The following is a 540,189-nucleotide window of genomic DNA, read 5'->3' as shown; positions in this document are numbered from 1 at the left end:
AATTAAAACCAGCAGACACTCCTTAGATCATGACTCATGAGCTGTGCACCACTTCAGCAGTCAGTCACTGTCCCAGACTGCCAGTGGTTATTCCACATTGGGATTTGGCATAATGGAGGACTTTTGCCTCTCTATGAACAGAAATGTCTTCAATGGAACTCTGTTTTCCTCACTGCTTGTTCTCTCTCTTGCTCCCTCATGTCAGTTCTGGCTGCAGAACAGACCACATCTGATGGAAGATGTGTTGCAATTATGATGCTGACATGCGTATGATATGCAGGTTAGCGTTTTTTGTTGTGACTCTTGTTCTGGAGGCAGCTCTGCAGAGCGGTCATTAGCTGGCACAGCCACAAAGTCATAAAATCTGATTTTAAACCTAAATCCTAACCTTAATCACACTGCTAACCCTAATCCTAACCTTAAATGAAGACCAAAAACATACTTTTTTGTATTCATTAATTTGTACAATTTGGCAATTTTGACTTCACAGCTGCCCTATCTAAGGGGAAATAGTTCAGTTCTGCCTCCAGGACAAGACTCCTGACAATAAACGTCAACCTGCATATGATATCTGAACGAGCTCTGTGTTTTCTGATTAGTGGCAAGGTTATTAGTGATTAAGATTGTTGTTCTGGAGAATCTGTCAGATAGGCACAGACAGGTACACTCTAATGTCCCAGAAATCTATCCCCTCTTCAAGTGTGCAGCTTGGATTGTATCCATAAGCACCCATACTAGTGTTTTGCACTTCACTTGCAGACAAATACTTTGACAGACAGGGGAAGAGTGAAATAGCGGAATCTGTTTTTGAGAGGATGCCAACATATACTCCTTACTTTGTGACTAATGCATTGCAGAATGCGTGCAGGAGTGTTTACATGTACTGTATGTGTGTGTAAGAGTGGGTCTGTGTCTATCTTTGCTTGTATGAAAGAATGTGTTTGTTTATATACTGAACACAAATATAAATGCAACATGCAACCATTTTACAAAGATTTTACTGAGTTACAGTTCATAGAAGGAAATCAGTCATTTGAAATACATTTGTTAGGCCCTAATCTATGGATATCACAACTGGGAAGGAGTGTAGCCATGGCTGGGCCTGGGAGGGCATAGGCCCAGCCAATCAGAATGAGTTTTTCCCCACAAAAGGACCTTATTACAGACAGAAATATATACACACACACACACACACACACACAACTATTGAAGAATGTACTGTATCTATTATGGAGAGAGATACATGTGAATGTCATTTTGAAATGTATTCCATGTTGTAAATAAGTGTTTGAGATTGTGTATGTGGGGCTGGTGATATTTGGATGTGTGCTGTAGGAAATGTGTGTAGTTTAAGCCTATGAGTGAGGATGTGAGTTTGAGTACGTATGTGTATGAACATGTGTTTAAATATGTGCCTTGAAGTGAAAGTGTGAATGTGTGTTCAGACGTGTACGGAGCAGAACTCACCTGTTAGTAATAAGGGCTGAGCTTCAGTCCAGAACTGGCATTCCAGAACATTCCACAAATTCTGCTGCACCAGGGGGCTGGACAAACACACTCCCAAAACACACTCCCAGACGCACAATCAGTACTGCCAATGAACACACAGGCATAGAGGATTGCTCACAAAAGACACACAAGCTAACATGATCCTTCTCCATGCACCACCTACACAATCACTGCCAACACTTAAAACACTTGTTCCAACATACACATACAAACACACACACACACAGGTTATCTGCCATTGCCTGCCTCCCAAACACTCCCAGATGAGGACAGTCTGCATGGTGTAGCTGTACCTGGAACACCGTGTATTGCACCCTTCTTGCCAGCGCAACATGTGTAACATGTCCTACAGTTCCTCCACCTAAACTACTCATCTTAGTGCTTGGTAGCAATACAGTGTTGTATTGGTAGATGGTTGCAATACACAGTAGATATTGTTCATGGTAGTGCTAATTAGTTATAGTGCTGCAAAATGCATGAAGCCCCCCCCACACTTCGCATTTACCACCTGACCCCATCTTCACCTGTAGTATACAGCCCTCTCGCTAAACATTTATCTAACCTCTCTCTGTACATTTAGGAATATCTTTGTCCCACACCCTCTCCATCATCCAGATTTGATCCATGGCTTCATTTTCTTTAGCTCTCATTTTCCCCTGCTTCCCCTCTTTCCTTGAGGGCTGCAGCAGGACAGCAGGACTTTAACACTCCTACTCATTCACACACAAAATACTCTCATTCTTCCTGTCCCTCCCGCTCTCTAACACACAAAGCTTGCCAAACTAATTTCAAAATAGACATGTTCTTTGTGAGCATTCCAACTTTATTCACACACAAGAGAAGTAAATCAGGAAATTTCTGTCAAATTACTCATTACTATCTATCTATATATATAAAATACACATAAATGTCCTGTGAGACTCTCACAGTAATTACATTGGGTGGCAGGGAGACAAGCAGCAAAATAATGAGGACGAGACAACTTCTACATCAGCCAACTCTCATCAGTATTCTACTGTTCCTGAAAGAGATTCAAAAGGAACAGTCATTTTATTATGTGCAATTATTGTTGAGGAAAATAAAGATGGGATACTGCGTTTCAACCTTAATGACGTCAACCTTGGTCATGACGTGTGTGATTTGCTCACCTTTACCCTGTGGCCATGAAGCAGGTAAGGTGACCTGAAGTCCTGCAGGCAGTTGGAGTAGCCCATGCCCAGCCCACACCTGATCCAAACGCCACTGGCCAAGTGCGCCCTAGAGATGGGACAGACAATTAACTTATATGAAACAAACCATAACTGCCACAAAGATCAACACATGAACAGCGTTATTGAAAAGCACAGATTACTATAACTGTTCTCTGCTGTCTGAGGCAATACTCACGTTTGAAGAAGAGGACTGAGAACACAATCCCCACGCCAAGGCCGGTCGCTACAGAGACAGAGACAGAAAGAAAGAGAGAAAGAAAGAAATAAAATAAAGTGCATAAACCTCTCCACAGACGAACAGAAATGAAAAACCAAGTCTGCAGCACACCTTATGATTAAGTATTGGGGTAATGCACACATACATTCCCTGGTGTGCTTGGAAGTTAATCTGCTCTAATGAGGTGAGGGGGCAGCATGGCCTCTGACCCCAGAGCTGGTAAACAGCACCTGTCAGCCAGACATTGTTCATTAGAGAGAGAAACAGAGGGAGAATAGGAGGAAACGTATATGAAAGTGAACTTAGGACAAAAAATTAAGAGCAAATGAGAGCAAATGTTTTTTTAATTGAGTGAGAGAGATGTCAAGGGGTAGGAGGAGCTAGTGCTGTAAAGGAAAGACACGAAGGGGGAGGAGAGTTGAGAGGCAGGGATAAGTGAGATAGAGGACTAGCAGTGTGATCTAGAGATCTGGGAGGTTTAAGTTAGGGAGAGTCCAGTCAGGTCAAGCAGAGGGTCAAGGTGAGGTGATCTTCATGGCAGGGAGGTGGACAGCCAAGACACAAATAAGACACAATGACAGAGTGTAAGTGTGGACCGGAGGGGGCGTTTGAGGAGGAAGAATGTGTTTGTGTGCTTAGCTTCACCTCGCTGTGTGCCGCACCCCACCCAGCTCCGGGCCAGCCAGCGCAGAAACACATAAAAACAACCGTTTGGGCCCGTCCACTTCTTAATTGGATTCAGAGAGCTATGCAGCATGACCGATACGCCTCTGCCAAAGCACTCAGACACTGCTCCCTCCGTCGCGATTACACAACTTACAAATGTCAAACAAGACCACAAAAACAAAGAGACAACACCCGACACATCGTTATTGCTTCTGACAGACAACACATCATGCTCCTCTACAGCCTCTGTCCCCCCCTCCCTCTCTTTCCAGTCTGAACTTTAAAAAAGGTCCAATGCAGCAGTTTTTAAATCACAATATCAAATCAGTTCTGGGTAACAATTAAGTACCTTACTGTGATTGTTGCTAGGACTGTCTGGGAGTGGTCTGAGTAGGGCGGGGCAAACTGAAAACTAGCAGTTATTGGCAGCGAGGTTTGGAACTCTTTCTTATTGGTCTATTAAACTAATTTACCGCCTGGTGATGACACCAGGCAGGCCAAAACTCTATCCTCCCAAAACAGGGTTTGAAATTGTAGGCGGTCTTTTCAAACAGTTCTTACACTAAAAAGGGCATTATCATCATTTTCACAGTATTATTCCAACAGTGTGGAATATATATATATATACACATACAACACCGTTCAAAAGTTTGGGGTCACTTAGAAATGTCCTTGTTTTCGAAAGAAAAGCAATTTTTTGTCCATTCAAATAACATCAAATTGATCAGAAATACAGTGTAGACATTGTTAATCTTGTAAATGGCTATTGTAGCTGGAAACGGCAGATTTTTTATGGTATATCTACATAGGCATGCAGAGGCCCATTATCAGCAACCATCAGTCCTGTGTTCCAATGGCACGTTGTGTTTGCTAATCCAAGTTTATTATTTTAAAAGGATAATTGATCATTAGCAAACCCTTTTGCACTTATGTTAGCACAGCTGAAAACTGTTGTGCTGATTAAAGAAGCAATAAAACTGGCCTTCTTGAGACTAGTTGAGTATCTGGAGCATCAGCAATTGTGGGTTCGATTACAGGCTCAAAATGGCCAGAAACAAATAACTTTCTTCTGAAACTCATCAGTCTATTCTTGTTCTGAGAAATGAAGTCTTAAAGTAATGATGGACTGTCGTTTCTCTTTGCTTATTTGAGCTGTTCTTGCCATAATATGGACTTGGTCATTTACCAAATATGGCTTTCTTCTGTATACCCCCCCTACCTTGTCACAACACAACTGATTGGCTCAAACGCATTAAAGAAAATAAATTCCACAAATTAACTTTTAAGAAGCCACACCTGTTAATTGAAATTCATTCCAAGTGACTACATCATGAAGCTGGTTGAAAGAATGCCAAGCGTGTGCAAAGTTGTCATCAAGGCAAAGGGTGGCTATTTGAAGAATCTAAAATCTCAAATATATTTTGATTTGTTTAACACTTTTTTGGTTACTACATGAGTTTTGATGTCTTCACTATTATTCAACAATGTAGAAAATAGTAAAAATAAAGAAAACCCCTTGAATGAGTAGGTGTCCAAACTTTTGACTGGTACTGTATGTATGTATGTATATATATATATTTTATTTTACAGACAACTTCTGTCTCTTCAGCCCCACTCCCTCTCTCATTTTATCTCCATGTCTCCACCTCCCTCTCCCTGTGATTGTTGCCGAAAAGCAGTGGAGCTGGCCAAATATGAGGCAAGATCTGCAACAGATTTACTGTTATGAACCTCTATACAACCACAGCTTGACTCCCTCTGTTCCTCCGATCTCTTTACCTTTCCCTCCTCCTCCCCCTTTCTCTCCTTACTGTGCATCCATCATTCTTCTCTTCTGTTGATCCTCTCTTACTGTGCAGCAGCTTTCCCTCTCTGTCCTGATAGGCTGGCTATTACAGGCTCCCTGCTGGGGGCAACGTGATTTCACTACCTTTGGCCTCTTAACACTATGTAGGTGTGGATTATTGTAAACCCAGCTGTTGTCAACCCACATACCTTTTGGGGGAATACAGTACGATTCAAATCTAAAAACATGGAAAATATGAAGTTTGGAAGTCCTCATGGCTAGTTGCTCCAAAGCTAGTAGATATTCCAAGACCAAATTCCTCTGTACGAAAGATGATAATTCAAATCCCTTTTTGAGCAAAACTACTTACATAGCCAATTTTCCCAAATATTTGTATTGGTAAGGGTGCAGGAATATCATCGGTTCCAGATCAGAATGTTGTGTGTCATGTTCTTAGACAATATTCCTTTATTATGGATATTGGACAATCCCGTCACACTGAATTGTTGACATTATGGTATCACCTTATCAAGCCCATTTAAATCTATTTATATGATGATGTGTAATGTATGCTTCATTAACTTACTTTTAATGGAAATTGTTACAATACTTTACAGAAATGTCAGCGAAGACAGTATAGCCTAGTCGCACTATACTTTCTTTCCCTACTCTACTTAATCATAAAGTTACTTTACTATTACAGTTGCTGGATCGTGTAGGGGATAAAACATTTTAAACGTGTGGATAGAACATTTTAATCATGCATGTTTCAAGTTAATGTCACGTGCAGAAATTCTAAACCCAACAAATATCACTGATGCTTTATGTAGCTATATGTCATGTCACGATGTATAGGCCTAATAGATGTGTAATGTAGTCCTATGCTTTATGAGCATGCATTTCATGTGCATCACTACCGGATAGTTTGTTTAATGCTGCAGTAGGTGCAGTTAATCATATTACCATATTAAGACTAGAGGACTCAATGTCATATGCCAGTCTCAGTATTTGTTTGATTTTATATCAATGCAATGTAAGCAACATTTTACAGCATGGCATTGTATCAGTTATAGGACTAACAGTTACTGTCATTGAAACGTTCAATCAAACGCGTAAATGACGGCGTGAAGAGCACAATGTGTTTCATGGACTTCATGGACTAACAAAATAGAGGAGCAGCGCGCGCAAATGTTTGGTCCGTTTCTATGACATAATTGCCTATAATATAATTTCAACGACAAACCATTCAGTAAAAAAAACGAGATATGTTGATGAGGCTTTAGGTTTGAAATGTCAATGGACCTCATCGGGTATGGCCCAAACCATACGTAGACAGGTGGCCTTGCTAAACTCTTGCACCTGGTCCACGGCTTACACTCCGTATTTTTAGGTTGTACTCTGTTCGGAATAAATTTCTTAATAAATGCATTTATGAAATATAGATATTTATCTATCTTTACAGCACCATCAGCTTGGCATCGATCCCACTTCCGTCCGTGTTCATCTGCCATGTTTTCAGCTTCTGACTCCTCAAATGTTCAAAAACCGCGAGATTGAGGTCATGTGATCACCTACGTTAACCTAATGTTGCAGATATGTATTTTACATGGATGCATGTGATGATAATAATATTTGCTCTATATGACTGTTTTCTTTCTGCAACATTGCAGTGTTAGAAACTGTAGTGAAGTAGGTAGTGCCACTGCAATAAATATAATATGAAATGCAATGTATGACATTGTCACACATCCACAATGTAAATCACTGCTTTCACATAATGACTTGCATCAGCTTGGATGAAGCATTCAGAAATTAAATCATCCAAATGTCCATTATTACACCACATCAGTTAATTTTTTTATTAGCTAAGTATCAAACCATGATCATTAGGCTATCAAACCATGATCATTAGGCTATCCAGCGGTCAATGGTCATGTATCACTCCATTGCATGATAAGGTGTTAGTTATGTATGCTTGCAGTAAAGCAAACAAGCAGAATCCGTACCTGCAACCTTTGCTTAATCAGTGAACAGAAAAATGTAGATCAGTGCAATAGGTGAACAAAAAGCATCTATTTGCAACATATATCCGTCCCATATGTAGGCCTACTGCAAAAAAGTCCCCTTAATCAACCATGGGCAGAAGAGGTGCCAGTGAGTTAGAGAGATCCACCATGCAGGGCTCTCCAACCATGTTCCTGGAGAGCTATCCTCCTGTAGGTTTTCGCTCCAACCCCAGTTCTAACTAACCTGATTCAGTTTATCAACCAACTAATTATTATAATCAGGTGCGCTAGATTCGGGTTGGAGCGAAAACCTACAGGATGTTAAGTCTCCAGGAACAGGGTTGGAGAGCCTGGTAGACTACAGTATATCTCAGAGTACTTTGTTGAGGGAAGTTTTATTATGACCAAACTATGAGGAGTTGAGAGGCATTACAACAATTGATATTGATTGGCTCAATGTCTGAGCGAAGGGACTGAACTACTGTAAAAATACGTATTATTATCAGAAATCTCAGACAAGCACTAGGCCTATTTCCTATATTATAATTCACAATTGGCACATACATGCATTCTAGTTTGAATGATGTTTATACCAACAATTGCAAAAGCCTAGCTGTGTTATATTTCTGCTATGTAATGTGGCACAGATCTTTTGCCGGTTTGGTTGACCAGTATTACAAGGTTGAGTCAGACCTAGGTTTATTCGTCAGACCCCATTGTCCTGGTATGGTCACATACAGACTACATCAGGATCTTGTACCCTTCTTACAAATAATAAAATATCAAACTTGTGGATCAGAGAATTGAGCAAAAAACTGTATTGTTATGACAAGCTTGAGTAAATTGTGTACAGTGTATCAGCCCCGTTATCATCCCTTCCCTCTATCGCCCTCTCTGTTCTTTCTGTATATAGCCTACTTTTTACCACTCACCACTCCTCTCCTCTTTCCATACTTGGCAATGCCTTATTTACTCCTCTCCGATTGGCTGTTTCAGAGACGGAGTAGCGTGACCCGGATATGCAATCGCCGCTTGTTTTCTCCGTCACCTTCCTTCCTGTACCCCGGTTGAGGAAGTGAATTCGCTGACAGGGCTGGGTTCCGTGAGGGAGGCGAGACGAAACATAATCTACCTTGTGGGGGTAAAAACAACAATAGCATAGAAGAACAAGTCGTGCAAGCACAATACAACGAACGTGTAAAGCCATCGGCGAAAGTATATTTGCCCTCCGAGATCGTCACCGAGCGCCGCAGACATGGTAAGGCCGCGGAGACGAGCTGGAGGAATGGGGATGGGTAGTTTTTGGTGGGGCTACTAGGTGATATTAGCCAGCTACGGTAGCTAGCTGTCCTTTTATAGGAAGTGCTGTGTTGCGTTTCGACAATCTCATAGACATTTATATACACTACTCACAGTTAGTTAGCTAAACGACCTATGATTGCTAGTCTGAGTTTCATTGTTAACTAGCCAATTTGTTCAAATTACAGGATGTTTTGGATTGAGAAACTAGTTTAGGGATTAGAGACTAGGGTCTCGCTCTCGCCACCCCCTCCTCTTCCAGACACACACCCCATGGTTAAAATAGTACAAGCGCAGGGTTGCTTGTCGCTAAAATCGGCCTGCTCAGCCCATTCCCTCCCATGGATTGGAGGCAACGTGTAAACCACAACTCCCAACTTTTACTTAGCTTCAACAATGGCATTTACGTGTTCAGTGACTTTTGTTGACAACACGGTCAGTGTAACTTTGTATAACACGTTCGACACCACTTATCCACAATTTTGCGCAATAATTAACTAACTGTTTAAATACTAATAGGAAAGAATATTCACACATCTAACATCCTTGAATTGTAAGCTTATTGTGGTGCACCTGACAAAGGAAATTCAACCACCATTGTCACTTGTATGTATATTATTTTCTAATATAGCAATATATTTTTAAATACCTAATGGATTTAAACATTTGAAGTAGTGTGGCTGCCCTTTTAACAAGCAACATTCACACTGTTCTGCACCTCCAACTCCACTGGACTCAATAGTCCCCCATTTATGAATGTCTCACGCTTGGAATGAATGTCTGATACAATATTCCTATAGTGGAGAGCAGATGGCTTGTCTCCCCAGCCACTCCCTGACCTCACCTCATCCATTCTATTGGTCCAGCCTCACTGCCACCTCTGGACCCCTGTGGCAGTTGGTCCAGCAAAGTGTTTACACGAGACAGGGGCGTTGGTAAACACAGTGTCAGGGAGCGCAGGTGTCGGCTGAACAAGACTATTTCATCCGCCTAGATACAACCCAAAAGCGTGAGAGAGGGCATGTAGTACATGATCTGAAACCTTGGCTGTGTTCAGGAGAAAGCAGACTGAAGTTTGTTTAGGGAAAGAATGGGTGTGTGATTATCCTATAGCCAGCTGCTCTTCTCTGGCTTGTAGTCTCTTACCTTGGTTTCATCTGATGACTTGGCATTGATTCAAAGACATTGAGTTGATAATTGGTATTCCATCGACTGATTGTATTGTATATTGGAATCTGTCAACGTTGGTGTTTTTTGTTTATGAGAATCAGATGTTGTTTATGAGAATGACAGTAGGAGACTAGATTGGTGGTCTCTTGGCTATATCTCAATTTGTCTGTAGTCTTTGCATCTCTCAAGAGTGTGTTTCTGTACTAGATAGTATTTTTCAGTACTTACTACAGGATGGGGCGGCAGGTAGCTTAGTGGTTAAGAGCGTTGTGCCAGTAACCAAAAGGTCGCTGGTTCTAATCCCCGAGCCGACTAGGTGAAATACCTGTCGATGTGCCCTTGAGCAAGGCACTTAACCCTAATTGCTCCTGTAAGTCGCTCTGGATAAGAGCGTCTGCTAAATTACCAATTTTTTTTATTTTTTTTTACTAGATTTAAGTTATTCTTTACTATTTCATTATAATAGGACTATAGTCGGAACTGCATTAGTGCAAATTTGATGATTGCGACTTGACTTGAGTTGCTCCAGATATCTGCATTCCTCGGTTGAGTGCACACATTCACAACAATCCCATGTCATTGACAATTGTATTTTATGAGGTGGGAATCAAGGAAGATTGATGGAGTGTTGACTTTCCAGGTAGATGATCACATTTGGCTGGCTACCCATCCACTTCGCTGCGGGGGGGATTGATAGTTATTATTTTGGACAATATCGTTTTGGCAATATTATTTTTGTGCTAGTTGGCTGTACCTGCACCAAAACAGTATTTTTTTCCTTCATAGCTTGTTCTCCAACTTCTTTTTAAATAGGGAGCCAATGTGTTTACAGCATTTTTATTTCCGTGACTGATCAAAACTTGTTTTCTCATGGCTCTCTCTTGTCCCTCTGCAGTAGACATATAGTAAGCAATATGTTTGGAACATCGGATCACAATAAAATAACATTATCAAAAAGCAATGCATATAGAATCGTGAGAATCGCAATATATATTGTATCGGCACCAAAGTATTGTGATAATATCGTGAGTTCCCTAGTAACTAGTGATAGAGCAGTGGAATTAAATTCATTATGAGTCGTCAGGCAAGAAATCACCTCATAGGCAAAAAAAAATCCCTGAAATGTTACTCTTGTTGCACAGCACAGCAGCGAGCTTCACTTACAGAAGATGCTCAGATTACACTGCCTGTGGTTGCTGAAAAGTTTCAATTTAAAGCAAAAGTTGTCATCAATCAATGCGATTATATAGAATGTTTGGCTCGCTTCCTGTTGCCTTGGGGCCCAGAACATAATTTCAGTAAAAATGATAATCCTTCATCAGTCAAAGGACTTTGATGAATCTCCGTAATACAAAGATTAACTTTTTCACAGATGTATTGGTGAAGCTCAACATTTTTACGGACCCTCTCTGTCCTGCAGATCCTTATCTCCTCCCCAAATCTCCGTCATGTACATTTCTCAGGGGTTTCATGTTGTGGCTGGCCTGGCCTGCACGCTAATGTCCTGCTGCTCACCGCATAGTTCAGTGAGAGAAGAACACCATCAGGGAAGGCTCTGCTATGTGGCCTTGTCTGCTAGCTCAGCTTCTCCCTATTACCCACAATCCTCTCTGTGCCCCTGCGAGATCTCCTCAGTGAGTGAACAGACAGGGAGCTTGTGGAGAGACGGACTGACGCCATGACTCAATCCATATTCATCCTTCTTTCTGAAGTTCAGTTCAATCACATTCATTTATATGGGCTTGTCTGACAGTCGTCTGTAACGCAACACTTCACAAACAGGCCTGTATTTAAAAAGGCAAGTCGGAGCCCTGAGGTGTTAGTAGCAAGGAAGAACTGCCTTATGACTTCCACAATGTTGGTCTCCCAGGGCACATCTCTGGCCAGTTCTAAAAGACTAAGACAGTATCACCAAGCCAGCTGTTTAGTTATCGTCAATCAACTGAGACAAATTAGATTTCACATTACAGTGAATAATCTTCACTTGTAGGAGCAGAGTATTGAGATAATGGCTATTCATTCTCCACTAATGAGTCATTTTTTAAATTAGCACTCTTATCTTTCCTCACAAAGGTTTGTACTCACAGAGTTTTCTAGCAGAAAAAGTAGAAAAGGCATTGGAGTGAATTGTTCACATTTTTGTGTAGGGTTAGTCACATTTTCAGTTGGTGGGAACTGTTGTCTTCATTTATGAGCGCTCAAGCAATCAAATAATTTAAAATGTTGACCTTTCCAGATACCATAAAATGACAGGTCTGTATCAATAACAGGATGATTAACAGCCTTGCCTTATATGGTAACCAGTCAATCTGTCTTCTAACTACCATGGTTAGGCCTACCAAATGTTTTTAATCTTTGACCCAGTCGAAAGGTTTTTAGAGTTTAATTTTTCCCCTACAAGTAAACAAAACCAATGTTTTTAGCCAAGGCCCAGTTGTGGTTTTAGACACTCCCTAAAGGAATCTGCCATTGGGCGTGAACTTGTGACCCACCAATGAGGGCAGACCAATGATTTATATATACACTAGATGATATACTGGGCACTGTTTTGAAGCCACCGCGCCTCCATCTTGGCACTCCCCCACCCTTGTAATTTTTTTTATTTAGGAAGTTATAGAAATGCATTTACTAATGTCTACATTTGTTTTTTGGCACATTTATTCTATTACAGACACCTTAATGCATACTTTATATTATGTAAGCTAAACATAAAAATGAAAAAAGTAACGTTTTTTCTTAAAGTATAATTTTTAGAAAGTACTAATGGTTATGGTCCCCACTACAACAACCAAAAATACTTAAATACATGTAATTTTGTCCTTGAAACATTTAAATGAAATACTGCAGAATCCCATTAATTCCTATGGAGGATTGCTTTTCTGAGGAGTGCTAATATGGCCGACCGGTGGCTTCAAAGCCTCTCCATGGCCAAAACATAGCATCAGCAGACAGGGTTTATATACATCATTGGTCCAGACCCACTGCATTTAGGCCCAGGCCTAGTGTAGGCTACTAGATGGGCGTATCACGTGAACAACTAGGCTATTTGGGGGCAAATCCAGAACTTTGTCTCTCATGCCACTTAGTTTTGCTTTGATAAAGTTTTGTGACATATAATGGCGCCGGCGGGGATGGCTGCCGTTTTATGGACTCTTAACCAACCGTGCTATTTTGTGTGTTTTTTTCGCATTGTTTTAAACTTATTTTGTACATAATGTTGCTGCTACCGTCTCTTATGACCGAAAAGAGCTTCTGGACATCAGAACAGCGATTACTCACCTTGAACTGGACAAATAATTTTTATTTTATGAGTCGGACGAGAAAGATTTGCTCCAGACACCCGACAGGGCCCTCATCCCCGTCATTCGCAGTAGAAAGAAAATGAGATATCGCGGAAGGAGATCGGGGTCCCTGGTAAGGAGCCGGCGACGAGTGGCTAATCTGCCTTTGCCATCGATACTATTTGCCAACTTACAATCGCTTGATAATAAAATGGACGAAATACAGGCACGAATATCCTACCAACGGGACATTAAAAACTGTAATATCTTATGTTTCACCGAGTCGTCGCTGAATGATGACATGAATAACATACAGCTGGCGGGTTATACACTGTATCGGCAGGATAGAACAGCAGCCTCCGGTAAGACAAGGGGTGGCGGTCTATGTATATTTGTAAACAACAGCTGGTCACGATATGTAAGGAAGTCTCGAGGTTTTGCTTACCTGAGGTAGAGTATCTCATGATAAGCTGTAGACCACACTATCTACCAAGAGAGTTTTCATCTATATTTTTCGTAGCTATCTATTTACCACTACAAACTGATGCTGGCACTAAGACCGCACTCAATGAACTGTATACGGCCATAAGCAAACAGGAAAACGCTCATCCAGAGGTGGCGCTCCTAGTGGCCGGGGACTTTAATGCAGGGAAACTTGAATCCGTTTTACCTAATTTTTACCTGCATGTTAAATGTGCAACCAGAGGGAAAGAAACTCTAGACCACCTTTACTCCACACACAGAGACGCATACAAAGCTCTCCCTCGCCCTCCATTTGAAAAATCTGACCATAATTCTATCCTCCTGATTCCTGCTTACAAGCAAAAACTTAAGCAGGAAGCACCAGTGACCCGGTCAATAAAAAAAGTGGTCAGATGATGCCGACGCTAAGCTACAGGACTGTTTTGCTAGCACAGACTGGAATATGTTCCGGGATTCTTCCGATGGCATTGAGGAGTACACCACATCAGTCACTGGCTTCATCAATAAGTGCATCGATGACGTCGTCCCCACAGTGACTGTACGTACATACCCCAACCAGAAGCCATGGATTACAGGCAACATCCGCACTGAGCTAAAGGGTAGAGCTGCCGCTTTCAAGGAGCGGGACTCTAACCCGGAAGCTTATAAGAAATCCCGCTATCCCCTACGACAAACCATCAAACAGGCAAAGCGTCAATACAGGACTAAAATCCAATCGTACTACACCAGCTCCAACGCTCGTCGGATGTGGCAGGGCTTGCAAACTATTAGACTACAAAGGGCAGCACAAGACGCGAGCTGCCCAGTGACACATGCCTACCAGACGAGCTAAATTACTTATATTCTCGCTTCGAGGCAAGTAACACTGAAACATGCATGAAAGCATCAGCTGTTCCGGATGACTGTGATCACGCTCTCTGTAGCTGATGTGAGTAAGACCTTAAAACAGGTCAACATTCACAAGGCCGCAGGGCCAGACGGATTATCAGGACGTGTACTCCGAGCATGCGCTGACCAACTGGCAAGTGTCTTCACTGACATCTTCAAGCTCTCCCTGACTGAGTCTGTAATACCAACATGTTTCAAGTAGACCACCATAGTCCCTGTGCCCAAGAACACTAAGGTAACCTGCCTAAATGACTACCGACCCATAGCACTCACGTCTGTAGCCATGAAGTGCTTTGAAAGGCTGGTCATGGCTCACATCAACACCATTATCCCAGAAACCCTAGACCCACTCTAATTTGCATATCGCCCCAACAGATCCACAGATGATGCAATCTCTATTGCACTCCACACTGCCCTTTCACACCTGGACAAAAGGAACACCTATGTGAGAATGCTATTCATTGACTACAGCTCAGCGTTAAACACCATAGTGCCCTCAAAGCTCATCACTAAGCTAAGGACCCTGGGACTAAACACCTCCCTCTGCAACTGGATCCTGGACTTCTTGATGGGCCGCCCCCAGTTGGTAAGGGTAGGTAACAACACATCCGCCACGCTGATCCTTAACACGGGGGCCCCTCAGGGGTGCGTGCTCAGTCCCGTCCTGTACTCCCTGTTCACTCTTGACTGCATGGCCAGGCACGACTTCAACACCATCAAGTTTGCCAATGACACAACAGTGGTAGCCCTGATCAACGACAACGACGAGACTGCCTATAGGGAGGAGGTCAGAGACCTGGCCGTGTGGTGCCAGGACAACAACCTCTCCCACAACGTGATCAAGACAAAAGAGATGATTGTGGACTACAGGAAAAAGAAGAGGACCGAGCACGCCCCCATTCTCATCGACGGGGCTGTAGTGGAGCAGGTTGAGAGCTTCAAGTTCCTTGGTGTCCACATCACCAACAAACTAACATGGTCCAAGCACACCAAGACAGTCGTGAAGAGGGCACGACAAAACCTATTCCCCCTAAGGAGACCGAAAAGATTTGGCATCGGTCCTCAGATCCTCAAAACGTTCTACAGCTGCACCATCGAGAGCATCCTGACTGGTTGCATAACTGCCTGGTATGGCAACTGCTCGGCCTCCGACCGCAAGGCACTACAGAGGGTAGTGCGTACGGCCCAGTACATCACTGGGGCCAAGCTTCCTGCCATCCTCTGACACCGCCTAGTATAGAGGTCCTAAAAGGCCCTAAAAATTGTCAAAGACTCCAGCCACCCTAGTCATAGACTGTTCTCTCTGCTACCGCACGGCAAGCGGTACCGGAGCGCCAAGTCTAGGTCCAAGAGGCTTCTAAACAGCTTCTACCCCCAAGCCATAAGACTCCTGAACATTTAATCAAATGGCTACCCAGACTATTTGCATTGCCCCCTACCCCTCTTTTACGCTGCTGCTACTCTCTGTTTATAATCTACGCATAGTCACTTTAATAACTCAACTTACATGTACATATTACCTCGACTAACCGGTGCCCCCGCACGTTGACTCGGTACCAGTACCCCCTGTATATTACTCCTGAGTGGCCCAGTGGTCTAAGGCACTGCATCGCAGTGCTAACTGTGCCACTAGAGATCCTGGTTCGAATCCAGGCTCTGTTGCAGCCGGCCGCGACCGGGAGACTCATGGGCGGCGCACAATTGGCCCAGCGTCGTCCAGGTTAGGGGAGGGAATGGCCGGCAGGGATGTAGCTCAGTTGATAGAGCATGGCGTTTGCAACGCCAGGGTTGTGGGTTCGATTCCCATGGGGGGCCAGTATAAAAAAAATATGTATTCACTAACTGTAAGTCGCTCTGGATAAGAGCGTCTGCTAAATGACTAAAAATGTAAAAATGTATATAGCCTCGCTATTGTTATTTTTACTGCTGTTCTTTAATTATTTGTTACTTTTATTTCGTATTTTATACTTCTGTGAAATCAAACTGTCCACTTAGAAAGCAACACTGATTGACAATAAATTTCACATGCTGTTGTGCAATTGGATTAGACAACAGGTGGAAATTATAGGCAATTAGCAAGACACCCCCAATAAAGGACTGGTTTTGCAGGTGGTGACCACAGACCACTTCTCAGTTCCTATGCTTCCTGGCTGATGTTTTGGTCACTTTTGAATGCTGGCGGTGCTTTCACTCTAGTGGTAGCATGAGACGGAGTCTACAACCCACACAAGTGTCTCAGGTAGTGCAGCTCATCCAGGATGGCACATCAATGCGAGCTGTGGCAAGAAGGTTTGCTGTGTCTGTCAGCGTAGTGTCCAGAGCATGGAGGCGCTACCAGGAGACAGGCCAGTACATCAGGAGATGTGGAGGAGGCCGTAGGAGGGCAACAACCCAGCAGCAGGACTGCTACCTCCGCCTTTGTGCAAGGAGGAGCAGGAGGAGCACTGCCAGAGCCCTGCAAAATGACCTCCAGCAGGCCACAAATGTGCATGTGTCTGCTCAAACGGTCAGAAACAGACTCCATGAGGGTGGTATGAGGGCCCGACGTCCACAGGTGGGGGTTGGGCTTACAGCCCAACACCGTGCAGGACGTTTGGCATTTGCCAGAGAACACCAAGATTGGCAAATTCGCCACTCGCGCCCTGTGCTCTTCACAGATGAAAGCAGGTTCACACTGAGCACGTGACAGACGAGACAGAGTCTGGAGACGCCGTGGAGAACGTTCTGCTGCCTGCAACATCCTCCAGCATGACCGGTTTGGCGGTGGGTCAGTCATGGTGTGGGGTGGCATTTCTTTGGGGGGCCGCACAGCCCTCCATGTGCTCGCCAGAGGTAGCCTGACTGCCATTAGGTACCGAGATGAGATCCTCAGACCCCTTGTGAGACCATATGCTGGTGCGGTTGGCCCTGGGTTCCTCCTAATGCAAGACAATGCTAGACCTCATGTGGCTGGAGTGTGTCAGCAGTTCCTGCAAGAGGAAGGCATTGATGCTATGGACTGGCCCGCCCGTTCCCCAGACCTGAATCCAATTGAGCACATCTGGGACATCATGTCTCGCTCCATCCACCAACGCCACGTTGCACCACAGACTGTCCAGGAGTTGGCGGATGCTTTAGTCCAGGTCTGGGAGGAGATCCCTCAGGAGACCATCCGCCACCTCATCAGGAGCATGCCCAGGCGTTGTAGGGAGGTCATACAGGCACATGGAGGCCACACACACTACTGAGCCTCATTTTGACTTGTTTTAAGGACATTACATCAAAGTTGGATCAGCCTGTAGTGTGGTTTTCCACTTTAATTTTGAGGGTGACTCCAAATCCAGACCTCCATGGGTTGATAAATTTGATTTCCATTGATAATTTTTGTGTGATTTTGTTGTCAGCACATTCAACTATGTAAAGAAAAAAGTATTTAATAAGATTATTTCATTCATTCAGATCTAGGATGTTATTTTAGTGTTCCCTTTATTTTTTTGAGCAGTGTATATATTTTTTACATTTTTTAGTTTTTTTGGTATTCTTTCTTAAAACTGCATTGTTGGTTAAGGGCTTGTAAGTTAACATTTCACTGTAAGGTCTACACCTGTTGTATTAGGCGCATGTGACAAATTACATTTGATTTGATTTGAAACCATAATCCGCTAGCTCCATGACCTATGTAATCTCAGGATGCAGTGAGTGTAGGGTTGGGCAGTATCCAGATTTTCATATCGTCATACTGTCCTTCTCTCATCCCGGGGTTATTGGTATTACCTGCTTAGAACACAAGCGGGAGACAAAAAACGCACACAAAAAAAGGCCATTGGGCATCTATTATCAGAATGCTAAAAAAAATTGCATAAGTAATAGCCAATTTCCCTGGAGGCTGCTAGCTAAATATGCTAACGAGCGCAAACGGGGGAAAAAATAATTGCGAAGACAGGCAGTTCAGCTCATAAAGTTATACATACAGTGGGGAGAACAAGTATTTGATACACTGCCGATTTTGCAGGTTTTCCTACTTACAAAGCATGTAGAGGTCTGTAATTTTTATCATAGGTACACTTCAACTGTGAGAGACGGAAACTAAAACAAAAATCCAGAAAATCACATTGTATGGTTTTTAAGTAATTAATTAGCATTTTATTGCATGTCATAAGTATTTGATACATCAGAAAAGCAGAACTTAATATTTGGTACAGAAACCTTTGTTTGCAATTACAGAGATCATACGTTTCCTGTAGGTCTTGACCAGGTTTGCACACACTGCAGCAAGGATTTTGGCCCACTCCTCCATATAGACCTTCTCCAGATCCTTCAGGTTTCTGGGCTGTCGCTGGGCAATACGGACTTTCAGCTCCCTCCAAAGATTTTCTATTGGGTTCAGATCTGGAGACTGGCTAGGCCACTCCAGGACCTTGAGATGCTTCTTACGGAGCCACTCCTTAGTTGCCCTGGCTGTGTGTTTCAGGTTCGTTGTCATGCTGGAAGACCCAGCTACGACCCATCTTTCAATGCTCTTACTGAGGGAAGGAGGTTGTTGGCCAAGATCTCGCGATACATGGCCCCTTCCATCCTCCCCTCAATACGGTGCAGTCGTCCTGTCCCCTTTGCAGAAAAGCATCCCCAAAGAATGATGTTTCCACCTCCATGCTTCATGGTTGGGATGGTGTTCTTGGGGTTGTACTCATCCTTCTTCTTCCTCCAAACAAGGCGAGTGGAGTTTAGACCAAAAAGCTCTATTTTTGTCTCATCAGACCACATGACCTTCTCCCATTCCTCCTCTGGATCATCCAAATGGTCATTGGCAAACTTCAGACGGGCCTGGACATGCGCTGGCTTGAGCAGGGGGACCTTGCGTGCGCTGCAGGATTTTAATCTATGACGGCGTAGTGTGTTACTAATGGTTTTCTTTAAGACTGTGATCCCATCTCTCTTCAGGTCATTGACCAGGTCCTGCCGTGTAGTTCTGGGCTGATCCCTCACCTTCCTCTCATGATCATTGATGCCCCACGAGGTGAGATCTTGCATGGAGCTCCAAACCGAGGGTGATTGACCGTCATCTTGAACTTCTTCCATTTTCTAATAATTGCGCCAACAGTTGTTGCCTTCTCACCAAGCTGCTTGCCTATTGTCCTGTAGCCCATCCCAGCCTTGTGCAGGTCTACCATTTTATCCCTGATGTCCTTACACAGCTCTCTGGTATTGGCCATTGTGGAGAGGTTGGAGTCTGTTTGATTGAGTGTGTGGACAGGTGTCTTTTATACAGGTAACAAGTTCAAACAGGTGCAGTTAATACAGGTAATGAGTGGAAAACAGGAGGGCTTCTTAAAGAAAAACTAACAGGTCTGTGAGAGCCGGAATTCTTACTGGTTGGTAGGTGATCAAATACTTATGTCATGCAATAAAATGCAAATTAATTACTTAAAAATCATTCAATGTGATTTTCTGGATTTTTGTTTTAGATTCCGTCTCTCACAGTTGAAGTGTACCTATGATAAAAATTACAGACCTCTACATGCTTTGTAAGTAGGAAAACCTGCAAAATCGGCAGTGTATCAAATACTTGTTCTCCCCACTGTATATAGGTAGGAGCTACAAAATGTAATTTTTAGTGAGTTTGGACATTTCCAAACAAATGAACAGTACTGGCTCTGGGGCAGCATGTGTCTGTGTGGAGTCACTAGGGCAACAGTGCTGCCTGCTCTGCTCGGAGAAGATGGGGGTCAGTTAAGAACAAATTCTTATTTACAATGACGGCCTACACCGGCCAAACCCGGATGACGCTGGGCCAATTGTGCGCCAACCTATGGGACTCCCAATCACGGCCGGTTGTGATACAGCCTGGAATCAAACCAGGGGGTCTGTAGTGAAGCCTCAAGCACTGAGATGCAGTGCCTTAGACCACTGCACCACTTTGGAGAATGGAGAACGCAAGGAAATCAAAAGATAGCAGTGGCAGCTGTACAGATAACTCATCCAAAGGGATTTGACTTCTCAAACACGGCAGAAAGCCAACACAATATGATGCCCCGTCACCTTATTAATTCAGCCACTTACTATGATAACTAGCAAGTTAAACTTAGGGGTCGCGTTAATGCAGAATTCTTCCGTTTTTCAAGCAGGACATTTTTTTTAAACGCATAAGAAATATCTTGCTGCGTTTTGTAAACGCAGATCTAAAATGCTTCTTATTGTAATTTCTGCTCTGCTTCAGACTAATTTTGTGCTTCAGGTGCACTTCTTCACTCTGAGAATTCACAAACGGGCATTCCATCAGCAGACAGCGCTCTGACGGATGTGTAACTTCTTTTCTCAGGAAATGTTCTAGGTGTAGCCAGCCTACTTTTCTCCGGTAAAATGCTAGATTAACTTTAAGAAAAACAGTAGGAAATGTAGCTGGCCACATTCTTTCTATGCTAAACATAAATATGATGGCCATGCATAGTTTTTGCAAAAAATACCTTGCTTTTAAATTGTAAGCTCATTTAGCCTACTTGTGGCTTCCAGACCCTTGTCAATACACAGCTGGACTCACCTGCTCCTGCTTTCTCCAGTTGTGCTATTTACAAACACGTGACTGGCTGAACTGTTCTGGGAAACTATGGTAAGCTTGATAATGTAAAATAATGTGACGGGTGAAATGAAGAACGCAATCTGCTTTATCTTCTAACATATTGCACAAGTTGACTGCAGGTATTTACTTAAAAAGGAGCTACAAATATTAAAATATATGGGATAAACTTCAAATAAATAGTTTGGACGGTGTTGAAAAACCACCAAGTAGCTATTTCCAAATACCCCGGAATACGGTATACCGCCTAAGTGAGTGTATGGCTATGGTTGCCAGGGTTTGAATGTTCCCTACTGCCTGGCCTGGCCTGGCTCGCCCCTGTTGTATCCGCCGTAAGAAGGTAACATGCATCCATCACTGGCTGCCCCCTCAGTCTGATGGAGCTGTGTGGGAGGATGGGAGCTTTGTTTGCTCAATTCAATCTATTTTAGTTGATTAAATGCAGACACTGATTGTGATGCATTTTTTAAATAAAACATTTTAAAGTCAATTTAATCTCCTTAAAAGAAGAATGAAAATTGACTGTTAAAACGGCTAGCCTGTTATGTTCCAAGACCAGCCTAAACTCTTCAGAATTTTTGTGCAGGGGTGAACTTGGCAAGGTTCAAATTTGCTTCCAATCAATGTAAAATGAACAGTGGAACACACATTTTCTCTTGTAAAATGGACAAAAAATGCTTTTAGACTCTTTTGCAGAACTAGTCCTATGCATTTTGTGTGTAGAAATGTGTATCAAAAGCTAAGTCATTGTGTGTGTGTGTGTGTTTCAGAATGACCAGCAGCTGGACTGTGCTCTGGACCTGATGAGGCGTCTGCCTCCCCAGCAGATCGAGAAGAACCTCAGTGACCTCATCGACCTGGTGAGTTGCCGGCAGATGACAACCAATCACAGTCCTATACACACCTATGTGACCTCACCCATCCCAATCTGAGTGCTCCACAGAGAAATACTCATATTTACATGTATTGTTATACGCAAACTCTTATCAACAGAGTCAGATTGAATTGTCATAGTGATTATGCTTATACATAGCTAAGTTTCTCAACTCCACGATATGTACATCTCGGTGGAGTTGGGTTGCGATGACTGGGCAGAGTGTACATCGAGTCGCTGTCATTCGATATAAGGAAACAGTTGGTTGTATTTGATTAACGTTCTATTAAAAAGTATGGATTTCAGCAAACAAAGGCACACAGCTAAATAGGACAAACGGGTACTCGGTAAGGGTTTAAAAATGAAAATGTTTTGAAGTATTGCCTGACAGCGACTCAATGTAGTCGCAGATACAGTCCACACACTCCTGTGTCCACACAAAATTCTGTGTTTTTCACACAGAATAAAAATAAAACGCAGAAGAAATATCGTGCTGCGTTTTGTAAACGCAGATCTAAAATGCTTCTTATTGTAATTTCTGCTCTGCTTCAGACTAATTGTATGCTTCAATGGCACTTTTCCACTCGGATGAGAAATCTTTGCTCTCGTCAACAGACCAATCAAATTCCCTCATTCACGAACAGGCATTCTGACTGATGGCAGAGAGAAAAAAGGCAATGGTTAGGCTACTTTTTTCACGGTAGCTTTAGCAAGTTAAAATGCAAGATTAACTTCAAGCAAAATAATAGGAAATGTAGCTGGCTACATTCTTACTATGTTAAACATAAGAAATCTGATGGCCATGCACCGTCTTTGCAAAAAATGCCTTGCTCTTTCATTGTAAGCTAATTTACATATGTGTGGCTGCTAGCCAAATAGCATTGCACGTCTGTTGTCATCTAATGAAAACGAAGCTATTTTCTGCCAAATGTTTTGTATTAATTTATTTTGTGTGATGAAAATCTAGAGTTGCACGCCCCTTATCACTCTATTGAAGCAAAAAACATTGTTGCCTTTCAATATAAAACGCAGGTGAAATGGTTTAAAACGCAGATTTATGGATGGTCTGCATTTTGAAAATGCAGATTTCTGAAAGCTAATGCGACCCCTGCACTCTCGTCTCAACTCCATTGATGTGATATACATTGTGGAGTTGAGGAGGAAAAACTTGGCTAGCTTATACACAGACTTACAGTACACTTCTAGACTACCAACTAACAGCCAGAACTGTGCTTGAAATCTCCCATAGTGCAACCAGATCTGACAGATTAACCTGAATCAGACAGAAATCAAACCACACTTTCTCCAGTGATTGTTTTCCACCTTTTCTTTATGGTCATATCCATTCTTCCCTTCAGACCCCAGTCTGCTCCTCTTCCTTTCCTCTCCCCTTTGACACCTCTCTCCCCTGGGCACCAGCACTCTCCTTGACTGCCTCAGCCTGCTCCTCTGTATGTAGTTGTTAGCGGTCATTAGAAAAGCTGTCAATCACTCTACATGGAACCATTTAGCCCCGCCCTCTCCCTACTCTTACTCCTGATGGTTGGGAATCCCATGAGCTCACTTCCCATGTCCTCCTCTAGCACCACCCTTTCCCCCTCTCTACTTTTCTGTCCCCTCCACCCCACTCTATTTCCTCCGTGATTCTACTTTCTACCCCTGTCTGTCTGCCTGCCCTCTGACCCTGTCCCCTCTGTGTCTCTGGCGGTTGCCAGGTGTGTGGGGCTGTGTCCAGGAAACAGAGAAGGCATTGTGTCTGTGTGTTCTGATTGAGGAGGGGGGGGTCCATGTCAGTCTGAGAAGTTATTTGTACCCCTTTATCCCCTGAGACCCATTGATATCCCTTCAAATTCTTTCCCTCATCTCCCTCCCTCTCTCATTTCCCACTTAGCAAGGAGACGGAATGAGGGAAAAAACAGCTTAACCTTATTTCCCCTCATATTGATTCAGGGATATCATATGCCGGCATTCTCTTGTCTCCCTGTCTCATCTGTTTCTCACGCACACTATGCCCTCTCTATACCCCTACCGTCTAGCCCAGCATAGTTGGCAACTGTTAAAGGTGGATTGAATTGCCAAAGACAACGTTCTTTTAGTACATTTGCTTCCTGCTACCCCCAGCACCACCACCTTAGACACACCCTTGTAGTCAGACTAAATTCAAGACTCAAAGTATGTGAGGCATCGCTCTATTTATCTTAAATGTGCTTTTAGTGGGTTGATGGACAAATACATATCGATAGGTATTAGCTGTATTTGAAATTGGTTGTTCGTAAGTTACTATGATACCTGTTTTAAATAAACTGTTTTGTGTATGAAATTGTAGTGTGCTTTAAAGAAATAGCTTTTTGAAATATAGTTGAAAGCGAGAGACTTATTTTAGAAAATGTTTTGGAGAACATTTGAATGTTTGCATGTACGTTTGCGTGTAAGTTTCTCATTGAAAGTGTGTTTGTGTGAGCATGTAGAATACTATCAAAAGTGTGTTGGTGGAACATGTCGTGAAAGCTGTCTGTGTGTGTGTGTGTGTGTGTGTGTGTGTGTGTGTCCAGGTTCCCAGTCTGTGTGAGGACCTGCTGTCCTCTGTGGACCAGCCTCTGAAGATCGCCCGGGACAAGGTGGTGGGGAAAGACTACCTGCTCTGTGACTACAACAGAGACGGGGACTCCTACAGGTAGGACCGACAACCTGCAGCTCCTCCTTTACCTCCCTCCTTTACCTCCCTCCTTTCTTTCCCACATCTCAATGTCATCAGGAACCATGCCTGGTATATACAAATTATTTACAATTATTTGTTTGTCAGACATGGAAATATGACCACGCACACAAATGATACAGAGCGACAACCCTTTAGTCACATAGGAATGATTGGATTTACTCTTGCTCATTCTTGTGTTCTTGTTTCTCAGATCCCCATGGAGTAATAAGTATGAGCCTCCCATCGACGATGGTGCCATGCCATCTGCCCGCCTGCGCAAACTAGAGGTTGAGGCCAACAATGCTTTCGACCAGTACAGAGACCTGTGAGTAACAGTAGGCCACTAGTGTTACTATCAAACCAGTACAGAGACCTGTGAATACCAGTAGGCCACTAGTGTTACTATCAAACCAGGACAGAGACCTGTGAATACCAGTAGGCCACTACTGTTACTATCAAACCAGTACAGAGACTTGTGAATACCAGTAGGCCACTAGTGTTACTATCAAACCAGTATAGAGACCTGTGAATAACCGTATGCCATTGGTATGTGAGAGGAATAGACGGCTCAGTATGGAGACGTTCGAGTATCATTCTACCACAGTAATATCATTATGACACATTATAAAACGGGAAGTTGGGATCCTCGATGCTGATCGGCTAAAACAACATTCCAGCCTTGTGTATGTCAGACGATATACCACGTCTATGACGCAAAGAAATAACCTGATAAAACCACCAATGACAGTCTTATTTATCCATGCCCTCCTCTGTGTTTGTTAGGTACTTTGAGGGTGGTGTTTCCTCTGTGTACCTGTGGGACTTGGATCATGGCTTCGCCGGGGTCATCCTCATCAAGAAGGCCGGAGACGGCTCCAAGAAGATCAAAGGCTGCTGGGACTCCATCCATGTGGTGGAGGTGCAGGAGAAGTCCAGCGGACGGACCGCTCACTACAAACTCACCTCCACCGTCATGCTGTGGCTTCAGACGACCAAAACCGGGTCCGGAACCATGAACCTGGGTGGCAGTCTGACAAGACAGGTACTTACGCTGAACAAAAATATAAAAGCAACATGTAAAGTGTTGGTCCCATGTTTCATGAGCTGAAATAAAAGATCCCAGTGTCGGAGCTGCACTGTCGGAGCTAGAAGCACAAGCATTTCGCTACACCCGCAATAACATCTGCTAAACACGTGTATGTGACAAATAAAATTTGATTTGATTTGAAATGTTCCATACGCACAAAAAGCTTTTTTTCTCTCAAATGTTGTGCATTAGTGAGCATTTCTCCTTTGCCAAGATAACCCATCCACCTGACAGCATCATCAAATAGCATGATCATTACACAGGTGCACCTTGGGCTGGGGACAATAAAAGGCCACTCTAATATAGTATGTGCAGTTTTGTGTCACAACACAATGCTACAGATGTCTCAAGTTTTCAGGGAGCGTGCAATTGGCATGCTGACTGCAGGAATGTCAACCAGAGCTGTTACCAGATAATTCAATGTTCATTTCTCTACCATAAGCTACCCAGACAGCTGATGAAACTGCATTTGCACAACCGAGGAATTTCTGCACAAACTGTCAGAAACCGTCTCAGGGAAGCTCATCTGCATGCTCGTCGTCTTGACCTGACTGCAGTTTGGCGTCGTAACTGACTTCAGTGGGCAAATTCTCACCTTCGATGGCCACTGGCATATGGTGTGGTGTGGGAGAGCGGTTTACTGATGTCAACATTGTGAACAGAGTAGATTATGGTATGGGCAGGCATAAGCTACGGACAACGAACACAATTGCATTTTATCAATGGCAATTTGAATGCACAGATACCGTGGCGAGATCCTGAAGCCCATTGTTTCAGCATGATAATGCAAGGCCCCACAATTCCTAGAAGCTGAAAATGTATCTTCTTCCATGGCCTGCATACTCACCATACATGTCACCCATTGAGCAGGTTTGGGATGCTCTGGATCGAAGTGTACGACAGTGTGTTCCAGTTCCTGCCAATATCCAGCAACTTCGCACAGCCATTGAAGAGGAGTGGGACAACATTCCACAGGCCACAATCAACAGCCTGATCAGCTCTATGCGAAGGAGATGTCGCACTGCATGAGGCAAATGGTGGTCACACCAGATACTGAATAGTTTTCTGATCCACGCCCTACTTTTATTTTTATTTATAAATATGTGACCAACAGATGCGTATCTGTATTCCCAGTCATGTGAAATCTATAGATTTGGGCCTAATTAATTGATTTCAATTGATTGATTTCCTTATGAACTGTAACTCAGTAAAATCTTTGAAATTGTTGCATGTTGTGTTTTATATTTTTGTTCAGTGTACATACAACTGTGTGTGGGTGGGGGGTGGGGGGGTTGTCTATGCATGCTCTCGTGATCTATGTCTCTTGGTTCACTTGTTGCAACATTCATATCTCCACTACTACTGGACTGGACATTACAATACCCTCATCCCCATCTTCTTTAACTTCCAGATGGAGAAAGACGAGACAGTTGGAGAGTCCTCCCCACACATTGCCAATATCGGCCGCCTGGTGGAGGTGTGCAGAACTACACTTAATACGTGCATGCCCTTATACACCCTCACTCACTGACATATAGAGTTACGCACATGGTGGTTCACATGTATTCCTTAGCTGAAATAATTATACAGTAAACCCATGTGAACCAAGTAATACTATAATGTATACAGTAATACTGTGTTTAGTTACAGTAAAATCACTGCAGTATATTGATATCACAAGATTAATGTTCGTATGTAAATGTGTTTTTAACCTCCAGGATATGGAGAATAAGATTCGCTCCACTCTCAATGAGATCTACTTTGGGAAGACCAAGGACATCGTCAATGGCTTGAGGTATGCAGGGACACACATACACGTCACATTGGTAGAAAGTCAGTGTGCGCATTCGACATTGCAGCTAACTTTAAAGGCGAGTTGAGATTGACTGATCTACAAATCACAAACCTTGACAGCGGATATTAAAAAACAAAACATAAATGTTTGAGTTAATTCTGTGCAATTCTACACATTTGCCATAGGGTGGAGAGAAATGTTAGCAGTTTTTTATATGATATCTGAGTGAGAGTGCCTAACAAAATCAATGGGGGCCCCCTTGCTGGTAATTCGACCATGATAACAAGTTTGTATAGCTGGCTGCTAAACTAACTTGGCAATCAAAACATTTTTAGCTGACATGGGCTAATTGACTCACTATCAGTGACTGACATAACAAAAATAAAACTGCTGATGTACAACCAAATTTCAAAATTGCACCCTGTGTAGTCTGCTATTCTAATTCACAACAGTAAAAAATAAAATTAGAGGGCCTTCAAAAGAGGTGCCGCGGGCCGCATCAGTTGCCCATCCCTGGTTTTGATACTCACCTACTGCATTTTTTGTTTGGCCTCTTTCACACGTACTCCTTTTTACCCTTGGCTACGTCATCCCTGTATCTGTTGACGGGGAATTTACCTCATTTTTCTCTGCCATATTGTGTTATCTGCTTCCCATGGCATTTTCTGTGTTTTTCAGTTCTACAGTTCCAACCCTGTTTATTTATTTGTTTATTTCCATTTCCCCTATTCAATCCCATTTTCTTCCTGTTACCCCCTTTCATCCCACTATCCCCTCACCACCTCCTCCTGCTGTCCTTCCATCTCTACTCTATATCCACTTGTCCTTCATTTGTCTGCCTGTCCCTCTCCTCCTCTCCCCCTCCTCTTCCTCCTGCCCCCTCTCCACTGTGCTTCAGATCTATTGACTCTTTGCCTGATAACCAAAAGTACCGGCAGCTCCAGAAGGAGCTGTCTCAGGTCCTCACCCAGCGCCAGATCTTCATTGACTAGGGCCAGAGGTATCGTCTGGCATGGGACAACAGGCTGTGTGTGTCTGTGGCATTGGCGTGTGTGTGCGTGTGAGAGAGAGAGAGAGATTGGGCAAGTATGTAGTGGCATGGTGTGTGTGGTTTTGTTTGTGTGGTGAATGAGTGGTTTCTCAGACAGTTGCAACCCCCTGGCATTGTTTCTCAAGGAGTTTGAGATTTTTAAAAAATTGCATGAGGAAGAGCCCTAGATTAATTTACCTGTCTAAACATTAACATTGATTGAACTGAGACAGCCAGTGTGTTGGTGTGTTAACCCAGCCTCCTCCTCTCTACAGTGAAAGAGGGTGTGATATCCACACCACTAATTGTGTTTCAAAATGAATTTGCTGTTTTTCCATCTGTGTTTATCAGAGTGTCCACGGGTCCTTAAGTCGTAGTCTTAAATTAATGTACCTGATTTAAAGGCCTTAAGTATTAATGTATTAAATAAAGTTTTCAAAGTTCTTACAAAATAAGATGGAGATTACTAGATTGTTTCCGTTTATATTGTGCCGCTGCTTAATTGTTGCCACCACAAAAAAAAGAGAAAAATATGGAACATCAAATAATACTCTAGGTGCACTTTCAAGATGTTAGAGAGCTATCTAACCACGTGCTCCTCTGTGCGTGGGCGTCATGTACCAGTGCGAGTCGGGTGGTTGACAGAGAAAGAGGAGAGCGCAAGGTATCCTATACAATTTGATAAACAACACTAACTAGAGCTGGGATGATAAACCAAAAGTTACAGACAGCGACATTGCTCTCTTACCAAAGCAATTTTGCTTACGTAGGGAATTTCGGTCATTAGGCTACACAACGTTTCTGCTGATTTGTTGTTGTTCTAAAACCATTATTTGGTCAACAGTAATGTACAGTAACCTGCTTCCTGCAACGAAAGTATCTGTCCTGTCCCTGTGTCGCTGCTGGCTTTCACTCCCTCTCCACTCTTTGCATACGGAACAGAGTATGTGAGCGGAGCGTGCCCAATTTGACTGGAGTGTGGCGCTTCGGCCTTCTCCCGCTCCAATTTCTCTCCAGTAGCGCTCATTTCACGAGCTCAGGGCATGCCCGGCCAAGCATGCATTTGTAGTCTACTTTGTGTGCTGTTATTGCCCCTTGCTTTAGCTACTGTCATGGAGTTTGCTAAATATTTTCATAAATAAACGGATAAAACACACAGGTGCTAAATCAAGGTGACTTACAAAGATGAGGACCAAGAGCAAGAGAGGGAGTTCGGTGATGTAGTGTCCACAACTGAAAAATCATTGTGGAATCTGAAAAGACACGTATCCCAAAAGCATGATGGTGTACTTACTACGTGCACATGCTAAAAGAAAGGAAGGAGTTGTCATTGTAGCAAAGTATTTATAAACAGTCAGATCTCTTAAACGTTTCGTTCATTATCGTTATATTATCTATACAATAGGCCATAATTGATTTTGGCCCAATAGGCTTGGCATATTCCCAGGTTCAATGAGCTTTTCGTTTTGATTGGGTTATTTTGCCTAAAACCTTTAGGCCTACCAATTGGTAGGTCCAGGTAGTCACAAAAATAGATGGGTTTTGGTTAAATTGTGATTATTATTTTTTGAGTGTGGAGTGGTTTTTAGCAGAGCGTAGGAAAGCATGGTAGGAGAGTGCTCAGCTGAGCGATGAGCGGGATTTCCAACTGCTCAACTCCGCTCACATGCACTGACAAGGAGTGAAGGTAGAGATGCGTTCTGATAAGCGCAAGCACAGTTGAGCAACATTTCGAAATGTAATTGCGTGAAAGACAGTTTAAAAAAAAAACTTTGTTAAAAAATAGCAGAGTCTCAGCTTTATTTGAATAAAACCATTATTTCTCAACTATCAATATAGAGGAAATGACACCACTTTACAAATGGAGTATGTAATTGAGATGATGTGCCAAACGGAGTGGAGGGTGCCATTTGCGGTGAATACATAAAGTAACCTATATAGGCCTACCAATGGAAAGTTTTTGTAGGACAGTTACTGTTAGATCAAGCAACAATATCATATTTAGAGTTAGCAATCTGGCTAATGTGTTTTGAGTTCCCAATTCCTTGGTGGTAAATGATGTAGTATATAGGCATAGCCTAGGCCAATATGCACAAAAAACATGCAGACATCTCTAAAACCAAGTATATATCAGATTATTCTGGATCCTATTTTGACATGTTGCACATCAAAATATCCATCATGCATTCCCTGAACATGTTAGATGAAATAGTTAACTTCTTTCATGTCTTATTTTGCACTGGAAAAAGTCATTCTAGAGCCCTTCCGCTTAGCTACCTTGCTTCGAAGTATAGCCATTTTATACCTGATTCACTGAATGAGGGAATTAACTTAGACTTCTTGATTGTAAGTTAATGTTCTAATGTTATAGCACAATACCTCCAAGAGAGCTACTGGGTGTGTAGACTTTTGTTCCAGCCCCACTCTTACACACCAGATTCTACTAATCAACTGCTCAACAGGACCTTGTTAAGCTGATTCAGTTGTGTTTGAGCAGCGCTGGATCAAAAGTCTGCACACCCAGTGACCTAGCTCTATGGAGTGTTGACCACGTGTTTTATACAATAACAGTGCTGTATATTTGACTTTAAGGCATTTTTTCACAGTGGTATCATTATGGTGTTGAGTATCATTGTACTAAGCAGGTATTGAAGCCAAAATTCTGAACACTTAGTTTGTGATCTAGCTAATGATTAGCCCATTTGGGTAGCCTAAACAAATGCAGATGGGCATCCCCATGCTTCAGCCATCTGTAGCCTAGCCACTATGCTACTACATCCCTTAGCCTGGAGGAGAATGCTCATTTCTAAAATAGCACACCTGCCTGATAATATGATCCACGTAGGCTATATAGCCTTTGGTGAAAATATTACTTTTAGCCAACATGGGCTCATTTCTGGAGAGGAATATTAGCAGGCGTGTGGTGCACGCAGACCTTAACATTTGTATTAAATTGCATTCCAAGTGGCATTAAGAAGGTCTTTTAAAAAGTCTTAAATTCAACTTCATGGAACCTGCATATACCCTGTATCTACGTATCTAATTGGTTTCTGACATACTCACTGCTACTACATCTATTCCTGAGTTTCAAATTGACCCCTATTCCCCTTGGCACTCCCGTATATCTGAAACTATTGGATAGTTTTATGGTACTTGCCTCACCTTAGCGTCTGTGAGACTTGAGTGGAACTTTTATCCTATTGCTTAGATAAAAAATAAACATTCTACAGGAGTGCTTAGGGAGTAGGTGTTAGGGGTTGATTTGTAATCTATTGTATATTTAATCTGTCCCACTAACTCCTCTCCCTCACGCTCTCCCCTGACAGGAGTGTTCAGACCCTGGCTGACAAGTCGAAGCAGGAGGCTCTGAAGAACGACCTGATGTGGGCGCTTAAACGCAAACAGCAAAGCTAGAGATGCTATTGTTATTTTTTCTGTCTTTCTCTCTGTCTGTCTGTTCCTCTCACACCCTCTCCACCTCTCTCCCGCCATATTTTTTCTGTTTGTATGTCTCTCCTTCCATCCCTGTATGCCTGTTTCAGTGCTGCATACTTGTTCATTCGTGGAAAAACGAAAAAAGGAGAAGAATGCTCTGTTTTATTCATTTTTTTGTTTCTTTTTTTATTTGCACGCATTGTTTGGAGGCATCTCATTCTCTGAAGCCATTCACCCTCTCGCTCTCTCTGATTCATGTTATGAATATTATGATAGTATTATGACGGTTAATGGTAATCTTACAGTGTGACGGCAATGTTTATAATCCCTATAGCGCTCTCACAGCTGGGTCAGTTTTGAGTGAGTGACATCAGCTCTCCTATCCTCTGGTTAGGGGACGGGGCTGACACCGACTGTACTGTCGATGGGGCAGGCTTGGCTGGGCTTTCAAACAGTCATTCATTGTTACCAACATTTTCTTACTTGCACCCATTATATCAAAGTGTCTATGCCAGCACCTTATATATCTGTATGGAAATATAGCTGTCAATATAACTGTCATTATAACTGTAATTTTTCTGGGTGATGTGTTGGAGGGAACGGAATGGGAGAGGGTGGCCCTAGATATTATGTATTGTAAGGATTGGTCAATGATTTGCTCTTCGTCCCACTCTGTCCGCATGCGTTGAGTCTGTGCGAGCACGGGATCTTGGGATGGCTAGCTGGAGATGTAGACCGCTAAAACATGGGGATGGACTGTTAAATTCACTGTGTATACCCATGTCATTAACCCCCCCCACACTGTGTATAACATGACAATTTGCATCCCTCTGTCTCTCTCCCTCTGTCTCTTTCTCTCTTTCACCCTTGTCTATGTTGGGGGTCACAGTTTGTCTTTTTGCGTCTTGACGGAAGCTTTTGACAGTTTCCGTTTTGGGGGGGAATCTTTTGTTGTATTTTGTTTTAATTTTGTAAAGCTTATGATTCATATTGTATTAGAGCCTCCAACAACAATAAAAACAGTAAAAAGCTATCTTTATTGTAATTTTCACTTTTGCATGTCCATCACTCACATGGATGAAAAGTTTTGCTCCAGAGTTGTTCTTAGGTCATCTAAAGATTATTATAATTTGAATAAAGCTGTTCATAGAGAACCAATGTGGACACTTTGAGGTTACTGTGCTGTGACAGTGATGGTCAGCTTCTTATTAGTGACACCAGGACTCTTTGGGCACAGCAGTTCAGCTCCACACACTGCATGGGTTATTTTCACTCGCATCAATAAATGTAGGCATACATTTCTCACTCCAGGTAATCTCCTCCGGAACTAGACCTGTGTATGCCTTCTAAATAGTGTACACTTGTGCAGTCTCCTCAGGTACCTTTGACCATATGTGGATTTAAGTGCACATTGTAAACTGAATCTATCATTTCACAGTGATAAGTGGTTGGATTAAGATTATTGTATCAAGAGTAACTGTTGAATGACTACGGCAGGATCACTGTAAAAGAGATCTGTGGGCTTCTCTTGAAAGCTGAGTTGCAGTCTAAACTCATTCCCAGTCTCAATTGCTACCGAAATAGCCGGCTGGTAGACGTGATTATTTGCCGTCTGATTGCTGTCTGCAGTAATGCAGATGTACCAGCAGGTGGCAGGAAAATAAAGTAAATGTAGCTCACTCAGCAATTAGAACGTGGGAACTAAAATATACTATTGTACACATTGATTCAGTTATCACAAAAAATATCAATTTGAGAAGATCAATATACGTCTAAAGAATGACCAGGAGTAGCTTAATTGCACAGCTGCTCAATACTTCCCTATTGCTTTGTAAGAGGCACATAACAGACATCTGGCATAATGCCTGTCCTTTTAATGAGGATGATGAAGACGCCGTTGGCATGACCACTCTCCCACATCAGATAACATATCTCCTGGCACTGGATGTCTGCAGCATCTGCTGGGCAGCAGCGTAACAATTCTGCTTTACTCCATTTAACCTCATATACAAGACAAACGCAATTTCGATACCTAAATAGGACCAGAGTGCTTTTCATATAGGCCTAATGTGTAGTGTAATTAGACTACCCTATGAGGTAAGATACCTTTTATATTAGACAGGTATGTATAGGCGTACGGAAACTGTAAACTTTCTGAGCCTGGGGGATGAGAACTGAAAGATCCTCACAAGTTTAAGCGTATTTTGGTGTTTAAATAGTGAGAGCATTTGTGAAGGCTTAAGGAAAACGTTTTTGCATTATGGGAACTCTTATCAATCCATGTACTGCTACTTTAACAGCAAAATGTGTCTTCCACAAGGGGGACTAGAGGCCTGTCATCTCTTTCTTTACAACTCAGTGTGGCCCCTGTGAGAACGCCCCCCCCCTCTCGTTCTCTTTCTTTCTAACACACTGAAACAGGTTTATGATAATGAGAAGCCTCAAGGCGCAGGGGTAGTTGGAGCCATTTTAATCATTCACGCGGATGGAGTGGTGGTGTCGGCTTGTTTGCATGGTGAGAAGCTTTGGCAAGCAAGGTGACTGCCGTTTCTCTCAATTCAATTGGATTAGCTACTGTATAGTAGTGAAAGCATGGATGCGGCAACAAAAGGGAACGACTAGACGGAAAGTTTAAGAAAAGCGGCAGTAATTAGCCTACGTTCAAAGCTGGTTGAACATTATCGAGGAGCAATGCCCGTCATTAAGTGGGATTTGTTGTTTATTATTTTCGGCTGGTTTGAACTCATTTCACTGTCGGATTGCTACAGTGTACACATCAGTGAGGATGCGGAGCAGGGGACGGTGATCGCAAGTGTTGAACAGAGCGGGGCATGCACTTTGGATCAGGTAATCGCTCCTAAATTCTCAAAGACCTTTATTGAAACTGATGCGTTTGCGCGCATTGTGTTCCTTTCGGGTAGTTTAAATTGTGCCTCGCTCAGCTCCAACCCTTTCACCTTGTACACTGTTGTGGACTGCATGAACAATGTCCCAGGGTCGAGGCACCTCCTCACAAGCCAGTATGATGTGTATGTTCACGGCAGGAACTGTTCTAGTAAACACAAAAGGAAATCTCAATGGGACTTGGAGATCATCAGTTTGTTTAAAGCCCATAATCATCAGATAGAATGCCACGAGTCTGGTACTGCGCTCCTCCGGGTATGGGATCTACTACCCGGCTCTCCGACCCACAGCAGTACGCACTGCAAGGTGATTAGGAGTTCGGAGTTCTACTTTTCGGAGGGCCAATTGGTTGTGTCCAATACACTGTGTTTGAAACACGACACACTTCTTGAGCTAGACTTACATTGTAACCAATACATAGGAGATAATAGGGAAGCTAAAGTGAACAGCATCTCAGTCCACTGGCGGGTGGGTCAAGGCTCCTTCAAACAGGGCCACTTGGGGAAGTTACTACAGCAGGCTGCCCAGTCTGAGTCAGGCATAGTGAGCAGGAGCAAGAGGGCTGTCAACAGTAGCCCCCAGTTTCAGCCTCCTATGTACCAGGTGGCTGTGGCAGAGAATAAGCCAGCTGGAACTCCTGTAGTTGTTTTGAAGGCAGTAGATGCTGATGAGGGGGAGGCAGGCAGGCTGGAGTACTTCATAGAGGCCCTGTTTGACAGCCGCTCCAACAACCTATTTGCTGTGGACCCAGTCAATGGTGCAGTCTCCACTGTGGAGGTCCTGGATAGAGAGCAGAAGGACACCCATGTATTCCGTGTGACCGCTGTTGACCACGGCACTCCCCGCCGTACGGCCATGGCCACCCTCACCATCACAGTGAGCGACACTAATGACCATGATCCCGTCTTTGAGCAACAGGACTACAAGGAGAGTGTTAGGGAGAACCTAGAGATTGGCTACGAGGTGCTGACCGTCAGGGCCACAGACGGAGACGCCCCGGTCAACGGTAACATCCTGTACCACGTCCTCAACAGCAACGGTTCGAACGATGTTTTTGAGATTGACTCCAGGTCGGGGGTGATCCGCACCAAGGGCCCAGTGGATAGAGAGACGGTGGAGGCCTACATGCTGTTGGTAGAGGCCAACGACCAGGGTCGTGACCCCGCCCCCCGCAGCGCCACGGCAACAGTTCACATTATTGTAGAGGACGACAATGATAATGGTCCCCAGTTCAGTGAAAAGCGATATGTGGTGCAGGTTCCGGAGGATATGGCACCCAACACAGAGATCCTGCAAGTGATTGCCACAGACCAGGACAAAGGGAGTAACGCCATGGTTCACTTCAGCATCATGAGTGGCAACACCAGGGGCCAGTTTTACATTGACGCCCAGACAGGCAAGATGGACCTGGTCAGTCAGTTGGACTACGAGGCTAACAAGGAATACACTATTCGCATCCGCGCTCAGGACGGGGGACGCCCGCCGCTCTCCAACATCAGTGGCCTGGTAACGGTGCAGGTGCTGGATGTCAATGATAACGCCCCCATTTTTGTCAGCACCCCCTTCCAGGCCACAGTGCTAGAGAACGTGCCGGTGGGTTATTCCATCATTCACATCCAGGCTGTTGACGCAGACTCCGGCGACAATTCCAGGCTGGAGTACCGCCTCATTGAAACCACACCCAACTTCCCATTCTCCATCAACAACAGCACTGGTTGGATAGTCGTAGCCGCTGATCTGGACAGGGAGAGCGTGGACTTCTACAACTTTGGGGTGGAGGCCCGTGATCATGGCCACCCAGTGATGTCCTCCTCAGCTAGCGTTAGCATGACCATCCTCGACGTCAACGACAACAACCCAGAGTTCACACAGAGGTCATACTACATGCGCCTCAATGAGGACGCCGTCGTGGGGACGAGCGTGGTGACGGTTTCTGCAGTGGACCAGGATATCAACAGTGTGGTGACGTATCAGATCTCCAGTGGGAACACCAGGAACAGGTTCTCCATCACCAGCCAGAGTGGAGGGGGCCTCATCACCCTGGCCCTGCCCCTTGACTACAAGCTGGAGCGCCAATACGTCCTGAGTGTCACCGCGTCTGACGGCACACTCTTCGACACTGCCAAGGTGTTCGTCAACGTCACCGACGCCAACACTCACCGACCCGTGTTTCAGAGCTCCCATTACACAGTCAACATCAATGAGGACAGACCTGTTGGCACAACCGTTGTGGTGATCAGTGCTACAGATGAGGACACTGGGGAGAATGCACGTATAACTTACTTCATGGATGACAGCATCCCCCAGTTCGACATTGACTCAGACACAGGTGCTGTCACCACCCAGATGGGGCTGGACTATGAAGATCAGGTGTCCTACACGTTAGCCATCACGGCCCGGGACAACGGCATCCCACAGAAGTCTGACACTACTTACCTGGAGATCCTGGTGAATGATGTGAATGACAACTCTCCTCGATTCCTCAGAGACCACTACCTAGGCTCTGTGATGGAGGACGTACCAGTGTTTACCAGCGTAGTCCAGGTCTCTGCCACTGACCGAGACTCTGGCCTCAATGGACGTGTCTTCTACACTTTCCAAGGGGGAGAGGATGGCGATGGTGACTTCATAATTGAGTCCACCTCTGGTATTGTGCGAACGCTGCGTCGCCTGGACCGAGAGAACATGCCATTCTACAACCTGCAGGCCTTTGCTGTGGATAAAGGTGTTCCTGCTCTCAAGACATCCGTGGACATCCAAGTGACCATCCTGGATGTGAACGACAACCCTCCTGTGTTTGAGAAGGATGAGTTTGACATATTTGTGGAGGAGAACAGCCCCATAGGCCTGGTAGTGGCCCACGTATTAGCCTCAGACCCAGACGAGGGGAGCAACGCCCAGATCATGTACCAGATAGTAGAGGGAAACATCCCAGAGGTGTTCCAGCTGGACATCTTCTCAGGAGAACTGACTGCTCTGACAGATCTCGACTACGAAACGCGGTTGGAGTATGTCATCGTGGTCCAGGCCACCTCCGCCCCACTGGTCAGCCGTGCCATTGTGCACATCAAGCTGGTCGACAAGAATGACAACGTACCAGTGCTGAAAAACTTCCAGATAATCTTCAATAATTATGTCACTGACAAGTCCAGTAGCTTCCCCACAGGGGTGATTGGGCGGATCCCTGCCCATGACCCAGACGCCTCAGACCAGCTCCAGTACAGCTTTGAGGCTGGTAATGAGCTGAACCTGGTCATCCTGAACCAGAGCACGGGGGAGATCCGGCTGAGCCAGGCACTAGACAACAACAGACCCCTGGAGGCCTCCATGAGGATATCTGTCTCAGGTAAGACTAACCCTGTCCTCAGTTGTTTTTAATACCTTTTCCAATACCTTTTCTGGTATGCTTAATGTTAGGCGCAGTGAAGGCATTTGTTCTTCCTCATTAAGTTATTTTGTTGTTCCTACTTGTCTTTCTCACTTGAACATTTTCAACATTACAATTTACAAAATGTACTTTTTATGACACAGATGGAGTTGAACACTTTGAATGCCATTGGCACTGTGTATGTATGACCTCCTCTGCTTCAGTGTTTCAATATTAAATCTTTGTTAATTCAATATTAATCATGAGTTAGAATTAACATTCAGTCATCTCTAGACTAGATTGTGCTTTTTTGCATCCAGGCAGGGAGATGCAATATCACAGGTCAGGAGATTTGTTTGGTTTACTGGTGAATTTTAATTAATCTTCTTGGAGTTTGTTTTTATGTTATAGTTTGGTCATCTTGTTAAAGAGCAGGCGGCCGTGCCCAGGCTTGATGTAGATCAATGTGTTGTCCTGAATTTAAATAGCAGTTTATCTGTGCATGTCTGCAGCCGGATGGCCTGCTCCTGTGGGAAATACACTCCAGTGGGTCTGGATCATTTTCCATAATTGCCCAACATAAAACCTTCATTTTCAGCTAGGACACAAGATCTAATTCAATTATGGACTGTTTTATAGTCTGTGTACTCACACTATGATGACATTTGATGTCAAACTGAGGATAAAACAATGATGAATTTTTCCCATATATTTTGTATCACATGCCAGATTGGCATGATATTTCCCTAGTTACTCAGTCATTCTTTGTAATATCAGACCGAGCACTGTGTTTACATTGTCTTCCCAGCATTTGAATGACCTTTTGTTAACAAATGTAGCATGAACCAAACATAGGCCTTATGGCTATATTTTATGCTAGGCCTATATGTCATGTTTCAAGCCATGATTGACAGTGCCATCTGTGAACAGACTTTTTAGACCTGGAAAGTAATTAACTTAGATGATTAATTTTAGATGCACTGCAACGATAAAGGTAAGGCATGGGTCTTGGGTAGCACCAAACAAATAGCTTTTACATTTGGAGAGTTATAGTAGCCAGCTCATGAAAACCAGTGAGCTGTGTTGTCTTCTCTAACCTCTTGTTTGTCTTTGAGTCTGCACTGGTAATTTCACCTGTCAGCGCTAATTACAGAGCATTTTATTTGCTACAAAAATGTGACTAAACTTGAATTGCTGTGGCAGAGTTGGGAGAGAGATTTGTGGCCCTTGGTTTCTGGGAGCCAGGCTGTAGAGCTGGTTCCTTTATGACCTTGGCTCTAATTAAAAGAGAGGAGTAACCACAGCAAACAGCACCTTTTTAAATGTGACACTGCTTTTCAGTCAGGGATCTGACATCAAAGCGTCCATTTAACTAGATAAAATAAGTTTAAGCAGATGGATTAAAACTTTCCTATTTTTATCTTTACTCTGATGGATGCAGAGGTATAGTCTAATGTGAGAGGGTCAGATATCATCATGGGATAATTGGTGAATATAAGTATAGCATTCCTATTTACTAGATCAATAGACAGTGCTGGGCTGGCTGAGTTGGTTCTGAGTGCCAGATACTACATGGTCAGCAGTGGGTAGCCTTTGTAATGTATTGGAGCACTGCTTTGTTTTTTGGTGGTTTTACTGCTTCTCCTCCCTGGAGCCTCTTTAAAGGAGGAGTCCCCGGTGACAGATGAGATAGCTGTCTCTCTTTCTGGGAGACAATGGTGAGCGGTCGATTCAGAGGCAGGCGCGAGGAGCTCATGCTAGGCCCTGGTTGGGGGCAACAGCTGTGACTCTACCAAGGACCAATTAGACGGCCGGCTTCTCGCCGCGTCCCGCACCTGCTGGGGTATGTGTGTCAATACCCCTCTGGGTGAAAGAGGAGGGAGAGCGGGGAAGAAGGAGGGAGAAAGAGGTGGTTAATAGAAAGAATAGGAAAGTCACTTTGGCGTAAGATGAATAGAACATGTGAAGATGCAGAGGTGATGAGAAAGGTAAATAAAGAAAGAGGGATTATGGTAGAGAGATAGAGAGGGAGGGAGAGACTTAAATGAACGGTACTGGTGCCTGCCTGTAGAATAGATGTTGTTGACCCCAATTCTGAGAACTCTTCCCTTGACGACTTCACATCCTCCCATTATCTTCCCTATATGCTCTCTGATTTATGAGGTGATGCCATATAATGGATGATTCCATTAGCCTCAACTAGTCTGTGATGAAATGCAACAGATCATATCACTTCAACCACACATTATACAGCTAAGGTGCATCACTTCAGGTAAATATTGTTACTGTATCTAGATGTACTGATGTTGAGGAACAACAAAAGGTTTGAGAAAGGTTGAATAATAGCTATACCCATCTATACTATACTGTTTCATCGGAGTGGTGCAGGGTTGAATAGCCTTTGATTGGCATGGTGGGTCCATATTGCACTCTTTGTAGCTGCTCAGATAGCAGCCCTGGCAATTATACGTTTAATTAATCCTTTGCTTAGCCAATTAGTGACCCAGTTTTCAGCCATGGTGCTGTCCGTGTGGGCCTTACCAATAAACACGGGTATGAGGGATACCCCGGCTAATGTGCTAGATTAAACGTTCCATATCGCTGGCCATGGGAGTTAAAATCTCTGGATGAATTGCTGCTGCCCAGATTACGGTTGTAAATACAGCTGATTACAGATTTGTGGGGTAGACGTTCCATATCGCTGGCCATGGGAGTTAAAATCTCTGGATTAATTGCTGCTGCCCAGATTATGGTTGTAAATACAGTTGATTACAGATTTGTGAGGATTGTTGGATCCTATTCTCCTTCCTGAATTGAGGAACAGAATTTACACCAGATCAGCCCAACCAGGAGTTATGAAGATGTTTCTGAACGTGCTGTACCAGGCTGTGGGATAAATAATTGATGTGGCAGAACCTGTGCTCTGTAGCGCCAGCGTTGTTATACTGCTGAGCTGATCTACTGCTGCTTCCTGCATGTGTGAGCTTGCATTAATGTATGTGTGCTTTTGATGCTGAGGGGATTTATCTTCCTTCATCTCATCCTCGCTACTGAGTTTGATGGAATACTCTCCCTCCATGTTCTTACCTGAAGATTGTTCTAGAATAAACACCATGGTATTTACCTTGGCATGTTTGTTCCTTTGATGAAATTCGTGAAACCAGAAGCCTCTGTTGTCAACATACTGCACATTCCCACTGTTATAGTCATCAGCACTGAGATTAAATGGTCAAGCCCTCCCCTCTGACTGAACATGGCAGCTTGATTTGCCTCAGAGTGCACGGCAGGTCATGCATTAGCTCACAGATGACATGCTAGTAGCAAGCATGCTATGTTGTCTACCTAGGTGGTCTCTGCCCCGGGAGGTACTGTCACTGGTTATATCATCAGTAGTCAGTAAACTGGGGATTTTCCATAGGGAAACTCCTCTCCTGTCTCCTCTCACCAACCCCTCTGAACCATCATCGCTGACCCCTGACCTTTGATTGTTCTCAGTGCCACCCTTGGTCAACAATGTCATCAACTACACATTTATCGGTTTCACTAGAATTAAGGAAATGTTCAAGGAATTGGATCTGAATTTGGGACTGAGATGTTGACAACAGAATCAATTTCTATAGTGCTTTGCATTGCTTTGTGATTATCTGTCACAAATCTTATTTCAAGACAATTACACACATGCAAATATTGTTTGAGACCTTGTAAACATGAAGTAACGTTACATTGGTTCTCTTTCAATTAAGCTAGACTTAAGAAGACTAACTGCATTTACAATGTTCAGCTTGTTTTGAATATTCAAATATCTGATTTGAATGTGAGACAGTTCCCAGGCAGTGAGTCCATATTCTGTGTGTTTGAATGGTGTTTTGTAAGGCGTCCATTTTCCCGCTGTCACCATTCACCACATAACATAACAGGACAAGAGTGGAATTTTAAGGAAGCCACTCGTCCATCACATCTAAATCCGTGCCAAGCCAGTCCCAGTCTATGTAATTACATTACAGTGTATTAAGACTGGGCTGTTGTCTGTGGATGGACTTCCTCTGTGGCTGATCGCTGCCAGGGGACATGGTCTGGCTGGCTCTAATATTAGCTGAGGTATGGATGAATGCACTAGTGTAGCAGTTTTCCTCTCGCCCTTCGGTTAGTGTTTGAAGCCAATGGGTTTTCCCCATGGCTACGCAGACATGGATGAATGGAGAGCAAGAAGTTGAGAACTTGTGCTTATACCCAGAAATACCCTTGGCCTTTACACTGTCGCGCAATATGGCATACAATTTCCATGATGTAGCACCTATCTGTTGGTGTGTGCATGTTTGTGCTGACTTGCTTGTAATGGCCCTTTATCTCTCTCCATACCTCTGTTGCCCCCCAAGAAGACATTAGTCACAGCCCTGCTTGGAATGTCTGTAGCACTTTGTCCACCACTTCTGCTCTTCACTCTAACATCACCTATCACCTTGATTCTTTCCCTCTTACATTCATCAGTCATCAATCCCTCCTCTTCTATCTCTGTGTCCATGATTCTCAGCAATCTCTCCACGGCCCCCTTCCCCATCCTTTCAAGCTCCTCCACCCTCTTTCTTTTCTCCCCATTTCTCCTTTGACTGTTGTTCCCTCTCTCCCCTGTGAAAGGAAGAATGCCTAAGATAAATGCTTTGTTAAGCACCGAGTTGTCATGGTGACCCCAGCAATGCCTGAGAAATTCCTAGTGGGTGGGGACAAGGGGGGGAAGGTCCCTTTGTGGAGGGAAGATGGGGGGAGGGGCAGCACATAAGTTCTAAAGTGCAACAGGGCTACTTTTGAGCGAACTGTTGCTGTCTCCCGCTCCCCAGTGAAGGATAGACCCCAATGAGTCTTGCTTTGGACACAGGGGTCTGTGAGGCCAGCCACAGTGACCTGTCCTACTGCTCGACTGTTCTCTTTCACCGTTTGACCTTTTTTGAATGGGACAAACTATTTTGATACATACAATCTATTCTGCCTATGTGTGGTTACAATTTTTTTGACTGACAAGTAACGTGTATACATTGTTGGTAATTTTATGTTGGCAAAAACAATGGATTGCTTTAAGTTTAGAAAAGGTGACCTAAACTTTAATCACTAAACCTTCAAGGCACTATTTGCCTTGGGTTGTCTCCTTGACCGATACCACTTTGTTCTTTTTTTTTTGACGGTGAGAGTACAGGAGCTAACATTTAATGGATGTCAACAGCTCAGAGCTTTGTAACCTCTCTGTGAAACCCTTACCAGAGTAAAGTACAGGGTGGCCAGGTGTTGTCTAAACCTTTTGTTTTGTGACACAGATGTGTCGAGAGTGTATCTGATTTCCTTCTGTTGGCTGCTTTCTCTATGAGAGCGACTCCTTTGCACTCCCTTTTTCTCTCTCTCTCTCTCCTCTTTGTTGTTCTTACGGTCGGGATAAGCGGGGATGACATCATCCCAGTGTTTTGGATTAGGGTTGGTGCATGGCTGGGCTTGGGTAGGGTCAGGCATGTTGGCGTTATCACATATTGCAGGGTCGTCCTGTATTGTCCCCCACTATCACTGCAGACAATGGGGTGGGGAATTTAGCTCTGTCTGGGTTTGTCCCCCTTGTTTGTTCTGGTCCTGTAGTCTTCATGGGGGTCTGACCATGTCTGCTAGCACCGCCATCAGAGTTTCTAAATCCAGAGGCGCAACATCGCAAGACTTCAGAGAAACGCTTGCGACGCAGACCAGGCCGGGGTTTGAGAAGTGAAAAATTATTCCTTAGTTGTTCATTTTCTCAATCTAAAGACAACCTTGATTTGAGCCAATGTCTTTAGTTGAACATGTTATTACTCCAACCTTGTGAAAGTGACAAACTGACACGTTTTCATTTGTCAAAAACAACTTTATATCGAAGGAGTGCCTTTGATTTGACGGCCTGCACATGCGCAGTTCGGTGCGAGACATTCGAGCCGATGACGTGTTTCTATGCATGAGTTTAGCTAGCCAACGTCGCCATGACATCGCCTACAAGTGTGATCTGGGATTTCTATTGGAGAAGCAGTTTCTGCCTATCTTCATACTGTACTGTCTTTGCTGCCATGTTGTTAAGGTATGAGTTGGTTACTTTGAGATTAATATATGTTCTGGTGACAATATTACAGTTATTTCTGAAACACTTTGTATTCCATAGATTAGATTTTATTTATTTATTCAAGGTTCAGCCATCCTCTGCATTGCCACATTTCTGAGCTGGGGTACTCTTTTTGTTATGTATACAATAAAAAAAACTTTACTACTACTTCTCCTTTCCTCCTCCTCCGTCATTTGAAACTGTAATTTAAGTCCGGTGGAATAGAAAAATCTGTCACGTGAACATGTTGTGTGGCTCTAGTACTGCTGTGAGCAACAGATATGTTTATTTAACAGATCGCTGACTTGCAAGCTACATTGCACTCATTTACCATCAAACCATCGAGAAATTACACAGTGACCTGGTTTCATGGGCTCCTACCGAAGAGGGTAGAATGTCAGCATTGGGCCTTCAGACTTTGGTAGTAGACATGAAGAAATGTTTCCTAGTTAGTTCCTAGTGTGTGAGGTGCTGAAACTCATATGGTTATTAGCACCAACTAGGGTGGCATGGTGATAATCTGAGGCCTTCCAGCTAACTAGCCAGGTGGTTTCTTTTGGAGCCATGGTTAGTTGCATTGTTAGAAGATGGCATCAATCTTACTCTTTCAGCTGTTCAAATGAAACTAGGCAGATTGTTGTCCTTAAGTTGGATGCTTATCAGCCATGCCAAAAAGGACTGGGCAGAATTTGATTATTTTAGATGTTTTGTTTCAACCACTTGCACGGCATTCAGGAATAAATTGTTTTTTAACAAGGTCACCTCCATTATTTATTTTCAAATTGAGGTTTTCCAAGGGTATTAGTGGTGTTTTTAGAATATAAATAGTTGCAGGTTCACATTTTCTAAAGTCTTAAGGCATGTCTTAGAAAGCATTAGTAGACTACCCTGCAGACTATCCTGCAATGGGTCATTGGTCATTGTTTTAGAGTCTCTACTATTTGAGAAATCTCTATAATATTGGATGTTGCCTATGTTTTTCAACTTAAACAGTCTTCTGTTTGAGTTATGTGACATTGATGATGATCATCATCATCACGCCTACATCCACTCAGTCAGTACCACATCACATCCATATCGAATGAGTATCAGTATGCTTGAATACCAGCTTTATGCTTGGCCACGTCTCTCCATGCTGTCTCTTTACTATAGTGCTGACAGCGGTTTTCCTTTTAATATGCAAATGTTTTGATTTGAACTGCACTGATCCTCTTCTTTGGCGCTAAGCCCTCTCATAATAAGGACAAATCTGTGGAATGCTAGAGAATGTAGTTCTTTTGGTTTTAATACAGAGGACAGTTGTCCACTGTGTCAGGCTGTAGTGCTTGGTGTCCTAGCGCCATATCGGCCAGGTCAACCAGATCTCCACCTGCGCTGTGAGAGGGAGACCCTGAATTATGTGGCTGCTCCAAAAATCTTCTGGATTAAAATGCCTCAGTGGTTTGACATTGTGCTCCAGAGGCTCTTTCTAATTCCAGACGTTGAAGGAAATGTGAGGCTAGGTTGTGATGCTGTTGTTCTTTTTGCATTTTCTCATGACATAGTGTTTGGTTTGCTCTATAGGAGGAGAAAATTGATATCCAGTAATCACTCAGTAATTACACTTGATTGTTTTGATTGCAGGTTTGGATCAGATTTATGCATATTTACAATGCCTTCAGAAAGTATTTTCCACATTTTGTTGTGTTACAGCCTGAATTTAAAATGATTTAAATAATAATGTCAAAGTGGAATTATGTTTTTAGAAAGTTGTACAAATTCATTAAAAGCTGAAATGTCTTGAGTCAATAAGTATTCAACCCCTTTGTTATGGCAAGCCTAAATAAGTTCAGGAGTAAAAATTTGCTTAACAAGTTGCATTGACTCACTGCAATAATAGTGTTTAACATTATTTTTTTGAATGACTACCTCATCTCTGTACCCCACACATACAATTACCTGTAAGGTCCCTCAGTGGAACAGAGAATTTCAAACACAGATTCAACTACAAAACCAGGGAGGTTTTCCAATGCCTCGCAAAGAAGGGCACCTATTGGTAGATGGGTAAAAAAAAAAAGTTGACATTGAATATCCCTTTGAGCATGGTGAAGTTATTAATGAAACTTTGAATGGTGTATCAATACAACCAGTCACTACGAAGATACAGGCGTCCTACCTAACTCAGTTTCCGGAGAGGAAGAAAACCGCTCAGGGATTTCACCATGAGGCCAATGGTGACTTTAAAACAGTTACAGAGTTCAATGGCTGTGATAGGAGAAAACTGAGGATGGATCAACAACATTGTAGTTACTCCACAACACTAACCTAAATGACAGAGTGAAAAGAAGGAAGCCTGTACAGAATTTTTGTAAAATTCCAAAACATGCATACTGTTTGCCATAAGGCACTAAAGTAAAACTGCAAAAAAAGTGGCAAAGAAATTAACTTTATGTCCTGAATAAAAAGCGTTATGTTTGGGGCAAATCCAACACAACACATCACTGAGTACCACTCTTCATATTTTCAAGCATGGTGGTGACTGCATCATGTTATGGGTATGCTTGACATCAGCAACGACTAGGGAGTTTTTTAGGATAAAAAGAAGCACAATAGAGCTAAGCACAGGCAAAATCCTAGAGGAAAACCTGGTTCAGTCTGCTTTCCAACAGACACTGGGAGACAAATTCACCTTTCAGCAGGACAATGACCTAAAACACAAGTCTCTTACCAAGACAACATTGAATGTTCTTGAGTGGCCTAGTTACAGTTTTGACTAAAATCGGCTTGAAAATCTATGGCAAGACTTGAAAATGGCTGTCTAGCAATGATCAACAACCAACTTGACAGAGCTTGAAGAATAATGTGCAAATATTGTACAATCCAGGTGCGCAAAGCTCTTAGAGACGTACCCAGAAAGACTCACAGCTTTAATTGCTGCCAAAGGTGATTGTAAAGTGTTGACTCAGCGTTGTGAATACTTATGTAAATAATTTTTTCTGTATTTCATTATCAATACATTTGCAAAAATGTCAACACATTTTTTTTACTTTGTCATTATGGGGTTGTGTGTGTGTGTAGATGGGTGAGAGAAAAAGTAAATACATTCAGCCATTTTGAATTCAGGCTGTAACACAAAATGTGGAATTAGTCAAGGGGTATGAATACTTTCTGAAGGCACTGTATAACCCTTAATTTCACACCATCCTTATGTACACATACGTGCACGCAGACACAAAGACCAAAGACGACTAATCCATTTGGCCGCATTCATCATAGTCATTTTATGATGCTGTCAAACAAATGAATTAATTTTGTGCAATTTAATTGGCTTTACATCATTCCGAGATGAATTACATCAAATCTGTTGCGTAGGAGTTAGAACATGCTCTCTCCATAGTCACCCCTCCTCAGTCTCACAGAGGGGCAACGTGGGCTCGCTGTGTGATATATGAAGTGCTCATGTTAATCATACAGCAGCTGTCTCCCAACAATGGGACCAAGCCATTAACCCCTTCACTCTGCTGGAGGCCAAGGGCACATTGTCCAAAACCAATCACCAATCTGCCCTCCTTACAGGATAATGTATGCTTTAGTTAGGGATCCAAGCCACAGTTAAGTTTGTGTAGTTTTTAAACAATTTGTATACTCTCCCATCACTCCAGGGCCCATATGGTTTGACTGTTTGGTCTCTGAGTCAGATGTCTACATTCAGAGGTGGCAGTTAACTGCCTCTGCTTCCGTTCTTGGTTTATTGTGCACTTGGTGTTGGATAATGGACAATATTGTGGGAGCTTAGAGAATTAAATCAGCTTTCATGCTGTGTTGTCTGAGCTTCAGTCAGTCCATTACAGGGTTGTCAGACAGACTCTTATTGGATGTGTGGTGAGGGTGAGGTCTTGAGGAGGATTGTGGGATTGCGGACAGTAAAGATGGTGATGTGAAGCGTTGTTGGGGAGGGGGTCTGGTCGCCTGCCTGGTGGGGGGCGTTAGGGGGACTGTATCCAGAAGAGGAGTGTCACTTTGGCCGTTGCTGGTCCTGCGGGGGTCCATGCAGTGGGGGATGGGAGAGGAGTGGCTGGCGCAAAGCATCAAGGACCCCCCCTTCCCGCTCCCTCGCTCCATCCCTCCCCAAGTCGTAACCCCCACCCACAACTAACTAACCATCATGTAGGCTGGCAGGCAGCGACTGCAGCCTGTTTCATGTTTCAGCCCTGGTTAATTCAACACATTCCCCAATTATGTTTTAATACGTTCTCAAGAGCCGCTTTTTCCTTTTGATCGTCGGGATTTCAAATTTCAGCTTTTTAATTAAAAGAACATCACTAAGTGAACATGCTCGGCTGATTTAATGAGCAACCAAGCCCACTGATTAGCATGATCTAACAAATGGCTCTCTTGCTGGTTTTATTACTACCACAGTCAGAGATTTAAACCTCCCAACTCCTACCCTGCTACAATGCCCCGTCTACAATAGCAGCATGTGGTAAACTCCTGCTCGGCTGCTCCCCCCTCAAATCTTTAACCCAGGTGAACCCCACTAATGTCTCAGAGGACTGACTTCCCCACTCCTTTGATGGAGTTCTGATTGGACCGTGATCCCTGCTTGCTGATTGGCTTGTAGCGGTGGATTAGGCCTGCTTTCCTGCTGAGAGCTCTCTGGTCCTGTATGTCAGTGTTCTGTTCAGGTGGAAGAGAACTCAATTTAGTTCCCATGAAACCCTAGGCAACCTAGGCCTCAAAATACTCTCATTAAGACTTGTTAACTTCCCGAATTGTGGATTTCACCTTGCAAACATCAATTCCTGAAACTCCAGCAAGCCTTTTTAGAAACCAATCTTTAGTTTGTCAAAGAATGTTCCAGTCTATGCCTTTAACAATTTCATGTCCATGGCACCAACATCTCTGAGTGGATAATCCAAAGGTAGCCTACTTCATAGACTCAACTTTATGGACTATGGCATACCTCTTATCAAAGGCATCACTTTGATGTGGCTGTGCACTGACACATCTTTTTGTAAAAGTAGGTCTCTATTTTGATGGAGCCTGACTGTAATGAATGACCACTGGAAGAAGGGCCTTATAATTCTGTCAAGGTTCTGGCAGAACGAAGCTGTTCCATGACTACCACAATCCCAAGCCTGAAGAAGCTTTAATAACTGTAATAAATTATCCAGGGTCATCCAAGGGCAGTGGAGTCCCTCTATAATGAATGTATTTAATTACCACAGTGGTCCTAGGTCACCCACGTCTAGGGCTGTGACTGTCATGGAATTTGACGGTTATTGGACAGCCGAATGACTGCGGTCACCGTATTAAAAGTTTGAATAGCAAAAATATAATATATTATTTTTAACTCTCCTCCGCTTCTGACTGCATGTGCTGCCATAGAAGTAGAATGAATAGAACGGGCGTCCCCATTCAAGTCAATGATGGCATAATGGGTAGACTGGCGGCCACTGCGAGGAGCAAAGCAGGAAGTAAAAGCAGGAAGTGTATCCGTCAATGTAAAACGGGTGGGTCTAATCCTGAATGCTGATTGGTTAAAAGCGCATTCCAGCCAGTGTCTATTCCACAAGTTACCTCAGGCTAAATCTATGATGTTAAAATGCCTATTTACTCTGTTCCATCTGACTGCACAATCCACTGTCTCATCAGCCCAGCCAGGCAAATTATAAACTTGATCTCCACTATAAAAATAATCTAGACATTATCTCACATTTCTTTTAGACTAACATTTTGTTTTCAACAGCGGAGATTTGTATACACCTTGCTGATTGTCTTTCCGACATTTGCAACATTGTTTCAATTTTCAAATTCGATCTCCAGCTGTCCCATAGTAATGAACGTGTAGGAGTCGGGACGAGACAGACAGACAGGCAGGCAGTGTTTCTCAGCCAGTCGAAAACATGAATCAGCTGGCATCATTTTTATGGATATATACAAAGAAATGTAAATTGAAAAAAGGTAAAGCGAAACAAGGTGCAGCTAGTTTGCAGTCTTTACAGCGTCAGTGTTTGAAGTGATTGTGTTATCTGTGTTGTACACGAAATCGTGCCTCATTAGCTCATTGTTATGGATGTATCCAAATAAATGTCACTAGAAAACAGCTTAAACAATTGCAAATGCAGCTACTGTTGTTATTCTTTTTTACGTTTGACGTGACTGTAAATTAGCCGTAGTTGGCTTGCAAGCAAGGGATAAGAACGTTGCCAGCCAGTATGGCAATGGAACACTTAGAACGAACGAATGGGTCGCGTCCATAGATACAGAACAAAAAGACTGAACGACTGGGTCGCGTCTCTGGCAACCGAACCAATATAACGAACGACCAGCCGGCTTGGGTAGCAACCTTAGATTTGTGTCGGAAGGATGAAGGATGAAATGGTATGAATAAATTAATCAAAATAACTTTTTTAATGAAAATATGTAAATCATTATTTGAATATGTTGGTAACCCGAAGTATAAAAGTGATAATGCCCGATAAGCCGGTGTTTGGAGGATATATTGGCACGGTTTACCCGCCCTCGACTTCGTCTCTGGCCTAACAACACCCGTGCCAATATATCCTCCAAACACCGGCTTATCGGGCATTATCACTTAAATATGTGCTGTGATTTGGTGATTCAACTCAACTGACATTACAAAAAAATACATTCCATTGCATGAGCCAAATCAGTTGACTTCATTTTAATTAAAATGTTATGTTACCATGGAAATGATTGCATCACAGTACCATGCAGCCATTGCGAGTGTACCCATGAGTTTACCAGTCAAATTGCCACACGAATGCCCGGCTGTCCCGTCTTCAGTAGCTGTTCGTTCCAAAAAAAACTATTTTTATTTTTATCCATAAATGTCAGTTACAGTTATACGTTAATTGTGCCAGCCCAACCCACTTCAGATTAATTAGATTAAAGCGTCAGAAATTAGAGTTACACAAATCGCCTCTGAAATGACGATATGTGCAAGAGTTTATACGGCGCGCCCCTTATTCAAACTGTACAAAAACAAGTTCCAACAGTGAATTTTGATGTTCCTACCTTGATATAAACTAGCAGCCATAACAGAAATGCAATAGTTTCAGCTTGGCGATTTTAGAGGGTGTGAAGATATCTGTAGCCTTTTTTCTCTCAGAGCAGATGATTAATTTATGACCTTGCTCTCTATTGAACTTGGAAATGGGACCGTGGCTTTGATGTAGTCAGTCGGCAGAGCACGGAGCACGTGTTACACATACTCTGTCTGCTGGTGTTGAAATAACCAAGATTCTGGGCTGTGGCTCTGCTCAACCTCATTACCCACTAACCCCGAGGTACCTTCTGCTCTGCCGTGGCACACGTCTCTACTGGAACACACATCTGCTGCTTGACACAGCCTCAATCTGCCCTAGATCAGCACGTGATGTAATGCCTGGCTTACACTCACACATTCCTGCTGTATGTAATGACAGCAGTGTGATGTATAACTGCTTTGAGACCAGGTTAAAAGGTGCTATTAATATGCGATTTATAGCAATGATGATGATTCATTGTACTGATGTGGTAGTCTTTTATGCTAAGTGTATGACCTCTACAGTAGCTAGAGGCTAACAACAGTTGCTGTCTAATCTACACCTTTGGACTGTATGTATACATTTATCCCAATGTATCAGGGGTTTTTAGAAAAACTGTCTTCCATTTTTGAGGAAGGGCTGGGTAAGGTCCCAGCTGCAGAGGAGAGTCACTCCCTGTAGGCGGATAGGGCGGCTGGATGGACGCACTATAGGGGACATCTCTGTCCTCAGTATTGTGGTGACTGCCCACATGATCCTGATCCACTGTGACTCGGCTGGCATTTTTTGGGCATCGGGGATGTAGAGCACTGCTCAAATTAGGCCGGGCACACTCCTTCAAGAGCTTCTCTGTTGTCTCCCGCTCTCCTCTTCTCTGTCTCCATCTCTTCCTCAGTCTCTACCTCTCCTCTTGTCCCTATCTCTCCCTCCCCTTTTCTCTCTTTCTCTCTCTTCACTTTTCTCTGGTATTTCTCTCAAGCCACCATTTCACCTAAGAAATTTAAATTGTGAACATTTGTAGCTACGTTGAGCGTGAGGTGACAGACATTGTCTATTTCGATGTCGGTCACCTCAATCAAATTCCACAAATCATTTAAATTCTTTAGACATTTTCAATATACTTTTCCTGAATTGTCATGGTTTTGGCAGTTGGCCTGGGAGCCAGGCTTGTTTGGTGACTGCCTACTCGCTGCCTAACAGGCTGGCACCCAGGCTCAACTGACCCAAACTGTAATTTTATCATGGTGTTGGCTACAGATAGTGGAAATCATCCAATCCTTTTTAGACTTTCCATTGTGTTGAGGTGACATTTCTTTAGTAATGCACCAAAGAGAGCTGAATCTGTCCAATTAAACATTCATCGGATGGTTGGAAACAGGATTCTATTAATATTTTAGAGAATGAAAGTTGTCTATTTGCCTCCCAAACCCCCCAGCCTGAGAACATGTTCTCTGCTGTATGTGTAAGCCCACACACACTGTAAGTTTACAGTAGCAAGCACATCAACAGTAGGTATTTGGATGACATATTCCAATGTACAGAAGTTCAAACAGATGTACAGTGAGCTCCAAAAGTATTGGGACAGTGAACATTTTTAGTTTTTGACTCTGTACTCCAGCACTCTTATTTTGTGCCCAATAGAAATGAATGTTAAATAATGTAACGTGTCATTTTGGAGTCACGTTTATTGTAAATAAGAATATAATGTTTCTAAACACATCTACATTAATGTGGATGCTACCATGATTATGGATAATCCTGAGTGAATCGTGAATAATGATGAGTGAGAAAGTTAGACGCACAAATATCATACCCCCAAGACATGCTAACCTCTCACCATTACAATAACAGGGGAGGTTAGCATTTTTGGGCGTATATGGCCTACATCTCCCATAAAGTGGAGAGGTCCTCTATTGTGACACCCTCAGGCTGTCAGGTTAAGAGCTTCTCCCAGGGTTGATCTAGGTCAGGGTGTGTGATAACCATCACATAAAGTCATGTTGTGTATGTCATGTCTAATAGTTTGGGATCCGAACAGAATAGGGACAGTGTTAGAAAAGGATTTCACTCTCTGACATAATCAAATGATAAATGGGATCTAGCTTTACAGCAACATTATCGGAATAACTTGACCCCTGAAGAGTTTACATGTACTGTATTGAGAGTCTGGCGGGCTCTGTTACTGAAGACGCTTTGTCTTACTCTTGACACATACACACACAGCCATACACACACACAGTGGTGGCCTGGCGCTCATACAGGCTCAGTGTGTGTTTAATCTTTCCCTGGCGCCACTTCTCTGTTGAGAGCATTCCTGGCACCCAGAGGCCATGGGGGGGGGGGGGTCAGCCATAGGGCTGGCAGGGGTGTCACACTCCAGAGCTGGCACCTTGTCCCCTCCACCCCCCTTTCCCAACAACAACACCCGTTCCCAAAGCAGAGCTTCCTTCTCTAGAGGCACCCCTTTTTGAAGGACGATCTAGTTTCTTTTAAAGAGCAGATTCTTCTCGCATACTGTTTCCAAGTCTCTTTGTCTGTCATGGACCTCTACCCAAACCTTGATCCAAGAATGCCACATGGCAGAGAACATAATTAAGGGAATGTCTGCTCTCCTGATACTAGCCTAATCTTTAAGCTTCTCTCTTCCATGTGTTTTGTTTTCCTATTTTCTGGCTCTTGCTCCATTTGGGGATCAGTGGCTACATGACTGCCTGTGATGATGGGCAAAGAAAGAAGGAATCCTAAAATGCCAGACTTGAACATAGGTGATACGCTACTAGTGTTACTTTATTAGAGTTGACATCTTGCTTTATATTATCGTGGTGAATTCTGAATTAATATGTATATGTAGGCAACTAGGCATACAGAGTTAAATAGGCTAAATATGTTATGTAATCAAAATATTACATTCTTTTTCAATTATGTAACTTATCAAAGTTGCAGAAGGTCTTCTGACTGACATGTAACATGATTCAGCATGGAAATGTCAACAAAGATTAAAAAGCGAAAGCAAGATTTTAATTGCCACGTGTGAGGATGAGTTTGCTGAATTATGTTGAGCTCTGTTGCATTTGCTCAGTGCTGTCATGATAAATATGGCACTAGTGCCACTCGTCACTACGTTGACTTGAAGGATAGGATGTGGTATAAGCTTGCTCAGACAAGAACTCTGGACAATTTTACTGTGCAGGTACCATTTCAAAATTGATACAAGGCGTGCCAATATACACAGCTAGGCCTGTGTGGAAAAGGCACAGAGGCACTACAGATTAAATGTTAAATTGAATCTCCTTGCCACGGCTTTGCCCCTTTTTCCCAAAGCATCTGACTGTTCTCCATTTTTAATGTCCCTCTGACACGTTCTCCAATTTTGTTTGTGTGAGTGCATTTCTGTGTGTGCAGACAACACAGATATGTATGGATGTATGTGTGTGTGTGTGTGTGTGTGTGTGTCAGAGAGAAGTGCCCCTTCTTCCCAGTCCTCACTCCAGTGCTGGAGTGGCTTGACTGGGAGCAGAAGGATTAAAGCGGTGTCAAACATGCTGCTCAGTCTTCCTTTCTCTCTGCTCCTTGCTTCTCTACTCTCTCTTCCCACTTTCTCTCTCATTTTGGCACTGGGTGTTTAAACATGCCCTGTGCCAGCCTGGGATCTGGTAGCTTCCACAGTGTTGCTGCCTGTTTGTGTGGTTGTTTGGGTTCTCTCCTCCACCAGAGCTGAGCTGAGGGGTTCTGTTCTGTTCCCTGGCCCACATCCAGAGCCCCCAGACAAAGAGACTATTGATTACAGTGGAAAGGGAAGAGGAGTACGAGGCTGGGGCTTGTTTTCATGACAGGTTTGATTTGATTAGGCGTGTTTTATGTTTGCCCTTCAGGCAACAGACTAGCAAACACTGTTACAAACAGACCCTCTCTCTCTCTGGTGACCTTAAACACACAGACCTTAAACACACAACGCTGCAGATAAAATGTGTAACAGAGTCAAGAATAGGTTTCAGATCTTTTTCTGACAATTTTATCTATTGATTTTCACAAAGATCCAGACAGATGGAGACAGGAGACGGGATGATACTGTAACAGAGAACCTCAATTACACCAGTAATACGTTGTATAAATGTATTGTATACCTACAAATCCTTACAAATGTCTCAACCACAGAGTCTATTTGAGATGGTTGGATGATATGGGAGAGGGCCTTATTGTCTAACTTATAATTCCTGAACTAGGATCATGTTGGCTTGTCAGGAGAAGTGGCGTGTATTCACGGATGCTAAGGGAAGCCAGGCTTCCCCAAAAAAATGGACCAAGAGAAAAACATACAACATAATTTCTTTCATCTCTTTGTTTCATACATTTCCTTCAATTGGCATAAGGCTGCATGTATCTCACCGGAGAAAGCATCCGAGCGAGCGAAACAGCGCCCCTCTGTCTCAGTATGTGTAGCCCATCTATCTGATGCTGTCTGGTCAAAAAGAGTATGACAATAAAATAATAACCAATCAGCGTTGAGCTAAACTGAGTGAGCTCAGCTGTGAAGGGCCTGGTGCGCCAAAAAAAAGTGTCAAGGGAAACCCATTTGGATTTGGCTTCACACCAATTACATCAGAAGCTTGTGGTTTTACTTAATTATCCGTACTGGCCAATGATTTATAACGGCAATTCTGATCCAACCATACATTCATACATTGTGCCCCTGGCCTGAGAGGATGGAAGTTCAACATGTAGCTACAGTAGATGTAGTAGGATAATGTTAACTAGCTGGCCTGGCGTATCATTAACCATGAAAGGAAGTTAGGCTAGCGAGCAAGGTTTAGTGATGAAACAAATGTGTGGTTGAATTTATTCTGCCACTGTCTTCTTATTGTCTAGACCTTAGGCCTATATATTGTGGTGTCGAGGCATATGAACTAACAGGTTGTAGAGCAAACAATGCAATTATCACAACACAGGTTGTAATATGGCATTTTTTTCCTTGCTTTGCTTCCCCGGTTATTGTATCCACGCACCGCTACTATCAGGGAGTTCTGAACAACAGGATACATTATGTATTTCTGCTCTTTGAATACATTTGCAGTCTGAAGGCATCTATTTTTAATGGAGACCTAGGTTATAGCTACCTGGGATATTGTTCAGGTTCAGCCCATGTCTTATTTCAATGCTAGCACTGATGTTGTGTAAGAGTTCTCTTGATGAGAGGATCCTTAAAGTTGGAATGGCTTCATATTAATGGGACTTTTCTGCTTGTTAGCGAAATGGCTTACTTGTTACTCCACTTTTTGTTTCTTGTTATTTCTGATGATGAGTCTGTCTGGGTTCTTTTCATTATAATTTCACTCACTGGGCAGTCCTCTCAAGATGGTATTTTCTTTATAAGAAGTTTTTCCCTGTGTTGTCAATGTGGTTTACAGTAACCGGAATGAGTTCTGCAAATCAGCTTACTAAAGGAATCACTCAATATGGTTTGAAGGAAATGTGGGCTGAGATGTATTTTGTAATGCAAGGCCGTGGGAAGGAATTGATAATGGATTTCCATCTGGGGGATGGCGTTTCAAACAGTAGTAAAGGCTAGAGGAGGATGAGCTGTCCTTGTATGTGAAGGGGAAAGGACATTTCAGATGTGTATAGCTCATTATACAGACAACTGAATAGTCTTATCTTATTCACCCTTTTTGATGCAGGGAGATGGATATCTGTGTTGTGAATACACGCAGAAAAGGTAGTTACTAGAGAATGTTGATCAGTCTAGGAGAGTTGTAGTCATATTATTATTTATTTTTTCTGACCCCCTAAGTCCAAACTGAGTTTTTAAAAATTATTATTATACATTTTGGGGATGGAAAAATCCTTTCAGTATAAACCAGATAGAAAGTACGTAGAAGAGCAAATCGACCTATATATATTTTTTATAATCTTCAAGAACTAACAATCACCAAAATAAAAGCTAAACAGTCCGGGAGAATTGAAAAATTGGGGCCCTCATTGATTTTGTTAAAATGTTTGAGCATAAGAACACCGCATTAGCCTTGGCAAAATGCATAGAATTGCAGGAAATAATCTTAAACTGCAAAATTCTCTCCGCTGCCAAGATGAGGTGCCTCTAAAAATGTCTTACCCGGATTGAATTCAGTTGCATTGATGGGCCAACCGCACCCATTGCCAAGCCTCCTGCCACGCCCACCACCTAAGCCCCTTATAGATCCAGAAAAAAACCTGAGTACTGTTTGTGATGTAAATCCAGGTTCTGTAGTATTAATACTGTGTCCCCTGCTTCTCTTCTCTTCCTCTCCTGTCAGATGGGATCCACTCGGTGTCGGCCCATTGTCTGCTCCAGGTCACCATCATCACAGACGAGATGCTCTCCAATAGCATCACGCTGCGATTGGCCAACACCTCCCAGGAGCACTTCCTGTCCCTGCTATTGGCCCAGTTCCTGGAGGGCGTGGCCCGTGTGCTGTCAGCTGACCGCGAGGACGTGGTGGTTTTCAACATCCAGGACGACACGGACGTTAGCGCCCGCATCCTCAACGTCAGCCTGTCTGTGGCCGTGCCCTCTCCCAGTGAGGGCCTGCGGGTGGGAGGAGGGGGACCCCGGGTGGGTGACAGCGTGGGCAGAGGGGCAGCAGGGGCCAGTGGAGGGACAGAGTTCTTTGGCTCTGAGGAGCTACAAGAGAGGCTGTACCTGAACCGCAGCCTGCTGGCCCGCATCTCCTCCCAGCAGGTGCTGCCCTTCGATGACAACATCTGCCTGCGAGAGCCCTGCGAGAACTACATGAAGTGTGTGTCTGTGTTGAAGTTCGACAGCCTGGCACCCTTCGTGGCGTCTGACACAATCCTGTTCCGGCCCATCCACCCCATCGCCGGGCTGCGCTGCCGCTGCCCCACGGGCTTCACAGGAGACTACTGCGAGACAGAGATCGACCTGTGCTACTCCAAACCCTGTGGAACCCATGGCCTGTGTCTCAACAGAGAGGGAGGCTACACCTGCGAGTGCCTCGATGACTATACCGGTGAGTGACGTCTCTCTTGATTTGATGTTTCATAAGAAATTTCACTTCGTAGATATAAACTGTCCTTAAATACATCTAACACTAAAAGCATTGTATTTGGTTCAAAACATTCTCTAAGACCTAAAACGCAACTAGAGTTGTACATAAAGGGTGTGACCATTGAGCAAGTTGAGGAAGCTAAACTCCTAGGTAGAACATTGGATGGTCAATTATTATGGTCAAGTCATATTGACAAAGTTGTTGTGAAGATGGGGTATGTCTCTTATAAGACACAAGAATCAACTGTACTAGTTCAGACCTGGTCTTGTCCCATCTTGATTACTGTCCGGTAATATGGTCAAGTGCAGCAAAGAAAGACCTAGCAAAGCAGCAGCTGGCTCAAAACAGAGCAACACGCCTTGCCCTTGACTGCACATACAGAACTAACATCAACAACATGAATGCCAGTCTTTCCTGGTTGAGGGTTGACGAGAGAGTAACTGCTTCTTGTGTAGTTTTTATGAGAAATATTACTGTGACGAAAATTACAGATCGTCTGCATTATCAAATAACATACCCATACATACCCCACAAGACATGCTACCAGGGGTCTCTTCACAGTCCCCAAGTCCAAAACTAATTCACGGCAACGCAGTTTAATACAGAGCCATGATCGCATGGAACTCTCCAATCACTCAAGCAAACAGCAAAATTACCTTTAAAAACAGATTCAACGACAACTCATGGAATGGCGGGGACTGTGAGGGGACATACAAGCGCACACAGACATACTGTAACACACCATTTTCTTGTTGTATTTTAAATTTGTGTGACTGTCCTTGTCTATCAGTGTATCCGTGTTTTGGTACTTGTCATGTTTTGTGTTTTTTGTGGACCCCAGGAAGAGTAGCTGCTGCTTTTGCAAAAGCTAATGGGGATCCAAATAAATAAATAAACAAACAAACAAACGTACATTTCACACATAGCAAAACGCTTGAAAAATTAAAGAGATGATTTTGAATGTGTGTGCATCTCCTGTATTTATAGTGAATAGCCTCATACCGGTCATAGACACAACAATGTGAATATGAAACATAATTCTTGCCAAGTGGTCATAAAGTTCATTTTCATATCTAATGTCCCATGGGAAATTCTATGGATCTATACATCATCATTCATTAATTCCGTCCTACCCTCGGGTCAATATATTGACCCTGACATGTTACAGCCTGTCTAAGGGCCTGTACAGTGATGAAACCCGTTCAGCTGGACAAAGGCAGAGTGATGACAAGTTGATTTAATAATCCCTAGACCAATAAGATGGGAGTGCCTTAAACATGCGCCAGCCGGTTAACTGTTCATACTTCCTACCCTTCCCCACTGTCGGGGAGAATGAAAAGTGCAGTCTGTGTGTGAGTTGAAAATTAAAAAACATACCATACAGCAGGGATCAATGAAAGATTATGAACTGGTATAAGGGAAGTATGTGTGGGAGGGAGTCTGGATCAACGACACATTCTGTTTTGGTTGAGCTAACATCAGGGTCTTACAATATGAGTGCTATAAAGACGAGCCAGGTCCATGGTGCACCAGTGTGTGGTATTGTCACAGATGTCTCAGAGGAGTAAGATGTCTCAGAGGATATATAAATCTGAAGCATCCATTTTAAAACATTCCCTCACCACCAAATATGGTGAGAGAAGATGGAGCTAGATGAAACTTGGCCGACATTCTGCAAATTTTCAGTATCGATTTAAACATTAAATCTCAATACAGTTTTCTGTTCCCAAAACTAGAAACTGTTATGAACAGAGTGAACTAAGTTTTGTAGACTTGACCCTTTCCCAAAGTTTCAAAACATTGTGTTGTTCCGAGTGCAAGGGCGAATTGAGTTACTGCACACGCGCACTTCACAGAGAAGGTGTTCCCTAATGGAAATATGCAAATACATGCTAAAACGGGCCAATAGGATCTCGCTAGGTCGTCCTTGGCTCTGCCCACCTCCTTGCTTGTTCTGCCCACTATGCTTAATTTGCTCCCATTGGAAATGACGCCGATGAGATATCTTGGGTTAGTTACCGGTATCTTTGGTATTGCCTTCCTGGGGCCTCTCTGGAACTGAGGTCATGTAGAGCCTGTAGCATTACAGTGATGATTGTGTCTGAGTGGGGGAAAACAATAGCAATTTGGCCGGTCAGCAGCAGAATAGCTCTGAGAGGAATAATGGAAGGAAGTGCTGAATTATGGATGGCTACAGATGGAGCGGGAGAAGGAGAGTGTGTGTCTTCCTGTCTTAACAATGCCCCCTGGTAAAAATACCTGGGATGGAAAAGTGTAACAAAGAATACACTGTAGAGACGGTGGGCTGTGAGGATTGGTGCAAAGGAAGAGCTTTTAAAAGCTTCCATTTTTAGAAGATAATGAGGTACTCTGATGTTATGCATTACTATCTCAGCCCCAATCTCAAATGGGTTCGCTTTTAGTCTTCTTTTTCCACTTAAAGCAGATTTAGGAAGGAAAGATTATGCGCACACTGCTCCAAATATTATGCATAGCCGGAAAATATCAAAGACGATCTGGTTTCTCTCTGCTGACGGTGTGAGACATAGACACACTAAGAGTGGATGGGGAGAATGAGAAGGGAATGGAAATATGCTAATATGAGTGATTACCAGAGTCTTTGCCCTCTGCTTTATCAAAGGGTTATGGAGTTGTATGAGTTAATTGAATATCACCCAAGCCCTGCTCTCTCCCTATGTGCCCTATACTATGTTCTTTGAAGTTAACTGCTGTTCTAGTTAGATAAAAGCATGAAATGTGGTTGGATTCTCGCTCCTTTCTAGAAAGATGGATTCAGTTGTCTTTTCTGGGATCCCTTTTAAGGGGTTGTACTTACATGTACATCATTATTGTCACTTCTACTAGACCAGTGGGTTATCTCCATTTAATAAACAGTGTATACAGTTTAAAACCATACCATCTTGTGTGGTTCAAATCTTGGCATGACCAGACCTTGTTGAACCTTATCACTATGAAAATGTTGACTGTCAAGCATTGCGTTTTTGTAGCTCTGTGTTTCTGGAACACAGATGGCATCAACGGCAGATGAAGTAGGTTAGCTAGCTAGGTAGAGGGCATTTAGTTTAGTTTGGCTTCAGATATTCTCTTCAGCTCTGCAGCACTACAGTGAGGGACTCATATCCACCACCACATTTTGAAATGCAATGATCTCTATCTATCTATCATCTCTAGAAATGATACCCTCAATTAACCCTGCAGTCTCCACTCCAATTTATTTCACAGATAGAATGCCCCTTTCAGAATTTGCTGCCAATATTTTAGGATATCATATTGGCTTTGGAATTCCCTCCAGGTCTATGCAGCTAATTAAATGGGCCAACGGCACTGATTACAATGGTGGTCAATTATAGTGGTAGTCTCTTATGGTCTCTTCAGTGGATTAGACACTTAAGGGTATCTTATATATCATGCTAGATCAATATAAACAGTGTTCTGCCACTTCCATTGGACACATTCCAATTGTGTGATTGTGTCGGAGAACAGAATATGTTATTCTAATAGTGAGTGGGTGTCACTCAGAGGTTCAGGTTGAGGACCACTCTTTCACATGGTCCGCACTGCTGTGGGTGTGTGAGAGCTGAACTGTGGAGGATGATTGTGTGTGTGTGTGAGCCATGTCAGCTCAGCAGAGTAATCCTCATCAATCTCACTTAGATCAGAGTCTGTACCGCGTTGAGCGGGCTAGCTCATTTCAACTTAATCTATTGGGCCTGCCTACCTGCTGGGTAATCAGAGTAGTAATATGATCCAGACATACAGTACGCCTGTGTTAGCTGATTTATTTATGATGTATGAATCACCATTTTCAGGCTTGCTCTAATATTTGCTCAAACAAGGCCTTTGAGAGAGAAGTCAACCTGTCTCCTCTCCAGATTTATCCAACACTGGGCTGGGTTGATGGGTTTGTCCTGGATGTAATCTACAGCTCCTGCTGTTCAACATGACTGACTGTTGGATTTGACACTCTCCCACTGTGCTGAGAGCCACTGTGTATGTGTGTGGGGGGGTCAATTGGCTGCTCCGTGTGTGTGTGTGTAAGGAAGTGTGTGTGTGTGTAGGTGCTGAATTGCCTGCTCCATGTGGGTGGGTAGGTAAATGCTGAATTGCTGTGTGTGTGCGTACCTATGTGTGTCTGTGTTCGCGTGCTTGTGTGTGGTGTGGAACTGCTGGGGCCCGTGGGCGTTGCCAGATGGCAGTATGATGGAAAGCGAGAAAAATAACAGATCAGAGCAGCCATTAATTTCACTCACATTGGGAAGGACTGAGCCAATGATTAAGCCTGGCTGACTCAGTCTGGTACAGGACAAATGGACTGAAAATACTCACATACAATAACCTACTTTTAGCTCTTACCTTAGCATGTTTTATACACCATCTCCTCAGCCCCCATCTCACTACAGTATACTGCACTGTAGCATATTTCTACACTCTGCCCAACATGTGAAAGGAGGCTCCAGTACAACAAGGTTGTTGCTGCTGCAGACTCTTTTACTTTACATTTACGTTATTTGGCAGACGCTCTTATCCAGAGCGACTTACAAATTGGTGCATTCACCTTATAGCCAGTGGGATAACCACTTTACAATATGTTTTTTTTCTTTTTTTTTTTTTCTTTGGGGTGGGGTAAGGGGGGGTAGAAGGATTACTTTATCCTATCCCAGGTATTCCTGAAAGAGGTGGGGTTTCAAGTGTCTCTGGAAGGTGGTGAGGGAGCTTGTTCCACCATTGGGGTGCCAGAGCAGCGAACGGTTTTGACTGGGCTGAGCGGAAACTGTGCTTCCGCAGAGGTAGTGGGGCCAGCAGGCCAGAGGTGGATGAACGCAATGCCCTCGTTTGGGTGTAGGGACTGATCAGAGCCTGAAGGTACGGAGGTGCCGTTCCCCTCACAGCTCCGTAGGCAAGCACTATGGTCTTGTAGCAGATGCAAGCTTCAACTGGAAGCCAGTGGAGTGTGCGGAGGAGCGGGGTGACGTGAGAGAACTTGGGAAGGTTGAACACCAGACGGGCTGCGGCATTCTGGATGAGTTGTAGGGGTTTAATGGCACAGGCAGAGAGCCCAGCCAACAGCGAGTTGCAGTAATCCAGACGGGAGATGACAAGTGCCTGGATTAGGACCTGTGCCACTTCCTGTGTAAGGCAGGGTCGTACTCTCCGAATGTTGTAGAGCATGAACCTACAGGATCAGGTCACCGCCTTGATGTTAGCGGAGAATGACAGGGTGTTGTCCAGGGTGACGCCAAGGCTCTTCGCACTCTGGGAGGAGGACACAACGAAGTTGTCAACCGTGATGGCGAGATCATGGAACGGGCAGTCCTTCCCCGGGAGGAAGAGCAGCTCCGTCTTGCCGAGGTTCAGCTTGAGGTGGTGATCCGTCATCCACACTGATATGTCTGCCAGACATGCAGAGATGCGATTCGCCACCTGGTTATCAGAAGGGGGAAAGGAGAAGATTAATTGTGTGTCGTCTGCGTAGCAATGATAGGAGAGGCCATGTGAGGATATGACAGAGCCAAGTGACTTTGTGTAAAGCGAGAATAGGAGAGGGCCTAGAACTGAGCCCTGGGGGACACCAGTGGTGAGAGCACGTGGTGCGGAGACAGATTCTCGCCACGCCACTTGGTAGGAGCGACCGGTCAGGTAGGACGCAATCCAAGAGTGAGCCGCGCCGGAGATGCCCAACTCGGAGAGGGTGGAGAGGAGGATCTGATGGTTCACAGTATCAAAGGCAGCAGACAGGTCTAGAAGGACAAGTGCAGAGGAGAGAGAGTTAGCTTTAGCAGTGCGGAGAGCCTCCGTGACACAGAGAAGAGCAGTCTCAGTTGAATGACCAGTCTTGAAACCTGACTGGTTTGGATCAAGAAGGTCATTCTGAGAGGGATAGCAAGAGAGTTGGCTAAAGACAGCACGCTCAAGAGTTTTGGAGAGAAAAGAAAGAAGGGATACTGGTCTGTAGTTGTTGACATCAGAGGGATCGAGTGTTGGTTTTTTGAGAAGGGGTGCAACTCTCGCTCTCTTGAAGACGGAAGGGACATAGCCAGCGGTCAAGGATGAGTTGATGAGCGAGGTGAGGTAAGGGAGAAGGTCACCGGAGATGGTCTGGAGAAGAGAGGAGGGGATAGGGTCAAGCGGGCAGGTTGTTGGGCGGCCGGCCGTCGCAAGATTTCATCTGGAGAGAGAGGGGAGAAAGAAGTCAAAGCATAGGGTAGGGCAGTGTGAGCAGGACCAGCAGTGTCATTTGACTTAACAAACGAGGATCGGATGTCGTCAACCTTCTTTTCAAAATGGTTGACGAAGTCATCCACAGAGAGGGAGGAGGGGGGAGGGGGAGGAGAAGGTGGCAAAGAGCTTCCTAGGGTTAGAGGCAGATGCTTTGATCTAATCAAGCATTCTTTATGTTGTGGTTAGTTCTATCAGTAGCCTTCAGTACACAAATGCTGAAAGCTTTATATTTCAGTGTTTGAAGTTGTATTAATCAATTAAATAATCAAAGCATGTAGTAGGAATGCCTCATGGAAAGCCTCCAGTATCACCCCAACTGAATTTGAATTAGGCAGAATTGTGATCATAGATTGTGTTTTGTGAGATATTAGATACTGTTATTCATATAACGCTCCTACAGTCTCGGTTTTAGTCCCCTCACCTCTGGTCTAGCTAGTTATAAAAAGCATCATTGTTGCTTCGTGTAAGCCTGTTATCTGGTCCAGGTTCATCCCCTGGCACATGCTATGATGGGTTTGGCACGGTGGGATCACAGTTATACCACTCTCTCACCTTCACTACTAGTGAATGGAATCAGTGGATGAGGTATAGAAAACAATTCTACATGGCCTTGATTCACCCCTACCTGATTTTACATGGTAGTCACACCAGGTTAGCTGTAACTGAATAAATGAAGTGTATTCTCCCAGCAAGCTCTCAGTATGATTGGTGGGTTGGTGTTGTTTTGAGTAAGCCCTGCAGATAGTGCCAGGACCGTGTAGTGTTGAGCCGTCCCAGCGTTGAGTTATCTTACCTCCCTTCCTTCTATGCCTTCACGTCCTGAGGGAGAAACTGTGCCCATATGAGGACTCTATCCCACTCTGTTTCACTCAGTTACCTAGCAGCACAGAAACCACTGTTCCACTTTAGGAGGTCTGTAGAGGAGTCTCAGCAGGAGGAGTTAGTTACAGCCCGCCATTTAATCCCCCTGCTTATTCACACACCATTGTTTTAAAAGACGCAGCTGAACAATTACACTAATCTAAGGATCATATGAATCAGTCATGGTAATCATTGACTCTTATCACCACATTAGATTATATAAAGATCAGTGGAGATGATGCCAGCTATGGGCTGAGACTGTGAATGGAGTCTGTGTGTGCCTATTCTTCTGCTGATTCATATCTATTGTGTGATTCATTGGCTGTTGTTGTGTTTGATAAGCACCTCTGTCTCACCTCCGCTGAAGAGAACAGAACCCCATTTTTTTCATCTGAATGGCTTGTCAACTGGGGAGTTTTGATATGGTGGTTGGAGACAAGGCGGGTGTGTGTGTGTGTGTGAGCTTGCATGCTCTGGCATTAGTGTGTTGTTAATAGTTTAATAAGGTTACCCTTTCAAGGCCCTCATGAAAACATTACATGTTAATATATGGTAAAATTTGAGGAGAAATCCAACAAACATTTCATTTGGAAAATGCTTGTAATTCAATGTGCCACATGATTTTAGAGGTCCATTTTGTCAAGTTCTCCACAGTATGTTGCCTTTAGAGCTGTTGAATTGACGGTTTTATATCTATTGGATTGCCACAAAATGATACACTTTCTCTCATTGATATTTACCATGCTTGAGTAGTTTAAAGTGTGTGGTGTGTCTCCTCCTGCCTAAAACTGGCACCATCTCCCGTGTCCCTGCACATTTTGACAGCCTTAATGATTAATGTTTGCGGTAAACAGAGAGTTGGAGAGGGCAGGGGTAGGAAATGCTTTCAATTTATTTATTTTTGCAAGCTCCTCCCACCCTCACACTGCCCAGCTCACCTAGCAACTGAGAGCTGTTGTTCCAGGAACCTGCACCTGTGGTGGGAGGGTGTCCCAGTGGGATGCCTGACAGAAAAACATTGGCCCTGTTTATTCCCAGGTTACCGTATAGACAACAGAACAGGCTCAGGTGACTGCAGGGCGGAGACCGGATGCTCACTATAATGTCTCTTACTGTCTTCTGTACGGTTTCTGGATAGTCACTTACATGGGATATAGCCAGTACAGTTTAATATGTGTAGCTGAGCTGGTAGGTATGTTGAAGTAAACAGAATGCTACCATTTCTCCTTTCTGATTGTTCGAGGATTGCAATGTCTTCTTAGTAACTCAACCACAAAATCAAAAGCCCCTTCCCCCCCTTGTTTTTTCTACTATAATTGTTTTTTTAAATTGAGCTGGCGTATAATTATAACTGAATAAAGAAGAATACATCACATTTAACTTTGAAGCCTCCTCAGTGAAAATGAGGCCCAAGGTGACTTTAGAGGAAGTAGACTACCGGTACTATCCCAGTGTCCCACTTTCCTACAGTAGCCCAGTGTTGGCTGCAGCAATGCTTGACCACATCAAGCCCTGACTAATGTCCCCTCTTGCCCTAATTTGTTTAGAGACAGAAGTAACTTGTTGCCTGAGGCGAGTCGCTGATTAATTTCCACACGACTCATGCAGTTAGTTTTTTCTACTAGCAGTAGCCAAGTGTCCCCAAGCGCCATCAACAAGAAAACAACAACAAATTGTCATAGTTCGCCAGGGCAAAGTGACTGTTCTTCTGCCTGTGTAGCCCACCACGGTACAATGCTGACTACTGTAATGGCAATGCATCATAGGATAAAATGTTTTAATCCCATTCTTATCCACATCTTATCAAAGCTTAATCTATAATGACCACAACGACCTTGCAGTTGAATGAATAAATGAATGAATGAATGAATACACCCTACAACAGTAGTAAAACAAAGGATGCCCTTAATTGTCTTAGAATGTGAATCCTGTGATTGGCTGTAGTATGTACAACACAAGCCCTGTGAACAATCGTGGTCAAAAGTTTTGAGAATGACACAAATATTAATTTTCACAAAGTCTGCTGCCTCAGTTTTTATGATGGCAATTTGCATATACTCCAGCATGTTATGAAGAGTGATCAGATGAATTGCAAGTAATTGCAAAGTCCCTCTTTGCCATGAAAATGAACTTAATCCCCAAAAAACATTTCCACTGCATTTCAGCCCTGCCACAAAAGGACCAGCTGACATCATGTCAGTGGTTATCTCGTTAACACAGGTGAGGGTGTTGACGAGGACAAGACTGGAGATCACTCTGTCATGCTGATTGAGTTAGAATAACAGACTGGAAGCTTTAAAAGGAGGGTGGTGCTTGAAATCATTGTTCTTCCTCTGTTAACCATGGTTACCTGCAAGGAAACACGTGCCATCATCATTACTTTGCACAAAAAGGGCTTTACAGGCAAGGATATTGCTGCTAGTAAGATTGCACATAAATCAACCATTTATCGGATCATCAAGAACTTCAAGGAGAGAGGTTCAATTGTTGTGAAGAAGGCTTCAGGGCGCCCAAGAAAGTCTAGCAAGCGCCAGGACCGTCTCCTAAAGTTGATTCAGCTGCGGGATCGGGGCACCACCAGTGCAGAGCTTGCTCAGGAATGGCAGCAGGCAGGTGTGAGTGCATCTGCACGCACAGTGAGGCGAAGACTTTTGGAGGATGGCCTGGTGTCAAGAAGGGCAGCGAGGTAGCCACTTCTCTCCAGGAAAAACATCAGGGACAAACTGATATTCTGCAAAAGGTACAGGGATTGGACTGCTGAGGACTGGTGTAAAGTCATTTTCTCTGATGAATCCCCTTTCCGATTGTTTGGGGCATCCGGAAAAAAGCTTGTCCGGAGAAGACAAGGTGAGCGCTACCATCAGTCCTGTGTCATGGCAACAGTAAAGCATCCTGAGACCATTCATGTGTGGGGTTGCTTCTCAGCCAAGGGAGTGTGCTCACTCACAATTTTGCCTAAGAACACAGCCATGAATATAGAATGTTACCAACACATCCTCCGAGAACAACTACCATCCAAGAACAGTTTGGTTGACGAACAATGCCTTTTCCAGCATGATGGAGCACCTTGCCATAAGGCAAAAGTGATAACTAAGTGGCTCGGGGAACAAAACATCGACATTTTGGGTCCATGGCCAGGAAACTCCCCAGACCTTAATCCCATTGAGAACTTGTGGTCAATCCTCAAGAGGCGGGTGGACAAACAAAACCCCACAAATTCTGACAAACTCCAAGCATTGATTATGCAAGAATGGGCTGCCATCAGTCAGGATGTGGCCCAGAAGTTAATTGACAGCATGCCAGGGCGGATTGCAGAGGTCTTGAAAAAGAAGGGTCAACACTGCAAATATTGACTCTTTGCATAAACTTAATGTAATTGTCAATAAAAGCTTTTGACACTTATGGAATGCTTGTAATTATACTTCAATATACCATAGTAACATCTGACAAAAATATCTAAAAACACTGAAGCAGCAAACTTTGTGAATACCAATACTTGTGTCATTCTCAAAACTTTTGACCACGACTGTATTTATAGTCTGTAGAGATGTTGTATTTTTCTGTGTGGTGTGAACAGTACAGTAACTCTACACACAGCGGAAGTGTTCCGCGCTACCGCGTGGCTCTGACACACATTCCAACTCGTGCAAGGAGGCGTGCAGTCTCGCCATAGCAACTGCAGCCCCTCATCCAGAGACTGGAGACAAATAGAAGTTGTAAGCAGTGCACAGGGCAGGGCTACACAAAGCATGAAGGCTTACTAACAGTGAAACAGTTTCCCATTGCCATAGCTCGCTCGCTTTCTCTCTCTCTCCCTGCGTCTGTGTCTGAAATCTGTCTCTTCCTTGCTGTGTCCTTTGACCTTTTCTCTCCATCTCTGCCTCTCTCTCACATTCCCCCCCCCCCCCCCCCTCCCTCACGGAGAAGGCTCATGTGGTAAGTTCTTGAGGCGTAATGCAGCTTGTCTTGCCCCATATTAAACAGCAGCAGTGGTGTGGTGAGAATAGACACTATCGAAGTTGAACTGGAAGGGAGGACCAATTTCATTTTTTTACCCACATAGGCTGTCCAGGGCTGGCACTGTAATTTGTCACCCTGATAGTCGTAATTCTGACTGGTCTCTCTTTCCTTCCTCCTACCCATCTCTCTTCCTCCAGGCAAGCGGTGTGAGCTGTCATCCCGCTCCGGGCGCTGCGGCCCAGCTGTGTGTAAGAATGGGGGCACCTGTGTGAACCTGCTGGTGGGAGGGTTCAAATGTGAGTGCCCGTCTGGCGGTTATGAAAAGCCCTACTGTGAGATGACCACCAGGAACTTCCCCCTGCAGTCGTTCCTCACCTTCAAGGGACTCCGCCAGCGCTTCCACTTCACCCTCTCCCTCTCGTAAGTACAACAACTACCCCACACAGTGGGGCATGGTGCCATCTCAATCATTCACTTTCATAGTACAAAGTAGCTCCCTAAATATAGTACTATGATTCTCTCCTTCTCTCCACCTCTCTCTCGTTCTTCCTCCCAACACTCCACCCTCTCTTTCTCTCTTTTTGTATGACTCTTCTCTAACATTACTCTCTCTCTCTCTCTCTAAATTATCCACTTCAAACATTCCACAACTGCTCTTATACTTTCACCTCACACCTCTAACGGCCTGTGATGTATGATTCCTCCTCCCCTCTCATTTACATAAGATCCCTGGTGTTTCATAACAGTTATTGAATCATTTAATAGCCGTGGTCTTTAAAAGGCTCATCTTCTCTAGCTGGGTTTGGGTTCCCTGAGCATGATGAATATGTATGGAGAGAAAGGTTTCTAATGTGGACTGAGGAGTTGCTTTTTCTGGACTGGCTCCTTGCATAACTAAGGACATTAATCTGAGACCCAGGAGTCTGATCTGATTGCATTCAGTGGTCACTTTGAGCTGTGAGTCAGCGCTTGTCTATTTCTCCTCGGTCTCTCTCTCTCTCTCTCTCTCATATCAAGGTGAAGCTGGAGATATGTAACGCACCGTCTGGCGCTAGGGTGCGTGCGTGTGTGAGATTAACTCCTACACCTAGGGTGCCTTCATCCTGGTATGCCTTGATATTTTGGGAACGTGTATTTGCTCTCAATTTACGACCATCCAGTTTTACATCAGCACTAAATCATAATGGTGTCATTTGTCTGATACAGTTAGAGCAAGTTGTATTTCCAGTCCAAGATCAAAGACTAGTATCTTGTGCGACGGAGCCAGGGGAGGGTGGTGCTTAAATTAAACAGATGAGTAACACTGAACACAGTCGATCACGGAAGTACGTTCATGTAAAGGAGACAGGGCTACATTCATGTGAATGAAATGCGCCATCCCAAGTGACAATAAAAGCAGCACAGAGGATATATTATCCCATCATAGTAAAGACAATACCCCCAGTTGCTATCACCGTAAAATTACATGCCCATTTTTATGTACATTTGTGATGTGTTGTCACTCTAGAAGTTCTTGGCAGGGCTTGAAACTAGCCATTAATGAGTAGTGGTGATAATGATATGCCTTTGTGAATTTTCTGGAAGTGGTGGCCTTTTTTTGAATGTAGCTCAGATGGCAGTCTTTTGAATTGAGAACCGCTCCGACCACTTTCTTAAAAGCCTTGGCCAGTAGTTCCCAGATTGCTCACAGAGCTGTGAAGAAGGTGGTCTGAAAAGCTGGGGATATAACAGCTAACACCCAGCAGGCTGCCTGTCAGGCATCTCTGTTACCTGAACCTGGCTTGATCAGGTTAGACTGCACTGCAGTAGAGAGAGAGTTAGCAGGAATAGGAAATTGTGTGTTGGAAGTGTGAGCAGAAAGAGTGAGTTGAAAGTGGGTCTGTTACCAGAAACAGCCTTAGCAGCAACATTTTCACATTGTTACTATTCATGTCAGGTTCTCCTTTTACTGACCATGTCCATCTAGAGACTTCCTCAATGCACATGTCTTATACAGTTACATCAACTTTCCGTTACACCGTGGCCCTCGGCCCTTCCATACGTTAATATGGGTAGACTGGTTGTTAACTTTGCTAATGGCAGCCTAATGTGACACATAATGTTGCCAGTGGAGTCAGTTATGGTTGATTGCGGTCAGTCCGGGGGGATCTTGAAGCTGTGTGCACAAGCCTTGGAAACCTATTAATTGATGACTAGAAGGCCAAGCCATACATGAAAATAAATACTATTTCTAGATGCTAACAATTTCTGCTCTTATTATCATAAGACATAAACAATACAATGTATTTTCTGTTTCAAATGAAATTGTATTTGTCACATGCTTTGTAAACAACAGGTGTAGACTAACAGTGAAATGCTTACTTACGGGCCCTTCCCAACAATACAGATAGAAAAATTATAGAAAAATAATAACACTAGGAATAAATACACAATGAGTAACGATAACTTGGCTATATACATGAGGTACCAGTACCAAGTCGATGTGCAGGGGAACGAGGTAATTGAGGTAGATACTTTTGTGTGTGTATATATATATATATATATATATATATATGTACAGTGGGGGAAAAAAGTATTTAGTCAGCCACCAATTGTGCAAGTTCTCCCACTTAAAAAGATGAGAGAGGCCTGTAATTTTCATCATAGGTACACGTCAACTATGACAGACAAATTGAGAATATTTTTTCCAGAAAATCACATTGTAGGATTTTTAATGAATTTATTTGCAAATTATGGTGGAAAATAAGTATTTGGTCACCTACAAGCAAGCAAGATTTCTGGCTCTCACAGACCTGTAACTTCTTCTTTAGGAGGCTGCTCTGTCCTCCACTCGTTACCTGTATTAATGGCACCTGTTTGAACTTGTTATCAGTATAAAAGACACCTGTCCACAACCTCAAACCGTCACACTCCAAACTCCACTATGGCCAAGACCAAAGAGCTGTCAAAAGACACCAGAAACAAAATTGTAGACCTGCACCAGGCTGGGAAGACTGAATCTGCAATAGGTAAGCAGCTTGGTTTGAAGAAATCAACTGTGGGAGCAATTATTAGGAAATGGAAGACATACAAGACCACTGATAATCTCCCTCGATCTGGGGCTCCACGCAAGATCTCACCCCGTGGGGTCAAAATGATCACAAGAACGGTGAGCAAAAATCCCAGAACCACACGGGGGACCTAGTGAATGACCTGCAGAGAGCTGGGACCAAAGTAACAAAGCCTACCATCAGTAACACACTACGCCGCCAGGGACTCAAATCCTGCAGTGGCAGACGTGTCCCCCCTGCTTAAGCCAGTACATGTCCAGGCCTGTCTGAAGTTTGCTAGAGTGCATTTGGATGATCCAGAAGAGGATTGGGAGAATGTCATATGGTCAGATGAAACCAAAATAGAACTTTTTGGTAAAAACTCAACTCGTCATGTTTGGAGGACAAAGAATGCTGAGTTGCATCCAAAGAACACCATACCTACTGTGAAGCATGGGGGTGGAAACATCATGCTTTGGGGCTGTTTTTCTGCAAAGGGACCAGGACGACTGATCCGTGTAAAGGAAAGAATGAATGGGGCCATGTATCGTGAGATTTTGAGTGAAAACCTCCTTCCATCAGCAAGGGCATTGAAGATGAAACGTGGCTGGGTCTTTCAGCATGACAATGATCCCAAGCACACCGCCCGGGCAACGAAGGAGTGGCTTCGTAAGAAGCATTTCAAGGTCCTGGAGTGGCCTAGCCAGTCTCCAGATCTCAACCCCATAGAAAATCTTTGGAGGGAGTTGAAAGTCCGTGTTGCCCAGCGACAGCCCCAAAACATCACTGCTGTAGAGGAGATCTGCATGGAGGAATGGGCCAAAATACCAGCAACAGTGTGTGAAAACCTTGTGAAGACTTACAGAAAACGTTTGACCTGTGTCATTGCCAACAAAGGGTATATAACAAAGTATTGAGAAACTTTTGTTATTGACCAAATACTTATTTTCCACCATAATTTGCAAATAAATTCATTAAAAATCCTACAATGTGATTTTCTGGAGAAAAAAAATCTCATTTTGTCTGTCATAGTTGACGTGTACCTATGATGAAAATTACAGGCCTCTCTCATCTTTTTAAGTGGGAGAACTTGCACAATTGGTGGCTGACTAGTGATTACTGATTAGTGCATTCGGCTATTTCAGCCACACATGTTGCTGACAGGTGTATAAAATCGAGCACACAGCTATCTCCATCGACATACATTGGCAGTAGAATGGACTTACTGAAGAGCTCAGTGACTTTCAACGTGGCACTGTCATATGATGCCACCTTTCCAACAAGTCAGTTCGTCAAATTTCTGCCCTGCTAGAGCTGCCCCGGTCAACTGTAAGTGCTGTTATTTTGAAGGGGAAACGTCTAGGAGCAACAACGGCTCAGCCGCGAAGTGGTAGGCCACACAAGCTCACAGAACGGGATCACCGAGTGCTAAAGCGCGTAGGGCGTAAAAGTCGTCTGTCCTCGGTTGCAACACTCACTATCGAGTTCCAAACTGCCTCTGGAAGCAACGTCAGCACAATAACTGTTCGTCGGGAGCTTCATGAAATGGGTTTCCATGGCCGAGCAGCCACACACAAGCCTAAGATCACCATGTACAATGCCAAGCATCGACTGGAGTGGTGTAACGCTCACCGCCATTGGACTCTGGAGCAGTGGAAACGCGTTCTCTGGAGTGATGAATCACGCTTCACCATCTGGCAGTCCGACGGATGAATCTGGGTTTGGCAGATATAGGAAGAATTCTACCTGCCCGAATGCATAGTGCCAACTGCAAAGTTTGGTGGAGGAGGAATAATGGTCTGGGGCTGTTTTTCATGGTTCGGGCTAGGCCCCTTAGTTCCAGTGAAGGGAAATCTTAACGCTACAGTATACAATAACATTCTCAACGATTCTGTGCTTCCAACTTTGTGGCAACAGTTTGGGGAAGGCCCTTTCCTGTTTCAGCATGACAATGCCCCTGTGCACAAAGCGAGGTCCATACAGAAATGGTTTGTCGAGATCGGTGTGGAAGAACTTGACTGGGCTGCACAGAGCCCTGACCTCAACCCCATAGAACACCTTTGGTATGAATTAGAACGCCGACTGCAAGCCAGGACTAATCGCCCGACCTCACTAATGCTCTTGTGGCTGAATGGAACAAGTCCCTGCAGCGATGTTCCAACATCTAGTGGAAAACCTTCCCAGAGGAGTGGAGGCTGTTATAGCAGCAAAGGGGGTACCAACTCCATATTAATGCCCATGATTTTGGAATGAGATGTTCGACAAGCAGGTGTCCACATACTTTTGGTCATGTAGTGTATGTACATAGGAGTAGGGGTAAAGTGACTAGGCAACATGATAGATAATAAGCAGTAGCAGCAGCGTATGTGATGAGTCAAAAGAGTTACTGCAAAGGGATGGTCAATGCAGATAGTCCAGGTAGCTATTTGAATAACTATTTAGCAGTCTTAATTGCTTGGGTGTAGAAGCTGTTTACGGTTTTGTTGGTTCCTGACTTGGTGCATTGGTACTGCTTGCCGTGCGGTAGCAGAGATAAGGCACTGCATTGCAGTGCTAGCTGTGCCACTAGAGATCCTGGTTCGAATCCAGGCTCTGTCGTACCCGGCCGCGACCGGGAGACCCATGGGGCGGCGCACAATTGGCCCAGCGTTGTCCAGGGTAGGGGATGGAATGACCGGCAGGGATGTAGCTCAGTTGGTAGAGCATGGCATTTGCAACGCCAGGGTTGTCGGTTCGATTCCCACGGGGGGCCAGTATAAAAAATAAAATAATCTATGCACTCACTAACTGCAGCCAGTCAAGATGTTCTCAATGGTGCAGCTGTAGAACCTTTTGAGGATCTGCCAAATCTTTTCAGCCTCTTGAGGGGGAAGAGGCGTTGTTGGGCCTTCTTCACGACTGTGTTGGTGTGTGTGTGGACCTTGTTAATTCTTTAGAGATGTGGACCCTGAGGAACTTGAAGCTCTCGACCCGCTCCACTACAGCCCCGTCGATATGGATGGGAGCGTGCTCGGCCCTCCGTTTACTGTAATCCACGATCTGCTCCTTTGTCTGGCTGATGTTGAGAGAAAGGTTGTTGTCCTGGCACCACACTGCCAGGTTACTGACCACCTCCCTATAGGCTGCCTCATCGTCGTTGGTAGTCAGGCCTACCACCGTCGGGTCGTCAGCAAACTTAATGATGGTTTTGGAGTCGTGCGTGGCCATGCAGTCATGGGTGAACACGATTTTGATATTCAGTGTTATTGTAATCAGCTGGTGCGTGTGTTTTTCCCCTCTTCCCTCTTGTCTGAGGTCATGATTATCATTCTCCTCAGTAAGCAGTTCAGCTTTGCTGTGCCCCATGGCTACGCTCCAGCTCCGGAATAATGCATGCAGGCTCACACACTGGCTCACACACTGGCACACACACCCACACATAGCCTCCCAACATTTGCGAATGTGCTCTGAGAGCATCCTGAGACACTGTATTTAGATCTCTGGAATCTCTCCCTCATTTAAAAAAGAAAATCAGTAGGCTTCATCCGTCTGACACGGTCTCCATCTGAACAGGCAGATGCAGACTACAAGCACCAATGAGTCACACCAGTAACACAAACAGGGCTCTCAGTTCTCCCACAGATGTTCAGAATGTTCCAAATGTAAAACGGAGCAGATCCACTGTGTGGTCCCCTGGGACAGGAATGAGCGGAAAATATTTTCTGGTTCCATACTTTTCTGCCAACTTCTGCATTTGGCCTGGACTGCCTGCATTATCATTATATAAGATAACACAGTGTCACACATGATCATTTTACCTTTGTGGTGAATCAAATGAAGACACCTCAGCACTCAGTGACCCAATGATTTGATTTCTTTATAGAATTTGTGTCTTTTTTCTTTGCCCTGTGGTCTTTCTGCGGTTGGAACGCGTCATTCCTTGAATCCCAGGTTAGACGGGAGCGTTAGTGGCGTCACTTGGCGTGGGCTCTGGATGGGAGCCAGAGGTGCACTGGCTTGTTTAAATGTGTCTAACTGTCCATTAACGTGACAATAAAAGACAACAACACAATGACCTCCAGCACTATAGACTAGTTTTTTTTGTCATCTCTTCAGAAATAGTTATTTACTTGCAGCCTGTTTTTGATGTTCCTCTTTGAGAAAACAAATGCATACCTATTTTCTGTGATTGTATAGTAACTACCTAATTTCTGCCTAGTATCTCCTCTGTTAAAATATTGCATCTCCTCATTGCTACCAACCATCATTATCGTTCTGAGCTTAGTCTATTATTTCCATATCATACAGTTAAGGTTGCACATGTATTTTTCAAGCTGGAGTTTTGAAATTGGCCCAGTTTGTCACATCTTATCAGAACGTCTTTTCATCTCACTCTGTGTGTAGTCCATAGAAATAGAATGAATAGAACGGGCTTGGAACCTCTAACCGTGGCAATTTGACTGGTAAACTCATGGATACACTCACAATGGCTGCCTGGTATTGTGATGCAATCATTTCCATGGTAATGCAATGGAATGTATTTTTTGTAACATCAGTTGAGTTGATTCAACAAATCAAAACACAGATTGATGGGTACACTTCCTGCTTTTACTTCCTACTTCCTATGGGTACACTCAAAATGGCTGCCAGTTCACCCATTATGACATAATTTACTTGAATGGGGATGCCCATTCTATTCATTCTATTTCTGTGGTGTAGTCACTATCCATGGCATGCAGTCTGAGTTTATGGACTGTATCATGCTCCATGCCTTCACTGCAGATATTATATTGTTTTGTAGTGCTTTTCTCCGTCTCTGTCAGAGAATGGTGCTCATGGTGGTTAACCCTGTTGGGTGCTCAGTGATCTGTGGAAAATTGCAGCATTGTTACATTTCACCCTTTGCTCCTCAATGGTGAATCACTAGGGACAGTGCATCAATATGCCCTCATAGTAACCTAATAGGAAAGGAAAACCGTTGTTTTCTGGTGCGTTCATAATCTGTGTCCTCTGCTGTAATAGGGCATGTCAGTCAGTATATTGTCTGTCTGTCTTTCTTGTGGCAAGGGCACTGGATGGGGTTCTAGACATGGGTATGAGGAGGCTACACATAATATTGATACAGAACCATTTAGACATGTTTTTGAGCACTGAATGTTCAATGTGGAAGTTGAAAATGCATTTATTGCAGCAATGATTAGTTATAGTTACAGAATTATACTGCCAGGAATGCATCTTCAAGTAGTCTTCCCCCCCACAAAGACCTCTCCTCAGTGAACATTATGTTGTTTACTCTTTCTTATTGTCTTTGGCTGTTAAGAAACTATAGACCCTGTTTTTTTCTATCTTCCAGATTTGCCACAAAGGAGCCAAATGGTTTATTACTCTACAATGGCCGCTTCAACGAGAAGCATGACTTCATCGCTGTGGAAATCATCAGTGAGCAGATCCAGCTCACCTTCTCTGCAGGTAGGAGGGGCTTCTGTTAGTGCACGTCAGCCAATTAACCCCAAATCTAGATTTGGTTGTTATTAAAATATTCAAATGTGATCGTGACAAGTGTTGACACTGTAGCCCTGATCCAATGATGTGTGAATAACCTTTGCTTACTGTTTCCTTTTTTTAGGTGAGACCAAGACGACTGTGTCGCCCTACATCCTTGGAGGTGTCAGTGATGGCCAGTGGCATGTGGTCCAAGTTCACTACTACAACAAGGTACGTCGGGGGAAACCTGGGCTAGGCCTTGTGGTCCTATAAAGTGTAGACTGGTTCAACACTAGACAAAACACAGATTTGCTGGGTCTGGGCTGGGATATAACTTTGGTCAGACTAGGCTACTATTATACTATCCAGGTCTGTGCCCAAACAGTTTGAGCTTCTACTTCTAAAAATCCACCTTTCCAGCAATAAGTCTCTCACTGTTGCCGCTTGCTACAGACCCCCTCAGCCCCGAGCTGTGCCCTGGACACCATATGTGAACTGATTGCCCCCCATCTATCCTCAGAGTTCGTACTGCTTGGTGACCTAAAACTGGGATATGCTTAACACCCCGGCCAACCTACAATCTAAACTAGATGCCCTCAATCTCACACAAATTATCAACGAACCTACCAGGTACAACCCAAAATCTGTAAACATGGGCACCCTCATAGATATCATACTGACAAATTTACCCTCTAAATACACCTCCGCAGTCTTCAACCAGGATCTCAGCGATCACTGCCTTATTGCCTGTGTCCGTAATGGGTCCCCTCATCACTGTCAAACGCTCCCTAAAACACTTTAGCGAGCAGGCCTTTCTAATTGACCTGGCCCGGGTATCCTGGATGGATATTGACCTCAATCCGTCAGTAGAGGATGCCTGGTTGTTCTTTAAAAGTGCTTTCCACTCAATCTTAAATAAGCATGCCACATTAAAGAAATACTGCGCAGTCGTCTTCATCGACCTGGCCAAGGCTTTCGACTCTGTCAACCACCGCATTCTTATTGTCAGACTAAATAGCCTTGGTTTCTCAAATGACTGCCTCGCCTGGTTCACCAACTACTTCTCAGATAGAGTTCAATTTGTCAAATCGGAGGGTCTATTGTCTGGACCTCTGGCAGTCTCTATGGGGGTGCCACAGGGTTCAATTCTCGGGCCGACTCTATTCGCTGTGTATATCAATGATGTCGCTCTTGCTGCTGGTGACGCTCGGATCCACCTCCTATGCGGACGAAACCATTTTGTATACATCTGCCCTTCATTGGACACTGTGTTAACAAACCTCCAAACAAGCTTCAACGCCATACAACACTCCTTCCGTAGCCTCCAACTGCTCTTAAACACTAGTAAAACTAAATGCATGCTCTTCAACCGAACGCTGCTTGCACCCGCCCACCCGACTAGAATCACTACTCTCGGCGGGTCTGACCTAGAGTATGTGGACAACTATAAATATCTAGGTGTCTGGTTAGACTGTAAACTCTCCTTCCAGACTCACATCAAGCATCTCCAATCAAAAGTTATATCTAGAATCGGCTTCCTATTTCGCAACAAAGCCTCCTTCACTCATGCTGCCAAACATGCCCTCGTAAAACGGACTATCCTACCGATCCTTGACTTCGGCGATGTAATTTACAAAATAGCTTCCAACACTCTACTCAGCAAATTGGATGTAGTCTATCACAGTGCCATCCGTTTTGTCACCAAAGCCCCATATACTACCCACCATTGTGACCTGTACGGTCTTGTTGGCTGGCCCTCACTACATATTCGTCGCCAAACCCACTGGCTCCAGGTCATCTATAAATCACTGCTAGGCAAATCCCCATCTTATCTTAGCTCACTGGTCACCATAGCAACACCCACCCGTAGCTCCAGCAGGTATATGTCACTGGTCATCCCCAAAGCCAACACCTCCTTTGGCCGCCATTCCTTCCAGTTCTCTGCTGCCAATGACTGGAACGAACTGCAAAAATCTCTGAAGCTGGAGACTCTTATCTCCCTCACTAACTTTAGGCGTCAGTTGTCAGAGCAGCTTACCGATCACTGCACCTGTACACAGCCCATCTGTAATTAGCCCACCCAACTACATACACAAAAAAATTTATGCACGCATGACTGTAAGTCGCTTTGGATAAAAGTGTCTGCTAAATGGCATATTATATTATATTATTACCTCATCCCCATATTGTTATTTATTTTGCTAATTTGCACCCCAGTATCTCTATTTGCACATCATCTTTTGCACATCTATCATTCCAGTGTTAATACGAAATTGTAACTATTTTGCACTATGGCCTATTTATTGCCTTACCTCCATAATTTACTACACATTCCTACACACACTGTATGTATATTTTCTGTTGTATTTTTGACTTTATGTTTTGTTTACCCCATATGTAACTCTGTGTTGTTGTTTTTATCGCACTGCTTTGCTTTATCTTGGCCAGGTCGCAGTTGTAAATGAGAACTTGTTCTCAACTGGCTTACCTGGTTAAATAAAGGTGAAATAAAAAAATACAATAAAAAAGGCCCACTAGAGACTTGGCTTTATCAGACCTCACTCTGAAGCACTGAGCAGGAGTACTAAGAGCAGTTAATTTCCAACATCAGTACAGTACATGCCTAAACTGAATTATGTTTGTCTTTTACCACAGACTTGAATTATGAGACGTCAAAATACAAGACATATTTTCGTAACATGTTTGGCCTGCAATTGACTTGCATACCGGTAATTGGGCTCCCGAGTGGCGCAGCGGTCTAAGGCACTGCATCTTAGTGCTTGAGGCGTCACTACAGACCCCCTGGTTCGATTCCAGGCTGTATCACAACCGGCCGTGATTGGGAGTCCCATAGGGCGGCGCACAATTGGCCCAGTGTCGTCCGGGTTTGGCCGGTGTAGGCCGTCATTGTAAATTCTACATTTACATTTTAGTCATTTAGCAGATGCTCTTATCCAGAGCGACTTACAGGAGCAATTAGGGGTAAGTGCTTTGCTCAAGGGCACATCGACAGATTTTTCACCTAGTCGGCTCGGGGATTAGAACCAGCGACCTTTCGGTTACTGGCACAACGCTCTTAACCACTAAGCTACCTGCCGCCCTAAATAAGAATTTGTTCTTAACTGACTTGCCTAGTTAAATAAAGGTAAAAAAAAAAAAAAATGTATGGATGTTATGTAGTGTTGGTAGATATTGATATAGATTTATACACTGTACTTCGTGTCCTGATGACTTATCCATTTTTACTAGACCAGCTGTACTTCATCAAGTGTCTGACAGTGACTGTCTATAGAGTGATGAGGGTAATGATTATAGCTGGACCACACTGGGAGAAGAATACCCACAGTCCTCTGTGGACGTTTTCACTTTGCTGCTTCCTGTCAGAACTGCTGCTGTGTCATTCCAGAGAACCGTTAATGGGACAGTGGAATGGGCAGTGTGCCAGACACACAGGAGGAATGAGAGAGAGAGAGAAACAGAGGGAGAGGGGGATGAGACAGACGGATAAAGAGCGGGAGAGACACTAGAAAAGGGTGGGAGGAATGTTTTCACAGCTATGCTCAGAGTATATATTTGAGAAAATAGAACTCACCATACAAACGAGATATTTTTCCCTGACGACGGCTTCACAACTTTTTTATTTCCATATCAATCAGTGAAGAATGTATGGAACTATAACCCACTACCCCTCCTCCCTTATCCCCATCCTTTTCAGCCGTCCCCCCCAGACCAACACACAGGATGTTACATTTTGGTCTATTCAGGAAGTCACTTTGCATCATAAAGCTGTTGCCAGGCAACCCTCTCCTAGTGTGGATATTCTATTCATGGTCTATAATAACAGGGCCATGTCAGATTCAGCCAGCAGAATGTGAGGGAACACAACATCTCGTGTGCCATTGGAGGAAAAGTATTTGGTTCTCCTCAAAGCGGGGACATTATTATTTCATTAATCACTTTGTTACAATCCAACAAGTCCAATGAAAGTCTCCATCGCTTGTTTTATTGTGACCTAGTAGTTTTTGGATTAAACAGACAATGACAGTCTCCAGTGACCTACAGAAGTGCTTCCTCTTGAGTGCCCACTGCTCACACTGTAATGCCTTTGATGAGCTGTTTTCTTTTCTATCACATTTTACCAGCTAGTTTCCTACTTATCTTTAGCACAATACAAACATGAACTCAATAATGGAACAACCATAATGTTAAGCAGAGGCACAGACCAATGGAAGGGACATATTCCTAGAAAACTGCCCAGAGTTTTGGTTGAACTAATCCCCCCCAATCAAAATCCGCAGCCGCTGAAGCAGCATTGGGCTCATTGTTCCAGAACCAGTGAGTCATAGAGGTAGAGTGATGGCTCCTCCCCTCTGAGGTATCTAATGCCGGCCGGGCCTGTCCCTGTCTGCGCGGGGTGAGTGGGATGAGGTGGGGGCATTTTAGATTGAAATGTGCCTTTTCAGGGGAGAGGGGGAGTGTGGAGAATGGCAATGACCGCTGCCTTTGTGCTGGGCTCGGCCTCCAATGGGACCATGGGCAGTGAATGATGCGGCCCCGGGGAAGGTGCCCCACTCTCTGTTCACCAGCAAGGAGAGAAAAACAGGGCGGGAGAGGAGCGAAAGGAGGGAAAAGAAAGGCGAGAGAAGTATTGACTTGGGCTTTGAGCGGGGATACTGCGCTTCAGGGCTAACCTCTCTGGTTGCTATGGTGTTTCCAGTCAGACCTAATATTACTATTGTTTGCTCCCATGCTCCTCCTGTCCATCCCTGTCATTGTGGATAACAATGAACTCATATTCCCATGTCACCCCGCTTGTAATGAGGGGAACAGTGTTTAATGTAGTCCTGAGTAAATATGCTCTCCAATCAGCTCTGACAGGCCGGGGCTTTGTGTAGCAGACAGAGCAGCTGACAGACATTAGCAGAGAGTCATTATAGCAGAGTCAACAGCCATGACTGATGGGAGCGATGGCCCAATGCGTAGGTCAGTGAACGAACCAGCAAATCTGGACCAGTCTGTTCCGGACCTTTCTCAACTGAGGGGAACCGTGGAAAAGAGCGTGTCGGGTGATTTGGTTTGTGACCATTCTAACAGACCATCTCACACTGCAGGTTTGTTTGTCCCAACAAATTAGTTTCCCACTGCCTCACAATGGGTCAACTAAAGGATGAAGACCTTTTGGTCAACAATTTGTGAATGGAAGGTTTAGAGGTTCTTTCTACCTTTCTAGTAGCCGGTTTGTTGTGAATAATAATCTGCACGTATTTCAGACTCAAATCAGCAAAGCAAATAATCCTATTTGCCAGTTATTAAATATGATAATAAGGTCAACCTCTAATGCCTAATGGGAGACATATGAGGTGTTTAAAGAGGATGGCTAATATTTGATCAGTGCAGTGGAACAATGTAATTAAGTCTCCATCCTCTCAGAGGCAGACGACCGTGATCACAAGACCCACAATGAGCTCCTCCAGTATTCAGCTCCTCACAGACAGCCCCTCAATGGGACAGCTGTATTAATAGCACGCTGCACGCACAGATATAATCTAATCTACTCACTGGATAGGATACAGGGTTGGAATGAGAACCATGTGAGGGAGATGTTCTGTGTCTGCAGTGCTCTCGAGAAATGGGATGGGACTCTGTTATGACCTACAATATTACAGCTGGCTAGATGCGTTATGCCAGCAGTGTCTGTGTGTGTAAGGTCCACCTATACTCCATTTGTCTGGTCTGTATTCTTAGCCCCATTTGATTAAAGGGCTCAGACAGTTATTATGGCTCTGCAGGGATATGTAGACAAATCATAAGTGTAACTTATGTTAATTGTTATCTTATGCTATGAATAAAATTAGCTAATTAACTTTTTGTTAAGAATATTTTTTTTAAATATCACAATCACATGCATTCCTCAGCTCTCAACAATCAGGCCACCCAGGACAGAGCATCATCATATCCTCCTTGTATCCCACGCTAGTGCTGTGCGATTAGTGCTACAGAGGATAGTGCTACAGAGGGTAGTACGTACGGCCCAGTACATCACTGGGGCCAAGCTTCCTGCCATCCAGGACCTCTATACCAGGCGGTGTCAGAGGAAGGCCCTAAAAATTGTCAGACTCCAGCCACCCTAGTCATAGACTGTTCTCTCTGCTACCGCACGGCAAGCGGTACCGGAGCGCCAAGTCTAGGTCCAAAGGGCTTCTTAACAGCTTCTACCCCCAAGCCTCCTGAACAGCTAATCATGGCTACCTGGACTATTTGCACTGCTCCCCCCACACCTCTTTTACGCTGCTGCTACTCTGTTTATTATCTATGCATAGTCACTTTAATAACTCTACCTACATGTACATATTACCTCAATTACCTTGACTAGCCGGTGCCCCAGCACATTGACTCTGTACCGGTACCCCCCTGTATATAGCCTCCCTACTGTTATTTTATTTTACTGCTGCTCTTTAGTTATTTGCTTAATTTTTTTTATTTTTTATTTATTTAAAAAAACGGCATTGTTGGTTAAGGGCTTGTAAGTAAGCATTTCACTGTAATGTCTACACCTGTTGTATTCGGTGCATGTGGCAAATAAAATTTTATTTGATATTTGAGGTCGGTTTGATTTAGGTTTCGATAAAATAAATTAACATTAAAATGTGGGTTGAATGCTGTAACAACACAGAATAAAACAATTAAAAGTCCCATGATGGTAGTGACTGTCCATTACTGCTTATCATTGATTATCATTTATTCACATTACTTTACTTAAATAAAATATTTCAGTTGATGACTTATTAGGCTATTTCATTCCAAGTTATCATCTCATCTCTATAGAGCTGCTGCCTATGCTGTCTGACAAAATCACTATTTTAGTAGTTCTTCATCGTAAATAAGGCATACCATCTCAATCGCACGTTCTTCCATCTCTTCTCTCCCTCTGTGTCTGCTCCACATAGAGCGGACAAGTAGGCGGTTTTCTGCACTAAACTATGTAGAATATTGGCCTGTTGGAAAATACAACTCCCTTCTACATCACACAGTTCAGGCTGGATCTGATTTCTCTCTAAAGAAACTGTGCTTTGAGCTCACAGAAAAAATTTAATGGAATTCAAATAATTGAACCGATGTTGGTCAATTAGTTGTTTAAAAAACAAAAAAGAACCGACATTTCATTTAATCACTCAGCACTAGACCACACTGCACATGGAGACTATTCCTATTTGCTCTGTCCATAGTTCAGTGCCCAGGCCTGGTCAGTTAACAGTGGGAGGGTGGTCAGTGGTGGTTACCCCTCTCATTACAGTGCTGCTAGCCTAGCCACTGCTGACACAAGCTCTAACCGGGCTGACGGTCAATATGAGCTCTGTGTGACCTCTGGGGAAACGCTTGTGTTTGAAAAGAGGTTGTAACCTTTATTGACGGGATCGTTATTCTCCCCTCCTCCTCTTGTTTCTCCCTCCATTGATTCCTCACACAATGAAAGAGATCCTTTATGCTGAAGAAGACCATCACTGTCCTGTTGAGCAGGGCTTTTCTGCCGTGTGTGTGTGCGTCTGTGCCCCTTGTGCTTTTGGTTATGTGTCAGCCTTTGACTTGAATCATGCCTGTTTGGCTTTAAGTTATTGAAGCACTGAAAACATTGAGATAAATTGGGGTGATGTTCAAGAATACTGTAGGGCTGAACATGAAAGCTAATGGCTGAATATTTCTTCAGAATTGACTCAAACTTTTTATTAGGATTGTTAAAGCTTCTTAAATTGTTGGGATGTGTGAAATTGTTTCAAGTCTTTTGTTGTTAATTGAAGCACTTGATTTAAGATCCTTATCTCTAGGGTGAATGTTTCAATGACTAAGTAGATGGTGAGTGGTTTTTATTTTTTATGCTAGTTTTTATGCTTAGTATTTTGCATTCGAAATAGAAGTGTGATTACCAGGTTTTTGACACCTTGTTAGACAGATTTGGTTATGATCACACTTATATACTGAGATGTGTGGCACAACTTCATGTGTAATAAGCTACCCACACACAGACAAGCAATCTATTTATGTGCTGAGCAACCAAAAATGCTTGACAGTGACACACACAAACAATAAAATGGATATTCGGAGACAAAAATAAACTTCCACACATTTACTTCCATTTCTTTTCTTGAATGTTGTCTTTTGTAACTTGAAGAAGAAACCTTGAGTCTCAGCATATTTTTTGCATCAAGCAGTCCTTGAGATGTACCTGTGATTTTATTTTCAAAGAATCCTCTGAACAGTCCCAGAAGGCTCATTATAGCCTCTCAATCTATCTAGCCATCCATAACCAAACACTACATACTGTATATATGTCCATCTTCTTCCCAAACAGTATCGCCTATTTAGGAAGGAATAGCATAACTTATAAATGCTGTTCTGTTTAGAAAGTCCTATCACCCATGTGCTGCTATTTACAGTAGTCTGTCAGGTGATTTCCCCCCCCCCCCCCCCCCCCCATCTGTTGTAGGTGTTCTGTCCATAACACTGGAGCCAAACTCAACAACTCCTCTTCTCTCCTCACAGCCAATCCTAAACCAGGCCGGCATGCCCCAGGGTCCCTCTGACCAGAAGGTCGTCGTAGTAACCGTGGACAACTGTGACACCTCAGTGGCACTGCGATTTGGTCATGTAATTGGGAACTACACCTGCTCTGCCCAGGGCAGCCAATCAGGATCCAAAAAGTAAGGGAATGGGAGGGGCTTACTGGTATTTCATTGTGCACTGTTATTGGCCAACAATTGCAATTATAGTAGAGTTGAGTAAATGCATAATTAGCCTTTTGAAGCCATTAATTCAGTTTTAGCATTTTGTCACAAGCTGAACTTACCCTCTTGATCTATTGTACTATTGTCGAAATCCCAATTGGCTTTCCTGAGCAAAACAGGGCTCTCATTATGGTACAGATTATACTTTTTTAAACTAAAGTCTGTCACGTCCAGCTTGTAAACCATCGTAAACATATTTTAGTTCAGTGGGGTGTATCTGTTTTCCTCCCTGGGAAAAAAACAAGCTGCAAAATGTGACACTGATAAATATTTCATAAACGCCATTCCAGTGGGTTGTGTTGTGGTATAGAAGCAGAGCTCAGTGTTTATAATGTGTTGTGGTATAGAAGCAGAGCTCAGTGACAGATTCTAAATGTGCCTGACTGTCCTGTCTTTCTGCTGTAGATCTCTGGATCTGACTGGTCCTCTCCTCCTGGGGGGCGTGCCCAAACTGCCTGAGGACTTCCCCATCCAGAACCGCCAGTTTGTGGGCTGCATGAAGGACCTGAAGATCGACAACCGCCACATCGACATGGCTAGCTTCATCGCTAACAACGGCACGCTACCAGGTTAGTAACCTTACACATTGCCATTTGACTGAACTATTCTGCGACCGTTTTATAGCCATCCTCCCTACCCTACTGTCTTAGTTGAGCCCAGTATGAGATATGTTGGGGAAGTAAATGTACCTTAAGTTTTACCTGATGTATGAATAATGTATTACCTCTTAGCATAATGAGGTTGGCTTGAACTGTTCCTCAGATGTCTTTAACTTCCCAGGATGCTCTGCTAAAAGGCACTTCTGCATCAACAACCCATGTCTGAACGGAGGGACCTGCGTCAACCTGTGGGGCTCCTTCAGCTGTGACTGCCCCCTAGGATTTGGAGGCCGGAACTGCGAGAAGGGTAAGTGAAGTTCAGTGAAGTAACGGCATTGCAGGAGGTTGGAAAGCTTCCTCAAATGGTTAAAACATGAGATCGAAGCTAAACAGGTTTTGTTGTCCCATGACCTACCATTATAGGCCCTTTTAGTAAAGAGGTACAAGGACTTTACAGGCGTGCATTAAGAGTAGACTACTAAGTGACCCATCAGACAGACAGACATCCCCCAGCTCTCCTGACCTACACTTAACTAGGGTCTTTGTAGTTGATGGACTGTACTATAACTCAACAACCAAGTGGTTACAGTGACACTGGCCATTTAATTTGCTTCTTAGTGCTGCAGTGTTAAAAGAGCTTCTGCTATATTGTATTTTCTTATCATTTTAAAACATGCCTTTTTGAGTGTACAGTGTAAATGTAGTGGGGAAACATTTGCATAGACACCATGCAGAGGAGATTGCTCAGGGTGATGCTTAGAGGGAATTGGCAGGGCTGTAAAAAGCTGAAGTAGGCTCTTCAATCAGCAGAGTGTTGAAATATGTCCTCATCATTTTAGCACTCTTTCCTGGCACAGATAAAGCCAGTCATCATTTATTTGCTGACATGATGGTTTCATAAGCATAACGTTACCTGTTGTGCACTGTATTTTATTTGTTGTGTTTCCTGTTTGGACCCAGGAGGAGTAGCCGCTGCCTCGGCAGCAGCTAATTGGGGATCCTAATAAATACTAATACTGAGTATTGCTGTTATTATGCCAGACATTACACAAGGGTTTGTGAGGGTCCCATATGTGTATACAATATGACATATGCGATGTGATATGCCATAGGCGTTTATGAATCTGTCATGAGGGATCATGTCACATTTAATAGAGCTATATTTTTAAACATGTTCTCTGGAATAACACCTTGGACATGTTTACGGTAAAGTATTTAGTTTTTCAGTTTGAGAGAGGCATGTGTGTGTTAGAGCATTACTAGTGTCCATTTCTCTTCTCAGCTCTTCTGTGCTCTGCAGTTGTTTGACTTGCTGATTTACATGCTGGGATGGCTTGAAGAGAGAGAGATGGAGATGGGAGGGAGACGGGAGGGAGAGAGGGGGAAAAGGCCCCATGGGAGGGAGAAGAGAAAAGGGGATACTACTCAATAAATGGTAAATTACACAAAAGCATCCCTGTTGTAGTTTAGAGTGAAATCCAGTGATAAAGGACCACTTCTTTCTCACAGTTAAGGGGAGACTGAGGATGGATGATGAACGGGGGATGGGAGAAGGGTTAATCTCCCTCTCTGAGGCAGATGAACCCATGTGACTCCTTCATCTGAAGAAGAGAGGGAGAGCGGAAGGGAAAGAGGAAAACATAGTGTAGTCTAATACTGTGCTACTGATCTTTAATCTAGATAGTGGGTGTCGATGGCATGAATGTTCATGTTCTACCAAGACCATTAACTATTCAACAAAGGTCACTATAAAAATATTGCTGTTAAATTTACAGTATGTCATAGGATCGGACATCAGGGGTTAGAGAGGGTATAACAGCTAGTAACCATGGAGAAAATCCCCAGCATCTCACTTGTTCACTACTGACTCTGGATGGACAAGGGTATGGGGGATAAAAAACTTTCATTGTCAATCCCATGAGTATGCCTACCTTTTTATATGGACCCTGTTCAGACCAAACACACTGCAAATAGAAACTAAGTGTACAAAACATTCTGAACACCTGCTCTTTCCATGACAGACTGACCAGGTGAATCCAGGTAAAAGCTATGATCCCTTATTGATGCAATTATTATTATTTTTATTTTTTTTGTCATTTAGCAGACGCTCTTATCCAGAGCGACTTACAGGAGCAATTAGGGTTAAGTGCCTTGCTCAAGGGCACATTGACCGATTTTTCACCTAGTCGGCTCGGGGATTAGAACCAGCGACCTTTCGGTTACTGGCACACCGCTCTTAACCACTAAGCTACCTGCCGCCACTTCAATCAGTGTAGATGAAGGGGAGGAGACAGGTTACATTTGTTTTTTTCAACCTTGAGATAATTGAGACATGGATTGTGTATGTGTGCCATTCAGAGGGTGAATGGGCAAGACAAAATATTTAAGTGCCTTTAAAAGGGGTATGGTAGTAGGTGCCAGGCGCACCGGTTTGTGTCAAGAACTGAAACGCTGACACAACTGTGGAAAGCATTGCACTCAACATGGGCCAGCATCCCTGTGGAACGCTTTCGACACCTTGTAGAGTCCATGCCCCGACGAATTGAGGCTGTTCTGAGGGCAAAAGGGGGGTGTGCAACTCAATATTAGGAAGGTGTGCTTAATGTTTTGTACACTCAGTGTATCAACCTCTTCATGAGATTCAGTTGACAATTTTTTTGTAGCGTTAGACCAGTGCCAGACTGCACCACAGCCACTATCCCCTGGGTCCTCTGTTTCTCTTTTTCTCTCCCTCTCTCTTTCTCCCTCACTCTCTCTCTAGTTCCAATGACAGGCTTGATTTGTGTCATTAATTATGCATTATGCATCTCTGCCACAGTGTAATGAGAGAGAGAAAAAACATGTCTAACACCCAGCTAAAAGTGTCACTAGTGCCTCTCTGCCAGAATGCCTGTCTTCAGAATGCACAGACTGCATGTCGAATACACAGACACATACATGTGAATACACACCACACCCCTGAGCGTTGTCTAGCCTAGTACTAGTGAATAGGGGTAGGGGGCATGTTGAAGCCTCTCTGGTATTTGGCTCTGTCTATGAACAGTATTTATTCAGGGGGTATCTAGTTTCAAATTGCCACACATACTATTTTATACCCACATAGCGAGTGCCAAGGCTTTCATTCCATTGACGTCTTAAAGAGTTTTTCCGTAAGGTTAGATGTAACGTATAGTCCTGCTGTCTTTGTCTGCCACTTATTTTTTCCTGTAGTCGTCATAGATTGTCTATAGTCCCCTGACCAGTAATTGGAGCTGGGTTGTTCAGACTTGATCACAGAACATATTACTGTGAGAGTGTTAATGACTCACTGTCACATGTCACCTACTGTTTGTTAGCAGCCATTTCCTCGTTCTCGTTCTCGTTCTCTCTCTCTCTCTCTCTCTCTCTCTCTCTCTCTCTCTCTCTCTCTCTCTCTCTCTCTCTCTCTCTCTCTCTCTCTCTCTCTCTCTCTCTCTCTCTCTCTCTCTCTCTCTCTCTCTCTCAATTTATATCTCTCTCTTTCTCACACTTCCCGCTCTCTCCTTACTTTCCTCTCTCCCTCTCTTTCTATCTGCCTCCCTCATCCCCCTCTCTCTGGTTGTGTGTGTTGCAGTGATGGCCAACCCGCAGCGTTTCCTGGGTAACAGCCTATTGCAGTGGACTAACCTGGTGGCAGTGGTCACTGTGCCGTGGCACGTGGAGCTCATGTTCCGCACGCGCCAGCCTAGTGCCACCCTGCTGCACCTCACCGCCGGACAGCACCACAACCTCACCCTACAGGTACAGAGAAAACACACTCTCACTCCACCTCATCCTCATCCTACAGGTACAGAGAAAACACACTCTCACTCCACACAACCTCATCCTACAGGTACAGAGAAAACACACTCTCACTCCACACAACCTCATCCTACAGGTACAGAGAAAACACACTCTCACACCACACAACCTCATCCTACAGGTACAGAGAAAACACACTCTCACTCCACACAACCTCATCCTACAGGTACAGAGAAAACACACTCTCACTCCACACAACCTCATCCTACAGGTACAGAGAAAACACACTCTCACTCCACACAACCTCATCCTACAGGTACAGAGAAAACACACTCTCACTCCACACAACCTCATCCTACAGGTACAGAGAAAACACACTCTCACTCCACACAGAGAAAACACACTCACTCCACACAACCTCATCCTACAGGTACAGAGAAAACACACTCTCACTCCACACAGAGAAAACACACTCACTCCACACAACCTCACCCTACACAGTCTTACCCACAATCAATCTGGCATATTCACACACCTTCAATAGCATTACCCAACAATACGGAGCAGCACTGCAAATACACCTCACAGGTGCAAAGGTGTTTACTACAGGCCACTGTAGGCCACATCATATGTCATTACGCACAGTATCATACATATTATACAGGATTTGATCCCTTCTGAAGCAAAGATATGGCCAAACATAGCCAATAGTTTTGATAGGAATTCCTTTTGCTTATTTCGCATCAGATTATGCATGTGTTTCCCCCCTCAGTATAGTGTTGGAATAGATTAGTGCATTGTAGCATGTAACTCCAGCATGACTCCAACAGCTCACAGAGTGACCGTGGGTTAGTTGACGTAAAGCTCCACCTGTTGGCTGTCTGGGCAGCAGCATGACTTTAAATATTTGATGATGTTGAGATGAAGCCTGCCAACTAACAAACGCCTCATCCCGAGATATGAGAGCTGCCATTTCCAGGCCTTTCAGAGAGCAGCTGTTTGTCTAGACAGGTGCCTATTTTGAAGTTGTATAACAGTCCAGCAGCTATAAAAAAAATAAACAGGGCTATTTTATAGCTACTGTATTACCATAGATGATCTGATATGGATGAGGAGAAGAAACGCTCTGTCTCCGTGAGCATGTGATGTATGCATACTAAAGAAGGTATTTCGCTCTCTCTCCTGCCCTCCCTCTCTCTTCCCATCCCCTCCCTCTCTCTTCCCATCCCCCTCTCTCTCCCATCCTTTGCCCCACGTCTCTCATTCTATCCCATCCTCTCCCACATATCTCTCTATCCTATCGTCTCCCGACCCTCTCTCTCTCCCTCCCCTAGCTGCGCGGTGGCAGTGTGGTGATGGGCCTGCAGAGGGGCGAGGACTCCACCCTGTCTCAGGTAGAGGAGGTGACCGTGAATGACGGGGACTGGCACCATCTGCAGCTGGAGCTGAAAGATGTCCCGGGGGGCGCGCCCCGCCACAAGGCTGTGCTCTCCTTTGATCATGGCCTCTATACGGTGAGACACTGTTAGAAGACAGACTGTAGGTTTGGTATTTTAATTACATTGAAATATGCATGTATACAGGGCAGTTATAATATAGTGTTATCTACTTAGGCCAGTATGTAGACAGCCAGTGTATATGAATGTATCTAATGTGTGTGATCTGATCTACCAATCCAGGCCAGCATGGAGGTGGATACTAAGCTGAAAGGGGCGAAGGTCAAGACTCTGAGTGTCGGGGGCATCACTGGGGCTGATGGGAAAATACAGCATGGCTTCCGCGGCTGTATGCAGGTCAGTTCACCTCTTGTCACACACGCACGCACACACAGACAACACACACACATACTGTATTATATGTCCATGTGTCTGAGTGTGTTCTCCCTACTGTGTGTTCCTCAGGGTCTGCGTATGGGGGAGACCTCCAGCTCGGTGTCTCTCAGCCTGTCTCAGGCCAGGAGGGTGAACATGGAGCAGGGCTGCAGCGTACCAGACCCCTGTGTCTCTAACCCCTGCCCCTCCAACAGCTACTGCAGCGATGACTGGGACAGCCACTCCTGCACCTGCCTCACCGGTCAGTCTGCCAACCACTATCATCATCGTTATCTTCATCATCCTCATCATTAGATTTTACAACCATATTATTTAAGCAATAATGCCAGAGGAGGTGCCTTATTGCTATTATAAACTGGTTACCAACGTAATTAGAGCAGTAAAAATAAATGTTTTGTCATACCTGTGGCATACAGTCTAATATACCACGGCTGTCAGCCAATAAGCATTCAGGGCTTAAACCACCCAGTTTATAAATGACCATATAGACTTGCGTTGATCCCTCCCAGGCATAACTTATGAATTCCTATTGTGTTGTTTACCTGTCAGGTTACTATGGCGATAACTGCACAGACGTATGTGCGCTAAACCCCTGCGAGCATCAATCAGCTTGCACCAGGAAGGCTGGCTCCTTCCGCGGCTACACCTGTGACTGTCCCAGCAACCACTTTGGCCAGTATTGCGAGAAGAAGTTAGTAAAATGTCTTAATCTTTGGTATACACAGATAGTTTTGTGTTTTTGTCTCAATCTTATGTTTTTGGTCCACATCACTATAAAGAACACTATCAGTGGGCCTCCCGAGTGGCGCAGCGGTCTAAGGCACTGCATCGCAGGGTTGCGGCATCATTACAGCCTGGAGTTCGATCCCAGGCTGTGTCACAACCGGCTGTGACCGGGAGTCCCATAGGGCGGCGCACAATTGGCCCAGCGTCGTCTGGGTTAGGGGAGGGTTTGTCTGGGGGGGCTTTACTTGGCTCATCGCACTCTAGCAACTCCTTGTGGCGGGCCGGGTGCCTGCAGGCTGACTTCGTCGTCAGTTGAACGGTGTTTCCTCTGACACATTGGTGCAGCTGGCTTCCGGGTTAAGCGAGCGGGTTTTAAGAAGCGCGGCTTGGCGGGTCATGTTTCGGGGGACGCATGACTCGACCTTTGCCTCTCCCGAGCCCGTTGGGGAGTTGCAGCGATGAGACGAGATCGTAATCATAAAATTGGGGAGAAAAAGGAGGTAAATAATAATAATTTTAAAAAGAACACTATCAGAATGTGTCTCTGTGTATCGGTTGTGTTTCTGACCATGTGTGTCCCTCCTCAGGACTGACCTGCCTTGTCCCAGGGGTTGGTGGGGACATAAGACCTGTGGTCCCTGTAACTGTCAGACAGATAAGGGCTTCGATGCCAACTGCAACAAGACCAGCGGCGAGTGCCGCTGTAAGGTGAGCCAGCTGACTACTGAGTCTCAATGTCAGGATGTTTGAAGTGGACAGGGGCGATGGGGGAAACTGCACTGTGGGCTGGTATTTCAATGACAAAGAAAATGTACTTCTCTCTCTTTCATCCCCTTTCCTCCCTCCCTTTTATTTTCCCTCCCCCTCTATCTCTCTATCTCTCTCGCTATCCCTCTCGCTATCCCTCTCTCCCTGCTCTCAGGATAACCACTACCGTCCAGAGGGCAGCGAGGCGTGTCTGTTGTGTGAGTGTTACCCAGTGGGCTCCTTCTCACGGGCGTGTGAGAGGGAGAGCGGGCAGTGCCAGTGTAAGCCAGGGGTCATCGGGCGCCAGTGTGACCACTGTGACAACCCCTTCGCTGAGGTGTCGCCCAACGGCTGCGAAGGTCAGCATTACCATACGTCACATGACAGTAAATAATTACCAAATGTCACATGCTTCAGAAATGTATCTGTAGTCCAGACTGATTCATTTAGTACACTGATTTAGTAAATTCATGTGATTAGATGGCCTTTTAAAAAGTGTTTTTTGCCAACAAACATTATTCATTAATTCTATGTCATGTGTACAGTTACACCTGGACAATTAATTTTATCAGCTCTCCTGCTCTACCTCCTATCTCTCTCCCCCTCTCTCCCTCTCCTTATCTCTCTCCCCCTCTCTCCCTCTCCCTATCTCTCTCCCCCTCTCTCCCTCTCCCTATCTCTCTCCCCCTCTCTCCCTCTCCCTATCTCTCTCTCTCCCCCTCCCTCTCTCTCTCCCCCTCTCCCTCCCCATCTCTCTCCCTCTCTCCCCCTCTCCCCATCTCTCTCCCCCTCTCTCTCTCCCTATCTCTCTCCCCCTCTCCCTATCTCTCTCCCCCTCTCTCCCCCTCCCTATCTCTCTCCCCCTCTCTCCCTATCTCTCTCCCCCTCTCCCCCCTCCCTATCTCTCCCCCTCTCTCCCTCTCCCTATCTCTCTCCCCCTCTCTCCCTCTCCCTATCTCTCCCCCTCTCTCCCTCTCTTTCTCGCTCAGTGATCTATGACAGTTGTCCCCAGGCAATAGAGGCAGGGATCTGGTGGCCCAGGACTAAGTTTGGTCTCCCTGCAGCAGTCCCCTGTCCCAAGGGATCTATCGGTACGATGACTCTCAGCGACTTAGCTAATTACCATACTATAATGGAATATACTATACTATGTACTATAATCACCATAATATAATGGAATTGGTTTAAACTTGCCTCGGGTCCTTCCAGCATGTTCCTTTCCTTTTGTCTGCCTCATGCACATTTCCCCCTTCTCCCATTTCTCTCTCAGGCACTGCTATTCGCCACTGTGACGAACACAAGGGATGGCTGCCCCCCAACCTCTTCAACTGTACCTCTGTCACCTTCACCAAACTCAAGGCCCTGGTGTGTACAGCTCCTCTAGAGCTAGACTCATTTACACCTCATCAGCTCACATTTATATGGATCCATTCACTTCAATGACATATGCTATTAAGTTGAATGATGAACTGATTTAGTTAGGGCTTTTTATTTTACCTTTATTTTAGTCACCATTGAGACCAAGGTCGCTTTTACAAGGGAGTCCTGCATATACACAATTGACAAAATACTATATATAAAATGGTGCTATAAGACTGTTCTCTCTCCCTGGTCCAGTCGGAAAAGCTTGCCCGTAACGTGTCTCTCCTGGACTCTGGGCGGGTCCAGCAGATGGCAGCCATGTTGGCCAACGCCACGCTGCACACGGTGGAGTACTATGGCAGTGATGTGAAGGTGGCCTACCGCCTCACCCAGAGCCTACTGCAGTACGAGAGCAACCAGCAGGGCTTCAGCCTGACCGCCACCCAGGACGTCCACTTCACTGAGGTAACACAATAACACACAACACTACGCAGCACAACACAATGCTGCAGAGTGTAACACACTACCTGCAGTGCAGCATAAGGCAACACATGGCAGCGCAACACAGTTGAATTCACATGACCAGAGGAGGCTGGTGGGAGGAGTTTAGGAGGAAAGGCTCATTGTAATGGCTGGATTGGTATAATGGAACGGTATCAACCACATCAAACATATGGAAACCAAATGTTTGACTCCGTTCCATTAATTCCATTCCAGCCATTACAATGAGCCCGTCCTCCTATAGCTCCTCCCACCAGCCTCCTCTGCACATGACAGTACAACATGCATCTCAGATAAACTCTGTAGGTAACTGAACAGAACACAACACTTGCCTCACACAACCCTATGCCAGTCTGTCTCTCTGACCCCCTGCCCTCCTCCCCATATCAGAACCTGGTGCGGGTGGGCAGTGCCATCCTGTCCCCGGGCACACAGCCACACTGGGAGCTGATCCAGCAGACTGAGGGGGGCACGGCGGCCCTGCTGCACCAGTATGAGGAGTACGCCAACACCCTGGCACAGAACATGAGGAAGACCTACCTCAGCCCCTTCACCATTGTCACCCCACACATAGGTGAGTGTGGTCTACTTTGGTTTACACTAGGTATAAACGATATGTTGGACAGAAACACACAATATGATGTAGACCTGGGCTCTCCAACCCTGTTCCTGGAGAGCTGGTTGATAAGCTGAATCAGGTTAGTTACAGCTGGGGTTGGAGTGAAAACTTACAGGTGGGTAGCTCTCCAGGAACAGGGTTGGAGAGCCCTGATGTAGACTGTTTATCAGTTGGAAAATATTTGTTAATTCTTCTTCTATGAGAGTTGTAGGATTCAAGAACTGAACATCTAGCCATCTATCTCTTTGTAGTGGTTTGTCTGATGTCTAACCTACCCTACCTGTGTTTGGTGTTCTCCACAGTCATCTCAATAGATCGTCTCCAGAAGATGAACTTTGCCGGAGCCAAGCTCCCTCGCTACCAGTCTCTGAGAGGGCTGAGGCCTCAGGATCAGGAGACGGCCGTCACCCTCCCCGACTCCGTCTTCGAGCCGCCCATGGAGACCAAGGGCCACCGCCAACTGGACACCTTCCCAGAATCCTCTGTGAGAAACCACACGTCCAACAGGAAGAGGCGACATCGAGGTCCTGACGACCCTGAGCAGGAGGCCATCGCTAGTGTGATCATCTTCCACAGCCTGGCCTCGCTGCTGCCTGCGAGCTACGACCCTGATAAGAGGAGTCTGAGGTGAGACCGAGGGAGACAGGGACCTGATTCCATATGACCCCTAGCCTCCTACCTCTAGATACTTCACATAGATTTAATTGGATACATACTAGTAATATGTTCCTTTTTCCAGTGGTATTTCTGCTAGATTGCTGATCCTTTCAGATCTACACAAAGGTCTAAGGCAGGGGTACACAAGTACTGTTTGAGAAGGTCTGGTCACACAAATTGCCAGAAGGACCAGATGGATATTTTATCGTCGTAGTAACAAACCACCACCTCGCAACCCATGCCAACCCCAAACTTTTCACACCCCTCTTGTTAGCGGAGAGAAAATGTTGCAGTTTTGAAGATAATTTCCTGCAATTGACACATTTTTCCATGTCTTATGTGTGTTTATATGATACCAGGGGTCGAAGCCCGACCAAGTTCCTAATAAATAAAGTAGCCTGTACTCGTGATCCGTAATTGACCCCTTCTGGGTCTGGATCCATACCGTGGTCTGTCAGTTGAGTATGGAGGGTCTAGGGGTTAGGGGCCAATTTGGAGTTGGATAAAATAATTGATGAGGAGGAAGAGAAAGTGGAAGAGCAGCAGCAAGGTTCCTGTTGAAGTATTATTTAGTGATGGTTTTGTGTGACGTCCACCAGAGTGCCCAAGCGTCCAGTCATCAACACCCCGGTGGTCAGCATCACGGTCCATGACAACGAGGAACTGCTGCAGCACACCCTGGACAAACCAATCACTGTGCAGTTCCGCATGGTCACCACCGAGGAGCGCTCCAAACCCATCTGTGTCTTCTGGAACCACTCCATACTGTGAGTTTTACACACACACACACACACACACACACACACACACACACACACACACACACACACACACACACACACACACACACCTAGCTATTTGAACTTTGAGCTGTAGAAACAAAGATTTAAAAAAAGTTATATAAAGGATTAGGTTGAAACCAAATAATCCCTCATTGCATTGTTTGACTGTTGTTTTTGTTGTTTGTCAGAGCGGGGAACGGAGGCTGGTCAGCCAAAGGCTGTGAGGTGGTGTTCAGGAACAACACTCACATCAGCTGCCAGTGTTACCACATGACCAGCTTTGCTGTTCTCATGGACATCTCTAGGAGAGAGGTGAGCGAGGCCACACCACTACACAACACACACAACACTAGACAGAACTACACTATATTTGTACATTTTTTACATTTTAGTCATTTAGCAGACGCTCTTATCCAGAGCGACTTACAGTTAGTGAGTGCATACATTTTCATATATGCTGTACGATTCTAGACTTCACTTTATAAACTTCACTCGGAAACATCAATGCACCTCAGACCACACCCTATAGTGGTCTTGTTTACTATAATGACCAAACAAAGCTCTTCTTAAACTTTTCCTCCACCTTCCTCTTCCTCTTCCTCTCTTCCTTCTCAGAACGGTGAGATCCTGCCGGTGAAGCTGGTGACGTGGAGCACGGTGGGCGTGACCCTGGGCTTCCTCTTCCTCACCACTCTCTTCCTCCTCTGCCTGCGGGCCATGCACTGCAACAAGACCAGCATCATCAACAACGGAGCCACCGCCCTCTTCATCTCCGAACTCATCTTCATCCTGGGCATTAACCTGGCAGACAACCAGGTAAACTACTGGAACAAAGTTATTCTCTGTCTACCTTTAATACTGTATTTTACCTCCTGTCACTCTCTAACTCGGTTCAGCACACCACTTTCAATATCCTACCTTCCCTCTCATCTATTTGGAATAGGTGTCTGACATATGGATCTGATCAAAACAAAGGAAAAAGTAATCAAAGCATTCTGCCCACTTTGAGCCCTGTCATATACAGTATAATAAGTTCATTTCCTTTCTCTCTCTCTCCCCCCCTCCCCCTCTCTCTCTCTCTCCCCCCCTCTCCCTCTCTCTCTCTCTCTCTCTCCCCCTCTCCCCCCTCTCTCTGTATCTCGCCCTCTCTCTCTCCCCGTGTCTGTAGTTTGTGTGCACAGTCATCGCTATCCTGCTGCATTTCTTCTACCTGTGCACCTTCTCCTGGCTCTTCCTGGAGGGCCTGCACGTCTACCGCATGCTGAGCGAAATACGAGACATCAACTACGGACCCATGCGCTTCTACTACATGGTCGGCTGGGGCGTCCCTGCCTTCATCACAGGTCTGAACAATACACACACACACACACACACACACACACACACACTGATGGACCGACCCCAGGTGGTGAGGGTAGGCAACATGGCCATGCACGACTCCAACACCATTATCAAGTTTGCTGACGACACGACTGTCATAGTCCTAATTACTGGCGACGATTAGACAGCCTACAGGGAGGAGATCAGTGATGGCAGTGTGGTGCCGGGATAACAACCTCTCCTTCAACGTCAGTAAGACCAAGGAACTGATCGTGGACTACAGGAAACGGGGGCGTGCACGTCCCTATCCACATCGATGGGGCTGCAGCGGAGCGTGTCGAGAGCTTCAAGTTCCTCGGTGTCCAAATCACTAAGGACTTAAAATGGTCCACACACACGCAAACAGTTGTGAAGAAGGTGCGACAACGCCTCTTCCCCCTCAGGAGGTTGAAAAGATTTGGCATGGTCCCTCAGATCCTCAAAAGGTTCTACAGCTGCACCATGGAGAGTATCTTGACTGGCTGCATCACTGCCTGGTATGGCAACAGCACCACCCTCGATCACATGGCGTTACAGAGGGTAGTGCGTACGGCCCAGTACATCACTGGGGCTGAGCTCCCTGCCATCCAGGACCTCTATACCAGGCGGTGTGAAAGGAAGCCATAAACTGTTCTCTCTGCTTCCGCACGGCAAGCGATACCGGTGTATCAAGTCTGACACCAACAGGGTCCTGAATAGCCATAAGACTGCTAAATAGCTACACAAACTATCTGCTCTTCTTCTATTTTATTTATATTTTTGCACTGTCTATACACACTCACTCTAGGCATATTCTACACACTCACACTCCAACACACACACACTTTGCTCACACACACATTACACGCACAAACATTCATACTGACTCTACACACACACACAGACACACTCGCATACAATCATATCCGCTGCTGTTACTCTGTTTATCATATATCCTGATGCCTAGTCACCTTACCCCTATACATATCTAACCCTACCACTCCAGTATCCCTGCACATTGTAAATATGGTATTGGCACTGACCCTGGAACTGGCCCTGCAAATAGCTTACTTACTTTCTCGTGTTCTTCCCATTTCTATTTCTTGTTTTTGTTCTACTTGACTTTATTATTTTTATAGTACTACTGATATTGATTAATGCATTGTTGGGAAGGAGCAAGAAAGAAAGGCATTTCACTGTACTAGTACACGTGACAAAAACTTGACACACACACAGACGCACACACTAACCACACACAGACGCACACACTAACCACACACAGACGCACACACTAACCACACACAGATGCACACACTAACCACACACAGACGCATGCTTGCATACACAAACTTACACAATGCCAACTCGTCATTGTATCCAATTAGAATGGTTGAAAGCCTTACTGTAGCTATTTGATAGTTACTGGTGTGTTTTGGTTGTTGTGTCATCCAGGCCTGGCGGTTGGACTGGACCCAGAGGGTTATGGGAACCCAGACTTCTGCTGGCTGTCCATGTACGACACTCTTATCTGGAGCTTGGCAGGGCCCATCGCCATGGTGGTGTCTGTGAGTACACTCCACCTCCTCGTCAGATCTCTAATACAGTGTATTGTATGATATTTATATGATAGGGTTGTATATTAGTATGCCTTTATGTTATACAGTAATATATAGTTGAATTATATTTTGTGTTTTCCAGATGAACATCTTCCTGTACATCCTGGCCTCCAGAGCATCCTGCTCAATAAGACACCACAGCTTTGAGAAGAAAGAGCCCCCTATGTGAGTGTCCTGCCCGCCGCTGCCTGAATAAATACTACACTCATTCTGTCATTAACACAGGCATGATGTTGTACCCCAAGGGTACATGACTACAGCACTTTAGAGACCACAATAGAGTGCATTATATCATTGAATGGAGAGTGAAGCTGCTGATGTTGTTGTTGGCTCATGATGGATTGCATAAAAGTCAAAAACATATTTCTATAACCTCTGAAAACTCACTTATCCTAATGTAACCTTTGTGATGTTATCATCTTACGTGTGTCTGTCTGTCTGTGTCTAGCTCCGGGCTGAGGACGTCATGTGGGGTTCTCCTCCTGGTCACTGTAACATGTCTGTTAGCTATACTCTCAGTCAACAGTGACATGATCATCTTCCACTACTTGTTTGCTGGATTCAACTGTCTTCAGGTAAACACTGTTTTTTCTCTCAATTAAACCAGGAATTAAAGACACTGGTTTGACTGTCAGTATCCTTGCTCCATTGGTTTGACTTTGTTTGACTTCCTTTGGTCTGTCTATCCCAGGGTCCCTTCATCTTCTTCTTCCGCATTGTCTTCAACAAGGAGGCGAGGAACGCCATGCGCTACTGCTGCAGCCGCAAACGCCCGGATCACATGATCAAGTCCAAGCCCTCGGTAAATCTCTCACTGTATAGGGACACCAGTCATCCAAGGCCTAGTACAGACATGCACAGCTGTAGGCCTCCATCATGGCCTTTAGGTTTGGACTTATATTACTAAGGACATTAACTGAAGCACCAAACAAATAAAACAGAATTTGATATGATGACTTACTGCCTACTAACTTATACCTCTCCTATTTTCTTCATCTCCTCCTCCTCCTCCTCCTCCTCCTCCTCCTCCTCCTCCTCCTCCTCCTCCTCCTCCTCCTCCCCCAGTCATATAACTGTAACACCAGCTACATGGATGGCAGACTGTACCACCTGCCGTTTGGAGACTCTAGTGTGTCTCTGAACGACACCCTGCAGAGCGGCAAGAGCCAGCAGAGCTATGTCCCCTTTGTCCTCAGGTACGGCAAGCACAGAGGGACACAACAGGCCCCATTGACACACGCTGTTTAGGACCTCCTGCATCATTGTGTGCTAGGAAAAGTGTACTTTACAAGTTAATTGAAAGTGTTTGTGTTTTATGATGGTCATTATTATGTACTGTAATACAAATAGAACAGCCCTTTCAAAGCCACATACTAACTTACATTGAGGAGAGCAAGGCTTTGTCTGTCCTGTTACAAGTCCTGTTGTGTTTTTCAGGGATGATGGTGGCCTGAATAACAGCCAGGTACACATCGCTCTGAACGAGCACGGCTCACTCTTCCATGAAACTAAAGAGCATTTAGATGGTAGGTCTCCCATTTTTAATGTCATTAAGATCACTGTGGCTGCCTTTAGCAGCTTTTGGTGCATAGCTCAAACACAGAGAGGCATACAGAGTATTCATTTCATATGGTCAATGTATGTACAGTGGGGGAAAAAAGTATTTAGTCAGCCACCAATTGTGCAAGTTCTCCCACTTAAAAATATGAGCGAGGCCTGTAATTTTCATCATAGGTACACGTCAACTATGACAGACAAATTGAGAAAAAAAAATCCAGAAAATCACATTGTAGGATTCTTAATGAATTTATTTGCAAATTATGGTGGAAAATAAGTATTTGGTCACCTACAAACAAGCAAGATTTCTGGCTCTCACAGACCTGTAACTTCTTCTTTAAGAGGCTCCTCTGTCCTCCACTCGTTACCTGTATTAATGGCACCTGTTTGAACTTGTTATCAGTATAAAAGTCACCTGTCCACAACCTCAAACAGTCACACTCCAAACTCCACTATGGCCAAGACCAAAGAGCTGTCAAAGGACACCAGAAACAAAATTGTAGACCTGCACTAGGCTGGGAAGACTGAATCTGCAATAGGTAAGCAGCTTGGTTTGAAGAAATCAACTGTGGGAGCAATTATTAGGAAATGGAAGACATACAAGACCACTGATAATCTCCCTCGATCTGGGGCTCCACGCAAGATCTCACCCCGTAGGGTCAAAATGATCACAAGAACGGTGAGCAAAAATCCCAGAACCACACGGGGGGACCTAGTGAATGACCTGCAGAGAGCTGGGACCAAAGTAACAAAGCCTACCATCAGTAACACACTACGCCGCCAGGGACTCAAATCCTGCAGTGCCAGACATGTCCCCCTGCTTAAGCCAGTATATGTCCAGGCCCGTCTGAAGTTTGCTAGAGTGCATTTGGATGATCCAGAAGAGGATTGGGAGAATGTCATATGGTCAGATGAAACCAAAATAGAACTTTTTGGTAAAAACTCAACTCGTCGTGTTTGGAGGACAAAGAATGCTGAGTTGCATCCAAAGAACACCATACCTACTGTGAAGCATGGGGGTGGAAACAACATGCTTTGGGGCTGTTTTTCTGCAAAGGGACCAGGACGACTGATCCGTGTAAAGGAAAGAATTAATGGGGCCATGTATCGTGAGATTTTGAGTGAAAACCTCCTTCCATCAGCAAGGGCATTGAAAATGAAACGTGGCTGGGTCTTTCAGCATGACAATGATCCCAAACACACCGCCCGGGCAACGAAGGAGTGGCTTCGTAAGAAGCATTTCAAGGTCCTGGAGTGGCCTAGCCAGTCTCCAGATCTCAACCCCATGGAAAATCTTTGGAGGGAGTTGAAAGTCCGTGTTGCCCAGCGACAGCCCCAAAACATCACTGCTCTAGAGGAGATCTGCATGGAGGAATGGGCCAAAATACCAGCAACAGTGTGTGAAAACCTTGTGAAGACTTACAGAAAACGTTTGACCTGTGTCATTGCCAACAAAGGGTATATAACAAAGTATTGAGAAACTTTTGTTATTGACCAAATACTTATTTTCCACCATAATTAGCAAATAAATTCATTAAAAATCCTACAATGTGATTTTCTGGAGAAAAAAAATCTCAATTTGTCTGTCATAGTTGACGTGTACCTATGATGAAAATTACAGGCCTCTCTCATCTTTTTAAGTGGGAGAACTTGCACAATTGGTGGCTGACTAAATACTTTTTTCCCCCACTGTATATCTGTACAACACTCATTGGTCATCATCTTAACTTGTGTGTGTGTGTGTGCAACAACAGATCACGACTCAGACTCGGACAGTGACCTGTCTCTGGAGGATGACCAGAGCGGATCTTACGCCTCCACACACTCCTCTGACAGCGAGGAGGAGGGGCCCTATCCACCAGGGGAATGCTGGGAAAGCATGGCATCCAATGTGTCCAAGAGACCACACCCTCAGGGTATGACCTCACGTCTATAATACACCCAGTCACCCACACAATATAAACTCTATACGACCTCACACCTATAATACCTCACTGTCAGTAGACCACACCCAGGCGGTATGTGACCACAGCCCAATGCAGTAACCCTTTTGATAATACCGCTCCCACACTTCTGCTTAAACATTACACCACACCCAAACATCACACACAGACCAGACAAATCTTCAATCGACTACACCTACACTGTACACAATTGTCTGGGTATAAATAAATCTACTTCTGAGCAGTACATGAATGTTATGAATCTTACTTAAACATGTATAAATAAGACCTGAATTACCCAATTCTGGTCTTGTAAGACCACAACTTACACCATGATGTAATGCATCAAGCATTTAAAATGTAGTCTTAAAGTTGTCTGGTTGTTCTCCAGATAACAACCTGAGTAAGCTGTACTGGCCAGGGGAGTATGTGTCGACGGCTAGCGACAGTGAGGGCCTGGGGGGAGCAGGTAGGCTGAAGGTAGAGTCTCTGGCCAACCCTGAACTGGGCCAGACCCGGGACCACCGAGGCATGCCAGACGACAGGCCAGGGGACAAGGCAGAGGGCTATGGGAAGGACAACGTGATGCTGCTGCCCAGTCTGCCCAACCTCAACGCACACCCACAGAAAGGTCAGCAACAAACCCAAACATCTACACTGCTGCAACATTCCATATGTTGTTGTTAGTTCCATATATCTATATATATATCTTTGTAGTGGTTGGCTTTCCAGAACTTCGAAAACATTTATGATAGGATCTCTTTTCAAATTCAGGAATCCTGAAGAAGAAGCAGCTCTCCCCCATTGCAGAGAGAAATGGTATCAACCGCATCCATAACGAGCTGTCGGAGAATGCTCCGGGCCATGCCTCCTCCCAGGGCTCCTCTTCCAGTGAGAGCCGAGGGGGCGGGGCCAAGCCCAGCCTACCAGATCAGCTGAATGGTGTCGCCATGAGCATCAAGGCGGGGACAGTGGACGGTGACTCATCAGGGTCAGAGTGAGTGTCATCACAACACAAAACAAAACATGACCCAGGTCCAAACATAATACCCAGAATACACCGCTCTGTCTGAACACAACCCAGTGCAGATCACAAACACAGCAACACATACAGTACAATACAATGTCATAGAATCAAAGCAACAGCCCTTAGATAGAAGTTGAGAGATTTCTTAGTACTTATGTATTGAAATGTTGCTTTATGTGTTGGTGGATACTGTATGTCATATTTTCTGCTCACCGGTCTACCAGTTTGATGTGAAAGAATTGATGTCCCACTGAATGTGTCTTGCTGCTGTCTTCTGTGTGTGTCGTGCCCCCGTCACCATTGTGTGTAGTCTGTCCCCTGTTCTTTGCCTATGTAGTGTTGAATTTAGCATGCTAGCTTGTTAAAAGTCCAATACATAGAGTACTGGTCACATTCTCATCGATGAGCTCAGACACCGATGTGGAAAGATGTCAAACAACTTCCATGATCAGGTGATTTTATCGTATTGGGAACAAAATACAGTATTTTAAAAATACTGTTAGTTCCATAAACAAAGGGACTTGGTAAAAGCTAATTTTGATGTGTTATACACACTGTTTGGAACCATTACATAAACTGCTAGATACAAGTGTCTCTAATAGTGAGGAAATATCATTTTATTATGACCAGTGTCTACAGTGCAGAGTATTGTAGCTTACTAACCATCCTTCTCTGTCCTTTCTCTCTCTCTCTCTCTCCAAAAACATAGATTCCTATTCTTTAATTTTATTCACTGAAGCACTTGATCCTCATTTGAAATCAGGATCACGGTCTTCTTATCGATCGATCATTCAGTATCCTTCACCCCATATAACCAAAATAAGAATCCCATATAATTTGGTTATCACCTCTTACACTGTGCATACAGTGGGGAAAAAAAAGTATTTAGTCAGCCACCAATTGTGCAAGTTCTCCCACTTAAAAAGATGAGAGAGGCCTGTAATTTTCATCATAGGTACACGTCAACTATGACAGACAAAATGAGATTTTTTTCTCCAGAAAATCACATTGTAGGATTTTTAATGAATTTATTTGCAAATTATGGTGGAAAATAAGTATTTGGTCAATAACAAAAGTTTCTCAATACTTTGTTATATACCCTTTGTTGGCAATGACACAGGTCAAACGTTTTCTGTAAGTCTTCACAAGGTATTCACACACTGTTGCTGGTATTTTGGCCCATTCCTCCATGCAGATCTCCTCTAGAGCAGTGATGTTTTGGGGCTGTCGCTGGGCAACACGGACTTTCAACTCCCTCCAAAGATTTTCTATGGGGTTGAGATCTGGAGACTGGCTAGGCCACTCCAGGACCTTGAAATACTTCTTACGAAGCCACTCCTTCGTTGCCCGGGCGGTGTGTTTGGGATCATTGTCATGCTGAAAGACCCAGCCACGTTTCATCTTCAATGCCCTTGCTGATGGAAGAAGGTTTTCACTCAAAATCTCACGATACATGGCCCCATTCATTCTTTCCTTTACACGGATCAGTCGTCCTGGTCCCTTTGCAGAAAAACAGCCCCAAAGCATGATGTTTCCACCCCCATGCTTCACAGTAGGTATGGTTTTCTTTGGATGCAACTCAGCATTCTTTGTCCTCCAAACATGACGAGTTGAGTTTTTACCAAAAAGTTATATTTTGGTTTCATCTGACCATATGACATTCTCCCAATCCTCTTCTGGATCATCCAAATGCACTCTAGCAAACTTCAGACGGGCCTGGACATGTACTGGCTTAAGCAGGGGGACACGTCTGGCACTGCAGGATTTGAGTCCCTGGCCCGTCCGGCGTAGTGTGTTACTGATGGTAGGCTTTGTTACTTTGGTCCCAGCTCTCTGCAGGTCATTCACTAGGTCCCCCCGTGTGGTTCTGGGATTTTTGTTCACCGTTCTTGTGATCATTTTGACCCCACGGGGTGAGATCTTGCGTGGAGCCCCAGATCGAGGGAGATTATCAGTGGTCTTGTATGTCTGTGAGAGTCAGAAATCTTGCTTGTTTGTAGGTGACCAAATACTTATTTTCCACCATAATTTGCAAATAAATTCATTAAAAATCCTACAATGTGATTTTTTGGATTTTATTTTCTCAATTTGTCTGTCATAGTTGACGTGTACCTATGATGAAAATTACAGGCCTCTCTCATCTTTTTAAGTGGGAGAACTTGCACAATTGGTGGCTGACTAAATACTTTTTTTCCCCACTGTACGTGTGTGTGTACGTACTTGTGTGGGTGAATCATTCTTATTCATTGTTTTCTGTTCCTTCTGTTTTCCCCCTGTGTTGTGTAACGTTTGTCGCCCCCCCCCTCCCATTTTCCCAGCAGCCACCGCAACACCTCCATATGAACCGGCTGACGGAGGGGTGTGTCTTTGCAGGTCATAGAGCCTCGCCTCTCATCGCCATGCTTACTTTTCTCTGAGTGACAGGAGCTTATGTCTGAGACACAGAGAGCGTTGGACTGTCCTCACCTGGAGATCCATGGAGTACCCTCTCTCTTCCCCCATGTTTTTCTCTGCATGTGTATGAGAATGTGTGTGTGCGCGCGTGCATGAGAATGTGTGTGTGTGAGAGTGCCAAAACCTCAGGAGTCTCTGCAAGGGCACAGGCTCGAGCGCACTGATGGAATGAGTCTCTCTCTCTCTCTTTAAATCATTGTTTGTTTACATACTTGAAGCGATGCACTTTTAAAAATAATTTACACTGCCCGGTCAGATGTGCTGGTAGTCAATTGGAGCTGATTTTCATTTTTGTTGTTGTTTATTGTGGTTGTTTTTATGTTTCAAACTCCGGAGATTAAGAACAATGAAGTCCTCCTTTGGCTGGGTCATTTAGCTGTAAGATTTTAAAAGTTCAGGGAATTTCCTCATCAAGCTTAACTAGTTTGTAATTTCAGAAAGGGTCACCTGTACAGTTGTTTTGTTCAAGGATTTAGTTATTCTACTGAGGGCTGAGGTCAATTTGAGTTTTGCTGTAGAGAGAACTCACTTCTCCACTCTAGTCTCAGGAAGCTGCCAGCCTGAGCTGGTGGAAAGGAAGAGCAGTCAGTCCAAAATGTCCTTAGACTGAACAGGTCTCTACAGAGGAGAGGGACAGAGAGATGAACAGCTCCACCCAGCTGAGGTCAAACCACTACACTGTGTTCTGCACTGGAGGAAAGGACTCCTGTTGGAAGTGTGGCTGGAGAACTGGGTTGTGGACAGTGAAGCCATGGGGTCACTCGGGTCATGCCCCGTAATGGAAGTACTCTGTAAACAGTTTCTCTCACTACTGAAGGATGTTTATCAAGGCAACAGCGACTAGTCAGCTGTCATACACATAGACACTAGAGGTGAGAATGTCTGCCTTTCTCCACCATTTCGCCTTCGTTTTATTGCATTATAATTGGTGGAAAAGAGCCTGCGTGTCAAGAACTCGTATAACAAGAACTTTTGATACATCTTGACTTTTGTAAATTGTTGGGAGCTCATTTTTGCTCCCATTTTCAATGTTTTTGTCCAAGGGATATATGCCTTCATTTGAATCAGCGACTAAACGACTTTGTATTTTATAGATTAGATGTGAAGGATCCATTGTTTTGTAAAATACTTACTGAAATATTTGCAAACTTGTGCTGTAATACTCTTTGAAATGTATTCCAATTTTACTGTACAGAGGTGTCTATAAAAAGAAAGACACTAATACTTCATGCAACATCTTCAATTGAATCATATTGCATAAACTGTGCAAACCTGTCAGTCAAATATACTGTACACCACTACATTCCCACTAATAAAAAGCAGTTCAGGCAATTTGATGTGTATGAAAGAAAACAACCTGTTATTTTTCTCACATATTACATGTTTTGATGTGTAAATTTAAACCATAGATAACATTTCTATCAGCCTTAAAAGGTCTTGCCACTAATTGAACGTTACTCCACAAGCACCAACACACACAGGCTTTATCTAAATCATGTTTTATTGGAAGATTTAATAACACTTTAATAAGACTGTTTGCAATGGTGCTCCCTAAAATGAAATGAACTGACATCTGAGAGCATTCTCCATGATACCTCGACAATATACTGTATGTGTCAAGTAAGGTCAATTTCTACATTGCCAATTGTTTCTTTAAAATGAAACACTATATCAAGGTAAATACAAGGTGAAGTTTAGTAAAACATTTGTTTGAAGGGTTATTGAATATCAGGCCTTCCATTTTCATACTGCAGCCTATTCATCACCACATTATCAGGTTCCTAATGAATCAGTTTGTTTAGACTCAACTGTGAAGAGCACTAGATAGGGAGTATGAGTAGCATATCTGTTTGAATGACAGTTTTTCCCGTTATCTGGTTTGTACAAACAGTTCACGTCATAATTGGAGCGCCAAGCAATCAACTGCTTAAAACCAAGACATCTAGAAGGTTACTGATGTCAAAGCTTTATTGATACAGGGTAGACTAGATATGGCTTGTATTTTTCTATGTGAAATGGCTTTGTAAAGGAATTCACACATTCAATGAGTAAAACGGACAGATGTGCTTTTAATACAGTGGATTTGTTTTTTTATTCCTTCAGGGGAAATGGCCTCCGTAGCCTAATAAGAGCATTCCATGGATATCCCAATGCAAGATGTCACATGAACATGTAGCTGATTTAGGCCAAGCATTTTGTATCGAACTGTGTAGTAGAATGCTGAACTTTACTACAGTCCAGTCATTAGAGCCCTCTGGTGGACAATGTGCTGAGCTGCAACTGAAACACAAGCGACAAACTCAAGAAGAATCACAGATGAGTCATTTATTTCTATTAAACAATGTTGAAATTCAAGTGTTTTATTTCTATAATTATGTTGTCTAATCTGCTTCAAGGGGACGCTCCTTGCGGGGTAGAGCATTGTCTCCATCTTTAGCAGCTGAGGCTCCACTGCCCCTACCCAGCATGGCAGACAGTGCCCTGCCCCACCCGGGTCCCAAGCACTCCTCCCTCTGGGGCCGACTCACTGTCCCCAATCTTGGAGGATAGCTGGCACTTCACGCTATCAATAAGCTTATGGAGCTCTTTCATCAGATGGTGACTGGCTGGTGCCCTACTTGTAGTCTACAGTAACACGGAGATGGAGACGACGAAAGAGTACATGCTCCGATAATTTAAGATGTTAACGTGTAGGGACACTAACCAGGAGGTTTCTAAGATTACCTTTCTCAATATTACTAAGCTATATGGAATTGTTTTAAGGTAATTCCAAGGATCATTTTGCTATTTGATTTTGAATTTTTAAAACGTCCAGATCACAGAAGTATATACAGTAGTCTTCAATATACTGTACAGTATCTTAGAAAGATAAGTTAACATTCAATGCAAATAAAATACATTCATGTACACTACAGTATAATAGGTTAGAAAACCCTAAGGTCGATGTCCGCGCCCTCGCGGAAATCGAATTAGCATAATACAACATCTGTCAGTTTAAGATCGAGATGTTTTCTTTGCATTTGATGCGTCTCAATCTAACGCTTCCGCATCTACGGTGAAAGGTGACAGCGCTAGAGCCGTGTTTGTCAGACCATGAGATATCTCGAAAATCGGTGTTCTCACAAAATCGTTTGGTTTGGCCTACAAACTATTATGACCCATCTATGGAAAGATGACTCTCACGAACACGTTCTGCTCTACGACCCCACAAGCGTCTTGGGACTCGTCGGAAGGTCGTACAGCTGATCTGGCCATTTCTGTCTGTAGCGTCCGAACCGTTTGGGCTACACACTGTGTAAAGGTGAGACACGAACACATACATGTCGGTTGTTTTGCTCTAGGACAGGCCTCACGAGTCGTCTGAAGATCCCCGGTACCAGTCGGAAACATTTATGGAAGTATATATGGAGTCTGTTTAGTGACAAAAATAAGGGGTTAAATAAATGTTTTCATTATGTTGCTTTATCTTTCTTGTATTGCTCAGATATAGGATAAACACTTCAGAACAAACTTCCTTTAGATTTTTTTTGGGGGGACCTATGTGTTCCATGCAGTGAATCTGTTATTCAATGAGTTTGTATAGGCTAATAGCAGTAAGGCAAAATACATGTTTTTATTTTTTTTCATACTTCAAGGGGTCTTAAAATTCTAAATCAAATAGAAAAATTATCCTTAGTATGACCTTTTTAAAACAATTCCATATAGCTGTGAACATGCTGAAAACAGAACCCTATGTAAGAATGAAGTGAAACAATTGATTATTTTGTCAAAATCATTTTATTAAAAAAGTTGGAATTGCATAGATGCAGGAATACTCTTAACCAATTTAAATACAATCTAAAATTAATATATATGTTTTACTACATTTAAAATGTTTTATATCTAGTTACAATCCTATAACCAAACACCAATTAGCATGGAGGAAAGCATAGTGTATGCTAGACTGAGTTTGCACTATACAAATACACATTGCACAAACACATATCCATAAACATTTGTGAACATGTTTGTCCCGGTTTCAGTTAATCTTAAATAGTGTATATGTAAAGGAAGAGCAACACTGTCTTGGTCACTCTTTAATATTGGCCATCTCCTCTCTTGGCCTTCCAGAAGCACACGGTCCTTTTTCCATAAATACAACAAAAAGTAGTTTTTTTTTTCTCCGTAATCCTTTGCAACAGTCTGTGGTCCTCTCGGAGTGTGTCAGTTTGAGTCCTCCAGGCTGTTGCTCTTCTGATGCGAGCCACATTTACAGAGCCGTACCATGATGCTTTGCAGGCTGGGCTCTACGATGCCGAGCAGGGGCCTCTGGGAAGGGTCTCCATTCCAGCAGGCCTCCATCAGCTGCCAGCATTCCTCATCAAAGCCGGTCAACCGCTCAGGCCTCGCGCCTGCAAACAACATGGGCACAAATGAGGCCCTGGCAGCTCTCTAGCCTAATTCAGTCAACAGACAAACTACACACACACATGCACAAACACAAAAATACACAGACACACTAAGTCCTGGATAAAAGACAAATGTTACAACAAGCTATTTTGTCTTGATCATATTCAGTTTGAATTAGTATTTTAGCTGTGGGTTTGCTTAAGCTGGAATTCTACATTACCTTTTTTAACATTATTCCACAACTGGTCCTTGCTGGAGCATTTCTCAAAGGACTCTGGGAGTTTGACGGAGCCAGTGCAGAGATACCAGAACAGGATTCCAAAGGCATAGACATCCACAGAATTATCATACTTTCCTGAAGAAAGAGAGAGGTCAGACTTGGGGTTAAATCAAAGAGCCTAGAATGAGAGGTGGTCTATGATGCAATACTATGACTGAGTAGCAGGATATTTGACCTGTAAAGAGCTCAGGGGCCATGTGGATGGGGGTTCCTACGATGCTGCCAGACATCATGGCCTCTGGCTTACAGAAGCCCAGGTCTGTGATCTTGGCCCGGTTCTGCTTGTCCAACTGAGGGAGGGCCAGAGGACCGGAACACATTAGGAACACTTTTGGCAAGATATGTACAAGACGTGACAGGTCAGGACCATAAATATTGTTTTCTCATGTCATACACAAAGTCAGAAAAGCATACACTTAAGGTCACTTGATTTCGTTTCACTTGATCAAAAACCAAGCATAGCCTACCCTCCCCTCAATCAAGGCTGGTTTAGCAGCATCGCATAGGTGCTTCTTTTTAACCAGGCCATTAGCCAAATAGTCTATGAAGAAAGGGGGTTTAAATGGTCTACTGAGAGTGCTTTTAAATATTTTTGGTTTTTGCCCTCATGCTTTTTCACTATTCACAAATTGGCATAATTCATTTAGCTTGTTCGAGTATTCTATCCATCCCCATTTTCAAAGAGCACTCCTCATCCGATTACCAGACGTGTGCTCCTCCAAACTATTCAAACCTCCTATAATGCCATATCAACAGCAGATTTGTTTTATAATCTGCCTCACACACAGGGATCGATACAATTGACACGAGCCAAGTATTTTGTATAGACCTGCGAATGTTACACGTAAAGACATGTAAGCCTACTTGTGAACACAGCCTGGTCTCAGACTAGACGTAACATGGTAAATGTAAATCCGGGACAGTCAAATTAGTACGATATGTTACGTTTGGTATGGTTACATAAGACAGATGGTATAATGTGAATGACTAGCAGCATAAGACAGATGGTATAATGTGAATGTCTAGCAGCCCAAAGGTCGCGAATCAAATCTCATCAAGGACAACTTTAGCATTTTAGCTAATTAGCAACTTTCCAACTACTTTGCAACTACTTAACATTTTAGCTAACCCTTCCCCTAACCTAACTCGTAAACTTAATCCTAACCCCTAGACTAGCTAACGTTAGCCAGCTAGCAAATTTGTAACATATAATATGAATTGTAAGCCGTAACATATCATACAAAATGGGTGATGGACATCCACAAATTAATAGGTACCATAGGAAACTTTTTTTTTTTATGGAAACATAACATATCATACTAAATGGAGCATCTCGGATTTACGTACAGAATAATAAGAAATGCTCTGAGACCACGTTGCAGCACACAGTGCAATGGAAGAGAAACGATTCATGATATCATGCTTCTGACCCAATCACACGTACAAATATTGTTGTTGGTTTAAAAAGCAGATTGATTGTTTTATAATCAAATTAAACGAAAAACAAACTTAGAAAGATTCACGTCCATGGGTTTATGGTGAGAAATACATGGCTCAAATGCAATGACATTTTGTCTGCTATTTCTGGAGAAGTGGAAATATGATCTTTAAGATGGTTCCATTATGTTTTTAAAACATTACATTTGCAAGCAGTATAACGGTGAGTGGACATTCCCCCTTTCTCTTTATATTGGATCTTTATCCAGCTTCTGTGAAATGTTTGGATGTGCGTGAACTCCCTAGCTGACTTTGCTGATAGCTACTTTGATGAAAAATGTACTTACCAAGACTGTGATGTGGTTGTCCCCCCTAGCAATCTTAAGATGAATGCACTAACTGTACGTCGCTCTGGATAAGAGCTTCTGCTAAATGACTAAAATGTATAACCTTTTTAAGTTGCCTTGTATGTATTATACGCCCACAAGGAGCAATTATGGTGCCTGTAACTATATTTAGTCATAGCCTATTTAAAACAAGTTGTTTAGTTTTTATCAGAATTTGATTAGAATTATACACTGTCTTTTCAGGCCTTATCAATAGCCTAGTGAATGTTATCTTGCTTAATGACTACGTTTGGCATGTCCAGACTGCAATTTACAGTATGCCTAGCCCCTAGATCAGTGTGAATGCTCTAACCTATGTTTAACAATGTATTTCCATATTGAAGCAATGCAATTAGAACATGTTCACCATATTTAGCAAATATGGGCAGGCTATTTAACAAACTAGGCTATAATGGACTAACATTGGAATTTGAGTTTATGAGAACGCAATACATAGAAGACCGTAAAGACCGTAAATACACAATATGAAGCAACCACATATTTAGCCATGGAGCATGTTCTGATTGGCCAGTGAGGGGCCAAACCTCGACACGCCTACAACTTGTTTATTCATTAAAACCCAGTCATTTCGTGCCACCGCCAAACATCATACTGTGTAGGCAGGGAGGGGCTATTCTTACATAACCAATTAAGCAGCACAGGCGGAACGTGAATGATGAAATAATGAGGAATTCATTGGTGTGGGTGGTGCTTAATAGAGTTTCTACTGTGGCCAGTCAGCCATGACCACAGCTGAACTCAGTTCAGCATTAGAACTAAGTCTAAAATTAAATCAATGGAAACAATTGAAATGATATGATTTGACAATGTGGTGAACCACACTAGTGTTACACATTCAGCATAATTGGAGAAAGCACCTTTAACCCTCACTCACTAGAACGTTCTTTAGTTTGATGTCTCGGTGCAGAAGCCCCTGACCATGCAGGAAGCGAATGCCTTCCACCACGTCCAGAGCGATCCGGAGTCTCTCCTTTAGTGATAAACCAGCCTGGGAGAGAGGGCGAGAGAGAGAGAGAGGAAAAGGAGAGACTGAGGCATGGGATCAGGTAGACCTGTGCTAGAAGAGTTATATTAGAGTACATGGTAGATATGTGAGTCTGCTGGTTACCTTCAGGCCTGTGTAGAGGTCTCTGTGAAGCCTCTCCATTATGAGCAGCACAGCGATGCTGGAGCCCCCACCGTACGTGTGGTCAATCACTGAGCCGTGGAGATCCACCAGACGCTCATGTTTAGGGAGGGACCTGCAGCCATACACAATAGAGAAGGTAGGAGAAATAAGGTCTTCAATCTTCATATTACTACATCCTACCCTCTTGTGGAAATGCGGTTTCCTAATCTTTTTACAGTGCTCACTAGCACACACATACAGCACCACGACTTTTCCTTTCCAGCAGCATGGTGTATGAAATACTTTGACAGCCACAGGGGGGCAGACCAGTCCCAGTTCCAACACTGGAATCTGGCCACATGAGTTGTTACTTCTCCATGAACTGAGCTTTAAAGGTGTCAATAAAGCCGTAGAAACAATAACAAAGCCGTAGAAACAATAACAAAGCCGTAGAAACAATAACAAAGCCGTAGAAACAATAACAAAGCCGTAGAAACAATAACAAAGCCGTAGAAACAATAACAAAGCGGTAGAAACAACAAAGCGGTCTCCCCGCCCTTAGTTCGGTACTAAGCTGAGGGATGGGCTGGAGAAATATAACCTCTCAAAAAAGTTTATAGACAGAGCTATAGATGCAAGGACTGACCATCCATGATATCAAAATTATAGTTTTAACCATGTCTTGAGGCCATATAGTGATTGTAAACAAAAAAAATTAAACAAACTGAGTAAAACAAGCATATATATATATATATATATATATATATATATATATTAATGGGTTCTAATAGGGTACTACAGTTGAACTAATAAGCTCATGAGACATGTATAAGTTATATTCTTCAAGAATCAATGGGTACATACAATTAATTTATAAGTCCATTAAAGCTGCAATATGTAATTCTTGGGTGACCCGACCAAATTCACATAGAAATGAGTGTTATATTCAATTCTCATTGAAAGCAAGTCTAAAAAGCGGTAGATCTGTTCTATGTGCGCTATTTCTATGCTTCCCGTTAAGTTTAGTTTTTGCGTATTTTACTTTCGGTTTTGTACACCAGCTTCAAAACAATATTTTTGGTTATTGAAAATATATTTCATGGCGGTTTAGATGGTACAATAATGATCTACACTATACTTGTTTTGTCAAAAACTGAAATTAGCGAACTATTTGAAATTTAGCAACCAGGAAATGGCGGAGCAGTTTCTGCATAGTGCATTTTAATAGCAGGTAAACCATTAAACTACACAGTGATCGGCTTAAGTTATATGAAATTAAATGTAGACTCAGTGAAATGACGTTGCCACGAGCAGCACTGGATATATTGAGATGAGCGAGATGCAACACTTTGCTCTCACACAGTATCTGCACGGGTTTGCTTCAGTGCTAGCCAGGGCACCAAAACAGTGGAGAAGTTGAGCCTTTAAAGGCTCTTAGTCGTTGTGGGAATTGACCCAGTATGCCATTTCCTTTATGCATCAATCACAGCCATTAAACTATAACCGTTTTAAAGTCACCATTGGCCTCATGGTGAAATCCTTGAGCAGTTTCCTTACTCTAAGGCAACTGAGTTAGGAAGGATGCCTGTATCTTTGTAGTGACTGGGTGTATTTGATTCACCATCCAAAGTGTAATTAATAACTTCACCATGCTCAAAGGGATATTCAATGTCTGCTTTTTAAATGTTTACCCATCTACCGTTACAGTGAGGGAAAAAAGTATTTGATCCCCTGCTGATTTTGTACGTTTTCCCACTGACAAAGAAATGATCAGTCTATAATTTTAATGGTAGGTTTATTAGAACAGTGAGAGACAGAATAACAAAACAAAAATCCAGAAAAACGCATGTCAAAAATGTTATAAATTGATTAGCATTTTAATGAGGGAAATAAGTATTTGACCCCCTCTCAATCAGAAAGATTTCTGGCTCCCAGGTGTCTTTTATACAGGTTACGAGCTGAGATTAGGAGCACACTCTTAAAGGGAGTGCTCCTAATCTAAGCTTGTTACCTGTATAAAAAGACCTGTCCACAGAAGCAATCAATCAATCAGATTCCAAACTCTCCACCGTGGCCAAGACCAAAGAGCTCTCCAAGGATGTCAGGGACAAGATTTTAGACCTACACAAGGCTGGAATGGGCTACAAGACCATCGCTAAGCAGCTTGGTGAGAAGGTGACAACAGTTGGTGCGATTATTCGCAAATGGAAGAAACACAAAAGAACTGTCAATCTCCCTCGGCCTGGGGCTTCATGCAAGATCTCACCTCGTGGAGTTGCAATGATCATGAGAACGGTGAGGAATCAGCCCAGAACTACACGGGAGGATCTTGTCAATGATCTCAAGGCAGCTGGGACCATAGTCACCAAGAAAACAATTGGTAACACACTACGCCGTGAAGGACTGAAATCCTGCAGCGTCCGCAATGTCCCCCTGCTCAAGAAAGCACATATACAGGGCCATCTGAAGTTTGCCAATGAACATCTGAATGATTCAGTGGAGAACTGTTGTGGTCAGATGAGACCAAAATCGAGCGTGCGTTTGGAGGAGGAGGAATGCTGCCTACGACCCCAAGAACACTATCCCCACCGTCAAACATGGAGGTGGAAACATTATGCTTTGGGGGTGTTTTTCTGCTAAGGGGACAGGACAACTTCACCGCATCAAAGGGACGATGGACGGGGCCATGTACCGTCAAATCTTGGGTGAGAACCTCCTTCCCTCAGCCAGGGCATTGAAAATGGGTCGTGGATGGGTATTCCAGCATGAAAATGACCCAAAACACACGGCCAAGGCAACAAAGGAGTGGCTCAAGAAGAAGCACATTATGGTCCTGGAGTGGCCTAGCCAGTCTCCAGACCTTAATCCCATAGAAAATCTGTGGAGGGAGCTGAAGGTTCGAGTTGCCAAACGCCAGCCTCGAAACCTTAATGACTTGGAGAAAATCTGCAAAGAGGAGTGGAACAAAATCCCTCCTGAGATGTGTGCAAACCTGGTGGCCAACTACAAGAAACGTCTGACCTCTGATTGCCAACAAGGGTTTTGCCACCAAGTACTAAGTCATGTTTTGTAGAGGGGTCAAATACTTATTTCCCTCATTAAAATGCAAATCAATTTATAACATTTTTGACATGCGTTTTTCTGGATTTTTTTGTTGATATTCTGTCTCTCACTGTTCAAATAAACCTACCATTAAAATTATAGACTGATCATGTCTTTGTCAGTGGGCAAACTTACAAAATCAGCAAGGGATCAAATACTTTTTTCCCCTCACTGTAGGTGCCCTTCTTTGCGAGGCATTGGAAAACCTCCCTGGTCTTTGTGGTTGAATCTGTGTTTGAAATTCACTGCTCGACTGAGCAACCTTACAGATAATTGTATGTGTGGGGTACAGAGATGAGATAGTCATTCAAAAATCATATTAAAAACTATTATTGCACACAGTGACTCCATGCAACGTATGTGACTTGTTAAGCCTAGGATTATGGCGTGTGCACTTTCCCTCCACCGCATGCTATAAAATGGGACTTATCCCCCCCCCCAATACCCCATAATAACAAAGCAAAAACAGGTTGACATTTTTGTAAATGTATAAAATAAAAACAACTGAAATATCACATTTACATAAGTGTTCAGACCCTTTACTCAGTACGTATTGAAGCACCTTTGGCAGTGAGTCTCCTTGGGTATGACGCTACAAGCTTGGCACACCTGTATTTGGGGAGTTTCTCCCATTCTCTGCAGATCCTCTCAAGCTGGATGGGGAGCGTCGCTGCACAGCTATTTTCAGGTCTCTCCAGTGATGTTTGATCGGGTTCAAGTACGGGCTCTGGCTGGGCCACTCAAGGACAGAGACTTGTCCCGAAGCCACTCCTGCATTGTCTTGGCTGTGTGCTTAGGGTCGTTGTCCTGTTGGAAGGTGAACCTTTGCCCCAGTCTGTGGTCCTGAGCGCTCTGGAGCAGGTTTTCATTAAGGATCTCTGTACTTTGCTCCGTTCATCTTTCCCTCGATCCTGACTAGTCTCCCAGTCCCTGCCACTGAAAAACATCTGCACAGGATTATGCTGCCACCACCATTCTTCACCCTAGTGATGGTGCCAAGTTTCTTCCAGACGTGACGCTTGGCATTCAGGTCAAAGATTTAAAGTTTAGACCAAAAAGCTCTATTTTTGTCTCATCAGACCACATGACCTTCTCCCATTCCTCCTCTGGATCATCCAGATGGTCTCCCGAGTGGCGCAGTGGTCTAAGGCACTGCATCACAGTGCTAGCTGTGCCACTAGAGATCCTGGTTCAAATCCAGGCTCTGTCGTAGCCGGCCGTGACCGGGAGACCCATGGGGCGGCACACAATTCGTCCAGGGTATGGGAGGGAATGGCCGGCGGGGATATAGCTCAGTTGGTAGAGCATGGCGTTTGCACTATGGCCAAGACCAAACAGCTGTCAAAGGACACCAGAAACAAAATTGTAGACCTGCACCAGGCTGGGAAGACTGAATCTGCAATAGGTAAGCAGCTTGGTTTGAAGAAATCAACTGTGGGAGCAATTATTAGGAAATGGAAGACATACAAGACCACTGATAATCTCCCTCGATCTGGGGCTCCACGCAAGATCTCACCCCGTGGGGTCAAAATGATCACAAGAACGGTGAGCAAAAATCCCAGAACCACACGGGGGGGACCTAGTGAATGACCTGCAGAGAGCTGGGACCAAAGTAACAAAGCCTACCATCAGTAACACACTATGCCGCCAGGGACTCAAATCCTGCAGTGCCAGACGTGTCCCCCTGCTTAAGCCAGTACATGTCCAGGCCCGTCTGAAGTTTGCTAGAGTGCATTTGGATGATCCAGAAGAGGATTGGGAGAATGTCATATGGTCAGATGAAACCAAAATATAACTTTTTGGTAAAAACTAAACTTGTCGTGTTTGGAGGACAAAGAATGCTGAGTTGCAGCCAAATAACACCATACCTACTGTGAAGCATGGGGGTGGAAACATCATGCTTTGGGGCTGTTTTTCTGCAAAGGGACCAGGACGACTGATCCGTGTAAAGGAAAGAATGAATGGGGCCATGTATCGTGAGATTTTGAGTGAAAACCTCCTTCCATCAGCAAGGACATTGAAGATGAAACGTGGCTGGGTCTTTCAGCATGACAATGATCCCAAGCACACCGCCCGGGCAACGAAGGAGTGGCTTCGTAAGAAGCATTTCAAGGTCCTGGAGTGGCCTAGCCAGTCTCCAGATCTCAACCCCATAGAAAATCTTTGGAGGGAGTTGAAAGTCCGTGTTGCCCAGCGACAGCCCCAAAACATCACTGCTCTAGTCTCCCGAGTGGCGCAGTGGTCTAAGGCACTGCATCGCAGTGCTAGCTGTGCCACTAGAAATCCTGGTTCGGATCCAGGCTCTGTCGTAGCCGGCCGCGACCGGGAGACCCATGGGGCGGCGCACAATTGGCCCAGCGTCGTCCAGGGTAGGGGAGGGAATGGCCGGCAGGGGATGTAGCTCAGTTGGTAGAGCATGGCGTTTGCAACGCCAGGGTTGTGGGTTCGATAAAAATAATGTATGTGTTAACTGTAAGTCGCTCTGGATAAGAGCGTCTGCTAAATGACTAAAATGTAAAATGAGATCTGCATGGAGGAATGGGCCAAAATACCTGCAACAGTGTGTGAAAACCTTGTGAAGACTTACAGAAACGTTTGACCTGTGTCATTGCCAACAAAGGGTATATAACAAAGTATTGAGAAACTTTTGTTATTGACCAAATACTTATTTTCCACCATAATTTGCAAATAAATCCATAAAAAATCCTACAATGTGATTTTCTGGAGAAAAAAATCTCATTTTGTCTGTCATAGTTGACGTGTACCTATGATGAAAATTACAGGCCTCTCATCTTTTTAAGTGGGAGAACCTGCACAATTGGTGGCTGACTAAATACTTTTTTCCCCCACTGTATGTACGGTCACTGTGGGAACGACGTCATCGATGCACTTATTGATGAAGCCAGTGACTGATTAGTGTACTCCTCAATGCCATCGGAAAAATCCCGGAACATATTCCAGTCTATGCTAGCAAAACAGTCCTGTAGCTTAGCCTCTGCATCATCTGACCACATCCTTATTAACCGAGTCACTGGTGCTTCCTGCTTTAGTTTATGCTTGTAAGCAGGAATCAGGAGGATAGAATTATGGTCAGATTTGCTAAATGGAGGGCGAGGGAGAGCTTTGTATGCATCTCTGTGTGTGGCGTAAAGGTGGTCTAGAGTTCTTTTTCCTCTGGTTGCACATTTAACATGCTGGTAGAAATTAGGTAGAACGGATTTAAGTTTCCCTGCATTAAAGTCCCCGGACACTAGGAGCGCTGCCTCTGTTTGCTTATGGCCTTATACAGCTCATTGAGTGCAATCTTAGTGCCAGCATCGGTTTGTGGTGGTAAATAGTAAGCTATGAAAAATATAGAAGAAAACTCTTGGTAAATAGTGTGGTCTACAGCTTATCATGAGATACTCTACCTCAGGAGAGCAAAACCTTGAGACTTCCTTAGTATTAGATTTCGTGCACCAGCTGTTGTTTACAAATATACACAGACCGCCACCCCTTGTCTTACCGGAGTCAGCCATTCTATCCTGCCAATGTAGCATATATCCCGCCAGCTGTATGTTATCCATGTCGTCGTTCAGCCACGACTCTGTGAAACATAAGATATAGTTTTTAATGTCCCGTTGGTAGGATATCCTTGATCTTAGGTCGTCCATTTTGTTTTCCAATGATTGTACATTGGCTAATAGTACTGATGGAAGAGGCAGATTACTCGCTCACCGTCGGATCCTTACAAGGCACCCCAACCTATGTCCACGATATCTCCGTCTCTTTCTCATGCGAATGACTGAGATTTGGGCCTTGTCGGGTGTCCGTAGAATATCCTTTGCGTCCGACTCGTTGAAGAAAAAATCTTCGTCCAATACGAGTTGAGTAATCGTTGTCCTGATATCCAGAAGCTCTTTTTGGTCATATGAGACGGTGGCAGAAACATTATCTACAGAATACATTACAAATAACCCCAAAAAACACATCATAGCACAATTGGTTACGGGCCGTAAAACGGTAACCATCTCCTCTGGCCCCATCCTGACTAGACTCCCAGTCCATGCCGCTGAAAAACATCCCCACAGTATGATGCTGCCACCACCATGCTTCACCGTAGGGATGGTGCCAGGTTTCCTCCAGACGTGACGCTTGGCATTCAGGCCAAAGAGTTCAATCTTGGTTTCATCAGACCAGAGAATCTTGTTTCTCATGGTCAGAGTCCTTTAGGTGCCTTTTTGCAAACTCCAAGTGGGCTGTCATGTGCCTTTAACTGAGGAATGGCTTCCGTCTGGCCACTACCATAAAATACCTGATTGGTGGAGTGCTGCAGAGATAGTTGTCCTTCTGGAAGGTTCTCCCATCTCTACAGAGGAACTCTGGAGCTCTGTCAGAGTGACCATTGGGTTCTTGGTCACCTCCCTGACCAAGGCCCTTCTCCCCCGTTTGCTCATTTTGGCCGGGCGGCCAGCTCTAGTTGCCCAGCAAAATAGACCAATTGAAGTTTTGTACTCTGAGTAATTCCAACTGCATTTATTTGTATTTTATTAAAACTGTATATCTTTACATATAGCCTACACAATAGCTTTCAACATACCAATATTGGTGTAAACTTTCCAAATAAATGCTGGTATAAATAATACAATTTTAAGAATAAGTCAAATTATCCATTTATTTTTTAAAAGATGGTTGCAATGCTGTGAAAAAACAGTTGTACTGCAATAGAGTTTAGCATGTCTTTGTACGGGGACCCTTATTATGAAATCACGCTGCCAGCATAATATCCTGCTGCCAGGAGAACGGTAATGGAGGAGTGCGTGTGTGTGGCAATGCACCAAGTATGGGTAACTGCATACTTGGGAGTGTTCAAAAGTGGGCGTTGCAAAAGAAGTGGATGGATCAACAGCTATGGGTGTAACATCAGCGCTCCATTATTGGTTAGACCGGCCATAGCCAGGTGCACCTCTGGTCAGCTTAATGTTTACATAACAGGTTAAGAGAACTAACGTAGCAGGTTAGGATCATTAACGTAGCAGGTTAGGAGCATGAGGTCAAGGTTAGGAAAAGGCTTAGGTAAAATTAGTAGCAGGTTAGGAATATGAATGTGGCAAGTTAGGAGAATGAGGTTAAGGTTAGGAAAAGGCTTAGGGTTAGGTTTAGCTTAAATGCCTAGCAGGTTAGGAATATTAACATGGCGGGTTAGGCAAATGGGTTAAGGTTAGGAAAAGCTAAAATGCTACAGTTGTCAGACTCATTGTGCAGTCCAATCTGCCACGCAAAACGGTCTTGAGTGGCAACAAATTAGCTGATTCGCTTTCCATACACCCACTTGCTGACACGCCCACTTTCAGACACTCCATGTATGCAGTTACCCATGACTCCAACACACTGCGGTTTGGCACGCAGCACGTTGGCAGTGCTTGCTGGGACTTGTAGTGCAGCACGCCGCTGAACTTGCACCTACATGACAACTGCATTAACTTTACAAAAACCCTGTGATCAAAAGGTCATGAAGTTGACTGCAAATTTCTGCAGCTGCTCTTCACCAACTTCATCTTGAAGTCATCACCTGCATTGTGGGAGGCTCTATTGTCAACCAATCATTAGGGTGTTTTTGTTTAACCCACAAGAACTTGACCAAAGACGTGACTGAAACAGGAACCAACTTTGCCGCGATTCATGTATACAGTGGATATGTAATATAATATGCCATTTAGCAGACGCTTTTATCCAAAGCGACTTACAGTCATGCGTGCATACATTTTTACGTATGGGTGGTCCCGGGGATCGAACCCACTACCCTGGCGTTACAAGCGCCATGCTCTACCAATTGAGCTACAGAGGACCACAATTGAATGAATTGAATGTGATATTTGAGTCTCTTTCTCACCAATTGATAGTACAATATACACATATAAACTCAGCAAAAGAAACGTCCTCTCACTGTCATCTGCGTTTATTTTCAGCAAACTTAACATGTGTATGACAACTGAGACAAACTGAACAAATTCCACAGACATGTGACTAACAGAAATTGAATAATGTGTCCCTGAACAAAGGGGGGGGTCAAAATCAAAAGTAACAATCAGTATCTGGTGTGGCCACCAGCTGCATTAAGTACTGCAGTGCATCTCCTCCTCATGGACTGCACCAGATCTGCCAGTTCTTGCTGTGAGATGTTACCCCACTCTTCCACCAAGGCCCCTGCAAGTTCCCGGACATTTCTGGTGGGACTGGCCCTAGCCCTCACCCTCCGATCCAACAGGTCTCATACATGCTCAATGGGATTAAGATCCGGGCTCTTCGCTGGCCATGGCAGAACACTGACATTCTTGTCTTGCAGGAAATCACGCACAGAACGAGCAGTATGGCTGGTGGCATTGTCATGCTGGAGGGTCATGTCAGGATGAGCCTGCCGGAAGGGTACCACATGAGGGAGGAGGATGTCTTCCCTGTAACTCACAGCGTTGAGATTGCCTGCAATGACAACAAGCTCAGTCCGATGATGCTGTGACACACCGCCCCAGACCATGACGGACCCTCCACCTCGATCCCGCTCCAGAGTACAGGCCTCGGTGTAACACTCATTCCTTCGACGATAAACGCGAATCCGACCATCACCCCTGGTGAGACAAAACTGCGACTCGTCAGTGAAGAGCACTTTTTGCCAGTCCTGTCTGGTCCAGCGACGGTGGGTTTGTGCCCATAGGCGACGTTGTTGCCGGTGATGACCTGCCTTACAACAGGCCTACAAGCCCTCAGTCCAGCCTCTCTCAGCCTATTGCGGACAGTCTGAGCACTGATGGAGGGATTGTGCATTCCTGGTGTAACTCGGGCAGTTGTTGTTGCCATCCTGTACCTGTCCCGCAGGTGTGATGTTCGGATGTACCGATCCTGTGCAGGTGTTGTTACACGTGGTCTGCCACCGTGAGGACGATCAGCTGTCTGTCCTGTCTCCCTGTAGCACCGTCTTAGGCGTCTCACAGTACGGACATTGCAATTTATTGCCCTGGCCACATCTGCAGTCCTCATGCCGCCTTGCAGCATGCCTAAGGCACGTTCACGCAGATGAGCAGGGACCCTGGGCATCTTTCTTTTGGTGTTTTTCAGAGTCAGCAGAAAGGTCTCTTTAGTGTCCTAAGTTTTCATAACTGTGACCTTAATTGCCTACCGTCTGTAAGCTGTTACTGTCTTAACGACCGTTCCACAGGTGCATGTTCATTAATTGTTTATGGTTCATTGAACAAGCATGGGAAACAATGTTTAAACCCTTTACAATGAAGATCTGTGAAGTTATTTGGATTTTTACAAATTATCTTTGAAAGACAGGGTCCTGAAAAAGGGACGTTTCTTTTTTTGCTGAGTTTATGTGCAGTTTGTGAGTGTGTGATACGGGGGTTGGAGACATGTTTTTTTTCTCGATATTACAAAGAAAAATGTTAATAAACAATTGCAACACTGCCATATGGCACTGAGCCTGGATGTTGGAAAACCACATCCGTGTCAGACTTTCGGCTGTCGCAGATGCACCTCCCCCGACTTCACTCCTCGACGTTCGTCTACAGTCGGTTGCTTTCGCCTTACTACTCAAATGAGCCCATTGCGTGTCCTAGAGGGTGTGGCGGTTTTACGAGTTCATACGCTATACAAAGAGCTGTCACCACCAATAAAGACGAGTTTAGTTGATGACAAATGAGTCACACCATTCTTTGTTATTGGAGGACTACTTTTCACTTGAGTATAGACCAATTTTAATACAGCAAAATAAGTACACTTTTTTTACTACCTCAGGTGTCAGTTTAAAGGTGTGCTGTATTGAAATGCTAGGACATAAACTATGGTTGAAACTGAAAACTGAAAGGGTATGGCTGAAATCCATGGCACAGGTGTGGCCATATATGACATGCCAAAGCAGCAGGTCGTCTTTAAACCTTCCCTCTCCGCTGGCTGGGCCGTCTCACCTGGTGTAGTGAAACTCTAGAGCCAAATCGTTCCAGTGCTTGTCGTCGGGCGGTACCACAGACTTCAGAGCGCAGGGGTAGCGTCCCCCCCAGCTGTCACACAGATAGACCACTCCATACTGACCCCGCCCCAGCTCTCGGCCAAGCTTGGGCTTGCCTGCCAGAAAGACGAAGAAACATACAGAGATTTGTTTTATTGTGATTGGCATGCGTTCTAGGACATTTCAGCATGTGAGAGAGGAGAGCCCTGGCAGAGTGTATGCTGTTAGTGCCAGAACCCAGTAGAAAGAGCAGGTTGTGTGTGTATGTATATTTACAGTGCATTCGAAAAGTATCCAGACCCCTTGACTTTTTCCACATTTTGTTACGTCACAGCCTTGTTCTAAAATTGAGATTTTATATATTTTTAATCAATCTACACAAAATAACCCATAATGCCAAAGCAAAAACAGGTTTTTAGAATTTTTTGGAAATGTATAAAAAAAAACGTATTTACATAAGTATTCAGACCCTTTGTAATGACACTCGAAATTGAGCTCAGGTGCATCCTGTTTCCATTGATCATCCTTGAGATGTTTCTACAACTTGATTGAAGTCCACCTGTGGTAAATTCAATTGATTGGACATGATTTGGAAAGGAACACACCTGTCTATATAAGGTCCCACAGTTGACAGTGCATGTCAGAGCAAACACAAGCCATGATGTCGAAGGAATTGTCCGTAGAGCTCCAAGACAGGATTGTGTCGAGGCACAGATCTGAGGAAGGGTACCAAAACATTTCTGCAGCATTGAAGGTCCCCAAGAACACAGTGGCCTCCATCATTCTTAAATGGAAGAAGTTTGGAACCACCAAGACTCTTCGTAATGCTGGCTGCCTGGCCAAACTGAGCAATCAGGGGAGAAGGGCCTTGGTCAGGGAGGTGACCAAGAACCCGATGGTCACTCTTACAGAGCTCCAGAGTTCCTTTGTGGAGATTGGAGAACCTTCCAGAAGGACAACCATCTCTGCAGCACTCCACAAATCTGGCCTTTATGGTAGTGGCCAGACGGAAGTCACTCCTCAGTAAAGGCACATGCCAGCACACTTGGAGTTTGCCAAAAGGCACCTAAAGGACTCTCAGACCATGAGAAACAAGATTCTCTGGTCTGATGAAACCAATATTGTTTCTCTTTGGCCTGAATGCCAAGCGTCACGTCTGGAGGAAACCTGGCACCATCCCTACGGTGAAGCACGGTGGTGGCAGCATCATGCTGTGGGGATGTTTTTCAACGGCAGGGAGACTAGTCAGGATCGAGGCAAAGATGAAAGGAGCAAAGTACAGAGAAATCCTTTATGAAAACCTGCTAACGACCACTCATGACCTCAGACTGGGGCGAAGGTTCACCTGCCAACGACCCTAAGCAAACAGCCAAAACAACGCAGGAGTGGCTTCGGGACAAGTCTCTGAATGTCCTTGAGTGGCCCAGCCAGAGCCCGGACTTGAACACGATCGAACATCACTGGAGAGACCTGAAAATAGCTGTGCAGCGACGCTCCCCATCCAGCCTGACAGATCTTGATAGGATCTGCAGAGAAGAAATGGGAGAAACTCCCCAAATACAGGTGTGCCAAGCTTGTAGCGTCATACCCAAGAAGACTCAAGGCTGCAATCGCTGCAAAAGGTTATTTATCAAAGTACTGAGTAAAGGGTCTGAATACTTATGTACATTTCAGTTATTATTATTTTTAATACATTTGCAAACATTTCTAAAAATCTGTTTTTCCTTTTCAATATGGGTATTGTGTGTAGATTGAGGGGGGGAACACAATTTAATCAATTTTAGAAAAAGGCTGTAATGTAACTAAATGTGGAAAAGGTCGATGGGTCTGAATACATTCCGAATGTATTTGGACACACCTACTCATTCCAGGGTTATTCTTTATTTTTACTATTTTCTACATTGTAGAATAATAGTGAAGACAAACTATGAAATAACACATCTGGAATCATGTAGTAACTAAAAAAGTGTTAAACAAATCAAAATATATATTTTAGATTTGAGATTCTTCAAAGTAGCCACCCTTTGCCTTGATGACAGCTTTGCACACTCTTGGCATTCTCTCAACCAGCTTCACCTGGAATGCTTTTCCAACAGTCTTGAAGGAGTTCCCACATATGCTGAGCACTTGTTGGCTGCATTTTCTTCACTCTGCGGTCCAACTCATCCCAAACCATCTCAACTGGGTTAAGGTCGGGTGATTGTGGAGGCCAGGTTATCTGATGCAGCACTTCATCACTCTCCTTCTTGGTCAAATAGCCCTTACACAGCCTGAAGGTGTGTTGGGTCATTGTCCTGCTGAAAAACAAATGATAGTCCCACTAAGCGCAAACCAGATGGGATGGCGTATCGCTGCAGAATGCGGTGGTAGCCATGCTGGTTAAGTGTGCCTTGAATTCTAAATAAATCACAGACAGTGTAACCAGCAAAGCACCCCCACACCTCCTCTTCCATACTTCACGGTGGGAACCACACATGCGGAGATCTTCTGTTTACCTACTCTGCGTCTCACAAAGACACAGCAGTTGGAACCAACAATCTCAAATTTGGACTCCTCGGACCAAAGGACAGATTTCCACCGGTCTAATGTCCATTGCTCGTGTTTCTTGGCCCAAGCAAGTCTCTTCTTGATCCTTTAGTAGTGATTTCTTTGCAGCAATTCGACCATGAAGGCCTGATTCACACAGTCTTGAGATGTGTCTGTTACTTGAACTCTGTAATGCATTTATTTGGGCTGCAATTTCTGAGGCTGGTAACTAATGAACTTATCCTCTGCAGCAGAGGTAACTCTGGGTCTTCCTTTCCTGTCGTAGTCCTCATAAGAGCCAGTTTCATCATAGCGCTTGATGGTTTTTGCAACTGCACATTTTCCGGATTGACTGACCTTCATGTCTTAAAGTAATGATGGACTGTCATTTCTCTTTGCTAATATGAGCTGTTCTTGCCATAATATGGACTTGGTCTTTTACCAAATAGGGCTATCTTCTGTATACCACCCCTACCTTGTCACAACACAACTGATTGGCTCAAAAGCATTAAGAAGGAAAGAAATTCCACAAGTTAACTTATAACAAGGCACACCTGTTAATTGAAATCCATTCCAGGTGACTACCTCAGGAAGCTGGTTGAGAGAATGCCAAGTGTGCAAAGCTGTCATCAAGGCAAAGGGTGGCTACTTTGAAGAATCTCAAATATAAAATATATATTTTGATTTGTTTAACACTTTTTTGGTTACTACATGATTCCAGATGTGATATTTCATAGTTTATGTCTTCACTATTATTCTACAATGTAGAAAGTAGTCAAAATAAAGAAACACCCTGGAATGAGTAGGTGTCCAAACTTCTGACTGGTACTGTATATACACACACTGAGTGTACAAAACATTAGGAACACCTTACTAGTATTGACTTACATTTTAGTCATTTAGCAGACGCTCTTATCCAGAGCGACTTACAGTTAAGTGAGTGCATACATTTTCATACTGGCCCCCCGTGGGAAACGAACCCACAACCCTGGCGTTACAAGCGCCATGCTCTACCAACTGAGCTACAGGGGACCGACTTGCACCCCCTTTTGCTCTTCGGGGAATGGACTATAAGGTGTCGAAAGCTTTTTTCCACAGTTGTGTCAAGTTGGCTGGATGTCCTTTGGGTGGTGAACCATTCTTGATACACACGGGAAACTATTGAGTGTGAAAACCCAGCAGCGTTGCAGTTGTTGACACTCAAACCGATGCGCCAGGCACCTACTACCATACCCCGTTCAAAAGGCACAATTATTTTGTCTTCCCATTCACCCTCTGAATGGCACATGTACACAATCCATGTCTCAATTGACTCAAGGCTTTAAAATGATTATTTAACCTGTCTCCTCCCCTTCATCTACACTGATTGAAGTGGATTTAACAGGTGACATCAATAAGGGATCATAACTTTCACCTGGATTCACCTTGTCAGTCTGTCATGGAAAGAGCAGGTGTTCCTAATGTTTTGTACACTGTGTGTGCGCGCGTCAGGGTTTCCGTTTCTTGGCTGATCAAAAAATTGTCCGGGAGAAAAAAGAAAAAAAATCCCATTACAAAATATATAGTTTTTGCCTATTCATGGTTGGAAATACTAGTCAATGTAAATACATTTAACTGCCGGTCAGGCTTATCGTCTATAGGTTAATTTGCATAATTTGGTGCCATTAAATTGCCGTGTGTGTATTTTTATTAGTTGTAATGCATCTTATTTATCACACGCGCACAGCATACAGAGCCTATATTTGAGTGGAACATTGTTGGAGCGCGAGAGCTGCTGCTACAGCTCCTCACACTGCTGGAGTGAAACGTGCTTTTATAGGCATCATTGCACAAAAATTCTAAATGCAACCGTTTGTTAAGAAAAGTTAATGGCCACGATTAAAATTAGCTACCATTTTTATTTCTCAACTGGTAATTGAAGCACGCTTCCCATTCGCCCTTCAAGTGCATAGGCAATGTTAAGCAGGCTTCAGTTCATCACATCACTTTGCATTTTGAAAACATACTTAAATTGTTTGAAACCTGAACATTTTACTTCATATGATGAGGCATGTCTTACCTTGCTTCAAAGTAGCCTAGCCAAAATTAGTTTATAAAGACGTCCATATGCCATTGAAACCAGTTGCCTCTCATGTTCTATTGGTTTTCAAAATCAACTTTCTGTCATTGTCCAGTAGTCAAACGTCAATTCTAGTCATATTAGCAACCCACACCAGTTGTTGCATCTTTAGATCTACATTTTTAACGTATTTTCATCTCTGTCACATGAAACCGCTGGCATGTGCAGTGTGCTTTTTCAGTGTTTTTCCACTAATTGCATTATGGAACGAACACGTAGGCTACTGCCTTGTGCGCATTGCTGCGCTTAGAATGTGAAGAAATAATAGTTTATCAATTTGGGATCTATCGTCCAACAACTGTCCCAGAGTCTGTTTGGAATAGGCCACTTCTTTCTTGCACAGAACGACAAGCTGACCAATAGAATAGGTAAACTTTTCTACCATAGGGGATTGTAGATTGACATAGGCTAGTGATTTTGCTGTTCGTTACTCGTCTTGTTGGCTGAGGAAAAGTAAATGTGGACAGTTATTCTAACATCTTCAAAGTGCGCATTGGAATTCGGTAAGAAGGAAGCACACTGTTGCATCTTCGAGTTGCATGTTCTGTTAAGATGAATTACCATAATCTAAATATGATTTCTGTAATTCTGAGCACCGTGGTAGAAGCCCTAATCAGGTTACACACCCTTGGTCCGGTAAAATGTCTCTATTGTCCGGTAAATTAAAATGCTGCCGGTCAAATGTCCGGCGGTACATTTTCTTAACGGAAATCCTGGTGTGTGCATGTGACGCACAACTCATAACCCGCAGTCCCCACGGTTATATCCGCGGGGCGGACAGGTTTAGGGTCATTAAATATTGTGTGGATGAAGGGCGGATTGAATAAAGAGAAAACAATACCTCAAAATACATAAATATATAATTATTGTGCAATTTATATCTATAGGGTACATTGAGGTTTTTCTTTCATTATTTTAGGATATCTGGCACTAGTACATAAGGCTAAGCTTTAGAGCCTAACTGTACGCACGCCAAATAGCCTAAACGCCAATCGGCAAATACTTTTGGGAAAAGGTAGAAAAAGTTTGTCAATCCACAAAAGGCAAAAAGGTCTGAGCTTAACTCAATATGAGAAAAGCTGCAAAAGGAGAGTTGAACATAAAGAGAAGGGAGGGACAGAAAAGTAATGTTTGGGAAAGATTTGGTGAAGTGGTAAAAGAGGATGATATCACTGCCGTCTATGTTATGTGTGATGATTGTGAGGCGCTATACAAATTTGACAGTCACAAGACGTGAACTTCAAATAGGCCTATGGCACATCAAGATAACTGTAGCCTACTGTTCAGATGGGTTAAATGGAAACTGAAATCTGGAGACTGACTGTAGGTCTATAACCGCTCACATAGCCTGCAGAATTAAGCATTTCTTGCAGTAAAATTATACACCAAATGTAGGCAAAATGTTGACTCGGGAACAGGAGTGGAGAAATATGATTTATTTCTTTCAGCATCTTGACAGAATGTGAATGCTCAGTTAGATACCATCTGTAGAGGTGTTATCTTTATCAGCATCATAAAAGCTGATATTATTTCAACCACATAACATATGCATCCAAGCCGAACCTAAATCTTATCCAACATGTTGGGTCGTTTTCACAGCTTTCCATTTCCTTACAACCGGTCAAACTGTTGTAATTTGGAAATTTTGCACAGAAAATCTTTCCCGTTTTTTTTGTTATTGCATTTTCTCCCCGGTCCCTAAACGTCTTTGCGCCACAAAAGAAGATAACAGAAAACTTTACCGACGTCAACTAGACTGAAGCATTCATTCTATGGATTAATGACATTCTGGTGAGCAAGGGTTTATTTAGTCTTCTAGAGCAACATATAATGACAGAAGAGAAGCTGCATGTATCTAATTATAGACAAGTTGACTAACAAATAGCCTACCAAAGTGTCGGAAATTATAAGCAGAAACATACCTAAATCAGGCCAAAGAAAATCCTTCACCCCCTGTCAAAAAATCACTCCGCCGTCTTTGACTGTAGCCTATATCGTATTTTCTATATTTGCGGGTTTGAGTTGGGTGCTGGCCTCAGATTTTCACATATAGTCGGGCGGTTGTGGATGACTTATTAGCAATTGCGGGCGGGTGCGTTTGTATGTACAGTGCCTTCGGAAAGTATTCAGACCCCTTGACTTTTTCCACATTTTGTTACGTTACAGCTTTATTCATAAAATGTATTACATCGGGGGTTTTTTTCTCATCAATCTACACACAATACCCCATAATGACAAAGCAAAAACAGGTTTGTAGAAATGTTTGCACATGTATTACAAATATAAAACTGAAATATCACATTTACATAAGTAATCAGACCCTTTACTCAGTACTTTGTTGAAGCACCTTTGGTAGCGATTATAGCATCGAGTCTTCTTGGGTATGACGCTACAAGTTTGGCACACCTGTATTTGGGGAGTTTCTCCCATTCTTCTCTGCAGATCCTCTCAATCTCTGTTGGGTTGGATGGGGAGCGTTGCTGCACAACTATTTTCAGGTCTCTCCAGAGATGTTGGATCGGGTTCAAGTCCGGGCTCTGGCTGGGCCACTCAAGGACATTCAGAGACTTGTCCAGAAACCACTCCTGCGTTGTCTTGGCTCTGTGCTTAGGGTCGTTGTCCTGTTGGAAGGTGAACCTTCGCCCCAGTCTGAGGTCCTGAGCAGGGTGTCATCAAGGATATCTCTGTACTTTGCGCCGTTGATCTTTTCCTCGATCCTGACTATTCTCCCAGTCCTTGCTGTTGAAAAACATCCCCACAGCATGATGCCACCACCATGCTTCACCGTAGAGATGGTGCCAGGTTTCCTCCAGACGTGACGCTTGACATTCAGGCCAAAGAGTTCAATCTTGGTTTCATCAGACCAGAGAAACTTGTTTCATTTGCCTTTTACTGAGGAGTGTTGTCCGTCTGGCCACTCTACCATAAAGGCCTAATTGGTGGAGTGCTGCAGAGATGGTTGTCCTTCTGGAAGTTTCTCCCATCTCCACAGAGTAACTCTAGAGCTCTGTAAGAGTGACCATCGGGTTCTTTGTCAAGGCCCTTCTCCCCCGATTGCTCAGTTTGACCAGGCGGCCAGCTCTAGGAAGAGCCTTGGTGGTTCCAAACTTCTTCCATTTAAGAATGATGGAGGCCACTGTGTTCTTGGGGACCTTCAATGTTGCAGATATGTGTTGGTACCCTTCCCCAGATCTGTGCCTCAACACAATCGTGTCTTGGAGCTCTACGGACAATTCCTTCGACCTCACAGCTTGGTTTTTGCTCTGACATGCACGGTCAACTGTGGGACCTTATATAGACAGGTGTGTGCCTTTCCAAATCATGTCCAATCAATTGAATTTACCATAGGTGGTCTCCAATCAAGTTGTAGAAACATCTCAAGGATGATCAATGGAAATAGGATGCAGCTGAGCTCAATTTCGAGTCTCATAGCAAAGGGTCTGAATACTTATGTAAATAAGGTATTGGTTTTTAATTTTTAATACATTAGCAAAAATTCCTAAAAAACTGTTTTTGCTTTGTCATTATGGGGTATTGTGTGTAGATTGCTGAGATTTTTAAAGAAAAATCAATTTTAGAATAAGGTTGTAACATAACAAAATGTGAAAAAAGTAAAGGCGTCTGAATACTTTCCGAAGGCACTGTATGTATGAGCGTGTGTGTATGAGAGAGAGAGAGTATGTGTGTGTGTGTGTCTCACCATGCAGCAGCACGTCTCGGAGGGAGCGGCTCTCCAGAGACAAGCGGGCCAGCCGTGGGGCGTGGTCCTTCCTCACACGCAGCCACAGGTCCTCAGTACGCTCCAACCGCCCCGTTTGACCCTCCTCCAGCTACACATACACGTCATTGGTTGAAATCTCATCGGAAAATGTACAAAAACACACAGCTTCTCAGAATGCTCCAACAAATGTTTATGACACTCCTCCACATAACATAAGAGCATCATAAAAGAAACACTGAGGGTCTTCATCAATAATGACAATCACATTGTCAGTCATGTGGGGACAACCCTCACAGCAATTGGATCATTGATATCAAAAGACAAAGAAGCTCAAGCTGAAAATCAGACTTGTTGTAACACAAAAGCCATGACTGGTGAGTGGCTTAAGTGAGACATTGCAAGTAAGCAGGTTGAGAGTCCCAATACCTAGGGTGAACAGAACATGGCAAAACTGATTCAAATGTCATCATTGTTACAACAAGAAACTGGTTGAAAGAATGCCATTTTAACATAATTTCAAACCGTTTTTTCTGCTGGGAAAGAAAGAAGTAGCCAAGACAAAACCTCCTTGGAGGAAAAGTGCAATAGAGAAGAGGGCACCAGATGGAGAACGTGAATGTGCATAACAAACTACGTTTAGAGTTTGAGACAAAAAGGTTAGCCGAGGCCGGGTTAGTGTACCTGTCGCAGTGAGGCAGCGAAGGCGTCGTGGGAGCTGTTGAGGCGTGTTCTGAACTGGGAGCAGATACTCTTAGCCAGCTTGGCAGCACTCAGGCTCTCTATGGCATCCTGGGCCACATTTCTCTTCCACTCTGGTGTGATGGCAGGAGGGTTCACAAACGTTATCCTCTGGATGATCTTCATAGGGGAGGAGAGAAAGAGGGGAGAAGGGAGAGAGAGAGCGAGAGGGGGATAAAGTACACTAGCATTTTGCTATTTTGCTAATGACATAAATCAAGGTTGTTGTTGTTATTCCAAAGCACTACAATTTAATCAGATTCCTGATGCTTGACTGGGAATGGTTACTTGACTGGGAATGGTTACTTGACTGGGAATGGTTACTTGACTGGGAATGGTTACTTGTTTGATCTGCTCCCAGACGAGTCTCGTAACAGAGGATCCTGAATGGAAGGTCACCTCCACGTGATAGGCAGCATTAAGGATCTGACCAGGACAGGAAGAGAGATGGAGAGAAAACAGAACAAGATGTTGTTATTATTTAAGTTCGAGCAACTGTCTCGTGGGAAAAATGTAATTACATACATTGTCTTTTATGTTGTCTTAGCCAATGTTGTGACTTTACACAGACCTGTTTGAGGTGGTTGGAGGTGACGTTGTGGACGGAGGACTCCATGTTGGACTTCTCCAGGCTGTTTAGACAGCGCTCCATGGTTCCTACGAAGCTCTCTCTCAGGTAGTCCACAGAGCTGATCAGCTTGTTGGCCACCGCCTGGTTTAACCTCACAACTATCAGCTCCTGGATCTGGTGGATGCAAGATTTTATATCCTTCGAAGTAACAGGCTCTCCATTGGTCGCCACTATGATGTCTGAGAAAGAGAGAAAGATACATTGAATGAAAGCGTGAGTGAAAGAATGTAGTTCGAAAGCGTGGTGAAATTTCACAGTGACATATCACCTGCTGCTGACTGCACTGGCTCTCCCTCTCCTCTCCCCCCCCCCCCACCATGCCAACCATTTGATGAGGACACTTGTGCATTTTGCAACTAATTGTGACTTTGGTTGCATCTACTTATTGTGTCAGCTGTATGTCTGATATTCACGATTCAGGTCCTTTTACTGAGTTACTACACAGGTCACCTCAAGCTTGTGTCTTGTCAACTCAGTGTCATCAATCACCAAGTGAAAGTCAGTTTTGGGTCAGTAGTACAGCTATGGTATGCTATTATCTCAGAGACATTTGGCAGCATCAGTCTTTAGTTGATCTTTGACCTTATTGCCTTTGGCCTGTGTCAGGCAGTGTACCTGTGAACTCCAGGTTGGCAGCATCCTCCAGCAGCTGTTCCTTCATGCTGTTCAGCGTCTCCACAATCATCTCCTTCATCTCCTCCTGCTTGCGGTTGGCGATGGCCATCAGGGAGGTGAACAGCTCGCCCTCCTTCTCCCGCGTGTACTCTAGCCGCCGTGGCGTGATCTGCAGGTCCCTCTGCATGTCAAAGGCCTGTAGCCAGGGAGAGGAGGAAAAGTCAGTCTCTGCCACCACTATAATTTCTCTCTACTTCCAATTAAACAAGTTTCTGTTACACATTGTGACGCTATATAGATTTAATTTGATTAGCTAATTGATTGATTGATTGTTTACCACACAGAAGTCCCTCTACTGACCTGTTTGATGAAGAGGTCGAGGCAGCGGCAGTGCACCCCGTTGAGCAGGTTAGCAGCCTCCACATGCTGGTATTGGAGCACCTGGCGGGTGAAGGCCACCAGGAGGCGCTGTAGCCTCTCAAAGGCCTCCCCCAGGACGCTCTGGGGCTTGGTGGCCAGGCTGGGCGTCTGGGAGGGAGCTCCGCAGGAACAGTTCCCCACTGGGGTGCTGAGAAAGCCTAGGGACAGCAGCTGCTTGTAAAGGGGGCTCTTCTCCCTCTCCTTCTCCAGGCGCCGGCTGGGCTCGGGGGAGGCCTCGGGTGGGGTGGCGGGGATACGGATGAAGAAGATGGGGAAGGGGAGCGTCTCTTTGACTTTACTCAGGTCGGCCACCTGCTCGGCAGTGAGGGCATCCTGGTTGAGGGCGTAGAGCATGATGGGAACCACGTTACGCGTGCAGTCCTCCAGGGCCTCCTCGATGGGCTGGACACTGGGGCACGGCACAACCATGATTTTCGCCTCCTGACAGAGCAGGGAACATACTTCAGTCATTCAAATGGTCCTAGCAGCACTCATCAACACATATAACTGTTGTGGAAAAATCTAAAACACCTATCAACAAAAAGGATAATTCTCTGGGATGAGTTTTTTTAATAAAAAATATTCCTAGGTTGAGTAAACATGCAGGGTGCAGGGGAGTACACAATATTTCTCCAATCTCCATTGGCTCCAACATATACTACTACCACCATCTTGTTGATGAGAGTACAACAGTCACATTCAGTGGGGAGAACAAGTATTTGATAAACTGCCGATTTTGCAGGTTTTCCTACTTACAAAGCATGTAGAGGTCTGTAATTTGTATCATAGGTACACTTCAACTGTGAGAGACGAAATCTAAAACAAAAATCCAGAAAATCACATTGTATGATTTTTAAGTAATTAATTTGCATTTTATTGCATGACATAAGTATTTGATACATCAGAAAAGCAGAATTTAATATTTGGTACAGAAACCTTTGTTTGCAATTACAGAGATCATACGTTTCTTGTAGGTCTTGACCAGGTTTGCACACACTGCAGCAGGGATTTTGGCCCACTCCTCCATACAGACCTTCTCCAGATCCTTCAGGTTTCGGGGCTGTCGCTGGGCAATACGGACTTTCAGCTCCCTCCAAAGATTTTCTATTGGGTTCAGGTCTGGAGACTGGCTAGGCCACTCCAGGACCTTGAGATGCTTCTTACGGAGCCACTCCTTAGTTGCCCTGGCTGTATGTTTCGGGTCATTGTCATGCTGGAAGACCCAGCTACGACCCATCTTCAATGCTCTTACAGAGGGAAGGAGGTTGTTGGCCAAGATCTCGCGATACATGGCCCCATCCATCCTCCCCTCAATACGGTGCAGTCGTCCTGTCCCCTTTGCAGAAAAGCATCCCCAAAGAATGATGTTTCCACCTCCATGCTTCACGGTTGGGATGGTGTTCTTGGGGTTGTACTCATCCTTCTTCCTCCAAACACGGCGAGTGGAGTTTAGACCAAAAAGCTCTATTTTTGTCTCATCAGACCACATGACCTTCTCCCATTCCTCCTCTGGATCATCCAGATGGTCATTGGCAAACTTCAGACGGGCCTGGACATGCGCTGGCTTGAGCAGGGGGACATTGCGTGCGCTGCAGGATTTTAATCCATGACGGTGTAGTGTGTTACTAATGGTTTTCTTTGAGACTGTGGTCCCAGCTCTCTTCAGGTTATTGACCAGGTCCTGCCGTGTAGTTCTGGGCTGATCCCTCACCTTCCTCATGATCATTGATGCCCCACAGGGTGAGATCTTGCATGGAGCCCCAGACCGAGGGTGATTGACCGTCATCTTGAACTTCTTCCAAATTCTAATAATTGCGCCAACAGTTGTTGCCTTCTCACCAAGCTGCTTGCCTATTGTCCTGTAGCCCATCCCAGCCTTGTGCAGGTCTAAAATGTTATCCCTTATGTCCTTACACAGCTCTCTGGTCTTGGCCATTGTGGAGAGTTTGGAGTCTGTTTGATTGAGTGTGTGGACAGGTGTCTTTTATACAGGTAACGAGTTCAAACAGGTGCAGTTAATACAGGTAATGAGTGGAGAACAGGAGGGCTTCTTAAAGAAAAACGAACAGGTCTGTGAGAGCCGGAATTCTTACTGGTTGGTAGGTGATCAAATACTTATGTCATGCAATAAAATGCAAATTAATTACTTAAAAATCATACAATGTGATTTTCTGGATTTTTTTTTTAGATTCCGTCTCTCACAGTTGAAGTGTACCTATGATAAAAATTACAGACCTCTACATGCTTTGTAAGTTGGAAAACCTGAAAAATCGGCAGTGTATCAAATACTTGTTTTCCCCACTGTAACTGTTTTTCTAACTAGGACATAAACAAATGATAAAAGTCAGAGATAGAAAACTCAGATGCAGTATGTGCCACCAGTGCCTTCCCCCATAAACACAAACACACACACAGTCTAGTCATGGGAAAGGTTATGGGAGGGCAACAGAAAACCAAGCAAGAAAACATTTTTGCTCCACTTTTGATTAATTATACAGTCACAGAAATAGAACGAGAGAGCATGAGAGGGAAAGAAATGGAAGGGGGGGTGCACAACATAAAACAGAGAGAGAAATGACTGACGCAGCCACACAAAGGAGACAGTTAGTCCTGTCTCCAAGAAACAAGAGCTGTGGTCAACTGAGCAGTCTCTTTGGAACAAAGATAGCCTAGAAACATTTGTTTACAACCAATCAAAATAAATAGAATGTTAGAATTTTCATAATGCAATCAATTTCCAAACATAGTCCAACAGCTGAATATCTGTGGACTATTTTATCACCGCTATATCAGACAATAATGGACTGTTTCAATCTGCATATGTTACCAATTGTTATTTTTTTCCTTGCAGTCTGACAAGATGTCTAGATATAGAAACACATCTAACATGTTGTCAAACTTCTAATGTTCCTAATAAGTGTTTGTCACTTCAAACAGTATGCTCCAATAATAGCATACTTGGATAGTCTATGCTAAAGATGTCTCGACCCATTGTTGAACACAAGCAGGACATTCTAGGCTATATGAACTTGTGGACTAATGTTGGGGAGGTTGTGTTGCTCTGAAAAATGCATCCATAGGTTAGAACTATACAAGTCCTGTGTATCACTGTGTGGGGAGCCCAGGGGAGATGGGGTGGGGAGCCCAGGGAAGGAGAGAGGAAGGTCATTAGCGAGTTAGCGCTTTCCTCTACTGGCCTCCCAAAACGATGCGCTACAATTCTGCCATGGCTGTGTGAATGTCACAATGGGCTGAGAGCTGCTTCCCTGCCTGCCTGCCTCTAGCCCCTCTGAGTAAACAACAGCAGCTGGGTACATCTCTCTGAACCACTACTATGACTACATTATTAAACCACATCTTACCCCCGCCTACCCAACCTGGCACATGCGTTTGCATTATCATGACAAGATTAATCAGGTTGACAAGCGTATAAAACGTTACATTACAGCCCAATTTGACAGCTTCTAAGGTAAGGTCTTTCATTGAGTAAACAATAGCACTTCATCTAGCCTGACTGACTTTCATTTCACGCTGAAAACAAAACAGGAAAATGAAGATGGGTACAGGAGCACCTCCACTTAATATTTACTTCATGTGTGTGAATAGTCGCACAGGTCGTCGCATATTGACTTACTCTGGCTCTATCACTGCTCCATTCATACTCAGTATCCTGCCTCGCCAATTTAACACAAAAATAAACCAAAACCAAGAACAGGGCAACCTGACATATCAGCTAATTTTTCACTCCAAAGAAGAAGCTTGCTATTAGAAATAATTTGGCAAAACACTGAAAAATAGAAGGTAAACAGTGCCCTCAGGGAGGGATCCAGTCATAACCATGGCAACTTCTTCATCACAGCGAACGGTTTGGAAGTTATGAGCCCTGGTCATGTGAATCGCACCAGACCAGGGCCATTACGTAAGGGGTGGAGGGTGGGCGGGGGGCCAGGCGGCCTACAAAGCACTGCAGGCAGGGCCTCGCTAACGCGTACATCTCAGGGCTGTCTGGGGCCTGGCTTCCACGGCGACCAGCTAAGCGAGGCCTTTGTTTGAAGGATTAAGCGCTACTTTTTTCGCCCGGCACGTGGCAACAAGTGAGCACAGTGCACTCCACCCACCAAGGTATGTTGGTCAGCCGAGCAAGATGGGCTGTGTGTCTGTCCACCTGGTACAGGAGTCAAGTAGTCCTCTGTATGCAACACCACACCACATTTTCCTGGTGCCACAGAAAGAAGTAGAACCCAGAGAGGGAAAGCTCTGACTAACATGAAAAAGCTACTCTGTGCAGTAATCTTTGTGTCAGCTAAGCCATGTGTGAGAGTAATCTTTCCAGCCTGGAGAGAAAGATGAAAAACAAGCCTACCCTTCTAGTTCCCATAATAGAGAGAACTAACTAAAGTATTATCAGTGGGATGACGGTAACATCAATCAAAGTCAAAAACTCAAAGAATCACTCATGTGCGCCAACAAAACAGGCATTTATAAAATCAATGCTGTAACATCAATGAGCATACCAATAAGTAAAAGGACCCTTTACCATTTCTCCTGCTACTCTGTGCTATTTGTAGGCTTACATGGCAAACATAAACAAGACTCCCACCATCAGAATCCTCCTCACATATCCAAATTGCATCCAAACAAGACCCTCTCTATAGTCAAGGACCCCAGTCATTAACTGTCGTCACCCCTACGGTCCGTCAGGCAATACCAAACCACCTGGCAGGAGACTGCTTCTACCCGCATTCCATCCTAAATACACAGCTAAAATGATGAAATACTTTAACGACAACTTGGTAAAATGTGTTGTGGTATTGAGTAGAAAGACCTTTACAATTAAAATTACTGAAAATGTATGAATTCTATGTGTTGTTAGTTGTTTTGGATATTATCTAGACCTAGGTCTATATGATCAGGACTATTGTCAACATAAGATGACTAGAGAACGACCGATAATCGTCTGAGCCGATATATCAGGCTGATATTGGCCTTTTCTAGTCTATCGGCCCTACTCTATCGGCTTGCCGATAGTCCCTCTACATAGCAAAGCTACTGCTATGCCAGCCGCCACTCACCGCCTGAGCCACGAGCACTGCACAATGCCGAGGAATGTATAGCTGGGAAAATCAGCAGTAGCAAGCTAGCTCATTCTCCAACAGAAAGGTGCAGTATTGAGAAATGGATGAATTGACACAGTGACCAAAATCAAACTCATGTTGCAAATATTAGTTAATTCAATAATAATAAGGCTCGTGTCGATGTGCCCGGACATGCATGCAATAAGCAAGCTAGCTAAGCATATAGCCATGTGACCTGTTAGCAAAGACTATGATAACTAACCCTTTCATCTGTGGTGTTAGCTATATGGTAGCTATATTAGCTACTTTGCTAGCTAGCTGGCTGGCTAGATCAATATACACATACACGTGTTTAGCAGATGTTATTGCGGGTGTAGCGAAATGCTTGTGTGATAAACATAATGCTAAGATATCTGATAGGAGCTAATAGCCAAAGTAGCTAGCTAACATTAGCTGGTTATCAATTTGAACATGCACCATTTTCTGCAAAGAGACATCTGACTTGCGTTGTACCATTAGCTACACTGAACAAAAATATAAAAACGCAACATGCAACCATTTCAAAGATTTGACTGAGTTACAGTTCATATAAGGAAATCAGTCAATTGAAATACTCATTAGCCCCTAATCTATGGATATCACATGACTGGGAATACAGATATGCATCGGTTGGTCACAGATACCTTTAAAAAAAGGTAGGGGCGTGGATGAGAAAACCAGTCAGTATCTGGTGTGACCACCATTTGCCACATGCAGCGCGACACATCTCCTTTGCATAGAGTTGAACAGGCTGTTGAATGTGGCTGTGGAATGTTGTCCCACTCCTCTTTAAACGGCTGTGCGAAGTCGCTGGATATTAGTGGGAACTGGAACACGCGGTCATACACGTCGATCCAGAGCATCCCAAACATGCTCAACGGGTGACATGTCCGGTGAGTATGCAGGCCATGGAAGAACTGGGACATTTTCAGCTTCCAGGAATTGTGTACAGATCCTTGCGACATGGGGGCGCGCATCATTATGCTGAAAGATGAGGTGATGGCGGCAGCTGAATGGCACGACAATGGGCCTCAGGATCTCGTTACGGTATCTCTGTGCATTCAAATTGCCATTGATAAAATGCAATTGTGTTCGTTGTATGTAGCTTATGCCTGCCTATACCATACCGCCACCATGAGGCACTCTGTTCACAATGTTGACATCAGCAAACCGCTCACCCACACGACACCATACCTGCCATCTGCCAGGTACAGTTGAAACCGGGATTAATCAGTGAAGAGCAAACTTCTCCAGCGTGCCAGTGGCCATCAAAGATGAGCATTTGCCCACTGAAGTTGGTTACGACGCCAAACTGCAGTCAGGTCAAGACCCTGGTGAGGATGACGAACGAAGATGAGCTTCCCTGAGACGATTTCTGACAGTTTGTGCAGAAATTCTTCGGTTGTGCAAACCCAGTTTCATCAACTGTCCGGGTGGCTGGTCTCAGATGATCCCGCAGGTGAAGAAGCATGATGTGGAGGGCTGGCGTGGTTACACGTGGTTTGCGGTTGTGAGGCTGGTTGGACGTACTGCCAAATTCTCTAGAACGACAGAGGCGGCTTATGGTAGAGAAATTACCATTCAATTCTCTGGCAACTGCTCTGGTGGGCATTCCTGCAGTCAGCATGCCAATTGCACATTACCTCAAAACTTCAGACATCTGTGGCAAGGGATTGTGTGACAATACCACACATTCTAGAGTGGCCTTTTATTGTCCCCCAGCACAAGGTGCACCTGTGTAATGATCATGCTGTTTAATCAGCTTCTTGATATGCCACACCTGTCAGGAGGATGAATTATCTTGGCAAAGGATAAATGATCACTAACAGGGATGTAAACAAATTTGTGCACAAAATTTGAGAGAAATAAGCTTTTTGTGCATATGGAACATTTCTGGGACCTTTTATTTCAGCTCATGAAACATGGGAACAACACTTTACATGTTGCGTTTATATTTTTGTTCAGTATTTATTGGTGTGCTGATCTGACCAGCCGTAATCGTATCTGTAAATTGACAGTTGATAGTCGGATTAGATGATTGTCATAATAGGGAAAGAAAGAAATGTTTTAAAATGCCTAAATAAAAGGTTGCATGTTTATGGACTAAGAAAGCTGTAGACCAGCGCGTGTGTGTCCGTTCTCACTTCTCAAACTATGGGCAGATATGAGCCATTCAGACAGAACTTGCATCGTCGTTTCATGTTGTTTTCTTCCTACCCTCGCTCTCCTGGTTAGATATAATGAACATTTATGTCTTGGTAGCAAATGGTATCGCCATTGAGCTAGTTCACATAGCAGCAGTAAACAGCACCAAGTGATATGAGCGATGGAGAGAGATGTGAGGAGATGTGAAAGGAAGCGGAGTTACAGCTTCACTCTATCCAATCGTAGCATAGGATCAAGTTAAAACACACCCATTTCTTGACAGATATCCAATTGAGTTGTTTCGCATTTAACCCTGGCAGCTGAGTTGTTTAGAGATCCTGACCAGGAAAAAATACATTGTTTTTTTCAGCCATCACGGAAAATGACAAAAAAAATACTCGTTTCATAAGCATCCGTGATCACAAATCATGATGTTTCCGTTGACCAATTTGCATTGAATAGATGTTATTTTATATTTTCAAACTAACAGCAGTGCCTATATGATGTCCTTCCATACTGGCATGACATGCTGGAGTGATGCTTCTAAGCAAATGTTGTTGATCAGTAGGCTAATATAAGTCCCAAATGGAAGGCAAACTGATTGTCATCTGTAGCATCATATACTCCACTTATCAGCCAAAACAAGCTCAATAACTCGATGCATGCACACACTCCTATTGAATATGCATTCACCTGTATTGTGAGTAGGCCTATGCCATCTTAAATTTACCCAGTTTATTATTACCATTATGTTATGTAGTTAGATTGATAAAAACAAAGTCACAATTATTGTTTGATTTTAAAATTGATGCATACATGGCCGATATTCAATATCATTAAATTAGAACATTTTGATTACATTTCCCAGCGACAGCCATCTGCCTCCTTGACTCCCAAAAATCGGTATTGGCCCTAAAAAAAATCCATATCGGTCGTTCTCTAAAGACAATCTTTAACATTAAACCTTTCTTCTCTTGAGATTAAAGTCAGAATTGCCACAATGATGTTTGTTCTTCAAATTAGGTATTTTATTGGCTCTGCTGCTGTGGGCCCCTAGGGTAAGGAAACCAATGTGTCATTTTGGACTATCACTTTAAAGAGACATTTCAAAAAATGTCTACTTCATATTCATCATCTCCAGCACCACCCCAACATCAACATGCAAGGCGGTACAGAGGGTGGTACGGAAGGCCCAGTACATCTCTGGGCCGAGCTCCCTGCCCTCCTGGACCTCTATACCAGGCAGTGTCTGAGGAAGGCCCAGAAAATTGTCAAAGACAAAGCCACCCAAGCCATACTGTTCACTCTGCTACCGCAAAGTAAGCGGTACCGGAGCACCAAGTCTGGGACCAAAAGGCTCCTGAACAGCTTCTACCCCCAAGCCATAAGACTGCTGAACAGTTAATCAAATGGCTACCCGGACTCTCTTGCACACTCACTGGACTCTACCCACACTGACACACTTTTATACTATTCACATACGCTGCTGCTACTGTTTATTATCTATCCTGATTGCCTAGTCACTTTTACCCCTACCTACATGTACATATTACCTCAACTACCTCGTACCCCTGCACATTGACTCGGTACTGGTACTCCTTGTATATTGCCTCTTTATTGTTATCTATTTCATATTTTTATTAGCAAATGTTTTTCTTTTTAACTCTGTATTGTTGGGAAAGGACTCGTAAGCATTTCACGGTAAAGTCTACACGTGACAAATAACATTTGATTTCATTGATTTGAGAAACAATATGCACAAACGTGTTTCTGAAATGACCCCCAGAACCCCCGCCAGATTGTATAAAAGTGGGGGTGCACAAAGTCAGGCGACCATGAATAGACCTACAGGTATGATTGAAGAATGTAGCAGGTGTTAAACATGGGCTTTGTTAGACAGAAAGCAGCAGACTACTCCATTGTTGACACTTTAATCAAATCAGTAGGCATATCAATATCTTTAATAATACCATATAAGCATCATGACATTAGCTTTTATAACCTTTAATCTGTCGTTTTTTTTTATCATATTTTGGAGCAGAATGAGGCTTTCTCCACTACCTATTGTTCCTGCAGTGAGGCTTCAACATCTTCATTTAATGTTTTCGTATTAAGGTTAGAAGCATCTGCCTCTAACCCTAGGAAGCTCTTTGCCACCTTCTCCTCCTTGCTGAATCCTCCTCCCCCTCCCCCCCCCCCCTTTCTCCCTCTCTGTGGATGACTTCGTCAACCATTTTGAAAAGAAGGTTGACGACATCCGATCCTCGTTTGTTAAGTCAAATGACACCGCTGGTCCTGCTCACACTGCCCTACCCTATGCTTTGACTTCTTTCTCCCCTCTCTCTCCAGATGAAATCTTGCGACTTGTGATGGCCGGCCGCCCAATAACCTGCCCGCTTGACCCTATCCCCTCCTCTCTTCTCCAGACCAATTCCGGAGACCTTCTCCCTTACCTCACCTCACTCATCAACTCATCCTTGACCGCTGGCTATGTCCCTTCCGTCTTCAAGAGAGCGAGAGTTGCACCCCTTCTCAAAAAACCTACACTCGATCCCTCCGATGTCAACAACTACAGACCAGTATCCCTTCTTTCTTTTCTCTCCAAAACTCTTGAGCGTACCGTCTTTAGCCAACTCTCTTGCTATCTCTCTCAGAATGACCTTCTTGATCCAAACCAGTCAGGTTTCAAGACTGGTCATTCAACTGAGACTGCTCTTCTCTGTGTCACGGAGGCTCTCCGCACTGCTAAAGCTAACTCTCTCTCCTCTGCTCTCGTCCTTCTAGACCCATCTGCTGCCTTTGATACTGTGAACCATCAGATCCTCCTCTCCACCCTCTCCGAGTTGGGCATCTCCGGCGCGGCTCACTCTTGGATTGCGTCCTACCTGACAGGTAGAGTATCTCATGATAAGCTGTAGACCACACTATTTACCAAGAGTTTTCTTCTATATTTTTCATAGCTTACTATTTACCACCACAAACCGATGCTGGCACTAAGATTGCACTCAATGAGCTGTATAAGGCCATAAGCAAACAGAGGCAGCGCTCCTAGTGTCCGGGGACTTTAATGCAGGGAAACTTAAATCCGTTCTACCTAATTTCTACCAGCATGTTAAATGTGCAACCAGAGGAAAAAGAACTCTAGACCACCTTTCGCCACACACAGAGATGCATACAAAGCTCTCCCTCGCCCTCCATTTAGCAAATCTGACCATAATTCTATCCTCCTGATTCCTGCTTACAAGCATAAACTAAAGCAGGAAGCACCAGTGACTCGGTTAATAAGGATGTGGTCAGATGATGCAGAGGCTAAGCTACAGGACTGTTTTGCTAGCATAGACTGGAATATGTTCCGGGATTTTTCCGATGGCATTGAGGAGTACACTAATCAGTCACTGGCTTCATCAATAAGTGCATCGATGACGTCGTTCCCACAGTGACCGTACATACAGTGGGGGAAAAAAGTATTTAGTCAGCCACCAATTGTGCAGGTTCTCCCACTTAAAAAGATGAGGCCTGTAATTTTCATCATAGGTACACGTCAACTATGACAGACAAAATGAGATTTTTTTCTCCAGAAAATCACATTGTAGGATTTTTTATGGATTTATTTGCAAATTATGGTGGAAAATAAGTATTTGGTCAATAACAAAAGTTTCTCAATACTTTGTTATATACCCTTTGTTGGCAATGACACAGGTCAAACGTTTCTGTAAGTCTTCACAAGGTTTTCACACACTGTTGCAGGTATTTTGGCCCATTCCTCCATGCAGATCTCATTTTTACATTTTAGTCATTTAGCAGACGCTCTTATCCAGAGCGACTTACAGTTAACACATACATTATTTTTATCGAACCCACAACCCTGGCGTTGCAAACGCCATGCTCTACCAACTGAGCTACATCCCCTGCCGGCCATTCCCTCCCCTACCCTGGACGACGCTGGGCCAATGTGCGCCGCCCCCCATGGGTCTCCGGTCGCGGCCGGCTACGACAGAGCCTGGATCCGAACCAGGATCTCTAGTGGCACAGCTAGCACTGCGATGCAGTGCCTTAGACCACTGCGCCACTCGGGAGACTAGAGCAGTGATGTTTTGGGGCTGTCGCTGGGCAACACAGACTTTCAACTCCCTCCAAAGATTTTCTATGGGGTTGAGATCTGGAGACTGGCTAGGCCACTCCAGGACCTTGAAATGCTTCTTACGAAGCCACTCCTTCGTTGCCCGGGCGGTGTGCTTGGGATCATTGTCATGCTGAAAGACCCAGCCACGTTTCATCTTCAATGTCCTTGCTGATGGAAGGAGGTTTTCACTCAAAATCTCACGATACATGGCCCCATTCATTCTTTCCTTTACACGGATCAGTCGTCCTGGTCCCTTTGCAGAAAAACAGCCCCAAAGCATGATGTTTCCACCCCCATGCTTCACAGTAGGTATGGTGTTCTTTGGCTGCAACTCAGCATTCTTTGTCCTCCAAACACGACAAGTTTAGTTTTTACCAAAAAGTTATATTTTGGTTTCATCTGACCATATGACATTCTCCCAATCCTCTTCTGGATCATCCAAATGCACTCTAGCAAACTTCAGACGGGCCTGGACATGTACTGGCTTAAGCAGGGGGACACGTCTGGCACTGCAGGATTTGAGTCCCTGGCGGCGTAGTATGTTACTGATGGTAGGCTTTGTTACTTTGGTCCCAGCTCTCTGCAGGTCTTTCACTAGGTCCCCCTGTGTGGTTCTGGGATTTTTGCTCACCGTTCTTGTGATCATTTTGACCCCACGGGGTGAGATCTTGCGTGGAGCCCCAGATCGAGGGAGATTATCAGTGGTCTTGTATGTCTTCCATTTCCTAATAATTGCTCCCACAGTTGATTTCTTCAAACCAAGCTGCTTACCTATTGCAGATTCAGTCTTCCCAGCCTGGTGCAGGTCTACAATTTTGTTTCTGGTGTCCTTTGACAGCTCTTTGGTCTTGGCCATAGTGGAGTTTGGAGTGTGACTGTTTGAGGTTGTGGACAGGTGTCTTTTATACTGATAACAAGTTCAAACAGGTGCCATTAATACAGGTAACGAGTGGAGGACAGAGGAGCCTCTTAAAGAAGAAGTTACAGGTCTGTGAGAGCCAGAAATCTTGCTTGTTTGTAGGTGACCAAATACTTATTTTCCACCATAATTTGCAAATAAATTCATAAAAAATCCTACAATGTGATTTTCTGGAAAAAAAAATCTCAATTTGTCTGTCATAGTTGACCTGTACCTATGATGAAAATTACAGGCGTCTCATCTTTTTAAGTGGGAGAACTTGCACAATTGGTGGCTGACTAAATACTTTTTTTCCCCACTGTAAATGTATTTATCTACAGATAAAATCGGCAAAAAGCAGTTGCAGCCAAATGAACGGCTCTCACACCGATGAGATTCGCTTCTGTACACCTAGGCGTGGGGGCGAAATTCTATCCAGGTGGAGCGGTCGGCGGTGCTCGTGTAAGGCGGAGAAAATAGGATTCTGCTCTATTTTTCAAGCGGTGCCGTCATTTTGTGTGATGATACGTCAGCACTTATGTCCACTCTAGCTAGCTGGCTAACACTATCAGTTTACAGAGTCACATTTAACAATAAAAATCGTTTCTAATCCATTTTTTGATTAATCATTTCGGTTGCATGTAAATACGTTTTTGTGCATGCTTATGGTGTTAAAGCGCTATATTTTTCACACGTCGATGTTTGTTTATGTCGTGCTATGGTCACCGGCGGCTGTTGCCCTCGTGTGTGTGTGTGTGTGTCACTAGGCTAGCGGTCACTGGCAAGTCTCGGCATGGGCTTCGAATCCTAGGAAAATACAAACAAGATCTTTGGTTTACTTGTCCCGATGCAATACCATGGACACAAATACGTTGTATGATTTATGAATAGCGAAGGGATATAGGAGATTTACTCTATTCAGTCAGTTCCACACCTTTTATAAACTAGTCCTAAATAGACTATGAAGCACGTAAAAGAGAATTAATGTGCCACAAAACAATAACTAAGTGGATTTCAACTCATCGTTACCACTTTACACATTTCATGGGACGTGTAAATTCACTCACAGGAGACGAAGAAGCATAATGCTCTCCCTCCTCCGCGAAAAGAAATTCAGCCAACCACAGCACAGAAAAATAACAGGTAGCAAGAGGCGGAACAGACAGCAGACTGACAAACCAGTAGTGTTTCCCTGTCATCGCTTGCTTTGTGACTGACAGGCTCCTGTCCCATCAATAGATCACTAGAAGATGCATATCGTTCATTCTAGCGAGAGAAGTAAAGCAAGTAAGCATTTGGTTGGACGGTGTATGCCATGTGTACCCCATACATACGACTAATAAAACTTGAAACCAGAAGGCTGTATGGATTTTTCTGACTAGCGAATTGAAACTTTTAAAAGAAGGCTAGTTATATTATGAAATAGAAAACACTGTATGGCCGTTAGAACATAGGCCTGTTTCACTGTACCACCTGTATGCATATCAGGTTTATGATGTCATTGGTGATTTTATTTATATTTTATATTTCTTTCTGGCTGTTTATTGTGGGGAGGGGGGGTTATTGTGAGAAGTCAATATATACCTACCTAGCAGAGGATGGTGCATTTCAGGGTGATGTCTGTGTGTGCGTGTGTGTGTGCCTGTAGCAGAGGGTGGTGCAGGGTGATGGCCTGTGCGTGTATGCCTCAAGCTTTCAGTTAGGAAAATGTGCCGGATACATTTAGATTATAGTAATTAATCTTAACAGAACATGCAACTCCTGTAACGAGGCAACCAATAGAACGGAATTTTCAAACATTTGCCAAAATGCAATTCGCGGGAAAACACAATTCTAACCAGTGTACCTGATGCGAGCGGTTCCATATGTGACAGAGATTAAAATCTCAGTTATAAAATTAGAAAGAGGGGGAATCTACAGATGCAACAACTAGCATGAGTTGCTAATATGACTAGGATTGTGCCTTCGGCTTCTGGACAACGAAAGAAAGTTGATATGAAGACCAATAAAACAGGAGAAAAATGCTGGTTTCAACAGCATATGAGGAAGTCTTCATACAATAATTGCCGCCACCTTTCTATGGTCGGATTTTGCCTAGGCTACTTTGAAGCAAGGTAAGACATGCCTTATAATATGCAGTAAAACGTTTGGGTTTCAAACCATTAAGTATACAGTGCATTCGGAAAGTATTCAGACCCCTTTTTCCACATTCTGTTATGTTACAGCCTTATTCTAAAATTGATTAAATAATTGTGGAGGCCAGGTCATCTGATGCAGCACTCCATCACTCTCTTTCTTGGTCAAATAGCCCTTACAAAGCCTGGAGGTGTGTTGGGTCATTTTCCTGTTGAAAAACAAATTATAGTCCCACTAAGCCCAAACCAGATGGGATGGCGTATCACTGCAGAATTCTGTGGTAGCCATGCTGGTTAAGTGTGCCTTGAATTCTAAATAAATCACAGACAGTGTCACCAGCAAAGCACCCCCACACCATCACACCTCCTCCTCCATGCTCAGGGTGGGAACCACACATGCAGAGATCATCCATTCACCTACACTGCGTCTCACAAAGACACAGCAGTTGGAATCAAAAAGCTCAAATTTGGACTGCAGACCAAAGGACAGATTTCCACCGGTCTAATGTCCATTGCTCGTGTTTCTTGGCCCAAGGAAGTCTCTTCTTCTTAGTGGTGTCCTTTAGTAGTGGTTTCTTTGCAGCAATTCGACCATGAAAGCCTGATTCACGCAGTCTCCTCTGAACAGCTGATGTTGAGATGTGTCTGTTACTTGAACTCTGTGAAGCATTTATTTGGGCTGCAATTTCTGAGGCTGGTAACTAATGAACTTATCCTCTGCAGCAGAGGTAACTCTGGGTCTTCCATTCCTGTGGTGGTCCTCATGAGAGCCAGTTTCATCATAGCGCTTGATGGTTTTTGCGACTGCACTTGAAACTTTCAAAGTTCATGACATTTTCCAGATTGACTGACCATGGCTTAAAGTAATGATGAACTGTAGTTTCTCTTTGATTATTTGAGCTGTTCTTGCCATAATACGGACTTGGTCTTTTACCAAATAGGGCTATCTTCTGTATACCTCCCCCTACCTTGTCACAACATAACTGATTGGCTCAAAAGCATTAAGAAGAAAATAAATTCCAAAAATTAACTTTTAACAAGGCACACCTGTTCATTGAAATGCATTCCAGGTGACTACATCATGAATCTAGTTGAGAGAATGCCAATAGTGTGCAAAGCTGTCATCAAGGCAAAGGGTGGCTACTTTGAAGAATCTAAAATATAAAATATATATTTTGATTTGTTTAACACTTTTTTGGTTACTACATGATTGCATATGTGTTATTTCATAGTTTTGATGTCTTCACTATTATTCTACAATATAAAAAATAGTAAAAATAAAGAAACACCCTGGAATGAGTAGGTGTGGCCAAACTTTTGACTGGTACTGTAGGTGTGCCAAGCTTGTAGCGTCATACCCAAGAAGACTCGAGGCTGTAATCGCTGCCAAAGGTACTTCAACATAGTACTGAGTAAAGGGTCTGAATACATCTAAATGTGATATTTCCGGGGGGGGGGGGGGGTTATACATTTGCAAAAAATTCTAAAAACCTGTTTTTGCTTTGTCATTATGGGGTATTGTGTGTAGATTGATGGGGGGGGAGAGGAACAATTCAATCAATGTTAGAATAAGGCTGTAACGTAACAAAATGCGGAAAAAGTCATGGGGTCTGAATACTTTCCGAATGCACTGTACGTTTTCAAAATGCATACTGCCTCCAGCTCACATTGCAAAGTGGTGGGTGATGTACTGATAGTCTGCCTTCCGCTGCCTATGTTCTTGAATGGTGAATGGGAGGCCGGCTTCAATTACCAGTTGATAAATAAAAGTAGTAGCTCTTTTAATCATGGCCGTCAAAACTGTTTTAACACATTTCACTCCAGCAGAAACAAGCTAAGCAGCAGCTCTAACACTCTCTGACAAGTGATATTCCGCTCTAAAATAGTATGCTGTGTGCGTGTGATAAATAAGATACATGACTAATAAAAATACACATGCCCCAATTTAATTCCACTAAATTTCGCAAATTAACCTATAGACTGATAAGCATGATGGTCAAATGTATTTCCTACGACCATCAATGAATAAAAAGCATTTATTTTGCAATGGGATTGGTTTTTTCTCCCGGTCAATTTGGCCAGCAACAATTGTATTTATCGGCTATTCATTATTTTATGGGCCAAAAGCCAGCAATTACGGATAACGGAAACCCTGGTGTACCTGTAGCAGAGGGTGGTGCAGGGTGATCTCCAGCTCGGCCAGTCTGTGGGCGGGGTCCTCACATTCCTCCTGGATCTCCAGATCCTCCCGGGGCACCGTATCCCAGCGCCCGCAGTGGGCCGCAAGCTGGTGTACCAGCTCATACTGGCCTGGCAGCGCCAGGCTGAGCCGCGTCTGGCGCCCGTGGGTGAAGCACAGCTTCCTCCTCTTGCAGGCGGTGCCCTGAACGCCATCGCAGGCCTCGCCCGCCACGGGCCCCAGGGGCAGGAGCCGCTCCCCCAGCAGGCAGTTGAGCAGCTGGTAGCGCGCGGCGCAGTCCTGGCCAAGTACCAGGACGTAAGGGGTGCTGCCCACGCTGCTGTGCAGGAACTCCTCCTCATGCCGGGGGAAGGAGATGCAGCTCAGCTGGCCTGGGAGGAGAAGGGATAACAACATGTATAGAAGGGAGTAGTACTGGTGGTCAGGGGGGCTTGAGTCATTGTGCCTCTCCCTTCTGAGGGTTAAGGAAGGAGCCTTTTTTCTTCAGGTATTAGGCCTAGAAACAATCTGCATAAATAAATAATACAATGTAATGTTATATAACACCCCACTTTATATTTGAGCAAATTCTAGTGGATTGGCTTGCATTACAGAAATAACATTTTCAGCTTTAACTGGACCTGTTGTGAACTGGTGTCTGGCATCGCTCTGTCTCTGCACTTCTGGCATATGAAAGGCCTGAGGGAGAATCTATTGGTGTTTACTTCAAAGCCCCTCAGTCTCATCTGTTATCTCCTGACCCATCTCTGTGGCAACCCATATTAACAGCACAACCAATTCATCCTAGGTCATCACAGGAAGTGGTCATAATCCTCCATGATGCTGAGTCATGGTCTAAAGCAGTTAAACAACAGACAAAGAACAGAGGCCAGAAATGGAATAGCACTTCTTTCTCCCTACCCACCCCTTATTTCTCTCTCTTTCTCCACCCTGCCAATCTGTTGCTCTGCAACTCTTCATCTGGTATTACCCTGCCTGGTGTTTGGCCTAACACATTTTGCATGCAGTAACAATCCAATGAATGACTGAACCACAGGAAATGCATTTTTAAAAAATACCTAATATACTGATGTCTACAGGGCAATTCCACGATAACAGTGACAGACTCCGATTTTTCACTTTAAAATGTATGTCAAACAAAAACCAATTATTACTAGAGCTTGAAGCATGTCATCTAGCATGACAACCACTGTGTGGTTTGTTGTTAGCCTTTATTATGAAGGTTTGACAAAGATACAGTATGTATGTATAGGCCTACTTGATGGGAAGGATAAGGTTAGATTTGCTTTTCCCATGAAATTTGACATTCTAGATGCACTAGATTGAAAGAATGAGGATGTTGAAAAACATTATTGGTAAATGTGGATGTAAATGTGTGTACTAGTGGAGACACTAAGCCCACAAACACACCTGAAAGCAGTGGTTTTCAACTGGTTTGGCCTCAGTACCCAAATTGAACCAGGTTGTCTCAGTCGCGATCCAATATTCGCGTCGTGATTTTATTTGTTTCCAAAACGCAATCTGAAAAACTATTTTTAATGCTATATTGATAGTAAATGTACCAATTGTATGACAAGGGAACAACAGTCCCACCTTTTTCATGTCAATAATTCCACCAGTTGAGAATCGCTGCCTTAAAAATGGGCAACTGGCGGTCCGTGGCCCCCCTTCTTTTGGGCAGTCACTCAATTAGCCCATGTCAGCTAACATTTTTTAGATTGGTAAGTTAGTCTAGCCAGCTATCTAAACTTGTAGTAATCATGGTCAAATTACCAACCGGGGGGCCCCCATCGATTTTGTTAGTCACTCTCACTGAGATATCATATTCAGACAGCAAACATTTCTCTCTGCCCCATGACAAAATCTGTAGAATTGCAGCAAACTTGCTTTAAAATTGCAAGATTTACTCTATGCCCCATGACAAAATGTATAGCATTGCAGGAAATTAACTCCAAAACGTATTTCTCTCTCTCTCTCCGCTGTCAAGAGGAGGTTGCTACAATGTTTTGCTCGCAAGGTGGGGGGGCTCACTTTTTATTTATTTAACCTTTAACTAGGCAAGTCAAATACTCATGATGAGTTCAGAATTTTGTGGCCCCCACCCCCATCAAAGTTGCCCATCCCTGCTCTACAGAGTAGCTCTCTACATAGTTCTACGTACTTTTGTTTAGCTGAATTTTTGGAATGCTCCGTTTGCATAGACTGTGAAATCCCTGTGGGACAGGAAGGTTGGGCTTAAATGACAGCCCTATAGAGTGGTGAGGAGGAGCTCAGTAGACCCTTTGTATCCGGAAGTAATTTAGCCATTCATTGTAGCGATGCTATTTTCTCGAGTCAATTAACTCGTGACATTCCTGGATTACACATTATACTAATAAAGTCTGATTTAATCAACAAATACGAGTGAGTTTAAAAAAGGTTAAGAGTAAAAGACTGTGTACATATCTGGCTGTGTTGGCAAAATCACTACATATCCCATCGAGCCAAGCTGCCCGTTGTCACAGTTCCAAGACCAGTCAGAAACAAACCCTATGCCAATGACGCCGCTGGATCTCAAAACTGAACTTGGATCTGCGTTAAGTAGCAATGATATCCTTCGCCACCGTTGTCTTACAGATAGCTCGAACCAGTCATGACTATTCAACAAAACAATAAATCATTTTCAAGTTTCTTTTCAGTAAATTTCTTTGTTCCATGATTGTACAACTAGCAAATGAGTTTTGAAGTTGAGGGTGCAGTGTTTATGGTGTTTGGCAATGAGGAAGAAAACTAGCATAGTTAAGCTAGCCAGCTAGTTTAGCCAGGGAAAACAAGCTCGGGTCAGGATATCGCTGGGCGCACATGCACACTAAGCTAATTCACTCGGTTGATTGATATATGCCCTGATATCAGGAGCTGGTGGCGAAAAGTTCAATTAAACAATTCAGAGACTGAAACTAATACATCAGTTGACACATTTTTAAGGACAGCGACTCAATATACAATCCCAAAATCAGCTGTCACTGTCAATAGTAAAACAAAGCTTAAAACAATGTTTGAATGAACCTGAATCCAGAAAATGAATGGTAAACTCCTCCTCCTCACCACCAATAGACCGTGGCTCAAAATAACTCACATCTCCTAAACAGGAACGTGAGAATCACACCCACACCCTGCTCATCAGCCCACTTACTTTGAGGTCAGCCAATCCCCAAATCAACTAGTGCAGTGACTAGTGCAGAGTGGGAATTAGGATGGCTTACAACAAGTGGATGTGGCCTACTTCTATGTTTTTCCATCACCAGTACATGTTTCCTTTTAGCCTCAGTTCCTTCTTAAGCTGGAATCTCTGCATATTTGTTGCACTTTGTCAGGTCATATTGTTGAGAAAGAATAACTGGCCCTAATCTCTTCATTTTTCCTCTAAATCCTATTTAATACATTTTCTACAGTTGACGTGTTGGCAAGGAAATCTCTTTCCGGGAGAGAACAGTCTTGTTTTTTCCCCATAAGAAATTTAAGCTTACCTCATCACTCCCATTCAGAAGACAGTTTAGTTAATAGCTGTCCGCCCGTTTTGCCACCCCCCCACTGTATATAGATTGAGTACAGGTCAGAACCCTGTGGGCCCTTTAGGAAAAGCCCTACCACAGCAGAACTTGTACATATTCCTAATTGGAACATTATGGGATTTGCATAGAGTCTGCTGTGCCTAATCCAATCCTCCTTGAATGACCACAATCAGAAGAGTTTCCACTCAAACTAAGGCTAGTATAGAATGACAGACCTTCCTATGTTTGTGGTCGGATACGTTTACGGGGCTTGTTAATGGGGCTTTATGCTGGAAGCAACAATCATATTACACTTCAAAAGCTTGTTGAGTGGTCGATCTCAATGAAGGCTAAATCTGTATTTATTTTTTTTGACATTTTTGCTAATTTAGCAGACACTCATATCCAGACCAACATACAGTAAGTAGTAAATGCATACATTTTTTCGTACTTTTCCCCCGTAATGTAAGTTTCGCACCTGCTAGTCAGGATTGGCCTACATGTGAATAAAATATTTGTTTTTCTCATGTTCTTTATCGTTTGTATCATTTGCTTCCTTTCCCATACTATCACTGATCGCGATCCAAATTTAAGACAAACTGATACTTACTGTAGAATGTAAAATAATCACAGGGTCATTCAATGACATGCATATGATGCAAGTATCGTAACGTTACCTGCATTAAGCCACCAGGGATAAATGTAACCTCAAGAATTGGTGTGTGACATGTGACAACCTAACCATTCAATAAAGCGTAACCCTACCCACGTTTGGCAAAGCATGATGTATTCTGAGAAATGTGTGAGTTTTACTGAACATTCTGTTGTGATGATGCCAAGAAAAATGATAATTATATAGATAACAAATCTGAAGAGGTGCACATCTTACCTGCCTCCGAGCTGGCGGCCGATGCGCAGGCATTACTGTAGTTCTGTTTTATTTCCCGGAAAAATGCGTTGGTCTCCTTCAGATTATTTTTTAGTTGTATGGAGTGTTTATTGTAGCTGTTGAAGATCCGGGTTAATTCTCGAGCTAAAGGAGTCACTTTCTGCACATTTCCCCCACCTATCCCCTCCATGGCAGTAGGTATTAGAGGCTGCAATGAGGCACAAATGGGAGAACGTTCTTCTCTTTACTACTAACGTTACCACCCTATGAACCGAATATGGTATACATATGGGTCCCAGTCTTCAAGTTTTAATTGCCATTTAAAGTGAACTACTGGACATGGGCGCAGGGTGTGATCGTTAATATGTGATTTGCTGCTCAGTTTCAGTGAGTTGTCTGGTCTCACTTATTCAGATTTCCAGTATTGTTCAACTACTTTCATCAGCATCCCAAATGTTTGCTAACCAACTCTAGCGGAGAAAAAGCCTAGGGAGTGCCCCGGGTCATGAATAACAGCAGTCCAAAAAGTCCACAGTGAATCTAAGGCCCGGTTTTGCAGTCGATACCCCGCAGTCGCGGTGTGCAGCCGCTCGCGACGCTGACTAGCGGGTAACGTTAATTTACTACCGTGCGTAACTAGCTAATTCCGTAGCGAAATCACTGCATCACAGCGCACAACTAAACAAACTCACTTTGAACGCCAGATAGTTGATAGCCAGTGTCCTCCAAAACAATTGAGCAAACCGCAAACGACTGGTTTAGCTAGTATTAGCTGTACACTTGTTTCTAGCCCTAGCTAACAGGGTCTCAAAGTTAGTGAGTAGAAATAGCCAATGTCAGCTACGTTAGCTAGCTAGCTCCGTAGCCTAATTTACCTTCCTACCCTAGCCAGAAAACCAGGCATCGTATTCCATGCTAATCTGTTTCAAAACAATTGCCACATTACCTCAGCCGACGTCATTATGTTAGCTCCCTCAAGCAATTTTTTCCACTGGTGCTATCTACCGAGACCCTACTAATCCAAGCGAAATACTTTAAGAAATTAGATGGTAAACCCCATTCGATTCGTATTAACGCCCGCGCGGTGCATTCTGGGCGATTCTGGGACAAGGAGCGCACATCTTCAAGGAGTGAATGGGAGTCAATTGGCTGCTAGCTCAAAAACCCAACATTAGCATAAATTACATGAACAAGATAATTAACTTGTTCTCGTATAGCTTTGAAATCGTGACATTACGTACTTTCGAGGAAAATAGGCAGGTTTCTCGACTCAAACCGTGACTTCTGGAAGGGATTGCGTGACCACGATTGGTCGACAGTCTGCTGGTCGGGAACGTTCCTCCATTCATTGGCCATTAAAATCCCTATTAATTCAATTCAAAGGGATTTATTGACATGGGAAACATATATTTACATTGCCAAAGCAAGTGAAATAGATAATAAACAAAAGTGAAATAAACAATACAAGATTAACAGTAAACATTACACTCACAAAAGTTCCAAAGGAATAGAGACATTTCAAATATGGCTATATAAAGTGTTGTAACGATGTGCAAATAGTTAAAGTACAAAAGGGAAAATAAATAAACATAAATATGGGTTGTATTTACAATGGTGTTTGTTTTTCACTGGTTTCCCTTTTCTTGTGGCAACAGGCCACAAATATTGCTGCTGTGATGTCACACTGCGGGATTTCACCCAGTATCAAAATGGGATTTGTTTTCTAATTCTTTGTGGGTCTGTTTAATCTGAGGGAAATGTGTGTCTCTAATATGGTCATACAATTGGCAGGAGGTTAGGAAGTGCAGCTCAGTTTCAACCTCATTTTGTAGGCAGTGTGCAAATAGTCATCTCTTGAGAAACAGGTCTGCCTACAGCGGCCTCTCTCAATAGCAATGCTCACTGAGTCTGTACATAGTCACAGCTTTCCTTAGTTTTGGGTCAGTCACAATGATCAGGTATTCTGCCACTGTGCTCTCTGTTTAGGGCCAAATTGCATTCTAATTTGCTCTGTTTTTTTGGTTAATTCTTTCCAATGTGTCAAGACTAAATAGCCTTGGTTTCTCTAATGACTGCCTCGCCTGGTTCACCAACTACTTCTCAGATAGAGTTCAATGTGTCAAATCGGAGGGCCTGTTGTCTGGACCTCTGGCCGTTTCTATGGGGGTGCCACAGGGTTCAATTCTCGGGCCGACTCTATTCTCTGTGTATATTTACATTTACATTTACATCATTTAGCAGACGCTCTTATCCAGAGCGACTTACAAATTGGTGCATTCAATTTATAGCCAGTGGGACAACCACTTTTCTTCATTTTTAATTTTTTTTTATGGGGGAGTGGAGGAGGTAGAATGATTACTTATACTATTCCAGGTATTCCTTAAAGAGGTATGGTTTCAATTGTCTCCGGAAGGTGGTCAGTGACTCCGCTGTCCTGGCGTCGTGGGGGAGCTTGTTCCACCATTGGGGTGCCAGAGCAGTGAATAGCTTTGACTGGGCTGAGCGGGAACTGTGCTTCCGTAGAGGTAGGGGAGCTAGCAGGCCAGAGGTGGATGAACGTAGTGCCCTTGTTTGGGTGTAGGGTCTGATCAGAGTCTGAAGGTAAGGAGGTGCCGTTCCCCTCACAGCTCCGTAGGCAAGCACCATGGTCTTGTAGTAGATGCAAGCCTCAACTGGAAGCCAGTGGAGTGTGCGGAGGAGCGGGGTGACATGAGAGAACTTGGGAAGGTTGAACACCAGACGGGCTGCAGCGTTCTGGATAAGTTGTAGGGGTTTAATGGCACAGGTAGGGAGCCCAGCCAACAGCGAGTTGCAGTAATCCAGACGGGAGATGACAAGTGCCTCGATTAGGACCTGTGCAGCTTTCTGTGTAAGGTAGGGTCGTACTCTGCGAATGTTGTAGAGCATGAACCTGCAGGATCGGGTCACCGCTTTGATCTTAGCGGAGAACGACAGGGTGGTGTCCAGGGTCACGCCAAAGTTCTTTGCACTCTGGGAGGAGGACACAATGGAGTTGTCAACCGTGATGGCGAGATCATGGAGCGGGCAGTCCTTCCCCGGGAGGAATAGCAGCTCCGTCTTGCCGAGGTTCAGCTTGAGGTGGTGATCCGACATCCACACTGATATGTCTGCCAGACATGCAGAGATGCGATTCGCCACCTGGTTATCAGAAGGGGGAAAGGAGAAAATGAATTGTGTGTCGTCTGCGTAGCAATGATAGGAGAGACCATGTGAGGATATGACAGAGCCAAGTGACTTGGTGTATAGAGAGAATAGGAGAGGGCCTAGAACTGAGCCCTGGGGGACACCAGTGGTGAGAGCACATGGTGCGGAGACAGATTCTCGCCACGCCACCTGGTAGGAGCGACCTGTCAGGTAGGACGCAATCCAAGAGTAAGCAGCGCCTGAGATGCCCAACTCGGAGAGGGTGGAGAGGAGGATCTGATGGTTCACAGTAACAAAGGCAGCGGATAGGTCTAGAAGGATAAGAGCAGAGGAGAGAGAGTTAGCTTTAGCAGTGCGGAGAGCCTCCGTGACACAGAGAAGAGCAGTCTCAGTTGAATGACCAGTCTTGAAACCTGACTGGTTTGGATCAAGAAGGTCATTCTGAGAGAGATAGCAGGAGAGTTGGCTAGAGACGGCACGCTCAAGAGTTTTGGAGAGAAAATAAAGAAGGGATACTGGTCTGTAGTTGTTGACATCGGAGGGATCGAGTGTAGGTTTTTTGAGGAGGGGTGCAACTCTCGCTCTCTTGAAGACGGAAGGGACATGGCCAGCGGTCAAGGATGAGTTGATGAGCGAGGTGAGGTAAGGGAGAAGGTCTCCGGAAATGGTCTGGAGAAGAGAGGAGGGGATAGGGTCAAGCGGGCAGGTTGTTGGGCGGCCGGCCATCACAAGTCGCATAATTTCGTCTGGAGAGAGAGGGGAGAAAGAAGTCAAAGCATAGGGTAGGGCAGTGTGAGCAGGACCAGCGGTGTCATTTGACTTAATAAATGAGGATCTGATGTCGTCAACCTTCTTTTCAAAATGGTTGACGAAGTCATCCACAGAGAGGGAGGAGGAGGAGGAGGAAAATTCAGCAGGGAGGAGAAGGTGGCAAAGAGCTTCCTAGGGTTAGAGGCAGAGGCTTGAAATTCAGAGTGGGACATAGAGAGTCAAAAGATGCAGAAAGGGAGGAGAGGATGGTTGAGGAGGCAGAATCAGGAGATCGGAGGGAGAAGGATTTAGCAGAGGGAAGAGATGATAGGATGGAAGAGGAAAGAGTAGCGGGAGAGAGAGAGCGAAGGTTGCGACGGCACATTACCATCTGAGTAGGGGCATAGTGAGTAGTGTTGGAGGAGAGCGAGAGAGAAAAGGATACAAAGTAGTGGTCGGAGACTTGGAGGGGAGTTGCAGTGAGATTAGTAGAAGAACAGCATCTAGTAAAGATGAGGTCAAGCGTACTGCCTTCCTTGTGAGTAGGGGGGGGGACGGTGAGAGGGTGAGGTCAAAAGAGGAAAGGAGTGGAAAGAAGGAGGCAGAGAGAAATTAGTCAAAGGCAGACGTAGGGAGGTTAAAGTCACCCAGAACTGTGAGGGGTGAGCCATCCTCAGGAAAGGAACTTATCAAGGCGTCAAGCTCATTGATGAACTCTCCAAGGGCACCTGGAGGGCGATAAATGACAAGGATGTTAAGCTTGAATGGGCTAGTGACTGTGACAGCATGGAATTCAAATGAGGAGATAGACAGATGGGTCAGTGGAATAAGAGAGAATGTCCACTTGGGAGAGATGAGGATTCCTGTGCCACCGCCGCGCTGACCAGATGCTCTCGGGGTATGCGAGAACACATGGTCAGACGAGGAAAGAGCAGTAGGAGTAGTGGTGTTTTCTGTGGTAATCCATGTTTCCGTCAGCGCCAAGAAGTCGAGCGACTGGAGGGTAGCATAGGCTGAGATGAACTCTGCCTTGTTAGCCGCAGAACGGCAGTTCCAGAGGCTCCCAGAGACCTGGAACTCCACGTGGGTCGTGCGCGCAGGGACCACCAGATTAGAGTGGCAACAGCCACGTGGTGTGAAGCGTTTGTATGGCCTGTGCAGAGAGGAGAGAACAGGGATAGACACACACATAGTTGACAGGCTACAGAAAACGGCTACAATAATGCAAAGGAGATCGGAATGAAATGAACTAAACATCTGGGAAGGCGAGAGAGCAGGGCCTCCCTCACGTTTCACTGAAACGCTCAAATATAACTCTCCCAACTTCCACTTTAGAAATTATAATTGTTGTAAACTACAGCGGTTCAATGTTTTCTAGGAATAGACTCTAACTTAGTTTATTCAGCTAGCTAACTTGGTACAGTATTCTTCCGTGAAAACCGTCCAGGGCACCGAATCCTATGACGCCATAGCCAACTAGCATGCCAGCCTCCAATAACACGGTTTAGCACCAATACTCGGTTACAACAAACCACCAGTGTGTTAACACGCCAAGCAGATCATTTGTGTCCGTGTCTAACGTTGTGTAAAGTTTTGGGTTAGTTTTGACAGTTTGAGTGAGTCCGTCGTCAACTTATTCAGCCAGTTAGTTAGCTAGAATAGTTAGCATACTATCAATGATGTCGCTCTTGCTGCTGGTGACGCTCGGATCCACCTCTATGCGGACGACACCATTTTGTATACATCTGGCCCTTCATTGGACACTGTGTTAACAAACCTCCAAATGAGCTTCAACGCCATTCAACACTCCTTCCCTAACTCTCTGCGGGTCTGACCTAGAGTATGTGGACAACTACAAATACCTAGGTGTCTGGTTAGACTGTAAACTCTCCTTCCAGAGTCACATTAAGCATCTCCAATCAAAAGTTAGATCTAGAATCGGCTTCCTATTTCGCAACAAAGCCTCCTTCACTCATGCTGCCAAACATGCCCTAGTAAAACTGACTATCCTACCGATCCTTGACTTCGGCGATGTCATTTACAAAATAACCTCCAACACTCTATTCAGCAAATTGGATGTAGTCTATCACAGTGCCATCCGTTTTGTCACCAAAAGCCCCATATACTACCCACCATTGTGACCTGTACGCTCTTGTTGGCTGGCCCTCACTACCTATTCGTCGCCAAACCCACTGGCTCCAGGTCATCTATAAATCACTGCTAGGCAAATCCCTGTCTTATTTTAGCTCACTGGTCACCATAGCAACACCCACCCGTAGTCTGCGCTCCTGCAGGTATATCTCACTGGTCATCCCCAAAGCCAACACCTCCTTTAGCCACCATTCCTTCCAGTTCTCTGCTGCAAATGACTGGAACGAACTGCAAAAATCTCTGAAGCTGGAGACTCTTATCTCCCTCACTAACTTTAAGCGTCAGTTGTCAGAGCAGCTTACCGATCACTGCACCTGTACACAGCCATTCTGAAATTAGCCCACCCAACTACCTCATCCCTATATTGTTATTTATTTTGCTAATTTGCACCCCAGTATCATTATTTGCACATCTATCATTCCAGTGTTAATTACGAAATTGTAACTATTTTTGCACTATGGCCTATTTATTTATTGCCTTACCTCCATAACTTACTACATTCGCACACACTGTATATATATTCTGTATATATATTTTTTGTTGCATTTTTGACTTTATGTTTTGTTTACCCCATATGTAACTCTGTGTTGTTGTTTTTATCACACTGCTTTGCTTTATCTTGGCCAGGTCGCAGTTGTAAATGAGAACCTGTTCTCAACTGGCTTACCTGGTTAAATAAAGGTGAAATAAAAAATTAATAAAAAATAAAAAAGTAATTATCTTTTTGTTTTCTCATGACTTGGTTGGGTCTAATTGTGTTGCTGTCCTGTGGATCTGTGGGATCTGTTTGTGTTTGTGAACCAGCTCCGTCCGAGATTCCAAGGAAGAGATGGGTAGCTAGCTAATGGTGCTTTCAGGACAACTGAGATCTCCGGGGGGAAAACGACGTCAAATCATGACGTCAGTGATCTTCAGGTCGGGAAGTCTGAGCTCTAGGAAGAGGCCCGAGTTTCTGAGTTAGAATTCCGAGTTGGATGACCTTTCAAACTTTCCAAGTTCCGAGCTCCCAGTTGTTCTGAACGCGGCATTAGAAAAAGGCCTGAGTTCCGGATTTGGAATTCCGAGTTGGTCAACAGACAGTTGTGATGCAAGATTGAGGGCGCACTCCTCTGTTTAGGCGTTGCTGACGCCTGCCAGATATTACAAGGCCTACATTTTGGTTATTTTTCGGGTTTTAAACAACTAATTGGACATCAGTTCAATTATTTGAATTCCATTTCGTTCGTTTTTTTGCGCACATTTGACTGCTATATAAAAGAGAGAAGAATGCACGATCAAGAGGGATATCTCTACTTGAAAATACATTATCTAAGTGATTGACAGTTGGTATTCAGCAGTCATAAAATAATGCTTATTTAGTTTGAAGAACAACTAAAATAGTGATTTTGTCATACAGCATATGCAGCAGCTCTATAGAGATGAGATGATGACTTGGAATGAAATAATAAAGTAATCAAATAAAACAAATGTAACATACACAACAACTAAAATATTGTATTACTTTAATGTGAATAAATGATGATTAATAAGTAAAAGCAGCAATGGGCAGTGGGCACATTGGGCAGTCACTCACTACCATCATGGGACTTTTATTAATTGTTTTATTCTGTGTTGTTACAGCATTCAACCCACATAATGCACAGAGCATTTAATGTTTTAAAAAAGTAACCGAAACCAAAATCGAAAAGCCTTATTTAAATAAATAAAAATTAACCTAATCGCTCAGCACTAACAGCCTGGATAGGTATTTGTAAGTCGCTCTGGATAAGAGCGTCTGCTAAATGACGTAAATGTAAAATGTAATGTATTTTAAGTATCAGGCGCTAACCCAGGGGTGTCAAACGTCCGGCCGGAGCTGCAATTTTTCAATAAAATAAACTGCTGTTCCAATTGTGTCCACTGGATGGCGCAATAGCAATTGTGTTAAGCAAGCAAACTGTTTATACCGGGGCAGAGCAAATAGGTCAAGCAAGTGCAGCCAGTCCGGATGAGCTACTTTGTTTTGCCCGCGATATTTATTACGGCTTCTACTTTTAACATTATGTGCTTTGGCACCCTCATTGCCCCAATATGTCTCTGTCAAAAAAGAGAAAAGTGGACGCAGAGTGCAGAGTGTTCCAAGAAAAATTGTCATCCTTCTATTTATTCACGGAATTGAATGGGAAAGCTGTATGTTTGGTGTGTTCACAGCATGTTGCAGTGCTGAAAGAATATAACCTTCGTCGCCACTATGTGAGTCTTCATGCCGACAAATATGACAACTTTCAAGGACAGCGGAGAAGAGAGAAGGTGAATGAACTGTTGTTGGGTCTGAAGAAACAGCAGTCTGTGTTTACTCACAGCCGAGACATCAGTGACGCTGCAGTGAAAGCTAGCTACCTCATTGCTAATGAAATCGCAGTGGCTTCAAAACCATTTAGTGAGGGTGAATTTGTAAAAACGTGCATGATGAAGGCAGCAGAGATTGTGTGCCCTGAAAAGCACCAGGCTTTTGCAAATATCAGCCTGACAAGAAACACAGTTGCAGACAGGATTTCCGATCTTTCAGTGGATTTGGACAGCCAGTTGAAGCAAAAGTAAAGTCATTTATTGCGTTATCGGTTGCAATTGATGAAAGCACGGACATTACAGATGTTGCACAACTGGCCATTTTTCATCCGCGGAGTTGATGACACATTGACCGTCACCGAGGAGTTCGTGGAGTTGGTGCCGATGACAGATACAACGACAGCAGCTGATATTTTCACTGCACTCGTCGGCGCGCTGGACAGGGTCGGAGTGGACTGGTCCCGCGCTGTCAGCCTGGCTACAGATGGTGCGCCCTCAATTATCGGGAAAAAAGCAGGCGTTGTGACAAAGTTCAGAGAGAAAGTGCAATCTGCAAATGGAGGACGTGATTTTGGACTTTTCACTGTATTTTTGCACCAGGAGGCTTTGTGTTGCAAGTCATTAAAGATGGATAACGTCATGAATAAAACAAAGCTGCGCTCAAGGCTCACGCTTCAAGCACTTGAATCACATCCTGAAGTTGGCTGCCACTCAGGATGTGACGCCTGATATTGATGCGCTGGTGAAAGCTAAAAGATGCCAGGTATCAGGAGTCAAATAAACTATGCAACCCCACTTAAAGTGCTGCATGAGACACCCTGATATAGTTCTGTGATCTGTGATATACTTCTGTGAATCACTGAGGCATTGTGTGTTTGTGTGTTGTTTGTCCTCAGAATTTCAAATAACTTGAGGTGTTTTATATTTAATAGTGATGTTGTGCTTTTGGACACACTGTCCTCAGGCTCCAGCTTTATGTTTATATGTTTTTATGTTGATGTGCTATTGTTTTTAATTGATTTTATTTTATTTGTATATTTAACCTATTCTTGACTCTGTGGTTCTTGCACTTGTTTGGGGAACAGGATTTCATTATTTGTATCTACATTTCTGCCTGAGAAATGACACCCTGATATAGTTCTGTGATCTGTGAAAGAGTTATGTGAATAAATAATAATTGGTCATTTAGCAGACGCTCTTTGCCAGAGCGACTTACAGGAGCAATTAGGGTTAAGTGCCTTGCTCAAGGGCACATCGATTTTTCACCTAGTCGGCTCGGGGATTAGAACCAGCGACCTTTCGGTTACTGGCACAACCCACTGAATCACTGAGGCATTGTGTGTTTGTGTGTTCTTTTTCTTTAGAATTTTCAAATAAACTTCAGGTGTTTTATGATTAATAGTGATGTTGTGCTTGTACTATTTTGGACACACTGTCCTCAGGCTCCAGCTTTATGTTTTATGTTGATAGTATTAAAACAAAGAAAACAATCTGAAGTTGTTGTTTTTAAGTTATATATACCATGATTTTACCGGTCCGGCCCACTTGGGAATAGATTTTCCTCCATGTGGCCCCTGAGCTAAAATGAGTTTGACACCCCTGCGCTAACCACATCATGGTCCCGTTCCCCCGTTCAGACGTTGCATGCATCAACCAATGGCTGCGTGCCACGTCATCGACTATATCATCGACTGACAGATCGCTATAACATGATGAGATTCGCTGATACATATACCTATCCAGGCGTTGTAAGATCTGTCAGGTGTCATTAACGCCTGGGCAGAGGAACACGCCCGATATGTTATAGCGCTCTGTCCGTTTATGATGTGGCACGCAACCATTGAGCAGGGGACGTCTGAGCAGGGGAATGCTACCGACATGTCGGTCGCTGGCGCTGCGCTCCTCAGTCTTCAGTCAATGCTTTATCAAAAAGCATTAAAGCTGCAACTTTATCTATTTTTGATGTTCAAAAGCTCCAATACGTTGCTAATGGTCATCCAATGTAATGCAACAGTAACAATATTGTGCTTCTAGCCAGCCTGAGGACAGCTGTATTCGGTGTATAACGTTTTTTGCTACCTGTTCTGAAGACATTGTAAAATGGAATCGATGTATCTTCTTTTCAATATTGTCTGTAGCTGTTATCGCATTCAGTCTATAATTTCCCGCAGCCTAGACTCTTGGTGCTTTCAAGACAACTGGGAAAAAAACTAGGTCAAATCATGACGTCCTTGATCTTCAGGTCAGAAAGTCTGAGCTCTAGAAAGATACCAGAGTTGGAATTCCGAGTTGGATGACCATTCAAAACGATTTTTCCCAGTTGGAGCTAGTTTTCTTTTTTCAGAGTTCCCAATTGTCTTGAACGCACTGAAGTCGGAAGTAGGAGATTTCCGAGTTCACAGTTGTTTTGAATGAGGTATTTGTTCAGAGAGGGGTCGTGTTCCAGAGCTTAGACGTTGCTACCTGACAGATCTTACAATGCCTGGATAGGTATTTTAAGTATCAGATAACCACATCATATGTTATAGCAATTTGTCAGTCGATGACACAGTCGATGATGTGGCACGCAACCATTGGTTGTTGGGTTGCCTTGTCTTAGCTGTGGAACGTACCCAGTATTTTGAACTATGTCGCGTTCATGTGCTAGTTGGAACTCTGAAATGTCCGACTTGCTAACTAGTTAACGCGGCACGTGTATAACTACAACCTATTAGCAAGTCGGACATTTCTGAGTTTCCTTGTTCCGACTAGCACGTGAATGTGGCAGTACTATATAATTCCCAGCCGACTACCTATGAGAGCAGCGTTTCTGGGAAATTGTGCTGAAATCTAGAAAGAATACTGCATTCTTGCCAGTGGGGTCTCAAAAAACACCTGTACACACATAGTTACACCGTGCAGCTTTAACTAGCTGGGAAAAAGTTACTATCACTCCAGGGGATCAACATTTGCCATGTTACAGTTTAACAGCACTCCCATCGAAAAACCTTGCATTGCGCACAGACAATGCAAAAGTATTTCTCCCTGTGTATCAAGTTGGTCTGTTTTATTTGGTATACTGTTTTGTCAAATATGTTAGTATATTTTGTTATATTTGTTGTTAATATGTAAAAAAAGAAAAACAAAATGTATCTACTGCCTTCTGAGATATGTAGTTCGCTGCCGGTTAGGATACAAAGGGCCAAAAAGGCTCAGGTTTATCCATCCTCTGTCTCTGACAGGGCAATGTGTGAAAAGTGGTACTTGTGAAGATTTATTTATTTTAAAATACATTTGAACCTGGGTCCCTGCGACTGTCAGTCGAACACTTTATTACACTAAGAGGGTGTATTTCTTGGTCGTTAAACTACCCCCTTCCTTTGGAACGTGCAAGTCCCTCATACCTATAACGATGGGATACGCTTTCAATAGACTTCCAGCAGCCCATCCCATTTCTTACACCATGTAGCACATTTGGGGGGTAGCTCAACTGAGTTGACCCCCTTTCATTCCCCATGCTCTTTCACTATTGTCATCCTGGTAGTGTTCGTCTTTGTTGAGTTTGAGTCGTGTTTGTTTCACATATGTTCCAATCCACATATAACGTGCTCCTTGCGAAGCTTTAGTCAGCTGTACTACTTTAGGGGCTCATCAAATCCTCACCTTGTCATTCATTGTGTCCCAATACACAAACCTTACCCATAGCCTTAATAGATTTATAATACTGGTGTATTTCAGAGACCTGCGCAAAGACTCCTCATGAAATGCCACCAATTCATTTGATTATTGTTGTGTTTGATGTTTCATGCAATATTCCAGTAACTCCGAGACAATCATTACATGAGGTATAATGTAATGGCAAGATCAACTGTCACAAAACCCCAAATCTCTGCCAGTAGCTGATAAGGACCATTTATTTTCCAACTCGCAACATGGATTACACATTTCTATGTAAAGCGCTCTCTCTTGTGGCAAAAGTAGGCCTACATTTCATGATTAAAATGCACCACTTGGTGGTGTCTGCCTGTGTAGAATTCACAATAAGCTTTCAAATGACAGTGGCGTGTATGTAAAGTACTAGTGTGTTAACATGCAAAATATAAAATGTTAAAAGTGTGTTTTCCACTATGTTGACATTTTGTTGCACATTTAGCCTCCCCTCTGAGTTTTGAGGGCTTAATTGAATTGTAATGTATCTGCATGTATGATGCAGATAGGCTGTTCCAATTAAAATCCAAATGCTGCTAGCCCCTGGATAAAAGACTAAACAACCTTATATATATATATATATATACAGTGAGGGAAAAAAAGTATTTGATCCCCTGCTGATTTTGTACGTTTGCCTACTGACAAAGAAATGATCAGTCTATAATTTTAATGGTAGGTTTATTTGAACAGTGAGCGACAGAATAACAACAACAAAATCTAGAAAAACGCATGTCAAAAATGTTATAAATTGATTAGCATTTTAATGAGGGAAATAAGTATTTGACCCCCTCTCAATCAGAAAGATTTCTGGCTCCCAGGTGTCTTTTATACAGGTAACGAGCTGAGATTAGGAGCACACTCTTAAAGGGAGTACTCCTAATCTAATCTTGTTACCTGTATAAAAGACACCTGTCCACAGAAGCAATCAATCAATCAGATTCCAAACTCTCCACCATGGCCAAGACCAAAGAGCTCTCCAAGGATGTCAGGGACAAGATTGTAGACCTACACAAGGCTGGAATGGGCTACAAGACCATCGCCAAGCAGCTTGGTGAGAAGGTGACAACAGTTGGTACGATTATTCACAAATGGAAGAAACACAAAATAACTGTCAATCTCCCTCGGCCTGGGGCTCCATGCAAGATCTCACCTCGTGGAGTTGCAATGATCATGAGAACGGTGAGGAATCAGCCCAGAACTACACGTGAGGATCTTGTCAATGATCTCAAGGCAGCTGGGACCATAGTCACCAAGAAAACAATTGGTAACACACTACGCCGTGAAGGACTGAAATCCTGCAGCGCCCGCAAGGTCCCCCTGCTCAAGAAAGCACATATACAGGCCCGTCTGAAGTTTGCCAATGAACATCTGAATGATTCAGAGGAGAACTGGGTGAAAGTGATGTGGTCAGATGAGACCAAAATCGAGCTCTTTGGCATCAACTCAACTCGCCGTGTTTGGAGGAGGAGGAATGCTGCCTATGACCCCAAGAACACCATCCCCACCGTCAAACATGAAGGTGGAAACATCATGCTTTGGGGGTGTTTTTCTGCTAAGGGGACAGGACAACTTCACCGCATCAAAGGGACGATGGACGGGGCCATGTACCGTCAAATCTTGGGTGAGAACCTCCTTCCCTCAGCCAGGGCATTGAAAATGGGTCGTGGATGGGTATTCCAGCATGACAAAGACCCAAAACACACGGCCAAGGCAACAAAGGAGTAGCTCAAGAAGAAGCACATTAAGGTCCTGGAGTGGCCTAGCCAGTCTCCAGACTTTAATCCCATAGAAAATATGGGGAGGGAGCTAAAGGTTCGAGTTGCCAAACGTCAGCCTCGAAACGTTAATGACTTGGAGAAGATCTGCAAAGAGGTGTGGGACAAAATCCCTCCTAAGATGTGTGCAAACCTGGTGGCCAACTACAAGAAACGTCTGACCTCTGTGATTGCCAACAAGGGTTTTGCCACCAAGTACTAAGTCATGTTTTGTAGAGGGGTCAAATACGTATTTCCCTCATTAAAATGCAAATCAATTTATAACATTTTTGACATGCGTTTTTCTGGATTTTTGTTGTTGTTATTCTGTCTCTCACTGTTCAAGTAAACCTACCATTAAAATTATAGACTGATCATGTCTTTGTCAGTGGTCAAACGTACAAAATCAGCAGGGTATCAAATACTTTTTTCCCTCACTGTATGTTGTGTGATATTGGCTTCCATTCCTGCATGTCGGTTCTTCACTCATTACGAGGTATTTCCACTCACAGTTGAGATTACTTGTGTAAACAATTTCAGTGAGGATCTTCAACCTGTGTCACGTCTCAATCTATTTGGCATCACTCAAGTTGGGCCTCTAAGTGTATTTAACTATAAAGATCAAAAGGTTGTCAAAAGCTTTGACTATTAAATGGCATGCTGAAAATGTGGGTTAGATGTGAATCAGAGTATAGCGCCAATAGGCAGGCTACTTAACAGCACTATGGGCTTGATTAAATCTATAGCGCAGAAGATCTGCATTGCATTGTTTGAAATATAAAGGTCATTTTAGATTGAGCTGACATATGCAGCGTTTACCGTGAATGTAGTCTCCGTGAATGTGGAAACATTGCGCTTAAACATTGCCTTTAAATTGCCTACAGATTGAATCGAGCCCAAAGTCTTTGGAGTATCCCACACCACATATTGCTAAGAATGTGAGAGTAGAGTGATTCCCCTAGCGGGTCTCAAACCCAGGCCGCCAGCACCAATGACAAACGCTCTAACGACTACCCCAAAAAGGAATATCTCTAGGGCATGTGCTTATTGGGCCAGTATCAGTGGAGGCTGGTGGGAGGAGATATTGGACAACGGGCTCATTGTAATGGCTGGAATAGAATCAATGGAACGGCGTCAAACACGTTGTTTCCATGAGTTTTGTGTGTTTGGTACCATTCCATAGTTCCATTCCAGCCATTACAATGAGCCCGTCCTCCTATAGCTCCTCCCACCAGCCTCCTCTGGCCAGTATAGTTAGGCCCTGTCCAGAAGAAACCCTAACCCAGGGGTAGGCAACCCTGTTTCTGGAGTGCCGAAGGTACTGCAGGATTTTTTTACAACTAGGCACCACACCTGACCAACTGAACTAATTGATCAGTTCAGTGATTGTTTAAATTCAACACACCTAGTCTTCCAGTTCGGTTAAATCCAAAACATGAAGTGCCTGCGGTCACTCCAGGACCAGGGTTGCATACCCCTGCCCTAACCCCTCCTCCCTAGGCACTCCCTAAATCTGAAACAACTTGATAGGTGTAAGCAGTAGGGTGAATGCACTTTGAAGTAAATCTCAGCTCTGTTAAAAGTACAATCAATAATATATTTTATGGATCATAGTGATTCAGGAGTATAATTAAAACAGGTTAATATGCCTATATTGAAAGCCCTTAAATTGTTGAAACAAGTAAATAAAATCAAATGACCAGTCAGAATAACTGATACCTAACACTGACATGGTGTCGTCAGTGGAGGCTCCTCAGAGGAGGAAGGGGAGGACCATCCTCCTCAGTGAATTTATTAAAAATTCAAATAGTGAAACAGTAAAAAAAGTTATCATTTTTAAATAAAACTTTACTAAATATATTCACGTCACAAAATAATTGATAAAACACACTTTTTTGTAATGAAGGTCTACAGTAGCCTCAACAGCCTCAACAGCACAGACTTATACAGTAATTATGACAACATCTGGAGGACGTCCTCAAACCTATCAGAACTCATGCAGCATGAACTGACATGTTGTCCACCCAATCAAAGGATCAGAGAATGAATCAAATCACATTTTATTTGTCACATACACGTGTTTAACAGATGTTATTGCGGGTGTAGCAAAATGCTAGTACTGAAAGCATAAGCTACAGCTAACTAGCACTGCAGTGCATAAAATGTGGTGAGTAGTTCACTCAAACAGAGAGAAAGATGAGAGTTTTGAACAAATACATGTCTTCATAAATGAAGGAGAAGCAAGAGAGAGAGAGAGAGAGCTATATTTCAAGACTTGTTTTCACTTTCACTTACTTAGCTAGCAAATGCAGCTAGCTTGTTTAGCCTACTGAAATACACGGCTCAAACAGAGGGATGTTATGTTAGCTAGCTGGCTATGACTGTCCAACAAAACACTGGAACTCTTCCAAGTCAAGGTGAGCTTTTGGTTTTATTAATTTATACACCCGCCAGTGTAACTGCTAAAATGCTTACTGACTGTACTGCATGATTGTAGCGGGTTTACTAACGTGTTAGTTCTATTAGCTATGTTGACTATGATGTTTTTTTTGCTAATATGGTGCCAACGATGTAGGCTGTGTGTAGCGGTTGTGATATGGTTTGGCTTGGAAAGGTTTTTTCGCCTGGTCACATACAGCTAATGTGTTGTGCATTGAAGTCCACAAGCGAAGGGAAAAGGTGAGAGGAGGAGAGTAAGTAGATGCAAGAAGGAATACAACTTGGCTGCTTTGAAAGTGAACTGTGTTTAAGCGTGATCAGGGGTGTATTCATTCTGCCAATTCTGTTGAAAAATGTTTCTTAAACGGAAGCAAACGGAACGATAGAAACTCTTGTTTGCAAATGTTGGACTAAAGACTACACCCTAGATCAGCTATATGCAGGCAAGAGTGTGCAAGGCGGTATTGAATGTGTCACTGTCTGTCCGTGTATCACTGTTTGTCACCTCAAATTGCACCTACATTGTAAACTTTAATTCATAGACTAGGTTGTAGAAACCTCATGATGTGTATAGGGAAAATGTGAGTATCATGTAGTAGCCTGAACCTATCGATGTTACATTGAAATGGGTGAATGGAATATGAATGACAGTCATCCAATATGCTGTAAAAGAAATAAGGCCATGCTCATGAGAACAAAAAAAAGTGTCCTCCCTCATCTTAAACAGCACCGACCGCCACTGGGTGTCGTAGTAGAAAGATCTGAGTATGGTGAAGCAAGAGGTTGCGAGTTCAACTCCCAGGTGAGGACATGTTGAATAATAATTACTGTACAAATGAATAATTACAATGTACTGTATAAATGAATAAATACAATGTAATCATGTGTGTCATGTATGTTAAAAGCACTGTGTGTGTGAGTATCCCTAATCTTGCCAACAGAGACATTAACATAAAGAGGAAGGACAGGGCTGCAACCGCCAAACACCTGCTCTGTGCACTCACCTGCGCTGTCTAGACTGCCTCATTAGTTACTGTTGTTGTCATGTTCTCTTGCATAATTCAACAAGTGTGTCAATAGCAGGATACCCTCGGATAAAAAATGTACATGCCTGGCTCTAGATTACGCCTATCTAAACATACTTTCCATTGTTTGCGAGATCAGAGATAATATCACTATAATACAAGTGTTTTTGGAAGTTGCTTTCATTTCAGCACATGTAATTTGTAAATATTTCAACTGTATTAAATGTTTACTTTTTTCAATTCCACAAAAACTGAACACCCATCAAAATAAAGTTATCTTTCTTCTGTTTCTTGTGATGTAACTGTCAAGACGGTGCGTTAAATCCCTGACAAAGCGTTAGCGTTCTTATAGATTCAATGGAAAGTCAATGTAACCCATTGGGCCCATTTCAGCCATTACCGGGGTGTGTTTCACAGGTCATTACAAACATTTCAGCAGTTGTAACATTAATGGGAAAAAACGACAGGCACAAGCAAGAGTATGAAAGAGTTGTAGGCATAGCTGCGGGACATAGGGGTGCTGAGGGTTCTGCAGCTCCCCCAGATTTTTTGTTTTTGTTTTGAAAAATGTATTTCTTTCCACAAAAGTAGTGCACTGGGCCTTTACTAGTCCTGTATTAGTGGATCAATATATCCCTCTGTAGGGCATTGTTACGAACCCCGTGGCTTTTAAACGTCTAGGGTGACGGACATGAGACCCGTAACATAAATTCATGCAAATTATAAGTGTAGTATGGAACAGTGAGAACAAATAGGACACAACTACCATGAACTACCGTCAAACACACATGGTTTATTTCAGAACACACGGTAAGGGTTTGGGAAAAAGGGCTGAGCAGGACCCAAGAAATGAAACAGTGTAAAACCCCCTAAACTGATCTAGCCTGCCTAAAGAACCGCTAGGCTACTGCTAGTCATACAAAAGTACAGTGGGTGGTCCGCTCAGGTCTAACTAGTGTTTTTAGACAGATTTCTTCCTACGGGTAATGTACGCCCAAGGGCAACTAGCTTAAACTCCCCTTTTCCCAGAAACACACCAAGCTACAAAAAAGGGTAATCAGCAATAAAGTACGTACACAATACACAGGACACAACAGTATCCAAACTCACATAAAGAAATGGCTTCTAACAAAGTTACCAATAGGGTAACCAACAACTTAGTGAGTACACAACACACAGGACACCACCGTGTCCATACTCACATATGGCAAAAATCTCTCTCTCTTGCAACACACACAAGTTTGGTTTTTATAACATGGGATGTGTGATTGAACAAACGAGTAACAGGTGGTGCAATTCACAGGAATGTTCACTGATTGGTCCAATCATCAGACACCTCAACGACCACCAATCAGGAACATACAGGACACCTGTGATTAGGGCAGAAGGAGAGAAAAACACAGGACACAGGATACCTGTATCCGTAACACTCCCACCCTTAAAAGAGCAAACCACAATGGTTTGCGACACACGTACTATCACAACACCCAAATTCACAAATCATCCTGCCGGGATAACAAAAAAACCTAGATCATTACACACGAGACAAAGCATCTGCCAACACATTATCCATCCCCTTTTTGTGGCGGATCTCCAAATTATAATTTTGCACGACAAGTGCCCAACGCATAAGGCGTTGGTTCTGGTTGTACATCCGGTGGAGAAAAACTAAGGGGTTATGGTCAGTATACACTATTACTGGTAATGCACTGGAACCAACATAAACTTCAAAGTACTGCAGAGCTAACAACAAAGCTAGAGCTTCTTGTTCAATGGTGGAATAGTTTGTTAAATTTCCGTGAAAAATAACAGACAGGATGGTCCACTCCACTCTGGTCTTGCTGCAGTAGAACAGCACCAGCACCTCTGGCACTTGCATCTACCTCCAGTTTAAACGGCCGTTCAAAATCTGGCGCAGCAAGAACAGGAGTACTACACAAGAGTGCTTTAGCAGTGTTGAAAGCAGTACAACAATCTTCAGACCATACAAATTTTCTCGCCGGACTGAGCAAATCCGTTAATGGAGCAACTACCGCAGAGAAATTTTTACAGAAACTACGGTAGTAGCCAACCATCCCTAAAAAACGGCGTAGCTCTCTTCTGGTGGTAGGTGCGGGAAATGCGTTTATAGCTGAGACCTTGGCCTCTACAGGGCGCACCTGACCATGGCCGACCTGTTTACCAAGATACGTAACAGTGGCCTTCCCAAACTCGCACTTTGCTAAGTTCAGGGTTAGAGAAGCGGTTGCTAGACGTTCACACACTACCCTTAGAGTGTTAACATGATCAGACCACTCAGTTGAATAAATTACCAGATCATCAAGGTAAGCACTACAATTACGAACTCCAGCCAATACTGTGTTAACCAGGCGTTGAAAGTGGCTGGTGCGTTCCGCATCCCAAATGCCATGACAGCATATTGTAGGAAGTGATCTGGGGTCACAAATGCAGAGATGTCGGAGGCACGTGGGGTTAACGGCACCTGCCAGTAACCTTTTAGAAGATCTAATTTGGTTACATAAGTAGCAGCACCAACAGTATCAATACAGTCATCCAGTCTGGGTAACGGGAACGAGTCGGGCACTGTGACCGCATTGACTTTCCGATAGTCCGTACATAATCTGGATGTCCCATCAGGTTTAGGAACCAGAATGCACGGAGAACTCCAAGGACTTGAACTTGGCATAGCCAGGTTATTCTCCAGCAAATAACCGACCTCACCCCTCATTATCTTTCTCTTAGCGACGTTGACACGATACGGATGTTGCTTGATAGGTGCAGCGTTTCCAACATGAATGTCATGTTCTAACACATTTGTACATGTAGGAACATCATTAAAAAGACATGGAAAGCTGTGTAATAGTCTCACAATATCATCTGACTGTCTGTCCGTTAAATGAATCAGGCTTGACGGGAGAGACAGCAGCATCTCTGAATTGGGCAATCTAGCACACTGCTGCTGAGTATTGCGCAACTCCAAACCATCTCCGTCCACATCATTAACATGACCTCCCACTACAGCCGTAGCAGCAACAGAGACAGCCAACTCGGCCAGTTTCTCTGGACTGTCTACCTGAGTGACGGGTCTGGTGTGGTATGTCTTCAACATGTTAACGTGGCACACACGAGATTGGCGTTTTCTATCAGGAGTCTGTATCACATAGTCAGTTTCAGTTAGTTTCTTTTCAATGACATAAGGACCAGAGAAACGTGCTGACAATGACGCTCCTGGCACAGGCAACAACACAAGAACTCGGTCACCTGGCTGCAGTGAACGAGAAACAGCCTGTGTGTCATAGTGTCGTTTCATCCGTTTCTGTGAGGAAGACAGCGCTTCCTTTGCTAGAGCACAGGCAGCATGTAGGCGCTCACGAAAGCGACTAACGTAGTCCAACACATTTTCTTTCACACACAACTCTTGTGACAAAAACTGATCCTTAAGGACTTTCATAGGTCCTCTCATGGTGTGTCCAAACACCAGTTCAGCTGGGCTGAACCCTAGGGATTCCTGTACTGTCTCACGGACAGCAAACAACACTAGAGGAACTCCCTCATCCCAATCTTTCTCAGATTCCATGCAATATTTACGGAGCATAGACTTCAGTGTCTGATGCCAACGTTCAAGCGCACCCTGAGACTCTGGGTGATATGCGCTTGACACACGGTGTGTAACTGACAAGGATTTTAACACTTGTTTGAAAAGTGTAGAAAGGAAATTCGTACCCTGATCAGTTTGTATCACCTTAGGTAATCCAAAAGTTGAGAAGAATTTGATCAACGCTTTACTCACCACTGGAGCAGTAATCCTTCGCAGAGGAATGGCCTCTGGGTACCTGGTGGCCACACACATAATTGTCAACATAAACTGGTTACCAGATTTTGTTTTTGGTAATGGTCCAACACAATCAACCATCACATGTTCGAATGGTTCACCTATGGCCGGTATGGGACAAAGAGGCGCGGGGAAATAACCTGGTTCGGTTTCCCAACTACTTGACAGGTGTGGCAAGTCCGACAGAACTGAGCCACATCTTGCTTTAAGCCAGGCCAAAAGAAATGTCGCAAAACCTCGATCATACGTCTTGGTGACTCCCAGATGTCCGGACCACTGGTGATCATGAGCGAGGGATAAAACATTTTGTCGAAAGGCTGTAGGAATCACTATTTGGTAAACAGCATTCCAATCTCCGCCAGCGTCAACATGGGATGTCCATTTACGCATGAGGAGATTACCATCAATGAAGTATGCCATGTTTTCCTTCTTTAGCTCGTCCTCTGAGACAACACTAGAAAAACATTTAGCCAGGCTACTGTCAACCTGTTGGTTAGCGATCAGCTGCTCACGAGTAACTGGTAACTGTATTGCCTCCAACTCAAAAGTAGCCATCCTACTAGCAACACGAGCCGTCGACTACTGAACACACAAAAAAAACAGGTAGTTACAGCTGCCAAGCTCAACACTGAACCAGACACTGACTAATTTACATGAGTAGCATGGGATAGATAGGATCCCGGACGAGCCCCCACTTTATGTTACGAACCCCGTGGCTTTTAAACGTCTAGGGTGACGGACATGAGACCCGTAACATAAATTCATGCAAATTATAAGTGTAGTATGGAACAGTGAGAACAAATAGGACACAACTACCATGAACTACCGTCAAACACACATGGTTTATTTCAGAACACACGGTAAGGGTTTGGGAAAAAGGGCTGAGCAGGACCCAAGAAATGAAACAATAGTGTAAAACCCCCTAAACTGATCTAGCCTGCCTAAAGAACCGCTAGGCTACTGCTAGTCATACAAAAGTACAGTGGGTGGTCCGCTCAGGTCTAACTAGTGTTTTTAGACAGATTTCTTCCTACGGGTAATGTACGCCCAAGGGCAACTAGCTTAAACTCCCCTTTTCCCAGAAACACACCAAGCTACAAAAAAGGGTAATCAGCAATAAAGTACGTACACAATACACAGGACACAACAGTATCCAAACTCACATAAAGAAATGGCTTCTAACAAAGTTACCAATAGGGTAACCAACAACTTAGTGAGTACACAACACACAGGACACCACCGTGTCCATACTCACATATGGCAAAAATCTCTCTCTCTTGCAACACACACAAGTTTGGTTTTTATAACATGGGATGTGTGATTGAACAAACGAGTAACAGGTGGTGCAATTCACAGGAATGTTCACTGATTGGTCCAATCATCAGACACCTCAACGACCACCAATCAGGAACATACAGGACACCTGTGATTAGGGCAGAAGGAGAGAAAAACACAGGACACAGGATACCTGTATCCGTAACAGGCATGAAGACTTTATTCTGGTGTGGTGATACTGATATGATTTGTAGCCACAGATGGTTTGTTTACATCACAGGAGGTTGGTGGCACCTTAATTGGGGAGGACAGGCACGTGGTAATGGCTGGAGCGGAATATGTGGAGACATGGTTTCCATGTGTTTGATGCCATTCCATTTGCTCCGTTCCAGCCATTATTATGAGCCGTCATCCCCTCAGCAGCCTCCACTGGTTTCCATAGAAGGTTAGGATAATTAACGTAGCAGGTTAAGATAATTAACGTAACAGATTAGAATAATTAACGTGGCAGGTTAGGTGAATTAACATGGCAGGTTAGGAGAACTAACACAGCAGGTTAGGTGAATTAACTTAGCAGGTTAGGAGAATGAGGTTAAGGTTAGGAAAATAGTAAGGGTTAGTGCTAGCTGGGTTCCTTGGGACGTCCCTAACCCCTTCCCTTAACCATTACCATAATCCTTACCTAAGCCTAACCTTAACCCTTACCTTAACCATTTAAAATGTCAACTTCAAATGGGGTAGGGACGTCCCAAGGATCCTAGATAGCAAAGACCTCAGGGTTAGGCGTAGCTACAATGCTACAGTGACCTGTGCAAGATCATTAGCAAGCAAGAATCCTCTCACTCGGAAGCAGTCTTTATTGTCGAGGGTGATTTTAACAAAGCACGTTTAAAACACATTTTCCCAAATATCACCAACATGCATCCTGCCCCACAAGAGGAAACAATGTGCTGGACCATGTATATATACAAACATCCGTGACGCGTACAAAGCCATGCCCCGCCCCCACTTCGGCCAATCAGATCACGGCTCGTTGTTCCTACTCCCCGTCTAGAAGCAGCAACTCAAGAAGGAGCCACCAACACAGAAAATAGTGAGGTGCTGGACAGAGGAGGTAGACTCAATGCTGCAGGATTGTTTTGAGAATACTGATTGGAAAATGTTCAAAGATTCATCCACCCAGGACTCAACCATCAACATTGAGGAATATACTGTACATCGTCAGTTACAGGCTTCACTAGGAAATGTGTTGATGATGTTGTACCCACAATAACAATCCGGACATACCCCAACCAAAAACCCTGGATGAATGGAGATATCCGTACCATGCTGAGAGTCCGTACTGCAGCATTCAATGTCAGCAGAACAAACCCCTATGACTCGGTGGCGCGCGAGGCATACAAGGCAAGCAGGTACGAGCTTCGCTAATCCAGGAAGACTCTCGCTGCTCCGGACGACCAGGTGCTTCCACTCTACGAGGCTGAGGTGAGAAAAATAAACTCTCAAAAGAGTGAATACTCACAAAGCCGCCGGCCCAGATAGCATCAGAGTGTCCTGACCAGCTGGCGGGCGTCTTCTCGGACATCTTCAACCTCGGATAGTCCCCACCTGCTTCAAGGCGACCACCATCATCCCAGTGCCCAAGAAAAACAAAGTGACATGGCCAAATGACTATCGCCCTGTCGCATCACCCCGGTCATCGTGAAGTGCTTCGAGAGGCTGGTCATGGCCCACATCAAGGCCAGCATGCCTGGCACACTGGACCCACTCCAATTTGCCTACCGCTCCAACAGATCCACAGAAGATGCCATATCTATCGCTATAACACATCTGGACAAGAGGAACACCTAAGTGAGAATGCTGTTCATTGACTACAGTTCAGCATTCAACACTATTGTTCCCTCCAAGCTCGACACCAAGCTCAGAGTCCTGGGTCTGGACACCACCCTCTGCAACTGGATCCTGGACTTCCTGACGGGCAGACCACAGGCTGTGAGGATTGGCAACAACACCTCTTCCACACTGATTCTTAACACAGGAGCCCCCCAGGGGTTTGTACTCCCTGTTCACCCACGACTGTGTGGCTTTGCACGACACCAACTCGATCATCAACTATGCTGACGACACCACGGTTGTAGGCCTGATAACCAACAACGACGAGTCAGCCTAAAGGGAGGAGGTAAGTGTACTGGCATTGTGGTGCCAGGACAACAACCTCTCCCTCAACATCAGCTAAATAAAGGAGTTGATTGTTGAATTCAGGAAGCAGAGGGAACATGCCCTGATCCACATCAACGGGACTGCAGTAGAGAGAGTCAACAGTTTTAAGTTCCTCGGCGTCCACATCACTGAGGACTTGACATGGACCAACAACACCATCACTCTTGTCAAGAAGGTGCAACGGCGTCTCTACTTCCTAAGGCAGCTAAAGAAATTCGGCACGCCACCCCGGTCCAAATACTACCACTGCACCATCGAGAGTGTCCTGACCGGTTGCATCACAGCCTGGTGCGGGAATTGCTCCATCCACAACCGCAAGGCCCTCCAGCAGGTTGTGAAGATGGACCAGTACATTTTAGTCATTTGGCAGACACTCTTATCCAGAGCGACTTACAGGAGCAATTAGGGTTAAGTACCTTGCTCAAGGGCACATCGGCAGATGTCACCTAGTCGGCTCAGGGATTCGAACCAGCACCCTTTCTGTTAATGGCCCAACGCTCTTACCCGCTAGGCTACATCACCGGGACCGTGCTCCCAACCATCCAGAACAGGGTGCTAGTTCGAATCCCTGAGCCGACTAGGTGACAAATCTGCCGATATTATGATTGCTAAATACTCCACAATTGAAACACTTGCCCCCAATACCCCCCTTTCCCAAAACACGTGTACATATTGGGACTATAAATTTTGCCTTCCTGTATTATACTTATGCTCAAATGTTTATTCTATTCTACTGAGCCATTTACTTTATGTTCGTATTCTTCGTTTTTATTATTTTTTGTTAATTGTCGAGAAGGAACCTGCAAGTAAACATTTCACTGGACAGTGTACCATGTGTATCCCGTACATATGACTAAAACTTGAAACTACAGTTGTCAACAACTGTTGTCCCCATCACGACCACTAGATGAAGCTGTTGTAGGCCTACTCCATCTAGCCACAATTGTAGAAACGTAAACAAACCATCTGTGGAGACAAATCATCAGTATCACCAAACCGGCTTTTCTAGTGTTAAACGCCCCCTGCTAAGATAACAGCAAATCGGCAACGATGCCTGTTTGATGCATATTCAAATTGGAGGGGTGCTTACCTTCATCGACTTCAGGAAACCAAGACAGAGAAGACTAGGCCACCTGATATCCAACCAAAGACGTGTTAAATGTGTTAGACAGTACAATCTATTCATTCGACTGTAGGATAAATAAAAAGTTATTTAAAGCCATGATGGATCCCAATTATTTCAACAGTGGCGAGCGATCACCAACTTTATTCAACATTAGACAACAGTTACATTTTGGCAACTCGCTTGATGGAAAATCGGTCTCCAAGGCTCCCGTGGAAAGGCAAGCTGTGAAGAGACATCATCAAAAACATAATCTGAAGCATCAGTATGAATTTACTGAAACTTTTGGAAAAGGGACTTATTGAAAATTGAAGACAGCAATCGAGTAGAATGCTACCTTTTTTGCTTATCCTCATTTTCTATTTTATAATTAGAATTGAAATATTTAATGAATTACAATTTTATTTATTTGGTTTAAATCTTAGGCCTAATTAATCTATTGGCCTACTTTGTTGGTCTAATTATGCAGACTATTGCATTTATTATTTTTACATTATACCTAGACTACATTGTTTGTGATAACAGATGACATGTCTGACCAAATTGTTGTTGTTGTTATGTTGTACAGAAGTGAATTAAACAAGCACACGTAGTTGTGTATGTGGACATTTCCATCAAAAAGCACCCATGAACACTACCTTTAATGGCGGACTCAAACGCGCCCTTTGTCTTTGTTTGGTGACAGCAGATGAACATCTGGTTCTGAGGGTTGAGCGAGCATGGAGAGGCTAGAGATAGCCAGACTAGTAAATTGGGCTAAGGAACAGAAGGTGGGTGAACAGGGAGTACAGGAGGGGACTGAGCACGCACCCCTGAGGGGCCCCCGTGTTGAGGATCAGCGTGGCAGATGTGTTGTTACCTCCCTCTGCAACTGGATCCTGGACTTCCTGACGGGCCGCCCCCAGGTGGTAAGGGTAGGTAACAACACATCTGTAACAACACATCATGTACTCCCTGTTCACCCATGACTGCATGGCCAGGCACGACTCCAACACCATCATTAAGTTTGCCGACGACACAACAGTGGTAGGCCTGATCACCGACAACGATGACACAGCCTATAGGGAGGAGGTCAGAGACCTGGCCGTGTGGTGCCAGGATAACAACCTCTCCCTCAACGTGATCAAGACAAAGGAGATGATTGTGGACCACAGGAAAAAAAAGAGGACTGAGCACGCCCCCATTCTCATCGACGGGGCTGTAGTGGAACAGGTTGAGAGCTTCAAGTTCCTTGGTGTCCACATCACCAGCAAACTATCATGGTCCAAACACACCAAGACAGTCATGAAGAGGGCACAACAAAGCCGATTCCCCCTCAGGAGACTGAAAATTTTTGGCATGGATCCTCAAATCCTCAAAAAGTTATACAGCTGCACCATCGAGAGCATCCGGACTGGTTGCATCACCGCCTGGTATGGCAACTGCTCAGCCTCCGACCGCAAGGCACTACAGAGGGTAGTGCGTACGGCCCAGTACATCACTGGGGCCAGGCTTCCTGCCATCCAGGACCTCTATACCAGGCGGTGTCAGAGGAAGGCCATAAACATTGTTAAAGACTCCAGCCACCCTAGACATAGACTGTTCTCTCTGCTACCGCACGGCAAGCGGTACCGGATCACCAAGTCTAGGTCCAAAAGGCTTCTTAAACAGCTTCTACCCCCAAGCCATAAGACTCCTGAACAGCTAATCATGGCTACCCGGACTATTTGCACTGCCCCCCCCCCCACCCCCCGTCCCCCTCTTTTACGCTGCTGCTACTCTGTTTATTATTTATGCATAGTCACTTTAACCCTACCCACATGTACATATTACCTCAATTACCTCGACTAGCCGGTGCCCCCGCACATTGACTCTGTACCGGTACCCCCCTGTATATAGCCTCCCTACTGTTATTTTATTTTACTGCTGCTCTTTAAATTATTTGCTTTTATTTTTTACTTATCTATTTTTTACTGAACATTTTAGTTTTTTAAATTATTTTCTTAAAACAGCATTGTTGGTTAAGGGCTTGTAAGTAAGCATTTCACTGTAATGTCTACACCTGTTGTATTCGGTGTATGTGGCAAATAAAATGTGATTTGATTTGATTTGATTTGGAGAAAGGCCATCAGTGCTTGTTCTGCAAACAGTACAGCGGATAAAGGTGTGGCATGAGTGTGGTGAATGGATAACAAACAAGAAATAAGGCAAAAAAAACAGAAAACTTGAGCGTGCATAACTATTCACCCCCCCCAAAGTCAATACTTTGTAGAGCCACCTTTTGCAGCAATTACAGCTGCAAGTCTCTTGGGGTATGGGATTTTTGCCCATTCTTCAAGGCAAAACTGCTCCAGCTCCTTGAAGTTGGATGGGTTCCGCTGGTGTACAGCAATCTTTAAGTCATACCACATATTCTCAATTGGATTGAGGTCTGGGCTTTGACTAGGCCATTCCAAGACATTTAAATGTTTCCCCTTAAACCACTCAAGTGTTGCTTTAGCAATATGCTTAGGGTCATTGTCCTGCTGGAAGGTGAACCTCCGTCCCAGTCTCAAATCTCTGGAAGACTGAAACAGGTTTCCCTCAAGAATTTCCCTGTATTTAGCGCCATCCATCATTCCTTCAATTCTGACCAGTTTCCCAGTCCCTGCCGATGAAAAACATCCCCACAGCATGATGCTGCCACCTCCATGCTTCACTGTGGGGATGATGTTCTCGGAGTGATGAGAGGTGTTGGGTTTGCGCCAGACATAGCGTTTTCCTTGATGGCCAAAAAGCTCAAATTTAGTCTCATCTGACCAGAGTACCTTCTTCCATATGTTTGGGGAGTCTCCCACATGGCTTTTGGCGAACACCAAACGTGTTTGCTTATTTTTTTCCTTAGGCAATGGCTTTTTTTCTGGCCACTCTTCCGTAAAGCCCAGCTCTGTGGAGTGTATGGCTTAAAGTGGCTCCGTGGGATGTTCAAAGTTTTGGATAATTTTTTATAACCCAACCCCGATCTGTACTTCTCCACAACTTTGTCCCTGACCTGTTTGGAGAGCTCCTTGGTCTTCATGGTGCCACTTGCTTGGTCGTGCCCCTTGCTTAGTGGTGTTGCAGACTCTGGGGCCTTTCAGAACACGTGTATATATACACTGAGATCATGTGACAGATCATGTGACACTTAGATTGCACACAGGTGGACTTTATTTAACTAATTATGTGACTTCTGAAGGTAATTGGTTGCACCAGATCTTATTTAGGGGCTTCATAGCAAAGGGGGTGAATACATATGCACGCACCACATTTCCGTTATTGATTTTTTAGAATTCTTTGAAACAAGTTATTTTTTTAATTTCACTTCACCAATTTGGACTATTTTGTATATGTCCATTACATGAAATCCAAATAAAAATCAATTTAGATTACAGGTTGTAATGCAACAAAATAGGAAAAAGGCCACGGGGGATGAATACTTTTGCAAGGCACTGTATTAATGTTCCAATGGAACACACCAAAATCATTTATTGATTTAATTAAAAATCAAAGTCCTACAAATCAAGGTTTCACAATTAATGGCACCCTTAAAGATTATTGTAAATAACATATACCAAAATTAAACCAGGAATTAAATTCCACTTATTTTAATGTATCTAAGTCTTAAGGAACTATTTTGAGCCATTACATCACTTCCTGTTTCACTAGGGTATAAAAATGAGGTAACACATGCAATATCCCTTTGTCATCCAACACCATGAAGAAAACAAAATAACTGGCAGTTCAAAAGAGACAGATCGTCGTAGACCTTCATAAATCTGATAATGGCTACAAGAAGATCCACAAACGATTGAATATACCACTGTCAGGGCAATTATAAAAAAATTAAAAAGATATGGAACAGTTGAAAACCTCACGGGTAGAGGACGCAAATGCATTTTGCCCCCCAGGATAGGGAGGAGGATGGTGAGAGAAGCAACAAAATCCCCAAGAATCACTTTGAAAGAATTGCAGGCCTTGGTGGCGTCTTGGGGTCACCAGGTTTCAACAAGCACCATCAGACGCCACCTCCACAAGGTCCAGGAGCACTGGATAAGATTGATGGCATAATGAATTCCACCAAGTCTCAGGCAATTTTGGCTGACAATCTGGTTGCCTCTGCCAGAAGGATGGGACTTTGCTGTAGGTGGACTTTCCAACAAGACAATGACCCAAAACATACCTCAAGATCCACACAGAAATGGTTCTGTGACAACAAAATCAATGTTCTGCCATGGCCATCTCAGTCGCCGGACCTCAATCCAATCTAAAATCTGTGGGCTGAGTTGAAGAGAACAGTTGATAAGCGCAAACCCAAGAATGTGAAGGATCTTGAAAGGATCTGCATAGAGGAATGGTCCAAAATCACTCCAAATGTGTTCCTTAACCTTGTCAAACATTACAGGAAAAGACTCCATGCTGTTATCCTTGCCAGAGGTGGTTGCACTAAGTACTAAATGAGGAGTGCCAATAATTATGAAACCTTGATTTTGGTGACATTTATTTTGTATTAAATAATTGTATGATTTTGGTTGGTACCATTGAAACATTAATAAAGTACAGTATTTCTCACATGTTGGTATTTTGAGTTTCTCTATCATTATATTGTTTATATTTTTTAAAGTATTGTTTGTGCATTGCCAGTCAGGGGTGCCAGTAATTTTGGAGCCCACTGTAGGTAGGTATTAAAGTGAATCGGCTATAGGATAGATAATAAACAGTAACAGCAGCGTATGTGATGAGTCAAATTAGTTACTGCAAAAAGGGTGAAGGGTGTCAGGTAAGGTAGAGGTGATATGATCCTTAACTAGCCTCTCAAAGCACTTCATCATGAAAGAAGTGTGTGCTATGGAGCGATAGTAATTTAGTTCAGTTACCTTTGCTTTCTTGGGTACAGGAACAATGGTGGACATCTTGAAGCAAGTGGGGACAGCAGACTGGGATAGGGAGAGATTGAATATGTCAGTAAACACTCCAGCCAGCTGGTCTGCGCATGCTCTGAGGACGCGGCTAGGGATGCCGTCTGGAAGCCTTGTGAGGGTTAGTGTCGTCGGCAACCTTAATGATGGTGTTGGAGTAGTGCGCAGCCACGCAGTCATAGGTGAACAGGGAGTACAGGAGGGGACTAAGCACGCACCCCTAAGGGGCCCCTGTGTTGAGTGTCAGCATGGTGGATGTGTTGTTGCCGACCCTCACCACCTGGGGTTGGCCCATTAGGAAGTCCAGGATCCAGTTGCAGAGGGAGGTGTTTAATCCCAGGGTCCATAGCTTGGAGGGCACTATGGTGTTGAACACTGTAGTCAATGAACAGCATTCTCATGTAGGTGTTCCTTTTGTCCAGAGGGGAAAGGCAATGTGTAGTGCAATAGGGATTGCATCATCTGTGGATCTGTTGGGTCGGTATGCGAATTGGAGTGGGTCCAGGGTGTCTGGGATGATGGTGTTGATGTGAGCCATGACCAGCCTTTCATGGCTACAGATGTGAGTGCTACGGGGTGATAGTCATTTAGACAGTCACCTACCCCAGGGCCCAGAGTAGTTTTACAATGCCCTGTGTCTAGAGTACATGGTATAATAGTATACTGTTTTCCTGTACATTACACTAAGAACCACTTAGATTCTGTTTGTCCTTTTACAAATATGTAAAGATTTTTGGTACTTTATTGCTATTTGAGCTGTATGGAATTGCTCTTAGGCTGGTTGTTTAGTGGTACAATATTGTTGGTCCAATAAAATGTGGTCCCTTATTAAAGAAACTATTCTGTATTAATGTAATATACATTTAGAAAACATTTGATGAAGTAATATGTTCTAAACACTTTCCTTTTACAGTTACTAAAAGCGTTTTTCTATCTTCACTGGCTCGTGTATGTTTTCTTTACCTCATTGCAACATCAAATAAAAATGGAAATTCTGCATAGTTAAACATTTTACAAATTCCTGAGTGATTCTAACAGGAGTTGCAAGACCAAAGTAGTGTGACCTGCATTTCTTGAAGTTGAACTACTTGAAGCTCTTGCTCCACGCGTCTGTTAGGACATGCCCCCCTGTAGAGTGGAGGACAATGGAGCATAGCTGACATTCCAGAACAATCTTCTGTTGGAATAAACTCTGTTCTTCCCCAAATGCTCAGAGGGCTTCACTCTTTTTTTTAAACACGTTGTGGGTAACTGTGGGCAAATAACATAGACTCATATCAGCCAAATTAGGAAGGGCATCCTGAAGTGCCACAGCAAGTTCTCCTCAGGCAGCCTGCAGGAGTTTGGGTCTCTGGACCAGCTGCTGGCCTCCCTGCCAAGAGGTGGCATGTGAGCACGACCCAGCGGAGCAATCAGCAAGGACAGTATCCTCTCCTCAGAGGCCTTTGACCAGCTGGATCTGCCTGACCGCGTGGGGCCAGTGGCGCCCAGCGAATGCCCAGCCGAGGGCACCATGAGGGACTGCGTGTCCACTGACAACCTCCTGGACATCCGAGAAGAGGGGCTTGGGCAAGGCCTGCTGAGGCAGTTGTGTCCATCACAGACTGTGAGAACGTGACAGAGGCCTACAAGCATGCCATGGTGATCTGCAGGATCTGCAGCCAGCTGAGGACCAGCAAGCGTCCAAGGACAGTATAATACAGCATTCTCAAAAGGACACAGAGAGACTGAGGCAGCTGAACACATTCATGGTAATGTGTGCCTTGATAGCCAAAGTGGTATAGGAAAAGTGAGTAGCTACAGTAGCCACTCATGAAGTGACATTGTTTTTATGCAGTTCTATAGGAACTTTACCAAAAACAGAGTCTAGCAAAGGGAGAAGGACTATAGGCTCATATCAGACTGTCATTGCTAGTTTAGACAAACATTGTAAAAAAAAAATGCTTTTCAATTAGTTAACAAGATCAGAGGTTAGAGATATTCCAGGTTTTGTTTCTTTGCCAGGGATATCCAGACTGTTCAAGACAACAACAAAAAATCAGTCACTAAATGATTGGTCTAAAAACAGGGTACACAGTGTTTTTCAAAAATATCGAATGACTACAATTATAATGCATATTTCAAACACACCACTCATGGAGGTAGCTGTTAATAGTGACATTTGTCTGGATTGAGATCCAATTGGCTTTGGGGGGTTTTCAATGTCGTATGGGTTAGTTAAGACACCTTTCTCATTATGGTCACTATGGTATAAATAAGCCCCAGTCATTGTTAAGAAAGACCCGTTAAAGTGATTGTCTGCTTGGTGCCATCTCTATCCCAGTAGGTCTTGGATGTCAGTGGGGGTCTAGCTGACCTCTGGGCCGGGCATCCCTGAACGGCAAGCCCCTGGTGCCTGGGGGTAGGGAGGCAGGCTGAGCTCCAGCAAACCCTCCAACTGGTCAGAGCAGCAGCAGAGAGACTCCTGTTTGGGCACAGCGCAGTAAAGAAAGTGTCTAAGAAGGGGGAAATGAAAAGCTGGAAAACATCAAACTCCAGAGTCCTCACCAACCAAGGCCCAGAGAAAACAATGACATTTGTACTATTTGTTTCAAAACCAGTTTGCTTCCTTATTGAATAAAGGCAGCCTTTTTTCTTCACCTTGTAGAGTGAACGACTAGATTGTACTTCCAGGGAGAAGCTAGACAAACAAGGAAAATACAAATATATCTATTTTTAAAATAAAATGTTATTTGTCACATGCTTCGTAAACAGCAGGTGTAGACTAAGGGTGAAATGATTACTTACAGGTTGTTTTCCAAAAATGCAGAGTTAAAGATAAAGATAAAAATAGAAATAGTGACACTAGGAATAAATACACAGTGAATAACGAAAAGCAATAAGTAAAAAAATAACATGGCTATATACAGGGAGTACCAGTACCGAGTCGATGTGCAGGGGTACGTGGTAATTGAGGTAGCTATGTACATATAGGTAGGGGTAAAGTAACTAGGCAACAGGATAGACAATAGACAGTAGCAGCAGCATATGTGTGTGTGTGTGTGTGAATTTGTGTATGGCGTCAGTATGCATGTGTGCGCATGTTATGTGTTTATGGGCATATGTAGTGTGTGTATGTGTGTGTTGGGGTGTCAGTGTAAGTCTGTGTGAGTGTGTGGGTAGAGTCCAGTGTGTGTTCATAGAGTCAGTGCAAGTTCTGCAAAATATGTATTGTTTAGCAGTCATATAGCTTGGGGGTAGAAGCTGTTCAGGGTCCTGTTGGTTCCAGATTTGGTGCACTGGTACCGCTTGCCATGCGGTAGCAGAGAAAACAGTCTATGACTTGGATGGCTGGAGTCTTTTAAAACAAATACGGCCTTCCTCTGACACTGCCTGGTATAAATCAAATCATCAAATCATATTTTATTTGTCACATACACGTGTTTAGCAGATGTTATTGCGGGTGTAGCGAAATGCTTGTGCTTCTAGCTCCGACAGTGCAATAGTATCTAACAAGTAATATCTAACAATTTCACAACATATACCCAATACACACAAATCTAAGTAAGGATGAATTAAGAATATATACATATATGGACAAGCAATGACAGAGCGGCATGGACTAAGATACAGTAGAATATTATAGAATACAGTATACACATATGAGATGAATAATGCAAGATATGTAAACATTATTAAAGTGACTAGTGTTCCATTTCTTAAAGTGGCCAGTGATTTCAATACGCAGCAGCAGCCTCTAATGTGCTAGTGATGGCTATTTAACAGTCTGATGGCCTTGAGATAGAAGCGGTTTTTCATTTTCTCGGTCCCAGCTTTGATGCACCTGTACTGACCTCGCCTTCTGGATGATAGCGGGGTGAACAGGCAGTGGCTCGGGTGGTTTATGTCCTTGATGATCTTTTTGGCCTTCCTGTGACATCAGGTGCTGGAGGTGTCCTGGAGGGCGGGTAGTTTGCCCCCGGTAATGCGTTCAGCAGACCGCACCACCCTCTGGAGAGCCCTGCGGTTGCAGGCGGTGTAGTTGCCGTACCAGGCGATAATACAGCCCGACAGGATGCTCTCAATTGTGCATCTGTAAAAGTTTGTGAGGGTTTTAAGTGCCAAGCCAAATTTCTTCAGCCTCCTGAGGTTGAAGAGGCTCTGTTGCGCCTTCTTCACCACACTGTCTGCGTGGGTGGACCATTTCAGTTTGTCAGAGATGTGTATTCCAAGGAACTTGAAGCTTTCCACCTTCTCCACTGTGGTCCCGTCGATGTGGATAGGGGGGGTGCACCCTCTGCTGTTTCCTGAAGTCCACGATCATCTCCTTTGTTTTGTTGACGTTGAGTGAGAGGTTAGTTTCCTGGCACCACACTCCCAGAGCCCTCACCTCCTCCCTCTAGGCTGTCTCATCATTGTTGTTAATCAAGCCTACTACTGTTGTGTCGTCTGCAAACTTGATGATTGTGTTGGAGGCGTGCTTGGCCACTCAGTCATGGATGAACAGGGAGTACAGAAAGGGGCTGAGCACGCACCCTTGTGGGGCCCCAGTGTTGAGGATCTGCGAAGTGGAGATGTTGTTTCCTACCTTCACCACCTGGGGGCAGCCCATCAGGAAGTCCAGGACCCAGTTGCACAGGGCGGGGTTCAGGGCCTTAATGATGAGCTTGGAGGGTACTATGGTGTTGAATGCTGAGCTATAGTCAATGAGCAGCATTCTTACATAGGTATTTCTCTTGTCCAGATGGGATAGGGCAGTGTGATTGCGATTGCATCGTCTGTGGAACTATTGGAGCGGAAAGCAAATTGAAGTGGGTCTAGGGTGACAGGTAAGGTAGATATGATCCTTGACTAGTCTCTCAAAGCACTTCATGATGACAGAGGTGAGTGCTACGGGACGATAGTCATTTAGTTCAGTTACCTTTGCTTTCTTGGTTACAGGAACAATGGTGGCCATCTTGAAGCATGTGGGGACAGCAGACTGGGATAGGGAGAGATTGAATATGTCCGTAAACACACCAGCCAGCTGGTCTGCGCATGCTCTGAGCCAGAAGCGAGTCGTCGGTGTCTGCGACATGGCTGGTTTTCATTTTGTAGTCCGTGATTGTCTGTAGACCCTGCCACATATGTCTCGTGTCTGAGCCGTTGAATTGCGACTCCACTATACTGATTTTTTGCCAGTTTAATTGCCTTGCGGAGTAGCAACACTGTTTGTATTCTGCCATATTCCCAGTCACCTTGCCATGGTTAAATGCGGTGGTTCGTGCTTTCAGGTTTGCGTGAATGCTGGCATCTATCCACGGTTTCTGGTTAGGGTAGGTTTTAATAGTCACAGTGGGCACAACATCTCCTATACACTTCCTGATAAACTCAGTCACCGTTTCAGTGTATTCGTCTAAATTATCTTCGCAAGCTATAGAGGTCCTGGATGGCAGGGAGCTCGGCCCCAGTGATGTACTGGGACGTACTCATCACCCTCTGTAGCGCCTTGTGGTCGGGTGCCTTGTAGTTGCCGTACCAAGCGATGATGCAGCCATTCAAGATGTTCTCAATGGTGCAGCTGTAGAATTCTTTGAGGATCTGAGGGCCCATGCCAAATGTTTTCAGTCTTCTGAGGGGGAATAGGCACTGTCGTGCCCTCTTCACAACCTGTGTGGGTGTGTGTGGACCATGTTAATTCCTTAGTGATGTGGACATGGAGGAACTTGAAGCTCTCAACCCGCTCCACTACAGCCCCATCGATGTTGACGGGGGCGTGCTCGACCCTCCGTTTCCTGTAGTCCACAATCAGCTGCTTTGTCTTGCTGACGTTGAGGGTGAGGTTGTTGTCCACACAATGTCAGGTGTCTCACCTCCTCCCTATAGGCTGCTTCATTGTCATCGGTGATCAGTCCTACCACGTTGTGTCGTCAGCAAACTTGATGATGGTGTTGGAGTCGTGCGCGGCCACGCAGTCGTGGGTGAACATGGAGTACAGGATGGGACTGAGCACACAACCCTGAGGGGCCCCTGTGTTGAGCATGGTGGATGTGTTGTTGCCTACTCTCACCGCCTGTGGGCGACCCGCCAGGGTCCTGAGCTTGGTGATGAGGTTGGAGGGGACTATGTTGTCGAATGCTGAGCTGTAGTCAATGAACAGCATTACATAGGTATTCATTTTGTCCACGTGGGTGTGGGCAGTGTGGAGTGCAATAGAGATTGCGTCATCTGTGGATCTGTTGGGGCAGTATGCGAATTGGAGTGAGTCCAGGGTGTCTGGGATGATGGTGTTGATGAGAGCCATGACCAGCCTCTCAAAGCATTTCATGGCTATAGATGTGAGTGCTACGGAGCGATAGTCATTTATGCAGGTTACCTTGGCATTCTTGGGCACGGGGACTATGGTGGTCTGCATGAAACAAGTTGGTATTACAGACCAGGTCGGGGATAGGTTGAAAATGTCAGTGAAGACACTTACCAGCTGGTCAGCCCATGCTCTGAGTACTCGTCCTGGTATTCCATCTGGCCCCGCGACATTGCGAATGTTAACCTGTTTTAAGGTCTTACTCATATCGGCTACGGAAAGCGAGATTACACATACATTTGTTTGATGAGGAAACAGACAAGGTTTAAAGAAGGAGCAGCAGGTTTCTAGTTAAATATTGGCCTCACCAGATCAATGGTCAAGACGTTTGCTAGCAGCTGCATGAATGAATCATTGGATAGAGCTCCATCCAGGAGCTTCAGTCTGCGAATGGCAGCGCCCACACTGGCACAGGCAATAGTGGAGGGCAGGAACACAGAGAACTTATACTCTAAAGACAGGGAGATACACAAGAGATCAGCGGAAACGGAATACCTATAGGTTTGACCAGTCTTTTATACTAATCTGCTTAGATGACAGAGCAGTTGTCAGACCCACTTTGTGGACAAGGAACATAATACCAGGGTATGCAATAGAAAATCATGTATTTAACAATTGGGAGTTAGTGATTTGGGAGCAGCATACATCCTTAATCCCTGAGGCAGGATCCCATAGGAGTAGAGGAATGCCGCCATTATAGACCCGCCCTGACAGACAGACAGACAGACAGTAGGAAGTGCTTAAATACGGACGTTTCCCAAAACCTGAAAATCCAACACCCAAGATAATGAGACAATGAATCAGTCTCAGGAAATCCTTTTATCCACGCCTCATAGAATAGGTTTCAAAGCCAGGAGTCAGGAATGGGCCGAATCCAGATACAATGAAACAGCCGAGTCAAAATGGCCTTGACTGTATCCCAGTGACTGGTTGCCTCTGGCAACCTCGAGTGAGATTCGTGGAAAATCAGGCAGTTGAATGTACGGGCATAGGTCTTATCACACCGCATAATACCGGAATACACAAACTCATCCCCCCGTCTCCCAAATTAACCGCTGACACATCGTAATCAAAGTTATGGCTGCTGTGTGCTCTTTGATTGCCACACACAGGGCTGCATGATTTATTTGAATAAATTCAACACAAGCTATTATCATCATTCATCAAAGAAGTGCCATGCACCTATCACATAGAATAACAATGAGATGTTCATTTTTCTATGATATAGCTACTGGTGGGTACTTCCTAAAATACTTGACTTGTAGGCCTAAATGTTTCTGCATTGCTAATAGCAACAGTCACACCTCGCCAAGAGTTACCAAATGTCTGCCCCTACCTGTGGCTGCCAGTGCAATGAAGGAGTGGACATGCCTGCACAAGGGTAGGCCATTATGGGTAGGCCATGAAGAATTGGCTCCAGGAAGTCAGGGGATAACACAGAAGCCAGTCCCACTCTAACCCTGCCACCACCACAAGTTCCCACTGCTGCAAAACACACACATTACATTAAATCAACCACAAGCTCCAACTGCTGCATAACAGATAAATACATATGTAGGCTATTACATTAACAGAAAACAGGCTCCCACTGACTGAAAACAGAACCAAAATTACAGTGTATTCAACCTGCTATAACAAACAAAGTAATAACACACTTATTGAGTCAAAGCTCATCATTTGTATCAGACATTTTAGTATTCTTATGGCGAAAGCAAATGGAACTTGTAAACAAATCTTGTGTTTACCAGGAGCTCTGACACTGTAATGGCATTGTCAGCATAAATGCATAGCTTGCTGGCGCTCAGGGGTACTGTCTCTTGCAGTTTTGAGGCCAGGAACATGCAAACAGCACCTACAAGCTACAGGTTGGCACATTGAACAGGAAAGAGACTCAAGTAACGGTTCAGATAGTGGATGGCCAAAGGAAATAACTCTTCCTCACAATTCTGCTCCTCACAAACCTGTTGGAGGAAAGAAGTTTGTTAAACAATGATAAATTGTGACTGCACTGGTTTCATGAATGGATTTGTTTCTATACTCATGCATTAGTATCTAGGCAAAGGAGCTGATGAATATGACGAGATCTTCTCTCTGCCCAGAAAGCTACCATTCACCAGCTCTGCAAAGTGTTATAATGTCAAAATACATTCATTACTCAACAAATATGCCTGTTGTCATTTACTGCCTTTACGCCCTGTGTTCTTCCCATAGGCCTACTGGCAGTGGTGTAAAGTACTTAAGTAAAAATACTTTAAAGTACTACTTAAGTAGTTTTTTGGGGTATCTGTATTTATATTTTTGACTACTTTTACTTTTACTTCACTACATTCCTTAAGAATTTTTTTTACTTTTTACTCCATACATTTTCCCTGACACCCAAAAGTACTCTTTACATTTTGAATGCTTAGCAGGACAGAAAATGGTTCAATTCACACACTTATCTGTCACACCCTGATCTTCGTTTTGATTCGTCAAGCCTACCAGCGGTTTTTCCCCTTGCTCCTGTCTTTGTCAAGTTCCTGTTTTCTAGTTTTCCCGGTTTTGACCATTCTGCCTGCCCTGACCCTGAGCCTGCCTGCCGTTCTGTACCTTTTGGACTCTGATCTGGATTACTGACCTCTGCCTGCCTTTGACCTGTCGTTTACCTGCCCCCTGTTTTTGTAATAAACTTTTGTTACTTCAATACTGTCTTTATCTGGGTCTTCTCCTGAAACGTGATAGTACGAACTGGCCATGACTGACCCAGCAGACTCGGACCAGCTCCGCAACGCCATCTCCTCCCAAGGAGCCACCATTGGAAGGCACGAGGAGTTGCTTCGTGTTCTCATGGAAGGGTTCCAGACCTTGGCCGAACGCCATGACCGAGCTTTTAACACATTGCTGGAGCAATTCCGCGGGTTGTCTATTAGGCAGCCTACCACGACGGTAACCTCCCAGACCCTCAGTAACCCGGCTGTTAGCAGCATGGCCTCCCCGGCCACCCTGGTTTCCCGAGAACCCCACTTACCTCCCCGGAACGCGTCGCTGGAGAGTTGGGAACCTGTCGGGCATTTCTCGCTCAGTGTTCGCTCATCATCGAGCTGCAGCCCTCCTCCTTCCCCTCGGACCGCTCTAAGATAGCGTACTTCATCACGCTGATGTCCGGGAGGGCTCTCGCCTGGGCTACGACAGTGTGCGAACAACAGTCGGCCGTATGCTTCAGTCTGGAGGAGTTCATGCAGGAGGTAAATAAGGTTTTCGATGCTCCATTGTCCGGGAGAGAGGCTGCACCAGAAGTTGCTTCTGCAAGAATCCCGCAGTGTGGCAGACTATGCAGTGGAGTTCCACACGTTAGCAGCTGAGTGTGCCTGGAACCCAGAAGCGTTGCACAACACGTTCCTGCACGGAGTATCGGAGGAAGTAAAGGACGAGCTTGCAGCCCGGGAACTACCAACGGATCTCGACTCGCTCATCGCCTTGACCATTCGGATCGATGGGCGACTACGGGAACGAAGGAAGGAAGTCCGATTCCACTCGCCCGCCCAAAGATTCCACCTCGCCTCCGAGGCATCCCGGAAGTCCCCGACTGCTCCGTTGCAGAGAGAACCCGAGGCTACCCGAGTTCCCCCGAGAGTCTCCGAAGTCTGCCGGTTCACCTCTTCCCAAGCCGATGCAACTAGGCAGAGCTAGGTTGTCTCCAGCCGAACGGCAATACAGGCTTCACACAAAGAGTTGCCTGTATTGCGGGACTACTGGTCATTTTGTGTCCACCTGTCCACTAAAAGACCAGGCTCACCGGTAGGAGCGAGTACTCAGGTGGGCCATTGGGATAACTTTTCCTCTCCCCTTACTCGCATCCCCTTCCCATCTTGCTGTGTGGGAACCAGTCGAAATCTCTCCGGGTACTCATTACTCTGGGGCCAATGAGAGCTTTATGGACGCTACCCTGGCGTCCGAGCTGGGCATCCCCACTCAGCCCCTCTCCATTCCCATGGACGTTAGAGCGCTGGACGGGCGCTCTATAGGCTGGGTCACCCACAATACCACCCCAGTCAACCTACGAGTATCAGGGAACCACAGCGAGAGGATCCAATTCCTGCTAATTAAGTCTCCTCAGGTTCCTGTGGTATTGGGTTTTTCTTGGCTCCAGCGACACAACCCCTTTATTGACTGGTCTACTGGTGCCATCATGGGCTGGAGCCCGTTCTGCCATGCTCATTGCCTGAAGTCAGCGCAGCCTGCACCAGGACGTCTTCCTGGGGGGTCGGAAGTTGCCTCGGACCTCTCCGCCATTCCCGCGGAGTACCAGTACCTCCGGGAGGTGTTCAGTAACCCCGGGCCACTTCGCTTCCGCCACACCGACTCTACGACTGCGGAATAGAGCTTCTCCCAGGCACCACTCCACCCCGGGGAAGACTGTACTCGCTGTCGGATCAAGAGACCAAGGCTATGGAGACCTACATTGAGGACTCCCTAGCTTCCGGGTTCATCCGTCCTTCTGCCTCCCCCGCCGGCGCAGGGTTCTTCTTTGTGGAGAAGAAGGACAAAACCCTGCGCCCGTGCATCGACTACCGGGGCCTCAACAACATCACAGTGAAGAACCGCTACCCTCTACCACTCATCTCCTCTGCCTTCGAGCCGCTCCAGGGGGCCAACGTGTTCTCCAAGCTGGACCCACGGAATGCCTACCACCTGGTGCGGATACGGGAGGGGGACAAATGGAAGACTGCCTTCAACACGGCCAGCGGTCACTACGAGTATCTGGTCATGCCATTTGGCCTTACCAATGCTCCAGCTGTGTTCCAGGCCCTGGTTAATGATGTTCTCCGCGACATGTTGAACCAGTTCATCGTTGTCTACCTCGACAACATCCTCATCTTCTCCCTTGTCTGCACTCACCTCTCCCAAGGTTCCGATCATATGGTCCCCAGCTGCTGACCGGGCATTACGGGACCTCAAACACTGTTTCACCACTGCTCCCATCTTGGTTCATCCTGACCCGTCCCGCCAGTTCGTGGCGGAGGCCAATGCATCAGATGTCGGACTGGGGGCGGTCCTGTCCCAGCGTTCGGCCCTGGACCTCAAATTACATCCCTGCGCCTTCTTCTCCCATCGCCTCAACACCACAGAGCGGAATTACGATGTGGGGAATCGTGAGCTTCTCGCGGTGAAGATGGCGTTGGAGGAGTGGAGGCACTGGCTGGAGGGAGCGGAACATCCGTTCATTGTGTGGACAGACCACAAGAACTTGGAATATCTCCACACCGCCAAGCATCTCAATTCCAGGCAAGCTAGGTGGGCCCTGCTTTTCACCCGGTTCAACTTCTCCCTCTCATACCGACCGGGAACCAAGAAAGTCAAGCCAGATGCGCTGTAACGCTGCTATAGCCCCGTGGCTACACCCCCGGAATCCGAGACCATCCTTCCCACCTCGTGCTTGGCAACGGCACTCAGTTGGGGAATAGGGAAGCAGGTCCGGGAGGCGCAGCGTTCCCAGCCGGGGGGGGGGGGGCCCAGATAACTGGATGTTTGTTCCTGACGCTGTCTAGGATCAAACCCATGTCTCACAGCCCTTTGTCTCCTGTTTCCAGGAGACATCACCCTGGATTATTGACCTCTGCCTGCCCTGACCCTGAGACTGCCTGCTGTTCTGTACCTTTTGGACTCTGATCTGGATTACTGACCTCTGCCTGCCCTTGACCTGTCGTTTGCTTGACCTGTTTTTGTAATAAACTTTTGTTACTTCGACACTGTCTGCATCTGGGTCTTCTCCTGAAATGTGATATTATCATGAGAACATCCCTGGTCATCCCTACTGCCTCTGATCTGGTGGACTCACTAAACACAAATGCTTTGTTTATAAATGATGTCTGAGTGTTGGAGTGTGCCCCAGGCTATCCGTCAATTTAAAACAAGAAAATTGTGCCGTTTGCTTAATATAAGGAATTTCTAATTATTCTTACTTTTACTTTTGATACTTAAGTATATTTAAAACCAAATACTTTTAGACTTTTACTCAAGTAGAATTTTACTGGGTGACTTTCACTTTTTCTTGAGTCATTTTCTATTAAGGTATCTTTACTTTTACTCAAATATAACAATTGGGTACTTTTTCCACCACTGCTTACCGGGTCTAAATAAAAATCTACAAGCAACCACAAAAATGTCAATTTATTGTATTTGACCGCTCTTCCGGTCAAAAACAATACATAAAAATAAAAAAATGGGTTGCTTGTATTTTGACATAACTCTTGCAGAGCTGGTAAATGGTGGCTTGAATGGTAGCTTTCTGGACAGAGAGGAGATCTCATCATATTCATAATCCGTTTTCTTGTAGCTTTTGTACAGTAGTCCTCCAATGTGTCTCTATTTTATGATACTATTTAGAGAACAACAGCACACTGACCCTTTTGGAAAAGATCAGTCCAAGGGAGTCCGTCTTGGCTCTTGTTTTCAGGTGCAATGTAGGCTGATGAGTGCATTACATAACAATGCGAACTGAGATAACTAAACTTGGATGACAGTGTTGCTGTGGGCTGATGGTGGTCCATTAATTAATGACATTGCATTGACAGTAGCATTCTATCAAAAGTAGGCTACCACGTGACCTGAATATGATGTAATTCACTATGGATATTTTGTCCATACTGCCATACTGTCAATATTCTCCACATATATGGATGAATGTCTGTCTGTATCTTGTCAGAGTATGATGGTGATGTCCGACTGGTCTTTTCCAGGGACAGAAAGTTATACAATGTTTGTTGGTCCCGTGTCAAGGTCGGGTCAGAGCTGGCCCGAAGAGCAGTGGAATCCATACATTCGGTGGTGCTTTCTGAGGAGGTTTGGAATTGTCCATCTTCATGACACAACAACTCCATTGGAGGGATGTTGGAGTTTTGGTCGACTTTAGTAGGGTCTCCCTCAGTTAGCCTACAAACTCAATTCAATAATTAACAACGTTTTCTACCTTACCCTCGGGCCTCATTTCGGCTAACGTTAGCTAGCTAACACAGAGCAGAAATGTGCTTGATTTTCAGAAGATTCAGAATGTCCTTTATCTTGAGATGTCAAATAAGTAGGTTGAGTACCTTTCCTCTCATTCACATTACTTTAATTAGCTATGTGAAATATAATGTTTAGAAGCAAGTGAGGTGGCTATGGAAGCTCGTTCCTGCCACCAAAAAAGAAAATCTGACTGCAAGTTATGAGATAGTAAATCATAATTATGCAGTGGTGGAAAAAGTACCCAATTGTCATAGTTGAGTAAAAGTAATGATACCTTAATAGAAAATGACTCAAGTAAAAGTAAAAGTCACCCAGTAAAATACTACTTGAGTAAATGTCTAAAGATATTTGGTTTTAAATGTACTTAAGTATCATAAGTAAACCTATAAATCACTTCAAATTCCTTATATTAAGCAAACCAGATGGCACAATTTTCTTGTTTTTGTAAATTTATTTACGGATAGCCAGGGGCACACTCCAACATAATTTACAAAGGAAGCATGTGTTTAGTGAGTGCGCCAGATCAGAGGCAGTAGGGATGACCAGGGATATTCTCTTTATACGTGCATTAATTGGATCACTTTCCTGTCCTGCCAAGCATTCCAAATGTAATGAGTACTTTTGGGTGTCAGGGAAAATGTATGGAGTAAAAAGTACATTATTTTCTTTAGGGATGTAGTGAAGTAAAAGTAAAATATAAATAGTAAAGTACAGATACCCCAAAAAACTACTTAAGTAGTACTTTAAAGTATTTTTACTTAAATACTTTACACCATTAATTATGAGATGAGATATGAGATATGCAAATCATAACTATGTGATAGTAAGTCATAATTATATATTAAGTCATAATTGTGAGATATGGAAGTCATAATAATTAGATAGTAAGTCATTATTATGAGATAAGTTTAGGCGATCTGTATCACAGGAATCCAATGTGCACTTTGCATCAGGCCCTCCTTAACTTTCAAGGATAACATTATGTACAGTTGAAGTCGGAAGTTTACATACACTTAGGTTGGAGTCATTAAAACAAATTTTTCAACCACTCCACAAATGTCTTGTTAAAAACTATAGTTTTGGCAAGTCGGTTAGGACATCTACAGTTGAAGTCGGAAGTTTACATACACCTTAGCCAAATACATTTAACTCAGTTTTTAACAATTCCTGACATTTAATCCTAGTAAAAATTCCCTGTTTTAGGTCAGTTAGGATCACCACTTTATTTTAAGAATGTGAAATGTCAGAATAATAGTAGAGAGAATTATTTATTTCAGCTTCTATTTATTTCATCACATTCACAGTGGGTCAGAAGTTTACATACACTCAATTAGTATTTGGTAGCATTGCCTTTAAATTGTTTAACTTGGGTCAATCGTTTCAGGTAGCCTTCCACAAGCTTCCCACAATAAGTTGGGTGAATTTTGGCCCATTCCTCCTGACAGAGCTGGTGTAACTGAGTCAGGTTTGTAGGGCTCCTTGCTCGCACACGCTTTTTCAACAGGATTGAGGTCAGGGCTTTGTGATGGCCACTCCAATACCTTGACTTTGTTGTCCTTAAGCCATTTTGCCACAACTTTGGAAGTATGCTTGGGGTCATGTCCATTTGGAAGACCCATTTTTCGACCAAGCTTTAACTTCCTGACTGATGTCTTGAGATGTTGCTTCAATATATCCACATAATTTTCCTTCCTCATGATGCCATCTATTTTGTGAAGTGCACCAGTCCCTCCTGCAGCAAAGCACCCCCACAGCATGATGCTGCCACCCCCGTGCTTCACGGTTGGGATGGTGTTCGGGATAAGAGCGTCTGCTAAATGATGTAAATGTAAATGTGTTCTTCGGCCTGCAAGCAACCTTGTGGAAGGCTACCTGAAACGTTTGACCCAAGTTAAACAATTTAAAGGCAATGCTACCAAATACTAATTGAGTGTATTTAAACTTCTGACCCACTGGGAATGTGATGAAAGAAATAAAAGCTGAAATAAATCATTCTCTACTATTATTCTGACATTTCACATTCTTAAAATTAAGTGGTGATCCTAACTGACCTAAGACAGGGACTTTTTACTAGGATTAAATGTCAGGAATTGTGAAAAACTGAGTTTAAATGTATTTGGCTAAGGTGTATGTAAACTTCCGACTTGGGTGTGTGTCTGTGTGTGTGTGTGTGTGTGTGTGTGTGTGTGTGTGTGTGTGTGAGAGAGAGAGTTTGTGGTGATATTGTTCCATATTAATGGATTGGAGTTTTGTTGATGTGAATTGGTGACTGTTTGATGACATCTGGATGATATCAGATTTAATTAATTCATAAATTCAATTAAATCCATTAAAAGGGGCAATCTGGGATTGGTACATCCAATTTTGGTTTAATATATAGCCATTGATTCTTGAAGAATGTAACTTAGAAATGCCTCATGAGCAATGGTATTACCTCATCAGAACCGAAAATATAAGCTTGTTTTACTCCATTGTTTAAAACAATGTAATTGTAAACAAACACTGTATAGCTTCGAAACATGGTTAAAACAATCATTTTGATCTCATGGATAGTCAGTCCTTGCATCCATTCGTGAGAGTCCTTGTGTCTATGTATTTGAGAGTGGTTACATTTCTCCTGCCCCATTCCTCAGCTGTTTACAGTGGCTTGCAAAAGTATTCACCCCCCTTGGCATTTTTCCTATTTTGTTGCCTTACAACTTGGAATTAAAATGGATTTTGGGGGGGGGGTTGTATCATTTGATTTACACAACATGCCTACCACTTTGAAGATGCAAAATAAAACATTTTGTGAAACAAACAAGAAATAAGACAAAAAAAACTGAAAACTTGAGCATGCATAACTATTCACTCCCCCAAAGTCAATACTTTGTAGAGCCACCTTTTGCAGCAATTACAGCTGCAAGTCTCTTGGGGTATGTCTCTATAAGCTTGGCACATCTAGCCACTGGGATTGTTGCCCATTCTTCAAGGCAAAACTGCTCCAGCTCCTTCAAGTTGGATGGGTTCCGCAGGTGTACAGCAATCTTTAAGTAATACCACAAATTCTCAATTGGATTGAGGTCTGGGCTTCGACTAGGCCATTCCAAGACATGTAAATGTTTCCCCTTAAACCACTCAAGTGTTGCTTTAGCAGTATGCTTAGGGTCATTGTCCTGCTGGAAGGTGAACCTCCGTCCCAGTCTCAGATCTCTGGAAGACTGAAACAGGTTTCCCTCAAGAATTTCCCTGTATTTAGCGGCATCCATCATTCCTTCAATTCTGACCAGTTTCCCAGTCCCTGCCGATGAAAAACATTCCCACAGCATGATGCTGCCACCACCATGCTTCACTGTGGGGATGGTGTTCTCGGGGTGATGAGAGGTGTTGGGTTTGCGCCAGACATAGCGTTTTCCTTGATGGCCAAAAAGCTCAATTTTTGTCTCATCTGACCAGAGTACCTTCTTCCATATGTTTGGGGAGTCTCCCACATGGCTTTTGGCGAACACCAAACGTGTTTGCTTATTTTTTCTTTAAGCAATGGCTTTTTTCTGGCCACTTTTCCGTAAAGCCCAGCTCTGTGGAGTGTACGGCTTAAAGTGGTCCTATGGACAGATACTCCAATCTCCGCTGTGGCGCTTTGCAGCTCTTTCAGGGTTATCTTTGGTCTCTTTGTTGCCTCTTTGATTAATGCCCTCCTTGCCTGGTCCATGGGTTTTGGTGGGCGGCCCTCTCTTGGCAGGTTTGTTGTGGTGCCATATTCTTTCCATTTTTTAATAATGGATTTAATGGTGCTCCGTGGGATGTTCAAAGTTTCTGATATTTTTTTATAACCCAACCCTGATCTGTACTTCTCCACAACTTTGTCCTTTACCTGTTTTGAGAGCTCCTTGGTCTTCATGGTGTCGCTTGCTTGGTGGTGCCCCTTGCTTAGTGGTGTTGCAGAATCTGGGGCCTTTCAGAACAGATGTAGATATACTGAGATCATGTGACATATCATGTGACACTTAGATTGCACACAGGTGGACTTTTATTTAACTAATTATGTGACTTCTGGAGGTAATTGCACCAGATCTTATTTAGGGGCTTCATAGCAAAGGGGGTGAATACATATGCACGCACCACTTTTCCATTCTTCATTTTTAAGATATTTTTTTAAACAAGTATATATATTTTTTTCACTTCTCCAATTTGGACTATTTTATGTATGTCCATTACATGAAATCCAAATAAAAATCCATATCAAAAACAGGTTGTAATGCAACAAAATAGGAAAAATGCCTAGGGGGATGAATACCTTTGCAAGGCACTGTACCAAATAAAGTGGCGGGGAGTATGCTTTGTTAGTTTGAATCACAGATTGCCCCTTTAAAAGGGGCAGATCTGTTGACTATTCAATGTCCATGATCCAGACTTACTATCTCATAATAATGACTTCATCTCATAGTCAGATTTGTTTTTGGGTAGCGGTAACAGGCTTCCATAGGTAAGAGTTCTAGCTAGCTGTGAAATGTGCTCTCTTTTTTTGTGAGTGGTAGCAATGCAACTTCAGACATTTCACTTTAAAGCAAGGAAACAATTTATTCAAAATGTTAATTTTTCCAGTAACACTTTAATAGTATTTTGTGTAATTTTCCTCCATTAGCTCACAACCATGTTACAAACATGCACTCATTGAAAATATTTGTTTCCCCCCCCCAAAAGGGTCAGTGTGCTATTGCTACTCTAAATTCCTTTGGAAATTATGAAGTCATACAAACAAGTCTGCTTATACATTATCTTTACTTGTGAAACAGACATTGCTTAAAAACTGGCAAACACATCTCTATCATTTCCACTCAATAAATTGAATGTATGTTTACGACAGTTAGGTATTTCGGTTTGTAAATTACATCCTCACTTGCACATAAGAAAGGAATTCCATAATATCACTGATAGTCAGGATGTTGAATTAATGTTAATCTGTAATCCATCTCTTTTAGCTTTTACTCTTGTCTCCATAGCAATGATAGAGCATTTGGCATGGGAAAAACAGTTCACACATGTATGTGTTGTGGGCAGTTTAGTAAATGAGGGTATGTTGGGGAGAAAGAAGGGAAAGGTGGGCACTGAGACTGAGAGGGTGCGGCCTTGCTCAGCTCCATACTCAGTCCATAGCCATTGTGACAGGCATGGCGGTTTCCAGATCACGGGACTCTGAGTTCTGCAGCTCCCGACGGATCTCTGCAGAAATCTGGGGGTGTGTCTGCACCTTAAGCAGCTCCAGTAGAGCAGCCTTCTGTTCGGAGGCCAAGTCGGCCTTGTAGCGCTGTGCCAGGGTGAGCAGACTCTGGTGCCACAGCACAGGAAGGACGCGCTTCTCACTGCGGAAGGACAGGAAGTGGCCGACCAGGGCATCCAGGACACGAAAGGGCAGGGCGTATTTTTTATCCAGTAAGAGTCGCAGGAAGATGCTGTTGGCTCCATTGTATTCCATCTCTGCCAGTTTGAGCATGGCAGCACTGCAGAGAATCAGAGTAATTTGTTTACTGCATTATTTTCTGGCAAGCCATGCTGTTCTACTACCTTAAATACTGTTGTACCACACATTCACATGAATTCCTACATACATGATCATCAACAGTCAAGCTGCAACTGTTAAAAACCAAGTCCCTAGCCAAGCAGCAAGCTGAGCAATCACATTAGGGCATCATAGACCTTACAAAATTGCACACATAACTCAGGTAAAAGAGTGTATCTTACCTGGAGTGCAGTACAGGGATTGAGCACTTTGTGAGTATGCTGCCAATGATGATAGCCTCCCTGAGAGTGCATGTTCCAGATTCACAGAGCGGGATGAGGATGCCTGAGTGAGAAAGAGAGATGTGTGAGCACACAGTGACACATAAAACACATTAAACATATGCTGGGTTAAGGGGTACAAAGTCGTTACCTGGAAACAAATAGATAAAATATTGTACAACACATATTGTACAAATGCACAAGAAATGTTAAAGCTGCAATATCTCAATTTTTGGCCCACCCAACCAAATTCACATAGAACTGTGAGTTATAGATCTGTCTTCTCATTGAAAGCAAGTCTACGAAGTGGTAGAGCTGTTCTTAAGTTTAATTGTTGCAGATTTTTGTACACTAGCTTCAAACAGCTGAAAATACAATATGTTTGGTTATGGAAAATATATTTCACAGCGGTTTAGATGGTACAATGATTCTCTACACTATACTTGCTTGTTTTGTCACATAAACTGAAATTAGGTTAACTACTTGAATTTTTGCAACCAGGAAATGGCAGAGCGATTTCTACATAGTTCACCTTTAAATAGATCATAGTTGATCATTCTTATTTTCCTTGAGATAAAAACTCAAGCTAAGGTACAACACCATAGCTTTTTTTACCCTTTGCAGTAGATGCTAAGTGGAATCCTTGTGTTGACCTTACCCCTAGATCCTGCCTTAACCAAAACCCTTACCTAAGTCTAAGCTTATCCCTTACCTTACCCATTTTCAATGCCAACTTCAATGGGGTGATGTCAGAGTTGGGTCATCCCAAGCATTCCACTTAGCATTTACCATTGCTTGCTTACACTAAATAACTAAAATAACTGTCTAAATCTGGTTCAGTCTGTGATCTGGTTAGACAATACTGCCACCTAGTGAAAACGACTGTCTTTTGGCTGATTGCCAAAGTCAACTCAAAACAAAACCCACTAAGTAGTATCCTTGGCAAAAGTGTTGAATACCTGACATCAAAATGTGTATTATCTTTCATCCCCCATTATTACATCCTGGCAACCATAAATTGATTATCAACCAAGCTTTCAGATCATCTACCTTACTATTTCTCTCCCCTTTGATACATGTTCTTGATTTGTCTCACCTTTGAACCATGCCCCTGGCTTGAAAAGAGCCTTCTTCAGGGCCATGTACAGGTGGAAGTTTAGTTTTTTATACTCTGCAATGTCATCTCGTATCCTTGGCAGTAGCACCAAGTTGTAGAACCGTTGGGCCATTCGTTCCTTCAGATTGGATGAGAAGATTCTGTTCAGAAAGAAGAAAAATCAGTGTCGGTAATAAATATCCATGAGGTGCTTTCTAATAATTAAATAACGGTTTTTGATAGATGTTAACAAATCCTCCTCTTAATTTTTTATCAGACCTTGTTGCCTGGTACATAGCAGCAGCAGTCCAGGTCTCAGGCTCTGTCAAGTACAGAACCTGCTCCCAGTTTGACAGTGCTGGAATGATCTTGAAAGCTTTGGGCAGCTTGCCACTACGATATCTTGACAGAACCTGGAGCAACCGAGAAAAACCAGTTAATAATATCAGTTGGTAATATTCAGCCTCTGACTGTTCTGACTGAAATCTGATGGAATGGAAAATGACAGGTGGCCAGTCGCAGGGTTACCTTGTTGACACCTTTGTACACTTCAATGATCCTGGGGTCCAGCTGGGGCATGGGTCTTCCTGACACCTCAGACATCACTGTCCCCACCTCTGTCTGCTTCTCTGTGATCTTCTCCATGATGATGTCTGCTAGAGTTCGTCTGAAAAAACAGAACAAGGACAACACTGAGGAAATCCATACTCAGCTACATTTTACATTTTAGTCATTTAGCAGACGCTCTTATCCAGAGCGACTTACAGTTAGTGAGTGCATACATTATATATTTTTCATACTGGCCCCCCCTGTGGGAATCGAACCCACAACCCTGGCGTTGCAAGTGCCATGCTCTACCAACTGAGTTTCACGGGCCCAAAGCTGTTGTCATATTCCATGGCATCTAGGTGTCTTTAACAAATAAAATAAAAAATTGACAAAAAATGTCAAATCATTCATCATCAAGATTTTAAGCACAGTGGTTTGGTTCAGAGTTTTGGGGCCTCATGCTATACCTCATGGGAGGATTCTTGTTCATGAACATCTGCATAGCTTTCTCATCCTCTGGGTCAACCACCACTTCTGTCCCACAGTTAGCCTCTTCCTCCTCACCGGCCCCGGCTTCACCCAGCGCCGGCCACTCCTCATCAGAGTCTGCATCCTGAGAATCTGGCCCTGCAAGGGTATATGACAACATCCATATTCCATGAAACTGTACCACCTGCATAACTGAGCATAGCACACCACTTCAAGAATAACAATGACTGGAATAACAATGACTGGAGTTGACCTCCATGAAAAGGTTCTCAGTAGTCAAGTGTAATGTGTGGTTGTTGTGGATAGTTAGCTAGCTAGCAAGACAAAAAAACATCAGCAGACAGGCATTTTCTGGCTTGCAAATTCACCTTACCTAAAACAGTGGCTTGCTTTTTCTTGACCTCTGGTGCCAAGCCATATTCTGTCTGTAGTTCTTCTTGCTGGATTCGTGCCTGCTCCAGGATCTTCCTTGATAGGCGTTCGTCCACGTACTCGTCTTCATCTTCTACCCGTTGATCCCTGGTCTTCACTCGGCCATGTACTCGAACCATATCCCCTTGAAGAATCTGGTCAGCCAGCGCAACCATTTCGTCGCCACCTTTCTCAACACCTCCACCTTTCGATTTCTTCACTTTCGGCATCTGTGTTAGTTTACTATACAGACTTTTTCGAAGTTTACTAATTCATGAAGTAGCTAATGTGGAAATTCTCACCAAAAGGTTCCAGTCAACACACGTGCGTTTTTATCCAACGGAAGTGACGTAATATCGGGGACGAAACATAATATCAGAGCCATTTAGAACAGGAAACAACGCCTTTGGTATGTATTACTGGATAAATTGGAATTGTTTTATCTTCAAAACATTTATATGAACAAAATTAATGCATTAAAATGTTATACGCACGAGAAAAAAAAGTAGGCGCAGACAGATTACCTCATTTCCTCCTAATACCGGAAACAGACCATTTTTCAGCAGGAAGCGTGTTCATTTTCGTAGTAAGAAAATAACAAACGGCTTGAATCAATGGGGGTGACTTGGTGAGATTCTATTGTTTGCTTTTTTATCAAACTTGTATCCAACAACATATCAATAGCTAGCTAGCTACATTACTTATCACACCTGGTCTTTTACATGGTCCAAGATCCCATGTGGATCAACAGGAAACAGTACACAACTCAATGATCTGTCACCTGGTATATTTTTCATCCAAGCTTCCTAGCATCTTACATCACCATTCAGATCTGACATTGTTTCAGTATGTGATTTTTGGAAATCAGTAAGTTAATGCTGAACAATATCTTAATGTTATGAACATTTATACTCAGTGTGCTGTCTCCCTTGCTTAGTGTGTGTCAGGTGCCTTTGGCAGAGGGAAAGAGTGTGCAGCAGACAATAGACATTCTGCACAAGAAGTTGGAGCAGTTGGGCGCTGTGAAGCAGGGAAACTTTACTGTGGACTGTGAGACGTACCATGCCACAGGAAATGCCAGCGGTAACTAAAGTTGTACTACTAAGCTATGACATAAACAACATTGTCTTTCATATCTTGTCATGTAATCCATTGGACTACATCCTTCAACTACCCACAAGGCGGCAACAACCATCTTTCTTTTCTCTCTCTATTTCTCTCTGTTTGTCACAGGCCAGCCAACCAAACTCCTGTATGTGATGCATAACTCAGAAACCCCCCTGAGCTGCTTAGCCCTGTTCGAAGGAGGTCCCTGCCTCACAGCAGATGGAAACTTTGACGTGCTCATGATTAAGCTGAAAAGCCACTTCCAGAACGCCAAGGGGCACAAGGTAGAGAGCCGTGGCTCCCGCTACCGCTATTGTGATTTCCTGATAAAGGTTGGAGCGGTAACAATGAGCTCCAGCGCGAGGGGCATTTCAGTAGAGGTGAGTGGTCTGTACAACCAATTAACACAATGGAGGGTAAAGGGGATTTGTCTGATCTGTGTCACACTTTTTCTAAACTGATGTCCACGATCAAATCTCTTTATTTGTTTAGGTGGAGTACTGTCCATGTGTGGTCCCTGGGGACTGCTGGAACCTGATGAAAGAGTTCATGCAAAGCTTCCTGGGACCCAGCATCCCGGAGCTGCCCGCTGTGTTCGCCAACAAACCTGAGGGCCTCTATGTGCCCGCGGACTGTGTTGACACCATGACCCAGTACCTGGAGTTGTTCAGCAAAGTGCGCAAACAGCAGGTGCTCCCAGGGACCACACGTTGACGTCTTCATGGCAGCAGGAAAGTTCTGGATAATCTCTGATAAAGAAGCACCACCAAGAGGGCAGCAGTACTTCCTCCACACCCCAACACAAGCAACACGTCATCTTAAGCCACACTGTTGTGTAACTTAAATTGTACTGAGCGTCAGTACAGCAACTCAAACTGATCAAAGGATTTCACAACCACTGCAAGGAATATATCATGCCAAAAATGAGATCAAAATCTTACTGGTTGAAGTCTGAACTCTTGACAGAATAATGCTGTGTCCCAAATGTCTTGTGGATTATCCTTGAGAGTAATCGGTTTAAAGGACATTCAGTTTAGATAGTAACGTTGTATCTGGGCATTATGGTCCTACTAATAGTTGGTTATTTTTATTTTAAAAATTGTCTGACAAAACACTTTTTGTAACACTGTTTTTTTAACTCAATAAACCTATGTTTACCTAAATTGATCAAGCTCCTCTTTTTCATAACTGTATTTGCGGAAATATATTAGACTTATTAACCATAGACATATTTTGTGTATACTGTACAGTCCTGTCATGAATGGTTTATAGGGGACTTTTTCAGCCGTTATGAATGGAAAAAGTATGCCATACTAATTGAAATAAATCAATTATTCATTGTTCCGATAATGTATCAGTCTCCAGGTGAAAAGCCATGACCAACTGAGCTCAAATAATGTGGACTACTATGGGTAATAACAAAGATTGTTTAGTATGGAAATAATAACCATCAGATCAGTTTGCATCTTTTCACGACCAAAGTAATGAATGCTACATCCTGTCTGTACCAATGAGAGCTAAAGCTCGACGGAAGAGGGATCAGTTCAATCCAATCAGAATGACTTGATTCCAGGACCGAAATAGTTCGGTTGTCTCGAGGTCTAAAACATCTTTCGCGTGCAGATGATGGCGGTAAATAGAAGCGGAACGCATTTTGTATTTTTTTTTTTTTTACAAATACAACAAACAGTTATTTAAGGGATCAACTACTGACATTGTCGTGTAGTGTTTTGTCAACCTCTGGAAGTTAGGGTTTCATTTTACTGTTAGCTAGATAGCTACATTGCAGGTTTTCTGAGAATCTGTGACTTTATTTGTATGTTGACCTCCCGGTGTTTTGTTTGAAGATGTACTCAAAAGTTGATATACGACACATTTAGCTTTGTTTACATTGTGGATTCTAGCTAGCATGCTAGCTAGTTAGATGGCAAAACGGCAGTGATTTTTTTTCTCCGTGTAGTCAACCATATCAACCAGAAGTTGTTCAGTGTTCACAAGAGTGGATTTCAGACTAGTCTTTGTTCTGATGGCTAGCAAGCCTAGCTAGCTTAGCTAATGCTAGCCATCATCAGGCTATTGATTCTCTGCATTGTGTTAAATTAAAGAAATAAAGAACACCGGTATAAGGGACACCATTATGAGGTGAAGGACGTTTTACTTTTTCTTTATTTGATCAGAATGTCTGCTATTGTACCATTAGCCAAATGATTGAAGAAATACAGTGAATGTGTTGTAAAACTTAATCGCCCTAGCTAGCTAACCTTCATAGCTAGCTAGCTAGTTAGCTAACGTTACCAACAAGTAGGTAGATATGTGTATATTGGCGAGCTAGCTACCTGGACAGCTATGTAACGTTATAGCTAACTAAACATGACAATAAGTTGGAACTTGCTGGTTAAGTGAACAAGAACACACTCTCTCTATAACCCGCGTCGAGTGGTATCAGCTGGAGTGAGTAGCTAACGTTACATTTTCATTGTGGCACTAGCCGAGTTGCCACGTTATATGGCAAAACTGGTGCTAGTTGGCAAGCCAAGATGGGAAAACTGCTAACCTAAGTTAGCTAGTTAGTAGTTTGAATCGAGCCAATTGATTGGACGCCAACCCAATGCACATTGACCAGTTTGATCCCTTTGTTTGTTTTTATGGTTGAATCGATTGTTTGTTCATTTTCAGGCAGGCTAATAAAGTGTTCAACTGCTCAACTCAATTGCCTAACATGATTATGTTTTGTTTACAAGCTGTGTTAAATTCTGCTAATAAACTGTCAAGTAAATGTTCACACTTAGTGAACTAGCTACTTGCTTTAAGTTTGTTAGAATCATATTTGCTTTGCTCAAATTAATGTCTTAATCTGTCAACTGTTATGTACAAAACTCACTATACAAGCACAATTTATTTTCCGATTTTATTTTCAGTTTATTCAGGATCCGGAACCAGACATGAGTGAAGCTGATTGAATGCACCTGAAGGTCCCTTTGCTTATGTTGAAAGAACACTGACTTACATCAGCACACAGTGTTTTTTACAGTAAGTAAAACAAGCCGACATGGTGTACAAGTTCACATTCTTGGTCCTAAAAAATGTTTCAGAATGCTACAGCCGTCAGTTTACTTTCATATAGAGAACGTTTTGCATTTAGCATATCTGAAATGAAGCGGTTGATTTTCTATCCCTGTGATGTACTGAAGTTGATCTCTGTTTCCTTCTTGCAGGATGAGCTGCTGCTTGGCACAGAGGCGTGTGTCCTGACGCTGTGGGCAGGCACATGTGCATCTGGAGAGATGGACCGCTGTAAGCACGTGGGGCGTCTTCGCCTAGGCCACGAACACTCCATCCTCAACTCACAGAAATGGCGCTGTATGGACTGCTGCACCACCGAGTCAGTGTGGGCCTGTCTCAAGTGTTCCCACGTGGCCTGTGGCCGCTTCATGGAGGAGCACTCCCTCAAACACTTCCAGGAGTCAAACCACCCCCTGGCCATGGAGGTGCGGGAGCTGGACGTCTTCTGCTTCGCCTGTGGGGACTATGTGCTCAACGACAATGCTGAAGGAGACCTCAAGCTCCTGCGAGGGGCGCTCTCCACTGTGCGCAGCCCTGGCAGGCGCTCCCTGCGCTCCTCTGCAGGGGGTGACTGCAACCCCTGGGTGGGCGAGAGCGGGCCCCAGCCTGCCATGCAGACGGCGTTATGGCACCGAAGGAAGGTGCTGCTGGGGAAGATGCTGCGCCGCTGGAGGAGCCGGCAGCAGGAGGAACAGAGCCAGCGGGAGGAGAAACTTGAGGAGGTCCGGCGCCAGAAGAATGAGGTGAAGAGGAGACTCATGGGAGAGCTGGCCAATGTGCCGCCCAGGAAGAGTGCCAGGCTGCTCACCCAGGCACCCCGCTCAACCATCACACTCATCCCCCTGAAGTTCCGCGACCCTCCGGAGCGTCTGCCTCCGCCCAAAAAGCCCTCCCTTCTATCCCTGAAGCCCCCCAGCAATGGCAGGACCCGTAAACTCAAAGTACGGAGGTACTACTCCTCCCATAAAGCGACCCGTCGTAGACTGGCCCCGGGGGTCACAGGGCTACGTAACCTTGGGAACACGTGCTACATGAACTCTATCTTACAGGTGCTGAGCCACCTGCAGAAATTCAGGGAGTGCTTCCTCACATTGGACATGTGTGAGACTGAGGAGCTGCTGGCCAAGACAAACCAGGGTGTGGCTGGGGCTGTGGTGGGGAGTGGTAGTGCAGCCACACCAGGCTGCCCTCTGGGACGTGGCATGGGGAAGGCAGCCAGTGGGGGTCTCACTGCTGTCAGCAAGCAGAGCTCGCCCCCCTGCCTAAACGCAGCAGAGCTGGTTCAGTCCAAGGAGCCGCGCACCTCCACCCGCCAGCAGATGTCACTGTGCCACGAGCTGCACACACTGTTCAGGGTCATGTGGTCGGGCCGATGGTCATTGGTGTCGCCCTTTGCCATGCTACACTCTGTGTGGAACCTGATCCCAGCGTTCCGCGGCTACGACCAGCAGGACGCCCAGGAGTTCCTGTGTGAGCTGCTGGACAAGGTACAGCAAGAGCTGGAGTCAGAGGGCAGCAAGCGCAGGATCGTCATCCCCATCACCCAGAGGAAGCTCTCCAAGCAGGTGCTCAAGGTCCTCAACACCATCTTTCACGGACAGCTACTCAGCCAGGTAAGGGACTCAACTCATTCCCATGGCAATAGTACACAACACATTCATTTATTTAGGTTTGACCTTCAACACCCTATCATGGCTGAAGGTAGTCACTAAAGACCTAATGATGTTTATTAATCACATTAGGTTTAAGCTTTTCCCACTTTAGACTAGGTTTTCTCTCCTTATACTAGTTGATTGCTGGATTTCACTCCAGCTGAGTCTTTTTTAAGAGCTACCTATTGCTTTTTACTGAGCCTTTTTCCAAGTTTCCCAAGTCCAGCAGGGCAATACAGTTGCAAACCAGGACTTGGATGTCGGCTCTCTGGTTTTTCAACTAATTAGCCCTTGGTGAAATGTTTGCTTGGTTATCCCTGTATCCGTCCAGGTGACTTGTCTGTCCTGTAAGCACAAGTCGAACACGGTGGAGCCGTTCTGGGACCTGTCCCTGGAGTTCCCGGAGCGCTACCACAGCACGGAGAAGGGCTCGGCTGCGTCTCTGGCCTACCAGCGCAGCTGCTCCCTCACTGAGATGCTGGCCAAGTTCACTGAGACGGAGGCTCTGGAGGGCAGCATCTATGCCTGCAACCACTGCAACAGTTAGTACTGGGACAGAGACTCATGTCTGTTTGTGGAATAGACTAATCCTCCTGTACTGTGTTTTGCTATCCTTTTTATTCAGCTATTCAACCAGAATCATGGTTAGGGAAGTAGGCCTATAGAGAGCTATAGTAATGGCGTCTTTTTGTAGGCACTAACACCGCCATGGTTTGTTGGACAAAGCCTATGGGGGAAATTAATGGAGTTTTTGTAGGTTTTGGATACACGCCGAAAATAAGGTCTGTGGTAAGCACAGGCTTAGGAGATCTTATATGTTTTGTTCTATGAGATAATCTTAATCAACTGAAGTCACTTTTTGAATTTTTTATCATTTAATTTAAAAAAGCACAAAGGTGTCATAATTCATAAAGATCATGTTAACTGGCGTCATAATTCATAAAGGTCATGTTAACTGACTGATATTATCTCATAGCACAAAACCTATAAGATCTCCTAAGTATGTGTTTCCGTTTTTTAGGACTACAAGCTGGAGAGCACTATTGTGTGTTTCTCTCATTTTGGGCTAGATTTTATTTGACCAATTAGCCAATTGACGGATATTGAAAGTGAAACTGAGTTTGTACTTTCGGGGTAATCACAATATAGTTCTGCTTTTCTAGTGGTCACGTCCTGTACCTCCATGTTACACGTCTGTGACCTCTGTTTTCTATTTGTCAGGGAAAAGACGGAAGACGTCCCACAAGCCCCTGGTTCTGTCAGAGGCATGTAAGCAGCTGCTGATCTACCGCTTACCTCAGGTTCTACGGCTGCACCTCAAACGCTTTAGGTTAGCACCTGAACTTTAGTCCATACTGGTCATTCAGAGCGTTTATTACATTTGCAGGAAGTATTTATTCAAATACACCCAGTTTGTCTACTGCATTTGAAGACTTTGTCTGCTTACACCCACCACTTTGTCTATCGTGTCTGTCCTTCTTGGTTTCCAAATGTGTGTTATGGTTTAGTTGGTAGGATTGTATATTTCTGCAAGGGGATGTCTTGTAACAAGGCCAAGCATAAGATAACCAATCCCTGTTCTGTGACAGATGGTCAGGCCGGAACCACAGGGAGAAGATTGGCGTCCATGTGGCCTTTGACCAGGTTTTGAACATAGAGCCCTACTGCTGCACAGACTCGGGCCAGTCGGTTCACAGAGAGGGCTACACCTACGACCTGTCTGCTGTAGTCATGCACCACGGGAAAGGCTTTGGCTCAGGGCACTACACTGCATACTGCTACAACACAGAGGGAGGTGAGTGGGACCAAGATATCAGAAACTTGCATCAAAGCTAATAACTCTTTCTTAGAATAGCCTACAGTTTAGGTGGAATTGTCATGTGGTCTTTTCAGATTTAAAAAACATGATGAATTGGTAAAATGTATAGTTTGGTTGTGTAGTGCAGTTGACTCTCATAAACAGTTTGCTCCAAGTGTAACCTAATACATGAGTTCCTGTTGGGACTGTAGCCGTAACCAGCCCCCTCCCTGTGTGTGTTTCCAGGTTTCTGGGTCCACTGTAATGACTCTGAGATGAACGTGTGCAGCGTGGAGGAGGTGTGCAACACTCAGGCCTACATTTTGTTCTATACCCAGAGGTCTGCCTAGACCCCTCTCTCTCCTACACCCTACACCAGGGTGTACTACCTGACTGATGTCTACCTGGTCTGGGGGACTGAGACCTATATCTGTGTCTGTTGCCTAGGGGTCTGCCTGGGCATGTTACACTTCCTCTACCAGGCTACATCCTGGTTTACACCTAGATTTGCCCTGGCTTGAAACAACTCAGCCCACATTTGTTGAGTCTGGTATGCTAACAGCCATGTGAGAGCTACTGAACGTTGTACCACAAGGGAAAGCAACGTTGATCACGGTTAGTTATATATTTCACCAGGTGTCAAAGTGCTTTACATTGTATAGGAGTTAACTTGCCTCATCCTCCACCAATGTTTATTATCTCCCTCCTAGGGTGATGAACAGCAGCCATTTGGAACGGAATAGGAATCCTTCCGTGGCTAAACTAATTGAGTTTCCCTTTTGTGGCTCAGGATCAGAGATGATTAATTGCATCAGGTGATTCAGAGCCTGGGTGGATTATGGCAAGCCTGCAGATACTATCAGACACTCCATAACCAATGTTGCCTAGCCTACCTCTGTTCTGTATTCTCAACCACAATGAGATGTCAGCCAAGGGCATTTTAGTCTCCAACCCAGTGTCATCTTTATCTCACTATGACCTTTCTCGTTCTGACACGTTCTGCTGTGGATATCTCAGGCTTGAAGGCCTTGGTCTGGGCCAACAGAATGAATGGTATAGATGGTGTGTAGATATTCCTTGATGTACTCCGTTTCCCTACCTTGAATTGAGGTATGGGGTTGTGTGGCAGACAGCTACTTTGGAGATGGATGGAAACTGTATTGAGCCAACTGGCGTCATGCTGCACCTTTATGGAGGAGGGGCTTAGGTTATTGATCCCATGATCAATGGGCTCCTTCTGATATTTTATTGACTTCTATGTCATGTGGCAGCTCTCTTCTCCTCCTACCTTAATTGTAGAGGCTAGTTTAGGCTCTGGTTGGAGTCCGGTAACTCAGTTCATGGGTAGAAATGGATGGAAGAATGAACAAAGGACTGAGATATTGGAGAGTGTGTTGTTGGGATAATTGTTTGGGTTAAGAGGGGTACCCATTTCACTGGAGTGGAGCACCTGCAAGCAATATACGTGTGACATCATGACATGAAATCCAAGATAAAATCAGGAATTCTTCAGCTTTGTAATACGTAGTTTTTTTTCTACTCTGCTGTTTCTATTTGGGGTCTTAATAGTTTGCCAGATTCTCAAGAGTTATTGTACTGCTGGTCTTGATATGAATCAAATACACTGAACAAAAATATAAATGCAACAATTTCAAAGATTTTACAGAGTTAAGGTACATATAAGGAAATCAGTCAATTTTAAATGAATTAATTAGCCCCTAATCTATGGCTTTCACATGACTGGGAATACAGCTATGCATCTGTTGGTCACAGATAACCCCCCAAAAATTAGGGGTATGGATCAGAAAACCAGCCAGTATCTGGTGTGAACACTATTTGCCTCATGCAACGCGACACATCTCTTTCGCATAGAGTGGAATGTTGTCCCACTCCTCTTCAATGGCTGTGTGAAGTTGCTGGATATTGGCGGGAACTGAAACGCTGTTGTACACTTCTATCCAGAGCATCCCAAACATGCTCAATGGGTGACATGTCTGGTGAGTATGCAGGCCATGAAAGAACTGGGACATTTTCAGCTTCCAGGAATTCTGTGCAGATCCTTGCGACATGGGGCAGTGCATTATCATGCTGAAACATGAGGTGATGGCAGCGGCTGAATGGCACGGCAATGGGCCTCAGGATCTTGGCACGGTATCTCTGCATTTAAATTGCAATCGATCAAAAGCAATTGTGTTCGTTGTCCGTAGCTTATGCCTGCCCGTACCTGTTCACAACGTTGACATCAGCAAACCGCTCGCCCACACGACGCCATACATGCCGTCTGCCCGGTACAGTTTAAACCGGGATTAATCCGTGAAGAGCACACTTCTATCGGCGTGCCAGTGGCCATCGAAGGTGATCATTTGCCCACTGAAGTCGGTTACGAAGCTGAACTGCAGTCAGGTCAAGACCGTGGTGAGCACGCAGATTAGCTTCCCTGAGACGGTTTCTGACAGTTTGTGCAGAAATTCTTCGGTTGTGCAAACCCACAGTTTCATCAACTGTCTGGTTGGCTGGTCTCAGACGATCCCGTAGGTAATGAAGCCAGATGTGGAGGTCCTGGACTGGCGTGATTACACGTGGTCTGCGGTTGTGAGGCCGGTTGGACGTACCGCCAAATTCTCTAAAACGACGTTGGAGGCTTATGGTAGAGAAATTAACATTCTGGCAAAAGTTCTGGTGGACATTCCTACAGTCAGCATGCCAATTGCATGCTGCCTCAACTTGAGACATCTGTAGCTTTGTGTTGTGACAAAACTGCACATTTTAGTGGCCTTTTATTGTCCCAAGCATAAGGTGCACCTGTGTAATGATCATGCTGTTTAATCAGCTTCTTAATGTGCCACACCTGTCAGGTGAAAGGATTACCTTGGCAAAGGAGAAATGCTCACTAACAGGGATGGAAACAAATTTGTGCACAAAATTAGTTTTTTGTGTGTATGGAAAATGTCTGGGTACTTTTATTTCCTCTCATGAAACATGGGACCGACACTTTACATGTTGCGTTCATATTTTTGTCCAGTGTACAAAATTCATTTATGTGAACTGTAAAAGTTGGAATAATCTAATGACTATGAATGTCTTACTTTTTGAGGTCAGGTATGGCCTTTCCATTGGCCTGTCATGATCTCTTGAGTTCTGTATTGTAAAAGCACCTGTCATCAATATAATTGTCATATGGGGTTTGCCTGACAATGATTAAAAAACAAGAAAATACTTACATTTCTGTGTTACTTGCATATATTTTGTTAATGTACTACCTGCTGTAACCTCTTACATTGATGGGCTGTCTTAAATTGTCTGTGTTTCTCACTATATTAGCTTACTGTGTTTCTCGAGCGAACAACATTTTTCAGGTTCAGTCAAGTTCTTGATTTTGTCGCAGTGACTACTAGCACACCCATGAAGAATTCCCTTGAACATCTAAGAATACTTCCCTTGATCAATTTACAAAAGAAAAAAATAATATCCATATTTCCCACCAGGAGGTGCCTTTGTGCTGATGAAACTCACCTAGGGGATTGTGACTATTTTACATGACATATTTTAGGATATGTCAGGGTCTGATGGTTGAGGCCTTTCCACAGAAATCCTCACTGAAGACCTTTTTACTCCTTTACTGCACCTGGCAAAACCATGACAAATCATCTTTTTTTTAGGGCTCAGTCTAAGCCGTTGAGTGTTCCATAGTTAAGTTTATTTTGTACTGTTGCTAAGAATAGTGAACTATTAGGTTTGTTCTGTTGCCAAAATGTAAATGTGTGGTCCTTCCCAAACCATTTGAAATCCAATCGGTTACCTCTCACCCAGTCACAAAGTGAGAGGGGGGCAGTTAAGTGTAAATAATGCTGTAATCCACTGGATTAGTTGAATAATCAGCTGAGCTGGAGCTGAAGACATTTCTAGAGGCTATTCACTGCATTTCTGTAAGCACATACAGTATTTTTAGATGTGAAACCAAGTGTAAACTCAACCCAGCCCAGACTGAAATGATGGACACAAGGGAGGTTATAACTCGATTAGTAAAAAGCTGCACTTATTATAGGTTACAGCTTAAACAAACTGTCTCCTACAGGGAGTTGATATAAAAACCTTTAGCTTGAACCAGGCTGGAATTCAATTTAGAAGGGGGTTACATTGAGATTTTGTAGATTGTGGAACTGTCTTTGAAACTAGTAGTAACTTCTACACGATGCAGATCACAGGTTATCACTGATTACTTAGTATTATTATTCTACTCTCTGTAGTCGATACTGTTAGATATACACAGTTCCATGAAAACCATCCGACTTTCCAATATCATGCAACATTAGCATATAGTTTCAGAATGTATTTATTACGAATGCAACAGAGATGTGATGCATTTAGCAAACTGGATAGAAATATGGAAGCAATGGTCAAACATGCCTGTGGATCTGACGTTAGATAGATTCTTAGCTGCTCTACCACAGTGGTTATGAAATGGCATTGATGCTCAGAATAGATAATTGAGTAGTTGTGATGATCCATCTCACCAGAATACTTCCTGGCCTTCCAAAGTTCTTCTTTGCATCACACATAAGAGACGAAAACGATTGATGCACCCAAAACGTGTAGTTTAAACACCAGAAGTGATTTAGTTGACTGTTTTAGAAATAATATGGAGAAGAACACTTAGGTACAAACTGTCTATAGACAACAGAATAGTAAGAAAAGAGTAACAAGTATTTCTGTTGGTGTTGGAATGTTACTGATGCCAAGTGCATCACACAGGTATAAATGCACAAGTGAGGACATGCATGAGTAGTACATACCCTAACATTCAGCATGTCCTCCAAATATACAATTGGCTCAATACAAAGGTACTGTAACAGCAAATATGGTTTAGCAAAGCATAATTTGTATAATTTGTTATTCTATCCATTATCACTTTTAAGTGTAGGCCTATACTAAATTTTTTTGAGAAATGTGTCAATTTCAACATGAATTTTCAAATTGTAATTAAATCGTAGTGACTACAGTAGTACGATGGTGAGTTGACGCCACTAGATTAGTCATGAGAAAGAGCAAATGCTTGAGTTGCGACCAGGCAAATAGTTTCTCAGGTTCCTTGTCATGGTAATCACCATAAAATCACCTCCTAAAAAGTCTCTCTCAACCATCACTCAACAGAAAATGGCCACCATCTGCCATCCAAAGGGAGTCTTCTCCAGTTGCTTTGTAAAGAAAAGGTTTTGTGCCTTACAACACTCATAAGTACAACTCTCCAAGCATAAACCCTATGAAAAAAGTGCAACGGTTCCCTTTCAGAAATATGACTAAGTTCCAGACTTTTAGTGTGTCTGGGGCAGCTTAGTGTATCAATCTGGTCCCGCTGTCCACATCCTGGTCACTCAGACACAGGGGAGTGGGTGATTGGCTGAGGGGAGCTTAGCTGGGCAGTAGCCACAGCTCCAGGAAGTCCCAGTGCTTCCAGAGGATGAACAGGAAAAGGGCCAGCATGACAGTGGCAGCGACCCGCGCTCGGGTCTTCATGAGTGGGGTGATGAAGTTGGCCAGGGTGGAGACAAAGACCAGAACTACGGCCATGAGTGCCAGGATGATGTTGATGAGTTTGCCCAATAGGGCGCGGGCGTTGGCGTTCTCCACACCCTCCAACTGCACCACCTGCTGCTGCTGCTGCTGCAGCTCCAACTTAGTGATGCGGGTCAGGCACGACTCCACCGCTTCCTACATGTATACACAAACACACAGTTACAACAGAATTACGGGTACAAGGTTCATTTCTGGAGTCATACTTGTGTGCTTATCTACAGAAAAAGTATTGTGTAATCTTAGTACATCTTATACTGTAAATCCAGGTCTCTACCTGAATGTCTCTGGCTCTCTCATAGGACTGGTAGGCCACTTTCTCCTCCATGCTGGCAAGCTCCTGTTTCAGATTAGTCATCTCGTTCTGGTGCAGCTCTGTCAAGTCATTCAGCTGCTCTTCCAGTCGCTCATACCTAAATAGAAAGATAGATAAAACATTTATGTATAATTTAGACCAGCAAAGTGAAGACCAATTCAACAAGTTAGAGAAAGATTTGTACATATTTATGGCGTTTTCAAGGTGTCACATTGATTTGATATGTTAAAACAACTACTTCTGATTTTGACCAAATTTGAAATGTACCAAACCTGTTGTACCAGTTTTCCTGACCTATTTAATTATCCTCATGAATATCATTCAGCATAAACACTGAACATGATTTACACTGCTGTACTGAAACAAGCTAAAAGCAAAGCAGCTTGTTCAGCAGTTAGTGTGAGAACAATGTATACCACCAACTCTCATTCCATGCTTGGCCTAGGTGTTGGTCTGTACCTGTATCTCTCCTCCTGTAGGCACTGGTTCATGTAGGAGTAGTCACTCTGCAGCTGACTCTTCATGTCCTCGATGGCGTCCTCCATGTGGGCCTGGCTGGCCTTGATCTCCTGCAGGCCTTCCAGCAGCGCATCCCAGGAGCTGTGGATGTGGTGGTGGTGGTGATGGTGGTGGTGCCCTTCCAGTCTGGGGCTCCCCAGGCCAGCCTGCCCCTGCCCCGACATCATACCTCCGCCCCCGGCCCAACCTGAGTGACTGCCCACGGCTGAGCCAGAGGTGGCACTGGAGCACTCGTCATCGCTACCGTACTTGGGGCTGGAGACCAGGGTGGCACTGCCACTCAGGGCTCTTTGAGCAGGCGCGTCCTCCGAGTGCCCTCCCACCCCGTCCTCTATGAGGTGGGAGATGTTGTCTGCACTGCCAAATTTGTTGCGGATCAAGCTGGCGAACTCCCGTGGCTTAGACACCACAGCTCCTTTGACCCCTTCCACCCCTCCTTTGACCCCATCCACCATACCCCCGCCAAAGCCATGGAACCCTGCTCGTACATTGGCTCCCATGTCCTTCAGCCCCTGCTGCATGTCCCGCAGCACATCCTTAGGCTGACGGGCAGGACCATTCTATAAGGAGGGTGGAGGGACGACGGGGGATGGAAGATGAGAGGGAGAAATTGAAAGAAATGGGGCAGTGGGAAGAGGAGGGAAATAGATTGACAGGATGTGAAGGAGCAGCAGATATATGGATGGAGAAGTGGTGAGAAAGGGATGGAAATAAAAGTGGAATGGTGAAGGTGAGACAACAGAGGAGGGAGATCGGAGAACATAAACACATGCTTCATCAATAAGAGGTAACAATCTAAACCGAACACTCAGATAATCTATTTAGGAATAGGGTTGGGCAGGTATATGATAATACTGTATACCGATGTATTTTGAAATACTGGAGATATGATTTCCAATACCGTGGAAACTGTCAATATTTGTACTTTTTAAATAAATACCTGCAATCAATGTGTGTAGTGGTTGAAAGATAAAGATAATCATTCTTATTTGCTTTTCTATTATACAATTTTTTCTTTAAATCAAAATCAAATGTATTGGTCACATACACATTTAGGTTAGCAGATGTTATTGTGAGTGCAGCGAAATGCTTGTGCTTCTAGTTCCGACAGTGCAGCAATATCTAGCAAGTAATATCTAACAGTTCCACAACAAAAACCTAACACACACAAATCAAAGTAAAGGAATGGTATAAGAATATATAAATATATGGATGAGCAATGTCATTATCAGAGTGGCATAGTCTAAGATGCAATATATAGTATAGAATACAGTATATACATATGAGATGGGTAATGCAAGATATGTAAACATTAAAGTGGCATTATTAAAGTGACTAGTGTTCCATTTATTAAAGTGGCCAGTGATTTTCAAGTCTGTATGTAAGCAGCAGCTTCTCTGTGCTAGTGATGGCTGTTTAACAGTCTGCCTTAAGATAGAAGCTGTTTTTCAGTCTCTCAGTCCCAGCTTTGATGCACCTGTATTGACCTCGCCTTCTGGATGATAGCGGGGTGAACAGGCAGTGGCTCGGGTGGTAGTTGTTCTTAATCATTTTTTTGGCCTTCCTGTGACATCGGGTGCTGTAGGTGTCCTGGAGGGCAGGTAGTTTGCCCCCGGTGATGCGTTGTGCAGACCGCACCACCCTCTGGAGAGCCCTGCGGTTGTGGGCGGTGCAGTTGCCGTACCAGGCAGTGATACAGCCCGACAGGATGCTCTCAATTGTGCATCTGTAAAAGTTTGTGAGGGTTTTAGGTGACAGGCCAAATTTCTTCAGCCTCCTGAGGTTGAAGAGACGCTGTTGCGCCTTCTTCACCACACTGTCTGTATGGGTGGACCATTTCAGTTTGTCAGCGATATGTACGCAGAGGAACTTAAAACGTTTTACCTTCTCCACTGCTGTCCCGTCGATGTGGATAGGGGGGTACTCCCTCTGCTGTTTCCTGAAGTCCACGATCATCTCCTTTGTTTTTTAAAAGTTGAGTGAGAGGTTATTTTCCTGACACCACACTCCGAGAGCCCTCACCTCCTCCCTGTAGTCTCATCGTTGTTGGTAATCAAGCCTACTACTGTTGTGTCGTCTGCAAACTTCATGATTGAGTTGGAGGCGTGCATGGCTACGCAGTCATGGGTGAACTGGGAGTACAGAAGGGGGCTGAGCACACACCCTTGTGGGGCCCCAGTGTTGAGGATCAGCGAAGTGGAGATGTTGCTTCCTACCTTCACCACCTGGGGCGGCCCATCAGGAAGTCCAGGACCCAATTGCACAGGGCGGGGTTGAGACCCAGGGCCTCAAGCTTGATGATGAGCTTGGAAGGTACTATGGTGTTGAATGCTGAGCTATAGTCAATTAACATCATTCTTACATAGGTATTCCTCTTGTCCAGATGGGATAGGGCAGTGTGCAGTGTGATGGCGATTTCATTAGTCTGTGGACCTATTGGGGCGGTATGCAAATTGAAGTGGGTCTTGGGTGACAAGTAAGGTGGAGGTGATATGATCCTTGACTAGTCTCTCAAAGCACTTCATGATGACAGAAGTGAGTGCTACGGGGCGATAGTCATTTAGTTAAGTTACCTTTGCATTCTTGGGTACAGGAACAATGGTGGCCATCTTGAAGCATGTGGGGACAGCAGACTGGGATAGGGAGAGATTTAATATGTCCTTAAACACACCAGCCAGCTGGTCTGCGCATGCTCTGAGGACGCGGCTAGGAATGCCGTCTGGGCCGGCAGCCTTGCGAGGGTTAACACGTTTAAATGTCTTACTCACGTCGGCGGCACTGTGTTATCCTCAAGATAGTGAGTAAGTGACATCTCATGTCGTATTTTACTAACCTAGTCGTTGAAATAGGTATTTTCAACTACCCGCTGTTTCGGCACTACTTCCGCTAAAATTATATGGTAATCAATATGGTAATGTGGATACCGCCCCAACCCTACCTAGAAAGTGACAACGTATCATCTCGTCAGAAAGCAGCAGTCAGGGTAAAACACACACACTCACCTGCTCTATCTCCTTCAACTTCTTGTGGTAGTGCTCTAGCTTCTTGTGCAGGTGGGCGATGGTTTGTGCAGACTTCTGGTTCTTCTTCTCAAACACCTGTTTGATGCGCGAGGCCTGCTGCTTGTCTGCGTTGTGGGCCAACTTCAGGTACTCAGCTACGTTGTCATCTCGCGCCTCCTGTTCTATGCGAATCTGCTCAGTGATCTTTAGGATCTTCTGCTGCAGGTGCTCCAGAGCGAGCCGCGTTCGCTGAGGCTCGACGACCCCTGAACCTTCAGCCACCACCCCGGCCACTGCCCCGGCACTCGCACCCACCCCGGCCCCATCCAAGCTGATGTTACTGTCAGAGCCGCCATGGCTGGCTGAGGGGGGCAGGCACAACGTTGTCACTTCGCTTTTATCCAGCTAAGCAGGGAAGGGGGTGGGGGGAGGCAGGGGTGACAGAGTGCACAGACAGAAAGAAGGTGGTTGCCATGATTGATGTGAAGTAACCACTCTCAAATTCATAGACAGTGCTATGGATGCAAGGACTGACCATCTATGTTGTAACCATGTTTGGAGGCTATACAGTGTTTGTTTACATTTACATTGTTTATAAACATTGAGTAAAACAAGTTTACTGTATATTTTGGGTACTGATGGGGAACGACAGTTGAACTAAGCTCATGAGGCATTTATATATTATGTTCTTTAAGAATCAATGGGTATATATCATTAATTTATAATACCAAAAATGGATGTAGTACCTAAGGATTCTAGCTTTAATAAACATATCTCATTCCCATCACTGTCTTCTCAGTAAAAAAAGTGTTTTCACAGTGCATGCTGTACATGTAAATGCTAAAATGTGAGAATATATACACTACATGACCAAAAGTATGTGGACACCTGCTCGTCGAACATCTCATTCCAAAATCATGGGCATTAATATGGAGTTGGTCCCCCCTTTGCTGCTATAACAGCATCCACTCTTCTGGGAAGGCTTTCCACTTGATGTTGGAACATTGCTGCGGGGACTTGCTTCCATTCAGCCACACGAGCATTAGTGAGGTTGGGCACTGATGTTGGGCGATTAGGCCTGGCTCGCAGTCGGCGTTCCAATTCATCCCAAAGGTGTTCGATGGGGTTGAGGTCAGGGCTCTGTGCAGGCTAGTCAAGTTCTTTCACACCGATCTCGACAAACCATTTCTATATGGTCAGGGGCATTGTCATGCTGAAACAGGAAAGGGCCTTCCCCAAACTGTTACCACAAAGTTGGAAGCACAAAATCGTCTAGAATGTCATTGTATGCTGTAGCGTTAAGATTTCCCTTCACTGGAACTAAATGGCCTAGCCCGAACCATGAAAAACAGCCCCAGACCATTCTCCTCCACCAAACTTTACAGTTGGTACTATCCATTGGGGCATTGGGGGCGAACTGCCAGACGGTGAGGCGTGATTCATCACTCCACAGAACGTGTTTCTATTGCTCCAGAGTCCAATGGCGACGAGCTTTACACCACTCCAGCCGATGCTTGGCATTGCGCATGGTGATCTTAGGCTTGTGTGCGGCCGCTCGGCCATGGAAAACCATTTCATGAAGCTCCCGACGAACAGTTATTGTGCTGACGTTGCTTCCAGAGGCAGTTTGGAACTCAGTAGTCAGTGTTGCAACCGAGGACAGGCGATTTTGGCTGAAATAGCCGAATCCACTAATTTGAAGGGGTGTCCACATACTCTTGTATATATAGTGTATATTTTAATTCACATGAATATCTTAACACATTGCCCTGATGATGGTAATGATGGTGATGATGATGGCTAGGCCTAAGACAATGATGCATACCATGATTATTAGGTATTTTAGTTAATAAAACACAACAGTCGCCTGCTTTGTACAAAAATCTGAACTACCAATGGGGGGCAGGCACATTCTATCCTTTTGAAGCTTGTGTGATGTATGATCTAGTGGTGTGATGCTGCATGACATAAGCCTGAGGGGTACTCTACCACTTCTACCCTGCAACGTGGCAGGCAGCTTGACAAACAATGGAGGTCTAATCTCCCTCAGTGATGAACCTTGTAACAACATCTCACTTAAAGACACAACCATCTGTGGACTGTTTACATTGGATAGAAAAACATCTAGTTGTTTCTGAGGGGAGATTTGTTGTATTTAATTATTACCCCCTGTTGACTGGGAAGACATCACAACATTACTGTCACCAACCCCAGCACAGCAGACAGGAACCAGGGAAGACAATTGACACCACACATCTCTCAGTGAGCTCTACCCTAATTCACCTAGTCAGGCCACTGAGGCTTTATTAGCATTTTATTAGCATGTGAAAGAGGTCTCAGATGAGCCCAAAGGCCCTACACTATTTTCCAACAAATCCACTGACAAGCAAGGTGACACTTTAAGAAAGTAGGTTACAATCAGGTAGCTGTATTGAAACACAGGCATATGATTTTAAAGGACAAATTACTGCGGGCACTACAATACCAGGCTATTCATCTATTCATTTTATTCCAATGAGAGCTAATGGAAAGCTTATGTAGTTACAGACTGGATGAAGAAGGGAAGAAATACACAATGTTCCTTCCACTCTGGATGGAAAACAAGACAAAAACAACACACACACACACAGCAATGGCCGATGCTCAGATCCAACAGTGTGTGTGAAAACACAGGGTAATGTCCACAGTGGATGAGGTTCCTGGAGACCAGAGCAGAAGCAGGGGAATGACAGATGGCTATGTCATAAAAAAAGGGGTCTTCACATGTGAGGAGGAGACATGCACCGTGACATGGGTGATGGGTGTCAATGAGAATGAATGTAAACACAAAAAGATGATGAGACAAAACCAGTGCAGTGCCACTGCAGGTCTATGTTGCAGGCCCATCCCCCCCGTGGTCACACGAGACCCCCTCTCCACAATGTCGCTCCCCTCCCCAATGTATGCCTATCGCCTTACCAGAGCTTCATGCTCCATTGTTGATAGCAAAGATGTCTGCAGCCACCCTGTCTTCCATCTCTCTTTCTCTCGTTCTCTATGCTCGTGCTCTCTTTTGTATCTTGTACGCTCGCTCTGTCTGCCTCTGCGTCTCTCTCTTTCTCTCCCTCCCTCTCTTTCCCCTTCTCTCTGAGTGCAAACGCTAGCCGCCCTGCTCTATCACGGCTGTGTGAGCTGAGTCACAGATGATGGAAGGGGGGGGGGGAATGGGGAGAGTTTAGCGCATGCGTGCATGTGCCTGTGTGGGCTGAGACCAGGGAAGCGGAGAGGGGGAGGGAGGGGGGATGGGAGAACAGCAGGGCTTGTGTCAGGGCCTATCGCAGCCCCATCATCCCTTAAACCCTGAATATACACCGCCCCACGCATGTTTATGGAGGGCTGCTGCAGTGGTTTGCAAAGAATGTGGAGCTACGGCCAGGCTTAAAAAGGAGTGCCCTTTCTTCAGTGTTCCACGATGCAGCATTATGCAGGTCCATACAAAATGAAAACCAAATCCTAAAAAAGGAAAATGGAAATATACACTGGTTGTAGTGTGCTTGATGAAGGTTTCCAAAACAGAGAACTAATAATAGTCTCTTTGTGATGGATGGGTTCATATTTTATTCCCTTATTTCTTATGTATTTATTGATTTCTCTGTGGTAAGGGGTTGTGGGGTCTGTAGGGATTTGGAGGGTTGCAAGGAGCTCTCCTCAGACTTCCTGAATTGAAGGGTTGGGGATAAGGGGGATGTAAACAAGTTATCATCATCTTCTTAGCAACCTGATTGACAACGAGTTGGTCACCAGGGCACAAATGACTTTAGTACTGTCTTGAGGATTTCACCACTTTGATGACAATGCTTTAAATACAATATTTTTCTCTCTTCTTTCAGATTGAAATTGGATGACTTTGACTTTGTCAAATTATTTAATTACTCTAACATTTTGATGCGTCACATTTTTTATACATTATTTATCACAAATAGCCTATGTCTCACACAGTCACACTTACATGGTCAGTTGTGTTTATAACATAATATATTTTTTTATTGAGGGTTCTTTATGAATAAGCACCATCAAGCTTTTTATTTTTTGGATCAACATTTATTTTCAACAATATACAATAACCTACACACATACTGGAGGATCATATCACAGATATCAGTAATCATGAAAATCCACACAAAACGAAATTAAGTTTTAAGAACTATATAACTATTTGCAATTTCATCATGGTATTTCATCATGGTATATTACCATAGAAGAAAATGTCCTCCACCCTTACCAAGCAGGTGAATAAATGTTTTGTTGAGATCTGTTGGAGTTTGGCACAGTACATCCCACACTTCAATTGTGGTGGCCTGAGCTTTGCTTATCACAGTCACTGACCGCTCTATACAAGCAATATCTTGAAATATAATGGATTGTGGATGTGATAACCACCATAAAGCTTTTGAACTTATCAAAGAAGGAAATCAAATTGTGGGTTATTGATATCGCCCAATCTAGATACACCTGAGTTCCGTAGAAGTTCACATCACCATTCCTAGTTCCAAGTTAATCATTAATCAGAAGCAGAGCAGAGGCATAAGAGCACCTCACACAACAAGAAGAGACTGAGACAGCATCAGAACCATGAGCAACACAAAGTGGGATGGATCGCCGTCCTTGGGAGGAGACAGTGGAGGCCCGGTTTAGAGAGGAGCAACGGCAACGCAGAAGGCGCCGGCCGAGGAGGAAGCCCGAGAAACAGCCCCAAGAAAAACATTTGGGGGGGCTAAAAGGGTGGTCGGGGATCGATGGAGAAGAGCCCCGACCACTGCACTTGTGGGGGCTCAGGGAGGAGTCCTCACGGGAGGAGGACTGGGCGCGGAGAGTGAAAGACTGGTACAGTCGGAGATCTCTAATGTCAGTTCCCAGTCCGGTACGGCCCGTGCCTGCTCCCCGCACCAAGCCAGTGGTGCGTGTCGCCAGTCCGGCCCGGCCCGTTCCTGCTCCTCGCACCAGACCAGTGGTGCGTGTTCCCAGTCCGGTACGGCCCGTTCCTGTTCCCCGCACCAAGCCAGTGGTGCGTGTCGCCAGCCCGGTACGACCCGTACCTGCTCCCCGTTTCGAGTCTCATAGCAAAGGGTCTGAATACTTATGTAAATAAGGTATTTGTCATAAATTTGCCAACATTTCTAAAAACCAGTTTTTGCTTTGTCATTATGGGTATTGTGTGTAGATTGATGAGGATTTTCTTTTTTAAATCCATTTTAGAATAAGGCTGTAACGTAACAAAATGTGGAAAAAGTCAAGGGGTCTGAATACTTTCTGAATGCACTGTATGTATTTATTGTCAATTAACCAATTACACATATCTACCTTTGTCACGCCCTGACCATGGGACTCTTGTATGTTGAGTCAGGGTGTGGATATTCTATGTTGGCATTCTATGTTGTGTGTTTCTATGTTTGGCCGGGTGTGATTCCCAATCAGAGGCAGCTGTCGCTTGTTGTCTCTGATTGGGGATCATACTTAGGCAGCCTATTGGCACTAGTTAGTTGTGGGATCTTGTTCCGTGTGGAGGCTTGTTTTGTGTTTAGCCTTAGGACTTCACGTTTCATTGGTTTGTTGTTTTGTCGTGTGTTTATCAGTTAAATAAACATGTACGCATTTCACGCTGCGCCTTGGTCTGACCCGTCCTTAAACAAACGTGACAGAAGATCCCACCAAAAATGGACCAAGCAGCGTGCCCAGGAGCAGACATCCTGGACATGGGAGGAGATCCTGGACGGAAAGGGATCCTGGACATGGGAGGAGTTTAGGCTGAGATGGATCGCCGTCCTTGGGAGGAGACAGTGGAGGCCCGGTTTAGAGAGGAGCAACGGCAACGCAGAAGGCGCCGGCCGAGGAGGAAGCCCGAGAGACAGCCCCAAGAAAAACATTTGGGGGGGCTAAAAGGGTGGTCGGGGATCGATGGAGAAGAGCCCGACCACTGCACTCGTGGGGGCTCAGGGAGGAGTCCACACGGGAGGAGGACTGGGTGCGGAGAGTGAAAGAATGGTACAGTCGGAGATCTCTAATGTCAGTTCCCAGTCCGGTACGGCCCGTGCCTGCTCCCCGCACCAAGCCAGTGGTGCGTGTTCCCAGTCCGTCCCAGCCCGTTCCTGCTCCTCGCACCAGACTAGTGGTGCGTGTTCCCAGTCCGGCCCGGCCCGTTCCTGCTCCTCGCACCAGGCCAGTGGTGCGTGTTCCCAGTCCGGCCCGGCCCGTTCCTGCTCCCCGCACCAAGCCAGTGATGCGTGTTCCCAGTCCGGCCCGTTCCCGTTCCTGTTCCTCGCACCAAGCCAGTGGTGCGTGTTCCCAGTCTGGCCCGGCCTGTTCCTGCTCCCCGCACCAAGCCAGTGGTGCATGTTCCCAGTCCGGCCCGGCCCGTTCCTGTTCCTCGCACCAAGACCAGACCAGGGGTCCAGACCAGACCAGGGGCGTAACGGGGAGGCTGAGAGAATGTGGTCGTCACGCCCGGAGCTGGATCCGCCTCCAAGGCGGAATGCCCACCCGGACCCGTCCCTGTCATGTCAGGTTGGTGCGGTCAGAGTCCGCACCTTTGGGGGGGGGGGGTACTGATGTCCTGACTCATGGGACTCTTGTATGTTGAGTCAGGGTGTGGATATTCTATGTTGTATTTTCTATGTTGGCATTCTATGTTGTGTGTTTCTATGTTTGGCCGGGTGTGATTCCCAATCAGAGACAGGTGTCGCTCGTTGTCTCTGATTGGGGATCATACTTAGGCAGCCTATTGGCACTAGTTAGTTGTGGGATCTTGTTCCGTGTGGAGGCTTGTTTTGTGTTTAGCCTTAGGACTTCACGTTTCGTTGGTTTGTTGTTTTGTTAGTTTGTTTATCGGTTAAATAAACATGTAAGCATTTCACGCTGCGCCTTGGTCTGACCCGTCCTTAAACAAACGTGACAACCTTGTTTCACAATAAATAAGAATCTATTTCAGTTGTAGCTTTGAACATAAACACTATGTAGGACCTGTGCACCAACATCTATAAAAATAAGTGCATTTTTGGGGTAATGTATACTGATATTTGCATAGCAGTGCATAAGTGGCTGTGAACATTAAGCAAAGCTGGAATTTTGCCAAACAGTGATGTTGTCTAACCCCCATTCAAATTACCCATTGCAGCAGGATCGGCCATCATAACAATAAATAACTGTTATGGACCAATATCTTACAGTTTGAGGCAGATAAAAACACTTCATGTATATTTTATTGCACTATTCTTCAAATAGAATAGAAAACAGTGGCTGTAGCCTAGTCAAAAATAGCTATGTTTCTGAGGACACAATTTCCCTCTGTTTAGATTCAAATTCCATACAGGCACTTGTACCTGCTGTTGGCTACATTAAAAAAATTGTGCAATACTGCAAGAAAACTTAAAATGTTTCACTGCTTAACAGTGTGATATTAACATCTCAAGATAAATCTGATACTTATCTAAGGAAACTTGAATGTCTGGCTTTGTGTTCAGATGGCCATATGCTAGATAGACTTCGTATAAAGACTTGGAAAGCTTGAAAGAACATTGCAGAGGTCCCCATCAACAAATTCCAAGAGTATTATAGCAAGAAGCCCTAGTTAGGTAGAAAGGGGGAACATTGGTGACATTTCTATATAGGAATTTGCATTATAAGCATAACAATTTTATGCACGACAGTACCCTTCAAGTAGTTTCCTAAAAGTACATGTTGAGATACATGAGATTTCACAATTTAAATATGTACAACAATACATACTTTGGACAGGAAGTGCTTGCAAATGACAGACAATAACATGATTCCTCGTCCTCTTCCCAAGAGACACAGCATAATGAAAAAACATTAAAGAAAAAAACATAAATCCATACATTTGGACATTTGAACTGGAAATACTTTGTTAAAGACTATTGTGTTGTTGTGGTCGTTTTTTCAAGAGTCCTCTCAATGTGACACTATATTACAGTAGATTCAACCTCAGCACCGTAAACAGTATGGTTTCATAATTTCATGGTCATCAAAACAAGACGGTTTATGGGTAGACCCTGAGGCATGGTTTCAATTGGTCCATTTTAGTGCTGTCGAATGCAGGACCTTAACTGTCCAGACTGTGAGATTTTCAAGTCTTCCTTACACTAAACGGTCATAAAGGTTTAGAGGATGTCCTTACATGACTCACAAATGAACTTAGATGCACCATTTGAACTGTTTGAATGTCCCTCCCTTACCACAGGAAGAACACAAGCCCCCTTACATTGAAATCATTAGTACAGTATGCATCGGTAATGGATTCAATAAAATAGGTTGTTTCATTTTTCACTGCGTTTGTTTAGAGTAATGGTTATGTATTCCTCCAGGTAAGTGTACTGTATGTACTCTATGTGCCTAGAGTCTGTGCAGCATGTGGGTTCCTGAGAGAAGTAGCGTTTGCTGTGGGTCTGTCCGACTGTTGGCTCCCTGGCAGCTGTGACTGTGTCTCTGAAATCACCGGCCTGACTTAGGCGGCGTACCCACCACTCTCTTCTTGGCTTGGTAGAAATCTGCAGACACAGACACCAAGAGATGTTTTGTTAGCATTGGACTCTGTGTTCAAAACTTCATTGAAGTAAACCAGCAGTTCAACCCTACCAACTTGTAAACCCTCCCCAAAAAACATCCCCTACAGCCACCCACCACACCAATCCTCCTACCTGTGAGGTTGGTCTGTTTCCTCTTCAGTTTGTTCTCGTTCTTGTCTTGTGTTTTCTCCAGGTTCTGGAGGTTGGCTCTGTACTTCTCAGGGGTGCAAGGGATGTTTTCCTTGCCATGGTGCCATGGCCCCGTCCTGACCCTCCCTGTGGATGCCGCCGGCCCTCCGACCTTCTGTGCCTCCCCCTGACCCAACAGGCAGGGCAGGTAGAGGAGAGGCACTTTGGTGCCTGGAACCTCCTCCCACTGGAAGTCTCCCCCAGCCAGAGGCTTATCTGACAGGAAGTCGAAGTCCCAGCGGCGACAGGCGTCCTCAAGGTCTCTGCGCAATATGTCCTGGTACTCCTGCTGCAGCTGCTCATGGTCCACTGGGCCAAACAGGTTCCGCCTGGCAGGACCTTTCCCCGGAGAGCTCAGGATGCGCTTACGACTGGCCATGGTTGTTCTGGTTCTAGATTGCAGGGGACACAGGGAGAGAGGATCGCATGGTTAGTTGACTGGGAAGACATCTACTCACAGAGCACAGCAAGAGGATAGTGGTCTGAGCAGCTGTCCAGGAAACAGTAACGTCATCAGTAAGATCATGTGAAAAGATACCATGTCAAATGTAGACACCTGATGCACTTTGTCTGAGTTGACAGAGTCAGTCTGTTGAAATATCCTGAGTATGTCACACTATTGAGTCCCCTTCTTGAGTGTTCTACAGAATAGCAAAACTAACTAAAAGCACTGAAGTGGAAAAAATCCTGCAATGTTTCACTGCAACCAATCAGATACCTCTCTGAACTTGTGAACATAGGTAAAGATGATAGCAAGAATATATGTAAGACCAAGACGGTTTCTCTCAAATTTAAACCTCAACTACTAAAGTAACATAATTAAATTATCTTCATCCCCCTATCCTATCACCAAAACCATCAAACCGAAACAAATATTAGTAAATGGCATCCAAAAATCAGATATTCCAATATAATTCAATAACCAACTATCACACCATAATCACTTAAACAATACTAATGTAACAAGTTGTATAGCCTACCCCAACCAATAAATAACTTACCATTTATGCACAAGTAAACCTCTCAAAATCCTAACTGTACTTTACTTCATCTGTGTAAAGGAGGAACTGGACTGTGTATTGAAGATGCTGCAGTTGTATTTAACAGCCAACCATCAGACAGTGATTCATAAAGCCTTCCTACTTTCCTGATCTAGTACATGCCTGGGCAAACTCCTAGGGACATGTAGAGACAAGTCCTGAACATCAACCCTTACGACTGTAGTACAATAACCACTAGGAGCCAGTGTTCATCCATAATTTAAGCAAAACTTAATTCATTTAATTACATAACTAGTCTGAATGTACCACTATCAACTGACACTATTGTCATGTTTCATAATTAGAAAATTGTGAAACCACCTATCTATTTCCCTGTCAGACAATGGTTAAATAGGGGTTTTGGAGCAGGAGGGAATGGGCAGTTGGTGTGTTGAGTTTCATATCCTGGTCCCCATATTCTAGCTCTATGACCACAGAGCACTCTCACAGTGAAGAACCTTCCCCTGCAATCAACAAAGTTTACCCTGGGGGAAGCACTGGCTTCTATCACTCCCTTAGGAGATAATTATGCAAGCTGTATTTATGTAACTGTAAGTTGAACATATCCCTTTTTGACAAGGAACCCCTTTCTTTACCATTCATTGCCATGCAAGAAAATCTGTTATATTATCATTTTTTACACATATTGAGTTGCAAATGAGATGGGATCTCCATGACTAAATTGTAGGAGATTTCCGGGATGGGGCTCTTTGAGACATGCAGGGGGTAATTTCCCAGAACAAACTGGAAGTAGATCTTGTACAGTCAGTCAAGTTCTTTACACAAAATTCCACTCAAAAGCATACTCAACCCCATCCCACAACATCCTCATGAGTTGGACTTTTCTGCTTTCTCATTTAGTTTTTAAAAATCCTGGGAGAGAAAATCATATCCCAAGGGGCTCCAAACTGATCTGAATTGATCTGCTCTAGCCTACTTCTCTGTGTCTCTCTTTCCCTGTTTGTCTCTGCTGAGAGAAATCACCTGACAGGGTGGGCAGTCACACATGGGCAAGGCTGCAGAACAGACTGGCCTGAGGTCATTACATGAGACATGTCTGGGAATTTGAAAGCATGCCCCATGACTAAGACATCAGTGTAGTTAGAAGTTACATTACAAATCATATTTAAGGCCTTAGCTTGTTTTTACATAACTAGACTCTGAGGGAGACATTAAAATAATTGTATTATCCATTATCACATTACTAGGTATTTCTGCTATAAGTAAAATGACTCAAAAATACACTATTTTCAAAATGTTAACTTATGTTAAGTGAACATATCAAGCAGAGGGTTGGGTATGGGGTCGATGAGGGCCTAATCTTACAGTATCTTCATGATAACGTGTCTGATGTCATGCAACAATACAAACCGAGTTAACTAGCTACAGTAAATGAATAGTCTACAACAATAGGGTAAATATATGGAAACGTGACAGGAGTAATTATTTCCTCTTTCCACCTGAAGAGCTCTCAGTTGGCGTCACTGAAAGGGGCGGCTTCAAGTAAGTGGCGGGAGAAATACAGTAGGACCACACGTGACTTCAGAACCTGCCCACTTACTACTACACTCCACGTGAATCTGAAAATCGTTTGAACCGGGTAACTGAGGATATCTGAACATTCACGTTTTCCAGTGGACAGATGTTGTTGACCAAGTGAAACATTACATATATTTATGACTAATAAGCAAATACATTGTATCATAGACAGAAACGTATCTTATCAAACCATAGCCACTAACAGCATGGTTAACTGTGAGGATAATTATTTAAAACTTGCCTTCGTTCAGTTGTATGAAATAACACATTTCCATAGGTCTAATGCCTACAAATTGACAGGCCTTTTCAATTTACATAAAAAGTAGCATGCATAGATATTTTAAGATTTTACTTACATTGAAACTAGCCTAATGCAAACGTCAGGCTAAGTTCCCTTTTTAGGTTTATGCAGGTTACTCTTTGAAGATAAAATGAACGAAACGACGTTAGCCAACTTTGTGTAAACTTTTTCTTAGCATATCAATTTTCTCAAAACGAAATCCCTGTGAAACAGCTAAATCCACTCAATCCCTCACAGAGGTTTGCTTCTCTTTGCTTGATACCTTTCTCAAAGTGTTCTAGTAGTGAATGATGCAGAAACTGGATTTTATAGTAGAGAATGATAGAGGCCTCTAGTGGCCAAAAGGCAATTTTTACATGAGCAGCGCCATTGAGGGCATCCGCCAGACTTCCGCCAGGCTTCCGCCATTTTAAAGTAGTCAAAGTAGTCAACTGGGTGGGAATTCCTATGGGTTGTGGCCTCAATTTTGGGGGGCGTGATCAGTGTTGCAAACAATTTCTCACTGAGAATCGCTATTGTTTGCTTGATTTGTCGCTGGAAGTCTAGATGACCCTTTGCCGTTGCCACGACGACGTCACAGCACCACTTTGCCTTGTTGCTGTATCTTGACATACCGATTCGCCCCTCTCCCACCGCACGGTCGCTCGTTCCATTTGTGCTTCTCTGCCTCTGTGTGCACCGTTGCTGTGCAAAGGCGGAGTTTAACACGTGTATTTAAGCCAGTAAACACCTGATTACACGTGAATTAAGGTATGAGTAAATTCCAGTCCAGGTCAGTCGCTCCACTAGGCTTATATTTCTTGTAGGTCGAATTGATTATTCGAGTGACATTCCATAGACCTGACTGCTCCCACCCACAAGTCACACAGTTGTGTCCGTTTCTATCTATTTTGGTCTACATGCTATATTCCGATATGTCTCTGGATTATGCTATTTCTTTGACTGGCATAATAATTAGGCCTATGCCAAATATTTTAATAGTTGATTGTTGTATTTGTAACTTCTCTGGCCCACGAATAAGAGAGTCTGACAAAGTAAACATGTTTGTGTTGCATTATTAGCCTCTCTAGTGTTATTATTGATAAATAACCTAGTTATTAGGTCTAGTCTAGTTTACAATCAATTTACCTAGTGAGTTTTGACCTTCCCACACATTAATTGCAGAGGCACATGAGTAAAAACAAAGTAATACCAGATAAGCAGTACATTTTTGTCATTTAGCAGACACTCTTATCCAGAGCGATTTACAGTAGTGAGTGCATACACTTTCAAACCGCTCCCCGTGGGAATCAAACCCACTCTCAAATTCAGGACTGACAATACAAAATTATACTTTTAAGCATGTTTTGAGACAATACAGTGTATTTTGGGTTCTGATGGGGTTTTACAGCTGAACTACACTCATGAGGCATTTATAAATTATTTTCTTAAAGAATTAATAGGTATATATAATTCATTTATTAGTGAAAAAAAAATTATGTAGCAACTGCAGATTGCAGGACCCACAGCTCCAGTATTTGGTCTCATATTCCTTGCACTCAATGACTACATCAAGCTTGTGACTACAAACTCGTTGGATGCGTTTGCAGTTTTTTTGGGGTTGTGTTTTGGATTATACACAGAGTGTACAAAACATTAGAAACACCCTCAGAACAGCCTGGGAAAAAAGAAGAAACCCGCACACTGCTCTTGCTAGTACCACAGCTCTTTATTAAGCGTTACGTATCGGCCTCAAGGCCTTCGTCAGAGCATTTGTGAGTGTTATAATTTGCACCCTTATGTAGACATTGCTCCACCCATATCTGTTCAATGCATCGAATGGGGTTGGAGTCGAGGGAAAAGAAGCAAGTGTTACCAAATATAACAATGTGCATTGCATAAGTATTCTAATAAAGTGTGTACATAAAACGTATTAAACATCTGTAAAACCACAATGAGGACATCGACCTATCAAGTAAGTTTTCATAAATCATTGGGTACAGTGCAAGAAAAAACGTCAGAGTAATCTGAAGTGGTGGCATTAATTCATGTTCACATTTACAACGTAACATGCATGGGCATTTCATCATTAAGACCTTTTGGGAATATTGTCTGGACGGTGAAAATCCCAAAACATTCTCTTTTACTCAGAGCATTATTTATGTCACCTCCCCTGTCTGATATCTTGACTTTCTCTATGCCACAAAATCTAAAGGTAGAAATGGCATGTTTTTGGTCATTAAAATGTACTGCGACTGGATAATCCCTGTCGTTTCTCCTGATTACATTTTTATGTTCACTAATTCTCTGTTTGAGGGAACGAGAAGTTTTAGCTACATAATACAGCCCACATGGACATTTAATCATGTAGATAACATGGGTGGTGGAGCACGTAATAATGTCATTTATTTGGAACCGTTTTCCTGTATGTGGGTGGCAGAAATATTCACACTTCATCATATTGTTGCACAATGTAACCTCTGCATTTATAGCTACCATTCGGAAGAGGGCGTAAAAGAGCCTGGCTCATTTTCTCTTATTTGTGAAGTTTATAGAGTATTTCACATATGATGGCAATGCTTGCACATGGGATTTAATAGTCCTAAATTCGACAATGGCTCTAGCATTGAGCCTATTCCTGCAACCACTGGTCTGCCTGGATAATTGCCTTGTTGTGTTTTAGGTTTGTGTAATTTTGGCAAAATGTACAGGCATGGACATATGGCACATTTTCAGCAAAGTTATTCATATTCAGGTTTTTATATAAAGTTGTTTAATAGGGTTTGTTCCAGATTAGCGCTAATATCTCAGGTAGCAAAAATACGTTTTATAAACGTTTTTTTTTTAGTTGTTGGATTGGTTGTCTAAACATTCTGAATGCATTCAGATAAACGTTCGGTTTTGGTTAAAGTGTAGGGGACAGATTACGTTTTGTAAACATTTGTCATAGGTGTTATCAACGTTAGGTAAACGTTGGTATTAGTGTAATTTACAACGTTGGCTATTAGTCCCTTTTTAAACGTTAATGAACATCCACCAACGTTTAACAAACGTTGGCAAACGTTGGTAATAAGTGTATTTTACAACGTTGGTTTGGTTTGATTGGGTTTCAAACGTCCATCAACGTTCGCCAATGTTTAACAAACGTTGGTTAACGTTGGTAATAGGTGTTATATGCCAAGATGGCTTCAACTTGTAAAGACAGGACATTTCAACTATATATATATATTATATATATATATATATATATATATATATATATATATATATATATATATTATTATTTTTACCAACAAGGAAATACACAATTGAATATAAAACTGTTAATTGCTAACTCTTCATTAACTATAATTGGACTGGTAACTATTTACATGACTGAAAAGGGGACTATTATAGATAACATTTTATTTATTTAACCAACAAGGAAATACAAAATACAATATACAACTGTTAATTACTAACTCTTGATTAACTATAATTAGATTAGCAACTAATCACATTACTATTTCCCTAGTATTTTCCTCTTTTTTTTTTACCACTGGACACATTTAATAAAATCACTGGAGTTACAAAATATTTAGTCCTCTTTAGTCAAAAAGCATTAGGGTCGACTCCGTGCTTGTGCTCCTTCGGTCTCTTGGGCTCGTGCTTAAGCTTCCGTCTCTCTCCATTATTTCAGGTGCTGTGGTCTGAAACAAAGTAACTGAGTGTTACAACTCATAATTGGACTAGTAACATTTATTTGAGGGGCACAGTCAGCTCGTGTGTTTATCTGCGACTCTCTTCTTCTCTGGAGACAGATGTGTCAATTTGGACAACTAACGTTACAGAAGAAGAAAGTTACCTAGCATTATGGGATAGTGGTGAAGTAAACAACCGTATTTAGCTAGACTAGGCTAAGCATCCAGCTGATGTGTTAGCGAGCTACGACGGAGTCGATCATACAAATGAATTATTCAGAGAAATTACAATGTGGAACAACATGTTCATGTAAGTAAAACACTTGTGCTACTGTTGCGTACTGTTAATGGTTAATGAACACAAAACCTGTCCTACCTTTGATCTGCATTTGTTGCCCCCATCCTTAAATGGCGCATGCTTCAGGCATTCACCGCTTTCGGTCTCACACAGTGATTTTGGCCTCTTTGTGGCATCTGCTGCAGGCCTCTGAATGAGATTGAAACACATAATTCAGTTTAATTAGTAGTAAAGCAGCACAATATGGTATTATACTGTAGATCTAGGACAAGGAGGCCAATGGATTCTGGGTAAATGGTACTTGCAGTGAGATCATACCAATTGTTTACGAAAATTCTCCACTGTTGAGATCCGCTTACACAGTAGCTTCAGGTCAGCCACAGAGACTAACGGTGATGGCAGAATGTTGAGGTCCTCAGCTGTGGTCGATGGCCTTGTAGCATTAAGGAGCTTCAGTTGCTCTTGCTGGTTCTCAATTATAATGTCTAGCTTCATCAGTACCTTTGTCTGGAAGGCTTAACAAGACATCATTGATTAGAACGGAGACACATAATTGGGTCCAAGACAAGCTGTTTTAGCCGAAAGGATTAAAGGGGAGTTGCTATTTTGACCAATGCACTGTTAAATCACAGATGAACATGTACAGTACTAACAAGACATCATTGCAATTATCTCCTGAGACTGCACAGCACTTGTGGATGCAGATTCCTTTTGTTGGAGACCTATGAGGATGGATAGGAGGTTTAGCTTAAAGCAATTCATTCATTCATTCTTAACAGTGCATTGTGACATTCCAGAAAAACACAACGGTTTTGGTTGAGGGGAAATATAGAGAGGGATGTGTTGATACTGTTGGCCACTACTAAGGGAGGTTGACTATGTACTGTAACAGATATGCAACATTCTTACTGGATGCTGCAGGTGGTGCTACTTGTTTTGGCTGGTAGGCCTGTAGGAAGTTGTAGAAGATTAGATAAAACTCAGGTATGTGAATTCAATATGCTATTACAGTCAACACCAAAGATACATGGACAGTGACACACATTTTAGATATGTACTTCTCCACCTCAGATTTGAAATGCATGTGTCAGCTTAATTTGAAGATATTCTATATACACTATATGGCCAAAAGTATGTGGACACCTGACCACCACACCTATATAAGCTTGTTGGACATCCCATTCCAAAACCATGGGCATTAATATGGAGTTGGTCCCCCTTTGCGGCTATAACAGCCGCCACTCTTCTGGGAAGGCTATCCACACGATTTTGGAGTGTGTCTATGGGGCACAGTCATGCTGGAACAGGAAAGGGCCTTCCCCAAACTTTTTCCACAAAATTGGAAGCACCCACTTGTCTAAAATGTCTTTGTATTCTGTAGCATTAAGGTGACCTTCACTGGAACTAAAAGGCTTAGCTGGATTTTATGCGCCTGTTAGCAATGGGTGTGGCTGAAATACCTGAAATCAATAATTAGTAGGGGTGTCCACATACTTTTGGCCATATAGTGTATGTCACTGTCCAAAATGTTGGTTCCTCTCAATACTCACTGCATGACACACTTTGTGGTGCACTGGACACTTTGGAGGCCTTTCCTTTTTGCGGGATATCTTTGGGTAATTACAAATCATAAGAAGCATGATTTATTTGGCATTGCATTGGGCCAAAATTCTGTTAGTTGTGAAATCATAAATAATTCTTCCATATAAGACGCCTTCATTTGTGGCCTGATATCTGGGCGGTAGAGGTAAACGTAAAGTTTTCTTTGGAAAGCAGGGTTCCATAAAGAACTCATCTATATCAGTTGCTAGATACAAAAACAAAACAGAAACATGTCATAAGCATCGGATCTACAGATGTTAATATACTCAGTGTATAATCAACTTACTGCTGCTGTCATCAGAACAACTAGTCTGGTAACGAGCTGGGATGGTGTGTGGTCGTGCCTCCATTTCGCTAGTGCTTTCCATATTGGAGGTTTGTTCTGCTTTTTTTGCAAAGCGGTGTGCTTTGGAGTAGTCATCTGAGAAAGTTGGCCAAATAGGATTACATTTGGGAGAACAGAAACGTAACAGTGACTTTTGGTTGATTATGGACAAACTATATTGGTTGTACACTTTTAGCAGTTGTTGTGTGAGGGATGACACGGACGCTATATTTAGGCCACCTCTCCTTGTCAGGAGCGTCTCTTCAGCTTCTTGCTGTAGCCTGTTGACGGCCAGTAGCACAGGAATCCCTGAAAGGTAAAAGTACTTGATTGTCATCCACGGGCATTAACAGCACAGTACAGGCCAAGTATGAATGAGTTTAATATTATGGTTCTATTTCACAGCTTCTAAAGAAGTTAGCACCTTCTTAGTGGTCACAATCCATGACTTTACCACTGCTGCCACCGTGACTGGAGTTTCATTGTGGAACACCACCACCGCATACACTGGCATCTGCAAAATGAAACAAGCCTTTATTAATTGAGCGGTTGAGTGACACATCAGATAATTTTGTTGATTAGGCTACTCTGAAGACATCATTATATTGTTATTCAGTATTACACTTACAACTTGTTACATCTTGTGAAGAATTCTCAGAAATATAGCAGAGTCCTCACTCTCCTTGACCATTACAACTGGTTTGTTTAGGCTTGCCAGTGGAAGGACTCTTATTGAGGTATTTCCTGTCCTACCATGGTACACTCCAATCAATCTTGAGTCACAGAGCTCAGAAAAGAATGACTCAAGGTCATGGTACACCCTGCAGAGGAACCCACCGCCCTGTGACACTTCCTCGCACACCTCTCAGAACTTGTTCCCTGTCTGGAACACATTGTCAGGCCTCCTGCATTTCACACTTTGTTCCTTGGCAAACACAGGTCTTTTAACCACAGTGACAGTCTCAGAGGGACGTTTGACAATCTGGGCCAAGGGAAGGTGTCCAGAGTGGACCATCTTCTTCAATTTCTGATTGTAGTTTTCAAACGGAAAGCCAGAACAGTTGTCCAGTCCACGAAATTGCTTTGCATCATCTGCAATGTGGAGCATGCTATGCACATTGTAAACAACAAACTCTGGGCCGTACAGCTCCCTGGCCTTCTTGACAAAATAGGCTAGAAGTTATTTTGCATAGTCATAGTGCTGCTCAATGAGGTCTGGACAGACAAGTATACACATAGCCACTGAGAAGGTTAAAAAAATGTTTATATAGGTCTGGTGTTAGGATGCCCTTAAGTACAAGTTTGCCCGTGTACAGCATGAATTGGGGGAATTCAGTGGCTTTCCATTTCATCTAGACTCCTAGACTTACGAGCAAAAATGTTGGGCACTGCCGGTTTCAGCTCCAACATGCGGGCACTGATATTTGCAATATGACCCCTAGACATTCTTGTTTCCCTCTTTCCATGCATCCAAGTCAGAATCAACTTATTTGTGACACCCAGACAAGCCTGATACATATAGTCTACTGGGAAGGCCTTCACCATGTCGATGTCCAACTCTATGAATGGAGACACCCCTTGGTGTTCTTGTTGAGTGTGCTCTCTAAATGACTTGTCAGTGCGTGCCTCTAGGTCTTCTACAGCCTGATATGTAACTCACCCAAGCAAAACTCCCTTCTGGGTGCATTTCTCACACAGTAGTATCCTGAGAATTGTTTGATCCCTTTTACCATGGCTCTGGCTGGTGCGTCACACACTACACATGTCAGAAGGATTTTTACTTGCCTGCCCCTATACACCATTCCATCATCTTTAAGCTTCTTCATCTCTTGTATGGTATCATTAAGAAAGTCGAGGTCATTCGGTTTAGAATTTCCACATGACAGTGCAACTGGGAAAACTATCAGTGGGGTGTTGACACCACACAACACAGACCAGGTTACGGTTTTTGTGCTCTTGAATAGGGGTAGTCCATCAACATTCAGAGACACATTCAAATACTCAGTCTCATCTGTGAAGCAACTGGGACACTTGTCTAAGTTCTTATTCAGCATGTTCTCTACTCCCAAAAACACATAGTCAATGCCAGACTTCAATTCGACCGCACATGTTTATCCGTTTTTAACAGTGTATGTGCACTACATGGCAGATCATCAACACCCTGTTTTTTCAGTATCTTCAGAAAACCATCTGCTGCGGTGTGCTTTATATTATTCACAACAAGCCAAGAGGCTAAGTCTTCTCTTAGAGTGGATTCCATAACTGTGTCAGTCTGAGTCCCCATAAATATCCCTTTGACTGATTTCCCCATCATCATCATCATCATTGGCACCATGAATGTCCCCTTCACTGATTTCCCCATCATCATCATCATTGTTGGCTCCATGATTGTCACTTTCTCTGATTTTGTTTGATGTGTCTAAGTCATAAGGACTTGGTGTGCATTTCATAGCAATCTCTGACTCCGCAGGATCAATATGCCTTTCTTGGCCTGGCCTATTTAAACTACAGTCCTTTAGTAGCTTTCTCCTTGAGGCAATCCATTTCCTGATGTAGCAGCGTTTTCTCACTATCCATTATCTCCTGAAATAAATGTATTGGTCGTGTCATTGAGCTATATACACAGTGGCTATGGGTGCTTAGTTGAGTAATTGGGTGGGTTAATTCATTTAAATAATTCAGATAATCGCCTTACGTTAGCTAGCTGGAGGAGGAGGAAGACTCTTACGAAGAGTAAGTTACCAAGGGCTACAGCTGGTTCGTTGACTGGCTGGTTGGCAGACTGTAGACAGAAAACAGAGATTGCCATGTTTCAATGCAAGGTGACTTGATCTAAATTACATTGGAACATCTGTGTCAGTGTCAGCGAACACACCCCGGGCTTGGCTTGAGAAACCGGAAGCAGCAGTAACTTACTTGGCTAAAGGAGAATGATGATCCGAAGAACACAAGGCAAGGGGGTAACGTAACGTTACGGCTGGTCAGCTGGCTGGTTAACTAGCAGAACGGTAAAGTTAGTGTTAATAAGCCTAGTTTACTCTAACGTTAGTCAACTTAGCTAACATTACGTTAAGTGAGTCAACTGAGTTAGGTAAGCTAACGTTATCTTGTACTAAAACGTTATCTCCAGGCATTCAGTTGTTTAATAATCTAACATCAACACTGATTACATAATTCAAAGCCAATGTTACATGTTATTACATATACAAATTACAAAGTGACCCGACGACGTTACTGCAGTGAATTCACTTAAGTGAAAGTTAGAAAAGCGCATGTTATCTGCACGTGGACGCGCGTGTCGGCATTCCGCAAACAAGTTAAGTTGATGGAACTGTGCGTTTCTATGGCAATGGGAGTGAAAGCAAAAGTTCATTTTGAAACCAAGTGACAACGTTTATAAACGTTGGCCAAGAGTTCCCTTTCGTACTTGTCAAACAGTACCAAAACCCTACCTATTGGCTACGTTGGAATACGTTTCAAATACATTTATTTTAAAACATTTTAGTCATTTAGCAGACGCTCTTATCCAGAGCGATTTACAGTTAGTGCATACATTTTTTCATACTGGCCCCCCGTGGGAAACGAACCCACAATCCTGGCGTTGCAAGAGCCATGCTCTACAGGGGACGTTTAGAAACGTTGACCAAGAGTTCCTTTTCATACGTGTCAAATAGTACAAAATCTCAACCTATTGGCAAAGTTGGAATATGTTTCAAATACATGTATTTTAAAACGTTTATTTAGGAATGTTGAGAGAACGTTGTTACAACACCAATATATAACATTTCCCAACCTAAGTCCAACGTTGGTTTAGGTTCCAGGAACGTTTTGTGCTACGTGGGATCCCTTTGGAACACCTGTGTGGGATCAACACTCAGTTTTCTATAGAAACATTCATTACTGAGTTGTCTCAGAATCTCTTCTTTGTATTTTTCATAGTCTAAAACGACCACAGGCACCCCCCTTGTCTACAGGTTTGATAACCAAAGAAGAATCTTGCATTAGTTCATTAAATGCCTGTTCTTAAGTGCCTAAATTACACAAACCAAAACACAAGGCAATTATCCAGGCAGACCAGTGGTTGCATAAATAGGCTCAATGCTAGAGCCACTGTCGAACTTTATAGACTATTTTATTAAATCTCATGTGCAAGCATTGCCACCATATGTGAAAGACTCTATAGACTTCATAAATAAGATCTCACCAATAACGATTAATAGAAGACTGTTTTTTGGTCACATTAGATGTTGAGAGTCTATATATACAGTGGGGAAAAAAAGTATTTAGTCAGCCACCAATTGTGCAAGTTCTCCCACTTAAAAAGATGAGAGAGGCCTGTAATTTTCATCATAGGTACACGTCAACTATGATAGACAAAATGAGGAAAAAAAATCCAGAAAATCACATTGTAGGATTTTGAATGAATTTATTTGCAAATTATGGTGGAAAATAAGTATTTGGTCAATAACAAAAGTTTCTCAATACTTTGTTATATACCCTTTGTTGGCAATGACACAGGTCAAACGTTTTCTGTAAGTCTTCACAAGATTTTCACACACTGTTGCTGGTATTTTGGCCCATTCCTCCATGCAGATCTCCTCTAGAGCAGTGATGTTTTGGGGCTGTCGCTGGGTAACACAGACTTTCAACTCCCTCCAAAGATTTTCTATGGGGTTGAGATCTGGAGACTGGCTAGGCCACTCCAGGACATTGAAATGCTTCTTACGAAGCCACTCCTTCGTTGCCCGGGCGGTGTGTTTGGGATCATTGTCATGCTGAAAGACCCAGCCACGTTTCATCTTCAATGCCCTTGCTGATGGAAGGAGGTTTTCACTCAAAATCTCACGATACATGGCCCCATTCATTCTTTCCTTTACACAGATCAGTCGTCCTGGTCCCTTTGCAGAAAAACAGCCCCAAAGCATGATGTTTCCACCCCCATGCTTCACAGTAGGTATGGTGTTCTTTGGATGCAACTCAGCATTCTTTGTCCACCAAACACGACGAGTTGAGTTTTTACCAAAAAGTTATATTTTGGTTTCATCTGACCATATGACATTCTCCCAATCCTCTTCTGGATCATCCAAATGCACACTAGCAAACTTCAGACGGGCCTGGACATGTACTGGCTTAAGCAGGGGGACACGTCTAGCACTGCAGGATTTGAGTCCCTGGCGGCGTAGTGTGTTACTGATGGTAGGCTTTGTTACTTTGGTCCCAGCTCTCTGCAGGTCATTCACTAGGTCCCCCCGTGTGGTTCTGGGATTTTTGCTCACCGTTCTTGTGATCTTTTTGACCCCACAGGGTGAGATCTTGCGTGGAGCCCCAGATCGAGGGAGATTATCAGTGGTCTTGTATGTCTTCCATTTCCTAATAATTGCTCCCACAGTTGATTTCTTCAAACCAAGCTGCTTACCTATTGCAGATTCAGTCTTCCCAGCCTGGTGCAGGTCTACAATTTTGTTTCTGGTGTCCTTTGACAGCTCTTTGGTCTTGGCCATAGTGGAGTTTGGAGTGTGACTGTTTGAGGTTGTGGACAGGTGTCTTTTATACTGATAACAAGTTCAAACAGGTGCCATTAATACAGGTAACGAGTGGAGGACAGAGGAGCCTCTTAAATAAGAAGTTACAGGTCTGTGAGAGCCAGAAATCTTGCTTGTTTGTAGATGACCAAATACTTATTTTCCACCATAATTTGCAAATAAATTCATTAAAAATCCTACAATGTGATTTTCTGGATTTTTTTGTCTCAATTTGTCTGTCATAGTTGACGTGTACCTATGATGAAAATTACAGGCCTCTCTCATCTTTTTAAGTGGGAGAACATGCACAATTGGTGGCTGACTAAATACTTTTTTTCCCCACTGTATATATATATATATATATATGTGACGTTTGATTGATAACTACCTATATATTTAGGCTGCTTTTGTAAATTCACTCTGGCTATCTAACATTACTCCGATTTCAGAGCTCTTGTCTGAGTGTTTCAGAGCGCAGAATAATTGACTAATTTATGAACGTGCAACACCCATTCAATATGACCGGTGTCAGTAAATGTAGGCAAAAAAACGTTATTAAATTGTTGCCAGCAGCACAGTTTCAGTCATCAACGCTCTAGATAAAAATGAAAACAGCCTAACCAGCTCTGCTAAGGCGAGTAAAATGATCAGTGAGGTGTTCTCTCATTTGTGTCTGGAAGTAGCTTGCTTGCAAGCTAGCCAACATTAGCCAGTTTGCTTGACTGCCCTTGTGAGGTCAGAACGCTCCGCTCAACCCTACAACCCTACTCCTCCGCCAGAGCGTCCAATGGGCGCTCTGAATTTACGAACGGACATCTGAAAACGCTGTGAATTTACGAACGCCCAGAGCGCACTCTGGCACTCCAGATTGAATTTACAAACACACCCTTAGAGAGTTAGGCCAACTTTTGGAATGTATAATATTCTTCTAATTCTAGACATTCAGTTACATAGCATTGTTTAAATATTCCCCATGTAATGTCAATGGAATGTCTGCCATAGAATGTTGAAGTGTCATGTAAATGCAACAAAATGCAGAAACCTCATTGGCCCAACTCTGTAAATACATGGCTCTGGGTAGGCCTATTTGAGATGCTTACAGAGAGTTCGCGTGGAGCTGTGGGTGAAGTAAGTGGGAGCTGTGGGTTGGGAAGTTGTTTTTACTTCCACCCCTGTTCAGTCATAAAGATTCTACCCTATGAAACCCTTGTGTCATCATAGGTTGTGTAATGCATTGTTCATACTGTATATTGGAAAAGATTAATAAAACCTCTTCTAAAAAGATTTGCCACTGTATTACAGACACACTTTACGGTAGGCCATGGGATGCATAATTAACAAACTACACTATATATACAAAAGTATGTGGACATCCCTTCAGATTAGTGGCTTCTGCTAATTCTATTTTTAAAAAAATCTATAAAATCAAACACACAGCAATGCAATCTCCATATACAAACACTGGCAGTAGAATGGCCTTACTGAAGAGCTCAGTGACTTTCAACATGGCACTGTCATAAGATGCCACCTTTCCAACAAGTCAGTTCATCAAATTTATGCCCTGCTAGAGCTGCCCCGGTCAACTGTAAGTGCTGTTATTGTGAAGTGGAAATGTCTAGGAGCAACAACGGCTCAGCCCCAAAGTGATAGGCCACACAAGCTCACAGAACGGGACCGCCGAGTGCTGAAATGCGTAGTGTGTAAAAATAGTCTGTCCTCGGTTGCAACACTCACTACCGATTTCCAAACTGCCTCTGGAAGCAACATCAGCACAATAACTGTTCGTTGGGAGCTTCATGAAATGGGTTTCCATGGCCGAGTAGCCGCACACAAGCCTAAGATCACCTTGCGCAATGCCAAGCGTCGGCTGGAGTGGTGTAAAGCTCGCCGCCATTGGACTATGAAGCAGTGGAAACGTGTCCTCTGGAGTGATGAATCACGCTTCACCATCTGGCAGTCTGATGGACGAATTTGGGTTTGGCGGATGCCAGAAGAACGCTACCTGCCCCAATGCATAGTGCCAACTGTAAAGTTTGGTGGAGGAGGAATAATGGTCTTGGGCTTTTTTTCATGCTTCGGGCTAGGTCCATTAGTTCCAATGAAGGGAATTCTTAACGCTACAGCATACAATGACATTCTAGACGATTCTGTGCTTTCAACTTTGTGGCAACAGTTTGGGGAAGGCTCTTTCCTGTTTCTGCATGACAATGCCCCCGTGCACAACGCGAGGTCCATACAGAAATGGTTTGTCGAGATCGGTGTGGAAGAACTTGACGTGCCTGCACAGAGCCCTGACCTCAAACCCATCGAACACTTTTGGGATGAATTGGAACACCGACTGTGAGCCAGGCCTAATCGCCTAACATCAGTGCCCGACCTCACTAATGCTCTTGTGGCTTCATGGAAGCACGTCCCCGCAGCAATGTTCCCACATACTTTTGGTCATCTGGTGTATGACATATTTGAAAATCAGTGCCACCTGTTTGTCACCCAAGACAGATTTATATCATTCTGGGGTGAGAATTAGTACATCACTATCACATAAACTAAACCTTAAAGTGATAATGCGAGATTTTGGCAATTTACCCCTTTTTCTACCTACCCAGAGTCAGATGAACTCATGGATACCAGCCTCTGCATACAGTTTATGGAATTTCAAAGTAGTTTTACTAGCCATTGCTAACTATGACCGTTTTTATACTATGATAGATTCTCAAGAGGTATCAAAAAATGACCTACAGCTAGACAATTTACTGTAGTGTAAAGATGCAAAATTCCCAAGTCTCGCCCGCCACCTCCGGAGGTCGCGGGCGAGACTCGCGCAAGAGTCACCCCTCTCCGAGCAGTCGGATGTAAACAGAATTGTCTCTTCAAGTGAAATGCTCCTACATTAAAAACGTTAATAGCAGAGCAATGATTTTGAAACAGCTGAAATGTATTAGCATATTTTGAGGCATGGATTGCTGTCATACCTTATATATCCATAGACTGCTTACAGGGTAAGGAAACCAATATGTAATTTAGTAGTTTGTGTGAACTATCCCTTTAAGTTTTATAATGTTACTAGTTTGTGCTTAGTAGCCTAGGCTATATGCTGCCGTGAGTGCTTAGGTGTGGAACACGTGTAATTGCGGTTATTCTACAAAAAAATGATATTTTGAAATAGAGCCCATCCACTCAATTTTGAGAGTTGTTTGGCAAATCTAGGTGTTTTAGAAATCTCAGAATCTGTCTGAACTGCATGAACCTGTAGGAAAAAGTTGATTTTTGGTAAACCCTGTTCCCTTCTTTGTCAATTACACACGCTGCGCTGTTCATCAGTCTCTTCATTCACAAGACATTTGATAATATCGTCACCCTACAGACTATTGTCGATTTAATCTTGTCTTTTGGCTACATCTATTCTACAGCTGCACCATCGAGAGCATCCTGACTGGTTGCATCACCGCCTGGTATGGCAACTGCTTGGCCTCCGACCGCAAGGCACTACAGAGGGTAGTGCGTACGGCCCAGTACATCAGTGGGGCAAAGCTTCCTGCCATCCAGGACCTCTATACCAGGCGGTGTCAGAGGAAGGCCCTCAAAATTGTCAAAGACTCCAGCCACCCTAGTCATAGACTGTTCTCTCTGCTACCGCACGGCAAGCGGTACCGGAGTGCCAAGTCTAGGTCCAAAAGACTTCTCAACAGCTTCTACCCCCAAGCCATAAGACTCCTGAACAGCTAATCATGGCTACCCGGACTATTTGCACTGCCCCCCCACCCCATCCTTTTTACGCTGCTGCTACTCTGTTAAGTATTTATGCATAGTCACTTTAACTCTACCCACATGTACATATTACCTCAACTACCTCAACTAGCCGGTGCCCCCGCACATTGACTCTGCAACGGTACCCCCCTGTATATATAGCCTCCCTACTGTCACTTTATTTTACTTCTGCTCTTTTTTTCTCAACACTTTTTTTGTTGTTGTTTTATTTTTACTTTTTTTGTTTAAAATAAATGCACTGTTGGTTAAGGGCTGTAAGTAAGCATTTCACTGTAATGTCTGCACCTGTTGTATTCGGCGCATGTGACCAATAAAATTTGATTTGATTTGATTATATATACAGTCCACAGGAGGTTGGTGGCACCTTAATTGGGGAGGACGGGCTCGTGGTAATGGCTGGAGCGGAATAAGTGAAATGGTATCAAATACATCAAACACATGGTTCGCTCCGTGTCAGCCCTTATTATGAGCCGTCCTCCCCTCAGCAGCCTCCACTGATACAGTCAGGTCTATCATTTTTGGCACCCTTGATAAAGATGAGCAAAAAAGACTGTATAAAATATATAATTCAAATACTGAGCTATATTGCATGGTATTTTTTTGGTGAAAATTATATTATTTTATACTAACACAATTGCTCAGAGAAAGAGATTTTGTGTAACGAGTAATAAAAAAAACTCAAAAAGACAGGGGTCACAATTATTGGCACCTCTGTTTCAGTACTCCAGCACAGCCCTTGCGAGGATAACAACACTGAGCCTTTTTCAAAAATGTTTTATGAGATCTTAGACCATTCCTCCATAAAAGATCTTTCCAGATCCTTGATATCCTTTGTTTATGGACTGCCCTCTTCAATTCAAACCACAGGTTTTCAATGGGGTTCAAGTCCGGAGACTGAGATGGCCATTGCAAAATGTAGATTTTGTGGTCTATTAACCATTTATTTGTGGATTTTGATGTTTGCTTGGGGTCATTGTCTTGCTGGAATATCCACTTGCGGCCAAGTGTCAGCCTCCTGGCAGAGTCAACCAGGTTTTTGGCTAAAATGTCCTGGTACTTGGTAACGTTCATGATGCCGTTGACCTTAACAAGGGCCACAGGACCAGTGGAAGCAAAATAGCCCCATAACGTCAAAGATGCACCACCATATTTTAACATAGGTATGAGGTACTTTTCTGCATATGCTTCTGTTTTTCAATGCCAAACCCAACGCTGGTGTGCGTGGCCAAAGAGCTCTATTTTCATGTCATCTGACTATTGCACCGCCTGGAGTTTGGATTGGAACCGGTGCTATGGTCAGATGACATGAAAATAGAGCTCTTTGGCCAAATAAACATGACATTTTGGTATCTGTGATGTACAATGTGTTCTCCATCACTTCAGACTTCCAGGTGGCTATTCTTAAAAAAGGGTATTATTACACCTTATTATACAAATGACTAGGCAGTGGCGGAAAAAGTACCCAATTGTCATACTTGAGTAAAAGTATAGATACCTTAATAGAAAGTTACTCAAGTAAACGTGAAAGTCACCCAATACTACTTGAGTAAAAGTCTAAAAGTATTTGGTTCTAAACATACTTAAGTATAAAAAGTAAATGTAATTGCTAAAATATACTTAAGTATCAAAAGTAAAAGTATAAATAATTTCAAATTCCTTATATTAAGCAAAGCAGACAGCACAATTTTCTTGTTTCTAACATTTACGAATAGCCAGGGGTACACTCCAACACTCAAGACATCATTTACAAATGATGCATTTGTATTTAGTGATTCTGCCAGATCAGAGGCAATAGGGATGACCACGTGTTCTCTTGATAAGTGCGTGAATTGGACCATTTTCCTGTCCTGCTAATAAGCATTCACCATGTAATGAGTACTTTTTGGTGTCAGGGAAAATGTATGGAGTAAAAAGTACATTATTTTATTTAGGAATGTAGTAAAGTTGTCAAAAATATAAATAGTAAAGTACATACAGTGGGGAAAAAAAGTATTTAGTCAGCCACCAATTGTGCAAGTTCTCCCACTTAAAAAGATGAGAGAGGCCTGTAATTTTCATCATAGGTACACGTCAACTATGACAGACAAAATGAGGAAAAAAAATCCAGAAAATCACATTGTAGGATTTTTAATGAATTTATTTGCAAATTATGGTGGAAAATAAGTATTTGGTCAATAACAAAAGTTTCTCAATACATTGTTATATACCCTTTGTTGGCAATGACACAGGTCAAATGTTTTCTGTAAGTCTTCACAAGGTTTTCACACACTGTTGCTGATATTTTGGCCCATTCCTCCATGCAGATCTCGTCTAGAGCAATGATGTTTTGGGGCTGTCGCTGGGCAACACGGACTTTCAACTCCCTCCAAATATTTTCTATGGGGTTGAGATCTGGAGACTGGCTAGGCCACTCCAGGACCTTGAAATGCTTCTTACGAAGCCACTCCTTCGTTGCCCGGGCGGTGTGTTTGGGATCATTGTCATGCTGAAAGACCCAGCCACGTTTCATCTTCAATGCCCTTGCTGATGGAAGGAGGTTTTCACTCAAAATCTCACGATACATGGCCCCATTCATTCTTTCCTTTACATAGATCAGTCGTCCTGGTCCCTTTGCAGAAAAACAGCCCCAAAGCATGATGTTTCCACCCCCATGCTTCACAGTAGGTATGGTGTTCTTTGGATTCAACTCAGCATTCTTTGTCCTCCAAAAACGACGAGTTGAGTTTTTACCTAAAAGTTATATTTTGGTTTCATCTGACCATATGACATTCTCCCAATCCTCTTCTGGATCATCCAAATGCACTCTAGCAAACTTCAGACGGGCCTGGACATGTACTGGCTTAAGCAGGGGGACACGTCTGGCACTGCAGGATTTGAGTCCCTGGCGGCGTAGTGTGTTACTGATGGTAGGCTTTGTTACTTTGGTACCAGCTCTCTGCTGGTCATTCACTAGGTCCCCCCGTGTGGTTCTGGGATTTTTGCTCACCGTTCTTGTGATCATTTTGACCCCACGGGGTGAGATCTTGCGTGGAGCCCCAGATCGAGGGAGATTATCAGTGGTCTTGTATGTCTTCCATTTCCTAATAATTGCTCCCACAGTTGATTTCTTCAAACCAAGCTGCTTACCTATTGCAGATTCAGTCTTCCCAGCCTGGTGCAGGTCTACAATTTTGTTTCTGGTGTCCTTTGACAGCTCTTTGGTCTTGGCCATAGTGGAGTTTGGAGTGTGACTGTTTGAGGTTGTGGACAGGTGTCTTTTATACTGATAACAAGTTCAAACAGGTGCCATTAATACAGGTAACGAGTGGAGGACAGAGGAGCCTCTTAAAGAAGAAGTTACAGGTCTGTGAGAGCCAGAAATCTTGCTTATTTGCAGGTGACCAAATACTTATTTTCCACCATAATTTGCAAATAAATTCATAAAAAATCCTACAATGTGATTTTCTGGAAAAAAAATTCTCAATTTGTCTGTCATAGTTGATGTGTACCTATAATGAAAATTACAGGCCTCTCTCATCTTTTTAAGTGGGAGAACTTGCACAATTGGTGGCTGACTAAATACTTTTTTTCCCCACTGTATACCCCAAAAAACTACTTAAGTAGTACTTTACACCACTGTGACTAGGCCACTTGGTCAGACAGTTAAACACTCAACTCCACTAAATTCACGATTACATAACAAAACTCAGTAACATAACTCTTACTGACACCCAGAAAGCCCATAATACACTCCTGCTTTGTAATAATGGAGGGAATTCAACAGAGAACGTTGAATGTCACCACCCACTTTATATGTATACAGTATATTATTTATATTCCAGACTCTGGTCCGGAAGCTAATTTCCTGCAATTCCATCCATTTTGTTATGTGTATTTACAGTACATACAGTATTCTCGACATAGCACCCCCCAGAACAGCCCCAATTCATCGGGCATGGGCTCTACAAGGTGTCTAAAGTGTTCCACAGGGATGCTGGCCCATGTTGACACCAATGCTTCCCACAGTTGTTTGACACAACTGTGGGAATGGTGGACCATTCGTTGATACACACAGGAAACTGTTGAGCGTGAAAAACCCAGCAGCGTTGCAGTTCTTGACACACTCAAACCAGTGCCCCTGACACCTATTACCATGCCCCGTTCAAAGGTACTTAAATCTTTTGTCTTGCCCATTTATCCTCTAAATGACACACACAATCCCTGTCTCAAGGCTTTAAAATCCTTCTTTAACCCGTCTCCTCCCATTCATCTACACTGATTGAAGTGGATTTACAGGTGACATCAATAAGGGATCATAGCTTTCACCTTTATCCACCTGGTCAGTATGTCATGAAAGAGCATGTTTTGTACAATCTGTGTATGTGCAACTACAGGCCATAAAGGTGAGCTGTTAGAGCAGAAATGTATGCAATACAACAGTGACCTATTGTGGTGCATCTCAGAACACCCCAAAAATGTTTGCATGCAAAGAGCAAACGTTCTAATGTGTCAGACCTCAAATTGTTTTAAAAAAATGCACATACCACACCAAATATACAGTAAGCACTGCCTAATGTCAATGATGCCCAGCATTTCCCATTGATTTGCAATGGAGAAATAGTTGGCGCTTCTCTCTCCAGTTGCTTTTGATGTCAACATGAGACCACCTTTGAGGTCTGTAGACAGACCGTTTCCTATTTTAGAATGAACTATTACTTAAAATGAAATATCTGTGAACTGCCACAAAATAAATGGTAAGAAGACTTTTTACAACCAGTTTTTAATTCCGAGAACATAAAATAGTACAAATATCAAGGAAAAGAAAAACAGTCAGCTATTGTAGTCAAAATAAGGGTGCCATTATTCGCAAAGCCAAAACTTTACCAACAGGAACTGGAAGAATAGTGGAAGTTCTAGAGATCAATTAGAAAACATGTCGGTATATTAACCGACAGAATAGGATAGGATAGGTGACCATAGCCTTCCACCACATCCAGACACACAAATCTTGCTGACATGGGAACATGACTTGAGCACTAGACTATTTAGAACAGTGTGTTTCCATGATCTGGTACTTTCATAGACAAATACAGAGAACACTTATAATGATTGATGAAATGGAATGGTGCTTGGGGACAACTACTGTATGTCTTGGCATTAACAGGACTAACAGCCATTTTAGTCATGCATTACACCTGCATACCCACTTATTTACAAAATACAGAGGAATTGGATACCTTACATGTCACAGAGAAGCAAAAACAAAACCGCTAAAATATTTTGATTGTTAAAAACAAAGTTGACCAGGGGGTGTTTTGAAGTCCATCACATGAAACGACTCGCCAAAGGGGCGACCGTTCGTTCATTCATCTTCTTCGCCTTCAAACTCGACTGCCATGCATTTCCTTACTTTCTCTCCGTAGACCTGGAGCGGCTGTGAGAAGGGGAAAAACAGTTAAGCCAGAATGTTAATACAAACTTTCTCTGGAGCATTCATGCACGCTCTCAGAAAGATGTTACACCGTTGGTCTGTTACCGTTACATACAAGCCACAAGTAAAGTGGTTTCATTGTTGACAAGATATAAGAAATCCTTGCCATTTGTTATAACCCCTCCTGCTTACCTCCTTGATCGAGAGAATGATCTTGAGGGTTTGTGGTTCCTGTCCCGGGACAGAGATCTCTCCCTCTTCCTGTCTCTGGAGAGAGACCTGCATACAGAAGGAACAACAGAATTAACCAAAGCAACCTGAATCTTACCGAGGCCCCTGTTGACAAGAGGATCTAATCATTGACAAGTTTGGAAAGCTGTGTTGAGGGTGTGGTGTGTTAAGAGATCAAATACTTGTCAGAACCATATACATAAAGTTCAAAATTGGGTCCTTTAGTTCACGCTTCCATTAAAAATAATCTGTGTTGATCTTACTTGCCCATAGTACGGCTGTTAACTTTTACAATAACTCTTATGGTTGTCAACATACCTGCTTCGGCTGCGGCTGAAGCTCCTCCTACGTGGGGATCTGGGGAGGGGGGAGTGAGAGGGTGTCAAAAGCAGAGCATGATACATTGGTGGGCCATTGATTCCAAACCCATCCAACCCCCAAATTACCCTGAAGTAAACCATACAGTCCCCACCGAACACTAGGGAACCAAGTTACTGTCTATTACGCCCCCCAAGGGATGGGAATAGGTGACTGCAGATAAGACATTTGTAATATGAAATTCAGTCATCGCCTCCCATAAAAGGTAATGGTTAGTTAATACTGCCAGCTGAATGAATGGCAAAAAATGCTTAGGAAAGAGAAGTGCAATTATACCAAATGGGAAGGGGTAAGAAAATGGAGAGTTGTAACATAACTAATGGTCAAGAATCAAGGTTACATATTGAGCACAAGTGCAAAGCACACACAAGATGGGACCACTGCGACCTAAACCAGGGGAAGCACTGATCAGAATAGCTCCTTTGAACAATTAGAAAGACCTTCACAAATTAATAATGTATGTTTCTCAAAATGTCCATTCCCCTTTAAATCAACGGATTACAGTAATGTGGGAGAAATACCAATCCTGTTTGATTCAAATAAAAAAGAGAACCTTTTAAAAGCAGCTTTCTCTTCACTTTTAAATTTGTAATCAGCAGTGTACTGTATGAAGCAGGTAAAACTTACTAGTCATTTGGTTTTCAACAAGCTAGAAATGACGAAGGGGAGGCAGACTGTAGGCCGGGTAGGCAGATTTGGCTGAAAAGGACTGGCCAGATGCTGCGAGGTGATTAGTTGGCTGGCGGACGGGGGCTGGCTGTGGATTTTTCCTGCTTTTATTGGTTAGCCGAGGGCTGCTGCTGGTAGGTTGCAGTGTAGACATTTGGGGACGTAAAACGCTGATTGGTCGGGAATGTGAGGAGGGCCGCTGCCGATTGGGTTAAAGTTGGAGGAAGAGGCTGAGAACTGCATGCGCAGGAACCAATGGGCTGGTGCAACCTGACGACTGGCCATGCCTGGGTCATGTGACACAACACCAGCCAAGCTGATTGGGGCACGCTGGTCAACGGTCACATGATGCTGAAAGAGGACTAGTTGACTGACTCAGAGGGTGGTGAGAAGAGGCATGGTGATGACTCTGTAACGGGGTTCATTTTATTAATATTAAATGGTCAATAAAAAAAGCAACCTCAAATTGTAACAAAAACAACCAATCTAGCATCATTAAGCTTCCCTCCCACCCAGTTCATAGTGAGGTACTGCTTTGAAATATGAATCACCTACTTCAAAAAGCTAGCTGCGATTTTTACACTTTGCCAAAGCTTAAAATAATCTTGCAAACGGTATAGTACACTTCCAAAACACGTTCAGTGCTTCAGGTAACAGTGAAAAGCTTGCAAGCCAAAATTTCATTTCACACTGTACCCAACCCCTGAATCTAAAGTAACCTGGAAGTAATTAAATTGATCAACAATGATAATGAAGATGAAAACTGCATGCCTTCAGCACCACATTACACTAACCACTGTAGACTACCATGGAAACAAGGGTTATCAAACAGTCGGCGCTAAACTATCAATATGGAGCAGAGTAACAGGAGACGCAGTTTGGAGAGGACACAGGAACAAAACAGATTGTTTAACTAGTAAAAGGGACAGAAAAGGATTAGTAGTCTGTTGGGCATTGCTATCATAAAGCCCTGTATGGGAGAAGGGTTACCTGCGCCTGGCGGGCGGGCTACCACGACGCCCACGATGGTCATCTCGAGGACGTCTGCTCCATGAGGGAGGAGGACCCCGGTTGCGGGTGCGTTTCTCACCATTGGACAGCTCCACTCGCACACGGGAACCACTTAGTGTCCTGTAAAGATCAATAAGGTGTTACCGCAGGGCATACTGTTAAACAGTCACCAAAACATTATGGCATGCATGGCCTTGTTTCACCCCCTTTCAGGTCATTAAATGGAGGCAAGTGGCAACTAAAATTAATAGGTAGTCCTTCCAAATATCAGAGTGGAAACAATGATCTCCAAGCAAACTAGGCTCTGTCATTAAGTTATTTTATACCAAAGTATAAAGCACATGTGGATCATTTGCATTCATATGGACAAACCAGAAAAGCTACTTCAAACAGTTCCGGAACACAACTCTGAAATGATCTGCATTTCTTTTGTCAAACTGTCAAGTATATTGGCATGCAAATGATGCAAGGAACAAAATCCTGAGTAATGACCTCTCATTTCAACAGGCCTCAATTTCCTGATTCTATCATTGTTATTTTTCCACCAGAGGAACTTGTTCTTAGGTTTTACCTTCCATCAAGTTCTCTCACTGCGTCGGTTGCATCCCTTGGATCTTCAAATTCCACAAAAGCAAAGCCTGGGGGGTTCCTAGCTACCCAGACACTACGAAGTGGCCCATAATAGCCGAATGACCTCTCCAGCTCTGTCTTATTGCCATTACTCCCCAGGTTTCCCACGTAGACCTTGCAGTCGAGAGGGCAATCCCGGTGCATGGCTGGATCTGTAAAAATATTAAACAGCATGTATGTTTTGCTTTCTAGGAATCATTATCCAAAAGGCAGCCGATCAGCAAATTTACTTAACTTTTAAGACATGCACCTGTAAAAAGAACCTGGGGTTCAATTGCATTCAGATAGACGCGAACTAGAAAAGCTACTTCAAGCAGTTCTGGAACACACACCTCTAATTATGTGAATTTCTTGTGTCAAACAGTCAAGTGTATTGGCATGCAAGGAACAAAAATTTTAGTAATTACCTCCCATTTCAACAAGCCTCAATTTTCAAAACAAAAATTGATACTCCGCAAACGTGAATGAGAAACTGAAAGAAGATTTGTCCATTTAGATTTTCATGTAGTACACATTTTCCACACATCACACAACATGACAACAATGTATATTCAAGTAGGCCTATAGTCTGTTCATAACACACTTAGATAAAAATGGTCCTCCACATACAATTAAAGCCACATTCAAACAGCCAGGTGTGTTTATAACAGTCAAGCAGATTTGTATAATTATGGCTGAATTTGGGGTAGGCAACAATAGGCCATAAAGCAAGGGGTGTGGAAATGCATAGCACATGGAAATGCATTGCGGGATTTCTTCTTATTTCCATGAACTAATAGCTAATTGGTTCTGCTATACTGCAATAACAGAACGTAAGCTATAATAACAGGGTAAAACAACTAGCTAGTCTTCTGACCAAACGTTGGTTAACACCATTCTCACCTCCGGCCTTTGTTCACTAACTTTACAATGTAAAATGGAAGAATGGGCCTTGCTAAGATAACCCTCGACATTTGCTGGCTCCCTCCCCAGTCCCTGTACTGACTAGTTCACAATTTGCACATGCCATGGCTACGTGTGAGAGAGTATAATTGCGTAGAGTATAATTGCAAATTAACTGCAACATAATCAGTTACTTGCTGCGATACAGTTGGTCTAGCCATTTCAGCTACTCGTTAGCTAGCTACCAGAAGAAGAAAAAAAGGCTACTAGCTAGCGCTTCTGCTAGGGCAAGGTAGCTAATATGAATACAAGAGAAATATCAAAGAAACAACATGAATCGCTAAATAGAAATACGTGCCACACTTTGTATTATTTAGAGGTGTTATTTACCGTAATGTATTGTAAAACAAACACTGATACTCGATTCGTTTGCTGTCCTTCGTCGAAACGCCCGTCTGTATCTGCTAGCTACGATAAAATGGAGACCGGAAATCTTTATGGAGTGTGTGCACTGTCTGTCTGTCTTACGTAATTGACCGGATATGATGTCCTTCGTCTTCTTCTTCTTCTTCTTCTATGATATCATGGCGGTCCGCAAACAATCGTTTTAGTGCATGCCGCCACCTACTGTGCTGGAATGTACGATCAATCATTGATCTGCCCGATTCTGTACTACATGAAAATTAAAAACAAAATAAATCCCTAACTTCTACCACACCCTCCCCCCAAACCCCATTAAACTTGATCTATATCATGCTGAAACATTCCACCCTTAGGATTGTTCAGCATGTCAACAATCATTTCAACAGTATCTGTTACACCCAATATCGCTTTTGCCTTCGCCACAATAAACTTCAACCTGGCATTTCTGGTTTCCACAACCTGAGTCGTATTGATTACCTTACCAATAAACGCTATGAAGTCAACTTGATTCATTATCAAAGTGTCCTTTGACACCACACATTCATGAGCACAAGATTTCTGAACAGGCCTCGAAACAATGCCAGGACCATCAGAAGCACCAGCCCTGACAGTAGGTCCACTTACTACAGGGACATCCATGTAAGCTCCATCAGTCCGCACTGTAGTTCTACCAATCTGTTTTACGGCCTCTGCATACGATACATCATAACTAATACTATATCTCTGAGCCTCTCTAGGCTCTCTCTGTACCTGGCATCCACCAAATGCTGCACTGTGTTCTCCCCCACAATTACAGCACTTAACCTTTACATTGCTTCCACATTCACCATAATCACTTCTTTGACCCTCTTTCCTACTGATCAACCTTTTGGCCTCAATCACTCTGCCTCCCTTCACATTTTCTTTAATATAATCTGTGGACATGGATATTGGGATGACAGGATATGTTGGCTGACGGGATTGGTTCCACCCTGAGATGTATGGGGTTTCCACTAGGTACCACAGCCACAAAGTCAAAATTGGCTATATCGTAAAAATTCAATTTTCATTCAGAACCGAAAATGAACCTGATATCAATGTCTGGAAAATACATATTTTTACGTTTCATTCAGAACCTAAATTGAACCTAACTTCCATGTCTGTTCAACGTCATTTTGCTTACTGGGACTATTCTTGTAGGGGTGGCTTTTTTTGTTTGTTGCCTAGGGTGGCATAACGGCCAGGGCCTGCCCTTACGGGGACACCACCCCTCAACACACCTTGTAACTCTTCTGAAGTCAAATCTCGTATACCCAAATACTTCTCTGCAGCTGCCACCAGAACATCTATTTTCTGTGATTTAGGTTCCATCTCTGCAGTACAGTTGATAACCATTGCTATGAATGCTAAGAAGAAGCCTCAGCATTGTCTCAATGAAGAGTTCCGCATTCGACTGGCACGTGCAGTTACAAGTCTGCTAGAGTTAGCGGCAGGCGAACGAGCAATATCCACTGTGGTAGTACAGATGAAGACTGAGCTGGAATGTGAGGCTAACTGAAGCTGGTTAGCTTTAGAAAACCCAGAGTAGATCTATCTTGCTTCATTGGATACCCCTCAGGTCAAAGCTAGCTGAGTAAACTCAAATCCACATTGCAGGGGTGTCAAACTCATTCCATGGAGGGCCTAGTGTCTGCTGGTTTTTCCTTTCAGTTAAGACCCAGACAACCAGGTTAGATGCCAGCTGCCCAGCATAGGGCAACCTGTCATCAGCATCTGGCTCTCCGAGCCGACGAGGCCTACCCCAAACTATTCAATACAATTTCATATTGTATTCTGTCTCTGTTGTCATTCAGTTAAGCCTGTACTCGATTGAACTTGGTATTTTTTATTTTTTAGGGGGTAGATCAGCTTTAATATTGCAGATAGATTGTAGCTTCCATCAGTGTCATTGTCTGCATCACTTCCAATCACTACCAGTCAAAAGTTTGGACACACCTACTCATTCAAGGGTTTTTCTTTATTTTTACTATTTTTTACATTGTAAAATAATAGTGAAGACATCAAAACTATGAAATAACACATATGGAATCATGTAGTAAACAAAAAAGTGTTAAACAAATCAAAGTATATTTTATATTTGAGAATCTTAAAATAGCCACCCTTTGCCTTGATGACAGCTTTGCACACTCTTGGCATTCTCTCAACCAGCTTCACCTGGAATGCTTTTCCAACAGTCTTGAAGGAGTTCCCACATATGCTGAACACTTGTTGGCTGCTTTTCCTTCACTCTGCAGTCCAACTCATCCCAAACCATCTCAATTGGGTTGAGGTCGGGTGATTGTGGAGGCCAAGTCGTCTGATGCAACACTCCATCACTCTCCTTCTTGGTCAAATAGCCCTTACACAGCCTGGAGGTGTGTTTTGGGTCATTGTCCTGTTGAAAAACAAATGATAGTCCCACTAAGTGTGAACCAGATGGGATGGTGAATCACTGCAGAATGCTTTGGTAGCCATGCTGGTTAAGTGTGCCTTGAATTCTAAATAAATCACAGACAATGTCACCAGCAAAGCACCCCCACACCATAACACCTCCTCCTCCATGCTTCACGGTGGGAACCACACATGCGGAGATCATCCGTTCACCTACTCTGCGTCTCACAAAGACACGGCGGTTGGAACCAAAAATATCAAATTTGGACTCATCAGACCAAAGGACAGATTTCCACCGGTCTAATGTCCATTGCTCGTGTTTCTTTGCCCAAGCAAAGTCTCTTCTTCTTATTGGTGTCCTTTAGTAGTGGTTTCTTTGCAGCAATTCAACCATGAAGGCCTGATTCACGCAGTCTCCTCTGAACAGTTGATGTTGAGATGTGTCTGTTACTTGAACTCTGAAGTATTTATTTGGGCTGCCATCTGAGGTGCAGTTACTTGCCGATTTCTGAGGCTGGTTACTCTAATAAACGTATCCTCTGCAGCAGAGGTAACTCTGGGTCTTCCTTCCTGTGGCGGTCTTCATGAGAGCCAGTTTCATCATAGCGCTTGATTGTTTTTGCGACTGCACTTGAAGAAACTTTCAAAGTTCTTGAAACTTTCCGTATTGACTGACCTTCATATCTTAAAGTAATGATGGACTGTCGTTTCTCTTTGCTTATTTGAGCTGTTCTTGCCATAATATGGACTTGGTCTTTTACCAAATAGGGCTATCTTCTGTATACCACCCCTACCTTGTCACAACACAACTGATTGGCTCAAACGCATTTAGAAGGAAATATATTCCACAAATTAACTTTTTAACAAGGCACACCTGTTAATTGAAATGCATTCCAGGCAACTACCTCATGAAGCTGGTTGAGAGAATGCCAAGAGTGTGCAAAGCTGTCATCAAGGCAGGGTGGCTACTTTGAAGAATCTCAAATATAAAATATATTCTGATTTGTTTAACACTTTTTTGGTTACTACATGATTCCATATGTGTTACTTCATAGTTTTGATGTCTTCACTATTATTCTACAAATTAGAAAATAGTAAAAATAAAGAAAAACCCTGGAATAAGTAGGTGTGTCCAAACTTTTGACTTGTACTGTACGTGAGAATGTTAATTCCATGTGTTTGGGCTAGGTTGTAGTTTCACCCATTCCAATTAGTGGATTTGTTTATTTCAGCCACACCCGTTGCTGACAGGTGTATAAAATCGAGCACACAGCCATGCGATCTCCATAGACAAACACTGGCAGGAGAATGGCCTTATGAAGACCTCAGTGACTTTCAACGTGGCACCATCATAGGATGCCACCTTTCCAACAAGTCAGCTAGTCAAATTTCTGCCCTGCTAGAGCTGCACCGGTCAACTGTAAGTGCTGTTATTGTGAAATGGAAACGTCTAGGAACAACAACGGCTAAGCCGCGAAGTGGTAAACCACATTAGCTCACAGAACGGGATCACCGAGTGCTGAAGCGCGCTGCGCTTAAAAATAGTCTGTCCTCGGTTGCAACACTCACTACAGAGTTCCAAACTGCATCTGGAAGCAGCGTTAGCACAAGAACTGCTCGTCGGGAGCTTCATGAAATTGGTTTCCATGGCCGAGCAGCCGCACACAAGTCTTAAGATCACCATGCGCCATGCCAAGCGTCGGCTGGAGTGGTGTAAAGCTCGCCGCCATTGGACTCTGGAGCAGTGGAAACACGTTCTTTGGAGTGATGAATCACGCTGCACCCTCTGGCAGTCCGAACTGACAAATCTGGGTTTGGCGGATGCCAGGAGAACTCTAGCTGCCCGAATGCATAGTGCCAACTGTAAAGTTTGGTGTAGGAGGAATAATGGCCTGGGGCAGTTTTTCATGGTTCGGGCTCCTTAGTTCCAGTGAAGGCAAATCTTAACACACATCATATTCTAGATGATTCTGTGTTTCTAACTTTGTGGCATGGGACTCCAAGAGCTAAGGAGCGTTTTTTAAGGAGAGGCCAGCGTAGTGGTGGGACCTCCGAGCCCCTACCATGTCCCTGCCCCTTCTACCAAGTTTGTCTTCTTGCATGTCCTCTCATTATATCCCCTAGCCGCTGGGCCTCAATGCTACACTGTTGTGTACGGATGCATGTCAACGTTTCTGACTACAGCTGCCTGTGATCTTAGTGTCGTCGACTCGTCATGAGTTGCTGTCAGCCAGGCTGCAAAACTCCATGCATGTCATTCTCCAATATCCATCTTGCTGTCTGCACTGTCTTCAGTCTGAGATTATCAGATTTGTGTTATTCTCGCTTTGTCCAACAGGTGGTGCAATTAAAGCACAATCAAGTCATGAAACCTAATAGATGTGTGTATTTTGTGACCTACTACAATATTCTGAGCATAAAATGCTCTCCTTGCTGGGTTTATGATTTACCTATATAGCAGGGGCAGATCATCATGCAGGTGCCCATGTCTGGAACTCAGGGGCTATAGCAGGTGAGTGAACTGTAGTACAACTGTACACCACACCTATCTGAAACCTAGCAAAAATGCCTCTCTAACCAGATATTACCGATAAAGCAGACGAGCTGATTAAGACTGTGTCCTACTCTCTGCTGTAGATTCCAGCTGGTACAGCCGGGTCAGATCCAGTTCCAGAGGGGACAGACTCTACAGGTCCAGGGTCAGCAAGGCCAGACCCAGCAGTTCATCATTCAGCAGCCCCAAACTGCAGTGACCACAGGACAGAACCAGGTATATACACACACACACACATTTCCACTGTTTAGAAAAGGTCTGTGTACGGTAGACGTTGAGACTCTAAGCCCATTTGTAATTAATTATGTAAATAGCTGTAATCCATAAAACAAATGATGGACATCATGTGGTGTATACAGTGCATTCGGTTTGCATACAGCCACACATCACTGGCTCTGTTCTAAATCGGCTGATAATCAAAAGGAGGGGACAATATCCAGCCCACTCTGCTAATCATCCATCAAGACACTGTAGGGATCCCAGTTATGAGTGTGAATTAGTTACCTTGCTGTAGAATGTAGCCATCAGCGTTGACTGACTGGTACACAATGGTCTGGCTGTCTGCAGTCTGAGCCACTTGCTGCCCCGGCTGCAATATAATCTGCTGCTGGCCCTGAGAAACAAACATCAATATTCATTACCACCCAGTTACAGTGCATTCGGAAAGTATTCAGACCCCTTGACTTTTTCCACATTTTGTTACCTTACAGCCTTATTCTAAAATGGATTAAATAAATATTTTTCCTCCTCAATCTACACACAATACCCCATAATGACAAAGCAAAAAAGGTTTTTAGAAATGTTAGCAAATGTATTAAAAATAAAAAACAGTAATAGCTTATTTACATAAGTATTCAGACCCTTTGCTATGAGACGCGAAATTGAGCTCAGGTACATCCTGTTTCCGTTGATCATCCTTGAGATGTTTCTACAACTTGATTGGAGTCCACCTGTGGTAAATTCAATTGATTGGACATGATTTGGAAAGGCACACACCTGTCTATATAAGGTCCCACAGTTCACAGTGCATGTCAGCGCAAAAACCAAGCCATGAGGTCGAAGGAATTGTCTGTAGAGCTCCGAGACAGGATTGTGTCAAGGCACAGATCTGGGGAAGGACACCAAAAAATGTCTGCAGCATTGAAGTTCACCAAGAACACAGTGGCCTCCATCATTCTTAAATGGAAGAAGTTTGGAACCATCAAGACTCTTCCTAGAGCTGGCCGCCCAGCCAAACTGAGCAATCAGGGGAGAAGGGCTTTGGTCAGGGAGGTGACCAAGAACCCTATGGTCACTCTGAAGGAGCTCCAGAGTTCCTCTGTGGAGATGGGAGAATCTTCCAGGACAACCATCTCTGCAGCACTCCACCAATCAGGCCTTTATGGTAGATTGGCCAGACGGAAGCCACTCCTTAGTAAAAGGCAGTTTGCCAAAAGGCACTTAAAGACTCTCAGACCATGAGAAACAAGATTCTCTGGTCTGATGAAACCAAGATTGAACTCTTTGGCCTGAATGCCAAGCGTCACATCTGGAGGAAACCTGGCACCATCCCTACGGTGAAGCATGGTGGTGGCAGCATCATTGCTGTGTGGATGTTTTTCAGCGGCAGGGAGACTAGTCAGGATCGAGGGAAAGATGAACGGACCAAAGTACAGAGAGATCCTTGATGAAAACCTGCTCCAGAGCGCTCAGGACCTCAGACTGGGGCGAAGGTTCACCTTCCAACAGGACAACGACCCTAAGTACACAGCCAAGACAACGCAGGAGTGGCTTCGGGACAAGTCTCTGAATGTCCTTGAGTGGCCCAGCCAGAGCCCGGACTTGAACCCGATCCAACATCTCTGGAGAGACCTGAAAATAGCTGTGCAGCGACGCTCCCCATCCAACCTGACAGAGCTTGAGAGGATCTGCAGAGAAGAATGGGAGAAACTCCCCAAATACAGGTGTGCCAAGCTTGTAGCATCATACCCAAGAAGACTCAAGGCTATAATCGCTGCCAAAGGTGCGTCAACAAAGTACTGAGTAAAGGGTCTGAATACTTATGTAAATGTAATATTTCAGCTTTGTATTTTTAAGACATTTGCAAAAATTTCTAAAAACCAGTTTTTGCTTTGTCATTATGTGTCACGTTCATTGTGTAAAGGATCGGACCAAGGTGCAGCGTGGTATGCGTACATAGTCGTTTATTTTAATAAACACCGACAAAATAGCAAAATCCAATAGAACGTGAAGTTCAAGAGGCTAAACATCAAACAAGCTAAACCGAAACAAGATCCCACAACTAAAGTAGGCAACATGGCTGCCTAAGTATGATCCCCAATCAGAGACAACGACCGACAGCTGCCTCTGATTGGGAACCACACCCGGCCAACATATAAATATATAAATTTGATTTCACACCCTGACCAACCCAACTAGAGATCTCAATGTCAGGGCGTGACATTATGGGGTATTGTTTGTAGATTGATGAGGGAAAAAAACAATTGAATCCATTTTAGAATAAGGCTGTAACGTAACAAAATGTGGAAAAAGTCAAGGGGTCTGAATACTTTCCGAATTTACTGTAACTGAGTGGTAATGAATATTGATGTTTGTTTCTCAGGGCCAGCAGCAGATTATATTGCAGCCGGGGCAGCAAGTGGCCCTGACTGCAGACAGCCAGACGATTGTGTACCAGTCAGTCAATGCTGATGTCTACATTCTACAGCAAGGTAACTAATTCACACTCATAACTGGGATCCCTACAGTGTATTGATGGATGATTAGCAGAGTGGGCTGGATATTGTCCCCTCCTTTTGATTATCAGCCGATTTAGAACAGAGACAGTTTTGTGTGGCTGTATGCAAACTGGTTCACACTCCACGGTTCTGGAGCACTAACATATGATAACTTATACTAACTCAATCCTTGTGCGGTTCCCCCAGAGATGATCACCATCCCTGCCTCTAGTCTGGCTGGCGCTCAGATCGTACAGGCAGGCAACAACAGCAACACAACCAATAGGGGTCAGGGCACAGTGACCGTCACACTGCCTGGGAACATGGTAAACACAGTCAAGGTTCATCATGAGATTAATACAGACCTGTCGGCATGCATGTGTGTTTGCAATGCATCAGTCTGACCCGTGTATGTGTGTTAGATGGTTCCGGGTGGCGGTGGCACTCTGCCCACCATGCAGCATATCCCCCTACCAGCGACGGAGATGCTGGAGGAGGAGCCTCTGTACGTCAACGCTAAGCAGTATCACCGCATCCTGAAGAGACTGCAGGCCCGTGCCAAGCTGGAGGCAGAGGGAAAGATCCCCAAGGAGAGGAGGGTGAGTGTGTGTGTGAGCATGAGTAAATGTGTGCAGACTGTCAGCTTTAAGAATATAAAATGTTTCTAAACCCTTCTACATTAATGTGGATGCTACCATGATTACAGATAGTCCTGAATTAATGGTGAATAATGATGAGTAAGAAAGTTACAGATGCACAAATATCATACCCCACCAAAAATGCTTACTGTTGTGTTGTCTTCAGCATTGATTGTTTATTATAAACTGGGTGGTTCGAGCCCTGAATGCTGATTGGCTGAAAGCTGTGGTATATCAGACCGTATACCATGGGTCTGACAAAACATTTTTTATTTATTTATTTTTATTTATTTATTTTTTATTTATTTTTTATTTTTTGGGGGGGGGAATGGATCAGCTTAATATTGCAGATAGATTGTATCTTCTATCAATGTAATTGTCTGCATCACTTCCAATCCCCCATGTTTATTTTTATTTTTTATATATATATTCCCCTTTATTACTTTTCAACCCCACCATCCTTTCCCTACTTGGAGTAAATTAGTGAACAACAACGCCCAGGCCTCTACTTCCGGTCTATACTTACTATCTACACCTTATGGACAGAGTTAATTTTACAATAATTCTATATATATATATATATATATATATATTTATTTATTTTTTTGCTCCTGAACTTCTTCTACTCTCAACCTCTCCGATCATTTTCATGATGTCCATCCGGTTTGCTTCTAAATGCCATATCTTTCTAACTGTGCTCTTTCCCAAAAGCTCCCAACATACAACCTATATACTTATTATGGACACAGTATGCTTACATTATTAGCTATCTTTGTTATTATTTGTTGTTATTTGTTATTAGTCCCATCCTTCAACTCTATTCAATACCTCCCATCTATCTCTTAACACCATCCATATAGGATTTCTATTTGCCATATATATTTCAACCGTACTGTGATGTTTTACAAAAGTTCTGAACCTTTCTATTCTCATTGCTTCTACAGATTGTGAATTAAAAATAAACATTTTTGCTAAAAGTATTATTATATTATTGATTGATTGACTATGACTTTTCAGATCACCCAGTAATGCTATCTGCAAGGTTAGTTCCAGGTAAATATTGCAATCCTTTAGCCATTCCTGGACCTGTGTCCAAAAACAAGCTACAAATGGACAGAACCAAAACAAATGATCTAATGATTCTATCTCTTCACAGCAAAATCTGCAGAGCTGGGAAGATTGTATCCCCCATATAAATAACATTCTATTGGTAGCAAGAATTTTATATAATAATTTAAATTGAAAGATTCTAATTTTTGAATCCGGTGTCGTTTTGCGTGTCAGTTCATAAACACTATGCCATGGGATCGGTACGTCAAAGATCTCTTCCCAACTATTTTGCAATCTATATGGGACGGCTGTCAATCCTTTGGTCCTTAAGTGAAACTGATATACTTTTTTATTTATCACAGTTTTCCTTAACCAATTATGTTCTTTAATGCAAGGCCGACAGACAAGTTCCTTACTTTCTCCCCCTTCAACTTTCCTCTTCCACTTTTGCGGTAAGGCTGCAATTATTTGGTTGTAATTTTGGGTAGAGCAGACATTTCCATATGTTTTTGTTAGCTGCATGTGCGACATAACTCCACCAGTCCTACCGATGATATCATTTACGAAGATTATACCTTTTTTAAACATTCTGTCAAAAAATAAAGGTTTTTTGTCAATTAGTATATTTGAATTTAACCACAATATTTGTTGCATTATTTGTTCTGTCGTTTCTGGAGGATTACATTGAAATTGCAACCAACTTTCTATGGCTTGTTTTAGAAATAGTGACATTTGGGAGATTATTTCCTTTTCAAATAACTGAAAGTGAGAGGTTGTAATCTGAATAAAGGGAAAAAGGCCTTTCTTGAACAGTGGGTGAGACAATCTTACTAATTTGCTTGAGAACCAGTTCGGATTTAAGTAAAACTTTTGGATGACTGAAGATTTTAGTGATAGGTCTAATGCTTTAATATTTAATAATTTCTGTCCTCCGAATTCATATTCATTATATAAATATGCTCTTTTAATTTTGTCTGGCTTGCCGTTCCAAATAAAATTGAATATTTTTTTCTCATATAATTTAAAAAACTGTTTGCTAGGCGTAGGCAAGACCATAAGCAAATAGGTAAACTGGGATAATACTAAATAGTTAATCAGGGTGATTTTTCCACAAATTGACAGGTATTTTCCTTTCCATGGTAGTAAGATCTTATCTATTTTTGCTAACTTTCTATTAAAATGTATTGAAGTGAGATCATTTATTTCCTTTGGGATATGTATTCCGAGTATATCCACATCACCATCAGACCATTTTATTGGTAAACTACATGGTAATGTAAATTTTGTATTTTTTAGTGATCCAATATGTAATATAGTACTTTTTATCATATCTCATCTTTTATATGTGTGAATGATATTGAAATATTACATTCAACCTTATACACTGAAAGCCAGAGATGAGGGGAGATTTCAGAGCCTTTCAAGCCAACGATTATATTTTAAGGCCAAAAAGACTCACAGGGCTGCGGTACTAGTTGCCCTGGTGATGGGGCTGGGCGGCGCTGTCCCAGCAGCAGTAAGGGCTCCAGACAGCGAGCAAACTCACACCTATAGTCTGTGTTAATCTGAGGGGAGAGAGAGATCATCTAGGTCAGAGTTTGGCCAATACGTAATATAGTACATTTGTCATAATTTGGTTTTAATCCAGAGAGGTTAGAAAATGTATCTAGATCCTCTATGAGGCTGTGGAGGGATTCTAGTTGTGGATCTAAAAGAAAACATGAATCATCTGCGTACAATGACACCTTTGTTTTTAAGCCCTGTATTTCTAATCCTCTGATATTATTATTGGATCTGATTTTAATAGCTAACATCTCGATGGCCACAATAAATAGATATGCCGATAGTGGACAACCTTGTTTCACTCCTCTTGACAGTTTAAAACTTTCTGAGAAATAGCCATTATTTACTATTTTACACCTAGGGTTACTATACATGATTTTGACCCATTTTATAAGAGATTCTCCAAAATTGAAATGCTCCAGGCATTTATATATAAATCCCAGTCGAACTTTATCAAATGCCTTTTCGAAGTCTGCTATGAATAGCAGGCCTGGTTTCCCATATTTTCCATAGTGTTCTATTGTTTCCAATACTTGCCTTATATTATCTCCAATGTATCTTCCATGTAAAAAACCTGTCTGATTAGAATGAATAATATCCGACAATACCTTTTTAATTCTATGCGCTATACATTTTGCTAGGATTTTTGCATCACAACACTGAAGTGTAAGGGGCCTCCAATTTTGTAAATGGACTGGATCTTTATATTTTCCACTTGTATCCTGTTTCAGTAATAATGAGATCAGACCTTCTTCTTGAGTGTCAGATAATCTACCATTTACATAGGAGTGGTTAAAACATGCTAATAACGGTCCTCTTAGTATATCAAAAAGGTTTGGTATACCTCGATTGGTATGCCATCCAACCCTGGAGTTTTCCCGGACTTAAAGTCTTTAATTGCATCCAGAAGTTCCTCCTCTGTAATTTCACCTTCACATGAGTCTTTCTGTGTGGCTGTTAATTTGACATTATCAATAGAAAAAAATCTCTACAATTAGCTTCAGTTAGAGGAGATGGAGGCGACTGAAAAGAAAACATATGCTTAAAGTACTTTGTTTCTTCCTTCAAAATATCATTAGGTGAATTATGGGTGACTCCATCAATTGTAACCAGTTTCATTAAGTTCTTTTTGGTAGCATTCCTATGTTGAAGATTAAAAAAGAATTTTGTGCATTTTTCCCCATATTCCATCCAGTTTGCTTTATTTTTATAATATATTACACTTGATCTTTCTTGAATAAGTTTTTCCATTTCTTTTTGTTTTTCCTCTAATTTATTCTGAGCCTCTATGTTACAGTTTTTATTGCCATCTATCTGTTCTGTTAGACTTTCTATTTCCTTTCTTAGTATAAACTCTTTTGACCTAAATTGCTTTTGTTTTCGAGATGAGTACTGAATTGTATGGCCTCTAAAGGCACATTTAAAGGTGTCCCATACAATAAGGGGATTCGCTGTACCTATGTTATGTTGGAAAAAGTCAGTTATGAATTCCTTTGTTCTAATTATAAATAAATTATCATCCAATAGGTTTTGATTAAATTTCCAATATCCTCGCCCACGTGGAAATTCAGTCAGAGTAATGTATATGCCTATTATATGATGGTCCGACCGCATTCTGTCCCCTATCAACACTTTTTTTTACTTTTGGTGCCAACGAGAATGAGATAAGAAAGAAGTCAAGACGACTAGCTTGATTCAGTCTCCGCCATGTATATCTCACTAGATCAGCATATTTAAGCCTCCATATATCTACTAGTTCTAATGTATCCATGACATTCACAATTTCCTTAAGAGCATGTGGGTGATTGTTTGTGGTGTGATTTCCTTTTCGGTCCATTGAGCTATTTAAAACAGTATTATAATCCCCCACCATAATAATATTGTCTTGAGTTGCTTGCAGGCTTGATAATTTATTATATATATTGTCAAAGAATTGTGGATCATCATTATTTGGTCCGTAAAGGTTAATGAGCCATATCTGTTTATGGTCCAATACCATATTTAAAATAATCCATCTACCTTGCGTATCTATTTGGACAATTTGCACATTCGGATCGAAATTACTATTAATTAATATCATCACCCCTTTTGAATTTCTTTGCCCATGGGAGAAGTATATTTCCCCCCCCCATTCTTTTTTCCACGCTACTTCATCTCGAATTGTTGAATGAGTTTCCTGTATACAATAGATATTATATTCCTTCTCTTTGAGCCATGTAAATATTGTTCTTCTTTTGTTATTATCAGCTAAGCCATTACAATTATAACTGGCTATACTTATTTCACCATACACCATAATGAGATACAAGTTTCAAGTCTATTTATCATTATATATGTTTGTAAATTTACCAATAAAAAATAGCGTAATGATTGAGTGTCCAAAACATTTATTTGTACTACTCTAATTACGTTGGTAACCAGTTTATAATAGCAATAAGGCACCTTGGGGGTTTGTGATATATGGCCAATATACCACGGCTATGTCACACCCTGGCTCTGGGACTCTATATGTTGAGCCAGGGTGTGTTCATTCTATGTGTTCTGTTTCTTTGTTTGGGTGTTCTAGGTTGTCTGTTTCTATGTTTGCCTGTGTGACTCCCAATCAGAGGCAACGAGTGTCAGCTGTCGGCTGGTTGTCTCTGATTGGGAGCCATATTTAAACTGTATGTGTTACCTTGGGTGTTGTGGGTTTTTGTTCCGTGTCGGTATTTGTTTACCGTGGACTTCACGAGTCGTGTTTTGTTTGGTATACTTTAACAAATTAAAGTCATGTTTGTTTCACACGCTGCGCCTTGGTCTACTCACTCCTACGACGATCGTGACAGAAAAACCCACCGTAAAAGGACCAAGCAGCGTGTCCAGGAGCAGGCAGACTGGACATGGGAGGAAGCGCCAGGAAAGGAGATGGAGAGGCTGGCGATGGCCCAGGTGGGCAAAGTGTGGTCCTGGGAGGACATGCTCGGGGGCAAGGGACCTTGGGGTAGGATTAAGGCCCTGGCGAGAGAGGAGCAGCGGCGTCAGCAGTGCCATCGTCGGACGGACGAGAGGCACCCCCAATAATTTTTTAGGGGGGGGGCACACGGCATGGGCGACTGGGCAGCAGGAGGCTGCCACAGGGCGAAATAGGAGACGAGGAGAGAAGGCCACCGGGTTACGGGAGCCATTGGCGAGAGGAGGGAAGGAAGTTGTAGAGGCACGGCGAGAGGTACTGAGGTGTATTGCCAGTCCGGTCCGGCCCGTTCCTGATCCCCGTTTAAGGCCAGTGGTGTGTGTTCCCAGTACGGTCCGGCCTGTTCCTGCTCCACGCACCAAGCCTACGGTGTGCGTCGCCAGCCCAGCCCGGCCTGTCCCTGCTCCACGCACCAAGCCTACGGTGTGCGTCGCCAGCCCAGTCCGGCCTGTCCCTGCTCCACGCACCAAGCCTACGGTGTGCGTCGCCAGCCCAGTCCGGCCTGTCCCTGCTCCACGCACCAAGCCTACGGTGTGCGTCGACAGCCCAGCCCGGCCTGTTCCTGCTCCACGCACCAAGCCTACGGTGTGCGTCGCCAGCCCAGCCCGGCCTGTCCCTGCTCCACACACCAAGCCTACGGTGTGCGTCGCCAGCCATGCCCGGCCTGTTCCTGCTCCACGTACCAAGCCTACGGTGTGCGTTGCCAGCCCAGCCCGGCCTGTCCCTGCTCCACGCACCAAGCCTACGGTGTGCGTCGCCAGCCCTGCCCGGCCTGTTCCTGCTCCACGCACCAAGCCTACGGTGTGCGTCGCCAGCCCTGCCCGGCCTGTCCCTGCTCCACGCACCAAGCCTACGGTGTGCGTCGACAGCCCAGCCCGGCCTGTTCCTGCTCCACGCACCAAGCCTACGGTGTGCGTCGCCAGCCCAGCCCGGCCTGTCCCTGCTCCACGCACCAAGCCTACGGTGTGCGTCGTCAGCCCAGCCCGGCCTGTCCCTGCTCCACGCACCAAGCCTACGGGGTGCGTCGCCAGCCCGGCCCGGCCTGTCCCTGCTCCACGCACCAAGTCTACGGTGCGCGTCGCCAGCCCGGTCCGGCCTGTTCCTGCCACTCGCACCAAGTCTACGGTGCGCGTCGCCAGCCCGGCTCGTTCCTGCCACTCGCACCAAGCCAGGGGTGCGAGTCGTCAGTCCGGCACAACCCATGCCTGGGTCATCGGTGCCAGATCAGGTACCGCTTTATTGCTCCCCAACGGAGCTGAAGCTAGCCGCTCCTGCTACGTCCAGGTCAGCTCCAGCCAGCGGAGCCAGACTGGACCAGGGGCGCTATGGGGGGTTCATTGGAGGGTGGTGGTCAAGGCCGGAGGCAGAACCGCCGCCGAGGAGGTATGCCCGCCCAGCCCTCCCCTGTTTTGCTTTAGTTGAGGCGCGGTCGCAGTCCGCGCCTTTGAGGGTACTGTCACACCCTGGCTCTGGGACTCTATATGTTGAGCCAGGGTGTGTTCATTCTATGTGTTCTGTTTCTTTGTTTGGGTGTTCTAGGTTGTCTGTTTCTATGTTTGCCTGTGTGACTCCCAATCAGAGGCAACGAGTGTCAGCTGTCGGCTGGTTGTCTCTGATTGGGAGCCATATTTAAACTGTATGTGTTCCCTTGGGTGTTGTGGGTTTTTGTTCCGTGTCGGTATTTGTTTACCGTGGACTTCACGAGTCGTGTTTTGTTTGGTATACTTTAACAAATTAAAGTCATGTTTGTTTCACACGCTGCGCCTTGGTCTACTCACTCCTACGACGATCGTGACAGGCTAAGGGCTGTGTCCTAGCACTCCACCTTGCGTCGTGCCTAAGAACAGCCCTTAGCCGTGGTATATTGGCCATATACCTCACCCCCTCGGGCCTTATTGCTATAGCATCCATGATTCTTATCATCGATTGGACAGTCTATTTTGTTGATATGTTTTTATTGGAAATTACTAGGTGATTTGGTGGTTCTATTTCCATTGTATTTTGAGATGCTACTCGTGAGATAAACGTCAGCCTCAACTGAGAACAAGTGTTTGTTTGGTTCTTTAAAAAAACATAACACTAACCTCCCCTGTTATTTTCATGGCGAGAGGTTAGCATATTTTATTTTTATTTTATTTCACCTTTATTTAACCAGGTAGGTCAGTTGAGAACAAGTTCTCAATTACAACTGTGACCTGGCCAAGATAAAGCAAAGCAGTGCGATAAAAAAACAACAACACAGAGTTACACATGGGATAAACAAAACATACAGTCAATAACACAATAGAAAATCTATATACAGTGTGTGCAAATGTAGTAAGTTATGGAGGTAAGGCAATAAATAGGCCATAGTGCAAAATAATTACAATTTAGTATTAACACTGGAGTGATAGATGTGCAGAAGATGATGTGCAAATAGAGATACTGGGGTGAAAATTAGCAAAATAAATAACAATATGGGGATGAGGTAGTTGGGTGGGCTAATTACAGATGGGCTGTGTACAGGTACAGTGATCGGTAAGCTGCTCTGACAACTGATGCTTAAAGTTAGTGAGGGAGATAAGAGTTTCCAGCTTCAGAGATTTTTGCAGTTTGTTCCAGTCATTAGCAGCAGAGAACTGGAAGGAATGGCGTCCAAAGGAGGTGTTGGCTTTGGGGATGACCAGTGAGATATACCTGCTGGAGCGCATACTACGGGTGGGGTGACTATGGTGACCAATGAGCTAAAATAAGGCGGGGATTTGCCTAGCAGAGATTTATAGATGACCTGGGGGTATGATATTTGTGCATGTGTAACTTTCTCACTCATCATTCATTCAGGACTATCCATAATCATGGTAGCATCCACATTAATGTAGAAGTGTTTAGAAACATATTCTATTCTTATTTACATTAAAGTGACTCCAAAATGACACACAACATTATTTACCATTAATTTCTATTGGGCACAAAATAATCTGAAACACAACCAAAACAAACAGTAAATGCACCCACAAGCTTGATGCAATCATTGCGTGTTAGGAATATGGGACCAAATACTAAACTTTTGACTACTTTTAATAGACATATAAGTGAATTTATCCCAATACTTTTGGTCCCCTAAAATGGGGGGACTATGTACAAAAAGGACTGTAACTTCTAAACGTTTCACCTGATATGGATGAAAATACCCCAAAATTCAAGCTGACAGTCTGCACTTTAACCTCAGTCATTGGATAATTTAATATCCAAAGTGCTGGAGTACAGAGCCAAAACAACAAAAAATGTGTCACGTTCCAATACTTTTGGAGCGCACTGTGTCTTGTCTTTGTGTGAGCTCTTGTTGTAAGCTGAAGAATGTTGGAATGTTGCTGTTTTTGTCCAGTGTTGCTTCCTTGTTGTTGTGCTGTGCTGTGTGTCACTGTGGTGTCTTGTTGTGCTTGTATGTTGTAGTGTAAACCTCTCTCCTAACACCTGTTCATTCAGTTTTTTTAACTTACATTATGGAAAATCTGTGTCCAATAAACAAAAAATGATTAAAAACTAACATGAACATGAATCAGTTTCTTGTAACAGTAAAGCGCTTTAGTTCCTTCCAAAGCAACCGTTACTTGCATGTTTCATATCAGTTACTTTTATCTCTGGCTGTGCCACACAAGAACTTGATGAAAAACACACCACCCTATAGGCCACAAGTCTAAAGTGGTTGTTATGATAACCCTCTTCCTTTCCTGATGCTCTTTAGAAATATGAAATAGTAGTTTCTCCCAGTTTCTCCTTTGTACAGATAAATTCTGTCCTCTGTTTCGTGATAATACGTGTTTAACCATCATCAGTTACTTTAAGGCTTTTCAGACTGTTTTTTAAAACATCTTTCTTGTTCTTCCATTTGAAAAAGGTAATCATCAAAGGCCTAATATTACCTGCATCAGTTTTTATCTTGGGCTGTAACAGTCTTGTAAGAGTGTAGATGCTTTTGAGCAACTTTTTTATTGCATGAATAAGACGCAATAAAAGGAAACAGCATTAGCATATGTACTGTATTTGTGTGTTAAGAATGCCACTGAAAATACAATGAATACATTTACCAGACGCTCTTATCCAGAGCGACTTACAGGAGCAATTAGGGTTAAGTGCCTTGCTTAAGGGCACCTCAACAGATTTTTCACCTAGTCGGCTCGGGGATTAGAACCAGCGATCTTTCGGTTACTGGCACAACGCTCTTACCCACTAAGCTACCTGCCGCCCAGGAAAATACATTTTCCAACTTCCAACATATTTTGTCTTGGAATTAATATAGCCAGAACTGTACTGTACACATACTGTACACACTGCATGATCTTACTGTAAATCCATAGGTCTGATGTAAGGTCAATTTGGCATTTTACTTCCATAAGGAATAGCAGAGGAAGCTGATCCTGGATCAGTGCTTAGAGCAACCTCTTGGACTACTGCAATTCACTTCACAGAGGAGCTGGATGATATATTATCATAATGTATTGTTGTTGGATGAAATCAAAACGGATCTGAAGTCAACATTGCGTTATTCGGGCTAACTCAACATTGAGATGGCAAGCAGATCCTAGAAATGTGATTCATCATCATGTGGTGCAAGTCTTTTCTGCGAGAAGAAGATGTTCTGTTTGAATCAGATGGCATGTTGAGTGCAGATGAGAAGGATATGTTTTATTTTACCAGGTAAGTTGAATGAGAACACATTCTCATTTACAGCAACGACCTGGGGAATAGTTACAAGGTGATGAATGAGCCAATTGGAAGCTAGGGATGATGAGGTGGCCAGATTGGGAATTTAGCCAGGACACCAGAGTCAACAACCCTACTCTTACTCTTACTCTTACTCTTACTCTTACTCTTACTCTTACAATAAGTGCCATGGGATCTTTAGTGACCACAGAGAGTCAGGACACCCGTTTAACATCCTATCCGAAGACAGCAGCCTACACAAGGCAATGCCCCGAATCACTGCCCTGGGGATCTTTATTTAGACCAGGGGAAAGAGTGCCTGCTACTGGCCCTCCAACACCACTTCCAGCAGCATCTGGTCTCCCATCTAAGAACCGACCAGGACCAACCCTGCTTAGCTTCAGTGGTAAGCCAGCAGTGGGATGCAAGGTGCTATGCTGCTGGCCCACATGGCCAAATAACAGCGGCGAATACAAAAGGAAATAAGAGAAGTAAAGTGGTAGTGGAATCTTGTAAATCCAAGCCTAGTTCTGATTATTTTTTGGTTGGAGTAAGGGTTTTGGATCGATGGAGTTACCTGGGAGATTCGTTTGTATTCTTTATGAAAATCGTGGATGAGTTGGGTAAGGTGGCATTGGTGAGAGTAGCGAGAAGTGGGTTTATTTAGTTTTTTTGTGTATTTATGGAACATTAGGAGCGTGCTCTGTGCCTCAAGAAGATATCGGATTGGAATGTGTCGGGAGGATCTTCGAAGCAGGTTGCCCATCAAGGGTGTTATCTCTGGGGTTGCGCTAGAAGTGAATGCAAAGGATATACGTGAAGAATTGGATCAAGTGGTTGGTGCACACCGACTGACCCGCATGATGGATGGAGTGAGGAAGCCCCTCCATCCACTCTATTGTTTTTTAAAGAAATTGCTCACTTCTCACATGTATTTGGGTTTTATGAGATACCCTGTGAGAGCCTTTGTGCCCAAACCCATGCAGTGTGATAAATGCAAATTATTTGGCCATGTGTCAAGTGTACGAAGACGAGAGAAGTGTCGTATGCCAGCTAAGCCTAAATGCTGCAAATGTGGTGGTGAACATGCGTCCAAATTCCTGAAGTGCCCTGTTAGGGTGACGGAGAGGGAGGTGGCAAGAATAAGGGCTGGCCAGCATGTCTCCTATCTGGAGGCGGTGAGAAGAGTGGAAGAAAGAAGTGAAGTTGAATAAATAATGGTAGTAGGAGTAAAGACACCAGAGAATATTGCCTGTCAACCGAGGGATCCTGACATGTTGCATGTTAAGAAGGTGGACTTTGTAGCGTTTATTGCATTGGTTATCAACTACACAGCGCAAACAGAGAAAATCAGAGAAAATAGGCATTTTTTGGGGGACTCAGGGATTTTACAGCAGAGGGATTACAAGGAATCTTGTCAATGAATGGTCTGTCCTCACAGGCCCCTGAGCCTGTGTAGGGATGTGATTTGAATTGTGACTGAAGGAGTGGGATGGTTTGTGTATATTTTTTTGTGTATTTTGAATGATGTTGGCAAAGATTTGTATAACTAACCCAAGATAGACCAGAGCGATTCCAATGGGAGCAAATTAATCATAGTGGGCAGAACAAGCAAGGAGGTGGGCATAACACAAACTAGTGAGAGTCTATTGGCACGTTCTAGCATGTATTTGCATACTCTGTGAAGTGCGCATGTGCAATAACTGAATTTGTAAATTTTTTGGCAAAGGGTAAACTCTACAAAACAGATTATAATTTTGGAAACAGAAAACTGTATTGAGATCAAATGTTTCATCGATTAGAAAATTAGCAGAATATCGGCCAAAATCGATCTCGCTCCATCTTCTCCCATTGCTGGCCACTGGAATTCCTCTCAGCACCATATTTGTTAGTAAGTGGAAACGCCAACCGGATGCTTTATACATGCAGTGAAATATCTGTCTCATTGTTCTATCTGTGATGTTGGGATTCCTCCACTCCCCTCCCCTAGAACCTCTACTAGGTGCTTAATTAAAGGAATGGAGGAGGCTCGCGCGCTCCATCTCACCGCGCACAATTTCATGTGACGGCTATGCAAAAAGACAACAGCTTGGTGCACGCGAAGGAACTGCGCAGGCAACGAGCCGTTTTATGACAGCAATTACTACACTAGTCTGTAAAGATAAAATTACAAACAGATATACCAAACGGTTGTTAATTTCACTTTCTAAATTTTGTGAATTGCAGTCTTCAGCTGCACAAAAAATTACCTCTTCCTCAAAATACCGAACAGTGGGCAGCAACACGAATTCTGTAGCTAACTACTTACTACCACGCGCTAACTAATTTCTTGCACGTTTTCATTATTTATCGGAATGTCGGACACTCCAGGGGACGGAAAGTTGGAGCTGAAACAATCCAGCAAAGAAGTAAAGGAGAGCGATAACGTGGCGGAAAAATACTCAGTCATGACAGTGAGCAAGAACAGCGAAATTACAATGGGTGAACTGTCAGTGTCTTCCGCTGCGTTCAGTGCGGTCCCTACTCACAAACCTGTCAAAAAGGTAAGACACATTAGTTACGTAACTAGTGAACAATTCAAGATAGCTACCTATTTATGTGTTTATTTTGCTACACATCATATCCCATTCAGGATGTCCCATCTAAACATAGCGTAATGCAATGATATAATTGACTTCGTTAGTAGCGGCTGAAATCCAACCATTTATTCTCAATGCATTTACTATTGCAGGTGAACACTTGTTGCAGTAATTTACGGTCTTTGTCTGTCACCCATCCCTATAACCAGTGGCGATTTTAGCATGTAAATCTTGGTGGGGCAAACACTTAATTTTTTTAGATGCATGCCAGCAAAGCCACTACACACAATACATTAATTGCACTATAACGGTGACAAACGGGGCCCACAAACTGTTAGGGCCTACATAAAGCTGTCCCAACAGCAGAACTTTATTTTCAACACAATGGAGTGAATCCTTACCACTGCTACACCTGGCCATCAGCGGAGCCTTGTCTGAGTTTATTCAGTCTCATTTACTGCCTTTAAAAAAAAACAGCTGATATGGCTGACTTGCTTAAACAAATGTGGTTTCTACTGACAATTGAGATGTACAAACTATGGCATAAGGGGATGACGAGCGGATAAGAGGCAATCCGTAATTTAGATTAAGACCGTAATGAGCGAGCTAGGACTGACGTAGTCAATATAACTATTTGTTTATCACTTTTGAAATGTACAGCGACAGAATTCAGAACATGGGCCGTTCTTACGGTATTCTCCCTGTACACCAAGTCAGAACCATAGGATAAATAAAGGGGGCATATAAGCAGACAAAGCTCTTACAATATTCGATGATTACATTTCTCTAAAACAGGCTATAGGCTACATGTGCACCACCAAGTCAGAACTGTAGGCTAAGTTATGAGGGGGAAAGGGACCAAATTATTAGGGTGAGGCACATGGGCTACCAACAGCTTACTACACAACCTACACTTAGTATTACTTTCATAGCTACAGTATACATATCTCCCTGGCATATTACATCATTTATGCAGAATACAATACATTTTTGGACTCGCCTTGTTTTGCTATGCTCACTTGAACAGGAAGGTCCTTTCTGTGGGCAAATGTTGTCATCAAACTTTGTCATTAAAGTCTGGCATTCTCTGGATTTATGGTGCTTTCAAAACAACTGGGAACTCGGAAAAAACAAGGTCGAATCATGATGTCAGTCATCTTCAGGTTAGAGCTCTAGAAAGAGGCCAGAGTTCCCGACTTGGAATTCCGAGTTGGATGACCGTTCAAAGCGTATTTTCCCAGTCGGAGTTCGTTTTACTTTTCCAGGTCCCAGTTGTCTTGAACTCACTTAAGTCTGAGATTTCCCAGTTTCGAGTTGTTTTGAATGCAGCAGAAGTCATGCTGGATTGACAGCATGGCCGACGTATTCAACCTTTTCTGGCCCATGGTGTTGATTGTTTATCCTTTTAAGCTTGGAAAAGAGACCCTTAAACCCAGACTTGGACCACACACCCACTCCACTGAATAGCAGGCTAATGATTGCTTTGCAATGCTTGCAGTTAGCCACTGATTCCTTCCAAACCACTTATTGTTGAATTTGCGATTTCCAACTTGTTATGTAATGTTTATGTCCAATGGCCGATGAGCACCGATACGTTTGATCTATATATTCTCTTCATATAACAAGGTTTGAAAAGGATTTGCCAGTAGATTGTCAACTTGATTCAGGAAGATGACTGCTTGTCTAGCTTGCTAGCTAAGATTTTGAGAGTATGATGTTGACATGATCAGTCCAATCAAAGCTACGGTAGATATAACGTGGTTTGACATCATTTTATCTGTGGCCAATGACCTTGAGCCTTCTTGGATGGGCACTTCTAATGTAACTCTATGGCAGGACCCAAGGGGCTTGCATTTTTGAGCTCTCCCTGTAGATTTTGCAGTGACGTAGTGTCACCATGAGTGACAGAACACTGAGACAATCACGGCGCAACTAGAGAACATTACCAACGCCTATGCTCCGTATTTTCCGCTGGCTGCCCCACCACCACAGAAAGCACTGAGGTAGGCTGAAACACCTGCATTTTGAAGCTGTCTTACTCAAGAAAGCAAAAAAGAGACTGTGTTTGTATGTGGCAATATTAACTCAAGGATTTTTTTACATTGTTTGCAAACTGATATGTAATACGTATTAATGCCAAAATAACATGCAAAACAGGTAACAAAAAAACAAACAGATGGGGCTCAAAATACCTTCCCTGAATGACGGGTCGCCACTGCCCATAACCAGAGTGGGGCACAGTGTTAACAGAATTTGATTTATTGGCTACAAGCTGCCAGCTACAGTAAGGCCTAGTATGCATTTAAAGATGTGATATATACACTGCTCAAAAAAATAAAGGGAACACAAAAATAACACATCCTAGATCTGAATGAATGAAATAATTTTATTAAATACTTTTTTCTTTACATAGTTGAATGTGCTGACAACAAAATCACACAAATTATCAATGGAAATCAAATTTATCAACCCATGGAGGTCTGGATTTGGAGTCACCCTCAAAATTAAAGTGGAAAACCACACTACAGGCTGATCCAACTTTGATGTAATGTCCTTAAAACAAGTCAAAATGAGGCTCAGTAGTGTGTGTGGCCTCCACGTGCCTGTATGACCTCCCTACAACGCCTGGGCATGCTCCTGATGAGGTGGCGGATGGTCTCCTGAGGGATCTCCTCCCAGACCTGGACTAAAGCATCCGCCAACTCCTGGACAGTCTGTGGTGCAACGTGGCGTTGGTGGATGGAGCAAGACATGATCTCCCAGATGTGCTCAATTGGATTCAGGTCTGGGCAACGGGCGGGCCAGTCCATAGCATCAATGCCTTCCTCTTGCAGGAACTGCTGACACACTCCAGCCACATGAGGTCTAGCATTGTCTTGCATTAGGAGGAACCCAGGGCCAACCGCACCAGCATATGGTCTCACAAGGGGTCTGAGGATCTCATCTCTGTACCTAATGGCAGTCAGGCTACCTCTGGCGAGCACATGGAGGGCTGTGCGGCCCCCCAAAGAAATGCCACCCCACACCACACCATGACTGACCCACCGCCAAACCGGTCATGCTGGAGGATGTTGCAGGCAGCAGAACGTTCTCCACGGCGTCTCCAGACTCTGTCACGTGCTCAGTGTGAACCTGCTTTCATCTGTGAAGAGCACAGGGCGCCAGTGGCGAATTTGCCAATCTTGGTGTTCTCTGGCAAATGCCAAACGTCCTGCACGGTGTTGGGCTGTAAGCACAACCCCCACCTGTGGACGTCGGGCCCTCATACCACCCTCATGGAGTCTTTCTGACCGTTTGAGCAGACACATGCACATTTGTGGCCTGCTGGAGGTCATTTTGCAGGGCTCTGGCAGTGCTCCTCCTGCTCCTCCTTGCACAAAGGCGGAGGTAGCAGTCCTGCTGCTGGGTTGTTGCCCTCCTACGGCCTCCTCCACGTCTCCTGATGTACTGGCCTGTCTCCTGGTAGCGCCTCCATGCTCTGGACACTACGCTGACAGACACAGCAAACCTTCTTGCCACAGCTCGCATTGATGTGCCATCCTGGATGAGCTGCACTACCTGAGCCACTTGTGTGGGTTGTAGACTCCGTCTCATGCTACCACTAGAGTGAAAGCACCGCCAGCATTCAAAAGTGACCAAAACATCAGCCAGGAAGCATAGGAACTGAGAAGTGGTCTGTGGTCACCACCTGCAAAACCAGTCCTTTATTGGGGGTGTCTTGCTAATTGCCTATAATTTCCACCTGTTGTCTATTCCATTTGCACAACAGCATGTGACATTTATTGTCAATCAGTGTTGCTTCCTAAGTGGACAGTTTGATTTCACAGAAGTGTGATTGACTTGGAGTTACATTGTGTTGTTTAAGTGTTCCCTTAATTTTTTTGAGCAGTGTATATAACTTTTTGGGTGACCCGACCAAATTTGCATAGAAATGTGAGTTATAGATTTGTCATTTTCATTAAAAGCAAGTGTAATAAGTGGTAGATTTGTTCTATGTGCGCAATGTCTATGCATCCTGTTAAGTTTCGTTTTTGTGTCTTTTACTCAATAGTGTGCAACTGCAGCTTGCAATTCGGGGCGTTCCTGCAGGTGCCCCCCGAGCACCCCATTGGTTCCTGCATGAAACCAATTAGCTATCTAGCACACAGTGTCGCCCCCGCCTCCCGACAAGCGGAGGTGAAGGACAGGCGGGAGGCTGTGGGGACACCGTGTACTAGCTAGCTTGATAGTTAGCGACACCGTGTGCTTGCTAGTTAGCTATCTAGCACACAGTGTCACCCCCGCTGGCTAAGCTAGCACACAGTGTCCTTTGCTACCGCCTGCCGAACACCTACCCACGCCGTCGTTAACAGAAAACAGAGCCCGACAGGCAAGGGGCGAAGGACACTGTCTACAGGTGTATGGCTAGCTAGCTACCGTTGTCGCCCCCGCCCCATCTCACTGTGGCGTTTATCGGCAGCTGGTATCCAACGTTACTAAATTAAACATCATTGACCAATAGAAGTATAAAGAGGGGTTCCTGCAGATGCAGGAATGCCCACATGCAGGAACGCCCTGACTTGCTGGCCGCAATTGCACCCTTCTCTTTTTACTTTCGGTTTTATACACCAGCTTTAAACAACTGAAAATACAATATTTTTGGTTAATAAAAAAAAAATATATATATATATATATATATATATAGTGAGGGGAAAAAAGTATTTGATCCCCTGCTTATTTTGTACGTTTGCCCACTGACAAAGACATGATCAGTCTATAATTTTAATGGTAGGTTTATTTGAACAGTGAGAGACAGAATAACAACAACAAAATCCAGAAAAATGCATGTAAAAAATGTTATAAATTGATTTGCATTTCAATGAGGGAAATAAGTATTTGACCCCCTCTCAATCAGAAAGATTTCTGGCTCCCAGGTGTCTTTTATACAGGTAACGAGCTGAGATCAGGAGCACACTCTTAAAGGGAGTGCTCCTAATCTCATCTTGTTACCTGTATAAAAGACACCTGTCCACAGAAGCAATCAATCAATCAGATTCCAAACTCTCCACCATGGCCAAGACCAAAGAGCTCTCCAAGGATGTCAGGGACAAGATTGTAGACCTACACAAGGCTGGAATGGGCTACAAGACCATCGCCAAGCAGCTTGGTGAGAAGGTGACAACTGTTGGTGCGATTATTCGCAAATGGAAGATACACAAAATAACTGTCAATCTCCCTCGGCCTGGGGCTCCATGCAAGGTCTCACCTCGTGGAGTTGCAATGATCATGAGAACGGTGAGGAATCAGCCCAGAACTACACGGGAGGATCTTGTCAATGATCTCAAGGCAGTTGGGACCATAGTCACCAAGAAAACAATTGGTAACACACTACGCCGTGAAGGACTGAAATCCTGCAGCGCCCGCAAGGTCCCCCTGCTCAAGAAAGAACATATACAGGCCCGTCTGAAGTTTGCCAATGAACATCTGAATGATTCAGAGGAGGACTGGGTGAAAGTGTTGTGGACAGATGAGACCAAAATCGAGCTCTTCGGCATCAACTCAACTCGCCGTGTTTGGAGGAGGAGGAATGCTGCCTATGACCCTAAGAACACCATCCCCACCGTCAAACATGGAGGTGGAAACATCATGCTTTGGGGGTGTTTTTCTGCTAAGGGGACAGGACAACTTCACCGCATCAAAAGGACGATGGACGGGGCCATGTACCGTCAAATCTTGGGTGAGAACCTCCTTCCCTCAGCCAGGGCATTGAAAATGGGTCGTGGATGGGTGTTCCAGCATGACAATGACCCAAAACACATGGCCAAGGCAACAAAGGAGTAGCTCAAGAAGAAGCACATTAAGGTCCTGGAGTGGCCTAGCCAGTCTCCAGACCATAATCCCATAGAAAATCTGTGGAGGGAGCTGAAGGTTCGAGTTGCCAAACGTCAGCCTCGAAACCTTAATGACTTGGAGAAGATCTGCAAAGAGGAGTGGGACAAAATCCCTCCTGAGATGTGTGCAAACCTGGTGGCCAACTACAAGAAACGTCTGACCTCTGTGATTGCCAACAAGGGTTTTGCCACCAAGTACTAAGTCATGTTTTGCAGAGGGGTCAAATACTTATTTCCCTCATTAAAATGCAAATCAATTTATAACATTTTTGATATGCGTTTTTCTGGATTTTTTTGTTGTTATTCTGTCTCTCACTGTTCAAATAAACCTACCATTAAAATTATAGACTGATCATGTCTTTGTCAGTGGGCAAACGTACAAAATCAGCAGGGGATCAAATACTTTTTTCACTCACTGTAGATGGCACAATGATTCTCTACACTGCTTGTTTTTTCTCACAAACTGAAATTAGGTGAACTATTAGAATTTTAGCAACCAGGAAATGGCTTAGTGATTTCTGCATATTGCACCTTTTAAAGTGGAGGAACTTCACACACATACAAACACACCTGTACAAATCACAATTAAAGGGGAATTTCACCCTGGCTCTGCCACGGCATATAGTCATTACTATACTAACAACATTATGTTTTTATCATTACCATCACAATTTTCCAAACCACAAGCTAGAACTAGCACATTTTCATTTCACTGGTAGTAATGGGAAGTTTCGACTCCCTGTGTATTCGTCTGCTCATAGTGAACCACAAAGTCCAGCATTCATAGCGAATCTTAATACCACCTGCTGGGTAGAGGGGGTGTGGCCACAAACTTGAATAATGGCGTTGTTTACTTCGAACAACCAACACAGTAATGTCAGAACTTATTTAGGCAAGATTATTTTGAAAACGTTTGTTTTTCACTGTTTGTCATCATGCCCATATGGTGTTCTGTGCTAATTACAAACAAGCGCGAAAATGAGTTATTTTTCACCATTCCACCTACAAGAGAGACTCCCCGATTCTGCCAGTGGCTTGCGGCTATCAAGAATGATGCTGTACCCAAAGATTATCAGAGGGATTTTCAGGCTGAACTGATGGGGAATCCATTTCGAAGACAGCTGAGAAGTGATGCTATACCATCGATTTAAAATATATATAATATAATTTCCTTCACAACAAAACGGAAGATTCTCAATTAAAGGTAACCTAACGTTAGCTAGTCTTGTATTGAACTATGAAAACCATAAACTAAATCATATAGCTATCTTTTGGTATACACTGTCAATCAATTTCTTCTCTGCCATGATAGTCACTACTAGACTGCTAGCTACCTTCAACAGAGTAAACATGTTTGTTCTATCTTTGACTGATGTTAGCTAAAGTAAATTAGCTAATGTTACCAAATAAGTCTCAATTTGGTAGCCATTTATTCCACTCTTGTCTGGAAAACACTGTTACTAAAAATATAATTGTCTATATAGCTAACTCACTCTCTGTTTTTCTGTTGGTAGCAATGATGAATGTGTATAAATCCTCTATGGTTGGTTAGTTGGTTCTCAGCTGGCTAGCAATCTTGCTGCCAATTCAGCGATGTTAGTTAGCTAACAACAAGCTGACAATATTGAAATGTCATTGTTAGGTATGCTTAGCTAGCCAGTCTAATAGAGATCAATACAATTATTGGGCTGGTTAAATAGTCTATTGTTGTGTATTTTGTTGTAGGTGGTACAGAATCTGATTCCACCAAAATGCACTTCCAACCCCTAGCTCTGCACAACGTGAAGGTAAGTTGGTCAAAATATTTACATGTTGACGGCTAAGATAGTTCAATTTACAGTAAGCATGGTATAAACATGAATTGGGTAGTGTTTGTGTTATGGGGTTACAGGTGGTTAGAGGTAGCCTGAGGACCACAGAGAACCTTCCAGACCATGACATCAATTTAGTCTACCCCTATTTTTACCTTTTATTTCTGTAAAACTCAGGTTATCTGGGGTCATTCCACAGTGCCCTGCTGAAAAATACCCAAAGCGGGGGCATTTTGGGTACACAAGCCTGAGGGAGCGGACACACCTTGCGGACAGAAACCAGCAAGGGACACCGAAAGGTATAAAATCAAGACCACAACAGTAATGACACAACCACCTCATTCTTCTCTCTGCAGATTCTCAAAACACAATACAAAGACATGTCTACAAAAATCCCCTGCAAAGGGCTACTATTGACAAGAATAATCTGTCAATGGGCTGGGGAGGTTTACAGACAGTACCTTGAGATAAGGAAGGGTTTTTTGGTTATGCTTAGACAGTAAATGTATTGTTATGAAAAATTTATGCACTCACTAACTGTAAGTCGCTCTGGATAAGAGCGTCTGCTAAATGACAAAAATGTAAATGTAAAATGTTGTGTATGAGAGCGATTGAAGTGCCATTTATCCTCAATCTACCATTACATACCTTCTTTAGCCCCCCAGCCCATTCTCTTTGTTGACTGATCTTTCCTCTCAAAAGCAGCTCCAAATGTCCCCTCATTGTCCCTAAACAATACGCTAGCCGATTCCATTCAGTTGATACCTTTACCAACAAAGGCGTGTTGCCCTACGTCCCTTCAACAAAAGTGTCAAATGCTAAGACCACAACCATGAATTTCCAGGAGACGTGCACACGTACCATCAAATCTTCTGCAAGAGGACCAAACAGTTGGTGGTTAAGAAGCCCTACACCACTTTCGGCAGTCTTATCCAGCTGGCCGTTCACTGCAGACAGGACAAGACCATCTCAATTAGCACAAAGAGTCTCAGCTTCCCCAGCCTACCATTGCTAGTGGACCGAAGCCGGATACACAGGCAGCCCAATTCTGATTTATTTCTTATTCGCTAATTGGTCTTTTGACCAATCAGATCAGTTCTGAAAAAGATCTGATGTGATTAAGACCAATTAGTGGAAAGAATATCTGAATTGGGCTGCCTGTGTAAACTCAGCCAGTGTGGCTCAGCACAAGACAGCGTTGTGTAGTGCTAGGGCAAAAACCAAAACGTGCACCCCTTGGGGTCCCCAGGACTGAGTTTGGGAAACACTGGCATTACACCATGTAGAACAGGGGTCTCCAACCCTGTTCCTGGAGAACTACCCTCCTGTAGGTTTTCACTCCAACCCCAGCTGTAGCTAATGCGGTTCAATTTATGAACCAGCTATTTATTAGAATCAGGTGTGCTAAATTAGGGTTGGAGTGAAAACCTCCAGGAACAGGGTTGAAGAGCCCTGATGTAGAACCACCATAAAATAAATATATTTTTTATAAATCTTTGAAATGTATCAGCCTTTATGGATTCACAGAAGATATTTAAATAAGCTGTACAGGGCTCTCTAGCATCAAACAGATGCTAGACATTCAGATTGACAAATAAACAAACATTCTTTGGATATCTAAAATACAGGCGTGTACACTATTTAATGCTAACTCAAGAGAATTGTGTATTCAACAACAATGTTATGGTAAAAATAACATACAATATTTTTTGTATGAACAGTGTAGTACATTTCAGTGTCTCAGGTGTAGAGATACACATGTGTAGAGAACTGTAGCTACAGATTGTTACACCAGATAATGTGATTTACCCAAAGATTTTTGCCGACATCTTGTCTATTTCAAGTCTTCTCTCATTGATCGAGACAGGTGGGTGTCCACCCCAAAGTGCTGCATGCCATGACAGAGACCTGTCTTGATCAATGAGAGAAGACTTGAAATAGACACTGACGGCGCACATATTGTTGGATTAGTTTATGGAGAATTTGTATTTATTTATTTTCACAACGGAGCATTTTCTAAATTCAAACTAATGCCCTGAAACTGGACTCATTCTTTTTATGAGACTCCTGTTTCCCCGAATCGAGGACGAAGACAGCATTGCAAAGGTTGGTTGAAAATTCTCTGTGCTACACCAAACAGTACCTCTCCTGTAACTCCCAGTAATGGATACCAAAAATCTTTGGTTAAATCACATTATCTGGTGTAACAATCTGTAGCTAACTGGTGATCAGGTGATGGGAGAGTTGGTCATGATGAAATTGCCATTCCTAAGAAACATACAGTAAGTTCAGGGAATACTTGTAAAGCAGTGGGAGGAGTGTTATGATCAAACTGCCATTCAGCTCCTCATGAGTCATCTGCTTGAAATGGAGCATAATGTCTAATCCCTCGAGGGATACAGTTCAGCTACAATGACACACGCAGGCAAAGGAATTCTGTATCTAAACTGAACAAAAATATAAACGCAACATGTAAAGTGTTGGTCCCATGTTTCATGAGCTGAAATAAAAGATCCCAGAAATGTTCCATATGCACAAAAAGCTTATTTCTCTCAAATTTTGTTCACAAATTTGTTTTCATTCCTGTTAGTGAGCATTTCTCCTTTGCCAAGATAATCCATCCACCTGACAGGTGTGGCATATCAAGAAGCTGATTAAACAGCATGATCATTACACAGGTGCACCTTGTGCTGGGGACAGTAAAAGGCCACTCTAAAATGTGCCGTTCTGTCACAACACAATGCCATAGATGTCTCAGGTTTTGAGGAAGTGTGCAATTGGCATGCTGACCGCAGGAATGTCCACCAGAGCTGTTTCCAGAGTTGAATGTTAATTTCTCTACCATAAGCCACCTCCAACGTCGTTTTAGAGATTTTGACAGTACATCCAACCGGCCTCACATCCGCAGACCACATATAACCACGCCAGCCCAGGACATCTACATCCGACTTCTTCCCCTGCGGAATCGTATGAGCTCAGCCACCCAGACAGCTGATGAAACTGTGGGTTTGCACAACCAAAGAACTTCTGCACAAACTGTCAGAAACCATCTCGGGGAAGCTCATCTGGGTGTTCGTCGTCCTCATTAGGGTCTTGAACTGACTGCAGTTTGGAGTCATAACCGACTTCAGTGGGAAAATGCTCACCTTCGATGGCCACTGGCATGTGTGTTCTTCACGGATGAATCCCAGTTTTAACTGTTCCGGGCAGATCGCAGACAGCGTGTATGGCATATTGCTGATGTCAACGTTGTGAACAGAGTGCCACATGGTGGTGGTGGGGTTATGCTATTGGCAGGCATAAGCTACCGACAACGAACACAATTGCATTTTTTATCTATGACAATTTGAATGCACAGATGTCGCAAGGATCTGTACACAATTCCTGGAAGCTGAAAATGTCCCAGTTCTTCCATGGCCTGTATACTCACCAGATATGTCACCCATTGAGCATATTTGGGATGCTCTGGATCGACGTGTATGACAGCGTGTTCCAGTTGCTGCCAATAACCAGCAACTTCACACAGTCATTGAAGAGAAGTGGGACAACATTCCACAGGCCACAATCAACAGCCTGAACTCTAGGCGAAGAAGATGTCGTGCTGCATGAGGAAAATGGTGGTCACACCAGATACTGACTGGTTTTCCTTTTTTTAAGGTATCTGTGACCAACGGATGCAAATCTGTATTCCCAGTCGTGAAAACCATAGATTAGGGCCTAATTCATATTTTTCAATTCACTGATTTCCTTATATGAACTGTAACTCAGTAACATATTTGAAATTGTTGCATGTTGCGTTTGTTTTTGTTCAGTGTAGAATCTACTCCAGGAAGATGCCCAGGTTGTCTGTAAGACAAAAAAACTAACAAAATTATACTCTGTTTGTACAGTTTCAACAACAGTTGAATCATGCCAGCATAACATCAACATTAGGGTAGACTAGTTGAACATACGTCACAGGAGGCTGCTGAGGGAAGAACGGCTCATAATAATGGCTAGAACTGAACAAATGGAATGGATTCCAAAACCTGGAAACCATGTGTTTTATGTATTTGATACCATTCCACTTATTCCACTTGTATGATTTTTAAGTAATTAATTTGCATTTTATTGCATGACATAAGTATTTGATCACCTACCAACCAGTAAGAATTCCGGCTCTCACAGACCTGTTAGTTTTTATTTAAGAAGCCCTCCTGTTCTCCACTCATTACCTGTATTAACTGCACCTGTTTGAACTCATTACCTGTATAAAAGACACCTGTCCACACACTCAATCAAACAGAATCCAACCTCTCCACAATGGCCAAGACCAGAGAGCTGTGTAAGAACATCAGGGATACAATTGTAGACCTGCACAAGGCTGGGATGGGCTACAGGACAATAGGCAAGCAGCTTGGTGAGAAGGCAAAAACTGTTGGCGCAATTATTAGAAAATGGAAGAAGTTCAAGATGACGGTCAATCACCCTCGGTCTGGGGCTCCATGCAAGATCTCACCTCGTGGGGCATCAATGATTATGAGGAAGGTGAGGGATCAGCCCAGAACTACACGGCAGGACCTGGTCAATGACCTAAAGAGAGCTGGGACCACAGTCTCAAAGAAAACCATTAGTAACACACTACGCCGTCATGGATTAAAATCCTGCAGCACACGCAAGGTCCCCCCTGCTCAAGCCAGCGCATGTCCAGGCCCGTCTGAAGTTTGCCAATGACCATCTGGATGATCCAGAGGAGGAATGGGAGAAGGTCATGTGGTCTGATTAGACAAAAATAGAGCTTTTTGGTCTAAACTCCACTCGCCGTGTTTGGAGGAAGAAGAATGATGAGTACAACCCCAAGAACACCATCCCAACCATGAAGCATGGAGGTGTAAACATCATTCTTTGGGGATGCTTTTCTGCAAAGGGTACAGGACAACTGCACCGTATTGAGGGGAGGATGGATGGGGCCATGTATCGCGAGATCTTGGCCAACAACTTCCTTCCCTCAGTAAGAGCATTGAAGATGGGTCGTGGCTGGGTCTTCCAGCATGACAACGACCCGAAACACACAGCCAGGGCAACTAAGGAGTGGTTCCGTAAGAAGCATCTCAAGGTCCTGGAGTGGCCTAGCCAGTCTCCAGACCTGAACCCAATAGAAAATCTTTGGAGGGAGCTGAAAGTCCGTATTGCCCAGCGACAGCCCCGAAACCTGAAGGATCTGGAGAAGGTCTGTATGGAGGAGTGGGCCAAAATCCCTGCTGCAGTGTGTGCAAACCTGGTCAAGACCTACAGGAAACGTATGATCTGTCATTGCAAACAAAGGTTTCTGTACCAAATATTAAGTTCTGCTTTTCTGATGTATCAAATACTTATGTCATGCAATGAAATGCAAATTAATTACTTAAAAATCATACAATGTGATTTTCTGGATTTTTGTTTTAGATTCCGTCTCTCACAGTTGAAGTGTACCTATGATAAAAATTACAGACCTCTACATGCTTTGTAAGTAGGAAAACCTGCGAAATCGGCAGTGTATCAAATACTTGTTCTCCCCACTGTAGCTTTAGGTGGTTGGTTGTAACGTTGTAGCTTCCTGTTAAGTAGGTAGCCATATCTACGACTAAAAAGAGAAGAGGTTTTACAATAGAGATACAAAATATCTTATAATTTTAGTAATAGATATGGTTACCGGTAGTTGTTTAGCTAGCTAACTTTGTGAGCTAGCTACCTTGCTAACTACATAGTTCGCTAAGTTAGCAAACAGGAAAATAATAGTATTTCCCCCCACTGTAACACAGTAGTATGTTAGCCAGCAATACACAATACGGGTTTCAGTAAATAAACTTAAGTTAGCTAGGTGGCTTGCAGGAAAAATAACTTAAGTAGCTAGGCACCGTATTTGTCATCTGCCCGAAGCCGGCATAGGGTGTATCATTCAGCGCGCAAAACCCTGACCTGCCTTCCACCTGGGCAATTATGTGTGAAACACATCTCACTGTCCTAGAAATTCCTCAGACATGATGAAAACAAGCCCAGATTCCCCCAGGGTGAAATTCCCCTTTAAAGTGATGCTCCAGACTCCTGTAGCTCAGTTGGTAAAGCATGGCACTTGCAACACCAGGGTTGTGGGTTCAATTCCCACGGGGGGCAGTATGAAAAATGTATGCACTCACTAACTGTAAGTCGCTCTGAATAAGAGCATCTGCTAAATGACGTAAATGTATAATTTCAGCAAGTAGTTTTGAAAGTGGTGCTCATGAGCCAAAACTGGTCCCGTTTTTTGTGTACTAAGTCATCAATTGTGTACTACGTCGTCCATTTCGATGATAGTGCATTCTGAAAGTATTCAGACCCGTTGACCTTTTCTACATTTTGTTACATTACAGCCTTATTCTAAAATGGATTAAATAGTTTCCCCCCCCTCATCAATCTACACACAATACCCCATAACGACAAAGCAGAAAGAGGTTTTTGAAATTTTTGCAAATGTATAAATGTTTTAAAACTGAAATAGCAGATTTACACAAGTATTCAGACCAGTACTTTGTTGAAGCCCCTTTGGCAGGGATTACAGCCTCAAGTCTTCTTGGGTATGACGCTACAAGCTTGGCACATCTGTATTTCGGGAGTTTCTCCCGTTCTTCTCTGCAGATCCACTCAAGCTCATTTAATCCTAGTAAAAATTCCCTGTCTTAGGTCAGTTAGAATCACCACGTTATTTTAAGAATGTGAAATGTCAGAATAATAGTAGAGAGAATGATTCACATTCCCAATGGGTCAGAAGTTTACATACACTCAATTAGTATTTGATAGCGTTGCCTTTAAATTGTTTAACTTGGGTCAAACGTTTCGGGTAGCCTTCCACAAGCTTCCCACAATACAATAAGTCGGGTGAATTTTGGCCCATTCCTCCTGACAGATTTGGTGTAACTGAGTCAGGTTTGTAGGCCTCCTTGCTCGCACACGCTTTTTCAGTTCTGCCCACACATTTTCTATAGGATTGAGGTCAGGGCTTTATGATGGCCACTCCAATTCCTTGACTGACTTTGTTGTCCTAAAACCATTTTTCCACGACTTTGGAAGTATGCTTGGGGTCATTGTCCATTTGGAAGACCCATTTGCGACCAAGCTTTAACTTCCTGACTGATGTCTTGAGATGTTGCTTCAATATATCCACATAATTTTCCTTCCTCATGATGCCATCTATTTTGTGAAGTGCAGCAGTCCCTCCTGCAGTAAAGCACCCCCACAGCATGATGCTGCCACCCCCGTTCTTCACGTTTGGGATGGTGTTCTTCGGCTTGCAAGGTACCCCCTTTTTCCTCCAAACATAACAATGGTCATTATGGCCAAAAGTTCTATTTTTGTTTCATCAGACCAGAGTACGATCTTTGTCCTCATGTGCAGTTGCAAACCGTAGTCTGGCTTTTTTATGGTGGTTTTGGAGCAGTGGCTTCTTCCTTGCTGAGCGGCCTTTCAGGTTATGTCGATATATAGGACTTGTTTTACTGTGGATATAGATACTTTTGTACCTGTTTCCTCCAGCATCTTCACAAGGTCCTTTGCTGTTGTTCTGGGATTGATTTGCACTTTTCGCACCAAGGTAGTCCCCTGTAGCTCAGTTGGTAGAGCATGGCGATTGCAACGCCAGGGTTGTGGGTTCGTTTCCCACGGGGGGCCAGTATGAAAATGTATGCACTCACTAACTCTAAGTCGCTCTGGATAAGAGCGTCTGCTAAATGACTAAAATGTAAATGTAAGGTACGTTCATCTGTAGGAGACAGAACGCGTCTCCTTCCTGAGCGGTATGACGGCTGCGTGGTCCCATGGTGTTTATACTTGCGTACTATTGTTTGTACAGATGAACGTGGTACCTTCAGGCGTTTGGAAATTGCTCCCAAGGATTAACCAGACTTGTGGAGGTCTACAATTTTTTTTTCTGAGGTCTTGGCTGATTTCTTTTGATTTTCCCATGATGTCAAGCAAAGATGCACTGAGTTTGAAGGTAGGCCTTGAAATACATCCACAGGTACACCTCCAATTGACTCAAATGATGTCATAGCCTATCAAAAGCTTCTAAAGCCATTGCATCATTTTCTGGAATTTTCCAAGCTGTTTAAAGGCACAGTCAACTTAGTGTATGTAAACTTCTGACCCACTGGAATTGTGATACAGTGAATTATAAGTGAAATAATCTGTCTGTAAAGAATTGTTGGAAAAATTAATGTCCTAACCGACTTGCCAAAACTATAGTTTGTTAACAAGAAATGTGTGGTTGAAAAACAAGTTTTAATGACTCCAACCTAAGTGTATGTAAACTTCCGACTTCAACTGTGTATATATGGTGTGTGTGTGTGTGTGTGTATATATATATATGTGTGTGTGTGTGTAATTAAGTCTCATTAAAGTTTGGCTACATTTTCAGGCTCCTCCCTCATGTCAGCATCGGTCTGGACCGGCTGTAGCCAATACGCATAGGCTATCACCTACACTTTGACATGTAGTCTATTTATGTACATTTACATACACTTATGTTATTCTTAACAGAATAGCTACTGTTTTTCAGTTTTAAAATACATTTAATTGCCTATTTTGGTTAATGGTTGGTGCCCTAGCAGATGGCCTTGGTGCCCTGGCAGATTGGCCACCTCTTGAAGGCCAAATGGCCTTGCCCCTAAAATCACGAAATTCCAGGCCTGCTGCTGCATTGACGGTATGGCGGTATTTTACGGTATTTTATGTTTCTGAATATTATAAGTCCTAAATATGTTGAATGACTAGCGCATGATCCTTGAATGGCAACAAATGAGTTCTAAGTGGTTTTAATGGGTTTTCTCCATTCTGATGGTTTTATATTCAACCAAACTAGTACAAAACTGACAGTGAAGTTTTTTAAATTTACATTTTAGTCATTTAGCAGACGCTCTTATCCAGAGCGACTTACAGTTAGTGAGTGCATACATTATTATTTTATTTATTTATAGATTTTTTTCATACTGGGCCCCCGTTGCAAGCTCTATGAACTGAGCTACATCCCTGCCGGCCATTCCCTCCCCTACCCTGGACGACGCTGGGCCAATTGTGCGCCGCCCCATGGGTCTCCCGGATTCGAACCAGGATCTCTAGTGGCACAGCTAGCACTGCGATGCAGTGCCTTAGACCACTGCGCCACTCGGGAAGTAGTCCAATTTGCAGAACTTTTCATTTAATTTAGCACTGTATCAAAATATCATTACAGACGTTATAGTAAAAATCCATACCGGTATTAATGATGTATTGCCCAGCCCTACTGCTACTTTAATGTTTTGAATGGAGTTGTTGTTTGTAACTGTGTGGGATGAGAAAGGTCATCCCTCGATTTAGCCTAGCTAGCTTAGCTAGCTTCTCCCGGTTTGATGCTGTCAAGGCAGGTACTACGTAATCATATTGGATGATAAATAACCGAGCTATGGCAGCTATTAGTCTACTATAATGCGAGTCGGCTTGGTTGGTTGCTGTCTCTCCCTCCCTCCTAATTGTGCACTGTGTCACTTGCTCACACTCACAGTAGCCTACAGACACAGCACGGCCCCTGCTAAAGTGTCACCTCTCTACCTCATCGCCCTCGCGCTTTATCGGCTCCGGTTAATAAAGTAGCTTAAAAATGTACTTTTCTGCTGCTTCCCTCACTCGGATCGGACTAGGTCTGGATCCGACCAGGTCTATACAGAAAGGGTCTAGTTGTCCTTGGGTTCGTTCGGAACGGGTCTCTATATTTAACAAATTAAGTTATGCATATCTGGTCCGGGTGGGAAAGCCCCATGCCCATTTCAGAACGGGTCCAACATGAAGGCCTCTACCTGCAACATCAGTAACACCTGCTGCAACATCACTGTACAGCTCTAAGACTATATGGCCAGCTAGGGCGCAGGTGCCATGTCCTGTATCACCAGTGACTTAAACAAGTGCCCTTATTTGCGTAGCTACTAAAACCTATTGACTTAGGTGTGTTTATCATGCATAGAAAACATGGTAAATATAGTATTATATGAACTCGGAGAATCAGCTTGGATGGCATTAGAGCGACTACCCTGTACTTTCTCAGGCACTGAATAAACATTAGCTTGGAGCTCTCTCCTGCGTTAGCACCCAGAAGCAGCCTGGCATATTACGTAAGCCGGAGGTGCAATGTTACACTAAATGAATGCGCACACACACGCGCACTTGGTGGTCGTTATGCAACACTGGTTCGATTCAATGATTTATATATACACTAGATGACTGATATGGGGCGCTGTTTTGAATCCACCACGCCTCCATCTTGGCACCCCCACCATTGTAAAACAAATATTTTGGAAGCTACAGAAATGCATTTAATGTCGACATTTGTTTTTGCCAGGTTTATTCTGTTAGACACCTTAATGCATACTTTTTAATTAGATTATGTGAGCTAAACATTTGTGTGTGTGTGTGTGTGTGTGTATATATATATATATATATATATATATAAACATTTTAAGAACGTTTTTTAGAAAGTACTCATGTTAATGTCCCCACTACAACAAAAAATACTTAAATACATGTGATTTTGTCCTTTAAACATTTAAATGAAATACTGTAGAATTCCATTCATTCCTATGGAGGACTGCTTTTCTGAGGAGTGCCAGTATGGCCGACCGGTGGCTTCAATGCCTCTCCATGGCCAAAACAGAGTCCAGCAGGAAGTGAGACCGTGAGCAATAGAAGTGGACATACAGTTTCAGAGTGAGAGTGAAAGAGGGTTTTTGTTACATTTACATTTCAGTTTGTTCACACAGATTTATGGTCCTATTTGACATGATCATTCCAGTACAGTGTAGGCTTATATTATTATTTTGTAGAGAAAATGGAAGGACAGATACAGACAAGGAGCTATGAGTGAGCAGTTATGCTGGGACTTGAACTTGGCTGTGTGTGGGTGTGCTTTAGCTCGCTCCTCCAACTCAGCCCAATCTGTGTTAGCGTTCAGTGGGCAGTTATACAACACAACAGAGCCACTGTTGCACTTTTTTTTAAAGAGCATACAGCCACAAACTACTCTTAAAAGCCATGCACTACTCCTGACACTTAGTCAGCCCGTCTGTTCCCTTCCCTCTGCTGCACCAAATGTCACTGATCCCCTTAACCCATTTCCTCCCATCTTTCCATTTCCCTCTGCCCAAATCTCTCTACTCTGTAGTTGTATCCACTATGACCGCAAACAGTTGTTGATTCTCCCTGCTGTAGTACCATTGGGGAAAATACATGTCTGTATTTGTCAGACCTTATCATTCCACCTACCTGTAAATTGTTTCCATTCCTGAATCCAACTTCAGTTGAAAAACAACAACAACACTCAGGAATGTGAGGAAGGAATATACAGTACCAGTTAAAAGTTTGGACACACCTACTCATTCAAGGATTTTTCTTTATTTAACTTTTTCTACATTGTAGAATAATAGTGAAGACATCAAAACTATGAAATAACACATGGAATCATATAGTAACCAAAAAAGTGTTAAACAAACCAAAATATATTTTATATTTGAGATTCTTCAAAGTAGCCACCCTTTGCCTTGATGACAGCTTTGCACACTCTTGGCATTCTATCAACCAGCTTCATGAGGTAGTCACCTGGAATGCTTTTCCATCAGTCTTGAAGGAGTTCCCACATATGCTGAGCACTTGTTGGCTGCTTTTCCTTCACTCTGCGGTCCAACTCATCCCAAACCATATCAATTGGGTTGCGGTCGGGTGATTGTGGAGGCCAGGTTATCTGATGCGGCACTCCATCACTCTCCTTCTTGGTCAAATAACCCTTACACAGCCTGGAGGTGTGTTTTGGGTCATTGTCCTGTTGGAAAACAAATGATAGTCCCACTAAGCGCAAACCAGATGGGATGGCGTATCGCTGCAGAATGCTGTGGTAGCCATGCTGGTTAAGTGTGCCTTGAATTCTAAATAAATTACAGACAGTGTCACCAGTAAAGCACCATCACACCTCCTCCTCCGTGCTTCATGGTGGGAACCACACATGCAGAGATCATCTGTTCACCTACTCTGTGTCTCACAAAGACACGGTGGTTGGAACCAAAAATCTCAAATTTGGACTCATCAGACCAAAGGACAGATTTCCACCGGTCTAATATCCATTGCTCGTGTTTCTTGGCCCAAGCAAGTCTCTTCTTCTTATTGGTGTCCTTTTAGTAGTGGTTTCTTTGCAGCAATTCGACCATGAAGGCCTGATTTCACGCAGTCTCCTCTGAACAGTTGATGTTGAGATGTGTCTGTTACTTGAAGTCTGTGAAGCATTTATATGGGCTGCAATCTGAGGCTGGTAACTCTAATAAGCTTATCCTCTGCAGCAGAGGCAACTCTGGGTCTTCCTTTCCTGTGGCGGTCCTCATGAGAGCCAATTTCATCATAGCGCTTGATGGTTTTTCCGACTGCACTTGAAGAAACTCTCAAAATTCTTGAAATGTTCCGTATTGACTGACCTTCATGTCTTAAAGTAATGATGGACTGTCGTTTCTCTTTGCTTATTTGAGCTGTTCTTGCCATAATATGGACTTGGTCTGTTACCAAATAGGACTATCTTCTGTATACCAACCCTACCTTGTCCACAAATTAACTTTTAAGAAGGCACAACTGTTTAATTTAAATGCATTCCAGGTGACTACCTCACGAAGCTGGTTGAGAGAATGCCAAGAGTGTGCAAAGCTGTCATCAAGGCAAAGGGTGGCTACTTTGAAGAATCTCAAATATAAAATATATTTTGATTTGTTTAACACTGTTTTGGTTACTACATGATTCCATATGTGTTATTTCATAGTTTTGATGTCTTCACTATTATTCTACAATATAGAAAATAGTAAAAATAAAGAAAAACCCTTGAATGAGTTGCTATCTCCAAACTTTTGACTGGTACTGTACATGTATGATGATCTTCATGTCATTGTGGCAGTAACGGTAAACACTGCCCCCCAAAAAAATAATAATATTAGGGTGTAGATCAGCTTTAATATTACAGATAGATTGTGGCTGCATCATTTCCAATCCCCTATATATATTCTTTGTAAATATATATATTTTCCTTTATTATTTTCTCATAACCCTACCACCCCTCCCCTAATTTGAGTAAACTAATGTACAACAACACCTAGGCTTCTACTTCCAACTTATACATACTATATACATTTTACGGACACAGTATATTTTACAATAGTTATCTTTGGTTTGTTTTCAGTCCATTCCTTCAGCTACCCTCAACCCCTCCCATCTATCTCTGAAAACCATCCGGTTTTGATTTCTATTTGCCATATACAGTGGGGGAAAAAAGTATTTAGTCAGCCACCAATTGTGCAAGTTCTCCCACTTAAAAAGATGAGAGAGGCCTGTAATTTTCATCATAGGTACACGTCAACTATGACAGACAAATTGAGAATCTTTTTTCCAGAAAATCACATTGTAGGATTTGTAATGAATTTATTTGCAAATTATGGTGGAAAATAAGTATTTGGTCACCTACAAACAAGCAAGATTTCTGGCTCTCACAGACCTGTAACTTCTTCTTTAAGAGGCTCCTCTGTCCTCCACTCGTTACCTGTATTAATGGCACCTGTTTGAACTTGTTATCAGTATAAAAGACACCTGTCCACAACCTCAAACAGTCACACTCCAAACTCCACTATGGCCAAGACCAAAGAGCTGTCAAAGGACACCAGAAACAAAATTGTAGACCTGCACCAGGCTGGGAAGACTGAATCTGCAATAGGTAAGCAGCTTGGTTTGAAGAAATCAACTGTGGGAGCAATTATTAGGAAATGGAAGACATACAAGACCACTGATAATCTCCCTCGATCTGGGGCTCCACGCAAGATCTCACCCCGTGGGGTCAAAATGATCACAAGAACGGTGAGCAAAAATCCCAGAACCACACGGGGGGACCTAGTGAATGACCTGCAGAGAGCTGGGACCAAAGTAACAAAGCCTACCATCAGTAATACACTACGCCGCCAGGGACTGAAATCCTGCTGTGCCAGACGTGTGCCCCTGCTTAAGCCAGTACATGTCCAGGCCCATCTGAAGTTTGCTAGAGTGCATTTGGATGATCCAGAAGAGGATTGGGAGAATGTCATATGGTCAGATGAAACCAAAATATAACTTTTTGGTAAAAACTCAACTCGTCGTGTTTGGAGGACAAAGAATGCTGAGTTGCATCCAAAGAACACCATACCTACTGTGAAGCATGGGGGTGGAAACATCATGCTTTGGGGCTGTTTTTCTGCAAAGGGACCAGGACGACTGATCCGTGTAAAGGAAAGAATGAATGGGGCCATGTATCGTGAGATTTTGAGTGAAAACCTCCTTCCATCAGCAAGGGCATTGAAGATGAAACGTGGCTGGGTCTTTCAGCATGACAATGATCCCAAACACACCGCCCGGGCAACGAAGGAGTGGCTTCGTAAGAAGCATTTCAAGGTCCTGGAGTGGCCTAGCCAGTCTCCAGATCTCAACCCCATAGAAAGTCTTTGGAGGGAGTTGAAATTCCGTGTTGCCCAGCGACAGCCCCAAAACATAACTGCTCTAGAGGAGATCTGCATGGAGGAATGGGCCAAAATACCAGCAACAGTGTGTGAAAACCTTGTGAAGACTTACAGAAAACGTTTGACCTGTGTCATTGCCAACAAAGGGTATATAACAAAGTATTGAGAAACTTTTGTTATTGACCAAATACTTATTTTCCACCATAATTTGCAAATAAATTCATTACAAATCCTACAATGTGATTTTCTGGATTTTTTTTCTCATTTTGTCTGTCATAGTTGACGTGTACCTATGATGAAAATTACAGGCCTCTCTCATCTTTTTAAGTGGGAGAACTTGCACAATTGGTGGCTGACTAAATACTTTTTTCCCCCACTGTATCTTTCAACTGTGCTGTTTGACAAAAGTTCTAAACCTATATACATTTTACGGACACAGTATGTGTTATTTTTAGTCCCACCCTTTAACGTCTTAAGGATCGGACCCTTTTTTTTGCCTACAATGACATACCCAAGTCTAACTGCCTGTAGCTCAGGACCGGAAGCAAGGATATGCATATTATTGATACCATTTGAAAGGAATCACTTTGAAGTTTGTGGAAATGTGAAATTAATGTAGGAGAATATAACACATTAGATATGGTATAAGATAATAAAACATAAAAACATGCGTTTTCTATTTATTTTTTAAATATCTTTGAAATGCAAGAGAAAGGCCACAATATAATATTGCAGTTTAGGCGCAATTTAGATGTTGGCCACTAGATAGAAGCAGTGTGTGTGCAAAGTTTCCAATTGATCCAGTGAAGCATTGCTATACTGGACTATTTTGTATCAAGTCTGCCCAAATGTGCCGAATTGGTCAATTGATACATTTTCATGTACACAACTATAGAGAACATACAGTTGAAGTCGGAAGTTTACATACACCTTAGCCAAATACATTTAAACTCAGTTTTTCTCAATTCCTGACATTTAGTCCTAGTAAGAATTCCCTGTCTTAGGCCAGTTAGGATCACCACTTTATTTTAAGAATGTGAAATGTCAGAATAATAGTAGAGAGAATTATTTATTTTTTCATCACATTCCCAGTGGGTCAGAAGTTTACATACACTCAATTAGTATTTGGTAGCATTACCTTTAAATCGTTTAACTTGGGTCAAACATTTCGGGTAGCCTTCCACACGCTTCCCACAATAAGTTGGATGAATTTTGGCCCATTCCTCCTGACAGAGCTGGTGTAACTGAGTCAGGTTTGTAGGCCTCCTTGCTCGCACACGCTTTTTCAGTTCTGCCCACACATTTTCTATAAGATTGAGGTCAGGGCTTTGTGATGGCCACTCCAATACCTTGACTTTGTTGTCCTTAAGCCATTTTGCCACAACTTTGGAAGTATGCTTGGGGTCATTGTCCATTTGGAAGACCCATTTGCGACCATGCTTTAACTTCCTGACTGATGTCTTGAGATGTTGCTTCAATGTATCCACATAATTTTCCTTCCTCACGATGCCATTTTGCCACAACTTTGGAAGTATGCTTGGGGTCATTGTCCATTTGGAAGACCCATTTGCGACCATGCTTTAACTTCCAAGCGCCGTGCTCAGCTGGTAGAGCACGGCGCTTGTAACGCCAAGGTAGTGGGTTCGATCCCCGGGACCACCCATACACAAAAAAAAAAATGTATGCACGCATGACTGTAAGTCGCTTTGGATAAAAGCGTCGGCTAAATGGCATATTATATTATTTATTATATTATATTATTATATATTATATTTTGTGAAGTGCACCAGTCCCTCCTGCACAAAGCACCCCCACAGCATCATGCTGCCACCCCCGTTCTTCACGGTTGGGATGGTGTTCTTCGGCTTGCAAGATACCCCCTTTTTCCTCCAAACATAACGATCGTCATTATGGCCAAACAGTTCTATTTTTGTTTCAGCAGACCAGAGGACATTTCTCCAAAAAGTACGAACTTTGTCCCCATGTGCAGTTGCAAACCGTAGTCTGGCTATTTTATGGCGATTTTGGAGCAGTGGCTTCTTCCTTGCTGAGCGGCTTTTCAGGTTATGTCGATATATAGGACTCGTTTTACTGTGGATATAGATACTTTTGTACCTGTTTCCTCCAGCATCTGCACAATGTCCTTTGCTGTTGTTCTGGGATTGATTTGCGCGTCTCCTTCAAGAGCGGTATGATGGCTGCGTGGTCCCATGGTGTTTATACTTGCGTACTATTGTTTGTACAGATGAACATGGTACCTTCAGGCGTTTGGAAACTGCTCCCAAGGATGAACCAGACTTGTGGAGGTCTACAATTTTTTTTCTGAGTTCTTGGCTGATTTCTTTTGATTTTCCCATGATGTCAAGCAAAGAGGCACTAAGTTTGAAGGTCGGCCTTGAAATACATCCCACAGGTACACCTCCAATGGACTCAAATTATGTCAATTAGCCTATCAGAAGCTTCTAAAGCCATGACATCATTTTCTGGAATTTTCCAAGCTGTTTAAAGGCACAGTCAACTTAGTTTATGTAAACTTCTGACCCACTGGAATTGTGATACAGTGAATTATATGTGAAATAATCTGTCTGTAAACAATTGTTTGAAAAATGACTTGTGTCATGCACAAAGTAGATGTCCTAACCGACTTGCCAAAACTATAGTTTGTTAACAAGAAATTTGTGGAGTGGTTGAAAAATGAGTTTTAATGACTTCAACCTAAGTGTATGTAAACTTCCGACTTCAACTGTACACAAATGATATGGTAATAAAAAATGTAAGTTTATACACTCCCAGGAATGTCATACATGATGGATCATTCGCTTATACACTAACTTTCACACGTCTAGATGGCCTTGCGGGGTGGGTGTGGAGCCAGAGACAGCAAGCAAGGGTTCAAACTGTAGCACCCAGTTCCTACATTTGAATATAAAAATGGATTTTATCAACAACAAAAAAACGATGCTACATTTTATCTCTGGGACCCTCAGGATGACAAATCAGAGCAAGATTACTGAATGTAAGTACATTATTTACCCTCAGAGGTGAATGTATCAAACCAGTTGCTGTGATATGTTTTTTGTTGTTGTGCACTCTCAAACAATGGCATGGTATTTTATCACTGTAGTAGCTACTGTAAATTGGACAGTGCAGTTAGATTAACAAGAATTTAAGCTTTCTGCCCATATAAGACATGTCCATGTCCTGGAAAGTTTGTTGTTACTTACAACAGTCATGCTAATCACATTAGCGCACATTTTCTCAACCGTCCCGTATACGGGACACCGATCCCGTAGAGGTTAACTCCACTCAACCCCTCCCATCTATCTCTGAACACCATCCAGTTTTGATTTCTATATTTTCCAACTGTGCTGTGATGTTTCGCAAAAGTTCTGAACCTTTCTATTCTCATAGTTTCTACAGATTGTAAATTAAAGAAACATTTTTGCTAAGAGTATTATTATTATTATTATTATTATTATTATATTATTTATCAATTGACTATGACTTTTTAAATCACCAAGCAGTGCTATTTGTAGAGTTAGCTCCAGGTAAATGTTGCAATTCTTCAGCCGTTCCTGAACCAGCGACCAAAAACAAGCTACAGTACCAAAACAAATTATCTAATGATTCGGTCTCTTCGCAGCAAATTTTGCAGAGCTGGGATGTGTATCCCCCATATACAGTGGGGAGAACAAGTATTTGATACACTGCCGATTTTGCAGGTTTTCCTACTTACAAAGCATGTAGAGGTCTGTAATCCAGAAAATCACATTGTATGATTTTTAAGTAATTAATTAGCATTTTATTGCATGACATAAGTATTTGATCACCTACCAACCAGTAAGTATTCCGGCTCTCACAGACCTGTTAGTTTTTCTTTAAGAAGCCCTCCTGTTCTCCACTCATTACCTGTATTAACTGTACCTGTTTGAACTCGTTACCTGTATAAAAGACCTGTCCACACACTCAATCAAACAGACTCCAACCCCTCCACAATGGCCAAGACCAGAGAGCTGTGTAAGGACATCAGGGATAAAATTGTAGACCTGCACAAGGCTGGGATGGGCTACAGGACAATAGGCAAGCAGCTTGGTGAGAAGGCAACAACTGTTGGCGCAATTATTAGAAAATGGAAGAAGTTCAAGATGACGGTCAATCACCCTCGGTCTGGGGCTCCATGCAAGATCTCACGTCATGGGGCATCAATGATCATGAGGAAGGTGAGGGATCAGCCCAGAACTACACGGCAGGACCTGGTAAATGACCTGAAGAGAGCTGGGACCACAGTCTCAAAGAAAACCATTAGTAACACACTACGCCGTCATGGATTAAAATCCTGCAGCGCACGCAATGTCCCCCTGCTCAAGCCAGCGCATGTCCAGGCCCGTCTGAAGTTTGCCAATGACCATCTGGATGATCCAGAGGAGGAATGGGAGAAGGTCATGTGGTCTGATGAGACAAAAATAGAGCTTTTTGGTCTAAACTCCACTCGCCGTGTTTGGAGGAAGAAGAAGGATGAGTACAACCCCAAGAACACCATCCCAACCGTGAAGCATGGAGGTGGAAACATAATTCTTTGGGGATGCTTTTCTGCAAAGGGGACAGGACGACTGCACCGTATTGAGGGGAGGATGGATGGGTCCATGTATCGCGAGATCTTGGCCAACAACCTCCTTCCCTCAGTAAGAGCATTGAAGATGGGTCGTGGCTGGGTCTTCCAGCATGACAACGACCCGAAACACACAGCCAGGGCAACTAAGGAGTGGCTCCGTAAGAAGCATCTCAAGGTCCTGGAGTGGCCTAGCCAGTCTCCAGACCTGAACCCAATAGAAAATCTTTGGAGGGAGCTGAAAGTCTGTATTGCCCAGCGATAGCCCCGAAACCTGAAGGATCTGGAGAAGGTCTGTATGTAGGAGTGGGCCAAAATCCCTGCTGCAGTGTGTGCAAAGCTGTTCAAGACCTACAGGAAACGTATGATATCTGTAATTGCAAACAAAGGTTTCTGTACCAAATATTAAGTTATGCTTTTCTGATGTATCAAATACTTATGTCATGCAATAAAATGCAAATGAATTACTTAAAAATGTTACAATGTGATTTTCTGGATTTTTTTTTTATATTTGTTGCAAGAATTTTGTTTAATTTAAATAAAAAAACTGTTTTGAATCCAGCGTTGTTTTGTGTATCAGTTCATAAACCATGTGCCATGGAATCGGTACGTCATATCTCTTCCAAACTATTTTGCAGTCTATATGGCACAGATGTCAATATTTTGGTCCTTAAATGAAACTGGTATACTTTATTTTATTTATCACAATTTTCTTTAACCAATGTTGGTCTTTAATACAGGGCCAACAGACAAGTTCCTTACTTTCTCCCCCTTCCACTTGCCTCTTTCATTTTTGCAGTAATGCTGCAATAAGTTGGTTGTAATTTTGAGTAGATCAGACATTTCCATATATTTTTGTTAGCTGCATGTGTGACAACCCCACCAGTTCAATTTATGATATCATTTACAAAGATTATACTGTTTTTAAACATGTTTTCCAAAAATATTGTATTTTTTTCAATCAATTAGTATACTTGAGTTTAACCATAATATTTGTTAAATATTTGTTCTCTCTTTTCTGGTGGATTAAACTGAAATTGCAACCAAATTTCTATGGCTTGTTTTAAAAATAGCAATATTTTGGAGATTTCATTTTCAAATAACCGAAAGTGAGAGGTTGTAATCTGAATAAAAGGGAAAAGGCCATTCTTGAACATGTGGTGAGACATTCTTACTAATCTGCTAGAGAACCAGTTCGGATTTACAGTGGGGAAAAAAAGTATTTAGTCAGCCACCAATTGTGCAAGTTCTCCCACTTAAAAAGATGAGAGAGGCCTGTCATTTTCATCATAGGTACACGTCAACTATGACAGACAAATTGAGAAAGAAATTTCCAGAAAATCACATTGTAGGATTTTTAATGAATTTATTTGCAAATTATGGTGGAAAATAAGTATTTGGTCACCTACAAACAAGCAAGATTTCTGGCTCTCACAGACCTGTAACTTCTTCTTTAAGAGGCTCCTCTGTCCTCCACTCGTTACCTGTATTAATGGCACCTGTTTGAACTTGTTATCAGTATAAAAGACACCTGTCCACAACCTCAAACAGTCACACTCCAAACTCCACTATGGTCAAGACCAAAGAGCTGTCCAAGGATACCAGAAACAAAATTGTAGACCTGCACCAGGCTGGGAAGACTGAATCTGCAATAGGTAAGCAGCTTGGTTTGAAGAAATCAACTGTGGGAGCAATTATTAGGAAATGGAAGACATACAAGACCACTGATAATCTCCCTCGATCTGGGGCTCCACGCAAGATCTCACCCTGTGGGGTCAAAATGATCACAAGAACGGTGAGCAAAAATCCCAGAACCACACGGGGGGACCTAGTGAATGACCTGCAGAGAGCTGGGACCAAAGTAACAAAGCCTACCATCAGTAACACACCACTCCGCCAGGGACTCAAATCCTGCATTGCCAGACGTGTCCCCCTGCTTAAGCCAGTACATGTCCAGGCCTGTCTGAAGTTTGGGAGAATGTCATATGGTCAGATGAAACCAAAATAGAACTTTTTGGTAAAAACTCAACTCATCGTGTTTGGAGGACAAAGAATGCTGAGTTGCATCCAAAGAACACCATACCTACTGTGAAGCATGGGGGTGGAAACTTCATGCTTTGGGGCTGTTTTTCTGCAAAGGGACCAGGACGACTGATCCGTGTAAAGGAAAGAATGAATGGGGCCATGTATCGTGAGATTTTGAGTGAAAACCTCCTTCCATCAGCAAGGGCATTGAAGATGAAACGTGGCTGGGTCTTTTAGCATGACAATGATCCCAAACACACCTCCCGGGCAACGAAGGAGTGGCTTCGTAAGAAGCATTTCAAGGTCCTGGAGTGGCCTAGCCAGTCTCCAGATCTCAACCCCATAGAAAATCTTTGGAGGGAGTTGAAAGTCCGTGTTGCCCAGCGACAGCCCCAAAACATCACTGCTCTAGAGGAGATCTGCATGGAGGAATGGGCCAAAATACCAGCAACAGTGTGTGAAAACCTTGTGAAGACTTACAGAAAACGTTTGACCTGTGTCATTGCCAACAAGGGGTATATAACAAAGTATTGAGAAACTTTTGTTATTGACCAAATACTTATTTTCCACCATAATTTGCAAATAAATTCATAAAAAATCCTACAATGTGATTTTCTGGAGAAAAAAAATCTCATTTTGTCTGTCATAGTTGACATGTACCTATGATGAAAATTACAGGCCTCTCTCATCTTTTTAAGTGGGAGAACTTGCACAATTGGTGGCTGACTAAATACTTTTTTCCCCCCACTGTAAGTGTAACTTTTGTATGACTGAAGCCTTTAGTGAGAGGTCTAATGCTTTAATATTTAATCATTTCTGCCCCCGAATTCATATTCATTATATAAATAGGTTTGCTTAATTTTGTCTGGCTTACCGTTCCAAATAAAATGGAATATTTTTTGTTCATATAATTTAATAAACAAGTCGCTAGGTGTAGGCAAGGCCATAAAGTAGGTAAACTGGGATATGACTGAAGAGTTAATCAGGATGATTTTTCCACAAATAGACAGGTATTTTCCTTTCCATGGTAGCAAGATGTTATCTATTTTTGGTAACTTTCTATTAAAATATATTGTAGTGAGATCATTTTCTTTCGGCATATGAATACCGAGTATGTCCACTTCACCGTCAGGCCTTTTATTGGTAAACTACACGGTAATGTAAAAGTTTAATTTTTTTAATGATCCGATACGTAATATAGTACACTTAACATAATTTGGTTGTAATCCAGAGAGGTTAGAAAAATTATCTAGATCCTGTATAAGGCTGTGGAGGGATCCTTAAACCTTTACTCTTCAGTTGTAACACACACTCCCTCCCTCACACACTCGCTCTGTCTCCATTCTCTCACATAAACACACACACACCACTCTCTCTCCCACAAACGCAGACACACACTGCTCCCAACTTTAAAAACATTAGGCACCAAGTAGAATGTAAGGAGCACCAGAAAGATAGATTTTTCAAATATAGTTTATGCTTACATTATTAGGCCTATATGAACTTTTGAAGCGCATCTCATGAGTAGCAGACATGGCAGTAAAACAATTCTGTTTTTAAAGACAAGTGTATCAAAACACCAAAAGTGCTAGGCTGTGTGCAATATCACTGATATAATTATTTTGCAAGAAAGCTTCTAAGAACAGGCTTCTAAGAACTAGTGTTGCACGCTGTACTGGTAATATCATGTTACCAAAACATCATGATACTTATGATACCAACATTTTAGAATACCGTAGTATTTCATATGATACTACCACATTTTCCGGCCCTACTGATCTAAAGAACCCGCTGTGTAAGTAGGATGGGTCAGAATAGTGGGTATTTTTAGGCTGGACCATATCTGTAGGCCTGGTCAGATCTGCTACAGTGCTTTTAGGCTTATGGAAACAGGCTTTAATTCCCTTTCAGTCCTTTTTATTAGCCAACGACCTCAGGCTCTATTAGCAAGCAGCCACTGCCAGAATTACACTGGATGGAAAGGGGCACGAAACTTACAAAATCGAAGGGAATAGAACATTAGCGGAGAGACTGTGAGAGGGAACAGACCCAGACTGAGACAATACTGCAAACAGGGAAACAACTCAAGTAAAGGACAGAAAGAGAGAGGAGGGAAGCGGATTGGTCAGGTGACTGATGGTGGGGGCTACGGTACGGCCCTCTTTTACCCTCCTGGTGTGGAGATTGCCATGATAACAGATGCTGAACGTAACAGCCAGGAGAAGAGCTTGAGCACTGGTGAGGGATGGACATGGAGCCTGTACTGCAAATGGGGGGTATGGAGCTACAAGCGGGAGCCATGGCTCAGGCACACAGACACAGGGTGAGTGAGAGGGTGAGAGGTAGGTCTGAGCACTGCTCCATAAAAACCCTCTATGACTGAGCCATGCAGCCTGACCGTGTCTCGCTTAGGAAGACCGATGATTTTAACTAAATGTCATTTGTAGCATTATTTTCAGCTTTCAACACCCTTAAGGTGATATGAGTCACATTGTAGCAAAGTTACAATGCAACCATTTAATGCTGACATGCTCAGTTGTAGTGCTAAGGTAGAGAGAAAATCTCCGCTCTAAGCATATGCTATCAAATGTTCTTGTTTGCAGTTGATAGAGGTCAGCTTTCTGAAAGAGGATTATGGATGTGTACTGAATTTTGCTGTTGTGCTGTCCCTGTTCTCTACAAAAATGAAGTGGATAATTGACTGAATGCGATAGGGCAGGGGTAGGCACCTAGATTAAGCTGCGTGCTGATTTTTGTCAGAGGGGATGGCCGGGACATATTTATAATTTGTACACTGCAAATTGAACAAAACTAAGCCCAAAAAGAGATTAAATGTGAAAATAACAATTTCATAACTTGATTACATTGACACGATCACATCTCTTTTTATTCGTGTGAATACTTGGGAACAGATTTCCTAAATTAAACAAATGTTTTGCTGAATTTTAGTCTATGTATTTATTTGCGGCCCCCGAAGAAAATCACTTGTGGGCCGGTATTGTTGCCGACCCCTTCAATAGAGAGTAGTAAAGCTGAAGAACAGAGAAGGAAACAGTGGAAAAATATGGTGTCTAGAGTCTTGCCATGGAGGACTCAAGTTGAGCCTCAATGAAGATGGTTCTGTTAGATAGCGGTGTACTGTATGGCCGCAGTTTTTTGAGCTCCGACCCAACTTTGCTATTTTGTCATTCTTTTGGCGTTTATTTTTACCTTATTTTCACAATGTATCCGCTATAATTTCTTATAACCGACAAGAACTTTCGAACATCAGATTGGCAGTTACCTCAATTCCGGCTTCAACTTAGACTCATCTGCCCTTGGCTCTTTCTGTAATTACAACCCAATTTGCGGGGTATCAAGAGGATACGCCGGCGTTACAGAGGAAAGAGGGGGAGTCCTGGCGAGATTAAGGCGAAGGGAAAACCGGCCACCTCTAATCTATTGGCCAATGTACAGTCACTTGATCATAATATGGATGACCTCAGATTGCGCATTTGCTACCAACGGAACTCGCATAACTGCAATATTCTCTGCTTTTCTGAAACATGGCTTTCGAACAAGATACCCCCCATGGCTATCCAACTCGATGGATTCTCCATTCACTGAGCGGACAGGACAGTGAAGTCAGAGAAATCGAGAGCGGGAGAGGGGTTTGCCCCTTCATCAACAACTAATGGTGTGCTGACTCGAGTGAAGTTGACCAATTGTTCACCCATCTTGGAATACCTGATCGTCAAACGCTGACCCTTCTACCTCCCGAGGGAATTTTAAGCTGTTATCGACTGTTGTGTATATATTCCACCTCAAGACAAGAAAAATAATAACCTGGTACTTAATGAACTGTACGAGTCTATAAACAAGCAGGAAAACTTGCACCCAGAGGCTGCTTTCCTTGTTGCCAGCGATTTTAATTCTATGTCATTAAGACACGTGATGGCCAACTTCCATCCTCGTCCCCCATCTGGCAAATCAGATCATGACACCGTACTCTGTTTACAAGCAGACGCTCAAAAAGGAAGTACCCGTAACTCGCTCTGTTGAGAAATGATAATCAGAATCAGAGATTATGCTACAGGACTGATTTTGCTAGCGCTGATTGAAATATGTTCTGAGGTGCCGCTGATAGCATAGACGATCTAACCACCTCCATCACCGGCGTCATTAGGAAATGCATCGGGCGACGTTGTCCCCACTGTGAAGGTTTACTGCTTCCTCAATCAAAAGCCCTGGATTAAAGATGCACTATGCAGAAAGCGCTCCACCATTTCCTGGTTGCTAAAATTCTAATAGTTTGCCTAATTTCAGTTTGTGACAAAACAAGCAAGTATAGTGTAGAGCATCATTGTACCATCTAAACCGCTGTGAAATATATTTTCCATAACCAACAATATTGTATTTTCAGCTGTTTGAAGCTGGTGTACAAAACCGAAAGTAAAAGATACAAAAACAAATTTTTAAGAACAGGAAGCATAAAAATAACGCATGTAGAACAGATCTATCGCTTCTTAAACTTGCTTTCAATGAGAATGACAGATCTATAACTCAGATTTCTATGTGAATTTGGTCTGGTCGCCCAAAAAGTTACATATTGCAGCTTTAACACAGAGGTTCAGCTCTAACACACATAAGGCTATCGCAGACAATCCTGAGGCTACGGCTGAGGACAGGAACAAATACAAGAAGTCCTGCTACGACCTCCGCAGAGTCCTCAAACGAGCAAAAGGACAGTATATGACAGTGGAGGCTCCTCAGAGGAGGAAGGTGAGGACCATCCTCAGTGAATTTCATAAAAATGTTTTTTTTTTCAAACATTTAAAAAGTGATCCTTTTTAGATAAAACTATACTAAATATAATCACGTCACCAAATAATTGATTAAAATACACTATTTTGCAATGAAGGTCTACAGTAGCCTCAACAGCACTCTGTAGGGTAGCACCATGGTGTAGCCGGAGGACAGCTAGCTTCCGACCTCCTCTGGGTACATTGACTTCAATACAAAACCTAGGAGGCTCATGGTTCTCACCCCCTTCCATAGACTTACACAGTAATTATGACAACTTCCGGAGGACGTCCTCCAGCCTATCAGAGCTCTTGCAGCATGAACTGACATGTTGTCCACCAAATCAAAGGATCAGAGAATGAATCTAGTACTGAAAGCAGAAGCTACAGCTAGCTAGCACTGCAGTGTTAAAATGTGGTGAGTGGTTCATTTAAAGAGAGAGAGAGACAATAGTTGAACAGTTTTGAACAAATTAATTTCTTCCAAAATGAAGGAGAAGCAAGAGAGATTTTGTAATTTTATTTTACTTTCAGTTTCACTTACTTAGCTAGCAAATGCAGCTAGCTAGTTTAGCCTACTCAAACACCCTGCTCAAACAGAGGGATGCTATGTTAGCTAGCTGGCTATGACTATCCAACACAATACTGGAACTCTTCCAAGTCAAGGTAAGCTTTTGGTTTGACTAATTTATTGCAACCGGGGCTGCCGGGTGTAACTGCTTACTGACTGTACACTGTAACTTTACTGCACGATTGTAGCGGGTTTACTAAAGCATTTAGTTCTATTAGCTATGTTGACTATGGTGTTACTTTAGCTAATCTAGTGACAAAGATGTAGGCTATGTGTAGCAGTTATTATATGGTTTGGCTTGGAAAGGTTTTTTCGCCTGGTCACATACAGGCGATGTGTTGTGCATTGAGTCCACAAGCGAAGGGACAAGGTGAGAGGTGGAGAGCGCATAACGTTAGATGCGAGAAGGAATACAACGTGGCTGCTATGAAAGTGAACTGTGTTTACCCGTGATCAGGGGTGTATTCATTCCGCTGATTCTGTTGAAAAACCGTTCTTAAACGGAACAAAACAGGGATGAACATACCTGAATTTGTCCAATATAAACTCTCTTTTGCAACTGTTGGACTAATGATTACACCCTGTACCTACGTTGTAAACTTTCATTCATAGGCTACGTTGTAGCAACCTCATGATGGGTATAGGGAACATTTGAGTATCATGTAGTAGCCTAAACCTATCGCTGTTACATTGAACTGGGTGAATGGAATATGAATGACAGTCATCCAATATGCTGTAATAGAAATAAGGCCATGCTCATGAAGAAAATAAAATCGTCCTCATCTTAAACGGCACTGACCGCCACTGGTATAAGAATGTGGAATGATATTACACAGGCTCCACCGCCCGCTGCATGTGGCAGGGGCTACAGTCCATTATGGATTACAAAGGAAGACCCAGCCATGATCTGCCAAATGATGCCTCTCTACCAGACGAACTCAATGCATTTTATGCATGCGTCAACAATAAACACTGTGCCGTTCGTGAAGGCCCCCACCGACCCAGAGGACTGGGTGATCTCGCTCTCCAAAGCCGACGTGAGTAAGGGCTCTATTCAGGTCAACACTTGCAAGGCCACAGGGCCGGACAGTATTCCAGAGCACGTTCTCAGAGCAGAACAGCTGGCAGGCATATTAACCTTCATTTTCATCCTCTCCTTGTCCAAGTCTGGAGTCCCCACATGTCTTAATCTGACCACCATCATTCCTGTTCCTAAGAACTTGTAAGGCTTCATGCCACAATGACTACCACCCTGTAGCACTCACATCTGTAATCAGGCACACATCAACTCCATCATCCCAGACACCCTAGACCCACAATTTGCATACCCACCCAACAGATCGATAGATGACGCAATCTCAATTGCACTCCATACTGCCCTCACCCAACTAGATAAGAGGAATACCTATGTGAGAATGCTGTTCATTGACTACAGCTCAGCGTTGAACACCATTATCCCCTCCAAGCTCGTCACCAAGCTTAGGACCCTGCGACTGAACACCTCCCTCTGCAACTGGATCCTGGACTTACTGACGGGCTGTCCCCAGATGGTGAGGGTAGGCAACATCACCTCTGCCACGTTGACCCTCAACACGGGGGCCCAACAGGGACGTGTGCTTAGTTCCCTCCTATACTCCCTGTTCACCCACGACTGCGTGACCATGCACAACCCCATTCACATTGAGTGGAGCGGGTCGAGAGCTTCAACTTACTTGGTGTCCAAATCAGCTGCACCATTGAGATAATCTTGACTTGCTGCATCACTGCTTGGTATGGTAACAGCACAGCCCTCGATCACATGGTGATACAGAGGGTTGTGCGGACAGCCAGGTACATCACCGGGGCCGAGCTCCCTGCCATCCAGGACCTCTATCAGGCAGTGTGAAAGGAAGCGCCGGAAAATCGTTGAAGACTCCAGCCACTCAGGCCATAAACTGTTCTCTCTGCTTCCTCACTGCAAGGGGTACCAGTGCATCAAGTCTGACAACAACAGGCTCCTGAACAGCTTCTATCCCCAAGCCATAAGACTGCTAAATAGATAAAATGGCTACATGGACTGAGTTGACTCATGTTTATTTTTTTGTTTTTTTATCTCTATGCACACTCACAGGACTCTACACACACACACACGCACACACACAACATGCACACACATTTTATACATACTCTACACACACTCGCACACTCTCAAATACAATCATCATATACAGTACGCTGCTGCTACTCTGTTTATCATATATCCCAATGCCTAGTCACCTTACCCCTATACATATCTACCTCTATCACTCCAGTATCCCTGCACCTTGTAAAATATAGTATTGGAACTCACCCTGTACAGTGGGGCAAAAAAGTATTTAGTCAGCCACCAATTGTGCAAGTTCTCCCACTTAAAAAGATGAGAGAGGCCTGTAATTTTCATCATAGGTACACGTCAACTATGACAGACAAATTGAGAAAAAAAAATCCAGAAAATCCCATTGTAGGATTTTTAATGAATTTATTTGCAAATTATGGTGGAAAATAAGTATTTGGTCACCTACAAACAAGCAAGATTTCTGGCTCTCACAGACCTGTAACTTCTTCTTTAAGGTGCTCCTCTGTCCTCCACTCGTTACCTGTATTAATGGCACCTGTTTGAACTTGTTATCAGTATAAAAGACACCTGTCCACAACCTCAAACAGTCACACTCCAAACTTCACAATGGCCAAGACCAAAGAGCTGTCAAAGGACACCAAAAACAAAATTGTAGACCTGCACCAGGCTGGGAAGACTGAATCTGCAACAGGTAAGCAGCTTGGTTTGAAGAAATCAACTGTGGGAGCAATTATTAGGAAATGGAAGACATACAAGACCACTGATAATCTCCCTCGATCTGGGGCTCCATGCAAGATCTCACCCCGTGGGGTCAAAATGATCACAAGAACGGTGAGCAAAAATCCCAGAACCACACGGGGGGACCTAGTGAATGACCTGCTGAGAGCTGGGACCAAAGTAACAAAGCCAACCATCAGTAACACACTACGCCGCCAGGGACTCAAATCCTGCAGTGCGAGACGTGTCCCCCTGCTTAAGCCAGTACATGTCCAGGCCCGTCTGAAGTGCATTTGGATGATCCAGAAGAGGATTGGGAGAATGTCATATGGTCAGATGAAACCAAAATATAACTTTTTTGGTAAAAACTCAACTCGTCATGTTTGGAGGACAAAGAATGCTGAGTTGCATCCAAAGAACACCATACCTACTGTGAAGCATGGGGTTGGAAACATCATGCTTTGGGGCTGTTTTTCTGCAAAGGGACCAGGACGACTGATCCGTGTAAAGGAAAGAATGAATGGGGCCATGTATCGTGAGATTTTGAGTGAAACCCTCCTTCCATCAGCAAGGGCATTGAAGATGAAACGTGGCTGGGTCTTTCAGCATGACAATGATCCCAAACACACCGCCCGGGCAACGAAGGAGTGGCTTCGTAAGAAGCATTTCAAGGTCCTGGAGTGGCCTAGCCAGTCTCCAGATCTCAACCCCATAGAAAATATTTGGAGGGGAGTTGAAAGTCTGTGTTGCCCAGCGACAGCCCCAAAACATCACTGCTCTAGAGGAGATCTGCATGGAGGAATGGGCCAAAATACCAGCAACAGTGTGTGAAAACCTTGTGAAGACTTACAGAAAACGTTTGACCTGTGTCATTGCCAACAAAGGGTATATAACAAAGTATTGAGAAACTTTTGTTATTGACCAAATACTTATTTTCCACCATCATATGCCAATAAATTCATTAAAAATCCTACAATGTGATTTTCTGGATTTTTTTTTCTATTTTTGTCTGTCATAGTTGACGTGTACCTATGATGAAAATTACAGGCCTCTCTCATCTTTTTAAGTGGGAGAACTTGCACAATTGGTGGCTGACTAAATACTTTTTTCCCCCACTGTATATATACTACCATTCAAAAGTTTGGGGTCACTTAGAAATGTCCTTGTTTTCGAAAGAAAATCAATTTTTTTGTCCATTAAAATAACATCAAATTGATCCAAAATACAGTGTAGACATTGTTAATGTTGTAAATGGCTATTGTAGCTGGAAATGGCTGCTTTTTAATGGAATATCTACATAGGCGTACAGAGGCCCATTATCAGCAACCATCAGTCCTGTGTTCCAATGGCACGTTGTGTTTGTTAATCCAAGTTTATCATTTTAAAAGGCTAATTGATCATTATAAAACTAATCTAGTTTGAGAAACAGGCGCCTCACAGGTCCTCAACTGGCAGCTTCATTAAATAGTACCCACAAAACACCAGTCTCAACATCAACAGTGAAGAGGCGACTCTGGGATGCTGATCTTCTAGGCTGAGTTGCAAAGAAAAAGCCATATCTCAGACTGGCCAATAAAAAGAAAATATTAAGATGGGCAGTCTGAGATATGGCTTTTTCTTTGCAACTCTGCCTAGAAGATCAGCATCCCAGAGTCGCCTCTTCACTGTTGACGTTGAGACTGGTGTTTTGCGGGTACTATTTAATGAAGCTGCCAGTTGAGGACCTGTGAGGCGCCTGTTTCTCAAACTAGACACTAATGTATTTGTCCTCTAGCTCAGTTGTGCTCCGGGTCCTCCCACTCCTCTTTCTATTCTGGCTAGAGCCAGTTTTCCCTGTTCTGTGAAGGGAGTAGTACACAGCGTTGTATGAGATCTTCAGTTTCTTGGCAATTCCTTGCATGGAATAGCCTTCATTTCTAAGGAACAAGAATAGACTGATGAGTTTCAGAATAAAGTTATTTGTTTCTGGCCATTTTGAGCCTGTAATCGAACCCACAATTGGTGATGCTCCAGATACTCAACTAGTCTCAAGAAGGCCAGTTTTATTGCTTCTTTAATCAGCACAACAGTTTTCAGCTGTACTAACATAATTGCAAAAGGGTTTTCTAATGATCAATTAGCCTTTTAAAACGATAAACATGGATTAGCAAACACAACATGCCATTGGAACACAGGACTGATGGTTGCTGATAATGGGCCTCTGTACTCTGTACGCCTATGTAGATATTCCATTAAAAATCAGCCGTTTCCAGCTACAATAGCCATTTACAACATGAACAATGTCTACACTGTATTTCTCCATTTTAATGGACAATTATTTTGCTTTTCTTTCAAAAACAAGGTAATTTCTAAGTGACCCCAAACTTTTGAACGGTAGTGTAGCTTCTTACTTTCTCGTGTTTTTCTTATTTTTATTTTTAGTACCATATTGATTACTGCATTGTTGGGTTCAGAGCTTGCAAGAAAGGCATTTCACTGTACTTGTGCATGTGACATAAAAAATGTGAAACTTGACTTGAAATTAAAGCAAATATAGGGGACGGAGGTAGCATATCTTGTGTATGCCAAGTAGTAAAACAGACACATACTCACCTCAGCATCACATACGCTTACACATACTGTATATCTTTACAACAACACACAGACCAAGAAAACAATCAATCTCTTTGTGCTCTGGCAGAGTGCCTCTGGACTTTGAGCTCTGGTTCTTTTTAATGCTGAGGCTGTTCTGTCTCAGTTGTTGCTGAATTTAAGAAAGAATTGAGCATGTGCACTTTGTGGAAATGAAAAGAACAGCATTCCAAAGTTCATGCAGAAACCTCCCAATCCATCCCTCCCTGCCTAAGGACTCACATTGGAGAAGTATCGAGTTAGAGCTGCTGCTGTTTGCAAATAATTAATCTCAAATCTCAGTTTCTGAGGATTTGAAGCATGCAAGATCCCTGGCTCTTGGTTAAAAAAAAAAGCTTTTGGTTTAGGAATCAGTGTTCTGCAGGCACAAAATGTGTTGCGAGCACAAAATCTGCTCACAGTGGTAGAAACAATCAAAGCAAACATTTCCATTGGTGATTCTCTGTAACCTGTCACTATCCACCCATGTCCTCACCTGCATGACATGTGGAGGTATGCACATTCAATCAGAACAGTGTGACCCAGACTCAACCTTCAGGAATAGGTTGCTACCTCTGGAATCTACAGTTGTGTAAAGTAACGAAGTAGAAATACTTTGTTACTGTACTTAAGTAGTTTTTTTGGGTATCTGTACTTTACTTTACTATTTATAATTCTGTTGACTTTTACTTCACTACATACATTTTTAAAAAAAAGTATACTTTTACTCCGATACATTTCCCCTGACACCTTCGTTACTCGCTACAAAATCAAATGAAGCTGGAAGACAAAAAACAAATCACGTTGGAAAAAAGATGCAAGCAACATTGGCGAGTCGGCACACTCATGGGTGAACTTGTTTTGCAATGCAGCAGGCAACGACATGCAGAGTTGATCCAATCCTCATCAGTTTGGGCAAATCCAAGGGTCCTAAAGTGCAAACCCCAACCACCGGGAGCCTGTCACTTGCAAATCAGTCATCCACTCATTTGCACTTTGCCCAAGCGTGTCTGAAATCGCACAATCATGTCCGACATAGCTCTACCGCCACCTCCTGAAGAGTACGAACACCCTTGGCTGTATCTAAAATAAATGTTTTATTTTCTCGGAATGAAGGATTCATCCTACCGTTCAGGAAATACTAGAGTTCAAGAACTCTCCTTCGAACCTAAAAAAAACACATTGTGGTAAGCCTACTGTTAGCTTGCTAGCTAGAATAACGTTAGCATGCTAGCTAACATTAGCTAACCTAGCTAGCCCACATTTGCTAATGCAACAAACATGCTAGCTAATTCTAAATACCTAAATAGTTCACTAGCTAGTAGCTACCTATTTTAGCTGGCTAAAATGTGCCCAGATTCAGAAGCTTTGTTAGCTAACGCAATCTAACTAAACTGACATGAGCTATCTAGCTAGCTTGTTAACAAGCTAGCTAACTAGTAGTTTCAGAGTCTTGGCACATTTTAGTCAGCTAACGTTAGTCTAGCCAAATACCTTTTCTCTAAACACCTGGTCAAGCTAGCTAGCTAACTAATGTTAGCTTTCGGGTGTTAGCTAGCCATTTTATTCCTTGTTGGTTGATAAAGTTGTTCTTACCTAGCTAATTACTGTAGACTTAAGTTATTGACGTAACCTACAAGCTAGATCAATTAACATGAGTTTTTTCTCATTGTAATATTAAATGGTGGTCACAAACTCTCACTTAACTAATGTTGTTTATAGCGTTAAAATTAGGATCCTATACCTTAAGTATTTGGTGATGGTAGTTATGTAGCTAAGTAACTGTCTTTCTCTTTTCCTTTTCTTCTTATTTCAGAGAACGCATGTACACCATCTTAAGTATGAAGAACTGACGGCAAACACACTGAAGAGAAAACATGCCCCTAAGACTCCCTCCACCATCAAGCAGAGCACATTACTGAAGACAGTGTTTCAAAAATCCATTGACAAAGCTGTGGTGAAGTATGTGGTCCAAGGGCTCCAACCATTCGCTGTTGTAGAACAAGAACCGTTCAGAGTTTGTCCAGGATCTGCAGCCTAACTCAAATATCTTATCAAGGCCCACACTGCGCTCCAGGATTGATGAGGCCTCCACAGAAATGAAGAAGGTGACTGAGGCCATGAGAGGAGTTGACCATATCGCCACCACCACTGCTGGTCTGCAAGAAGACACCGCTTCATTGGTGTTACAGCCCACTGGATAGACCCTGACAGTCTCAACAGATGCTCTGCAGCCCTTGCCTGTAAACGTTTGAGAGGATCGCACACCTTTGATGTGTTGACAGGCGCCCTAAATTACATCCATTCTGAGTTTGAAATCCGGGGTAAGATTGAGAACAACAACAGACAACGGCTCTAACTTTAGCTTTCCAAGGTTTTGGAGAAGATGAAAACAACGGGGTAGTGGAAGCAGTGGGTGGTGAAGCAGCTCAGCCAGGACAGGAAGATGGTGAAGAGGAACAAAAGGAGAGTGAAGAAGTGGAGTTTGTTAATGTGGCAAAGATCCTGAATAAGGATGATGGTTTTGAGTACCAGCTGCCGAAGCACCAGCGCTGTGCTTGCCACCTACTCAACTTAGTATCTGCAGTTGATGCCCTGAAAGCAACATCTAGTGAGGCTTACAAAAAAGTGTCCTGTTCAACATTTGGCAAGTGCTAAGCACTTTGGAACAAATGCGGAAGATCCACACTTGCAGCCGAAACAGTTGAAGATGCTTGTGACCTCCAGCTAATTTAAGGTTTTGAATGTTGTCTAAATCTGTTGCAGTGTTTCCTGACCCTTTGCTTGGGGACTAGTAACTGTTTCACATGTTGTAGCCATATACTATCATTGATCCATTTAGTCAACTACTCAGCTGAACAGAGTATGCTGCCACCATGAGCCCAGTCGGAAAGGCCATCAACATCCTGCATGCAGGCTGAAACCAATGTCCAGATGGGGTGGCTACTTCCAACTATCAACCTGCTGATCACAAAACTTGACCGAATCAAGTTGTCCCTGAAGTACTGTAAGCCTCTGGTGGATGCGCTACAACTGGGACTGAAGAAGCGCTGGTTAATTAACAGTATTTTATTTTTCATAAACAACTGTGTATAGTGTACATTTTGACACTTCATAGATTTGAGAGCCACCCATTTAAACTACAATCCTGACTTTGTGGTTCAGTCCAATGGGTAGCCTACTTAGCCCTGTTGCTTGGTTTATATAGATGGGGATGGATTAATGTAGGCTCATAACAGCATGATTTCTATTGTCATCTTCCTTGTATTTCAGGAATGGACTACATCAAGGACCACCTGGAAGAACCCTTGCTTCAGCTAGGTGGTGGCACCAGTTCATCAGATGAGGAGGACTTCTTCTCTGCCATGAAGACATCTCAAGCACAAGAAAGCTCCAAACAGCTGGACGGATATCTGGCCTGTTCAGCTGATCATATGGAGTTGCTCAAGTCCTTCCCGGCGGTCTGTAAGCTGTCTCTGAGGCTAAACACACCCTTACCTGCATCAGCTGCATGTGAAAGGCTGTTCAGCATTGCAGGACTTGTTTTCAGCCCAGGAGAGCAAGGCTGGATTCCAGAAACTTTGAAAACCAGATTTTACTGAAGTAAATTCTTCAACTTCAAGTAATGACAGCTTAATGCTAGCAAGGACAAGGATGCCTTACACGTTTTGTTAATTTATGTTTAAAATTCACAAGTTATAGGTGTCCTTGTTACAAAGGCATGACCTGACACACTGAATTCTAATACAGTTCTATCAGTGGTGATGTCCTCATATTCCTACAGTGAGGTTGTGTGCAGTTCTGTACATGTACTTTTGATAAGCTCATCAACATTTTAGTTTTTTTATGTATAGGGTTCTATTATAGTATGTTTTTTTTTTTTAAAGCAAAGTGACTGTGATTGTACATGCTTACGTTTACTGGCTATATTCCTTCATTATTAAGGCATATTTATATTTTGTCTGTAAGAGATGTATTTTGAAGTGTGGCCTATTTGAGAATCCACGTTCTTTAAAAAAAATCTGAGCTCTTCATGTATCCGTAAGGCTGTTACCTTTCAGAAAAGCTCAAAACAAATAAAAGGTCTGGCTGTTTTGCTTTTTGGATTTACGGCTCTTACGTTTCATACTTAAGTACATTTACCTTGCAGCTGCCATTTAATATCAGGTACTTTTAAGACTTTTACTCAAGTCGTATTCTAATGGGTGACTCACTTTTACTTGAGTCATTTTCCAGTAAGGTATCTTTACTTCTACTCAAGTATGGCTTTTGGGTACTTTTTCCACCACTGCTTAATATAAGGAATTTGATGTATAACATTTACTTTTACTTTTAACTTTTACTCAAGTATGATGATTGAATACTTTTTCCCACCACTGTACTTACAGTGGGGAGAACAAGTATTTGATACACTGCCGATTTTGCAGGTTTTCCTACTTACAAAGCATGTAGAGGTCTGTAATTTTTATCACAGGTACACTTCAACTGTGAGAGACGGAATCTAAAACAAAAATCCAGAAAATCACATTGTATGATTTTTAAGTAATTAATTTGCTTTTTATTGCATGACATAAGTATTTGATACATCAGAAAAGCAGAACTTAATATTTGGTACAGAAACCTTTGTTTGCAATTACAGAGATCATAAGTTTCCTGTAGGTCTTGACCAGGTTTGCACACACTGCAGCAGGGATTTTGGCCCACTCCTACATACAGACCTTCTCCAGATCCTTCAGGTTTCGGGGCTATCGCTGGGCAATACAGACTTTCAGCTCCCTCCAAAGATTTTCTATTGGGTTCAGGTCTGGAGACTGGCTAGGCCACTCCAGGACCTTGAGATGCTTCTTACGGAGCCACTCCTTAGTTGCCCTGGCTGTGTGTTTCGGGTCGTTGTCATACTGGAAGACCCAGCCACGACCCATATTCAATGCTCTTACTGAGGGAAGGAGGTTGTTGGCCAAGATCTCGCGATACATGGACCCATCCATCCTCCCCTCAATATGGTGCAGTCGTCCTGTCCCCTTTGCAGAAAAGCATCCCCAAAGAATGATGTTTCCACCTCCATGCTTCACGGTTTGGATGGTGTTCTTGGGGTTGTACTCATCATTCTTCTTCCTCCAAACACGGCGAGTGGAGTTTAGACCAAAAAGCTATATTTTTGTCTCATCAGACCACATGACCTTCTCCCATTCCTCCTCTGGATCATCCAGATGGTCATTGGCAAACTTCAGACGGGCCTGGACATGCGCTGGCTTGAGCAGGGGGACCTTGCGTGCGCTGCAGGATTTTAATCCATGACGGCGTAGTGTGTTACTAATGGTTTTCTTTGAGACTGTGGTCCCAGCTCTCTTCAGGTCATTGACCAGGTCCTGCCGTGTAGTTCTGGGCTGATCCCTCACCTTCCTCATGATCATTGATGCCCCACGAGGTGAGATCTTGCATGGAGCCCCAGACCGAGGGTGATTGACCGTCATCTTGAACTTCTTCCATTTTCTAATAATTGCGCCAACAGTTGTTGCCTTCTCACCAAGCTGCTTGCCTATTGTCCTGTAGCCCATCCCAGCCTTGTGCCGGTCTACAATTTTATCCCTGATGTCCTTACACAGCTCTCTGGTCTTGGCCATTGTGGAGAGTTTGGAGTCTGTTTGATTGAGTGTGTGGACAGGTGTCTTTTATACAGGTAACGAGTTCAAACGGGTGCAGTTAATACAGGTAATGAGTGGAGAACAGGAGGGCTTCTTAAAGGAAAAACGAACAGGTCTGTGAGAGCCGGAATACTTACTGGTTGGTAGGTGATCAAATACTTATGTCATGCAATAAAATGCAAATTAATTACTTAAAAATCATACAATGTGATTTTCTGGATTTTTGTTTTAGATTCCGTCTCTCACAGTTGAAGTGTACCTGTGATAAAAATTACAGACCTCTACATGCTTTGTAAGTAGGAAAACCTGCAAAATCGGCAGTGTATCAAATACTTTGTTCTCCCCACTGTAAGTACATTTAAAAACAGATACTTTTAGACTTTTACTCAAGTAGTATTTTACTTGGTGACTTTCACTTTTACTTAAGTAATTTTCTATTAAGGTATCTTTACTTTTACTCAAGTGTGACAATTGAGTGCTTTTTCTACCACTGGGAATCTATGGGAACACTGCCAACTTGGCACTTGTCCTGCCTCCACTAGACAGCAAAACTAAACCTAAGGAATCAATGCTCACTATTATACTGTTTGTGTCAGACACGCTATTTAATGTGTTGGCTGCAATCGTAAGGATGTCCTGTATGTGTGCAGGTGTCTGTGGCTCCGTGTATGTCTGTGTGTTTTTAGTCTCTACAATGGTCCATCTGAGACCAGGGACCGAATACAATTACATTAGCATAATGGACTAAATACCACTACAGTTTCCACCACTGTCAACTGAGCGTTAACCTTGAATAGAGCTTTATTGATTGGATTTAGATGATTGCGCTTTGTCATTCACTATTTAGAGCCCTATAAAATATTTTGTGGAAAATGCGGGTAGAATCATGAAGAAAAACAGAATTCAAATTATAAAAAAATTGATTGAACTTAGTAGGAAATCAACTAAATGTGTTGAACTTATTAGAAAATTCATTCATTTGCCCAAGTTAATCATAAGACATGAACAAAATCCATCAGTGATTCGTATTTTCCTGCAACTTTCTGAAATGGCACGGGAATGCCCCTGTCTCTGTGTGTATTAGCAACGATGCAAATGATAATCGTCTGCAGGTACAGTGCATTCGGAAAGTATTCAGACCCCTTCACTTTTTCCACATATGTTACAGCCATATTCTAAAATGGATTAAATACAAAAAAATCCTTATCAATCTACACAGAACCTCATAATGACAAAGTGAAAACAAGTTTTTAGAAATGTAAGCACATTTATTAAAAATAAAAAACATACCTTATTTACATAAGTATTCAGACCCTTTGCTATGAGACTCGAAATTGAGTCGAAATGGAGTTTGTTAATGTGGCAAAGATCCTGAATAAGTCCACCTGTGGTAAATTCAATTGATTGGACATGATTTGGAAAGGCACACACCTGTCTATATAAGGTCCCACAGTTGACAGCGCATGTCAGAGCAATAACCAAGCCATGAGGTCAAAGGAATTGTCCGTAGAGCTCCGAGACACAGATCTGAGGAAGGGTACCAAAGTTTCTCTGTGGGGATGGGAGAACCTTACAGAAGGACAACTATCTCTGCAGCACTCCACCAATCAGGCCTTTATGGTAGTGTGGCCAGACGGAAGCCACTCCTTAGTAAAAGGCATATGACAGCCTGCTTGGAGTTTGCCAAAAGGCACCTAAAATACTCAGACCATGAGAAACAAGATTCTCTGATCTGATGAAACCAAGGTTGAACTCTTTGGCCTGAATGCCAAGCGTCACGTCTGGAGGAAACCAAGCACCGCTGATCACCTGGTCAATATCATCCCTACGGTAAAGCATGGTGGTGGCAGCATCATGCTGTGGGGATTAACCGCATCACGGGCTGCGTTCAAGCCCTCAAGAAAACCCAGCTAGCTTGATATGCCGCTAGCTAGCAGCTACTTTCCGAATGCGCTGTAGGTGATAAGGCTTTCCCAAAAACCTTCTCAATTAAATGTTAACTACAAAGTAGCCTATGCCTACCTGGCAGAATGATATTGATAAGTTGCGTCAATTCAAATCTGGTATTGGAACAAAAAGAGGTCAATACACGTCTTCTAAAATAGACTAGTATTTTAATTAATGCAAAACACTTCAATGGTAAATATGATGTTCGTATATACGGGTCCACTGAAATACCACGCAGGGCAGACAGAGAACTGGTCCATTGTTATGAGTTCTTCTCTAAATACTCTGACAGAGATAGTTCCCGCTCCCTGCTGGCCTATCAGAATAGAGACTGAGCGTGGTTTAGACTTACTCAGCCTATCGTTGGCGCACAGGCTGGTCCCAGGCCCTTGGCGCTTCACTGTTGCCAGGCATAAGTTGTTTTGCAACTTGTCCAGAGAGTCAGCACTTTTGCAGTACACATGTCCTTGAGCGTTCTAACAAAGAGGCAGTGTTTGTGTATGTGAGAATCACAAGCCTTATCTCCCCCTACTCCCTAACAGCTCCTCACATGAATCACAGCTTGTTATGTTAAACAGTCTATATCAGTACAGCACAAACCTATTATGTTTAATCATTAATGTATTCTTTCTAAGCTAGGCATCACATCTAGTTATAAGAAAATAGATCCCCACAATATCATGATTATTTGCATAAACCCAGTGGCCATTTGTTTTGCAAACTCTGCAATCACATGAGAGCTACAGAAACACCTCTAACCAACCAACAGACTCTGGCTGGTGCATACTTGCATTAAATGGTAACTACACCCAAAATTAAAAATAGATTTTTCCACAGACCTCAAAAGTGGTCTCCTGATGTGGTTTTTAAGCATTGTTGTGGACATAGAACTTCCAATTTTGTTTTTCTATTTAAAACGTTAATCTTTTAGAGTGAAAACCTGAAAAAAATATATGAAAAATGGAAACCTGGAAAAACTAATTGAAGAAAACGGAATTTGGGTATTTATTTTTATTATTTTTACCGATTTGATAGGGCCCTGCCTATCGGTACTTTATCCTCTATACAGACACTTGTTTGGGGAATGTTTTTGTGCAAAAGGGTTAGAGCAACTTACCATTTGCCATCGATGAGTGAAAATCAAACAAGACCTTGGTCTGAAGTTCATTAATGGTCCCACTGCCCTCAATCCATGTAAAGACACGCTGGCATGCTAACATACAGTACATATCCAGTGTCCCTCACTGGCCTCCAGCCGCAGTTTAACACGCTCATTCTTCAAATACTGGGGAGATTATCCCACATTAACGTCTGGCTCTGTTTAGACCTCCCTAGTAACCGCATGTAGGATGTAGAGCGGATCAGCCAAGCATGTCTTGGCTATGCAAGGGGTTACTGCCAATGAGAGATCCAAATATTACGGTTGTAGTTTTCAAAACACTGGGAGCTATCAAAGACACAAGAAGAATAGGGCCTTTTTGCTAAACATAGGCTACTTGTGTACACCCTGAGCAGAAAGATGTTTGTATCTCAAGACTATCTTAGCATTGTTGTGTTGTGTGACTTGGGTGAGGTCTTAATTTGTCATGATTCATGACACATTACCTATAATTGTGACACCACCAGCACACATGCACAATCCCTGTGATGAACTAGGTGTTTCTCATGTGAATCTGGGAGGGTGTGTGCGTGTGCACGCAGTTGACATGAGGAGGAAGTCGTTTTGACACATTTCCATTTTAGTGAGCCATTTCTGAGAGCCAGAAATAAACTTCAGATGTGATTCTCTATACGTTGGAGAGGTGAGTTGCTGTTTTTAAACTGGGCTGCATTGCAACACAAAAAGTCTGACTTCACCATTAAAGACATGCTCCGGAACTTTTGCAAATAGTATTTTTTAAACCTCTCGCTTTGGGATGGATGTGTCAATGTGTAGTCCATACATGCATAATCGATGAGCAGCAAGGTTATTATAGTTTTGTGATTTAATATTTATTTTATTTCTATTCATTTTTTAAAACTGTTTAGTTTGTTAGTTTTCAGACTTGATTTACTAGTTTTTATTTATACTGAACAACAATATAAACGCAACATGCAACCATTTCAATGATTTTACTGATTTACCATTCATATAGGGAAATCAGTCAATTGAAATAAATAAATTAGGCCTTAATCTATGTATTTCACATGACTGGGCAGGGGCGCAGCCATGGGTGTGTCTGGGAGGGCATAGGCCAATCACCCACTGGGGAGCCAGGCCCAGCCAATCAGAATGAGTTTTTCCCCACAAAGGACTTTATTACAGACAGGAATACTCCTCAGTCTCATCAGCTGTCCGAGTGGCCGGTCTCAGGCAGTCCCGCAAGTGAAGAAGCCGGATGTGGAGGTCCTGGGCTGGCGTGGTTACAATGTGGTTGTGAGGCCGGTTAGACATACTGCCAAATTCTATAAAACGACTGGCTACAGCTCTGGTGGACATTCCTGCAGTCAGCATGTCAATTGCACTCCCTCAAAACTTGAGACATCTGTGGCATTGTGTTGTGTGACAAAACTGCACATTTGTTAGTGGCTGTGTAATGATCATGTGGTTTAATCAGCTTCTTGATATGCCACACCTGTCAGGTGGATGGATTATCTTGGCAAAGGAGAAATGCTCACTAACAGGGATGTAAACAAATTTGTGCACAACATTTGAAAGAAATAAGCTTTTTGTGCATATGGAACATTTCTGGGATCTTTTATTTCAGCTCATGAAACATGGGACCAACACTTTACATGCATTTTTATATTTTTTGTTCAGTATAGTTTGTTTGATAAAAACATTTCTATTACATTTTTACAGTGGGGAAAAAAATTATTTTGTCAGCCACCAATTGTGCAAGTTCTCCCACTTAAAAAGATGAGAGAGGCCTGTAATTTTCATCATAGGTACACGTCAACTATGACAGACAAATTGAGGAAAAAAAATCCAGAAAATCACATTGTAGGATTTTGTATTAATTTATTTGCAAATTATGGTGGAAATAAGTATTTGGTCACCTACAAACAAGCAATATTTCTGGCTCTCACAGACCTGTAACTTCTTCTTTAAGAGGCTCCTCTGTCCTCCACTCGTTAACTGTATTAATGGCACCTGTTTGAACTTGTTATCAGTATAAAAGACACCTGTCCACAACCTCAAACAGTCACACTCCAAACTCCACTATGGCCAAGACCAAAGAGCTGTCAAAGGACACCAGAAACAAAATTGTAGACCTGCACCAGGCTGGGAAGACTGAATCTGCAATAGGTAAGCAGCTTGGTTTGAAGAAATCAACTGTGGGAGCAATTATTAGGAAATGGAAGACATACAAGACCACTGATAATCTCCCTCGATCTGGGGCTCCACGCAAGATCTCACCCCGTGGGGTCAAAATGATCACAAGAACGGTGAGCAAAAATCCCAGAACCACACGGGGGGACCTAGTGAATGACCTGCAGAGAGCTGGGACCAAAGTAACAAAGCCTACCATCAGTAACAGTACATGTCCAGGCCCGTCTGAAGTTTGCTAGAGTGCATTTGGATGATCCAGAAGAGGATTGGGAGAATGTCATATGGTCAGATGAAACCAAAATATAACTTTTTGGTAAAAACTCAACTCGTCGTGTTTGGAGGACAAAGAATGCTGAGTTGCATCCAAAGAACACCATACCTACTGTGAAGCATGGGGGTGGAAACATCATGCTTTGGGGCTGTTTTTCTGCAAAGGGACCAGGACGACTGATCCGTGTAAAGGAAAGAATGAATGGGGCCATGTATCGTGAGATTTTGAGTGAAAACCTCCTTCCATCAGCAAGGGCATTGAAGATGAAACGTGGCTGGGTCTTTCAGCATGACAATGATCCAAAACACACCGCCCGGGCAACGAAGGAGTGGCTTCGTAAGAAGCATTTCAAGGTCCTGGAGTGGCCTAGCCAGTCTCCAGATCTCAACCCCATAGAAAATCTTTGGAGGGAGTTGAAAGTCCGTGTTGCCCAGCGACAGCCCCAAAACATCACTGCTCTAGAGGAGATCTGCATGGAGGAATGGGCCAAAATACCAGCAACAGTGTGTGAAAACCTTGTGAAGACTTACAGAAAACGTTTGACCTGTGTCATTGCCAACAAAGGGTATATAACAAAGTATTGAGAAACTTTTGTTATTGACCAAATACTTATTTTCCACCATAATTTGCAAATAAATTCATAAAAAATCCTACAATGTGATTTTCTGGATTTTTTTTCTTCATTTTGTCTGTCATAGCTGACGTGTACCTATGATGAAAATTACAGGCCTCTCTCATCTTTTTAAGTGGGAGAACTTGCACAATTGGTGGCTGACTAAATACTTTTTCCCCCTACTGTATATTTAGTTTTAGTGTTGGGGACAGAAAGTAGCCTATGCGTGGGAGGCTAAGAGCCATTAATGTGTTGTAGGCCTATAAAATATATATATCTTTTTTGGGGGGGGGTCACTTCATGCCACTGGGGGGGCAGTAATACATAAGGTGATGGACCATAGACTTGGATAGACATAACATCTGTGTCATGATGGTGTCTGTGAGATTATGGGCAGCGCCATTGAGGCCATCTCCATCTTGAAATAGTCAATTTTCTTCTTCTCAAGTAAAATTCATTGGCTGATCCCTCCTGATGACCCTGCTGTCATTAATCCAACCGGGTCATCAGGAGGGATCAGCCAATTAAGTTGGAAGTCAAACCCAGTTGACTAAATCAAAATGGCGAAGGTCCTCTGGTGCTGCCCATGCTAGCACAGGCTTTTGGTCACAAATGGTTTCCTAACCCTCTCTTCGGGCCCCCCCAGACATTTCACATTTTTGTTTTAACTCTAAACTGGCACACCTGACTCAATTAGTCATCATCAAGCCTTTGACTAATTGAGAAAGGTGTGCCAGTTTAGGGTTAAAACAAAAATGTGAAACGTCTGCAGGGGGCCTGAGGAGAGGGTTGTTGAAACCCTGCTAGAGGACTCCATACAACTTCATGGCCAGGACATATGTTTGGTTAGGTTTAAATTTATATATCAATCCTAATGTGACTAGGAGTTAAAGGATAAGCGCCTAGATTGGTGCAATATATATGGTGGAAGGAAACTCTCTTGCCCATGTTTACACCAATCCAATTTAAAAAAAACTTTATTAGTAGATGTAAGACGAATCAAGTACCTTTTTATCTGACAGAATGAGAAAGTGGAAAAACAACAAATTAAGTCATGGCACATTTAACATGTTTATGTTTATGTAATATTAAGCATGTACAGTTGAAGTCGGAAGTTTACATACACCTTAGCCACATACATTTATTTCACAATTCCTGACATTTAATCCTAGTAAAAATTCCCTGTCTTAGGTCAGTTAGGATCACCACTTTATTTTAAGAATGTGAAATGTCAGAATAATAGTAGAGAGAATGATTTATTGCAGCTTTTATTTATTTCATCACATCCCAGTGGGTCAGAAGTTTACATACACTCAATTAGTATTTGGTAGCATTGCCTTTAAATTGTTTAACTTGGGTCAAACGTTTCAGGTAGCCTTCCACAAGCTTCCCACAATAAGTTGGGTGAATTTTGGCCCATTCCTCCTGACAGAGCTGGTGTAACTGAGTCAGGTTTGTAGGCCTCCTTGCTCGCACACACCTTTTCAGTTCTGCCCACACATTTTCTATAGGATTGAGGTCAGGGCTTTGTGATGGCCACTCCAATACCTTGACTTTGTTGTCCTTAAGCCATTTTGCCACAACTTTGGAAGTATGCCTGGGGTCATCGTCCATTTTGAAGACCCATTTGCGACCAAGCTTTGACTTCCTGACTGATGTCTTGAGATGTTGCTTCAATGTATCCACATAATTTTCCTTCATCATGATGCCATCTATTTTGTGAAGTGCACCAGTCCCTCCTGCAGCAAAGCACCCCCACAGCATGATGCTGCCACCCCCGTGCTTCTTGGTTGGGATGGTGTTCTTCGGCTTGCAAGGTTCCCCTTTTTTCCTCCAAACATAACGATGGTCATAATGGCCAAACAGTTCTATTTTTGTTTCATCAGACCAGAAAGTACGATCTTTGTCCCCATGTGCAGTTGCAAACCGTAGTCTGGGTTTTTTATGGTGGTTTTGGAGCAGTGGCTTCTTCCTTGCTGAGCGGCCTTTCAGGTTATGTCGATATAGGACTAGTCTTACTGTGGATATAGATACTTTTGTACCTGTTTGCTCCAGCATCTTCACAAGGTCCTTTGTTGTTGTTCTGGGATTGATTTGCACTTTTCGCACCAAAGTACGTTCATCTCTAGGAGACAGAACGCGTCTCCTTCAAGAGCGTTATGACGGCTGTGTGGTCCCATGGTGTTTATACTTGCGTACTATTGTTTGTACAGATGAACGTGGTACCTTCAGGCGTTTGGAAATTGCTCCCAAGGATGAACCAGACTTGTGGAGGTCTACAATATTTTGTCTGAGGTCTTGGCTGATTTATTTTGATGTTCTCATGATGTCAAGCAAAGAGGCACTGAGTTTGAAGGTAGGCCTTGAAATACATCCACAGGTACACCTCCAATTGACTCAAATGATATCATAGCCTATCAAAAGCTTCTAAAGCCATTGCATCATTTTCTGGAATTTTCCAAGCTGTTTAAAGGCACAGTCAACTTAGTGCATGTAAACTTCTGACCCACTTGAATTGTGATACAGTGAATTATAAGTGAAATAATCTGTCTGTAAACAATTGTTGGAAAAATTACTTGTGTCATGCACAAAGTAGATGTCCTAACCGACTTGCCAAAACTATAGTTTGTTAACAAGACATTTTTGGAGTGGTTGAAAAACGAATTTTAATGACTCCAACCTAAGTGTATGTAAACTTCCGACTTCAACTGTATCTCTCCCTATCCCCTTCAAACAGGGTTAATAAAAACAGCTGCAAAAACATAAGCAATACAAAATGTATTCACAAATCTATCAGTTCAGAGAGGTTGTCGTTCAGTTTCTCGAGCTTGATGACAGAGAATACTCTCTCCACGAATGCTTGTGATGCAGGGGCAGAAACCAGATCCAGTGCCACAAGGCACAGCTTTGGATAAACCGCCATCCTTGCCTGCCAGAACTGGAGAGGTGTCTCTGTAAACATGCCCCCCTTTACCTCTTCCAGGTATTTTCACAGATCACACGGGGCACTTAATGCCCTGCCAGGTTGACCCTCCGGCTGGACAGTGACCTCAGACACAATCTTTGATGCGAGGAAGCTATTTTTCTGAAGCACTGTTGTCGAGATGCTTGCTGGATTTATCGTGCTGGCATCTTCCTGGGGTCCTGTTGCTCCACGGCTGTACTCCATCTCTGAGCGAAGGCAAGCTGCTGCAGGGGTTGGATCGAAGTTGGCTGCCAGAGGATTCAGTATGCATGCACAGTGTTCACGCAGTGACTTCAGGAGGACCTGTGCCAACTGTTTTGCAACAGTAGTTCACTGCAAGTGTTCCTCAAATTTGAGAATGCACAGCACCACATAAGACAGCGACTGGCTATCAGTTTGAAGTTGGTCATTGTGGATTGCGAACGGCTCCAACAACTTCATAAGCTGCTCTAGCTTGGCCCAGTCACGCTCCGTGCTCGCCCTCAGATTTCTTCCCTGTTAACTATTGATAGTGATGCACAAGCTAGACCTATTTGAAACCTCGACATCTACTGGCAGTATTTACCCGCCAGATTCAGAAGCTCGAAAACCCCATTAGAAAAAATGCTTGAAAACCCCATTAGATTTTTGCCCAAAGTTTAAAAGGAAAAAAATTAAAAAAACATAATTTATGGTGGTTTTTATTTTAGTTCGTTTTGCAGTCAATTATAATAGTTTTAGTTGTTCTATTTCAGTTTACTAACTTTTTTCCAATTTTTGTTTCGTTTCAGTTTTCGTTTACTATAATAACCTTTAAAGAATTACTGTCTTACCTTAGTGAGCCACAAAATTCCTACTTCGTAAGCAACTTTACTGGAAGCTGTGCCGCGCCATTTTCCACCACATAGGCCAGCCCCCTAGCACTTCTAGTTCTAGCCAATGAGCTTCAGCCCCTCACCATTTGAGTGACTGCTAGTAAGATGCACACACAGCAGAGCGAGAGAGCGCAATGACGTGGTGCACACATGACGTAGTACGCCATTTTCGGGGACCACTTTTGGCTCGTGAGCACTACTTTCAGAACTACTGGCTAAAAAGTATACAAAAGTACCAGAGAACCTCTTTAAGACCAATTTTAATTTATAGTGTATAGCAGGGCTCTCCAACCCTGTTCCTGGAGAGCTACCCTCCTGTAGGTTTTTATTTCAACCCCAGTTGTAACTAACCTGATTCAGTTTATCAACCAACTGATTATTAGAATCCGGTGCGCAAGATTAGTGTTGGAGCAAAAACCTACAGGATGGTAGCTCTCCAGGAACAAGGTTGGAGAGCCCTGCTTTATAGGCCTATTTCTTGTTCCTCGATAACTATAAAACTGGCCAACTGGACAGACCATGGAAATTGTACTTGGAATAATAGCCTTGCCAGTTCAGTGGAACTCTTATTTCTATGCTATCCAGCTCAGTATTTTATGCCTCTTCTGAGGTGCAAGATGTCACACACCACTAAAGATGGCTTTTGAACTTTTGAAGTTCCACTGAATTGGCAAGGCTATTATTCCAGTTGGCCAGTTTTATAGTTAGAAGTGACTGCACTTCCCAATTAACTGCAGTACATAACATGTCATAACATTACATAACATTAACATACATAACATGTCTATTTTGGATTTTGTGCAATAAATATAGAAGCTCACCATTTCAAGATAGTACACTGACACACATCAAGATAATCCTAAGTAACTCTCACACTTCACTCTCTCCTCTCCACTTTAAGACAAGGCTGCATGTAAACAAACTAGGCCACAAGCACATACCCAATTCAGCTCCAAAACCACACCACAGAGTGGTTTATCTGTGAAAGCATTCAAAATTCAAGTGCTCTCTCAGAAGTGAACATATTCCTCATTTTATGTCAAGGCTGACATAAATATATACTACATCCCTGATGTATATATCTATTAGCAATGGAATGCCATTAGGCTACTGTTACATGGAAAGTATTGTTACTCTTATAGGGTGATTTCTTGTGACCAGATCTTCTAATCTTTTGATCCAGGTTTCAAGTGAATTGAAGTTAGGGATGTATAAATTGTACTCTCTTTTGCTCCTTCAGCAAATCCAGTTTGTGGAAGACAAGCAAGAGTTCAGCAGGTTCCCTACCAAGGCAGGACGACGCTCCCTGTCTCGATCAATCTCTCAGTCATCCACCGACAGCTACAGCTCAGGTACTATACACACACACATACACAGCTATGTATGGATTGCTTGACCCTTTCTTGCTGACTTTTCCCCTCTCTGTCTCCTTTCCCAGCTGCGTCCTACACGGACAGCTCTGACGATGAAACTTCACCACGGGACAAAACACAGCTCAACTCCAAGGGCACCAAAGACTTCTGTGTGAAGAACATCAAACAGGCCGAATTTGGTCGCCGTGAGATTGAGATTGCAGAACAAGGTAGGATAACATGGTTCTGTGACCTGTCACCTCTCACACAAAGAACAATACAAGACAATCAGTGACCAGTGATAAACCTCAACATTCCTATGGTGCTCCCAGGTATAAAGTACTGGTTGTTGGTTATTTAAAGCATGTTCTTGAAATTTGCTGTCTTATGGCATGAATCAATTAGGCTAATCAATGGGTAAGGGTCTTTGATCCTAGGTAATATCGTGACATGTCAATAAAACCACTACTGGCATCAATCAGGATGCAAAGAGCAACAAATACATTTCTGTGAAGAAGAGACAGTAAAGTATATCTAAATGTAAATATTGCTCTTGCCAGGACTTTGGGTCTGTTGTGCAGAAATGTACTGGAGTCTCACCATCCAAGGCCAGGATTGGCCAAGTCAGATTGACAAAGACCCTGATTGGAGGGGAGAATCTGGGATAAGAAAAGAACAGCATCGCTCAGTTCTGTGCATGACTAATATACTCTAGCAGCTAGAGTCTAGCTTGTTATCTAAATTAAGGTTGTTATCTATATTAAGCTTGTTATCTATATTTAGATTGACCTCGACCAATCTGTCTGCAGGTATGGCTTCTGCTCTTAAGGGCTTCAGAGATGACTCCTGTGTCGTATTATTAGGCTATTCTCTGGTTTCGCTGATCAGTCATTCAAAGTGCAACTACGTCACATCAGAGAGAGAAACATAGTGAGCTCCAAAAGTATTGGGACAGTGACACATCTTTTGTTGTTTTGGCTCTGTACTCCAGCACTTTGGATTTGAAATGATACAATGACTATAAGGTTAAAGTGCAGACTGTCAGCTTTAAATTGAGGGTATTTTGAACTATTTAGAAATTACAGCACTTTTTGTCCTTGGCCCCATTTTAGGGAACCAAAAGTAGTGGGACAAATTCACTTATGTGTATTAAAGTAGTAACATTTTTAGTAGTTGGTCCCATATTCCTAGCACGCAATGATTACATCAAGCTTGTGACTCTACAAACTTGTTGGATGCATGATGAGTGAGGAAGTTACAGACGCACAAATATCATACCCCCAAGACATCTCTCACCATTACAATAACAGGGGAGGTTAGCATTTTTGGGGGGGGTATGATATTTATGCCTCTAACTTTCGCACTTATCATTATTCACAATTCATTCAGGATTATCAGTAATCATGGTAGCATCCACATTAATGTAGAAGTGTTTAGAAACATATTTTATTCTTATTTACAATAAAAGTGACTCCAGAATTATTATTATTTACCATTAATTGGGCACATAATAATCTGAAACACAACCAAAACAAACAGCAAATGCATCCAACACCTTTGTAGAGTCACAAGCTTGATGTAGTCATTGCATGCTATGAATATGGGACCAACTACTTAACTTTTTACTACTTTAATACACATATAAATGAATTTACTTTTGGTCCCCAAAAATGGGGGGGGACTATGTACAAAAAGTGCTGTCATTTCTAAACGGTTCACCCGATATGGATGAAAATACCATGAAATTAAAGCTGGCAGTCTGCACTTTAACCTCAGTCATTGTATCATTTCAAATCCAAAGTGGTGGAGTACAGAGCCAAAACAACAACAAATTTGTCACTGTCCCAATACTTCTGGAGCTCAATGTGTTATGCAGAAAAACCTAATATTGTTTACAGGTTCAGTCACCTTTGATGAAGCTGACCTTCGATTTTTGCCATGTAGCAAATTCTATGATTCTTGTGTTTAATTTCAGACGTTACTCCCCAAATAATTTAGATTCGATGTGTTGTCCTTGGCCTAAATGTTTAGTGATATGCAGCATGGCAGGTCTGACGTGGCTGTTACAGACACAAGGTACCCCCCAGCGACCTTCCTTTGCTGGAAATGGGACATAATAAGTAGAGCACTGGGATTAATTGTTACAGTGTAAGGATGAGTATGTGTATTTTATTGGTGTCGCATTGCATCTTAATCTACACCATAACACTGTCAGCACAACCCCAGAGCTTGATATGGAGTGTTCATCCTTCTCCAATGAATTGGCAGGTTGCAAAGTCCTAGCTTATTTTAGGGTATTTGAATTTATGGAGCTCAGAAGGTTCTGGTGCAGGAAATTATTTGAGACCCTCAATTATGAGAGAGGTTTTTGGGAAGGGCTTTATATTCAGACCACTTTTCTGGTGTCTACTCTGTGAATGTGGCTAACAAGTTTTGTAATCTCTTTCGCTCCATCTCTTTTGCTTTCTTTATCACCCCACTTCTCTCTTTCTCACTCCCTTCGCTCGCTCGCTCGCTCTCTCTCCTCACAGATATGTCAGCATTAATCTCGCTCAGGAAGAGAGCCCAGGGAGAGAAGCCACTTGCTGGGGCTAAAATCGTTGGCTGCACTCACATCACTGCCCAGACTGCAGTAAGATAACTATCCCTGTCTTACCTATCATACTGCAAAGGCTACAGGGGGACATCTTTCTCCTTATGAAGTAGGATTTGAAGGTCACAGAGGCTTCTTCAGTAACCAAGTTGGCCCTGTTGTTTACACTAACTTACACTGTCTCCATTACCCAAGCTTTGCTGCAGTGAAATATCTCTCTCCCTTACATAGGTTACATACCTAAATATCAGTGCCAAGATTGCAGTATAATCTCTCTCCCAACAGTGTATCTACTGTACCCAACCACCACTGCTCTAACTGCTGCATTTTGCTCTTTGACTAAAAATGGTAGCTGGCTCATCTCATGACACCCCATAAATAATGTACAGTGTCTCTAAAGCCTTGTTCACATTGGCAGTTTGAAGTGACTCAAATCCTATTTATTTGCATATCCAATTCGAACCTGCAGTGTCACGACTCCCTCCGACGCTGCCACCTCTCCTTGTTCGGGCAGGCTTCGGTGTTTGTCTTCACCGGGCTTCTAGCCACTGCCGCTCCTCATTTCATCATTCCATTGGTTTTGTCTTGTTCATTACACACACCTGGTTCATATCCCCTCATCAGTACCTGTATAAGTGTTCCCTCTGCCCCCTTGTCTTTGTGTGTGATTGTTTATTGTGAGGATAGTGAAGCTCGGTGGAGCTCTTTGTATTTTGTATCGCCGGGTTATTTTCCCCGTGTGCCTTGTTGGTTCCAGTGCGCCTGTTTTGCGCACTGGACTGTTTTGACGCATTACTGCGTAACTCTGTTTTTCGGAATAAATCCTGTTATTCTGTGATTTACCCTCCTGTGCCTGACTCCTTCAACTCACCCATCACAGAATCACACACCCGCCATGGAGTCAGCGGGAGAGGAGCACATGCCTTGAGTCGTGGCACGGGTCCGGGAGCATTCGACGATGCTAGCCAGCTTGGGAGAAGCGATGGATCGGGTTCTCCAGGTCGTCCAACGCTTGGAGAGGAGAGGACCCAAAGCTTTCGGGACCAGCTGGCCGACTGGATCCAGCCACCCACACCCCAGCACCCAGAGGGATCCATATATCCCGACCATAGGATTTCGACGGGACAGCTGCTCTCTGCCAGGGATTCCTCCTACATCTGGAGTTGTACTATTCGAACATCAGCCCGGATCCATCAGAGCGGGAGAAGGTGTCCGCCCTCGTCTCCTGCCTCTCAAGGAAAGCCCTGGAGTGGGCCAACGCGGTCTGGAGTGAAGGAGGAGCCGCGTTGGACAACTATGGGGAGTTCGCTCGCCTCTTTCGGGCCGTCTTCGATCACCCGCCCGAAGGCAGAGAGGCGGGCGAGCGGCTGGTCCACCTGAGGCAGGGGACGAGGACCGCGCAGGACTTCGCCCTGGAGTTTCGGACTCTAGCGGCTGGGTCCGGGTGGAACGAGCGGGCCCTCATCGACCACTTCCGGTGCCATCTACGAGAGGACGTCCGAAGGGAGCTAGCCTGCCGGGACACCATGTTGTCCTTCAATCAACTGGTGGACATGGCCATCCAGTTGGACAACCTGCTGGATGCTAGAGGACATCCTGGAAGGGGCCTGCCCATTCCACCCCCCCCAACCCGGATCACGAGCTGATGGAGCTGGGTGGAGCGGCGATCCGGGAGAACGACAGCGCCAGTGTCACTCTAGTGGCACGAGAGGACATTCTCCTGCAAGCTGTCGTCACCATTTTTTGTGGTCTGGAGGCGGCAGGCAGGGCACTCTCGCGTCACCCCAGGTATCGGAAACCCACACTCGTTCAGAGCCCTCTGCTGCGCACTGTACCCTACACGTCCACTTCCCTGATTACACAGTAGTTCCCCAGTATAAGGCGCTGGTCGATTCAGGCGCAGCTGGGAACTTTATGGACAGGTCATTTGCACATAGTCTAGGCATTACATTGGTTCCCCTATCCATTCCACTCCCCATCAGAGCACTTGATAGTCGACCACTAGGGTCCGGGTTCGTTAGGGAAGTTACAACACCAGTCACTATGGTTACGAACGAGACCCATAGAGAGCAAGTCACCTTTTTTATTATTGAGTCTCCTGATTTCCCTGTTGTGTTAGGTCTTCCCTGGTTAGCACTACACAACCCCACTTTTTCATGGCCGCAGAGGGTTCTCATGGGGTGGTCGCGAGAGTGTCAGGATAGGTGTCTAGGTGTTTCCGTTGGTGCAACCACGGTGGAAAGTCCAGACACTACCTCGCAGGCTGAAACGGAGGCGATGGAGACATACGTCTCTGAGTCCCTGCGTCAGGGGTTCATACATCCCTCCACTTTGCCCGCCTCCTCAAGTTTCTTTTTTGTGAAGAAGAAAGATGGAGGTCTGCGCCCTTGCATTGATTACCGAGCCCTTCATTCCATCTGTGATCGAGTCAATGCATGGGGCGCGCTTCTTCACTAAATTAGATCTCCGGAGTGCGTACAACCTGGTGTGTGTCCGAGTGGAAGACAGCATTCAGCACAACCACGGGGCATTACGAATACCTGGTGATGCCGTACGGTTTGATGAACGCTCCATCAGTCTTCCAGTCCTTTGTGAACGAGTTGTTTCGGGACATACTTGGTAGCGGTGTAGTGGTCTACATCGATGACGTTCTGGTGTATTCTGCTACGCGTGCCGAGCATAGGTCCCTGGTTCGCAAAGTGCTGACCCAACTGTTGGAACATGACCTTTATGCCAAGGCAGAAAAGTGTCTGTTTTTCCAACAGTCCGTCTCCTTCCTCGGATACCGCATTACCACCTCAGGTGTGGAGAGGGAGGGAGATTGCATTTCAGCCGTGCGTAATTGGCCGACTCCAACCACGGTTAAGGAGGTGCAGCGCTTTATTGGCTTTGCCAACTACTATCGGAGGTTTATCCGGGGCTTTGGCAAGGTCGAAGCTCCCATCACATCTCTGTTGAAGGGTGGGCCGTCCCGGCTCTGCTGGTCTGCTGAGGCTGACAGGGCCTTCAGTAACCTGAGGGTTCTGTTCACCTCAGCCCCGGTACTGGCCCATCCCGATCCATCACTACCGTTCATGGTGGAGGTGGATGCGTCCGAGGTAGGGATAGGCGCTGTCCTATCTCAACGCTCAGGCACGCCACCCAAGCTCCGCCCCTGTGCCGGCTTCTCCAAGAAGCTCAGCCCGGCGGAGCAGAACTACGACATTGGTGATCGGGAGCTGTTGGCTGCTGTCCGAGCCCTGACCATGTGGAGGCACTGGCTCGAGGGGGCGAAACACCCTTTCCTCGTCTGGACGGACCATCATAACCTGGAGTACATCTGGGCAGCGAGGAGGCTGAACCCTCGCCAACCTATTCCTCACCCGGTTTGATTTTACTCTATCATTCATCCTGGGTACGAAGAATGTGAAGGCAGACGCACTGTCACGACCCAGAGGAGAGGCCCATAGACAACACCCCCATACTCCCGGCCTCCTGTATTGTGGCGCCAGTAGTATGGGCAATGGACGCGGACATAGAGCGGGCGTTACGCACAGAGCCATCTCCACCTCAGTGTCCAGCTGGGCTGCAGTACGTGCTGTCTCTTGTCCGTGACCATCTGATCTATTGGGCACACACATCCCCCTCCTCTGGTCACCCAGGTATCGGTCGTACAGTGCGCTGCCTGACCGGAAAGTACTGGTGGCCTACCTTGGCTAAGGACGTGAGGGTGTATGTCTCCTCCTGCTCGGTGTGCACCCAGAGTAAGGCACCTAGGCACCTCCCAGCGGGTAAGTTACAGCCCTTACCAGTTCCACAATGGCCATGGTCCCACCTGTGTATTGACTTTCTCACTGATCTTCCCCTCTCTCAGGGTAACACCACCATCCTGGTCGTTGTGGACCACTTTTCAAAAGCCTGCCGCCCCTTTCCTCTGCCCGGTCTTCCCACGGCCCTGCAGACTGCGGAGGCCCTGTTTACTCACGTCTTCCGGCACTACGCGGTGCCAGATGACATAGTGTCTGACCGGGGTCCCCAGTTTACATCCAGGGTCTGGAAGGCATTCATGGAACGTTTGGGTGTCTCGGTCAGCCTGACCTCTGGTTTTCGGGTGAGCCTGACCTCTCAGGTGGAACGGGTGAATCAGGATGTGGGTAGGTTCCTGCGGTCCTACTGCCAGGACCAGCCGGGGGAGTGGTCAGTGGGGGGCCTTCAGTACCTCGTGGAGTGGGAGGGGTACGGTCCGGTGCTGGGTTCCGGTGAGGGATATCCTCGATCCCTCCCTATTGCGGGATTTCCACCGTCGCCATCTGGCTCGCCCTGCTCCACGTCCTCCTGGCCGTCCCCGAGGCCGGTGTCGGCGCGCTTCTGGAGCTGCTCGTCAAGGGGGGGGGGGGGTTCATATCCCCTCATCAGTACCTGTATAAGTGTTCCCTCTGCCCCCTTGTCTTTTTGTGTGACTGTTTATTGTGAGGATAGTGAAGCTCGGTGGAGCTCCTTGTATTTTGTATCGCCAGGTTATTTTCCCCGTGCGCCTTGTTGGTTCCAGTGCGCCTGTTTTGCACACTGGACTGTTTTGATGCATTACTGCATAACTCTGTTTTCCAGAATAAATCCTGTTATTCTGTGATTTACCCTCCTGCGCCTGACTCCTTCAACTCACCCATCACATGCAGTCTGAACAGCCAAAAAGCACATGAATCGGATATTTCAAGCCACATTTCAAACCACCTTCGCATCTGATTCCTGGCCATGTGACTTGTCTGAACAGTAAAATCTGATTTATTTGCCCTCAAGTGGTTTTAAGACTGTTATTCAGCATATTGTTTTGCTTGCTAGCTACTCTGTTGACAGTTTGACAAGAACATGTGGTAGCTATCTAGCTTGTTAATTGTTTACAAACAATTTTGTGAATGTGCTAGAAAGCTAAACAGCTACCTAGCTAGCCGACTGCTGTGGCTAGCCAAAAAGGACTTGTTTTGAAACTTGGATCATCTTATCCTTTGATGCTTTAAAAGTGTTCTTACGCTAGGATTTTGAACATTCAAAGCAACTGGGAAATGTCCATGGAAGGCATTGTTGTCACCTTAGCATGCTACATAACTTCTGAGTGATAGGGAGCACAAGCACCACCACCAATCAGCCTACACCCCTGCACACACACATGTCATTACTATGACAAGTAGCGTAGCGTTGTTAGCAAATGACTGCTGTCTGAACACACATCCGATTTGGTCACTTGTAACTTACTGTTTGGACAGTCAGTAATCCAAAACGTATTTGAAAAACAAAACTGATTTGAGCATTAAGGCCTGCAGTGTGAACAATGCTTTATAACCCATTAGTGTCTAATATTTAACAAGTAGATGGAGTATATTGGTGCTGTTAATATGCTATTATATAAAATATATTATATTTATATACAGTAGGCTAAATATATTGAGTTGTCTTCTCTCTTTTGTGTACTGTAAGCCTATTAGCTATATATGATACAAAATATTACTTGTTCCTCTCTCATTCAACCTCCTCGCGCTATCGCTCGCTCGCTCTTCCCTCAGGTGTTGATTGAGACTCTGGTGGCACTGGGGGCCCAGTGTCGCTGGACAGCCTGTAACATCTACTCCACACAGAACGAGGTGGCAGCTGCCCTTTCAGAGATTGGTAAGTAGAAGCTTTCAACATGAATACTTTACAGCTGTGTTACAGTATGAGCTTCTATATGGAACAGAATGAGAGGCTGATTGTACTTCATAAGAGGTTTTTGAAAGTTGTGGTTGATCACATTCATATTAATTTGTACTATTTCTGCATACTATGCGTACTTTAACTCATATTAATATATAATTAATTACATGAGTGTTAAATGGGTGTTTCTTGTAAGGGTGCTAAGTGTTGGGGGTGATTTGCTTCCCTGTGCCCTTTGAAACTAAAGAGACATTTTTGAGATGTTCTCAATAAAGTCCTGGAAAACACAGAGAAAACATCAGACTTGCCCTCTAGTCAATGAACTACAGCACCAAGACACGCATATCTCTTAGGTTGCTGGGTGATTGTTAAGTATATGTGTTTCCGAAGCGGGGTCTTTTTGCTTTTCACGGCCTGTTAGCCTGAGAGGTTCACAACAGAGTCAGACTGCATTACAGTAAATATCACCAGTCACACAGCTCAAGCTGGGAGAAGAACTGGGGCATAGGCTGTGGGCTGATTAACTTGTCCTACACACACAGTATCCTCTGACCATTTACAACCCACTCTCAGCAGTGTTGACATTTTCTATGTGTGAGTTATGCCAGCAATCTTCATACCAAACATACAGCAAGCCTGCCAGAAACCTACTGAGGGAGACTTGACCAGATGAAGGGAGTAGATAGATAGTAGTACGTAGGTACACTACCAGTCAAAGGTTTGGACACACCTACTCATTCAAGGGTTTTTCTTTATTTTAAATTTTTTTTACATTGTAGAGTAATAGTGAAGACATCAAAACTATGAAATAACACATGGAATCATGTAGTAAACAAAAAAGTATTAAACAAATCAAAATACATTTTATATTTGAGATTCTTCAAATAGCCACCCTTTGCCTTGATGACAGTTTTGCACACTCTTGGCATTCTCTCAACCAGCTTCACCTGGAATACTTTTCCAACAGTCTTGAAGGAGTTCCCACATATGCTAAGCACTTGTTGGCTGCTTTTCCTTCACTCTGCGGTCCATCTCAATTGGGTTGAGGTCAGGGGATTGTGGAGGCCAGGTTATCTGATGCAGCACTCTCCTTCTTGGTAAAATAGCCCTTACACAGCCTGGAGGTGTTTTGGATCATTGTCCTGTTGAAAAACAAATGATAGTCCCACTAAGCCCAAACCAGATGGGATGGCGTATCGCTGTAGAATGCTGTGGTAGCCATGCTGGTTAAGTGTGCCTTGAATTCTAAATAAATCATAGACAGTGTCACCAGCAAAGCACCCCCACACCATAACACCACCTCCTCCATGCTTTACGGTGGGAAATACACATGCGGAGATCATCCGTTCACCAACACCGCGTCTCACAAAAACACAGCGGCTGGAACCAAAAATCTCAATTTGGACTCCAGACCAAAATACACATTTCCACCGGTCTAATGTCCATTGCTCGTGTTTCTTGGCCCAAGCAGGTCTCTTCTTCTTATTTATATTATTTAGTAGTGGCTGCTTTGCAGCAATTCGACCATGAAGGCCTGATTCACACAGTCCCCGCTGAACAGTTGATATTGAGGTGTCTGTTACTTGAACTCTGTGAAGCATTTATTTGGGCTGCAATTTCTGAGGCCGGTAACTCTAATGAACTTATCCTCTGCAGCAGAGGTAACTCTGGGTCTTCCATTCCTGTGGTGGTCCTCATGAGAGCCAGTTTCATCATAGCGCTTGATGGTTTTTGCGACTGCACTTGAAGAAACTTTCAAAGTTTTTGACATTTTCCGTATTGACTGAGCTTCATGTCTTAAAGTAATGATGGACTGTCGTTTCTCTTTGCTTATTTTTAGCTGTTCTCGACATAATATGTACTTGGTCTTTTACCAAATAGGGCTATCTTCTGTATACCCCCCCTACCTGTCACGCTCTGGCTCCGGGACTCTGTATGTTGAGCCAGGGTGTGTCTGGTTCTGTTGTGGTTGTTTCTAGGTTGGGTGTTCTAGGTTGTTGTTTTCTGTGTTGGCCTAAGTGACTCCCAATCAGAGGCAACGAGTGTCAGCTGTTTGCTGGTTGTCTCTGATTGGGAGCCATACTTAACTGTCTGTGTTTCACTTTGTGTTTGTGGGTTTTTGTTCCTTTACGGTCATTGTTACTGTGGACTTCACGAGTCGTCTATTGTTTTTGGTTTTTGTGCGTTAGTATAATAAAGTCAATCATGTTCGCTCAACACGCTGCGTATTGGTCTACTCCTTACCCAGACGATCGTGACAGAAAAACCCACCATACAACGACCAAGCAGCGTGTCCAGGAACACACGCAGGAGGTGACTCTGGTGGATGTCCTCCTCGGTTGGGGGCAGATTACCGAGGAGGAGGCCGTCCCGTACCAGAGGGCTGGTGAAGGGGGAGACCCAGGCAGGAGAGGAGCAGCGGCGTCAGCAGTGCCATCGTCGGACGGACGAGAGGCACCCCCAATAATTTTTTAGGGGGCACCGGGCATGGGCGACTGGGCAGCAGGAGGCTGCCACAGGGCGAAATAGGAGAAGAGGAGAGAGAAGGCCACCGGGTTTTGGGGGCCAGAAAGCAGGTTGGCGGAGCCTGGATGGAGAGCAGAGCCAACTCCCCGTACTCAGGCATGGCAGCATGAGACTGGGCAGGTTCGCGGTAGGCGGAGCTGCGCACTGTGCCACGAGTGGTCCGGCATAGTCCGGCACGCTGTCCGCAGCACCCCGCACGTGTTGTGCGAAGGTGGGCATGCAGCCAGGACGGAGTGTGCCGGCTCAGCGCTCGGGGCCTCCAGTGCCCTCCTCGGTCCCGGATATCCTGCGCCAGTATCACGTGCTGTTATGCCAGTACGGGTACACAGCCCTGTACGTCCTGTGCTGATGCCTCACACAGAGTGTGTGAAGGTAGGCATTCTGCCAGGACGGGTTGTGGCAGCTCTTCACTCCAGGTCTCCTATCCGTCTCCATAGCCCAGTCCGGCCTGTCCCTGCTCCACGCACCAAACCTACGGTGTGCGTCGACAGCCCTGCCCGGCCTGTTCCTGCTCCACGCACCAAGCCTACGGTGTGCGTCGCCAGCCCTGTCCGGCCTGTCCCTGCTCCACGCACCAAGCCTACGGTGTGCGTCGACAGCCCTGCCCGGCCTGTTCCTGCTCCACGCACCAAGCCTACGGTGTGCGTCGCCAGCCCTGTCCGGCCTGTCCCTGCTCCACGCACCAAGCCTACGGTGTGCGTTCGACAGCCCTGCCCGGCCTGTTCCTGCTCCACGCACCAAGCCTACGGTGTGCGTCGCCAGCCCTGTCCGGCCTGTCCCTGCTCCACGCACCAGGCCTACGGTGTGCCGTCGTCAGCCCAGCCCGGCCTGTCCCTGCTCCACGCACCAAGCCTACGGTGTGCGTCGTCAGCCTGGTCCAGCCCGGTTCCTGCCACTCGCACCAAGCCAGGGGGTGCGATCGTCCAGCCTGGTCCAGCCCGTTCTGCCACTCGCACCAAGTGTGCCGGCTCAGCGCTGGGGCCTCCAGTGCCTCTCCTCGGTCCCGGATATCCTGCGCCAGTATCACGTGCTGTTATGCCAGTACGGGTACACAGCCCTGTACGTCCTGTGCTGATGCCTCACACACAGAGTGTGTGAAGGTAGGCATTCTGCCAGGACGGGTTTGTCGGCAGCTCTTCACTCCAGGTCTCCTATCCGTCTCCATAGCCCAGTCCGGCCTGTCCCTGCTCCACGCACCAAACCTACGGTTGTCGTCGACAGCCCTGCCCGGCCTGTTCCTGCTCCACGCACCAAGCCTACGGTGTGCTTTTCGCCAGCCCTGTCCGGCCTGTCCCTGCTCCACGCACCAAGCCTACGGTGTGCGTCGACAGCCCTGCCCGGCCTGTTCTTGCTCACGCACCAAGCCTACGGTGTGCGTCGCCAGCCCTGTCCGGCCTGTCCCTGCTCCACGCACCAAGCCTACGGTGTGCGTCGACAGCCCTGCCCGGCCTGTTCCTGCTCCACGCACCAAGCCTACGGTGTGCGTCGCCAGCCCTGTCCGGCCTGTCCCTGCTCCACGCACCAGGCCTACGGTGTGCGTCGTCAGCCCAGCCCGGCCTGTCCTGCTCCACGCACCAAGCCTACGGTGTAGCTGGTCAGCCTGGTCCAGCCCGTTCCTGCCACTCGGCACCAAGCCAGGGGTGCGAGTCGGTCAGCCTGGTCCAGCCTCTTCCTGCCACTCGCACCAAGCCAGGGGGTGCGAGTCGTCAGCCTGGTTCAGCCCGTTCCTGCTACTTCGCACCAAGCCCGGGGTGCGAGTCGCCAGCCTGGTAAGACCGGTCAGCTGCTCCACAACGGACTGCAATCCGCTCCGTCAATGTCCAGTCCAGATCCAGCCAGCGGGGTCAGACCGGACCAGGGGCGCTATGGGGGGTTGATTGGAGGGTGGTGGGCAAGGCCGGAGCCAGAACCGCCGCCGAGGAGGTATGCCCCCCCAGCCCCTCCTTGTTTAGCCCTTATTGAGGCGCGGTCGCAGTCCGTGGGTGTTCTAGGTTGTTGTTTTCTGTGTTGGCCTAAGTGACTCCCAATCAGAGGCAACGAGTGTCAGCTGTTTGCTGGTTGTCTCTGATTGGGAGCCTGTTTGTGGGTTTTTGTTCCTTTGCGGTCATTGTTACTGTGGACTTCACGAGTCGTCTATTGTTTTTGGTTTTTGTGCGTTAGTATAATAAAGTCAATCATGTTCGCTCAACACGCTGCGTATTGGTCTACTCCTTACCCAGATGATCGTGACACTACCTTGTCACAACACAACTGATTGGCTCAAACGCATTAAGAAGGAAAGAAATTCCACAAATTAACTTTTAGAAGGCACACCTGTTAATTTGAATGCATTCCAGGTGACTACCTCATGAAGCTGGTTGAGAGAATGTCAAGAGTGTGCAAAGCTGTCATCAAGGCAAAGGGTGGCTATTTGAAGAATCTCAAATATGACATATATTTTGATTTATTTAACACTTATTTGATTACTACATGATTCCATATGTGTTATTTCATAGTTTTGATGTCTTCACTATTATTCTACAACGTAGAAAATAGTAAAAATAAAGAAAAACCCTGGAATGAGTAGGTGTGTCCAAACTTTTGACTGGTACTGTATCCTTGATGAAAACCTGCTCCTTTTGACTGGTACTGTATATACAGTGCATTTGGAAAGTATTCAGACCCCTTGACTTTTCCCACATTTTGTTACGTTACAGCCTTATTCTAAAATTGATTCAATTGTTTTTTCCCCCTCATCAATCTACGCACAATACCCCATAATGACAAAGCAAAAACAGGTTTAGAATTTTTGCAAATTTATTAAAAATAGAAAACTGAAATATCACATTTACATAAGTATTCAGACCCTTTACTCAGTACTTTGTTGAAGCACCTTTGGCAGTGATTACAGCCTTGAGTCTTCTTGGGTATGACACTACAAGCTTAGCACCTGTATTTGGGGAGGTTCTCCCATTCTCCTCTGCAGATCCTATCAAGCGCTGTCAGGTTGGATGGGGAGGATCACTGCACAGCTATTTTCAAGTCTCTCCAGAGATGTTCGATCAGGTTCAAGTCCGGGCTCTGGCTGGGCCACATAAGGACATTCAGAGACTTGTCCCGAAGCCACTCCTGCATTGTCTTTGCTGTGTGCTTAGGGTCATTGTCCTGTTGGAAGGTGAACCGTTGTCCTGTTGGAAGGTGAACCTTCGCCCCAGCCTGATGTCCTGAGCACTCTGGAGCAGGTTTTCATCAAGGATCTCTCTGTGCTTTGCTCCATTCATCTTTCCCTCGATCCTGATTAGTCTCCCAGTCCCTGCCGCTGAAAAACATCCCCACAGCATGATGCTGCCACCCACCATGTTTCACCGTAGGGATGGTGCCAGGTTTCCTCCAGACGTGACACTTGGCATTCAGGCCAAAGAGTTCAATCTTGGTTTCATCAGACCAGAGAATCTTGTTTCTCATGGTCTGAGAGTCCTTTAGGTGGCTTTTGGCAAACGCCAAGTGGGCTGTCATGTGCCTTTTTACTGAGGAGTAGCTTCCGTCTGGCGACTACTATAAAGGCCTTATTGGTGGAATACTACAGAGATGGTTGTCCTTCTGGAAGGTTCTCCCATCTCCACAGAGGAACTCTGGAGCTCTGTCAGAGGGACTATCGGGTTCTTGGTCACCTCCCTGACCAAGGCCCTTCTCCCCCGATTGCTCAGTTTGGCCGGGAGGCCAGCTCTAAGAAGAGTCTTGGTGCTTCCAAACTTCTTCCATTTAAGAATGATAGAGGCCACTGTGTTTTTGAGGACCTTCAATGCTACAGAAATGTTTTGGTACCCTTCCCCAGATCTGTACCTCGACACAATCCTATCTTGGAGCTCTACGGACAATTCCTTCGACCTCATGGCTTGGTTTTTGCTCTTACATGCACTGTGAACTGTGGGACCTTATATAGACAGGTGTGTGCCTTTCCAAATCATGTCCAATCAATTGAATTTACCACAGGTGGACTCCAATCAAGTTCTAGAAACATTAGCAAGGATGATCAATGGAAACAGGATTCGAATCTCATAGCAAAGGGTCTGTATACTTATGTAAATAAGGTATTTCTGTTTTTTATTTTTAATCCATTTGTAAAAAATTCAAAAACCCTGTTTTCGCTTTGTCATTATGGGGTATTGTGTGTAGACTGTTGAGAGAAAAATATTTAATACATTTTAGAATAAGGCTGTAATGTAACAAAATGTGAAAAAAGTAAAGGGGTCTGAATACTTTCCGAATGCACTGACTTTACAGACACAGAGAAAGAGACAGGGAGTAGAGGACTAGATAGGAGGTTAACTAAGAAAAAACTGTCAGTGGAATAGAGGTGCTAAGCCCAGGTACTATTTAGCGTGTTTCTAGCTGTATGTTCATACAGGACGAGTAGCAGAGGAAACATAGAGCTTTCAAAATCTCCCCACCCCTCCAATCCAATAGCAGGGCTCACAATAGTTTTTTTGTGTACCACTCTATTTTGGGGTAATTATTTTTTTACATAAGCCCTCCCTTTCCCACATAGTTGTGTAAAGCGCCATCTGTCACAGTATCTATTTCTAATAAATAGTTGGTCCTGGTCTTTATGGAGAGAAATCTCCCGGCAAACAGATGAAAGGGCCATGTCCTCTGGCAGCTTCTGTTTCGGCCAGCCTGCTCTGCTCTCTCTGGGATGGAAATTACCAGAAGGCCGTCTGTCCTGCTGCATTCATCACCTGATGTCTGATCCTCTCCTAAAAATCATAGGATAACAGCTTTAGAGACAAGAAACCTAGCTTATTATCATCTCTTGGTTTAGAGAACAGACATATACAAGGATATCTACAGAAAAGACAGGAATGGGGGAGGTGCTGTATATATTCATAGCCATATTCCTGTAAAGCTTAGAGAGGATCTCATGTCAAATGTTGTTGAAGTGTTGTGGTTGCAAGTTCACCTGCCTCATCTGAAGCCTCTTCTTTTGGAGTGCTGCTATTGGCCACCACACCAAGTAGGGATTAACATGGGGTAACCGGGACCCCGCGACTGTCTCGGGAACACTCTTTACATTTCCTGAAAATATTTAATGACGACCTGGAAATTGCATACATTTTCCTCAATGTCAGCACTAATGCAATGCCACAAAATACACAACATGCGCAGCATCAGATTAGCAAAAAATTAAATGGCACATTATCCAAACAGGCTTTCACATGGAAGCCTTCAGCCCAGCGTATTTACTTCACACAAAGTCGCCATAGATAAAAAGCATACGCATAATTGACACTGCCAACCCGAATGTACTTAATAAACCCTACAGGAAATCCCTACAGTATAGCCTATAAAATAATGTGTGCCTCTGAGCTGTCATTGTGACTCTTCAGACAGTCACAAATTTGATAGGCCTATGCACAATTCACTACATAGGCATCTCTGTCACAGACATTAAGTCTGTTAACAATTCAGAGAGGCATGAGGGAAAACTCTATGTTCTCCTGTCCTAGAGATAGGAAAATAGCCTATCTAGTCCCAATCCCACTGAAACCCCAAATCCAGACTCCTGTCTCGCATGAAAATTCCTAACTCGCCTATGCATGTCAAAATATCTCTATGCCAAGATGGCGTAGCAGTGCGGTCGTGTTTTTTTCTGTGTCCTTGTGTAAATAGCCCGTTTATTTGTCTATTTTGTATATATTTCTGAATTTTACTTTTCATTCTTTAACTAAATATACTTTCCTGCAACCAGCCTCACCCAACGTGGAAAGGATTCTATTATTTCTTTAACTTTTATCAAGAACCTTAAACTGAAACTAGTCTAGCTGCAACCGAATGGCTACTTGCTATTAGCCACCGTTAGCGTCTTCACCATTGTCCGTGGCCTGCACTACCCACCAGCCAGCTCTAGCTCTAGCCTGGACAATTTGTCGGCCAGTCTGCACAGCGTGCTATCGACCCAGAGCATATCGGATTTTCTGCCGGAATCACTGGACCCTAGCGCCGGATCATCGCAACCAGCTAGCTGCAACCAAATGGCTGTTGTCGTTGGCTAATTACCATTGCACCTTTGCAAGCACCAGTTAGCCTTGAGCTAGCCTCGAGCCAGGCCCATCTCCCGGCTATCTACCTCTCTGTCAACCGGACGGGACCTCCTAGTGTTGACACGGAGCCCCGCCGATCCAACACGACTGGTTTGCCGACAAAATCATCTGATGTGGTTTCAACAGGCTTCCCGTTACGACGTCGACCACGAAGATCCATCTGCTAGCCCCGGCCCGCTAGCACACGCAAGCCGGGCCTCTTGCTCGCCAGTGCTGTAGCAGCACCCGAACTACCTCTGAACTCTCCTATTGCTGTTCACCGGACCTTATGATAACTCAGCTATACAGCTGATGCCTGCTGGACTGCTCCTTTATACGGTACCGCATCCTGTTTATGTTTAGCCTCAGCCCAAACTTTGTCGCCATTACCAGCTGTAATCTTAGCTCTCTCGAATAACACCTGTGATTGCTTTATGCCTCTCTCCCATGTCAATATGCCTTGCTTATTGCTGTTTCGGTTATTTCTTATTGTACTATTTCACTGTAGAGTCCCCAGCCCAGCTCAACCTGCCATAGACAGCTCCTTTGTCCCACCCCCCGACTCAATCGGTGCCTCCAGTGATGCTATCTCTTTCATCGTTACCCAATGCTTAGGTTTATCTCCACTGTACTCATATCCTTCCATATCCCTGTCTGTACATAATGCCCTGAATCTATTCTACAACGCCCGGAAATCTGCCCCTTTTTTTCTCTGTACCCAACGCACTAGAAGACCAGTTCTTAAAGCCTTTAGCCGTATCCTTATTCTACTCCTCCTCTATTCCTCTGGTGATGTAGAGGTTAACCCAGGCCCTGTAGCCCCCAATATCACTCCTACTCCCCAGGCGTTATCATTTGTTGACTTCTGTAACCATAAAAGCCTTGGTTTCTTGCACGTTAACATCCGAAGCCTCCTCCCTAAGTTTGAGTTATTCACTGCGTTAGCACACTCCGCCAACCCTGTTGTTCTAGCAGTGTCTGAATCCTGGCTTAGGAAGGCCACCAAAAATGCTGAAATGTCCATCCCCAACTACAACATTTTCCGTCTCGATAGAACTGCCAAAGGGGGTGGGGTTGCAATCTACTGTAGAGATAGCCTGCAGAGCTCTATCATACTATCCAGGTCTGTGCCCAAACAGTTTGAGCTTCTACTTCTAAAAATCCAACTTGGTTGGACACCTTATGTGAACTGATTGCCCCCCATCTATCCTCAGAGTTCGTATTGCTTGGTGACCTAAACTGGGATATGCTTAACACCCCGGCCAACCTACAATCTAAACTAGATGCCCTCAATCTCACACAAATGATCAACGAACCTACCAGGTACAACACAAAATCTGTAAACATGGGCACCCTCATAGATATCATCCTGACAAATGTACCCTCTAAATACACCTCCGCTGTCTTCAACCAGGATCTCAGCGATCACTGCCTTATTGCCTGCATCCGTAATGGGTCCGCCCCTCATCACTGTCAAACGCTCCCTAAAACACTTTAACGAGCAGGCCTTTCTAATTGACCTGGCCCGGGTATCCTGGATGGATATTGACCTCATTCCGTCAGTAGAGGATGCCTAGTTGTTCTTTAAAAGTGCTTTCCTCTCAATCTTAAATAAGCATGCCCCATTCAAAAAATTCAGAACTAAGAATAGATATAGCCCCTGGTTCTCCTCAGACTTGACTGCCCATGACCAGCACAAAAACATCCTGTGGCGTACTGCATTAGCATCGAACAGCCCCCTTTCAGAGAAGTCAGGAACCAATATACACAATCAGTTAGGGAAGCAAAGGCTAGCTTTTTCAAACAGAAATTTGCATCCTGTAGCACTAACTCCAAAAAGTTTTGGGACACTGTAAAGTCCATTGGGGGATAAGAGCACCTCCTCCCAACTGCCCACTGCACTGAGGCTAGGAAACACTGTCACCACCGATAAATCTACAATAATCGAGAATTTCAACAAGCATTTTGCTACGGCTAGCCATGCTTTCCACCTGGCTACCACTACCCCGGCCACCAGCTCTGCACCTTCTGCTGCAACTTTCCCATGCCCCCACCGCTTCTCCTTTACACAAATTCAGACAGCTGATGTTCTGAAAGAGCTGAAAAATCTGGACCCCTACAAATCAGCTGGGCTAGACAATCTGGACCCTTTCTTTCTAAAATTAGCTGCCGAAATTGTCGCAAACCCTATTACTAGCATGTTCAACCTCTCTTTCGTAACGTCTGAGATCCCCAGAGATTGGAAAGCTGCCGCAGTCATCCCCCCTCTTCAAAGGGGGTGACACTCTAGACCCAAACTGTTACAGACCTATATCCATCCTGCCCTGCCTTCCGAAAGTTTTTGAAAGCCAAGTTAACAAACAGATCACCGACCATTTCAAATGCCACCGTACCTTCTCCGCTATGCAATCCGGTTTCCGAGCTGGTCATGGGTGCACCTCAGCCACGCTCAAGGTCCTAAACGATATTATAACCGCGATTGATAAAAGACAGTACTGCGCAGCCGTCTTCATTGACCTGGTCAAGGCTTTCGACTCTGTCAATCACCGCATTCTTATTGGCAGACTAAATAGCCTTGGTTTCTCAAAAGACTGCCTCGCCTGGTTCACCAACTACTTCTCAGATAGAGTTCAATGTGTCAAATCGGAGGGCCTGTTGTCTGGACCTCTGGCAGTCTCTATGGGGGTGCCACAGGGTTCAATTCTCGGGCCGACTCTATTCTCTGTGTATATCAGTGATGTTGCTCTTGCTGCTGGTGACGCTCGGATCCACCTCTATGTGGACGACACCATTTTGTATACATCTGGCCCTTCATTGGACACTGTGTTAACAAACCTCCAAACGAGCTTCAACGCCATACAACACTCCTTCCGTAGCCTCCAACTGCTCTTAAACACTAGTAAAACTAAATGCATGCTATTCAACCGAACGCTGCTTGCACCCGCCCACCCGACTAGAATCACTACTCTCGGCGGGTCTGACGTAGAGTATGTGGACAACTACAAATACCTAGGTGTCTGGTTAGACTGTAAACTCTCCTTCCAGACTCACATTAAGCATCTCCAATCAAAAGTTAGATCTAGAATCGGCTTCCTATTTCGCAACAAAGCCTCCTTCACTCATGCTGCCAAACATGCCCTCGTAAAACCGACTATCCTACCGATCCTTGACTTCGGCGATGTCATTTACAAAATAGCCTCCAACACTCTACTCAGCAAATTGGATGTAGTCTATCACAGTGCCATCCGTTTTGTCACCAAAGCCCCATATACTACCCACCATTGTGACCTGTACACTCTTGTTGGCTGGCCCTCACTACATATTCGTCGCCAAACCCACTGGCTCCAGGTCATCTATAAATCACTGCTAGGCAAATCCCCGTCTTATCTTAGCTCACTGGTCACCATAGCAACACCCACCCGTAGTCTGCACTCCAGCAGGTATATCTCACTGGTCATCCCCAAAGCCAACACCTCCTTTGGCCGACATTCCTTCCAGTTCTCTGCTGCCAATGACTGGAACGAACTGCAAAAATCTCTGAAGCTGGAGACTATTATCTCCCTCACTAACTTTAGGCGTCAGTTGTCAGAGTAGCTTACCGATCACTGCACCTGTACACAGCCCATCTGTAATTAGCCCACCCAACTACCTCATCCCCATATTATTATTTATTTTGCTAATTTGCACCCCAGTATCTCTATTTGCACATCATCTTTTGCACATCTATCATTCCAGTGTTAATACGAAATTGTAACTATTTTGCACTATGGCCTATTTATTGCCTTACCTACATAATTTACTACATTCGCACACACTGTATATATATGTTCTGTTGTATTTTTGACTTTATGTTTTGTTTACCCCATATGTAACTCTGTGTTGTTGTTTTTATCGCACTGCTTTGCTTTATCTTGGCCAGGTCGCAGTTGTAAATGAGAACGTGTTCTCAACTGGCTTACCTGGTTAAATAAATAAAAATAACATTTCCCCCGCTTCTCTGCGCTGTCTCATACTTGCTGCCCATATGAGAGCTTCAGTAGAGAATGTGTGATCAACAAACGGTATGAGGGATAGATACGGATATTTTTAAAACAGAGTTGGTCCCCATTAAGATACCTTGATATTTAATCTATTTTCACTCTTCATCTCCCCATTATTCATGAGCTGATCTGCTATCTGTATAATCATCAACTAGTTTTTGCCAAATATAGGATACATTCTGACATTCATTGGAGGTTATTTAGCAAGCTTAGCAACTTTGGTCATTTTACTTTTGTTTGACTGCCTTTACAAAGTTTGTATGATTCGACAACGCTATACTCGGGGTGCGTCCTGGGCGGGCTCTGTGTCGAGATAGCCAACTGCTGAAATGCGCTGAATTAATTGAGGAACATGACAGCACTGTGAATTTATGAACGGCCTGTTTCGCCATTCACAACAATGTCATTGGCGATCAAAAAAAGTTACTCTATCATTACAGAGGGCTCTATTCAATCTGTAAAGCTGGAGCGTTACAGATTCCGCGATAGAAATGTAACAGTAATTTCAGATTGCGCTGACATGCAGCATTTACTGTGAATGCAGTCTTCGCTAAAGAGGGAACATTGCCTTTAAATTTCAATCACGCTGTAAAGCTGAACTTCCGCGATGCAGATTGAATAGAGCCCTAATTATAAGTTTAATTTGCTCTGAAATCATTACATAGTGGCGCAGCCGATAAGTTGGTGCAGCGCCCCTCTTATTTGGCGAGAACCCTGGCATAGTGATCATATCTTGGTTTAAAACGCTTTAAATTGGCACTTCCGATTTTTGCATTATTTCCCGTTACTCTCAGGATACATATGAATTATATTTTCGGGAAAATATTAATCCCTACCACCAAGTGCTAAAAGTCAGTATTTGGATAATGCGTACACAATGCTTGATAGTGTGTGTGATGTTAAGAGGTCTATTTTCTGGGTGACCTAAACATTGACTGCTTAGCAACTAGCTGTCCTTTCAAGAGGAAGCTTATAACTGTGACTAATGCCTGTAATATGACCCAGGTTATCACTCAACCAACTAGAGTGCATACCAATAGTGTTGGATCTGTGGCATCCACTTGTATTGATCATATCTTAACTAATGGTGCAGAGCTTTACTCCAAAGCAATATGCGTTACCATTGGCTGTAGTGATAAAAGCATTGTGGGAAAAACAAGGAAAACCAAAGTTCCAAAGTTTGGGCCTAAAGTAATTTATAAGAGATCATAGGAAAAAAATTCTCAGGACTCTTTTGTTGAAGATGTAAAACATTTATGTTGGCCTGTGTATGAGGAAATGAATCCAGATGCAGCACTGGAAGTATTTGTAAAATTATTCATGCCAATTGTTGAGAAGCATGCACCTTTTAAGAAATTAACTGTGAGAACTTTTAGAGCTCTCTGGATTGATGATGAATTGAACAATTGTAGGGTTCAAAGAAATGATGCAAAAGAGGTGGCAAACAATTCAGGCTGCTTAGCTGATTGGTTGACATACTGTACATTTAGATATTTTTTTACTACACTTAACAAAAATACGTTTTTATTACCAAACCAAGATCAATTACATAAAACACAATGGAAAAATATTTGGAGTACCTTAAATTATATAATGGGCAGAAAAACCAATTCATTTCCATCGTTCATTGAAGTTGATGAGTCATTTATAACAACAAAACCTTTCAATACTGACTATTTCAGTAGTAAAGTGGGAAAACTCTGAAGTGAAATGATAACATTGAACAGTGAACCATCATATGTTTTGTATAAAATAACTAATAATTAAAGAGAATTTGGTCAAGTTAGTGTGGGAGAGGTGGAAGAACTATTGCTATCCATCAATAATGATAAGCCACCAGGTATAGACAACCTTGATGGGAAACTATTGAGAATGGTAGCAGACTGTATTGCCACCCCTATTTGCTATATCTTTAACCAAAGCCTAAAATAATGTGTGTCCACAGGCGTGGAAGGAAGCTAAAGTAATTCCACTGCGTAAAAATAGTTAAGCACCCATTGCTGGCTCTAACAGCTACCCAATCAGTTTGCTGCCTGTTTGACCAAATACAATGCTATTTTTCAGAGAACAAGTTAACTACTGACTTTCAGCATGCATATAGAGAAGGGCACTCAACTTGTACTGCACTGACTCAGATGACAGATTATTGGTTAAAAGAAATGAATAATAAGTTGATAGTTGGAGCTGTATTGTTAGATTTCAGTGCAGCCTTTGACGTTATTGATCATAAATTGTTCACCTGCCATCACATGGTGGAGAGTTGCTTATCCAATAGAACCCAGAGTGTGTCCCTCAGGGCAGTTGCCTTGGGCCGTTACGCTTCTCTTCTTTTTACAAAAGATTTGCCACTGGTCTTACATAAAGCTAAAATGACGGTATGCTGCTGATTCTACACTCTACATGTCAGCACCCAAAGCCAGTGAGCTCACTAAAATTCTAAATAAGGAGTTAGTCAGTATCATAATGGGTGATTCATAATAAACTGGTCTTAAATACATCTAAAGCTAAAAGCATTGTATTTGGATCAAAACATTCTCTAAGGCCTAAACCTCAACTGGAGTTGTGCATAAAAGTTATGACCATTGAGCAGGTTGAGGAAGCTAAACTCCGAAGTATAACATTGGATGGTCAATTATCATGGTCAAGTCATATTGACAAAGTTTGTTGTGAAGATGGGGAGGGGTATGTCTGTTTATAAAAAGATGTTCTGCGTTTTTGACACAAGTCAACATTTACATTTTAGTCATTTAGCAGACACACTTATCCAGAGAGACTTACAGTTAGTGCATTCATCTTAAAATGGCTAGCTGTGACAACCACATATCACAGTCATAGTAAGTACATTTTTCCTCAGTAAAGTAGCTATCAGCACTCCCATCTCCAATTACTCAAGCATGGCAGAAACGATGTTAAGTAGTGTCGTATCGGGTGAATGGTGGCAATTATTGCTGATGAACAAAGGAGTCCGCTCATACTGAACTTAGATCATAAGGTTTATTCATATCACAAGCTTCAGCATAAGTGACAGGTGACATGCCCACCCGGAGAGCGACGCCTCAGAATGGCCGCTCTGCCTCTCTTTGTCTAGCCCCTTACTTATAAACAATGCAAAAAGATGGGTGGCTCCCTCTTCTGGCCAATCACCAGTCTCCCCTGTCTACAACACACTTCCTGTCTGTTGTATGTGGTGTTACACTAAAACATTCCCTCTTGATACTAAAACTAACGTCCTCTCTGGTTCCACTTAAAACATTAACAACGTCATAATCTCAATACACGACAGTAGTCACAGGTTAGGTCAGTTCACAACAATTGGTCATGACACAAATAGCAGTATAGTGACATACATACCAGTATAGGCGAATAGGCCTACTGTGAAGCTAACCGTGATAAGCTAGTGTAGCTTAAATCCTACATGACTGTTCAATACTGATGTCAATACTGGTAGTTATGGCTGCTATTGACACCCGTTTCCTGAGTGATTATGAGGGTGTGAAGTGGGCTTTAATGGTAGCGAGCTGAAGTGTTTAGTAGGGCCGGGACGATACCAGTATTGCAATATTTTTTCCATGGCAAAAATGAAAACACGAAGCAGACCAAGCTCTTTGATCGTTAAAAACCTGCTGTATGTAAAATATTGTGTGCTATAGCTTGGAAAATAAATACATGTGACTAATGTTTCTAAAATTAGGGCTGTTTTCTTAAAGAAATTGAATCCGCTTTGTGTTTTATTTCCTTGCCATGATACCAAGCCCGGCCCTAGTGTTTAGTGAGCAGGGTTATGTAAGTGTACTATCTGGAGGAGCCTACAGAGGCAGGGGCTGTTCTAGGCTATGTGGTGTTGTGGTTGGACTGTTGTGCAGGTCCAGATGTCTGGAGTTAAGCTGCAGGTCATTATATGAATGACTTTACAGCAGATTATATGGACATCAAGCACCGTGTGTTCAAACGTGATCGGTTCTGCTCTCTAGAATTAAGGGTCTTAGCTTATATTAATTGCTGAGGACCATGTGCTGTTGTTTAAAAAGGGCCTTAGATTTTATATTTGTTGCAATATATGTCTGATCTGGAGAAATATTAACATTTCTAAACCCTTTTATTCTCCCAACTACCTTGTAATTTGTGCAGGTGTGGCTGTTTTTGCTTGGAAGGGTGAATCGGAGGATGACTTTTGGTGGTGTATCGACAAGTGCATCAACATGGAGGGCTGGCAGCCTAACATGGTACCCATAGAACTCTTGTCAATTACCCTCCTTTAACAGCAAGGCAAATGTCCTTGTTGACCATTTTGTGTTACTGATATATGTGTGCATGTTGTCACTGTTTGTTGAGAATGTTGTCTCTTGCTGTGTCTGTGGTAGATTCTTGATGACGGAGGGGACTTGACCCACTGGTTGTATAAGAAATACCCCAACGTCTTCAAGAAGATCAGGGGCATTGTGGAGGAGAGTGTGACTGGGGTACACAGGTGATTTTATTTCTGATTACAGTACATTCACAAACACACACGTTCATAAGACCAACAGGTAACTCTGAGCTTAGTTACTTAGTTACTTTCTCTTTGCCTTAAAGGTTGTACCAGCTGTCCAAAGCAGGCAAGCTGTGTGTGCCAGCCATGAATGTAAATGACTCTGTGACAAAGCAGAAGTTTGACAACCTCTACTGCTGCAGAGAGTCTATCCTGGATGGGTAAATGTTAAATGTACCTTTAAGCATACAAGTGAATGTTCTCTCACTACGACACCTCAGTGCTCTTTGTACTACATAACTATGTATCTATTAGATTTTTTTGTTGATCAAATACTGTAAATACAAAAAAATATCAGTAATTACATATATACAGTACCAGTCAAAGGTTTGGACACACCTACTTATTCAAGGGTTTATTCTTTATATTTACTATTTTCTACATTGTAGAATAATAGTGAAGACATCAAAACTATGAAATAACACATATGGAATCATGTAGGAACCAAAAAAGTGTTAAACAAATTCTTCAAATTGCCACCCTTTGCCTTGATGACAGCTTTGCACACTCTTGGCATTCTCTCAACCAGCTTCACCTGGAATACTTTTCCAACAGTCTTGAAGGAGTTCCCACATATGCTGAGCACTTGTTGGCTGCTTTTCCTTCGCTCTGCCGTCCGACTCATCCCAAACCATCTCAATTGGGTTGAGGTCGGGGGATTGTGGATGCCAGGTCATCTGATAAAGCACTCCATCACTCTCCTTCTTGGTCAAATAGCCCTTACACAGCCTGGAGGTGTGTTGGGTCATTGTCCTGTTGAAAACAAATGATAGTCCCACTAAGCCCAAACCAGATGGGATAGCGTATCGCTACAGAATGCTGTGGTAGCCATTCTGGTTAAGTGTGCCTTGAATTCTAAATAAATCACAGATAGAAATCAAAGCACCCCCACACCATAACACCTCCTCCTCCATGCTTTACGGTAGGAAATACACATGCGGAGATCATCCGTTCACCCACACCGCGTCTCACAAAGCCACGGCGGTTGGAACGGAAAATCTCAAATTTGGACCCCAGACCAAAGGACAAACTTCCACCGGTCCATTGCTCGTGTTTCTTGGCCCAAGCAAGTCTCTTCTTATTGGTGTCCTTTAGTAGTGGTTTATTTGCAGCAATTCGACCATGAAGGCCTGATTCACGCAGTCTCCTCTGAACAGTTGATGTTGAGCTGTGTCTGTTACTTGAACTCTGTGAAGCATTTATTTGGGCTGCAATTTCTGAGGCTGGTAACTCTAATGAACTTATCCTCTGTAGCAGAGGTAACTTTGGGTCTTCCATTCCTATGGCGGTCCTCATGAGAGCCAGTTTCATCATAGCGCTTAATGGTTTTTGCAACTGCACTTGAAGAAACTTTAAAAGTTCTTGAAATGTTCCATATTGACTGACATTCATGTCTTAAGGTAATGATGGACTGTTGTTTCTCTTTGCCTATTTGAGCTGTTCTTGCCATAATATGGACTTGGTCTTTTACCAAATAGGGCTATCTTCTGTACACCCCCCCCCCCCCCACCTTGTCACAACAAAACTGATTGGCTCAAACGCATTAAGAAGGAAAGATATTCCACAAATTAACTTTTAAGAAGGCACACCTGTTAATTGAAATGCATTCCAGGTGACTACCTCATGAAGCTGGTTGAGAGAATGCCAAGAGTGTGCAAAGCTGTCATCAAGGCAAAGGGTGGCTATTTGAAGAATCTCAAATATAAAATATATTTTGATTTGTTTAACACTTTTTTGGTTACTACATGATTCCATATGTGTTATTTAATAGTTTTTATGTCTTCACTATTATTCTACAATGTAAAAATAGAGTGGGTGTGTCCAAACCTTTGACTGGTACTGTATATAATAGACAAGGCCAATAAATCAGGCTAACAACATGGCCTGTGTGGTCCAGTGGCCTGGGAAATTGCTTTTATAGACTGCTACTGCCTACTTCACTCTCCATGGAGTTTCAACATACCACAGAAAGGCCAACTTCCTGTATCTTAATGTTTCCCCTGTCTCTATCTCCATGTTTCTGTCTGCAGCCTGAAGAGGACCACAGACGTGATGTTTGGAGGAAAGCAGGTGGTTGTCTGTGGTTATGGAGAGGTAAGGGGGTTTCATATTGTACATGTAGTTATGTTTGAATAGACTGAGTTTGTGCTGCCTACGCTAAACCTGCTATAATGAGAATATGTGCACTCAGTATAATGATAATCACCTGTACAGGACATACTTGTACATCTACAGTACCAGTCAAAGGTTTGGACACACCTATTCATTCCAGGGTTTTTCTTTATTTTGACTATTTTCTACATTGTAGAATAATAGTGAAGACATCAAAACTATGAAATAACACATATGGAATCATGTAGGAACCAAAAAAGTGTTAAACAAATCAAAATATATTTTAGGTTCTTCAAATAGCCACCCTTTGCCTTGATGACAGCTTTGCACACTCTTGGCATTCTCTCAACCAGCTTCATGAGGTAGTCACCTGGAATGTATTTCAATTAACAGGTGTGCCTTGTTAAAAGTTAATTTGTGTAATTTCATTCCTTCTTAATGCGTTTGAGCCAATCAGTTGTGTTGCGACAAGGTAGGGGGGTATACAGAAGATAGCCCTATTTGGTAAAAGACCAAGTCAATATTATGGCAAGAACAGCTCAAATAAGCAAAGAGAAACAGTCCATCATTACTTTAAGACATTAAGGTCAGTCAATCCGGAAAATTTCAAGAACTTTGAAAGTTTCTTCAAGTGCAGTCGCAAAAACCATCAAGCGCTATGATGAAACTGGCTCTCATGAGGACCGCCACAGGACAGGAAGACCCAGAGTTACCTCTGCTGCAGAGGATAAGTTCATTAGAGTTACCAGCCTCAGAGTTCAAGTAACAGACACATCTCAACATCAACTGTTCAGAGGAGACTGTGTGAATCAGGCCTTCATGGTCGAATTGCTGCAAAGAAACCACTACTAAAGGACACCAATAAGAAGAAGAGACTTGCTTGGGCCAAGAAACACGAGCAATGGACATTAGACCGGTGGAAATCAGTCCTTTGGTCTGATGAGTCCAAATTGGAGATTTTTGGTTCCAACCGCAATGTCTTTGTGAGACGCAGAGTAGGTGAACGGATGATCTCTGCATGTGTGGTTCCCACCTTGAAGCATGGAGGAGGAGGAGTGATGGTGTGGGGGTCCTTTACTGGTGACACTGTCTGTGATTTATTTAGAATTCAAGGCACACTTAACCAGCATGGCTACCACAGCATTCTGCAGCGATACGCCATCCCATCTGGTTTGCGCTTAGTGGGACTATCATTTGTTTTTCAACAGGACAATGACACAATACACACCTCCAGGTTGTGTAAGGGCTATTTGACCAAGAAGGAGAGTGATGGAGTGCTGCATCAGATGACCTGGTCTCCACAATCACCCGACCTCAACCCAATTGAGATGGTTTGGGATGAGTTGGACTGCAGAGTGAAGGAAAAGTTGCCAATAATAATAATAATAATAATAATATGCCATTTAGCAGACACTTTTTATCCAAAGCGACTTACAGTCATGCGTGCATACATTTTTTTTGTGTATGGGTGGTCCCGGGGATCGAACCCACTACCTTGGCGTTACAAGCGCCGTGCTCTACTAGCTGAGCTACAGAGGACCACAATAAGTGTTCAGCATATGTGGGAACTCCTTCAAGACTGTTGGAAAAGCATTCCTCATGAAGCTGGTTGAGAGAATGCCAAGAGTGTGTAAAGCTGTCATCAAGGCAAAGGGTGGCTACTTTGAAGAACCTAAAATATAAAATATGTGGAAAATAGTAAAAATAAAGAAAAACCCTGGAATGACTACAGTTGAAGTCGGAAGTTTACATACACCTTAGCTAAATACATTTAAACTTTTTTTTTTTCACAATTCCTGACATTTTAATCCTAGTCAAAATTCCCTGTCTTAGGTCAGTTAGGGTCACCACTTTATTTTAAGAATGTGAAATGTCAGAATAATAGTAGAGAGAATTATTTCTTTCAGCTTTTATTTCTTTCATCACATTCCCAGTGGGTCAGAAGTTTACATACACTCAATTAGTATTTGGTAGCATTGCCTTTAAATTGTTTAACTTGGGTCAAACATTTCGGGTAGCCTTCCACAAGCTTCCCACAATAAGTTGGGTGAATTTTGGCCCATTCCTCCTGACAGAGCTGGTGTAACTGAGTCAGGTTTGTAGGCCTCCTTGCTCGCACCTGCTTTTTCAGTTCTACCCACAAATGTTCTATAGGATTGAGGTCAGGGATTTGTGATGGCCTCTCCAATACCTTGACTTTGTTGTCCTTAAGCCATTTTGCCACAACTTTGGAAGTATGCTTGGGGTCATTGTCCATTTGGAATACCCATTTACGACCATGCTTTAACTTCCTGACTGATGTCTTGAGATGTTGCTTCAATATATCCACATAATTTTCCTTCCTCATGATGCCATCTATTTTGTGAAGTGCACCAGACCCTCCTGCAGCAAAGCACTCCCACAGCATGATGCTGCCACCACCGTGCTTCACGGTTGGGATGGTGTTCTTCGGCTTGCAAGGTACCCCCTTTTCCTCCAAACATAACGATGGTCATTATGGCCAAACAGTTCTATTTTTGTTTCATCAGACCAGAGGACATTTCTCCAAAAATACGATCTTTGTCCCCATGTGCAGTTGCAAACCTTAGTCTGGCTTTTTTATGGCGGTTTTGGAGCTAAGGCTTCTTCCTTGCTGAGCAGCCTTTCAGGTTATGTCGATATAGGACTCGTTTTACTGTGGATATAGGTACTTTTGTACCTGTTTCCTCCAGTATCTTCACAAAGTCCTTTGCTGTTGTGCTGGGATTGATTTGCACTTTTCGCACCAAAGTACGTTCATCTCTAGGAGACAGAACGTGTCTCCTTCCTGAGCGGTATGACGGCTGCGTGGTCCCATGGTGTTTATACTTGCGTACTATTGTTTGTACAAATGAACGTGGTACCTTCAGGCATTTGGAAATTGCTCTCAAGGATGACCAGACTTGTGGAGATCTACAATATTTTGTCTGAGGTCTTGGCTGATTTATTTGGATTTTCCCATGATGTCAAGCAAAGATGCACTGAGTTTGAAGGTAGGCCTTGAAATACATCCACAGGTAGACCTCCAATTGATTCAAATGATTAGCCTATCAGAAGCTTCTAAAGCCATGACATCATTTTCTGGAATTTTCCAAGCTGTTTAAAGGCACAGTCAACTTAGTGTATGTAAACTTCTGACCCACTGGAATTGTGATACAGTGAATTATAAGTGAAATAATCTGTCTGTAAAGAATTGTTGGAAAAATTACTTGTGTCATGCACAAAGTAGATGTCCTTACCGACTTGCCATAACTATAGTTTGTTAACAAGAAATTTGTGGAGTGGTTGAAAAACTAGTTTTAATGACTCCAACCTAAGTGTATGTAAACTTCCGACTTCAACTGTAGGTGTGTCCAAACTTTTGACTGGTACTCTATATACTGAAGAGTTCAATGCCATGTCGTGCTAAGTTGTTGTGTATTTAGTCAAAAGTAATCTGCCTCTATAGAGTTTAATGTGGACGTCAAGGTTTACCGGTATATAAGTTCTATAGTGGGTCCATTGTGGCCTGTTCTGTTGATTGAGGTCAATGTGATGTGATCATATTATGTAATTCTAATGCGATGTGCTCTCCCTGCAGGTTGGGAAAGGTTGCACTGCCGCACTGAAAGCCATGGGATCCATTGTCTACGTCACAGAGATTGATCCAATCTGCGCCCTGCAGGCCTGGTGAGGGACAGGAAATGGGAAGTAGGAAGCAGAAAGTGCCAAATGTTAAACACTGCTGACCCAGAGAAATGACACCATGAATAAGACCACAAAACCTTCTGGGCAGAGGAGTTTCTCTGTCTCTAAGATAAACCTTTGAAACAGAAATTCTCCATCAAAATATAAATCGAAAACCTGAACTGGCTTTAATTATTAGGATAACCCGATAGAAGCCAGACGGAAATGAATTAAACCTTTAAATAAAACAAAAGAGCCTTATTAGTTGAATGGCACTCATAGACCATTACTAACCACCTCTACTGTAGGCATAGCACCTGTCTGCCCCCATCTGTTCTTACTAACCCGTCTCTCCCCATGTGTTTGAACAGCATGGACGGCTTCAGGGTGGTCAAGCTTAACGAGGTCATCCGCCAGGTGGACGTCATCATCACATGCACTGGTAAACAACATCAAACTACTGTATTTAAGGAATCAACTTTCTGTACAGGGGACTGCTTTTATATGGAATTACATTCATCTATGGGCATCCAGTCCATGCCTGGCACAATCAATAAATGCATTGACATACATACATGGCCCTTTGTATCATCTAATCGCCCTGAGAGTTTGTGATGCTAAGCTCTGTATGTAGATGGAGGTTTTAGACCAGTGTTTTTCTGTGGTCTCCTAGGGAATAAGAACGTGGTGACCAGGGACCAGCTTGACCATATGAAGAATGGCTCCATCGTGTGCAACATGGGACACTCCAACACTGAGATTGACGTGGTGAGGAACTTTGACACAACACAATTCGTTGCTACAGTAAAACTTAAAAATCAAGGGAGGCTTTCCAGGGAATATGAAGTTCATGATGATGGTTTCAAATGTACTGCATATTAAGACTTTAAGTAGAGTGTGCGTGAGAGTGCATAGTGTGTTGGTCTGCTGATCTGTGTGACCTGCTCCCCAGGCGAGCCTGCGGACCCCAGAGCTGACCTGGGAGAGAGTGCGTTCTCAGGTGGACCATGTCATCTGGCCTGATGGCAAGAGGGTCATCCTGCTGGCCGAGGTGGGAAGTTACACACACACACACACACACACACACACACACACACATATACTCCCACGTAGCAAATAAAACGTTTGTGTCTCCCTCAGGGTCGTCTTCTGAACCTCAGCTGCTCCACAGTTCCCACCTTCGTCCTGTCAATCACAGCCACGACCCAGGTAATACAGACACTCCCCACAGTAGCTTACAAGCAGCTAGAGTAGTGCTGCAGATAGCAGAGTCTGTGGGTTTACACTGCCTTCAGAAAGTATTCACACCCCTAGACTTTTTCCACATTTTGTTGTTACAGCCTGAATTTAAAATGGATACAATTTAGATTTTGTGTCACTGATCTACACACAATACCCCATAATGTCAAAGTGGAAATATGTTTAGACATTTTTACAAATTCTACCCCTTTCTTATGGCAAGCCTAAATAACTTAAGGAGTAAACATTTGCTTAACCCTTTGAGCATGGTGAAGTTATTAATTACACTTTGGATGGTGTATCAATTCACCCAGTCACTACAAAGATACAGGCGGACTTCCTAACTCAGTTGACGGAGAAGAAGGAAACCGCTCAGGGATTTCACCATGAGGCCAATGGTGACTTTAAAACAGTTGCAGAGTTGAATGGCTGTGATAGGAGAAAACTGAGGATGGATCAACAACATTGTAATTACTCCACAATACTAACCTAAATTACAGAGTGAAAAAAGGAAGCCTGTAGAATAAGACATATTCCTAAACATGCATCCTGTTTGCAATAAGGCACTAAAGTAATATTACAAAAAATGTGGCAAAGAAATTACGTTTTTGTCCTGAATACAAAGCATTATGTTTGGGGCAAATCCAACACATCACTGAGTACCACTCTTCATACTTTCAAGCATGGTGGTGGCTGCATCATGTTATGGGTATGCTTGTCATCGGCAAGGACTAGAGTTTTTTAGGAGAAAAAGAAAAGGAATAGAGCTAAGCACAGGGAAAGTGCTAGAGGAAAATCTGGTTTAGTCTGTTTTCCAACAGACACTGGGAGACAAATTCACCTTTCAGCAGGACAATAACCTAAAACGCAAGGCCAAATATACACTGGAGTTACTTACCAAGATGACATTGAATGTTCCTGAGTGGCCTAGTTACAGTTTTTATTTAAATCGGCTTGAAAATGTATGGCAAGATTTGAAAATGGCTGTCTAGCAATGATCAACAACCAACTTGACAGAGCTTGAAGAATTTTTAAAAGAATAATGGGTAAATATTGTACAATCCAGGTTTGCAAAGCTCTTAGAGACTTACCCAGAAAGACTCAATTCTGTAATCGCTGCCAAAGGTAATTCTAACATGTATTCACTCAGGGGGTTGAATAATTATCTAATCAAAATATGAGTGTTTTATTTTCCATAAATTAAATAAGTTAGATTTTTTTTTCCGCTTTGTGTAGATCGTTGACAAAAAAAAGACAATTAAATCTATTTTAATCCCACTTTGTAATACAACAAAATGTCGAAAAACTAAGGTTGTGAATACTTTCTGAAGACACTGTATGTCGTCTCTCCCATAATTAGGCCACTGTGGTAGATGACCTCAGTGTCATCTCTAATAATAAAACTCCAGGGGGAAATGGCTGAGGGCTTATCTGATCTGAGCATGTCTCATGTAGATTAGAGAGAATCTCAGAGCACTGTGTAGAAGTCTTGACTTTTTCCACATTTTGTTACGTTACAGCCTTATTCTAAAATTGATTAAATTGTTTTTTTTCCTCATCAATCTACACACAAAGCAAAAAGAGGTTTATTTAAAATACAAAACTGAAATATGACATTAACATAAGTATTCAGACCCTTTACTCAGTACTTTGTTGAAGCACCTTTGGCAGCGATTACAGCCTCGAGTCTTCTTGGGAATGACGCTACAAGCTTGGCACACCTGTATTTGGGGAGTTTTTCCCCATTCTTCTCTGCAGATCCTCTCAAGCTCTGTAAGGTTGGATGGGGAGCGTCGCTGTACAGCTATTTTCAGGTCTCTCCAGAGATTTGATCGGGTTCAAGTCCGGGCTCTGGCTGGGTCACTCAAGGACATTCAGAGACTTGACCCGAAGCCACTCCTGCGTTGTCTTGGCTGTGTGCTTAGGGTTGTTGTCCTGTTGGAAGGTGAACCTTTGCCTTAGTCTGAGGTCCTGAGTGCTCTGGAGCAGGTTTTCATCAAGAATCTCTCTATACTTTCCTCTGTTCATGTTTTCCCTCGATCCTGACTAGTCTTCCAGTCCCTGCCGCTGAAAAACATACCCACAGCATGATGCTGCCACCACCATGCTTCAACGTAGGGATGGTGCCAGGTTTCCTCCAGACGTGACGCTTGGCATTCAGGCCAAAGAGTTCAATCTTGGTTTCATCAGACCAGAGAATCTTGTTTCTTATGGTTTGAAAGTCCTTTAGGTGCCTTTTGGCAAACTACAAGCAGGCTGTCATGTGCCTTTTACTGAGGAGTGGCTTCTGTCTGGCCACTCTACCATAAAGGCCTTATTGTTGGAGTGCTGCAGAGATGGTTGTCCTTCTGGAAGGTTTTCCCATCTCCACAGAGGAACTCTGGAGCTCTGTCAGAGTGACCATCGGGTTCTTGGTCACCTCCCTGTCCAAGGCCCTTCTCCCCCGATTGCTCAGTTTGGCCAGGCGGCCAGGTCTAGGAAGACTCTTGGTGCTTCCAAACTTCTGCCATTTAAGAATTATGGGAGCCACTGTGTTCTTGGAGACCTGCAGCATTGAAGCTCTACGGACAATTCCCTGGATTCCACCTCATGGCTTGGTTTTTGCTCTGACATGCACTGTGAACTGTGGGCCTTATATAGACAGGTGTGTGCCTTTCCAAATCATGTCCAATCAATTGGATTTACAACAGGTGGACTCCAATCAAGTTCTAGAAACATCTCAAGGATGATCAATGTAAACAGGATGCACCTGAGCTCAATTTCGAGTAACATAGCAAAGGGTCTGAGGACTTATATGTAAAAAAGGCATTTCTGTTTTTTATTTTTAATACATTTACAAACATTTCTAAAAACTTTTCGCTTTGTCATTATGAGGTATTGTGTGTAGATTGATGAGGAAAAAGTTTTATTTAATCCATTTTAGAATAAGGCTGTAACGTAACAAAATGTGGAAAAAGGTCTGGATACTTTCCGAATGCACTGTATGTTGGAACATTGCTGCGGGGACTTGCTTCCATTCAGCCACAAGAGCATTAGTGAGGTCGGGCACTGATGTTTGGCGATTAGGCCTGACTCGCAGTCGGCATTCAAATTCATCCCAAAATGTATTAGATGGGGTTGAGTTCAGGGCTCTGTGCAGGCCAGTCAAGTTCTTCCACACCGATCTCAACAAACCATTTCTGTATGGACCTTGCTTTGTGCACGGGAGAATTGTCATGCTGAAACAGGAAAGGGCCTTCCCCAAACTGTTGCCACAAAGTTGGAAGCACAGAATCGTCTAGAATGTCATTGTATGCTGTAGTGTTAAGATTTCCCTTTGCTGGAACTAAGGGGCCTAGCCCGAACCATGAAAAACAGCCACAGACCATTATTCCCCCTCCACCAAACTTTACAGTTGGCACTATGCATTCGGGCAGGTTGCGTTCTCCTGGCATCCACCAAACCCAGATTCGTCGACTGGCAGATAGTGAAGAGTGATTCATCACTCCAGAGAACGCGTTTCCACTGCTCCATAGTCCATTGGCGGTGAGCTTTACACCACTCCAGCCGATGCTTGGCATTGTGCATGGTGATCTTATGCTTGTGTGTGGCTGCTCGGCCATGGAAACCCATTTCATGAAGCTCCCGACGAACAGTTCTTGTGCTGACTTTGCTTCCAGAGGATGTTTGGAACTCGGTAGTGAGTGTTGCAACTGAGGATAGACAACCTTTACGTGCTTCAGCACTCTGCGGTCCCATTCTGTGGGCTTGTGTGTCCCAACTCTTCACGGCTGAGCCGTTGTTGCTCCTAGACATATCCACTTCACAATAACAGCACTTACAGTTGACCGGGGCAGCTCTAGCAGGGCAGAACTTTTACAAACTTACTTGTTGGAAAGGTGGCATCCTATGACGGTGCCACATTGAAAGCCACTGAGCTCTTCAGTAAGTCCATTCTACTGCAAATGTTTCTCTATGGAGATTGCGTGGCTGTGTGCTTCATTTTATACACCTGTCAGCAATGGGTGTGGCTGAAATAGCCAAATCCACTAATTTGAAGGGGTGTCCACATACTTTTGTATATATAGTGTATCCGTATTCCCAGTCATGTGAAATCCATAGATTATATGAACTGTAGCTCAGTAAAATCTTTGAAATTGTTGCATTTTGCGTTCTATATTTTTGTTCAGTATAAATTTAAGTGCCCTTTCCTGGTTGCTAAAATTCGAATAGTTTGCCTAATTTCAGTTTGGGACAAAACAAGCAAGTATAGTGTAGAGAGTAATTGTACCATCTAAACCGCTGTGAAATATATTTTCCATAACCAAAAATATTGTTTTTATTTTCAGCTGTTTGAAGCTGGTGTACAAAACCGAATGTAAAATACACAAAAATTAAACTTAAGAACGGGAAGCATAGAAATAATACACATAGAACATAAATACAGCTTCTTAGACTTGCTTTCAATGAGTATGACAGATCTATAACTCTAATTTCTATGTGAATTTGGTCAGGTATTCCAAAATGTTACATATTGCAGCTGTAATATAGCATCCTCTGTGACTTCTAGGAAGATTTTAACCCACTTAATCCCAACATTTTCACCATCATTGTAAAGCCCTAATTATTGTGTTGCTTTGACAAAGTCATTTCTGAATATTATTTATTTCATGTGATTAGTGATTCATTTTAAGGTAAAAAAATTATTATAATAACCTGTCCCTCATTTTAAGGTCATAAATGTTACGTGATCAGAACTCTCGTTTTAATATGGTGAAACTGTTCCTTTTTAAAATGTTTTTTTCAAAAGAAACATTGAACATGTAATAGTCAAATCATAGTGTAAAAGCAAGTGAGCTGGTTCTACTCTTTTTGGCCATTTTCTGATGGTTATTGGTGGAGCATAACACGTCAACCCTGTTACCCATAGATAGACAGGCTAGAATTATTTTTGCAACATTTTTTTTTGTGACGCTTGCATTCAATTGCCCCTCCCTTTTGCACACAACAAGCTTCCATTCCCCCGTCACAAGGGGATTTATGGCTGATTTAAGATTAAGTCGTCAACCCTGTTACAGTCAACCATGTTACTTTATTTGACACTTACTATAGTAATTTTTGTATGTAGCCCTTTACACTCATACCCGTATACAGGTTGAAAATGGCAGATTTGGACACTGATAAGCGCCTAAATTGGAATGCAGTGGCTGTACAGTAACATGCTATACATGATGTCAGAGTTCAGGGTCTCTGCTTCACAGCTCTGTATGGGTTTTGACTGACAGCCATTCTGAACTTGAGCACCTTGTGCAACAAGAAGTTGCCCCCATCCAGGGGCATCATGCACCCCCAAAAACGGAGGGGGCACAAAGTACGTTAGGATGGCTGCGAGGTTGGTCAGGCGAGGGGTTCGGTCCCCGTCCAGAAGTAGTATAAAAAATAAAAAAATCAGAACATCTGAAACTGCTTTTTTCCAGCAATCTAGAGCCAAAATCATTATGCTTAATTCTATGTAAAAAAAAACTTTTTATTTTCTGCATATCTAAGCATACCTCTTGAGCTGTCTGTATCCTCCTGTCTTGTGGTTATTTTTTTAAATAAACTATAAATGCTTCTCTGCATCTCTGGTAAATGATGGGTAAAAGATTGAAAGGAATGTGAGTCTTATTCGGTACATGTAGTAATTGCTTGCTTTTCTTAAGTCTACCAACCTTGCCAGCAGGCATGCCAGCTAAGATAGTTAGATAAGGTAGTTACTCTAACTTGATTGATAGCCTGAAATGGCTTCTTGGTAGCTAGTTATGAGATTGGGAACCTATCTGGGCTAGCTAAAGCCAACTTCATAAAATTGCTAGGTGACTAGTAGTATTATAGAGAAACAACTACAATAACATTTAATAAAATAACGTGTTTTTTATGAAGTTGAACATGTGACCTTTATGATAAGGTTAAAATTACGTGAAATCAAAAGTAGTTACACTACTCAAAAGGCACCTACTTGTTGGAACGACCCGTCTATTCCTGAGATTGTGTGTATACTAATGATTGTGTATTGTACTTCATTTCTCCAACAGGCGCTGGCGCTTATTGAGCTGTACAATGCTCCAGAGGGCCGCTACAAACAGGATGTCTACTTGCTTCCCAAGAAGATGGGTGAGTAATGGACAGCCCTTATACCCTGCCATGTTTGGCGCGTTACATGAAAATACAGAGAAATAATGGCTGTAGTGGTAGTTATAATTATGTTATGGTCTAGCTAGCTACACAACACAATAATTCCTGGTTTAGCTGTTTTATCACTGTCTCTGTGGACATAATGATACTGTTTCACAAGTGCTTGTTTTGGACAAGCTGATCAAACCACTTTCACTAGTTTCTGAGGCCCTACTGATGACCTCTGATGATGTGAATGAGGCATTACAAATCAATTCTGTAACTTTTATTTGGTATTCAAGCATACAGACACAAATATTTGTTGAATACAATTATAAAAACATTGCTTATCACTTCTATAATTGTATGTGTGTTGTGATTGTCTCAGATGAGTATGTTGCCAGCCTGCACCTGCCCACCTTTGACGCTCACCTGACGGAGCTCTCAGATGAGCAGGCCAAGTACCTGGGCCTCAACAAGAATGGCCCATTCAAACCCAACTACTACAGGTACAAAAGTCCCCCTAACATCCCTTTAAATGTCACCCAAATATCAGATTTATGTCAAATTTATCTGCAATGCATCCCCACACCCACAACATAAATGTTCTTATTGGTCCAATCGAGTTAAGTGAAGGTTTTTATGACTGCGGTACATACATTTGACTGATGTTCATTTTTTGGTATTCATAGGTATTAGCTTGCATGAATGGACCACAACTCTGCACTCCTTGACTTGGACCAGAAGGCCTGGATGACCAGAAGATAATGAAATATATATTTTGTTTTCTTAAAGACACTTCACCTTAGAAAAAAGAAAATAGTTTTTGTTTTCAAATTAAGCTCCTATTCCTTCATCTTCTACAGTAGGTGTTACCCTGTTTCACTTGCTGTTTTGTGTGTTTAGTTTCACCATTAGTTCTGTAAATACACACTTTAAGAAACCAACATACAGGACCCCACTGGTCATGAATGACCAATTGAATGTACAGCACTTAAACTCAGCTGTCTGCTTGAGATATACAGTATCAGTCAAAAGTTTGGACACACCTACTCATTCAAGGGTTTTCTTTATTTTTTACTATTTTCTACATTGTAGAATAACAGTGAAGACATCAACTATGAAATAACACATATGGAATCATGTAGTATCCAAAAAAAGTGTTAAACAAATCAAAATATATTTTAGATTTTAGATTCTTCAAAGTAGCCACCCTTTGCCTTGATGACAGCTTTGCACACTCTTGGCATTCTCTCAACCAGCTTCACCTGGAATGATTTTCCAACAGTCTTGAAGGAGTTCCCACATATGCTAAGCACTTGTTGGCTGCTTTTCCTTCACTCTGCAGTCCAACTCATCCCAAACCATCTTAATTGGGTTGAGGTCGGGAGATTGTGGAGGCCAGGTCATCTGATGCAGCACTCCATCACTCTCCTTCTTGGTCAAATAGCCCTTACACAGCCTGGAGGTGTGTTGGGTCATTGTCCTGTTGAAAATCAAATGATAGTCCCACTAAGTGCAAACCAGATGGGATGGTGTATTGCTGCAGAAGGCTGTAGTAGCCATGCTGGTTAAGTGTGCCTTGAATTCTAAATAAATCACAGACAGTGTCACCAGCAAAGCACCCCCACACCATCACACCTCCTCCTCCATGCTTCACGGTGGGAACCACACATGCAGAGATCATCCGTTCACCTACTCTGCGTCTCACAAAGACATGGCAGTTGGAACCAAAAATCTCAAATCTGGACTAATCAGACCAAAGGACAAATTTCCACCGGTCTAATGTCCCTTGCTTGTGTTTCTTGGCCCAAGCATGTCTCTTCTTATTGGTGTCCTTTAGTAGTGGTTTCTTTGCAGCAATTTGACCATGAAGGCCTGATTCACGCAGTCTCCTCTGAACAGTTGATGTTGAGCTGTGTCTGTGACTTGAACTCTGTGAAGCATTTATTTGGGCTACAGTCTGAGGTGCAGTTAACTCGAATGAACTTATCCTCTGCAGCAGAGGTAACTCTGGGTCTTCCTTCCCTGTGGCAGTCCTCATGAGAGCCAGTTTCATCATAGCGCTTGATGGTTTTTGCGACTGCACTTGAAGAAACGTTCAAAGTTCTTGAAATGTTCCGCATTGACTGACCTTCATGTCTTAAAGTAATGATGGACTGTTGTTTCTCTTTGCTTATTTGAGCTGTTCTTACCATAATATGGACTTGGTCTTTTACCAAATAGGCTATCTTCTGTATACCAACCCTACCTTATCACAACACAACTGATTGGCTCAAACACATTAAGAAGGAATGAAATTCCACAAATTAACTTTTAAGAAGGCACACCTGTTAATTGAAATGCATTCCAGGTGACTACCTCATTAAGCTGGTTGAGAGAATGGCAAGAATGTACAAAGCTGTCATCAAGGCAAAGGGTGGCTACTTTGAAGAATCTAAAATCTAAAATATATTTTAATTTGTTTAACACTTTTTTGGTTATTACATGATTCCATAGCTGTTATTTCATAGTTTTTATGTCTTCACTATTATTCTACAATGTAAAAATAAAAACTGGAATGAGTAGGTGTGTCCAAACGTTTGACTGGTACTGTATATACACGTCTGATTTCATACCCACTCCCCAGTAGAATATACATTTTTCTGATGTTTTATTTGTAGTTTGATTGATCTTTATTATTGTGCCAATTGATTGTGCAGGAAAGGGGATGGTTGTGATTGAGATTTATATTTTCTGTCTGCATTGATGACGCTCTTCTCAAATAATTAAATTCCAGCCAAGGGAACAGGGAGAAATGGCCTCCACACTAGAAAGACTCAACCTCAGTGTTCCATTTAAACACATTGTCACGTTTCTTGCTGGACCATTTGTATACCCACATAGATGTTTACTACCAGCTTGTCATTTTACTGATCTCTATCTCTCTCCCTCTGAAACAAAGCTGAGCTTTGATTGAAAAGATGATTACCTGTACTGACTGTACTGTATTGACTAAATGGCAGACATACAGTATATAATCTTCTTTGTATAGTACATGTGTGCATGTACAGTACAGAAATACAATTATCTTCACTAACAACATTTAGAAGTGTAAGATACAGAAAGGTATGTGTAACCAGAAGAGTGATTATCCAATCTGACACTGGTTTTGATTTGAGTCTCACATGGTAATAACACTGGAATGTTTTGCATTATAGGAGTCTTATCAGACTCAAAGGACAATAGTGGCATTGCCATTTCTCCATCCCTGGTCCAAACAATGTGGAATTAAGTTTATTGAAGTGATTTTTTAAATACAGTAGTTGGCTGATTTTAGTATTGTTATTACTAGTAGTAACTAGTATCCCTGTTTGTGTGTCGTGAATCTGCTTTTTCTCTTAACATTCCTAATGTTCCTGATCACCTTCTCTGTTCTCTGCATCCATACTTACCTGTTTTCATGTCACCATCACATTGAAGGTCTGCTGTCGTGGAAGTTCTACTTTAACAATGAGGAGAGACAAGGTCAATCACCAATCAGGATATTACTTTATTCAAAATGTATTAACAAGTGATCAGGTCACACCACACACACACACAGTGAATAGAGTGAATGCTCTGCAATAATGAGGCTGGTTGACCCAATACGGCCGAGAGCTCTGACATACAGAGATAAACAGACGTCTTATATAGTGGACCTAAAAATGCTTAGTCAAGGCTGGTTCCACCCCTCCACGTCAGCTCGGAAGTTACCTTGTTTTCTTCTCGTGGCTATGTGTATCGGTTCATAGCGCACAAACAAGTGATAACGGTAGTTCCGTTTCACCTCATATCTCCACACAGCTGTGCCCTTGGAAGATAGTAAAATACAGGATGAACTGAAAAACTGTGGTCACTCTCAGAGGCTCTTTCTCTTGACCGTGTGACCAAGTTCTGTCCCTCAAGTTCTATCTCTATCCCGACTCTCGAGTTATCTATGAGTCGCCCCATGTCCTTGACGATTTGCACAGACCAGCTGCTGGGAGCAGAGAGTGGAACCATCCCTTCTCAGAAGCACAGTATTACAAGTTATCAAAATCTCTTTACCAATGTTAAGGATATAATTGTTAACTATTAATATAAAACAAAGCAGGTCATTTTTACTCTCACACTACTCCATAAGGATAGTTGTTATTCAGTTGAGTAATGATCATCATCAGACTGCAAACTGCACATTTTGTTGTTTTTTAGTTTCACCTGCCGATGTAATATTACAGAAGGTAAATAATCTGTATGTATTACCCGTGCATTTTAAATTACATGCACTGTCACCCTGGTCTGGTAACATGGGACACTGAGTCGGTTGAATACAGACCACATCTGTGTGTACAATTTAGTTTTTGCTGAGGTTTTCAGTCTTTTCTCTGTCCTTCCATTTTAGCTGTGTGAAACAACAGATACTGTTTTATTTGTATATACTGTATATTAGTTGATGCAACTGTGAGATAAAGCGCTTTCATCTTTGCACTACTTAAAGCTGTTGGGCATTACAACCAAGGACATATGCGTGAGAAGGAAATTGTTGGTGGGGTTTTTGCGTCGTAACTTTGGTTACTGGTCAAGTGACAGTGCCTTGTGACCCATCTGCTACTGCACATATTCATCACTTGTAGGATTATGTCTGTCCACTCTATTCCTCTTTGAAAGCTGTCCAACAGTGTTCTGATTCTGCAGTATAATCACTATGCACCAAGATGTGCATCACTGTAGTGGTCTCATATAAAGATTTGTACTTATTGGGGGTACCCAAACTGCTTAATGTGTCAGCATTTAGTTACTTCCATTGTAAGCGAACATAGTAGTTTGAATTTACTTGTTTTGGACTTACAGTAAATCTTTATTTCTTACCTTGGTTATTGTCTGTATAGCACTACCAAAAGCATGCCATAAAGTAAAACCAGAATGCCTTTACATGCACTGCGTTGATTACAATGCCTCTGAATTCAAATTCTATTTTAGTTAATTGAATCTTCCAGTTTATGAAACCCCATCTAACAGTAAAGTGTTATCTGACCAGCTCTCATGTCCAGGGTAATTTGGATGTTGTATGCAACAGTGTTCTGCAATTTGGGCTAATTGAGTGACTGTCGGTGACTGACATAACAATAGAAAAACTGCTGATGCACACAACCAAATTTCAAAATTGCACCTTGTGTATTCTATCTACTATTCTAACTATCAAAAATAAGTTGAGACCCCGACTGAGTTCCTAAAATGTATTTATTTATTTTTGGGGCTGAAATTGATCCGCAGGCCTACAAAAGGGCGGGGCGCCAGTGCACATCCCCGATTTAAAGCAAGGATCACTGTGATGTACATGATGCAGATCTCTGGTTGTGACAAAACCTGCTTTTTTATTTGAGTTTTGCAAATGAAATGATATTGTTAGATTATACAGTACTATGTATTATTTTTCTGTGTATTATCTGAGTGGTTGATGTATAGTCTGGCTGAGTCACAATTCAAATTGGTTTACTTTAATGTGACTGCTCTCTGATGCTACTTTTATTTTTCTGCTTTCTGTTGGTTGATGTTTCTGTTGGTTGATGTGTACCGATCCCTTTAATAAACTTTTCGGTGTATGAATTAAACTTCTAGTGCAACATTGTTTAACAAGTCATTCTTTACCTAATGTGATCTCAAGGCCCAATTCTGTAACTAACTGTATGAGGGTTTTCCACTTACGCAACTATTTTTTACACAAATTCACAGTAGAGACATTTAGAAAACAACACAGTAAATGGAATGAATAAACAATTTAAATTACAAAATATAGATTCAAGTATAAACAATATTTGATTTGGCTGTTTAAATGTTAAGACTGGGCCAAGAATGACTATTTTAGTCCAGGCTTGGTCTAGCTCTACGACATCTACAGTTGCCACAGGTGACTCGCTACACTGCCCTCCAAACAGCGGAGAAAACCTCCCTTCATGGGCGATTTCACGATCACCTGAAAGATAGAAGTATTTTAAGTATTCACCTCGAAATCCATTATACTCTTTAGAGAGCGTGTACATGTGATTTGTTGGCTCGCATGGTTTCTCCTCCAGTGTCAATGATCTGCCAAGTGCATACGAGGCTGCAAAGTTTCCTCCAAACTGTAAACTGACAAATAACACCACAGTTGTAACTCACTAAACTGCATGTCTGACTAACAAACTGTATTCATAGAGAGCTTACTCTTTTCCCTGTGTCTTCTGATCCTACAATGACTGCAGGGCTGTTGTTGATGGCAGATGGGCTCTAGAAATAGAGCAACTTTTCAGCAGACCATTTGGGAGACATTAAAGCACAGCTCCTTGTCCTCCATGAAGGCATCACTATTCAGTTGGTTTGCAGGGAATGCTGCAACGTATCCAAAGTAGGGCATGTCTCCCAGGTCAGAGTCAACCTTGCCCAGGTTCTCTTCACAATCAGGTAATTTCTTCAAGGCTCATATGAGAGCATTGCTCTTTGGAGCTTTGGTGAACTTGTCTTGGATAACAACCCAAAGCTGCTGTGCCAAGCAGAAGTGCTTTCTCACATCTTCACCATTCACTGGCATGGCAGGGTCAATAATGTGTCAATAATGTGTAGAAAGAGGGAACAGTTCCAGTTTACATTATGGTCCAGTAGTTCACAGTTTTGTGCTCATCTACTCTGCAGTGCTCTCCACAGTCACCAGGTCTCACAGGGTATCTTGCAGAGTAGCCACTGGGAAAGACCTTCATGGCTGTCACAATCAGACAGGTGATGTCTCTGTGGCGTGCATCTGTGGCGTGAAGAGTACCAGCAAGATCCTAAAGCAAAGATATCACCACCCACATCATCAGGTCGATAAGTGCCATGCTGGCGGATCCCTCTCCCTCAGGGGAGTCTCTGTCTACAGGGTTGGCTACAACGCTGGGAATAAGACTGGTGACAATTTCCACCACCACCCAAGATGCACTCTATAGACAGGAGGCTGGGAGGCAGGTCAAGTTACTGCTGATGTGATGTCCTCAATGACCTTTTGGAGTAATGCCGCGTTCACATGCTAGTTGGAACTAGGAAACTCTGAAATGTACAACTTGCTGATTCGTTGAACGTGGCACGAGTATAACAACAACCAGTTTGCAAGTCGGAAATGTCAGAGTTTCCTAGTTCCGACTAGCACTTGAACGCGGCATAAGCTTCTGGACGCAAACCGGGTGGGTACCTTTGAGCCACAGTCTGCTCTCCACTTGCAGCGTTTATACTACAGGAAGTTAGAAAATAAAGGCCACAAGTTGAGAGACCATGAACACTACAAGAAATAATGGAACTGATAGCTAATAAACACCGGTATCAAGGGGAGTGACAGACTCTCACAGGTTAGGAGAGGAAAGGGAGAAACACTGTGAATCTACAAGGCCATTCGACTGGGAGCCCCCCAGTGAGTAGGCCTCGAGAGAGGATGAGTTTTAGTAAGGTAGGATTTCTTGCATTTATTGCTATGGTTATCAACTGTACTGAACTGATGGAGAGTAAATCCCAGAAGATAGATGTGGTAGTGGCAGTAGCAGAAATGTTTGGGTTGTAAGAGAGTTTAGTGCAGAAGATCTACAGGGGTTTTTGAAAGAAGGGGTTGCATCCTCCCAGGGATTTGGCCTGGAGTAGGATTTGTTAGGGCCAATGTAGTGGGATAGGTAGGGGTGGTGGGTTTTTGGTGTATATGTGTGGTGTAAATGTAGGGTTAGTCAGCGTTTCCCAGACTCGGTTTTTGCCCTAGCATTACACAGGATTCAAATACTCTACATCAGGTGGGTCCTGGACTTCCTGACGGGCCGCCCCCAGGTGGTGAAGGTAGGAAACAACATCTCCACTTCGCTGATCCTCAACACTGGGGCTCCACAAGGGTGCGTGCTCAGCCCCCTCCTGTACTCCCTGTTCACCCATGACTGCGTGGCCAAACACGCCTCTAACTCAATCATCAAGTTTGCAGACGACACAACAGTAGTAGGCTTGATTACCAACAATGACGAGACCGCCTACAGGGAGGAGGTGAGGGCTCTGGGTGTGTGTTGCCAGGAAAATAACCTCTCACTCAACATTAACAAAACAAAGGAGATGATCGTGGACTTCAGGAAACAGCAGAGGGTGCACCCCCCTATCGTCATCGACGGGACCGCAGTGGAGAAGGTGGAAAGCTTCAAGTTTCTTGGCGTACATATCACCGACAAACTGAAATGGTCCCCTCATGCAGACAGTGTGGTGAAGAAGGCACAACAGAGCCTCTTCAACCTCAGGAGGCTGAAGAAATTTGGCTTAGCACCTAAAACCCTCACAAACTTTTACAGATGCACAATTGAGAGCATCCTGTCGGGCTGTATCACCGCCTGGTACGGCAACTGCAGGGCTCTCCAGAGGGTGGTGCGGTCTGCCGAACGCATTACCGGGGGCAAACTACCCGCCCTCCAAGACACATACAGCACCCGATGTCACAGGAAGGCCAAAAATATCATCAAGGACATCAACCACCAAAGCCACTGCCTGTTCACCCCGCTATCATCCAGAAGGCGAGGTCAGTACAGGTGCATCAAAGCTGGGACCGAGAGAATGAAAAACAGCTTCTATCTCAAGGCCATCAGACTGTTAAATAGCCATCACTAGCACATTAGAGGCTGCTGCTGCCTATTGAAATCACTGGCCACTTTAAGAAATGGAACACTAGTCACTTTAATAATGTTTACATATCTTGCACTACTCATTTCATATGTATATACTGCATTCTATTCTATAATATTCTACAGCATCTTAGTCCATGCTGCTCTGTCATTGCTTCTCCATATATGTATGGGCTCCCGAGTGGCGCAGCGGTCTAAGGCACTGCATCTCAGTGCTTGAAGCGTCACTACAGACCCCCTGGTTCGATTCCAGGCTGTATCACAACTGGCCGTGATTGGGAGTCCCATAGGGCAGCGCACAATTGGCCCAGCGTCGTCCGGGTTTGGCTGGTGTGTAGGCCGTCATTGTAAATAAGAATTTGTTCTTAACTGACTTGCCTAGTTAAATAAAAAGAAATGTATATATTCTTAAATCCCATTCCTTACTAGTTTTGTGTGTATTAGGTATATGTTGTGAAATTGTTAGATACTACTTGTTAGATATTACTGCACTGTCGGAGCTAGAAGCACAAGCATTTCGCTATACCCGCTATAACATCTGCTAAACACGTGTATGTGACAAATAAGATTTGATTTTAAATAACCAAAGCTTGATGATGAGTTCATTATTTAAATCAGCTGTGTAGTGCTAGGGCAAAAACCAAAATGTGCACCCCTTGGGGTTCCTAGGACCGAGTTTGGTTAACGTTGGGTTAGATCAGTGGTTCCCAACTTTTTTCGATTATTGTGCCACCAACTGAATTTTGCTCTGCCTGGCGTACCCCTGAAGTACCCCCTCATGTACATTTTACCAGTAAGCCTATGGTCTCATGAGTCTTCTCAAGTACCCCCTGTGGATAGGCCCAGTGGCCCCAGGGGTCCTAGTACCCCTGATTGGGAACCACTGGGTTAGATGGTGGTTCGATTTCTTTTTCTCCTTTTCCCTTTTTTGGTGACAAATGTGCAATTCACACTCCGACCTGTGAAAGGCAGAAAGGCAGAAATCCGGAAACCCACACGAAGAATAATAACTTTGTCAAAGACAGTACAGTATGAAGATAGGCTAAAACTGCTTCTCCAATAGAAATCGTCAATCACACTTGTAGAAGTTGTAGGCGATGTCATGGCGACGTTGGCGAAACTCATGCGTAGAAACACGTCATCGGGTCCGTCTTGCGTCGAACTGCGCAAGTGCAGGCCGTCGAATCAAAGACACTCCTTCGATATAAAGTTGTTTTTGACGAAAGGAAAACGTGTCAGTTTGTCACTTTCACGAGGTTGGAGTAATAACATGTTCTACTACTTAAGACATTGGCTCGAATCTAGGTTGCGCCTTTAGATTTCGAAAAAAATAACAACTAAAAAGATTTGTTCACTTCTCAAACCGCAAACTCCGGTCTGGTCTGTTTCCAAAGCGTTCCGGGAAGTCTCGCGATGTTGCGCCTCTGGGTTTAGAAACTCAGATTTTGTTGTTGAATCAGAGATGGACGGTGGTGGTAATAATGGTGGTGAATTGATTGTCAATAAACAGAGGGCTATGTTACCCAACAAAAGTAGGGGTGAATTTGTCCGTAATCAAAGAAAAGACTTGGAGGTAAGGAAGAAAAATTATGGTTTATTGAATTACGTTCTGTATCATAAATGCATCGTGTTTGTGCTGTCAACAAGCCTAACTAGAACTAGCTAAGTTAGCAGATGTACTAGTCGATACCTGCTGCTAGCTAACGTTACTTGAATTATTGAGCCCCCAGTCCGTTTTCACCCATTACAACTGTTCTGATGGATAGCTAACTAGCTATGTAACTAAAATGCGCTATTAGGATTGTTATCCCTGAATTTGAAACTGCCACTTGTCCAACGTTAACTAGTTAACGTTAGTTAGTTTGTTACCGGCTAACATTAGTAACTACAGTAGCTAAATTAGTTAGGTGGCTAGCCCAAAAATGGACTAAAGGAGCTTAACGTTACTCCACTTTGGTTAATCCTTTATATTCCAAGGACCTTACATGTTCTATTGAGAATTGGCTCTGCAAGCCAAAACAGCCAAATACAGCAACATTTTCTACGTGACTCGATTCTCAGTTACTGTAAGGTTCTAGAAACATAGCTAAATCCCTACCCTCTACATAATCACATCAAAATAATTTCACAATAGCAAAATACACACTTACTGTAAAATCTCATTTTATTTGTCACATACACCGAATACAACTGGTGTAGACTTTACCATGTACATGTAAGGACCCTTCCCAACAATGTAGAGTTTAAAAATGAAATGGTAATACTGTGTGCCACCCTCTTGAATTACTTATATTTAACTACTAGACCAGTGAGTAAACACGAGGAATAATATAAAATACACAAGGATGGAGCTATAAACAGGGAGTACCAGTACCAGATCAATGTGCAGTGAATTCGGAAAGTATTCAGACCCCTTGATTTTTCCTAATTTTGTTACGTTACAGCCTTATTCTAAAAATGATTAAATAAAACATGATCCTCATCAGTCTACACACAATACCCCATAATGACAAAGCTAAAAAAGGTTTTTAGAAATGTTTGTACATTTATTACAAATAAAAAAACAGAAATACCTTATTTACATAAGTATTCAGACACTTTGCTATGAGACTCGAAATTGAGCTCAGGTGCATCCTGTTTCCATTGATCACCCTTGAGATGTTTCTACAACTTGATTGGAGTCCACCTGTGGTAAATTCAATTGATTGGACATGATTTGGAAAGGCACACACCTGTCTATATAAGGTCCCACAGTTGACAGGCATGTCAGAGCAAAAACCAAGCCATGAGGTTGAAGGAATTGTCCGAGACAGGATTGTGTCGAGGCACAGATCTGGGGAAGGGTAACAAAAAATGTCTGCACCATTTGAAGGTCCCCAAGAACATAGTGGCCTCCATCATTCTTAAATTAAAGAAGTTTGGAACCACCAAGACACTTCCTAGAGCTGGCCAAACTGAGCAATCGGGGGAGAAGGGCCTTGGTCAGGGAGGTGACCAAGAACCCGATGGAGAGTTCCTCTGTGGAGATGGAGAACCTGCTTTTATGTTAGTGGCCAGACGGAAGCCACTCCTCAGTAAAAGGCACATGACAGCCCACTTGGAGTTTGCCAAAGGCACCTAAAGGACTCTCAGACCATGAGAAACAAGATTCTCTGGTCTGATAAAACCAAGATTGAACTCTTTGGCCTGAAATCCAAGCGTCACGTCTGGAGGAAACCTGGCACCATCCGTACGGTGAAGCATGGTGGTGGCAGCATCATGCTGTGGGGATGTTTTTCAGCGGCAGGGACTGGGAGACTAGTCAGGATCGAGGGCAAGATGAACGGAGCAATCTAACCTGACAGAGCTTGAGAGGATCTGCAGAGAAGAATGGGAGAAACTCCCCAAATACAGGTGTACCAAGCTTGTAGCGTCATACCCAAGAAGACTCGCGGCTGTACTCGCTGCCAAAGGTGTGTCAACAAAGTACTGAGTAAAGGGTCTGAATATTAATGTAAATGTAATATGTCAGTTTTTTTATTTTTAAGAAATTTGCTAAAATGTCTAAAAACCAGTTTTTGCTTGGTCATTATGGGGTATTGTGTGCATATTGATGAATAAAAAAGTAAAAGTCAAGGGGTCTGAATACTTTCCGAATGCACTGTATTTGTGTCTGTGCTCCAACACAGGGCTTCTCCGAGTCTCCAGACCTTGAGTTTGAGTATGCCGATACAGACAGGTGGTCTGCTGAACTGTCAGGTGATGTATTACTGGACACTCCTTTATTGTTTTTTCATTTTGACCTCTGTGACAGGTTCTCTTGTGAATTTGGTACCAACTATGCCTACATATCTTCTCCAGAGCTATACAGTTACACTGAAGGACCAGAATTTCTTCTCAACAGAAAATGCTTTGAGGAGGAATTCCGAACTCATGGTATGTACCTTATCGACTTGAATGCATTGTCTTCCTCCAGTGTGGTTATATAGTACCTCTGACTGACAGTGTTTTGCTCCTGTCTCAGTGTCTGACAAGAAATGGACCGAGCTGGATGTGTCTCAACACAGAGCTCACGCCATGCGTCTACTGGACGGCCTGGAGGTGATCGCCAGGGAGAAGAGGCTGAAGGTGTCTAGGGCCATCCTCTACATGGTTCAGGGTAGGTCCTCAGCACTCAACCGTTTAGTAGCCTGCATTGAATAAAGATGCCTGTGAAGAGACAGCTGTTGCCGTATGTTTTTATAGTGATGCAAACAGTGTTTCAGCACTAAAGTCATGTTTCCTACCTGTGGCTCTACAGGGACATTTGCAGAATGCAGCTCTGAGGCAGAAGTTCAGCACTGGATGAGGTACAACATCTTCCTGCTGCTGGATGTTGGCACCTTCACTGCCCTGGTGGAGCTGCTCAACATGGAGGTTGAGTAAGTTGGAACTACAAATCATTGAGATGTCATTGTTTTTGGGAAGAGTTTTTTTGCTACACAAAATGTGGTCAAAATCAGGTTGCTGATTCTTTCTTTCCTCTTTTCAACCACTCTCCCTCTCCTCTGCTCCCTCTCGCTCTCTCACAGTAACAGTGCTGCCTGTAGCAGTGCAGTCAGAAAGCCAGCAATCTCCTTGGCTGACAGCACAGACCTCAGGTAAGATTAGACACTGACTTTCCTGCAGCTCTATATAGTTAAACACCAGTGTATGGGAGTCCTCCTCTGATGCTGGGGTGTTTTTCTGGTTCCTCAGGGTGCTGCTCAATATCATGTACCTGATGGTGGCGACCATCCAGCAGGAGGACCCAGCCGACTCACCTGAGTGGAGGGCCACCAGGGAGACCTTTAAAACAGAGCTGGGTAAGAGTGTGTGTTTCTATTAGATAGAAGAAGGGTTTTGTTGAGGAGTAGTTTTGGGCAATCTGTTATAACTAGTCTTTGCTCTTTCCCCACTCTCTCCCTCTCTCTCTTCCAGGCGCTCCTCTGTACAACAACGAGCCCATCTCTGTCATGCTCTTTGGCATGGTGACTAAGTTCTGCAGTGGCCACGCCCCCCACTTCCCCATGAAGAAGGTCCTGCTGCTGCTGTGGAAGAGCATACTGGTGAGAGAGATTTTATCTTATTTAGCGGATTATGGCTATTCTTAGCCAGGTACTTTTACATTTACATTTTTTACATTTACGTCATTTAGCAGACGCTCTTATCCAGAGCGACTTACAAATTGGTGCATTCACCTTATAGCCAGTGGGATAACCACTTTACAATATGTTTTTTTGTTTTTTGGGGGGGGTAGAAGGATTACTTTATCCTATCCTAGGTATACACTTTTGGCTTGCATATCCAATTTACAACATGTCCTCTCCTCTGCCCCAGTTCACCCTCGGGGGGTTTGAGCAGCTCCAGAACATTAAGGTGCGTAAGCGGGAGGAGCTGCGCCTGCCCCCCCTCCCAGAGGACAGCATCCGGGTCATCAGGAGCATGAGGGCAGCCTCGCCCCCCGCCTCCGCCTCTGACCTCATCGAACAGCAGCAGAAAAGGGCACGCCGTGAACACAAGGTAACCTCTACCACGCCTCAATGAAGTCTCAATGCAGCACAGCAAAGTGAAGGCCACCCCCTGTTTTGACACCTGCTCAATGTACCATTCTGTAAGGCTTATTTGAAAAATACTCCTCAACCCTATCCTCTCTATTACAGTCCCTGATAAAACAGGACAACCTGGACGCCTTCAATGAGAAGGACCCCTACAAGTCAGATGACCCTCGTGAAGATGAGGATGACAACGATGACAATGACAACTCAATGGAGGCGGAGCCTTTTCCCATGGAGCGGGATGAGGTCATGCCCCCGCCCATCCTACAACCCCCCTCAGAGAGGGTGAACTTCCCCAAGGGGCTGCCCTGGGCCCCCAAAGTCAGGTCTGGGGCTGAGGGAGACATCAGGGAGACATTTGCTACAGATTAATGCTGTTTCTTTAGATGTGCTTTGTTGTGTTATGTGTCTTGTATAATGTCCCTAATAGTGTATGACTAGAATTTTCTTTTGTTTAATGCTTTTATAGGGAAAAGGACATAGAACATTTCCTGGAATCAAGTAGAAGCAAATTTATCGGCTATACGCTTGGAAAGTAAGTTCAGTTGGTGTCTTTTTTACATTTTTTATTTAATAGAGATGAAATCTTCTAGAGTTTTAATCTATTCATCTTGAAAAGTCATTTCTTGTCGAAGATCCTTGACCTAGATTTCATGGTTATTTTTGTATTTGTATTGCAGTGACACAGATACAGTTGTCGGCCTACCCAGACCCATCCATGAAAGCATCAGAACCCTGAAGCAGGTTATATAATACAGTTATTATACAGTACTCAAACATTTCTCAAACATTGTGAAACATGGATCCATTTTCTAGATATTGCATAATATTGCTGCATTATGCCTGAAAGAGAGCCGTTCTCCAGTTGGGCTAGTCTGTGACTCACTGACACCTTTCCCAGTCAGAGGAATAAGCAGTGGTGAAAGTACTGTATGTAAGAGCCTACTATTACTAATGTGATGATTAGATTGGATAGTCATAATTTAGGCTAATAATATAACTCAATTACTGTTCAATGCAGCGTAGAGTAGGGTATAGGCCTATCAGATACATTTCTTGTTGGCCTTTTATAAACACATGTCATGCAATTCTACTACACTTTATATGAATGGAGACATTAGAAGAATCGTTTTTAATACTACAAAAATTACAGGGTAGCCTACTCTGCTGACATTGACAAATAGATCAATAAAAACGTTGTTGTCTAATCCATATAATCGGCCTACAAAAAGGGGAGACACATACAATATGACGTCCATCTAACCTGGAGGAGGAAATTATTGTCCAAAAACAAACAAAAGTGGCACTGACCCAATGATAAAGACAGTGACTATGCACACTCACTGGGGATATGGCTGATGTTCTCTGCTGGTGCCAATAAGATACAAGGATACTTACTGTTTGCAGAATTTTGATAACTAAAAGATAGATTGGAGTATTTTTATTGTCATCTCTTTACAGCAATAGCCATTTGCTTTCCAAACAGTTTTTCCACTATTTGTATTTTTAAATATTGCGATATGCTTGGCTAAGTCTCTTTTCACTGACAGTCGCAACTCAACAATCATCTTTAGGCCTATTTGATATTTGCCTTGCGCGCTGCCCAAATTGTGGGCCATTCCGACTGTAGGCAATGCGATTTAAAACAATACGCATTCCATCACACGTGTCCACTTGGACAGAGACTGAGGAAGCCGAAGGGCTGTCTGGTGTCAGGCCATCTAGCAACCTGACCTAGCAACCTATCAGTAGCCTGGTCACTGGGATTTTGAGGGGCAGGTTTATTAACACTAGAACCGCTGGGCCTCGATGGACCCTCCTTCAAGCTACTGATAACATTCTAACAGTGTAATTAATACATTTCATATACAGTGAGGGATAAAATGTATTTGATCCCCTGCTGATTTTGTACGTTTGCCCACTGACAAAGACATGATCAGTTTATAATTTTAATGGTAGGTTTATTTGAACAGTGAGAGACAGAATAACAACAAAATCCAGAAAAACGCATCTCAAAAATTTGATTTGCATTTTAATGAGGGAAATATGTATTTGACCCCTCCAGAAAAACGCATCTCAAAAATTCCATTTGCATTTTAATGAGGGAAATAAGTATTTGACCCCTCTGCAAAACATGACTTAGTACTTGGTGGCAAAACCCTTGTTGGCAATCAGAGGTCAGACGTTTCTTGTAGTTGGCCACCAGGTTTGCACACATCTCAGGAGGGATTTTGTCCCACTCCTCTTTGCAGATCTTCTCCAAGTCATTAAGGTTTCGAGGCTGACGTTTGGCAACTCGAACCTTCAGCTCCCTCCACAGATTTTCTATGGAATTAAGGTCTGGAGACTGGCTAGACCACTCCAGGACCTTAATGTGCCTCTTCTTGAGCCACTCCTTTGTTGCCTTGGCCGTGTGTTTTGGGTCATTGTCATGCTGGAATACCCATCCACAACCCATTTTCAATGCCCTGGCTGAGGGAAGGAGGTTCTCACCCAAGATTTGACGGTACATGGCCACGTCCATCGTCCCTTTGATGAGGTGAAGTTGTCCTGTCCCCTTAGCAGAATAACACCCACAAGAACGGTGAGCAAAAATCCCAGAACCACACAGGGGGACCTAGTGAAAGACCTGCAGAGAGCTGGGACCAAAGTAACAAAGCCTACCATCAGTAACATACTACGCCGCCAGGGACTCAATTCCTGCAGTGCCAGACGTGTCCCCCTGCTTAAGCCAGTACATGTCCAGGCCCGTCTGAAGTTTGCTAGAGTGCATTTGGATGATCCAGAAGAGGATTGGGAGAATGTCATATGGTCAGATGAAACCAAAATATAACTTTTTGGTAAAAACTCAACTCGTCGTGTTTGGAGGACAAAGAATGCGAGTTGCATCCAAAGAACACCATACCTACTGTGAAGCATGGGGGTGGAAACATCATGCTTTGGGGCTGTTTTTCTGCAAAGGGACCAGGACGACGGATCCGTGTAAAGGAAAGAATGAATGGGCCCATGTATCGTGAGATTTTGAGTGAAAACCTCCTTCCATCAGCAAGGGCATTGAAGATGAAACGTGGCTGGGTCTTTCAGCATGACAATGATCCCAAACACACCGCCCGGGCAACGAAGGAGTGGCTTCGTAAGAAGCATTTCAAGGTCCTGGGTGGCCTAGCCAGTCTCCAGATCTCAACCCCCATAGAACATCTTTGGAGGGGAGTTGAAAGTCTGTGTTGCCCTAGCGACAGCCCCAAAACATCACTGCTCTAGAGGAGATCTGCATGGAGGAATGGGCCAAAATACCAGCAACAGTGTGTGAAAACCTTGTGAAGACTTACAGAAAACGTTTGACCTGTGTCATTGCCAACAAAGGGTATATAACAAAGTATTGAGAAACTTTAGTTATTGACCAAATACTTATTTTCCACCATAATTTGCAAATAAATTCATTAAAATCCTACAATGTGATTTTCTGGATTTTTTTCCTCATTTTGTCTGTCATAGTTGACGTGTACCTATGATGAAAATTACAGGCCTCTCTCATCTTTTTAAGTGGGAGAACTTGCACAATTGGTGGCTGACTAAATACTTCCCCCCCCCACTGTAATTATTATTCATTCGCTTCCCCTCGCTCATCAACTCACCCATTTTTCCCCCTTTCTACCCATCATACTTTACTTCATTTATTTCATCTGTTATATGTTAAAATTAGTTTCAGTATAGTTTAGGTTCAGTTTCGAGGCAATTATTAGTGTGATTATCAACGGCACCTTCATGTGGAAAAGACCCTACTGTCGGGAGAAGGAGTGGAGCAGACCCTACTGTCGGGAGAAGGAGTGGAGCAGACCCTACTGTCGGAAGAAGGAGTGGAGCAGACCCTACTGTCGGGAGAAGGAGTGGAGCAGACCCTACTGTCGGGAGAAGGAGTGGAGCAGACCCTACTGTCGGGAGAAGGAGTGGAGCAGACCCTACTGTCGGGAGAAGGAGTGGGAGCAGACCCTTCTGTCGGGAGAAGGAGTGGAGCAGACCCTACTGTCGGGAGAAGGAGTGGAGCAGACCCTACTGTCGGGAGAAGGAGTGGAGCAGACCCTACTGTCGGGAGAAGGAGTGGAGCAGACCCTACTGTCGGGAGAAGGAGTGGAGCAGACCCTACTGTCGGGAGAAGGAGTGGAGCAGGCCCCACTGTCGGGAGGAGTGGAGCAGACCCTACTGTCGGGAGAAGGAGTGGGAACGGGAGAAAAACATTCAAAAAATGACATGCGCTCCTAAAACTGGTTATAACTCCAGTTCTGTTTGTGAATTAAGATTCTAACAACAGTGTGTTATAGATTTATTTAGGAAAAGTCAAGGACGGAGGGGGCATGACTTTAAAAAATGGCAGTAATAAAAGAATTAACATCATGAGCTTTAGCGGTTCTATAGTGTTAACCCCCAGTCTCTCTGGCACTGTCGGGGGTTGGGTGGAGTGAGCTGTGATGAGAGGGACAGCACCACTGGTAGTGGGAATACTTTACAATGACAGTTGTTTCTATTTCCTTGCAGCATAAGTACATCTCTATAGCTGAGATTCAGATTGCCAAGGAGGATGAGTTTCAGAAAACTCCACTGTCAGGGGTGAGTGCCAATGCATATCACTGGTATATATGTTGGAATATCACTGTCCTAGAGAAAGGGCAATGTGTTTAATTAAAAAAGTATTCTCTTCCATGTTTTGTGTTTGTTTATAGGGGGAAGAGGATGTGGAGATGTGCTCCACTGAGCTGCTATACCAGGGCATTCTTCCCAGCTTGCCTCAGTACATGGTGAGTGTTCTGCTCCTCTTGTATACTGAACCCAGGTCTCCAGTCCATTTCTATGACCTCTAACCCTTTGCAGAATTGACCTGTGACACTTCTCCCTCTCAGATTGCCCTGCTGAAGATCCTGCTGGCGGCTGCCCCCACCTCCAAGGCCAAGACAGACTCCATCAACATCCTGGCAGATGTGCTGCCTGAGGAGATGCCGTGAGTCAACTGTTTGATTTGAAAGGGAGCTGTATTTCGTTGAGTTCCAACTGAAATAGTTTGATTACTTTAATACTGTATCTGCAGGACCACGGTGCTCCAGAGCATGAAGCTTGGTGTGGATGTTAACCGCCACAAGGAGATCATTGTTAAGGCCATCTCTGCCATCCTGCTGCTGCTTCTCAAACACTTCAAACTCAACCACGTCTACCAGGTACTGGCAACCCACACTCAACCACTACCACCACACACAGGCAAACTCTCTCAAACCCTGAATTAGCCTCATCTACCAAGTATTGATAACCACTTAAAATAAATAAATAATATGCCATTTAGCAGACGCTTTTATCCAAAGCGACTTACAGTCATGCGTGCATACATTTTTGTGTATGGGTGGTCCCGGGGATCGAACCCACTACCTTGGCGTTACAAGCGCCGTGCTCTACCAGCTGAGCTACAGAGGACCACATAATGACCACTTAATAGGATTGGTCATTTCTCACAAGCACCATAAACTTGTGAGTGGCCTTCCCTTGCCTTACCCTTCTGTTTCTTGTGTTGCTGTTTTTTACAGTTTGAGTACATGGCTCAGCACCTGGTGTTTGCCAACTGTATTCCTCTCATTCTCAAGTTCTTCAACCAGAACATCATGTCTTACATTACAGCCAAGAACAGGTACGTTGGGGAATTTTAGCCATTCCAAGTCCCTGATTATCTGTGACCCTTTTAGTAATCACCTCTCATTCTCTTTCCGGCAGTATTTCTGTGCTGGACTTCCCTTACTGTGTGGTGCATGAGCTCCCTGAACTTACTGCAGAGAGTTTGGTACGTTTCACACTCCATCCCTCACAGAATTGAAATACCGATTGTAATATCTGAACTCAAACACTTAGGCAATGTATTTGTAGAAGGGTGGGATAACACCAGGGTACCTAATGGAAATGTTACAGTAGTCTAAGGTTGGAGGTGAGGTGTTGGTACCCAATGGCTGGTTTGTCTATGTTATACAGGAGGCTGGCGACAACAACCAGTTCTGCTGGAGGAACCTGTTCTCCTGTATCAACCTGTTGAGGATCCTCAACAAGCTGACCAAGTGGAAGCACTCCAGAACCATGGTGAGGGAGAGACCCACCCACCCAAAACAATACAGTTACTCTTATTCACTAGGACAGAGATCAGTCTTGGATTCTATTAGATCATAATTGCATACCTCGCACTTCTCTCTGTCAGATGCTGGTGGTGTTCAAATCTGCTCCCATCCTGAAGAGGGCGCTGAAGGTCAAACAGGCCATGATGCAGCTGTACGTCCTCAAGCTGCTCAAAGTGCAAACAAAGTACCTGGGCCGCCAGTGGAGGAAGAGCAACATGAAGACCATGTCTGCCATATACCAGAAGGTCCGCCATCGCCTCAATGACGACTGGGCCTACGGTAACGGTGAGTAACGCTGTCAACACCAAAATCAACCCAGAAAGTGTCCATTGAGTTTTTCAGTCAGTGATTGATATGATGATTGGGAGCCTCATATCTCTTATCACAGACTTAACTGTGAAACATTTCCCCACAATGGCTGTGAACTGTTAAATTTAAGCACCCTATGTAGCTCAGGGTATGTCAGGTTAAAAAGAGAACCCCAAGTATTGAGCTTCTATGTTTCTTTGACAGCAGACCTGGATGCGCGGCCCTGGGACTTCCAGGCAGAGGAGTGTGCTCTGCGCGCCAACATTGAGCGCTTCAACAGCCGCCGCTACGACAAGAACCAGAGCAACCCTGACTTCCTGCCCGTGGACAACTGCCTGCAGAGCGTTCTGGGACAGCGCGTCGACCTGCCGGAGGATTTCCAGATGAACTATGACCTCTGGCTAGAGCGAGAAGTCTTCTCCAAGCCCATATCCTGGGAGGAGCTTCTGCAATGATAACAGGGCTAGGGCTGGGTGGTGGTAGGTGGTGCTATAGGGAGGTTTTCTGAACACACCTCCCAAGGTGGCAACACTAGTCTACATCTCCACATCTTTAAGTGCTGAAAAAGCATACCTTTTACAGCATTCATAGAGCACTGGATTTGGTTCTGAAAATTATGCAGACAAGAGTCCCCATAACAAACATGATCCATGTATTGTCACCTCATGCAGAGAGGAGTAACAGTCAGTAAAGAGGAGTAACAGTCAGTAAGGGATATTTTGGAGGTAGAGGGTCAACAGCAAAGTCACCTAAATGTGGACCTTGTGCATTAGCATTATCCCTGCACAGTTGGACCAATCATTTATAATACCTGAATCCAGGCACTAGACAACTGTAAAAAAAAAAAAAAAAAAAAAAAGGGCAAATAGACGTGTATTTGTCCTGTTTCACACATGTACAAGTGTGTAACCTGTACAAGTGTGTGGCGAAATGGGAAAGTATTTTTTGCATATCCCATTTGGAGAGTGGTGTCACTCACGGCCAAGGTAAACCAGGTCTTGATTCACCCCATGTAGAACCTTTTCTAGTTTTCAACTGGACCTTTACAGAGTGCTATAGACTTTATTAGCGTTGTCCACCCTCCATGGTTGGGGATGTAAACCCTTTGTATCCTGTTCCTTACACACAACTCCACACACCCAACGTGCCATGGTGCCACTCTCCTGGCTGTCGGACCAGTACTCTGCCCTTCAAGAGATTTTAGTCATTTAGCAGACGCTCTTATCCAGAGCGACTTACAGTTAGTGAGTGCATACATTTTTTCATACTGGCCCCCCGTGGGAATTGAACCCACAACCCTGGCGTTGCAAGTGCCATGCTCTACCAACTGAGCTACAGCAGGAGGGGAGGACCGAGCCGGCCGGGAGGATAGGGGACATAGAGAGTCAAAAGATGCAGAAAGGGAGGAGAGGAGGGTTGAGGAGGCAGAATCAGGAGATCGGAGGGAGAAGGATTTAGCAGAGGGAAGAGATGATATGATGGAAGAGGAGAGAGTAGCGGGAGAGAGAGAGCGAGGGTTGCGACGGCACATTACCATCTGAGTAGGGGCAGAGTGAGTAGTGTTGGAGGAGAGCGAGAGAGAAAAGGATACAAAGTAGTGGTCGGAGACTTGGAGGGGAGTTGCAGTGAGATTAGTAGAAGAACAGCATCTGGTAAAGATGAGGTCAAGCGTATTGCCTGTCTTGTGAGTAGGGGGGGATGGTGAGAGGGTGAGGTCAAAAGAGGAAAGGAGTGGAAAGGAGGCAGAGAGAAATGAGTCAAAGGCAGACGTAGGGAGTTTAAAGTTACCCAGAACTGTGAGGGGTGAGCCATCCTCAGGAAAGGAACTTATCAAGGCATCAAGCTCATTGTTGAACTCTCCAAGGGAACCTGTTCAAGCACTATAGTACAGTATGATAACCCTTAAGAACAAGTGCAAAATAAAATGTGTGTGTGTGTGGAAGAGAGAGATTGTGAGGGAAGGGTTGCTTGAGTTTGTGTACAGTATGTGTATGTCTTATGGTTACTGATATAACCTGTTGACCAGGCTTTTGATGTTCCATTGTTCCATTATTATTATACTCACGGAGTGACCGTTGGCTTGTATGAATCACACAGCTCTATCAACCCTGGTGGAGGCAATTTACTTTGGTATTAAGACAGTTTAATGGAATTTACAGCCTAATGTTCTAACCTAAAGCAACAGGAACACGTGCTGGCGCACTACACAACCTCATTGGATGAGAACTTGGGAAATAAACCTTAGTTTTGTGGGTGCGTGTGACTGCACAGTATGTTTGAGAGAGTGAGGAAAGAAAGTAAGCTGTTATTTGTGTTTCTCACTCACACTTCACTAGCTAACAGGTTTTTTTTACTTAAGGGAATGATTTTGCCCACCTGCTAACTCCTCAGTTTTAAGAAAATTTTACAGTTGCATTGTGCTTATACTAATTTGCAGCATCTATTGTTTTTTTTGTCTTTGGTTTTATTTATTCGCACCAAAGAAAAGAAGTGAAAGACAAAACAGTACAGATTAAAGAAAAAAACTGGTAAAAACTGTGTGCAGGTGAGGTTGGAAGCCCAAAAGGGCTTATATGAAAACCACAGCACAAATCTAAGTACAAAAAAAAAAAAGTATGTTCAATCAGTTAAACAAAGCATATTAATTATAATTGAACATGATATACTCATTATACAAGAAAACCCATGTTTGACTATGTGTGTGTGTGAGAGTTAGGCTACATGGAGGGGATTATTGGGTAGTTTGGTTCATCAGGCTGACCCCCAGTCTTTGCTTGAAGTTATTGAGGGATGATGAGGTTTTGGCAATGTGAACATAAGAATTCCAGAGTATGGTACCTCTGTATCTGATTGCGGTGGGGCAGTGGGGAGGGTGAAGGTTATATAGATGGATTTCAGAATTAACCTGGAAAATCCATTGAAAGGTAAACTGTCTGGGAGGTATATGTAGATGAAAGTGCATAATTGGCGTAGCTTGATTTCGTAAATAGACAAGATATTGAGTTTCTTAAACCGGTGCAGATGGAGCCAGGTAATTAGAAGATGTTGGCTCATCTTGCAAATTTATTTTGTATGATGAGTAATTTGTGTAGGTAGGAGGCATATGTACTGGCCCAGACAATATTACAGTAAATTAGATATGGGTAAATTAAGCTATAGTATAGAGTTAGGAAGCAAGCCTGATGAACCAAACCACAAATCTTTCTGATGATATCAACAGATTTCATCACTTTGCTACAGACAAATTGAATATGATATTTCCAGGATAACATTTCATCAATTAGAACTCAGAGGAATCTAGTGGATGTGACTTGTTCCGTTTCATTCCCACCAATTGAGATTCTGGCTCTTTAAAAAAAGTGTTTTTTGCAATATTTCTTATTCTTACTAGTGGATACAATAAAGTTGGATTTTTTAACATTTAAAGATAATTTGTTTATCTGGAACCATTTCAGAAAATGTGGCCATTCCTGAGTAATCTTCATTAATTTGTGAATAAAAATGATTGTGTGATAAAATCTAATTGGTATCATCAGCAAAGAGAATGGGAAGTACGGTAGAAGACACAGCAGCAAGGTCATTGATATAGATTAGGAATAACAAAGGTCCAATTATCGAACCCTAAGGCACGCCACAGGATATCTTGGCCCTGGTAGATGCACAGCCGTTTGTATGAACAAATTGTTCTCTATCATAAATATAACGATATAACCAATTACATGTATAATCATAAAACCTTAATGCAATTTAGAAAGTAATATTTCATGATCAACCGTGTCAAACGCTTTGGATTAATCTAAAAAGTTGCCAAGAGTGTATTCATTGTTGTTAAGGGCTGTAAAGATTTTATCCACAAGTTGCAAAAGAGACATATCTGTGGAGTAGTTTTTATGAGAACCATATTGGTGCTCATAGGAATACAGTGTTGATCTAAATGTTTCAACATTCTCTTATACACCAATTTTTCTAGGATTTTAGAAAGACATGGTAGTACAGATATTGGGTGATAAATTGTAAAAGATCTTGGATCCCCAGATTTACAGTTGAAGTCGGAAGTTTACATACACTTAGGTTGGAGTCATTAAAACTCGTTTTTCAACCACTCCACAAATTTCTTGTTAACAAACTATAGTTTTGGCAAGTCAGTTAGGACATCTACTTTGTGCATGACACAAGTAATCTTTCCAACAATTGTTTACAGACAGATTATTTCACTTATAATTCACTGTATCACAATTCCTGTGGGTCAGAAGTTTACATGCACTAAGTTGACTGTGCCTTTAAACAGCTTGGAAAATTCCAGAAAATGATGTCATGGCTTTAGAAGCTTCTGATAGGCTAATTGACATCATTTGAGTCAATTGGAGGTGTACCTGTGGATGTATTTCAAGGCCTACCTTCAAACTCAGTGCCTCTTTGCATGACATCATGGGAAAATCAAAAGAAATCCGCCAAGACCTCAGAAAAATAATTGTAGACCTCCACAAGTCTGGTTCATCCTTGGGAGCAATTTCCAAATGCCTGAAGGTACCACGTTCATCTGTACAAACAATAGTATGCAAGTATAAACACCATGGGACCACGCAGCCGTCATACGCTCAGGAAGGAGACGCGTTCTGTCTCCTAGAGATACTTTGGTGCGAAAAGTTCAAATCAATCCCAGAACAACAGCAAAGGACCTTGTGAAGATGCTGGAGGAAACGGGTACAAAAGTATCCATATCCACAGTAAAACGAGTCCTATATCGACATAACCTGAAAGACCGCTCAGCAAGGAAGAAGCCACTGCTCCAAAACCGCCATAAAATAGCCAGACTACGGTTTGCAACTGCACATGGGGACAAAAATTGTACTTTTTGGAGAAATGTCCTCTGGTCTGATGAAACAAAAATAGAACTGTTTGGCCATAATGACCATCGTTATGTTTGGAGGAAAAAGGGGGGTGTTTGCAAGCCGAAGAACACCATCCCAACCGTGTAGCACGGGGGTGGCAGCATCATGCTGTGGGGGTGCTTTGCTGCAGGAAGGACTGGTGCACTTCTCAAAATCGATGGCATCATGAGGAAGGAAAATTATGTGGATATATTGAAGCAACATCTCAAGACATCAGTCAGGTAGGTAAAGCTTGGTCGCAAATGGGTCTTCCAAATGGACAATGACCCCAAGCATACTTCCAAAGTTGTGGCAAAATGGCTTAAGGACAACAGTCAAGGTATTGGAGTGGCCATCATAAAGCCCTGACCTCAATCCTATAGAAAATGTGTGGGCAGAACTGAAAAGGCGTGTGCGAGCAAGGAAGCCTACAAACCTGACTCAGTTACACCAGCTCTGTCATGAGGAATGGGCCAACATTCACCCAATTTATTGTGGGAAGCTTGTGGAAGGCTACCTGAAATGTTTGACCCAAGTTAAACAATTCTAAAGGCAATGCTACCAAATACTAATTGAGTGTATGTAAACTTCTGACCCAATGGGAATGTGATGAAATAAATAAAAGCTTAAATAAATAATTCTCTCTACTATTATTCTGACATTTCACATTCTTAAAATAAAGTGGTGATCCTAACTGGCCTAAGACAGGGAATTCTTACTAGGACTAAATGTCAGGAATTGTGAAAAACTGAGTTTAAATGTATTTGGCTAAGGTGTATGTAAACTTCTGACTTCAACTGTATAGAGGGGGATAACTTTGGCAATTTTCAAATCTTTAGGAACAATACCAGTTTGCATTGATTTGGTGAAGATATACCTTAGATGCTCAGTAATCGAGGAAGACACTGATATCACCAAAGAGGCACCAATCTAGTCATGACCTGCTGCTGATATCTTTGTTACCAATTACCTCCATTACATCAGAAGGATCAAACTGAAGCAGAGAAGGGAAATGCCACTTAATGTAATCCAAGGGATTATCATCAGTTTTCTAAATTTTATTTGACAGAGGAACCCACATTCACAAAAAAGTTATTAAATTCACATGAAATAACATCACTATGTCTTATTTCCAACAAATAAATTGAGATGGAATAGTTGTAGATGCCTTTTTCTTATTCAACAGTTGATTGATGATTTTCCAAGTTTACTTTATATTATTTAAGGATTCTTGGATGTGTTAGTAAAATATATTTTTGGGGATATCTGAAGTAGGTGAGTAAATTTGTTCTCATACTTTTTGTAATTTGCAGAATTCAGGGGAGAGGGATTTGTGAGTTATGTTTTATACAACTTGTTTTTTAAACTGAGGATTTTTTGAGACCGGTTGTAAACCAAGGTTTCCAGAACCCTTCTGCTGCTCTCTTACGTGGTTTAACTAAGGTAGTGAATTACAGAATGGAAAGGTCTGGTAAGCAGACTCCACATCGGCCTGATTATTAGAATGGTTATTGAAGAGAGAATCTAAAATGGGGAAATTTAATTATAACATCGGATGGAAAAAACGTGTATTTATCATGTCGGTCTGTTTAGCATTGTATGACTTTATAAATACTGTATTAAAATGATACTCCCTCTTACTCTAATGTTGTTGTTTTTTTGCTTTATTTATACACAATGATTTAATGGAATAAGACTTAGCTTTTTGTCAATGAACAACGTCTTGATTTACTTGCTCTTTCAGTACTCTCTTGAAGGTTTTGAAATCCTCCCCTTTGGCTTCAGTCCAGACTCACCACTCCCTCTCAGCTCTCACAAGCATACCATGAAACCACAAGGCGTGCCTATTCACAGAATCGAAACTAATGTCTTTCTGGTAGAAGTGAAAGACAGACGTGTTCCAGTTTGTTCTCAGATATGGCTGTGTCTCGTATATCTGTCAGGAAGGACCACCTCAGCTGTCCACTCTGCCAGGAGGTGCTCAGGACTCCAGCTGCTATTCCCTGTGGACACAGTTTCTGCATGCTCTGCATCCAAGTCTTCTGGGACAATGAAGAAAAGGGTAATCGTTTCTGCAGCTGCCCTGAATGCCAATACTCCTTTCACCTGAGGCCTAACCTGATCAAGAACATTGCTCTGGCTGAAATGGTGGAAGGAATGGAGAAGTCCAAGTGTAGAAATAATGTGGGTGCTGGAGGTAAGCGCAGACCTGTTGAAGCCAGTCAGGAGGCAGGCCCTTCGCCCAGTCATGCTCTGGGTGGGGCCAGACCCATGAAGATACCCAGAACCACTGGAGCCCCAGAGGCACTGAAGAGCAGAATATGTCCTATACATGACAGACTGCTGGAGGTTTACTGCTGTGATGATGAGCAATGCATCTGCCCTCTATGCGCCCTGGTTGAGCACAGAGCACACAACAATGTGTTGGCGAATGAGGGACGGAAAATGAAGCAGGTACTGACCTTTATATCAAATCTGGCGTTTCAAGTATCCCAAAGGTTATGTGTATTATGCACAGTTGATCACTTATTGATTCAATTGAAATAAGTAATAAATAACACTTCATTACCTTGTGCATTCAAGGAGTTATGAGGTTATTATTGGTTTGACCTTGTAAATATTTAATCTGTAGATCAATTTGCCCTCCACAGGAACAGCTCCAGGACATTAAGAAAGAATCCAAGCTGAGGATCAATATGAGAGAACAGGAGCAGAAGGACCTGAGAAAGAACGTAAAGAGGGTTAAGGTGGGTATACAGTAGATCAGAGAAGGAAGTGAATATAGTTATTTACAATGCTCTCTGGACTAAACCAACTATAATAGTAACTCATAGCAGCAAGGCCACAGAGTCTCCTTCCTAACTCATGGGTGTGTACTGCCCCAGCTTTTTTATGCCAATGTGTTTCGAAATTCTAAAGGCACATTTGAGCTACAGCGTCTTTGTTGCAGGTGCACGGTAACAATTGAATAACATGAGAGAATCATTCACACTGCTCTTGCTAGTATCACTGCTCTTTATTAAGCTTTACGTATCGGCCTCAAGGCCTTCGTCAGAGCTTTTGTGAGTGTTTTTGGTCGCAAATGGGTCTTCCAAATGGACAATGAACCCAAGCATACTTCCAAAGTTGTGGCAAAATGGCTTAAGGACAACAAAGTCAACGTATTGGAGTGGTCATCACAAAGCCCTGACCTCAATCCTATAGAAAATGTGTGGGCAGAACTGAAAAAGCGTGTGCGAGCAAGGAGGCCTACAAACCTGACTCAGTTACACCAGCTCTGTCTTAAGGAATGGGCCAAAATTCACCCAACTTATTGTGGGAAGCTTGTGGAAGGCTACCCGAAAACATTTGACCCAAGTTAAACAATTTAAAGGCAATGCTACCAAATACTAATTGAGTGTATGTAATCTTCTGACCCACTGAAATGTGATGAAAGAATTAAAAGCTGAAATAAATCATTCTCTCTACTATTATTCTGACATTACACATTTTTAAAACAAAGTGGTGATCCTAAACTAGGGAATTCTTACTAGGATTAAATGTCAGGAATTGTGAAAAACTGAGTTTAAATATATTTGGCTAAGGTGTATGTAAACTTCCGACTTCAACTGTATTGCCTTACCTCCATAACTTGCTACATTCGAACACACTGTATATATATTTTCTGTTGTATTTTTGACTTTATGTTTTGTTTTACCCCATATGTAACTCTGTGTTGTTGTTTTTATCACACTGCTTTGCTTTATCTTGGCCAGGTCGCAGTTGTAAATGAGAACTTGTTCTCAACTGGCTTACCTGGTTAAATAAATAAAATAAATAAATAAAATAAAATCCATTCAATGCACTGCATGGGGTTGGAGTAATGTCAACATAAGGGTGCAAATTAAAAACACTCACAAAAGCTCTGACGAAGGCCTTGAGGCTGATGTGTAATGCCAATGTGTTAACTTTATATGGCCTATTTCAAAATTTCCTGAAATGAAAAACAAATGTAAATCACTAAGTCTGTCCCTGACTGTATGTGTAACAGGAAGTCTGTCCCTGACTGTATGTGTAACAGGAAGTCTGTCCCTGACTGTATGTGTAACAGGAAGGTGTTAGGGCTGCTGAGGAGCACTGTGAGGGCGTCCTCTCTGGGCTGATCGACTCCCTCCAGAGGCACTACTCCACAGTGAGAGAGTTGATATTGGCCCAGGAGACAGCTGCAGTGGCTCAGGTTGAGAGCTCCCTGTGCAGCCTGGAGAAAGACATGGCTGCCCTGAAGAGGAGAGACGCTGAGCTGGAGCAGCTGGAGCAGACAGATGATGATATCGACTTCCTCCAGGTATGGTTAGTTATATCACAGGCAGTGGTGTGTATTCATGGATGCCAAGGGAAGCCAGGCTTCCCCCCCAAAATGGACCAATAAAAAAACATAAAATAATGTACCTTTCGTCTCTCTGTGTTTCATAATTTTCCTTCATTCGCAAGAGGCTGAATGTATCTCACAGGAGAAAGCATCCGAGCGAGCGAAACAGCGCCCCTCTGTGTCTCTGCTTGTAGGCCATCTATCTGATGCTGTCTGGTCCAAATGAGTATGACATTGTTGTCGCCAGTAGCATTGAAAGCAAGGGAAGCCAGCAAGCATTTGGCCTCCCTTGATAAAACAAGTATACAACATTAGCCAATCAGCGTTGAGCTCAACTGTGAATGGTCCTGGCGCACCAAAAAAAGCTTGGATTTTGGCATCACTCCTATCAAATCCCATTGAGAGCACACGTCATTGACAGAACTTGAATTGCTTGAATTGTTGTATTGTAGTGTATTAAGATTATGATGGTGTTAAATGTCTTTTTGAGTGAAACTGAAAGAATGTTGATTTTGGTATCAAGAGGGAATGTTTTAGTGTAACGCCACATACAACAGACAGGAAGTGTGGTGTAGACACGGGGATTGGACAGTAGAGGGAGCCACCCACATTTTGGGAGGTTATATATACTGGGGGAAAAACGACGGAGGGGCAGAAAGCATTGAGATTCATTTGGGATTGCTTCTCCGGACTTCGCGTGTCTGTAACTTATGCTGTAACCTCGTGATTTTAATAAAAGCCTTTGAACACGGTGCAGCTTAAGCAGACTCCTTGATTGACGGCAACAACTGCAAATAACCGACACTACAGTATCTCGTTGTGTTGGTGTCCTCTGGTGGCTATCTAGCTAGCTAGCTAAAATTGGCCCTTTCCTAAAAAAGCCATGGATGGAGATAGGGATTTTGACTTGTAGTTTTACCTAATTCTCCCTACTGGCCAATGATTATAACAGCGATTCTGATCCAACCATTAATTCATACATTGTTGTGCCTCTGGCCTGAGAGGATGTAAGTTAAATATGTAGCTAGATGTGGAAGGCTAAGGTTAACTAGCTAATGTTGCCGATGAATGGAAGTTAGGCTAGCGAGCAACATTTTAGCCAGGTAGCCTAGGACAACAAAAAATAAAAGCGCTTACTGTATGACAGAGTGATAGACCGTTTCATCAACATGAAAGAGAGGAGGATGGCATTGGCTTTTCTCTACAAGTAGGGTGAGTCAACATGTTTTTCTACTTGCACGAACGTGCACACACACACACACACACACAGAAATCAGAACCATGGACAGCCACATCATATTTAGCTTAAGTTGATTGGACTAAATTGTTTTTGGCATCTTTTAGTTGTCACTGTATTAGACTAAGCAGAGGTGATTTGATTATGTTGAAATGTTGAAGTTGAAATGGTGCTGGAATAGTGGAGGCAGCTCCTGTTTTCTTTGCGACTTGCGGTAACTCTGTGGTTCGAAATCAATAGTTGTTTAGTGGTCAGACATTTTCGGAAACATGAACTTGCTTGACCACGCTGTAGGTCAGGTACAGTGGGCAAAAAAGTATTTAGTCAGCCACCAATTGTGCAAGTTCTCCCACTTAAAAAGATGAGAGAGGCCTGTAATTTTCATCATATGTACACGTCAACTATGACAGACAAAATTAGAAAAAAAAATCCAGAAAATCACATTGTAGGATTTTTAATGAATTTATTTGCAAATTATAATTATGGTGGAAAATAAGTATTTGGTCAATAACAAAAGTTTCTCAATACTTTGTTATATACCCTTTGTTGGCAATGACACAGGTCAAACGTTTTATGTAAGTCTTCACAAGGTTTTCACACACTGTTGCTGGTATTTTGGCCCATTCCTCCATGCAGATCTCCTCTAGAGCAGTGATGTTTTGGGGCTGTCGCTGACATGCAGACTTTCAACTCCCTCCAAAGATTTTCTATGGGGTTGAGATCTGGAGACTGGCTAGGCCACTCCAGGACCTTGAAATGCTTCTTACGAAGCCACTCCTTCGTTGCCCGGGCGGTGTGTTTGGGATCATTGTCATGCTGAAAGACCCAGCCACGTTTCATCTTCAATGCCCTTGCTGATGGAAGGAGGTTTTCACTCAAAATCTCACGATACATGGCCCCATTCATTCTTTCCTTTACACGGATCAGTCGTCCTGGTCCCTTTGCAGAAAAACAGCCCCAAAGCAAGATGTTTCCACCCCATGCTTCACAGTAGGTATGGTGTTCTTTGGATGCAACTCAGCATTCTTTGTCCTCCAAACACGACGAGTTGAGTTTTTACCAAAAAGTTATATTTTGGTTTCATCTGACCATATGACATTCTCCCAATCCTCTTCTGGATCATCCAAATGCATTCTAGCAAACTTCAGACGGGCCTGGACATGTACTGGCTTAAGCAGGGGACACGTCTGGCACTGCAGGATTTGAGTCCCTGGCGGCGTAGTGTGTTACTGATGGTAGGCTTTGTTACTTTGGTCCCAGCTCTCTGCAGGTCATTCACTAGGTCCCCCCGTGTGGTTCTGGGATTTTTGCTCACCGTTCTTGTGATCATTTTGACCCCACGGGGTGAGATCTTGCATGGAGCCCCAGATCGAGGGAGATTATCAGTGGTCTTGTATGTCTTCCATTTCCTAATAATTGCTCCCACAGTTGATTTCTTCAAACCAAGCTGCTTACCTATTGCAGATTCAGTCTTCCCAGCCTTGTGCAGGTCTACAATTTTGTTTCTGGTGTCCTTTGACAGCTCTTTGGTCTTGGCCATAGTGGAGTTTGGAGTGTGACTGTTTGAGGTTGTGGACAGGTGTCTTTTATACTGATAACAAGTTCAAACAGGTGCCATTAATACAGGTAACGAGTGGAGGACAGAGGAGCCTCTTAAAGAAGAAGTTACAGGTCTGTGAGAGCCAGAAATCTTGCTTGTTTGTAGGTGACCAAATACTTATTTTCCACCATAATTTGCAAATAAATTCATTAAAAATCCTACAATGTGATTTTCTGGATTTTTTTCTTCTCAATTTGTCTGTCATAGTCACACACTGCTACTGATCACGGGCTGTAGTAGATAGAGGTAGGATCTGGTTCTGAGGTTTACAACTGTGTGCATGATGACATGGTAAATTTTCACGACTAATAATGATAACTCCTTCATTTTCATGTCTCTCTATCTCCCTCTCTATCATGAAAAAAGAGATGGCCCTCTCTCTCTAACCTTCCAGAGCCCCCTGACTTGTCCAGTGTCTCGGCGGATGCACTCCTCCCCTTTGAGGCCTTAAGGAGTGCTGTCTCAGAGTTTGGGAATCGACTGGAGGCTTTCTCTGAGGAGGAAATCAGTACAGTGTCTCAAACTGGTCAGTTGAAGGGAGGAATGCCACAGACAGACAGACAGACAGACAGACAGACAGACAGACAGACAGACAGAGACAAAGAGAGAGAGACAAAGAGAGAGAGACAAAGAGAGAGAGACAAAGAGAGAGAGACAAATAAATATATTTTATATGATCTGTCTCAACAGTGGCTGGTAATGGAGGTTCCCAGTTTCCAGACCATAGAGTCAGACCTGAACAGCTTCCAGGTGAATGTTATCCTTCTTTTTGTGTGTTATCCCGAGTGTTTCAGAAAATCAGTCACAGTTTACTTGACCTTTAATAATTAACAAGAACTTGAACCACAACTGAGCATGATTTATTACATATTACGTCTGTTTGGCCTTTCTCCTGACCTACACAGTTACCAGTGCTGCACAGACCCTAGAGCCTACGACCAGAACAGAATTTCTACAGTGTGAGTCCTATGTACTTTATGTAACGCATCTAAACTTCACTCAACCTATAAAACAGAATGATAATAATGAGAACCAACCTCATGAGAATGCTGTTTGAACATGATCATGTAGAGTTAAAAAAGTACTCGCACTCAATACCATGAAGAGGAATATCCCAAGGAGGCCAAGATGCAAAAATAATATCATTAATTTAGACCATGCTCAAAAGAATACAAAAAGTGAAAGTGCAAAAATAAGTTTTCAAAAGAGCTTACGTTTCGGCCTTATCCCTTCATCAAGGCTGAAACGTATGCCTTACATTCTGGCCTGAGGGCTAACCTTCATACTGGCTTTCTATGAACATGATCATTAACATAATTTTACGATCCTCTTTGATCCTTCAGATGCCTGCGAGCTCACTCTGGACCTCAACACTGCCCACAAGGACCTCTCCTTCTCAGAGGAGGGCAGAATGGTGAAATGGGATGCTAAAAAGCAGAAGGAGCCAGTCCAACCTCACCCTGAGAGGTTTACATACCGTCGCCAGGTGCTGTGCAGGGAGGGGCTTAAAGCTGAGCACTGCTACTGGGAGGTGGAGGTGGTCGGGCAAAAGGCTGAGATTGCCCTGGCCTACTGGGGCATAGACAGAAAATCACTCTCTAAGACATCCGCTTTTGGGGCCAGTGACCAATCCTGGAGCCTTGACCGTTCTAAAGGCTATTCTGTGTGCCACAACAGTGACGGTATTAGACTCAGTGCAACCCCCAGCCAGTGCAGAATAGGGGTTTACCTGAAATTTAAGGAGGGCACCATAGCGTTTTATGAAGTCTCAGATAGGATGAAGTTCCTCTACAGAACCAAGAAATTCACATTCACTGAACCCCTCTACCCAGGGTTCTGGCTTGGGGAGGAGAGTTGCATCACACTATGTAATCTGAGGGATGAAAGATTCTAACCATGGCAGTAAAACTATGAGATAGAGATAGGGTTGCAAAAATCCGGTAACTTTCCCCTAATTCCCCGTTTGCCAGAAATCCAGCTTGGATGATTCCCGGAATCAGCGGGGAATACGCAGGAAATCCACAATCCTCCAAACAGGATTTCTGGAAACCCTGGGAATCTTGGGAAAGTGACCATGTTTTTGCAACCCTATATAGAAAATAAAACACCAGAAAGAGTAGACTGTGATAGAAGTAGAAAATAAAGCTATATACATCCTGGATAACAGGTAAAAGGCTTTAGATTGCTGTTAGGTTTTGGGGGATCTTATCTTGGTTTTATTTGCTTGTAAACCTCTAAACCTCTAAAATCAGCTTGTACTTTCTTTACATTTGTAATATCGACATATTTGTAATATCTACGGAAACATTTAAACATTTTTCATACAATTTTTATAAAAATAAAATCAAGCGAATAAAGTGCTAAAGTGTTATTGTTTTTATACACCTTTTTTTACATATTTTTCGGACTATATTTGGTCCCATATTCCTAGCTGGCTATATATTTGGAAAAACATCCATACTATTTCACACCAGAGGGCAGTGTCATGTCCCTTATACAGCAGGAGGACATGAGGGGATGGGGTCATTAGTCCAATAGTTACTGCTTTACAGTTGCACTTTTCAAAGATTTAAAGTTTAGTCAATGTTAAAGATCAAGGAACTTTAAAAGTTTTTTTTAACCATTTGTACTTCAATTAATGTCCTATTAATTTTCCTATTATTATATACTGTTAATGCTTACAGTAAAGGTGACAGTGACAGGAGTTGTTCACTGATGGAGAAACTGCCTTAAAACTGTCTTCCATATTGTGAGGTTGTTCTTTGCCACAGATTTGTGTTTGGATGTCTTCCTTATTTTGAAATCAAATCAAGTTGTATAGAAACTTGTCAATAGGCCAAAATTAGGCTGTACCCCTAACTGACAGAAGGGGACAAACACTTTGGAATGCAGACAGGGGCTGCCTACAGGGTGGGACTACCAATAAATAAAAGGACGGTTTGTGATTTCTTCCCAAACTGAACTACCAAAAGAGAGAGCGGATAGCCTGCCCTAATGTGTTTTTTCTTTACCCCTGGGCCTGAAAAACGTTTTGAATATTCTCAACATTTTTGCGGCAGACGAGGACCGTAGGCTAAACAACATTCCTGGACGTGCTATTCTCTCCACTCCAAGTCATGATCAGCTCAATGTGTGTGTCCTCTCAGGGCCATACTTTGGCCCACGCCATGGCCTCATCGAAAACACATCTAAGGGAAGACTGGGACAGAAAAGGGGATGTCACAAAAAAGGTTGTGATCAACGTTGGTGGCATGCGTCATGAAACTTACATGGGCACTCTCAAGAGCTTGCCCGGGACCCGTTTGGCTAAACTGATGGACCATGACCTCACTGAATTCTTCTTCGACAGACATCCAGGTGTTTTCTCCAATGTTCTGAATTATTACAGAACCGGTAAGCTTCACTGTCCAACAGATGTCTGTGGTCCGCTTTTTGAAGAGGAGTTGGCTTTTTGGGAGGTCGACGAGGCAGAAGTGGAACCTTGCTGCTGGATAACATTCCGCCAACATAGGGATGCCGAAGAGGCCCTTGCAGCATTCGGGCCATCTGACTCAAATGTGCGCCACAATGAAGAGTTTCCAGATCAATTCGATGTTGAAGACAACCAACCAAATTCTCAGAGCTGCTTCAAAAGGTGGAAACCAAAAATATGGGCTCTATTTGACAACCCATTCTCGTCTATGGCTGCCAAGGTGTGTATTATTTGTTCTCTCCCAATGAAAAAAAAGCCACTTTAACCTCTTGTAGTTTTGATCCCCAAGTCAAGAACAGACTATAGCAGGTGTACAGTACTACATAGAGCCATGGCTACATGGAACTCTATTCCACATCAGGTAACTGATGCAAGCAGTAGAATCAGATTTAAAAAATAGATAAAGGTACACCTTATGGAACAGCAGGGACTAAAAAGACACACATACACATAACAAGACACGCACGTACACATGTATGAAGGCAATTCGTAATCCAATTCCAAACTTGCCTTGAGTCCACAGGTATGTGATGCCGTAGTCAGACGCGTTTCCAAAGCAACCACAGAACAGGGACTCCAAAGCTCCAATAGTCTAAAAACAAACATTTATTCTCCAAACAAAAGGACATTTCATAGGCTATATTCCATCGATGAACAAAGTCAAAGCGATCAGATTTATACTGTAAACAAAATATATAGACTAGTAGCAGCTTTCTTAGTTCCAAGTCGTAGCGTAGCGGTCAAAAAACTGTACAGTACCGCCATACCTGAGGCCTAGTGGACCCATACTGCAAAAAACCTAAATAGGTAAAGGGAAGGGGAACATGGGGAAAAAAAGGGGTGTGTCCAGGAAAGGCTCCATAATGCTTTTAAATACCCATGATAATCATAATAGAAAACCAAAAACATGTTATGACATCTATAGAAAAGACAGAAATGCCAATGGTGGAGGAGTTGCTGTTTATATTCAGAACCACATTCCTGTAAAGGTTAGAGAGGATCTCATGTTAAATACTGTTGAAGTAATATGGCTACAGGTTAATCTGCCTCACCTAAAGCCCATTCTTGTGGGAAGCTGCTATAGACCACCAAGTGCTAACAGTCAGTATCTGGATAATATGTGTGAAATGCTTGATAATGTATGTGACATCAACAAAGAGGTATATTTTCTGGGTGTTTTAAATATTGACTGGCTTTCATCAAGCTGCCCACTCAAGAAAAAGCTTCAAACTGTAACTAGTGCCTGCAACCTGGTTCAGGTTATTAGTCAACCTACCAGGGTAGTTACAAACAGCACAGAAATGAAATCATCAACATGTCTCCAATTTGTAAGTCGCTCTGGATAAGAGCGTCTGCTAAATGACGTAAATGTAAATGTAAATGTATTGATAACATCTTTACTAATGCTGCAGAAATGTGCTTTAAAGCAGTATCCAAATCCATCGGATGTAGTGACAATATAGTAGCCATATCTAGGAAAACCAAAGTTCCGAAGGCTGGGCATAACGTAGTGTATAAGAGGTCATACAATAAGTTTTGTAGTGATTCCTATGTTGATGATGTAAAGAATATTTGCTGGTCTGTTGTGTGTAATGAGGAGCAACCAGACACTGCACTTGACATATTTATGAAGTTGCTTATTCCAGTTACTAATAAGCATGCACCCATTAAGAAAATGACTGTACAAACTGTTAAATCCACGTGGATTGATGAGGAATAGAAAAATGGTATGCTTGAGAGGGATGAGGCTAAAGGAATGGTAAATAAGTCTTGCTGCACAACCGATTGGCAAACGTTCTGTAAATTGAGAAATGAAGTGGCTAAACTGAATAAAAAGAGAAGAAACTATACTATGAAACAAAGATAAATTATATATAGAATGATAGTAAAAAGCTTTGGAGTACATTCAATTACATTTTGGGCAAAAAGGCAAACTCAGATGGTTCATTCATCAGAAAACCCACTGATATTGCCAATGACTTCACTACACATCCAAGTATAACTGATCAAATTATGAAAGACTAGCATTGGAATTTTGAATTCCGTAAAGCGAGTGTGGAAGAGCTGAAAAATGATTGTTGTCTATCAACAATGACAAGCCACCGGGGTCTGACAACTTGGATGGAAAATTACTGAGGATAATAGCGGACGATATTGCCACTCCTATTTGCCATATTTTCAATCTAAGCCTACTAGAAAGTGCGTGCCCTCAGGCCTGGAGGGAAGCAAAAGTCATTACGCTATCCAAAAATAGTAAAGCCCCCCTTTACTGGCTCAAATAGCAGGCCAATCAGCCTGTTACCAACCCTTAGTAAACTTTTGGAAAACATTGTATTTGACCAGATACAATGCTATTTTACTGTAAACAAATTGACAACAGACTTTCAGCACGCTTATGGGGAAGGACATTCAACAAGCACGGCACTTACACAAATGACTGATGATTGGCTGAGAGAAATTGATAATACAAATATTGTGGGAGCTGTTTTGTTAGACTTCAGTGCGGCTTTTGACATTATCGATCATAGTCTGCTGCTGGAAAAACCTATTTGTTATGGCTTTTGTCACAATCGTTAACGGAAGATACGGACCAAGGCGCAGCGTGATAAGCGTACATTTTATTAAGTACTTAACACAAACAAAACAACAAACAAACGATACGTGAAGTCCTAGGTTACACAAAACAAACCTTTACGGAACAAGATCCCACACCGACTAGTGCCAAACAGGCTGCCTAAGTATGGTCCCCAATCAGAGACAACGAGATACAGCTGCCTCTGATTGGGAACCACCCTGGCCAACATAGATCTAAACGATCTAGAACATCAACATAGAAAATATAACACAGAAACTACACACCCTGGCTCAACATTTCAGAGTCCCCAGAGCCAGGGCGTGACAGCTTTACACCCCCTGCTATATTGTGGATAAAGAGTTACCTGTCTAACAGAACACAGAGGGTGTTCTTTAATGGAAGTCTCTCCAACATAATTCCCCAGGGCAGCCAGTGTGTCTATATATGCGGATGACTCAACATTATACACGTCAGCTACTACAGCAAGTGAAATCACTGCAACACTTTTAGAGCTGCAGTTAGTTTTAGAATGGGTGGCAAGGAATACGTTAGTCCTAAATATTTCAAAAACTAAACCCTTGAATAGTTAAGTCATGTAACTCCCATCTAGTCATGTCACTCAAATGGAAGGTAACGTGGCTCCATATGAAACAGCAGCCATGGGATTGAGTCAGTTTAGGAAACAACACACAAGCCTAACAATCTCACCGATCAACAGCCTTTTTGATACCATTGTGTGTCCAACACATCAATCAAACCTAGAAAACAAATATATCAGACTTTCAACCTGGTTCATTATGCGTTGTTTGTGTCTTTAATCATTATGGCATGATCCACTCAAAGTCAGATGATGCTCCTTCTTGTCCTTTGCAGGTCATTGTGTTTGTTTCCCTCTTCTTCATCCTCCTCTCCATCACAGCTTTCTGTCTGGAGACACATCCGAACTTCCACACGATGGAGAACCGCACAAAGCTAGTCTTGGAGGGGAACCACACCGAAGAGGTGACATACTATGTGATGGTGAACAATCCTGCTCTGACCATGGTGGAGGGCGTCTGTGTGGTGTGGTTCATCTTTGAGTTCCTGGTCCGTTTCACCTGCTGCCCCAACATGCTGGTGTTTGTAAAGAACATACTGAACACCATTGACTTTGTAGCCATCCTGCCCTTCTTCCTGGAGGTGGGGCTGAGTGGTAATGCCCTGGGCTTCCTGCGTGTGCTGAGCTTTCTGAGGATCCTGAGGATCTTTAAGCTGACACGCCACATGGTGGGCATGCGTGTGTTAGTCTACACACTAAAGGCCAGCGTTCAAGAGTTCTGCCTCCTCGCTGTCTCCCTCTCTATTGGAATCCTCATCTTCAGCACCCTGCTCTACTACGCAGAGCACCTAGAGGCTGACCATGATGAATATTATATCAGTAACATCCCCAAGGGCTTCTGGTGGGCGGTGGTTACCATGACAACCGTGGGCTATGGGGACATTTTCCCCATAACCTATTCTGGCAAGGTAATTGGAGCCCTATGTGCTCTGGCAGGTATTCTGACCATAGCAATGCCTGTCTCAGTCATAGTCAATAACTTCCGCCTGTACTACTCCCTGGCCATGGCCCAACAGAAACTCCCAAAGAAGAAGAAGAGGCAACACCTGCCCTGTCTGGAGCACTCAGCCAGCCTTCTCCAAGAGGGGAGCAGCCAGAACGATGGCTGTTATAAGGAGAACAAGGAGAGGTCATGTTCAGGTAAGGCAGTCAAGTCCCAGTCCACTGGGATGCCAAATATTATGTAATATATCCCTATTATCGCTGCTCAGAAAATAAGCTTTCACTTTTAGAGTCCAATGCGCATTTGATTGAATCCCGGTCTTAGTCTGGCTATGTGACCCTGGAGATAAAGACTGGATCCTGGTTTTACCATGACACCGGATTTGGACATATTACTGTACTGTAGCTATATTATCGCCAACCATGAATAACATTATAACATTTTACATTTGATCATCTTTATCTTAACTAGCAGTCCATCATATGGGCAAAGGACTACTAATATTATTACTATTTTTTTTTTATTACTTCATGTGTATTCAAGGCGCTACATATTCAAGTTTAAGTCAAGAAATGTACTGTAGTTATACTCATTTATATGTTACAGAAGTTGAGCATTGATTTAGACATGATGTAAATCTGCCAAACAGAGTCGTGGTAGGCCTAAAGGAATTTGATTTTGAAACTGAGTATTAAGATTGTTGTGTGAGTTCCATCCATATGTCACCTTTCTTTTTCTATATGTGAAACGATGAGCTTACAAAATGCTATTTTGTAATTGGATAAATATTTGCCTGGTTACTTTTTATTAATGATTTGTTATGTTCTCTGTTTGGGTGAAAGCGTAGCATTGTTGTTGATATTCATAACAACATGTTGCCAAGTCTGTAATAATCATAAGGATGTACGGTTAATCAGGAGAAATATAAACAGATGAAATGTATTCTCTTTCATATAAAACATGCAAACCTCTAACAATATTAACACAACAGATTAAAACGTCTAATAGAAATGTCTAAAGCCTGTGTCTCCCTTACTATTGGTATACTTATCTTCAGCACCCTGGAATACTACACAGAGTGAGTGCATGGTGACCCTGAAGACCCAACTTCCACTGCACACACTCATTTTAAGAACATCCCCATCAACTTCTGGTGGGCTGTGGTGACCATGACAACCCTGGGCTATGGGGACATGTACCCTGAGACCGGGCTTGGCATGGTGGTCGGATGTCTGTGTGTTCTGGCATGTATTCTGACCATAGCCATGCCTGTCCCAAAGAAGAAGAAGAGGCAACACCTGCCCTGTCTGGAGCACTCAGCCAGCCTTCTCCAAGAGGGGAGCAGCCAGAACAATGGCTGTTATAAGGAGAACAAGGAGAGGTCGTGTTCAGGTATTTCATATCATCAGTATATATTTATATTATTTTATTTTATTAATATCCCTATTTTTGTTGCTCAGAAAACAAGCTAAACCTTTCTCTCGCTTTCCCTCTTAGAGTCCAATGCGCCTTTGATTGAATCCCAGCCTAAGTCTGGCTATGAGACCCTGGAGGTAAAGACTGAATCCTGAGTTTTCCATTACACCAGATTTGGACATTATAGCTATATTATAAAATATTTAACATCAAAAAATGTTACATTTTATCATTTTTGGGCAAACATGAGCAAAGGACTACCTTGAGTATTCAAGGTCCTATGCATTAAAGTTTCAGTCAAGTAATTTTCTTATACACATTATATGTCACATTTGTGTGAGAGCGTGATTTCACCACAATATCTGTCTGTAATAATCATACACAACTCAAAAAGTTGTCTAATAAAATGTATAATGCCTGTGTTCTGATGTGTGAATCCTGAATATGTTCAGAGCAGTGTCCTCTTGCACAATCTAATTCAAGGGTCATACATGGGCTTCCGAGAAATCCTTTAGCTGTTCTCTGCAAAAACATCTGTTACGAGGCCACAGTGAGGGAAGACGGCACCATTTCCTCTGCCAGAATAACAACAGTTCTATACAGATGTGTGCCATCTGATGGCCTCTCCAAGGGATTTCTTTACAGATCTGTACAAAGGAAGTATTTATAATGAATTGAAATGTGAATGAATGATGATCCTTGTGAACCATGACATTTTCCATTTCCTGTGTGTACAATACGTTCCTCTGTGTACAGTGTACAGTACTAAATGAGAGTGATAACATGTGTGATTGTGTTCCACTGTGGCCGTGGTTATGTCCCAATGTGGGATACGTTGAGTGCCAAATCACTGAATTGTGAAATGCTAGTGTATTAGTTTTAGGAAACACTATACTCCCATGTCTTATGTATTATTTGTACACTAAACAGAACAGTGTTCCAGGACAAGGTCCAGCCTAATCTAGATAGCTATATCTTGTCCTAAAAGTTCAACACAAATCACTCACAGGTTGTTTATTCTTTATTGATATGTGCGGTGATATCCACAAATCATTATTACTCTTTTCACATGTAGCTTCATTTACATTTTACATTTTAGTCATTTAGCAGACGCTCTTATCCAGAGCGACTTACAGGAGCAATTAGGGTTAAGTGCCTTGCTCAAGGGCACATTAACGTCATTTAGCAGACGCTCTTAGCCAGAGCGACTCACAAATTGGTGCGTTCACCCTATAGCCAGTGGGATAACCACTTTACAATTTGTGGGGGGGTTAGAAGGAATACTTTATCCTATCCCAGGTATTCCTTAAAGAGGTGGGGTTTCAAATGTCTCCGGAAGGTGGTGAGTGACTCCGCTGTCCTGGCGTCGTGAGGGAGCTTGTTCCACCATTGGGGTGCCAGAGCAGCGAACAGTTTTGACTGGGCTGAGCGGGAGCTATGCTTCCGCAGAGGAAGGGGAGCCAGCAGGCCAGAGGTGGATGAACGCAATGCCCTCGTTTGGGTGTAGGGACAGCTTCAGTACTGTACAATCATCATGACTGAAGAGAGAGTGCTTGGTAAGGCCCTGCACCCGCTTATTATCAGAAGGAAACTACACTAACACAGATTCATACACACAAATACACATACCCACACTCACACACTCATATACAGTGGCTTGCGAAAGTATTCACCCCCCTTGGCATTTTTCCTATTTTGTTGCCTTACAACCTGGAATTATGATTTTTTGGGGGGGTTTGTATCATTTGATTTAGACAACATGCCTACCACTTTGAAGATGCAAAATATTTTTTCTTGTGAAACAAACAAGAAATAAGACAAAAAAAACAGAAAATTGAGCATGCATAACTATTCACCCCCGAAAGTCAATATTTTGTAGAGCCACCTTTTACAGCAATTACAGCTGCAAGTCTCTTGGGGTATGTCTCTATAAGCTTGGCACATCTAGCCACTGGGATTTTTGCCCATTCTTCAAGGCAAAACTGCTCCAGCTCCTTCAAGTTGGATGGTGTACAGCAATCTTTAAGTCATACCACAGATTCTCAATTGGATTGAGGTCTGGGCTTTGACTAGGCCATTCCAAGACATTTAAATGTTTCCCCTTAAACCACTTGAGTGTTGCTTTAGCAGTATGCTTAGGGTCATTGTCCTACTGGAAGGTGAACCTCCGTCCCAGTCTCAAATCTCTTGAAGACTGAAACAGGTTTCCCTCAAGAATTTCCCTGTATTTAGCGCCATCCATCATTCCTTCAATTCTGACCAGTTTCCCAGTCCCTGCCGATGAAAAACATCCCCACAGCATGATGCTGCCACCATCATGCTTCACTTCTTTTCTTTAAGCAATGTCTTGTTTCTGGCCACTCTTCCGTAAAGCCCAGCTCTGTGGAGTGTACGGCTTAAAGTGGTCCTATGGACAGATACTCCAATCTCCACTGTGGAGCTTTGCAGCTCTTTCAGGGTTATCTTTGGTCTCTTTGTTGCCTCTCTGATTAATGCCCTCCTTGCCTGGTCCGTGAGGTTTGGTGGGTGGCCCTCTCTTGGCAGGTTTGTTGTGGTGTGATATTCTTTCCATTTTTTTGTAATGGATTTAATGGTGCTCCGTGGGATGTTCAAAGTTTAGGATATTTTTTTATAACCCAACCCTGATCTGTACTTCTCCACAACTTTGTCCCTGACCTGTTTGGAGAGCTCCTTGGTCTTGATGATATTGCAGACTCTGGGGCCTTTCAGAACAGGTGTATATATACTGAGATCATGTGACAGATCATGTGACACTTAGATTGCACACAGGTGGACTTTATTTAACTAATTATGTGACTTCTGAAGGTAATTGGTTGCACCAGATCTTATTTAGGGGCTTCATAGCAAAGGGGGTGAATACATATGCACGCACCACTTTTCTGTTATTTTTTTTTTAATTTTTTGAAACAAGTTATTTTTTTCATTTCACTTCACCAATTTGGACTATTTTGTGTATGTCCATTACATGAAATCCAAATAAAAATCCATTTAAATTACAGTATGTAATGCATCAAAATAGGAAAAACGCCAAGGGGGATGAATACTTTTGCAAGGCACTGTATTATGTTGAGAGTCACTATAACACCTTAGCTACAAAGGGGCAGTTTCTAACCACTATTCATTTTCCCTATACAGTGAGGGAAAAAAGTATTTGATCCCCTGCTGATTTTTTACGTTTGCACACTGACAAAGAAATTATCAGTCTATAATTTTAATGGTAGGTTTATTTGAACAGTGAGAGACAGAATAACAACAAAAAACTCCCTTTAAGAGTGTGCTCCTAATCTCAGCTTGTTACCTGTATAGAAGACACCTGGGAGCCAGAAATCTTTCTGATTGAGAGGGGGTCAAATACTTATTTCCCTCGTTAAAATGCAAATCAATTTATAACATTTTTGACATGCGTTTTTCTGGATTTTTTTGTTGTTATTCTGTCTCTCACTGTTCAAATAAACCTACCATTAAAATGATAGACTGGTCATTTTTTTGTCAGTGGGCAAACGTACAAAATCAGCAGGGGATCAAATACTTTTTTCCCTCACTGTAGAGGTTTTAGCCTCCCATCCCGCTACTGTAGCTCCAGCAGTATAATATATATAATAAGATATTTATATAATAAGATATTGCTTTAACACAGACTGTACCCAAGCTAGGGCAAACATTGAGCGTACCAATATGCAGACAAAAACAAAACAAAACAATACTCTTTTAGATTTTAAGTTAAAAAGTGCTTTCATATTCACATTCAATAGTATTTTCTTCCACATGAACTGTTATTAAAACAGTTCTGCAGTGTTAAGACATATATATTTCACAAGTTGTGTTCTATCTTTAGAATAATGTGATTGTTATTGGTTGTAGAATCTTACAGACACAATAATATTTACAGACTTTTAAAGTGAGGGATTTCGACATGGTACAACAATAAGAGCGACTGGCTCCAGGCCAATGACTAAAACAAAGTTTGACTAGTACTTCAACCAAGGACTGGTGGGATAGGCAGTAATCTACTGTATGGAGATGCTTATCCACATGTTCTTATCTGGAGGGCTACGCCTCTCTATAAGCAGCTGAGAGAGGAACACATGAGAACCAGAGCTCACCAGAGTTCGACAATATACAGTCACAAACAAGTCTACATTGGGATCACACAAGGTAAACGTACCTGTACCCCCCTCCCCCAAACAATCTTCCCACTCCTTTTACACTCCCATAATCACAGATAAGGTACACCAACTACAAAATAGAGAAATATTCAAATATACAATTAAATGTACACCAACATACACAGATAGAATATTATACAGTAATATAAATATAGTCAATTTAATCATCAACACCTGGCCTTGAACATTGTGCTAAACAATAAATAAAGGAATCCTCTTCAAAAAATTAAGTTAGCTAAAATGGAATCATTTTGACTTCACAGCTCGCTGAAAATCAATTGAGAAGAGTTACAGGCCAAGTATAGTTTTATGAAAGTGGGCTATGTTCTGGGGGAATGTGCTCCCTTCTTTAGCCTTTCAGGTGTACTTTTGAGTTATGGCAACGACATGTTTAAAATCTTTGCTGAGTGTGTAATGAAGGTAAGTAAATACTAGCGGGAAAAGGTCTTGGTAGATTAAACTAACACTGTGTGATTGTATGAGTTCTCTATCTGGTTTGATTACTTCACTTCTGTAAGAGGGTTGAAATAGTCATATGGAAAACTGCTCTTGGTTTAAATTAAGACATTATTAATGCAGGAAGCACTACCTTTCTGTTGAGTATCAATAAATAGAGATTTGAGGATCAACCATTGGAAGGTTTATATTCCTCAGTAAAATTGAGATTGCCTTACAATCCGACTTTGATCTGATTTGGTCCAATAGTGATTGCCACATTGTTTGGTCCATAAATGTTGAAGATAAGAGAAGGTGAAGTGGTGAGTTTTATTTGTGCTTAAAGGGTTCAATTCATGCTGCTTTTTTGTTTGTACTGTACATTCAGCTCCAGCTCTATTGGTCTGCCACGACCATAGTTTGTGCCTTAATCATCACATTGGCTGTAGTACAATCCTATTTGTGCCCATTAAACCCTATTTGTGCATTCATATTTGTGCCCATCCAAGTTTGTGCCTACATACTACAATCTTGTGTTGATGAATTATTTTAAATGATTTGTTATGTCAATCCCTTTGTGAAATTGTGCCTTTTATGTGCTTCGTAGTAATTTATTGCAAAAAACTAACAATAACAGGGAATCATAACATGAGATCGTCAAAAAAGTTTTGTGTCTGGGAGGTACGCTTCATCTGTACCATTTATAATTCTGAATGGACTATTCATCTTTCAGCTTCTACATCAATAGCAGCACATTATACAGTGCATTTCTTCCTGTTTTCCTCCTCTGAAATTGATGGTGATCTGTTCATTCCTCTCTATGGTGTATGTACAGGATGTGGTCGACTGTCTGTCCTTATTAATATCTAGTTTTCACTCTTTGGTGGAGGTACTGAAGTTTCTAATACAACAGCTATGCGTGGCCTGAAGTAACATTATATAACTCCTCCACATTGAACTGGGCCTTTATAACCCCCCTCCCGTCAACGGTAAATGTATAGCCCCGCCCCCCCAACCCAAAACTAGCAAATAGACAATGAAGACAGTGGCTTTACAGCAGCCTTGCACATAATCTTTCAAAAATATACAGAGCCCTCTGGACTGTTGGCATTGTAACCAATGCCAAACAATATTGTTCCTGCCTCTAAACACTTTTAGCTGAAGCAGGTATAGCATTGAAGCGAAAAGTGGTGTGTCAAGAGCAGTGGTTCACTCAAGTGCTTCAGTGGCACACTAAATTACAAGGAAATGTTCCACATAAAATAAAGGGAAAGCATAACCACACTCTATGGCTATAATATGATATAGAGGACTGACATGGAGAACTGCAAAGTTTCAAAGGCTTCAAACCTGCAACAAACATATATAGCTACTCACATTCAGTTGTCACTTAATGGCAATGTAAATATGAGGTTCCTCTACATTCCCCTGACCTCTGTCTACAATAAGCATGAAAAGCAGACCATATAACACTCCCTAGGGGCCAAATATTATGCAAATGTTAACCTGTTATGAGGTTATTAGGTTACTGTCAATCTCGTACTTTATAGTGTCATTATTATTACCTATCAATATTTGTGAGGGGGGAAATAAATATGTTATTTTCTTGGGTCCATTTCTATTGAGCCTCTTCTCCTACCACTCTAAAAACATCTATACCAGGGGTCCAATTACATTCAGCCGTGGGCCGATTATTCCTTGAGCGGATGGTCGGGGAGCCGGAACATAGTTATAAATAATTTGTACACTGCAAATTGACTGCAAGAATCCCAAACAGATATAGTATTTGACAAAAACAGAATAATTTCAAACCTTGATTACATTGGGATATGATCAAATATGCCTTTCTATTTATGCGTGGGAATACTTGGGAACAGACATCCTAAATTAAAATCACTTTGAGCTGATTTCCTGATGATTTTACAGTCTTTTATGTCCAACAATGAAAATATTTGGAGAAAAAAAATAGCTCTGAGAAATTGGGGGGCAAAATAAAATCACATGCGGGCCACCTATTGGGGAACCCTGATCTAGACCAAAACATACTGCATGTCCAGCATTGCATACCCTCCAGTAGGGATTGATACATACCACTGCAACATCTCAGACACCTGAACATGTGGTTCCTTATCAAAGCAGAGGCCTGTGTGGCAGCCACCCCTGCTGCAGTAAAATCTAACCTTTGGGGCTGGGGAGGAGCGGAGAGGGGGAGAGGGCTGTCCTGCGATAAGGGTCACTCAGAGCATGTGAGGGTGGTGGTTGTGGTGTTTTGGGCAGCGCTGCAGCACCCCCTGGTGGTGAGACTCTGTAGGGTTGAGGGTGAGATGGCCTAGGAGGGAGAGATCATTAGGGGTTTAGGGTCAGGCTAGGGTGAGGGACATGAAGAAGATGGACAGTGATCATGAGTCGGACTCAGTGGTGGTGGGAGTGACAGGGGTGGTGGGGGTTGTGGGGCTGATGGCGTTCTGGTAGCCTGTCCCATAGCAGCTGTTGGGGGACAGGGAGTTGGGGTTTTCCAGGGGGTTGGTGCCCGGGGGGCCCAGGTAGGCTCGGGATGGGGGCTTAGGCGAGGGCGTCTCTCCTGGGTTTTTTCCCAGGATGAAGCGCGTCTCATCCACCTCCTCCAGATTGGAGATGTCCTTCATCATGCTCTTGCGGTAGGAGACGGACAGCTTGTTGGAGCCGTCGGTCATCAGGTTGAAGTGGCGGGCGATGAAGACGATGGGGAGAGGAAGCATGGCCACCACGATGAGGGAAAAGCACATGGCCAATGCCCAGGGAGGGTAGCTCTGGAAACGCTCCTGAGCCTAGAGAGAGAGAAACAAAGTTACAAAGGGAAATAGAGTGAAAAATAAATACTCCTGGTGCTGACTGCAAACTCTGAAACAAGGCTAGTACACAAAATGTCAATAAGTGTCTATATGAAGTGTCTATATGAAACTTTGCACTGTCTGCCAACAGGTTAACTGACCAGTTCCTCTACCCATGCGTTGTACCCTGGAGGGCTGATGGCCATCTCGATAACGGTAGCTGTGATGAGAATGATGAGACAACAAGGGGAGACGTACTTCCACATGTAGAAATAGAAGGCGTGGGGCCGGAAACCCAACATGTCCTCCAGGTCCTGCATAAACCTGACACACACACAGGTGGGTTTAACATAGATCCAACCAACTCCTTCAGTTTACAGTTTACAGTATTCAGGTGATCCTTGACTCTTTCTCAATCCGTTCTTAATATTATCCTTCCTCATATTCAATTTTCCTCTTAATCCATATGAAAAACACACATTTCAATATCAGTGATGATCAGTGTGTTCACTTTACAAAGCTACTTCTGACACTATAGGGCTCTCAGAGGAGACACCATCCTGTACCTCTTGGTGCCGTAGATCCAGGCCACTGACACATTCTCCAGGATGACCACGATAGTGAGAGGCAGACCAGCGGAGTAGTCATCAAACATGGTGACAAAGTAGTTCCCAGAGCGCTGGACGAAGAGCAGGCCACAGAAAAAGGCTATGATGCAGCAGCACACTGAAAGAAAGAGAAATAGAGAGAGGGAATTGGAGCAAGATGAGGTAAAAGCATTAGTCAGAAAGTTTGCAGTGACTTCAGCATTTTTATCTCTTCTTCAGTTGTGGTTGAATAACCTTCACATTATGTAAAACCTTTGTGGATCCTTGGATGAGAAAGTCTTTATTTATGCAATCCATTGCTTTTATTGCGATGACTTTGTGTTCAGCCTCAAAGGACTACAACAAAAGTAGGAAAAAGTACTCATCCTTAAAAATCGTAGAATTCACGAGTCTTATGTAGTTACCCACTACGTCTTGGTGAAATGTGCTGAATTTGTGTTTGTAACGCAGGTTGACGTTTATTGTCATGAGTCTTGCCCTGGAGGCAGAACTGAGCGGTTTCAGCTAGCAAGGCCAGCAGCAGTCAAAATTGGCTATATCGTAAAAATTCATTACATTTTAGTCATTTAGCAGACGATCTTATCCAGAGTGAGTGCATAATTTTTTTTTTTTCATACTGGCCCCCCGTGGGAATCGAACCCACAACCCTGGTGTTGCAAGCGCCATGCTCTACCAACTGAGCTCTACCAATTGAGCTACATAAAAACAAAAATGTGCTTTTTGGTCTTAATTTAAGGTTAGGGTTAGGCATTAGGGTTAGCATTGTGGTTAAGGTTTAGGTTAGGGTTAGGTTTAAAATCAGATTTTATGACTTTGTGGCTGTGCCAGCTAGTGACCACTCTGCAGAGCTGCCTCCAGAACAAGACTCATGACAATAACTGCCAACCTGCGTTTGTAACTATGATAGAGGAGAATGGGAGCACCACAGTGGTTTTTAGGGCTGACCTGTGAAAAGCTCCTTCTGGACCTTGTAGGTGTCGAGGACGGGCGTGGTGATGCCTGTCATAGTGCCGATCATACTGCCCAGGCCCAGATTGATGAGCATGAAGAAGAACATGACAGACCAGAAGGGAGAAGCTGGGAAATGAGTCATGGCCTCGGTGAAGGCAATAAAAGCCAAGCCTGTACCTTGCACAGACTACAGAGAAAGAGGGATAAGAGAGAGAGAGAAAGAGAAAAAAAGTGAAGGAGAGAGGGTGCAAAAGAGGACCAAGAGATTGTGATAGAGAGAGAGAGAGGGGACAGAAGAGCCAAGAAGGAGATTAGTTAAGTACAGTATGAGGATGATTAGAAAAAGCCTAATTGGTTTGGTGTTGTGGAACTGGCTCATATTCAGACCCAGTTTCGGTGAGGTAGAGCTCAGAGCCCAGACAGACAGACCCACTGTACCTTGTTGAGCTCATCCTCCAGGACACAGGGGTCAAGGCCCAGCTCAGCGAAGCTGCCCTCCTTCACCGTCTTGATGACACCGTATATCTCAGCATATTCTACTGTGGACAGCTGGGAGAAGTTCACGTGTGGCGGAATGAGGTCATGACTCAGCACGTTAGAGTTCAGGTAGCCAAGCATCTTCTCTCCATTCCTGAAGAGACCACAGGGAAACATGTTAGATAGAGCACAAGATGAAGATTACGGCAAAAGTCCTGAATCTGATCACAGAGAGGGCATGATAATAAATGTATGGTGTGAGCAAAGAGTCGTTTAATTCTGTATTATACAGCTTGAATTCCCTCCACCATCACTATAGATGGCTGCTAGGGCATTTGATTTGAACTCACTCTATGACACACTTCTCGTTCATTAGGTTTGCCTTGAAGCCCAGCACAGCGAAAACAACCAGAGTAGCAAGGATGGAGGTGAAAAAGTTGATGAAGGAGACGAGCACGGCGTCAAAGTGGCAGTTGTTGTCTATCTTGTTGTAGCTGGAGAAGGCAATAACTCCACCGAAGCCCAGGCCCAGGGCAAAGAACACCTGGGTGGCTGCCTCTCTCCACACCTGGGGCTCCAGCATCTTCTCCAGCTGGAACACACAGTAACACATTGACTGACCAACCTGGACTCAGGGGTAGACGTAACATAGTAAAATAAAATCTGGGACACTCAAATTAGTATGACATTATGATATGTTACGAATTACTATATGAATGATGTGTTAGCTAGGTGGCTAACTTGGTTTTAATCATTAGAAATGTTTATACATTCTATAGGTATAGTAGCTGTCTTACCACTGGCTTTTCCCATAAATGACGGCATACAACTGCAATGGAAGCTTCTGTGTGTGTGTGTGTGTTTGTGTGTGTGTGTGTGTGTGTGTGTGTGTGTGTGTGTGTGTGTGTGTGTGTGTGTGTGTGTGTGTGTGAACGGCCTCCTCTGAATCTCACCTTGGGAGTGAACATGTGTGCAATGCCATCGACAGCACCCTTCAACAGCAAACCTCTCACCAGGAAACAGAAGAGCACCACGTACGGGAACAGCGAGCTGAAGTACATCACCTGTCAGACCACAGGAAACAACTTACAATCACACATTCTGTACAACAACTACACTATACATGCCAGAGGAAGGTAGGACTCCAGTCCAGTAGGCTAATATTCCAGTGCAATTGTTAGTCATGTCATGTTCTTGAAAAAGTTGGGACCTGTCATATATCTTCCCTACACTCTTTTGACTCTCCCCCCAACACCCCCTGCCCCTCTCCCGCCACATCCGCTGCCCCTCTCCCTCTCCCTCTTCCCCATACTCCCCTCTCCCCCCACACCCCCTGGCCTTCCCCACAAACCCTCCACTTTCTCCCCTCTCTCCCCACAGCGCTCCCTACCTTCCCAGAGGACGCGATGCCTCTGATGACAGCCAGGCAGACGATGATCCAGGCCACCAGCAGAGACAGGGTCATCTTGACGTTCAGGCCGCCGCTGTCTGCGATGGTGCTGGTGGTGTTCAGGGTCTGGCGGTACCAGAAGTAGGTGGTGGCTGAGCTTTTCTCACACTCAGGCTCCACGACTGCAGAGGGGTGAGGGGGAGGGGGGTGGTCAGAGAGAGGGGAGGGAGAGAGAGAGGGAGAGTGAAAAGAGTTGTTGTGAAAAGGGAGGGAGGTCAGGGAGGATGAAAGAGAGGGAGAGAGAGAGGGGAGGGAGGGATGTGATAGGGAAAGTAAAGGGATAAGGGGAGTAGAAGGGAGAAAGATAGAGAATAAATAAAATGAGGGAGAGAATGTTTACACAGGGACCAAATCCCCTCTCCCCCCTGGATTGGTTCTCCCAGATGGACATTAGTAAGGTAAACAAGGTTCATCCTTGAACTTGGTATGCACAGTGTGAGCCCTCATTCAAGACGCTTGACATTTTTCTTTGCGCATATTTTCACCTTTTATAGTTCAACCTTGGGGAAATGATACATGGATTTAAGTCTGGAGAAAGCAGTCTTACAGAGGTACTGCAGAAATACACGCATATGCACCCACACGCATGCAAGAACATGCAGGCACGCACACACACACACACACACACACACACACACACACACACACACACACACACACACACAAAACACACACACACACACACACACACACACACACACACACACACACACACACACACACATGCATGCACAGAAATTGCCAGGTCAACTAAGTGTACCAGTCTCTATTTATGTCAGGTAGATGGCAATGTTCAGCAGAGGAAATCATGATGGCCTCCCATAATTCTAATTTGATCCTCTCTTTTATCTCTCTCTCTGTCTATGAGTGATGGCATTCCAGGTTATATGCAGTATATCTTTCCCTTATCTCTCCCATCTCCCTTCTTCTTACCCCTCCACTCCTGCATGTCACTCCAGAAGCACAGAACTGTATTAAAAGTGAACGCTAGGTCTGAATGACCTTGGTCTCTGTGTTTAGCTGATCTGAAAAGTGCCGATGCCAATGTTAACCACAGTTTATTTGATGTGGTTAATGCAGACATGTAACCATTGGGCCAGGTCAGAGTGGGTGCAGAGCAGCGTGGTCCTGGGGTCCCACACACCTGCATGAATGATAGGGTCTACCTTTCTCTACAGATGTGGTCCTCTGTAGCTCAGCTGGTAGAGCACGGCGCTTGTAACGCCAGGGTAGTGGGTTCGATCCCCGGGACCACCCATACACAAAAAATGTATGCACACATGACTGTAAGTCGCTTTGAATAAAAGCATCTGCTAAGTGGCATATTACTATTATTACTTAATTTGAGCCAGTTTGCTACAGCAGGAAAATAATCCTGCAGCAACAGGAAATTTGAATTATTATGTGGATTAGAATTAATTGACATTTTTGTAGGGGTTGATACATTTTTCGTAAGGGAAAATCAAGTATGTAATTCCAAAGTGGAAATTACAGACTCCAGAAGCCTTTTTAAACCTCAAATACACTACAAGTTCTCCTGCAACAGGGTGAGCAAATTAAAATCCTACATCTGTATGACCATGGCGCGAGGTCACTTTTTCACACAGAATTAAAGACAATGCTACAGACAACCTGTAATGCCACTGTGGAAAAACTCAAATCCCACTATACTGTAGTGTAGTAGTGTGGCATGGTGTAGTAAACCACCATTTGTAAAGAGCAAACCTATGGGGAATCACATACAATCCTAGCATTTGTGTGTGTGGTACTGTATGATTACCAGTCCCTCCAGGATTTCGCTGGGACTTTTTGTGATATTTGCAGACCAAAATGCTTGATTTTGCTGCATAAATTCTGACATTTTGCATGGCAATATGTGATGATTTTGTCAAATTTGTTGCGAAAATGCACTGACGAGTTAAAACGTTTGTTGACATGTGGCTTGATTGAACCATATTATGCGGTAAATGTGCGGTGATTGGTTGTAAATTGCGATCCTTCTTTTTGTACTGCGGTGATGGGTCAGTTTTATGCAATAATATTGCAATGATTTGATTGTTTTACGCGGAAATAGTGTGGTGCTTGGTCAAATTTGCAAACCCTCGCATAATATGCAGGGAATTGTTCATTTTGCTAAAAGATTTGCGATCGCAGAATCCCGGAATCCTGGAGGGAATGGATTAGACAATAACATGATGACTTGCAACACCATGCCATATGCCTCTGTCTCTCAGTGTAAGAACCCTTCTATCTGACCAGCTACAGCTGCTCTCCTCCATGCTCACTGGTGGCTGACTGTCTTCATACTGCTGAGTCATGTGAGGAGCAGAGCAGAGGAGAGGAGAGGTGAGCGCTGAGTGATTCTTGGAACCGCTGGGATTGTATTATCACCACCTCTAATCTAAGAGTGTCAAAGGACTTTCATCTGTATTATCTCCATCTGAGTCATGAAGGATACTCGTAAGTAAGCTAGTTAGATGTGAGATTCAGTGCCCACCCTGGCCAAAACTGTATTGAACCGGAAGATTGAATTACAAAACACAAATATGTGTTTCTCTCAGACTGACCAAAAATGATTGTGCAAGTATGGATTATTCTACAGGGCAAAATGAGTGCATATAACAAGACGGAAATTAGTCATATCTGATTAATCAAATACAGGCCTTCTTAAAAAAGGAGAGAGGTTTAATTCAATATTCATTAAATCCTTTCTAGTTTGTGAGACCAACTGTGGCATACCACATTGGTCATGGCCACTCAGCTGCTTGGGCTTTATCAAACAGTTCAGAGGAGTTCTATGACTCCATTTTCTTTGCCATCTGCATCTCTCCTCCGTCCCTCTGTTCAGATCTGGCATCCACTCACTGGATAATGATCCATTCCTCCTGATAGGGCATTCGGCCCATGGCAGTGGGTACTGGAAGGACTGGAAGAAGTAGAAGATGCTCCAGCCGATGATGACGTTGTAGTAGAGCCCCACAAAGCCACACACCTGGAATGTAGGAGAGGCAGAGTCTGTTAGAGTAAGAAAGTCCAATGAAACTCACACTCACGCCTGAGGTGCTCCTCTGCACAAGTCCCTGTCACTGCTGGTTGATGCCACTCTTTCAGTCAAATGGCAATTTGACACAATGAGTGTGTGTGTGTGTGTGTGTGTGTGAATATCCATACATACACTACTGTACCGTGAGAGGTAATTTCAATATATTTCTCATTCAGATGGTCTATTTAGGCAGGAGTATGTTATTTTCTCATGTTCCTAAGGTGGCATGTAGCCTAGTGGTTACGAGCATTGGGCCAGTGACCAAAAGGTCTCTGGTTTGAATACCAGAGCTGACTGTGAAAATCTATCAATGTGCCTTTGAGCAAGGCTCTTAACACTAATTGGCAATTAGGATAAGAATGTAATCTGGATAAAAGTGTCTACTAAATGACAAAAATGTAATCTTCTGAGCCTCGCCATGTCAACAAGGACAGGCAGAAGCTAAACCAGGTCGGGAAATCCATGAATTATTGAAGTACACTCTTTCAGCCATTTCCACAGTGATCTCTTAAGAGGTATTTATAGCTGCCACTCTCAGTCATGTGCAACACCAACGAGGGGCTGTCTCTCTCTCACACCCTAAGCCCCCCCATCTCCGCCTCTCTCTCACTATCTAGGACATTATCCGGTTTACTCATCTTTATAGTCCTATTCTTTCATCTATCTACATTATACAACTACGACTCATACAACTGTTTATGTCACATCTTATGGAATGAAGAACGTGAGATAGCTTTCTCCATCATAATAGCACAGAGTCAGAGTATGTTTGTTTTGAGTTGTGTAAGGTGATGCAGACATGGGGAACCATGTTTAGACCTGCTATGCTCAATTACAAATCAAGGCATATCTATCTATCCCCTAAAGCAAGTTTGCCTAATTAGTGATTACACATTCCAGCTCAACAGATTTACACAATGTCTATTTCCTCTCACAATATTCATAAATGGACACTGAATGCTTCCCAAAATAAATGATCCACCTTTGTGAGATATCTCTTATTAAAGTGGGAGGTTGGCATGTTATGTGATGTTGTGACAGTGAGATTATGTGATGTGAGTCACAAAATGTCCTATATGCCAAATTCAAGACCTGGAGCTGTTTAAATAGATCCATCCTATCAAACTGGCATATACACAGAAAGCATGAACAACAGCTTTTATCTTAAAGGCCCAGTGCAGTCAAAATGAAATGTTCCTGTGTTTTGTATCATATTATACAGCAACTGATGAAACTAACACTGTAAAAGTGTGAAGCAATTTGATCAGTGTTATTTCCTGATAGTTGCTGGTTGAAAATACAATCTACACAGAACCTTCTAATCAGCAGGTTTTGCATGGGTGGAGTTGTGGCTTGTCTGGTGACATCACTAGGCGGTATAAGTTAATATAGACCAATAACAAAGAGAGTTCCAAATCTCTCTGCCAATAACTGCTAGTTTTCAGATTACATATCCCCCCTTACCCACTCAGACCACTCCCAGCGAAATTCTTGCTTGAGAAATAGTTTTTTTCAAAAAAAAAAAAATTTAATTACCCTTTTAATGGAAAACTATTACAGTAAAGTACCTAACTGTTACCTAGAAATAATTTGATATTGAGATAAAAACGACTGCATTGGGCCTTTAAAGAGATTCGGGTCGGTGGGTGTTAAATAGAGTGCTGGTGACAGCACCACAATGCATGTGGTAAAAACAGTATGCTAAGGCAGCCAAGCATGGAGATAGTCAGGGGAGAGGCCACAAAGTGTTGGTATATGCAGAAAATAGCATACTTAATAAATCACACAGTCACTGAGGTAGAGAGACTCTGTTGAAATAAGAGCCCATTCAGCGAAAGCTCCCAGTGATAAACCCCACATCCATTATCCTTATCACACTGACCTATCTGTTTCCCTCTGCAGTGCACTGTGGTCAGTCACACTGTTTTTCTCTTGGGACACTGTATATTTCGTTACGTGGAACAAGCACTTCAGAATATAAACAGATTACACCAAAATCATGTTAAAACAAATAGCATTATGTAGCTGATGATTGGAGGGTGATCAGTTAACAAACTGATTTCCAGCCTCCACTTCAACCAAGAGGTGATATAATAGGCAACCTTAAACCAAAGACACCATCCTCACTGTCACTCACCATTAGACTGGACACCCCTATCCCGCCCAGGTGGGGGCACACGTAGTTCCACACCCCGATGCTCCCACGTCGGATCTTCTGGCCCACCGCCAGCTCCAGGAAGAAGAGCGGGACGCCGATGAGGATGAGGAGGATGAAATACGGGACTAAGTAGGCACCTGAAAGAAAGGGGTCAAAGTGATCATGCTATATTTCTCCCAATAGACTATTAGGTACATGAGAAGTACACATACTGTATGTGTGATATTACAGTACTAAGCATTGTGTAAAATGTGGAACACCTTTCCTTTGAAATAATGCACAAGTTTCAATTGGCTACCTTGCTGGATCAATGGAGAGACTTAACATTTACTGTGGACCCTGGCTCTGTTCCTCTGAGCTGTTTCTAGAACACTAATTATAATTGATTGTGTCTCATTACAAAGCCAGAGGGGAAGGGGAGAGGTGGACAGACTGGGTGACAGGAAGACAAACCCTCTAGTTGGTGGTCACGAAGTAGCAGGCCAACTCAGTGAGTCAGGGGAGAGGCCAGAGCTCTGAGACTCAGGACACTATGGTGTCTGTCTGTTTGTACTTAACAGTTCTGCATCACTTGTCACTGCAATATGTAATAGCTTTTTGTTTGCTGACACCTTTGAAAGTGTTCTATATTACTCTCCCACCCTGCAAGTCAGAGCCCATCCAACCAGTGATTTACTAAGGTCTATTTTAGTATTTGATTTGAATTATGGGGGATGTCTAAATTTGGACCTTCCCAGCTTAATCCAAGAGAGGCTTAATCAGGATGCTACTGTATTTGATCATCAGGATGCTAATACTTACGCTGAATCACTATCACTAATACTCATACTTCAGGAGTACCAGTTACATAGCCCAGAGCTCATAGCCCACTGGACACAGACGTCAGTTCAACGTCTAGTTTTAATTGAGTTGTTACTAATGTAAATTCAACATGAGATCAACAAAAAATAGAACCAGGTCATTGGATGTAGGTAAGAAATTGGGTAAGAAAATAAATAAAAAATCCCCAAATTAATTTATGTATTGATGACTTTTTGCGAATCCAATCAGTTTTCCACATTGATTCAACATCATCACATTACATTTTTTGTTGAACTGATGTGGAAACAACGTTGATTCAACAAGTTTATCCCCCAGTACAGGCACATGCACAGATCCAATGCCCGAGCACCTGACCTTTTGCCCTCCTTTGAAAAAGTCCCCTCGCACCTTGTGGATTTTTTGTATTTTATGAATTACTTTTTATTTCTTAATTTTTTAAAACATTTTAAATGTAATGAATTGCGCATGAAACTAGCTATTTCATAAGCTCTTGAATCTCAGAAAATACCCCCTCCCCCACCCTCCTGCCCCAAGAGTGCTCTCCTCTGGCCACTGGTTGACCATTTTGTATTTTGAGCACCTGCACCCCTCCCCCCCAAAGGTCTGTGCATGGCCCTGGCCCAGTGGGAATGGATTGAATATTACGGCACACAAAGACCAAGGTCCTAGAATGAAGGGAGAAAGAAGTACAATGTAGTTCAGGAAAGGATAAGTCAATCCTGCTCGCTGCTTTTGGCCCCCAGCCAAAGTGTCCTCAGATCAGTTGACAAACACAGTGCCCTTTCAGCCGGATCCAATCAATTGCAGCCTATCTGAACTGAGGCCAGCTAACAGCCCTGATATACTGTATAGCATGCAAACTGAGGTATGAAAGATAAGCAGAGAATGCTGGAAGGAGAGAAGGAGAGAAGGAGAGAGAGAGGAGGGGGAAGGAGGCCCAGAGCGATAACCACCCAACACCACAGAGCCATTTAATGTGGCTGTAATTTGCTGTCAGGAGGTAAATTAGGGGGTGAAAGATGGCCGTTCACCAGGTCAAACGACCAGGCTGCTTGGTTAGAGGAGCCTTTAAATCCTGCCTATTAGCAATAAATCAGGAAGAGAAGGTGTGTGAGAGACAACAGGGCTGGTGCACCAAACACATCAGTCATTATCAGGTGAAGACAGGGAGACTGTGAGGTTTTGGAGGTGAATTGAGCATGCCTAATCGTCATTTCTATGACCAGAGGTAAGAGATGTGGTGTTTTATGCTGCTGTTATGGTCAGAGGTGTGATGCTCATTAAAACTGATGGGGCATGTTTTTATCCATTAATGGTAGAGAGGTTAGGTTATGTTAGAGCAGGGGAGTGCAGAAGCTAAATTTAGCACATTCTGCAAAACACTGTCAACTCCAAGAACATACAATAGTATGAAATCTGAGCGATTTCCACTAGATGGGACAGCTGCAGTCAAAATTGGCCTTCATTTAATGTTAGGGCTAGACATTAGGGTTAGCAGTGTGGTTAAGGTCAGAGTTAAGGTTAGGGTTAGGGTTAGGGTTAGGTTAGGTTTAAAATCAACAAGTGACCACTCTGCAGAGCTGCCTCCAGTACATGAGTCATCCCAATAAATGCCAACCTGCCCTGACAAATAGGGGTGTTCTGAACTACTATACCAGCAAAGATTTACACTGTGCACCTGTAACTACATGACAAAATAAATAAATCACCATCACCAAAATACAGAGCCATTAGTGTTTAATTAAGAGTATCCCTTTCATGTTGATCAGAGTATCAGTTGAGCCTTGACCTGCCCCAGTGCCAGTAGTAATCGATAGCACAGCTATATTTAGAGTGGTGTTGGTGGACCTGTGCTCCTCTCTTGGCAGTCCAGCCTGACTGTGATGGCAAGCCAGAGTTGCTGGCATGTCATTCTTACAGTCTGGGTCACTGAGCTGCCAGGAAAGCAGCCGCTGATAGACTCTTCATCAGACAGAGGCAGACAGGAAGATGAGGAGGAAATGACCTTGTAAATCTGCACAGCGCCCCTTTCTCAAATCACATACAGGCCTGCTACATGGGTCACTGCTCATCCATTGACGTAGCTACAATAAATAATTCTGCTATGCTTGCTATTTAGTCAGCCAGCCCTTAGGGGGCGCGGTCTGCCACTCACCTCCTCCATTCTTTTGGCATAGGTAAGGGAAGCGCCAAACATTTCCTAGCCCCACAGAGAAGCCCACCTGGGCCAGAATGTACTGAAGCTTGCTGTTCCAGGCCGGGCGGCCATCGTTCTCGGGGGGCTCGAGAACAATCTTCTTCCCGGGGACCCCTCCAACATTCAGAGAGCTGTTCTTGTAGTCGAGCGGCGCTTCGTGAGCGAGCAGGTCTGCCACCGACTCTGTGACATGCTCATTGGTGTGCTCACGCTGCGTCACCTTACTGTTCTTACGCATCAGGGACACTGAGGGGGGAGCTGGGAGGGGTGGGTGCAGAGAGAGAGAGAGACAGACAGAGAGACAGACAGAGAGAGAGGGGGAGTTCAGGGTGTACTGTAGGTACAAAGTAGAGGGGTTGGATGCTAGGTGCCAGATGTTGAGAAGAGAGAGTGAGCGCAGGGCTCCAGATTTGGGCTTTGGTCCTGTGAGAGAAAAACATAAATGAAATCTGTCACTTGAAGGCTTTTACTATTTTACAAAGCAATATAGCCAACACTGAGGACATTTAACAGATTGTGACATTAAAACTGTCCTTAATAGATGAGAGGGTTCATTTCCACTAAAATCCTTGAGTCCTAACAAGGCACTTCTGTTTTCATTGGAAGTTAGGTTGGCATATCTTTCTGTGTCGCTGTGGGCCTCAAGCAACACTTCAGACACAGGATCACTGACACAATTACCCTTTTCCATTTAGTGCTTAGCCAGGCTTGTAATAAGATGCAGGTCTATAACACAGTCTCTAATCTAGTGGCCTTAAAGGCAACATAAGTGTGGGTGGTTGCGTTAACTTAACTACACTTCCACAAGAATGAAGCTTGCTCATCACTACAACAAATCATTTCACAACTTAGTGGTACTCTAAGTAAATAACCTCCATATCCACTGCAGCAACTAATTGAATTAAATTGTATTGCAAGTTGCCATTCATTTGTCATTAATTAATTTGCTCTAAATATTTAGGCCTCATACCGTATGCTTAAGAGCACACACTGACATATTACCTTGTATTTACATCTCAAGGTCACGTCCAATGTTCCCTCTAAGCTGCGCGCGTGCGCATTCCCGCACGCAGACATATCAGCTCACAGCGAGAAGCACAAGATTGAACTTTCTAAAGCAGTGGTCACCAACCAGTCGATCGCATCTCCAAGGCATTCCTAGTCGATCGCCAAAAAACCCAACGATAAAGCCTTGTGTTCCTATTTTTTTTATTCGTCTCGGGCTGTTGGCGGCAGGTGCACCCAATTCAGCTGTCCTGCGCGATGGGTAGGCGAACACTCCAAACAGCCTACCCGACCGCTCGGAAGCGTCCGCATGGTCCTAAAGCACACCATTGCCTAGTTTTGTATCACATTCCAATGATAAAACTGGGGGGGACAAAAATGCAATTTCAGAATGTGGGGGGGACATGTCCCCCCTGTCCCCAGTGAAAGTTGCGCCCCTGCATAAAATGTATGTTCTGCCTATTTTCACTCAGCGCTACAACAAGCACTGCAGCAGTAATGAATGCTACTAGCGCGCACCGCTAATTAGCTAGCCATTTCACACCGGTTACACTCACCTCCCTTTGACCTCCTCCTTTTCCGCAGCAACCAGTGATCCGGGTCAACAGCATCAATGTAACAGTGTTGCTTCCGTCCCTCTCCTCGCCCCTACCTGGGCTTGAACCAGGGACCCTCTGCACACATCGACAACAGTCACCCTCGAAGCACCGTTACCCATCGCTCCACAAAAGCTGCGGTCCTTGCAGAGCAAGGGGAACAATGACTTCAAGGTCTCAGAGCGAGTGACGTCACCGAATGAAATGCTACTAGCGCGCACCGCTAACTAGCTAGCCATTTCACAAACGATTTAAATGTATGCTCACTCATCTGTGCTTCACAAGTAATATAACAATGGTGTGATCATATAGCCTACCTCAAATTTTGAAATATAATTTTAAAAAATGGCCCGAACAACAATGCATTGGCAGAGCAATTCAAGCAAAGACAATATGCGGTGATAATGTATTGGGCCTATAGCTTACTGCACAAACCTCATTGCTACAGTACTGTTTTTAATTGGTTAATGTTGCATAGACTTCTGTTTTTTAAGTCATGTTAAAAAAAAAACTGAGCGGTAGATCTCAGCTTGCATTTTGACTCAGTGATCTTGACTCAGAAAAGGTTGGTGACCACTGTTTTAGAGTTTTCCCTGTTAACACTATCAACTTTTCCCTTTGCTGTGGCTCTTGTGATCGAATCTACGCAATATTAGACACTTTCAAAGCAACATACCGAAACAAAACTAACAATGCAAGATATTTTGTTGTAGTCAGAACGCATTGGAGTAGGATTCTATTGCATTGACACGCACTACTCAGCCCGTACTCTACACAGACCAGTGCGGCATAAACAATCAGAACTGCAGTAGGCCTATATGCAAATAGACCATTGCCATATATGGATCTGTTTCATTTACTTTGAACTGGACTGTGTTAACAGCATGAGCGGTTGTGAGTAGATGCACTTGTTTTGAGATCAAAGCGAGAGCTGCATGTAGCCACGTGTGCACATTTTGTTAATATCCTTTGCTAGTTAGTGAGTTATTAGCCCAGCTATAGATCATTTGTAATCAGCAATAGGGGAGTGATTGCTTCCTACAAGAGCACAAAATGTGTACAGTTCTAGACATCTTTGAAAAGCGAGTCAGGTAAAGAGCTTTTTCTTTGTCTTAAAGGGGCAGTATTGTATTTTGAGACAGGCTTGAATAAACTAAGTGCATAGAATTTTCACAATGTTCAAGTTTGCGCTCAGCTGACCTGAAATTCGCTCAGCGCCTAATTTTTTTTGAGGGAACATTAGTCATGTCCAGTTAACTAACCCTTACAAGAGAGCTTACATGAAGAGAGGAGGGGGGGTAGCAACTTGCTAAATGTGTTTAATCTATCTGTGGAATCATTTCCCCACAAAGCTGTCACCGAAAAAGCAGATTAGGCCCCTACCTCCCTCAGTGTTTTGGTTTCAGACATTCCCAATGTTACCAATTGTCCTACTTCATTTTCCTGTCCTGTAAGCTTAACTTTTGGGAAGCTTTTTCCTGTAAATCCCCTAATCCTCGGAAGCATTGCAGCAGGATTCTCTCCCCCTCTTTCATGGAGCTGTTGGTTTAGCCCAAACATAATGGAGGAAGTCAGTCAGCACAAGGGAGGGGCTGGATGAACCGCAGTCATGCGTTCTCTTGATCCACATCACAAGCCTGGCGTAGGCTCATTACTTATTGAGAGAGTCACCTCTCAGCCATTATAAAAATCCACCTTCGACTGAAATACAGAGCAGAAAAGCCCCATGGGATATGTGAGGGCCACATCCTATTCTGGGGGACAGAGAGACAGCAAAAACAAGAGAGCTAACTTATGTGGGAGATACTGGAGTGTATCCCATGGATGACTGTTCACTTAGTAATCCTTTACTTACTTTTGTTGTGAACTGACTGGGTGATGGCCATATGAAGAAGGGGAAGGTAGATGGTTAGAAATGGAGGTCACACAGAGGACAGACAGAGAGCTGCAGTTTATGCTGTGGCAACATTTTGAGAGCCCCATCTTTTACAGTATGATGCAACAGCAGTGATGCACTTCTCCTGGTCACGACAATCACTGTCAGTCACTACTTCTGCCTGTACATCGCTTCTCCTTCCACTTTCTCTTGCTCCTCTCATGTGCAAAAACTCCACAATAAACTGAACCTCCCATATACAAAGTAAACAGCTATTGTAGTAAACAGTATACTAGGCCTAAAAAAGCCCAGACAGAGCAAAGCAACAAAGAGCAATCATTTACTTAATTTAACTGTATTTTTTAAAAACAGTATATTTTAATTTACCACAAATCCTATGTATAAAGTTAAACAAGAATATTCCACATGATTCACATAATTCCTTATAAATAGTACATAAGTGTATACACATAGAGTTTATAGCAGTCTCTTCCAGCACACAACAACCATTTCATGTTATGCATGTCAACATCGGGTCACGTGAACGTATCTAACAAAAACATAACCCTTTCTGCCTTGCGTTGCATACATGTCCTTTACAGTGCATGATTAAATAAATAATCCACACTCATTCACAATTTGCATGGGAACCTCTATATAATCCCATGGGCATTAACTCTGGACAAGATCTGCATTGGTTCAGACATTCAATCCCATGCATGAAACATAATATCAACAGCTGCATCACTCCGCCTACAGAGAGACTGTGCCAAGAAAACACGTCAACCCCTGCCAGCTGGTGTTCAGATCACCACAGACAAGATTTATAAAAATACAAGTACTAGGTGACTTTTACATAATTTGAAAGCCATTTTGTGTGTTATAATGGCTGCAGTGAGGGCTAAGAGTTCTAGGTGGAGCAGTCTGCAGCACTTTACCTATATTGTTTCAGTGAATATCTAGTTAACAAATGGAAATTAATTTGGGGTCAGCTGCTTTGAATAAAAACAATAAAATAAAAACAATTGCACTGACTAAATCACTTTAGCAAAAAACAAACATGCACAGCTGTAAGATGTGTGTTTTTGCATTTTCTTCTCTGTATAGTTGATGCTGTGTGATAATTTACTTACAGACTCAAACAAAAGCCTTTAAGGTTTATTTAAATAGTGCTGAGGTACTCCCATTGAGCAAAGTTGTGTTCTGAAATCTAGGCTACTATTGAAGTGTTGTGGGTGGATGGGGGTTCAAAAGGTCAAGTAGGACCTCGTCTCGCTTGCCAAACTCATGGCGTTCCCCATAGACACGGCAGCTGTGGGAAGAGACTAAGTAGGGCTATGATTGGTGGTCTCCCCAAATACTGGTGTGTATCAATAGAAAATATGAATCTTTAGCATCTATATTATTGGAGGATATACTGGCTTTAGATTTTCAACATCCTCCTACACACCAAGCAAACATGATAATACTTGTAATGTTATTTGAGAAACGATCTCTATAGTGCTAAGCCCAGTTTATTTCCTTACTTTACATGAAAGCAGAAAAGGGGAACTTAATTTGATTGATTTCTTCATTACCTGCGTGCCTGTTAATTTCATTGCCACTCACAGCCCAAGACAGCAATGACATTTTATCCACAAAACGCTTTTTCTCCACCTTGAAATGTTAACGCTGGCCCTTAGAATAAATCACAACACCTTATACAGTGAATTGTTCAGCTTAAAACAGAAGTGTCAGCACATTAAAGAAAAACACAGCAATCTAAAAATGATGTAACCATTCCTTATTGTCAGATACACTGAACAGGAACAGTCTGACATTCCTACACTCAACAAACACTTTATACACATTGTAATCACTAGAAAGTAAAAAGAAACAGCATCTGACTAGTTCCCAAACACACTAACAAATGTTGATGTCAAGGGCAGGGCACTCACATAGGCACCTAGGACAAACTTCTTAGGAGCTCGGACAAACTTTGAGAAAATAGTTTACTAAGTTATCTGCTCTAATCCTCAATGTTGTTTAAACGGTCTTACATGGTCATCACAATGTTATTGATCCTAACATCAATAGCCCAGGGCTCTCCAACCCTGTTCCTGAAGAGCTACCGTCCTGTAGGTTTTCACTCCAACCCTAATCTAGCACTCCTGATTCTAATAAATAGCTGGTTGATAAGTTGAACCAGGTACAACTGGGTTGGAGCAAAAACCTACAGGAGGGTAGCTCTACAGGAACAGGGTTTGAGACCCCTGCAATAGCCTGTGTGTGATCGATGTAAACACAACAGGAACATGCAGATAATACAATCCTGAGGAAACATGATCAATGTGGTCACCAAGGGCATACAGTGCCTTCCGAAAATATTCACACCCTTTGATTTTTTTCACATTTTGTTGTGACAGCCTGAATATAAAATGGATTACAATGAGATTTGGTGTTACTGATCTACACATAATACCCCATAATGTGAAAGTGTATTTTTTTATTGTTGACATTTTTACAAATTCATTTAAAATGAAAAGCTGAGATGTCTTGAGTATTCAACCCCTTTGTTATGGCAAGCCTAAATAAGTTCAGGAGTAAAAATGTGCTTATCAAATCACATAATAAAGTTGCATGGACTTACTCTTTTGCAATAATGATGTTTATCATGATTTTTGAATGACTACCCCATCTCTGTACCCCACACATACAATTATCTGTAAAGTCCCTCAATCGAGTAGTGACTTTCAAGCACAGATTCAACACACAAAGACCGGGAGGTTTTACAATGCCTCACAAAGAAGGCTACCGTTTGGTAGATCGGCAAAAAAAAGCAGACACTTGAATATCCCTTTGTGCATGGTGAAGTTATTAATTAGGCTTTGGATGATGTATCAATACACACAGTCAATACAAATATGCAGGCGTCCTTCCTAACACAGTTGCCAGAGAGGAATGAAACCGCTCAGGGATTTCACCTTGAGGCCAATGGTGATTTTAAAAAGTTACAGAGTTTAATGGCAGTGATAGGACAAAACTGAGGATGGATCAACAACATTGTAGTTACTTCAAAATACTATCATAAATGACAGAGTGAAATGAAGGAAACCTATATAGAATAAAATATATTCCAAAACATGCATCGTGTTGGCAACAATGCACTAAAGTAATACTGCAAAAATATTATTTTTATCCTGAATACAAATTGTTCTGTTTGAGACTAATCCAACACAACACATCACTGGGTACCACTCTCCATATTTTCAAGAATGGTGGTGGCTTCATCATGTTAGGGGTATGCTTGTCATCGGCAAGGACTGGGGAGTTCTTCAGGATAAAAATAAACGTAATGGAGCTAAGCACAGGCAAAATCCTAAAGGAAAACCTACTTCGGTCTACTTTCCAACAGACAAAGGGAGACAAATTCACCTTTAAGCAAGACAATAACCCTAAAACACAAGACCAAATCTACACTAGAGTTGCTTACCAAGACGACACTGAATGTTCTTGAGTGGCCTAGTTACAGTTTTGACTTAAATTTAAAAGAAGAATTGAAAATAGCTGTCTATCAATGATCAACAACCAAGAGCGTAAATCATTTCTAAAATAATAATGGGCAAATATTGCACAATCCAGGTGTGCAAAGCTCTTAGAGACTTAACCAAAAAGACTCATAGCTGTAATTGCTGGAGAAGGTGTTTCTAACAAGATACACTACATGACCAAAGAAAGAACACCTGCTTGTCGAACATCTCATTCCAAAATCATGAGCATTCATATGGAGTTGGTCCCGCCTTTGCTGCTATAATAGCCTCCACGCTTCTGGGAAGGCTTTCCACAAGATGTTGGAACATTGCTGCGGGGACTTGCTTACATTCAGTCACAAGAGCATTAGTAAGGTCGGGCACTGATTTTAGGCGATTAGGCCTGGCTCACAGTCGGCGTTCCAATTCATCCCAAAGGTGTTCGATGGGGTTGAGGTCAGTGCTCTGTGCAGGCCAGTCAAGTTCTTCCACACCAATCCCAACAAACCATTTCTGTATGGACCTCGCTTTGTGCACGGGGGCATTGTCATGCTGAAACAGGAAAGGGCCTTCCCCAAACTGTTGCCACAAAGTTGGAAGCACAGATTTGTCTAGAATGTCATTGTATGCTGTAGCGTTAATATCTCCCTTCACTGAAACTCAGGGCCTAGCCCGAACCATGAAAAACAGCCTCAGACCATTATTCATCCTACACCAAACTTTACAGTTGACACTATGCATTGGGGCAGGTATCTTTCTCCTGGCATCCACAAAACCCAGATTCATTCGTCGGACTGCCAGATGGTGAAGCGTGATTCATCACTCCAGGGAACGCGTTTCCACTGCTCAATAGTCCAATGGTGGTGAGCTTTACACCACTCCAGCCGACACTTGGCATTGCGCATGGTGATCTTAGGCTTGTGTGCGGCTGCTCGGCCAAGGAAACCAGTGGTGGAAAAAGTACCCAATTGTCATAATTGAGTAACAGTAAAGATAACTTAATAGAAAATGACTCAAGTAAAAGTGAAAGTTACCCAGTAAAATACTACTTGAGTAAATGTGTAAAAGTATTTGGTTTTAAATATACTTTAGTATCAAAAGTAAATGCAATTGCTAAAATATCCCCGAGCCGACTATGTGAAAAATCTGTCGATGTGCCCTTGAGCAAGGTACTTAACCCTAATTGCTCCTGTATGTCGCTCTGGATAAGAGCGTCTACTAAATGACTAAAATGTCAAATGTAAATGTATCAAAAGTAAAAGTATAAATCATTTCAAATTCTTTACAGTAAGCAAACCAGACGGCACAATTTTCTTGCTTTTTTAATTTACGGATAGCCAGGGGAATGCTCCAACACTCAGACATCATTTACAAACGAAGCATTTGTGTTTCGTGAGTCCACCAGATAAGAGGTAGTAGGGATGACCAGGGATGTTCTCTTGATTAGTGCGTGAATTGGACCCTTTTCCTGTCCTGCTAAGCATTCAAAATGTAAGAGTACTTTTGAGTGTCAGGGAAAATGTATGGAGTAAAAAGTGCATAATTTTCTTTAGGAATGTAGTGAAGTAAAAGTAAAAGTTCTTAAAAATATCAATATTAAAGTACTTAAGTACTTTACACCACTGATGGAAAGCCATTTCATGAAGCTCCCGAAGAACAGTTCTTGTGCTGACGTTGCTTCCAGATGCAGTTTGGAACTTGGTAGTGAGTGTTGCAACCGAGGACAGACGATTTTTACGCGCTGCGCGCTTCAGCACTCGCCGGTCCTGTTCTGTGAGCTTGTGTGGCCTAACAATTCGCAGCTGAGCCGTTGTTGCTCCTAGATGTTTTCACTTCACAATAACAGCACTTACAGTTGACCGGCGCAGCTCTAGCAGGGCAGACATTTGACGAACTGACTTGTTGGAAAGGTGGCATCCTATGACGGTGCCACGTTGAAAGTCACTGAGCTCTTCTGTAAGGCCATTCTACTGCCATTGTTTGACTATGGAGATTGCATGGCTGTGTGCTTGATTTTATACAACTGTCAGCAACGGGTGTGGCTGAAATAGCCGAATCCACTAATTTGAAGGGGTCTCCACATACTTTTGTATATGCACTACCAGTCAAAGGTTTGGACACACCTACTCATTCAAGGGTTTTTCTTTATTTTTACTATTTTCTAAATTGTAGAATAATAGTGAAGACATCAAAACTATAAAATAACACATATGGAATCATGTAGTAACCAAAAAAGTGTTAAACAAATCAAAATATATTTTATATATTTGAGATTCTTCAAATAGCCACCCTTTACCTTGATGACAGCTTTGCACACTCTTGGCATTCTCTCAACCAGCTTCATGAGGTAGTCACCTGGAATGCATTTCAATTAACAACAGGTGTGCCTTGTTAAAAGTTAATTTGTGGAATGTATTTCCTTCTTGATGTGTTTCAGCCAATCAGTTGTGATGTGACAAGGTAGGGGGGGTATACAGAAGATAGCCCTATTTGGTAAAAGACCAAGTCCATTTTATGGCAAGAACAGCTAAAATAAGCAAAGAGAAATGACAGTCCATCATTACTTTAATATAGAAAATGTCAAGAACTTTGAAAGTTTCTTCAAGTGCAGTCACAAAAACCATCAAGCGCGATGATGAAACTGGCTCTCATAAGGACCGCCACAGGAATAGAAGACCCAGAGTTACCTCTGCTGCAGAGGATAAGTTAATTAGAGTTACCAGCCTCAGAAATTGCAGCCCAAATAAATGCTTCACAGAGTTCAAGTCACAAACACATCTCAACATCAACTGTTCAGAGGGGACTGTGTGAATCAGGCCTTCATGGTCGAATTACTGCAAAGAAACCACTACTAAAGGACACCAATAAGAAGAAGAGACCTGCTTGGGCCAGGAAACACGAGCAATGGACATTCGACCGGTGGAAATTTGTCCTTTGGTCTGGAGTCCAAATTGGAGATTTTTGGTTCCAACCGCCGTGACTTTGTGAGATGCGGGGTTGGTGAACGGATGATCTCTGCATGTATAGTTCCAACCGTAAAGCATGGAGGAGGAGGTGTTATGGTGTGGGGGTGCTTTGCTGGTGACACTGTCTGTGATTTATTTAGAATTCAAGGCACATTTAACAAGCATGGCTACCACAGCATTCTGCAGCGATACACCATCCCATCTGGTTTGGGCTTAGTGGGACTATCATTTGTTTTTCAACAGGACAATGACCCAACACACCTCCAGGCTGTGTAAGGGCTATTTTACCAAGAAAGAGAGTGATATAATTCTGCATCAGATGACCTGGCCTCCACAATCCCCCGGCCTCAACCCAATTGAGATGGTTTGGGATGAGTCGGACGGCAGAGTGAAGGAAAAGCCGCCAACAAGTGCTCAGCATATGTGGGAACTCCTTCAAGACTGTTGGAAAAGCATTCCAGGTGAAGCTGGTTGAGAGAATGCCAAGACTGTGCAAAGCTGTCATCAAGGCAAAAGGTGGCTATTTGTTTAACACTTTTTTTGGTTACTAATGATTCCATATGTGTTATTTCATAGTTTTGATGTCTTTACTATTATTCTATTGTAAAATAGTACAAATAGTACAAAATAAAGAAAAACCCTTGAATGAGTAGGTGTGTCCAAACTTTTGACTGGTCCTGTATATATATATATATATATATATATATATATATATATATATATATATATATACACACTACCGTTGAAAAGTTTGGGGTCACTAAGAAATGTCCTTGTTTTCGAAAGAAAAGCAATTTTTTTGTCCATTAAAATAACATGAAATTGATCAGAAATACAGTGTAGACATTGTTAATGTTGTAAATGGCTATTTTAGCTGGAAACTGCTGATTTTTAATGGAATATCTACGTAGGCGTACAGAGGCCCATTATCAGCAACCATCAGCCCTGTGTTCCAATGGCATGTTGTGTTTACTAATCCAAGTTTATCATTTGAAAAGGCTAATTGATCATTAGAAAACCCTTTTGCAATTATGTTAGCACAGCTGAAAACTGTTGTGCTGATTAAAGAAGCAATACAACTGGCCTTCTTGAGACTAGTTGAGTATCTGGAGCATCCCCAATTGTGGGTTTGATTACAGAATCAAAATGGCCAGAAACAAAGAACTTCCTTCTGAAACTCGTCAGTCTATTCTTGTTCTGAGAAATGAAGGCTATTCCATGTGATAAATTGCCAAGAAACTGAAGATCTCGTACAACGCTGTGTTCTACTCCCTTCACAGAACAGCGCAAACTGGCTATCTCAGACTGGCCAATAAAAAGAAAAGATTAAGATAGGCAAAAGAACACAGACACTGGACAGAGGAAGATTGGGAAAATGTGATATGGACAGACAAATCAAAGTTTGATGTGTTCGGATCACAAAGAATAAAATTTGTGAGACGCAGACCAAATAAAAAGATGCTGGAGGAGTGCTTGATGCCATCTGTCAAGCATGGTGGAGGCAATGTGATGGTCTAGGGGTGCTTTGGTGGTGGTAAAATGGGAGATTTGTACAGGGTAAAAGGGATCTTGAAGAAGGAAGGCTATCACACCATTTTGCAACACCATGCCATACCCTGTGGGCGGCGTTTGATTGGAGCCAATTTCCTCCTACAACAGGACAATGACCCAAAGCACAGCTCCAAACTATGCAAGAACTATTTAGGGAAGAAGCAGTCAGCTGGTATTCTGTCTATAATGGAGTGGCCAGCACAGTCACTGGATCTCAACCCTATTGAGCTGTTGTGGGAGCAGCTTGACCGTATGGTACGTAAGAAGTGCCCATCAAGCCAATCCAACTTGTGGGATGTCCTTCAGGAAGCATTGGGTGAAATCTCTTCAGATTACCTCAGCAAATTGACAACTAGAATGCCAAAGGTCTGCAAGGCTGTAATTGCTGCAAATGGAGGATTCTTTGACGAAAGCAACGTTTGAAGGACACAATTATTATTTCTATTAAAAATCATTATTTCTAACCTTGTCAATGACTACACTTCCTATGCATTTTGCTATATTTCCTATTCAAACTCATTTCATGTATGTTTTCATGGAAAACAAGGACATTTCTAAGTGACCCCAAACTTTTGAACGGTAGTGTATATATATATATATACTGAACGAAAATATAAATGCAACATGTAAAGTGTTGGTCCCATGTTTCATGAGCTGAAATAAAAGATCCCAGAAATGTTCAATACGCACAAAAAGCTTAAGTAACTCACATTTTGTGCACAAATTTGTTTATATACCTGTTAGTGAGCATTTCTCCTTTGCTAAGATAATCCATCCACCTGACATGTGTGGGATATCAAGAAGCTGATTAAACAGCATGATCATTACACAGGTGCACCTTGTGCTGGGGAAAATAAAAGGCCACTCTAAAATTTGCATTTTTGTCACACCACACAATGCCACAGATGTCTCAAGTTTTGAGGGAGTGTGCAATTGGCATGCTGACTGCAGGAATGTCCACCAGAGCCGTTGCCAGATAATTTAATGTTAATTTCTCTACGATAAGCCGCCTCCAACGTTGTTTTAGAGAATTTGGCAGTACGTCCAACTGGACTCACAACCGCAGACCACGTGTAACCACGCAAGCCCAGGACCTCCACATCTGCCTTCGTCCCCTGAAGGATCATCTGAGACCAGCCACCCAGACAGCTGATAAACTGAGGTGTATTTCTATCTGTAATACGTTTTGTAACAAAAACGTATTCTGATTGCCTCAGCCTGGCTCCCAAGTGGGTGGACCTATGCACTCCCAGGCCCACCCATGGCTGCGCCCCTGCCCATCCATAGATTAGGGCCTAATGAATGTATTTAAATTGACTGATTGCCTTATATGAACTGTAACTCAGTAAAATCATTTAAATGTTTGTATGTTGCGTTTATATTTTTGTTCAGTATAGTAAAAAGTTAAGTATTTGGTCCCATATTCGTAGCACGCAATGACCACATCAAGCTTGTGACTACAAATTTGTTGGATGCATTTGCTGTTTGTTTTGGTTGTGTTTCAGATTATTTTGTGCCCAATAGAAATTCAAGGTAAATAATGTATTGTGTCATTTTGTAGTCACTTTTATTGTAAATAAGAATATAATATTTTTCTAAACACTTCTACATTCATTTGAATGCTACCATGATTACAGATAATCCTGAATGAATTGTGAAAAATGAATCGTGAGATAATTATAGACATACAAATAACATTCCCTCCCAAAAAATGATAACCTCCCCTGTTATTGTAATGGTGAGAGGTTAGAATGTCTTGGAAGTATGATATTTGTGAGTCTGTAACTTTCTTACTCACTTTCTCACACACGGAGAGAGAGAGAGAGAGAGAGAGAGAGAGAGAGAGAGAGAGAGAGAGAGAGACAACCCGACGACAACCAGACCTAGACCCAACCCGGACCCGTTATCTAGACCAGACCCAATTGGATCAGAGGACAAAAATTATGTTCATCAGCCAAGTGGCTCTTCTGGTTAACGAATAGGTCTTTATATGTTGGCTAGACCTTCTGTAATGCCTCAGGGGCACAATATCCCACTTCTGACATCTTTGTAACACATTTTATGGGTAGCTCAACCAGGTCTCAAACCTTTTGAACTTGTGTCTGTCAGTCCACCGCCTTAGGCAAAACACCAAGAGATCATACCTCTTGAAGAGGTCGCTGATGTTGCACTAAGTATACTACAATACAAGTTTATGTATCGTAGGAGATATCTATGTGTGGATGTGTGTGTGTGTGTTTCTTTTAGAATGCTTGTTGGCGGATGGGGATCAATATAGCCTACAAAGGTCACTTTATTTGGATTCTAAACAATAAAAATACCACTACATTTTCTCCCAAGGCATGGATGTTTTAATTCTCCAAATAGGCCCCTTTAACATAATTAAATACAAGTTCACTCACAACACCTACTACTAACTCCACAATCTGAAATACTGCCCTGGAGACTTGAAGGTTGTGGTCGTAAAACAAAGCTTAAGCGACAGCCAAGTACAGATAGAAAAGCGCTCTAAAAGGTGATCAATCTGATCAGCGCTCTAACACCTGTCATCCCTCACGTCTACGACAATAGACCGGGACTGAACATCAGTCCATCAGTCATTCTGTCTGTTTGGCATTTTAAACTCAAACACTACGGAAAAATCACGCAAATATACTCGTCTTCCATTGAGTGAGCAATTATCTTACAATTAATGGCCAGACGATTGTAAATATAGCACTCAAGGTCACACAACCCAGTGATTCATGAGAGCATGACTATTTAAAGTCATCATCCAGGACAACTCTCACCCCACATAATGAACATGATGAGATCACACAAGTTCACTCCTGTAAATTCCTAAGCAATAGTGTTCTCAAGTGTCACTAAAAATCACTCCTTGCAATCATTACAATATAGGGAAAAAGTCGCTCCAACAATTGCCCCTTCTTTGTTTCTCCAATAGTTTAATATCGCAAAGCAGTCCCTATTGAACAGCTCTGATATACAGCTAGAATTAAAACAACTTGACAAGGTGAGACACGTACGAGCCTAGTAACGTACGACGGGTAAATCTCGACAGATGGATTTCGCCCGTTACCTGGCGATAAAATGTCAAGTCAATAACGCATTACTCACCTTAAATATTTCGAAGAAATAACCTATATGCAGTGTTTACAATAACGCATTACTCACCTTAAATATTTCGAAGAAATAACCTATATCCAGTGTTTACAATGTAAAAACAATTCTAACACACCAGAATGGGGAAACAACATCCGCGCGGTGCCAATTTCGACCTAGTCCGTACCCAGTGTATGAGCGCGGAAGGATGAGAGAGACAGAATCACGTGCGGTTTTGGCTGACAATTGCAGGGTGGCGAGCATGTGAGTGCATAGTGACGCAAGAGTGTACATGATCACATTGCCAAGTTATCACCATGCTAATAATATTAATCTAATAACCCTGGCGTTTAACATAGGAAACCTGTGCTTAATTTGGGGAAGAAAGTTAAATGAACGCCCCATGGTCCAAGGTGTATTTTGTATTTATTTATCTGGAGTAAGGATGAATGTATTTCTCCAAGTCCCCCCTCTAAAATTATTGGAAATAGAACGGTCAAGATATATGTTGGTATTGGTCTGACGCATATGTTGCGTCACTTACTACCATGCTTTTCCGATTGATAAAATTCATGGCAATTGCTCAATTCATAACAAATAGCATTGTCAGCAACTATGGAGACATATGCAATAAAACAAAGAAAATTGATAACGAGAGACATGGATTAACTGTAGGCTAAATAATTATGACCAGTTTAAAATTACTGTAGCCTAGGCCATAATACATTTTGATATTACTCTATTCTACGATATGATCTATGTTATGATATATAATCCCTTTTCGATGCTATGGGAAAAATCCCAGACATCACATGCTCCATTTATTCGAAGAGTGGTGGTCAATGTTTATTGAGACGTCGAGATACAGGCGACACTTCTCTGTGGCTCCAGCGAACTGATGCACAAGGGACCATAAATCACGCGCCGTCAAGCAGACTATTCTTTAATACCACCGGGGTAGAGGAGGTAGATAGTGCCATAGGGCCGTTTTTCATTCTGACCCAATATATTATTTTGTCCTTCCGTTTCCACATGACTGCATATTAGATCATCTTTATTATTTCGTCAGCAATGCCTCTTTATCACAGTTATTTCATCTACTGGCTATCCTAACAATATCTTACTTTCTAATCTAAATTAAATTGATTTCATGTTTGTACAAGTGAGCTACAGATCCACTCATTGTATGCAGAGAAACACAACCTTTGTAGAAAGTACAATATAGCCTATGGCTGTGCAGGATACCTAGAGGCAGGGGCACAACTTTCACTGGGGACAGGGACATGTCCCCCCCACATTCTGAAATTACATTTTTGTCCCCCCCAGTTTTATAATTGGAATGTGATACAAAACGAGAAATCGGTGTGCTTTAGGACCATGCTTGGAGTGTTTATCCAACTGAATAAAAAAATAACATAATAATAATTATTATGTCCCCCCCACTTCTAAAACCAAAGTTGTGCCCCTGCCTAGAGGCACATGCAGTCTGGTGGCATGGGTTTTGGACTCCAGTGCAATGTGGTAGTAGGTATTCAGTGTACATTTTATTTCAATATCTGGCCTGGCTCCATGACGCACCTTCCCAGAGATGGCTTCTGTCATCACTTGCCACAACAACCTCAAGATCATACCACAGACAGTGGCTGTGGCCGAAATATGGCTTGCCTACTACTTACTTAAACTGCCTACTGTGTACAAATCGTATTACATACTATTTAGAACGTACTGTTTAGTACAAACGTATTCATTAAGCAACGGATATCAGCATACTACTCATCCATACTGAGCTGTCATTATTACATACTATTTAGAACGTACTGTTTAGTACAAACGTATTCATTAAGCAACGGATATCAGCATACTACTCATCCATACTGAGCTGTCATCGAATGCGCAATCGTGCTTGTTCCCTGCCATTCTTACATTTTTGTAGAGCGTGTCCCCTATTCTGATTATCATCTGTTGTCGAACACACGTGTGTGTGAAAATACGATTATCTTCCTCAATAGTGTGCAGCGAATTCTATTAGATGAAATGCGGAAATTTTTATGACATCTGGGCATTTAAAGTATACTAGATTTTCAATATTTCACATACTATAAAACTTTTTCCTTATACTCAAACGGCCTACTATTTAGGACGCAAGTATAGGTATTCGGGTATAGCTGTCTCTCTTCTGCACCCTGTCACTCTTCTGCAACTCATTCCTCTTAAAGCCCCCATGCAGTCGTTTTTATTTTATTTTAAAATCATCACTGTATGTCTAATAAATCACTGCGTGTGTTTATTTTATTAAAATAACTCAAAAAATATGTTTTTATCATTTATTTCCCTGAGCCTCCTTTTGCCATTGAAATGCTGTCTGAACATATGAGATTGTTGATACAAATGTTAATATATTTACATACACAGTCTTGATTGCCGGATAGGGTCTTCTAGAGCAGGGGTATTCAACTCTTACCCTACCAGGTCAGGAGCCTGCTGGTTTTACTGTTCTACCTGATAATTAATTTCACTCACCTGGTGTCCCAGGTATAAATCAGTCCCTGATTAGAGGGGATCAATGAAAAAAATGGTGGAACTGGTTTTGAGGTCCAGAGTTGAGTTTAAGGGGTCTAGAGTGTAGACTCTAGAGCCTACCCCTCTTACCCCTACAAAGTAGGAAGATAGAGTACCAGTCAAAAGTTTGGACACACCTACTCATTCAAGGGTTTTTCTTGATTTGTACTATTTTCTACATTGTAAAATAATAGTGAAGACATAAAAACTATGAAATAACACATATGGAATAATGTAGTAACCAAAAAAGTGTTAAACAAATGAAAATATATTTTATATTTGAGATTCTCCAAATAGCCACCCTTCGCCTTGATGACAGCTTTGCACAGTCTTGGCATTCTCTCAACCAGCTTCACCTGGAATGCTTTTCCAACAGTCTTGAAGGAGTTCCCACATATGCTGAGCACTTGTTGGCTGCTTTTCCTTCACTCTGCCATCCGACTCATCCCAAACCATCTCAATTGGGTTGAGGTCGGGGGATTGCGGAGGCCAGGTCATCTGATGCAGCACTCCATCACTCTCCTTCTTGGTAAAATAGCCCTTACACAGCCTGGAGGTGTGTTGGGTCATTGTCCTGTTGAAAAACAAATGATAGTTCCACTAAGCCCAAACCAGATGGGATGGTGTATCGCTGCAGAATGCTGTGGTAGCCATGCTGGTTAAGTGTGCCTTGAATTCTAAATAAATCACAGACAGTGTCAACAGCAAAGCACCCCCACACCATAACACCTCCTCCTCCATGTTTTACGGTGGGAACTACACATGCAAAGATAATCCGTTCACCCACACCGCGTCTCACGTCTCAAAGACACAGCGTTTGGTACCAAAAATCTCAAATTTGGACTCCAGACCAAAGGACACATTTCCACTGTCTAATGTCCATTGCTCGTGTTTCTTGGCCGAAGCAGGTCTCTTCTTCTTATTGGTGTCCTTTAGTAGTGGTTTCTTTGCAGCTATTTGACCATGAAGGCCTGATTCACACAGTCTCCTCTGAACAGTTGATGTTGAGATGTGTCTGTGACTTGAACTCTGTGAAGCATTTATTTGGGCTGCAATTTCTGAGGCTGGTAACTCTAATGAACTTATCCTCTGCAGCAGAGGTAACTCTGGGTCTTCCATTCCTGTGGCGGTCCTCATGAGAGCCAGTTTCATCATAGCGCTTGATGGTTTTTGCGACTGCACCTGAAGAAACTTTCAAAGTTCTTGAAATGTTCCGTATTGACTGACCTTCATGCCTTAAAATAATGATGGACTGTAATTTCTCTTTGCTTATTTGAGCTGTTCTTGCCATAATATGGACTTGGTCTTTTACCAAATAGGGCTATCTTCTGTATACCCCTCCTCCCTTGTCACAACATAACTGATTGGCTCAAATGCATTAAGAAGGAAAGAAATTCCACAAATTAACTTTTAAGAAGGCACACCTGTTAATTGAAATGCATTCCAGGTGACTACCTCATGAAACTGGTGGAGAGAATGCCAAGAGTGTGCAAAGCTGTCATGAAGGCAAAGGGTGGCTATTTTAAGAATCTCAAATATAAAATATATTTAGATTTGTTTAACACTTTTTGGGTTACTACATGATTCCATATGTGTTATTTCATAGTTTTGATGTCTTCACTACTATTGTACAATGTAGAAAATAGTCAAAATAAAGAAAAACCATTGAATGAGTAGGTGTGTCCAAACTTTTGACTGGTAGTGTACATATGCAAATAAAATAGGACTGGAATAATCAGAATAATCAGATTAGATTGTCATGTCATTATCTGGGCCAAAAACTCTATCCCAGCTGAACAGGCTGAAATTCCAGGATTTTTTCCCCAAACAGCTCTTACACAAAAATAGCATTATTGTCACACCCTGGCTCTGGGGACTCTATATGTTGAGCCAGGGTGTGTAGATTCTATGTGTTTATGTTCTGTGTGGGAGTTCTAGTTGTTGTATTTCTATGTTGGCCAGAGTGGCTCCCAATCAGAGGCAACGAGTGTCAGCTGTTGCTGGTTGTCTCTGATTGGGAACCATATTTAAACAGTCTGTTTTTCCCTTAGTGTTGGTGGGATCTTGTTTCCGTTTGGTTTGTTTCTGTGTTAACCGTAGGACTGCACGTTTCGTTTATTGTTTTGTTGTTATATTATCACTTAAGATAATAAAGTTAAGTATGTTCGCAACCAACGCTGCGCATTGGTCTACTCTCTACGACGATCGTGACAGAAGATCCCACCATACCAGGACCAAGCAGCGTGTCCAGGAGCAGGCAGCCTGGACGTGGGAGCAGTTAATGGACGGGCAGGGGTCCTGGACCTGGGAGGAAATCCAGGCCGGGATGGACCGCTGTAGCTCAGCTGGTAGAGCACGGCGCTTGTAACGCCAAGGTAGTGGGTTCGATCCCCGGGACCACCCATACACAAAAAAATTTATGCACGCATGACTGTAAGTCGCTTTGGATAAAAGCGTCTGCTAAATGGCATATTAAGATATTATATTAAGATTAAGACCGCCGTCCATGGAGTGAGACGGTAGAGGCGCGACGGAGAGAGGAGCAACGGCGTCAACAGTGTCGTCGTCGGACGGACGAGAGGCAACCCCAAAACATTTTTAGGGGGGGCATACGGCATGGGCGACGAGGCAGCTACAGGGCGTAGTAGGAGGTTAGGTGAGGAGGCCACCAGGTTAAGGGGGCTATTGGCGCAGAGGGAGCAGGAGTTAGTGGTGCAGAGGGTGGAGCTATTGGAGGCGATAAGGGAGAAGGTGAGAATTGAGGCACGGCGAGAGGAACTCGGTAGGCAGCTGAGGGAGCGGAGGGTTATGACGAAACCCAGTCCCGCTCCTCACACCAAGCAAGTGGTGTGCGTCACCAGTCCGGTCCAGCCCGTTCCTGCTCCCCGCACTAAGTGGATGGTGCGCGTTGCCAGCCCGGCCCGGCCTGTTCCTGCTCCTCGCACCAAGCCTACGGTGTGCGTCGCCAGCCCGGCCCGGCCTGTTCCTGCCCCTCGCACCAAGCCTACGGTGCGCGTCGCCAGCCCGGCCCGGCCTGTTCCTGCCCCTCGCACCAAGCCTACGGTGTGCGTCGCCAGCCCAGCCCGGCCCGGCCTGTTCCTGCCCCTCGCACCAAGCCTACGGTGCGTGTCGCCAGCCCGGCCCGGCCTGTTCCTGCTCCCCGCACCAAGCCTACGGTGTGCGTCGCCAGCCCGGCCCGGCCTGTTCCTGCCACTGCACCAAGCCTCGGTGCGCGTCGCCAGCCCGGCCCGGCCTGTTCCTGCCACTCGCACAACCTTGGTGCGCATCGCCAACCCGGCCCGCCTGTTCCTGCCCCTCGCACCAAGCCTACGGTGCGTGTCGCCAGCCAGGCCCGGCCTGTTCCTGCCCCCTCGCACCAAGCCTACGGTGCGCGTCGCCAGCCCGGCCCGGCCTGTTCCTGCCCCTCGCACCAAGCCTACGGTGCGCGTCGCCAGCCCGGCCCGGCCTGTTCCTGCCCCTCGCACCAAGCCTACGGTGCGCGTCGCCAGCCCGGCCCGGCCTGTTCCTGCCACTCGCACCAAGCCTCGGTGCCGTCGCCAGCCCGGCCCGGCCTGTTCCTGCCACTCGCACCAAGCCTCGGTGCGCGTCGCCAGCCCGGCCCGGCCTGTTCCTGCCACTCGCACCAAGCCTACGGTGCGCGTCGCCAGCCCGGCCCGGCCTGTTCCTGCCACTCGCACCAAGCCTACGGTGCGCGTCGCCAGCCCGGCCCGGCCTGTTCCTGCCACTCGCACCAAGCCAGAGGTGCGAGTCGTCCTTCCGGTAAGGCCCGTTCCTGCTCACGCACCAAGCCAGGGGTGCGCATCGTCAGCCCGTGCGGCCCATTCCGGCTCCATGCACCAAGCCAGGGTGCGCATCGTCAGCCCGGTCCGGCCCGTTCCTGCTCCACGCACCAAGCCGAAGTGCGCATCGTCAGCCCGGTCCGGCCCGTTGCTGCTCACGCACCAAGCCTGCGTGCGCGTCGTCAGCCCGGTCGGTCCGTTCCTGCTCCACGCACCAAGCCAGGGGTGCGCGTCGTCAGTCCGGCACAACCCGTGCCTGGGTCCCGGTGCCTGGTCAGGTACCGGTCTGCTGCTCCACACCGGAGCTTAAGCAATCCGCTCCTTCGATGTCCAGTCCAGCTCCAGCCAGCGGGGCCAGACCGGACCAGGGGCGCTCGGGGGATTATTGGAGGGTGGTGGGCAAGCCCGAGCCGGAACCGCCTCCGAGGGAGGAATGCCCACCCAGCCCTCCCCTGGTTTGTCTATGTGGAGGCGCGGTCGCAGTCCGCGCCTTTGGGGGGGGGGTACTGTCACACCCTGGCTCTGGGGACTCTATATGTTGAGCCAGGGTGTGTAGATTCTATGTGTTTATGTTCTGTGTGGGAGTTCTAGTTGTTGTATTTCTATGTTGGCCAGAGTGGCTCCCAATCAGAGGCAACGAGTGTCAGCTGTTGCTGGTTGTCTCTGATTGGGAACCATATTTAAACAGTCTGTTTTTCCCTTAGTGTTGGTGGGATCTTGTTTCCGTTTGGTTTGTTTCTGTGTTAAACCGTAGGACTCCACGTTTCGTTTATTGTTTTGTTGTTATATTATCACTAAAGATAATAAAGTTAAGTATGTTCGCAACTAATGCTGCGCATTGGTCTACTCCGTATAACGATCGTGACAATTATCTTCATTTTCACTATTTCAGAGTGTTATTTCATCTTCATAGTTTGGAAATATCATAACAACACAGGAAGATTACAACCAATTTTGTGCCCGAACACTCACCAGCTATCAAGTGGAAAGGTGTGACTCGCCAGTCAAAGTGGATATACCTTCTCCTACGAATGCTCTTCTTTCTCATCTCTCGCATGCAGCTGATACCCCCTGCCTTTTTGAAGGCCGGTTCCCATAGCAACCCCAGAGACCAAAAACAGGGCAGGCAAACATTGTTCAGATGACAGAGCCAAGCTATAGCATCCCATGGTACACAGCGGTAGTAGGTGTCACTGTTTTGTAGGACACTCATCCTTAATTGAGAATCTGGTCTACAGTTACCTCCCCATGGTCCAAACTGGTCACCAAAGTTCAAGCTGTGAAGTTCATGTAACACCCCAAAATTAGGTTTCATTCAGGCTTGAGAATTAATGATTGATCACATTTAAGTTTGTGTAACAGAGCTTCAGTAGCAGTGCCTGCACAAAACACAGCAACATTTCAATAAAAATATAAGGGCTGAATTAACCTATCTGAATGGTCTGCACCTGAACAACAATTAGCCCACCTAATATTTGAGTCATCTCAATGTCATTTGCTGCATCCGGCCAGTAAGATAATGTCAGTGAACATTGGGTTGTATTTGGGTTGCAGTGATTCCTCTGTGTCAGCTGCCCTGGGGGCCTGTGGGACTGTCGGCACAGCTGTGCTGCTGCCCTCTCTGGTTAGCAAGTGACCCACCAGTCCCATATGGTTTAGAGCTGCTTGGGTACCAGCCTTAGTGGTCTATCATTTCCAGTGATTCCTTTCCTTCATCCCATCTTTTTTCAATATATCATCAGTCATTGTCTATCTTTGTAATGTTTTTAAGTCATTCTGTCCTGTCTTTTTCTTCAGATTTTGCCCTCTTCTTTCCTGTTTCTCTCTCCCTCTATTCTCATTACCCCACCATCATTACCTCCAGTAGCCTATCTCTCCTCTATGGCTCTTGTCTTATAATAGATCGCAAAATACCTCTCTCTCCTCTTGTCTTCAATTCTCTATTTCTCTTACATTCTCTTTATTTAAAGCCTCTCCTTAGCTGACGTCAGAGCATCACTCCTGGGACTCAGACCCACACGTTTCCACCCCTTTCCTGACACAACCATTCACCTTCACTTGTCTGGATCCTCACAGGTTTTTTTGCTCTGGTTCACTACCAGCCCTATGTTATTTAATTTATTTTGTGCTCCTCCTCACACACTTCATCTCACGTGCACTCACACATTCTGCATCTGCGTCAGCGCATCCCTCCAGTACTTTTCCTTTACTGGAGTCTCATTTATATTCCTCCCACATCCCTCTCTCCCCCCCTCTCCTTGTGTTGCGTTGTCTGGGTCACTCTCGGCTCCCAACAATAAAAGCTGCAGAGATGCAAAACCTTTGAGTTATATATCCTCCTCTACAAAGACTAAAGTTCTCCTGCAGTCCCATCCTTAGCACTTAGCTACTCACAGGAGAAATAACATAAACAGCCACAGATTCACAGTACTGTCATATTTATATGATTCACATGAGTAAAATGAGTAAGTGCTATCTTTTCTGAGGAGCACTTACTGAGATGCGAAGACCCTCTTGATCAAAGTGATTTAACCACAACAAGAGGACAAGGTAGTGTGCAATCAATACATTGATGTTCGATGACCCTCAATTATACGAGTAGTAGGTGTTCTTATGTCACCATTGACAAATTGATACTGTTGTTCATGATAAGAAAAGGTCGTTTTCAACACACTGAATGACACTGTCATTCATTATGCTGCTGTTATAGACCTTGTTCCATGTCTGAAAGAATGTACAGGTCTCTGACTTCCTGTCTACTCTCCTCTTTTCCTCTTTCTTCTCCTCTCATACATCTCTGTTTCCCAGCCTACATTTGTGGCCAGAGCTCCACTGGTGATGTGCAGGTGTTCAGACAGGGGAGAAAGTGGTCTGAATTAGCGCTGGGTTGATGCAATATAAAGCTTGTAGTCCTATATTTCCACAAGGAGTGCTTCAGGAGCTTGAGTAAGCAACAGTAGCCATGCTGCAACAGACAGATGTGTCCGACAGCTATGATCTGTCGTGTATGAGTCATCGTTCAGACGTCACAGCCCATTACAGAGAGTGACACTGGCCTGTTACTCTACTGTAATTACCCTGGAGATGAGATAATCAGTCCGCAGTGTATTCAAATGGTCTCTGGGTGTTTTACCAACGGTCTAAAGTTTAATCATCCAACCAACCAACCATCCAATCAATCAATCAATCAACCAATCCAAATCAACATTATTTGATCAAAACAGTATTTTGCAGCAACCTGTTAAAAACATTTGGGATGCCAGCCATTGTATTTATCAGTTTGACTACTATCATAAGGCATTGTTTTGATAGGGTTTTGATATAGGGATATTAGTGCACTAAGTAAAGGGAGTGTAGGGAATCTGTCGGTGGGCTAGGGTGCAAGAGGTCAGGGCAAGGTTTGACCCTGTCGCCATGGACAAGAATAGAAACTCATTCAATTGGGTTTTTGATCCTCACTGATCCTTATGAGATTTTCTGATGTCTCATTAACACAAGTCAGTGCGTGTCACCTTGTTGCAGGTGCTGTCCAAAGTGATCTTCACTGACCTTTTAATCAAATCAAATCAAATGTTATTGGTCACATACACGTGTTTAGCAGATGTTATTGCGGGTGTAGCGAAATGCTTGTGCTTCTAGCTCCAACAGTGCAGTAATATCTAAAAAGTAATATCTAACTATTTCACAACATATACCCAATGCACACAAATCTAACTAAGGAATGAATTAAGAATATATACATATATACACTACCGTTCAAAAGTTTAGGGTCACTTAGAAATTTCCTTATTTTTTTGTCCATTAAAATAACATCAAATTGATCAGAAATACATTGTAGACATTGTTAATGTTGTAAATGGCTATTGTAGCTGGAAACAGCTGATTTTTTATGGAATATCTACATAGGCGTACAGAGGCCCATTATCAGCAACCATCAGTCCTGTGTTCCAATGGCACGTTGTGTTTGCTAATCCAAGTTTATCATTTGAAAAGGCTAATTGATCATTAGAAAACCCTTTTGCAATTATGTTAGCACAGCTGAAAAATGTTGTGCTGATTAAAGAAGCAATAAAACTGGCCTTCTTGAGACTAGTTGAGTATCTGGAGCATCACCAATTGTGGGTTCGATTACAGAATCAAAATGGCCAGAAATAAAGAACCTTCTTCTGAAACTCGTCAGTCTATTCTTGTTCTGAGAAATGATGCTTCCACCCCCGTGCTTCAAGGTTGGGATGGTGTTCTTCGGCTTGCAAGCAGCCCCCTTTTCCTCCAAACATAACTATGGTCATTATGGCCAAACAGTTCTATTTTTGTTTCATCAGACCAGAGGACATTTCTCCAAAAAGTATGATCTTTGTCCCCATATGCAGTTGCAAACCGTAGTCTGGCTTTTTTATGACGGTTTTGGAGCAGTGGCTTCTTCCTTGCTGAGCGGCCTTTCAGGTTATGTCGATATAGGACTCGTTTTACTGTGGATTTAGATACTTTTGTACCCGTTTCCTCCAGCATCATCACAAGGTCCTTTGCTGTTGTTCTGGGATTGATTTGCACTTTTCACACCAAAGTACGTTCATCTCTAGGAGACAGAACGCGTCTCCTTCCTGAGCGGTATGACGGCTGCGTGGTCCCATGGTGTTTATACTTGCGTACTATTGTTTGTACAGATGAACGTGGTACCTTCAGGCGTTTGGAAATTGCTCCCAAGGATGAACCAGACTTGTGGAGGTCTACAATTTTTTTTCTGAGGTCTTGGCTGATTTCTTTTGATTCTCCCATAATGTCAAGCAAAGAGGCACTGAGTTTGTAGGTAGGCCTTGAAATACATCCACAGGTACACCTCCAATTGACTCAAATGATGTCAATTAGCCTATCAGAAGCTTCTAAAGCCATGACATTATTTTCTGGAATTTTCCAAGCTGTTTAAAGGCACAGTCAACTTAGTGTATGTAATCTTCTGACCCACTGGAATTGTGATACATTGAATTATAAGTGAAATAATTGTTGGAAAAATTACTTGTGTCATGCACAAAGTAGATGTCCTAACCGACTTGCCAAAACTATAGTTTGTTAACAAGAAATTTGTGGAGTGGTTGAAAAACAAGTTTTAATGACTCCAATCTAAGTGTATGTAAACTTCCGACTTCAACTGTACATATGAGATGAGTAATGCAAGATATGTAAACATTATTAAAGTGACTAAGATACCGTAGAATAGTATAGGATACAGTATATAGATATGAGATGAGTAATGCAAGATGTGTAAACATTATTAAAGTGACTAAGATACCGTAAATATTATAGAATACAGTATATACATATGAGATGAGTAATGCAAGATACGTAAACATTATTAAAGTGGCTAGTGTTCCATTTCTTAAAGTGGCCAGGGGTTTCTAGTCTATGTCTATAGGCAGCAGCCTCTAGTGTGCTAGTGATGGCTGTTTAGCAGTCTGATGGCCTTGAGATAGAAGCTGTTTTTCAGTCTCTCGTCCCAGCTTTGATGCACCTGTACTGACCTCGCCTTCTGGATGATAGTGGGGTGAACAGGCAGTGGCTATGGTATTATTTTATGTATCATTAAGGCACATGTAGGGAGATGCCAAAGGTAAAATATAATAAACATGTTTGATATTTTATAATCCAGATACATGCTTAAATAAGGAATATAGACATGTAGTATATGCTGTGTTTTAAATGAATGTATGTGTTCTTTCACAGAGGCTCTCAAACTGTGGCCCATGGGCTTGTTATAGACACATGGTATGCATTACCGTAGTTCTTTTTTTAAGAAGGGGCCTAAGCCACGCAGCCAATAGAATGATAGAATGAGAGGCTTCATATAGAAAAAAGCATTCATGACCTTTTGGAGTGGACATTGTGTGACAGCTGGACGTTGAAAAAGAAGGGTGGGGCAGAACTAAAATAAGTTAGGAATGTACGCATGTTTTTTCATTTGTGTGTATATAAGAGATCTCTAAGCCAGAGAGAGACAGTTGTTCCATGGGGCAAGCTCGGCTTTGTTATGCAATAAAGTCTAATTCTTGAATTCACAAGCTCCAGTGTCTTGAGAGATATTTTTGAGTTGATTATATATTAGTCAAATATTTCTACGACATGGCTCGGGTGGTTGATGTCCTTGATGATCTTCCTGTGATATCGGGTGCAGTAGGTGTCCTGGAGGGCGGGTAGTTTGCCCCCGGTAATGCTTTGGGCAGACCGCAACACCCTTTGGAGAGTCTTGCGGTTGCAGGTGGTGCAGTTTCCGTACCAGGCGGTGATACAGCCCGACAGGATGCTCTCAATTGTGCATCTGTAAAGGTTTGTGAGGGTTATAGGTGCCAAGCCAAATTTCTTTAGCCTCCTGAGGTTGAAGAGGCTCTGTTGCGCCTGTCTGTGTGGGTGATCCATTTCAGTTTGTCAGTGATGTCTACGCCAAGGAACTTGAAGCTTTCCACCTTCTCCACTGCGGATCACAGGCCTGTTGTGGCTATATCTGAACAGAGCATGTGTATGAGCAGATGTAACAGATGTCTTGCTTGGACTTACATGATGGTGCATAACAGAATAAGCTCAATGCTGTCAAATAGGGGAGTAAAAGAGCAGTACAGCATAACAATATTCAAAATGCATGTGAAGTCACATTAAAAAACAAAAATGGATGCAACACTGTGAAATATTGATTTGATGCTGTAGTGCCCCTTATTTGACACTGACTTGTTTTTGTTCTGAAAAGGACAGGCTTTAATCCAGCATCATCTTTGAAACATCAGAGTAATAATCAAATGTAGCCTCATAGGTGCCACTGCCAGTAAAAACATTCCATAGTTCCAACTCCAGTTACAGTGAGGGAAAAAAGTATTTGATCCCCTGCTGATTTTGTACGTTTGCCCACTGACAAAGAAATGATCAGTCTATAATTTTAATGGTAGGTTTATTTGAACAGTGAGAGACAGAATAACAACAAAAAAATCCAGAAAAACGCATGTCAAAAATGTTATAAATTGATTTGCATTTTAATGAGGGAAATAAGTATTTGACCCCTCTGCAAAACATGACTTAGTACTTGGTGGCAAAACCCTTGTTGGCAATCACAGAGGTCAGACGTTTCTTGTAGTTGGCCACCAGGTTTGCACACATCTCAGGAGGGATTCTGTTCCACTCCTCTTTGCAGATCTTCTCCAAGTCATTAAGGTTTCGAGGCTGACGTTTGGTAACTTGAACCTTCAGCTCCCTCCACAGATTTGCTATGGGATTAAGGTCTGGAGACTGGCTAGGCAACTCCAGGACCTTAATGTGCTTCTTCTTGAGCCACTCATTTGTTGCCTTGGCCGTGTGTTTTGGGTCATTGTCATGCTGGAATACCCATCCACGACCCATTTTCAATGCCAAGGCATTGGAAGGAGGTTCTCACCCGTCCATAGTCCCTTTGATGCGGTGAAGTTGTCCTGTCCCCTTAGCAGAAAAACACCCCCAAAGCATAATGTTTCCACCTCCATGTTTGACGGTGGGGATGGTGTTCTTGGGGTCATAGGCAGCATTCCTCCTCCTCCAAACACAGCGAGTTGAGTTGATGCCAAAGAGCTCCATTTTGGTCTCATCTGACCACAACACTTTCACCCAGTGAATCATTCAGATGTTCATTGGCAAACTTCAGACGGGCATGTATATGTGCTTTCTTGAGCAGGGGGACCTTGCGGGCGCTGCAGGATTTCAGTCCTTCACGGCGTAGTGTGTTACCAATTGTTTTCTTGGTGACTATGGTCCCAGCTGCCTTGAGATCATTGACAAGATCCTCCCGTGTAGTTCTGGGCTGATTCCTCACCGTTCTCATGATCATTGCAACTCCACGAGGTGAGATCTTGCATGGAGCCCCAGGCAGAGGGAGATTGACAGTTATTTTGTGTTTCTTCCATTTGCGAATAATCGCACCAACTGTTGTCACCTTTTCACCAAGCTGCTTGGCGATGGTCTTGTAGCCCATTCCAGCCTTGTGTAGGTCTACAATCTTGTCCCTGACATCCTTGGAGAGCTCTTTGATCTTGGCCATGGTGGAGAGTTTGGAATCTGATTGATTGATTGCTTCTGTGGACAGGTGTCTTTTATACAGGTAACAAACTGAGATTAGGAGCACTCCCTTTAAGAGTATGCTCCTAATCTCAGCTCGTTACCTGTTTAAAAGACACCTGGGAGCCAGAAATCTTTCTGATTGAGAGGGGGTCAAATACTTATTTCCCTCATTAAAATGCAAATCAATTTATAACATTTCTGACATGCATTTGTCTGGATCTTTTTGTTGTTATTCTGTCTCTCACTGTTCAAATAAACCTACCATTAAAATTATAGACTGATCATTTCTTTGTCAGTATGCAAACGTACAAAATCAGCAGGGGATCAAATACTTTTTTCCCTCACTGTCAGTGACATTTCCCCTGTAAGTGTTGTGTGCCTCATTTCACCACTGATCGCTGGCTAATGTGGTTGCTCCCTTTGAGAAGACTGATTGCCTGGATGACGGGAGGAGATTTAAAATAGGCGAATTTCGCTCTCATACATTTTTTATATAGAGAGTTAAGCCCATATTAATGCTGGGCAGCAGATTTCCGTGCCATGCCTGTTTCAGGCCATGTGACAGCCTACAGAAGAGCTCGACCAGATGGTCTCCCAGAGAGGGGCTTGTAGAGCCCATAGGCTGGAGAGCAACAACACTCCTGTCCTGTCCCAATAAAAAATTTTTACACCATCATCTCTTTAAAACATTCCCATGATGCAGCCAGACATTGAACAGCTACTAGGACTATCAATGTGATGTACATGGGAAAACAAATAGACATTTTGTTTATCAGGGCATCAATGCCACATTGTATTGCTTGAGGGAAACTGCATTTTAACAGAACACTTAATTGGCAATCAATCTCTTCATCACACTATTTGATGAAGAGATTGATTACCAATAAAATGAAACTGAGAAAAATCTGAAAGTGTCTAAAAAGTAAATTGCATTTAACAATTGTGATTCAAGACATACAGTGCATTCGGAAAGTATTCAGACCCCTTGACTTTTTCCACATTCTGTTAGGTTACAGCCTTATTCTAAAATTGATTAAATTGTTTTTTTCCTCATCAATCTACACACAATATCCCTAATGACAAAGCAAAAAGAGGTTTTTATACATTTCTGCAAATGTATTAAACATAAAAAATTGAAATATAACATTTACATAAGTATTCAGACCCTTTATTCTGTACTTTGTTGAAGCACCTTTGGCAGCAATTACAGCCTTGAGTCTTCTTGGGTATGATGCTACAAGCTTGGCACACTTGTATTTGGGGAGTTTCTCCCATTCTTCTCTGCAGATCCTCTCAAGCTCTGTCAGGTTGGATGGGGAGCGTAGCTGCACAGCTATTTTCAGGTCTCTCCAGAGATGTTCGATCAGGTTCAAGTCGGGGCTCTGGCTGGGCCACTCAAGGACATTCAAAGACTTGTCCCAAAGCCACTCCTGCGTTGTCTTGGCTGTGTGCTTAGGGTCGTTGTCCTGTTGTAAGGTGAACCTTCGCCCCAGTCTAAGGTCCTGAGCACTCTGAAGCAGGTTTTCATCAAAGATCTCTCTGTACTTTGCTCCGTTCATCTTTCCCTCGATCCTGACTAGTCTCCCAGTCCCTGCCGCTGAAAAACATCCCCACAGCATGATGCTGCCACTACCATGCTTCACCGTAGGGATGGTGCCAGGTTTCCTCCAGATGTGACGCTTGGCATTCATCAGACCAGATAATCTTGTTTCTCATGGTCTGAGAGTCCTTTAGGTGCCTTTTGGCAAACTCCAAGCGGGCTGTCATGTGCCTTTTACTGAGGAGTGGCTTCCGTCTGGCCACTCTACCATAAAGGCCTGATTGGTGGAGTGCTGCAGACATGGTTGTCCTTCTGGAAGGTTCTCCCATCTCCTCAGAGGAACTCTGGCGCTCTGTCAGAGTGACCATCAGGTTCTTGGTCACCTCCCTGACCAAGGCCCTTCTCCCCCGATTGCTCAGTTTGGCCGGGCGGCCAGCACTAGGAAGAGTCTCGGTGGTTCCAAACTTCTTCCATTTAAGAATGATGGAGGCCACTGTGTTCTTGGGGACCTTCAATGCTGCAGAAATGTTTTGGTACCCTTCCCCAGATCTGTGCCTCGACACAATCCTGCCTCGGAGCTCTACAGACAATTCCTTTGACCTCATGGCTTGGTTTTTGCTCTGACATGCACTGTCAACTGTGGGTCCTAATATAGACAGGTGTGTGCCTTTCCAAATCCTGTCCAATCAATTGAATTTAACACATGTGGACTCCAATCAAGTTGTAGAAACATCTCAAGGATGATAAATGGAAACAGGATGCACCTGAGCTCAATTTCGAGTCTCATAGCAAAGTGTCTGAATACTTATGTAAATAAGGTATTTCTGTTTTCAAACATTTCTAAAAACCTATTTTCGCTTTGTCATTATGGGGTATTGTGTGTAGATTATATTTATTTAATCAATTTTAGAATAAGGCTGTAATGTAACAAAATGTGGAAAAAGTAAAGTGGTCTGAATACTTTCCGAATGCACTGTATGTAACAACAGAGAAAGTTTAAAGAGCAAATTTGTGTGGTCTGGCTGAGAAAATATTATATAAAGAGATGCACAGTCATGCAAAACAGCTTAATGACAGATGACCAACAGAAATGGTGACAAACTCAGCATGAGAGAGAGAAAGGTGCAAAGGTACACTATATTTTTACGTTTACATTTTAGTCATTTAGCAGACGCTCTTATCCAGAGCGACTTACAGATAGTGAGTGCATACATTTTTCATACTATATATACAAAAGTTTGTGGACACCCCTTCAAATTAGTGGATTCGTCTATTTCTGTCACACCCGTTGCTGACAGGTGTATAAAATCAAGCACACAGCCATGCAATCTCCATACACAAACATTGGCAGTAGAATGGCCTTACTGAAGAGCTCAGTGACTTTCAACGTGGCACCGTCATAGGATGCCACTTTTCCAACAAGTCAGTTCGTCAAATTCCTGCCCTGCTAGAGCTACCCCAGTCAACTGTAAATGCTGTTATTGTGAAGTGGAAATGTCTAGGATCAACAACAGCTCAGCCACGAAGTGGTAGGCCACACAAGCTCACAGAACGGGACCCCCTAGTGCTGAAGTGCATAGCGCATACAAATCGCCTGTCCTCGGTTGCAATACTCACTACAGAGTTCCAAACTGCCTCTGGAAGCAACTTCAGCACAATAACTGTTCGTCGGGAACTTCATGAAATAGGTTTCCATAGCCGAGCAGCCGCACACAAGACTAAGATCACCATGCGCAATGCCAAGCGTCGGCTGGAGGGGTGTAAAGCTTGCCACCATTCGACTCTGGAGCAGTGGAAATGTGTTCTCTGGAGTGATGAATCTGGCAGTCCGACAGACAAATCTGGGTTTGATGGATGCCAGGAGAATGCTACCTGCCCCAATGCATAGTGCCAACTGTAAAGTTTGGTGGAGAAGGAATAATGGTCTGAGGCTGTTTTTCATGGTTCGGGCGAGGCCCCTTAGTTCCAATGAAGGGAAATCTTAATGCTACAGCATACAATGACATTCTAGTCCATTCTGTGCTTCCAACTTTTTAGCAACAGTTTTGGGAAGGCCCTTTCTTGTTTCAGCATGACAATGCCCCCGTGCACAAAGCGAGGTCCATACAGAAATGGTTTGTCGAGATAGGTGTGGAAGAACTTGACTGGCCTGCTAAGAGCCCTGACCTCAACCCCATCAAACACCTTTGGGATGAATTGGAATGCTGACCGAGAGCCAGGCCTAATCTCCCAACATCAGTGCCCGACCTCATTAATGCTCTTGTGGCTGAATGGAAGCAAGTCCCTGCAACAATGTTCCAACATCTAGTGGATAGCCTTCCCAGAAGAGTGGAGGCTGTTATAGCAGCGAAGGGGGGACCAACTCCATATGAATGCCCATTATTTTCGAATGAGATGTTCGATGAGCAGGTGTCCACATACTTTTGGTCATGTAGTGTAACATAACACTTCTAATACCTTCCACTCTCTCTTTCTGTCTTTCTCTCTCTTTATCTCACTCTCACCACTGGCAGCATTAAAGCAGCAGCCAGCCAGGCAGTAATCCTACGCGTGGAAGTGCCCTACACAGTGGTGGGAAAAAGTACCCAATTGTAATACTTGAGTAAAAGTAACGATACCTTAATAGAAAATGACTCAAGTTAAAGTGAAAGTCACCCAGTAAAATACTACTTGAGTAAAAGTCTAAAAGTATTTGGTTTTAAATATACTTACGTATCAAAGGTAAAAGTAAAAGTATAAATCATTTCAAATTCCTTGTATTAAGCAAACCAGACAGCACCATTTTCTTGTTTTTTCAATTTACGGATCGCCAGGGCAGACTCCAACACACAGACATCATTTACAAATGAAGCATTTGTGTTTGTGAGTCCGCCAGTAGCGATAACCACGGATGTTCTCTTGATAAGTGTGTGAATTGGACCATTTTCCTGTCCTGCTAAGCATTCAAAATATAACGAGTACTTTTGGGTGTCAGGGTAAATGTATGGAGTAAAAAGTACATTATTTTCTTTAGGAATGTAGTGAAGTAAATAGTAATGTACAAATACCCCCCAAAACTACTTCAGTAGTACTTTAAAGTATTTTTACTTAAGTACGTTGCACAACTGGCCTTACATAAGTGTTTCAGCATCCGCGCTCCTGTAAAATTAATAATGGTACTAATGGAGACCGCTTAAAACCACACTCACCTCACCCCACCACAGATAATTATAATCTGGACCATCAAAAATAATTAATCCTCTAGAGCAATGTTATTCAAAGTCAGGGTCGCAACCTTTTTTATTTTTTTTATTAAGAGTACAGATTATTTTATGGGACAATATTCAAACGTTATTGAGAACATTATTGAGAAAGAAAATTGAAAAATACAACAAAAAATGGTTTATTGTCACACAGCGGATAGATGCAGTGAAATGGGTTGTTTTTACAGGGTCAGCCATAGTAGTACGACGCCCTTGGAGCATATTAGGGTTAAGTGCCTTGCTCAAGGGCACTTTGACAGATTTTTCACCTTGTCGGCTCGGGTATTCAAACCGGCGACCTTTCGATTACTGGCCCAACAATAACCGCTAGGCTACCTGCCGCCCATGTATCGATATGTATGTGTTGGTTATCTTAGAGAGATGAAAATGTTATGAATTGAAGGTTATTTGTCCATGTGAAAATCCAAATGTACCGATTTTAAGGTTGTGTCATTAGATTTGGGGTGGGGTTGAAATTCTGGGGAAAGAAAATTGGGTCCCCATTGAAAAAGTTTGAATACCACTGCTCTAGAATGTATGAGGAACTGTACAAGTGGTAGAGTTCCTCAGCTACAACACTCCATGTAGGACTAATGTGACAGTAAATAGTGTTTAATTGTTCTAAGAGTTTGTGATGACCATGAGCCTACCTGTTCAGAGCAAAGACAGCATTTCCCAGAACTCAAATCAGTTGAAGTAGAGTACAAGCCACATATTTGTTACCAATAATAAATCATTTATTTAACCCTAAAACACATTTACGCAAACGCTCTTATCCTGGATAAGAGCGACTTACAGGAGCAATTAGGGTTAAGTGCCTTGCTTAAGGGCACATCGAGTCGGCTCGGGGATTAGAACCAGCAACCTTTCGGTTACTGGCACAACGCTCTTACCCACTAACCTACCTGCCGCCCCACCAGTCATGTCTTATTGTTCAAATACTCTGATTTTATTTGACTGGTTTTGCTGAAGAAATTATCAATGGGATGCTTATCAACAGCGTTTTGACGCACAGTAATCCTCTTTGATTTGGCTTCTGACTAGAGGAAAGCAAATTCTTTGCAATCCAGTCAGTCTGTCTTACAAGAGGCCTGTGCTCATTAATACTGTAGGGGAGAGTGGGGTAAATTTAGCCATTTTGTACATTCAGCATCACTATGTTAAGGGAAATACAGTATTCTTTCTAACAAAGACATCTACATATATTTCAGTATGTTGTGTATCCCTGGAAATAATCTGAATTCATGTAAACATAGCTTGTTCCAAAAAAGTGGTCTCTTGGCACAACTTACCCCGGATATGGGCAATATTGAGCTGAGGGATGGAGTAAGTTGATGCACCTTGGGGTAAGTGGGTGATGGTGTCCAGTGACATTGGGTGATGGTAGGTCAAAGTTTAATTCATGGAATGGGGGTGTGGTATATTTTATATTTTAAATGTATGCCTACATTCAGATATAGATCTCTCTGTTCAATATGACTTACCCTTCCATTTCTTGACCAGTTGTCTGGGACAGGGATGTTGTTTCGATATGCCAATTCGTAGGCAAGTTCTCTGCATTTGAGGCTGCTAAGCCCATTAAACTGGTCACCATAATTCTTGATATGTTTAGCAAGCTCAGACTCTATGTCATCAGATAAGACCTTGTTTGTCTCTGCTACTCTATCATAGCCTCTCTTTCGCAAATGTACATGTTTGTTTTCATTTTTTTCAATGTACCTCTACAGTGTCATTCAGTCAATTTTTTCATCCATTCCTGCTGCTCAAATGGACTTCTTCCTTTCTCTCATTTCCTTGGTTGCTCTCTCAAGAACCTCAAGGGGGGCTTGGCCCTTGCATGTTTTATGTTTGTATACACGGGGCATGATGATCTCTGCTATGTAACAATAAAAAAGCATGATCTTGAGTTCATATGCATGACACTTCAGAAAAATACTATGGATATTATGCATAAAACTGACACAATGTAATCATTATTTGTATGGGGTATGGTACTTTGGTGTATATACAAGCATCATGAAACATATAACACAATAAATTAATTTGACTTTGTGAAAATCTGTTTTTTGGACCTAACTTGTTTACCACTTTTTCCATGTGGTTTCTTCCTTCACAGACTCCATGAAATGATGACCTCTTCCTAAATATTTGGTCACATTAATAATTTTGTGTATGGTTTCCTAGAAACAAGGGGAGGCTCAACTAACCCTTCTATTTGCCATGTATTTTTTGAACTGTGCTGTGATGTTTCACAAAAGTTCTGAACCTTTCTATTCTCATAGATTCTGCATATTGTAAATTAAAAATCAACATTTTTGTAAGAGTATCATTATATTATTGATTGATTGACTATTACTTTTTAAATCACCCAGCAGTGCTATTTGCAGACGGGGACATAACTTAGCAGGGGGTCTGGGGGTCCTCCCATTTTTGGGGGCAACTAAAGCACATTTCCTCAATTTCTACACAATCTAATATGACCCTTCTAGCCATCTCTATTTACAACAACAAAAAGTAAGCAAAAATGCCCACAATCATCAAGCTACATAAGAGATTATTAAATACACTGCTCAAAAAAATAAAGGGAACACTTAAACAACACAATGTAACTCCAAGTCAATCACACTTCTGTGAAATCAAACTGTCCACTTAGAAAGCAACACTGATTGACAATAAATTTCACATGCTGTTGTGCAAATGGAATAGACAACAGGTGGAAATTATAGGCAATTAGCAAGACACCCCCAATAAAGGACTGGTTTTGCAGGTGGTGACCACAGACCACTTCTCAGTTCCTATGCTTCCTGGCTTATGTTTTGGTCACTTTTGAATGCTGGCGGTGCTTTCACTCTAGTGGTAGCATGAGACGGAGTCTACAACCCACACAAGTGGCTCAGGTAGTGCAGCTCATCCAGGATGGCACATCAATGCGAGCTGTGGCAAGAAGGTTTGCTGTGTCTGTCAGCGTAGTGTCCAGAGCATGGAGGCGCTACCAGGAGACAGGCCAGTACATCAGGAGATGTGGAGGAGGCCGTAGGAGGGCAACAACCCAGCAGCAGGACTGCTACCTCCGCCTTTGTGCAAGGAGGAGCAGGAGGAGCACTGCCAGAGCCCTGCAAAATGACCTCCAGCAGGCCACAAATGTGCATGTGTCTGCTCAAACGGTCAGAAACAGACTCCATGAGGGTGGTATGAGGGCCCGACGTCCACAGGTGGGGGTTGTGCTTACAGCCCAACACCGTGCAGGACGTTTGGCATTTGCCAGAGAACACCAAGATTGGCAAATTCGCCACTGGCGCCCTGTGCTCTTCACAGATGAAAGCAGGTTCACACTGAGCACATGTGACAGACGTGACAGAGTCTGGAGACGCCGTGGAAAACGTTCTGCTGCCTGCAACATCCTCCAGCATGACCGGTTTGGCAGTGGGTCAGTCATGGTGTGGGGTGGCATTTCTTTGGGGGGCTGCACAGCCTTCCATGTGCTCGCCAGAGGTAGCCTGACTGCCATTAGGTACCGAGATGAGATCCTCAGACCCCTTGTGAGACCATATGCTGGTGCGGTTGGCCCTGGGTTCCTCCTAATGCAAGACAATGCTAGACCTCATGTGGCTGGAGTGTGTCAGCAGTTCCTGCAAGAGGAAGGCATTGATGCTATGGACTGGCCCGCCCGTTCCCCAGACCTGAATCCAATTGAGCACATCTGGGACATCATGTCTCGCTCCATCCACCAACGCCACGTTGCACCACAGACTGTCCAGGAGTTGGCGGATGCTTTAGTCCAGGTCTGGGAGGAGATCCCTCAGGAGACCATCCGCCACCTCATCAGGAACATGCCCAGGCATTGTAGGGAGGTCATACAGGCACGTGGAGGCCACACACACTACTGAGCCTCATTTTGACTTGTTTTAAGGACATTACATCAAAGTTGGAACAGCCTGTAGTGTGGTTTTCCACTTTAATTTTGAGGGTGACTCCAAATCCAGACCTCCATGGGTTGATACATTTGATTTCCATTAATAATTTTTGTGTGATTTTGTTGTCAGCACATTCAACTATGTAAAGAAAAAAGTATTTAATAAGATTATTTCATTCATTCAGATCTAGGATGTGTTATTTTAGTGTTCCCTTTATTTTTTTGAGCAGTGTATGTTTAAGTGATTGATAAGACTGAACTAGATCCATGATAATTAAATAATCTATATTGTGTTGCACCTTTAACCAATAGCCTAACAAATGAACAACTCTTACAAATAAAGTACAAAGACAACTTTTGATTGTCTTTAAGACATCCTCTATATCAAATTTCAGCCAGACCGCCCAGCCAACCCGAACCGCCTACACGCCCGATCCCCACCAGTCTAGCTGGGTCACCCAGTCCTGCCCCTAGGGGTCCACGGCCCTGTAGCGCCCCAACCCAACACACCCCACTCAGCTTTAGGATCTTACTGAAACTTTCATTATTGGTTTCAAGTGTGTTAGGCCAGAGTGACAACAGTACAGCAGACCCCCAGGGCCAGAACTGAGCAGCCCAGCAGCTAGGGATTGCCTAAATAAGTATCTCCCCTGACGTGGGCATGTTTTCAATACAGACTCTTTTTGTCGTACAGTATTCTATATAAGGCATCCAGACCTTATGAAAGTTGCACAGTATACCCTTAATCTTTTTAAAAAATCAAGCGATACTGTACATACACCTGTTGTATTCAGTATATTTGACAAATACAATTTGATTTGATTTAATAAACTGCATGAATTCCCGAGTTGTAGACCACACAAGTCATCGCGTGACTAGATATGATGGTTATTATATCAATATTTGTGCATAAAAATCTTTCCATCAACATTTCTTGCATCATTCATTTTACTGACACAAAAAGATCCCACCTTGTCTAGCATATTTTGTTTAGTCAACATTTGTTCTGTTTCCATCAAGCCTGTCCACAGCCATGGGAAGTAGGGGTGCAGCACCCCCTGAAAAATCAGAATTAATTTTTTAAAATATATTTTAATAAAGTTGTTTTATTAAAATATTTTTCACAAAAGTAGTGCACTGGGCCTTTACTAGTCCTGTATTAACGGACCGATATAGAGTGTAGCGCAGTCCACCCAAAAAAAATCAGCACCCCCACCCCCAAACTACATCCAGTGGCATGCACTTTACTTGGATAAAAAGATTGGATGGAAACTGGTTTAGCCTGTGTATGTTTGTCCTTCACTGGACCCTGAGGTGTGTCACAGGAAGTGTGAAGGGAATTACAAGGAGGCCTCCGCCCTCAGTGTCCATAGCACTTTATCAGAGGAACCCCTCTGCCCCCTAGTGGTTATTGTACTTCTCACATACACCTAGCAACAGGTTGCTCATGGCAAAAGGAGTAATGCAATTGTATCTATGTGCGAACCAGACATTTTACCATAATAAACTTAAAGTTTACAAATCACATGTGTATTTGCACCAATGAATAAAAGGGGGTAGATACTGTATCTCCAAAGGCCTGTACTGTAGCTGTGCTGCGGTGCCTACTCTATCCTCCTGGTTCAACTGTTCCTCTTCTCCACCTGCTGTTCCTCATCACTCCTCCTATATCTCTCTAGCTGGCAGAGCACCAGTCCAGTACTGGTGCCGGTGACTTTGGCTGCAGCCATACAGACAGAGAGGGTATGTCCCAAATGGCACCCTATTCCCCACATAGTGCACTACTTTTGACCAGAGCTCTATGGGCCCTGGTCAAAAGTAGTTAAATATATGTTGCATTTCCCTCTGATCCAAAAAGGATAGGCCTACTTTAACATTAACATTGACAATGTGTCTCATACATAATGCCTAAGATATTAGAGGTTACTGACCTTCATCAACGTATTTTAAGGCCCAGAACCGCACCCATATTGTGTTTAGTGACATGTGTGGAACCAATCGTTCTTCTCTACGCGAGCATTCCACCAATCATCACAGCTGGGCGGGACTTTTAATGCAGCCCTTCAACATGGCGGACATGTCGCCTACGAGTTGAATTAAAGCACATTTTATACTTAACGAAGTTAGGGACAAGAACAGTGAGTAGTAAGGTTAGAATATATCGTTTTCAAGATAGTAACTGCAGTCTACTGAGAATGAAAGGCAAGGAGCGGTCGCCCGTGAAAAAACGCTCGCGTATTCTGGACGATATTCGAGACACTGGAGGAAGCCACCCAAGAAGTAAGAAAATGGTAGCTCTCTCGGCGGCAGGCAGTAACGGGAATAGTTCTGTCAAAAGTGGTGGTTCGGTAAGACGGAGTTTACCATCTGAAAAGAGAGACAGTCGAGATTTAGACGGACATGTGTCCAGTCGAACTGGGAGTAACCATGATTATGCTAATAAAACTGGTTCGAATAGCAAGCTACACATTAGCATTGCTCTGGACCCCACGACAAGGAACAATTCTCGCGGGGAACCGCGGTCTCTTCCGAGTAATGAAAGTGAGTACAAGACTCTAAAAATTAGCGAACTGGGCTCTCAGTTGAGCGACGAAGACATTGAAGATGGATTATTTCACGAATTTAAGAAATTTGGGGACGTGAGTGTCAAAATAAGCCGAGTTAACGACGAAAGGGTGGCATTTGTGAATTTCAGAAGGCCCGACGACGCCAAGGCTGCCAAGCACGCACGCGGCAAGTTGGTACTCTATGACCGCCCTCTAAAAATTGAGGCGGTGTACATGAACCGGAGGAGGAGCCGCTCCCCCATCGAAAAAGATCCATATGCAGGACACAGACATTTGCATGTCCAAAGACCCCTTTCACCAACGGGGCAAGGATATAGAGACTTCCGACTGCAGCAACTAGCCTTGGGTCGTCTCCCCCCTCCGCCCTCCCTCCCTAGAGAACTGGAAAGAGAGAGGGAATTTTCTATCTATGAAGCCAGGGGCCGACCACCCTTCATCCCTGACTGTGCAGCTTTCTGCGAGGAGGACCTCCTCTCCCCTGAAGATGATCAGCGGGCCAACAGGACGTTGTTTCTTGGCAACCTCGACATCTCAGTGACAGAGAATGACTTGAGGAGGGTGTTTGACAGGTTTGGGTTGATCACAGAGGTGGACATCAAGCGGACATCCGCTCGCGGACAGAACAGCACCTATGGATTCCTAAAGTTCGAGAACCTGGACATGGCTCACCGTGCTAAGATCACCATGTCAGGAAAAGTGGTGTGTCACAACCCTATTAAAATTGGCTATGGAAAAGCGACCCCCACAACCAGGCTGTGGGTGGGGGGTCTTGGCCCCTGGGTCCCCCTTGCTGCCCTGGCCAGGGAGTTTGACCGTTTCGGCACCATTAGGACTATAGACTACAGGAAGGGGGACACATGGGCCTACATCCAGTATGAGAGCCTGGACGCTGCCCAGGCCGCCTGCTCCCACATGCGTGGCTTTCCTCTGGGTGGTCCTGAGAGGAGACTTAGGGTGGACTTTGCCGACACAGAACTCCGCTACCAGCAACAGTACCTGCCGCCTCACTTTGACCTAGTGGCAGACTCGTTCGTCCACCGGCCCACCCTCGAGGCCATCAGAATCAGAGAGAGGAGCCCTCCACCCTCACTCCGCTTCAGGGAAAGGGAACTGTACAACGCTGACTGGGCTGGCCCAGCGGTCTGTGAGAGGGTGCGAGGGGCAGCTTTTGAACCCGTGGAGCACCTGGAGAGGCGTTCACGGGAACCCTGGTCTATGGAACGTGAACGGGAGCTGCAGAGCCGAGACCAGGCCCGAAAATGGCGCCTCTTAGAGGACGGGCGTCGCCCGGACCGCTCACCAAACAGCAGCGAACATGGGCGTCGTCGCCATGGCACCTCTCTGGAGCGCAGCCCTGGTGGCAGCAGCCGGGACGGGGGGCGCTACAGTCCCCCACGCTCCGATAGACCCTCTCCCGGCAGAAAGCAGCGGGGCAGCCTAGACCGTGGCCCTGGGGACAAGAGGCTGCGGACAGTCAGCCCAGCCTTACCAGAACGTGACCGCAAACGCAAAGCCAATGACTCATGTACAAGCCCTGTAAAGAGGGAGGACCGCTCTGACCATCCCTCCTCTTCCTCTTCCATGGCCAGCCTGCAGTCTAAGCAGGGGGCCTGGGGGCAGAAGCTGTGTCAAGCCTGGCAGGGTGTGCTCCTGCTGAAGAACAGCAGCTTCCCCACCTCCATGCACCTGCTAGAGGGGGACTTAGCTGTGACAACCGGACTACTGGTGGAGAGCTCCACTGGTGGCCAGGTGTCCCAGCTGAAGATCACCCAGCGCCTGCGTCTGGACCAGCCCAAGCTGGACGAGGTGTCCCGTCGCATCAAGACAGCAGGCCCCAGCGGCTACTCTGTCCTCCTGGCTGTGCCCGGGAGCTCCGAGGAGGGGCCCCAGGACGTGGGAAGCTCCACCGAGAGGCCTCTGAAGAACCTGGTCTCCTACCTGAAGCAGAAGCAAGCAGCCGGCGTCATCAGTCTGCCCGTGGTCGGCAGCCGCGACAAGGACGGCGCAGGAGTTCTTCACGCTTTCCCCCCTTGTGATTTCTCCCAGCAGTTCTTGGATGCCTCAGCTAAAGCCCTTGCCAAAACCGAAGAGGACTACCTGGTGATGGTCATTGTCCGAGGAGCCTCATAAAATGAGAAAAAGTGAAAATCATTAAGGTGTGATGTATTGGTAGCACATACACACCCACAATGTGTTACGGGATTTAGCTGTCATTGAAACAGGGAACAGGGTGGGGGGTTGATAGCTTTTTGTCTTGCTAAAAGTAGAACTTCTTGGCAGAACACAATGCTATAATAAGTCATTTGGTAATCAACAATAACAAGCCTTTCAGATATTTGAAGTTGTCAACTCAGCATGCATTACATTCTATTGTTGGTCTACTTTTAATGGGAACAATTTAAATCGCAAGAAGTGGATACATTTAATTGAAAATGGTTAAGTCAAAGTACTCACCTTTCTCTAATTGCGCGACTACATTGGTTATTGCCTTCTTATTTGGAAAAAATCTGACTTCCATTGTATTTGCATACAATCATTTCTCTGGTGTCAAGTCTTGTTTGCTATTCATTGCAGTAGAACATAAAAGCATATAAAGATTAATCTGAGACCTGAAAAAACTAAGTGTAGTTCAGTTTTATCTCCTCTCAGTTGAATTTCTTACACTTACTCAGACTGGTCATAGATAAGCCATGCCATAATTTAAGAGCCCTGTGAAGGTGTGTGTACTACAATAGCTGTAAGACGATACAGTTTTCACTGATTTGAAAGGTCTGCCATTGCATTGCCAATTTTACTAATATATTATTGATGTCTGCTTTATTTGACCAATAAGAATATACCAGTCTCTATTATCAAGCAGACAATTTAAAGGGGCATGAACGTTTTTGAAATTCAGTTATTTACATCAAAGCCTACCTGAAATATTCTCAAATCGAACATTTCTGTTTGATAAGGTCTTACTTATTTGATCCATAATTGGGAAGATTTTTATTATTTCTAATCGCCAAAGCGCTCCCATTTTCACCTACTGTATCACCGACTCTTTGCATGGCACCAATAGCACCCACAGTTAAGTTTGAATTTTCAATGTTTGAAACAATATTTTGTGTGATACATTATAAGAGAATCTAGGATATCAGAGTTTGTTTTACAAGTGTTGCATTGCCCTGCTGACTTTATAGATTATTAGTAAAAAAAACAAGTCTCATAACAGATTATTTTGAGTGGTCTAATTTAAACGTGCCAATTAGTTAGGCAATATCCAAATATTGACTATTAGCGTAAATCCAGAATGGTTTTGATTGTCAACAGTTCTATGTTCCTTGGGTTCATTCAATAGAGATGATGCCACACAAATTCCATAGAGGGTATTATTTTTGACTAAATAAGAACTACCACCATTTTCCTGTGCCACTGAGGTCCTTGAGGTCAGGATGTTATCCTGGTTTTTATATTATGAGTAATGTTATTTCCAACAATCATCCCACAGATAAATGGTTATGAGTTAATTTGAGGTAATTCTTTCACTATATATAGTAAAGAGGGAAATCAAGCTTACAACAAATGACGATGGCCCCTCATGGCAGTAATATGTGTCCCTTGATGACTTCCCCTTTTGGCTCTGAGAGAACTGTCTAGAAACCCTTTAGAAACTGCCTAGCCTTCCAAAAAGCTAGGTGGAGCCATTTCACATAGTCCTTGCAGTTCCACAAAAGTGAGTTATCAAGGAGAGAAGGAAAGTAGTTTATCTAACTGGAATTTCTCCAATGAGTTCAATCAGTTATGTCAAATTTATGACTGAAGGACCAAGAGTATGTATGTATGTATGTACTTAAAACATATATATATTTTAACAATAGGTTTAGCTCAATGATATACTTAAATTATGTTTAGAGTTCAACTAAGGATAAGGTTTGTTGACTGGCATTAGGCATATGTATCAAAATCTCTCCAAATACTACAGTTAAAGTTAATTTAGATAATTGGTGATTTTCAATTTGGCGTTTACATTAATTGCCAACTTTATACTTGGGGAACTCACCAGTAGTGTTGTTAATGCCATAGCCTTGTGCTTCTACTTAGGATTCAACGTGTATTGGCATTTTATTGAGAGAAAAAACTACATTTTTATTTCAAAATGTAGTTTAAGTGACATTTCTTGTATAAAATTATTACTGTATGTATGCTATGGACACTTCAGATTTGAGCAAGGGATACCAGTGGAAAACACCACCATACCACCGTTGGACATTGGAAAACACCATACGCAAAAATACCCCAGAATGCACAGGGGCAAGGGTCCTTTGCACAGTGGCCCTTCGTGCATTTTACAGAATTTACTGCTCGTTGTGTTAATGCTTTGTGATGCCAGTTCCCGTGTTTGAAATGGAAAATGTGCTTTGTGCTGTGTCTACCTGATTTCTGGAGAAAAAATGGAAACCGCAATTGCACATGCGCCTAAGACGTAGTTGTCAAAAAAACACAAAGTGCGGCTTGCACTTCATAGATTTTGTTTCGGTATCAATAAATGTTCTTTCGTGGGGAAAAGAAATGTTTCTGCCTTGGAAGACGACTTTTGTGACCTTTTCTGTTGTGTTACGAAGGAGTTGTCTTTTGCACTTAAAAAACACGAAGGCCATGTCTGTGTGAAAAATGGGAGCACCTTTTCAGACCTGAAAGGAATGAAAGAAAAGTATTGCGAGCAAGGGAAAGAGCTCAAATCTTTGTGTTAACATCATTGCTCACCATCATTGTTGACACCGCTTTTCGAAGAGTTGCTGATGTTCCAGTTGTCAATGCCAATATGCGCCCCCCCCTTTTACCATGCCATCATTTCTGTGCCTTTGCTGAGATGTCCCTAGTGTCCCCTTGAAGAGGGGAGTGGGGCTCTACTCCTGTGTCATCTCTGGTCCTCGTAGCCAGCGGTGCAGGAGTTGTTTTCCAGTGAGCTGTTACAACGGAGGCTGGAGAGAGGCTCACCTCTGCTGGCTGCTCTGATGGCGGTGCTGTTGTCATCACCTTGTGCCACTTTGATCCAGTTTCCCCGGGTGTTCCTCTGCTCTGCACACCACACCTCTGCTGTGTGTCACTTTGGCCGACAACACACAGCTGGGGTGCCTGTCCTGTCCACTCAATTACTGACGAAAACAACCCTGCAGAGCTAGGAGAGTAATGCCTCAAGATCTGTTCCAGCTTAACAAGGAGCCATAGTTTTAATTATTTGTGTATTTGCCAGTTGCGTTGTTCTCCCTGCCTTGAAGCCTGCAAGAAGAAGATTTTACTGTGTTAGGGTCAGGTTACATTGGTATCCCTCCATGGGATGGAGTGACTCGGCACCCAGTCTTTCCACAAACCACCATGTGCCACTCCCAGTGAAAGGAACCACCCGCCCTGTGCAGGGATCGATGATTTGAATTGATTTAGTTCTAAAGTTTATTCTAATTGAATATGAAATCAAAATGAAGAGACAGTCATTGTGCTGCCATCAGGGATCCAGAATCCACAGGAGGCACTAACTAATTGCCCAGTTATCACTCGACTTAGTGCCAGGATGCCAGGCCTGACCAGCATAGTTGCGGATTTGGTATGTAAACTTTGGTAGGAAATGCAAATCCTGCTTTGCGAGAGACCCACTGTGTGTGTGCCACACCCTGGACGGCAACACAAGGCTTCTCAGAGGTTTTGAGCTCTGCCTGTCTATGACAGGAGTTGGCATCTCCATCCCACCCACAGACACCTGTCCCTGCTCAGGTAAAGATTGCTGCCTGAACGACATACTTGGGTACGTATAAACAAAGAACAGTCTGAACCCTTGTAATGAACACCTGAATATCACTTAATCTGGTTTTGTGTACTTAGATGCATTCTATATATGAGGCAAGCAGAAAAGCCATTCAATGAATGATACCTGGTTCATAATAAATGTAATACCATACACTTGTATATATTGCACATAAACAGGTATAGAAATCTCCTCAAAGCAATGCCATTAGTATAAAAGCACTGGTTACAATTTAGCATAGTGTATTGCTCCATGATCATTTTGTTTCACTTTCAAAATGTCCATAGGTCTGTTATACAATTCATTAACAGTGCGCTGTCCATAGATTTTTCTCCATGCATGTTGTTTTGTAACAGGCAAATTTAGATTCTAAATATTGCTTATCCAATAGAAGTCAGAAACTGCTGTCAAGTCCCTCTGATGTGAATGTCACATACCGGTAAGTTAAATTGAATATGACATTTTACTCTGTCAAGTGTAACTGGGGAGGGATAGATAAATAGCTAAGCTAAGTCTCCCGAGTGGCGCAGATGGGTCTAAGGCACTGCATCGCAGTGTTAGCTGTGCCACTAGAGATCCTGGTTCGAATCCAGGCTCTGTCGTAGCCGGCCGCGACCGGGAGACCCATGGGGCGGTGCACAATTGTCCCAGCGTCGTCCAGGGTAGGGGAGGGAATGGCCGGCAGGGATGTAGCTCAGTTGGTAGAGCATGGCGTTTGCAACGCCAGGGTTGTGGGTTCGATTCCCACGGGGGGCCAGTATGAATAAAAATAATAATGTATGCACTCACTAACTGTAAGTCGCTCTGGATCAGAGCGTCTGCTAAAATGACTAAAATGTCAAATGTAGGTCAGGACTATTCCTAAAATCATACACAAATCTAATAATATCCTCAAAGGCTATATTGTTTTTAAAATGGTAAAAGATTCAGATGGGCTATTTAACAGCATGCAGGAAGAACAACTGGTAGAGAACAAATGTTAGAGTTAAAATTAGAACTGCACATTATCAGGGGAGACAGGATCCATCTTGTTTAATGATATGAATGGGTAGGATACAGAGTGTTCCCTGCTTATGAGTGGGGGAGTGACACGCTCTTGAAAACATCAGCCTTTTATATCTGCAGCACGAGCATAACATTCAGTTTAACAGAAATCTTAGTGATGGAAAGACCTGGTAGTCTGATATGATCAATACTGCTTGTACAACTGCATAAAATGGCAGGAACACATTAAATAATCTCAAAGTTGCATTTTATAGATTAGACACAAATGGAAGAACAGCTGCGGACTCATGTTCCCCCACAGTTGAGAGGAGCAGAAAGGATAGACGTATAAATATGCCATGAGTATTGATCATCAGTAGATGTGTTATGTTACTAACTGGAAGTCGCTCTGGATAAGAGCGTCTGCTAAATGACTAAAATGTAAATTAATGTTGTCAGATCATGCAGGGCCCTTCTTCACTGATAATATTGAATGGGTTTAGATGAATTACTTATTTCACAGTAGGTAACATTGACTTTGCATTACGAAGAGGTAAGTAGTGACTTTCTCTTAGCCATCACTAGTCCCAGGTGGCTTTGAACAGTAAATGCTGTCGTTTTACCATTTACAATACGATTCTAAAAGATTCAATCAGCTTTTTTCTACTAGATTATAACGCTTGGTTATTTCATTTGATACTGAAAGCTTTGGTTTATCTAGAACATATCCTTATGATATGTGATATTGAGTTGTTAAAATTGTCTCCAGTACTATTTCAGGGGATTGGATGTTTGTATGACGTGTTCAAATGTTTTAATGTGCTACATGTGTTTTGTTGTTTCTCTTGCCAGTCTTGTCTTTGTGTTAAGGATGTGGCCCGATTTCAGTCCTCAGCTCATCGATTAATCCTCCACGAAACCGTTTTCATCAGGTACTACATCATGCACTGTAGTAAATACACATTAATCCCATACTACTGTATTATGACCTCCTTATGTGTTCCTCATGAACAGCGATTATTCACATGTTTGAGTTTCACAAGAGCTTGGAAAGAGCAACATTCAGAAAAGGAGGAAATAAAGATAGGCTTGCTCCATTGAACTGTTTCTGCTCTGGAAGAGTCATACAACCTGAAAACAGAACTGTAAAACTGTACAAGGTGTAGAGTTTTGCCTGAATATGTTTTATCTAATTAACAAACATATCTGGTTGATACAGTATTAAACAAGGAATTCATCTGACAAGGGATCCACACTTTGGTGAGTACATTTAATGCTGTCAGTGTTTACAATTTAATATGCATTTAGCCAGAGTCATTATTTACTATTTTAACTAATTGTAATTTGTACATACCATATTACGTTTCAATTAAAACAATTTGTATAATGTTATTCTTTTAATAAAAAGTATTTTATTTTAAACATGGCTGTTGTTTTTTATTAGTGTGTTCTCTTTTATTACTTGTGTCCAATTGAAGATGAGGTTAAATGATCTAAAGTTATTACAGTTTTACAATGTTCCAACTTGTTGGCATTACATAAAATTGTATGAAATTTTAAGAAAGTCAATCAGCAGTAAGTTATGATGATGTCTGACTTTGTCCTTTAGATGGCAGAGTTGTCTAAAGAAGTTAGACGATAACCTACGTCACCTAGATCTTTGCAGAGGCATGTAAAATATCAGACCGTTATTAATGACGTTATCTTATCTTATATAATAACCCTCTAATCAAGTGATAATCAAATTGGTGACATGCGGACAATTGAACAATTCCCATCAGACTAAAGTATGCGGAAAGTACGCTCAGTCCTTTATTTGCAGTCATTAAAGTCACTCTATTCTTTGTATCAAATGGCCATTAATAATATGGGTAATTGAAGCCATTAAACTAAAACCAATCGTACACACTCAAATATGTTACATGCTCATATTCTGAAAAGTCAACATAATCCCATATTACATATTATATACAGAAATCTTTGTGGGAAAGGCTGAGTCAGATAAACTGGAACAGTACGTCATATGTGACTTGTTATTAACCTGTAACAAGGTGTGACCTACATGTACTGTATACGCACTTCATTAGTGCAGATGTAGATTTATTGGCTTATTCTTTCTCATACAGTTCACAACAGTACACAAATAGAAACACATGCCACTTCAAATAACTTACACTGAGTGTACAAAACATTAGGAACACCTTCCTAATATTGAGGTGTACCCCCTTTTGCCCTCAGAACAGCCTCAATTCGCCTGGGCATGGACTATACAAGGTCTCAAAAGGCCCATGTTGACTCTGAAGCTTCCCACAGTTGTGATGTTGGCTGGATGTCCTTTGGATGGTGGACCATTCTTGATACACACAGGAAACTGTTGAGCGTGAAAAACCCAGCAGCGCTGCAGTTCTTGACACACTTAAACTGGTGCGCCTGGCACCTATTACCATACCCTGTTCAAAGGCACTTAAATCTTTTCTTGCCTATTCACCCTCTGAATGGCACACATACACAATCCATGTCTCAAGGCTGACAAATCCTTCTTTAACCTGTCTCTGCCCCTTCATCTACACTAATTGAAGTTGATTTAACAAGTGACATCAATAAGCGATCATAGCTTTCACATGGTCAGTCTGTCATGGAAGGAGCAGGTGTTCCTCACTTTGCCCTGTCTCAATGCAGGATCATACGTCAAAAAGATTCTATGGAAATTATACTATTGATACTATTTTTAGACCCTCTTTATTCCTAATTGTTGAATAATTTGAGGCATGGATAATACATTTTTACTTTGAAAGGTTTCAGGTGAACTAGTCTCAGTTCTTTATTGTTCCCCTTATCTGATATATTAACCTATTGAACTCTGTTCGTATAGTTGTTAAGTAGTTTCTTATCACTGCATTAGATATGGCAGAAGTATAGGAGGTGTAAATGCTGGGAATAATGAACACTGTCCAAACACACACTAGGGTGTATAAAAAGGCCAAGGTTGTTCTACCCTGTCCAGTGTACTGTACTCCCAGGTAACTGATCAGACAAGATGAAGTCAGCTGTTGTGCTGTTTGCCTTAGTGGCCCTTTCTGAGTGCCTTCTCAAGTAAGAACTATAGTTTATTCAAAAAGATAACGTATTTCATTTATTGCACCTTATATCATCACAGATTTATGTAGGATATTGTGTTGCTGAGAGAGATACGAGGGTAGCTTTTGAATATGCTGAAACTAAATTGAAAGGAAAACAGTTTTCTAACTACAGTATCAGACTGTTTTAAAGCTCTGTTCCTCTCTGAGTCACAGTAGATGGACGTAGTGTTATATGATCTGATGCTAAAATAGAGATGTCCACTCTGTGGCCCAGGGTTCCTCTGATAAAGGAGAAGTCAGCCAGGCAGGCTCTGGAGGAGAAGGGTCTGTATGAAGAGTACAAGAGGAAGTATCCCTACGACCCCAGAGCCAAGTTTAACACCATGCCTGGAGATGCCACGGTGCCCATGACCTACTATCCAGAGGTGCGTGCACCTACCTAAAGCCCAGTCTTGGTGACTGCTCAGTCTTACTTGAGTGTCTGGCTGAAACATTCCTCATATCACATCAGCTTATGAATCTGTCTCTCTCCCTTGACTGTCTCACACAGTCCACATACTATGGAGTCATCGCCATTGGTACACCCCCTCAGTCAATTCAAGGTTCTCTTTGACACAGGCTCTGCCGACCTGTGGGTGCCCTCTCTACACTGCAGCAGCAGCCAGGCCTGCAGTGAGTATGGACAGACTGATACAGAGATACACAACAGTGATACAATGAAATTATATCTAGTTGTGGAACTGTATCCTCTAAATAAGATGTATTATTCTTTAAATCAGGGGTCGGCAACAGGCGGCCTGCAGGCCAAAACCACCCAAGTGATTTTTTTGCCCTCAAGTGTTTTGGCCCTGATTTTTGGGTAAAATACTAAAATCACCAGGAATTCAGATAAAAATGTGTTTCATTTAAGAAATCTGTTCACCAAGTATTCCCACAAATAAAAAGAGATGTGATTGTGTCTCAATGTAATCAAGGTATGAATGATTATTTTCCAATACCGTCTCTTTTTTGGGCTTAGTTGTGGTTTGCAGTGTACAAAATATTATATTTATTTTCCAGACCCCGACCATCGGCTCTGACAAAAATCGGCCCCCGACTGAATGTAGTTTTAAATCATGTCTACTCTTTCTCCTTTTCTCCCTCACCCTCACGAGGCAACCATTCCATGTTCAACACTACAGCGTACTCCACCTTCCAGCCCACCTCAGAGACGTTCTCCATCCAATATGTATGTCACTGGTTACATGACAGGGGATGTGGGATACGACACCATAATAGTGAGAAACAGAAATATCTTTTTTTTACTTTCTTCCACATTGGTAATGTAACATTATACAACGGGTGGGTCTAATCCTGAATGCTGATTGTTTAAAACCGCATTCCAGCCGGTGTCTCTTCCACAAATTACCACCGGTTAAATCTATGACGTTAAAATGCCTATTTACTCTGTTCCATCTGACTGCGCAATCCACTGTCTCATATGACCAGCCATGCTATTTATAAACTTGATCTCCACTAGACATTATCTCACATTTCTTTTAGACTAACATTTAGTTTTCAATAGCGGAGATTTGTATAAACCTTGCTGTCTGTCACTCCGACATTTGCAACTTTGTTTCAATATTCAAATTCGAGCTCCAGATGTCCCATAGTAATGAACTTGTCGGGATGAGACAGACAGGCAGGCAGCTTTTCTCATCCATTCGAAGTCATGAATCAGCACAATATGTATGTATACATACAAAGCACTATCAATAGAAAACAGGTCAAACGAAACGAAGTGCAGCTAGTTTGCTGTCTTTCCAGCTTCAGTGTTAAATGATTGTGTTAGCTGTGTTGTTGGCTAGCTCCTCTGAATAAGTGTCCTGACGAGACAACACATTTTCTACGCCAGGCAAAATCGTGCATCATTAGCTCATTGTTATGGATGTATCCAAATAAATGTCACTAGAAAACAGCTTAAACAAACGCAAATGCAGCTACTTTGTAGTCATTCTGGCTGCACTGTTTGACGTGACTGTAAATTTGCCGTAGTTGGCTAGCAAGCAAGGGATTAGAATGTTGCCAGCCAGCATGGCAATGGAACATTTAGAACGAACGACTGGGTCGCGTCCATAGATACAGAACAAAAAGACTGAACTACTGGGTCGCGTCTCTGGCAACCGAACCAGTAAAACGAACGACCAACCAGTTTGGGGAGCAACCCTAGATTTGTGTCGGGACTATATATTGTGGAAGGATGAAATAATAAGAATAAATTAATCAAAATAACGTTTTTTATGACAATATGTAAGTCATTAATTGAATATGTTGGTAACCCTTTGAATAAAAGTGATAATGCCCGATAAGCCGGTGTTTGGAGGATATATTGGCACGATTTACCCGCCCTCGACAAACACCGGCTTCTCAGGCATTATCACTTAACTACATGTACTCTCATCCACAAAACAAATACAACCACGTCACATATTATGGGTGTGTTCGTAAAAAAAATCTGCAAATGAAAGAGGATCTGGAAAGGGTAAGACTCTGAGACCGCAAAGACCTTGTGCTTGTGTGTTAGTAGTTCCTTCCATATAAGGAGTAATGGAGACTTTGTCCTAATCTAATCCCAGAGTGGACCGACTCTCAAACTAAGAGATTCTGAGTGTGATTGACACTTTTGGGTTCTATTCACCCCCTCGCTGTTGAATCACTGCTGGATTATGATATTTTACAACATCTCCAGGGCTTGACATTAACTTTTATAGCCACTTGTCCTTTTTTTTTTTCTTGTTCAAAAGCCCAAGTCACTTGTTTAAAAATAAAAAATTGATTTGCAAGGAACCACTTTACAAAATAAAATGCTATCTTTTTACCATAGAGAATCAGACAAAAATGTAGACTGCACTCTGCCTATTGGCTTCTTTTGCATATTAAACCTGTCTCAAAATACAACACTGCCTCTTTAAGGCTCTCCTGGAGAATGTTTAGTCTGAGGACTCACATGAAATTATTCTGCTGCTCTGTCGTTCGCTACATACTTTGGTCTGAGACTGCCATCATTGAAGTTGTTTGTGGTGACAATGACTAGGGGCGTTGTACAAAACAAAATCCTCAGCTATTGGATCGGCTCTAACCAATCAGAATATCAAAGCCTAATTTTCAAACCGCCGCTTTACCCACGTGTGTTCTGGCTCTGGCCCAACCCAACGGTTACTGGACCAATCAGACGGCCCCGAATGTATTCGCATTCGGTGAAGGGTCGGGATGTACTCCGATCCAGACTCATTGCGAAGAAGAAACAAACGTCCATGGGCGTGGCGTAGCGTTTGGCCTGAGCAAGGAGTCTGGGTAGCCAGGCAATTGTTTGCCACGCATGGGTTGCGTTTACACAGGCAGCCCAATTCTGATATTTGTACCACTAATTGGTCTTTTGACCATTCACATCAGATCTTTTAACATCAGATATTTTCAGAGCTGATCTGATTGGTCAAAGACCAATTGGTGAAAAAAATATCGGATTTGGGCTACCTGTGTAAAACGCAGCGTTGGTGGCCTATAAATTATTGCAACATTACAATTACAACCATATCGTTTTTTATGTCTTTATAAAATAATTCCCTCCAGGGCTCGGAATTAAGGGTGTCTCGTCTTCCCTGGGACGATAAAAAATATGTATAAGGTTCAAAACACTCTGGGACAGTTCTGGGAGTACAGATTCAAAATCCATACAACTGCTGCACATTAAAATATTTAAAAAGCAATGAGGCTGATGCAACAGATGAGACCATTTTCTTAAAATGTTAGTTTTATTTCTTCATATTATAAGCTCAACAATACGCACATGGCTTTAGGCTACGTTGAATGTTCCAAAATGCAATTAGCGGGAAAACGCTGTTCTCAGAAGCACACCGCACGCACAAGCGGTTTCATGTGACAGAGATGAAAATATCTGCTAGAAATTAAGAAGGGAGATTCTGAGTGTTCTATTCACCCCCTCGCTGTTGAATCACTGCTGGATTATGATATTTTACAGCTCAGTTGGTAGAGCATGGCGCTTGCAACGCCAGGGTTGTGGGTTCGATTCCCACGGGGGACCAGTATGAAAATGTATGCACTCACTAACTGTAAGTCGCTCTGGATAAGAGCGTCTGCTAAATGACTAAAATGTAAAATGTAATCTCTATCTCTCTACTCCGCCTTTCTGCCTCCCTTTCTGTCTGTCTTGACTTGAGCTATTGCTAGTGAAGTGCAACATTGTATCAAATCATCACTTGGTCCTGCCTGAAGCTGTTGCTAGCGAACTTGCAACATTGTATCAACTAGCCTATTCTGGGCCCTCAGAGCAATGTTCCCTCAAATTTTTTTGGGCACTGAGCAAATTTCAGGTGATGTGCGCATACTTGAACATTGTGAAAATGATGTGCAACTTCGGGCATGCGTTTACTGTGAACACTGAGGCTGTACCCGCTTTAAGTTACAGTTTTAACAGTGGCCAAGTAGGCTACTGTGGCAATTTGATCATAATGTCGGCCTACCAGATTGGCCTACCATCAAAAACAATGGAGAAAAACGCATCCAATAACATTTTAACATGGAAATAGCTGTTCTATCATTCAGCCTACAGTAGCAGCCAATGTGTGGTGTTCAATGCCTACATTCCATGAGACTTTTGGAAAAAAAACATGCAGGGCTTGACATTAACCTGTTTATCCATTTGTCCTTCAGACAAGGAGGTGACTGAAAATGTTGTATTTGATGCAAGAAACCACTTTACAAAATAACATATTATTATTCCCATACCATTATTACAGAGAATCAGACAAATTATGCTACGCTCTGCCTATTGGCTACTTCGTTTTTTCAAGACTGTCTCAAAATACAACACTTCCCCTTTCAGACATAAAAAAGCTATTTACCAGACTTGCTTTTTGTTGACTAGAAATTATCTATAACTGGGCTAATAACTCACTAACTAGCAAAGAATATGAACAAATGTGCAAAGGTGGCTACATGCAGCTCTCACTTTGATCTCAAAAGAAGCGCATCTACTGGCAACTGCTCATACTGTAGCCTAAACACAGTCCAGTTCAAAGTGAATGGCACAGATCCATATTTGGCAATGGCTATTTGTATATAGGCCTACTGCAGCTCTGATTGGTTATGCGCACCGGTCTGTGTAGGGTATGGGCCTGAGTGGTGCCTGTCAATGCAATATAATCCTACTCCAATGCGCTCTGTTTACAAGAAAATCTCTTGCACAGTTCATTTTGCATACTAAATCTTGCATAGTTCGTTCTGTCTCAGTATATTACGTTGAAAGTGGATAATATTGCTTTGATTCGATCACAATTCCCACAGTAGAGCGAAATGTTGATAGTGTTAACTAAAGGAGAATACTGTAGAAAGTTGAGTGAAGTTCAATCTTGTGCTTCTCTGCACCCGCTCATATTTCTACGCAGTTTAGAGGGAACATTGCCTCAGAGATTCCTGCAACAGTGAGCTTCTGACGTTTCCACTGGATATATGGGATAATGAGATCATGATATTTTGCTCTTTCACACTGAGGCTTCGTGATTATCAAGGCCGGGAGTGTTGGATGTTCAAATACTGAGGAACTATCATTCGCAATACTTTGTACATTTTCTTAATTTTTTCATTGACTTGTGTGAGTGGTGTACATGGTGAGTTAAGACAATCAGACATTGCCAAATGGAGGCACCATATTTTCGCCACACCCCTCTCCCCTTCTTGATGCAACAATTAAAATTATACTCAAGACACATTATCTATACACATATTTTAGATGCTTTTCACTGACAGCCGCAACTCAATCAGCTAGATCTATTGCCACGATCACTACCCAAATCGCGGGCTTCACAAACACATTTACGATTTAAAACAATACACAGCAAAACATTTTTAAAGAAGCTAATGATCTGCTGAGGCTAAGTCATGCTCCCTGGTGTGCCACTTTCCTTTCCAAAACGCAAGAGGCTGAAACCAGAGATCTGTATATAATGATAAGATGCTCATGTCTCCGCCCTAAAAATGGGAGTCTTTGTCCCAAAGGCGGGAAGGCAGGCGACAAGCTTCGGTCTACATATTATTCCCATAGAAACGCATTGGGTTTATACTGGACAGATTTTGGCGAGAGTGAGCCTCTGCTGAAACTATTACTGGAGAAAGCATCCGACCGAGCAAAACAGTGCCCCTCTATATGTAGCCCATGTACAGTATCTGATGCTGTCTGGACATAAATAGTATGACATGCCATACTCTTTTGGTCCAGACAGGATCAGATTGTTTGTCTCGGTCAAATAAATTATCAATATTTCATTATTTTATTTGGACGGGCAAGGAGGTACGGTAGGGCAGCCAGGCCCTCTAAGGCCCGCCCATAACGCTGGCCCTGCCTGGGTCACTCATTTAAAAATCACCATAGATGTGCCAATGCTATTACTGTAATTTGTATTCCTTGTTGCAATGTATGGGAATCAACATTGTTAAGATCAGAGATAAACTTTTCCACTAGCCCTGCTGCCATGTGTCCCCGGGCGACCGGTTCATACATAAAACATGGTAATCACGTCTGTTTCATCCTTAATAAAACACTTTTCCACCACGCTAGGGTGGCTAATGCTACTTCCTGATGTTGCGGACCATGCTCAGCCAGGGGTAAACAACAGACCCACCCGGTGTGCAACATCCGGAAGTTGGTGGTGTTAAATTGTTTTATTAAGACAGTATGCATATTTTCTGATTTTTTATATCACCCACGGGCCATTAAATCAAGTTAAGAAGGAAACTGACGCCATTGCATCCTGAATGGAGGATGTGTTATGTACGAACCGGTCGCCAAGAGTGTATCACCGGCGGGGCACATTGTCTAGATGATAGTGGACAATAGCGCCCACTAGTGGCTGTCCATGCTACTTTTCCACCTGCAGTCATACTCCCTCTCTTCAGTAGTACATTTTAGTCATTTAGCAGACGCTCTTATCCAGAGCGATTTACAGGAGCAATTGGGGTTAAGTGCCTTGCTCAAGAGCACATCGACAGATGTTTCACCTAGTCGGCTCGGGGATTAGAACCAGCGGCCTTTCGGTTACTGGCACAACGCTCTTAACCACTAAGCTACCTGCCGCCATGTTACTTGAAATGAGTCCAGACTGACACTGACAACCACGCTGGTGCCCCAACACAACACTAATACCATGCCTGTCTGCATCTCAAACTCTGAAAGACTCACCAGGCCCGACCATCTTTATTCCAATTCTGTTTACAGCTGAAGTGAACTGCAGATAGAGGTAATAAAAAATGAACACGCTCCACTACTGTGCAATTGTTCCAATTATGCAAATAAAACAAAGTTAACCTGTATCCGATTTGTGATTTATTAAGTCTATTGTGCTGTTTTGCAAATGTGCTTGTTTGACCATTGACATAGATTCTCATTCAGATTAACCAGATTGATTATGGGCCCATTCTCAGTGTTAAGACTGCATGTTCAGCTGAGTCATTCACAATACAGCCCACTAGATGGCATGAAAACCCATAGACTCACATAGACACTATATTATCGCCAGTCATTATATTAAATCAGGAGGGGGCTTGCAGAGAAAGGATGAGTCATCCTCTTTTGATTTCAGTCTACACACACACACACAACTACATGGTAATCATTGAGTATCAGCAGGCACTGACTGGCATTCATCACGCCATCTGTGCATGCTCTAAATACAGTCATCTTAGATTCAGGTCGTTCTTACATTTCCGCTGCAGGTCGATTGGTTCTAATGATAAACTATGCTTGAATACAAGATGGAAATGCATCATTATTACCACACCTCAATTTTCCTTAACTATTTGTGACAATACATATTGTACAGTATGTTGCTGCAAGGCCATATACCTAGTTGAAGTAAAAATGTGCAGTGATCTTTACATTTGTCATACGCTCTTATCCAGAGCGACTTACAGTAGTACGACAGTAGTACATTTTCATACTGGTCCCCCATGGGATTTGAACACACAACCCTGGCGTTGCAAGCGCCATGCTCTACCAACTGAACCACATGGGACCTAAGCATTTAGCATCTGCTGACTTATATCACAAAGTTTAATCAAACTTGTCACTTCATTTCAAAATCTGGATGATTTTGCTTCTGGTGAGGGTAAATATAGTAATATGAGACACCTGGCATTACTGAATCAGGGATTAAGTCTCAAATGGCACCCTATTCCCTGACCAGAGGCAAATGGGCCCTTGTCAAAAGTAGTGCACTATATAGGGAATAGGGTGCCATTTGGGATGAACCCAGGGTCTTTGGACTTCCCGCTCCAGTCCTCTTGTATAATTAATCTAGTAGAAGTCTTCATTTACACTTTAGCAGTATTACAGCTGCAGGTTCTGGTACACACACCTTCATATTATAGAATCTAGATGGAAATATACTTTTACTTCTGCAGATATTGACACTTAATCCATAATGACATCGAGGACAGTAATTCAGATTGGTGATAAACACAAACGCACACAAAAACACACTGTCCTTCCCTCAGTCTACCTGTAATTGAGTTACTTGTAAATGGCAAAAGGGATGTGATGGTGTGCACATACAGCCACATGACAGTGCCAAAGGTAAATGGTCCAAAAGAGGGAGAATAAAGACCCTGCATCAAACAGTCAACTGAGTTTCCACCTCTGTGATCCTGTGAGCTCTAGCGTTTCACCCCCCAGTGATCACAATACATGTAATTTGGGTAATGTACTGTAGAAACAGAAGCCAGTGGAGTGGCATGCCATTTGGCCCAGTGAAGCCTGATATTCAGGCCTGTTCACGAACACTGGACACTCACGTTACAATATCACAAGGAGGGCTGTATTAAAGCATAAATTCTAGGCGATCAGATATTGACAGTAGTGGAAAAAGTACCCATTTGTCATACTTGAGTAAAAGTAAAGTTACCGTAATAGAAAATTACTCAAGTAAAAGTTAAAGTCACCCAGTAAAATAGTTGAGTAAAAGTATTTGGTTGAAAAGTAAATGTAATTGCTAAAATATACTTAAATATCAAAAGTAAAAGTAAATGCTATAAATCATAAGCCATTTAGCAGACGCTTTTATACAAAGCGACTTACAGTCATGTGTGCATACATTTTTACGTATGGGTGGTCCAGGGGATCGAACCCACTACCCTGGCGTTACAAGCACCATGCTCTACCAATTGAGCTACAGAGGACCACAGTGGATTTAAAATATCTTATATTAAGCAAACCAGACAGCACGATTTTCTTGTTTTTTTATTTACGGATAGCCAGGGGCAGACACCCAGACATCATTTATAAATGAAGCATTTGTGTATAGGAGTAAAAAGTAGATATTTTTTTTAGGAATGTAGTGGAGTTAAAGTAATCAAAAATATAAATAGTAAAGTACAGATACTCCAAAATAACTACTTACACAGTCGCTAGTGAAAGTCTACACATCCCTTGCACAGTCTTCACATTTTGCTGCATGTTGCCCTAAGAGTTGTGCAAAGTTGGTAGAATATGATTCCAAGTTATTAACAGCTGTAATGGCTGCTAAAGGTGCTCCCACCAAGTATTAACTCTGGGGTGTTAGGATATACGCAATCAATACAACCTTTTGTATTTCTTAGTAATTTGATAAATGTTTTATAATGTGGAGCAGGTTGTATAGATCGATAGGAAAAAAATCAAATTTAATCTGTTTTTTTAAATAAAATTTTAAGGCAGCAAAATGTGAAGACTGTGCAAGGGGTGTGTAGACTTTCACTAGGCACTGTAATAAGTAATTCAAAGTATTTTTTACTTAGTTACTTTACACCACTGGATATCAAAATTTTTAAACTTCATGTATGTGTGTCTCTTGAGTGCTTCTTTCCTAGAAAAATACAGCATCATCACACTTCATGGTTTGGAAGTTTATGAGGTTGTGAATACAGTTGACAGGTACAGTGGATGAACAGGAAGATATTTGAGAGCATAGCAGAGAGATTCTGACAAAAGACTGTCATTACAGATTGTCTTTGTACTTGACCCAACAATTCATATGTAGTAAGTAGTAAGTAACACAGACGTACAGTAGGTAAACACAGAACATCACAAGAAATGGCTACCACAAAGACACATAATACTTTTACATATGGAAACAAATAACAATTACTCAGCTGATTCCCTTTGTGAGTGTTATAAGAGATTACACACCGGTTACTCTTTAAATATTTGAAGTAAATCATTGCTTGGTCAGAGATGATACATTTTCTTCAGGAGATTATAATACAGTCTTTATACAGAAGAGCCAGAGGTCCAATAGCTTCTACCAGAAATGACCATGTCAATTGTACAATGTCAGCAAATTGTTAAATGTAAGGGTTTTCAAAGCATAACAAGATTATAGGTTATGATAATATTCTCATATAACATTATCTGGCTTTAATTTACAACTCCTCTGCTAGTATGCAAAAACACATACAATATCTTGCAACATCTTTATATAATTATTTATACTGTAGAGATACATACTATTACACATCTGATTAATAGATAGCATGTGATAGTTAGATAACGTGTATACACATACATATGAAACTATATGCCCCTGAGTAGGCAGAAACATATACATGAATGGATAGCATAAGAAAGTCTTGCTTCTGAAAATGTTAGTGGCACATGTTTTGTTGTGTGTGTTCAGTAACTGCTTTACTGTGAGTTAATAAAGTGCCTTTCAGCTTATACTATAGGTTTGAGTATATGGTCATAAGAGGTGGGAGTCGGTCTTCAAAGATGTCCCTGTACAGCAGCGCAGTAAGTTCCTCCATCAAGGTACTGCAATTACAATGGCACCTGGTCTCAAATTAAGAGGCCCAGAGATACTCAGGTTGAAAATATGTTAGTTAAGGTTAGGTAATATCTAATGAAGTGTGTTAAGAAACCCCCATTGCCTACAACTGGACTGAGTGACTAAACAGAGGTTCAGCTACAAAACAAGAGCTCAAACCTCATTGAGCTCAAACCTGATTTACAGCTGGGTAACATTAGCATCTGACTGTTTGTTCACCATTTTCTCCGAGCGCACAGTGCTGGCATAATATCAATGACCTTTGTTTATATTATACCACCTACATCAGTCCTTAATCTTAGAGTTGTGTCTGTTTAGCAATACAAGAATGACAGCAGAATATATGTTGTTCCAGTGCTAGAGTTGTGTTTACATCCAATGCTCAACTGTGGCAGGGGCGCTGAGTGGGCTAGAGTTTTAGCTGTACTACTGGCTGCTATTTCTAACCGTGTTTATAAGACGATCGCCCAGTCGGCATTTGTCTGTTTGCTTAGGGACTTGAACCCATGCCCAGAAATACTCAGTGGATTGTCACGGCAACTCCCTTTGGTAGGACTGGGCCTGGCTGCTAACAAATATAATTTCTGTCCCAGGCACACTGTCCCACCAGCATTCCCCTCCTAATAGTGAGTAAGTGACAGAGACTATTCTTAGCCTGGTGATCCAGGTGTCACAGCAGCACAGATGTATTGGAGCAATGTTGTATCTATTCGAGTAAATACACTTCAATGCTGCTTCTGTTGGTTACATAAATTCAGCTACAACTTGTAACGTTTTGTGCCCCTTATCACTGGAAAGAATCAACAATATTGGTATTCTAACACAAAGAGATGAAGCATTTGATGAACACATAGATTGCTACAGAATAAGTTAGATAGTATAAATCCTCATTTGGTTGAAAGTTCTTGTCTTATAAAAAGACAAGATAGTGTAATCCCACTACGTAAAGCTACTTACCCTATTGAATTTATGCATATGGAAAATAGATAGCCTCCTTCTGCTTCATGAGCAAGTTACAGTCCTACTGAGGCAGCTGAGTCACCCATCGTCTACCCTCCACCCAATATTTTTACGTGGAAGATACTCCAGTTGAAGCAAAACACCCTCTCACACCACAATAGGGGTGTCCGAGCACACAGAGCTCAGAGACTCTGCGACTGACTTCCTTCTCTGTTCCTGCCTCTCTCTGTCCTCCTCCCGCCACTCCTCATCCTCCTCCCCATATGGGCTCAGTCGCCCATTCTGCTCCAGCAGGCCCTTTGGGTCCAGGAAGGCGACATGCCTGTTGAAGGGAGGCTTGTCAAAGGCACCCCCTCCACCTCCGCCCCCCTCCGGACCTGTGTCCTCATGGGTGTTAGAGACGCTAAGGATGGAGGAGTGAAGGCTGTCCCCCGGGGCTCTCTTGTCCAGGCCCTGGCCCGGGCAGCAGAAGCAGCGGCAGGGTGTGAGGTAGAGGTAGATGATCACCATCACCGCACTGGCCAGACAGCCCACCAGTGTGGTATAGGCAGTCTTCATGCCCTCCTGCCCTCCAGCCTGAGTGGCGTTGTGCACTAACACAGTCACATACAGGGTCTCATTGAAGGAGTCCCCCACTGCATAGCAGGTGTAGATCCCAGAGTCCTCTAGCGTGAGGGGGCCTATCTGCAGGCTGCCGTCGCTGAGGACCCTGGAACTCTGGTCACCAGAGGACACCTGCACATTGCCGGGAAGGACCCAGCTCTTCAGCATGTCCTTCTGCCTGGTGTCACAGCCCAGTTTTATGAACTGCTCAAGATAGGCCTCCTCGTCTATGATGGACACTGCGCTGCAATTCAGATGGACCTTGTTCAGCTCCAGGGTGAGTGCCTTCTCCTTCTGCGTGCCTGGGAGGAGGCAGGTGTGGTCGTCTCTGAAATCAGTGGCGGAGCTGAGCTCCTGGCGGTGCCAGCGGGCCAGCATGCTGTACAGCTCACAGCTGCAGGGCAGCGGGTTGTTGTGGAAGTAGAGGCCATTCTTGATCCAGGCGGGCAGGACCTGGAGCTCCTGTATGGGCAGCAGTTTGACCCGGTTGGTGGACACGTCCAGCAGAGTGAGCTTCTCCAGCCGATTCCTCTCTTTGACCAGCTCCAGGGGGAAGCGTTGGATCTGGTTCTGGCTGAGGTAGAGCTTCTGCAGGCTGTTGAGGCCCGAGAAGGCGGTGCGGTCGATCTGGGAGATGTGGTTGTTGTAAAGCAGCAGCACCTCCAGGTGCTCCAGGGGCTCGAAGATGAACTCCTCCAGAATTTTCAGGCCGTTTGAGGACAGGTCCAGGTAGAGCAACCGCGTGACGTATAGGAAGGCCTCGGAGGAGAGGAAGGTGAGGCCGTTGTGGCTGAGCAGGAGGGTGTGTAGCTTGCTGAGCTTGACCGGGGTCCATTCAGCTTTCAGTTTACTGATTTGGTTGAAGCTGAGGTCCAGCACAGCAGTGTAGCGAGGCAAAGCCATGGGGATGCCGGTCAGGTTCATCTTGGAGCAGCTGACGATGTTGCTAGCACACAAACAGGTTTTGTGGCAGGTGACAGGTTTTGAGCTGGTTGTTGCTCCTGGACGCAGTACGAGACTCAGGACCAGAAGGGCAAAGAGCCCTTTAATAGACACTCCTGCTACAGCACAGTGGGAACCAGAGAGTTGCCCACACACCATGTCAGGTGCAGGCATGGTAGAGGATGTTGAATGTATTTTTAGATAGGGAATCTTAGTCTTCACAATGCAGAATTTAGGCTGTATATGACATACATCCTCAATCGGCCATGTGCTGAAAGAAAATATTGTAATTTTATTCATCACATCTTTTATGGGAGGTCAGCAGCACATTGCTTACCTTTACTTTGATATTTGTAGAGTGTCCCCTGGCTAGAATTATGCCAACACCGAGCAATAACATAAACAACCACATGACAATCATAGTGAGTTGTCAAGCATAGTAAATGCACTACAAAACAGTAATAGATTAGCAGAATATTTCATCTTCCACGCACTTTACCCATGCGCACTTGGTACACTTACCGGGGTGCATTGCACCACAGGACCTCTACAAGTTCCCATCATGAGTTGAACTTCATGCGTCTCAGAACAGATCTCTCATATCTACGCTTGTTTCATTCACTAACTCATGGTCGACATTGAAAACACTGCCTACATTATTACATCCTACATCTCTAGCCACATTAGCCACAACAAGCACTGCCAATATCCTATTGCTAAAGAGGAGAGTAGGCTATCTATTATTTATAAAGGCAAAACAATTTAAATACTTTTTTATTAGCTGATGCCATGCAACATAGTTTTATTTTTCAAAACCTATTATAACGTTCTCAACATCCAGGAGACCTCTGCGTAAAATAAATTATCCACAAGCATTATTTTACCTTCCGCTCCCTATCAAGGCGTAAACTGAAGAAGATCAAAGGCGATATTAAGAAATGTCGCAGGTTGAACAGCAAATGGATCCAGGACGTCGATGCAAAATAGTAGCCTACCAATTGGCTATACTTCATATAATAAGCAAATGCAATTCGAAGTGATTCTTTAAGAGCGGAGTCGACCACAGCCCATGATGTCAAGCCTTCTATGCCGTATCTGAGAGAGCGAAGCAGCAGCCTGCTGCCCGACGAAGAGTCTTCTGATTGATTACTGGGAGGACGCTCACGAGATGCACTATTACAAACACAGCACGGACCACGGGTCAAGTCCGTTAGTTTCCACTCCAGTAGCTCAATGCAAAATTTGTACGGATTATTATCATGGAAGGTACAATAAACCGATTAAATACAGATTAGGCTAAAGGGGTATTAAGGGATATTTATTTTAGTAGGTTATTTAATTCCCTTCAGACTGTAGGTCTAATAACAGGTACAAACTTTACACCGGTGTATATAAATGTGGCCCCATTGTACTATACCAGTCAGTCTATTTAGGTTTCTTAATTTCGAAAATAGGTCATACAATATGATGAGAAAAAAGGGAATGTCATCTGAATCAGAATGATAATCTGAGCTACCCTATAGGCCAGGGATGGGCAACTGCATGCATTGCTTCATTTGTAAATTGGGAGGTGCCGGAACAAAAAGTGAGACGAGAGGGGGCTGACCTGGGGGACTCTGAGGTACCGGAACGCATGAAAAAAACATAAAAACATTTATAATAAAGCATTGCATGCATATCATTGCTTTTGCGTGCTGGCCTTTAATAAACGCATTAAATGCAATTCTACATAATTTTAGATGACTGGAGACTTTAGCAGAATCTTTTTTAATACCTCACAAATTGAGAATCTGAGATCAATAAAAAACGACCTTATCTTGAATCCATCAATAGCCTAGGCCTAGGTGTGTGGAGACACACATATCGTACATTATGAGGAGTAAATATAGTCCTAAAAAAGCTTTCCAGTTTCACTGACTCACCCAAGGATGCGCAGCTCACTCACCCGCGATGGCGGATGCGCTCGTGCCAAAAGCCTATCTCTCTCTTGTTTTACTTTGTAAAACCATGCTGTTTGCTCAGTAGGCCTAGTTGAAAGTTGATCGCATATTTGGTAGGCTACACACAGATTAGTCTTATCTTTTCAGCAGAATCCATTTGCTTTCAAACCTGTGTTTTCCCGCGATGTTTGCCTATTTGAAATATTGCAAAAGGCCTGTTTTGGCTGCATGCTTTTCACTGACAGATTGCCGGGCGTTCCAGACTGTAGGCATGCCTTGTGATTGGGCTACACACAATCTGCAGCTAAGCTATTTAAAAAATAAAATAGACTATTGATCTGTGGCTAAATTATAGACCTACTCCTGGTGTAGTATTCTAAATTATTTAATTTCTTTCTCAACAGACAGCAGTAATTCTCTAACCTTGGCAAATATATTTAAATTTATCAGGGGTTTATCCAGCACCCTTCCCAGGGCTACATTCAGAAAAAACGGTTCCAAAAGGTTTCTTTGGCTGTCCCCATAAGAGAACCCTTTTTGGTTCCAGGTAGAACCCTCTTTGGTTCCAGGTATAACTCTTTTGGGTTCCGTGTAGAACCCTCTGTGGAAAGGGTTCTACCGGGAACCAAAAGGGGTTCTCCAATGGGGACAGCAGAATAACCCTTTTTGGTTCTAGCTAGCATCCTTTGTGTGTATGATTCTAAAGGAAATAAATGATGAAGTGCAACGCTGGAGAGATGAGAATTGCAGGAGCATGTCTATCAAAGCAGAGAGAGGGAGAGGGATCATAGAAAGTTAATCTCATTCTAGTTCTGTGAGAGATGAGGCACGCTTCTCTCTCTCACCACAGCAATGGCCACGCATTGGTCTATATCAGTGGCGGTCAGTGCTGTTTATGATGAGGGAGGATTCTTTATATTTTTTTATGAGCATGGCCTTATTTCTATTACAGCATGTTGGATGACTGTCATTCATATTCCATTCACCCAGTTCAATGTAACATCGATAGGTTTAGGCTACTACATGATACTCAAATTTTTTTGCTACAACCTAGCCTATGAATGAAAGTTTACAATGTAGGTGCACACAGGTCGAGATAAACTTTTGAGATGACAGACTGTGACACATGGACAGACAGTGACACATTCAATACCGCCTTGCACACTCTTGCCTGCATCTAGCTTATCTAGGGTGCAATAATTTGTCCAACAGTTGCAGACGAGAGTTTCTATTGGCCAAATTCAGGTATTTTTATCCCTGTTTTGTTTGCTTATATTTAAGAAACCTTTTTCAACAGAATCGACAGAATGAATACACCCCTGATCACGCATAAACACAGTTCACTTTCATACATAGCAGCCACGTTGTATTCATTCTAGCCTCTATGCACTCTCCTCCTCTCACCTTTTCACTTCGTTTGTGGACTTCAATGAACAACACATCAGCTGTTGTCCCCATATTAGCTAAAGTAACATCCTAGTCAACATAGCTAATAGAACTAATGCATTAGTAAACCTGCTACAATCATGCAGTAATGTTACAGTGTATAGTCAGTAAGCAGTTAGACCGGCGGGCCCTTGTGGCAATAAATTAATAAAACCAAAAGCTTACCTTGACTTGGAAGAGTTCCAGTGTTGTGTTGGATAGTCATAGCCAGCTAGATAACATAGCATCCCTCTGTCTGAGCCTGGTGTTTGAGTAACTAAACTAGCCAGCTGCATTTGCTAGCTAAGTAAGTGAAACTGAAAGTGAAAAAAAATGACAATCTCTCTCTCTTGCTTCTCCTTCATTTTTGAATAAATTAATTTGTTGAAAACTGTTCAACTGTTGTCTTTCTCTCTCTTTGAGTCAACTACTCACCACATTTTATGCACTGCAGTGCTAGCTAGCTGTAACTTATGCTTTCAGTACTAGATTCATTCTCTGATCCTTTAATTGGGTGGACAACATGTCAGTTCATGCTGCAAGAGCTCTGATAGGTTGGAGGACGTACATAATTACTATGTAAGTCTATGGAAGGGGGTGCGAACCAAGAGCCTCCTAGGTTTTGTATTGAAGTCAATGTACCAAGAGGAGGATGTAAACTAGCTGTCCTCCGGCTACACCATGGTGCTACCCTACAGAGTGCTGTTGAGGCTACTGTAGATCTTAATTGCAAAACAGTGTGTTTTAATCAATTATTTGGTGACGTGAATATATTTAGTATAGTTTTATATAAAAGGATAACTTTTTCAATGATTTACCATTTTTATTTGTATGTAATTCACTGAGGAGCATGGTCCTCCCCTTCCTCCCCTGAGGAGCCTCCACTGGTCTATACAGGCTACAATGTTGCGCAAACCATAAACCCAGGCCGGCCCAACACAAATCAATTCTTAGAATATCAGGCACGTTTTCACATTATGTTTTTTAGGGGGCAGGAGAATTACAGAGAAGGCAACTTGAATTAACTCTGATTGATTTTATTATACTTTTTACATTGCAAACAGTGACAATTATTTTTCATAGCAAGAGAGGTACTGATCCTGGCAAATGGGTTCCGGAACAAAACAGTCCAAAATTGAGAAGTGCCGGATCCTGTTTTGGCAGGATCCGGCTCAAATAAAGCACTGGCTGCATGTACGCCCCTTTTTAAGGCCATCGGATCAATAAAATAATTAAAAATAATTAGAAACTCAGTCTGGGTCTCAACTTACTGTTGCAAGTTAGAATAGTAGAATAAGGTGCAATTTCGAAATTTGGTTGTGCATCAGCAGTTTTTCTCTTGGTATGTCAGTCACTGATAGTCACTCAACTATCCCATGTCAGCTAACATTTTTAAGATTGGTAAATTAGTCTAGCGGCCAGCTACAGTGGGGAAAAAAAGAATTTAGTCAGCCACCAATTGTGCAAGTTCTCCCACTTAAAAAGATGAGATAGGCCTGTAATTTTCATCATAGGTACATGTCAACTATGACAGACAAAATGAGAAAAAAAAATCCAGAAAATCACATTGTAGGATTTTTTATGAATTTATTTGCAAATTATGGTGGAAAATAAGTATTTGGTCAATAACAAAAGCTTCTCAATACTTTGTTATATACCCTTTGTTGGCAATGAGACAGGTCAAACGTTTTCTGTAAGTCTTCACAAGGTTTTCACACACTGTTGCTGGTATTTTGGCCCATTCCTCCATGCAGATCTCCTCTAGAGCAGTGATGTTTTGGGTCTGTCGCTGGGCAACACAGACTTTCAACTCCCTCCAAAGATTTTCTATGGGGTTGAGATCTGGAGACTGGCTAGGCCACTCCAGGACCTTGAAATGCTTCTTACGAAGCCACTCCTTCGTTGCCCGGGCGGTGTGTTTGGGATCATTGTCATGCTGAAAGACCCAGCCACGTTTCATCTTCAATGCCCTTGCTGATGGAAGGAGGTTTTCACTCAAAATCTCACGATACATGGCCCCATTCATTCTTTCCTTTACACGGATCAGTCGTCCTGGTCCCTTTGCAGAAAAACATCCCCAAAGCATGATGTTTCCACCCCCATGCTTCACAGTAGGTATGGTGTTCTTTGGATGCAACTCAGCATTCTTTGTCCTCCAAACACGACGAGTTGAGTTTTTACCAAAAAGTTCTATTTTGGTTTCATCTGACCATATGACATTCTCCCAATCCTCTTCTGGATCATCCAAATGCACTCTAGCAAACTTCAGACGGGCCTGGACATGTACTGGCTTAAGCAGGGGGACATGTCTGGCACTGCAGGATTTGAGTCCCTGGCGGCGTAGTGTGTTACTGATGGTAGGCTTTGTTACTTTGGTCCCAGCTCTCTGCAGGTCATTCACTAGGTCCCCCCGTGTGGTTCTGGGATTTTTGCTCACCGTTCTTGTGATCATTTTGACCCCACGGGGTGAGATCTTGCGTGGAGCCCCAGATCGAGGGAGATTATCAGTGGTATTGTATGTCTTCCATTTCCTAATAATTGCTAATTGCGCCTCTCTTATCTTTTTAAGTGGGAGAACTTGCACAATTGGTGGCTGACTAAATACTTTTTTCCCCCACTGTATTTAAACTTAGTAATCATAGTCGAATTACCGGCTGGGGGGCCCCCATTGATTTATGCCGTCAGTCTCACTTCAGATATCATATTAAAAACTGCAGACATTTACCGGCTGGGGAGGGGTTGTATGCACATGTGGGTACAGATGAGTTCAGACTTTTTTGTGGCCCCCACTCCCATCAAAGTTCATATTTCATATTTTCTCCCTCCTTTTGCTGTATGGATGTGAGAATCTTATATTTCAATAAATGGATGTCATTATAGTGTTGTTCTATTGCTAACAGTGGAGGCTTCTGAGTTCAACCTTGTTAGATGAGTTGTCCTCATTAAAACTGAGGAAGAGCGTTAGTAAGAGGATTGTGCTGCTCAGTTCAAAGCCTGAAGGATAATTACTGTCATATCTGTCCTCAGACCAGTGCTAATTTGATTATCAAACTGGGCTTTTTCACATTCTGTGCAGTTCCTAGCCAAAATGGGTCCTTGGAGGAGGTTTATCTCCATTGTGCAGTGGAGGACATGCCCGTTTGTCCTCCTAAGTGAAGAACACCTCAAACAGAGTCACATGTGCGTCCATTGCCTTTGAGATGAGACCTCCTCAGTGGTTAATCCCCCTGAGCTCTCTCTGTCTGTATAGGAGCTGGCAAAGAGCAGGGTTTTCACTATCATGATCCATGATTTGAACTATAGATGCCCTGTATCAGGGGGATTGATGTGTGTTGGTGGAGCAATATGTTGATTTAGGATTGCAAGGAGTGGAGTGTTGCATACAGAGGAATTACGGAGATTCACTGTTCATTGTTTAGAAGATTCAGAAATGTGTGACATTAACTGAAGAGCCCTGGTTTAGATTGCATGCAGGTGGCACACTATGTAGGATTATCCTGTACATTGCCCTAACTTTGATAATTTACTGTAGTGGGGATTTTTTTATTTCATGTTGCTGGGGAAGAAGGTCTCACTTGAGATGAGTTGACCCCACCTCTCTGTTAACTCTCAGCTCACATGGCACAAAAGATGTCACTTGAGCTTTCAGAGGGAAAAATTATGGGAACAGTCTACAGGGCTGGTTGCCATGGAAGCCAAGGTCAGTGATGACTTTCTGCTGCAGAGGCATTGAGGAGGGAGAGCAGAAAGGTGTTTGACAGATTCTAGGGTCTGGGCAGGCATAGTGAAGCAGAGGCAGACAACAAAAAACATAAGGCAGGGTTTTCAATAGTTACCATTTTAGTAATCAAGTTTTAACAAATTCTTAATTTGTTTTCACAATTCTGTTAGAATGCTTCATTTCCATATACAATTTTCTCTTTACTTTTACTTTTAACAAAGTCCTTTGTTACAGGAGGGGGTCGCAGTTCCGGAGCGACCCACTAGGTGTCATCCTCCGACAACCTTAGGCACCTCCTTACTCACAGTCTGGACTAATCATCATCCTATTGGTGTCACCTGTGTCTACCTGTTCACCTGTGTATTTATGCCCTCACTTCCCTGTGTTCCCTTGCTCAGTTTTCTCTGGTAGTTTCTCTATGCTCAGCAGTACTAATCAGTGTCTGATCGGAGAAATATGTACAGGTACTCGAGAAGCGTTCTCCCTGTTTCTTTATTATTTCAGTCATAGTTACTATTTCGTATTTTGGCTGTCAGCCTGTTTTTGGAGATTTATTTGCTCACCTTTCTTTTATCGTGTTAAGTCCGTTGTTTTTGTACACTGGCTTCGGGACCACCAGTAAAGATCCTTGTTTCACCATCTCTGCCTACTGCCTACTGTCTATCCTGCACCGCACCTGGGTCACACCTCACACCAACCCTTACAGAAAACTGAGCCAATATGGACCCAGCGGAGGCAGCACAGTATCGGAGCACATTGGCAACGCAGGGAGCTATTACATTTACATTTTAGTCATTTAGCAGACGCTCTTATCCAGAGCGACTTACAGGTAGTGAGTGCATACATTACATGTTTATTTTTTTATTTTTTTAGTTATTATTATTATAATTTTTATACTGGCCCCCCGTGGGAAATGAACCCACAACCCTGGCGTTGCAAACGCCATGCTCTACCAACTGAGCTACATCCCTGCCGGCCGTTCCCTCCCCTACCCTGGACGACGCTGGGCCAATTGTGCGCCGCCCCATGGGTCTCCCGGTCACGGCCGGCTACGACAGAGCCTGGATTCGAACCAGGATCTCTAGTGGCACAGCTAGCACTGCGATGCAGTGCCTTAGACCACTGCGCCACTCGGGAGTATGTGAGCTATGCTGAACCAACACGACTGCAGCCTGCAGCAGATCACAGAGAATCTCAGCCAGCTGACAATCCCCGGCACTGCAGCTGGGTGCGGCGCCCTTGTCCAGGATGGAGAGGCAGAGGCGTCTGCGCCAGGGCTCGCTAGGATCGGGAGGGGTGCTAGCGAGCCGGAACCGAAACCACAACTCCAGAGACTCCCAGACTTTTCTCCCCGTCAGTGTTCAGTGGGCCTGCACTGCGCGTCGGGCGCATGCACTGGTGGATTCTGGGGCCGCGGGAAATCTGATGGACGCGGGGCTGGCCCAAAGGTGGAGCATTCCGTTACTCTCCCTCTCTGAGCCGGTTCCGGTCATGGGCCTGGACGGCCAGCCGTTGGGCTCGGGCTTCATCCCCCAGCGCACTGTCCCTGTGCGTGTCCGGGTGGCAGGGGGGCTAAGGGAAGATATCCCGTTTTTCATTGTGGACTCTCCGGAGTGTCCCCTTTTCCTCGGGCACCCCTGGTCCACGGGGCGGCTCATCCTGGAGGGAGGATCCGCCCCTTTCCTGTTCCGGTCTCCACCGACCACCCATCAGCCCAAACCACCGTCCCAGACCACCTACCAGTCCTCACCTCTTCCCCAGGTCCCACACTCCGAACCGCCTACCGCCCTAGGCGGGAGGACGGCGGCTACAGACTCCATCACCGGCCCAGACCTGGCAGGCCTTCCCCGGGACTATTGGGATCTGGGGGAGGTGTTTAGTAAGAGGCGTGCCAAGGGCCTACCTCCTCACAGGCCATACGACTGCGCTATCAATCTCCTGCCCGGCGCCATGCCCACATGAGTGCGATTATTTTCGTTGTCCTGGCCGGAGACGCTGGCCATGAGGGAGCATATCGACAAGGCACTCGTTGAGGGTCACATCCGCCCATCTACCTCACCCGCGGGAGCGGGCTTCTTCTTCGTGGGGAAAAAGGACGGTGGGCAACGGCCGTGCATTGATTACCGGCGCTCAACGACATCACGAATGTAGCGGGTTTACTAATACCTTAGTTCTAGTAGCTATGCCTATGTTGACTATGACGTGACACCGATGTAGGCTGTGTGTAGCAGTTAGCAGTCATGATATGAAGGTTTGGCTTGGAAAGGTTTTTTCGCCTGGGCACAGACAGCTGATGTGTTCTGCACTGAAGTCCACAAGCGAAGGGAAATGGTGAGAGGAGAAGAGCGCATAGATAGATGCGAGAAGGAATTATATATACAACAAGTTGTTTGTATGTGTCAGGTATGAAAGTGAACTGTGTCTGCATGTGATCAGGGTTTCATTGCGCCGATTCTGTTGAAAAACGTTTCTTAAACGGAAGCAAACGAAACGGGGATAAACATACCTGAATTTGTCCAATAGAAAGTATTGTTTGCAACTGTTGAACTAATGATTACACCCTAGATCAGCTAGATGCAGGCAAGAGTGTGCATGTGTCACTGTCTGTCACCTTGATTACTCAAAACTCTCTCGAACCAGTGCACCTAAGTTGTAAACTTTCAATCATAGGTTAGGTTATAGCAACCTCATGATGGGTACAGGGAAAATGTGAGTATCATGAAGTAGCCTAAACCTATCACTGTTACATTGAACTGGTTGAATGGAATATGAATGACAGTCATCCAATATGCTGTAATAGAAATAAGGCAATTTTCATAAAAAATTTTTATCATCCTCCCTCATCTTTAACGGCACTGACCGCCACAGTTAGTCACAGTCAGTTTGGGTTCCGCGGACCGATGCACTTGTATCTTAAACATTTGAATCGGGGACTGATGCGTATCGGTGATTAGTTTAATCCCTAGAATAGTATTGATTACTTGTCTTCCTAGTGTCATACCCAAAGTGTTTACATGTGTGTGATGGAGTCATGATACGAATCAATCTGATATTATTGAATTGATCATTTGTCTCTGTTCCTGTTGACAAGGACTCTGCCAATGCCAGTGGTTCCTGCTGCTCTGTTCTTGTCCCTTCAGTGAACCCTCAGTGTGGAGTGAGGTAAGACAGAGGAGGTATCGATCCATTCTCTGCCAAGCACCTGTGCTTACACAAATATAGAATATATTGCAACAGAATTCACCGATAAGTTGGTCCACATGGAAAACTAAAGGCATAGAACCCGTAAATGACTTAAATAGGAAATAAATGTATTTCCATGACAGCATTACAAAGCAATTTTGGATTGACCAATGTAGATATTTTCAAATACATGCAATGTAACAGTTTCATATCACAAAATTAAGATTTGAAATCTTTTAGACATCAGAGAAATCTTAAGGGAATCCTATTTGAGTCAGAAAATGATATTCATATGATAGGTTAGCTATACAAAACCTTGCAGAGAGCCTATCCAACTGACAATCTCTTAGAATGTTTTTAAAACTATTGGAACCAAGACTTAAAAATAACTGATATTGACACAAGCTGGAGGGAATGATGGAACATAACTAAATTACAGTTAACGAACATTTACCCGTAATCCCGTATAAGGTTGATTTTGCAAATACGGTCTGTTAAATGTTTTTGAAAATGAAACCTCTTGAAACTGCTTTTTATCTATCTGAATATCTGGAAACAAGATATAATAGTGGCTGAGACCATACTATTTATGAATATAAAGATTTTTATCGGTTTCCCCAAATACCCAAGGGGAAATGTCATTACCACCACATCATAAAATGTGCTATTTTAGTTGAAAAGGCAATTACAGAAATTGTGCCTCAGGTATTTTAGATAACATTTCACATTAATTTTATTTGTTCATGTTTTTTTTTACTATTTGGAAGTTTTCTTAATTATATGTATTCATCATTGTCATGTCCTAAATGTCCCCCCCCCCCACCATTTGCTGCTAAAACAGCCTCCACTCTTCTGGGAAGGCTTTCCACTAGATGTTGGAACATTGCTGTGGGGACTTGCTTCCATTCAGTCACAAAACCATTAGTGAGGTTGGGCATTGATGTTGGGCGATTAGGCCTGGCTCGCAGTCGGCGTTCCAATTCATCCCAAAGGTGTTCGATGGGGTTGAGGTCAGGGCTCTTTGCAGGCCAGTCAAGTTCTTCCACACCGATCTCAACAAACCATTTCTGTATGGATCTCGCTTTGTGGATGGGGGCATTTTTCATGCTGAAACTGTCACACCCTGGCCTTAGTTATCTTTGTTTTCATTAATATTTTAGTTAGGTCAGGGTGTGACATGGTGAAGTATGTGTTTTGGTTTGTCTAGGGGTTTGTAGGTTTAATGGGGTAATGTCTTGTCTAGGTGTTTGTATGTTGATGGCTGCCTAGATTGGTTCTCAATTGGAGACAGCTGTGGTTTATTGTCTCTAATTGGGAGCCATATTTAAGGCAGCCATGGGCATCATGTGTTTGTGGGTATTGTCTATGTTGAACGTTTGTTGCTTGTCTGTGCACTTACGTTATTTAGCTTCACGGTCGTTTGTTGTTTTGTTAGTTTTGGATAGTGTTCGGTTTCGTGTTTTTCTCTCTTCCTTTATAAAGAGATGTATTTTGCACACGCTGCGCCTTGGTCCAATATCTCACAAGAAGACGATCGTGACAGAATTACCCACCAATCTAGGACCAAGCGGCGTGTCAAGCGGCGACAGGACCCACCTACACAGGATTCATGGACATGGGAGGAGATACTGGATGGAAAGGGTCCTTGGGCACAACCGGGAGAAGTTCGCCTCCCTCGTGAAGAGCTGGAGGCAGCTAAAGCCGAGAGGAGGCGATATGAGGAGGCAGCACGGAGGCAAGGCTGGAAGCCCGTGAGCACTACCCAAAAATTTCTTGGGGGGGGCCTTAAAGGGAGTGTGGCGAAGTCAGGTAGGAGACCTGCGCCTACTCCCTGTACTTACCGTGGAGAGCGAGAGTACGGGCAGACACCGTGTTACGCAGTAGAGCGCATGGTGTCTCCTGTACGCGTGCATAGCCCGGTTCGGTACATTCCAGCTCCACGTATCGGCCGGGCTAGATTGAGCGTTGAGCCGGATGTCATGAAGCCGGCCCAACGCATCTGGCCACCAGTGCGTCTCCTCGGGCCGGCTTACATGGCACCAGCCTTACGCATGGTGTCCCCGGTTCGCCTACATAGCCCGGGTGCGGGTTATTCCACCTTCCCGTACTGGTCGGGCGACGGGGAGCATACAACCAGGTAAGGTTGGGCAGGCTCAGTGCTCAAGGGAGCCAGTAAGCCTGCACGGTCCGGTATTTCCGGCGCCACCTCCCCGCTCCAGCCCAGTACCACCAGTGCCTACACCACGCACCAAGCCTCCTGTGTGTCCCCAGAGTCCTGTGCGTCCTGTTGCTGCTCCCCGCACTAGCCCTGAGATGCGTGTCCTCAGCCCGGGACCACCAGTTCCGGCACCACGCACTAGGCCTTATGTGCGTCCCCAGGGTCCAGCATGCCCTGTTCCTTCTCCCCGCACTAGCCCTGAGATGCGTGTCCTCAGCCCGGGACCACCAGTTCCGGCACCACGCACTAGGCCTTATGTGCGTCCCCAGGGTCCAGCATGCCCTGTTCCTTCTCCCCGCACTAGCCCTGAGATGCGTGTCCTCAGCCCGGTACCTCCAGTTCCGGCACCACGCACCAGGCCTATAGTGCGTCTCGGCCGGCCAGAGTCTGCCGTCTGCCCAACGGCGCCTGAACTGCCCGTCTGCCCAACGCCGTCTGAACTGCCCGTCTGCCCAACGCCGTCTGAACTGTCCGTCTGCCAAGCGCTGCATGAACTGCCCGTCTGTACTGAGCCTGCTAAGCCGCCCGTCTGCCATGAGCCTTCAGAGCCGTCTGCCAGACCGGAGCCGCTAAAGCCTTCCGCCAGACAGGAGCCGCTAGAGCCTTCCGCCAGACAGGATCAGCCAGAGCCTTCCGCCAGACAGGATCAGCCAGAGCCTTCCGCCAGACAGGATCAGCCAGAGCCTTCCGCCAGCCATGAGCAGCCAGATCCGTCAGCCAGCCATGAGCAGCCAGATCCGTCAGCCAGCCATGAGCAGCCAGATCCTTCAGCCGGCCATGAGCAGCCAGATCCGTCAGCCAGCTATGAGCAGCCAGATCCGTCAGCCAGCCATGAGCAGCCAGATCCGTCAGCCAGCCATGAGCCGTCCAGCCAGGATCCGCCAGAGCCGTCCAGCCAGGATCTGCCAGAGCCGTCCAGCCAGGATCCGCCAGAGCCGTCCAGCCAGGATCCGCCAGAGCCGTCCAGCCGGGATCCGCCAGCTAGCCAGGATCCGCCAGAGCCAGCCAGCCAGGATCCGCCATTCAGTCCGGTGCTGCCCCTTAGTCCGGTGCTGCCCCTTAGCCCGGTGCTGCCCCTTATCCTGGTGCTGCCCCTTATCCTGGTGCTGCTCCTTATCCTGGTGCTGCCCCTTATCCTGGTGCTGCCCCTTAGTCCGGTGCTGCCCCTTAGTCCGGTGCTGCCTCTTAGTCCGGTGCTGCCCCTTAATCCAGTGGGGTTAAGTTGGAGGGTGGTCATTTGGAGGAGGCTACGAAAGCGGGTAGTGACTATGGTGGGGTGGGGACCACGACCAGTGCCAGAGCCGCCACCGTGGACAGACGCCCACCCAGACCCTCCCCTAGACTTTATGCTGGTGCGCCCGGAGTTCGCACCTTAAGGGGGGGGTTATGTCACACCCTGGCCTTAGTTATCTTTGTTTTCATTAATATTTTAGTTAGGTCAGGGTGTGACATGGTGAAGTATGTGTTTTGGTTTGTCTAGGGGTTTGTAGGTTTAATGGGGTAATGTCTTGTCTAGGTGTTTGTATGTTGATGGCTGCCTAGATTGGTTCTCAATTGGAGACAGCTGTGGTTTATTGTCTCTAATTGGGAGCCATATTTAAGGCAGCCATGGGCATCATGTGTTTGTGGGTATTGTCTATGTTGAACGTTTGTTGCTTGTCTGTGCACTTACGTTATTTAGCTTCACGGTCGTTTGTTGTTTTGTTAGTTTTGGATAGTGTTCGGTTTCGTGTTTTTCTCTCTTCCTTTATAAAGAGATGTATTTTGCACACGCTGCGCCTTGGTCCAATATCTCACAAGAAGACGATCGTGACAGAAACAGGAAAGGGCCTTCCCCAAAACTGTTGCCACAAAGTTGGAAGCACAGAATCTTCTAGAATGTCATTGTATGCTGTAGCGTTAAGATTTCCCTTCACTGGAACTAAGGGGCCTAGCCCGAACCATGAAAAACGGCAGATATCTTTCGTCAGACTGCCAAATGGTGAAGCGTGATTCATCACTCCAGAGAACGTGTTTCCACTGCTCCAGAGTCCAATGGCGGCTAGCTTTACACCACTCTAGCTGATGCTTGGCATTGCGCATGGTGATCTTATGCTTGTGTGTGGCTCCTCGGCCATGGAAACCCATTTCATGAAGCTTCCGACTAACAGTTATTTTGCTGACGTTGCGTCCAGAGGCAGTTTGGAACTCGGTAGTGAGTGTTGCAACCGAGGACAGACGATTTCAACGCGTTACGTACTTCAGCACTCGGCGGACTTGTTCTGTGAGCTTGTGTGGCTTATCACTTCACAGCTGAGCTCCTAGACGTTTCCACTTCACAATAACAGAACTTACAGTTGACCGGGGCAGCTCTAGCAGGGCAGAAATTTGACAAGCTGACTTGTTGGAAAGGTGGCATCCTATGACGGTGCCACGTTGAAAGTCACTAAGCTCTTCAGTACGGGTTATTCTACTGCCAATGTTGGTCTATGGAGATTACATGGCTGTGTGATTGATTTTATACACCTTTTAGCAATGGGTGTGGCTGAAATAGCCAAATCCACTAATTTGAAGGAGTGTCCACATACTTTTGTATATATAGTGTATGTGCTTGCTCTCTCCTTGGTTGATTTAGGGGGCATCTTATAGAAAAATTAAAAATAAATAATTGAAGTCAGTAATAACCATAGTAAGTCACATAAATAGACATCAAAATCACTCAATCATCCTAACATACAGTGGGGGAAAAAAGTATTTAGTCAGCCACCAATTGTGCAAGTTCTTCCACTTAAAAAGATGAGAGAGGCCTGTAATTTTCATCATAGGTACACGTCACCTATGACATACAAATTGAGAAAAAAATATCCAGAAAATCACATTGTAGGATTTTTAATGAATTTATTTGCAAATGATGGTGGAAAATAAGTATTTGGTCACCTACAAACAAGCAAGATTTCTGGCTCTCACAGACCTGTAACTTATTCTTTAAGAGGCTCCTTTGTCCTCCACTCGTTACCTGTATTAATGGCAAATGTTTGAACTTGTTATCAGTATAAAAGACACCTGTCCACAACCTCAAACAGTCACACTCCAAACTCCACAATGGCCAAGACCAAAGAGCTGTCAAAGGACACCAGAAACAAAATTGTAGACCTGCACCAGGCTGGGAAGACTGAATCTGCAATAGGTAAGCAGCTTGGTTTGAAGAAATCAACTGTGGGAGCAATTATTAGGAAATGGAAGACATACAAGACCACTGATAATCTCCCTCGATCAGGGGCTCCACGCAAGATCTCACCCCGTGGGGTCAAAATGATTACAAGAACAGTGAGCAAAAATCCCAGAACCACACAGGGGGACCTAGTGAATGACCTGCAGAGAGCTGGGACCAAAGTAACAAAGCCTACCATCAGTAACACACTACGCCGCCAGGGAATCAAATCCTGCAGTGCCAGACGTGTCCCCCTGCTTAAGCCAGTACATGACCAGGCCCGTCTGAAGTTTGCTAGAGTGCATTTGGATGATCCAGAAGAGGATTGGGAGAATGTCATATGGTCAGATGAAACCAAAATAGAACTTTTTGGTAAAAACTCAACTCGTCGTGTTTGGAGGACAAAGAATACTGAGTTGCATCCAAAGAACACCATACCTACTGTGAAGCATGGGGGTGGAAACATCATTCTTTGGGGCTGTTTTTCTGCAAAGGGACCAGGACGACTGATCCGTGTAAAGGAAAGAATGAATGGGGCCATGTATTGTGAGATTTTGAGTGAAAACCTCCTTCCATCAGCAAGGGCATTGAAGATGAAAGGTGGCTGGGTCTTTCAGCATGACAATGATCCCAAACACACCGCCCGGGCAACGAAGGAGTGGCTTCGTAAGAAGCATTTCAAGGTCCTGGAGTGGCCTAGCCAGTCTCCAGATCTCAACCCCATAGAAAATCTTTGGAGGGAGTTGAAAGTATGTGTTGCCCAGCAACAGCCCCAAAACATCACTGCTCTAGAGGAGATCTGCATGGAGGAATGGGCCCAAATACCAGCAACAGTGTGTGAAAACCTTACAGAAAATGTTTAACCTGTGTCATTGCCAACAAAGGGTATATAACAAAGTATTGAGAAACTTTTGTTATTGACCAAATACTTATTTTCCACCATAATTTGCAAATAAATTCATAAAAAATACTACAATGTGATTTTCTGGATTTTTTTTTCTCATTTTGTCTGTCACAGTTGACGTGTACCTATGATGAAAATTACAGGCCTCTCTCATCTTTTTAAGTGGGAGAACTTGCACAATTGGTGGCTGACTAAATACTTTTTTCCCCCACTGTAATACAAAATGTAATGATCTTATTTAGCAAATAAGTGTTCAATTTCAACTTAATCATGATCATATTTGTAATTTGTGTCTCTTTTCAGGTCTTAAGGTTAGTAAAAAAAAAAACGAATACATTTTGTCTACAGCACAACGGCAGAGTCATGTCTTATGTGTAAACCCGATGGGATTTCTCGTCAATCATCTTGAAAAAACATACACTTAAAAACTGGAAATCAACCAATCCTCCATCATTAACACAATGGAAGGGTCAAATGCTTTATTATCTAAAATGTTGAAAGTGCATGGGAGACGGAGAGAAACAAAATGGTGCAGTTTGAAGCCATGTGATGGAGAATGATGCGGGTGCTGGAGATGGGGGTGTGAGCATGTGGGTCTGGGCAGGTGTGATGTAGTTGATGTTTGTGTGATGTTGTCATTTGTATGTGTATGTTTTGTATTGTAAAAAAAAAAACATTCTTACAAAAAATATACAGTACCAGTCAAAAGTTTGGACACCTACTCATTCAAGGGTTTTTCTTTATTTTCACTATTTTCTACATTGTAGAATAATAGTGAAGACATCAAAACTATGGAATAACACATATGGAATCATGTAGTAACCAAACAAGTGTTAAACAAATCAAAATATATTTTATATTTGAGATTCTTCAAATAGCCACCCTTTTCCTTGATGACAGCTTTGCACACTCTTGGCAGTATTGTGTTTTTCTCTGTTGTCTAATTTTGGTTTGTATGTGTTTGCATGCCCACATTGTGTGTACTTTATGAGTCTTCAAATGTGGGAGGTATGTGTGTGTTGAGTACACAGGAGGAATAATTGATCACACTCACTCTCATTACACAAGGTCCGCATTGCATTGTGGGAAGGAGTAGTGCCACATTTATAGTGCAGTAAATTGAAAAGGAAGGGTTGGAACTCCTTGGGTTTACAAGTCTATGAAGTAGCCTAGGTTCTAACACAGCTTTAGACCACACATCTGATTATGTCAGGTACTGTGAAAGGTTTATACTCCTGTCCCATTGCGGTATAATATGTGCAGCATATCCATTTGACATGAAACCCTGACCTTGCCCATCCCCCACTAACTGAGACACAACCCGGGTGCAGCTGCAGCTCCCTGGGTGATAGTGTAAGATGTACGGCTCCTCTAATAGCAGTAATTAACCCTGACTGACTGTAAGAGGGATAATAATAGGACCAGAGACCGGGACACAAAATGTGTCACTGTCACATAGCAGTCACAATACATTGAGTTATTATATGGATAATGGTCATTAACAGGCTGACAAGGGAAAGGTAAATCTATCAATAACCTTTGGGACCTCTAGGAACCTCATGACATATTCTTAAGTGGTTAATTAAACACAATACATTTTAATAGAGCTTCCAAAATAAAATAAATGCTGTGTAGAATGAATGAGATTGGGCATCAGTTTAGTCATCCGCCGGCCAGTTAGAGGAATCTGTGACCAGGGCTGTGGTTTGGAACACAGAGTTATGTCGTGGAAATTCTACTGAGAGAGACTTTGTCATTTCTTCAAACAATCATCTTAATTTAATAAGAATTGCAATAATGAAGCTGGTTGACCATACACCCAGAAGTGGAAAGCCGAGAGCTCAACAATACAAAAATGCAAAGGTCTTATATAGTAGACCTAAAAATGCTTAGTTGTCAAGGCTGAGGTGTATGTGGTGTGGGAGTCAGGCGCAGGACACCGAAGCTTAGTCCAACAAAGTTTACTAGTGAAACCACAAGGCAAATATACAGTAAACGGCCTCAAGAAAACCAGAGGCGAGAAATACGCAAACTATGCGTAAAACAATAAACAACAAAACAGATACAAAACACGCAGCACCACGGACAGGCGAAAAACAACACACAACCTAACCAATACAAAACAGGCAACTTATAGAACACGTAATCAGACACAAACGGACACAGGTGTAAAAGACAGACAAAAGCAATCAAACATAGAAACATTCAACGGTGGCAGCTAGTACTCCGGGGACGACGAACGCCGAAGCCTGTCCGAACTAGGAGGAGGAGCAGCCTCGGCAGAATCCGTGACATTAGTCCTGGCTGGTTCCACCCCTCCCTGGCAGATCAGAGCATCATAAGCTACCTTGTGTTCATCTTGTGGTTATGTGTATCGGGTGTTATTTTGGAGGGGTATCAGGGGTGTCAGAGTGTTGATCCCATCCCATGGTTGTGTTTTGGCAGTAGCATGGTGGAGGGAGGGGCGACACTACTCATGAGCCCTGGAGATCTAACATTCCCTGGTAAATGATGGATGAGACTGGCTGGGCTGTGGTGCTGGCGGTGACAGAGGCAGGTGAGCAGGGTAGGTAATACATTTTCCTGCCCAGCACTCCATCAGCCAAATAAGAAGTGACTCAGAAAAGGGTATCAAGGTGTTTTAGTAGGAGATGGTATAAATGTTTGATTTAGGTACTATTATAGATTTAGGTACTATTTCTGCAGTACCCCATTCATTATAAAATGGTACACAACAAATGTATTATTTTATGGTTTTATATAATTGTATTACATTATATGCAATTACATCATATTTACAGTCGAAAGAAAGATTCATATGCAGAAAGTCGTGACAGTACCCCCCCGACCCGCGGCTCCAGCAGCGCGCCGACCCTGGCCTCGGGGACGGCCAGGAGGATGCGGAGCAGGGCGATGGCGACGGTGGAAATCCCGTAACATGGAGGGATCAAGGATATCCCATACCGGGACCCAGCACCGTTCCTCCAGAACATACCCCTCCACGAGGTACTGAAGGCCCCCCACCCGACGCCTCGAATCCAGGATGGAACGGGCAGAGTATGCTGGGGCCCCCTCGATGTCCAGAGGAGATGTAGGGACCTCCCGCACCTCAGCCTCCTGGAGCGGACCAGCTACCACCGGCCTGAGGAGAGACACATGAAACGAGGGGTTAATACGGTAATCGGGGGGAGTAATAACCTAGAAGTGACCTCGTTGACTCTCCTCAGGACCTTGAACGGCCCCACAAACCGCAGGCTTAGCTTCCGGCAGGGCAGGCGAAGGGGCAGATTCCAGGTCGAGAGCCAGACCCGATCCCCCGGTACAAAAACGGGGCCTCACTGCGATGGCGGTCAGCGTTGGCCTTCTGACGACGCACGGCGCGTTGGAGGTGAACGTGGGCAGCATCCCACGTCTCCTCCGTGCGCCGAAACCAGTCATCCACCGCAGGAGCCTCGGTCTGGCTCTGGTGCCACGGTGCCAGAACCGGTTGGTAACCTAGAATACACTGGAAAGGCGTTAGGTTAGTGGAGGAGTGGCGGAGAGTGTTCTGGGCATATTCTGCCCATGGCAAGAACACCGACCACTCCCCCGGCCGGTCCTGGCAGTAAGACCACAGGAACCTACCCACGTCCTGATTTACCCGTTCCACCTGCCCATTACTCTCGGGGTGGAACCCAGAGGTCAGGCTGACCGAGACCCCCAGACGTTCCATGAACGCCTTCCAGACCTTGGACGTGAACTGGGGACCTCGGTCAGACACTATATCCTCTGGATCAACACTTAGGTGAGACCATGGTCATTGTGGAACTGGTAAAGATTGTAACTTACCAGCTGGGAGGTGCCTAGGTGCCTTACTCTGGGCGCACACTGAGCAGGAGGAGACATACACCCTCACGTCCTTAGCCAAGGTAGGCCACCAGTATTTTCCGGTCAGGCAGCGCACTGTACGGCCGATACCTGGGTGCCCAGTAGATCAGACGATCACGGATAAGAGCAGGCACGTACTGTAGCCCATCTGGACATTGAGGTGGAGAGGGATCCGTGCATAATGCCTGCTCTATATCCGCGTCCATTGCCCATACTACCGGCGCCACAATGCAGGAGGCCGGCAGTATGGGAGTGTTGTCGCTGGGCCTCTCCTCTGTGTCATACAGCCGGGACAGCGTGTCTGCCTTCACGTTCTTCGTGATAGAGTGAAATCAAACCGGGTGAAGAATAGGGCCCACCTGGCCTGGCGAGGATTCAGCCTCCTCGCTGCCCGGATGTACTCCAGGTTACAGTGGTCCGTCCAGACGAGGAAAGGGTGTTTTGCCCCCTCGAGCCAATGCCTCCACACGGAGGCTCGGACAACAGCCAACAATTCCCGATCACCAACGCCTAGTTCTACTCCGCTGGGCTGAGCTTCTTCGAGAAGAACGCACAGGGGCGGAGCTTGGGTGGCGTACCCGAGCGTTGAGACAGGACAGCTCCTATCCCAACCTCGGACGCATCCACCTCCACTACGAACGGTAGTGATGAATTGGGGTGGGCCAGTACTGGGGCTGAGGTGAACAGATCCTGCAGTTTGCTGAAGGCCAGGTCAGCCTCAGCAGACCAGCGGAGCCGGGACGGCCCACCCTTCAACAGGGAGGTAATGGGAGCTGCGACCTTGCCAAAGCCCCGGATAAACCTCCGATAGTAGTTGGCAAAGCCAAGGAAGCGCTGCACCTCCTTAACCGTGGTTGGAGTCAGCCAATTACGCACGGCTGAAATGCGATCTCCCTCCATCTCCACACCTGAGGTGGAAATGCGGTATCCAAGGAAGGAGACGGACTGCTTGAAAAACATACACTTCTCTGCCTTAGCATAAAGGTAATTTTCCAACAGTCGGGCCAGCACCTTGCGAACCAGGGACACATGCTCGGCACGCGTAGCGGAATACACCAGGATGTCATCGATGTAGACCACTACACCGCGACCAAGCATGTCCCGAAACACCTCATTCACAAAGGACTGGAAAACTGTGGGAGCATTCGTCAAACCATTGGGCATCACCAGGTATTCATAATGCCCCGTGGTTGTGCTGAATGCTGTCTTCCACTCATCTCCCTCTCTGATACGCACCAGGTTGTACACACTCCTGAGATCTAATTTGGTGAAGAAGCGCGCCCCATGCATTGATTCAATCACTGAAGGAATGAGGGGGACAGGATAACTAAATCTTATCGTCTCCCTGTTCAGTGGTCGATGATCAATGCACGGGCGCAGACCTCCGTCCTTCTTCTTCACAAAGAAGAAACTCGAGGAGGCGGGTGAAGTGGAGGGATGTATATACCCCTGGCGCAGGGACTCAGTGACATATGTTTCCATAGCCACCGTTTCAGCCTGTGACAGGGGGTATATATGACTCCTGGGAGGTACAGCGTCTACCCGGAGGTTTATCGCGCAATCCCCCGCCCGATGAGGTGGTAATTTAGTTGCCTGCGTTTTAGAGAACGCTTGCGCCAGATCGAGGTATTCAGGGGGAATGCGCACGGTGGAGGTACTGTCTGGACTTTCCACCGTGGTTGCACCAATGGAAACACCTAGACACCTACCCTGACATTCTTGCGACCACCCCGTGAGAACCCTCTGCGGCCATGAGAAGGTGGGGTTGTGGAGTGCTAGCCAAGGGATACCTAATACCACAGGGAAAGCAGGAGACTCAATAATGGAAAAAGTTACCTGCTCACAATGAGTCTCCTGGGTAATCATGGTGACTGGTGCAGTAACTTCCTTAACCAACCCGGACCCTAATAGTCGAATATCAAGTGCTCTGATGAGGCGTGGAATGGATAGTGGAATCAATGGAATGCCTATACGGTGTAAGAATGCCCTGTCCATAAAGTTCCCAGCTGCGCCTGAATCGACTAGCGCCTTACACTGGGGAACTACCATGTGCTCAGGAAAGGAGATTTGTATTTTACAGTGTGCAGCAGAGGGCTCTGAACGAGTGTGGGTGTTCAATACCTGGGGTGATGCGAGACTGCCCTGCCTGCCGCCTCCCGGCCCAAAAGAACGTTGACTACGACGTGTGGTGTATTGTCCCTTCATGCCACCAGAGTGGCACTGTCGCTGTCCTCCTCCGCTCTCTCGGCCGGCGGCTCCACCCAGCTCCATCGGCTTGGGATCCGAGTTGTCCTTGGTAGAAACGGGCAGACCCCTACCAGGACGTCCTCTGGCTGCCAGTAGGTTGTCCAAACGAATGGCCATGTCCACCAGTTTGTTGAAGGACAACATGGTGTCTCGGCAGGCTAGCTCCCATCGGACGTCCTCCCGCAGATGGCACCGGAAATGGTAGATCAGGGCCCGCTCGTTCCACCCGGACCCCGCTACCAGCGTCCGAAACTCCAATGCGAAGTCCTGCGCAGTCCTCGTCCCCTGCCTCAGGTGTACCAGCGAACTCCCCGTAGTTTCACACCGCGTTGGCCCACTCCAGGGCTTTCCCCAAGAGGCAGGAGACGAGGGCGGACACCTTCTCCCGCTCCGATGGAACCGGTCGGATGCTAGAGAAGTAGAGCTCCAGTTGGAGAAGGAATCCTTGGCACAGCGCCGCTGTCCCGTCGAACTCCCCTGGTCGGGATATCTGGATCCCTCCGGGGGTGTAGGTGGCGGGATCCAGTTGACCAGCTGGTCTCGATGGATCGGGCTCTCTCCTCTCCAGGCGTTGGACGACCTGAAGAACCCGACCCATCGCTTCACCCAAGCTGGCTAGCATAGTTGAATGCTCCTGGACCCGTTCCACGACTCCAGGCATGTGCGTCTCTCCCGCTGACTCCATAACTGAAGGGTGGGTGATTCTGTGATGAGGTGGTGATGAAGGAGTCAGGCACAGGAGGGTAAATCACAGAATAACAGGCTTTAATCCGCAAAATACAGGTTTACGCAGAAATGCTTCAAACACACTCCAGGGCACAAAACAGGCACACTGGAAAATACAAAGCACACGGGAAAAATACTCCCATCGATACACAATACACGAGTTCCACCGAGCTTCACTAACCTCCACAATAAACAATCACCCACACAGACAAGGAAGCAGAGGGAACACTTATACCATGACTAATGAGGGAATAAGGACCAGGTGTGTGTGATTGAAGACAAGACAAATGGAGTGATGATAAATGGATCGGCAGTAGCTAGTAAGCCGGTGACGCTGAACGCCGAAACCTGCCCGAACAAGGAGGGGAGGCAGCCTCAGCGGATGTCGTGACACCAGTACCCAGACATTTTAGGCCAAAACTTGGTTGCCTCTAGCAGATGGCTGAAAACTTTGCGGCAATTGGATCTTCCAGCAAGACAATAACCCCAAATGGTTAATTGATCCCAAAATGAACATTTTGCAATGGCAATTTCAGTCTCCGGACTTGAACCCATTAAAAACCTGTGGTTTGAATTGAAGAGGGCAGTCCATAAGTACAGAGGAAGGAAATCAAGGATCTGAAAAGATTCTGTATGGAGGAATGGTCTAAGATTCCTCCCAACGTGTTCTCCAATATCATATTTTTTTGGTAGAAAAGGCTCAGTGTCGTTATCCTCGCAAGGGGAGGTATTGAAAGGTATTGAAAACAGGGGTGCCAAGATGGGTCATGACATGGGTTCCGGTTCCGGTGGCATGCATTGAAATGCGTGGCCTAATCGTGGCTTTCTTTTGCAAAATTACTATGGATTAACGGATTTGTTTTTCTAAAATTGTCAATTGTAAACACCTTATTAAGGTATGGGACGTTCATTGTATGACAAGTAGAAACTAGCAGGTCTATTTTGTTCCAGCAGATAGCATAATATGTACATCAACAATTCACCTGTCGGAACATGGTTGGCTCTCAACACTAGACAAGAGAAAGAGCTGGCCGCTACTATCCGATAGATTTTTCATGAGGAGATTACCTCTGCCCTCGACTTCCAATTAAAACCGGTAAATGAATCACTTTAATTGCTCACTTCTAAAGTGGATGCTAGGGTTGAATGGCGGGAACCTGGTTACCGATATTTACTGGGATTTACCGCCCAAAACCACTCCCTTTTCCCGGACAAATAACTGCGAGAAACCTCTAAATTATAATTAATTATTTATATGAACTGCATGGCATGAAATGGAACTGTTTAATTATATGCAATGTCTAAATCTGGCTTCTCTATGGCCTCAGCATGATTAATCATCAACGATCAGGGTGGGGACAGACAGCCCATCTCTGTATGGAGCGCAGTTCACAATGCATGTAGACAGCCTATCACACGAATATCATTGCTTTAAATCAGTGCACGTGCACTCTCGCAGTCTTTCTCTCTCCATCAACTCCATTGAAATTGCATCAAAAATACTGTAGATAATCCTGTTCTAGATTGATGTATAGCCCTATATATACAGTGGGGGAAAAAAGTATTTAGTCAGCCACCAATTGTGCAAGTTCTACCACTTAAAAAGATGAGAGAGGCCTGTAATTTTCATCATAGGTACACGTCAACTATGACAGACAAAATGAGAAAAAAAAATCCAGAAAATCACATTGTAGGATTTTTAATGAATTTATTTTCAAATTATGGTGGAAAATAAGTATTTGGTCAATAACAAAAGTTTCTCAATACTTTGTTATATACCCTTTGTTGGCAATGACACAGGTCAAACGTTTTCTGTAAGTGTTCACAAGGTTTTCACACACTGTTGCTGGTATTTTGGCCCATTCCTCCATGCAGATCTCCTCTAGAGCAGTGATGTTTTGGGGCTGTCGCTGGGCAACACGGACTTTCAACTCCCTCCAAAGATTTTCGATGGGGTTGAGATGTGGAGACTGGCTAGGCCACTCCAGGATCTTGAAATGCTTATTACGAAGCCACTCCTTCGTTGCCCGGGCGGTGTGTTTGGGATCATTGTCATGCTGAAAGACCCAGCCACGTTTCATCTTCAATGCCCTTGCTGATGGAAGGAGGTTTTCACTCAAAATCTCATGATACATGGCCCCATTCATTCTTTCCTTTACACGGATCAGTCGTCCTGGTCCCTTTGCAGAAAAACAGCCCCAAAGCATGATGTTTCCACCCCCATGCTTCACAGTAGGTATGGTGTTCTTTGGATGCAACTCAGCATTCTTTGTCCTCCAAACACGACGAGTTGAGTTTTTACCAAAAAGTTATATTTTGGTTTCATCTGACCATATGACATTCTCCCAATCCTCTTCTGGATCATCCAAATGCACTCTAGCAAACTTCAGACGGGCCTGGACATGTACTGGCTTAAGCAGGGGGACACATCTTGCACTGAATGATTTGAGTCCCTGGCGGCGTAGTGTGTTACTGATGGTAGGCTTTGTTACTTTGGTCCCAGCTCTCTGCAGGTCATTCACTAGGTCCCCCTGTGTGGTTCTGGGATTTTTGCTCACCGTTCTTGTGATCATTTTGACCCCACGGGGTGAGATCTTGCGTGGAGCCCCAGATCGAGGGAGATTATCAGTGGTCTTGTATGTCTTCCATTTCCTAATAATTGCTCCCACAGTTGATTTATTCAAACCAAGCTGCTTACCTATTGCAGAATCAGTCTTCCCAGCCTGGTGCAGGTCTACAATTTTGTTTCTGGTGTCCTTTGACAGCTCTTTGGTCTTGTCCATAGTGGAGTTTGGAGTGTGACTGTTTGAGGTTGTGGACAGGTGTCTTTTATACTGATAACAAGTTCAAACAGGTGCCATTAATACAGGTAACGAGTGGAGGACAGAGGAGCCTCTTAAAGAAGAAGTTACAGGTCTGTGAGAGCCAGAAATCTTGCTTGTTTGTAGGTGACCAAATACTTTTTTTCCACCATCATTTGCAAATAAATTCATTAAAAATCCTACAATGTGATTTTCTGGATTTTTTTTCCTCAATTTGTCTGTCATAGTTGACGTGTACCTATGATGAAAATTACAGGCCTCTCTCATCTTTTTAAGTGGGAGAACTTGCACAATTGGTGGCTGACTAAATACTTTTTTACCCCACTGTAGATGTCCTAGCCTATCTCTTTCAGGTAATACAGTGAGGGAAAAAAGTATTTGATCCCCTGCTGATTTTGTACGTTTGCCCACTGACAAAGAATTCATCAGTCTATAATTTTAATGGTAGGTTTATTTGAACATTGAGAGACAGAATAACAACAACAAAATCCAGAAAAACGCATGTCAAAAATGTTATAAATTGATTTGCATTTTAATGAGGGAAATAAGTATTTGACCCCTCTGCAAAACATGACTTAGTACTTGGTGGCAAAACCCTTGTTGGCAATCACAGAGGTCAGACGTTTCTTGTAGTTGGCCACCAGGTTTGCACACATCTCAGGAGGGATTTTGTCCCACTCCTCTTTCAGATCTTCGAGGCTGACATTTGGCAACTCGAACCTTCAGCTCCCTCCACAGATTTTCTATGGGATTAAGGTCTGGAGACTGGCTAGGCCACTCCAGGACCTTAATGTGCTTCTTCTTGAGCCACTCCTTTGTTGCCTTGGCCGTGTGTTTTGGGTCATTGTCATGCTGGAATACCCATCCACGACCCATTTTCAATGCCCTGACTGAGGGAAGGAGGTTCTCATCCAAGATTTGACGGTACATGGCCCCGTCCATCGTCTCTTTGATGCGGTGAAGTTGTCCTGTCTCCTTAATGTTTCCACCTCCATGTTTGACGGTGGGGATGGTGTTCTTGGGGTCATAGGCAGCATTCCTCCTCCTCCAAACATGGCGAGTTGAGTTGATGCCAAAGAGCTCGATTTTGGTCTCATCTGACCACAACACATTCATCCAGTTCTCCTCTGAATCATTCAGATGTTCATTGGCAAACTTCAGACGGGCATGTATATGTGCTTTCTTGAGCAGGGTTTCAGTCCTTCACGGCGTAATGTGTTACCAATTGTTTTCTTGGTGACTATGGTCCCAGCTGCCTTGAGATCATTGACAAGATCCTCCCGTGTAGTTCTGGGCTGATTCCTCACCGTTCTCATGATCATTGCAACTCCACGAGGTGAGATCTTACATGGAGCCCCAGGCCGAGGGAGATTGACAGTTATTTTGTGTTTCTTCCATTTGCGAATAATCGCACCAACTGTTATCACCTTCTCACCAAGCTGCTTGGCGATGGTCTTTTAGCCCATTCAAGCCTTGTGTAGGTCTACAATCTTGTCCCTGACATCCTTGGAGAACTCTTTGGTCTTGGCCATGGTGGAGAGTTTGGAATCTGATTGATTGATTGCTTCTGTGGACAGGTGTCTTTTATACAGGTAACAAACTGAGATTAGGAGCACTCCCTTTAAGAGTGTGCTCCTAATCTCAGCTCGTTACCTGTATAAAAGACACCTGGAAGCCAGAAATCTTTCTGATTGAGAGGGGGTCAAATACTTATTTCCCTCATTGAAATGCAAATCAATTTATAAAATTTTTGACATGCGTTTTTCTGGATTTTTTTGTTGTTATTCTGTCTCTCACTGTTCAAATAAACCTACCATTAAAATTATAGACGGATCATTTCTTTGTCAGTGGGCAAACGTACAAAATCAGCAGGGGATCAAATACTTTTTTCCCTCACTGTACATTCAATGCAGTATTAGCCTTATATTTAGCTAATTAATGATGGGTTATGCATAATAAGCTTCTAATTTATAGCCTCTGTCTCTTGCGCAATAAGCATGCACCTGTGCTCCGCTGGCCTCTCTCCTTAAAAAACACTACTTAGCTCTTGGAGTCCAATGCTAGAAAAACTAGACTAGAATAGCTTGCTGGACATTATTTATTTTAGCATTTCTTAAACCAATAGTCTATTCAAAGAGGGACGCAAGCTCTTGTTTGCTGAATGTTAAATACAGCAGCCAATATAACTCACGGGTAGTTTGAAAGAAGAGCGAACGCGCGATGGCGGTAGGCTATAGCAGTTATTTATGCAGACCCATAACCATTCAATCTTCGTGAGGAGAAGTGAAAGACTTCTGCATCTAATTATAGTCCTATATTATTCAAGGATGTCATCAGAATGATGAAGATAAGAACAACTAAACTTATTTCATTTAACTGTTGAAAGCGAGGAAGGAATGAAGCAACAATAGAGAGAGAAAGCAGAGGTAGGCTAATAACAGAGGAAATATTATGAAAGTTATATATGCGTCAGCCTACTAATTATACAAATAGCCCCTATTATATTTCGAAATTAAAATCAAATTCGTTAGCCTATACTTGTAACTTTGTAGGCTGCATGTGCTGCACCAGAATTGCATGTTCTCTCCCTGCTTTATCATGGTTTGAACGATGTGTGTAATTCCAGTCCATATAATACAGTATAATACAATACAGTACAGTAATACAGTCCACACTCAAAAAGATTAGCCTACTGCAGCTAGTTAAAAAATTTTACCCAAGAGACCATATAGCTAGCTACATCTATGGGCTTTTATGTTTTTCTGTCGTGCATAATGTGCAGTAGCCATATATGTATTGGATAACGGCACAATCATTTGGTCATTTTTACGGCTTGGGCTCATTAAATGTCTAATGTAGGGCTCATAAAATTTATTTAATTTATCACTCATCAGGCTCAGGTAGCATCAGGCGTGAATTTTCAATCAAAGCTCTAATCAAATCCAGACATAGGCCTATACAGTGGCTTGCGAAATTATTCACCCCCCTTGGCATTTTTCCTATTTTGTTGCCTTACAACCTGGAATTAAAATGGATTTTTTGGGGGGTTTGTATCATTTGATTTACACAACATGCCTACCACTTTGAAGATGCACATTTTTTCTTCTTCTTGTGAAACAAACAAGAAATAAGACAACAAAACAGAAAACTTGAGCGTGCATAACTATTCACCCCCAAAGTCAATACTTTGTAGAGTCACCTTTTGCAGCAATTACAGCTGCAAGTCTCTTAGGGTATGTCTCTATAAGCTTGGCACATCTAGCCACTGGGATTTTTGCCCATTCTTCAAGGCAAAACTGCTCCAGCTCCTTCAAGTTGGATGGCTTCCGCTGGTGTACAGCAATCTTTAAGTCATACCATAGATTCTCAATTGGATTTGTGTGTGGGCTTTGACTAGGCCATTCCAAGACATTTAAATGTTTCCCCTTAAACCACTCAAGTGTTGCTTTAGCAGTATGCTTAGGGTCATTGTCCTGCTGGAAGGTGAACCTCCGTCCCAGTCTCAAATCTCTGGAAGACTGAAACAGGTTTCCCTCAAGAATTTCCCTGTATTTAGCGCCATCCATCATTCCTTCAATTCTGACCAGTTTCCCAGTCCCTGCCGATGAAAAACATCCCCACAGCATGATGCTGCCACCATCATGCTTCACTGTGGGGATGGTGTTCTCAGGGTGATGAGAGGTGTTGGGTTTGCACCAGACATAGCGTTTTCCTTGATGGCCAGAAAGCTCAATTTGAGTCTCATCTGAGCAGAGTACCTTCTTCCATATGTTTGGGGAGTCTCCCACATGCCTTTTGGCGAACACCAAACGTGTTTGCTTATTTTTTTCTTTAAGCAATGGCTTTTATCTGGCCACTCTTCCGTAAAGCCCAGCTCTGTGGAGTGTACGACTTAAAGTGGTCCTATGGACGGATACTCCAATCTCCGCTGTGGAGCTTTGCAGCTCCATCATGGTTATCTTTGGTGTCTTTGTTGCCTCTGATTAATGCCCTCCTTGCCTGGTCCGTGAGTTTTGTTGGGCGGCCCTCTCTTGTTAGGTTTGTTGTGGTGCCATATTCTTTCAAATTTTTTATAATGGATTTAATGGTGCTCCGTGGGATGTTCAAAGTTTCTGATATTTTTTTATAACCCAAACCTGATCTGTACTTTTCCACAACTTTGTCCCTGACCTTTTTGGAGAGCTCCTTGGTCTTCATGTTGCTGCTTGCTTGGTGGTGCCCCTTGCTTAGTGGTGTTGCAGACTCTGGGGCCTTTCAGAACAGGTGACAGATCATGTTACACAGGTGGACTTTATTTAACTAATTATTTGACTTCTGAAGGTAATTGGTTGCACCTGATCTAATTTAGGGGCTTCATAGCAAAGCGGGTGAATACATATGCACGCACCACATTTCAATTTTTTTTAATGAAGTAATTTTTTTCATTCCACTTCACCAATTTGGACTATTTTGTGTATGTCCATTACATGAAATCCAAATAAAAATCAATTGAAATTACAGGTTGTAATGCAACAAAATAGGAAAAACGCCAAGGGGGATGACTACTTTTGCAAGGCACTGTATCTGCTTTACAATGCTTTTGAATGACACTTCCTGTCATTCAATGCTTTTGAAATACCACGTTACCTGGGAGAAAAGTGATTTCTTCTCGGGATGGAACATTTGTAAAATACCGGGAAAAAATTCAACCCTAGTGGATCCCTATTCAACTAAAGTGGAATGTCTGGAGAAGGCGGCCAATGCAACGGAGATGCGACTCCATGACCTGGAAACGGAGTGAGCTAAGCTATAAGGGGCAATCAATCTCCTAAAAGAAAAAATGGTATCGCTTGAAAATCCTTCCTGTAAATTACATTTTCAGGTTATAGGACTTGAAACTGACGTGGAAGCGGGCAACCCAACTTCTTTCATGAGCAATTTTTTCTGTGAACTGTTCAGGCAGGAGAAGCTGGGTCCCATGCCGCTAATTACTATAGTGCACCACATGGTTCCTCTCCGGAATGGGTCTCGTTGTATGATTGTATAAAGTCAAATGGCGAATTGTTCGCCTTGCAGCGGAATCGGGGACTCTGACCTATGCGGAGAAGAGGATAAGCATCTACCCAGAACTGAGTGCCGAACTGCTAAAACAGAGGGAGATGTACAATGAGGTGAGATCCCAGCTCCGCAAGCAAAATCTGTGATGTGGCTTCATCCACCCGGCAAAACTCATCTTGAACTTCCAGAACACAACACATACTTCTCCCACTGCCAAGGAAGACTACTTCGAGAATCACATCAAATACAACATACAAGGGGACGAGTCGACAGATGGAACTGCATTATGATTGGCTAAAATGTAGGTATGCTATCCATGCACAATCACGCAGCCTAGCTTATGGTTAGACAATGATGAGGATACCCTCTCAAGTATGTTCAAGGAACATTATTGGTATTGTTGCTAAGTATTAGACTTTGTTATTATTATATTGCCTATCGAACAGGAGGACATTAACACAGTGATGACACCATGCCAATTAATAAACAATAGACAATATATTGAGATGTCACAAAGACTAGGGCTGCTTCCTTGTAGGGCTACGGTGCATTGAATCCCTACATGGGCAAAATATGGCAATATAAATTGGAAGCTATTCCAATTTTTTTTTTGCTGCTGCTAATGAGAGATGGCCAGTCCCATCTCGGCTAGTACATAATTGCTTATTTTTTTAAAACATTGTTTGTTTCTATTGCTCCTACAGCTACAGTATACTATTTGACTGTTAAGGCTTGCATATCTGTTGTTATATATATATATATACACAGCTCTGGAAAAAATTAAGAGACCACTGCAAAAATATACGTTTATCTGGTTGTACTATTTATAGGTATGTGTTTGGGTGAAATTAACATGTTTGTTTTATTCTATAAACTACTGAAAACATTTCTCCCAAATTCCAAATAAAAATATTGTCATTTAGAGCATTTATTTGCAGAAAATGAAAACTGGTCAAAATAACAAAAAAGATGCAGTGTTGTTAGACCTCGAATAATGCAAAGAAAATAAGTTCATGTTCATTTTTAAACAACACAATACTAATGTTTTAACTTAGGAAGAGTTCAGAAATCAATATTTGGTGGAATAACCCTGATTTTCAATCACAGCTTTCATGCGTCTTGGCATGGTGACTTTATGCCACTCCTGGCGCAAAAATTCAAGCAGCTCGGCTTTGTTTGATGGCTTGTGACCATCCATCTTCCTCTTGATCACATTCCAGAAGTTTTCAATGGGGTTCAGGTCTGGAGATTGGGCTGGCCATGACAGGGTCTTGATCTGGTGGTCCTCCATCCACACCTTGATTGACCTGCCTGTGTGGCATGGCGCATTGTCCTGCTGAAAAAAACAATCCTCAGAGTTAGGGAACAATGTCAGAGCAAAAGGAAGCAAGTTTTCTTTCAGGACAACCTTGTACGTGGCTTGATTCATGCGTCCTACACAAAGACAAATCTGCCCGATTCCAGCCTTGCTGAAGGACCCCCAGATCATCACTGATCCTCCACCAAATGTCACAGTGGGTGCGAGACACTGTGGCTTGTAAGCCTCTCCAGGTCTCCGTCTAACCATTAGACGACCAGGTGTTGGGCAAAGCTGAAAATTGGACTCATCAGAGAAGATGACCTTACTCCAGTCCTCTACGGTCCAATCCTTATGGTCTTTTGCAAACCTCAGCCTGGCTCTTCTTTGCTTCTCATTGATGAAGGGCTTTTTTCTATCTTTGCACGACTTCAGCCCTGCCCCTAGGAGCCTGTTTCGAGCCGTCCTCGCCGTGCACTTCACCCCAGCTGCCGTTTGCCATTCTTTTTGTAGGTCACTTGATGTCATCCTACGGTTGTTGAGTGACATTCGAATGAGTTGTCACTCGTCGTTTTCGCCCTCTGCCGGTCTGTAGCTTTGTTGTCCCCAACGCTCCAAGAAACACACCTGCTCCATAAGGACGCACATAGAATACAGAACCATTTGTACAAACTGGCTCCTTTTTCATCAGCCCTAAACTAAACTAAAAGTTGTAATCATAATGATACATAAGAAACTCAAAATCACCATCTTGGGTAAAGGCGAAGACCAAGAAGGCAGAATCACTTTCCTTAAACGTATCAATAACGTAAAGAAAATTGCATTTATTAATGTGTACGCTCCAAATTGATATGATAGTACGTTTTTTGATTCTCTGAACAGCATATTGTTAGAATTAACTGAATTCCATCTGGTTATTAGGACAGACATGAATGCCATTTTGGACATGCGAGACAAATCTAAAAAGACCAACTACAATCTACACGCACTCAAGGCTCTCCAGCATATACTCTCTGATTACAACCTCATTGATGCCTTGCAAGCACATAATCCTAAAGTAAAAGAGTCCACTTTCTATTCAAAAAGCATTAAACATTCTCAATAATCGATTTCATACTATTATCTATACCTCTATTTTTTTTTATCAAGAAAAAAAAAATCGACATATGAGCTTGTCTGACCACCATGCTTACTACTGCCAACTTCAAATCTTAGAATCTACTAAAAGTGCCACAAGATGGCGTTTCAACGTTTCATTACTACAAAATCCTACATTCTATGATCAATTTGAAATTTAACTAAATTAATTCACAGTGATGAATAAAAATTCATTCGATGACCCCCGGATTCAATGGGATGTCAAAGGTTTTATAAAAAATAATGCAACTGCATTTGCATCTGGATTAAATAAATCAACAAAAAAAAAAGATGTCAGAATTGGAAATGTTAACTGCATTAAAGCGTTCTCAAAAAACACTATTTTTAGACCAGGTAGATATTACTCTTTCCAAAGTCAAGACAGAACTTAATTTATCGATAAGACGGAGAGCAGAATTTGCCACCCATCGAGTTAGACTCAACCATTACTTCCAACAAGCTATGTAGTAATAATGATCAATTAGCTGATATAGCAACTATTGAATCTGAAACAGGGGAATTACTATCAGAACCCAAATTAATCAGTCAAATATTCTCCTGTTTCTATAAAGAACTGTACACATCCAGTGCTTAATTCGTAAATTGGGAGGTGCAGGAACAAAAAGTGAGCCGAGATGGGGCTGACCTGGGGGGCTCTGAGGTACCGGAACACATAATACAAATAAAAATAACGTTATAATAAAGCATTGTATGCATATCATCGCCTTTGCATGCTAGCATAGAGCAGTAGAGTAGAAGCGTTTGCAGAAGATGCACACATAGGGATTTTTTTTTAAAGCCTAGGGTCCGGGAAAAATGTTGCCTTTTATAAACGCATTTCCTGCAATTCTACATAATTTTAGATGACTGGAGACTTTAGCAGAGTCTTTTTTTAATACCTCACACAATCTGCAGCTAGGCTATTTAAAAATAAAATTAGCTATTGATCCTCTGTGGCTAAATTATAGGCCTACTCCCGGTGTAGTATTCTGAATTATTAAATGTATTTCTGAACAGACAGCAGTAATTCTATAACTTTGGCAAATGTATTTCAATTTATCAGGTGTGCTGCGGCACCTCCAGCATCCTTCCCGCGGCTACACTCAGAAAAAAGGGTTCCAAAAGGGTTCTGCGGCTGTCCCCATAGGATAATCCTTTTTGGTTCCAGGTAGAACTCTCTTTGGTTCCAGGTAGAACCCTCTGTGGAAAGGGTTATACCTGGAACCAAAAGGGGTTCTCCTATGGGGACAACTGAAGAACCCATTTTGGTTCTAGATAGCACCTTTTCTTCTA

The 540,189-nt window shown here is 43.5% G+C and overlaps 17 protein-coding genes, 2 long non-coding RNA genes and 1 pseudogene across 30 annotated transcripts; 12 read left to right on the top strand and 8 right to left on the bottom strand.

The window, feature by feature from the left end:
* The first annotated feature begins 8,437 nt into the window (after positions 1-8,437).
* Positions 8,438-33,021, top strand: LOC121575299 (F-actin-capping protein subunit beta isoforms 1 and 2). Of its 2 annotated transcripts, XM_041888289.2 has the most exons (9): positions 8,438-8,653; positions 21,840-21,929; positions 24,496-24,617; positions 24,853-24,966; positions 25,425-25,683; positions 27,140-27,205; positions 27,447-27,523; positions 28,422-28,523; positions 31,880-31,955. In XM_041888289.2, exons 1-8 carry the CDS (start codon positions 8,651-8,653, stop codon positions 28,513-28,515), a joined length of 825 nt encoding a protein of 274 aa, XP_041744223.1. In that variant the 5' UTR covers positions 8,438-8,650; the 3' UTR covers positions 28,516-28,523; positions 31,880-31,955. The 2 variants fall into 2 exon arrangements, with proteins under 2 accessions (XP_041744223.1, XP_041744225.1); XM_041888291.2 differs by lacking the exon at positions 28,422-28,523 and having other exon boundaries at positions 31,880-33,021.
* A 1,395-nt stretch (positions 33,022-34,416) lies between these two features.
* LOC121575298 (cadherin EGF LAG seven-pass G-type receptor 2-like) lies at positions 34,417-110,643 on the top strand. 4 transcript variants are annotated; one of them, XM_045222870.1, is made up of 34 exons: positions 34,417-38,238; positions 57,684-58,397; positions 69,695-69,917; positions 77,859-77,974; positions 78,132-78,220; positions 86,528-86,685; positions 87,175-87,338; positions 87,532-87,675; positions 90,961-91,127; positions 92,462-92,641; positions 92,807-92,920; positions 93,029-93,200; positions 93,509-93,650; positions 94,273-94,393; positions 94,608-94,791; positions 95,422-95,523; positions 95,703-95,797; positions 96,050-96,259; positions 96,686-96,869; positions 97,217-97,541; positions 98,171-98,338; positions 98,542-98,665; positions 98,969-99,169; positions 99,522-99,696; positions 101,144-101,256; positions 101,390-101,472; positions 101,756-101,882; positions 101,999-102,109; positions 102,373-102,503; positions 102,745-102,833; positions 104,619-104,780; positions 105,199-105,438; positions 105,582-105,804; positions 108,156-110,643. In XM_045222870.1, the coding sequence occupies exons 1-34, from the start codon at positions 34,680-34,682 to the stop codon at positions 108,175-108,177; spliced, it is 9,132 nt and encodes a 3,043-aa protein (XP_045078805.1). In that variant the 5' UTR covers positions 34,417-34,679; the 3' UTR covers positions 108,178-110,643. The 4 variants fall into 4 exon arrangements, with proteins under 4 accessions (XP_045078805.1, XP_045078804.1, XP_045078806.1 ...); XM_045222869.1 differs by having other exon boundaries at positions 108,153-110,643; XM_045222871.1 differs by lacking the exon at positions 108,156-110,643 and adding an exon at positions 106,544-106,721 and having other exon boundaries at positions 87,550-87,675.
* A 1,403-nt stretch (positions 110,644-112,046) lies between these two features.
* LOC121575297 (dual serine/threonine and tyrosine protein kinase) lies at positions 112,047-159,915 on the bottom strand. The gene is made up of 14 exons (XM_041888287.2): positions 158,800-159,915; positions 154,342-154,751; positions 137,706-138,206; positions 137,346-137,541; positions 136,671-136,909; positions 136,442-136,525; positions 136,043-136,219; positions 135,341-135,470; positions 126,955-127,111; positions 115,910-116,042; positions 115,676-115,789; positions 113,133-113,247; positions 112,898-113,032; positions 112,047-112,679 (listed from the first exon to the last, which is right to left on the bottom strand). The coding sequence occupies exons 1-14, from the start codon at positions 158,987-158,989 to the stop codon at positions 112,492-112,494; spliced, it is 2,769 nt and encodes a 922-aa protein (XP_041744221.2). The 5' UTR covers positions 158,990-159,915; the 3' UTR covers positions 112,047-112,491.
* Positions 159,916-196,073: 36,158 nt separating this feature from the next.
* Positions 196,074-197,753, bottom strand: LOC121574620 (annotated as a pseudogene).
* Positions 197,754-207,307: 9,554 nt separating this feature from the next.
* On the bottom strand, positions 207,308-211,439 carry bysl (bystin-like). Its single transcript, XM_041888285.2, has 7 exons — positions 211,041-211,439; positions 210,646-210,805; positions 210,158-210,296; positions 209,909-210,042; positions 209,630-209,790; positions 208,495-208,597; positions 207,308-208,253 (listed from the first exon to the last, which is right to left on the bottom strand). The coding sequence occupies exons 1-7, from the start codon at positions 211,306-211,308 to the stop codon at positions 207,899-207,901; spliced, it is 1,320 nt and encodes a 439-aa protein (XP_041744219.1). The 5' UTR covers positions 211,309-211,439; the 3' UTR covers positions 207,308-207,898.
* A 168-nt stretch (positions 211,440-211,607) lies between these two features.
* Positions 211,608-213,348, top strand: med20 (mediator complex subunit 20). Its single transcript, XM_041888286.1, has 4 exons — positions 211,608-211,706; positions 212,016-212,161; positions 212,312-212,565; positions 212,678-213,348. Exons 1-4 carry the CDS (start codon positions 211,693-211,695, stop codon positions 212,897-212,899), a joined length of 636 nt encoding a protein of 211 aa, XP_041744220.1. The 5' UTR covers positions 211,608-211,692; the 3' UTR covers positions 212,900-213,348.
* Positions 213,349-213,729: 381 nt separating this feature from the next.
* On the top strand, positions 213,730-220,391 carry LOC121575293 (ubiquitin carboxyl-terminal hydrolase 49). Of its 3 annotated transcripts, none has more exons than XM_041888283.1 (7): positions 213,730-213,817; positions 215,104-215,215; positions 215,401-216,861; positions 217,232-217,442; positions 218,122-218,230; positions 218,490-218,695; positions 218,945-220,391. In XM_041888283.1, the coding sequence occupies exons 3-7, from the start codon at positions 215,470-215,472 to the stop codon at positions 219,046-219,048; spliced, it is 2,022 nt and encodes a 673-aa protein (XP_041744217.1). In that variant the 5' UTR covers positions 213,730-213,817; positions 215,104-215,215; positions 215,401-215,469; the 3' UTR covers positions 219,049-220,391. The 3 variants fall into 3 exon arrangements, with proteins under 3 accessions (XP_041744217.1, XP_041744216.1, XP_041744218.1); XM_041888282.2 differs by having other exon boundaries at positions 213,743-214,327; XM_041888284.1 differs by lacking the exon at positions 213,730-213,817 and adding an exon at positions 214,338-214,636.
* Positions 220,392-223,013: 2,622 nt separating this feature from the next.
* Positions 223,014-231,281, bottom strand: LOC121575292 (transmembrane and coiled-coil domains protein 2). The gene is made up of 5 exons (XM_041888281.2): positions 231,065-231,281; positions 228,107-228,511; positions 225,045-225,664; positions 224,547-224,682; positions 223,014-224,407 (listed from the first exon to the last, which is right to left on the bottom strand). Exons 1-5 carry the CDS (start codon positions 231,080-231,082, stop codon positions 224,108-224,110), a joined length of 1,479 nt encoding a protein of 492 aa, XP_041744215.1. The 5' UTR covers positions 231,083-231,281; the 3' UTR covers positions 223,014-224,107.
* A 4,042-nt stretch (positions 231,282-235,323) lies between these two features.
* LOC121575291 (cyclin-dependent kinase inhibitor 1) lies at positions 235,324-240,000 on the bottom strand. 2 transcript variants are annotated; one of them, XM_041888279.1, is made up of 3 exons: positions 239,789-240,000; positions 236,797-237,245; positions 235,324-236,646 (listed from the first exon to the last, which is right to left on the bottom strand). In XM_041888279.1, the coding sequence occupies exons 2-3, from the start codon at positions 237,230-237,232 to the stop codon at positions 236,591-236,593; spliced, it is 492 nt and encodes a 163-aa protein (XP_041744213.1). In that variant the 5' UTR covers positions 237,233-237,245; positions 239,789-240,000; the 3' UTR covers positions 235,324-236,590. The 2 variants fall into 2 exon arrangements, with proteins under 2 accessions (XP_041744213.1, XP_041744214.1); XM_041888280.2 differs by lacking the exon at positions 239,789-240,000 and adding an exon at positions 237,855-238,011.
* Positions 240,001-259,649: 19,649 nt separating this feature from the next.
* Positions 259,650-264,635, bottom strand: LOC121575289 (serine/arginine-rich splicing factor 3). 2 transcript variants are annotated; one of them, XM_041888276.1, is made up of 7 exons: positions 264,509-264,600; positions 263,644-263,708; positions 263,178-263,388; positions 262,586-262,726; positions 260,867-260,905; positions 260,510-260,596; positions 259,650-260,320 (listed from the first exon to the last, which is right to left on the bottom strand). In XM_041888276.1, exons 2-7 carry the CDS (start codon positions 263,648-263,650, stop codon positions 260,293-260,295), a joined length of 513 nt encoding a protein of 170 aa, XP_041744210.1. In that variant the 5' UTR covers positions 263,651-263,708; positions 264,509-264,600; the 3' UTR covers positions 259,650-260,292. The 2 variants fall into 2 exon arrangements, with proteins under 2 accessions (XP_041744210.1, XP_041744211.1); XM_041888277.2 differs by lacking the exon at positions 263,644-263,708 and having other exon boundaries at positions 264,509-264,635.
* A 4,756-nt stretch (positions 264,636-269,391) lies between these two features.
* LOC121574619 (nuclear transcription factor Y subunit alpha-like) lies at positions 269,392-272,953 on the top strand. Its single transcript, XM_041887167.1, has 5 exons — positions 269,392-269,462; positions 269,588-269,720; positions 272,107-272,215; positions 272,429-272,562; positions 272,644-272,953. The coding sequence occupies exons 1-5, from the start codon at positions 269,392-269,394 to the stop codon at positions 272,887-272,889; spliced, it is 693 nt and encodes a 230-aa protein (XP_041743101.1). The 3' UTR covers positions 272,890-272,953.
* Positions 272,954-285,072: 12,119 nt separating this feature from the next.
* Positions 285,073-381,905, top strand: LOC121575286 (S-adenosylhomocysteine hydrolase-like protein 1). Its single transcript, XM_041888275.1, has 17 exons — positions 285,073-285,648; positions 342,147-342,258; positions 342,345-342,488; positions 344,790-344,890; positions 350,389-350,491; positions 367,269-367,363; positions 367,502-367,608; positions 367,713-367,829; positions 369,699-369,762; positions 373,379-373,467; positions 373,836-373,906; positions 374,138-374,232; positions 374,417-374,515; positions 374,605-374,673; positions 380,757-380,835; positions 381,224-381,344; positions 381,528-381,905. The coding sequence occupies exons 1-17, from the start codon at positions 285,460-285,462 to the stop codon at positions 381,532-381,534; spliced, it is 1,662 nt and encodes a 553-aa protein (XP_041744209.1). The 5' UTR covers positions 285,073-285,459; the 3' UTR covers positions 381,535-381,905.
* On the top strand, positions 292,227-293,834 carry LOC121575287. The gene is made up of 3 exons (XR_006002312.1): positions 292,227-292,758; positions 293,280-293,341; positions 293,543-293,834. It is a non-coding gene; the product is annotated as an uncharacterized LOC121575287 (long non-coding RNA).
* Positions 316,781-329,404, top strand: LOC121575288. Its single transcript, XR_006002313.1, has 2 exons — positions 316,781-316,847; positions 327,115-329,404. It is a non-coding gene; the product is annotated as an uncharacterized LOC121575288 (long non-coding RNA).
* An 8,846-nt stretch (positions 381,906-390,751) lies between the features above and the next one.
* Positions 390,752-402,760, top strand: LOC121575285 (striatin-interacting protein 1 homolog). Of its 3 annotated transcripts, none has more exons than XM_041888273.2 (21): positions 390,752-391,056; positions 393,152-393,221; positions 393,324-393,398; positions 393,487-393,621; positions 393,763-393,883; positions 394,034-394,102; positions 394,200-394,306; positions 394,422-394,549; positions 394,821-395,003; positions 395,144-395,364; positions 395,508-395,573; positions 395,719-395,782; positions 399,572-399,643; positions 399,757-399,831; positions 399,934-400,031; positions 400,119-400,245; positions 400,606-400,706; positions 400,790-400,856; positions 401,042-401,146; positions 401,262-401,466; positions 401,698-402,760. In XM_041888273.2, the coding sequence occupies exons 1-21, from the start codon at positions 390,946-390,948 to the stop codon at positions 401,943-401,945; spliced, it is 2,448 nt and encodes an 815-aa protein (XP_041744207.1). In that variant the 5' UTR covers positions 390,752-390,945; the 3' UTR covers positions 401,946-402,760. The 3 variants fall into 3 exon arrangements, with proteins under 3 accessions (XP_041744207.1, XP_041744206.1, XP_041744208.1); XM_041888272.2 differs by having other exon boundaries at positions 401,695-402,760; XM_041888274.2 differs by lacking the exon at positions 393,152-393,221 and having other exon boundaries at positions 390,970-391,056; positions 393,277-393,398; positions 401,695-402,760.
* Positions 402,761-408,209: 5,449 nt separating this feature from the next.
* LOC121575284 (tripartite motif-containing protein 16) lies at positions 408,210-415,900 on the top strand. The gene is made up of 7 exons (XM_041888271.2): positions 408,210-408,815; positions 409,013-409,108; positions 410,452-410,685; positions 413,913-414,072; positions 414,237-414,296; positions 414,452-414,505; positions 414,890-415,900. Exons 1-7 carry the CDS (start codon positions 408,279-408,281, stop codon positions 415,438-415,440), a joined length of 1,692 nt encoding a protein of 563 aa, XP_041744205.1. The 5' UTR covers positions 408,210-408,278; the 3' UTR covers positions 415,441-415,900.
* A 607-nt stretch (positions 415,901-416,507) lies between these two features.
* LOC121575937 (potassium voltage-gated channel subfamily C member 2) lies at positions 416,508-422,149 on the top strand. Its single transcript, XM_041889229.1, has 2 exons — positions 416,508-417,238; positions 420,467-422,149. The coding sequence occupies exons 1-2, from the start codon at positions 416,663-416,665 to the stop codon at positions 421,376-421,378; spliced, it is 1,488 nt and encodes a 495-aa protein (XP_041745163.1). The 5' UTR covers positions 416,508-416,662; the 3' UTR covers positions 421,379-422,149.
* Positions 422,150-428,197: 6,048 nt separating this feature from the next.
* Positions 428,198-456,478, bottom strand: LOC121575283 (sodium-dependent neutral amino acid transporter SLC6A17-like). The gene is made up of 12 exons (XM_041888270.2): positions 456,366-456,478; positions 441,647-442,111; positions 438,649-438,806; positions 436,334-436,460; positions 433,409-433,590; positions 432,972-433,082; positions 432,369-432,610; positions 431,980-432,172; positions 431,536-431,728; positions 430,549-430,708; positions 430,144-430,306; positions 428,198-429,979 (listed from the first exon to the last, which is right to left on the bottom strand). Exons 2-12 carry the CDS (start codon positions 441,924-441,926, stop codon positions 429,572-429,574), a joined length of 2,217 nt encoding a protein of 738 aa, XP_041744204.1. The 5' UTR covers positions 441,927-442,111; positions 456,366-456,478; the 3' UTR covers positions 428,198-429,571.
* Positions 456,479-481,478: 25,000 nt separating this feature from the next.
* On the top strand, positions 481,479-486,528 carry LOC121575282 (RNA-binding protein 15). Its single transcript, XM_041888268.2, has one exon. It carries the CDS (start codon positions 481,610-481,612, stop codon positions 484,109-484,111), a length of 2,502 nt encoding a protein of 833 aa, XP_041744202.1. The 5' UTR covers positions 481,479-481,609; the 3' UTR covers positions 484,112-486,528.
* Positions 486,529-501,745: 15,217 nt separating this feature from the next.
* LOC121575281 (amphoterin-induced protein 1) lies at positions 501,746-506,295 on the bottom strand. Of its 2 annotated transcripts, none has more exons than XM_041888267.2 (2): positions 505,705-506,295; positions 501,746-505,453 (listed from the first exon to the last, which is right to left on the bottom strand). In XM_041888267.2, exon 2 carries the CDS (start codon positions 505,354-505,356, stop codon positions 503,785-503,787), a length of 1,572 nt encoding a protein of 523 aa, XP_041744201.1. In that variant the 5' UTR covers positions 505,357-505,453; positions 505,705-506,295; the 3' UTR covers positions 501,746-503,784. The 2 variants fall into 2 exon arrangements, with proteins under 2 accessions (XP_041744201.1, XP_041744200.1); XM_041888266.1 differs by having other exon boundaries at positions 506,067-506,295.
* Between the last annotated feature and the right edge of the window lie 33,894 nt (positions 506,296-540,189).

This window comes from Coregonus clupeaformis, chromosome 10, assembly GCF_020615455.1.
Source record: "Coregonus clupeaformis isolate EN_2021a chromosome 10, ASM2061545v1, whole genome shotgun sequence".
In the NCBI taxonomy this organism is placed as follows: domain Eukaryota; kingdom Metazoa; phylum Chordata; class Actinopteri; order Salmoniformes; family Salmonidae; genus Coregonus; species Coregonus clupeaformis.
The sequence above is the reverse complement of the archived record's forward strand: the minus strand, read 5'-3'. Positions and strand labels throughout refer to the sequence as shown.

Coding starts and splice junctions, on each gene's coding strand:
- LOC121575937 (XM_041889229.1), top strand. CDS start 416,663: ATGATCAGCTCAATGTGTGTGTCCTCTCAGGGCCATACTTTGGCCCAC. Junction 417,239..420,466: donor TCTCGTCTATGGCTGCCAAG/GTGTGTATTATT, acceptor TGTCCTTTGCAG/GTCATTGTGTTTGTTTCCCT.
- LOC121575292 (XM_041888281.2), bottom strand. Junction 225,665..228,106: donor AGTTGAAGGAGATAGAGCAG/GTGAGTGTGTGT, acceptor CCCTCCTTATAG/AATGGTCCTGCCCGTCAGCC. Junction 224,683..225,044: donor CTACAGGAGGAGAGATACAG/GTACAGACCAAC, acceptor CTTTCTATTTAG/GTATGAGCGACTGGAAGAGC.
- LOC121575299 (XM_041888289.2), top strand. Junction 24,618..24,852: donor AGAGACGGGGACTCCTACAG/GTAGGACCGACA, acceptor CTTGTTTCTCAG/ATCCCCATGGAGTAATAAGT. Junction 25,684..27,139: donor GTGGCAGTCTGACAAGACAG/GTACTTACGCTG, acceptor TTTAACTTCCAG/ATGGAGAAAGACGAGACAGT.
- LOC121575282 (XM_041888268.2), top strand. CDS start 481,610: ATGAAAGGCAAGGAGCGGTCGCCCGTGAAAAAACGCTCGCGTATTCTG.
- LOC121575291 (XM_041888279.1), bottom strand. CDS start 237,232: ATGGCCAGTCGTAAGCGCATCCTGAGCTCTCCGGGGAAAGGTCCTGCC. Junction 236,647..236,796: donor GAAACAGACCAACCTCACAG/GTAGGAGGATTG, acceptor CTGTGTCTGCAG/ATTTCTACCAAGCCAAGAAG.
- LOC121575298 (XM_045222868.1), top strand. CDS start 34,680: ATGCCCGTCATTAAGTGGGATTTGTTGTTTATTATTTTCGGCTGGTTT. Junction 58,398..69,694: donor GTGCCTCGATGACTATACCG/GTGAGTGACGTC, acceptor CTCTTCCTCCAG/GCAAGCGGTGTGAGCTGTCA. Junction 98,339..98,541: donor TTCTGGAACCACTCCATACT/GTGAGTTTTACA, acceptor GTTGTTTGTCAG/AGCGGGGAACGGAGGCTGGT.
- LOC121575285 (XM_041888272.2), top strand. CDS start 390,946: ATGGACGGTGGTGGTAATAATGGTGGTGAATTGATTGTCAATAAACAG. Junction 393,399..393,486: donor GGAGGAATTCCGAACTCATG/GTATGTACCTTA, acceptor CTCCTGTCTCAG/TGTCTGACAAGAAATGGACC. Junction 400,246..400,605: donor AACTCAACCACGTCTACCAG/GTACTGGCAACC, acceptor TGTTTTTTACAG/TTTGAGTACATGGCTCAGCA.
- LOC121574619 (XM_041887167.1), top strand. CDS start 269,392: ATGATTTACCTATATAGCAGGGGCAGATCATCATGCAGGTGCCCATGT. Junction 269,463..269,587: donor GAACTCAGGGGCTATAGCAG/GTGAGTGAACTG, acceptor TCTCTGCTGTAG/ATTCCAGCTGGTACAGCCGG. Junction 272,563..272,643: donor ACATGGTAAACACAGTCAAG/GTTCATCATGAG, acceptor TATGTGTGTTAG/ATGGTTCCGGGTGGCGGTGG.
- LOC121575286 (XM_041888275.1), top strand. CDS start 285,460: ATGTCGGACACTCCAGGGGACGGAAAGTTGGAGCTGAAACAATCCAGC. Junction 342,489..344,789: donor GATTGAGATTGCAGAACAAG/GTAGGATAACAT, acceptor CTCTCCTCACAG/ATATGTCAGCATTAATCTCG. Junction 374,516..374,604: donor GGGTCATCCTGCTGGCCGAG/GTGGGAAGTTAC, acceptor TGTCTCCCTCAG/GGTCGTCTTCTGAACCTCAG.
- LOC121575289 (XM_041888276.1), bottom strand. Junction 262,727..263,177: donor GTGAGAGAACTTGATGGAAG/GTAAAACCTAAG, acceptor TGATCTTTACAG/GACACTAAGTGGTTCCCGTG. Junction 260,597..260,866: donor TTCAGCCGCAGCCGAAGCAG/GTATGTTGACAA, acceptor TTCTGTATGCAG/GTCTCTCTCCAGAGACAGGA.
- bysl (XM_041888285.2), bottom strand. CDS start 211,308: ATGCCGAAAGTGAAGAAATCGAAAGGTGGAGGTGTTGAGAAAGGTGGC. Junction 210,297..210,645: donor AACAAGAATCCTCCCATGAG/GTATAGCATGAG, acceptor CTGTTTTTTCAG/ACGAACTCTAGCAGACATCA. Junction 209,791..209,908: donor GCTATGTACCAGGCAACAAG/GTCTGATAAAAA, acceptor CTTTCTGAACAG/AATCTTCTCATCCAATCTGA.
- LOC121575297 (XM_041888287.2), bottom strand. CDS start 158,989: ATGGAGGGGATAGGTGGGGGAAATGTGCAGAAAGTGACTCCTTTAGCT. Junction 116,043..126,954: donor CTAGAGTTTCACTACACCAG/GTGAGACGGCCC, acceptor GTATGGCTGCAG/GTCCCTCCCTAAACATGAGC. Junction 113,033..113,132: donor GGCCCCTGAGCTCTTTACAG/GTCAAATATCCT, acceptor CTCTTTCTTCAG/GAAAGTATGATAATTCTGTG.
- LOC121575293 (XM_041888283.1), top strand. CDS start 215,470: ATGGACCGCTGTAAGCACGTGGGGCGTCTTCGCCTAGGCCACGAACAC. Junction 218,231..218,489: donor CTGCACCTCAAACGCTTTAG/GTTAGCACCTGA, acceptor GTTCTGTGACAG/ATGGTCAGGCCGGAACCACA. Junction 218,696..218,944: donor CTGCTACAACACAGAGGGAG/GTGAGTGGGACC, acceptor GTGTGTTTCCAG/GTTTCTGGGTCCACTGTAAT.
- LOC121575281 (XM_041888267.2), bottom strand. CDS start 505,356: ATGCCTGCACCTGACATGGTGTGTGGGCAACTCTCTGGTTCCCACTGT.
- med20 (XM_041888286.1), top strand. Junction 212,162..212,311: donor TGCCACAGGAAATGCCAGCG/GTAACTAAAGTT, acceptor TGTTTGTCACAG/GCCAGCCAACCAAACTCCTG. Junction 212,566..212,677: donor CGAGGGGCATTTCAGTAGAG/GTGAGTGGTCTG, acceptor TTATTTGTTTAG/GTGGAGTACTGTCCATGTGT.
- LOC121575283 (XM_041888270.2), bottom strand. CDS start 441,926: ATGCGTAAGAACAGTAAGGTGACGCAGCGTGAGCACACCAATGAGCAT. Junction 436,461..438,648: donor TAGGGGTGTCCAGTCTAATG/GTGAGTGACAGT, acceptor CCTACATTCCAG/GTGTGTGGCTTTGTGGGGCT. Junction 431,729..431,979: donor TGGAGGATGAGCTCAACAAG/GTACAGTGGGTC, acceptor CTTTCTCTGTAG/TCTGTGCAAGGTACAGGCTT.
- LOC121575284 (XM_041888271.2), top strand. CDS start 408,279: ATGGCTGTGTCTCGTATATCTGTCAGGAAGGACCACCTCAGCTGTCCA. Junction 409,109..410,451: donor AGAACGTAAAGAGGGTTAAG/GTGGGTATACAG, acceptor TATGTGTAACAG/GAAGGTGTTAGGGCTGCTGA. Junction 410,686..413,912: donor ATGATATCGACTTCCTCCAG/GTATGGTTAGTT, acceptor TCATGAAAAAAG/AGATGGCCCTCTCTCTCTAA.